Here is a 533,241-nt window from a genome sequence, read left to right on the forward strand (position 1 = left end):
AAATGATATCAACATAAAAGCTCAGCCACTTAGAGATTTACATACTGAAATAACTGCGTAGTATTCACTAGAATCAGTCATACATGGTAGTTCTGAATCTTAAATTACCTCATTTCCACCATAAAAACAGTTCTGATCTCTAAACATCACTAGAATATTATGTGTATCAAATTTTCTGCCTTTATGCTGGTTTTTAAATGTTTTTTTTTTTATGCTAATCTCTTGCAATTAAATCAGGCATTTACAATTACCATAATTGTCAAGTGAAATGTCTGCGGGATGTGTTTAAGTCAATTACATGCTTTATAGGCAGCTATTTTGAATAATTGGAGTAATTCACTTCCTGTTTTTCCCAATTCTTGCCTTCAGAATGTGTGATGTGGAGCCAGTACAGTAAGAGGTAAATTTTATGTTTTTAGCCACTACATCAAAGAATCACACCCACTTGTATATGAAAAGCAGGTGTTTTCACATATTATGATATTGGCATCTGGAAAAGGTGCGTGTGAGTGACTGCGGTGATGTGCGGAGATGATGGGGAGATGCTTTACAGCCTCTGTGGCCCTTTCCTAACTGGCCTCGCGCGACATGAAATATCAAGGTATTATTTCTATATCTTGTTTAGCAGACGTGAGCACACTGCCAGCTTTAATCCTCAGAGTGCGGCTCACTGAGGGAAAACTGTGTCTTTATGCCTGCCAACTAGTCTGGATTCCCTCTGCTTGACACTGTGTACTCTGCTCTGCATTTTCTGGTTGCCAGTTCCTGTAAACCACATTAAAGCAAAAGCAGTGGGAAGGTGCTTTGCGCTTTTTGTAATTACCAGGCGATTTAAATTGTTAGAGGTCATTATGCAGATGGTAGATGCAGTAGAGGGTGTGTTTTGTCGCAGTAGACCCACTTTTACTCCCTACACATGTGTCCCTATCTTATTTAAAGATAGAACTTTATACTCATAGGGCTTTTTGGAAATACAGTGTGGATGTAATGTATGGATTTGGATAATGTGGCGGAGCTATTTCTGGAATGGGCAAATGGTAATTTTCTGGGAGAATAGTTTCATCTTGAAGATTGAATGAATATCGTTAAATTTGTTCCATGACGTTGGTATGAAAATAATTGGTGAGGCTACTGAGATGCGTCCGTGTGTCTTTAGATAGATATAAAGATTAAAACTGGATTGTAATTAAACTGTCATGAAATTTTTAAATCATGAGCTTCACGGTAAGATTTTGACCTTCATGTATTTCCGTAATTGATTCAGTTTATGTGCTATTGATGAAGACTGTAGTCTTAAAGTACAGTTGTACGTGCTTTGTATCCAAAAACAGCGGGTTTTTTTTTTTTTAGGGGAGACTCCAAATATTAGACAACATCGTGATGAGCGGGGGAGGGTTGTGTCATGCTCTCGTGACTCAGGATGACGATGAAAACGAGCCCCGCAGTCGGCCCTGACCCTTCCCAAACAGGCATGTTTCCAGTTGTGTCGGTGCACGTGTCACTGTGGCGCCACGGCAGATCTCTGAGTCTTTAACTGCAAAATATGGAAGAGAAACATCTGATTTCTTCTGACAAAAGGAATCCTGACCACCAGGATTCATGTCATCCATAGTACTGCTGCAGCATGTGAAGAGTGGTGCGAAACACATGTATTCACAATGCACAAGTAACCACACTGCAGGCAAATATTTAGGAGTAACTTAGTGTCTCCGCAAGAGTACACAGTCTATATACATTTATCTATCAAGGTGCTGAAACAACAAACTATATTTAGCAAACTAATAAACTTATTCATCAAGCAAAACTGCCAAAAAATATGCTGGTTCCAACTTCTGAAATGTGAGGATTTGCTGCTTTACGCTGATGTTAATCAATGTGAATTGAATATCTTTGGGTCTTTGACAGTTGGTCAGACAAAACAAGTGATATTAATATGTCACCTTGGGCGTTTTTAACTTTTTGAAAACCATTTTCTGACATTCTGACATCAATTGATTAAACAAAATAAATAAATAAATAAATAAATATTATTTTCAAAATCAATAAAGAAAACAGTAATTTCAGCCCTAATTTACCATTGAAATAAGTTTATCTTAATTATCATTATTTATCTCTTAAATTTAATCATTACTATCATCAGTATTCCACTAAATTGAACTTTTCTGCCATATCATGTGAAATGACATGTGTCATGACATGCCATTAGGGCTCCAAACAATGATTATTTTCATTATTTAATGATCATTTCTTTGCATTACCAAAAAAAACAATGACAAACAATGAGCCATCACAAGTTCCCAGAGCCTTGAAGAGTCTTGAAATCGCTGATTGTGACCGTCAAACATAACCCCCACCCCCTGAAAAGTATGAATAATTTACAATGATATGAAACAGCAAAAAGCTGTGAACCCTCACTTTGAAAGGGTGTAAACAGCTGGGACATGAGTAGTACAGGAAAAATATAGAGCGAGACAGAGAATCCCACTGAGTGTGGATGAAATCAGATGTCACTTTCGCCTAGCTTGTGCTCATGAAGAGATATGGGCAGTCTAGCAAATTAAAAGAGTCGTGAGGCTCCTTCCCACCGGGGAATGTCACTATAACATACCAGGATCAGCTCACACATACGTACTGTGCGCCTGGAAACACACACTCACACACACACACACACACATAGATGCACTGAGCCCGCATACAGAGATGTTTACGCTCCAGTCAGTGTTGAAAATGCATATTCAAACTGATATGTCGGACTCATGAATCTGTGCATGTTGACACATTTACATATGAGCCTGGCTGTCGTGGCGCAGGGTATGATTCAGGGTGACAGGTCTTATGCCACTTCCCCCGGGGTCACAGGAGGGGGCGGGGCCACAACGTGACAGTGTGGCAAGAGGCTGTTTCATTCACTGTCAGTCTCTAATGACACTACCTTTCTTTTTCTTTCTCTTTGTCTCACTCACATTCTCGGACTCAGCATTAGTGAGGTATCATCTGAGCATCTACTGTGCTGACTGTGTATCCAACTGACTCATACCTGTTGTTTCACTTTTATCTGTGGTCGCTCTGATGCATCTTGTGTTGTCAGAGTGGGTTGCAAAGTGTTTTTGTATAAGATTAGATCAAAATACAAGTTTGGCAGTGCTGCTCTTCTCTTTTACCAAATATTAGACATTGGTCAGCTGTGTGGTTAGAGATCCAATCCATATAAATCGTAGTTACTGTATATTCATGTGATTTCACTTATAGATGAATGATGCATTTTTGTGTTGCTCTTCTTATCATTATTGAATACATAAGTTTCTTTTAAACTTAATTTATACACAGCCTCCTTCACTATGCTGTAGCTGACCTGTGCCTCCTCAAAAAGGTCCACCACCCAACCCGCCACCTCCGAATAAAGACATTTGTCATCTTATATAGACGTCATCGGTCTCATGGCGTCTATTTCAGATGTTGTGGGAGTTCTATTGAAGTCTATCGGACTACCCTGCACGTTGAAAAATGACACTAAGGCTGGAGACATACTTGCTTTTTAATCATGTGTTTGCATAGACAACCAGCTGCATCATGAATGTAATTGTTCACATACTTGCATGTGTACTTTGCATGTTGTGTGTAGAACTTCCAGATTTGCATGATGTAAAATCTGCCAAAAAACGCAAAGAAGAAGAAGAAGAGGAAGAAGAAGCATGATGTAAAAAATAAACATGGCGACACTTGAGGAGGTTTTAATTACTTTGTTAATTCAAATATATTTGTCATCGTGGCAATGACACATTGTACAGATGCTGGTAATTGCAGACTTGGTCTATTAACTTGTCTTCATAACTCTCCGCCATTGTTGTCGCTGCTTTCGTGCCGACTGACCCTTGACCCTGTCACATCCCCATACGGCCACTACTCTGCCCCTACCGTTCATGTTCGTATTGCATCTTGTGGACGCATCGCATTAATCTCTGAGGACATGTACAACCAACACTCCAAATGGATGCAGGATATGCAATGCAGCCATAATGTGCACGTGCATGTGTAGTTAAAAGCAAGTATTGCTCTGGCCTAAGGGGTAACCAGTATGATAAAAAGTGACGCTGCTTTGTCACGACTCTCAGTGTCTGATACTGATGCACAAGGCATCAGTGACGCACCGGGCTTACAGCTTACTCCAATGAAAACCCGTCCGTGTCATTATGAGATGCATTTTCCAACCTTTAGTTTGGGTTAAAATTAGCACTCAAAACGAAGTTGGAAGCGTGAAGCAAACAGTGGTCTCCTGCAGCAGTCCAAGTTTCTGCCATCTTTTTATCTAGCTGTCCACCCCTTTTTGCCCTTTTTTGGACTACCTGCATGTTGAAAAATGATGCTAGGGGATACTCAGTGTATTAAAAAGTGATGCTGAGGGGTGTGACAAAGCAGAGCAATTTGACCCCCTGTCATATTGATGTGCAACAGTATTTTTTAGGATAAACAACACAGAAAAAAAGATGATCATCAAAAGTACAGCTTCTTGTAGATAATCTAACAGTTTGAACTCTTTTTATTCATCTGATGCACTTTTCTGATGCGCAGTTTCCACTGAGTCTGTGGCAGGCTAATGCTAATGCTAACTCCAAACAGCTGCTGACAGTCTTTGTCAGAAATCTGTGAGGAAAACAGAGACTTTAAATCACTGAACTCTGCATCAACATGAGTGTTATAGAACATAAAAGCAAACTTTAAAAGCAAACTTACCCTGCAGCGTTATTTCTGCTTCATTTCCGTCTTCTTGTTCCTTGTTTTTAAATCTCAGCAGCACATCCTCAGCTCTCAACTCTCATAGTGAACTTTGTGTATTCTCATGAGACGGAGTGATGCTCTGCTCATATGAAGGATCAGAAATATGAAGGTACATCCATGATGAAGATATGTGAGTCAATAATCCTTTGTAACTTCTGTTAACTCAGATAAAGCTCACATCATTGCTGAACAGCTTAAAACTTATAATGCCCAGTGATGTTGATTCTATGGGCAGAGGACGTTTCTTTAGGACAGTCTGCTCTTAACCAATTAAAGAATATAAAAAAAGGTTTTGTATGAAAAATCCCCCCCAAAAATGCACAGATGTGTTGAAAAACAAAATTTTGAGAAGTATTTGAAGATTTTTTTAAGTCAGGACCAGACCAAATATTCATTAGAGGGAGAAACTGACACTTAGACATGCATATCTGTATTCTAAATATGTGCACATGTCCACTAAAAAGCAATTTGACGCTCTGGGAATGAGAACAGGTTGCAACTACATGTACATTAGAGGCTACGGTGGCTACAGACATACAGTACATACCACATGCCTGTATTTTCTCCTACATGTTTCTAATGTCAGTGGAGACTGTTGGGAGTGAAGACTAGTGAAGCCTAGTGATGGCTAGTGGCTATCATTTTGGTTAGATCTGTATTATGAACTGTGCCTTTAAAGGCCCATATTTGTAGCTGCAGTCTGTTATACTCCTCATGACATTAAACAAGTGGCCTGCAGAACAGTAACAATATTGTTATTATAATTTCTGCTAATTAAAAACAAAAGACACACTGCCCCTTTTGCAGAACTATAATTTCATGCCACTGTAGATACCATATATCAGAACAGGTAGGTCACACAGGTCTTATAAGTTAATACTTCATTATGTCCTGTAGGAGGCAACAACAACACTGCTAATATTTTATTATAAAAAAAGTAATCATAGAACTTTTATATTTATAATGATGGAGGTTCAAGACCAAAAATACTCACTAATAACATTTTATTTCCTCTTTAATCCTCCATTTACAAGCTTAATATACCCAAGAGATTCAGTAGATGCAGTGGGTCAAATTGCCAGAGCTGCTAACTCCATCAAAACTTTATTAGTCAGGATTTCATTGGATAGTTTTGATGTCACAAGGATTTAAATAGTGTTTCACAAACTTTTCCAGCGGGGTAACATCAGCATCCCAAGGGAAGCGCTCACTTCCTGTGTTGTTGGTTTTGTTGGCTTTATTGGCTATTTTTCTGTTAAAAGTGGAGTCAATGTTTCTGGAGAAAGATTGTTGTTATTTGAACTCAACAGCCAAACTAATACACCCCCCCCTTCAGTCTTCACAATTCAGAGCAGGAAGGCCTCCTGTTGCTGATTGACTGGAATAGTGGAATAGTGTTGTGTGGCCCAGTCCGAGCCACTTTTATTTGTTTCCCATTTATAGAGCCAGGGCTGTGTACAAACATTTTTTTTTCATCGCACACATAGAACAGTAGACAGTTAGCGGACCGTGAGGAGATATTCGCTGAATTTGACAAAAAGTGTATTGGATTAGAATAGCTGGCTGCACCTTTAAAGGTGACACAGTAAAAAATAAGCTTCAGGCCCAAAATAGTTATTGGTTTCAGGTTTCAGAGACACATAGTGATCAAAGTTTAGAGTGCTGTAAGTTAAGCACGCACACAGCTACACAAACCCCCCCACTATTCAGCCATGTGACTCTCCTGTGAAACGCTATCACCATAGGTGCAGTCGAGGAGGGTGCAGAGATTTCATTAAACACACAGTCACCTTCATTATCTGAACAAACACACACACACACACACACACACACACACACACACACACACAAGAGTGATCAGCCGAGTGCCCCTGACACTGTGGAGAACATATTAGAATCCATAAGGGGATCTGTGCCACAGCGCTGCACATGGCGGAAGGCATGCGCTGATCCGACCACGAGCGCTCACGCCTGATTGGCCCAGCTGGGGCAGCCGTGGCCGGGGCGATGTCCCCCTCACTCTCTGTCACTGGCGGAGCTAAGCAGAGCAGCCAGGTTCACAGACTGCGGCCGACACCCTGTCAACTGCCTTGCCTCCACACTCTACCACACACACACACACACACACACACACACATCAATGCACAAAATCAGGAAGGAACGTGAGGAAAGCGGGACAACAGAGCAGAGAAAACCCAAAGTAGTTGAGGACACACGAAGGATCGCGTGAAGTCCGATATGTAATTCTGTAAAGGAGACATTGTTTCGGGCATTTTTGTTGCCCGTGTAGTAATGATTCATCATAAAAATAACCGAATGCACATATTACTATTACTCCCATTTCATCAGTGCTGTGTCAGCTGTTGCAGAGCCTCCATCCAGCCCCCCATCTCCCCTCCCTCACCGTTCCTACTTCTTACTTAAAAAGGTCACAACCTGCATTACTGGGTCACAGAGCTAATTAATTAGGTCATGATAAATGCACACTAGGACATTCATCATGGAGCAAGTTGTTCAATTTATTAAAGCATCTAATACATATATTGAGTCATGTTAACATGTAAAACCCAACAGCTTGATCTCTGTCCTGTTTATGAAACTTCATGCCTATTCTCATCTCAGCTAGAGGAGCAGTGTCTCTTTAAATGTCTTTACAGAATGATTTCACTCAATTGAGCATCCACAACGGGTTCTACAGGGCATCTACACTAATAAAAAGCTGGAGAGACACAAGCTAACACAGGGGTTATTTTTAGCCACTGTTCTATATACATCATGTTCCTCCAGACACTAAGATGCTCCGGGGTCATGCTCAGTGTTTATACAGTCTCCTATGGAAACCTCATACCATAAAATAGACTGATAGACCACATTTAACTGGAGCTTTGGAAATAACCGGAATTTGAGGACATTTCGGTCACTGAGTCTGGATAAAAGTGCAAATATAGTCCATAAATATCCATAAACGAGCTCATACTTTACCTAAACACCATTGCAGGTGTTATATCTCTAATAAAATGTGGTTTTATGACATATTTATGTGTTCAATAGAGTTGAACAGACTGTATGGTTCACATGGTTCAGTCTGTCCTTGAATTAATCATTTAGCTTTAAGAAGGTCAGTTAACAAATTTCTCTCTTAATGAATATTTAGTTGATAAAATTATGATAGTTTTTAGAACTGACATTATTTGTTATTAATTCATTAGTTGAGAGACAGAAAATGTATTGTCTCAGTCATTTCTAAAGGAAAAAAAGCAAAACATTTGCTGATTCTAGCTCTTTAAATGTGAGGATATGATGCTTCTCTTTGTTGTATTTCAAAGTAAACTGAATCTATTTGGATTTTTGGACGAATAGTCAGATAAAACAAGCAATCTGAAGATGTCTCCTTGACCTCTGGGGAATTTTAATGGGTATTTTCACTATTTTATTACAGTAAAATAAACAATAATTACTAACAATAAATAAAAAACAGATTAATTGATGAGACAGACTATTTTGCAGCTGTAATTTATGATTGAAAAAAAGTTTATATTGATAAATGTAACACTTTCCTGCTATAAATGATCACATGAGGAGTTTAAATAACGATTTATTTCATTATTTAGTGATAATTTCTTTGCATTAACAAAAAACAATGAATGGTCATCAAGAGTTCCCAGAGCCCAAAGTGATGTCGGTACATTTTTTTCTATTTTGTCCAACTATCAGCCAATAAATTGAAAAGTATGAATAATTTACGATAATATGAATGACAAAATAATCGGCAGATTAATCAATAACTTATAATGTCAGTTACCTGCTATTCCTGACACTGATATGATTTTTTCACCTTTAAAGAAAATATTTACAGCATATATAAGAAATTAATTTATGTTTTGCTCAGTTTACTTGTTTTTTTAGGGCGATTTGATAGTAAATAATTTAATTACAGTGTCATACAGAAGTTTCATGATGCTTTGTTACCAGTGAGTTGAGGAAAGCCCCGTACATACAACCTGTCAGCTTCCTCTTGTCTCCATATTTTTTGGGCAACAAAACACCAAAACAGCAGTTTCCTTTGCATTTTTCTTTCCTGTTACATCACCAACACGTGATTTGTCTCTCCCAGGACAGTCCTGTCCTGTCCTCTCCTCTCTGTCATGTTTAAACAAAGTAACATTCATACATGAGTGGATTTCCATGGCCACAAGGCCTCAGGATTATCTGAGCCATAGTCCGCCATAGTGTGATGGGTAGGAAAAAGCCCAAAGGCGCGCACAGATGCTCTCGTGCTAGTAGTGTAGCCTTGATGATAGCCTTTCGGGCTAACACTTTGAGACTCTACGTCTAAAACAAAAAAAAAAAAAGGAAAAAGAGATTTACTTGACAGAAGTGCTTAAGGCCTAACTTTAAATAGCTCTGTGCTGTTTCTGTTTTTTCTTCTTTTATGTTTGTTATTGGTTTGGGCCTCTGCTGCACAGGGCTGCCTTGAATGCAGTTTGGAGTCGAGGGAACTGAGCCTCTCTCCTTAAGAAGCCTTAAGACAGACCGTTTACATAAAGATTAACTCAGATGAAGAGCGTGTTTGTACTGAGAATGATAATGACTTAGTGATTGTATGAGCAGGCCGTAGGGGAGAGCAGCAGCAGCAGCAGTGGCGGCGGCGGCAGCGGCAGCGGTGGCAGCAGCCTCCTCGGCTGGCACAGTGTGATTGTTTCTGGATCTCATCACCGCTCCCGTCTCCAGCTTGGCGTCGGAGCACAGGAGCAATCATGACCCCTCAGCTTCAGCTCACTTCTCTGTCCAACCCTCAAGGTGGACAAACACTTCCACCCTGAGGTCAGCAAATATGTCTCGAGCAATAACCCTGATGATATATCCTTATTTTCTTTGTCTTTAAGCTTAATAAAGCCTGGCTGCATAGCTCGTCAACCCTTTTATGTATCCGTGAGTATTGGTCAAAACAACATGGATTTTTCCATCTTACATTCTACACTCATGTTTATCTCTTACTATAACAGAAGCCATACATAGCCCTAGATAACGAGAGACTTCACTTTCTCCGTATTTTGATGTAGGCAAATGTAAGCAGAGGAGTGTGTGGTCCTTAATGTGATGTAGGAGATTTCATTAGGTTGTTGTATACGCTGGGCGCCTCGGCTGTGAGGCGGCCTGAAGGATTTTCCTCAGGCTACGACGGATTTATCGAATCCATACCCTGTGTGTAGAGAACGTGTGCTTTATTGCTTTAGGCGATCTTTAATCAGATGTATATTTTTCCAGCATTTCTTTTGGTATTAGACAAGACTGTGGTTTTGCTTCTGATGCGATTTTTGTGAAGTGATCATAAAAATCAGATTTTATAAACATCACATAGCTAGATGTCCAAACTTGGCCCCGAAATAACTCTTTTGCAGTTCCTGCGGATATTTAAATCCGTTCCTCCACTATTATCTCTCTGTTCCTTTTCTTCACTTTGCTTGTTCACTCATTGTGGCTGGACAACATCCAGACTGTGTTGACAACAATTTGAGCCTGCTTTCTTTCATTTCTTTCAAAATCCAATTTTTGCACAAGCGGACCTGTCAGTTGTCGTGGAAAACATGATTGGATGATTAAAGTTGCATTGGAACAAGTGTAACCGTAGGCAAGAACATATTGCAGCGAAACGGCTCTTTTTGTTTGCCAGTCCTTCAGTATGCTTCCTTCTCAGCTCCTCCGCCCCTCTTATGCCTTTTCAGTCTCCGTTTTTTTTTACCCCTCTCTTCTCCATCCTCTAAGTGTTTTGTTGGAAATTTGATTGCTCAGTTCCATTTACATTCACTCGCCATCTGCTGAATTTGGCTGCGACTGTGAATCAATTCTTAATGTTGGCAGCTTCTCATTGACCTGCCTCCGCTGTTTCTTTGCATTTCCATTTCATCTTCTCCTGATCTCTGTCATGTTTTGATCTCTAGACATTAAACAAAACACCAGTCCAATCAATGACTAGCTGACGGGTCCTTTACACAGCAGACATTTCCATTTATCATCGTAGGAAAAGCACAGGTGTTACAATGACATTAACAATGGCTCTGTTCTATTCAAGTGTCCCAGTAAGCCATGATAGCATGACAGTGAGCCAGCATGCACCCTGAAACTGAAGCCATCATTAATTTTATTTTCCTGCTGTGAAAGAGGCCTGCTGCAACCCAACACTAAATCTCCGCTACTCTACAATCTCAGCTCGCAGCAACTAAAGCATGATTTAACTTTTTTTATGGTTATTTTTAGTCACTTGCAAAATTTGGTTAAGGTTAAGAAAAGATCGTTGTCTTGAATCGTGCCTTCCCTCACCCCAAAAAATGTTGCCTGTGACGTTTTTCACTACTACAACACAATTGGGAAAATAAGTTAGACTTCTATAAGACAACCATGTCTAATTAAGTCATACAGCACTTGAATTTTTTTTACACTGATTAGCATGGCGTACCCATATCAAATCATTTAAACTTTGACTCTGTTCTCATAGAGATAATAGAAAATATAAAGAATTGATGAGTGGATTTGGGATACATAGCAACCATGAATAATTCTTCAGTTTAATCAGTTTCACAATTTAATCATCTTGTCCCTTGAATGCACTCTGAAAACTCTAAGCAACCAAAAAAAATCAGCTTAAAAAGTCATAATTTTTTTTCCAAAGGGGATGAACTTAATCCTGATGAAATTTATCCTAATAAGGCTTCTGTCTTGTAAATCATAAAGTGCTTGACAGTAGCTAAACAATGCTTGCGAAACAGATAAGTAAACATAAACAGAAAGCACTGTTTTATTTTCCACTGTGATTCAGCCACAACAACGATTGTTTGTTCATGAATGATTAGTTAAAAAATGAGGGTTACTGCCACTACTATCAGTTTACCTCTCTACTATGAATCTGTCATTGATAGTGACCCAACTGTTTTCGATGCGGTCGCCCTCCGTGAAGCACTTTGAACTCAGCCTGAACTCTGTATCAACTCTGTCTCTGTCATTTAATAAACCTTCGCCCTTCCTTTAGCCGGGGTCCTTGTCAGAACGCTTTGCTCCCCTTAAGGCGAGCATAGTGACAGTGGAGTGATAGCTGTCCATGGTGCAGTCAGGTGAAAGTGGATGATGGCTGATGAATGCTATGCACTGACACTGACTTATAACTCAGACATTAATACAATAGCTTGGGAAATCCTTGTCCCCTGTCATTCATGGCCCAGCTATGGTCCGATATAAATATGAATGATGTCCTGTGGATTTCTCAGAAGAAATAGGGTCAGGGTCAGTGACCGCCAACATATTTGTATGTTCTTGCAAACGGGTGTCCCACAAACCGGAAATATCTGCTGAAGCACCCTTGAACGGGATGCTTAACCCTGACCAGTCTCTAGAAGAGGGTGAACTATTTTCTCAGAGCGACAAACAAACAGCTGCTTGTAAAGAGGAAAGACTTTGTGTTTTCCTCTCTGAGATACACATGGTGTATATTTGAACACAAAGATGAGATGTTTAAATGTTTCAGACCCACTAAAAGTCAGTTCCCCCTTAGGTTTGATTCTAGCAGTTTTATATTCTTGGCATGCTTTTACATACAAAGACAATCCAGGTCTTTGCATATAGTCAGATTGTTTTGTTAAAGGATAAAACTGGCAATTTTCTATATTTTTCTCACTGTCAACAAATCTCATGTGCAGAGTATTGTGTTTGCATCCAAAGCCTGATATTCATCTGTACCATAGACCTCCATTGTTGTCTGAAAACTATTAAAAACATGTCAGTAAGCCACACCGTCACACTGGGTGACATGTTCCTTCACCATGAAGAGTTCGGGCAAGTTAGTCTCTTTAGAAACAGCTCCAAAGACTAATGATGATCATGAGAGTAGTTCTGTGTAAGGCCTCTTGACTTTGTATTGAAGTTTTTTGAGAAATTTGAGAAACAATGTAGTACAAAGTCAAGAACGTATGTAGCACAACAACCTAGTGAAGCACTGTAAAAGGAAACACATTCCTACGCATGTGCAGTAGCATCTGCCTTAACTGAAACTACTCTCCAGAGACTGAAAATGTGATCACTATTATTAGTCCTTGGAGCCGTTTCTAAATAAACAAATGTGACCGCAAACTCCAGGATGAAGGAACATGTCATCCAGTGCAGCTCATTGATGCATTTTTGGACAACAACAGAGGTCTGTAGCACAGAGAAATATCAGGCTTTGGGCGCACACACGATACTTGTAAGTAGAATGAGTTCATTATTGGTTTGTCTCTGATTTCTTTAAACCTGATTTTGGCTAAATACATGTTAGCATTTTAAACATAGTTACACTTTATATTCTGATACTGAGAAGTTAAGATGTCTGGCTTCTTCTGAGAAAACTTTTTACGTATTTCTTTTTTCTGTAAGTTACGGCTCAAAAGACTGAACGTATGAACCTTCATTTGTATCTGACGCAATTTTATCCTTTTTTCATGTGATAAATATACTCTAAGTAAGGAATAATACTGGAAGCATTTGATAGTGTTGTGAGTTATTGCTTAAAGTTCAGAGCACAACTGAGTACATGCAGTACCTGGATGAAATAGATGTGTTTCACTGTTTGTATATATTACCAGTAAGATCATCATTTCTTTCTCATACATTAGTGCTATTTTTTCAGTCAAGAGGGAGAGGGCAGCCGGCAGCAGACTGCTCAATCTGCAGACCAGACACCACGGGTGGATGAGAACATTTGTTAACTGAATTATTCATTTCAACGAGGAAACTCAGTTGCAGATTATGAAGAGTTCAAGACAACAACTTAACCCAAATAGGACCCTAATTAGAATATGTAGCTGCCCTGTGCATGCTTGTTTTTACATTTGTGGTTTTGTGTGTGTGTGTGTGTGTGTGTGTGTGTGCACGTTCATGCCAAAATGAGCCCCATCCCTCCTCTTCCTCTGCACAAGCTCAGCCAAAATTATGTTCTCAGCATTCAGTCATTGTGATGGCAAGGATGTATCTACTTATCTGGAGTAAACAAATTCAACTACGGCTGGCAGGGGCATTTGGCCTGCACTTGCTCTCCTTTCTGGCAGCATGTGCGTGCGGTGCTGCTGCCATGGGTTGCAGCAACGTGGACCTCGGATCTTGAAGTCCATGGTTGCTCCTCTAAGATGTCTGATTTAAACAGCCTGCTGCCGCAGGGTGAAAGCCACATTTCATTACACAATGCTAATTAATTTCCGCAGGAAGTCATGCGTGTTTCTAACTGATTGACTCATTGTCACACCCTAAATAGATGTCCACGACTCATGATGCTCTAAGTGCCAATTTCACGCTAGCTACAGGGGTGGAAGTTAAGCTATTAACTTGTTTGAAGTGAAATGTCAGGTGTTAAGAAAGGGAAGGCTTTAATGGGACAGCTGTTAATAAGTCTCTCATTAGTGTTGCTGCATTGTTTTACATCCTCAGGGACCTGTTTGTGATTTACGTTCTATTAATACCTTGCTTAAAGTCTTTTTGTCATCTGCATGGTGAATGTTGACAGAGTCAGTCCTGACGAAGCAGAGGGGGATGAGCGCGGTTGGCAGGTCTCAGGTCTGCTTTGGCTCGAGACAGTGAGCTTCACAGTGAAGCCAGGCGACAGTACAGGAGCAGCCTAATGCTCTTATGTTTCCCCTTCATCTCTTTCCCTCTGTCCCGCTTTACCTCGCTTAACCCATTTGTCTTTTCGCCATGCCTCCCCAGCGTCTCTCCTCTCAGGTCAATCTAGCTGAGTTCAGAGAGCCATTATTCTTGGTCAGTCATAAATCACCACTCCAATAAGCTCCCGTACACATCAGCTGGCAGAAAACGACCCCTAAGCACGAGAAATCAATCTCATCAATAAATGAAGAAATTGTGCAGTTTTGTGTGTGTGTGTACTAATTGACCCTTTTGTTGAAAGTCTGTAAATCTTTTTTGCTCTGTGAGGGTTTATTCCTGCAGTCTACTGCTTGTTAGCAGTTTGTTTCACATCAATGCTGCGTCTCACTGAAACCCCACGAGATCCTGGATTGGACAAGAGCAAGATGGTATGTGTGCACTGGGCTACATCCGCACAAAAGATGTCGTTTTTTTTTTTTTTAACTCAGCACATTTATAGTCATGTTCTAGCTAAACTGAAATTAAACAGCATCATTTTGAGCTCATTACAAAACTGTGATTTGCTCCAGAAAAGCCTAAAGCCAAATTGTCTGCAGCAAATAAAGTTAACGCCAATTAATTACCACTTCTTTTATACTTTTTCTGTGCTAACCCTCTCCTTCATTTTAGAGTTGCCCTCAGTTTGGATTACCCCTCCTGACCGACAGCTAGTAGTAACAATAAGATGCCACCCGTGGCGTGTACACATCATTAGAAGCAGACATGAAACAGGAAACCACTTTTAAGGACCAATAACAAGGGTGTGGAGGGCTATTTTTGTGTTCTTCTAATTGTTGTTTAATAGGAGATCACTAATTTAAAGATCCCCTCCAGACAATACTCTACTTGGAATAATAACACAGGTCTAATATAGTCTCTCCACAAAAGAAGTCCAATTACCTCATTACTCATTAAAATACTTAAAATAACATTTCCTCCGTCTCCCTCATTGAAAAATCCAGAATCAAAAGTTTAACTGCTGGATACAAGATGTCTCCTACTTCACTGTAAAGTCCATTATCAGTGTATGTGCAGTGGAGGCTTCAAGCTTCCACATCACACTTATGTAAGTTGCATACTGGATCACGATTAGCTTCCAAACTAGTACTGCTCGACGGTCCACCACTTAAACTCAGACTCATTGAAACTTTTCAATGAGCACAGAGAAACTTTCCTCCTTCAACAGATGAATGTGAAAACAGCTCTCTGGTGTCAAACTCTTCACTAGACTCACAGGTCAGTCTGTAAACGCTTCCTTCATAGAGACTGAGGACAATCTCTCAGGTTTAAATGTTAAAACTGGATGGAAACAATTAGAGAGAATTTAGGGAGAAAAACCTGCAGTGCAGAACTAATCATAAGTCTTTACAGCAGCATTTCATGGTGGGGCAGTGATATGCAGTTCACTATGGAGGAGAATAGGGGGAGAGCATCATTTCTGGTAAGGCGTGTCCTTGACAAAATGTAAGGAGGCGAAGATTTGTTAGCAGACATTCTCGCCGCTGTTCAAGCAACTACCGTGCGCTTATAAATCCACCAACTTCGGTAGGCGGAGATCTCTGATGCATGTCTGAGTAAAGGGGGACTCGTGAAGAGAAATGTTGCTCTACTGTTTATGCTTTTTTCTGAGTTACTCATCAGATGTCGAACGGCGCTGTGTGACATGTATAGTGCTGAGAAATCTATGTTTTGAGATTACAGAGACATATCTTAAAGAGAAAGTTTGTATTTGGGACTCCACTACATTTTACATGAATGTGCAGTGAGAGTCCAGGATGAGACTAAAGATATGACGCAGAAAGAATATACTCACCCTTCCACACTCCTCAGTTTCAGTGTTGATGTTGAGTCAAACACTCTGAGCGATATAGTATACACTGGTCTTTGTTTAGCACCTGTTTTCTCTTCTCTGTTTGCTTCTCAATGGCTGCCATGGACACTCAAAACAGAACAATGTGTGTCAATGCCATTCCCACCCTCCTGCCTGTGATACAGGACAAGGTAAAAGTGGTACTTAAGTTATGTGTATATAGTCTCAGGGGGCATCTGGAGTTGTACTAGGCAGCCACCATTGAGCGCTCTTTCTCTCTCTACATCACATTTCACACAAGCTGTTTGAGATTTAGCCTCAGTGTGCAGCACAGAACAAAAGAAATGTTCATGTCAGCTGTAGTGGATATGCGGTCAAATGCTCTGTACCCCTTACCCTGTTCATATTCTCACACGTGACTGGACATATGTTATACATACATTATAAATGAGACATGACAATTATAATTATTTATAAAGACATACATTATGTATGGTTTAAGTTGTAACTAATGGGTGTATTAATAATAAATAATATCCTATGCTGATACTCTACATATCTGTAACAAGTAATTATAAGGATCCTTTTTGGGGTTGCCTAATTTAAAAATCCCTTAGGCTGCTGTATATCTGCTTCTAGCAAAATTTGTTTGGTTTTCTTAGCCAACTATTTAATTCATCTTATTAAAAAGTGAGAAACCTTCTTTATTAATGACTTAGAAACATTTATAAACGCAGACTTGATTGCTTATTGGAAAGAGAATAAGTTATAAATAAAGGGTTTCAGTTTAAAATAAGGCATTCAGTTATAAATGTTGGTAAATTGTTAGTAAAAAGTGGTTCCGCAACAGGAATCCACCGACTCTGGCTTCATAATATATTATATAAAATCCTGATACATTCGTTTTTTTTTAACTTCCCGTATGGTGGAACTGTTAATTTGAAGGCTCTTCCTGACAATTAAAATTAAAGATCTAGATTAAAAGACAAAGAGAGTTATGCTGGAGGAGGATAAAGACCAAGAGTAGTTCTTATAATTAGCTTATTACAGGTCTGTAAAGCATTAATAGATTATTTTAACCATTAATGAAGCAGTAGTTATAACTTAAACCCCAAATATACTAAATTAGATTGTGGAACCCTAATTTCTGTCTCTTTTGGAGGCTTTATAGATCTGAATCACGATCAGATCTGTATTACAGTGTATTCTGAAACCAGGCGCTATGGTTGGTTTGAATGGATGGTTATTGGCCCACGGACATCATGCTGTATGTGACCTCCAACTCTACATGGAATGAACCATTATTCATTTTCAGTGGTGTGCGACGCGTGTGATGTGTGAGAAGTGAGTGTCTGTCCGTATGGTCCTTGATGGATGATGATTATGAGGAGGAAGTGAAGGTTTTTGAGAGGGGGGGGGGTTGATGGGGGATGGAGACGGAGAACATTGTAGTGAGAGCAGAATGAGAGAGGTTAGTGGGAAGGGTGAGAGTGTGTTGGGATTTGTGGGGGTGGGTAGCGAGGGCCCACAGGGAGGAAGGTGGGGGATGGTGAGGAACGGGGGGGGGGTAGTGTTGAGCCGAGTCCCCCTCTCTCAGATATTATAATACCTCTATACTGTGAGCTGGCTTGTGAGCAAGCCCTGTAAGCTTCATTTTCTGCCCTCAGTGCCACACTATGAATGGGATGTTGTATGAGGGCTTTGTCTCTGCTCAGCGCTCGGTGCCATGGGCTGAAACAGGGCACTCCATTCATGCCCTCTCTCCATGATTTTGTCTCGTTAGACTGCGGGCGCCATGCGTGTTGAACTACCTTTTGTGTGTGCTGTATGTAAAGGCGATTGCCTGTTTGTTTCCGTAGAGTTTCCATGTGTGAGAATTGATTGCTTCGCTTGCAGGGTTTTCCTCTGTAACATATGTGTGCATCAGGCGTAGGTCAGCATCTGTATCCATGGTGGGTTTTTTTTTTTTTTTTTTCTCTCAGTGTGGCAGATAGAGGACGGCAAAGGATAAGACCTCAGATCAGGGGAGGAGGGAGGGGGTGGACTATTCTCTCCGAATTCAGTCAAGATTCACTCTTTTCCTCCCCTCGGGCCGGTTGTGAATTCAACACGCACTTTGATGATAACTGCGCTACCCTCGCCTTGTCCAAAAACAGCTCCTATAACGGTGCAACCCTTATTTTAGAGCGCGCTTCGAATCCTTGACCTGGAAGCATGGTTCTTGTTTTCATTTCATACAAATGTTAGATTGCAACGTTGCAAGAGGGGGGAATGAGTGTGTTTGAAAAGCACCATCAGTGTTATCCTCTGAGTCATCTCTCATCACCATTCTGCTCTTTGTATCTATCAGTCTTTCAGACAGCAGAATGGCCCCTACAGTGTAGACTGAGGCTGAAAGCTGCAGCTGCTGCACACACTGAGCAGAGGCAAGGGACAGCACTCCCCCCTGCACACACACACACACATACGGAGAGAGAGAGAGGGAGGTAGAGAGAGAGAGAGAGCTGCTCCTCCCTGTTTGTCTGATGTTTTGCTTTGCTTTAATAGCAAGACTGATGCCATTTAAATCTTTCGCTTCAATTCACTCAATGCAAATCCAGCTGCATAAGTGGGTTACCAAAGTCCCTTACTGACACAGAGGCGAGGACAGTGAATGCAGCGGGCCTATGCAGCCAGCTCAACCTCATTTATCCTAATGTCAGATTTTCTAACTGATATATTAACCAAACATGAAACATCTGTTAAGATTTAAAAAAAAAAAAAAAGACTAGGTCCAAACCTAGAGTATGGCTGGACTGGTCGATGTGTAAAATTGTGGCCAATTTGTAGAGGATTGTCAGTGGTGTCCATGATGTGAATTCCTGGATATTAAATGTTCATCTGCAATTTTCTGTAGTGCTCCCAGTAATATGTGCTGGTAAAAGTCGCATATCACATGACATGTGTCAAAAAAAAGGTTATAAATGCAGCTGCAAGAACAATCATATCTTGGGATGTTTGATTTGAAACTTATTTTACCTCTAATTATATCTATTGTAATTATCTGTTAACTCCTCCTGCTCTTTCATCTGTTTCTATCTGCAGATGTCTCTTGTTTTTCACTCTGTATTGAGTGTTTTGTCAGACTGATTGTTATTTGGGTGCTTTAACTGCCTCTATTAGCTTTTTTTTTCTGCCTCTTTCGCGGTCGATGATTATGGAGGCTGCGGTGAAAATTGTAAATGAAAGTTTTCACAGCATTTTGAGTGCAAAGTCAGGAGGCTTATCTCTACCCAGTAACCGCAGTTACAGTGAAACCAAGCACACCTGCAGAGCAGCTGCCTAACACTTAACTGATACAGCACTCTACATGAGTCGCATATTTTACCTGCAAGACTCGTGTTTTAATGCTGTTGTTTATCATTTGTGATGTGAATACGTCAGAGAAATAAAAAGCTTGCGTCTTGGTATTTGTTCAGTTATAAAATTCAAATGCACCACAGAGCGTCTCTCCTTCTGGCTGCTGACAGCGCTGCCAGCCGGAGAGTAGATCACACTGGATGGTAGGGGAGGAGACACAGAGACACTGCTGTGTGTCTGTTTAAACAAGAGTATAACCAACTTCACTGCATTTAACACCGGAGCCGAGGGCGTCAGAGCTCGGAGCAGAAAACACAGTCGCTCTGCGTCATCCTGCTGTCCTCTGTTTCCATCAACTTGCGCCAATTCATTTTGAAAGAGCAACAGCCAATGAGGAAACTCTAACACTCAGCAGGCTGACCAATGGTGAAACGTCATCATTCACTCAATCACGGACAACAGCGGTTATAGGGCTGCTCTGTGGCTGGTACAGCCAAAAAAAAAAAAAAAATGCAGCTGTTTGAAGACAAGTTGCTGGAATTTGCATTTTTTCCACATACTGTGAAAATCTTTTAAACTCCCCATTAGCATTTCAAAATCCAACTTTCACTTCCAGAATTTCAATTAACACATTATTTGGCTGTTTCATTTCTCACAGAACCTTGATTAAAGAGGTAATCAACTTAAAAAGCATCAGTGATTTATTTTTGACTAATAATTTTTGCTCAGAAGCACAAATTTACCCAAATTTTCCTGGCCTGATTAAAAAAAAGTGAGCTCTCTTGAAAGCTTTGGCGTAGTTTGTACCAAGGGTTCTCCTACATGCTTGGAAGGGGAGTGCGAGGGGAGGGGTATTCAGTTGGTTGCAATCTGCAACCTCACCGCTAGATGCCACTAAGTCCTACACACTGCACCTTTAAATATTTTTCTCTCTTTTATCATCACCTTTTGTGTCATGTGGAGCCATAAAAATGCCATGAAAACACTTCCCAAACACACATAGGCAAAAGTATACCAAATTAAACATCTACTCTTCAATTCACATTCCCCATTTCATAGCATAAACAAATACTTGACAATAATTTTGGAACCAGCTGTGGTATTTATACATATTTGGAATGTTATTTAAAGAAACCTCCCTTTCCTTCATCTGTCTTCCCTCTGCCCGGCTTTTCAGCTCGTCTGGTATTTAAGATACGCTGCGGTAAATGAAGTCATCCCTAATCCCGTATGTTCTGTATGGCCCCTCTGATGTGTAGACTCATCAAGGTGAAACTGCTGTATGATTTGTTGGATATTATTAGCATGCTAATAGGGTCTTGGAAGACACGGAATGAGAGGGAGCGGCACACACTGTGCATCCAGGTGTGATAATATTCAGCAGCAGTCGCCTCAGGAACAGATCTGTCAGACACTGTAATGAAAGACTGGCCACTTCCCTGGAGAATGTGAATAATATGAATAAGAATAACACACATGTACAGTCTGCAAACACACACATTCAGAGGTTTACATAAACACACACTCACACACACACACACACACACACATATTCCCTCTGCCCTCCAAACCTGTCACCAGAGGCAAAGGTGCTCTGCTCATGTACCACATGTAGACACACACACACACACACACATACACACACAGTAGACATGTAAACACGTCGAATACGCACCATCCCTGCCTGAAGACACAACAAGAAACATCTAATTCTGAGTCACTCTAAGTCTGACTCACACACACACATACCCAACACTAAAATACACACATACACACACACACACACACAACCACAGAGCTGCTTTTCCCCCCAGCAGCACATTGCTTTACCAATGCCCTTAAACCTGGTTACTGGGACAGAAAAGAGTGTTTTTTAATCTCTAATTCATTATATATTGTATACTCTTGCTAAGTGAATGCATCATACACGCATAGAACCTTAGACTCCTCCCATTTCAACCCCCCCTCCTCCCTCCCTCCCTCCTTCAACTCCTTTCTCCTTCCTCCTCTTCCTCCATCACTCTCTAATGAGTCTCTGAGTTTGCAGGTGAGCCGGAGCCTGCGGAGACGATAGCTGTGTGCTTCCACGTGTGAGTGTGTGTGCATGTATGATTATGTATGATAAAGTATGCACACGGAAATGCCCGAGCATCCGTTCACCTCAGGTTAACTCGCTGCTTCATGCTAATTAGAGATGGGAATCTAAAGGCTGATGAGTTCAAGACTTTTTTTTATGACAAAGCATTAGATGTGCAGTGCTGCTGCTGTACGTGTGATGGGTCTTTAAACAACGTGAGTCCACAGCTTTACAGAACATATGTAGTGATCTGTTTTTTTTTTATTGCAGGAAGTTATATGGGGTTCAAAAGAAAAGGTTAGGCAAATAAATTAAATGCACAGACTAATGATGACTGAGGAGAAAGCAGTTTATTGCAAATTATTATCCATTGTGAGTGTACAAACACAAACAGAGTATTTCAGAAATGTAGTGTCATTAAGGGCCCAAATTAAAATTTAATAACGCTACTTAACAACAAACATATCTTGCAGCACATTTGTTGGGGTAGCTTCATTAAGCTCCAATTGTAAATGATACTCAATATGCATTGCATGCCACAAACAGTTATAAAACTTGTTCATCTGATTTCCTAAAATTGATTTGCAAGATTTTCTTCAATATATCTTCTGATTGCTCAGTTATTGCCCTGCATATGTGATACATGTGAACTGAGAGATAAATATGAACAAGAGTAGTATTCTATATATTGAAACACAACTATGATTGTATATAATGTGTATTATCTACAGAGGGGGTACCAAGAGTTTAAAAAGGGACCTCTTTATCTGCAGCTGTGTGCACTGTGCTTTAATCAAATGAGTCTGACAGTTGCTAAAAGATTATTGTAAAATGGTGGGAATGTTACAGGACTCTTATGGTCTTACTTTGTAGAGCTGTTGGGTAACAAATCACCCCCTTAAAGATGGAATTATATGAACTGAAAGTGTAGAAGAGAGATCAAACGAAATGTGCAACAACAAGATTAGGATCCATAGAAAACAGCCTGTGTATTATTGCTCTTATAAGGTTTAAAACTCCACGCTTGCACACCGTAAAGGCCTTTCTAAAGAGATGTAAGCTTCTCTATTGTTCTCTTGAACATGCAGCAGAGCTCAGTCACACCAGCTGAACTGTATGTATAAACACAGGGGGCACCCAGAGTTGAACTGGGGACCTGTTGATCTGCAGTCAAACGCTCTACCACTGAGCTATACCCCCTTCATATATATGTGGGGAAATGCATTCATTTAAATGCATTTTTAGCTCTGTTTAATGCTGATATCTACTCACAAACCCTCCTGTATGGAAGCCCATAAGAGACTATATTAAAATGATAATGTAAATTTGAAAACAAGAATGTAATTCCACAATAGCATTATAATCTTACACATATGTATGTGTTATTTGAGTACAAATTAAAATTAAAATGCAATAATCCAATTTGCATTTTCATTTTCACATACTTGTATGAGAGCTCTATGACCATATTAAAATGAAAATGGAAAAGCTGTTTGACATTTAATTTTCAAAGTCGTACCCTGATGTACAGTTGACAATATTCAAATGTTAATAATGCAATATAAACAATGTAACGTGATTTCCCATTTATGAAAGCAATATTTAAGTCACATTTAAAATGAAAATGCAATTTTCTAACAATTTGAAAATGAAAATGAAAACAGCCTTTAACCTGCAGAAAATTATAACGCTATTTGGGAATTACATTTTCATTTTTATGTTTACATTATCAGTTTACTATAGTCTCCTATAGGCTTCCATAGTCCTGAGTCCATGCTCGTGTTTACCCATGAGCATGTGAGTGTCTTAGCCGCATGTCAGTATATGATAATTAACATGTGTTTGTGGAGATGCTGTAGTCTCCGTTCAGCCTGCATTAATTAATTTGCCTCCATGCTAATTACGGACAAGAATCAGCAAGGGTTTAATGTTCCCAAGGACTTTTCTTGCAGTTAAGGGTTAAAATAAATGTAAACAGTGGTGACGGAGATACATGAACCGTATAATAACTGTGAACAATCAATCAAATGCAGTTCAAGGGAGATTAGTCAAGAAATATAACATCAAAGCAGTGAAAATGTAAAATTGTCTTTAAGCCAAGATCTACACATGCATGTGTCCATTCATATGCTACACTCTATATATTATGGATCATGGCCTGAGCAAAACAGAACAAAAGCAATTCCATAGATGGGTTTTTTTTTGTTAAGGTGGGGGTATAGCTCAGTGGTAGAGCATTTGACTGCAGATCAAGAGGTCCCCAGTTCAACTCTGGGTGCCCCCTATAGTAACATTTACATCCACTAGACCTCACACATATACTGTTTTTTGTATTTGTATTGTTTTAGCTACAGTCTACACTTATTCTGCTTAGGTTTCCATTCTAAAGCTTTATAGAAAGGCTAGGCTTGTATAAAACTAGCAGGAATCTGAGTCCTGACAGTGAGATTGAAAACCACCGGCGTTAAACACAGAACATTTTGCAACACCTCAGCCACAAGTGTCAAACGGTGCACTACAGTGTGTTCTGAAAGTCTACAGGTTTCCGCTTCCAGCCAGACACCACACATCAGACTGCAGGTAATTGCACCAATAAATTCCTCCTCTCTGGCTGAAGCACTAATACGTGGCTGTGGTTACATGGATCAATTCCCATAAACACTGTAAAATTATTTCCATGAGTGCTAAATAAAGTGATCGGAAACCTGCTGTTAAACCTGCGGTGAGCACTTAGTAATGCTGCTGATTCATCAGAGTGTTTTTGTTTGTGCAGTTTTAGACTCCTGCAGTTAAACAGAAGAAGGCGAGTTGCTAATGAAGGGTAAAAGTAAAAGGAGAATAAAAGTTGAAATTATTATTTTTTTTACCAGGTGAGAATTACATAGTGCTTCCATGCCATTGTTAAGTCTAGTAAAAAATGTATTTGCACCAAGGGTTGAACTGGGACCCCTTGATCTGTAGTCAGTTGCTCTACCACTGAGCTATATCACACTGTTCTGTCATGCATCAATGTTTGTTTTTGTCTTATATACTAGTTAAACTCCACCTTGAACAACATATAAAAACTGTACTTCCCTCCATTTCTCCATCGGGTATTTAATAATTTGTGTTCATGTGTTTGTGTGTATATCTTCCAGTAGGATAGTATGTACGTTGTCTGATAAATGACTTACAGTGGATGCTGTTGACCTTAAATAAACTAATTCCCTTTATGCTTATTATAACAAAACGCTACATATGATTAAGGACATTCAGCTAAGCATGAAATGATGATTCGGCCAACTATACAGTGGATCCACTGAAGATAATGAAAGGTTACAACCATTTAACTTCCTGAAATTATTGATACTCTAGTAATTTGAATTGTATTAATATGATGAATATAATATGTCAGTTAATATAATTAATACAATTAATTAATGATTTGTAAAGTAAATTACTCTCTATTACTGTATATCTTATGATCAGAGTTGAGTTGCTGACAAACAGCATGGATTGATTGTGTATTTACAAATAAACAATGTTACATGAAAATGTTTAAGAGTACATGAATATGAAATAACTTAATATACTGTAAGAAAACCCAGAGTTGAACTGGGAACCCCTTGATCTGCAGTCAAATGCTGAGCTATACCACCTAGAATCAGGTATATCTATACTGCACAATGGATATTAAAGCATTAATAAACAAATAAATGTATTATAAAGAACAAACGCTTGGTGACATTTAATGAATACTACACCTAGTGATTTGGATTTAGTGATACTCACCACTGGCTTTAAGTAACAGAAGTTTTAAGCTTTCACAATTTATCCTGAGCTTCCTCTTAGACCGAAATCTACAGATTTAGTGAAATGTCAGAAGGCTCCATCACAGTTGTTGTTGTTGTCAATATAACACTGCAGTTTGGTGTCTTTTTGCCATTTTAGTGTTTATGCCACAGAGTTTACAGAAGCAGCTCACTCCTCCAGACTGTGACTCTGTGTATAAAATATGCAGACACGGTCAAGGGGTTCAGTTACTGTGTGACTAAACAGTGCTGGTAAAGGACCCATTTTTTACTCCTACAATTCATTACAGAAATACCACAGATTTTTTTCTCCAAAGATATATGTATTTCTTGCTACAAAGTTAACTTTCAATCCTGAAAAACTTTACCATCGGGAAGTAAATGCAACTTTATGGTGGTGAAATTCATTAGTTGAGAGGACAACCCAAACGCACCGTATTGTCATACTCTTTCCTGGGAAGTCAAACTTTTCCCTGAAGTCCTTATTTCATGATGACACTGCTGTCTCAGGCTTAACGCACATTAATAGCAACCCGTCAGTCTACAAACTGAAATAGAAAGAGATTTCTGTGATGGCTTGACTGGACAACTAACAAATCTGTCACTCAAGCCTCTTCTTAAAAGTGCTTTAATGTTTATATGGACGTTACACTGTCAAATGAACCAAATTAGCTTGGTTTATGAAGACAGGCTGAAGGATTATGGGAGTTAAGCAACCCCAGTCACCCCAATCCATATAGGCTGTTTTATGACATACTGATATATACTTTTTTTTTTTTTTTTTGAAGGCTGCATATGTGCTCAGAATATTAAATCTTCCAGTCATGCAGCAGATTTACAAGACAATTTTGATCAACTGGTGCAATCTTTTATGCCAATTTACTGTTGCCCTAATGCTGTGGTGCAGCATGTAACATATGCTGATATAATGTGCAGATATAATGCTCAGACTGAATCCTACTGAGTATCACTCTTCTTTATTTATTTTTTTAAAACTATAATCCAGCTTCCTTTCAATAAGCACCAGGCTACACAACCTAACCAGCATCATAGGGTTTTGACTTTGTCAGATCTTTATCTGATTGAGATCCAATCAGCCTTAGATGTGTTTAATGAAACAGACATAGAATTTATATTAAAATTCCAGACAGATTCAACCAACTAGTGCTGCATCGTTAACTCTGTTCCCTGTCAGACATATTATATTGTCTCTGTAGGAAGTCAGCAGCCACAGTTTACAGACAGCTAATATTTTAATGCTCCATTGAGGACAAATGAGATGATGATTGAAAGTTGGCAGAGGTCAGAAATGTCTGTTAAGAGTTACTATGACAGCAGGAAGAGGTACAGCACAAGAGCTGTCTCAACAGCTACTCATAAATCTAAGCAGTGAAACTGTGGTAAATAAGCAATACTACACTCAAGGTTATGCTGTGCTGTAGTTGAACTGTAGACCAGAACAAATGTTGTTTAGCACTCGCTCTCACTTTGATAATGGTAACTTTAATATCAGCAGACGAGAGCTGGTTTGCTAAGCGGAGGGGTAGCATCCACTGAAAATCTGCTGCATGAACAGTGTGATGAGTTGAAGCAAGAAATTGGATTTCTATTGAAGTCAAAGTGCTAATATTTCATATATTGTAGATGTTGACATGTATGTACACTATAAGGTCTTTTGGGGAACTCTTGATCTGTAGTTTAAGCTATATCTCCTTGTGTCTGAAACAAGCAGTGACACAACCAGGGAGTTGTTTTGTTTTATGTCAGTGGAAAATGAAAGTAATAAATCATCTCTACCCGCTTTGTTGGCTGAGTCTGCAAAGATGAGCTCAACTGTGGCATAAACAAAGACTTTCTTTGTGTTTTACAGTATGTGTATTTAAAGTTTGAACATAGGGGGCATACCGAGAACTGAACAGGGGACTTCCTGATGTGCAGTGAAAGACTCACAACCCCTGCAATATAGAAAAAGGCTTTTAGTATGAGTGCATTACTACTTACATCACTGCATGGTAATACATGTATGTTCACAAGGCCAACTTAACTTTACCTCAGATTTTTTTTCTCCATGATAGTTTGGATAAATAATTATCATCATCATAGTCAATATAATTATCAACACCATCCTCACATTGAGCACGGTTGTCTATAAATGTCAGTATAACTGAGGAAAAAGCTCCATAAAACTACACACATCAAAGGAGATGAGGATTGTCACGGTTATTACTGTATGAAGATGACATATCCCCTCTCCGAAAAAAACATCTCTCTACATATCAACATCACATTTATTAAAATAAATCAAAAATCGTGAGAGCTGTACGTCCAAGAAGAAAAAAAAAAAACATATAACAGAAGTTGTAGACTTTGAGCGACATGATATGAATTTAAAGAGGATTTATGCCCTCTGATTTCTCAGCATATGATCTGTGAAATTTGGCGATAGCAATTGGCTCGCTCAGAAGAAAAAAGATAAGAAAAGAGGCTGAGATAGCGTGCAGTCCTAATTTGTGCAACCACCACTGGTGAGTGGATTTGGACAATATCAAACGAACATCTTTTATTGTTCATAGCGCTGCATGATTATGACTTTATGAGAGGACATGAGGAGGGGAAACAGAGTGATGGAGTGAGGAGGGCATGAGGAGGCTCAAAGTGATGGAGAGGATTATGACCAAGTGCTCATATTTCTGCAAGCAGAAACTACTGTATGTGTGGTTGACATAAAGTATTTAACTCAAGAATGCCCAGGGTTTTTTTGCTGAATATTTGGATATTTTCCAACTTCTATCCAACAGTGTCCTTTCATGACTTTTCTATTAACTTTCTGTGTGGACTTGTGTTGTTAGTTTTTTTTTTTAGTTTGCAGCTTGTTTGTCCTTGTTTGTCTCTTACAGCCCAAATTCATTGGCATTCATAGCATGTATGTTGATCATCAGTTAGTGGTAATACTTTGACACATTAGACTCCTAGTTAAGATGACTAGTAGGCTTTATTTCATGCCAGTTCATGATCGATACTGTAAGTATAGCTTGACTGTTACTGGATTTTTGAGGTCAATACGGAAAATTGAGTTTTAAAAAAGCTATTATCAGCATATATAGTATTTTTTAAGGGATCAAAAATAACAGTGACAATGCTGATGAAGCATGCAGTGCAGCTCAGGCTGATGGGAATGTCATTAGTTTTGCAGGTACTTGGTCATAAACTAAAGTAGGCTACAGAACAAATTAAAACTGACTGGATTTTGGTACAAATTGAAAAGTCAGTGGATTAAGAAAAGTGATTTCAATTCATCCTGAGAGAGATATCATTGTCTACCAAATATTATGGCAATCCATCCCATAGTTGTCGAGGTATTTCACCTCCTCCTGCTGGAGGAAAAGTCAGGGGATCACCAAAGTAATCAGGATACATCGTCTGGGAACCATGAATGTCTATTAAAAAATTCATGGCAATTCATCCAACAGTAAACAGGAGATCCACTGATATTTAGCACATATAAGAGTACATTTTGTTTGAAAGGAGTACAATGGTTGAGATGTGTCAGTGTGACTGTTGGACTATTAACAGACTGACTTTGTCATTTGTTAAGTGCTCTCTGGTGGGCAAACTTTGCTTCCGAACTACTGCAAACACACAGATATACTTGCGATAAACTTATATCAGTCAATATATTTAACTGCAAATGTTTCTGCAATTAAAACCATATTTTCACCCCATTGATTCTTGTTGTAAATGGCTGCTAAGCATAAAAATTTTAGGAGGCTTTACCTCTGTTTATGCTGGTAGAACAGTTTTTGGTTTTGTGCTTTAAAGTCAAACACAATGTAAAATACAGAATAGAGGCCATCAGAGGCTAGAAGAATCTTTTCAGTGATGTACTTATTTCAAAATGTTATGTGTAGCACCTTTAAATCCACAATCTAAGATGTGTGGTAACAGTGTTCAAAAACACAAAGGCCAGATTTATAATTGCTACTCTTACCCCTTCCTGAAAGCCTCGTCCTGTCCTGCTCCTCACCGGTGGCCAGAGGTCTCAAAAAATCAATGAGCTGAATATCATTTACCTCCAAAAACATGTACTTCCCCTCCAAAACTGACAGACAAGTCTGACAGCCTCAGAATTTCCCCTCCCTTTGCCCCTCCAAGGGGGTATTAAAATCCCACCACCTCCTCCTCCCTCATCCCCATCATCATCACACATGCAAACAGACATACACCCATCCCCACCCCCAACCATGACCCAGTTTGGAGGGGATGAGGGGGTAAGTGAGGACCATTGTGAGTACCACAGGGAGAGAGGCAAGATGCTCTGCCTCCCTCATTCCTCTCCCTTTCAGGAAGAGCTCACACTTGGTTAAGCACACACACTGTGGCTCTCCATGAGAGAACGGCTACGGAGCCGCAGTGTTTTGAGTTTTTTTTGTTGTCGGGATGCCGTTGTTGATTTAAGGTCAGGGCTGTTCGGTGTCAGCCGAGGTTAAGGAGTATGTAAAGGAGGCTGAGTGTGACGGGGAGACAGATAAAGGGATGAGGGGCCTCAGGTTGAGAGACAAAGGACACAGTACCTGGCATCTGACAGAGAAGGAGTAGAGTGAGTATGCTGCTTCATCACTTTACTTTGCTACTTGTGTTTCGTCTGTATGTGTTTGTTTTCTCGTATTTATTCATTTGACAGTGACTTTGAGTGATAACAAAGTAATTAATCTTTCATCTGTAACTAATAAGGAAGCCAAACCTCAGACCTTTTGATCAAAGGACAGATATTTACAAGATCTGGTGACAATGTCTTCCTGAACTTGTTCAAACTCTTTCGGAGAACTTATATTGCTATTGCTAAAAAAAAAAAAGTGTGTATTTATCTTTCGGATGAAGCTGAATAAAAGACACAGATGCACACAGAGAGGCTGCTGCTGCCTCAGAGATTATTTCCTGTAACATATGGGGCTGGTTTACCGTTGCGTTTCTCCCCCTCGGACACTGTTAATGAGGGAATTTTCATTTTCCCACGAATACACAGGGAGAAATGCTCCTTCAGAATACGTCTCCCCCCCCCTGAAATATACAGCAGAGTAGCTCATTCAACTATCTCACCAAAGACTTCCTCGTCTCAAGATCCTCTCACAGGCTGGGGTTCACATATGGCCACACAACAAAATTTATCCCACACTAGTGAGGTTTTCTTGTTCCTTTATGTCTTCCGCTACACATTTTATGAGAAAGAGGCCCAAATTGGGGTGCACTGTTTACTCAACCCATTGGAATTTAAAGTTTATTTGTGTTTCATGGCTGCATGCATTGAGCACTCTGCAAGTCAGTTTCATTTCTGTGTTTGTGTGTGTCTGTGTAAATACATGCACCAGCACCATACAATCTAGTAGAGATTAGTCTATGAAATTGATGTGATTACCAGCGCTGATAACCTTCTGTGGGTAAACTCAACTCAGTGGAAAGTCACTCTTGGCATGCATGCTTTTAATCACTTCAGGGACTCTTTTGAAGAAAGTTGCCACTCAGAAAAAAGCAGACAACCAGAAAATGTTGATAAGATTTCCATTTTTAGCTATGCTGGATTTTTTTTTTTCCTTTGGTGATATGAATATCTCTGAGTGCCTAACAAAGAAGCTTATCCCGTCGCTTTAGAGTAGAAGGGAAACCACAATATAAGAAACCCCCTGTGCTTTTTAAGCCGAACATTTGCCAGCAGTCGGTCCTCAACAGTGCTGTTATAGTGGTTATCTGGTGACCTTTTTATGACTTACATGTTGGTTTTATGTGGGGTCTCTCACCATCAAAACAGCCACTATTTAACCCACAATGGATGACAATCCAGGGAGTTATCATGGACAGATGTCTGGCCAACTACTGTGTGAGCAGATTAGTTTGATCTGTGCAACCTGTGCAGGACAAGGTGGAAGCTCAGAAGGGCATCAGTGAAGCCTGGGGATGCTGCTGGCAGACCAGAGGGAGAGTCGACCGTGGCAATGACCCTCAAACAAGGACAGAGAGAAGAACATCAGCTCTAACGAAACACGCACAGAGATCTCAGTCATTCCTCTTATAGCGCTCTGATTCACTTATTATGTTTGTTGTTCCTGCTGGGAAATTAACTTTATTGAGATAATATTATAGACACTAGGCTCTTCCATGTATCTTCTGTTGGCTTGGGGTTAACCTGATGTGAAAATATATTAATTCATTATAATTGTTAATAATTCTTTTGATGGCAATAGTTTAAAAGAGGCTCATAGACTATTGGCAGCATATGGCTCTTACACAATAGACGTCATTGTCTCTGAATTTTCATCTCATGCCAATTAATTATTAGCTACATTGTTCATTTTTTTTTTGGAATAAAGGTGCTTTTTTATTAAGTGCTTAAGCTACAAAGCCAGCATATTAAATCTCTGCTCACACTGCAGCACTTTGTTGTCAGCAGCAAGGACAGCTTCAAACTCCGCCACCGCCAATTTGGGATTGTCTTGGATTGGCCTGGATCCCCACTGATTTTTTTTTGTAAAATATAGAGATGACTCTCTCACACAGATTGAACCGTGTTTCTGAAGCAAGCAGCATAATTAGCCTTTCTCTCCAGAATATCTGTCCTCTTTTTCTCACCATCTCTCCTTTCCGACTTTGCAGTAAAAAACTGTTGAATAGTTTTTAGTTCTAGCAATTTAGCAAAACCTTTTTCTACGTGAACACAGCAGATTTGAGTTACAAAGTGTAAAGTTTACATGGTGACAGCAGGTAAACAGCCTGTCACTGAATCTCTGTTGTTATTCTCTGTTCTCTGTTATTTTATTTCAAATATGCACATATAGATTTATATTTTTTCTTTAATTAAATCTGACGTGCCAGTCCAAAAAACAACAACAACAAATGATTTAAAATGAGTGATTGGCATCTCTTTTTTTTGCACATTTGACAAAAATGATCCTACAGCTAATCCTGGTGATACTATTGCAGAGCAAGAATACATTTATTTTGGCTTTCCAGTGCCATGCTTAATTATATATATTTTATATATATTAAAAAGTGTAGCAGCAGGGAAGCAATATTGTAAATAAATACAGTAATAGGTGGCTATTTGGCATTACCACTACAGAAAAATATGAAAAAAACAAGCCATAACCTTCATCCCTGTTACCATAACAAAAAAAAACTGAAAGTGGAGTACACAGCACACAGCAAAAAAACAACCTGCAGCACTGAAATTGCTGCACAAATAAACATAAACATACACTGAATTAATAATTTTTTAAAAAATGAATCTACAGGAAAATTTTATGATAGCATGTATAATTGTATAAGAATGTGGGAATCTATTACTTTAAGTACTTACTTTGGATATTTCCTGATCTTTACTATTGAAGGCTGAAGGGCATAATATAAGGGGGAGGCTTAGTGCCGTTATGATGAGGAGAAACAATCTTTTTTCTAGTAAGAGACTCTAGAGAAAGATAAATCTAACCAGTCATTAAAAATTGCAGACAAACCACAGAAAGTATCACATAAATCACATAAAAGTGTAAAGTAAAAATGAGGAGTGTTTCAAAGGCAGTAGTCCAGCAGCAGATCAGCAGGATCAGGGGCCAATTCAATTTTGGCTGAAAAAAATGCTGACGGTTTCTTGTATTAGATCTGCCTCGAGATCTTTATCACTTTGAAAACAGTCAAATAAATCTAATAGATTATTAGCATTGGGATAAAGGAGAGCATGTTTACCCCAGACCTGTACTGACATGCATGCGGCTGCTGTATCTGTCCACGTGTGTGCTTGTCTATGAATGAGTACTGCGTGAGAAAAGGACAAAGAGAGACAAATACTATTCATAAAGAGGAAATTGATCCAATAATTGAACGCTATCTGCATCAGCTTTAAACACATTAACAACACAATAAATTTAGAAAATCAAATTATGTACAATAATAGTTTCATAGAGCAGTTAAATATGTTTCTTTTGTCTGTACATGTTAATACGCTTCACTTGATTAAAGTTCAACCACAGGCTAATAAATCCATTACCCTCACATACACTCATTAGAGCTTTTTCTACCATTTACAGTACGTTCATTAGCCAGACTGCCCTTGGCCTGCGTCTATTAATATGTATGTGGCTTTGTGTGTGTTTATACATGTATCTACATATATCAAAGCCTAGCAGGGATATGCAATATGTAGACAAACAGAGAAGGAGCAAGAGTTTTTTATAAATTCTGAACTCCCCCTTATTAAGAAGGTGGTTTACTAAAAAAAATATGAATTAGTTTATTAACAGTCCAGCAAAGAGAGACCAAGAAAAAGCTTTTTCCCTCAGGCCATCATGGAGGTGACCTCTGACCTTGTTATCATCCATGACCTTGTCTAGCATTGTCCTCCGTGAATCCTTCGCATTGCCCTGCACATTTGCATTTTATTGTACGGCTTGCCTTAAAACTGATACAGTAGGTACATTTTACATTTTTATATGATGAAATTGCTCAGCTTACCAATACAACAGGCCATTATACAGTAGAGTATTTTCATATGTATATTTCATATAGTTTGAATTTTACTTTATTATTATTCTTTATTGCACACTAGTGTTTTAGCACAGCCTTAAGGGTATGCTACACTGCATTTCATTACACTTATTTAATGAGCATGTGACAAATAAAACCTTTGAATCTTTAATATTTCTTAACCTCAAAAAACTTTAACAAACTACAAGACCCCATTAAACATCTAAAACGAGATGACGAGATATTTTCTGGTTACACATACACAAAACATTGGTTATATATACACCTACACGTGTTTATGTGCAAAATTTCAAATATATTGTGCTCCACATAGCATACATGCCACAAGCTTAAAGTTTATCCTGATATCTTTATCTCCCAAGTTAGTATTTGTCGACAGAAACCATTCCCTGGCACACCTGTTACATACCTTCACCTGTTGCTGCAGAGAACTCCCCTATATGATGCATACAGTTACAACGCATCTCCCTGTTGCGCAATAACAACTCTCATCCACCTGCAGTTGTGCCCTGCACAGGTCGGGGTTTGTCCCATGATTGGCTCATTCCCCTGGTGTCCCTCCCAAGCCCGGGGCCCTCCAGCTTGAGCGCCGTGTCCACATGATGAGTCACTATAGTGAATAAGGAGCGCCTCAGCTAACCCCAGTGCTGTGGTCCTCATAGTCATGCTGCTTTTGCATACAGGAACATTAGGGCTTTACATGGAATGCTTCTTGAGACGGATGCACGTATGTGTATGTGTGTGTGCCAGTCTGTGAGTCTGGATGTGAATCTCTGTGGATCCTGAGGGATGGGAGCCGGTGATTGAGGGGATCCCTCCAGTGATGGCAATTGTAATTTTATCTGTCTGTTTGAGTCTGCATGAGAAGTCGTGATGTGGAGAGTTCGCCCCTCAGGTCCTGACCTTTTTGACCTATGACCTTGTGCTATTCTGGTAGGGCTTTAGGCTATGTCATGGATTCAAAAGTATCAGAGAGACCCGCAATTACACAGTCATGACCTTTTGGACTTGTGGCTATTGAGCCACTGATCCTGAATGTGACTTCCTTTCAAAGCTCAATAGTAGTCTCCTATTATGTCAAATAACAGAGGAATTACACTGGATTTGTTTCCTTTTCTCACTTTGGAACCAAAATCCTGTGTGTTTCTTGATGTTTTCACGTGTGACATGATTTCCACCAATTTGCTGTTCATTGTTTATCTCAGAGTAACAGACAGAAAGCCTGCCTGCTGTGGCTGTGTGGTGCTATTCAGGAGGCTGACTCATCCTGGTAACTTAATGCACAGAGTCAGCTTCTTACCCCTAACTGCCCCACTAGCTCACACAGACATAAATTGGATGAGAAAGCAAAATGCCAGGTTATATGTAGTTAAGGTAGCAGGAGTATAAAGTCCAGGCAGCTGCATGCCTGGGCTGGAGCGTCTCTCCTGGTCAGGAGGGTATACGACAGTTCCTGGTAAACAAACTACCAAACAACTTTATAGAGGAAGAACAAGGTTTTATTTACATATCTCTGTATCTTGTGAATTTGCAAGGACTGTTTCTGGACTGTGAACACCCAAAATATGACTCTTTTGAAAACTATTTGACTCAAAGATTAAACAAAACTCTTGTTGCACAGTGAAACATTGTACAAACCCAGAGAACTTTATTTGAAATTCTTGTGGAGATCCCAAATACATCAAACATGTCAGACAAAACATTTTCCATGTAATGGTGCAGGTTTAAGAAAAGACGGAGGCTTTTAATAAATGTCTTAATTTGAAGGCAGTAGAGTAGAGAGAGTGCAGATCCACTGGTGATCCATCTTCAACATTATAAATATTCAGAAAGTCAAGTAAGTTCTCCAAAAAGAAAGCATAGATCATAGAAAATACAACATAGAAAAGGCATGTATAGTATGTAGGAGAGGTAGAAAAACTCAAAACAGAAATTAAAGCAGTTTAACCTTTCCATTGGACTGTTTGTCTGTGAATGAATCTTGATATTATTAGCGAAAGGACAGGAGGAGTAAGAGTTATGTAAAGAAATACAATGATGCAATGCGGGAAAAGTCAGACAGACACTGATATGACTCTGTGTGTTTGTGGCAGCCTCTTACTCCACTCCGGCCATGTGCTGTGTATTCATACATGTCGGTCACAGCCGCTCACAGTTTGCATTCTCAACACAAGGACTCAACTGCATAATCTGATCGCAGGATTGGACACAGTTCAGGCCTCTTACTGTATGTCGGTAATACGCGTACTGGAGTGTGCATGTACTGTACATACAGAGGATTCCTGACATCTACCTCCTGTGTCCCAGCTCCCAGTCCTTATATGGTCAGAATGATCAATACCCGACACATGTTTCATCGCAAGCCTTCTTCATAACATTTCCACCCTCTCTGCTCCAACTGGAGACACAAAACAGAGGGCTGGGAACTCCTACTCGTCTCCTTCAGTTAAATTTTCCCTCTCGCTGCAGCTCCAGCTCCAGCTTCGACTAAGCTCTCGACCTGCTTGGTAAGGATATCGTCCCTGGAAGCCCTTTAAACCGAACCTAAGCTAGTATTCATGGTTGGATTTTCCTCTCAGTCTAGCTGACAATAAGCCATGCACTATTGCGGCTTCATAAGGGGGAGAGATCTGTGGAGGTGTCATATTCATCCCCCAAAGCCGCCCTGAGGGACAGCAGTGTTTGGGTTCAGCTCCACTGCCTGAGCTAATGTGGGTCTGCTGTCTAACTCCCCGCTCCAACGGTTTGTGCCCGGCCACCTGCTGATTCTGCTGGTTTGGATGGACTGCCTGGAGCCCAGACCTAACCTACATAGGCAACATGTCCCTCTTCCTAAAATGTGCTCAAATGCACACACACATGCATACGAGCACACACAGACACAGCACAGCACAATGCCATTTACCTCCCAACCAGAACAAACCAGTGAAGTTAATACAATCCCGAAACTGCACCTCACACAGAAGAAGGCTCACTAAGAGGATTTATTTCTTCAAAAAGAGATAGGCTGTTAAATAATATGTGTGTGTATTTGGTGATAGCAAATTCCCTATTTGGATTATTTCGTTGCCTTCTCAGTGCTGCTTGATGGTATTTTTTAATACCGATATCCTCTTTCCACCCTGTTTGGTCTTCTAATTCCATAAAAAACCAGAACTTGACAGCACCCTCCCCATGGCACTGAGCTCTGAACTCTATGTGTGTGTATTTATACTGCAAGAAGCAACAGATCAAATGAAGGAGATATTGATTGCCTGAGCTCAGAGAGGAACACTCAGTTTAATTAAGTCAATTATTATGTCACCCCTTTTCACAATTTGCAGCTGAACTTGCAGAAAAATTCTGAGAGATCCTACTAGTTGCTTTGATCAAATTTTGAAATGTTTTATAGATTTTAGTAGAAGCATTTATTGTGAACTCATACTGTCTTCTTATCTCCCTTTGTCTTCTCCTTTCTTCCCTCTATTCTTTCTCCAGAGTCTGTGAGCAGGTGAGAGAGGGACACTGTCTGCCCCACTGTCCAGCGACACCATGAGCTGGAGCTTCCTCACGCGGCTGCTGGAGGAGATCCACAACCACTCCACCTTCGTGGGGAAGCTGTGGCTCACCGTGCTCATCGTCTTCCGCATCGTTCTCACTGCCGTTGGGGGAGAATCCATCTACTACGATGAACAGAGCAAGTTTGTCTGTAATTCGGGCCAGCCAGGTTGCGAGAATGTCTGCTACGACGCCTTCGCCCCTCTATCTCACGTCCGCTTCTGGGTCTTCCAGATCATCTTGGTGGCAATGCCTTCTCTCATGTACATGGGGTATGCTGTCAACAAGATTGCACGATTAGATGAAGCCAAGGGGGGAGCTGGTTCTGCTGCTGTTAGAACAGGAGGAGGGGGCTACACACACAGGAAGCCCAGGAAAATCTGCTTTGGAGCGCGCCAGCACCGGGGCATCGAGGAGACTGAGGAGGACCAGGAGGATGATCCCATGATCTATGAGGTGCCAGAGATTGAACCTCCAAAAAGGCCACGAGATCCACTGCAACCCGCACCCAGACCCAAAGTCCGCCATGACGGCCGCAAGCGTATCCAAGATGAGGGGCTGATGCGGGTCTACGTCTTGCAGCTGGTGACTCGCACAGTGCTGGAAGCAGGGTTCCTTGCAGGCCAGTATCTGCTGTATGGGTTTCGTGTGATGCCAGTGTTTGTGTGCTCGGGTAAACCTTGTCCCCACAGTGTTGACTGCTTTGTGTCAAGGCCTACAGAGAAGACCATCTTCCTGCGCATCATGTATGGTGTCACTGTCCTCTGCCTCATGCTCAATATTTGGGAGATGCTCCATTTGGGGATTGGTACCATCTGTGACATTCTTCGCCGTCGGCGCTGCCCACCTCAAGAGGACGAGTACCAGTTGGGCTTGCTGGGCACCACCGGGGGTGTGGAGGGCTCAGTAGGGGGACCAGGGCCGGAAGCAGGTTCTGAGGGAGGAGTGGGTGGAGACGGGGCTGCCGATTATGTTGGCTACCCTTTCTCGTGGAACACCCCATCCGCTCCACCAGGCTACAACATTGTGGTAAAGCCAGAGCAGATGCCCTACACAGACCTTAGCAACGCAAAGATGGCATGCAAGCAGAACCGGGCAAACATTGCCCAAGAGGAGCAGCAGCAGTTTGGTAGCAATGAGGATAATTTTCCAACTGGAGGGGAGGCCCGTGTGGCTCTGAACAAAGACATGATTCAGCAAGCTCATGAGCAACTGGAGGCCGCCATTCAGGCCTACAGTCAGCAGCACCGGGCAGAGGAGCAGCTTGGGGACAACCAGGACGACAAGCCCCAAAGTAACATCATCCAGGCTCAACCACAGCCACAGACGCAGACTCAGAAGGAGCGTAAGCATAGACTCAAGCATGGGAAAGGAGGCAGCAGTGGAGGAGGCAGCAGCAGCAACAGCAGCAGCAGCAAATCAGGAGAGGGAAAGCCCTCTGTATGGATTTAAACACAGAAATAGTGACATATATTAAAACCATGTATATATTAAGGATTGGATGACAAGCTGTTGCAGTCTTTCTTGGATACTTAAACACCACTGTGCCTTAAAGAATCCTGCAAGCTGGAGAAGATGTGTTTTTGTGTACTGAGGTGTGTAAAAAAAAAAACGTGATGTTGCAGCTGACAATTTGTTTTGTCTGGGCTATCACTGTCAAACTTGAAACATCACACCAACACAAACTGTATTAGGCTACAGTCGTTTTCATGTCTCGTTCTCCTCAAGTCCTAAAGCAGATCATTGACCTCTGTTGTCTTCCTGTTCATCCTTTCTTAGGGATTTGAGCTTTGGAAAATTACTGAATGATAATGAGTTCTGTTGCAAATCAGATTGATCCCAGATTTGGCTTAGCTCTTTTTCTGGCCGCTCCTCTGCAAAGACACTGACTCCATTAATACATTGGCATCCTAATTCTTCGGACATCAAAATACAATGACATCAAGTACCATCATAATGCAAAGGCAATGGGATGCCATGTCATCACTATGCCCTGGCAAACTAAAGCAGTGACTTCATATTGTAATGACGTCATTACAACATAAATGCAATAAAATGAAACAACATAATTCAATGGCAGCGCCTAAAGCAGTGACTTTTTAATGCAGTGAGAGGATCACCTTCCTGAAGGCAGTGTCCTGTCAGTCATGTTCTGTGTCTGCTTTCTCTCCAGAGTCAGTAACAGTCTTATGTTGCTGTGACTTTGCATTTGACCGTGTGTTTGTATATGTTCAGTGTGTGTATTTTGAAACCAGTGCTACACCAGCTGCTGCTCAGGAACTGATGAGTACAGCAGTTGGGCTTTTTATCCAGTCCACATCTGAGATTTCCTGAAAGAAAATGTTCATTTTACACAAGGTGCATAAGCAATCCAGTTTTTTATAACTTCTCAGTTTCTCTCTGGCTCTTTATGGCTGTTGAACAAGGCGCTCAGTTCTCCACTAGTGTTTCCATCTGCCTTGTAGTTGACTGCCCTCTGGTGGTATCTTCCATGATGCTTCCTGTATATGGGAGTAGATATCAGTTGCCAACGCTACCTGCATCCAGCAACACCTTAACCAGTTGTAATGTTCCTTTTCTATTGACAAGCCTTGTGTCAGTCAAGTCTTCCCAGCAGTACAAGTTCAGTGTTAGATGCACAAGGCTGCAATATCACCATGCGTTATGGAAAAGGTTTAAAGCCATTACTATAATATAGTGAGACCAAACACTGTTTGTGTGATGCAAGTGTCAGTGCCAAGATTTTACACTAGGCTGCTATGAGGCCTGGTTGTTTGTAGCTTTGGAATACTGTGGCCATGCTACTCCAATCATGGAAAAATGCCTACGTAAGACCAACCCTTTTTATAAGAGTCACTTCTTTTTTGTATTACAGTATGTGTATTGCTTTTTGGAACAGGATTTAAAATACCAAACTCCTAAATGGAGCCAGTGTTTTATATGAAAACACCCTTTTTTTCAATAAAGGTTTTGTAAAATAAAATACAAAGAAAAAAAGTTCTTTTAAAAATGAATTAGTTGTATGGGTATTTATGGTTATTGTGTTTTTAATTGCCTTCCAATTGTAAAAAATGTGAAATATGACATAATATATTTTTATAAAGTGTAGGCTACAGTGACTTCATGACATAAAGAAAAAAAAGCCAGACTTTTCCTTGTATGTTACAGTATTAGTATTTAATGTATGTAGCAACCCTCTGGGCTGTATTTTGATAAACAATGTTATTCCTTTCCCAACATTGTCCTGAGATCTGTTGAACAGCTGTGTGTGTGGAGACAAACTGGCTAAAGAGATCATCTGGGAAATGGACAGGATGTAACAATTTACTCAAACCATTCCAAGCTTTGCACCACAGTAGCTTTCTAAACAAGCAGTCATTAATTTCATGACAGGGTAGCAAAACCTGAAAAGCTGGCATTTTCTGTCCTGTCTCATATGACAGATCTGCACCTTTCTCACAGAATAGTGAAATAACTGAACAAACAATCCCCCCTCCCACCCCCCCACCCCCACCCCGTGTGAAGTTGTGCTGTATATTCTAACATGGAAACAATGGGAAATAGGAGCCACTCTGATTGGTTTGTTTACCTACAGGCAATCCCAGCCAGCAGCAGACAGACATAAATCACCCAAGCATTTCAGTCAGCTCCTCTCCAAGCTGTTGACACCGGCTCCACTGACGCCAATGTTGATCCCAATAAGCCACAGGTGATTTACTGAGTTTCCCAGTCAGTCAGTCTCTTCCCCTGAAGGCCAATCAGTCCTAATTAAATACTTCCCCAGGAGGAAAAGTTCCCCAAGTATTTGCTGTTGTTTGAATAGATGGAAACAAACTGTAAACAGAATTCAGCTGGAGATGCTTTGCAGTTAGTAAGCAAAAGCCACTAGAGGGCTACTTCCTGTCTGAAGAAGGTGCATTTATAGGAGATGCAGTCGGGGGACTAAAAGACCCCATCTGCTTAAAGTCTGCATGACTGCCAGCTTGGCCTTACAACTCAAAAACTATTCTAGGTTTTGTCGCTCAGATTGGTCTGTTTGTAGGGGAAAGTAAGGAATTCGGGCAGCTATCCAGGTCAAAAGAATTATCTTGTGGCACTGTTATTTATTTGTCTAGCCCTGTTCTCTTTTGTCTATTGAGTGACTGAGAAAGAGAGCAAATGAAAAAGAAAGAGAGTGTGCTCATTGGAAAGAAATGGCTTGAAGAAATGGTTTATTTTCTCAGCATATTGTCGCTGTCCTGTAAAAACCGTGTGTCTCCGAAATGTGAGACTGTGGCTTTTTAAAGACGCACTACGAGCAAACACAGGAGGTGATGGTGTACTGGACTGCATTATATTAAAAAGTACTCCTAATATTTTGCCCCTCTCATGTATGTTAATGGAGTGGACAAAGTATTTGGAACACTTTTCAGTATAATGCACTCCAGTACTCCACCACCACCCACTACAACCTCACCAATAAACATAAAGTAAAATTATCACCTTTCTGACAATGTCAACAAAAACTGAAACCGTATAAGCTTCGTAGAAGTAGAATTCATGGCAGAGCTGTTGTACTGGATTACATTAGATTGCACAATTGTACTTAATGACCTGGCCGGTTTGTGTAGTGTAAAACCGAAAGCAGTTAAGAAGACATGGTCATTGGAGGAAGGATGAATGAAATTACAATTGTGGGAAATGGTTATTCAGGTGTGTCACAGCTTTTCACAGGTACAACAGGTTCTGTTTTATCAGGAATTCGTTAGCTTAAGAGTGATTAACAATGATGACATGGGAAATTCTTTTTCAGACGCACTACGAGCAAACACAGGAGGTGATGGTGTACTGGACTGCATTATATTAAAAAGTACTCCTAATATTTTGCCCCTCTCATGTATGTTAATGGAGTGGACAAAGTATTTGGAACACTTTTCAGTATAATGCACTCCAGTACTCCACCACCACCCACTACAACCTCAACAATAAACATAAAGTAAAATTATCACCTTTCTGACAATGTCAACAAAAACTGAAACCGTATAAGCTTCGTAGAAGTAGAATTCATGGCAGAGCTGTTGTACTGGATTACATTAGATTGCACAATTGTACTTAATGACCTGGCCGGTTTGTGTAGTGTAAAACCGAAAGCAGTTAAGAAGACATGGTCATTGGAGGAAGGATGAATGAAATTACAATTGTGGGAAATGGTTATTCAGGTGTGTCACAGCTTTTCACAGGTACAACAGGTTCTGTTTTATCAGGAATTCGTTAGCTTAAGAGTGATTAACAATGATGACATGGGAAATTCTTTTTCAGTTCTCTCTGTACTAAACATTCACATATAAAACAAAAGGTTGGGCACACTTCCTCATTTAGGGGAATAGGAGGGTGTGTTCATCCTTTTGTTTGTGCGTGTGTGTCCAAACTTTTGACTGGTACTGTATACGTCTGATATAATCAGAGTCTTTTGAGGGTCTATTCATCAGGGATACCACAATGTCCACCAGAAGAAAGACTGTAGTGAGGCCGTGTTGTTTTCCTACATGTTTCTTATAGTCACCCATGTGGGATGTGACAATAAAATTAGTGGTATAACCAGTACAAACTCTGAATCATACATGCATTTTGTGTGTTTGTGTGTTTTTCTATGCCTTTTGTAAAATGTACATATCTTTGAGTGCCATTCTGGTATCCCTTGGCAAATATGTTTGTTTTTTTTCATATTCTTTGATGAATACATTTGATTTGCATGTTAAAAGACCTATTTTCCTACAAAAAATAAATCAGAAACAAATATTGAATTAAGTCTCTGCATCTTTTTTTTGGGGGGGGGGGGGGGGGTAGCTGCATAATAGAAATAAAATGTCAGGAAATAAAAGGATTCCCAGTCTTGAAACGTTGAGTATTGTCCTGTTTTTGTTGTCAGTATGAGATGTATGAGATGTGTGAGCAGGGGGGTGTCTGCAGTCCTATCAGGAGAATTAAAGTCGTGTGGGCTGATGCTGTGTCACTGGCAGGAACAACACAGGAGACTGAAGAGATGTCACTTCAGCTCATGTCAGCCATGTCATTTTGTTTGTCACTTTGGCAGTTCATTTGGTGACAGCTGAACTTCAGCTTGTGATGAGAGAACATCTGAGTCTGTGAGGCTTAAAATCACATTAATGCATTAAGACCTCAGTGTTTGTTCCAATTCGACACTGATTTTGAAAAATCACATTCAATAACATAAAATAACTTCCTCAGTACAGACTGAACCATGAAAAATGTTAAGAAATCATCCAGTGACACTTAGGAATTGAAAATATGACATGCATAAAGATGAATATGCGCCCTCACTCTCTTTTTCCACCGTGTGTCTGTCGTTATTAGTGACTTCGCAGCCAAAACTGCCTGGAGAAGAGACAACAAAAATGGAAATGGAAAGTATGTTTTTGTGATTCTCTGAAATAAAAAATTAAAAAAACTTTCCCTGGAGAGACTGGCCGTTGGGAATGTGCAGAGTGCTCCAGCTGGATGTACAATGAGGTCACTGCCGATATGAGCACTCTCTTGGATGGCAACTTGTGGCAGCGGGCTATTTTCTCTAAAAAGAAACAAACATTTCACTCCATTAATGGCCTAATTGGCCGGATGCACTAACCCAACGTGGATGTCATTTTAGAGACGGCGCACACAAGCTACCATTATCAATTTGTGGGCAAGGAATGAAGATAGGGACAAAAAACTGCTTCAGTGCTTTCCAAGACTTCCCTGGTCTGTTTTTTCTTTAATCATCCAGATGTTTGCATGTCTGGTCTTCATGTAACGGTGGGATGCCCTCCAGCAGGGCACGCAGAAGAAACTTAGTGAACTGGAAGGTTCAGTAATGTATCGGCCACTGATATCACAGCTGTATGAAATATAGAAAAACATGAGGCCAAATAATAAAAAGAAATATAACAATGGATTCATTCATTTGCAAACACAGTATACCAGCATACTATACATATATCTTACACCAGGTTCTAATTTGTACCAAACCGTAGCAAAAAAAAGATGAGAATCAATAGCTAATAAATCTCTATCCAGCCATGACATGAACACCGAGCACAAACTGTGCCCTAAAACTGGCCCCATGTGCTGTTTGTAAGTAGAAATACTGCATCCCAGTGACAAATCTTGGCAGGTTTGGGACACTTAATGGCTCAAAGACACTAAATCATGCAAACTGAGACGTCTAGGGGAAAAGCTTTTTTTTTTTTTTTTTCCGTCTGGTTAGACAAGTGAACTCCACTCCAGCCAAAGAATACATACAAGTAACTTTTCTGAAAAATATTTATTAACTTCAGCTTCATTTTCCCTCTCACCTCGTGTTGTTTACAAAACAACAAAACAAAACAAAATTACAAAACATTCACAAAATTAACTCACCAGGAGTTCTCAAGTTTGGTCACCTACATCTCGTACATAATTTATCTCTATGACACCAAAAAGTCACTGTAAGACTTAAAAGTATGAGAGTGACTGGTAATACTCCCAGTTGAATAAGACCCTCACAAGTTTTGACTCAATGAGAAAAGATCTCCTGAATGTGTTTACAAGTGATATTATTTACCTGTTTAGTCCTTGCCTTCAACGCTCATTTATGGTCATCTGATAACCACAGCCTACAGAGTTGCAAGCATGATGGTTTCCAGTCAAGGCTTCTGGGAAACAACCCTTTACCCTTCCCTTGCACCACATCCACCAGCGTCAGTCAAACGGAATTAAAACAAGCGAGCAGAAATGATCCCATCCACTCCCAGCACCGGCTGTATATAACAATAATGTGATCAGTATGTAAAGGTACCGTAATATTTTTCAAAGTGGTTAAATGTCTGATGTGCTTTTTAACAAAAATGTCAAAAAAGATTCTTTACATTCAATGTGCTGGTGCTTTCATAAGATGTTAGAGTTTTCACAGCCAGACAATCTTTGAGTAAAGGAGGTATTTGATTTTCTTAAAATTACATTCAGCTTGATCTAAAACTTCCCATGATCAATCAAATAAGGCACTACAATATAAACCCCCCACCAAGGCCTCACAAAGGCTTCCCAGTTAAATCAAAATAACTCCCTCTAGATTCCAGCTGGAACATTTGTAGTAATAAATACAGCTGTAAATACACTGCAAGACTGTTCGCAGGATTTTTACAGTCTTATGGTTGGTGCGTTTTGATTTCAGTGCAAATGTCTTGGTTGCTGATAGGCCAGCTTAGTATTAACTATAAGTTTCTGCATCCACCTTGCTTGGACCCAATTCCTCCATGTCATCATCCAAAATAGATACATCCATTCATTCAAAAGTACATGAATGACTTCATGAGTGACTGGCTTCATCCAGAGGCTACAGAGAAGGCACTGTGCTCCTGAGCTGTCAGCTGTCCCCTGGTCTGAGAACTACTTTGCACATGGTCAACAATTTCCCAGGTGAAGTTTGAGCACGCCCTGAGTGTGCAGCTGCAGCAAAAGGTTAAACTCAGTAGGCATGGCGTGGATTGCCTTAGCTTTCTTGTTATCGTAGTAGTGATTAGTCAGGGAATAGAGTTCATGTGGGTGATTACTAAAGGGCCAGAACCCATACAGTTGCACATTGTTACAGACTTCCAGTGCCATGCTAACCATCATCAAACCGGTGCTGAGCCGTCCTGCTTTTAGGCCCTGGCTGCGCCAGAAGGCAGCCAGACTCTGAAGGTACTCAGGGTTGAAGAAGACGGGACGAGTAGGGCTTTTAAAATCCTCAATGGCGTAGACGACCCGCAGGGACACAGGAGTATTGTGGCCAAAGGAAAAGGCGGGAAGGAGAAGCAGGGAGTTTCCGTAGGTTTGCAGACTCTCCACAAACGGACGGCGACGACCCATTAGAGCCCCATACCTGGGGAAAAAAACAGCATATGTGAAGTAACAAGAGAGGAGGAATATTACTTGATGACAATCGAATGAGATTCATTCGCTCGCTCACTTCTCAAAGAGGATGCTCGGGTTCGCTGTCACAAGATCAGTCTTCATGCCCACATGTTTCTCATAGCCATCTTTCAAAGGTGGTAGATTGCACCTGAACAAACAACAAAGAATAAACTGAAATGTTTATATGGAATTTCAACAGAGATGAGCATAATTTTTGTTGATTAATCGTCATCAGCATCTCAATTAACTACACTGGACACCTGTCTCACCTCATAACAAACTGAGCTGAATCGATCGTCTTTCCACATTTGCTGTCGGTCAAGATCCCTCCGTTCCCGACAACAGCGCACGTGTCCCATGTTTTATTTAAGAAAGGATGCTCCTGAATTCAAAAGACAAGGAATTACTATCATTAAACAAAATAAAGATATTGTATCTACTGTTTATGATATACTGTGCGTTGAAGACAAAAAACACGTTGAGGGAGGGACATCTATACATTTATTTTGATTAATTTTATTGTTACTATGGTTAGTAAGGATATATCAGCTGTTCCCTAAAAAATCAGGCAAAAGAAGGCTGCATTTCTCAGCCATATTTGGCAAAGCCTTTAAAACAGGACAGGCCTGGTGAGACTGTTATGACATATTTGGTCTAAAAAGGCAGACTTCAGAGCCTGTGGATTGATACCCAGCGCTGGAGTGAACACATTACTTATAATGTGATTCCTGAAACAAAATGTAGCCTCTTACGCTCAGATGTTAGACCTCATTGCAGGTTACTCAGGGCAGAACAAACATAGTACCACCAAAGACTCAGATGTTCAGTGCTATTATGGTTTTCACACTGATTATGAAAATGTAAATCGAGGTTTTAGCAACACTTTATTGTGGCCTGGGAATAGTTTGGATTTATACAGTGGTTAAATGTTTGACCGCACTGTTACCAAGACACATACCAAGAGCTTCAATGATATACATCATCTTCATCTTGTGCGTAAAACCAAATCAGCTACACACAAAACCTGAGAACGTTGAGAACATGTGCCATATACATGAGCAGTGGACTCTAACCAACGGTGGTTATCAGTCCTCTCTTGGCAACAGCCCCGGAGTCATGTCTTTCACTACAAAGTGGTAATACCTGCTGATGTCACCCTTCATAAAAGCTAACTCCGTTGTGCGTGAAAGCAAACATAAGATTCATTTACGGGTGAAGTAATTAAAGGTGTTATTTCAATGTTTTATGGTGTGCTCTTTTGAACTGTCTGCTTGCCCAGACATGCAACAGGGGCATTAGGTGATAAAATAATATATGATCTAGTTCATGTTCAGCTTTTTTATTTGGATGCTGGGTTGGGGCGAAAATATTACAGTGCTCAAGTCCATCTGTTCCCAGTTCCTTCATTTGGTGAATTGAGTGGCTTTTTTAAATTAATGTATTTAATTTACTATTTTATTACTATAAATAGTCTATAATAGTCAAAAATCAAATCTTCTCTCTCTCATCCTGATCTTGAGAAGGTCATACATGCTTTTAGGGCCCTTCTGGCTGTTCATATGTCACGGCTCAAGACTAGTGAGTAAATAAGTAAACTTTATTTATAAAGCGCCTTTCAACACCAGAGTTACAAGATGCTGTACAATGCAAAAAGAAAAAAGAAAAAGAAAATAGAAATGAAATTAAAAAAAACAATAAAACCATAAAAACTACACCGAGGGAAGACAGAGAAGATGGATACAACAATAAAAACTGCGAAAGAAACACAGAGTGCAATCACTGGTGATCAAAGGTGACCGGACTTTTTCAGTCAAGGCCACTCAGCTCTGGATTTCCCTGTCTGAAGATCTGAGGCTTGTAGAGTCAGTGACATCCTTTATTATAATTTCCATTATAATTATTTTTAATCTTATACCAGGGATATTTTATTCAAGTTTTATTTTATTTTAATTGTCTGATTATATTTCTTATCTCTAGTACTTAAATGTTTTAACCATGTAAAGCACTTTGTAACATTATTTTGAAAAGTGCTGTAAAGTTTCTTCTTCTCCTTCTTCTTCCTCTTCTTCTTCTTCTTCTTCTTCTTCTTCTTCTTCTTCTTCTTCTTCTTCTTCTTCTTCTTCTTCTTCTTCTTCTTATTATTATTATTATTATTATTATTATTATTATCATTATTATTTTAGTATAAATATATTATTTTGACATACTGGAGGAGGATATTGCAGTTTTTTTTGTAAGTCAAGTGGGACAAATTACACTTTGTACTTTGTATTCACAGTTTTTATTGTCTTGTTTATTGTGTTCAAAATCAATGCAATAAGGATGTGAACTGAACAGCAAGTTCAACAGTCAATATAACTGAGTGAACTCTCTAGATGGTGAAGAGACACGTGCATACTATAGCCATGATAAGAAATCTTTTCACAAGACAGAAGATAAAGAAGTGACATGGCTCTTCACTCTGTGGCTCATAATTATATTTATTCTAATTTTGTAAAAAGCATTTAAATGAACAATTTTGGATAAAAAGCCGATTTAATGTCATTTCTGACTCTGAGTTTTGTTGGTTTCACTTTGTGTAGGAATATGTGTCCTGTGTTGTTTGTCTAGTTGTTGTAGCGTTTATGTTTTAATTGTGATCTGCCAAAGAACTGCCAAAAAAATTTAATTTTAAGCTAACTCTGTTTAATATTGTACATGGTCCCATATGAATAATAATAATAATAATTTTATCTAAAAAAAAATATGGTCCTGTGTCCATGTGTAATGCTACAGGCTTATGTCACAATGAAAGGTTGTCATTTGTCTTTTTTGAGCGGTTGCCACACTTCAAGAAAAAGCTTGGCAACTTTAATATATTACTTAATATATTACTTAAATATTACAATATTTAAGTAATTAATAATTAAAGGGTTCTTACTGTTTTGTGCAGCTCAGCATCTGGTTCAGAGTTAATCAGGAACAACTCAGTATGTCAAGTCGAAGATATTTATTTATTACCTAGTAATAGATTACTAGCATATACTGTAATTACTTAATAAATTACGAGGTATTTACAGTATCTGCTATTATGTTACTTATCATCCATTCATCAATTATAAAGTCATTATCGATTAACTCCTCTCTAGTTACATTAACAAAAATGATTTCACAGAGTTACTTTCTATTCTCACATTGTAAAATGTCCCTAAATGTGTGTTAAAGCATATGCTGAAGTCACCTTATATGAAACGTATATGAAAACATTTGAGTATAGATCAATAAGTCCTCCGTTCAAAACTGGGCAAACCAAAAGTTTTTCCCAAAATATTTTATATATTTTTTAAAATTTTTCATAACAAATTCTTAAAATGCAGAAGATAAATGTTTTCTTTGTTTTACACAACACAGACTTGCAGAATTAATAAACGTATAAAGCGACTGCTACAAGACACTACATTTGCTTTAAGCATGTTACATGATTAAACCAACATGTATTTAGTGTTTGGGGTAAACAGAAAGAAGTGTGCGTCGCTCCGTTTAACACCAGCACCTTACCAAAAATAAACCAGTCTGTGTCATGTTTATCAAAGAGCCAACATGTGAGCGGACACATGACAAGCAGTGAAATAATCACTGTGGAACAACACTTGAGGAACAAGCAAGACACCAAGCAAGCAGCTGATGTTGTGATAATATTCATGAATGACGAGTAGCATACCTTTGCAAAGGTGCTGAAAATCTCAGAGTTCACCAGGAGGGTCCTTTTCTTTTCCCCGTCGTATACAAGCTTTGTTCCAATAGGAGTGTTGGCCTGGGTGATGATCGCCTTATCGAAGCCATTGCACTTGGTTCTCAGCTGAGATCTGGGGAACCACAAGGACTTTGTTAAATAGCAAAGCTGACTGACAGAACTGACTGAAAGCAGTCTTGGGTCCTCAGTAAAGACGCTCTGTCACCATAACTCAAATTACTTTATAAATGGTTATATTTAGAACAGTTGCATGTCAAGTTCCTCTATTGTAACACACATTTTTTATTTTCGCTTCTCCTTACATCTAGTTCTTCATCTTTCTACCAAAACAACATGGACACAAAGCTCACATGGACCTTTGTTTAAACCTTTGAGAAGATGTTGGCTTTTTTACCTAAACTTTTGGTAATTGTCCTCTTGCCTCCTCCAGGTTTGAGAGTAACTTTCTTTTACTTTGTTGATAATTGCCCTGTGACACACAGACACAGACACACACACACACACACACACACAAACACACAGTCAAATTTGTAATCTCTGGTGGTTACATCACTTAAGTTGATGAAGGCATAAACAAAAAGGTCACTTAAAGATCCCCTCCAGGCATGTATTAAAGGTAAAGTCAGTGATTCTAATTCAATACATTTTTTGTCAAATTCAATATCTCCTCATTGCCCGCCAGTTGTCCCTTCTGTGTGTTGGTTTCTGAAGAGTGGTTTTGAAGCTCAAAGTTGGTGGCTCCGGCCATCGCCATCTTGGCAGTGCCTGACTCCACCTAACTCCCCGCTAATCCAAAATGGGCAAAGAGGTGGAGCTGAGGTGGGCCGAATGAAGCCTGGTTGCTGAAACAAACCACCTAGCGGCTAGCAACCTGTCACTCAAAGCAGCCACATCCTTAATTATGCATAACTTTACGGCTTAATAAAATTCACACCCCGCACATTTGTTTGATTTTGTCATATTTCTCTTTTGGCCGTTGCCTTCACAATGGGTGCCCATGAATTTGGGGGGCGGAGCTTCTAAAGGAGCACAAAGAGAGTAGTATATTTGTTTAGGTGTGTTGTTATATCAACAAGCTTTCTGCGGAATGACTGACTCTACCTTTAAGACATATAAAAACACTCTGCTTGGAACAATAATGTGTGTCTGATATGTTTTTTTCCACAAAATAAGACTTTAAAATCTTTAAAATGGCATTTACTTCCTCTCCCTCACTAAAAATTTTAGAATATATGAATATGCAAATATATTTCATCACAGAAGTTGAAGTGCTGGAGACAATATGTCTCCTACTTCATTGTAAAGTCCATTATCAGTATTTGTGCACTGAAAGCTTCTAGTTTCCACATCACATTTGTGAGTTGCATACTGGACCATGATTGGCCTCCAAACTAGTTGTGATGCCATAAATCCGCCTCATAGGCCCGTCCTTTAAAATTGGATTTTCAACAAGCACAGAGAAACTTTCCACTTTCACCAGATGAACATGAAAACAGCTTTCTAGTGTCAAAACTCTGCACTCTGCTCAAACAGCGACTCAACTGAAGCAACGATTAACAAAACACATTTTATGTGGAAGGGAACTTAAAAGAGAAACTACGCGTGTTAACTCTCACCTGCAGTCTTTACAAAGCTTGCCAGGGCTTTTTCTTTGAGGAGGTGGTTTGTAAGGTTCCATATCACTGCAGAAACACAAAGATGAGAAAAATGCAGAGGCCAGAACACAGACAATCGAATCTGATAGGGGCCCGCATTGTGTTGCGTTGGCTTCATGACTATCTGTCTGTTATGTCAGCAAAGAAGAAAATCCTGTTCTGCACAGTTAGATCTGATGTGGGCATATTATTTGTTTTTTTTTATCTTATTCTAATTGACTCACAAAAAATGTAAACAGAAAAATAGAAAATACAGAATTCTGACAATTAATTAACAAACAATTGAGTCCTACCTTTGTTAACCCTCCTGAACAAATGTGAAAGTTTGAACCAAACCTTCTTCCCCACCCGTCAAACAATATCAGTCATAAACATTATTACTATCCTTCAATTCTCACTGTACTCACATCTTACAACACAGGTAACATACAAGGTTAATACTGTAGAGCAGCACTGACAGAAGAAGAAGACAACAATTACCAGTATTAACTTAATTCAAAAGGAGAGAAAAATAAAATTGAATAAAATAAAAATGGTGGATTGGATTGGATTGATTTTTATAGTGACATTAAGTACTTTTCCACTGGCACCCATGTTTCAGTGTATTCTGTCTCATTATTTTGCAGTCTAGAAGCTACCTTTTCTCACTTAGTGACTTCTACTGCAATACACATGGTGAAATGTGACAAACATTGGGTGAACATATCTATGGAAGCCCAGTATTAATGTCTAAATGATGTTTTGACCTATCATTAGGCCCTGCAGTGTGTATCTGCTAAGCTTCATACTGTAACAGGTAACACTATACTCTAGCTCTGACGTAATGTACCTTTATCTGCCCTTGAATCAGAGAATATAACATTGGCGGCATGTTTCCCAACTTTTACATTTACAATACTATCTACATCAAGTTATGCGACAGGCAGTTTCAGTTGAATGCTATTGCGCAAACGACACACCTAATGCACCTGTAAACCTGGTAGTGACGCGGACTTAATTTGGTGAAGGCATAAATAAAAAAAGTCACTTAAAGATCCTCTCCAGATATTTTTAAAGGTAAACTCAGCGATTATAATCCAATACACTTTTTGTCTGATTATTCTGCAGTCTTAAAAGCTACCTTTTCTTAATTAGTAATTTCTACTGCAATACACATGGTGAAATATGTTAAACGTTGGGTGAACATATCTATGGAAGCCCAGTATTCATGTCTAAATGATGTTTTGACCTATCATTAGGCTCTGCAGTTGGATCCACTGAGCTTCATACTGTAACCGGCAACACTATTCTCTAGTCCTGACCCAATGTACCTTTAACTGCCCTTGAATCAAAAGGTTGAACTTTGATGGCCCATGCACTCCATCGCATCCGTTAGCATGACATGCAGTTTCGCCTGACTGCCATGGTATGAACCACACCTGACACACCTATCAACCATTAAACCAACTTGAATATTAACAATATACTTATTTGTTTTCCAAGTTGCCTGGTTGTTGAAATGTACCAAGCTAATTACATTGCCTTGCTTATATCTGCTTTGGATATCCACCCATGATAATAACAGGCACAATAATAACTGACAGACAGCTTCATTAAACCATGCCATCTTAACAAAGAAAAAAGTTGATTGATTGAGGAAGTTAAAAGTGAATGTAAGAATGCAGGTAAACCCACACGGTCATCAGGTTGTCACCCTCCCAATATCTGGTGTTTGTTATTTGCTGAGTTTGACCCGAGAAAGTTCAACAATGTATTCCAGCACTGCAAAACTAGCACCCTATTAACCTGCACATTCATCAATAAACACTGAAGCAAATAGAGTTTTGCATTCAGGGATTCTTATCGACTGAGGAAAGAGTAGCAGTAAAATTGTCAGCATTGCAAATCATAAATGAACAACCAGTGTACACAGACCTTTGTTACTGTTCCACACTTCAGCAATGTATCTACGTATGTCCATGGCAGTGTCTGTGGTCTGTGGTAGGCTATGTTTTGCTTGTAAATACAGCTTATTCTCTTCCTGTTTTGTTACGTTTCTGACAAGAACATAAGAGCTAAGATTTTTTTTTAAAAATCTGCCTGATTCCCATTCTTCACAGAGTCCTACACCTGTAGGACTATAAGACTGAAAATCCGACAACTTATGAGAGACTGCAAAAGAGCATTTCATTTCAGATTGGTGTTTTTGTGCTTGCTCCTGTTCCAGCCTCTCCAATTCTATTTTAAGTGACTCTATAGATTCATTGTTTGGGTACGCAAACAAGGCTGTTTGCATAAAAAAAACAAGTACTTCCTCACTCAATGTCCCACACATAGAAAACATATGAACACTTTATAATAAGGGTACAAATCATACAGAAGTAATGCCAAACTAATGCATGACTCACGTTACTTTATGTGATTAGTTGACACTTAATAGATAATCAGTGAATGAATGTAAATTGGCAGGTAGTTAAGCATTACTTAAATATATGTTTTCTACCCTTATTATAACTTGTTACCAGAAAAACATATATAACATATATATAACATATTAACCTGTCAGTTATTCAGTTCATTTTCCAAAATTCTCTGCTAGTATCTTTACTTTTAAGAATGTGTAGTATTGTGAAATGAATCAAGATATGAAAGCACAGATACAATAGGTGGTTGGGAAAGCGACACTTACTTGTCAAGTATGTACCAGGTGACAGTGGTCAGCAGGCTCCCCAAACAGAGGAGAATGAAGATCAAAGAGATATGTGAACTCAGTTCCCTCATACCTCTCCCTTCCTGCTAACTTCACCCACTCGCCCCCTCACCTTCTGTCCCTTTCTCTGCGTTGCTTCACCTTTCTAAACACCCGTTATCTCTTTTCTATCAACCTCCCTCTGTCGGCTCGTTCGCCTCTCGCTGTACCTTACACACGCGCTCTCTCTCTCTCTCTGAATGGTGTTAATCTTTTGCCTCTGTGCTTTCTTATGTTTCGTTTTATCCCTCCACCCCCCACCCCCCTCTTTCCTCCTGTCTGATTTGACTTTACTGTTTCTCTTCCTCCTTGAGTGAGTAAGACATGCCTCCTCAGTTATCAGCCTGACGGCTCGTTCTTGTTCTTGTTCAGGCAAATCCTCTGTCTTCTGTGCACCTCTACTTTGTCTTCCCTCTCTTTCTGTTTGTGTCCAGGTCAGCTTAGTTGAAATCGGTCTTTTGTTGCTCCACATCCTTCTTTAATCCTTGAGATGTCTCTTTGGACCACCCATCTTCCTTCCTCTGTCTCTCTTTTTCTCATGTGTTCCTCTCACACAAAAAAACTCACAATCCTACTTTTCAGTGTAGTCCCAAAGCTAAAGCTTCTTCTGTACTCCACCCCCTCCGTGGAGCCCCAGCCTTTCCTTTCGGCTTCTCCCTCCCTCCCCCAGCCATCCTCCGCCCACACCCCTTAAGCCCCTCTCCCCGTAACACAAAAAGGAGGCAGTAACATGAGTGCCCAGTACTGAATTAGCCTACAGTTTGCCTCTTGACTAGTGTGTGTGTGTGTGTGTCAGGAAACCAATGAGTTCCTCGTTCCTCAAACCAATGAGTGGCAGAGCAGGCAACGGGCACAGGCTTCCCATCCAATCATAGCAACTATTAATATCCCCCAAACTCTTACCTACAAGCACACAAGCCTCTTTTATTCCAATGTGAAACTTTGCCAGCCTTAACAACTACTCTCTGACAATAAAAGAGTGTTCCTCAGTTTGATAGGTGGGAGGGTGTTGGGGGCCAAGGAAGGGAAGTCTTCACCCAGCTGAGATGGGAACCTGGTTCTCACACGGTAGCACTGCTGGCTGAAACAATGATGCAACGTAACAACCGGTGGAAATGACATGAGCAGAAAGCCTGAGGCAGCTAGACAGAGAAAGCAGAAGGCAGAGAGAGGTGGGTGAGTTGATGCCCAGGGGAGGCATAACTCATCCGTTGTTTGGCTTTCATTTGGGAGCTGTGAAGCCAGCTGTGATGGAAGGGGAATAAAAGCTTTGAGGAAATGTTAGAGTTATGGGGAATATATTGAGCGTATGGGGAGCATTTCTCAATAAATTCCCACAAACAGATGGCCACACCCAGTCGCCCTACATTTATCCCTCCTGATTTCGGTTTTGAGTGGAAAACTGCATGCTGAGCTCCTTCCCCTAAAGTCATAACGCCTTGTAACTCCATGCTGTGTAAGCTGAATTGTACCACAGCAGTCCCACCACCCCACACACAGAAAATCCATAACAACAGAGGCTTTGGAAAGTTTTTGTTTTGGCAGTCGTCAGGGTTTACAGTAACCTTGCCTCGTTGGGCTTGTTTGAGGTTGCTTTGCTGTGGCCAGACAAAAGACAGGGAATGATCAATAAAGAAGGTTTATGAAACTAATATCATCGTGCTAATAGTACCAATAGAAACAAAGGGTTGTTGAGGAAATATAAAGTTATACTTAACCTGCTTTTTACCTCAAACACACAGTCATGAAAGGCCTCTCACAGGGGAAAGTGTGCTATGCTGGCAATGGTGCCATAATGACTGTACTTTCTGGGTTTTGCATCATTTCTGATATTCAATGTTTCCTTCTGTGCAGGGTTTTTTTTTTCTAGACCTGAGATAATCTCGTCCTGGACTGGAAACAAACATAAATGGCTCTTTACAGCACCGACGTTTCCTGGATGTATTTGATCAGGAGAGAGATAACAACCTCAACCATGAGAGTGAGGACTCTGGGAGAATACACACACCCATGACCTTTCATGCGTCATGTGACACCAGCAGGAATGTGAAAAGAAATGTGGGAAGAACTGTTCTCTCCAGCATGGAAGCAATAAGAAGGCTGTGGGGCAAGAAAAGGGGAGCCACAGCCCCACTACTGTATCATTGAAGAGGTATAGCAGCAAACACCTTGCTTCTCTGGCGCTCTGTTAAATCAAATATCCAGACCTCTCATCTGGTTTCCCCTCATTACAGGCCATCCTGCAGCCTCCCGCGCACTTTAGCTTATTACAGACAATGCCATTTCCATCCAAAGACTCCATAAGCTATTTAACCACATTATAGCCAAAGAAGTGATTTTTCAAGATGACATTCGTAATCTTGTAACACATGGATTTCTGACCCTTGTGCAGCTCTTGTGTGCCTCTAGAAAGCCCCCGGTCTGTTTTACTCAGCATGAATGAATCATGCTGTTATCTTCTTCTCAGTGATTGATGATTGCGTAATTGAGAGGTAACTTTTTCTCATGAATCTGCAGAGAGGAGGAGGATTCAGTGCAAAGCAAAACTTCTGCAATTCATACAAATTTTCTGCATATGTCAGCAGTTGATGTCTGCATAGTGCTGGGCAAGTGTGTGTTTATGTTTGTGTGGTCCAGGTATTCTTCATGTTGTGGGGCCGTAAATCTGTTGCAGGGACTTGCCTCCCTTAAGGGGACAAAAAGCAAGTCCCCTTAATGTAAATCATTAATTCTAGAGTGAAGACTTTAAAGTTAAGGTCAGTTTAGGGTTATGTACGTTAAGGTAAGGTTTAGGGTTAGGCATGTGGTGGTTAAGGTTAGGATAAGTTTCCAGGAAAGTAATGTAAGTCAATGTAATGTCCTCTGAAGTGATGGAAACACGACTCTGTGTTTGTGCCTGCATGTTTCCCACCTGACCCTCCCAGCTGCTGTTGACAGGAAGTCTGAGTACAGCATGCTTCATGGTGGCAGGCTATAAAGGAGAAGAAGTAGGGTAAGAGATTGCTGGGTGAAATGAGGTACTTCTCTAAAGACCCACGTGACATTATCACATGGCAGACAGATAGACAAAGGTCCCATTGTCACTCAAACAGCACCTAATAAATCTCTTTACCTTGTCCTTCTCACACCTCCCTCAGCAATGATGAAGCTGCTGCTGCTGCTCTGCTTCTTCTGCAACTAGTAATTCCCTTGAATAAAGCACACAAAAAAGCTGAGGATGTTTACCGGGCTTGCCTCCATACCGGAACTACATCCTTTAATGATGGGTTTCCCCTAAATGCACGTAGAACTTCCTGTTAAATTGATGTCTTTTTGTTTAAGATGGTTAGTTTTTATCATATCAGGACAAAAAAAAAAGGACAGATAATATGCAGCAGGTGACAAAACTGACACTTCTTGTCATTGTTAACTGTCTATTTTTCTGGTCCTACTAGGTCAGGCTGGATAAACATTTATTTTCACATTTGTCTGACTCTGACCTGTGATAACTTGATAAGCAGAAACTCCAGTGCCAAAATGTTACACAGGCATCATGACCATTTTGAGAAACGTGACAGATCGGATCGCTATCTCTGTCTCTATTAGAGAGGGTGTGACTTTCTGTAAATGAGTAGTGACTGATGCAGATAAGAGGATGTAATGTATTTAGAGCGGATGTACCGCATACAGTATGATACTGGATGACAGACCTGTACAAAGGCTGAGGAATAAACAGATGAATATAAGGTGACAACTTTGCATTTTTAAAGATGCATTTCCCCATGCAATCAAAAGATCAAAAATGTAAATCAGATAATAAATACCACCATCTTCCGCAATGCCACCTTCTCACCACAAGCACGGAAACAAGCAGGGCCAAAAAAACCCTTTGACATGTCTGTCTTAGTGAAAATGTTAGTTTTACACGAACTTCCTACACAGGAAGTAGGATTGTGAGCTCAGATTACCCAGTGGTAAAATAGGGGGTCCTTTAATGGTAAAAGGCTGGGAACCACTTATGCTGTACATCCAACAGGCCACAGAATCTTTTAAACTAAACTTAAACTTTTAAACTAACTATGTAAACTTCTAAACTGTATGAGCCTCAATCTTAAGTCTTCTGGCATTATTTGAGACAGTTTTGTGCATTTTAACTCCTGTTTCCAGGAGATCTAATCACGAGCTGTGGGACTTAATTTCACAGCCGCCTGATGGAATAATTTCATGGGCTTTCTCCAGCTGTGAGCCCTTTAATTGTCACCACCTTCCACTCCACTTGCAACGGCTGTGACTGGTGAATGGCTCTATAGGGAGGTGTGATGGAAGAGGAGGGCCTGAGGGGGGCAGTAATGGGGTCATGTGGTCGAGGAACAGCTGATCCCCGTGCATTCCACGGCTGCTTAGCATGAGGCCTGGTTACCCTCGTGCCTGTTGGAAATGTTACCACTCTGTGTGTCTCATAAGCACTCACACACAACCAAAACACGGAACTGAGCAGTGATGTCAACACAGAAATACAGACATGGTGAACCAAAACCACACCACATACTGCTGCAGCTATCACGCATACATATGTACAGTCACTTAGAGGAGCACATGAATTATTTACATATCCTGTTATTGTTATAATGGACATGAGAGACCCCCTCCCCCCATTCCAAAGTATTATAAATCAATCCTTAATAGCTTGAATGGAGCAGATAGCTTGTGTGTAACAATGAGAAAATACTTTTGTATCCCTTCGTTTCAGTTTATACATCAACACATGTCAAGGCACCTCAGGATTATTTGACTCTCTAGATAACAGGAAGTAAAATGTCCTTTCCTAACACAGTGTGATAACAAGTTATGTCCTTTCCTAATACTGCGTGATAACAAGTTTGACAGATCAGCTGCCACCCACTACTTATCTCAATTACATTTGCATTCAGCCGTTGCATAAACAGAAAGTTCCTGCCAGTCAAACCACTCGAAGGTTTCAAACAGGAACAAACCGCAAAAAAAACACACGCCTTGAAACCAGAAGACAGGTGGATTAACATTTCTGACAGTTTCTCTGGAAATGAATGTACAATTAACAGTCACTGCACGCAGTATAAGTAAAATATGTCATCATCATCACTTAAAAATCTGGTCCCAACAAGTTAAAGATGCCATTGTTGTCAAATACAAAACTCACTGTTATTTTAAATCTATATCACAAGAAAGGTTTTACACATTTGTTTAACAGTATTGTCCAACACTCAGTGGTGGAAATTAACTAAGTACATTTACTCGAGTGTTGTATTTTAACAACTTTACTTTTTTGGTAACATTTAATGCAACTTTATACTTCTACTCCACTACATTTTGAGGTCAAATATTGTACTTTTTACTTCACTGCAATTATTTGAATGCAATAGTTATTAGTTACATTGCATCAGACTATTACAACAAAATGTAATCAACTGATAAATACTGATTTGTTATACAAATTGTAATTTCTTAAGCTGCAACATCAAAGTTATGCACACATCAATGCATCAAAAATTATAATCCAATAATATAATATGCATCATTATCAATGGGCTCTTGTGCATGATGAGTGCTATTACTTTTACAGTAGTATTTTTAGAACTGCGTACTTCTTTCATCACTGCCACGAGCCAGGATATCCGTTGTAATTATATCAAACTGTCTGATGTCTCATTCCAGCTACAGCCACTAGGTGGCAACAAACCTTAATTAAACCTTAAAATATTTTTTTAAAAAGGACATTTATCTTGTATGCCTCAGAATTATTTACAGATTTAACATTTCAATAAAAAATAGTTTTAAAAAACTAAACTATCCTTGCTCTGGATCAGGGACAAGAGTCACTATAGGTCATAAACAGTGACCACACAGAAAGTTAATAGAAGGATTAGCATTCCTCAGAGAGTAGGTAATAAAATTAATCATAACTGGATTGAAATCAGAGTTCTGTAGAAATCTTGTATGGTCAGATGGAAAACTTCCTGGGGGGCGGTGGGGACAAGATTAAGCAATACAAAGACTGCTTTCAAACTAAATTTAATATTACAAATGACACAAATTGCAAGATATTTTCATTCTAAAACCACAACTGACAAACATCTTTCCTGTTCTATCAAATGTTTGCATATTAATCATCTGTTCCAACTCCAGAAATATAAAACATTCCCATATCTGAGGGAACTATTCACCTCAGCTTGTTTTTACCTTCTAACAAATCCTCTGCCGAGAACATTTTTCACCGTTTATAAAATATGCTGCTGAAATTTTCCATTTTATCCAGAACTACAAGATATTTTTCAATCATGAGCTCTGTACCAGTATATTTTATACATTTTATAGTAAAATTGTGTGACAATATGCATTCAATGCCATATTTCAGAAGTGGAACAGTGGTGCGTCAGTACAGTATGATGGTGCAGTGTCACTCTCAGCCTGTATGGAAAGTGTTTGTTTTCTTTTGTTGTATCTGATTTCTCATGGGGATTATTCTGCTTGCAGCTAAATAGCTGTTAAGATTTCATCTATATGACTTGTTTACTCTTGAAATTGCTTTACTACATGCTGATTAATACCTCTTGGTTGTGTGTTGCTGCTTCAAACACATTTCTATCTTCTTGTCCGTGTTCAAAACTTAAAAGTTTTAGCTTTTTTTCCACAACTTTCAATCACATCCAAGCACTCTTGATCTGCAGATAAAGCTAGTTAAGTGATCCATGAGTAAATGTTTTAAGTAGTTCATCATGTAAATCCAACAACATCTGCACTCATTTCTCTTCTTCGGCAGGAATTTGATTTACTGTTCTGCCTCCTTCTGCTGTTAGAAAAAAACAAAAAAAAGCTTTTCACGTCTTTGCAGCCAGACCACAGCGGGGGTGTAGCTGGGAATGCCAATAAATCTGAGCAGTTGTTTTTAATAAAATAAATGGACTTTCTCCACCCTTTAAATGTCACCTATCACTGCCACAGACTGCAGCAGTGTCATAAAGTAATTTATTAGATATTTCTTTGTCAGCATGTATTTCAGAACAGTCAAAACATCCCTGACTGTCTCAATCATCACGTTATACTCCAGGTTTAATATGGAAATTTGAATTTTTATATGTAAAACAGGTTTTATTAGTAGAACTTGGCATTTCTTGGCCGATGCTTCATATTTTCTCAGTAGCTGTCTTCAAAAGATTTAGTCTTTAAAAACCCAGACTAGTTCAGACCTTCTTGATCTTTGACAAATCTCCAGTGTTCTCCTGCAGACTCAGAAAGTTTCCACTCATGTTCAACTTGGCGGTCAGATATTTTTCATTACTCGAGGTTACTGAGGCCGAAACTGTTCTTCTGATCTCACTACAGATGGAATACATTTTAACCAGAGTGGTAATAACACACAAAAAACCCCATACTGTCAGTAACTGATATTCACCACAACACGTACTACACAATGTACTCATGAATAATGGATAACTGCATTAGTTTGACAAATAGTAAGAAAGAGACAGCCCAGACAGATTTGTGATAACTGGAGTCAGTAGCCCACCAGCTTTTTACTCCAAATTACTGTTTTGCACTATGGAAGAAAGTACAGGACACCATCGCTGTCTTTATGTACACTTTTATTGTCAGCACTTGACTGGTGGCAGAGTCAGGCAGCGTGGAGAGAGAGCCAGATTACTTCTTGGTCTCCTCCTCCTTGGACAGGTTCTTGATGATCTCCTCCTTCTTGGCCTGGAGACGCTCCTCTCTGCGCTTGCGGGCCTCCTTTGTCTTGGAACGACGAGCCTCGGCCTGATCACTGTGGGAAGGACGGACAGAAGAGCGTGTTCATATCCAGACAGACTGTATGTAATTATAACCGTCTCTCCCACCTCTGCTGCAACTTTAAATATGAGTCATTTCATATGCAATTAAGTTCCCACTGATGACTATGGATGAAAAATATGCTTTTGGCTGACTGCTGCATTTACGGCAATGTTTATTAATGCTGTCCCTGTTAAATAAACAAATTAATAAATAAAAATAAAACCACTTTGAGAGTAAATCTGATATATGTGAACTCATTTTAAGTCTTATGTTTGTTCCATTCATTCAGTTAGTTAGTTTTTAGTGGACCCTGGGCGATCCTAAACCCAGTTGACAAAGCTCAACTATTATCTGCCACACAAGTCAACACTGTGGAGAATTTAAATGACTATTTTTCCTCTAAATAGTGTGAAAAGGACTTTAGTCTGAATCCCTGAAAGTCTTTCATTTCACACACAATTAAGTGCAGAGCAAAATGAGACCACTGCCCCGAGAGAGAGAGAGAGAGAGAGTATCTAAATGCAACATTTCCTCACAACAAGTACGGAATACAAACTGCCTTTCAACAAAACAACAAATTAAGTTTGGGTGGAGACTTACGCCAGGAGCTTCTTGCGAGCCTTGTCTGCCTTCAGCTTGTGAATGTGCTCCATAAGAATGCGCTTGTTCTTGAACACGTTACCCTTGGCCCTCAGGTAAAGGCTGTGGTACCTACGAGAGAGTAAGGAAGGAAAAGGAATTAAGAAAAAGACCAGAATACACAAACTGAAGGCAACTGATCTTTCAGGTATGTTTGTGTATAATAGCAGCACTGTCAACAAGTTTCCTTGAGCTCGATTTAAGATTTGGAAAAAAACTTCAGCGATTTGGTTTGTGTAAAATAAATCCAGTGCAACAAACTGGAAATTAATGCAACACTTTAAAAACTGTACACCAGACATTAGACTGTGGGTCTGCGTGGACTAAAACATGTTCACATCATATGGGCTGGATGTTTGAGATGGAAAAGATTCCCATGTTAATAACTTGTGAGCTTTCACGTCATCAAGACGGCAGTGTGATTATAGAGCTGATCATGTGAAGATTTGACAACACTATATCCCTTAAACTTGGGTTAAATTACACTGATGTTGGTCTCCGGCTGATTGTGAGGCGTCCATATTTATCTGGTTCTCAGGCATTATCACAAGCCAAGTCGGACATATCAGAGCTTTCAGAAAAATCGTTATTACACCTTGGATGTTTGAACACTATTTACAAGTCGGAAACCTGTAATTACTATAATTCTGATACGACATGAACGCAGCATGACATCACCACCAGATGACCTGTTATACTGAATAAAAGGCTCAAGTTGATAATTCTGAAGCCATCAGCAGCCCTGGAAAAATGACCTCCGCATTTTGATTGAAAAAAAAACACTTTTGGTGCAGAGAGACTGACTTCATCAATAGAAGGAGCAACAACAGACGAAGATTTCATGAACCTACATGTGCCTGTCAATCTTCTTGGACTCCCTGTAGCGACGGAGCAGACGACGCAGGATCCTCATGCGGCGCATCCAGGTCAGCTTCTCTGGCATACGGGCGTTGGCTGTACCCTTTCTCTTACCTGAGCACAGGGATTAGAAAGGCATGTCAACTTCACTGCGCTGATTGAACCAGGTAGTAAGATTTCCAACTTGTCTTTCCACAAGATTGGTTACTAAATAATTTAAAGCCGTTTCAAACAGATGGCTTCCTTAGTTTTCCTTGTTCATTTGAGCTAGTTTGGCAGGTAATATTTTAAATAGATTATATTATAATTCATAAATGTGAGTTTCAACATACCGACACCCATGTGTCTTCCCTTGCGGCGTGCCAGCGTGTTCTTGCGGCAGCGGGCCCTGGAGTGGACCGTAACAGGTTTGCGAATGATAAGACCATCCTTCACCAGTTTACGGATCTGCTGGCCTGAAGACGAAAAGAAGGAAAGAAAAAAAAAAGTGAGCTACAGAGATGCAATAATACAAAGGTTCCACTGGTGTCGGGCATAAAATATTTACCCAAAACTTGAGAAACAAACAGCAGTGTGAATGTGATTATCAGACAAGTAGCAACATTCATAGTTAATTTCATTCAGCTACAATAACCAAGTAAGTTCAGAAAACGTTTGCATTGCATAAAAATGAACTACACTTACACCATCATACAGCAGCTGGTGGGTTTAGAAAAGTTCTACAGATCTTATATTACAATGAAGTATAAAGTTGAGAGGTTACTCCGTTTTATCTCTATTTTTCAACTGTGGGTTTGTCTTATATTTCTTTTATCTGGTGTATGCCACTTAATACAATTGTCAGACTAAATAAACCGTGATCTTTTCAAATTCACACCTTATCCAAAAAGTTTCACCTATTTAACACTTGCAAATGCTTTCATGGTTGACATTAAAGCGGAGCACTGTTGATTTTACACAAGACGACTGGTCTAACGGTCACTAGGAGTACCAATCCTCCTCCGTCTGGGACAATAGTTTTATCATTTCTGCTATGACTCTGCAGGAACTTTCTAGAGATATCTCAGCTTGGCCTTGAGACTACAAATTTTAACATCTGTTAAAAATTGATATGAAGTGTGAAGGAAGTGGGTGATTAGCAGGCATTGAGGGTCTACTAAAAGACACTCAATCTGCATTAGGGACATAACAGAAATCTGCATTTTAGGATAGGATACCCACAGGCTGCATTCAGACCTAAACCGGCTGTGCGGCACTATGGTGCAGGGGTCTGTGGTGGTTGGGGTTTGTTGTATGAGGTACCAGTGAGACAATGAAATATGATCCAGAAAGTGAAGTTGGAGTTACAGATTAATTGCAATTAAGGACTTCATAAGCCAAAACACTGCAAAGTGGTCTTTAATACTCTCAGACAGGATTTTACAAAGTTGTCACGGTGGGAAATGTTGTGTTTTTCATCCACCCTGAATTTGCGTTGCATGCGTGTGACTGGCCAACACAGTACCTTGCCAGATAACATCAGGTTGCTTTGTGGAAAAAGTTGAGCCCGGTTCACCTTTTTACCAGATGACTGCTGTGGTTTTTTTTTTTGCTGAGCACTATGCCCCCCACCCAACCCCGCAGCGTAAACGCACTGCCCCCATTCAAATGAATAGGCTGCCATTTTTCATGCATTGCTGAATTAGGTCTGAATGCAGCCTCCTAATAAGTCATCTGTTGCTTCAGTGTTGACCATGCAATACTAAACTATTGGAAAACACCTATCAGTCTCACAATGCATGTTAAAGCTTCAAAAGAGAACTTTTGGAACTGCAACTTAAGATTATTTTCATTATCAGTTTATCTATCAGTTATTTTCTCAACTAGTTATTTGGTTTCCCAGAGCCCAAGCTGATGTCCTTAAATGTCTTGTTTTATCCTGACTAACAGTCCACAACCAAAAGATATTCAGTTCATTGTCATAAAAGACTAAAGAAACCAGAAAATTTTCACATTTGAGAAGCTGGACTAGACTTTTTTCTTCTAAATATATGATTCAAAACGATTGAACGATTATCAAAATAGCTGGCAACTAGTAGATTAATCGTTGCAGCTTTAACTGATCATAATTTCTTCCTTAACCATCCTGTATTTGATGGGACAACGTAAGTGTAACACGCCAGCGTACGTTGTTAGATAATTGTGGTGGTGCCGAAGAGCTTTTACGCTCGGAGGCAGAAGTCAGAGATCTACACATCATTATCTCAGCAAAGGTTTTTAACGCTACTATTGATGAACAAACTACTTGCGGACTTGTTTCTATACTTACGGGAGTTGGCGTTAGCGATCTCATTGGTCTCGTTAGGGTCCAGCCAGACCTTCTTCTTGCCGCAGCGCAGGACGCTGGAGGCCAGCCTCTTTTGGAGCCTGAGCATGCTGCAGGACACACACACAACATCCAGTCAGACACTTAACTTGTGGACATTTATGTTCTAAAGGTGTATTTAACTCTATGTCACATAACTAGTACATTTTTAATGGAGTTTAACAGAGTATCATCAGCCAAGTGTCCGTTAGCCGCGCAGCTAACGTTTAACGGCTAGCCGGGTTGACAACATGGCCTCTCCTTCTGCTACATCGTGTTACACAGAGCCACGTAAAAATGTGGGATTTTCATTTTGGAAGGACTTTTAAACTTAATGTATCGATAGACAGGAATCTCAGATATCTTAATATAGTGATGTGAGGTTAACAAGTGTGCATTTTAACAGTTAAATCAAGACTTTTAGTTTCCCATGGACAGCGGTCCTACCTCATGGCTGCTACTTCAATAGAAAAAGGAAGGATTCAGAGACGAACCGGAAGCTACCATTATAGAGGAGAGTCCATCTTTAGTTCTGAAACAGCTCGGTGGTAGCTTGGGCCACACCAGATATTATTAATGCCTTAAATATTTCTCTGTAACTATAATAGTGCTTATTTAAAACTAAACTGGTGGAAAATGTATGCTTAAAAACGCAGTTTTGAGTTTAAGTTAAAGTCGCTAAACCCCCCCTTGTGAAATAATGGTACTGACCAGTGTTGTTGCAATGCATTCTGGGTGACGTAGTAGTTAGGTGCAGTCTACTTTTTTACCACATGAGGGCAATGTTGAGACCAAGATAATGTATTTATATCTTTATATAAAGTCACAGAATCAGATTTATTCGCCAAGTAGAAAGTATAAGGAATTCAATGTAGTAGAAAAGCAATAAATGTGAAGATTAAACAATAAACATAAACACAAACAGTGTAAGAAAGAGACACTTAACAGTGTAAGAAAGTGTAGTGGGGGTGTACTATGTGCATGCATATTAACATGATAAAAACTGTGTGTACAAAAAAGCAGAATATAAATAGAAATATGAATACAAATATAGATATAAATATAGATTTGAGCGTAAATACACTTTGTGTAATAATAGGATATATATGTAAAGTTCACAATTTAAAAAAAAAATCTATATAGATCTACATAGTGCAAAACAGACAAATATACATATACAGTATACACAATATGAATTAGGATGAGATATGGAGGTGAAGTGAGGTTAGTATCTTTACAGACTTTTAGTGACCTTATTAAAGATGACTATTGCCTAGGGAAAGAAGCTGTTTGGAAGAGGGGCAGGCAGGGGTGAGAGGGGTCAGATATGATTTTACCCACTCTCTTTCTGACCCTGGAGCTGTAAATGTCTGTGAAGGAGGGGAATGCAAGTCCGCTGATCCTCTCTGCACACCACGCCACACGCTGCAGTCTGTGTTGCGTGGTGTGCAGAGTGCAATGGTGATGTCTATGTTCACATGTACATTTTTAAGAATATTTATGTTATTTTGCATTTTACATATGCATATTGTACATTGGTACCTTTAAGCCTTCAAAACCTTCAAATCAATCTTTTCCTACAAAAAAGGCTTCACATTATAATAAACAGATCAATTAAAAAGAACAGGGAAACTGAAAATTGTACAATATGGTCAATATAAAACTCAACAAACAACATAGCTCACATAACAAAGTTGCCTATTATTATTTCAGTGTTCTTTTTTGTCTGTTTTCTCACTTAAATAAGTAGTCTGGTTAAATATAGTTATATTGAGTTATAGTTACTCAGTCTATTAAGGGCGTGAAAGACAGCCTCATAAATAATTACCAGAATAAAGATTAACATTAACAAATCCAACAGAGCTGATGTGAGAAATATGCAGCTCCGAGAGAGTCAAAACCTTTTTGTCCATGAAGAACATATCAGAGAAATGCTATTTCAAGCTTTCAAGTGACTGCTATTAAAAACAAAGCGTGAATACAGGGAGCAGTTTAGTGAGTGGCTATTTATGAAGACACTTATAAAAATAGACAACTGGTACTTTACCGTTTGACTGGCTACTTATTAAGCTTGCCACTGTTGCATCCTCGACTCTGCGGCAGCAGCCTGTCACCATGGCAACGCTGCACGCTCACAGTGTGGGTGCACGAGGAGCGCTTGTGTGACATCTTCACCTCAGGTAACGCAGAATACCAAAAAGAAATCACCCAAAATAGCAGATCATGAGCTGCAGCTCTCTGCTCCGTGTCCCTTTAGGATGAGCTGGGGGCTTTAAAGGGTCCTTAATGTTTATGGTCAAGAATGTCTTTTGTGATCCTTGACTATACTAAAACATTAAAAAAATATATTTAACACCATATGGTTTGGTGATTTGTCTGAAACTAACAAGACCTAGATGCTCTGTGAGGCTGAACAGTGGTGCTTTGAGCTAAATGTAGGTATAATGTTTACAATACAACAAAGTATAAAAGAGAGGCAGATGAGAATGTTATTACTTTTATAAACCAAAGTTTTGACCTGATGATGGCACTAGATGAAAGGTTAGGGGATAAACTTTCTCACATGGGGACAATGAATATCTGTATCAAATTTCACAGCAATCCATCCAATAGTTTTTATGGTTTTTCATGAAAATGAGTCAGTAGAATAGATTATCTGGAAACGTACAGTACCAGTAAAAAGTTTGGACACTCATTCAAGGAAATGGGGAAGGTGTGTCCAAACTTTGGACTAGTACCGTGGATGTTGAGATATTTCACAGAGTAAGCGAAAAGTTTGACCAGGAGCTAAAGGAAAAGTCAGAGGATCACCAAAGTCATTACAATTTATCCTCCAGGAAACTTTAATATCTGTAGAAAATTTCATAGCAATCCATCCAAAAGGGGTCGAGATATTTCAGTCTGGACCAAAGTGGTGGACCGACCAACCGTCAGGCTGATATTGCCATCTCTAGAACAGGATGTTTCTCCTCCACGTTGTGAGAAATGTGGAGGAGAAAAATGTGCAAACAGCATTAAAGTTTGGCTGAGTTTTTGTCATTGTGCAGACCAAAGAATTGTCCTCCAACAACAGATTTTAAACAGGAGACTATAGTCAAAAATACTCAGATTCAAGTCAGAATAGTGACCAAAACCAATCATTTCCATTTGAGATTAATCTCAGAACTGATTCCTAAATAAATGCATGAAGGCATGTTACGCTGCAGGTTCTTGGAGCCATAAAATGTTGGCATTTTTCTACATTTCTGCTGAATTCACAATAAATCTGACTTTGTATGAATTGTGTTACACTTTCATCTTTAAGCTCTTCAAATCAGCCATTCCACACATGCAATTGCATTAATTTGTTACTGTAGTAATGTAATAATTTCATAATTTCCATACATTGAACACATTTTCATATTTGAACATTTTCATATTTGCCATTACCCAAAGCTCAAACCAACTGAGTCTGGTTTAACTTATGTTAGAAATCAACAGCTAAAACATACAGTAGATGTGTGAATTTATAAGATATTAAGGCATATTTTTATATAGTGTTGATCTGTATATTTATTTCTCTTATGAATATTCCGAAACTTAGGTATTCTACTGTTGCATCCACTGCAAGAAGCTGCAAAGAAGAGCATCAGATAAATGCCAAAGATGTTAATGTAAACTGAAGATAGCCACAGTTGACTCATTGTCCATCCACTCAGTTAACCTTGAGCTACAGTACAAAGATGAAAAACAAGATCCAGCTGAGGACAACCTGCTCTCTTGTTGCACATTCAGTTTTTTCTTAGTGGAAGATGTCGACTAGCTGATGCAGGAGAGTCACAGAGACTAATATCCAGGATGAAGAGGTTGATAAAAGTAATGCAGTAAGAAATGGTTCAGGAAGTTTTCCATGTCATGATTCAACTGACATCATTCGTGAGGTACACTGTGCTGTGTTTCTGTTTCCCTGCTTGCTTTTTTTTTTTTTTTAACCATCAAGGTTTCCACCTACTAAGATACCCATCTCACCGGAAGTATGAGCTGCAGCCACAGAGGATCATCTTGTGGGCGTTCGATCACAACGTCACACAGAGTTCCCTCCAGTAGAAGTTCATCACAGACAGCAACAAGCGAGGAGATCATTTTCCTCTACGGGTGACTCCTGTGAGAGGCGGAGGTGGATAAATATTCCCCTTGGTTTTTGGGGTTTACTAATCAATCAGTATGACATCTTCTGTACTGTGGGAACTCAGTATTTTTTCTGTCACAGACACATTTTAATACTTATCTTCAGCAGAAAATCACAAACCGTCAAAGCAGTTTTTAGTTTAAAGCAGAAACTAGTGTAAACCATCATGACAATTGTCTACACACATACATTTAAAGGCCCAGAATACATTTTTAACCATATAAATGTGATGTACTGTATATTCACAATTCAGGAGTATCAGTAGTAGATTAAAAAAAAACATTGTGTCTCTCATCTCATCATGACTCATAGAGAGAGGTTTTATACTAACATTACAGACTTTTTACAGCGCTTTAAGCAAAAACTTAAAGCTGCCCTAATCAATATGTTATATTAAAAAATGGATCAAATTACTATGTGTAATGTGAAATGTATTTCTTGTACTAACAAACCCACAAAGAAGAATTATCACCTGACTCTAGTGCCTTTCAGATATTTCTTACTGTTTTGGTTTAAACTTACCGTCAGCTTGGCTTTCAGTCACTGGAGGCGGCAGCTGGTTTTCAGCATAAAAAAATAACTCAGATAAACCCACTGTACCTTATCTGTCCAGTAATAAACAACAGATGGACAAAGTTATCAGCTAGCTATCTGAAGAGAGTGTTACATCTAACAGCTGAAGACATTTTTCTCAGGGATTGACGGAGACCAAAACAGACCTAAAATAATGAATGGATATTAGACTTTATTGGAAATATAAGTCCAAATGACTGCTAATGTTGCTCTGTGTCTGCTGAATGTGTAAATCTGCAACTGATCGCTTACAAGTTTGCCGTAACAACTTAAAAAGGTGATAATGTGTTGTCTTTATAGTTCGTTCCACTGCCCACAAGTGGTCCAAAAAGTGATTTTATGCAGGTTTAAACAACTAACTTTAGCTGTTATGTCATGAGGCTACAATGTTCTTGCTACATTTTGGTTTTTGGTGCTTATAACCGCTGTATATATATATATATATATATATATATATATATATATATATATATTATTCTATTTATATCTGTTTCTTTAATCTGCTAAGTAACCATTCTTGCCAAATTCATCAATTCAATTATGATAATGTAATCTAATAATCAGGAAGCAACATTTATTTTCCCACTGACAAGTGGAGTCTTTAAGCTTCAGACTATAAATGCTCATAATCCCCGACATGTTCTTCAACCCCATAAACCTCTGAGACCCCTGAAACACCCATCCTCCTGGGTCAACACTGGATCACTTATAGAACAGGGTCCCTTGGACTGGTAGGGTTTTGCTCAAGGCCACATCAGAATGAACCTCCTCTTCTTCAAATCGTAGAGACTCCAGATACTGAGCCTCCTTGCTGCTGCAACAAACCACTTGTAAAATTGAGCTATTCTCAGCCCCATTACGGCCCCTCCAGGACCTGTGGATCCCAGCGAGGGGACCACTGGTTCGGCCTGTCCACACTCACAGCCTCCATCGCCTCTGTTGTTCTCTCATCAATCGATAAGTGAAGGTGGGGTCTGTTCAGTGGGGCGTGGACCTCGGCTCCCAGCTGGAGTCTGTCGAGCGCACACAGGAGAGAGAAACGGCGTCAAGGCAGACAGCAGAAGACAGATCAATACCGGTAGTTGGACAAATCTGCCTTCAAATTAAGAGCTTATTTGTCACCACAGTTTCTGCAGATATTACTGTTACTTACTGTTACTAATTCTGAAATCATTTTTGGGGAGTTTTTCCCCATCAATAGATCGTAAAGCCACCTTTACAAAGCAAATTTGTGATTTGTGATATTGGGATATATAAAATGAAAATGGACTTGACTTGATTACTGCTTGTACTGTCTAATACCAAAGAAATTTAAAGCAGTCGTAGAGTGGTACTAAATTAAAATGATTACTATGAATAAGCTAGATGATATATATACTTGCTTCTTTATATTAGGCCCCACATTATATATATTGTTATATTATATTATTGTTAGACTAGAACAGTATGCATTATATAGAAGGCAGAAAAACTAGGGTTATACAAGAAGTTTATTCATGTCCATACTTCTAGTTAGGATCAGGAAATGTATGTAGGGTGACAAATCAAAGGACAAACCTGAATAAATGAATGTAGAAATATGACGAATGCAGATGCGTCCACACAGGTGCACTGCATGGTACAATCAAACAATTAACATCATGCATAAAACTGCTGAGCAGGCCCGGTTGATTCTGATTTTGTATCAAGATGGCAAGAGGAAAAGATCTAAGTGACTTTGAAACGGATGGCAGGAGCTTCAGTCACAAAGACTGCTGAAATGGCTGGTGTTTCAATAGGAACAGTGACTAAAGTGACGTCTGCATTTCGATCTGTGGGAAAGACATCAATAAGTTGTGGTCTATAGTGCATATTTGGTGACCGTCATGCTCGTCAGGGGACTGAAGAGTGACTGCCAAGGTGCTTTGAAACTGTCCCGGCAGCATGTGGCAGCCCAACACCTTACTAAGACACTTTATGTTGATTTTTTCCTTTAATTTGTTACTCGTCTGTATGTGCATATCATCTCAACAGTGGCCTAATACACTCCTAAGGATATTAAGCCATCAGGGCAATATTGTAAATCAATCAGTAAGACTTTCCATATTAATGTTTTATATTATTTTTGGCTTAATGTGATCAATGTGATGAAATACCTTGATTTGTTTGGTTTTTAATTTCTCCAGAAAGTGTCATTTACTATCTACCAACACACAAAATTAGCCTACATATAATTAGCAGTTTCTTAATTATCATGAATTTCAAACGAGTCACACATCTTTCTCTTAATTTGGACTCTTAACTTTTTAAAGGTTTTTTTTTTATTTTGAAAGCAGTAACCGGATATGCTGTTGTGTCATCCTGCTGACTTGACACTAGTGTAAAAACCTGGTGCGCCAGTGTGTAACGCTATAGGCTGAGAGGGAGGCAGCTGTTGCCATTATTTTACCAGCCAGCTCAGATACATCAGCGGCTCCAACCTCCCTTTAAAAAAAAAAAAAAAGGAAAAAAAGAAAAAAAAAAAGATGAGTCTGTGGACACCATCATAAGAAAAAAAAACACGACACTGAAAATAGATTTTGAAAAGTTAAATCAATGGTACAGAAAAGTAGTATGTCCAGGACGCCTTCGACCTCAACCCAGGAGATCCAAATGGACATGTTCGACCATCATCCTCACACACAGGTAAGACTACGGAACAGAAACGGAAGGAAACCAGATATTACTGACAGAAAAAATGGAAAAGCCTCTTCAGAGATAAGCATTTATCTATATTAAAAAAGGCGGTTTGATAACAGTGAAGCTGTTTGACTTCGGGGGATTAACAGGTTGTTCGGCAATTAAGTGGCTTAATTTGCTTTCGGGAGTCTTAAAATGATGTTTCTGTGCTGTGCGATGCGTTGAATTACGATCGAAATTTCATCCAATTTATGATTATAAGAGGTAGAAAACACAGGAGGATAGATTATAGTTTTTTCTTCCTTTTGAGTTTGATTTATAATTTCATCCTCGGCCTGTGTGTAGCCGGTAATTGGGTTGTAATAAGTCGTCTGCGTGTATACACTATGTGAGGATATGATGTAAGGCTTGTTTTTTATGCTGCTGCCCATTGGATTCTTTAGGAAACCACGCCTTTGTTCAACTAATGAGTAATTACCAAAATGGGTTATTACGTTAAATGTGTATCTGCCCAGTTGGAGGAGAGTTTGAGTTTTATTTGGAAAAAAAAAATGAAGTGAATTCTAAGTTTTAAAACCTAACAGAACAGTAATCAACAAAAGTAATCAGTTTATCTTTTGGATATTGATGTTTTAAGTCTTACATATGACATCAGATCTGTTTCTCCTTCGCCTTCAAAAAAAAAGACACAACTTGGTGATTTTTTTTTTTTTTCCCTTTTCATTTACAATCCTATCCTTTCAACTTTCCATGGTGTCACTCTTTTTTTTTTTTTTACAGCCACAAATACAGGCTGTTTTAGGAAGTGGCATGATATTGTGGGCATGTTTAGTCATAACAGTTTCTATGGATGATGATGAATAAAAAAAAAAAAAAAAAAAAAATTAAAAATGATGAGAATATCTAGAACAAACACACCCACGCTGAGCTCAGTCATTGTCTCTCTGGAGAGGGAAAAAAAAAAACACCTCACCACAGACAACCAGCGCTTCAAACCATGCCAAGTCCTGCTCTCTCCTCTTTACTCCCACTCCTCCCAGCTCCTTCTCATCTCTCTCTTCCCCCTCAGCTCTCTCCATATTCTTTCTCAATCCACTTTCCACGCTTTTGATTGTCCCGCTATCTTCATCCTGCTCTCGCCATCTCACCTCTTCCTGTCTGTTTTTAGCAACCAGGTCTTTATCTGCTGCGTGAAACAGATGGATGGACCCCCTTCTTGTGCCAGGTGGCGGGGGAATGATGTGTGTGTGTGTGTGTGTGTGTGTGTGTGTGTGTGTGTGTGTGTGGCACCTTCTGATCAATTGGATATAAAGTTCATGCCGACCTGCAGCGGGTCACACTGGTATATGTATTTATAACTCAGGGAACTGCTTTTCTAATATCCTGAAGGAGACAGTCTGAGTTTTTCACCCAGACAGCAACACACCAAATAAGAAATTAACTGTGGGGCGAGAACTGATCCACAGTCAGCGCCCAGGGGTCACTTATAGATTAAAGATAGTGTCCGTTGATCAACCATCAGATTGTGAGCAGAATAATGTATGGAGCGTTCTGGCTGGAGTAGTGTAATGTGGTTTACATTTCACAGTTGTGATATTGTGCATCCCGCCACCCGCCACCCTGCCTGCTCCCTGCCCTCCAGTTTAAAGCCCCTTGCTCACACACACACACACACACACACACACACACACACACACATACACACACACATGCACAACACCCTCTTTAATTATACACTTAATCTGGGAAGATGTTTACCAACAGGAAGCCTCCCCTCCCTACTTCCTCTGGCATTTCCCTGCCCTTTACTGACAGGAACCCGCCCCATCATGACTCTGATCATGAAGACCCTTCCAAACACACACGAAAACATACAAACACACACACACACACACACCTGCACCCATGCATTTCATGTTAAATTTAACCCTAGACTTGTGACAACAGAGCATAAATTTGCTTCTGGATGAAACAGGGGTTTTATATTCGTATTTTGGCCATCATCTCAATCTGTTATGAAAAGATTTTATTCACCAGTTTAATTGCTCAGATATCAGCAACATCTCCAGCAGAGCGACCAGGCAGATTATCTAACAGGTTGTAAACAAATCCACAGTGTCACCATGTTATCTAAATGACTTACTTGCCAACAAAAACAAACTATCCGATGTTAACATTCAAGTTTTGCAGATCCTTCCTTGTTAAACTTTGGCTGAACGTCCTTCATTTTACACGGATGTGGACAATAACTTACAATAACAATAACAAAGATAATTCATCTTTGATTTAACTGCCAAATGATGACGATGGACTGTGGTTGTGTTTCTATTCTTCTTAGTTCTCATCTTAGAGATTAAGCTTGTTAGTAAGATCTCATTTCTGTGTCTGGATATCTGATCTGGATCAAGAAAAACACACGTCACAGTAACACCGTTGTAAATGCAGCAGAATGGATTGCAATCGGATCAGTCAGAACACATCTGGAGGTGTTGGATTGTGATCGGACCTCAGCCAGGTGTAAACAACATCAGTGGCTACATTCTCAAAAAGAAGATCCACCCTCCTCTTCCTGCTATTTCACGCAAGCCCGACATCACATGTAAACATGTCTCTTGATCCGGAACGTGTTTGCTCGCCAGCCCTGCCCACCTAACAGGCATCCGATCTCAATGCGGGCAGAATTAAGATAGCGAGAACACTTATTAATGTCAGGAGTTAATTCAAAAGCCCATGATAAACCATAAAAAGCTTGAACTGGACCAGAGACAACAATGGAAATAAGTGCAGGATTTTAATTGTTTTATCCTTGACAAAGTCTGATATGTTGTGCTTTTTACATGAAAATGTTGTCAGTAAACCAAACCAAACAACTGCAATTTACAGTTATTCTCATTATTGATTAATCCGCTGATTATTTTCTCGATTAACCAATTAGTCGCTCTATAAAACATCAGAAAACTGTTATAAATGTCCATCCCAGTTTCCCAGACTCCAAGGTGATGTCTTTAAATGTCTTGTTTTGTCCGACCAACAGTTGGTTTAGTTTACTGTCATATAAGACCAAGAAAAGCAGCAAATTCTCACGTTTAAGAAGCTGTAACCATCGAATGTTTGGCATTTTTGCTTGAAAAATGACTGAAATTATTAATCTTCTGTCGATCGACTGACTCATTAATCATTGCAGTGCAAAATGTCAGATCTCATTATCTACGTATCCAGATACAGATCGCATGTTAATACCAGGTTAAAACAGGGTCTAAAATGTTACAAGAGATGTTACGTCTTCTAGTATTTCTCTACATAATCTTCATGTTTTCACTGGTTCACACAGCATTTTCTAAATATTCATAACCTTTTCAGTCAGTGTAGGTGAACAGATTTGCCAACAGTGATGTAATCGGTTGCATCTAAGCTCCAAGTACAGTTTCCAATCCTTATTTTTTTTCTCATGTATCATCACCTAAAGTTAAACTGTAAAAGCTAGTGAATATTCTAGCATACGTTCGTAACACAGGAATTTTATGATTGAACTGTTAACTTGTCGGGTGTATCATAGTTGTTGTGTAGCATCCTGCTGTGCATTCACTCTATCCCATCAGTATCAGTAAATCAAGCACACAAAAGGCTAGATGCATTATTTTTTGCACTACAGGAGGTTTAAATGAATTCAAATAAATTCCTGAGCTCCTTTATTTGGAGATGTATTTTTCCTTTTTATCCGTTAACACTGGAAACCTCTCGGCCACAGTGTGTTTTTGTGGTTGCACCAGTTGGCGCTGGTGTAACAGGTCATGTTTGTTTAAAGGCAGGCAGGACTGCGTCATACATCTGAGAGCCTCGGTCCGCCCCGTTGTACATGATGTGACGGTGATAACAAAATAGAGGAGGGATTACTGCTGACGGGTAGCTAACCTGTCGCTAGATCTCTCCTGCTGAAAAGTCACTAGATATACAGATGTTGTATTTAGACAGCAGCTGATCGGTTAGGTTTAATGTTTACATAGGTATACGTGTGTGTAAACGTGAACAGTTGTGGACAAAGCTAATTGTTGCTCACAGTGTGTGTGAAAAACCAGTTCAGAGAGGTAATATTAGTTGCCCTGTGATGAGTATAGAGATTCATACTGAATACTGAACATATTACTTTCCAAAGCATACCACAAAAGCCGAGTTTTTTATTTTTCAGTATCAGTATCAGGGCTGGGAATCATCTTTAATGTTTTTGATATTAGAGGAAATACAATACTTTAGGTTGGTTATAGATAATAACACTTTTTTGGTAGTTTTTGATACTCAGACTGGCAATAAGGTTCAGTACTCAGCCCTAATCTGTATAATATGAAGCTTGCAGGCTTAAATAATGTTTAAAAAGTAAATATTTTAGTAAGTAATCCATCAAATTGAACATGTATGGCTCTAAGTTATAATACATTATTGATGTGTGGTCATCTATTTGATGTACAGATAGACAAATAGAGAGTCTTGAGTAATGGGAGGTTCTGATATCTAATATTTCAGAACAGACTACTGAAGAGAAGCACAAACTATTAGTCAGTCAAACAGAAGATAAACAGTGAGATAGTATGAATATACTATATTTTTTTTACTTGTAAAACTGTGTGACAACTGGCTCTAAAATCTCTGATATTTGAGCCTCCAATCAGCACATGAACACAACAGTGCTTATCAAATCAATGTGGACATTTAACTCCATTATCAGGTTACTGTAACATAGTTTTGACAGAAATTAAAGTGACATCATTCTCGCTGTTTTGGAGAAGCTATCTCAAGCGACTTTCAAGTCAGTCGATTTACAAACTGTTTTGAAAAGAGAAGAGAAAAGCAGATGTCTGGGAGGAAGAAACGGCACATTAAGATGTTGAAAAAAAAACAGTTGTTTGGTCAGGAGTCACATTAGGAACTGGCGATCTGTTGTAAACAAAATGAAGTGCAGCCCTTGAACTTTCACTGTTACAGCTAGTCCTGCTGAAACATGAGATGTGACATAAAAGCAGGGGGCATCCGGATTTGAACCGGAGACCTCTTGATCTGCAGTCAAATGCTCTACCACTGAGCTATACCCCCTGTGGTCAACCACATCCAGGAGCATGAGAACACAGGTGTGTGTTGGCTCGTAGAAATACTGCCGTGTTTATTTCTAAGCATTATCTCAACCAGCAGTTCTCTTTTTACACGCTGCAAGAACAACACAGACAGTCTCCTGATTGCCAACAAATGTGATTAGTCGGCATTGTGTAACCATGGCAATGTGGGCAGGGTGGGTTCATAATGTAATGTGTGGCCCAACCCGGATAGGCCATTTGCCAGAGGTCTGCCAATCAGATTACAGGGTCCCAGTTTGCGACAGAACATGAAAAATGACAAGTAATGAAGGCTGCTCATGGACACACGGGGCACATTTTCTCTGGTCGACTTCCTCCCCAGTCTGAGACTCGTGCTGCTTTATCGCTGGCTCTATCTAACCGGCTGATCATATTTAGAAGCTTTTACGAATGCTATGCCAAATGTTAATGACTGTCATGCTCCCCCTAGAAACAAGGTTTTCTAAGAAATATGTCAAGATAAGTTATTTTGGAGCCACACAATTAAACTTTTTTTTTTTTTTTCTGTTTTTCTGCCGTCCAACTTCTCTGTTCCCAGGGAAAGTATGCCAAGAGGAAGAGCCGATTTAAGCGTTCAGACGGAAGCACCTCCTCTGACACCACCTCGAACAGCTTTGTCCGACAGGTAACGTTTCACACTTAATCCTTCCTCCAGACTGCTAATCCAGGTGCTAGACTTGATCTCAACTTTCCCCTCATCTTATTTCATCATCATTCGATGAAGTTTAATGGAGAGAGAAGTAAGAACTTTTAATGATGGGAATTCAGCAGCTCATCTGCAACATTTACATCCTTCATCTTCATTTATTTTATCTCATATACAGTCATAGCTACATTTTTATATATTAGTGGAATTGTTGTTGCAGCATTATGTTTTTTTTAGAGTTTGGTCCATCACTTATAACAGGGTACATCTCAGAACATTTTTTGCAAACTTGCTGATGGTCTGAACATCCAGTTTAACTTTTATGAGCCAAAAATGAAGGTGATAACAATCATATAGCATTACAGAAGAAAGTTTCTCAAAACGTATCCTGATTATTGTACCTTTTAACTTTTAAATCAGTTTCAAACACTTTCTAATCCTGGAGGTTTATCCCCATTGAGTTTTTCCACATTATTTGCCTCATGACAAGTGCTGACAGTAAAAATCTCTAGCGAGAATCTGCAGCAGAGACAGACAGAAGGATATATGAAATCAATGTGACGTGACCACTTCCACACTCACCTCCAAGGGTAAATAAATACATGATTATGAAAAGAACCAGGTTTATAACTTAAACAAAGTCTAATGTATGCACACAAGAGGCTGAGAGAAGAGAAATAATCACTGTCAAATTTAAATGGAAATTTCTGGCATCTATGATATGAGGAAAATTGATCTTACTGCATACTTTAACAGGATTCCGTTTCCGCTGTTTTCACTATCTGCTGTATCATATTTTTTCCGCTTTCCAGTAACTGTGAAAACCAAAACCTGTTATTTACTTGTCTTAAAACACGGTACGTCTTTATCTCTTCACCTGAGTGTGTCACAGCAACTCGCATAATGTACTGTATCTCACACATTGAAATGGCTTTGATAACATCAGTAAAACCTCTGTGACTACAGCTTCATTGTCACAGAGCTGGAGATGAGAGACATCTCCCTTCAACAGAGATTCCTCCAGGGCTCTGATGGTGATTATCAGTCCCCAGGTGTTAGACCACCTCCACCTCTCGCTTGCCACCCCGACCCCGACCCCACCCGGGTCTGTACATGTAGATGCATTGATTGGCTCTGTCAGAAGGAGCGTGTAAAACCTGTCAGTCCTCCAGCTGCAGAGATTTTCCTGCTAAGAATGGTTCAAGAAGCCTCCCCTCGATATTTCCTCTCCTCCGAGGTTTAGGAGGCGGGGTTAAGGCATCACATGCTCGCGAGCCGCACAGCAGTCCTTGTCTGGACATGACATTTCTCAAAGCCACCCCGTGTCACGGCTAACTGAGTCCCCCCTTTTCCGTCTGACCTCTTCATTGGTGAGAGGAAATGATTTGCCCCGTGCCGAATGACATTTGCCTGTTCAGTGCCGGTGATGCTTTAGGAAAAAAAAAAAAAAGAAAAGAAAAAAAAAAAATCCCATCGCTGTTGGTGAACACAGGGAGCTGAACCCTCCTGTGGTTTTTAAAGGTTAGCTGCATCCTCGCTTGCACACATCTTCACCCTTCCCACTGCCTCGTCCTTCATTAACTCTGGTGTGGTGGAGGACCATGTGCGCCGGGCCTGCAGGTTAAACAGGATTCATAATCGCTCACACTGTATGAGGAACTCATTACCCAGAAGTAAGGATGATTTAACGCTTCCTGACTTGAATCTCCTCCCTTGTCTCATGCTATTGCACAGCGTTTCACTCATCAAGGCTTGCAATAGAGGTAGCAGGGATTTTAAACAGACTGAATACCTCACATAATCCAAAAATTGATTTAGCAACTCAGCCGTTTAATATATGGAGCACCTATGAGTGTTTCTGCACATGCACACGATTCCTGAATCCATGTTGAGATTGAAAAAAAATGGTTTTAATTACAGAAAAAGAGGCTTACAGGCGCCCTATAGGTTTTTGCACATATGGCCTATTTTTGACTCCCCCCTGAACAACTCAAAGCAGAGCCCTGTATAGGCTTTACAGTCTCACACACACCTACGCAAGTGCACACACACTCAACGCACGCACACACACACACGCACACACAAATACACGAGAGCCACAATCAGCCAACGGTGGAGCTGGCTGGTACACTCGGCCTGGTTTCCATGGCAACCGGGCCACTGAATCTCCCTCTGTGTGCAGGCACAGTGGGATGGAGAGACGAAGGAGAGGATGTTTAGATGTGTGCGTGTGTGTGTTAGGGGGGGGGGGGGGGGGGGGGGGGGGTTGGGGGGGTTGCAGCCTACGTGTTTGTGCAGTGTTGTTGGTTTGTGTGTCGAGTTCAACAAAAACACACTCCGTCTTCAGGTGTGCAAAGAAGGGCAGAGACTGTCTGCTGAAAAGGCAACATGTCTGCTGTCGTTATTTGAAAATTCACATCTGCGTTGTTGGAAATTAAAACAGCAACGTTTAAAAAGGTAATCTGTTGTGTCTTATAACACTGCAGCATTAAAATAAACATAAAATCAGAGGGGCTGTCGTGATGAACACATAACAGCTGTGTCCTAGTTCAGTGGTTCACAAAGGAAGGTCCTTTAGAGGACCTGAAGGCTATGCTGAACCTGCTCCTCTCCACATGAGATGGTCTCAGATTAGACTCTAGACTGGTATAGACCAAAACTAATTGTGCGTTCAAGTCCTCCTCCTTTATTATCAACAAGTTCTTGAATACCAGTAAAAATGTTCCAAGAAATCCAAGTTTATAGTACAAGACATTTCTCTTCAACACATCCCCAACACACAGGCTACTGGATGAGTGGGGAGTAGCTAATATTGAAGCTAATATTAAATATATTCAATATATTCAGGCTGCACACTGTTTATGTTAATGCTCAGCTGCTGTCATTTAGACTCAGCTGCAGATTTTTTATTTAGTCCAGTTCATGTAACATATGTATAAATCACTGTTAGTCACCATTTCCTGGTAATTGTGATATTTTAAAAACCTTTAAAAGCTGCATAAAAACAACGGATAAAACAACACTAAAAGCTATAATAACGCTAAAATATGGCTAAAAGTAAGCAAAGAATAGAGAAAAATAACAATGGAGTAATTTACCATATAGTTTATGGACATCTTCTGCCAGAAATATCAGATTCGTCCATTTAAATTCCTTTTGCAGACACTAAGTGGCCGGAACAGAAAACATGAAGGCTTCTTTCCCATCTCTGTCTGTACAGTAGAGACAGACTGCAGATATATATGTCTTGTTATCTGGGAAAATGACTGCAAAAGTGAACTTTGTGGAAAATGATGTGTTTTCACATTCGAGGATCGTTTGAGTGGTCATAATAAAAGTCTCCGAATTCAAATAAGGATCTGGAAGAATCTTTGAAATACGGTCAGCCTTGTTGGCCCATTATGACATGAACGGTCTAGAAATGTGGAGGATAGAGCCTCTAAATTGGGAAACTGCTTCTCGCCTCATTTTAATTTAAGATAAGATGTAAATGAAAATCAATTAAAGCCTGTTAAAAAAAATTTAAAAAGCGGGTTTAATTGTTTTTACAGTCAGTCTCTGATTCCTATACTTTTTTCCATTGCTCTGTAGTCAAGATCTCGTCTTGGCCTGGTTGCCATATGTGAAAGGTTTAGAAGGTTCAGTGGCTGTAGAGAGACCAGCAGTCCTCCTGTCCGTCCTGACATATGAATCCCAGCAGAGCGCCAGTTGCTGCTGTGTCTGGCTGCACGAGGGCAGAGCCGACTGGTGGGTCTGTTAGCAGCTCTCCATTTGTTCACCTTCCCCAGCTGACTGTGTTGTCATCAGCTACTATCACGCAAGAGAGGAAGAAGTGGTTGGAGTCTGTAGCCATGGATTGTGTCAGAGGTCGCCCTCTTGTGGACAAATAGGACTACCCCTCCAACCACACCTATCTGCCTATAGACCTCCCTACTTTAACCTTTTTAACAGTGTTGGGCAAGTTAAAATTTGTGTAGATTACAAACTAGTACGCTGTTTTTTGCAGTAAGTATACAAAAATCAATGTAATTAATTATCAGACACCTATAGATACATGGGTTTGGAGCGGTAACTATTCAGCAGATACTTCAAAGGCTTAAGTAGGCAAGCGTCAGTTGCTTCAAAGTGATACAGCCCCGATCACTGCGCCTCATGTCCTCATTTCACTGCTGAACCACTGCCCCTGTTTTTTCCACCTCCCCTCATATCCATATTAATCCCTCGTCTGATACCCTTGTTCCGGCAGATATAGACAAAGAGAAAGAGAGATGGGTTAGGAAGAATGAGATCAGGACAGGAGGCCGGTAGGAATGAAGCAAAGAGAGAGAGAGAGAGAGAGAGAGAGAGAGAGGAGGGGGGGGTTTCCCTGGGCACTGCCCCAGCTCTGTCCCACGTCAGTCGGGGCATTGAATGGCTGACGGCTGCATACCAAGCCTCCTTCTGGGTCTCAGTGCGTTCACGGCCCTGTTTCTGCCCAGCCAAGGCTAAATATATTTCCCCAGTTTGCAAATGTAGCACAAGTCCTGCAACCCGACCCCCAGCCAGCCCCAGCTCCCTTCCTCTACACAAGGTTCACGTTCCTCTGGGTTGTGGAGGTAGGAGGGGGAGGGGGAGGGGGGGGGGGGGGGGTGGGCGTGTGTGTATGTGTGTGTGTGTGAGAAGGGGTTGGAGGTTAAGAGAGCGCTCTCCCATTTTCACACATACGGCACTCTTTTCTGGCGTTCTCTCCTATCATATACACACTACACACATACAAACACTCACAAACACACACATGCACTTGTCAGACTAACAAGCAGATACTCACACTAGCTGCCACTATCTCTCACACACATATACACACGTACACACACACACACACACACACATACACACATACACGTAACTCTGTCCGTGGACTCCGGCGTTGCCCCCTTGGTTTGCCGTGGTGTGGCGAGCGTGGCAAACGAGGTATGGAGAGGACCGAGAGGATTCAAAGGCCTGTAATGGTAAGAAGGATCTAGATTAATCTTCAAGCTGTACACTTTTAGCTGTGTCTGCCTTAACTGGAAGTAGTGTATGTATGTGTGAGTGAGTGTGTGTATCCAGAGAGAGTTTTTGAAAGTTCAGAACACTCTTTTGCCTCTGAGATATAACTGGAATATATAACTTGCCGTCCGTGTCCTGATAGAGCTGTACCTCCTGGTCAGCGGCTTTCTTTGAGATTCCATTTTGGGCCCGGGCCGCAGCTGCTGGAAAGGCGCTGTGTTTTTAATTAGACTTCCAGTCCCACCGGTTGCCTCCGCTGCTGTGTGCACTGCCCGCCCAGCCGGCCCAGGGCTGTGGCCATTTCAGGGGGCTTCTTTCACCGCGAGTCCCCGTGTTGCAGACAGGCCTAGGCTGGATATCGATTTAGCATATTTTTGTGACCTCAGGACTCCAGGACAGAGTGACATAAATGTCAAAATGTCATAAATGTCAAATGTTTCTGTAATTAATGCTGTTAGGGCAATAATTCAGTGTTCCCTTTTTACTTGGAATCATATTGTGATGATCAGGACCGTGACTCACTATTAGTTTCATTATTGAGTAATCTGTCAGTTGTTTTTCTGGTGAATCTTTTATCTATGAAATATCAGAACATAACGGAAAGTACTCATTGCAATTTCCTAGAGGCCATGGTGACATCTGAAACTGCTTGTTTTGTCAGAACAAAGCTGGGAGTAGTGAGTCTTTGGCATTTTTGCTTGATAAACAAATAACAGTTCATTGATTATCAAAGTTGATTTATCAAAATCAACTTTCTCTCAATCCACTGTCGATTTAAAATTTTAGCACAAGTAATGATAGGACCATATATTATGTTATCGGTTTACACAATTCTGTTATTTAAATTAAACTGAATGAATAGTTGAAAGTTTTGATGTAAAGCAGAACAATTGAACACAGTTTGGTGCGTCGATCATCAGTTTGATTACTTTATATTAGGGCTGCAACTAGCAAATATTTTCATTATCACTTAATCTTGTGATTAGTAGTCTGTAAAATATTTATCATAATTTCTCAGAGCTCAAGATCTCGTCAAATTGCTTGTTTTGTCCAACCAACAATCCAAAAAGAGATTCAGTTTCTAAGGAAGTCAGCAAATACTCAAATTTAAGAAGCTGGAAACACAAAGTTTTGGCCTTTTGTTTAGAAATGACTTAAACAGTTAATCAATTATCAAAATGTTTGCTGTTTAATCTTGACTTACTAATGCGTCAGTTCTGATTTTGCATATATTTGCTGTATCGTGGTTAGGGCTGGGTAATCGACCTCAATACTTTTTGAGTAATCACCAAAATGGGTCTCAAAATTATCAGAATATCTAACACTGGTATTGAAAACCTGTCCAGATTTTTGTTGATTTACTCTCTGATCAGACATCAGATTTGATCTAAATCATATCTTTTCTTCTCTAACTTAAGTTCTTATTTAGGAGATGTTGTTGTCATTTTGTTAATGCATTTAATTACTGATGCATTGAGGAGGTTAGCATATTTTGCTAACTGAAAAAAAGGTTTGTATTCGACCATTAAGATATTTTAAGAAGTACTGGTATAAGGTAGAAATAATCAATAAACTAAAATAGATTTCATTGGCAGTAGTATTGAGAAGCCTGAATCGTGACTTGCATCTGACAAATATGTTCTTTGAATATTGTGATATTGATTTCAGCCATGTGCTGGTCAGTATTTTAAACTTGATGGGATTTTTCCCTCCATAATTGAGGAACAACTTGGTGTTGGAGTCCTTCTTTTGCCTGTTTCTTAAAAATGGGAATTTCTAGAGAGTTCAGTCCATGACTCATCTTTCTATTCGTCTCCACACCGTCCAGCTGGTTGCCATGACGCTGCTGTGACAGAGGAAAGGAATATGGCCATTTACAGCCGCTGGCCATGAGCTTCAGATAGGGGCTCCTTTTGTACATCTGTCTGTTCTGCATATCTCCCCCCCTTTTATTCTAGTTTTTCCTGTCCCATACCTGCCTCTTGATCGTTCACTCACCTAATCTCGCCCTGGATGTGATGTGAATACACAGCGGAGCCTCGGCTCGACTGCTAATGCATTCCTGTTGGATCTCAGCTGCCTGAGATGAGATGTTGTGTTCTTCTTCTCTTCTGAAATGTTTGATGACTCGGGCCCCGAGGAAACTCGGAGATGAAGCAAATAGGAAAAGGATATTTAATGTTCTCGCTTTCCCTTCATTTTTCACATCACCTGAGCTGATGAGTATGAAGATATTTTTATCTGTTTAATTATCAGGGCAGGAGTTCACAGTATGCGTGAGATGGTTATCACCTCTTAGTCATACATTGTGAAGTCTGACAACACCTGCTGTGATGTTCCTGTTCGTGACAGTAGCAGATTAAAATCTTTGGCCTCCACTCTGTTATCCAATATACAGAAAGGAAGACACATAGTGGTGATCATTTCCTGTGTTTTATAAAGATGGTAAAAATGAGCAATGAGCGTAATCCAACATAAACCCCAATTCAATATGTTCTTTTTTAAAGCTTTGTGCAGATTCCACAAGCAAATCTATTTAACTACATCCAACTGCTTCCCTTCTTTCCAATTTCCCTTTCTCTCGAAAGCATTTACAGGCGCCGTTGCATTAGAAGAAACAATGTTAACTAATTTCCTTGCTGCAGGGTGACTCTTTTCAACCCTCATTATTCAAAGCACTTGTCTTTTGCCACCCCGCTCTCACTCCTTATTCCATTATCCCCCCCCCCTCTCCACTCTGTTGCCCCTCCCCATTTATTCAATATCAATGCTAAGGAGGTTTAAATTCATCATGGCGGCAGCCACTGTGCAGAAAATGGAGGTGTCAGTAAATTTTTGTGATAATTACTGAGTCTCTCCTCTTGTATCCTTCTGATTTTGTACCACTTCTTCTCCTACTATGATCTTGGCTGTTTGGATTTTACCAACTAAACACGAGGAGGTTTTTAGCTTTTCTTTTAGGGATCAGTTTCAGTAGTCTTGTTAGTGAAAACAGTAATATTTACTTTCTATAAAAACTCTCCAAACACCATAATGTTTTGTTTGATGTAGTTATTGTCATGCTGTTCTCTGAGCTATTGACCAGTCTGTAACTCACTCAGTGTGAGAAAATACTTCATTGATCACCTGTTGAAAAGCTTTTATGCAACTTCCCTGCCGCTGATTTCCCTTCAGGGTATTTTATTTACCATTGATTCCTATATCTTCTTTCTATATCCTTCCTGATGCAGCTCTCACTGGCTGCCTGTAATAAGCTGCAGAGATGGTTACTATGACACTGCTGGGGTCTCTAGTCTGGCACTGCCAATGGGAAAGCAGCTCTGCTGTCAGGTGGCCTGTAGCTATTTTGAACAGGAGCTGTATGTGAAGTGAAGCAAGCAGCTAAATTAGAGACACAACCCATTGACATGAGAAGAAGAAGAAGAACAGAAGAAGAAGAAGAAGAAATGCAGAGTGTCAGAATTGAAAAGGTGGAGGAAATTTGTTCAGTTGCTCTTTCAGTCTATCAACACATTCTGATTGGTTTCAGGGTAGAAAGGGTGCAGAGAGGTTATTGATCAGTTGCTATTTTGACTCGTCCACCTGCACTGGTTTGTGTCTGTGCTCATGTATCCATTTATCCTCTCACTCTCTTCTGTCCTTTTTCTCTCTGGATGTGTGTGACGTGAATCAACTGGATAAGTGACACAGAGGAGCAAACATTTGTCCACACAAACTCACATTCACACACATATACACACATGCACAGACACACAGAGAGTCATCGCCTGTCCCTCCCACTCTACATTTTGCTGCATCACCGACATGTTGTAGCGAGTGTGTAGGTCCCAGGTTATTTCAGACGTCATGACAACATTTTTTTCTCTCTAAAAATATTCCCGAGGTTCCCCATTAAGTTCTGTTAACCTTCAGTTAGTCAGTGCTCCATGTTAGGATGCACCTGTATGGTTTAGAAGATGACTCAGAGCTGGTTAGTGGGGGCGGCTGTTATTGTCCTCATTAGATGCTGAATGCTGCTCACAGGATCATTCCTCCTACTTGAGAGAGATACAGGCACACCGCTGTGAGCATTTCAGTTTGAGTAAATGAAACAGGAAGTGGGGATGGTTTGTGGATGCCCGAGGATGAGAGGAGTAGCTAGCCGTCGCCTTGGCAACAGGGAGTGTCTACATTCGGTCTGCCGTTGCAGAGTCACAGAGCGCCTCGATGCAACAGGTGGCCGAGCTAGAATCAACATTTGTGTTTGTCGTTTCATTTCAAATCACACAGAGATGCATGGATGGTAATAAAAGGCATAGAGGAGCATTAATCACACATGAATACACACGCAAACACGCTGACACAGCACACAGATGCTCCACTCGTACACACATGACCAGTTTTTCTGTCTGGCTGTATTTAGACTGTGGTGTTTGTCCTCTCAGAAATAGCATTTGGGCATTTTGCCTTGATTTAAATGTGACAATTTGGAAGAAAGAATGCAAAACAAAGGTCCCCGGCATGAATTGAACTGTTGCAGTTGTATGATATGTATCCTATAACAGGCCGCTGGGATGCCACATTTCTTTTCATCTTTAAAGTAAGAAATACAAATACAATTCAAATGACAGCAAATTAAATAGGACTAGGTATCAAGTCTCAGTGCTTAAATAGTAGCAGCCGAAATATGTACAGTAGCTTCCAGTATCAAAAGTTGGCATCAGATGCTCGGTCAGGTTCTTCGGCGTGCTTTAGTCTTTATTTAGATGTTTCCTGATCTAAATCAAGTAGGGCTGCGAGCAACGTTTATTTTCATTATCGATTAATCTGTCAGTTATTTCGGTCGGTTTGGTCTGTAAAATGTCAGAAAATGATGAAAAATGTCATTCTCTGTTTCCCAAACCCCAAGGCGCCGTCCTCAAATGTCTTCTTTTGTCCCCGCCAACAGTCTATAACCCAAAGATATTCAGTCTACTTTCATAGAAGACTAAATAAACCAGAAAACATTCACATTTGAGAGGCTAAGATCAGAGAATTTTGCCCTTTTTTTTCTTAAAAAAGTACTCAAAACAATTAATTTTTTGTTGCAGCTCAAAAATCAAGAAACTAGTTTTGTACTTTATCAATGCAAAGCTCTTCATTTTGTGAAATTAAAAAAAGGGCTAAAACATGTCTATATTCCCCAAACTAAGATATCTAAAGATGTATTGTTTTGGTATCACTACTGAATCTCAGGTATTGTTTTGGCGCTGATATCAAGAATGTTCAAAGGATACCCAGCTGTAGTCCGGAGATATTTGGTGTATTCACTGAGCGGACTCTTTGTATTGTCTGACTACACATGTGCTCACTTTCTAGCAGGGAATTTTTCATCAACATTACATATGGTGTATGTCATCTTTGCGCATTCTCACCTCTATTTTAAAAGCCCACACCTAATGACTCACTTCTTCTGCCTGGCACATTCAGCTGTCCGCATTCTTGTCAGCACCTCCTACAAAGCGCCAGGCTGCCTGACAGCTAAAAAAAAAAAAAAAAAAGGAAAAAAAAAAAAACACCAAGAAGAGAACAAGTGGGATTGTTATATAAATTGAACACTCAAACACTTCAGAAGTTCAGGCTGCCACCCCTCACTGCACTGCTCTGCTGAACAGTACAGTGGGCCTGTGCTGCACAGGCTCACAGGAGGCTCGAGTTTTTATTGTGGTATGGGTGTCTGGATTAGGGTCAGTCGAGAGTCAAGTTACCGTGCATGAGTGGTGAATGTGTTGGAAACTGTAGCCACTTCATGAGAAATTTATACCTGCGCTAATATTATAAACAGTCCTCAGGCCATTTTTTTTTTTCTCTACCTCTACTTGACACACCCACACGCTGAATCTGTTGTACCTGTGCAGAAAGATTTAACACCTCACCCTTACTCAAGCTGCAGTGGAAATTTCGGGCCGGTTGTTATGCATCCTCTCCACCTCGAATTACACAGAGTCAGCTTTCAGCCAATATGAAGGCCAAGGCCCCTTTTGTGTTCATGTAGGTTACGCTGCTTGAGGCAGTCTTGACATTATGACCGGAGAATATAGCAAAGGCAGAGCCTCAACCGTTCTTCCTCATACTCAGACAAGGAGGATACATGTGAATTTAAGGTGCAGGAGTACAACTGAAAGATGAACAAACAGGTCATCAGTATGAACATTCATACATCTACTCAAACATGTTGGGAGTTCAGCATGTGATTTCAGTTGGTCTGCCCCTGTTTTTGTTACCTTCAGGAGTATTGATGGATTCTCGGTCTGGTTTATGTGTATTTCAGGGCTCTGCAGACTCCTACACCAGCCGGCCGTCAGACTCAGACGTGTCCCTGGAGGAGGACCCAGAAGCTCTGAGGAAGGAGGCAGACAGACAGGCCCTTGCCACGCTCGAGAAAGCAAAGGTCAGAGATCAACCGTTGCACCCTCATTCTTCTTATGCACATTGTTAGTTGAATGGTCATTATTCCTGCATAATAATCTTTTCAGTTTTTTGACACAGGTTTACCAGTATCAAAAGACTCATCAGTGTCAGGGGTCTCTAAACTTGGTGTGAGATGATGTTTGTGTACTAATAAATGTTTCTCTAATCATTGCTCCAGACCAAACCTGTGGCGTTTGCTGTGCGGACAAATGTCGGTTACAACCCCGGCCCCAGTGATGACGTTCCGGTGCAAGGCATGGCCATATCCTTTGAAGCCAAAGACTTCTTGCACATTAAAGAGGTTTGAATTTTCCAGATATTCCATTAAGCTCTACAATATAGTTTCTGTAGTTTCTTAAAGTACAAATATTCACCATTTCAGCCTGAACTGAAGGTAAATTTACTTGAGTTAATTTAAGGTAGCACATGGACTGAGGTACCTGGATGATGCAGGGAAACCCAGCATCAGGGCTACAGGCTTGACTCCTTCAAACAATTGGAAGTGTTGGTGGGTGGGAAGCTGGTGAGGGATCATGTATTTGTCGCAAGTCACTTCACTGTCTCTTTCTGTCTAAACTCTACCCAGGCAGTGATTTTCACTCATGATTTTGGTCACGTCGGGTACATAATCGTATTTTTTAGGTGCAAATGTTAGTTATACAGACATTAACTTGCAAGAAATTGTGCCATAAAGTTCTTTGGTACATGATGGGATAGTTTCTGAGCAGCAAGGTTTTATATTCTAAGAGGTACAATACTGTGCTACATTTTTCTGAAAGTGTAAATACAGTTTGTCAATATTTTGTTGAACTATTGTTGGAAACCTTAATGACATGAAATGCCATTTTCGTTCTTTCTTTGTGTTTGTTTATGAGGCATTTTTGTTTCAACGCATACAATAAATGGTGATGTGAGCCAGAAAACACTGGTGTTGCTTTGGTTACTGATGCCTGGTTGTCTGTTCTGCATGCAGAAGTACAACAACGACTGGTGGATCGGTCGTCTGGTGAAGGAGGGCTGTGAGGTGGGCTTCATACCCAGCCCAGTCAAACTGGACAACACCCGTCTGCTGCAGGAGCAGAGGATGAGACAGAACCGACTCAGCTCCAGGTAACGATGATAGGCCCTCTGCATTGGCACAAACGTGAACACGGCTTTTAAAACAGGTCAAACTTGAGTCACACTTCACCCACATGGCAATGTAAAATGTCTTAAAATAGACATAAGAGTAGAAAAGCACTTCGGTGACTCACTATTTTCCATCATGCAGACTACAGTGTACATGGGTCTCTTTAGTCTCTGTTTTTGTTTTCTTAAACAGGGAATCTATCTTTTTTTTTTATCTAGCTGATCAGATTTTAATATACAGTTTGCAATGCAAGCACTCAAGCAGTTTATTTATTTTTGTCTCTTCACTTTTTATTATCATTATTATTTTCTCAGCTGTCAAGGTCACAATAGCATCTTGTTTACTGTAAACTCTGGTGATCAATTTCATGTTGTAGAAGAAAACCTAACAATTATGGGGTGCTTAGAGACATAAAATATTGATGAAATCAGTTTTAACAACAAAAACTGGCATTTTTTTGTGAAAAACTGGTAATAATTAGAGCCTGTATTTCTTATTACAGTAAATCTGGAGGAAGTTCCAGTCTGGATGTTGCCACGGGAACCCGCAGGCCCACCCCACCTGGCACAGGTGAGGTCGGGGGATGGGGGTCTCCTTTTCATCTGGCAAAATAGTAACTGTGTGTGCATGTTTGTGTGGGCACGCGTGCAATCCCGAGTGAGAAGAGACGGGCGCCCTGATATTTAGATGAATATTTTAATTGGCTGGTTAGTCAGGCATGATGATGAATCACGGCGCATCTCAGTGGGTTGCTGTGTGAAGTGAGAGAGAACTTAGGAAGTCTGTCATTAGCACACAGGACGGGACTGAAATAGAGTCGAGAAAGGCCCGCGCTCATTAAACTTGATAAGTATGTCTGGCTTGTGTGTGCATCGCCAGGACGACACAGACCTGCTGCTCAATATCCAGTGACAGCAGGAGAGAGCGAACGTGGAAAAATAAACAACTCTGATTGACATTATGGGTTTTTGATAATCCAATAGATCCACTGAACTGAGTTTAACACTTGCAATCTTAAAAAAAAGACACCCGTCTACCCCATCCACCTTCCCCAAACTACCACACCTGCATCACCAACAACAAACCCATCACACACTTTATCCTCAGCTTCCCTCTTAGCTCGATTCTTTCTTTCCTATCTACTACTTTGTTCCAGTTTCCTCCGAAGCCGCTCCTTTACCCAGTTCTTTCACACCTACACTTCAAGTTTTGTTGCTTTCTCGTCACACCGAAATCACTCCCTCCTCTGCTGTTTATGTTACTACACCCCACATCTGTGCCTGGCTTCACGATAATCTGATGTGTTCTTTTTTTTTTTTTAACCTCTTCTCAATGTTGTTTCCAGTTTTAAGTCATACTGTGCCACCTTTTTCAATCTCTGTGCCATCTCTTGCAAAATTCCTTCATGTCTCTGTCTGGATGCATCTCACATTCTTTCTTCTATTTACTCTTCCCCCTTTTCCTTTACACCTCTATTATTTTCTCTGCTCTCGTCCTCTTTCACTCCGCTTCTTTCTCTTCCTTCTCTGTTTCTTCTCTCCTCTTGTCCCCTTCTCCGCACCGCCCGCTCTCCCCTCCCCTCCCCTCATCAGCTCACGTGGACATGTCCACAGTGGCCTTTGACGTTGACCCCCTCGACCTGGATGCTGAGGAGCCCCCTGAGTCCCAGGGTGACCCTCGCTCCTCCAAGGGCATGTCAGGCAGCGTAACATCCCCTCAGGCCAACGCCCACCGGCTGCCCTTCTTTAAGAAGGTAACATTAGGGGCCCTGGACACTGCTAAGCTCGCCAGCATCCCTCCCGCATTTGTCCCCTTCTCCTCCAGGATGTGGTCAGGTCTACTCGCTCTCCTTCCTTTCTCCATCTCTCACTAACAGCTCACAACGTCCCGGCTGCTACCGTAGCTCCCGAGTCTAACACTGATCGGGCCCTCGGGCTCTGGTCACGATGAGATATGTCTGGATGTTTGTTTCTGTGCTTGTCAGCTGGGAGAGGCGTTGAACTAACTGATACACTCTGAAATGGCTGCTGCTGCATATCAGTCTGAGTCTTTTTTAAAATGAAGCCTCAGTGGATGCAGTCAGTATAAACTCTGTTTTAATCAATAAACAACTCCTCTCCCAACCCCCCCCCCCCCCCCCCCCCCAACCCCCTTAATCCTAACCTGTCAATAACTAAATGTGCTCTTGTGTTTTGTGCTTTTTTTTGTCTCTTCTGGCTTTTGTGTGGAATGATACTGTAGGTGGCCCAGCTAAACAGAAACAGAAGTCGGTGAGTGTGGTTCGTTTTCTAACGAGACTAACCTCTAACATTTCAACGTTTTTTTCTCTCTGTCTCCTCATCCTCTGTCGCCTTGTCTTACATTTCCCTTCTTGTGGTAACTTGTGGTCATATTATACAGTAAAAGCTTCAAAGGGGTAAGAATTCAGTTTGGTTTTCGTGTGCAGAATATTTTCACAGTACCTTCTCATGCTTCTGAGCACAAATATTCATGAGATCATTTGTAAATCATAGTGTCGCCTCTGTCATTTCCGGTCATTTCCCATGAGCTTGTATCACAGCTGTCAGTGTGTAGATGCAGGTGCAGATCCATCCCAGTGTCTGTTAGTCAGAGCGTAACAGTAATACACCCTGACATGCTTTCATTTCCATTTATGATGGCTGATTAGAGCCCACAATCAGCTGTTTTTATGCTTTTCAGCACGATTTGAATCATATAAACAAGCATTAGGCTGCAAGGCAAAGAAGTGTGTTAGTAGTAGGTGATACAGATATATATTTATTCCAATAGTTATCACAGCATTATCCTAATATTAACCTTTTTAACTGCGCAAATTGTCCCTCCCCTCTCTCCCATTCTTGTGATTTCACCATGATCAGGAAGACCTCATGTTCACAAAAGTTATTCTTCAAATGTCCTTTTTGGAATCCGCCCTGACCTTTCCATTAAAAAAAACCAACACACTATAGAGTTGTCATACTGTGTGCTATCTTCCTCAAATTTGAGGCAGGTATTCAGCGGTATTTACTTTACAGCCCCATGCTGCCCTCGCCCTTTACGGACAAAACCATGGGCTGTTATATAGACTGAAAAGACATTTTTTTACTCTAAGTAGACAAAATGTTTACATTTTTGTTAAATTCAAGGACCTTCTGCTCTGTTTCTGTATCATCTACAATGTTTCTGTCACTTTCACAAGAAACTTTAAGAGGTTTCCTTTCTTGGCGAGACCTTATTTATGCATATAGTCACTGTGGTTCAGGAGCTACAACCATTTGGATTTGGGAATGCCATTTTTTAAAGTTAAACATATTTACTAAATATTCAACTCTTCCCTTGAGTCAAACGTTTTTTAGTATCTACCTGAAAAAAATCCTATTTTTTATGTATTTTAAAGCCATTTTTAACTTATTGTAAACATAGCAACTGTCAACCACCATCTCTAAACATTACTATTTAAAAAGAATACTCTGTTATGTACAGTACATCATCATCCCTACATTGTGCGCCGTGCTAACGAACAAGCACTATTGTTATGTTCGGTGCTCTAGCTTTGCCCCTTTAGAGACAAGAGCCATTTGGAAACTTTTAAAATATGTATTTTTAGCTTCTGTGAATACAAATGAGGTGAAATGAGCTTCCGTTGCTCCGCTTTATGTAATGTAATGTAGTGGAGCAGGGCTCTCCAGCACTATCTCCTCCTGCTTGAAGAGCTGCGCAGCACACACACACACACACACACACGGAGGAGGAGGCGTGCTTGGAATACAGATCTAAAAAGAAAAGAGGAAAAAAAAAAAAAAAAACCCATCCAATTTTCCTGTTGTCGGAGTATATAGGACATGTAACTGTTTTCACCCCATTCTCATCGGAAAACAGACGGCTTCTAAAGAAGACAGATGCTTATGGAGTCCTTATAGATGAATCATTCTTTTCATGATTCATAATGTATGAATAAGCCTAAAGTTCATGCTCTACAATATGGAGCGTTTGTGAGTGGGTGTTCTGTATAATGTTTCTCCATTTTAAGTGTGAATGGCTTAAGGAAACACTCCAGTACATGTTGTGCTCTATATTTAAAAAAAATTTTAACCCCAGAAATCCATTTAAAAGACAATAAATAACGCAGGTAAAAGTCATATTTTAGATTTTCATCTTAAATGGCAAAAAAAAAAATTGAGATTATTGAATTTGTTTAAAGAACAAAATGTTGAAGCACGAATGTAAAAAGTCCATTTTTTACAAGTGGCGCTGTATACAGCTCAGTTACTGGCAGTCATAACTTGACAATTCCCCTCAAGTGTTTCTGCATAACAAAAAGAGAGAAGTGTGAAGGATGACGTTTGTGTTAGAGCAGCAGCGGCGGCGGCGGCAGCAGCAGCGCAGTCATGAGAGCTCTCCTGACACTGGCGTCTACTTTAATTATGGACACTAATTATGTGAGACTGCAGACTAAGAAATAGAAGCGAGCGCTTTCTGTGAGAAATTGATCCCTGCCTCCTAACATTCATAAGCTGTCAATAAAACAAATGGACTCCAGCGTCTGAAACTCGCCATCTATCAATCTGACTGCTCACAGCGGGGGAAAGGAGGACAAGGAGGAGAGAGGGCTATTGTGTTGAGTTAATTTTGATTTATGTATGCGTGGGTGTAACTCTCTGTGACTGTAGATCTGTGTGAGCTTTTTTTGCAAGTGTGTAAACGTACAGAATGTCAGACACGGCACGACTAAGGCGATTCACCCCGATGTTGGTGCTTTCCTTTCCTGGCACAGATGGAGCATGTCCCCCCCTATGACGTGGTTCCCTCCATGAGACCCATCATCCTAGTCGGGCCGTCGCTCAAAGGCTACGAGGTGAGGAGACGAAATGAGCAGCATGTGCTTGTTTTACATACTTCACTTCCATAGTGTGTTATCTTATACCTGGTGCTCCCTTTTTAGGTGACAGACATGATGCAGAAAGCACTCTTTGACTTTTTGAAACACAAGTTTGAGGGCAGGTAAGAATCTAGTTGCTATCATGTAAGCTTTAGTTTATAAGGTTTCTGTTTGCCAATCAAGTAACAACTGGTGCACTGGATCACTTTTCTAGGATATCCATCACACGGGTGACAGCAGACATCTCCCTGGCCAAACGTTCAGTCCTCAACAACCCCAGCAAACACACCATCATTGAGCGCTCCAGTACCCGCTCCAGCCTGGGTAAGACTACACACTTCAGCTCTCCACAAAAGTGAGAAGTTGCCACTCAGACAACTGACAACAACTAGGATCTTTTTTTTTTTTGGTTGTTGTTGTTGTTATTTGATGGTTCATAAGAGAAAGAGAAATACTGCAATGGAGATTAGGCAATTGGAAAAACATTTCTTTTCATCACGTCACATGGCTGAACATTCATTTAACTATCTTTCACTATCTGTGTTTCATATCTATATCGCTCTTCGAGTGTGTTTCAATAGATAGATAGATAGATAGATAGATATCCATATTTTACATTTAACATGTTAAAAAAGGAGTTGAAATCTTAAAAGAATATATCGAAAATATCAGAAAAGCACATAAAAATTCGAACTTCCTCAGCTTAAATTCCTGATAATTTAAGATTCAAATTTACATTTTGAATGTGATGAATCTGCGGGCTACCTGGAATTTAGGATTCTGGATCACAAAACATTATTTCTGCAATATTTACAAGTTGATACACTATAGTTTCATTTTACAGACTGTAAAGGTGAACAAATCATCTAAGTACCATTGTTCATCATCCAAAGACCTGAAAGTATCATTTTTTTTCCCCTTTTGTACCTGCTCTGACTGCCTGAGTCTGATCTGGCCTCCTCTCTCTCTTCATCCTGTCTTTTCTGCCCTTCACCCGCCTCCCCCTTTCTCTCTCCCACCACCCATCTTCTTCCCCCACCCTCTTTTGATTCAGACGTACTGGGTACGTATGCTCTCCTTCCAACAAGACAATGAAGCCCTCTTTCCCTCTTCCCTCCCCCTTTTTTTCTCACTATATTCATCATCCACTCATACATTGTTTGTCTGCCTGTCTGCTTGCCTGTCAGTTTTTCTGTTCCTCATACTTCTGTGTGACAGCCTGTAGTCTCCAACAAAAAGGAAAGCGTTACAAAACCAAAGCGGGAACAGATCCGTGGGAGGGCAGAAGGGCGACTGGTAGCTGCTCTACAACTGTGAGCAGGAGCGAGCAGAGAAGGAAGCTGATACTTTTTATACTGATCTCACCCTTATGTTGCGACCTGATGCTGTCCCTTTACTGTATGTGTGCAGTCATACCCAAGGATAGCCTCAATAGAAGCTAGACCTAAGCCTCATAAACTCAGTGTGGTTGGGTTTTTTTTTTCTATTCATAGTGCAGAAGCAAGATCTCACTGAAGTCAAATCCAAATTTGCAAAAGTTTTTGTTGAGGTTAATGGAAACCTTTCTTGCTATGTCTTTATATGAGTTAAAGTTCATGTTTCTTATCACTCAGCGGACGCCCTGTTTCGCCTCCAGCTTTAATTCTTTATCCCTCAGCCCTCTGGAGGCTGCTAAAATGTGTGCAGGCCCCGTGTCTTTGCAGATTGCCTTGCCCCTGTTATCTCTCGCTGCCGCTGGGATGGCAGCACACACACCTCGGAGGCGATGAGGTTCGACTAGACAGGCGAGGAACATTCTAGTTTCCGTTTTAATCTCTCCCCTTACACGTCAACAGGCTGATAAAAAAAAAAAAGAGAGGGAGGGTGTGGGGGGACTGTGCTCGAAATGCTAAATAACAAGCTCTTCTAGGCTGTTATTGAGAGGAACAATGAAAACAAAACGCCCAAGCAGTCCGCAGACTTGAGTGGTTCACCTGATAGAATAATTACTGCTGTGTCTATTAGCTCTAACAAAAACTAATGTTCCACTTCATTTGTTTGATGAGGGTGTTTTTTTTTTGTTTTTGTTTTTGTTTTATTTACATGGTGAGAAATTGTGCCCTTATTATTGGTTATTCCAGATGCAGTGGCATCTCATTCTTAAGTGCCTCCTTCCTTTGCAACTGTGAAATGAAAAAGATGAGAAGCGCATAAGGAATAGTCGGGAGGTGGCCGCAGAATGAGAATGCAGCACTGCTCCATTTAGCTGTGCATAAATGGAACTTAAACCGTGATCTGATCTGATTCATATGCTTGGAACTGTTTTCTCTAAAATTTCGACATGCATGATTAAGTACTAACATGCCAGTTATGTACTTGTGCACTAAGTAAAAGGAAGTATGGCTGATAAACTGTGTCTCTTCAAGGGAGAGAAGTTTTACATGATTGTTTTTGCTCACGTGTCTTATCTGTTTCCTGGGCCTTCAGCGGAGGTGCAGAGTGAGATTGAGCGTATCTTTGAGCTGGCCCGCACTCTCCAGCTGGTCGCTCTGGACGCGGACACCATCAACCACCCCTCTCAGCTGGCTAAGACCTCCCTGGCTCCCATCATTGTCTATATCAAAATAGCCTCACCTAAGGTATGGCAGAAGATGACCTTTACATTCAGACTTTCACATTAAAGCGTCTAACAAATTTGACTCCCTCATAAAAAAACATTTCATGATTGTTTACATCCATGTTGGCTTGCCTGCCCTTTTCATTGCTTTTGTAATGCTACTTTTATTGATGTGTTATGACAACCAACTGCAGTAGAATAGCATGAAACCCACAAAAAACATTGCTCTTACAAGTGGTCAAAAACTCTGCAGTGTACCTTTAAATGTAAGCTTTTTTTCGATTTAAAATTATGACAGCATGCTTCTGTGCAAAAGTGGGCAAGTACATAAATAATAAACATAAATAATTGTTGTTTCAGTAAACGCAGTGCTGTTATCTCCCTCCAGGTTCTCCAGAGGCTTATCAAATCCAGGGGGAAGTCCCAGGCTAAACACCTAAATGTGCAGATGGTGGCAGCGGACAAGTTGGCTCAGTGCCCACCTGTGAGTTTTGTGTTGTGAGAGAAGCCTCTATTAAAACAGCAAACATCCATTTTGGTTCTGTAAAACCTGAAACCCCCCCCCCCCAAAAAAAATGTTTATTTTATTTTTACGTGCAGGAACTGTTTGACATCATCCTGGACGAGAACCAGCTGGAGGATGCTTGCGAGCACCTGGCTGACTACCTGGAGGCTTACTGGAAGGCGACACACCCTCCGAGCAGCAACCCACCCAACCCTCTGCTCAACCGTACCATGGCCACGGCAGCCCTGGCTGCCTCTCCTGAGCCCGTCTCCAACCTGCAGGTACAGGTGCTCACCTCCCTGCGCAGAAATTTGGATCTGTGGCCTGACATGGACGGGCCTGTAGCCAATGATGAAAAAGTGGAAGAACACGCTCTCTGAAGTCCAGCAGAGAGAGGAAGGGGGGGGACTCTGGCAACTCAACCTCAACCAAAACCCAGCAGCCTGATCCCTTTACCCTGAAGGAAGAATGCATTAAAACCCTGTTTATGCTGTATATAGAAACACAACACAAATGAGGAGTCACGACACACATTCACACAAAGTTTCGAGAACATCCACAAGTAAAATTACACAGTCTGTATCTTAACAGGTCAGCGTTTCCTTCCCTGCACTATTATAACTGTGAGAGCTGCTCAACTCAGTCCACACTGGACTTAAGGAATAACCCATAAGGCACCTCTGCCCCTGGGGGCCCCCTCCATTTCACTGTAATCAAGAGTAAAATGATACCTCCTGCCCCCCACCCTGTCCTCTTTAGCTCTGTGGCCTCCTTTCTCCAGCACTTTTTCTTCTCTGGGAGGCTGAATCCAGTTTGCTGTCCTCCTCCGTGTTGCCATGGCACCACCCCTGAAAACAGCAAGTCATGTCCGCCTCTTCAAACAGAAGTGCTTAGTTTGGCGGAGGCTGTTACTAACAATCTGTCCGATTTAATTTATTATCGTTTTAAAAATGATTTTAACAGAAAAATACTAAACCGACTATGTCTTTATTTCCAAGTTACTACTGGTTACTCATAATTATGATGAGCTCCACACTTAACAATGAACACCAGATGGCTAGAAACATGTTTTATATCTGAAACTGCCTCCTTCTACACATTTATTAAGGCTTTCACTTCAGACAATCTATATCTAATCTATAGAATAGTCAAATGCACTTTAAATTCACTTGTATCTCTTAATTTACATATGATTATTAAATCTCTTCAGCTCTGTGTGTCAATGTAAACATAATATGATGCAGAGCTGAATTAATTACGTAATCATCTGGTAGTTGTGGTGCTATTTCTGCTTTTTTTTTTTGTACCATCAAGTCAGTCAGCCAGAAGGTGGCACTGTTGTAATGGTAAATATTCAGTCTGCTTGTTGATTAACTGCTCGGGTGTGTTTTTGTTTGCTGGTAGGTAACGTGATTTTAAAAATGGATCCGTTTGTAAAACTTATGTGCTTTGACTAATTGAGTTATTGCTATTAGAGCGATGTCAGTCATGAGCTTTAATGCTTTCAACGCAAAGTCTTCCAGCTAGAAAATTTTAGTTCATTGTGTGCGTGTGTGTTTCTTTTTTGTTTGTTTGTTTGTTTGTTTTGGATGTCCTGTGTTGTATTCCCTGCTTCACGCTAACCCTGCTGACTAACCACTCACAGTTTGGTTTTGCTCTGCTGTTTGTGTCTCTGCATGGTTGCTGTGTGGCATGGCTGTGACTCGCTGCAGGGGCCATACCTGGTACACGGTGAGCAGAAGCGGGAAGGGCCTCTGACAGAGTGTGGTGGGAGCGGCACTCTGCATGACTACCAGACAGACTTGGGAAAGCCTCAGCAGCAGCAGCAGCAGCAGACATACCTGCGCTCTTCTCGTGGCCAGCTACGAGGAGGGAGCGGCCGGGGCCTGTCACGGCAGGACACCTTCGACTCCGAGACGCAGGGCAGCCGGGACTCTGCCTACACCGAGGCCGGCGACTCCTGCATGGACATTGAGACTGACCCCTACGAAGAGCCCGAGCCCTACCGAGGGGGCGGGGGCAGTCGCCTCCACCTGGCGCAGCATCACGGCCGACAGGCCTCCTGGGAAGACGAAGGCGCTGAGCCAGACCAGGAAAACCTGAACCACCCTCCGATGCCGAGCCAGACGCAGCCGCATGGACGTGCCAAGCTGAGGGAGCGTTACTGCCAGGACCCCGTGGACACAGGGGCCAACATGAGCCGCAACAAGAACCAGGACGACTGGGGAAGGGACGTCTACATCCGCTGAGTACACATCATACCACGGAGGCAAAGGAAGCTACTGGACAGACTGAGAGCAGGGAGAGATGAAGGGGGTTCAGAGGGAACTGAAGTGTGGGTTTGGGGCCATGCCAGTCAGGCTAAACAAATTAATCTGTTTACATCCCAGTATAATGTAAAGAAATACATCAACTGCCAGATGCCATTCTCGTCAACTTCTTCTTGCAATTCAATTTATTTATGTTTAGAAAAAAATAATATTGGTCTGTTTTTTGTTTCCTATGTTAATACTGCATGAATATCATAGATTTCTATACTGACAGCACGAGGACAGTAATTGTTACGATTGTGAATCTATGATTGTGATCCGTATGACTCAATCTCTCCTTCAGTCGTAGAGTGTGAAGGCTGGTAGAGCTGTAGTCTGTCGTGTCTGTCCTCTGCAGTCTTAAACAGGGTCTAATGTCACCGTCCCCATGTACAGTGTCAGGGTTTCTCTTTACCTTAATCTCACTCAGTGCTTTTGGATTTCAGGGTTTCCGCCTATTCTAAGATCCACGAGTTATGAGTTTGTCACCTCCACTTTATCACCCAGACCTTAAAAAAAAGCTGGTGGAGAAGTTGCCATATTTAAAACACGAGAATTTATCGCTGTTGCTACACTCATGTCAGCTTGATAACAACAAAGAAATACACTCCAAAGACGTTTACTTCTTCCCTGACGTGGTTCAGCCACTGTACCCGACTGTACACGTCTGACCCAGTCCTCCCGTTTCTGTTTTCCTCTTCTTCGTGGGTGCTGAGGGCGCCCGCAGTATTCACTCGTTCTCTGGTTTTGTAATGTGGTGCAGATTTAAAAGCAGCACTGCAGTTGTAGTCGTGTGAATGAAGTGTCCTGCCTTAGTCACTCCCACCCCCTAAAACACCCTCATTTCAAGAAAACTCCAATCACAAGTGCCGGAATGTCTCGCCAAGCCATGTCCACCACTGCTACGGTGGGATGTCTTAACTCTTGTTACACTCGTTTTCATGCCATGTCCGTGTCTTTTCGTGTCTCTTGTGGCTACTCTGCACCGTAGCCCGTTGCTGTCGCTCCAGCACATCTTGTTTTCTTTGCACCAGCTTTGTCGTCTGTTTTTCCAGGGCTAATGGTTATATAAAAAGTACTTGTGTGTGGTTATTCACTCCGAACTTCACCCCCAAACAGCTAGCTAGTCTGATATTAAATACCACTCTCTTCTTACTCTTGATTTCTGACTGAATTAGTGTTGATATTTTTTTTTTTTTTTCCTGTGGACATTTTTTTTTTTTTTTTTTTTTTAATCTTCAGTTCTTGTGAGGTAGTGAGAGGCGTAACAAGTAGGGTGGGGGGTGATACAGGGGGTAGGATCAACTTTGGTCTTTACTCAGTTATCTATAATGGAGAATCCATGAATGTCTTTGGCGGGCTGCTTCGGCCCGCCCCTGTCTTCAGTTGAATAAATAAATATTAAATAATGATCAGTAAATAATGTTATTGTTGCGTTATCGCAATTGTTAAAAATATGAAATAACATGTATCATTGGTGCCTGATTGTAGCTACATTTTGCTTTTTCTGCCTTTCATTTTTAATCTGTGGATAAATTCGTATTTTAATTAAAAATTTAAGCAGAAAATGCAATTGTGTCATTTCATTGATGTGGAAAAATGTGATTATCAAACACAGATTCCAAAGATGCAAGTGTTTTAACCTTGTGACCTGTTGTAAGCGTACATACATCCATGTTTTTTTTATTTCTCTCAGGACACATGCAAAGAGATTTCAGTCCTGAGGAAACCATAGAGTACAATAGAGTAAGCTTTTCTTCTTCTTGAGCTCAAAGACTAGACTGTTTACTTCTTTTGCACACTTCAACTTCCTCACTTGATTGTTTCTATGAACTATTATCACCAGAACACTATTTTTAAATTTCAGCACATTTTAATCCATCCACCAAGTCTTTGAGTCATGGAGGAAACATAATAGGTAAAAAAAAAAAGATTCAAGTCAGAAGTTAGATTGGTGCATCTGAGCCCAGGATGTGGTTTTTACTTCTCAGATCTGGCACTGTTATATCTTCATCTGCAGCTCACCCATGCTCTGCAAAGGAGAAAATGTCACAAACAAAGAAACGGTTTCCACATGAAACTCAAACGTGAGCCTTACATCACAGTAATATGTAACAAGGTCTGTTGTGGTGGTAGACAGAGCCCAAGTGTGCCTAGATGAGTGTAATATCAGAGGAACAGATCTGAGTTTGAGCTAAACAAGTTAAGTTAAACAATTATACCTCACATCCACTTCAGGATATATTGATGTGTATGTTTCACACTTTAATTTTAGTCACAAAGGGCAAAAACAAAGGCAGGACAGCAAAACTGCATAAAAAATGCACAAAGTAGCTAAAGTTTTAAATATATTTTAAGATAAAAAGGACATAAAAAAGAAATTGTGGCATGTTTTTGGTGAAACGGTTATATTTCCTGTAATGCACTCCACACAAACACCCTAAAAATAGAATCTAGAAGTGAGAAATATGTACAGGTGGACTGAGAAACGTTCGTCACTATCACTTCTAGTAGCTTTAATCCTCTAAAATAGAGATGGGATTACTCTCATTAACCTAACCTGAAAAAAAGACCCCAAACAGAGCAGCTAGGGCAGATTAAGAGGTCAAAGGTCAAGTCAGAATATTCAGACCAGTACAGCTGAGTCAGCAGACCAATTAGGATTTGTAGGGAGGATTAATGAATACATCATTTTAATCTCATCATTTTTGTCATCTTGGAGAACATTGTAGGATGAATCTAAAAACTTTCTTTTAATCAGTGTTTTTAGATATTTAGAGCCAATAATCATGTTGAATCTTCACAACATCTGTTATTATCGATGTTGTTATTGGGTCAGTTATTGGAAATACCCAGGAAGACTCGATGGGTCAACGGAAATTCAGGGGGATTCCTACACCTAGTTTTGCTTTCACCTCTCGCTTCATAATCATGTTCCTGATACTCAAAAAGAGGAAGGGAAACTGCTTCACTTCGTTTTCCATATATGGACTGGACAGTAGCGTCATGAGCTGCGTCATCCGTCCACGCCTGTCGTCGGTGTGATAGAGGAAACGTTTATGTCTATGTGGCCTTCAAGTGCTGCTGGCTAAACTCTGACTTCTGAGCTCCGACATATGAGGTAGGATGTGTGCTGTTGGTGTGCAGTGATTTTTCAATTAAGCTTTTGTTTACCTTTACCTGGAACTTTTTGTTTCAATTTAGAGCGCAGATAGCACAGACCTGTAGATAATGATAGATAAAAACAGAGGAAAATGGACACTTAAAGATAATGTTAGAAAAAAAAAAATATAAAAAAACAAATGTTTAACAACTGAGCTACAAGTTAAAGACAAATCAGTAATGCTCTGAACATATGAATTACAGGTATCAATGAAGAGTTTGACATGAATTAGTTAATTAAAATGCATTTCTGTATTTCCCAAATATTTTACTTTGGTGTATTTATAAATTTTAATGATTGACAGCATTTAAAACATTGAAAAGTTTGATTTTGTTGTTGTCTGAAATTAGTTTGGAGTCTATATGACGAGAGATGGTGGGTTCCAGATATATAAAAAAAACAAATAAATCATTGATTGTGCTTTAAAAAATCAGTCAAATGAGTTATGTATACCTTTATTTACACTCAGGAAGAACACATTAACGTACAGGAGGTCTCTTTTACAAGTATGCCGAGTTTACATCATAAAAATAGACATTTAAAAAACCCCATCAGATACAGAACTTTAATGAGTTTTCTGAAAATACTCAAGGACAGCTTGAGCTTTAGGATCTGTTGTAAATTATTTCATGAGAATGGAGCAGCATGTTTGAAAGCTGACTTTCCAAGCTCAGTGTTTACTGATGGAAGATATTTCTAACTGAAGCTGAAGTCTGCAGAAAGACAAGTTCCACCTGTCCAGAAGAGGAATGAGGATAGATAAAATGGTAACCTTTGTAAGTAAACAAGTATACTATCTTTTTTACACAGAGAGAAGGCCATCCTGCATTCTGATAAAGAGTGCAATGATGTATCTGTCACAAATCTAATTGCATTGGTATTGTCACAAACAAACAGTAGCATATAAAAATAATGTTTATACATTTTGTCATTAATTATTAAAATAACATTTGGGATGCTAAAAACTGTCCTGGGCAGAGCTGTGACTATTTTCATTATTAATTAATCTGCCAATTATTTTCTCAATTAATCAATTAATAGTCTTGTCTGTAAAATGCCAGAAAATAGTGAAAAATATCCGTCATGGTTCCCCACAGCCCCAGGTGACGCCTTCAGACGTCTTGTTTTGTCCGATCAATAGTCCATCACCAATGATATGTTGAGCTGAGGTATGTTTACTATTCTACTGGCTCCCTCACGTGCTGAAGTGGGATATTACCCACAGCACTTGAACGCAGCACTACTATGCCCTTTGTCCGTGACTCATTCGACTGAAAAATATCTCTATAAGCGCCACCCACTAACGCTATGCTGAAGCTGATATTAGTTGTAGGAAAAGACTTTGTCCGTCAGTCAGTGAGCTCTTAACAAATACTGAGTATTGTCTCCATCAGGAGAGTTTTCTGGATTTATATTTTTTTACTCGTCTCTCACCTTTACACACACACTTGTTGGACATGGGATTCCTCCTGACCAAGATGATGGCTGTGTTCGGCGACAGAGGTAAAAAACTATAACTTCACTTCACACCGCTACTTTTTCCAGCGTCAGTTTTGTCATTTGTTTTCGTTTGTCAGCTGCTTTTCGAGCATCTTTTAAAGTATATTAGGGTATGAATATCCGAAATGAGAAAATATACGTTGAACATAATTATAAAAGAGACTTTAATAGAAGACATGAATTGTTATTGTGTAGCCTTTCACACAGTCTTAAATATTGCCACTCACACATTCTCTGCTGAAAGCCTTTTGAGGATTTGGCGTTTTTCTTTATCATATATGACACTAAATTTAATGTCTTTTGGTTTTGGACTGTAAGTCAGACAAAACAAGTAAATTGTAGACATCTGTGGCCTCTGAGAAACAAATGATTCATTACAAAATGATTAATCAATTAGTCACTAATGACAATAATCTTTAGTTGCAGGCCTAGTTTTCACTAACTTTATCCTTGTTTTCTGCCGAACCCTTGATGTATATGAAACTTGGCTCAAAGCCATTGTTAGACTGGTAGAACTGCTATGCAGTGATGTAATTATTCCACTGATCAGTACATCACAGTCCTGTTCCTGTCTTTATCTTATCTGTGTGTGTCTGACATGTGATGCTAGATTTTAAACAAATTATGCAACTCAAGGTCAGCTCAAGTGAGAATACTGAGTGCAAATAATCCAGTTTGCAGGAAAAAAAATATAACATGTTGAACTTTCTTACAGAGCACAAAGTCGTCATTGTGGGTTTGGACAATGCTGGGAAGACAACAATCCTCTACCAATTGTAAGTGTAACACATATTTGATCAGGCTACATTTCTGAGGCCAACATAGCGTCATATAATTATAACAAATGCTTCATATCTTGATTTTTTTTTTTTTTGTTTTCCCCTCCCTCCCACACAAACACGTCCAGCCTGACGAAGGAAGCCGTCCACACATCGCCAACCATTGGCAGCAACGTTGAGCAGATCACAGTACGAAACACTCAGTTTTTGGTTTGGGATATCGGAGGCCAGGAGAGCCTTCGAGCCAGCTGGTACTCATACTACAGTAACACAGAGGTACGGGTCACTTTCTGTCCCAGCGTGTGCTTGTTCATGTCACGTATGAGCACATTTTGTTTTTATACTTAGCCTACACGTTTGACTTTTGGTTTTGCTGGCTTTCTTCTTGTGTCTCTTGGACTTGTGTCCCCCCCCAAAAAAGCTGTTTTTCTTACTGAAACTAGTGGAAACTACATCTAAATAAGAGAGATGAGCACTGAAAATTCAAAATATTAATGACACTTGTGGCTGAGAAGTTGATATTCCAGAAGAAAGACAGAAACCTTGAGTGTAAAAGTTTATAGGCCAGTGCTGACCGAGTTATTGCACCTGTTTTGGCGCCTTGCAGTGATAAACTCTAAGAACTGTTACATAACCATTTATAATAAACTGTGTTACATGTCTGCAATGGGGCTTTGCAGACATTTTGTGCTCCCTGCTATCATTACAGAAATCACTGATAATGTGAGATAATCTATTTATTGATATGATATTTATATGTTTATGTGGCACTTTCAGATTGTCATTCTGGTTGTGGACAGCACTGACCGGGAGCGACTGACTGTCACTAAAGAAGAACTGCATCGAATGCTCGCACATGAGGTACAATTCAAGTTGTGTTGACAGATGTGTGTGTGTGTTAGTTCAAAAGTCATGGTTTGTTTTTTTTCTTTTTACCATCAATCATTAAGGTAAATCAAGTCAAAAACAAATTCTGCCATTTTCTTTTGTTTTTGTTTTTTTCCTTGACGTAAAACCCTTTTGTTACGCAGTCAAACTGCCCCGGTGAGTGTCTGTTATTCATGTTTTGACGTCTTGGATACACTCACGCTTTCAGAGTTGTGCCATATACGTAAAAAACCAGACTGCTAACCCATGACACAGTTTGTGATGAGGAAGTTTCAACATCAGACTGTTTCAGTCAGCAGACTAACGTGTGTTTAGATATTCCGCTGAGGCTGCTGTTCTCAAAGTTGACATGAGGACATTTTTGGGGTTTTCACTGGAAATGCTCAGCTCCATAAATTGATACCGAGAGCAGGGTTTTGTAACCCATCTTGTCTTTTTTTTTTTTTTTTGGATGTAGGACTTGCAGAATGCCGCCATTCTCATTATGGCCAACAAACAAGACATGAAGGGCTCACTAACAGCGGCAGAGATCTCCCAGTGCCTCACACTTGACACCATCACAACACACTCCTGGCATGTCCAAGCATGCTGCGCCCTGACAGGAGAAGGGTGAGTCTCAGTGATGCATCGCACACACTCTCTCTTTCTGTCTGCTATTATCATAGCGTATGAGTCAATCCTAAAAATGACTTTGATCTATATTCTCTTAAAATGTCTGTCTCTTTTTTTTCCCCCCCTCCCAGTCTACCTGCCAGTCTGGACTGGATGAAGTCTCACGTTGTTGCAAACTGAAGAGCCATCCAGTGGATCATACTTCCTCAAACTGTCCCAACTTCTTTGGCACTGCAGAGGCCACGATGGCGTCTGTGATAGAGCCCGCCTCACCACACCTACAGTATGTCTTACTCAAGCTGTGTGAGAGTCTGCAAGGAGCTGCCCCACGTCTGGAGTCCCGGGACGACATCTGGATAATCTTAGGGGTGGGGAACGTACACCACCCTGATACCAGTAAAATAGGACTCCAGGTGTTTTGTACTCTTCAAAAACTGCTCGGTGGTTTGATTATATTGTAATAATCTGGTTAACTGGCAGTAAGTTTTTCTCAGTTGTGGTTTTAAAGACGTGCACAGTAAGAAAGTCTTTCATGTGCTTTTACTGTAAGCTTCCTTAAGTGTGGAGGTGCACCGTGTAAAAGATCCTACCTGACCAGTAAGGTCACATTCCTTTTTGCTTTCATTATCTTTCATTTAATTGTCGTCACTAAGCTAGGACAATACTTTATTAATTGAATGAAAGTATCAGACATTCATTAATTACCAGAACTGAACAAGTAGCTTGTTACAAAATAATCTTGAGGGCATCTAAGCAATTATGAGCAAGGCAGAGCATATATTTTATGGGTAAAGTTTGATTGACTCATCACATTCTTTATTTCTCTTGTTCTACACGGTGACCTTTTAATCATGATCTAAGTTTGACCTTTGATATGTAACTCCTGTCACTGACTACTCCTAGTATTGCTGTACTATCGTGTATCTGGTGCAACCACGTTAAGTCTCTTGCTAGTTACAGAACAGCTTTTCAATGACAAACTAAGTTTAGTAGCTGCCTAGTATTAAGCCGTAGAGAAAGACTTTTACAGTAGGAAGGAAATGTAAGCACATACTGTAGCTCCTGTGGCCTCCTCTACTCAGAAACTCTGCAGTGGTAAAACCTGCACCTCATGTATAAAATTAGATTTTATGCCAGTGAACAACAGCATTTTTGTGAGACCTAAAGATGTATAGTAATGTTTTTTTTTACAAAAAAAAGCTTGAACTTGAATTATTTACTGTATATTACAGCAATTTCCTGAAAGGGAAACCAAGCTAGCTGCTAAGGACTATGAATTATATTTAAAAAGTATGTATTGTATGATGTGTACATTTTTTAAAAATACATATTATTATTGCAAAATGTGCAGTGGGTGTCTTCTGTCTTTCAGTTACACAGCATACTATTAAAGGGTGGTTTATTCCTGCAGTACCAGTAATAACAAAAACATGTCACAGGTGTTTGGTTGACACTTGAAGTCATAGCAGCTGCTTTTGGAGGCGCTGCAGAAGAAATTATACAGATTTTCATACTATAAATACAATTGTACCTGAATCCATACATAGATACACACAAGTAAGCAGTAAAACCTCATAGCAGTAATCACTTTGACATCGTATGGGTCTAAAAGCGTCTGCTTTAACCACAAGTACGTAGGTTTCATTTAGTTAAAGAAGAAGAAAAAGACTCAGGGGGCATCCGGATTTGAACCGGAGACCTCTTGATCTGCAGTCAAATGCTCTACCACTGAGCTATACCCCCTCGTGCTTATATCAGCTGATATGCTCTGTATTTATATATGACAATAACTATTGTATTTAGCTGTTTGTGAGCAGAGTATAGTACAAATTTTCCTTTAACCGAAAACAGTTAGATCTTGTCGACAGTCGCGGTATTTAAGTGAAAAAGTACATACACGTCATTATGTTGACCGCTAGGGGGAGAAATGAGCTCATAGATGGCTGCATGTGGCCACGTGTACTAACCTGCAGAAATGACAGGATTACTCCATTGGCATTCATTAACATTCAGCCCTTATTAATTTTTAATTTAATATTGATCGAAATACAAATGACACATAAAATCCTGTTTTAATGAAATGCATGATGTGTTGTAAGATATATTAGTATTTTTCATAAAAAGAACACCTGTTCCTTGGGGTCATACACTGTACAAAACGTAAATTCATGGAGTGTTTTTAGGGTTTGTTTATTTGGTGACCACAGCAATAATCATGTGACAGGAGAGCACACAGCTGGAGGACAGAGTTCACTCCGTAGAGGGAATTGAAATAAGAACAAATCAAAGTACATTTTTGTTAGTATGTTTATTGGCTGTCATCTCCAAACAGTTCATGTTTCCTTTGAATGTAAAAATAATAAGAAAAATAACATTTTATATTGTGTATTTTGTGTATATTTAATGCAGGCTAATATATCATGAGATTTTTAAATGTTACAAAATGTCATTTCCACAACAGTCATTTCCATCACTTTGTTTATTGTGATGAAAAAGATATATTGTAGTGGAAATGGCAATGCCAGTTTTATAAATGCAGTCAGTTGGCTTATATCACTAAAATTATTGCATATTAAATTAAACAATTGAACAAAACACTTTATCAGATAATTCATATTGTATGTAGCGAAGTTTAAAAAAAAATGCCAATGTTGTTGGTCAACTACAATAGTAGAATAAATAAATGTGACACTTTCTTTTTTTTCTTAGAGATGGCACACGAGACCACAGCAGAGCTCAAAACCAAACGGACTAGGCAAAGAAAGAAGGATAACTCTGCTGTTTCACAACATAATTTTTTCACGGATAAAAAAGAAACATCAAACTATGCAAACTGCTAAAGATCGGCAAGTGATCACCAAAGTTGTGGCTGGTAAGCTTTTGAAGAAAGACCGCTTTGCTAAAAAAGGACTTTGGGTTCTTCTCCCCCGATGAGAGCTGATGAAGACAAATGTGACAAGGGCCACCAAACTCCAATACATCTGAAGAATGCAATGTGACAAAATCAACAAGGAAGCGCAGGAAAAAATAACAACATTTCTGCAGCATGACGACAACAGCAGAATAACAACAGGAAAGAAGGAGACAATTACAAAGAACAAGAAAAGAATGCAAAAGCACCTCCTGATTGAATCAATGAAAACACAACACCAGAAGTTTAGAATTGAGCATCCTGAAGTTACAGTTTCATACAGCAAGTTTTGCAAAAAGCGACCTTTCTGGATTGTTAAACCAACAATCAAGGACAGAGACACATGTCTCTGTAAAATACATGCATTTTATGGCAGACAGACCGTTTTATATCAGTGATAAAACGTACCGAACTCAGTGGCTTAATTATGCCTCCGTAAAATACATGCAAATCTCCAGTTTATGGAAGACAGACTGTTTTATCATAAAGTGGTAAAATGCACCACCAACTCAATGACCTAACTGAGTCTGTGGCATGCACAAATGCAACAAAAGAGTGCATGCACAGTCAGGGAGTGCTCTGACTGTAAGGATAAAGAACTGCAAACCTCCGCCTTTGATGCAGGAAAGCAAATCTGATGGTTTGAATGGAGAGGCGAGGTTGAGGAGAGGGAGAAGAGGAAAAAGGATGGAAAAAAGAAAAGTTAAAAGTTCATCTCACAGTACATGGGACTCTACAGACTACAACATCAGACATCAGTATTCTGCTCTCAGAACACTGAAGGAAAATATAGGAGAGGATGGTATCGTCTTGCAAATCGATTTTGCAGAAAACTATCTGCGTAAGTATGGGAATGAGGTCCAAGCAGTCCATTCCCACCAACAGGCCACTCTCCATACAGGTGTGGCTCACACCAAAACTGGGGTGGTGTCTGTCTGTTCAACAATGCGCCATGACCCATCAGCTATCTGGGCTTATCTTAACATAGTGACACCCCTACCTAAAAGAACTAAACCCAACAGCAACCACACTGCATGTAATTAATGATGGGCCAACCATACAGTACAGGTCCAAGAAAAACCTTTTTTTTGAGCAAAACTCCCTATTAGATGGGATTTCAGAGGATCACATGGAATTTTCTCAAGGCAGGACATGGAAAAGGCCCAGCTGATGGAGTTGGCACAGCGGCTAAACAGCAGGCTGACTAACCAGCAGCAAATGGCATTCATCTTCCAAATGGGAAGGTGCTGTATGAGCAACTCTCAAAACAACCATTTACCGTTAATCTGATATATGTCACCGAGAAGGAGATTGAGGAAATGGACAGTTTCCTTCCTGATGGTCTGCAAACTATCTGAGGCACAATGCAAATACTTCAGGTTTCATTTTATGTTTTTATCTCTAGAGTGTGTAATTTGAATACATTATGCTCCTCTAGATTGTCTCTGCAATACCAGCAAGGATTACTTTGTGAATTATAAACTGCTTTTGCTCAGAGCTTCATCTTTGCAGATGTTTTGGTCTCTAAACAGTAGACATGGAAGGAACAGGTGCCACTAAGACACCTTGGAAAACCACCACAGCTCAGTCTATTGCAGAACTTCATGTGGAACTGATTGGAAAAATGGTGTGTGGTCATATATGATAGGGATCCTTATCCAGGCATCATACAGGATGTTGACTTTGACAGCTGTGCTTTGGTGAAAATCATGAATATGTAACTTATGTAAAAATAATAATAATTTTTAAAAAAAAATACAACTTTTCATGATTTGGTTGATCAGATAATTCCATAAGGCCTGCAATTTCTCATGTTTTGTTTTCTAACAATCATGATGTAACCTGTTCATAAATCCTGTGTTTTGTCAAGATTATGAAAAACAGATTCCAGCATTACCTTATCCGGCAATCTTCCAGACTACAAACTATCAACGTGTGCCGGCGAGAGGGAGACAGAAATATACTTTATGGGTGAATGAGATAGAAGACCAACTACGCCTCCCGGGGAATCACAACCCAGGAAATATGTACGACTGGGAAATCACCTCAAGTTCACGCTTAAACAAGGAACACATTATCATTCAATGAGGGGACAGAAACATGATTCAAAATAAGTAATAGTACTAAGTAATAAAAAACAGTATTTATTTTTTTTATTTTATTAAATCAAATAGGAATCTGGAAAATGTGGCTGAAAAGACAGGAAGTAATTAGTGGTTTTAAAAAAACACAATATAGAGTTGAGATGAAGTAGTAAAAATATTCTTTTACTGTTTTTCTCCATTGGTTGAGCACAATGCCTGAAACATAGTTCACATGTTCAAAGCAGTTAACACGAACCACACAACACTATTTCATTTTGCAAAATAATACATATAATGAGAAAAATGCTCTCAGATGGTCAAAACATTTAATAAATATTGCAAAATGCTGTGAGATGCTCAAAACATTGAAATACATTTGCAAAAATCAAATAACCGCATGAAAACAAGAAGCCATTTCATCAAAATAGGAGGCTTTCTTTACCATTCTTTGAACATTGGCAATCAAAATTGTAAATACACTCATTAAAATGAAATAGGTCAAAGGTTCATTTGTTCTATGATCCATTTGATGCTTAGGGTGATATGATACAGACTTTGAAATTACCTGGTTATACATAATCCCATTTAGATCTATATTCCTTATCCTTGTTCAATTTCAAATAACTTTTACAGAATAAACACAGAAAAGAACTTTTACACAGACAGAAAAGACAAAGACAGAAAATTCCTCAATGAAACCAAAAATGTACTCAGTTTTTTGAAGATTAATATTTTTTTACAGGAAACTGAGAACAAAATTGTGGATACGTCATCATTATCACCAACCCTACGTTGACGTTATGTAAAGAAAATTAAAAAAAATACTCAAAACATTTATTCATCCACTCTCCCCTGTGAGTCAGACCACAAATTTTCAACATGTTATAAATCCTCTTGTAATGCATTGAGGGGAAAAAACATCTGCTATGACGAATCCACCCCTGGCAGTTTTCTGCAGTAACGGCCTCGCAAGCAGCATTCATCGCATAAAGTAATGATATCTGTTGGTATGGTTGATGGTCATCACTTTCCATCAACATGAAGAGAAAAACTCTTCCTGGATTCAGGAAAGGGGAACATGGTGGCAAGAACTCCATGTTCACACAAGAGTGTGCTTTAAACCATTTCCTGATGCAGGGTGAGCAATGGAAGCTCACATTGTCCCATATGACGCCAATATTGGGCTGTCTGCCTCTTCTTAGAGCACTACATCTAAAAATACAATGAAGTGTTCAGTGTTCTGCTGTCCAATCAAGGGTATGTGGACAATGACACCATTCATGGAGATGGCAGCGCACATGGTGATGTTCGCCCCACGTTAGCCTGGCACATCCACTGTAGCTCCGTGGCCAATGATGTTCCTCCCTCTCCTCCTGACTTTCCCCAAGTTGAATCCAACTTCATCAACATAAACAAACAGCTGTGGTGAGTCACTGCCTACAAGCTCCATTATTCTCTGAAAAGAAACATAGACAACAGACCAAATCATGCAAAGCACCATCAAGTAGAAACACAATTACAGTACAGGTATTGAGAAGAATATCAACCTGTACATATTGATACCTCAGTATGGTACCTTCAAATGGTACCTTGTACAGCTGTGTCATTCTGAGTTGATGCTTATGCAGCACACGATCAAGCGTAGAAATGCTCACACTGTGTATGGTGGGAAATATGCCATTGTCTTCAGTGATGTGTGACTGTATTTCCCGTAGACATATAGCATTGTTTGCAATCACAAAATCGACAATAGCCATTTACTGTTCTTCAGGGAGTGAAGAAGTGAAGAATTTTCCTCTGCAACCTATTGGACTCTTTGCTCCAGTCGGTAGATGAATGCAAGGACAACATTCATGCTATATAATAATTGCTTTCATGATGGACACAACATTGAAATGATTGAAATAAGTGATTGCTAAGGAAAATGTAATTCATAGCTTACCTGTTTTCATTTGTGTAAGTCCTTCTGACTGATGCAACAGAGGATCTACTGAGGGTTGGTTGAACCCTCTGACCTGCCTCTCTCATTGTGACGCCATGGTTTATCACATGGTCCATCAAAAAAGATCAGGAACAAAAACAAGAACAAATAACAAGAACAAAAGTTGCACAATCTCATTCGAAATAAATGCACGCCTGGGTCTTCCACCTCAACCACCACGCATACGGACACCTCTTCCTCTTCCTCTTGCTTGCCTTCCTCTCACTCTTTCTTGCTCCATGTTCACTACACCAAGTAACTGGTGACCATTCTGATATATGATTTAAGTCTGATTGGTTGATGAACTAATAAGCTGTGATTGTTTGCACATGTGGTAATTAGGCAACACATTTGGGGATAATCTCTTTCTGTTGAGAATCATTGCTGTGTTAACTGTTTTGAAAATGTGAAAAAGTTTCAGAAATTGTGCCCAACCAATTGAGAAAAACTGTATCACAAAACTATTTTAAAATATAATTAAAATCTTTTACCATTAAAGGTCTATTTAAGGTGTACTTCTGGTATTTCAAAGAAATAAACAAAACCACAGCGGACTGAGGTTGGTAAATGGGGTTGAAGGCTATGCTAAAATGTGTTTAGGGTGCTTCCATATACTCACCACAAGTGCAGTCACAGCCACGTAAACACATGCAAACAGTAAACACTCATCCGTCTAAGTGTCTTTAACCACAGCAAACAGTGCAGGGACCTCCCCCCGGGTGACTACACTGTTAAAGATTTTTCTGTCAAAAAACAGTAAAGAACTGCCAGCAGGTTTAATTTACTGTAAAATTGAAGCTGTCTTGCTGTTGCTGAAATTATCAGTTTTTGCTGTTTTTGTGAATACAGAATAACATTCTTATTTTCTACTTTTACAGTAAAACACTGTCAAAAGAATTGCAGTTTATTACTGTTAATTTGCACTTTTTTCATAAAAGGTATACTTACAGATTTTCACTGTAAACTGCAATATGTACGACAATCTACTCCTGTGACTTGATATAATTACTCACTGACAGTATTTACAACAGTGAATAAACAGCCTTTTGAATTGTGATGTAAAATGTTAAGACAAATGATACAACTTCAACGTGTTTCTTTCCAACCATGTCTCACTTTATTAACATTTTAAATGAAGATGCTAAACATCTGTACATAAATTAGAAAGTAAGAGAAAAAACAAAGTATGGAGCTCATTCATGTAATTAAACTTAAATTTCAGTCACTGAGAAAGTAAATACTTAAACAAACAGTGCAGTCTGTCTAAATATTGTACACAAATAAAGACATGAATCATTATAAAATATGAACATGCTTCTCTAAAATGCAAGCTGTAACCAAACTGTCCAAGTTAAGTGTGTATTTATAAGGTTTTGTAATGAGTGACTGAGTGACTGACTGAGTAACCATCAGTAACAAAGTGAGTAGCTGAAAAGTGTGGCTAAGAGACTGATTGTGTGGGTGGGTGTGACGGTTCAAGTCCCATTCAAAAGTCCATTAGTTTCTTTAGTAGACTAAACACATGACGGTTAACTGCCATCATCTTTTTCTCTGTGACTTTCTGTCTTCTGTGACAGGAGTTTGTCCCGTCCTGCCAGGGTGCCTCTCTCAGAATTTATCCCTATGAAGTGCCTGAAAACAAATAGATGTGTTCAGAGATGGTGTGAAAAAATGTTTTATTATTAAGATAATAATAATAATACTTAATTTATATAACACATCCATTCTTCAGGGTTGCATCCATCCAAGGACTAAGTTAGGGATGTTGCTGTAAATTGCTGATGTGTTTCATACTGGCCACTATAGTATTAAATCCATGAGTATTTAGGCATGAAAGAACACCATTTCATCAATTACAAAGTGGTAGACACTACAGCAATGGGACATCATCTAAATCAAATTAAGTAATTTGGACGCGACATATAAAACAAAGTAAAATTAAACTCACCGTGTAATTTGGAGCGTCACAAGTCCAGCTCCGCTTACAGAAATGTTGAGATGCCGCTGAAACGAGAGATTATTTTAGCAACAGTACAGATGTAGCTAGTTAGCAAGGCTCTGATTTCAAAACTTAATTAACTTAACTTAATTCACTCAATCCAATGTTTTCCTCATTTAATTGGAATAAAATTCACCCCAAGAAAACAATTTTAGCAAAAACTAAAAATCATCAAGATTGGATAATAAGTCAGAAAGAATCTCAAAGAATAAATCTCAGGCTTAACAAAAAATATATACTAGTAAAAAAGCTTTTTTTGTTTGCTGTTGTGATCAGATGGTAGGGTAAATAGTAGTAAGGGCATGTAGCATAATTCAAATTAACTGGAGATGTAATGTATTTTGCCTATGCTACCAAGTAGAGCAAAAAGGAACTCACCTATTGATTTGCTGGATGAAAATAGGTGAAAAATCATACTTCACTGTCCAGGCAGACATGTGCCAACTTTGCTGTTGTAGAGACCTGCTACTGCTGCTGCCGCTGCAAGCTGCTACTCCAGCAGCAATACTTTAAATGTTGTAGCACCACCTACAGGTTAAATTGTATCAAATGCTACAGACTTGTTCAGTATGCCCATCTACTTTGCTGCATTTGGTTGCCATGGAATATTACATTTAAAAGATATGGTAGTTAATAAGTAGTATGGTGGTGTTTTATTAATGGCCACAAGGTGGGGGTATTGGTGCCATGTTTCAATATGTTGTGCATACTCTCATGGAGAACTTGTGTCCCAAGTTTAATATAGACAACAGAACTGTAGAAATATTGTTACTGTGGCGCCGATTGTGGGTAGAATTGTATGAAGTGTTACACACTTGTGCAGTGTGACTGTATGTACAACATTCCCAAATTTGGTTACAATCAAATTTTGTATCGATGAGTTATGACCCGTTAAGTGCATCAGGCCATGTTTTCAAAATTTTGGTAACCAATTACAGACAATTGGTAAGTGATACCCAAAAATGATCTCAAGTTTTTTTTCGGGGATCATCAACATATGGTATGCACCAAGTTTGGTGAAGATTAAACGAAATATGTGCCAAAGAAGCAAAAAAATGTGTTTATCAAAAAATCCAAAATGGCGGAAACATTTCATCTGCACAAATGGGAGTGGCCTATATCAGTCTAATCTGCATCATCCAAGGAAAGGACTGTGCAAATACTGTTTTGCTACACCTCACGGTTCCTAACTTATTAGCCAAAATGATTAATAACTGACCACATGATGATGCTATTAGTAGCATGTTTTAAGATGTTATGCATTTCCACATAGGACACCTGTCCATGAAGTATGAATACTTTAGCACTTGTTGAGATTTCACCTTTCAAACATTCCTCCCATAGACTGCCATTATACATTGCAAAAAAAAATTAAAATTAGATACAATTACAGGAATATGCTAGAAAAAAGAAAAGTGATAACATGCATCTCCTGGAGAAGATCCACGTTTTGGCGATCGAACAAAGTTTCTAAATGAAATATATTTCTGCAACACTTTCTGGCTTCTTACAATTATTTACTGTTTTATTGTAAAATAAAGTTTTACCTGTGAGGAAGCTTTGCCAGAGTGAGTAAGGTGTAAGTAAGGTGATAAGAAACAGACCCAGAGATTTATAAAAGGTGATTTATTCTCACCAGTGTAACCAAAAACAATTTTCCCCAAATAATGAAACAAAATCAAGCAAATCAAACTTACCTTAACACAGCTACAGACATCCTCTTTCATTTCTGCACTTTCTCAAACCAACAACTCTCCCTTTAAATAGGCCCTCCAATCTATCAAGGCAGAACCATGTTTCTATCAGTAGTGTCCTTTCCATTATAACAACTGGTATATGACAATGTCACTTGTATCTGTTAACATTGTTTACACACACAGCAACCACAACTTGGTAATAAAATGAATCCCCCCATACTTGGTCTAACCCATGACATCACTGGTGAGGTCAGCAAGAGCTTCGGTGTGAGCGTGTCAGTCCTCCTTGTGAGCGGCGGAAGACAGTTGGAGCACAAAGTTTTGAATTTGGTTGCTGTTTATTGTTACGCTGGTTTGAATCAATTTGGGTAAAGATTAATCGACTTTGACATTTGGTAACCTGTATCAGCCAACAGCCTGTATCGGCCGACAGCCTGTCTAGGCCCATTAGCGGTTCTCTCATGCTACTTCTCATTGACTGTGTAACTTGGCGGGGAAGGAGGTAGACGAGGACAGCTACAACAGCATGGAGTTGAGCGAGGGGGAGGTGTATGGGAGTGATAAAGGGGGAATTGAATGGGAACAGGTGGGGGAGGGAGGCAGGAATCAGAAGGCTAGTGTGAGGATGAGGAAGAAACAGGATGAGGCTAGACTGGGAGGAACAGAAAGTGATGGACAGGAGGATGAGGCAAGGAATCCTAAAACAGGATCCCTTAATGTTGTGGTAAAGTTTGGGGGAGAAGGTGGAATAAAGACAAGTGACCCGTTAAAACTCACCAAAATAATGGTAACTTGCTACTTGGGTATAATACAGAGATCCAAGTAGATAAAGTGAGAAAGTTACTGTGTGTAGGAAAAGTCACAAAAACAGTGAAAGTCAGAGAGCTCCCTTAGTGTCAGTATGAGGGAGCTAGTTGAAAACCTGAACTATTAAAAGAATGACAAGAGGAGCTGAGAAAAAAAGAGACAGAAACAGTGATGGTTGAGTTTGATGCCAAAGATATCCCAAAATAACTTTATTTTGGATTTATCAAATATAATGTGAGGGAATTTGTCCCAAAGCCAATGAGGTGTTTCAATTGCTGGAGTTTGGCCATGTAGCTAAGATGTGCAAGGTATAGTGGTGATCATGAATATGAAAAATGTGGATCAGGTATAAACCCGAAACGCTGTAACTGTGGAGGTGAACACAGTGTTGTGTGCTGGGGATGTGAATCAATGAAGCGAGAGGCTGCAGCACAGCAGATAAGAGCAAAAGTCTCTTATGCCGAGGCAGTTAAGATGGCTGGACAGGAGAAACTGACTTACAATCAGGAGTGTGGGAAACACTGACAAGTATTGTGAAAGAATTTGAAAAGAAGATGTTGGCAGAGAAAAAGAAACTTTTGACGTTTATAGCAGGAGTTAGAAATGCGACTGCAGATGTAAAATCTAAAACAGAGAGAATCCAGATTATTGTCAAAGCAGCTGTCCATCATCTGGATATGAAAGGTGTGAGATGGGAGGAGGCCAGGGATAAAGTTAGATATTCAGGCAAGTCAGGGAACACAATTTATTGGTTAATAGTATAACTATTTTAATCCTCCAGCAGTGGAACGCAAGAAGTTTGATTGCTAATGGCCAGGATTTCAAACGGTTCATCTACAGCCAGAAGGAAAAACCAGACGTGTTGTGTGTCCAGGAATCGTGGTTAAAACCAAGCTCAGAGTTCATAATAAATGGAAATGTGGCAATCGGGCGGGAAGGGAAAGATGGAGCAGGAGGGCGTTGTGCCACCCTTGTGAAGGAGGGCATCCCCTACAGAACTATTGGTATTGGAACTAAGCTGGAGTGTGTGGTTATTGAAGTGTGGGCAGAAAGGAAGAACCTGGTGGTTATAAATTTCTATAATCCATGCAGAAAATTAGAACTCAGTAAACTTGAGGAAATAGGAGGAATAAATAGAAGAGGCCCTGTGTGGTGTGGAGACTTCAGTGCACATAATACGTTATGGGAGAGCGATAAAACTGATTACAACGACCGAGTAGTGGAAGAGTTGCTGGATGAGAAACACCTTGTTTGTATTAATGATGGCAGAAACACAAGGATAGATGTGAACACTGGCAAGGAACCTGTGCTAGATCTAATGTTAGTAACCAATACCTTAACGCAATTGTGTGACTGGCATGTGTATCAGGTAGGGACCATTGGTAGTGAACATTATCCAATATACAGTAAAATAAATATAGCAACAGTACAGAAAGCAGAGGTGGGAATTGGATTTTTGGAAAAGCTAATTGGGGAAATTTCATGAATGAATGTGATAAACATCTACATCAGATTAGTAACAATATGAATACAGAAATGTTTAACCATAAAATAATGCAGGGTATAATATCAGCGCTAGTAAGTCCTATTCCTAAAGCCACAGGCAGGACAAAGAAGACTTTAGTACCACGGTGGGATGATAAGTGCAAACAAGTGGTAAAGAATAGAAACAAAGCATTAAAACTGGTCAATAGTTCAGTACATACAAGCCCAAGCAATGGTCAGGAAAACAGTAAGACAGGCAAAGAGGACATATTGGAGGACGTTCTATGGGTCAACTGGGAATACCACTCAGATAGAGGAAATCTGGGGAATGATAGGAATGATAAAGAAAATGGGAGGAGATAGGAGGGAATGGAACTACTCTGTTCTGAGCATTGAGAAATGAAGTGGTGATAACCAATAAAGAACAGGCTGAGCTAATGGTAAATACCTTTGTAGCAGTACACAGCTCCAATAATGTGACTGAGGAAGGAAAGCAAGGCAGGGAAAAAACACTAAAGCTGGAATGGAGACACTAGGGAGAAAGAATAATAGTGGTAATGAACTAGATATCCCATTTAATGTTGGAGAGTTGAAGAGGCCATTAGCCAATACAGGAAAAAGTGAACCGGGAAAAGATGGAATATGTTATATAATGATTAATCATCTAAGTGAAGAAGGATTAAATAAGTTTCTGATGTTATCCAATAAAGTTTGGAAGGAGGGGCAAGTCTCTATGAGCTGTAGGGAAGCAATTATAATTCCAATCAGAAAGCCTGGGAAAGATCGTAGTAAGCCAGTAATCTACAGACCCATTGCTCTAATGTCACATATCTTAAGCTAATAGAAAGGATGGTTAATGAGAGGCTCGTGCACTTTCTGGAAAAGAGGGACTTGGTGGCTGCATACCAAAGAGGATTTAGGAGAGGCAGGAGCACAATGGACCCGGTTCGGGGTTTGAGGATGAGGTCAGAAAAGCCCAGGTTTTTAAATGTGGAAAAGGCATTATGATATGTTACGGAGAGAAGAGTTGTTAATTGAGATTCATTGAATGGGAATTGGGGGAAACATCTTCAATCGGATTATGGATTTTCTACGTGGAAGGACTATTCAGGTTAAGATAGGGTCAGAGCTCTCAGAAAAACATGTTGGAGAAAATGATACGCCCCATGGGAGTGTTATAAGTCCTACAATATTCTCAGTTATGATAAATGATATTTCTAAAAGTGTACCTTTAGGCATGGGAAGGTCTCTGTTTGCAGATGATGGGGCTTTGTGGAAAGGGGGGAGGGAATCTAAAAGATTTAGTTAAGAAACTACAAGAAATTGAAATGGAAAGATGGGGAATAAAATGGGGTTTAAAATTAACTGTGGAAAAAAACTAAAGTAATGTTCTTCACAAGTAGAAAAATCAGGGAAGCAAGAAATCTGAAGTTATATGGGAGTCAAGAGAGTAGAATGTTTTTGGAGTACATTTTGACTCCAGACTAACATGGAGAGAACATAGAGGAAGCATGGTGAAGAAAAGTAAGAAAGCCATTAATGTCATGAGGTGTCTTGCTGGGCTAGTATTGGGAGCTGATATTGCGTCATTGAAATATCTGGGCAAGAAAGGTTATGGTAGTGTGATGTATGGCGCAGCAGCCAAGACTGTGCTGTCGGACCTGGACGTTATTCAGGCTTGTGGTCTGAGGATTTGCTTAGGGGCAGTGAAAACGGCACCAGTGTGTGCTCTTCAAGTTGAAGTAGGGGAAATGCCACTGAAATATACAATGGCTAACTATTTTGTAAACTATTCAAAAGTTCACATTCATGTATTTTGTGCACATCTAGGACTTAAGAGGACTAAATCACCTGACTCACCAGAAATCAGCTATTGTATTGGTAAGTAAGATAAATAGTTATATTTTATATTTAAAAAGTCACTTAAGCATTTCATTGTGAAGTCCTAGTTAACTGGAATAATTAGGAATTAGGACTGTAACATGAATTATTTCATAATTGTTGTTCAGTCCCGTTCCCACAGGATCAAATTGACTACTGAGTGACACTTTCTACAGCAATCTGAGGAATGTTTGAGTAGTATATCTGTATTGAATTATTCAAGAATATGTAGACTTAATGCTTTTTATGCTGAGCTATTACCACACTGAAATTCCATACAAAAATGGTCTGTATTAGTGTGGACAAGCTGCTTCAGGTAGTGGTGAGATGATGTAATATGATACAAGAAGTCCAATTTGAGTCTAATCATCTAATTGAGACAAATTAGATGCCAAAACGCTACATAGCACTTAATAATACTGCAAGTCAGTATTTTACAATCCTGGCAAGTTTGTAAAGTCTGGAAACATGACAGAAGCCAGCTCCCATACTAAAAAACCAAAATCAGCAATCACACACATTCAACCTTTTCTTCTAGACACATTTGAGCCTAAAGTCTATAGGCCTACTAATTCTACTAATTTAACAGATATACAAGGACATTAGGACAGTTCTTATTCTGCCATATGATGAATATATGAATGAATGAAACAATCGTACCCTGTCATAAAAGGTCTCTGCTGCAGAGATAAGCAGTGTATCTACAATAAGAAGATGATCTTCAATATATGGATATATGCTCATAAAAGAATGTTCTAATAAATGCTGTGCCATAATGATTTAATCTACAGGACATCTGTCTCTCTGACATTCGTGGTTTGTCACAAAAGATGTTTTATGTTCTGGGCGCCAGCATATGAGATGAGGTAGTAGCCTTGGATGGGTAACGAAGCTATCTTCATTATTTACAATTAGAGTTCACTCTGACCCTGTGTGCCCAAGTGTTCCCTCCTCTCAGGTTGCATGATCAGTGCTATACTATAAGTTAGTAAGTGACTGTTTCCTGTAATCCTTTAAGTTTTTGGTGAGACTGTATCCATGTATATGTTGTGCCAAAGGCTACTCTGACATCACATATTTGTTTTCAATAAACTTCGTACATACAAGTAAGAATCAACTGGAGCCTATGGAATTTCTTCATTCTCCATTAAATCCTCCATAGAGTAGCTCATTTTGTCCTTAATGTTGTCATTCAGGACATCCTCTTGATACTGAGTTGCAGTCCATTTTTGTACAATTCGTATCATCATTATAATCCACTTATATTCTCCTTTGTGATTGATATAGATAGAGATGAGGGATTAATACAGCTTTGACCTGGATTCATGCTATCAGTTCAAGAAAAGGATAAATGTTCCTAACATTACGCTCATAAAGTGTAATATTGCTTCAGAAAATAGAAAGCAATGAAAGGCTTTCCATCTTTTGTGCATTAATTGATTAAAATCAGCATAACATCTCTGTCTGAAAATTCACACTTGCTGCTGTGACACTGTCTGCTGTGTTTATGGTCTGAATTATAGGACAGGGTGCTGATTGCATTTCCAGCTGTGAATCCAATAAACGCTCTGGCAATCATTTTCTTTGCCAAGGATTCCGTGTTTGCTCTCAAAGCAGATAGGAATGATGAAAGCGGTGGCTAAGCATGGTGGCGGAGTCAGCCACAGTGCTTGTAAAGCTCGCTTTTTGTCAGTTTTACATGCCATAAAAAACAAGGCTTTTACATAACCGCTGGAAATAAAAACTGCAACAAAAATACTTTTCTGTTCCATGAGAGCTACAAAAGGATGTTGTTAGAATACAGACACAATGTTTTGGGGAGCCATAAACAGAGTTGACAAGGAATGTGCAATACCATAACTAGCTCTGATTTAAGGCCTGGCATTGTTAGCATCATGATCTCCGTGTATAATCTCAGATGTCAAATATCTCACTGCCCTTGCAGCTGGTTTGGACGAAGGGAGGCGCCATACAGCTGTTGTCCAGTGAGACTCCAGTGGATGGTCCTATTTATATTTTCATCATTCAGACTGATGGGAAAGGTGAAGGTTAGCTGTGATTCAAAGGGGGTTACTACACTGGAATCCCAAACAGAGGAGATTATTATAGATCTAGAAGCTGTGAATGTGTGTGATCTAGAAAAACATTGTGTCTTTGTAATCGCCATGGCAACGGACGAACGGCACTGAGGAGGAGAGAAGGGGTGTAGTTAGAAACAGGGTGGTGTGTGGAGAGAGCAAGATTCTTAGGGAGGAAGAGAGAGTGGTTGTGGAGTGGAAGTGGGATTCAGAGAAAAGTGTTTTTGCAAAGAGAAGAAGAGGAGGAAGAAGAGAGGACCAGAGACAAAGCAGTGGTTTTTTTATTTTATATTTGTGTCTTTTGCTGTCGAAGATGTGTCTCAGCTTGGTGATGCTGCTCCTCTGTCTCTCCCAAACAGAGTTGGCAAGAGTTTGGACTCAACAGCAAACAGGTGAGCTGTTTGTATTTTCCCTCCATCATCTTTGCTCAGTGCCTCCTGTCTGGTCACACAGATTCTAAAGTCTACAAATGTGGCAAGCCTGTCTTGCAGCTTCTCCACTTTTTTTAAATATTTTGTTGTATTAGTACTTTTACTTAATTTTCTGAAGCCTGCGTAATTAAACTTATCATGCAAACGTTTTTTGCTGTCACAGTCATGTACCCAAACTTTCCTGAACTTGGAAGAATAGTTAATGGTTTTACTAATTAATTTACATGTCAATGCTGTTTCTATTTTAACTTGCTATAAACCACAGAGGTTTAGCAGGAATCTTTATGGACCAGCAAATGGGCATGCCATGCCCTTTTCATTTTATGCACAAAAGTGAATGACCTACTTTACAATAAAGTGTACAATAAAAATACCCAATTCCACAAGCATGCAACGGAGTCCAAACAACAACCCGCAAACAGCCTGTCTCAGTTTTAAAATTAGATTTGGACTTTGTTTTTCTTCTTGCCTCCCTGCTAGAGTCTGGCACAAACTTTTTGGAGACTGTTAGCGAGAAGACATAGATTTATCAGTTACTATATATTTCTTGATATAAATGCAAGTATGTCTTTTGGGAAGCTGGAATTCGTAATAAATCTTTCCCTACATTTCACAACCGCTGGTTCTTCAGCATCAAAACAAGTTAAACCATCTAGTACTCCTACTGAGTCCAGAAGAAATCTACTGCGAAAGGATTATATTGCAGAAGAAACAGCATCACAAAGTCCTGTGCAGGAGGCACACAGATATGTGCTTGCAACATAATGGATCACTCAGTATTGACCTTGCATATCCTCCTTTCCCTTTCCTAATTTGCTCTTATCTGCCTTGTCACTCAACATTATATACTGTTCCCTTCTTAAAATATGACTCTGGTCCTAAGAGAGCCATGTACACCATCTGAACCAGACTGTAAAAACATAGACCCCCGAGCTGAAAATGAATTGTGTACCCGGTAATGACCTCAGTGTTTGGCCTCCTGTCTCTTGTTCTGCTGAGAAGTTTGCTTAACAAATAACATGAAGCTGATCCAGACATTTTGGAGCTAAGCACACTCTGGAAGAATAAGAAAGAAAGTGAAAAGGATTGTTTTGTAAGATTGAATCACAGATAAGATGTTATTGTCTGTGGATCCCAGATTGACTCTTATTTTATAAAAGTCATGTGCAATTTGACTTTTGATAGCAAAACACATGTTTTAGGAAAATTAAAGAGGCAGGAACGAAAACGGTTCTCTGCCAACAGCTGAGCAGCTTATTCTTTGAATTATGTTGTAATTTGAAACAGCGTTTGTATGGGAAATGGTTTTGGCCTGAACTATGTCCCCTTCATTAATTTCTCTTATCGGACAATGAAAAGCAGCCTCATCCACGCAGAGATTTCGTTTCACCATAACAGAAGAAAAGTGAGGCAATCAATGCACCCATGTTTTGTTAACAAGACTTGACCGAAATTGGAATGTCACTTGTTTTAATAGTTTTATTGTGAAATACAACTTTGTTACACCCTCTTAGGGATATTATCAGTTGTATTTGTCATTTTAAGATTCCCGGGTGTGCTTTAGAGCATTATTACCATGATAACTGCTTCAGTCAGCAGCTCATTTACTGGCCAAAATATATACTAAAAGAAGCCACGCCTCATCAGCTTTCTCTATTTTTAATAGTCTAATCGAAGTGAGAGTTCATTAAACATGTTACTTTTCCTCTCTCAAATACAAAGGATTTATTGAATCACCAAGACAAAAGTGTCTCTCTGTATTCAAACCTTATTATCTGTAATGAAAGCTATTCAAAAACAGGAATTGCACATCTGTAAATCAACCACAATCCTTCAAGTGAACTACACATATTTATGTGGGTGATGTTGAGGAGTCAATGCCAACTCCTTCAGCATCTGCTCAGGAAGGGTGTGTCCTCACAGTCCTCTGACCGCTCACAGAAGAAGTCAACTAAATGTCGTGGTTTGGTTGCTCCTAAAAGAGCTGGCAGAGGTCAGTTTTCTGACCAAAACATCTGCCTTTTCATTGCCTAAATTTGAAAGAATGGTGTTAATCCTTAGCTTAGTGCTTCTCTCATTGCCTCAAAAATATTAAAACTTTTACACTCTGAAATAAACTTGTCTTACACTGGATTTAGTGCAAACTTCATCTGTTTTCTTGACCAAGGGTGGTTTTACCCAATGATGTTTTTCTCACTTTGACTCACCAGCACCATTCATATTTTGGCACAGTGAGATTCTTAGGTATTATCTTCTAACCGAGGCACCACCCTGTTCTTTTCCTAGAGCAAAAGGAGAAGTACTAAACAAATTAGGACCCATCTTCACATTGACTCACTTGAGTCAATATGATGACAGATGATGAAGATGAAGACAGAGTTGACTCATTTGCTTAGGAACTGTTTTGCAATCCTTTGGATTTTTTTTTTTTCTCTTTTGTTTTGTTGGTGGGTATTTCATCATATACACAAGAATAAATAGAAAGACGGGACTGCTATAATTGTCGATGTGATTTGCATGGACCATATTACAAAATTGTGCAACTGGTAGCTCACATTACATCATAGTAAAATCTTAGTTTTGAAGTTAGTTCTCCAGTTTTGAAGATTTTACAGATATATTATTTTATAAATTATAAAATATATAAAATATATGTGTATAAAATATAAAAGTATATCCAGTATATTATTGCATATATAGAGATATATTTTATTAATTATTTAATTATTATTTAATTATTTATGTGACTACAAGGCAAATTATAGTGTTGTTATTGACTTTTATCAACATACTGTATTTCAAGGGCATATTCAAAATGTCAGATTTTAATTAATAGTATTAATTCTTTCACAACGCTTATTGTACTATTTTGTATGAATTACAAGAAATGTTGTAAGATACCTAGCAGTAGGATCAGAGTTCAGACTATGTGTTGTATTCCTGTGAGAATGGTTGGAGAAGGAGTGATTTTTTTTTTTTTTTTTGTTAGTTTAGCAGATAGACAATCTAACTCCTAACTCGTTTTGGTTATCTGCCACAAATTCTTATTCAGCATTTGCACTCCTCCCAGCTTTTATAAACCAGAATATGTTTATCTGCTACACTGCAGACCTCAACAACTGTGCGCACACCAGTTCTTCTCTTACCTCATAGATGCCATTACAGGGCGGATACAGTCCTCAACAATCGCACATCTAGGTTTAATATACGAGCTGCCCCGAACACATTGACGCACCATTTAATTGCATCAAAGGGTGGAGAGAAACATTTATGAACAAGTACAATAAACTCCTTATGAGGTCAAGACATTTGGGTTGTCACTTCAGAGACTTGTTAAATGACGCATTGTAGTTTTCGGTGGAAGAAATCAGTATTATAACTGAGTGGATGTAGAGTGATGTTAAAAGCAGGCCTCGCCAACCAATGTCCCACAAAGTCTGAACTCTGGGGGTTTGGCACAGGACATAAGGACCAACAGGCCCATGTTCCCCTCCACACTCAGTACAGAAATGTAGACATCAACATTTCCCTGACACAAGAGAAGCTGCGCTGGGTGCTGGCACCTACAAGAACTTGTTTAGAAGCGCTTGAAAATGTGGCCAAATTCAATATGTCAGATTTAATATTATGACATTTTTTTCCTTGTTTATTATCCAGATTTTTGTTAAGGCAAATACTCTGAACTAACATGAGGCTCCTTGCTTTCACCACTTTCTCCTTGCTCCTATCTGTCCAATAGAACCTTTTCTGTTGTTGCTGGAAATTCCCCATCTTCTGTTTCCCAGTTGACTCATGGTGTTCCTCAAGGGTCAATCTTGGGGCCATTGCTGTTCTCCATTACAATACTATTGTTGTACTGACATCACCCAGTTATATGTCCTAACCAAACTTACCACCTGCCTTTCTGATATCAATTGCTGGACTTCTCAAAATTTCCTCCAACTTAACGATGACGAAATGTAAATTATCTTATTTGCCACACCCAGTTCTTTCAGTCAGATAGCCCACAATCTTGGAGCCCTATCACATAACATTAAGCCATCTGCAAGAAATTTGGGGGTTTGATTCTGGCCTTTGTTTTAATGACCAAATTAGGAAGGTTGTTCAATCATGTTTCTTTCCAGTTAATTTCAAAAATTAGATCCTTCTTATCCTTTGAGGATTTACACAGGGTTGTCCAAGGCTTTTTTTTTTTCTAGATTTATGTAATGCGCTCTACACAGGTATTACTCATGTTGCCCTCTATCACCTTCAATTGGTGCTGCTAGGATTATATAACTCCAATCCAGCCTCCCTGCAATGGCTTCCCGTTCATTTTTGCATTGATCGTAAAAATTTTACGGTTGACCTTCAAGGCTTTACATGACCAGGCCCCTAATTATATAATCCTGCTTAGATTGGCTGATAGTGGCTTTCTGGTCCTGGCAGTTGACTAAGGGCTATCAGGCTTTTGCAGTCCGGGCCCCAAAAACTCTGGAACAATTTACCTGCTGTGATTAGGTTAGCTAAATCTATCACTGTTTTTAAATCTCTTCTTGAAACATTCTTTAAAAAAAAAAAAAAAAAAAAAAGGCTTTCATCTCTGTGTGAATTTTATTTTATTTCACTTTATGCATTTATATTTTATTATTATTGTCTTGTTGTACTTTATCTTGTTAGCACTTTGTAACATTGTTAAGAAAAGTGCTATTTAAATAAATGTTGTTATTATTATTTGTTTAACAATGAACATCTACAAAACTGCAGTAAAGAAGATTTAAGTTCTAGTCTATTAGTTTTCCTCATTAACACGGGCAAGTAAATGTAGTAGTAGAAGAAGGAGAGGGAGGTATGTCTGCATTCAAGTTATTTAATATGTTTACCTTGTGCTATAATGTGGGTTTGGTTACCATAATTTCTCACACCACATGAGCTACTAGGCTATATATGCCCTTCTCCCCTAGTAGCTGTAGTTATTTCAAACTTACAATGTTTTGCAAACGTCAGGACCCATCTTTATTAAAACCATTTTACTGAATGTGCATCCACATGCTTTAAATGTCCTTACCTTCATCTTTAACCAGTCTAAATGTTTCATCCTGGTGTCAAACATGCACACCCTGGGATACAACTCTGTCAGGGCAGAAGTAGATGAAAGATAAATCTCAGCCATTTCACAAGCAAATTGTTTCAAAATGAAAATCACCATTAATGCACTGCATGGGAGTTGGAATGTCATCGCAGTTTATTTGACTCAGGTGTGCTAGAACAGAGCTGGAGCAAATACTAATGGGTACATCCCAAGTCCCTTAAATTGCATCCACATTTCCCTCACTTGCGTCCTTTCCTTGCGTCTTAGTCCCTCCCACAGAGGATGCATGGAAAGGGAAACCAAGCAAGGAGAGAGGAAATGAGGAAATATGTTTTTAAAGAAATGAGACGTCCTTTCCTCTGAAGTGACACATGAAGCAACGTCAGTTTCTGATGACGACAGCAGCTGATCACAGCTGGATCAGCTGTCCGTCGGATTTGAAAGCTGTAGACTTTTGTCTGAGTTTGTGTGCTAATACTAATAATTGTGCAGTTATCACTGCCAGAGCAGCTGTTTTCTCTCTGTAGCCTGTTACCTGTTTGCCAAACACCTGCACATGAATAAAAACCTGCATTCTGTATTTATACTGAGTCCTTCTCAGAGGCACAGGAACCATTTCTACTGGCTGAATGTAGTCATATTATTTATTCATTGTGTGCGGCTGTATTTATTGATATTCTGATTGTGAATTCATCATTTAATAACCTAGAATATGATTAGGCTGTCTTTTGAACAAACAAAATTATCTATTAGGCTAAATGTTTCAGGAACAAACTCAACGTCCAGGATTTTTAAGCCTCACATGTGAGTGGAGATGACAATTATTATTAAGTAAAATATAAATGTGTTTAAAATTTGTTTCTTGCTGACAGAGACTCTCCCTGACTTCAATTTTATCCATAATAACAAATAATGGGGGGAATAACAGCTCATAAAGAGAAAAATCTTACCAATAAATGAAGAAGATTGTTTATGGTTCTTTTGTTGTTCAGACCAACAATTCAATTTAACATTCAATAGTGGTATATTCCTTGGGGAAGTTCACAATACTAAGAATAAATGCTTGAATAAGTATTACAAACTATAATTCTCCCCCAAGGAAGATTCCTTTGGGCTTCACTTCATGGAGAAATGAATTTGCAGAAAATTTGACTAGATGGGGACAAAGTTTGTCTTAGAAATTAAGTTAAAGAGGTATCCTTTAAAAATAGCATTGAATATATCCAGCAAAAAAGACATTAGAGAGATTTAGAATTAATATTGAATATTATTGCAATTTCTATGGACTAGAAGAAACAATCTGTCATATGTTTTATCACTGTATATACAGTATATACCAGAATATTTTGGGAGGATGTTCCGCATTATATAAGAAGGAAAACTGGGCAAATGATCCAATTTCAGGATAAAGACATGTTTATATGTCTTGAAGGTAATGAGAAGGAAAAATATATTATTATTATTATTATTATTATTATGATTATAATGATTATTATTATTATTATTTGTATAGTTACTCTTACTATTAGGAAACTTCACATTCACAAGAAGAGATAGGCTTACTCCAAACCAAATCTTGGACATCTTTATCAATACTGCATCAATATAGCACCACAATTAGAGACCTTAAGAATAATAACTAATTGTGTTGTTGATAAGTTTCTCATGGACCAGTAATAAGTTATTTTGAATTTGTATTACTTTTCTTGCTTTTTTTCTTGTAACTTTGCATATATAACCCTGGTACGGACAGTTTTGTGTGTATATATTGTTAATGTACATGTGTTCTTTAAAATTCTCCATGTGCGATTCTTTTTCTAGGACGGCGAGGTCATGACCCGCCCAACTCTGCCTCTGATGGGTTTACCCTGATATTCTTACCCTGACCTAGCCAATCTCACTCCTCATACCTGAAGCTAACCGACGAAGGCAACGAGTACTAACCAATCAGAGGCGAGTAGGGCAGATCATGACTTCACCGTCCTAGGATAGAAAAATTGGCTGTTCTTAAGTCTATATGGCTGAGTCAACTTTGTAGTAATGCTAAACTTACAACACGGAGATAAAAACGTGTGTACACTTACCCTGTTAATTTTAAAATGCAAATACTTCAACAGCAGTGTCTGAATTTTGTTAACTTTGAAGGAAAGCCTTTCTCCTTCAGCTAAGGGGCAGACCGGTCTGCTAGCTATGTTAGCTAGCGTTAGCATGAGTTGGGGAGCAAGCAAAACACCTTTACACACATAATGACAGAAGATTGACAACTTTAAATCGACGGTTAACAGGTGTTTGAGTTTAGGCTTTTTAACCGAACCACTGATAGATCCGGTCGAGTCACCCTGCTCAGTTTAATCTGCTCAGTTGCCAACAGTCCCGACACGAAAACACCGGAGCAACAGAGACCAACTCTTCGCGGCAGCCAGGCTGACCACGGCAGGACATTCACGGCGTTTCTGACGGGAAACTGAACATAACGGAGTGATTCTCTTGGCTTTTTTGTATGTTGTTCGTAAACGTTCCCAGCGCCATTCAAAAAACCCTCCCGTAGTTTACTGAAAGCCAGAGACAGAAAACAGCAAACGTTAAGTACAGGAGGTCGCCCTTACTTAGGGTTAGATGAGACACCCCGCGAAAGAAATCAGTGCCACCGGGGTTTATATAAGCTGCGTGACGTCATCCAGCGTGTCCCGTAATGTGCCGAAAAGAAATCGCAATCCCCAACAATCACCGTAATGTCCTTAAAAGACAAACGACAAAAGTCATAAATCCTACAAATAGATCCTCAAAAATATAATAGATTGTTGTTATGCAAACAATAAATAGTTTTAGCCACACATATATCATACATTTGTTTGTCATTATGAAATCTGGAAGTGATTGTTATAGGCACACTTAAACGTTTTTATCACCTGCTTGTGGAAAAAATAGGAAGTGTGATTGGTAAACACTGACTCTTTATTTTTTTTAACGAAGCTGTAAAATCTAAAAAATAAAAAAAACATTTTGTGGGAGCCAAATGTATTTCTGAAATTTGCTGAAATCGCAGTCTTCTGGAATAATTTATTAATTACATAGTCTGTAATCTTTTTATTTTACACAACACACTATGAGATTGTTAAGAAAAGTCCAAGAAATGTAAAAGCATTGCTTACGTGTTATGTTTCTTACATAGCATATTTACTGCATAGCATATTTGCCTAAAACAACAAGGAAAACATTTAGTTTTAATTATACAGAAATCAATTTTTATTTGAACTGACTTAGAGTGGGCAGTTCATTAGATAAGCAAGCATATTTGCCTAAAACAACAAGAAAAACATGAAATTTTAATTATACAGCGATCAATTTTATATGAACTGACTTCGAGTGGGCAGTTCAATTGATAAATATTTTTGCAGACTATCCCACACAAAAAAGTCCTTAAAAAGCTTTCTAGGCAAACATTGTCAGTGTTTGTATACCATCAGCAGCAATTACTTTTAGGAGCTCATTCTGTACGGTTTTAAATCTACAGCTGTGTCCATGACTGAGGTTGTGCAAGGACCAAGATTCCTGCAGGTTCAAATCCAAGTCTTGGTATAAATGTACCAGCAGTCATCCATTTTCCACACTCCATAGAAAATCATAGTTTGGTGCTAAAATAAACTCCCAACATCAACTGGAAAGTAATCCTCAGTGTGGCTTTGAATCCTAGAGTCTATTCTATTCTATGCTTTCAATATGCGCTTTGAATGAAAGACAAGTCATCAGTTAAAACAACCAAAACTTTAAAACAAAACATACCTACCCCAGTTTGCTTACACATACATGGTTTACATTGTTTGTAGGATTTGACAGTTCCCTCCGAGCACCAGTAAATATGCATTTGTATTGTTTTTGTCTCTATTCAACAATGGTTCAAACTGACAAGGCTAAGACTGACAATATCAAAAGCAAATTGTAATTTCTCATTTGGCTGAGTGACTAAGCTCTGAGCCACAACTGTAAACATCATTCTCAACAGTTTGAATAAAACTGGCATCAGAAATGTTTGCCTGCAGTGTGTGGCACCGCAGGGTAAAACAAAAGCTTTGCTGTGTTACCTTTTGTTTTTTTCATATTGAAATGGGAGAGTAGGAATAAATGGATTTACAATTTGAAATGCATGAATGCAAGTGCTTATGCATCACATCCCACAATAGCTGTTATGTACTTTAACACGATGACCAGCAAAACATACTAAACCGATATGCATAATTTTTTAACAGACGATTGGTACAGTGTGATCTCACAGCAACATGAAGAGTCAACCAGAGATGACAGTCACACTCACAGAACCCAAAGGTCATCTTCAGGCCATGCTAGGACAAGCAGGGCAGTCCAGGGTGGAGAGCTAACCATCAACACGCTGCCAGACAACATGACACGCGTAGTGGTGAGTGCCATGCCACAGCGTTTCATATGACTGTAATGGTTTGTGGCAGTTATATTATGTTTTTGGCTTTTAACATGTTGGATTTTGTTTTAGTTGGAGTTAAACACTGCCCTCTTTTGGAAAGTAAAATGTACTCTTTTCCACTCTCTTGGAGAAGCATACGGCAGCATATGATTTAACTGTGTTCACTGTGACTTCTTGATGCCTGTATGACACGCTCTGTGAACACAGTCACATCATTACAAGCACCGATTCTCTGTGTTTTTCTGTCTGGAAGGAGGATTCTGGCAAATATTATACATGGCGTAGTTTTGGCCCCGAGGACCAACGCACACAGGAACTATGGGTAGACATGAGTGACATCCGGCATGGCCAAGTCAGAGTCCATGGCATTCTGTCAAATTCATACAAACAGGCTGTGGTGAGTCTCACACACAAAAAATACATGTACTTTTTTGCTATCTTTGCAAGATATTCATTAAAAAAAATCCAATGTATATTGTTTTATCACCAGGCCATCAATAAGTAGTGTGTTTTATTGTGTACAGGGGGTATAGCTCAGTGGTAGAGCATTTGACTGCAGATCAAGAGGTCCCCAGTTCAAATCTGGGTGCCCCCTATAGTGATAAGCTCAAGTTGGTTGTGCTAAATCAGTAAACCTCTATTTAAAATCTTTAGAATAGATAAAAACACTGATTCTTTGTCAACAGAGAGAAGCTTCACATGATAGTCAACCATGACAATCAACACACCAGATGCACAAATGCTGCTTTCATTGTAAAACTCATCTTTCATATGTATTTGTCAAGATATTAGCAGTGAGAAAATGGTCCTTGTCGGGGGTTATAGCTCAATGAGAGCATTTGACTGCAGATCAAGACGTCCCCAGTTCAACTCTGGGTGCCCCTTACTTCTAAAAATGTCCAGTCTGTGTTATACTAACATGGCTGCATTTAAAGTCTTCTTGTGGGAAGTAGTGTAAGAAAGTGCAAACTTGCTATAATATATAAACAAACTGCAAGGTTTGTGTGCTTTTAAACCCATCTTTTCTATATCCTTGGTCAGACAACAAAGTGCTGAATTGCAACACTACAGCAAATATAAGTACACAAACAATCTCTGGCTCTTCACTTTTCAAAGGAGGGAAGCCTACATTTTACCCCTCACATTATAAATTGATCTTTTTGTGATAAATCGTTGATAAACATTTTATTGATATGGTCATTTACCAGCCTATCAATAAGAATCAATTACTAGTTTGTGAAAGGGGGTATAGCTCAGTGGTAGAGCATTTGACTGCAGATCAAGAGGTCCCCAGTTCAAATCTGGGTGCCCCCTGAAATTGAAACAGTTGTCTTTATAGTGGTCCACCATAGTGTAAATCTCTCCACATACACCAGTATTTGACCATTTGAAAATGTGTCATTACTATGTCTTTGGTGAGATAAAGTGCTAAAAAAAAACAAACAACAATACTGCAGAATTGCTGACTCTTTAAAGGAAATAATCCAGAATCTTACCGCCATATTATGTGAATGACAACAAAACACGCGTAATGTAAATACATGCACCAATCTTTTCACCTACTGTTTATCCATATGGTAATTTACCAGGCCGTCAGTGAAGAACATATAGGGGGGTGTAGCTCATTTGACTGCAGATCAAGAGGTCCCCAGTTCAAATGTGGGTGCCCCCTTTGAGCAAGCATTCAACACATGTCCCACTAATGTAGTTGTGATAAAAAAAAATGTTCAACCATTTTGATAACAAAAGTCATCTTTCATTTATGTCCTTGATGAGATATAGCACTAAAGTGCAACACTGCACTGCAGCATTTGCAAGTACACAGGCAAATACACGTAGATGATTTATTTGTCAAAGGAAAAAAGCCTGAAATCTTATCCTTCACATTTTATGTGAGACCAAGGCTGAGTGGAGTTCAATCTGAAGCATGCAGTCACACTGCCAAGGGAGTTAAAGGACTGGGAAATGTTGGTACATGTCAAAAGCCACAGACCTGCCAGAGGCTGTCAGCACCTGCCCGTTCTGGACCTTTAAAGTCCAACACCTGGCACCTGTATAATACACTTGGCTCACTTTAATCCAGAAAGATTTGGTGGATTAGTTACAGGAAAGAAAAAATCCTGTACAATGAAAAAGTTGCCGCGGCAAAACACTAATGGGTAAATCTCAAGATTTTCCAAGTGGAAATTGGAGTGCTTTAGCTTTGTAGCAACATCCAATCTAGGTTACACTGTTGGAGAAACAACAGTTGTTACATTTTTCAGTGCTTACATCAGGTTGTAAAAGGATGAAGCTAAGAAGCAAAATGTGCTCGAGACAGGTGTCTGTAGTATATTATGATAGTAAAACTGGACTCATGGGTCGTCATCTTCATCAGTGGTTACAACACGGTCAGTTGTCCCATTTTCCTTATTAATCTTGATAGTGATAATATGCATTATGAAAATGAGTCTCTGTGGTGTTGTAGATAACAGTTATTTAGCAGATTATATGTTTTGGGAAATTCACACCCAGTAACCGCAGCCAAGTTGTGTCTATGCTTTAACTTGATCCTTGCAAAAGAGTTACATCACACTGTGTATTGGGAAAAAATGTTTATCAGAGACAGGGTGACTGCTAAATTGGAGGCAGAGTCTGCTAGTGACCACAGGTGCATATCCCTGTACAAACTATACTGATAAGGCCAACCTCAACAGCAGCCCAGGGGGGTATAGCTCAGTGGTAGAGCATTTGACTGCAGATCAAGAGGTCCCCGGTTCAAATCCGGGTGCCCCCTTCCTTATATACAAAGGTCAACACTAATTAAGTTAAATAGATCACATTAGGTTAGTGGGCTTTCACATCTATGGCTTAGTCTGATAGTAATGAAGGTATGACAGTTCAATTTAAAAGTGTGCACATACAGCTGATAGAGTTACTACATGAGCGAGAATGTTGCTCATGTCATGTCACATGTAAATAAAACAAAAAGAGCTTTTTCCCAGACATGTTAGCATTTTGCAGCTTTTTTATTCTACCTCAGAGCAACTCAAACTCGCTCTGCCTCGTCCTCCTTTAGGAGCTGATTAGGATGCTTAGCAGCACTGCAGAACAGCAACTTAAAACATAACCTCAAAACAGGAGGCTGCAATCTGGTGCATTGTAGCTTTAGTTTACTTCCACAAAGCATTATTGAAAATGTTTTTTTTTTTTTTTGTTAAATATCTTTACTTGTCTTTTACTTTAGATGGACAAACATTATAAAATGACATGTGTAAGGGAAGATTATTACAGAACAGAACGATCTGAACAAACCTGGGAGGTTTATCAAAAGATCCACTTAAGTGAAATATATCTTCTAGCTATAGAGCATTGAGCAGCTTTAATATGTGGGGTTTAAGATTCAGTGAAGATCAATGCAATCCAAGAATACCAGATTTTTACCAAATATTTCAGACATTTCTTTAAAAACCTTTTGAATGATAAAAAAAAATGCTGTATGTTAAAATATTTCTCTCTTCTACTTTCTCTCTTTGCAGAGGGTTGCCCTGTCATTTGACTTTCCCTTTTATGGACATTACCTGAGGCAGATTACCATAGCAACAGGAGGTACATTTTCATTTTCTAACAGATGTTCAAGTGACCTTTTCAAGCATATGTTCAGAGCGGAGAAGTGTTTTTGCAATGTAACAGGTCGTACAGTACACAAGTCTTACATATTTGTCCATCTGGCCATTTTCAGGGTTTATCTTTACAGGGGACATTACTCACCGTATGCTGACGACAACACAGTACATCGCCCCTCTAATGGCTAATTTTGACCCCAGCTACTCCAAAGAATCCACTGTGCAATACCTGGATAATGGTGAAGTACCTCCTGATATTTTAACATGTCACTGATCCTTAGATTGTCTGATGTTTTATTCGACTCCTGTTCGGCATCCACTGTCTTCAGGTAAGGTGTTTGTGGTCCAGTGGGAGCGGGTCAGACTCCTAGGCAAAGAGTCAGAAGGGGCCTTTACCTTTCAGGCTACGCTTTACAAAACAGGAGCCATCACGTTCAGCTACCGAGATGTGAGACACAACCTCTACTCTCTGCTCTTTGTAGCGTTCTCAAAGCTGTTCACATCATTTTCCTTCTCATTGCATTATTCAAATGGGCATCTTTTTGTCTGTTTACCAGATACCGCTGTCATTAGACGTGATCAGTTCAGCTCAGCATCCAGTGAAGGTGGGTTTGTCTGATGCCTTCATGGTCACGTCAGCCTCTTCTCAATCACCAGGTAAGCAATAATGTTCATGCCTGTTCTCTTAGATGTAGCACGACCATCCAAACACATAATCGGTCTTCAGTAAACCTTCAGGTACCTAACCCTGTGATATCTCTAAGTACAGATGCCCAGCGGCGGATGATTTACGAGTACCACAGGGCTGAGATAAACACCACAAAGATCACCAACTACTCTGCTGTCGAGTTCACCCCACTGCCTAGTAAGGGATCTATGTCCATATTAAATAAGTGGAAATACATTTAAAAGATGTGTTTTTGCATGCATCGACACTCCTAAATACCTACAGTATTTTCATGCTTGACTCTCCCTCTCTTCAGCCTGCCTGCAACACAACAACTGTGAGCTCTGCCACTCATCCAACCAAACTTCTGGCTGTAGTTGGTGCAATGTACTCCAGAGGTTAGTTCAGCACCTTGCTGGGCCCCGATGTTAATATAGTGCAGTTTAAACCCCTATCCATACACTTCTTGTGTGTTTTAGGTGTTCAGATGGCATGGATAGACACAGACAGGAATGGCTGGACTATGCCTGTTCAGAAGAGGTACTGCTGGATGTCAAGAATGAATACCTGTTGATTTGTTATTATAAATGTGTCATAATTTGAATTTATCTATCCTTCTATTAAATGGACAGAGTAAAGATGCAACCTGTGAGGATTACTTCAGGGGTGACAGTTCCATCGGCCCCTCTATCACACCAGAGATGGAGGATGTGACCTCTTTGACTCCTCTACAAAACGGCTGTGAAAGTGATGGTAAGGCTGTGTCATTTTCTGTGTCGAAGCAATGTACAGTCAATAAAAGCTGCAGGTTACAAACTCTGCAGTATATCATCATAATGCAAATGTTTTTTTTTCTTAAGTATGGATGCTGTGCTTTTTTTCTACCTTCAGATTACACCAAATGTCATATATTCAAGACTGGCAGTGGTGAGTTAATACTTGTATGAGTCATTATGGTTAAGGTATATGAAGGAATTTTTAACCATGTATCTTCCATACAGATGTGAAGACAGATTCTTCAACCACGAGTGAAGGGTTGGCTAACTCAGGAGTGATAGCCGGCATAGCAGCCGCTCTGGTGTTACTCTTAGCTCTGACAGTAGTAGCCCTTTACATCAACTACCATCCCACAGCTGCATCACCACTTTACCTCATCCAGGTGAGCACAGAATATGTCCTACACCAACCCCGATTGTTGATGTTCGTCCACATCAAATATATCATTTCTTTTACTTGATTTTTTTTTTCAGCGACGCAAGAACTACTGGCCTTCCTTTAAGTTTCAGAAGCAACAATCTGGTTACACAGAAGTAGAGGGAGAAGGCCACGAGAGGGACAGCATCGTTGAAGCTGGGCCATGTTGAAACCGTAAATGCGACCGTGGATGAACAAGATATTTGCATTGAACTGATTTCTCCAAACATTCAAACATTTACTTTTCCAAACCAGTTAAACTTTAACATTCAGTTATGATTGTTTTTCAAGTGGTTTATCATCTCATGATGACACACTGTTGCAGCAGTTTCTGTATATTATAGTTGAATGTTATATGATGTTAAATGATTTCATTTGAAATTGCTATCTCTTTTTGAATAAACTATTGTTGCATTCACATCTTTTTAAATAAATCAAATTTGACTGCAATAAACTGTGAATTGCATGCCAATGGCTGGACAACTTTAGCAATAAGGAAGTTCAGTGAGACACATCAACTATGCTGTTTTACATCAAACAAATAAAGATCTGGATGTGCTTCAGTTTCAGTTTCTGCTGCTTTTGACTGTGAAGTTGATCTTTTTAAGCTCCACCTCTGCTTTTGCAACACTGCGGTGTAGTATGCAGCTTCTGATCAGTATCCCAGCTTGCAAGGCTTATGTTTTAGTGTTTTATGTCAGGTTCCACATGATGAAAGGTTTGCAAACAAAACAACAAAATGTTGCAGCCACGTTAAACGAGGAAATATCAGCTATGTATATGCAGACAGTACAATTATTTTGTCAGCAGGTGTCAGCCTAACCAAATGTATCACATGGACATCAAGTAGGACATGCAGTGAACGTGGCAGATGTGTAAAAATGTGATTTAAGATCACTCGTCTGGTAAAGCCCCCCCAAAAACCGCAGCAATAGAGGTGATCGCATAAGTTTGCCATGCAAGCACAGATGGAGAAAGGACAGATTTATTGGACGTGCACAAGCTGGATTCATTGACAGAGACGCAAATTTTTAGATCGTGTTGCTTGACAAGAACTTTTCCGCACACAAGTACTGCAGTCTCGGATAAATATGTACAATGCATAGATGTTATAGTTCCTCTTCTGAAATAATAATCATATTTTTCTTCGGAGTAAAAAGGACGGAACCTCCCGCACTGCCTCTTCCCTTTCAGCTTGGGAGCGCGCAATTGGAGGGAGGAAGAGAGGGGGGCAGCGGGGACGCGCTTTCCGTGTCTGGTTAGTGGACTGACAGCCAGCTGTGCGGCTACAACGACAACAACAACCTCCTGGATTTGCTACTAACAACTAGATTAGTGTTGGTCTGCTACCGATCATAATCGTACACTATAGCTAGTTTTTGAAAGTGACTACTCGACAGCACATTGCTATAACCAGTATCATCGGCGGTTTCTGTGCTAACTAGCTAGAAGAGCATTCCTCCAACATGAATCCGTTGTGTAGCAGATGTAATCTAGTCGTTTACCCCACGGAAAAAGTGAATTGTCTGGACAAGGTAAGAACATGAGAAAATGCTCTTACTTCCTGTGCGTCTTTTAAAAATAACCCTCTAAAGTCTTCCTCATTTTGTACCCTAACAACACTTATTTTTGCTCCCTTAAAATTACACCTTACACGTTCCTTGTGAATGAATTGAACACCCCAACAGGACAGGTATTTCGCTAGCTAGGCAAGCTAACGGCTAGCTTAACGTCTGCAAAGCGATGGCACAACAAGGCGGGCTGAAAACGAAACTACACTCAATCATGTAGATAATTTATTAGCTTTACAACCCAGGATTTGCATTTCTTTTTTAAAAAATCTATACAATTGCTTTAGGCTACGATATTGATGAACCCAAAACGAGCGATTTACAGTGCTTCCGACAGCCCAGCCTGGTCTGGGCCTGGCTGGCACCACTGCTTTGAAGAAAACCGATTGATAACGTTTATTTAAGCTTTCTCTCAAGACTTCCTCTGAGCTCAATGGATTCACCTTTACAAATACATATAAATGATATAAGAAGCCAGATCTGCTCGTTTCTTAAAAGAAAAGAAGAATACAGCCCTGTCGCCGAGCTTTTCGTGTTCAGCGTGGACTGACTGTCTTGTACATGTCTGTGTCCAATTCACAGGCTAATCCAAGTCAGGGATGAATAATTTTCAATCAGAAGCGGTAGCCTAATCTCAGCCGAGGTTGTAATCTCATCAGTTTTACCCATTGTGGCTATGCCGAGGTCACAGACTCATATGGGAGCACCAGTATGAGTTAAAAGTGGTGCAAACACACCTTGTTCCTGAGTCCCCGTTAACTTTTAGGTTGATGGAGGTGATCATGTGTAGATTATTGCATTTATTGAATGCTCGTGCAATCAGTTAGACTGTGTATGTGACAGAGAAGATAAAGCAGAGATGTAAGTTAACACACTTAACTTCAGAGGTGGGTGGGGTCTGCTGTAGTTGGCAAGAGACTATGTTTGTATATTGTTACCAAAACAGGGCTTGGGGCAAGTAGATAATTTGTCTAATGGACGTCTGAATGGCTATTGAAAATCAATCCCTGTCGAGACATGCTTATCTGTAAGGGTTGACAGACGAGAAAGGTGGAGAAAGAAGCCCACAAAGCACATTATCTTAAGTAACATCAGCACTTGATTGGATGCATTATTACCCAGCTGCATGGATGTGCTCCTGAATGCACCATGACTAATGTTTTCCCAAAAGTGCTCCAGACAGGGATTGATTCAGTTCAGAACCCCCTTCTTCACGTTCAGGCAATCCAAGCAGCCCTAAAAATATAAGTCATGTTACCATGTTAGGAGGCCGGTATTGATGAGAACCAAAATTGCCACAAGTACAACCCGAATGAGCTGTGGAATCTGGCCCGAAGCAGAGTACATTCCAGCAAACAGACACTCCCATAAAACGTGCTCTGTCAGAGGCCTGCTGTGCTGTCTGCCTGCTCTGAACCGAGCACAGGAGAGGAGCCTGCCGTCTGTCTTTGCTGCCATTCCGCATCAGCGCTCGCCCCTTCAGACACGCCAAAACAACCTCCCTTTTTCCTTCTCCGTGGCACACATACACACTGTCCTCCTCGTTTGTTTAAAAGCAGCAAAGGCCACATTTTTTTTTTGCCGGGGGGAATTTTTCCGTGTGCTGCTAGGCTAGCCCAGGTGAAGGCAGAGGAGTCGAGGGTTCTTCCACCGCTGCATTGGCATTCTCAGCCACCGATGAATACCTTTTTACCTGACAGTCTTCTTCTATAATAGCCTTCTGTGGAGAGGCTGAGCCACAGAGGCTTGTTTGTCTGTCAGCTGCATTCCAGTATAGCAGGGCTGGGCCCAGCAGAGGGAGCGGGTAGCCGAGCACATGTAAAGACAGGAAGTGAATTTTGGTCGAGGCTTTTTTTGGGTGACGGTTTTGCCTACTTATTTGGCTTCTTTTCAATACTTCCTGTCAGTAATGAGTTTATAGCCGAGTGTTTATTTGCTCAGGTTGATACAGCATCTGGCTGGTATCTGTCAAAGTAGCTTTTTGTGGCTTAAGTGAAAGACAGCTGTTGAACCGGAGCCAATAAAACTTGTAACAAGGACGTCATACATCATATGTATGTGCTTGTGCCTAATATATTTTACCAGTGAAACACGTCAGCGTTCCGTTAATGCACAGATGTATGTAGGAGTGAGATGATTTGTTTAGTTTGTGGGTCACTTTAAGAGGAAGTGTGCAGAGCGGCTCGTCTTAAAGCTCATCCGTCTTTGCAACACTCGTCTCTGCCGGAGTGTGTGCACTTACTATCCCTTCGTGCTGTCTGCACTTTGTACAGAGCCCGTTTCTACATGCAGGAGAAGACGTTCAATCCTCCTACATCACTTTATGAGATTTATTAATTTTTAACTGTGACATATATGTGCCATTAAACTCTAGATTAGGTGATATAACCAATTCCTGGGCAGTAAATCAGCTACTATTTCAGTGAACGTAGTATTTCACAAGTCTATAAATAATGTGAAAAGCTCACAGCTCATCTTTTAATAAGTAAGGTTGAAGTGCAGACATCTCAGCTGGCTCTTGAATAAGTGTTTTGGCTCACGAACATGTTAACAATGTCAAAACATTTTCGTGAGTGTTATGTATGTGTTTTTTTTTTCGGAAGCAAGAACCGTTCGCTTGTGTCAGACGTAGTTTTTATGCAACACATGAGCTCCCAACATGACACCAGGTTTCATAGACAGCTTCACTCAAAGCAAAAACTGTTGGTAGAGAAGAAAGTTAAAAGAAAAACGGATGGATGAAAGCCAGTTTGGAGGTGATTTCCCTTTATATCAGCAGGGAAAGCTTTTACAGTGCAGACAAGATAGGAAATAACCCCGCATTTCAAAAGATATCTCGCTTTGGTACGCTCACAGAATATATAACTAATTGCATTTTGAAAGATTAGACTGCATTAGAGTTGCAACAACGAGTTGATTAATTGATTAACAGAAAATGAATCAGCAGGAAAAATGCCAAACATAACCTGGTTGCAGCTTCTCAAATGAGAGGATATGAAGCTTTTTTTGTGTCATACGTGACAGTAAACTGATTGTTTTTGGATTTTGGACTGTTGATTGGACAAAACAAGACATTTGATGACATCACCATGGTTTTTAAGAAAATATAACAGCATTTTTCTCTGTTTTGTGACATTTTATAGATAAAAATTGGCAGATGAATTGATAATGAGCATGATTGTCAGTTGCAGCCCTAAAAGAAATTTTGTTGTTTACTGGGACTACTCTCCTTTAAAAAAAAAAATACATAAAATCGCAATGTTTGTACTTATTCTACATACAGCAAACAGTTATATTTACAACATCACCATTGCGTTTGATAAAACGGCATGAAACATATCCGAACAATGAAAGAACTGTTTCAACGGGTTGACAAAATAACCTATTTTGCAGGCCTGTTTTTAAGAATGATCTATTTGTGTCTTAAACCTTTTTCTGTAGATTCTGGAGATACAAAGCACAAACAGCGGCCGCACGTCTTGGTTCACATGATCTTAAATGCGCAGACACAGTTGGAATTAACCAAAGTGTGTGTGTTGTAATCGGATTTCATAGACAATTTGCCTCACACACACTGACGTATCTGACACATACAGTTTCTCTCTAACTCCAGCTTACATATTTGCGACTGAGTTGTGTCCGTTTTTCATTATTTACAACAAATTGGTTGCTGTGTTATTCGGCGCCGGCGTGGGATTTTCGGGTTAAGATGTGAGCCTCGTTTGTACTGCTGCTGCTGCTTCTCGATCCCAGGAAATTGCTGGGTGAAAAAGGGGGTCAAAGGTCAAGCTGTTCACCGCCACTGTACAGTCATAACTGTATGAATGAGCTTATATATGATGCACCCTCTACAGTCATGTGAAAAGAAATCTAAAAATTGGTTTGATTAGAAAACAGTAAAGCCTTTTTTTTCCCCCTGTGCTTTATCAGAGCTGCTTATGCTTTGACCTGTATCCTTCACGTAATCACTAAACTCCTTAGTGTTTACGTTTCAGTCTTATACAAACATTTTGATTGTGCCAGTATGAACCAGGGATTGTATCGGTCATTTAAACGGGTGGGATTTGTCTGCATTTTCTGTCTGGTGATCCAATGCTATTTCTCTGACCCCCCCCCAGATTTATAGGAATTTGTCTACCACCTTGCCTGTATTTAGACAGATTATTCTGAGAGCTGATTCATGTTGTCCGAATGCCAAAAGAGGTGAGGAATAAGGTCCAGCCACCACACAGTCCACCTCCCTTCGGTGACTCACAGTCACAAACACACACATCACGGTCTGAATCACCTGAGTTGACTCCACAGCGAGCGCCCAGGTACTTCTCCTTAGTAAATTTAATCAGAAAAAAGGAACTAGTACACATGTTCTGTTTGCTTTCCGAATCTATTACAGCTTTATTTCTCTCCTTCTTCCACTGCTTTAAATTAAAATTAACAGAAAGACAAACTGACAGCGTTAACTGCTGCGAAGCCGTAAAACATTTCCTTATTCATGTTAATGATAAAGCAGAAGAGCGTTTCACCCTTACAGTGCTTTTTTTTTTTTTTTTAAATTTTATTTTGAATGACTCGTTGCCGGGGCGGCAGTATGTGTATGTTGCTAAGTGCACATCACCGTCTGGAGTGGTTTGGGAACTGTGTTAAGTGCATACTCCATCATAGTGTGTCGGTTCAAATCACTGTCAGCCCGCTCGCCAGCAACAAAGCCCTCGGCTCGGGTAGAAATTAATGGCGTCAGGTAGGGCCAATAATTAACCATTGTGCTTTAATGAGTTAGTTTCCTGTTTTAGTATCAACCAGATGTGGGCACTTTGTCTTTAGGCATGTGCTATCTTACGCAAGAATAATCTTTCACACTCACACAGCCACGGACTAAGCCGCTATAATGGCCCGCTGTGTGTGTGTGGTTTTTTTTTTGTTTTAGTGAGGCATTATTGGTTTAAAATAAACATCTGAGTCAACAACATCTGAAACATCTTTTCAAATTCAGAAAAACCCAGCCTCTAAAGTATAAAACAAAGCAGTGTAGATTAAAGTACTGTTAATCACCACTGATTTGACCAAGAGTCATGAAACATTTCATCAGGGTCTCAAGGGATGTCCTTCAGTGTTATAAGACTCTCTTTGATGCTTAATTAGATGATTACCAGATGAGTGGACCATGCAAATCCGTTTAACATGATTTTTTTTTTCCCCCATCTAAAAATAAAATGATATTGTCAAAAAATTCTCATCTTATCAGTATAGAAAAGAACACCGACCAACTGCTGGGAAATTTGTCTGCTCTACATTGGTAGGTGACCAACCAATGTTTCCCACGAGTTTTCTATTAAAATCAAACGACAGTGATGGTTTTGTTAATGTGCACCTGTGGTTAGTGGTATGGTTTTAAGTAGCAGCTAGTACAAAGGCTGTGAGAAAACGCAACCCTCTCATTCATCTGAATGGGGGCAGTGCGTTGATGCATTGGTGCTCCGGCAAAACAACGCCGGCAAAAAAGTTGAATCTGTCCCGACTTCTGCTGCAACACGATTGGATATAATCCGGGAAAGCCGTATTCAACTGTTTACCTCATGATTGGCATGACAGAAGATAAAATAGTTGCCTCCCTGATAACTTTCCAGAGTTGTAAAATCCTGTCTGTTAGTATTACAAACAGTAATAGTTAATAATAGTTAAGCAAGTGTTTTGGTGCCTTCGAATGCATTAATCCGTCTGCTCCGACTACACTTCCTGTCTTGTATTTCATTTTCTCACTGCAACCATAAACATCAAGCTCCCACCGGCGTAGCCCCCTGCACTGTTTTAACACAGGGCTGTTTTCTGCCTAAACACAGCTTAATAGTTACAAAGGAAGTGCTTGACACAACAGGCCTGCAGCATTTTAATGCCTTTTAGTCAGGAACTTAATTGTCTTCAATCAGGCTGTAGTTAGCATGTGAGGGCACGCTCCTGGTCAGACTCTCACTAACCGTCCCTGTGTGTCTGATGTGTGTGTGTGTGTGTGTGTGTGTGTATGTGTGTGTGTACTACAGTCTATGGTGCATACATGGTGTCTGGATTTGTGCTGACCTCCCATATAGCTGCGGGGTTTTTTGTCCAGGCCAATTTGTACTTGGTTCCCACCGAGAGGAAGCTGTGAGGCTGACTGAGCATTTTTGCTTGTGACTGGAGTCTTGGATCTCCGCTGACACACATACATCATGCAGTGAGACATATAACCTACATACAGTACTACACACATGTACAAACACACATTTAACGTTCACACACACACACACATATAGACACGCATACACATGTGCCCTTGAGCTACCTTGATGCTGAGAGACAGTGCTGTCTTCTTTTTTTTTTTTTTTTTTTTAAGGGTGTTTTATATCTAGGGCTCCATTTCTGCAGTGTCCTCATTTTCCAGCTGACTGCCAGATCGTGCCTCGGTACACGAGAGCCAGGTTTTCCTGGAGCCGGACTAGGCTAACTGCTGGATCGAATCTGTAACATACATTTAGGATGTTTATGTCACCCACACATCTGTATTTGTCCCTTCCTCCTTCAGATTGTGCCTCAGTTCAGAGGAGATGGGTGGTGGTTCATATCTGACATTAGAATGCGTCTCAAATGTGTCCCGAGTGACCACTTGTGATTATATTTCACCTCCCCGCACACACTTGATTTTATCTGTGGGCATCAGTGCTCAGCAGTGGTTGCAGTTTCAACCACAAACAGAAATGCCTGTGGCGGCTAAATACAGAACTGCTCTCAGTAGAGTGCAGATCTCCACCAGGTGCGTCTTCAGTTTTCCTTAAAAAGCATAGAATAGTGTAACGGTATTGTAAGCAAGCGTCCTCCTGGGTTCGCCTAACTCTATAAACTTTAAAGAGTAACAATAAACAGGACGATAAGTCCAAACTTCCCCATTTAAACACTGCATTTATTTAGAACATTTTGTTATTTATTTAAAACATTTTGTTGTAACGCACCACACAAAATAAAGCCCCTCCCTACCTTCCTCTCCCCAAACAAAGAAGAGTTGAATCTCACTCAGTTGTCCCTCCCGGCTCCCTTTCAGTCAAGATGGTGGTGAAGCTAACAAAAACTGGGATTTATTCATCTGGTATTGTGCCTGACTAGCGGATAATGACATATCAGGTATGGAATGAATCTGCAGATGCTCCGGCTCAAGATGAGACCAAACTTTTCTATGGATGTCAGATTTGGAGCAACGACAAAGGCCAAAATGTGGCCTGCAACAGACTCGTTTTTTAGTTTAGACAACTGACTGAAGTGCCTTTTTGCTGCAGTTGTTGTCTCTACCGGCTGGTTAAGAGGAGTGAAGAGTCAGCAGTCAACGGTGGTATAAAACGCCTTATAAAAGAGGTTTTTCAATAATGGTGAATTATTGCAACCACGAGAGGTCCTTGAGCATACAGTCATAAATGTGCACAAAAAATGTTTGGCTGATGGGTCCAGTAGTAGTGAGATTAACCGCGGACAGATACATGCACACACACACACAGACACACACAATTAAACACATAATAATACTGAAAGTTCACCAGGTGGTCCTTTTTTAATGTGTGAGGGATTTTAAGTTTTAATATTCACACTATACTGCAAGTGTGGACACATGCAGCTCTGACCACCTCCGGTGCATTTTAACACCTGTGTTTTCAGCTGTCTGCTTGCTGTGAATTGTTCAATCAAGAGGCAGTGAACAACAGTCTCAGAGGCTCATTTTATCTATTAGGCGTTGGGAGGTGGGGGCTCTCTAATAACTTGGTATTTCACCGAGGGGCGGTCGGTGCCTTAACATCCTGCGTCACACAGAGTGTCGTGTGGCTGATGCGTGTTCTCATTGGCTTGCGTTGGGTCGTCTTGTCACTTTTTGGATAAGCCAACAAAACCGTAACCTTAAAAAGTTGTATTTTAACCTAATCTTTGCCTTAACCTCAAGAGTAAACCTACAGGAGACCTCACGCCTATTTGTAACTTCAAACAAAGATGATTTTTTAATTTTTTTTTTAGTGATCATCAATTTATGAAGTTGCATTTCGATTTCTCCTCCTCGCATGGCTGCAACCGTAGGACCAGACTTCCCTGCAGATTTTCAAATGACTTTTATCTGACTGTTGATAAATTCTCAAATAGACCATCATAACGTTACACTGGAAAATATGTACAACTAAATAGTGCTAGAATATATGAATATTTAGATGGACTAAATTATGTCCAACAATAAAAATCTACTCAGATAGGAGTCTGTATACTGATGTCAGTGTAGCATCTTGCATCTATAGCTGCCCAAACGGGCTCACAAGGCAGACTATCAATTTCCATATACGTAGATATAACACCTAACATACAAATGATAGGGAAATATGAATAGTATATTATTCACGCTTTCATACTTGACGTGCATCAAATAAACTGATCTCATATCGTTACGGAGTTCGCTGAAGCGTGCTCTGCTATGTCCTGCAAAACCACACCCATCCGGGTGAAAATATCAAGTTTTTAGCCAGTCCCGACGGGAGGGAGATGAGGGTTGTCCTGGGTGTAATGTGGGTTAGCAGGTTGGGCGAGGCTTAGGAATAGTTTGCTAAACAGTTGAGTTGAGCAGGCTTGTTCTCTGGAATACATCCAAGGTCAATATTTATCTGGGAAACAACAGAAGTATCAAAGTCCATGCTCAGCTGATAGGCTCTCCTTAATCTTCAGCATTTAAATTCACACTTCTGTGTTACTACACACCATGATGGTTTATCCCTGGTTTACCATTACCACAGAAGGGAGAACTGCCCCTGGGAAACGAGAAGGGGATAACAATAGCAGTGGCTGCACTGGGCTGCTAACAAACTGCATGCAAAGATGGCAGCCACCACAGCTGCAAATCAGCTGAAGCTAGAGGAAATGGAATCTGCCGGCAATATGCTGTTGTTTGTAAAGGGATTACCATCGCAGTACTAGTCAGAGCAATGAAGAGAGAGAGAGAGAGAGAGAGCAATGGAACAAGTAACACTACGTGTCCATCTGAGATCTTACTCAGGTCTTGATTGGATTGTAGTGGGATAAGGAGTTTGTTCCACTATTCAGAGCTCAGGCCCAGTTTCCATTTTGAGCCTTCTCTTTTGTCCACCTCTGTACAATATTGCAGGCCCGCAGCTACAAACACCCAGGTCAAACACACACATAAATTTGCCTGTTGTCAGCACATACCACCCTGGGTGGTCCATTATATCCAGACAGCACAGACAAGACTTTTCTTAAGACCAGCCTGAAGCCATATTTTAGATCATTCGATAATGGAAGGAGAGATGTCTGAAGTGAATCATTCATTGTGTCGTGTTATTCATCATGTTTTCATACATAGCACCGTCATGATTGTGTCTACAAAAACCTGAACATCCTGGTGATTTATTGCCAGCTGTGTATCGGTGCTGTAACACACGCCGCATTATCAAACTATCACTGCACACAGGGAAATTATGGATTTTTTTTTTTTTTTTTTGTCTGCTTCTTGTCCAGAGAAGACTTTGGGGGATCAAACTTGCATGTGTTTGTGAAAGGAATGCAGAGAAAGTGATGTTGTACTTTTTTTTAGTGTTTCTGCAGTTTCATCCTCTATTTTGAAACATCTTTTCTGTGCTGTTTGTTTGGAAGGTTAGTGTTTTGTGTGTGGGCAATTGGTGTATAAATTGATAAAGAGTGGAAAAAAGAATGAGAGGGGTGGCAGAGCACCCTGAGGCCATGTTAATAAGGACTCCCTCTTTCTTTCCCTCCCGTTCTTTCTCTTTCTCTCTCTCCATATCTTTGCACTCCTCCCTCCCTTCCCTTGACGATAGCAGGAGCAGCCAGATCATTGCTTCACTCTCTGGCGTTTTCTCTCTCTCTCTCTCTCTCTTGCCCACCCCTCCCCTGCTTGCTCCCTTCCTCTCGCTCTTTCCAGCTCCTTCTTTCATGTTTCCTCCCTCCTTCCAGTTTTATCCAATCCTCCCTCCCTCGATCCCTCTTTGAACCCTCAGGCTGCAGATCAGGCCAGTGCCAGGAGAGAAAAGGAAAGGAGGCGAGAGGGCGGTGGGTGGGAGAAAGGGTGCTGAGGAAGATAGAGGCACAGCCTCTTATGAAGATGGATAGAGGAGTTACAGAAACATGCAGGCCTGCAGAGATGAACAGACGGAAGGAAGGGAGTCAAAATGTGGCCTTCAGAGCCCAACTTAAAAAAACAGACAAAAGCTGCAAGCTGCACGTGTAGATCTGAGCTCATAATCTAATTATAAAGGTGTCAAAATGATGCCATCAGATTAGACGAACAGATATATACTTGTCAGTAACAAACTTTACAGCTCTTCCTCATTAAAGCTAGCTCTGTCTACTTATAAATAGTAACCATACAGTTTGCTTGCAGAAGTGGAAGTTTCTTTATCTGCTCAGTGCCTGCACACACAAACTGCTGTGTTTCCACATTGCTATACTGTTTTGACTGGACGGCATCAGTGGGCCCGGCCTATAAACACGAATGTCTGTCCTTGACTGACTGAGTGAGTCGCTGAGTGATGAAGTTACACCATTGGTCAGCCGAAGGGTCGAAGGCTGCTAGAGCTTGGGGCAGCTGAGTGCAGAATGCATTTCACACCAACCTGCAGCAATGGCATATATTGTGAGCCAGGCTAAAAGCTGTTGTAATTTTCACTGTTTTATTAATTTTCAGTATTTTATCAGGTGAGAAAGTAACCATTTAGATTCCCAATATGTGGCCAGTTTATCCCAAAAAAAATAAAGCCTGTTTGGAAATTTACTACGACGTTTTCAGAGGCGCGAGGAGCCGCTATGTGGGTGAGACCAGCCGGTCATCTCTGCCGCTGCGGCCCGACTCCCGAGATTATCAGCCAGTTACTGTCCGTCGTCATCCCGCAGAGAACATGATCCAATCAACTGATCAGTGTAGCTCTTTGGGGATTTACTGCTCGCTCTTCCTGGGGGGGTGGGGGGGGGCTTGGTGCCATGTGTTGCCACTTCCTGTATCTGTCATTTCAAATTAGCATTTCATACACAGTTCAGCTAGACACTAGGTTTTGACCTAGTCTTGTTTCACACACTCTTTTAACAGTCACTATTCTTTCTCTCTGCATCCAGCTCTTGTCCTTGTGAAATCTCAAGGGAATAAAAAAGTATTTCTGACCTTACTCATTCAATTAGCTTTCCTGTGCTAGTTGTTGTAATGGTGTTTTTGTGTGTGTGTGTGTGTGGTATACTTTCCTTTTCAGTAAAAAAAAACGTCTCAACTATCTGTTGCATTTACATGTTGTCTTCTCTCTCTGTGGTTCTGACAGTACTGGCATAAAGGATGCTTCAGCTGCGAGGTCTGCAAAATGACTCTAAACATGAAGAATTACAAAGGCTTCGAGAAGAGACCATACTGCAATGCGTAAGTTGTCCCTAGATCATCATTCTGTGTATGTCTCTTTTTTTTTTCTCTTTTACTCGTATGGTTCAGCCTGTAACCCAAAGACACTGGCAGAAGTCTTTAATCTGTCCACAGACTGAAATAAGACTCTCTAAATGTGTGTGTGTGTGTGTGTGTGTGTGAGTGTGTTGTAACCCAACTAAGGCCCCTCTATCCCTCCTCTGCTGTTTATCTGTGACTATTCCAGCTCCCCCCTCAGAGAAAAAGGCCTATATGTGGTGTGGGAAAGTGGCTCCCTCCCTCCTCCCCTCCTCAGTTGGGAAGGGGAGGGGAGTGGGGGGGGGGGGGGGTATCAACAAAGGAAATTCCTAAAGTTCCTCTACAGTGACACAGGCGGACACACTGAAAACTAGCATGTCCACTCACGCTTCAGCACATAATCACACACTAAATACTCATCAGGAATCCATGGAATCCCCTCTCCCCTTACTTCTAATGATTTTCTTCTCTCCCCCCCGTGTGTGTGTGTGTGCGTGTGTGTGTGCATGTGCATATTCTGAAAGGGTATGCAGAGAGAAAGTGTTGCTTCATGTTCTGACAAGTTTTTTTTTTTTTGCATTTTTCCTGAATTGCCATTTTATTGCCAGTTGCACAGATTAATACCAGCGATAAGTTATTTGTGCCAAGACTGGAGTATAATAACATGACACTTGATTGTTTTCTCCTTCCAGTACATGAGAAAGTGATAGCAGTTTTTTGGCAAGGAATATTTGCAAAGAACTCTACAATATGCTTTTCCATATGTCTAAAACCTTGCATTGATTTTTATCCTGCTTGCCGCAGGGCTTAAAAGTGCACTGGATGAACGCGAAGCAAATTTGTTGCACTGTAATGGTCCAAAAGTTGGCTACATGAGCATTTTTGTTGCCACAAAGACCAATAAACATGTTCCCAATCAGACAACACAGATGTAAGGAATGATTCAGTCTGATTTCGCAACTAACCAGGTACTCCAGTAGTTAACCCCCTAATTCCTTTTTTTGCTCCTGACTTGTGTGTCGTGTGCAAAATGTAGTCACGCAGCTTTAGGATAATTGCACATATTCTCTCGAGATGAAACAGTTTTTCTACCGCATGTTAAACTGAGAGAATAGAACAAAATACGTTATTACTTGCCCGATCTAGATAGGCAAAACTCCTTTATACATGCAAATAATTTCCAGGTTAACCAGATGTGTTGGACTGTTTCTGGAGTGCAACCAGCTTACTGCTGAGTGTGTCTATTTGTCCTCACACACACACGAGCATTGAAAAAAGGATGTAATAGGCATTTTTTGCAGCAGACATTTTGACTTGACATTGCAGGAAAAGCACAGATGTTACCAATAATGTTAACAATGGCTCAGTTCTATTAAAGTGTCCCAAGAAGCCACGGCAGTGTTACAGTGAGCCAACATGAGCAGCGCTAGTATCCTGAAACTGAAGCAACTACATTCAGCCATTCAAATTCAGCCATTATTAACTTGACTATTTACATCTGTGCTTTTCCTACTGCCACATATCAAAATGTCTTCCATGGAAAAGGCTTGTTAGTGCTTTATTATTGTTTTTTGTCACTGATGTATGACACAGAAAAGATGTATGACACAAAAAAGCTCCAAATCCTCACGTTCAAGAAGCTGCAACCAGCGAATTTCAGCATTTTTCTTCAAAAAAATGACTAAAACAATTATTTGATTATCAAAATAGCTGCAGATTAGTTTCCTGTCGAAGCTCTACATTTGAGAATATGGGGTTAGGTGACTAACACCTCTCTACAGGCCTAATTATAACCTTATATTATAATTATAAATATTATAATTTGTGTCTTGAAAAATGAAATGTTTTCCTTATTTAATGTCTCACTGAGACACTGTGTCGACTTCTGATCCTTCACATCCAGATCAGTCAATCAGTTAACCGCCTGCAGCAGGTGTCGTCCCGCTGTCACCTTTTGTTTCCACAGACTAAAGCGCCATCTCTTTTCACCTTTCCCTCCGCTCACCGCGCCAGCAGGAGTGAGCCTGCGGGAGCCTGTTTATTATGCCTCTTTCCGTTTGTTTAAAACAAGCCTCGTTAGAGTAAACATCATCAGTGGAAGTGCCTCCCACTTCAGGAAAGGAATGTAGGCTACGTTCTCTGTTATTATTATGTGGGATAACTACTTTATCATTACTCTATATTTGTCCTTAGTAATTGATATAGGCGTTGTTTGTTTTTACTGTATTCCTACCCGCTTCTTCCCTGAGAATCCCATCCCTGATTAGATACTAGAGTCACAGGGGGGATTGTGAGAGATTTAAGAGGGCAAATAAGTAGACACATAAATTCTTCAGTTCCTCCGGAGGCTGCCGGAGCCATTGTTGGGATGCTGCGTTAATGGCTGATAGTCTGACATTTTTTTGGACATCAATGCACCATTGTTAAAACTTTTGACAAATTGTCTTGATTTAGTGTCACGGATGTAAACTTGCCTGCGAGTTAATATCCATCTCACACTATCTGGAATCACAGTTTGAGGTCATTTCTCGATATGTTGTTAATAAATAACCAGTCGTGATTAAAACCACTTTCACACTGTGGCGTGCCACTGCAGGTCACTTCCTGGTCTGTGCTGCCTTCTGTATTAGTCTGGGAAAGGTTGCTTTCTCATTGAAAGCTGAAGAAAAGAGGCCTACTCAGTAAGATATCAAAAGCTGCGTTTCAACCGCAGGAACTTTCCCCAGGGACTAAGAACCTTTTGAGGAACTCAGTTCCTCTACCTGCGTTTCCACCGGAGGAACCAGGGTCTAAATTACGTTCTAAGGGGATTGTTTTACCCTCTTAAAAAGTCTCTGCTGGGGGGGTAGTACTCTCCAAAAGTACAGGAGCTTTGGTGGCGGGGTTTGCAGGGACGACCGTCGCTGATTGGATTGGTTAAACACACTCAACTCGTGTACCGCTTTATTCATAAAACAAGAAACAAGTTATTCTAGTATCGATTTAGGACGAGGGGAGGACATTTCTCTTCATTTGTTAATGTTAAAAGTGAATTCAGGTTTTGCTTTCGGCTTCCGGACTCGAGAGTGTGAGTGACAGAGGGAGAAACTGCAGCGGTGGATGAGCCGGCTAGAGAGTGAATGAGGAGAGGAGGGAGCAGCGGTAGCTAGAACAAATCCAGTGAATGAGAGAAATAAAAAGTTATTTTCTGATTGTTTGATGTCGGTCATGTCCGCCGTCAAACAATCGGATGATTTACACTCAACAGATGATCGACTGTTGAGACAGACGCTCTTAGTTTCGGTTTTAGTTTTCTCCTCCGCATTTCTCCTTTTCATTCATTCATTACATACAACTCAAATACAAAGAACAGGACAAAGCTGTGTTGTTTTTTTCTTCATGTGTGAATGCTACATTTCAAGCACTGCTGTTTTTTTTTTTTGTTTTTTTTTTTTTAATTCTTCATGGGTCTAATGTTCATGATCTACCTGGTTCCTCAGATACAGTGGAAACGCAAACAGGATTGTTCTACGGAGACTTTTAGTTCCAAGTTTAGTTTCTGAGATTAGCTCCTCTGGTGCTAAAGTACCTGAAACTTTTGGTCGAAACGGGACCTTATGAGCTCTGATATATGAGCGTCACTGTGTATAATGGATTCAGCCAGTCAGGTACAGCAGATATCCTGTTATTTGCTAGCTGTCTTTCACCCGTGCTGCTAACTACAGTTCCTCCACTGTGATGTTCTGTGATGAGACTTTTATCATGATTGCCTTTCAATCAGTCATTGAACTTGTTGAGTTTGGTGATATGTACATGTTGATGAAATATCCCTCTTGAATAATACATTACAACCTTTCCAGGTCTCACAGGGTCAAGCCGGCCACAACATCTCCTGGTCCCAGTATGCAAACAGGTCTCTCCTCCTGCACGATAGACGGTTTGTGTGTGTGTGTGTGTGTGTGTGTGTGTGCATATGCGTGTGATTACACATGCGTGGCCCCCCTCACTCCTCCACCACCCCCCCCAGCCGTACCTCCCTTCCATTTTGATCACTCCTTCTTTAGAGTTCACAGGGCTAACTGAGTTTGTGCATGTGTCACACATTCCGGCCTGCGACTTATTACCTTGTTATACAACCTGACAGATAGATGAGTGTTCTTGTGACTCACTCATACAGGCAAAAAAATATATATATAAGCATGGTTACACACACAGACACACATTACAAGATCCTCACTGAGTGACTAAGCTTATATCTGCCACCTTGTTGTATGTTTGTATAACAATTTGCCTGAACCTTAAGTGCAAGGACACTTTCTAAAGACACATTGATGACAGGAAAGCTGTTAACACAGATGCTGGTTGTGAGGGCGTGTGAGACTGAAACTTGTGCCTCTTGTCTCCGACAAACAGAGCGGTTTTTAGCTCCGTGAAAGGAAGTGTGTTCCACCACAACCTAGATACACCCAAGCCAGAAAATATTAATAGATATTATTTATTCCCTGGCTTTGAGATATCCTTCAAGAAAGAGAAATATTTACAGCAGTCATAAAAAAATTAATTTTGCAAAATCTATTTTTATTTATGTCAATTGTGTCCATACAGATATGCGTTTGTCAGACGCGACTATCGTGACATATTCAAAAATTCAGCTTTATTTTCATATCTTAACACTGTGTCCACACAGAAAGCGTAGAGTGAGCAGCTCCATCTGTGTGTACGCTGGAGGCGTTCAGGTACAGTGTTGAGTGTAGGTCATCCGCATGTTGGAAGCGCTCAGAGCCAAATTACTGTAGTTACACATGTAAAACAGAGGAAAATAGACTTGAAGCCTGAAAACATGCTTTGGGTTGCTGTTACGCAGGCTGAGTAGACAGCTGTATTGAGCATGAATTAGCTTTACTGCTACGCTATGAAGAGTGGGTCCTAAAAAATATTCCTCTCGATTTCCAGCCACGCGGGCTTGTTCATTATTCCTTTGAGATGTTATAAATAGATGTTTGCACTCAACAGTGGCAGAGGGCACCTGTAAATGACAAAAGAGTGGCGTGTCTTTGTGGGATCTTTGCTCCTTTGATTATCTTATCTTAGCGTAGTTTCATTTGCATCGTTTGATTAGCTTGCTTCGCCTCCATGCCCGGCCTCAGGTGCTAACCAGCAAACTAGCAAACCACTACATCTGAATGTTTCTGATAGCCGCCGTTTCAGGTAAATGAGTACTAGAAGTTGTAAAAGCCAACTGTGAGCGTGCACAGACTTGCTTTTGTTTCCAGCCTTATGGATGGATGCAGGCAAGGGATCAAGTGCTCGGGTTTGTTGTATATCGCAGGGCTTGGAACGCTGACATCAATCAACTTCTGCTCTTGTTCAGATCCTACTACATTTATTTTCCGCCTCCCACTCTTTGAAACTGTCCTTGGGGTTTCTTTCAAGTGGCTCACATGTTTGTTTTTTTTTCAATTTTTACAGTTCTTTATGTAAAATACTTCAACCACAGTCCTTTGTTAATTTTTTTTACATCCCATAATCACATCAGGATGAATGCTAATACAGTTTATTTACCATGTTGTCAAGGAAACGGAAACCATATTGCCTAAATGGGTTACCCAGAGGCACGGATAGTGGTTGAAGATTTTTTGAGGTCACCCAGCACCCTGAGGCAGGCTGGGAACTACAGTCCATCTGAGTTGTTAATAAGCTGTGCCGGCTCTTCTTCTCCTGCTGGATTTGAGCCATGTGTTTTCACTGCCTTAAAGAGGACCTATTATGCTCATTTCCAGCTCTGTATTTTTATTTTTGGACTCCACTAGAGTGGCTTTGCATGATTCACAGTTCAAAAAAACTCTTTATTTATCAAACACTGGCTCTGACCAGCACACCTTCAACAGGTAAACAACTTATTTTACTTTGCCGTGCCGTGTAATGGAAAAACACTCACAGCGTGCCAGCTCGACTCAAGTCATGGCTCGGTGTGTCTACCCCCAAAACAATGGAAGAATTCCATAATGTTGGTGGAGCGGAGAAGTGACCTCATGCGTTGTGCATGGAGTAGATGACCATGTAAAGAAATCCGTCACGAGCCGACGTCAACTCAGGGTGAAAGTAGGAAAAATGTCGGAAACCGAAGGTTCGGAGAAGCCTGAAGCCGGTGCTTTTTTGCTCACAGGGATTACTTCTACATATGTTTACCTCATTATTTGACACTTTGGCCATGTTTAATATGAACATCTGACATTGTAACATAATGACTGAAAATAAGGAAAAGCATAATAGGTCCCCTTTAAAGACACGCTGAACTGGAAGGCATCATTATTAGTGGACCTGAAGGCTACTTGTGCACAGAAGCCTCCAGTGTATAAAAACACAGACTTATGCCTTGCACGCGTAAAACCGTTGACATCAGTTTGAACAATCAATAAGCAAGCGTGTGATGAATGGCTTTTGGAATGATGCTCGGTGTGCCGCATGCGTGCATGTCTGCGTGGAAGCCGTGCGTGCGTAATGCTTACGTCTGTTATATTTATGTTTGTTGTATTTGTTTCAGGCAGAGCGTTTTTCTACTGAGCAATAGGAGGTCGGGTGGTTACGGGTCTGCGGCTGTCAAGAAAATTCCCAGAATCCATTCAGAAAAGAGACTCGCCTTCACGCTCCGCTGAAGGGGGGCTGCCCATGACATCATTCACACTCACCCACTGTCTCTTTGACCCTGTTGCTGGGTCTGTTGCGCGCTATCCCTCTTCCTGTTATCCCCCATAGGGCTGTGCCCATGAGTGTATGTGCCTGTGTGTGTGTGTGTGTGTGTGTGTGTGTGTGTGTGTGTGTGTGTGTATGTGCCTGTGTGTGCCTGTTATTTGTAAGCTTGGAAAGCTTTTTCCACACCTGCTATGGCTCGCCTCCAAAACTCTGCAACCTTGAGGCTCTCATCTCCCCCCTTCCCTACACAGCCCCTGCCTCACTTCCTCTTTTTCAGGCTACCTTGGCTCCCACTGACAGAGCATTGTGTGTTATACTGACATGCCTTTTGTCTACAGGGGCTCCTAACTCAACCTCAGGACCACCTTGAATAACAAATGCCCCCACTGTGGGGCCACAGACTGCACACTGCTTGAGTTATGCTGTTTTTTTTTTTTCTCTTTAGAGTCTAGGCTTGAGCATCACAGTGGGAGTCTGAGTAAAAGCTGGCATCTGCCCGTGTTTGTTTACTGTGTACTGATATTCTGTGCTGTTTTGTGTGTTTTATTATACAGACACTACCCCAAGACAAACTTCACCTGTGTGGCTGACACTCCAGAGAACCTCCGCCTCAAACAGCAGAGCAAGATGCAGAGCCAGGTAACTCTTCATGCCAGCAGCTTACCCATAGGATTCATGGCTAAATCAAACTCAAGCTGTGAGACATGCATACAGTTTGTTCACACGTTGGCACCGTTCCACAAAAGAGGCAATAAAAAGAAATGCTTAATTTGAAAAAGCCTGACTTGAGTTAACCTTTTTAAAATTGATCTGGGAGTAAATGCTTTCACAAAGCCAACTTTCAGATAAATAATCAGTCTTAATTCAGACCTGGTTTAATAAACATTCAAGATAACTGCGTACTCACAGCTTTAAGACAGACCTGAGAAGCCAAGCATGAAATTGATTCACAGTGGACAAGTAAGAGACTTGGAAAGAGAGAGAGAGAGAGAGCTGAGGGGGATCTATGGCCATGTAATCGTATGGTAAATAAAATGTTATGGAGACAAAAAGATGGAAGACATCGCCAAGAAAATAAGAGAACTTGGCTGGCCAGGTACAGGTTAGTGGTACGCAGCCTCAGAGGTGAGCAGTTCTGATACAAGAAATGTTGGTGCGGTAGTTTTGGAGGCTCTGTATCTTGTGTGGATCAAGTGACAACTTCCCCTATCATTGGTTCCGTCTTTTAATTGCTGAGTTCAACAATACATTACAATTACAGTACTAGTATGCCCTCAAATTATATTTAAAAGTGAGTAATGCATCTTTTTTTTTAGCACTTTCCTTTTCCTTTTATCACCAGTTGGGGGGAAAAATGTTTGTTACGTGAGAAAGTATTGCAGCATGAATGTCTTAAAACCGGTTATAAGCTGCATTCACCATTTAAGTTTCAATGAAATGTTAAAACTTTGTCATTAACGACTCTGGAGAAAGCACTGCTTCTTAGCTGAGTGAGTATTGCATTGCTGCCTAAGCTCATGTTTAAGCTCAGCCTGATAATTAGCCTCATTGAAAACAGGTTAGTCAGGAAAAATAGTTTACTGTGGTAACTTAATTTGACCCTAGTTGAACCTGACTGTAGCAACATTTGCTAAAATTACACACAGATGTACACATTGCACCCCCCCCCCCTTTCATCAGAGGTATGTAGATGTGTCCACAAAATGGGTTGCGGTGACAAAAGTTGGTCTTACATCTGATTGGTTGGTGGTAGGTGAAGGCAGGGCTTGTCAGTTGACACACCCCATACTCCAGAATGGTAGAGCTCACCCAAAATAACCTTAATATGGTGTAATAATCCCAGCTTAACCTTGTGTAACAACCCTTTTCATACCGCTGTTATCTTTAGTGTTCATGTGTATGACTGTCATTCAGTTGCTTTTTTTATGATGTTTGCAAACTGCTTTATACCCTAATAAACTGTGCGCTTTACTGCTTTTTTATGCCACACAATCAGAGTTCCTTACTGCTGTGTGACCTAGTACTGATGCACTTTTATTTTCTCTTTCGTTTTTGTTCCGCACATTTTTTTTTGAAGGGGCCACCCAAGTGTATTGACGATAAATCTTCCCAAATTATCTCCTATTTTTCTCTAAACGGTCCCCAGTCTAAGTCTGATTTGTAACCACAGGAAACACTACTACGGCTGTTCCCGCAGAAGCTAAAATAAGAGAGACCCAAATATATTGTAAGACAAAAAAAAAACCATAAGACCAAAATATCCATCTGAACTGGGTCATGTGTTTTTTTCTTTAATGAAGATTGCTCTGATAGAGAGAGTGAGAGATTTGTACTCACCAGAAGACGTACGACAATGTTTTCCCACTTTGGCTACTTCTAGTTAAAGGAAACATAACTCAAACATAGAGTGAGTATAAAATGATATTAGATAGTGTGGCAGACAACTGTGAACCTTGAACGCTGTAGAAACCTCACGTTTCACTTCTCTTATTTGTGCTACGATGTCTGGGGCATGTTCATTCGTATTCTAGGAACTTGTCTATCAATATGATCACTTACGTCACCACTGCAAGCAACAAAACACAAGTCAAAAATGAAATTTCACAGAAATTTGTTTTTTTAGCCCAGTTTAGTAGAATCGTCCCTTCAATTTCAGTCATTTTGAGCCTCATCAATCACAAAAGATGGTTGGAGGAACTGATATAATAACCTGGATATGAAGAAGGAGGGAGAAGCTGAAGGAAAGGCTTGTTTTATCAACATTTAATAGAAGAGAGCGCTGTGCGGAGAGGAGGCGGGGCTTCGGGGCCTCGTCTTATCCGAGTGTCAGTGTCAAACGCTACGGATGAGATGAGGGGTGTTTGTATGTGAGAAGGGGTTTTGTGGAGTATTGAGGTGGGGTCAGTGGTCATACGGGGAGGGGAGGAGGGGGGGGGGGGGGGGGGATAGCTGATGAATCGAGGAGACAGATGGTGTTTTTCTACATGGATTGTGCATCCTAACAGCCCCCCACAAAACACTCAACCATACACCAAGAGACAGTCGTTATACTAAGGGGTTTATCACTGACACTAAACTAAGTATGAGATTATGAATACACAAAAGATGTTTTTGCGTGTGACACGGAGGATTCATGTGATCACGGATAAAGACCAGCGTAGCTCTCTGTGACATTTTCTTTGTCTCCTCTGAAGCGGTCGTGTGACGTCACAGTACAGTATTCACAGTGGACAGGAAACTATGACTTCACTAAAAAAAAAACCCAAGGCTTTCACAGGAAGTAGAAAATGATTTACGATAAATAAAAAAAATTCCCCTCAAAATGAGGATACAGCTGAAGTCAACAGAGTCCTTCTCGCAAAACTTCTCAAAATATGCTTTTGCTGACAGAAAGTGAAGGAAAAAAACAGCTGATTTCTTTCTCTGATTTCACTTTTTCTTTCATTTTTAAATGAATTACAATAAATAATTTAAAAATATATATATATATATATAACTCACACTACTCAGACACATGCACATGTTGATGTAGATATGTTTAGATTATATGGAATAAGCCTCTCGCACTGTTATGATTGTGTGCCATCACGGTACTATTATGTTTGTGGCAGTGCAAGGAAGTTGTTTGTTGAGTACTGTGGCCATCTAACCCTTCGCCACCGCCGCTGCCGCGTTGCTACGGGAACCCTATTGCTATGGTAGCAGGGTAGAGGTTTGTCACACCTCATTACAAGACTTTGCAGGGGGAAACAGAAAGAAACAAGACGGAGAGAAAGAGAAAAAGAAAACGGAGAGAGCGAATTAGGGAGGAGGAGATGGGAGAGCAATGAGGCGCACATGAGCAAAGGAAGAAAAAAAAAAAAGGAAGAGACAGGAAGGCACCAACACAGAGAGAGGGAGGAGTGCAGGGTGAAAGAGGAAGAGATAAAAGTAAAATCCCCAGAGGAAGGAAAGCTAGAGGAATGCAAATAGAAGCAGAGAGAAAGATTATAATGAGGAAGAGCTCCAGCTCTGTGGGATGATTCTGTCTTTTGCTGTTGAGGCAGTAAAATATGAATGAATGAAAAAGGGAGCACAGAGAGAGAGAGTGGGGAGTGTGGGTGGGGAACGAAAGCAGAGGCATGATTGGAGGAGAAGAAGAAGAAGAAGCTGTTGCATAGACCCAAAAAGACAAAGGAGATGGACTGAGAAATAAAAATAGGGGGAGGATCATACGTTGACTGATGAGAACGGAGAGAGAGAGAACGAAGGACAAAGATGGGTCGAGGCCACATTAATCTTCTTCACGACTTATCTTTGTGCGCAGGCTTGAGAGCCGTGTATAATTTGCCGTAGAATGAGGATCAGCCATAGATTTCGCTTCATTTTCTCTGTGGACGTCACGCTAGGGAGGGTGACAGCAGATATGAACGCATCACGCCGCATCACACACACACACGCACTTAAACGTTAGCTATGAATCATTGCCACGTCATGTTATCACAAGGGCGGTTGGGTAGATGAGAGGAGGATTGGTCAGCACTCTGTATAGCAGTGTCAGACATTACGTGGAAGTCGGGGGAGAGTACGGAGGGGATGGAGCTTTGTTTCCTGGTAATAGACAGTCCGAGTTGGCTTCATTATTGGGGCAGTGCAGGAAACCGGTGCAGTCACCACGGAGGCAGGAATAGGGAGGTGGAATTAAACGATTTGTCATTGTTGTAATGTCATCGGGCACGTGCCGAAGAGGTCAGATGGAGAAGAAGTGAGAAAGCAAAGCTGTTGGTTTAAAAACAAAATCATGTATCTGACTTCCTGCTTCAGGTTTTGTAAAAGTGGCAGTTTGTGGGTTTGAACACTCAACCAGCCACAGGGCAGCAGTGAGGTAGCGCGCCCATGCATTGTAATTTCTGATACTCATCTGACGCTCGCATGGGCTGGACATTTCCTCCACTGCCCTCAGGGTCAGGATAGGGTGGGAAGGCTGGAAAAACACACACTCAACAGTCACTCACACACACAGACTTGTCATACACTACCTCTTATTTTGACCATATATGGATGCTGGCATTCACTCCCCAGCAAACAGGAAGCGAACTTCACCACAAAAGACTATGCAATATAGGCCCAAGCTTACTTTGCTTGCACACGAAACACGCACGCATACTGATGCTGGTTACATTGGAAGTTTATGCATAAAAAAAATTGATTATTTCTGCCCATGACTGCAGGAAATACTCTATTTAACGTAGAAACGTCTTGGTATGTTTGCCGAATCCAGAGTTATAGTCACTACTGTTGACACAAGTTTGTTGTTATAGTGAGAAACATGACCAGCCTAACACACTAACAAAATAGTACTAAAGTGATCTACAGTCAAGAAAATACTTTAAAAAAAAATCAGCAGAAAGTTCATTTCACTAGAGGATTACATTTCAGCAATTTCATGTTCATTCATCTAACGGTGTCAAGCTTTAATAAACTCAACAGTAAAGCTGTTTTCCCCGCTGCTATAAAAGTATTTTATTAGGCTAAAGCGTAGCTCATTAAAACTCAGGACTGATCCATTTGTCAAGCCAAGTATAAGTACTTATAAGGTGGACGCTGATGCCACAGGTGACATAGGTGAAAAGCATTACATTCTTTTCTGAAAATGCCAAGACACACCAGTTTTATGATTTTCAAAAAAAAAAAAAATCTGTATATGTTGAAAGAATCTAGGTCAGAGCATCTATAAATAATCATTTATACAGTATTTGTTGGATTTTCCTTGTTGACTCACACGCTGTTGATCTGACAGTGTTATTAATCTGCTACATATTCACTGTTTTATGTTTGAAACCTTCTCTTTGTTTCTAACATGGTCGGGGTTTTTTTTTCTCTGTGCAGGTTCTCTACAGGGAGGATTTTGAGAAGAATAAAGGGAAAGCTTTCCATGTGGTCACAGACACGCCAGAGTTGCAGAGAATTAAGAAATCGCAGGACCAAATCAGCAATGTAAGTGTCACCACTTAAACCCATCTGTCTTAAGTCTTGACAGAAGAACTCTAAATGTTCAGTATTTGAAACGAAGACAAGCAGCTGTTGTGTTTTTTTTCCCAAGAAAAAATGTTGATTGACAAAATTGACTGACATTTCATAGACCAAACGCTGATAAAGAAAATAATCTTAAGTTGCAGCCCTAGACTGAACATTTAGGGCTCTTCTAATGTCTGTAATAGTGACTAATGAGTATAATCTCTTTGCCTATATTGAACCGAGAATTCGTTCTGAGGAGGATAATTAATCTACATGAAGTACACTGGAAAGTTGTCTTCTCCTGCCTTGAGAATAGTTGACATCACATCTTCAAGATAACCTTTAGGCAGCTCATGCTTACGTTGTACAAAGTGAAAGACTGATACTTACAGTACCAGTCAAATTGTTTGACTGGTACTGTATACCGACGTCAGCTCAATATTCATACATGCAACCACCAGAACCAGTAGATTTTATCGTTTCCTTTATTTAGCTCATCACCTCCTCTTTCTTCGGCCTCCGAGAGCTCCGCCAGATTAAGATCTCAGGTTTTGTAATATTTGTCATGTTGTTGTTTTTTTTAAGTAGCTTTCATCCTCCTACTTAGTCACAGTAAATGTCAGGCTTCTTCTTCTGCTCACAGCGCTCCTCATTTATAGTGATGGAATTCTCCTCCAATCGCTTACCACACGGACCATTCTCCTCCACTCTTCTCTCCTCTCTCCCTCGGCCACAGTTATTGATTTGCCATTTCTGTGTAAATACAGAGCAGCGATGTAGAAATGCATGCAGTGTTTACATTGCATCCACAGACTGCTTAAGTCAGCTGAAAAGGCCTTCATTTCTATGGGAAACACAACAACATATACGTCATTACACATAACCAGTTGCTGCACCGGTCTCGCTAATGGTATAATTAGGGTGAAGGGTGATGGGTAATTACTGCTTTCACTTGATGAAAGATCTCGCGTGTGTGTGAGATCAAGGACGTTTTGCAAGAAAGAGAAGGATGCACATATATTACATGTATTTATGGGCTCAAACACACAAGCCACATCAAGATAACGTGCATTATGGCGGGATGGATTCAAGCACGTTGCGAAATGTTTTTAGTCTGATAAACAAGTGGTTCGCGAGGGTTGAGCTGCGCTTTCAAAAAAACGTCCTTTGTTTGTCTTCTTCTCTGGTGCAGTAGTCATATCAGTCAGTCTCAATACAAGTACTTGACTAATGATTTTCCCATCAAACCATTTATGACCTACCTAAAGTACACAAGCCTACGGAGGGGTTGCCAAAATGTCGCCCTATTATAGCGAGTATTGGTTCTCTTACTGAAACTTTATCACATCAGACTATTGGCTGAAAAGCTTCAATCATTAATAACTCAACTCTCTGAAGTGACACATAACAGTAGTGATCTTCTCCTGGTTACTGTGGATGCAGGCAGCCTTTATACCAATATTTCTCACTCATCCGGGCTTTAAGGTGTTTTTCTTGACGTCAGGCCAGAGAACATTCCCCCAACTAACTTCCTGGTCGACATGTTCGAAATTGCTTTGATAATAAACCACTTTCTTAATGTCTCTCCAGAGACATGGCACTGTTATGGGCGTAAGCTTCGCCCATGACTATGCAAACCTTTTTATGGGTTGATTTGAACACCAACATGTGTACAATAATAATCCATTTTTGCAATTTGTTGTGTTTTGGAAAAGATATATTTATGACATATTTCTGATTTGGAATGCTACTAATTATGATCTCCAGGCTTTTTTCATAGTATCTCAACAATTTTATTGATTCAATTGAATTCAACATGGAATGTGACAGTCACTTTTTTTGGACACATGGGTAATCTATAATGGGAGAAACATTTACACCACGCTCTTCACCAAACCCTCAGGCATAAATAGTCCTTTACACTACTCAAACTATTATTCTGTCCCCCTCAAAAAAGTTCTGCCCTATAGTTCATTTCTTAGGGCTTAGAGGCATCTTTACAAGGGATGATGATTTCCAAATAGAAACCTACAAACTCTTTGATCAGTTTCTGATGAGAGGGTATCCACGAGGCATTTGCAAAGGCTTATGAGGAAAAACAGAAATGAATTATTCACCGAATGTAAACCCAAAAAGCAAAAAAAACATTCTCTTGTATATTTAATACTACCTGTTCACCACTTGGGTGTGAGATATGTAATGTTGTGAAAACACACTTCAACATTTTATCTGTTGATGACATTGGCAAAGAGATCTTTTCATTCTCTTCCGCTTTTTCTTTTACTAGAGCAAAGGGATGTTTAGGACACACTGGTACACACAGACACACACAAAAACTTCATCCGCCAGGGACGTTTGGACAATGCCACAGGTTTTTTTTTTTTCCCTTGACGAATTTAAGCTGCATGTTCTAACTGTAAGAGTACAAAATGACAACATGCAGCTCTAGTAATGTTGTCTGCCATGCACCAAATGTGGCATCCAATATATAAGAAAAACAAAAAGACATCATCCTATCTCAGATTTGGTACTCTGTGGCGTTGGCATGATGATTCCTAATCGTTGTGGTGGAAATATAGATCAAATTTTACTCCTGATGTGAATGCAGATATATCTTCTACCTTAAAATGCTACACCCTAGTGGCTTAAATGAAGAATTAGATATTGTATTCTGTCACTCTATTGTATTGTCTTTCTGTACCAGTGGGTCTCTTTCCCAGTGTAAAAGCTAACATTTGTATGTATACACTGTATATCAGTTATGGTATGAAAATGTGTTAGGGCTTAGATGCAATGTGTGCAATGTTAGATCCTAATGTGTTTGTAATGACCTGATCTGCTGGCCATTGGCTTCATGGGTGTTCAGTCAAGCCCTAGATCATTGATTAGGTGCCCCTGTAGAGTAACCCACATATAGGTGGACTCATCATGCATGCCTCTTTTTGCACAGAGGAAAGTCCAACATGGACTGTTTGAACTCTATGCACTCTCTGCACATATTTTCACTGTCTGCACGGCCCTGTAATGTAACAAATAGAAATATCCAGACTCTAGTCTGAATTATTCTTTTTTTTTTGTTCTCTGTGTGCGAGTCCTTCCTCGCTGCATTAGACATCTGTTTGCAGTCAGTGCGTCATTCATAGCCAATCATAAGGGAACCACTCCAGATGAGCGCTACATCAATCTCTCTTTTTGCTCTTGTTCCACCGGACACAAGAAACAAACCAGTTTAGTCAGCACCCTTCCCAGAATGTCAGCCGTGTGAAGGCCCTTCACTCACTTTTACTCATCTAGACTCGTCCTGTCTGTCAACCTTGTCACGTCTTTTCAATCTTGGTCCGGTCTCTTCCGTTTCCCCTCACCGTCCTCTTGTCAGTTGAGAAGTTACAGGGGAAGCTTTAGTTCAGCAGCAGCTTAGGCACTTCTGTAAACACACACACACACACACACACCATCTGTTCAACCTGTTCCTTCAAAACAAACCAAAATAATCTCATTCGCACACTCTCACTTAGCATATTGCACTTGAGAACAGTCACACTGTTCTCTCAGTCACTTGCTTCACTGTCCTTGCACAAACACTCTGTCATCCCGTCCAGCCTGTGAACACACTCCTCGCTAACGCCGCCGGCACAGTGGACTCTTTGAGCGCGGGTGTAAGCGGGGGCAAAATCAGGGTTGTAAATCTTGACCACTGTGAGTCAGTCTGTTATCAGCCTGGTAATAAGGGGGGGACTGACTATTTAGTGCAGTCACAGAGCAGTCACTCACTTTCAGTTTCATCAGTGTGGCCTGGTTTTATGTTGTGACACTGAATGCTGCCTTTGTCACACTAGCAGATTGATAATTAAGTGTTTGTGTCTGAAATTGTAAATCTTGTGCTTCCTTTTTTAGTTACACAAAAGAAAATACACCTGCTACTGTAGTCATATGAATGATTTAAGTGACATTATGATGTGCTTAGTCATATGATTCCCCTCCTCCTCTTCCTCAGTATTTCCTCTTGAATCTAGCTGGCTCATTCTCACCCCAAGCGTTCAGGCTTCTTGTTAGTTCCCTTTTTTTTTCACCTCACCTGTTCTTCCTGATGTGTCAGCAACGGTTGCTATGCGACTCTGCCCTCACATTACTGCACACTACATCCGGCCCCCGAGATGTCATTTCCTCTCAGCGTCAAGTTGCTTCCTGAGGCTTTTGCTGCACGTAGCGCGCCCCACCTATCACCACAAACGCAGGGGTGCTGGAGAGCAAGTGGGAGCCCTCTGGTGGATGTAAAGGGAACTACACGCTGTGACAGACTTTCTGGAAAGATGACTGCAAACGTAGATCTGTATCTGTTAGATAAAGTTACATGCACTCTCAATCTTTATCTATGAACTGTTTGTGTATTTCCCTTGCAGATTAAGTACCACGAGGAGTTTGAGAAGAGGAAGATGGGAGGAGAGGCCCCACAGCAGCCGAGCAACCCCTCTTCAGGTATTCCTTCCAACACACTCACAGTACATACAATATACTTACTGTCAAATGGAGTCAATAGTAGCTTTTAACGCAGTAAAAAGCTGTGTAGATAGAAGCAGCAATAGTAACTGTAAAAGTAGTCAAGAAATAGTGAGGAGGAGAAGAGACAATTTTACACTGGATATACCAGTAACTAACCGAAAATAATCTTAAATGTCCAGATCACCAAAAAAAACATGATTAAAGAAACTGTATGTATGGTTTGATAGCACTAGTGAAAGCTTAGAAATATGTTTTTTTTTTTTTTTTGTGGATCGGATGAACATTTAACCCTTCAATTAATTATCAGGGATTTTTGGTTTCCTAAGAAAAGTGTCCAATTGTTTTCCCTATCTGTGTTTTGCTCCCTTCATGCCGCAGGATGTATGAGCTCATCAGGCTGGGTGTTGCCTAATCACACCACATAGGGTTCCTGGTTCTGACATGTCCACCAATCTCCTCTGTATTTAATCCATTGAGCTATAAATAGTTGAATTTACTACAGAAATTGCTGTATTTAAAAATTAGAAAGTAATTCTTATAATGCCCAATCTGAAATCAAAGGGTTAAATCAATGAACAAACAGATTTATTCATTTACTCAAGCCAAAAAATTTAAGAATGGCTGTTTGTTTGCATTTTCAGTGGGAAAGTTATGGATAAATATTTGAATGACCCGTGGACCTGCTGTTTGTATTTTACATACCTGATTTACACAGAAAGGCATTGTTCAGAAGGTTGCGTAACAGTAAATTCGAAAGCCACTGGATGCACGTCATGGCTTGCCAGGTTTTTGAATTCCTCATTCTCTCAAAGAGCTCATGCAAACATACAGACAGGAGTAAATACACCTGGCATTAAGATGCATTGGCTGTATAGACTGACATCTTAATTCTCCTGCCTTAAAGCAATAGATTACAGATAGCTAGATTTATAGCTTGTTGCTGAATCCCAGTACAGCTCCAAGTGAGTCTGGTGTCTGAGACAGAAAAAACGTTTCCAGCTCAAACATTTGTCTTCTTTTTATCAGCAGCTTACCAGCCCCCTGCAGCCTCTCAGAACTACAACTATGAGCCTGCTCCTGAACCAGCGCGCCAGGCGGCTGCCGCCCCACCTCCAAGTGCTGGGGTAAGTTTCCCATTGCCCCCCCCCCCCGCCCCTCTTTTGCTGCAGATGGACCCCCAATGCCAAATACAACTTGATGAAATTAAAAATCTGAAACAGAATCAGAAAATATTGTTGTAATTTGATCAATACTGCAATAACAAATGTTTACACTTCACACTAACATTAAGACTTAGAAAGTCAGCCATTCAGAAACTTTTTTTATGCCTCCCCGCCTGCGTCAGCCGTGGCCGGAGGCATGTATTTGGGTTGGCTGCCTGTCTGTCCATCCTATTCTCATAAACGCGATATCTCAGGAACGCCTTAAGGGAATTTCCTCAAATTTGACAAAAACGTCCATTTGAACTCAGGGATGAACTGATTAGATTTTGGTGGTCAAAGATCAAGGTCGCTGTGACCTCATGTCCGTCCCATTCTCTCATAAATGCGATATCTCTGGAACACCTGCAAATTTGGCACAAACGTTCTCTTGGACTCAAGTATGAATTGATTAGAATTTGGTGGTCAAGGTCATTGTGACCTCACAAAAAACATTTTTTGGCCATAACTCATAAATTCATAGGATAAAATGATTAAGTGACATTTTATATTCATTCATTCAAACCTTTGTTTTTATAGAGTAGGCCAGGTCTTTTTTTCAAGGACGCTCTCATTACAATACAAATATAATATATAAGAAACGATAATCTGCAAATATAAACAGCAAATATGAACAGATAAGCAATATAAAATATAAGAAACAATAAAAGCAATATATAAAGGCAATAAAACACATAACATGAAACATTAAGGAGTGTAAAACTTCAAGCTCAGTCAGAACACATACTTTCACTTTGCCCTATGGCAGCTGAAAGAGATTTAAAATTATTAAAAGGGTTTAGCTTGTCTAATTTTACTGCCCTCTGCAAGGTGTTCCACTTGTGTGAAGCATAATATTTAAAAGCCCATTTCCCAATCTCAGTGCTAACACGTTGATTTTCAAGGACTAAATAGCCTTGGGACCTAGTGCAGTGTGAAATTGAACTAAAATTAATAAGACATGTCAGGTACCCAGGAAGGTTGCCAAGGAGAGCTTTGTATATAAATAGGATGCAGAGCCGTTCTCTTCTCACTGCCAACGACTGCCACCCAACTTCAACTCTAAAACCATCCCCAGTTATGAACCTAAGGGCAGAATGATAGACTGCATCAAGAGGTTTAAGAGTAGAAGCAGTAAAGTGCATATAAATAACATCACCATAGTCCATAACGGATAAAAGGGTCGTCTGAACAATTTGCTTTCTATAATTTTTGCTTTTAAAGACTTAGTCATTTCATCAGTGTTTTTTGAAGTACAGCTCATCGTCTATCCAGAAACTAAGGTATTGTTTCCCATTAAGTGTAGTAATATTTACTTCCATTATACGTTTTATCTGAGTTTAATAGTAATTTAAGATCAATCGATGTTTGCTGTATAGAACATACATCAATATGCAAGTTTTGAACAGCCTTGGGCGGCAGAGGGCGATGTTGTATAGATAATAGCGTCATCTGCATACAGATTAATTGTGCCATTTGTCACTTTTTCACCTAATTCATATCCAAAAGGTCGATTTCACCGTGACATCATAATGTTCTGCAAAAACACTTGTCTGGCCATTATTCAACACCATAACTCAGGAACAGAAGGGGGAGATTGTGACCATATTTCACATTTTGTCAGATACTGAATTGATGACACTAATCCTGGGTGACCACCTTGAAACTGGGGTGATTGTTTAGATCTTCTGTGCTGTCAGGTTGAAGATGTGTGTGAAGCATCCACGTTTTAGAATTTGTAGCTTCTCTGCACCGATATCCATATCTGAAGCTTTGTCTACTGTCATAGTTACAACTTTGTGTTCTATCAGAATCAGTTTTATTGGCCAAGCATGTGAGCACATACAAGGAAAATACACTTTTATTAACTTCCCTCAAAGTCTTCACTACAAATATTATGAGTCTGGACAGACATGGGTGTAAACTGCAATGTGACTAGTTGGCAGAGGCATACAACCCCGAGGAAACAAGGAGAAAGAAAGATGGGTACGACAGACAACAAAGGTCCCTTGCTGGAATCGAATCAGGGACATTGTGGTTATGTGGCATGTGCAGTAACCATTCAGCCACCAGGATGCTTCCCATTCAGAAACATTTTAATGCTGTAGTTAATTTAGTAGCAGCTTTTTCTTGAGCTCTGTGGCAGCTGTTGTCTGTTTTTGGGGAACTAACCGGATTTGTTTTGTGTCCACAGAAGCGGTACAGGGCCGTGTATGACTACTCTGCCGCCGACGAGGACGAGGTGTCCTTCGTGGACGGGGACGTGATCGTTGACGTGCAGCAGATCGACGAGGGCTGGATGTACGGCCGCGTGGAGCGCACTGGCCAGCAGGGCATGCTGCCTGCCAACTACGTGGAGGCCATCTGAGTGAGAGGGAAAGAAAAAAGAGGGAGAGAAAAAGGAGGAGGAGGTAGAGAAAGGGAGGGAAAGAAGGAAAGGAAAAGCCCAGTGCCATCTCATCTTAATGCCGCTTTCTCTTGATTTTACTCTTGTTCCCTAATCTGTCCTGTGAGACCCTGAACCCCGCCCCCCCCACCACCACCCCGCCTCTTCTGCATCCCTGCTCTGCTCTCACTGTTCAGCTCGCTAACCACAGACTTTCTCTTACTGTCCGTCTGTCTCTCTCTGTCTGTCTGCCTGCCTCTCTGTCCGTCTGTTTGTCCGTCTGTCTGTGCTGATGTCCGTCTCTGTTTGGATGTCCGTCATCCTCTTTACCTTTTTCCCCCCAATCCTGGCTCCACTCTCGTGCTGTCACAAGTGGAAATCGAAAGTCTTAAAAAGATAAACTCACAGTTCATTGAAGTATGTCAGGGGTCACGCCGTGTCACACAGCTCCATCCTAGCTATAGCACTTAAACAATCATCATGCAAAAGTAAAGAAGAAGAAAAAAAAATGTAAAAAGCCCTTTTCCCCACAAGTCCGTCAACACGTGGTTTCCATGGCAGCCAACAGCTGCAGACGTTATTCTGTGGACGAAATAAGTTTGCAGTGTGGGTGGGTGTGGCATTTTCATAGGCCTTTTTGTTTATTGTTTTTTTTTTCTTTCTTTAATTTTGCAGCGTGATCTTGGCCAGACTGGAAACACAGTGCAGAATCTCAGTCTATCAAAACTAAGCTTGAATATTTTGACTTGTGTACATTCCTTTAACCTCTAACCCTGTTGCTGTTGCATCAATCAGCCAGTTATCAGTCTTAAACAGAGAGGTTTTTATTATATTTATAGATAGACACGCATTTTTGCCATTGTGTGCTCAACTAGGCACCCTTGTGTTCAGCACTGCATTGTGGGTATTGTTGTGAAACTGGAATCGTAGCCTAACTGAAGAGCACCTCCTGTCGTTGCCTCACTCAGGCATGTCGCATACAGGAGGGATCAGGGACAAGTTAGGGGACATTATCAGTCCATCTCCTACGGCCACACTGAATATCACATCACCTCAGCTGGTGTGGATATACAGTATATACACCGCTATTCCTATTTTTTGCAGCCTGAATGCCTTCAGTCCTGAGAGAATCACAAAGTTATGGTGATCAAGGCTAAACTGTTGTTGGAGAACGGAGACGGGAACAGGTCGAGTCCTTCCCCTTTGCTACAAAATCACCATCAAAGAAAACCCATTTATAAAGGAGGAGGCCAAGCACAACTCTATATTGTGAATCTTTTCTTCTTTTTTTTTTTTTTAATTTTAAATTTATTCCACTGTTTTTGTGAGTGAACATTCCAGTCTTTCTTTCCATGAGATGTGAGTGAAATTGTTGAATCCTCGGCTGTGGTAAATGTTGTCGTTTTTTTTTTTTTTTTTTTTCCTCATGCTGTTCTTCCTTTGCCTTTATTGTTATTGTAAGATGCTTATTTTGAAAGAAAAAAAAATTCAGTGTATTAAATGAATAAACAAACCAGCAACTCAATTTATGAACCAAGGCAGAGGAATTTATCTAGACTTGTGCGGTCACAGTATTAGATTAGTCATGGGTTTAATCAACCTGCAGTTTCAGGTCAGAACAAAGATGGCCGCCTGTTGGAAAAAATCAGCTGAACGCCTGCTCGGTCAAGCCAGATTGTTATTATTATATCTCCATTATGCTGGAGCTAATGAGTCTCTAATAAGAGTAATGTTACGGGATGACATTTATAAATATCCGTGAAAGAAACTTTTACCAGATGCTCTGGTCAGTGAATAAAACATCAGGCCTGCATGTCAGAACCAGGCAATTTTTTTCTGGTCCTCCTGGCAGGTAAATCTGGTAAAAACCAGTGAATTAACATATATAAACCGCCGCCAACCAGCTTTATCAGCATTTGCTTGGTGGTGGACACAAAGATGTAAGGACGGTTGGTTCATAAACACACAATGAAGCATTTCAGTTGCTGACTATTACACAGCAATGCTGTATCCTCCTTTCGCTCGAGATACCGTAGTGCTGCGAGGACCTTATCAGATTATAAAAATGATATTTGACCATTTCTCAGTGGTGTAAATACTCATCGGCCCCTGACCATACACACACACACACACCTCTTCGCCTTTTTTCTCACCATTTTTCATCCTCTTGTGATGCACTGTGACGGTCACAGACACGAGCGATCAGGGTGGTGCGTTTTTAGGTGGGGTCGAGGGCGGGGGCCAACAAATTTTCAGCTTTATTAAAACAAACAAGGCTCTCGCTATGTAGCTAAACGACATTGTATAATTGTATATGTATCATAAAGGTGAATTAGGGAAAATGTTTTTTACAGGTCATGGTGCTCTGGGATGTGGCTTGCCTGCAGATAAAAATTAAAGCGGATCATATTTTTTTGTGAATGTGGCTGAGGGGAAGTAATGTGATTTTAAAAAAAAGATGACTCATGGAGAGAAAAAGAAGAAAAAAAAAAAAAAGTCCAGTGTGGTGCAAGTTGTCCGTTGGTGTTGATGAACATTCATACATTTTGCAACTCTAATGTGATGAATTGTGACAGTGCTGATGAAAATAATCACTGAATCAGAGTTTAAAAAAAACAATAAAAAAAACACCTCAAACACGTTTGCCAAACAAAATGACTATACACACTGTATGTATGCCTGTATTTTGGATTAACCTCTACTTGACAACAGGACAATTTTATTTGCAAAGCAGATGCTAGATTGGAAAGCTGTTTTAGAGCTCACGGTTGTGTTTCTCTCAAAGAAGAAGAAGAAGAAGTGGTGGTTTGGCTTGAAGTGAAATGATGATTGTTGTTCCTGGCTTATGATGTTTGCTCAAATTTTATTTAATAACAAAGCTACTCACACCGATAGCCTCCGTTACTCTGTGGATTACATCTGATTCAAACCTTCTTTTGTCGCGAGGTTGTTGCGTTCTGGATGAAATGGAGAAAAAAAAAAAGAAGTGGCCAAAGACAGCCAGCGTTGTGTAAGTGTGGCTCAGGGTGGATTTGTTAAGGCAAAGTCAAATTTGAGCATGTCGATGATGTAAGTGTGTGTCGGGCTTGGGGGGGTTACAGAGGGCGGAGATCTGATCTCTCTCAATCTCTTTGGCTGTGAGGCAAGGCAAGTTGTTTGTCTGACCTGAATATTAGTCAGGAGTTAACCTCTATTCGCCAAATAATGGCTCTACCGCTCTGGCATCACTCATCTATCTACTGAACCGTGACGTCATATCATAACCCTGTTTCCATTCCGTTTCTATCTAGTATCCTGTCCACCCCCTTCTGCTGACGTCCCTCTTTTCCTTCAGCCTTCGTCGTAGGCTGCCGCGCTTCTGATGAATCATTCCCTGCTTCTATGATACTGGTTATATACTGTAGACTTTGCAGAGTGAAATCATGTAATCCACAATCGCAGGTTTAGCATTCGAACCAGTTTTGTGCATTCCATCTTAAAATTGTTTTTGTTTTTGATATAATTTTGTTATTTTTTAAATAAAAAAAAATAAAGATACCATATGCATAATGACATACTTGTGTATTCGATACTCGGAATACATACTCAGATTTAAGGACCTGATATCATCTCCTGTTGCCCTGTTACAGCACTTCAAATTGTACTTATGATTCTGCAGATTCAATAAAATGTCATTTTTCTCAGACTGTTGTTTGTGCTACGTCTTATGTCATTGCAGCATAATGTGGGTACAGTTATGAAAGTCTGATATTTGCTGTTGGGCCCCCTGACTGTTCCCAACCTTCTGCCCTCTGTGCAGGTTCACCAGTATATTGCACATAGCGGACTTTTACATGGAAGCATCATTATGTGCTCACAGATCCAGAAACCCAACAAATACTATTGCATTGTAATAATACAATGTATGTCTTTTAAGTTTTCTGTGTGTCAATTAGTTTGCTGTAATGTGAATAATCAAAACACATCATGTAAACACAATATTAACTAATTGATCAAGTCTTGCAACTAGCTTTTGACACAGGGCCTCTGTTGCGTCAAGACAAGGTCGTAATTTCCATGAATTTCCAATGGTAAAGTAGAATCCACCCTCCTGATATTGAACTATTTAGTGGTGTAAATTCCCTGACAATTTTTTAATTAAATTACAAAAAATCACTATCTGTAGCCTATATTGGCCCTCTGACACAAGACATGTGTACTCTGTGAAAAAGTATACATTAATCGATGTATTCATGCAAGATCTTCATCACTTTAAGAACAATATCATGGAAATATTTTCTTTGAATTGGGGCAAAATGGTTGGTGTGGAAGATTATGTAAAGCTGGTCCTGGCAGCTATATTTTTGCGTATTTAAAATAATAATTAAAAAAAAAAAATTAACGTCAATATAGTGGGTTAGTTTTGCACGTGCCTAATTAGGTTTAATTGAAAATGTCGAAATTCAGTGAAAGTTACCCTCCCGGTACCACTATGTAATTTTTTTTTATTACCCAGAGTTTGGTCTGTCAGGTCATAATCATAATCATAACTCCCTGGTTGTGTATCACCCTCATCAATCACACTTTATCACTGAAATACGATGTATATGATTCATTAATCGATGTGGAGGGAGTGGAGTGTAGACTTTAAGATAAAAATCCTCCTGAAAGGCTAAACTCGGGGTAAAAACACCCTGAAGTCCTCTACCTTCCTGTTTTGTAGCAGGAGGGGGAGGGTCGGACTCATTCATTTCCACTCCGTGCTTTTCCCGAACTGTTCCGATCTCGGCCGATCTATCGCACCGGCTGCTGTTTGTGCCTGGCTGTACGTCTTGCATCTGCACCGTCCATCTCTTAACATTATTTCCATCATGGTGGACATTTTGATGTTGATGTTTTTCGCCATCATGGGCCTCGTCTTCCTCTCGTACATCATCTACATGCTGTGATGAGGCGTCCTGCAGAGCGACACAGGCGGTCGGTGCTCGACAGCACAGAGGATGCGTGTTTTTCCTCTCCTGCATCCCTGGTTTCCATTACGGACAGTGGTAAGAGAGCGCTTCACTGCATATGATGAATTTGACATAGATGACAGCCTTTATAGATGCTCTTCTTCTGTATTAGGGGGAAATGCTCACACCACAGCACCCGAAGGAGCAAATATAAAGTAGTTTTGTGTCCCAGTATTAAAATACAAATGCATGAGCACAGCTGTCATCTGTTTCAGGGGAAGGAGCCATGGTCGGGCCGTGATGGTTTCCCATTGGAGCTCACATGTGGGATGTGAAGAGCGATCCAGCAGAGAGGAAGAACAAATGGAGAGGAAGTGGAAGCAAGACTCTTCTATCTTGCACTCTGACATCATTTATCCCCCTCTTCTTCCTTTATTGGGTCTCTCCAGTTTGGCCAAGATGTTTGTCCAACCCCTACAGCCCCCCCCTCCACTTACCTCTATTTGCAATCTAACCACTGTATTTTCTGTGCTACTAAAGGCAGTGCATGCCCGTGTTTCTCTTTAGAGGAGGGGAAATGTTACCTCTGCACAGGTCCGGTATATCTTTAGATATGGATGCAGGATGGTTTTGTGGGGCTGAGTGTAATACAGGTGTAGAATTTGCCTTTTAAATAGCACTGTGAGCTAATTGTTGGCTCTGTTGACAGTATCATCCATATGACTGTGTGGCAAAAATCCTTCATGATTTGTTTTGTCAAATTAGTGTTTCATCAAACCGTCTGACACCTTCAGGCTCCTTGATTTTTTTTTCTGGATAGTTTTCATAATTTTGTTGTCAGTGATGCTTCGGTTGGCTCAGCTTTGACATGCTGATATCTTTCATTCAAGTGTTGCCAATGTGTTCTCCTCCTCACTACAATCAAGATTCCCCGTCGGGTCCAAGGGGAATGTGTCAGCACATTAACTTAAGTGTTCTTGCCACTACTACAGAAGTTACAGGTTGTACCATATCAGCTGCCCCCATGTCTTGAAACTTTTTGTTGTAATTATTTTTGGCTGCAAATGACATGCATGAATACCAATGGTGTCATTTCAGAAATACTGTACGTCTTCTCAGTTTTTTTTCACCTTACCTCATATGAATTATTTGTTATATATGAATAATGTTACGTTTACTGATGCACTGATGCTTCACTGAGGTTAATGGCAGTATTTCACATGATATGTCGAATAAAGATGATTTCAGTAAACCCAGCTGCCTTCTCCCTGGTTCAACACACGTCACTGTATTTTTATTTTGTTGACAATCATAAATCAGCAAACAATTACTCACTTCTTATGCCATAATAAGTTCAAAAGCCTGTGTGACTTGCATATATAAAGTGTAAATATAGGGTTTCGTAATTACTTTTTTGTCATTTTTATTGTATTGGATAGTGATTGTAGAGATGTAGACAGTAAACACTGAGAGAGAGATTGCTGGAATTGAACCGGTGATGCTGCAGCAACATAACACACACAACATTGCACACAACTTAATCACACTTGGTCCCTACAGATATTGTCTTTGAAATAAGCATTATTTTTTTCAGGTGTGGACAGTGAATAACACTATTCTGTTCAGAAGAATTTCGATTGGCACCTTAGGATTATTGTATTTCTGAGGCCAAGTACTGCCTCAGTGCCTCTGTAATAGTCTGTAATGATGTTATTATTCTATTCGTGGCGAGACGGAAAATTGCAGCCGAAAAGTGCTGCATACAAGTGGCACCTGAAGAGTCACGGTCCTTGAGGGAATGCAGATATGCAGATAGACTGCACTGAAATAAAAACTATTTTGCTCACACTAAGCCTACCTCTTTCCTACCAACAAAGCAGAATGTTACGTATCAATCAATCAAACTTTTCGTAGAGGTTAGTACAATTGCTTTACAGCTGACTGAATCAATGTAAACAGTAAAAACTTTGAGACAATGTACACAAAAAAAGTCAAAAATGTAATACAACCAATAAGATAGATTAAAATAAAATAAGAAGTAAACAAAACAAATGAAGAACAGTAACAGATAAGAGGAAATAAAACATATTACAATAAAATAAATGATCAAATGAAACAAATAATGTCAATAAAATATTTAAGTTTACGTTTAAAGGTGCAGTGTGTAGAATTTAGTGGCATCTAGTGGAATGGACTAATGGAATATAATATTCATAAGTATATTTTAATTAACGTATAATCATCTGAAAATAAGAATTGCTGTGTTTTTGTTACCTTAGAATGAGCCCTTAATATCCAGACAGGGAGCAGGTGCTCTTCCACAAAGCCCACCATTTTGCACCGCCATGTTTCTACAGTAGCCCAGAATGGACAAACCAAACACTGGCTCTAGAGAGTTTCACGGCCACTATAGGTTCTCCTACAAGCTTGTAAGGGGGAGGGGAGGGGGAGGGGAGGTGTATTCATTTAGCTGCAATCTGCAACCTCACCGCTAGATATCACTAAATCCTACACACTGCTCCTTTAAAACAGTGGTTCTCAAAGTGGGGTCCGGGGTCCCCCAGGAATCCTTGAGGGGGATAATTAACACAATGACAATAAGTAACACAATGACAGAATGTATGACTATTGTGGTCATGGATTTCATACACTTTCTGTAATAAAACATCTAAAGGCAATCTCATCTCATCAGATGGGGGTCCATGGTCTAATTTGTGTCAGTTTAGGGGTTCTTGACGTGTGAAGTTTGAGAATCACTGCTTTAAAGATACCCACACTTTCAGCTGCTCTCAGTTCCTCCGTCAGACTGTTCCAGTTAAGCTAAAAGCTGCCTCACCAAAAGCTTTTGTCCTGCACTTTGGAGCAACTAAAAAGACTTGTGCCAGGGGACCTGAGGGACCGCACTGGTTCATACAATGCAAGCATGTCAGCCAAGTAGGCTGGTGCCAGACTATGAAGTGCTTTAAAAACAAGTAAAATCTTTTTAAAATCAATACGGAAACTGAAAGGCATACAGATGTAAGGACTTTACATAGTTGCCCCTATAATCACAACAAAAATATCCTTATATAGCACACAATCTCGTCAAACCTGAGTCTGGTTAGTGCTGTCTGTGCAGTAGTTGTGAATATAGACGAGTTTGGGGTGATAAACATGTAGCTCTTTGACAAAAACATCCACGCTGTTCGGCAGAGCAATGAATGCATTAATCACATTGAGCTCCAAAGATACATTATATGTAGTTGGCCTCTGACTTCTCTGTAAAGGAGGAAGGTATTTAGTAGTTTATACTTAAAAGTCTTTGTTATACGTGTTTATCTTCAGTCTTCAGCTGCTGCAGGACCATTTTTCTTCTGGTCACTAAAGTTTTTGAGATGAAAACGTATTCTGAGCATAAAGGTGACTCCGACTGACGTATTTTATAAACTGAAACACTGCTGAACACTTTGTGTTAAATGAGGCATACTGGCATGTTGATATGAGTATTATGGATGTCATGCTGCTTATTGTCCTGCAGATGGTGCCATTTACCTACAGTAGGCTGTAGAGGATCACCTGATGACTGTATCTATGCATAAAACCCGGTTCTTTCCAGATGTGTGGAAGAACAGGTTACATGAGACAGGATGGCAGCAGTGTGATTTCAATTAAACCGTCACAGATGAAGAAAAACAGCAGGTTTAGCGTGTTTTGAATGCCTCGAAAAACGAGAAATGGGAGCACTCTGTTTATGAGATTGAGACTATTGTCAATGAGAGGAAGAGGTAAAGAACTTATTTCTTGTTTTACAGTGTATGATTTGGAATAATTATGTTTTAAAATAACCTTTTCAACAATAGCTTTGCCAAAGAGCTGATCCAAGAGTGATCTATACATGTCATACCCAAAGTTAATTATCATTTAAAATGAATCACTGTGATACTCATGGACTTGATATTGTATCTACATGAATTCAGTTTTATTGTCATATTGAAACAAGATTAATTTCTAACTTGTCATCTCATTTAACAGATTGAGGATTTCCTCTTGTCTCCATCCTGTTGAGGGATTTCGAATGTGTCCAAAGTCACAGGTCAGCTTCTCCCCTGCCAGATAGGATTCACATATTTTGCTTTTTAAGTGATTTAACCTTTTTAAAAATGTAAATTTATTCTGAAAACCTTCTACATTCCCTCCTTAAATAGATAGTGATAGAAATAATTCCCCTTTGTTTCTAGTCTTTATGCTAAGCTAAGCTAACCGACTGCTGGCTGTAACTTTACAGAGATGCATGAGACTGATGTCGACTTTCTCACCTAACTTTCAGCAAGAAAGCAAATAGGTGTGTTTGCCAAAAATGTTTAACTATTCCTTTAAGGTCACTGCCTGACAGTGTGACACCCTCCTCCCCACCTCGTCCAACCACTTAGCTAAAGTTTCTCCCACATGTGTGCAGACAAGACCCTCTCTGGGAAATAATCGGAATTCCTCTGCTGATAGTATAATCTACCACTCTCACCAATACAATACTCCCGCTGTTCTATCTGAGAGCACACACACACACACACTCACACACATACACACTCACACACATGCAGTCATCTCACTTCAAACAGCATCTTTGGCACAGTTAGATCAAATGACACTGCAGCAGTCTGCAGTAAGCGGGTGTTCATTTGGGTAAGAAAAGATACAGATGCATTGAAACCGGACTATAGAAAACAGGGCAGGGTCTGTTTTGTTGTTTGTTGCTCCGCATGTTACATGACCTTGTTGTACCGCTGCTGTAACTTAGACCTGCATTCCTATCCCCCCCCCTCCCTTCACTCACTGGCCTGTCACACTGCTCCTAGCTACCATATCTGATCATGTCACAGCTCTGTTATGTGTCCATTGAATCAAAATAAGCCAGAACAGGTGCTCTTTTGTTTTTTAGCTCCAGAGGCCTTGGGTTTCCCCCGGAGCAGTATTTTTGGGCAGATGCTGTAGTACAGGACATTTTTAAAGTGTTCATGATTTCTTTAAAAGGGAAAAATCTACCCGTAGAGCGCTCTGGCACTGTTACAGCAGCTGGCAGCGTGCCTCGCATTTCTGAGCCCATTTTGTTGTCTTCTTGTATTTTCCTTACTCTTTTACATAGCTGGCAAAATTAACATGATATAACATCGCTGCCAGATGTTTCAAGTACAGATTTTGACGGCTGATAAAAAATATAAGCAATTAACATCAGGGGTTTTTTTGTCGGTCCTTAAAAAACAAAGATGAGGATGTTTTTCAGATTCATTTCATGTTCGACGATCACACTGTGGGAAATCCATTGTAGAAAAAGGAATGATATTAATTTCTTCACTGACAGTCGCCTCAATGGACCACAAGATATATTGTGTTTAGAGTAAGATACTTGTGCTTTCTCTCTACCAGATATGGTCTGTTCCACTGCTGAATAAAATAATCCTGGGGTCTTTTAAAATAATTCTGGGATAGCTAATCAGTCACTTAAACAGACATGGATAACGTACGCTGAGAAAAAATGTACAAGCCAACATTATAAACTACAACACATCATCACATAATTTCTCTTGGAATGCGCCTGAACCTCACAAACCGATGATATATAACATTGTAAGAGTATCCCAATGTGGATTTTTCCTTTAAATTGATGCTGCGCAATGTGACCCATGACACATGCTGCTAGTTTGTAATAACATCTCCCCTCTGTGGCACCTGTAACCTCTTGCAACCTTTTTAGGAATGCCAGTGAGACAGAGTTGAAAGGGGGTAGCGGGGGGGGGGGGGGATAGAGCAGCGAGGAATTGAGTGTAATAATACAATAGGTGGAGAGGGGTAGGGAGGGGGGTGGTGAGGATAGAGACAGAGCAAATAAAGAAAAAGGAGGCAATGAAAGAAAAGAAAGAGAAAGAGGCAGCAGGAGGAGGGAGGTAGAGGGGGTTTGCATCTGTGCGTAGCCATGGCCTTCAGCAGTGGAGTTCCTGTTGTTGAGGGGAGGGAGTTTCCCTCCGCGCGGGCCGAGAGGGAAACGACAGAGGATGTCTTTTTCCTGGCTGACCAAGAATGCCCGGGCCTCGAGGTCTTTCCTCTTTTGCGTGTATGTTTCATACAAGTTTCTGTATAAGTTTAAGTCTTTATGGTAACGATATGAGCCGCTGTCTCCGTCTTTCACTCTGGATCTCAGCCAACGTAACACTGATGCATAACCATTTCTGCAGAGAGGCGAGCACGGGGGGGGAAACATTCCTCCCAGGGGCAAAGGGATGCCTGCTCTTAAACACCCAGTCCACCCTCACCACAGAGAGGACTACACGTCCCAACATTCATGCTCCCCCCCCCCCCCCCCCCCCCACAATAGGGGGCGGGGGCCATAAATCCTGCCAGCCAATGGCTTTGTGTCTGGGGAGCTGTGGTTGGTGTGTTGCACGGCAGCTGTTGTCAATGGCAACAGAGGTTTTCAGGGAAGCATGAGCTGGACAGCTGGTAGAGGGTCCCTGAGTCATCTGCCGGGAGTCACATGGTCCCCCAGCAGCCAATCTCAACCCTCCGCCCTCCTCTCTCCCTTGCTTCTTCTCTCTCATTTGCTCGCTCCGGCTCTCCTCGGCTGCAGCAGGAGGGGGAGGGGAGATGGAAAGAGAGGAGGGAAGTGGAGACAGAGAGGGAGGGAGGGAGGGGAGGGGAGGGGAGGCGAGGCAAGGGGCCAGCTTACACAGGGAACGAGTGAAAGAGCTTGAGAACGAAAACGGAGAGCGGGAGTCTCTTCCCTCCGTGTGGTTATCAAGAAGATAGGTGAGGATCCCACACACGCCCTGTTCGCCCTCCAGCCTCCACCCAGAGCAGCGGCAGAAGAAGAGAGGACAGAGAAAAGGACAAGAGAGGAGTGTTTGACTGGATGTATCAGACTGTCACACTCAGAGACACAAGGAGAGACAGTGTCATGCCTCTGTTGAGAGGCGCAGCAGCAGCAGCAGCAGCAGCAGCAGTCGGCTGCCAGGCTGCCTCGCCTGTGTGAGGAGGGCAGGATCGGATTGCTGTTGGGAATACTGAACAAGGAAAAGAAAAGAAACAAGAGAGGCAGCCGGCGATCTCGTGCCATGACTGGGAACAGGAGGAGGGAGGAGGCTCGCTGAAATCATGGACCAGGTGAGGATGGAGAGGAGGGAGGGACCGAAGGGGAGGTGAAGGGGACCAACCGATCGGGCTTCACACATCCACACCTTGCTGACACAAAACACACAGAGCAGCAGCAGCTCCTGGTGCATTCATAACATCCATCATCCCCCTTTTTGTTTCCCTCAAGGCACAAACAAACACAGCACAGCATGGGGGAAGGGGGCCGGCAGAGGTGCTTGCCATCAAACAGCCACCGGCAAGTGCCAGGCCTCTGGAGAGATGACACAGCTCAAAACATTACCGACTTAATCTCTGATACCTCGCGTTAGATCAGCACTTGGGAGAGAAGGAACAGAAATGCATGAAAAGAGGGGTGTGGCTGAGTTTAGTAGGTTCTTCTGTGATGATCCGTCTTAACATGTCAGGTAGCAATTTGCACCCTCGCCCCGAGTCAGGATTGAGGCGGGAGACGGGGTGTCATGCAACAGGGTTCTTTTCAAAAGCATCACATCCAGAGCCGCGCACGCGTGTGTGTGTGTGTGTGTGTGTTTGTGTCTGCGTTCATTCATTGATGCTCAGACGAGTGTGTCCGCCGCTTTGTAACACTGTGTACTCATGTCACCAGTCTTTACAGCGGGTGTCATCTACAGCTCCACTTGTTTACTCTCGCTAATGAGAGCAGAACTGTGAGAGCGTGGATGTTTGCGCCCGATGCTTGGTGAATTTGCCTCTCCTTCACTTCCAGTGTCTACAGAAGCAGATAGTGTTTAGGAGTGTTTTCAAATATTTGGTGCGTTTTATAGCCTGTTTTGACGTTTGCCAGAGCTCTGCGTGGAGCTCGATTGCAGCTGTTATTAGGTTTTGTATCCAGCATGGAGGCAACCAGCTGCTGGTAGTTGAGCGGATGATGAATGGTTTTAGAGGACGAGAGAGCTCGGAGACACAGAGGAGCACCAGCCCGGTCCCCCTCGTTATATTTCCCCTCCATTGCCATCAACCTGCTGGCAGTGTGTGTCCTGCTCATTGATTACCTCATCCCCCCTCTTTCCTCCCTTTCCTCCCCTCCCTCTGCCTCCTCTGTTGCTTTGCGTCCTCTCCTCTCCTGAGGTTGAAGTGGTGCGAGCATCAGGTTTGTGTAGAGGAGAGAAGGGGGGGGGGTTGTATATGGGTGACACGCCCAAGCCCAGCCCTTCCTTTGGGTGAATTATGCATGTGGTCCATACGGGGAACATCTCCTGTGTGTGTCCACAGGCTCAGGTCGGGGTTACATTAGCCCCCCTGTATAGCAGAGATGATGTCATCCCTGCTGCCAGCCAGACAATGTGTGTTTTTGGGTGTGTGTGTGTGTGACTACATATGTAGGGAGCAGGGGTACATGTCATTCGTATGGATGTACACTTGTTTGGTTTTGTTTGTGTGTGTTGTTGTTGTTTGCTCTTAACCTTATTTCCTCAAATGCTATAACACAGAGCACATTGTGTTTTGGAGAACACATGTATGGGTCATGGCCTCAGTGTCAGACACACACACACACACACACACACACACACACACACACACACACACACACACACACAAAGTATCAGTTCACATTCTGCACAGAAATAAAGACGAGAGCGGTGTAGCTTATAGGACAATATAACACAGGAAACGAAAACTATTTATAATACTGCGCAGCGCTGTGAAATGCTGACATGGCATGGCCTTGGTGCAGTGCTAAAGCTGGGTTGGTGTCATTTTAATAAATGGACCACATTGTGATGTAATGGCCAAATATGATTATAGCACTTCCTGTTTGTCACGTGACTGTGTATTATTGTCATTTAGAGATGTGGTTGTGAAGCTTTATCTCCTCTTGGGTTTCCTGCTTTAGGCCTCCGTGTGTGTTTACACTAAAGTGGCCTCATCAGCCAGATGATTCTGGATGTACAGTATGTGTCTGAGAAACATCTAAAGATCTGTCATTTAGAAAGATAAACACGCGCTAACATTGCTGTGTGAATGTAAACAGAAGCATGTAGTGTTTACTATAGTAATGGAAAGGCTGCAGATTATTCAGGACATCACCATGCGGTATCTGTGTTAGCTCCTCTCTTTGACTCTGTGTCGTGTAGCTGTCTATGCAAGGGCAGATCCACACATGCACAGTGATAAGGAGGGCAGTGGCACAGTGAGGAACAGGAAAAGGCTGGTTATATAAAGTGTCTGTGGGAGAGAATCAAGGGCAGCAGTGGGACACTTCTCTTTCTCTCTCTCTCTCTCTCTCTCTCTCTCTCTCTCTCGCACTGCGAGCCGAGTCCGTCAGCGCTGCATTCTTCTGCGTCCGAGTAATGCATGCTCCACGCTCTGCACATGATGTAACTCATCCTCAGTTGAGGTGTCTGGTTTTATAAGTTTACAAAACACACTGACTGACTGACACCGGGAAAGTTCTCAGTGCAGAACACACGCCTGGGGGACGATTTAAATGCCAGACTCACTGCAAATCAGTTTGGGTCATTAGTGCTTTCCGATCAATAGTCATTAAGGCAGACCTGGGCAGGGCTGTGGTGACTGCTGCCCTGCGAGCGCTGGCTTTGGAGATGGAGATGCCTGACCGCATCCATCAGACAGAAACTAGTGGTTGTCTCTCTGCTTTAGCAGCAACAGGGCATAGGGAAAAGTCATTTTGTAGCGGTTGAAGCAGTAAAATCCACATAAAACAGCAAGAAAAGAGCAATTTTAAGGTATAATGTCATCAAACATGATTTTAGTGTCCATTTTTAGTGTCCTTACTCAACTTAATATCTCCTGAGATGTACTACTGTACAAGCTGACAGCTCCCTGATACTGCAGGATGAGCCTCATTGCTGTAGACGGGGTGACTCAGTTATGTTTACGCTGCTGTCTCAACACGACTCCCCGGAGGCTCAATTTAGGCGACAAGGCGACATATGTCTAACTGTACTATGTGTGTGTGCATATATGAGTGTGTGAGTCCGTGTGCGAGTCCCTGTGGCTCTCAGCCAGAGTTATCTGGTAAATTGTTTTGTCTGTTTCCCATAGATGTGACTAAAATGGAATGCAGTCAAAATTAGCTCAGAGCGAAGCAGCCACGGAGAGCAACAGGGAGATATTTTTTATGAGAGTGAAAGTGTGTGTGTGTGTGTCAGAGAGAGAAGAAAGGCTCTTATTAAGTTACAAAGGAGATAGTGAGAGGGAAGGATAAAGGAAAAGAATGAGTGTATGTGTGTGCCTCATGGTGGAACAGGTGGTCTAATCTGACGCCCCACCCATGGCACCCCGAGGCCCCCTGCCTACAGCCCTTCAATCTTTGGACTCTGGAATTTCTTGCCTTATTGTCCTGAGCGGTAGACACTGAGGGACTCTAAAAGAATGAACTTGGTCTGCGAATTTGCATCTAAATTGAAATTAAACACACATATATAAGCATATATCGATCTTCTCACCCATGCGGAGAGCTCCTGCCCGCTTCTCTGACCTGATTGTCAGTTTTGCAACAGAGAGGAAGAAAGGAGTATGACAATGAAAATTAACCACGCTACAGGATGGAAATGTTTCAGCTGGTTTTGCATGCGGTGACCAGAACACACATAGCTCTCCAGGGACCTTTGTGGGACACGGAGCTCTGGGAGCTCTGGGAGCTCTGGGTTGACCCTGGATACCATTAGTGTCTCTGCAGCAAATGGAGCATGCAGCCTGAGCAAGAACGGACATCAATCTCCACACTATCAGACTGACATTAAGGCATCATTCTTAGGTTTAAATATGTATGGTATTTGCTATCATGCATACTTGCAGAATCATTCAAATCAGATTTTCCTTAAAAGTAGATTTATATTTTTATGGCCCGGCTATTTTTATGAGCTTTTATATAATAAAAATTAGTCTTTTATTTCTACTTTTTCTTCTGCTTGTTCATAGGATAAGGAGACAAGACTTTCTAGTGTTTGAGCAAACTTACATTTAGTTTTTTTAGTTTGAAACATGTATTTAAACACGTTTGGAAGTAACTCACTTTCTTGGGATTTTTCTTTCAGTATGGGTACGTTCATCATGTCAAGTGTAAGATGAAGATGTTATGATATGTGTCTTTGCACGCAAAGGTTGTCAGTACAGGGTTCATGTTCTTAATTCAGTCTCTATTGGATTGTCAGGCAAGCGATAACCAATTGGTAGATGCCTGCGGGCAGACAATGGGCAGATTGTCCTGTGAAAGAAACTAGGACACCCATCTCCAGAAAGTAAACAGCTCCTGTTCCAACCCAGGACGACTGCTTTGGACCTCATCCTCAATACACTTGAGTGGCGAGCAATGAATGCAGATGGTTGGGTGGGGGGGTGGGGGGGTGTACTCACGCAGGGGTCAAAGGTTAGCCCGTGTGGTTAAAGCCCTTCCTGTCAGCAGTACTTTGCATGAGTCCAGCCCATGTCAGGGATCTGCAGGCTGATGACACAGGATGAGAGCAGCTGAGCAGGGATAAATGCAACAAAACAGAGGATGAGGTTTATCAGTAGCATGAGGCAGCCATCCAATTAGGAGACTCGCAGGCTGTTTCTTACCGAGTTGGTCTAATTTAACCTAATGGGGCATGTTTGGCGTGCACAGCGCTCCGTTTGACATGTTTCTGACTTCAACCCATGACCCTGGCAGTCTGTTTCTATCTCTTGGTATTAGTTTTCCAACCTCCCGCTCCTCCTCTTTCGTCCTTGAGTCTCAGAGCAGTCGACTTCGGTGTCCAGGTGCGGTGTGAAGATGTCAGTCTGGTATGAACAGCTGTGCAGTTGATGCCTGCTGTTTCATTACTTTGATCATTAAACAGGCCACAGAGATGCCCTAGTGTCAGTGGGCACCACAGCTGCATTTCAATAATGAACTGTACGCTTCATGAGCCACTGACCTCTTGGCCTATTTTCCAAGCTACTGAAGATGTGATCCAGTTTTAACACAAAAAAATGAGACAATGTAAGGTCTGATTACAGATAAGCAGTGATTTTAAATAGAGTTTGTCCTATTTTGAACATTTGCTTGAGCATCATTAAGGCACTCAGTTATTGTATTTTGCTGTTCTCACATCCAGAACAGAGCACACTGATCTTTACATTTTGCTCGGTCAGCTTTTTGCCACATCTTGGACTCAAGTTGCACAAGTATTATCATAATAAATCCTGTTAAATCCCAGTGATTGGGGTTAAAATTTAAAATTCACCACAGAGCCATAGCTGAACTTCTTCTTCTTTTTTTTTTAAATTCCTCATCCTTATCCCACCTTGTCTTGTAAGGACTGAGCCCCCTTGTGGTCTACAAATGCAACTGTGCCTCAAATTCTATCTTTTCAAGGGGATTGAGGATTATCTATTTAGGGAAATCTCTGCAGCAAGCAGAAAAGGAACAGATGGTGGTCTTTTTACAGAATTCAACCTAGAATAAGAAGATGTTTGTTTGCTTTGTTGTTGATACTGATGACGGTGCACAATTATGTTCATTCAGCAAGGGGAATATATACGGTAATCCTCTCTGGTTTGGCGGCTTTTCACTCTCATTGATCACATTAGGAAGTGTTTTTTTTTATTGTATATTAATGCGATTGTCACTGCTCATTATAAAAGGTAATATTCCTCACTCACAGATGTACTTTTTAAACTATTTTTTAACTTTTTTTTTTTTTATGAATCTCAGCAGTGGTTAAAATAACGTGAGTGTGGACATTCCTTTTAAATTCCGTATACCCATGCATGTGTATTCAGTCTGTATTTAAAGGTTTTAAAGGTGAGCAATACCAGTCTTTTATTCACTCTGTTCTTATCTCTGTCTATGATTCAGGCTTGGGCATGAAGTCTAACACAGAATTATGATTTTATGGGACTGGCAACAGGATTTAAGATGTGTGAGCAGAACGTGATCGTTGAACAGATAAAGAAGGGGATCTTTCATGAAGGTTAGAAATCTATCAAAGCATTCCTCCCGTGTGGTCTGCTGTCCTACTAAAGGAGAACACCCTGCTTTAAGGCCATGTCTAGACGAACTTATCTCTCCGTTTTAAGGCCAGGGAAACGCTCGGATTAGGATATGATCCCCTTGGACATACAGGATTACTCAATTTACTGTATATACTGTAAGAAGTGTGGCTTACAGCCTTTGTTGTACGACACATGCTCAAGAGATTTGTCGTTGGCTATAGGGTCCTGTTTTGAAGATGAAGACGATTGTTTTTTACATTAGGATGCTTAAATCCTCAAATGAGGTGTGCTGTATCATAAAACTAAACAACTGTAGTTGCTTTTTGAGTTTTAAAAATGAGTTTTTTAGTTAGTTTTGTTAAGTTTTGATTGCAGTTTCTTTAAAACATTTGCATTAAACCTTTAACCAGTTAAAAGTTGCATATTAAGATTAAAACCTCTTTTTCTCGGCAGACCTGACCAAGAAGGAAGCATGAATCGTATTGTTTTAAAATCATACTATAATAAATAACTGTAATTGTCATAACAATGCTTCTGTTTGTGTCACATAACTGCCAGCATGAAAGTAAAACTCTCTAATAAATAGTATTAAAAGGAAGTAGCCACCCTGAAATGTCCAAAAATGTCAGCTTTTAGGATGTGTGATCACATCAGTTACAGTTAAAGCATTTTTCCAAGAGTTAAAAAAAAAAACTTTCAATTGTCCATTTTCCGTTGCATATTTAGGCCGGTGTATTCAGGGAATGTCCAACCTACAGTAATATAATAATAACTTTCTAATTTTATGTTGTGAGTTATTTTAGGATGTTCCTGATTCATCAGTGACCAGCAGAGAAATTGCAAGTTGTAAATATTTTTCCTGATATCTGATAAACTGGTTCCCGAATGTGACTTAAAGACATTTGTCAACCTTAGAGCTAATTTCCATTGTCTGCCCGCGTGCTGCAGGAAGTGATGCTAGAAGCAGGATGCGGAGCTGTGAAAGGTAAAGAGGCTGCAAACACATTCGATCTCTATGAAGTGACGGGCAGCAGGAAGGAAACTTGCAGAACTGACTACTGGAACTATGAGCTTTTGTTTATTTTCCCTCTCTGTCTCTCAGAAGAGGTTTAGGGGAAAAGAGAAGATGGAGGAGGAAGGGGGGAGGAACTACAGGGATGTCCTTTGAAGAAACGTGTGCCAAGCATTCATAGTAACAGCTAATATTTATAGAAACGGTGGATTACCCTGGAAGTGGATGTGATTCACTTGTTGTCTGTGTATGTCTGGAGCTTTGAGGAATAAACTGATCGAGACAGACTGGAGACTTTGGGGTGTTGAATCAGTGGTCATTTGTGCAAACTGTGACACCTGAACATCCACTATTCTCCTCGTTAGACTCGGGGTATTTCCTCCTCTTTGTTCCTTTATCTCAAACGCTACCACATGGCCTCTTTAATCAGTTCTTGCCATGTTAAGACCTATGACTGTGCCAGAAAGAAAACAATTCATGTTCGGGGATGAGAGAGCGTATCGGCTTGTATGGCCAGGTAGGAATTAACTGCCCTGATAGAGTAAAAATTAAAGTAAAATGATGATGGTAAAACCAGTGAAAATAGGGTTAAAATGAAAGTTGAGAAAGTTCTCAAGTCATGCTCAGTAAGCTTCAGGATGTGACAACATGTCCAGTCATAAGCACAAGCTGGTGAGGTCCATGTATACGTGTGTGTTTGCGTTCTTAGCCTCAGTGATTCACTCCCTCCAGCATCCTACCCAGCTGAACGTCCCCTGCAGGGGCCAAAGCTCTGACTCGAACCTATCTCCGTCTCTGCGGCCGTACAGCAGCCAGTCAATGTCCACAGACTCGAAGTCTCATTTTGTCTGAGTTACCGCATCCTGCAGAAGAAGGAATGAGGCAGCTGCAAGAGCGAGAGGGGGATTACAGTGAAATGTAGTGTGGGGTGAGGCAGGGAGAGGTCAGCAGGTCAGCAGTGGAACAGAAATGACAGACAAGACGAAATGTAGAGATACGGGTTTATGATGGAGGTTGCTTTTTGATCACAGTTACAGAAAAACAACCTGGAAAATCTGCAGTGAAATCGTCTTTTATTTCTTTTGCCAACCTGCTAACAGACTTTTCTCACAGCAGGCATTTTTGACTTGTCATAAGAGCAAAAGCACAGGTGTGACTCATAACATTAATGATTAAAATGTGCCTGCAAGCTACACCTGTGATTTTCCTGCTTGTCAAAATGTACAGACATAGAAATATGCTTTGCTTGTTTTAACCTTACTTTACCTCGAATAATGTCAGTTTCTTTACATCATAGGAGAGCATTTTGCAAACCACATGACAGTGAGTGACTTTATATTTTTCCATACTTTAACTGCATGATATGAAAATCTATAAATAGAAAGTTGCATGAGCTGTGTAATACATCATATGAAGATCAAGTCTGCAATATTTTTTTGTCAAAGTTTTACCACTCTTGTGTTGATACAACTTTAATATAACACAGATTAATGCACATTTCATGTTTACTATGACGTGTTATACAACTCAAGCAAGTCTCAAAAGTCTGCTTCTTTATTTTCATACAATATGGATATGAATGGAAAGGTTGCATCAAGTGGAATCATATGGCCATGAAAACAGTCAAATCAACAAAAAAGAGCAAAACATGGCTCATTATTTGTGTTCTTCCAACATCTTGCGACGTGTGTATTGGGGATATCATCAGTAGTTTTCGTTTGACCAAAGAAACTATCCTGAGTCTGACTGAGGAGTTAGCAGAAGCACTGAGCCTCGCCACATTAAGAAGCCACAGCCTCTCAAGTCTGCGAGATCTGTGATTTTATGTTACTGGAAGTTTTTTTGTTTTTGCTACACTCTTCACTGAATTTTCCCAGTAAAATGTCCTTGGAACTGTTTCCAGAAGGTAAACATTTTCTGCTGGAGTGAAGGGTTGCTCAGTCAGCCATGATTTTTAGTTTGAAAAAGGTCTTAGTTTACCCAGACTTCCTAGCAAATTAGTATTTAAGATCGACAGCTTTGTGCAACGGATTAATTGAAACATCTTTCTGACTCTTAGTTGGAAACAGCCTTTTAAACAACTCCCATCAAGTCAAAGCTTCAAGCACATTTGGGATCCAGTTATTACAATTAAAGCAAACTTCACTGTTCCTTCTATTTCATTTGTAAATCTCCACATTGAAGTGTCTGTATGCCAGTGCACACACAGTGTAGTTTGTCACAACCCTTGTTGGCTTGTCTGTACTGACCAGTCAGCTGTTTCCTCCTCTCGTGCCAGTTGTCCGGCCAGACAAAGAGGACTCCTCCTGTCACGCAGAGAGAGAGAGAGAGAGGGGGGAATTTACAGCTCTGGCTGGAATCCATGAAGGCCGGGGGTCGATCGCCCCCCGCACCCCGCCCAACCTTCCCACAACCCCCTTCAAAGGAGTGCCACAGCAGCCTCTGTGTCAACAGGCAGCCAGAGACGACCGGAGTGTGAGACGTACAGCGGAGTCACAAGCACATAAATATCCAAAACTCTCCCTCACTCATCAGTGACATCCGTGTCTTAATCACATGCCTACAGTCATGTATGTGTTCATGCTTAGCAATAAGCAGCTGAACATTGCTTCTTAAGCCCGAGCATATGCAGACATACTTGCAGATATTCCTATAAGCTCACAGTCCTCACTGCTCTAGCTCCTGACTCTGACTGATCGCTTTCAGCTCTCATCGGATACATTTCATGTTATCAGGCCCAGACAACGATAATCAGCTTCTTATTACATTTGAGACGAGGACAGAAAGAAGGTTAATCTTTATATTAGATCAGCTGAAACTGAGGAGAGCAAGAGATGCTGCAGCTTGGCAGGATTTTTGGCTCTTAGCAGTAAGAAAGAATATCCAAACACTCATTAAATGCAACTGTATCAAGTGGAGGGTTAGTGTGACCTGACTGACAAAGACACAGTGTGTCTAAGTGGAGTGTTATAGACTCTGGACAGGCTTAAAGTAAATCATGTTGAAAAGATCTGGCAGCTACACTCCTCAAACTGAAAGTATGTCTGTGTAGAGGGCGGTGGGGGCGGGTGATGGACATTTACTGAAAGGACAGACTCAATAACTTGAGGGAAGTGGAGTGAAACAGAGGAGATATGAAAGAATGAGGGGGCAGAAGCCTCCGAGGGGGGTAAAGTTGGCTACAAAAGGGGGGGGGGGGGGGCGGAAGCGGTATATGAGGATAAATGGAGTGGCTACAATTAATAGTAACATACCAGCGCACATGCACTGTGAAGTGGCCTAGAATGATATGAGGATTGTCAGGGGATGCCCACCCACCACTCCCTCCCTCCCTCCCTCCCTCTATCCCTGCCTCCACTCACACTGCCGCCACAGCCTCAGCAGCAGAGCGGGAATCTTGTTAGCGCCGAGGTTCCACCTAGGCAGGACCACTTGCCGAGCCAGGCCAGTGGAGGGAAGTGGGAGTGGAGGGGGGGGGGGGGGGGGGGATGCGGTCGAGTGAGTAAATAGGATGATGGTTGTTTATGGGTTTGTCCTACAAGGCGCCAGGCTGTGTGTGTGATTATGTAATGACCGGGAGAGGCCTCTCGCAGTCTCTCTGGATGGTCCCTGCTCATCCCCAGCCGGCCCTCGAGGGAAAGCGATCGGGGCGTGTCGCCTCATATCACCATCAGATCCGGGGCCACTCAGTCAATCACGGGGGAGAAACCCAACGCTTGAGGCTGTGTGTCAGTGACTAAGGCTGACCCAGAGAAACAGCAACGAGGAGGAGTTGGAGGAGGAGGAGGAGGTGAGGGTTCAGACGCTCACTGTAAGCCATCAAGTGCAGTAGGCAAGATAGAGGATGATGGAAAAAGACACTTCTTTTGGTTTGATATGGATACAGTTACAGTTCTTTCCTGTATTTTAAAATCAGCTTTTTTTAAAATACGCTTACCCACCTGCTCAGATATGACACCTCAAACACACAAATCTCTCTCCCTCTCTCTCTCTCTCTCTCTCTCTCTCTCTCTCTCTCTCTCTCTCTCTGCACATCTCAGTCTCAGCCGACCAGCAGCCATCAATAATAGAAGGCCCATTTTGCTCGCCTGACAGGCAAATTGATGTGTAGCGTGAGCGTGTATCTGCATGCAATCTGGGATGAGATGTGGACAAACCCCAACACAGCAGGGGTTCACTAACATCAAATCTTTCTTCCCACAGAAAAGTGTCAGGGCACAGACTGATTTATCCCTCCTTCTCCTGGAATAGAAAACACATGGAGAGCAGAAAAAAGAGACCGGGAGGCTGCAGAGATAGATGCTGATCCCAAAGTCAGAGAGGATAGAAAGTGTCCAGCTGCGACAGCCCTCACGCTCCTTGACCCCCAGAAATCAAGCTCTCTCTCTCTCTTGTCATCCTCCCTTTTTCTCAGGGGGCCATCTGCCTCGTTCTCCCACCTTAAGACTAGGATACTGCTACTAAGTCCCTCTGGGCTCTTACTCTGCCACGGTGGATTTCCAGACGATCTGGTATTCACAGAAACTACTTTGTCTGCACTGTATGAGTAACCTGGAGGGGATTTGGGACACATGGCAATTATCCGTCTCAAATAGCGTTGAATTGGAGATGAGCGAAGGTCATGACTAGGACTTTTTCGTCGAAGTGTCCTCTGTAAGCTTTTGGAAGGGGATTGTGTGTCTCAGAGCGGAGCGGAGGCAGAGGTTAGGAGGCCGTGAAGAGAGAGCGAGCAGACAGCGGAGACATGTTGAGATGGAGGCTGAGTTGGCAGCTGCAGCTCTTGGCGTGGGAAGGCTCCCGTAAGCTGCTTTTTCCCTATGACTCCAGTCTGTTTCCCCCATAGGCAGGCAGGCTTTTGAAGTGGCCTGTTCTGATACTTGCACCCCTCAGAGTAATAGTAGCCACATGGGCCTCCAGCTTTGAGCCATCACAGCGGCTAAAGCCAGCACCACGTCGCCACATTTCTCCTAATTTTTTTATCTCATTTCCCCTCTTTTTTTTTTTTCATTTCTTCTCACTTTTATTTTAAGCCATGACAGACGGTGATGTTTACACATGCTATTTTGGAAGTGTAGCATATATATGATGTAGTGTAACTTCTTGGCAGCCGTTTGAAGTTCCTGTTTTATTGATGAGTAAGCTTCCCCTGACTGTATCTCTATCGATTCACATGAGCATTCAGCTGCAGCCAACGTGGCTAAAAATACAGTTTTGTCAACTCATTTTCCGAGAATTTATGAATTATAGTCTATTCTGTCTGGGTGTGGAAGGAATTCTCAATGAATGATGCTGTTAGTCTTTGTTTCTGCTGTGTTTTTGTCAGTTTATCCTGAGTCACACACTCGTTTGTGCCTTTTGTTGGAGGTAATGATGATTGGTTTATGAGACTTTCCATGCCATCATATTGTATAAGCCTGTGGTTTACTGCTCTTACAGTACATGAAAATCATAAGCGCGCGATTCCTGTTGGTCTTTCGACATCCTGTTTTACAACATGACCCACCTCGATCACACACAGTGTTGTGTAATTGTGGCAATAGTGGAATGTAACTAAGCACATTTACTCAATTACTGTACTTAAGCACAATCTTGAGGTACTGTACTTGAGTATTTCCATTCTTTGCTGCTGTATACTTCTACTCCACTACATTTCAGAGGCTAATGTTGCACTTTCATTTATTTGACAGCTTTAGGTAGTAGTTTCTTTCAAAAACCTGTAATGATCATATACCACATATTATAATGCATTATTATACAGTAAATTGAATCATCCTTAAGTATATAAAATAGTTTAAAGTAGCTCCACCTCAACCAGCAATAGCAACATTCAATTGTTGCTTATATGTTAACGCTTCAGTAATTACAATCCGATGATGTGATAGATAATAATATTGTATTGTATTTATGGGGAAAATGTACAGTTTTAAACATAAATGTTAACATTTGCTGTACTGCACCAGATTTAGCGTCAAAGCTACTTTTCATTTGCAGTCCCTTACAAATAAAACACATAACAGCACAATAACAAACAGTACAAAGCAAAAAAACACACACAGGACACATAATACAAAATACAAAGCTACACACAACAGCACATCACACACCCACAACTAGAAATTAATAATGTAAACTTGTCAAATTAAAAGCGGGATTATATGAGAAGACCATCAAATGAGATTTAGATTCAGTGGTTACAGAGCTGAGTAGACACTGCACAATGCATAATGAGTACTTTTAACACTTTTAGTTAATATTAGTGATAATACTTCTGTACTTAATGCTAAAGACGTATCAACTGTAAATTAAATCAATCTTTTTTTTAAACTAATTGTACTACTTTTTAGAACTTTTGCCTGTAACAGAGTGTTTTCACACTGTGGTTTGTGGCACTTTTACTTGAGAAAAAGTCTCTTTTGTTTGCTGCCAGCTCATCAGATGGAAGATTTGCTGGTTAAACTCTATTTAAACTTGCTTAATTTGTCCTATACTTGTTGACAACTGCTCATTTATTTCCACAATGTGCCAAAATCCAGTTCCAGTACTTTTTTTTTCCAAACCTTACTTTTACTGACTGTCCTGGTGGCACCAGCCCTCCCCTCCCATCCATCACACAAACGTTTCGACACAGCCAGAGGGAGCCCGCACGCTGTGGGCTCGCAGGGCGGAGCGCACACATTTACCCAACGCACCCTCCTCTAATTTGACTCCCTTCAGTCCGCCAGTGTCAAGTTAAACCCAATGCAAATACATCACTTCCGGTGTAGGTGTGTAGCATAAAAGCCCGGACTGTGTACTACAAATAAAATAAATGCAAATGAGAGGATACAGAGCACATTTTGAGTGATACTTTTCCCCATCAAAAGGTCTTGATATTTAGCTCACTTCCACTAATGTAGTGGTTTTCAAAGTGGGGTCCGGGGACACCCAGAGGTCTTTTAGATGGCTTCGGATGGACCCCAGCAAAAAGAGGACTAATTTATTCTCACTATAATTCCATCCATAAGTAACATAGTGACAGAATGAATGTATGACTATTTTGATAATGGGTTTCATAGACTTTCTGTGATAAAACATATAAAAGTAAAAATCAAATGGGGGACCCTGGAACAAAATCTTATTAAGTGGGGGTCCGCGGTCTAATTTGTGACAGTTTAGGGGTCCGTGATGTGAAAAAAGTTCGAGAACCACCCCACTAATGAAATGTATAATTAGCTCTGTGTAACATGAGCCCATTATTTGTAAAGTTTAGAAAGTTTACTTCAGGCATTGAACACAATATGGAGAAATAAGCTTGTTATTAACTTCATCCGCAGTTTCAACAATTGTTACCGGATTTTTCTGGAAGTTTACTCATATTCAGTCATGATTAATCAGATAAAACTGCGATACTTCTGTTAACGGTCGCCCTTTACGGGCTTAACTGTGAAGGCTTGGTGTCCAGACTTCCTGTGTTTTGACGCTGCTGCAGTCAAGTTTCCAGGCAGGCCGAGCACAGAGAGCTTTAGTTATGTACAACTGATGCGGTCTGGCGGAAGAAGAAGAAGAGGAGGAGGAGGGGGGGAAGCGCACTGAACGGCCCGAAACAACGGGAACAGAGTGGAGTCCTTTTTTTTTTTTTTTTTTTTTTTTTATAGGGGGAAGGAAGCTGGATAAGTGTTGAACATATAAGTTTGTGTTTGACCGGAGCATTGTTACTCTCAGACCTGCGCGTCTGCCTCTGTTGCCGCTTCTGCAGCAACAAATCTGCCTCTCCTTGTTGCAGCCAAACTGTCTCTGCTGTCCAATGAATGGAGTTGCTTTTTGCCTTGTTGGAATACCACCCTACTCTGAGAACCACGTAAGTACATAGCACGGAGCTGACAGCCTTAACTTGCCGCTTATTTATCATGATACCTGGACATTATTGTGTTTTGGGCGGTCTGGGAGTGCGGCTGTGGGGCTGGTCAGAGAGCGTGATTTCCTAAGAGGATTAACACTAGTTTACATAGCCACTGTGTACACACACACACTCACCGACATACTGTACAGAAACCAAGTGTTTGATCAGTGTTTTTCTGCAGCTTTTGTTCACTATTGTGGACGGCAAATGGTGCGCAACCGAATGAATTTAACCGCAGCTTCACAAAAGTGATCCAGAGTCACATTTTACGCCCGGGTTGCTTCAATCTTTTGTCCGCCTGTGGCTGCATCAGGAGGCGGACAGGCTGTCAATCCAAACGTGGCGACCCAAACAGGGATGGTGTGTGTGTGTGTGGACAGTTTCTGAGAATCATTTCTTTATTAGTGTTGGGTTTTTTTTTTTACAATGAATCGCACACAATTAGTGAACAAATTAGCCGATGAGACCCATTGGACTCACATCTTTCTGACAGTTCCAGCACTTAAACAGTCAATCAGCTGCTTAAACTGTGAAAGTCTTACAAACAAGTCATCAAACAGTGATTTGACTGTAAATGAAGGTGGGGTTGTCTTGAGCGGTGATGCAACAGCGAATGAAGAGATGGGGAAAGTATGACCTCCAGTCAGTGAACATCACGAGACTTCACACAGTCATCAGTCATATATATTTATTTACACTTCTCCTTTATACCACTCTTAAAGATGAATTTCATCCTATAAACAGCTGGATAATATATCCTGCAAGAGTTGGATAAATAGCAGTTTTCTAAAGACAAACTGAACAGCAACGATTGTTGTAAAGCTTGTTAAATGCTTTTGATTGTTTTATTACAGAGGGAATAGTGTTTGCTTCACCTTGTCAAAGAAACAGGTATATCTTTTTCCTCCTGGTCCTGGTGTGACTCCAGGAATGTGTAGTGAAGCACTAATGTGTCATAGTGAAGTCATGAGGTAAGATGTCACTCTGGGCGGTGGTCTGCTTGCAGGAAACATGTGGGTTGGTCTTCTTGCCTGGTGCTGTGTGTGTGTGTGTGGGTGTGTGTGTGTCTGCTTTCATTTAACCTCAGAGTCTCCTTTGACCTGTGTGTAATGTTGCTGAAATAGCTGATATTTGCTTTCCTTCGCTGTATGTATCTGCTGTAGCGTTTGTGTGTCTGACAGGAGGTTATATTTGTCTCCTGCGTGTTGCAACGTTGCTCCGACCTCATCACCCTCTGTTGTCACTTTACCGTTCTGTGTAACTATATAATTATGAATTTGCCAGTTTTTTTTTAATCCTCAAATTTCCCCCACCCCTTCCCCATTTGCTTTCATTTTCTCAAAGCCTCTTTTTATCTGTTGTGGCTCCGTTTATTCCCTCCAGCAAAGAACAACGTTTCCTCTTCTGTGGTCACGCTTTGATTGAACCTCTCTCTAGGTTGTATGTCGCCGTAACAGGACTGTTCCTTCAAAACATGTTGAATTCACTTTTATCTTTTTTTCACTTTTACGCTCGTTACGTATTGTCAGACACTTTGTAGTAAATGTGTAACAACCTGCTTTGCCCGCGTAACCGCCGCTTTAATCGAGAGCCACTCGTAAAACTCCATTCAAAGTGTGTGATATCTTCAGGTTTGACTGTCTCATAACCGTTGGCGTATTACTCTTCTTACAGACAAGCCTCTATCCTGACCTCAACTTTTCTAATCTCAGTCCCTGATCGATTTCATAACTGACCTTTGACCCTGCACGTCTCAGCCAACACCCAGTTCTTATTTAGCTGAGCCTTTATCCTGACAAGTCATTTTACTCGTCAGCTGTTTTATTGTACAGTAAACCAAATCAACTCCTCTTGATGATACATTCGTAAACATAAATAGAGATTCTTCCTTCCTGAGTCATTGCAGGGGTGTGATTGAACTCTAATCCGTTTAGATAAAACGATAAAGACCGTCAGCGAGATGCAAAATCACACTGGAATCCGATTAAACGTGTAATTCGTCAAAATGAGACGCAAAGTAAATCAGCCTGTTGTGTGTAGATTCAGCACCTGAGCGTGGAGAGGAAGGGATGGAAGCGTCCGTTTGATGAGGCGGTTATGATGATGTCCGGCGGGACTGGTTTAATGTGGTTAGCAGGCCTGCTCTAATGTAGCAGCACAGGGCTTCTGGAGAGAGATCAATAAGCTTGGACGGCAGGGTGGGGCAGAGGGCAGGATGAGCGGGGACCCTGAATGCTGCATTGTGCCACGTGACGCCTGAGTATATCGATGATGGGAAACACGAGAGCGCTTTTATGAAAACCTTGAACCCAGCAGGTTGATGTTAAAGCCCCTCACAAGTGTGTTTGTACTCTGATACGCTGCAGTTTTATCCCGCTGAGTGTTGTGTCAAGTCAAGACATTTTTTTTTTTTTTTTTGCTGATCCTTGACCTTTTCATGCCTGATCTGGAAACTGTCTTAACGCCGAGGTCCAGGCCCTTAGAGGCTTACTATTAACCTCCCCAGGATCATTTGTAACAGTCAAGACCCAGACTTCAAGTCAGAGGCTTCGGCTGATCCACAAACTGCCTTTAAGTCCTCCGTAGATGCCCCGCTGATCCAGCTGATCACAGGACAACCACCTCAGAAAGGTTGCAGACCTCAGACCACAGAGGCCCATCCAGTCAGCAGGTCCAGGATCAGTTCCTGGTTAAATAAAAAACAGCTGCATGATGCTGCAGAGGAAAGCATTTCTGTGATCACTAGCAGATGCCTCCACCACGTAGTAGGCACATAGCGCAGACAATACTGCAATGCTGAGAATTTATGGGATTTTAGGAACTTTACATCTTTCATTTCCATCCGTCTTCGTACAGTGTGTCCCGTTTCTACGCTGACTGTGCACTCGTGTTTTTAAATCTAAGGTCCAGGAAACCATCAAGATGTTACAAGATAAATCTGAGGATTCACAAGGCAATTATTTCTAAATGCTTGTTGATTAATGCTCACTTAGTTTCTCCTACTTCCCTCCAATCTTAGTGTTTGATTTTTCTTGTGAATTATAGTGAATTAAGGTGCATGTCATTTCCCATCTCCCTTTCCTCTCATTCCCCGACATTTTTCCACTGTTTCTGTCCAATAAAGGCATAAGTAGATAAATGAAAGGGGTCACAAGCCAAAGGATCCACTGCTATATACTAATAGTATTATGAAATTCTTGCTATTAAGGACTGTAAAAAGGGTGTGCTGATTTCCGGGTAATATAATCAACACTATGGATGTGCGGTCAGACGCAATAAAACACCTGGAAGAATCTAATCCAGTTGTAGTTTATTGTACGTCTTTATTGCAGGTGGTTTGGCAGGTTATAGGCTGATATAGAAAGGTAGTAGCTGATCTACGTAGTGGAGGCTGACAACGACCGATGATGTTTTTTTTTAATCTTAACATGAAGTAGATATGTTATCACTATACATTAAACCTAATACATTTGGAGCAAATATATATGGCTGCCACGTAACTGATAAGTATAACAATACACAACAACCAATCACTCTGACTTCACATAAATATTCCCAGCATTAAGATACTGTGAACATAAATGTACTCGGAACACAGGATATCACAGTTTCACTCAGACAAACACTTACCTGCTGCAGGTAAATGGAAAAGGCTCATACCTGAACTCAATACTGTACTTATGATCAAGCCAGGCTCCTCCTCCAGACCTGCTCTTCACAAGTATATACATAGAAAAACTTTGTAATTATCTTTAACAGTATGCCATATACATAATTTTTATAGCATTTTCTTAATAGAATATGTAGTATCTTAATATCTTCCAGCCAGGTGTAAGGAATTTCGTCATTTCTGTAGTGCATTGCACTGGAGGAAAGGGTTGTAGCATCATGTTAGCATGAATATACTTATACAGACTGGAAGTGCTACATACCTAAAATGTGATTAGTATTTAGTATAGGGCTGAAACTTACATTCAAAAGTCATTATTGATTCGCTGATTATTTTCTCAATTCATCAATTAATCATTTCAGTTAATTGTGAAAAAATACCTGTTATATGCCAGATCAAGACGACAAAACCCAAAACTATTATGTTCACTGTCATGTATGACACATAAAAGTTTCAAATCCTCACATCTGACAAGCTGCAACCAGCAATTTTGTTAGCAGTCCTTAAAAAATGACTGAAACAATTAATCAATTATCAAAATAGTTGGAGATTAATTTTTTTGTCAATCCACTCATCAACTAATCGACTAATGGTTTCAGCTCTAAGTTGGTTTGCTATTTGGACCACAGACAGTCTTGAACAACGTCAGTGTGGTGGATACAGACCAGTGACAGTAAAGTGCACGTTACAGAGTGACCTGCATAAGTCTGTTAACACCATTAAAACATTTCTCACACCTCTAACACCTCAAACCTCCACCCACGACACACGGACACCGTCACCTCCTGCTGCATTCCTCCACTCTGGGCCTCGAGACGACAGCTGCACCGCCGCCTCGCACCTCACACATCCGCAATCATTAACCTGGAGAGTGTGTGTGTTGACACACTTTAATCACTCAGACTTGCAAACACACACAAACACACACACACACACACACACAGAGCCAAGCACAGGTGTTCACAAATATAGGCACTCAAGCATGTTTACATCCCACCTAAATGGTCAGAGTTGCACACAACAAGTCATAATCTGTGCGCAGGTGCATGAAACGTTTTCACACACACACACACACAAATGAGCTCAGTGGAGCGTTTTAATTTGGCCTACCCCTCATGTTTGCCGAGGAGGTCCTTGATGCTGTGCAAATATAGTGCAGCAGCGTATAGGTGGGCAAAGGACATCAGTCATCGTTGACCTTGTTTACTGTGGTGAGAGGGGAACTGCTGGTGTGCTGCAGCTCTGCAAAGCAGGTCTGCTCCTGTTGCTAATGGCTCTTTATCGATCTCCTTTCAGTCAATCAGTCAGTTGGTCTTACTCTTTCTGTTTCGTTATTACACGTAAAACTGTTGCATATATATTTGAATTATAACGATGAATTCTGTTTATTACTAATGAGAAGTTACATATTTTGGGTATTTTGGGGATCAGCTTGTTCCATCAGTTTAAGTGAAATCTTGAAAGCCAAGGCCATGTGTTTTTACAGCTGCACCGTTTCATCAAATGGAAATATTCTAGATGTTTTGTGCAGCATTTTTATACTAATCTCCCCAAATTGCAGCCTGATGTATTTAGGGCTGAAACTAATTATTTGTTTTGATTCAATTTCGATTCATCGTCTATAATACATCAAAAAACAGTGAAACAGCCCATCACAGTTTCTTAGAGGCCAAGGTCATGTCATCAAATTTGTTATTTTGTCCAACCAACAGTCCAAATCTCAAAGATATTCAGTTTACTATAATGTAAGATGAGGAAAAGCAGAAAATTCTTAAATTTGAGAACCTGAAACCATCACATGTTTGATAGTTTTGCCACAAAAAAAAGACTTAAACAATTAATCAATCATCAAAATAGTTTCCAATTCATTCATTTTTGTCAATTGGCTAAATGTTGCAGATGTATTTAGTATCTTTTTGAAACTTTGGGATCTCAACTCGAATTTAAAATATAATCATGTGGCTGCAGAAGTCTGTCTGCACAGCATAAGTTTGTGATAACTGACCCAGTGGTGGGTCAGCAGGGTTGACAAGGTTAATTATCTTTGTTTAGGTTGCTGCCAATGTGCAGTTGATTAGATAAATTATGTTTCTAAAAGTGCACAAAATATGTGGTTGATTTAAGACGAAGGATGCCAGCTAAGTTAAACAGGTGAAGATATTTTTAAAATATTCTTGTCTGAGTAGAAGCTCAGAGGGGCTGATTTTCTTTTATGGGAATCAAAAGACAAAGAATGTTAATAAACCAGCACAACCAGTTGACTTAATCTCCACACTTTGCAGGAGTCGTTATTGTGAAATTGCCAACACAAATAAAAGAATGAGCGCATATTTGAAATCTGTTCTATCACTCTCGGTGTACTTTATTGAATACATGACAAATATTGTTCAGTATATTCTCTGGATGTGAAGTTTGCCTGTCCAGAAGTGACAGATGTGGTACCCAGCCATCTTGTCCTCGCACGGAGAGCCACTCATCGTCTCTTGGTGCGTTTCACATTTGCATCTGACGTGCAGGTGCTGGGAGGTTTGGTGTGAAACATGCAAACAAAGCCTCTCTCAGATACAGATGAGAGCTAATTAGATTCAGCCTGATGATGGTCTGGCCTGCGTCAGTGCCTTTTTGTGTTTGTGCCTGCAGAGATCCTGTGTTGATGTGTGTGTGTTTTGTTTTTGTGCAAGAAAATATGTCGCACAGTACAGTATGTGAGGGGGGCCTCATGTTGATATTATGCTCAGCACATAGGAGGAATGGAGAACAGGTCAGGTCTTGTTCTGAAATGCAGACTTGACTCTGTCTGTATCTGTCTGCAGGATCAGCCTGAAGGCGAGCGAGGCAGGGTTTGAATCAGGGTCAAGGTTCAGAGGTTAGGGGCCCCCCTCGTCACACGCTTGGCCCCCAGTATTGAGGCTAAAGAGGCAGGAGGGAACCCTTGTCGCTGTGTGCAGCAGGGGCCACAGGGGTTAAGCAGGGGCTACCATTTGACTGATCTCCATTCAGATGATCGGATCCTGCATCTTGTTGTGTCTTTCTCATGCCTCGATATCAACTGCGCACATTTTTTGACTTGCGTTCTTATCATGTTTACATTTTTGCATGGAGGACAGAGGATAAAATGTGTGTGTGTGTGTGTGTTTGTGTGCGCAGTAAGCTGAATAGCGCACTGTGTCTGTGTCCTCCGATCTGCTGTGCGGGCTTTTACGAACAGCAGGGATTGCACTGGAATGTGAGAGAGACAGAGAAAGGACGGGGTAAGGAAGAAAAGGAGGGTCGAAGATAACGAAATAGAGAGAATCCCGATGAGTCATGGGGGGAGAATGATGCCTGTGTGACAGCCAAAACACAATGAAACAATGAAAAGTGAAGGCATGCAAAAAGATAGAGGGTTCTCTATTCATAACCTGTATAAAAAGCTGCCAGATTTTGACACTGCTCTAATGTGAACCACAAGTACGAGCTGAGCGTTTACTTACATGCAGTTGCTGGATGGCTAGAAGAGAACTACTGAGAGTCAGTGTTGCCAGATTGGGTTGTTTTCCACCCAATTTCGCTACGTCTTATTGGGTTGGGCGAGTAAAAACAGTTTCGGGATACTTTAGGTCACTTTTTGTACCATCTGGGCGGTTTTTCTAGGCTCTATTCCAGTCCCCTATTCTTCAGTTACCATAAACCTATCATTGAGACAGACAGACCTCAATAGGCTCGACACACAAGGACTGTTATGACAGATAAAACCAAATGACATTTAAGTTTATAACAACAAGGCTAAAACTTTTTTCCTCCATTTCAATTGTTATTCTGTTATAAATCTGTGATAAAAGTCTCCTTCTTTTGGTACCCATATATATATGTATATATATGTGTGTGTGTGAAATGGACAAAAACTGGGCTGGGCTACTTTTATGACAATAGTGCAGGTTTGATTTGGTGTCAGTCAGTCAAATCCATCAACGCTGACTGTTGTTGTAGCACGACACAAATCTACTTCATATGAAAGTGCTTGGAAAATTGAATAACTTTAAAGCCCAGTAGACACAACAAAATATCTTAAAACAGAAATTACGCCTCATTTAATACCATGTCAACACATTGTTGTGATATAATCAGTTATTTTTTGCTTCAGCAACTTGTGCATCACCGGTGGCCTCCGTCAGGAGACTACAAATGGAAATGAGCTTTTAGCTGGTGTCTGGTAAAATAGATGTATCGTGTATTATCCCTGTTAAATATGAAATCAAATGAAAGATAAGATTTCCTGATTGTACTGAAACAATTCATCGTCAATTAAAAGTCATGTATTACTAGAAAAAGCTTTCATTCACCGGCTTCTCTGATGTGAGAAGTTACCTCTTTAATCTCCCTTTTTTATTATCTTTGTACATTTGATATCTTTGGTTTTGGACTGTTGGTCTGATAAAACAAGGACTTTGAAGATGTCATCATGGCTCTGGGGAATTCAAATGTTTAAAGACAAAGCAATCGTATAATCAAAGAGAACTGAGAACTGCCAGATTTATTGATAAGTAAAGCAATTGTTGCCTCCAGTGTTATATAATAGTCATGCACTACTTCAGCTAAAGCATTATTGAATTTCATTACTGTGTTAAAAGAGTTGTGTTATCCAGTAAAATTATTGATAAGGAAAAAAATTAAAGTGATCAACTTGTTTGAGGAGATTCACAATGTTTTTGTAGCTCAGCCGGATTGTCATTAAGCAGAAGAAGAAGAAGAAGAAAAGGGAGTTTTGCCTGGTCGACATCCGATGATGTTTGCTCACTGTACGTAACTTTCCAAACTGGGAGGCTCTTCTTGGCTTGTTTATATTGTACATGGCAGTCGGCCAGCCAACGTGCATCAAAGCGCTAGTTGAGAGTTGATGAGCTGTGAATTGCAGGTCAGACAGTGAATTACTGTACTTTCATTGGAGTTAGTGAGCTGACTCACTGACCTCAATCTCCGCTTCCTAAACAAGAGCGCTGCAGTGTGAACGTATGGAACACACACTCATACACAACCGTCAGCCATGTCTTTCTTACTATTTGTAAGCAGTCTCAGTAGGGAGAGGAGGAGGAGGAGGAGGAGGAGGAGGAGGAGGAGGAGGAGGGGTGGGGGGGTTGTTTTGACAGGCCAAATCATGGGACAGAGATTATCGGGAGGCTAACCAGGAGCTGTGGATGCTGGGAAGAGATAGAGCGTTGTGGTTTTCCTGATACTTGCTGGTCCAGCACAACACCGCCTCTGTTTACATGCTCACTCACCCAGATTATCTGAGAGGATAAAACTAGTGTGTTTTGGTTTCGTTTGTATGGTCCAAGATGTCTTTTCTCTCCATTACAAGTACATGTTGTATGCTGGGTTCAAATATCTGACCCGACAGAACAAATACAAGCATTAGGTATGGCAATTCATCATTTTATCCCGTGTAGATGGTAAGATCAATACCTCTCTCATGTCAATTAAACATGAGGCTACAGTCAGCAGACAATTAGCTTAGCTTAGCATAAATACTGGAGGCAGGGGGGAAACAGCTAACCTGGCTCCGTTGGTTTAAAAAGCTTTAAAATCTGCTTACCGATACCGATATGTTAAATCTTGTTTGTTTAATCTATACGCAACCATAAACACACAACATACACAAACAGAAATGTAAAAAGTTGGGGTTTTACAGACTTATACATGCTTTTGACTGTTTCATGGGAGTGACTTCCTGCCATCTTGTTGTTACAGTATGTAGGGTTGCCAGACAAAAATTGGCCTTTTTTCTTCTCTTTTGTTAATTATCAACACAAAATCACATTCACAGAGCAACATAATTCATCATAGTGGATGTGAGGCATTAATATCGTTCTGTGCCTGAGCTGAGTTTTCATATCAACATGTTAGATGTTATATGACTCGTAGAAATGAAGTTCACGCTGCAAAACTTCTAAAAGGTGGCGTTACAGAAATAATCGGTCACATCCGTGTCTGTTTCTGTTATCAAGAACAGGTTTGTGTTCTACAAATTACAACACAGAAGTAAAGGGATTATAGTAAGCTGGCCATAAATGACTCGGTAAGTAAATAAGCAAGTTTTTCCTCTGAGTTGTGCATGTAAATACATCCAGCTCACAATAATAAACCAACCCACAGAAATCCTTTATTATCCAGGATACACACGCATGTGAACAACTGTATCAGTCACTGTCATGGTCTGCTTCAGATCCATTTGCATCGCACAGCATAAGGTGTTACTCTGTTTAATCAAAGCACGGCAGTAAGCCTCTCGTTACTCCGAAATGATGAGTAGTAGTCGTGTCTTACGTAAGTGTTAATGTATCTATCTAATTGCTGGTTAAACATATATCAGTTCTTTTCATTTTGTTGGTTTGCTTGGGGGGATGTATATTCAAAAACGCACTGCTTACCCAAAGTATCACCTCAACCAAACTACTATGCACATGCAAATACAGTCGCTGAGGACACGCTGAGCTGTTCTCTCTCCTATCTCTCTCCGTTTCTTCCTCTTTGTTTCTACCGTCCTTGTTGATCAGGTTGTTTTTCCTTCCACCTTTTATACTGTAACCTTGCCGCAATTCCAGCTTTCTTGTTTCCCTCCTGACTTTGAGCAATTACTCCCTGCTTTGATCCCCTCTCTGCTGCCTTCTTTGGTCATCTCCTTTTCAGGGGGAACTCCTGTATTTGCTTTCATTTTTCAAACCCTGTCTGAATGTTCAACCATAGACGTTTTCATTTTTGATTCAGCTTTTCTTTTTGAAAATACTTCTCTGAGCTAAATGTCATCTATAAAGCAGTAGACATTCCTCTATAAGTTTGTGCCATAAAAGGTTTGCCCCGGTATGATTCTTGTATATCCACCTCCCTCTCCGTATCTACTCACTCAGTTTACAGAACGAAAACTAACAGTACAGTATGTTTCTGTTAGCGCTCCTCTTTCCTCTAAGCAGTGCCATTGTGTCTTTCATCTGAATAGCAGAATGAGACCATATGTGTGTGTGTGTGTGTGTGTGACTCCCATGTTAACAGCCAAAGTTTGCTGTCTCTCAATTGGGCAACTGAAACAGAGAGACAAGCGAGAACACAGAGAGTCCTGTCATCCCTTGAGGGTGCGCGTCTGACCTTTTCTTCTGGGGGTGAAACAAGTCATGAAACCACAGAGGACGGTTTATATCTACGGGGTGAACGATCACAGACTGTAGCCATCTCCCCAGCAAAAGGCGGCTAATACAGAGTGACAGAGGCTAAAGACGCAGATGCGGCATCAGCATCAGCTTGGCATATGGATGTCATCAGTACATTAAACAAACAAAGGGCAATGCCTCTGGGAACGGCACAAAAAACAGTGAAAACACAAACACCGGCAGCATCCCTGTCCTCTAGAGATGTCCTTCTTTGCAGCTGGGTTTTACAGTATGCAGAGTATCAACAGGAAGGAGCAGGCAGATGAAACGATAGCGTGGGCCGATCCTCCAGTATTCAAAACATGCCATTCAGTATCTGTGTATCATCTCTGTGCCACTGGGGAATGGAGAAGAGAGGAGGAGGCGGAGGAGGAGGAGGAGGAGGGGTAGAAGGGCAGAGGCCAGAATCGCTTTGGATATAATCTGCGGATCATCAGGTTTATCAGTTCACACAGTGTGTGAAGCAGAGCTCACGTAAATGAACCGCGCTTCATAAGTTCTGCTCGGCCCTCGTATCACATGTTGAGGGAGTTTGCTTTGCTTTAGGCTTCAGGGTTTACTAGATTGGAGCGAATTTAAATTTTACGGGGAAGGAGATTTGATTTGTCAAACTCAAAATTCATGGAGTAATTGATTATGTTGTGTAAATATCTTTTTGCCCAGTGGCACAGTCTGTTCAGTATGTTCTGCGGTCCTTTGAAGAGGTCAGTGTGAGCCTGCGGAGTCATGAGTGTTGGAAAACAGAAATTTGAAATTTGGGCTGGTCGAAAAAGGAATATAGGAAATCTCTTAGAACTTTTAGAAGTAGGGATTTTGTCCAGCTGCTTGAGTACATCTGCAAAAGCTGCGTATATACCAGCAAATCTCAAATTCTTTTACATTAACATTCTCCAGTACGCAGACATAATCCACGGATTCCTAAGTGATTATATTCTGTCTGTAAACCTGAGCGTTGGGGTATCTGATTAAATTAAACTATTTCTCCCTGCTTTGAGGGCTCCCTAAATGGCCACTCTACACCCCCAGACTCCCAATTTGAGACCTGCTGGACTGTGGGATTGTGTGTGAAGAGAGCGATGGAGGACTTCCTCAGCGTGGTGTGAGCGGTGGTGCATGGCAGGAATGTAAAAACCAGATGACCTCAAATGGAAACTCCAGGCAGGCCATCTCGCTTGCTCTAATAAACACTCAGACTCCATTCTTGCAGTCCTGCTCGCTCCTTCTTTTTTTTTTTTCCTTCCTGGCTCAGAGCTCTCTCCTCCATCAGTTAGCCTCCCAAGCTGGCTCAGTATGGGCGCCACCACGCCCCAAACGTTGGACCGCCGCCTGGTTTTTGGCCTATAGGCTGAGATGCAAGCGTGGGTCCAGCTCCAGCTTTAGCCAAGGAGAACAACGACGTCATCTTCGAGGCCCAAAGTTATAATTTTCATCTGTTAATTACACAGAGGCAGAGATGAGCTAAATATATACATGTGGGCCTGTAGAGGGGGAGGAAAGCAGCCAAGCAGAGGGGGGCTCCAAGTATGGCCGTCCTTCGCCCAGACTCAGACAGGGGGTGGAGAGATCCGAGAGGCCTGCTGGAGCCCTGTGGTTTTCTGGAGCTGCATGCTGCTGAGGCCTGCTTCTGAAAACAACCAGGAAAAAGAAAGAGAAGAAAAGAGCAAGAGGCAGAAAAAGAGGGAAGGAGAGGGGGGGGGGTGGGCTCTTATTGCAGCGGAGCTCAGACGTGACGCTCTGATTGCTCCCAGCGGTTGTGGTCAGTACACGGGAGAAGAGGGGGGATACAGTGCAAGGAGAGCAGGGTTAGCTCTTTGCCAGATGTCGTCATTGGGCCTAATGTTGTTAAGACTTTATGGTGTATGGTATACACCCATCAGGAGACAGATGTATCTACTCCAGAGAAAGCACAGCTAGACGATACCTGACGAAACCCAACCGCCGCCTTACGGTAGCGCTCAGAAACAGCAGGATGTGGCAGTTGGAAAGCAGTTGAACTATAAGATTCACTCGTAGCTTCGTCCATGTTTTCAGTTAAGTGGGAAGGCACGCTTAACAAACTGTGAAAAGATATCACACCTCTAACTGGAACGGATTTGTTTTGAGTTCAGCGTTCTTGGTGACCAGTTTGACCCTACGAGCTCTCACGCAACTCCAGCATGGAAGGAAAACAAACGTGGAGGTGGAATATTTTATCATTGTGTGAGGTCTCCTCTCTTCAGATTTGAGTGACAATCTGATCGCCGCTGACTTCCAGATTGAAGTTGTAAATCAAACTATGTATCAAATAATAATCCTAAAGGTACCAACTGGGTCGCGATGTAACCGATTGAAGTCCTGAAAATTCCCGCTCAGGAAAATCAGCTGTGAAAGCCAATTTCAAACCTATAATGAGCGTAAATGTCTCTGCTGTCAAACTTGTCTGCCTTCAGGCTTTTTTTTCTCATGCTCGAACAGAGGCACCTTGTTGGTTCTCATGGCAACTGTCTGCACGGAGGTGATGGGTGATGGGTGACTGTGATTAGGTTGAAGACGGGTGTCAAGATGAAACCTGACAACCTGCAGAGAGGCTGCATTTGTAGAAGGATGCCAGAGTGACCTCACCCCCTTCAAAAAAGCATAGTTTCTTACATAAACCCGGTGGTATGTAGCCATGCAGATCGTTATTATTGACTGATTTTAGCTTGAATCAGATATATTGATATCAATATATATGTCAGCTAACAGTGACAGTGAATAATCCTGCATCCTGCATAATACACAACTCTTCAATAGCAAAATTCAAGGCTCTCTTATCAAAAATACTTGTTTATATTATACATTTATGTCAAAAAATGAATATCAGCTGATACGTTGTTATCAGATTTTTTAGCTCTCAAATATAAATATTAGTATCAGCCTCAAATGTTCAGTATTGGTGTAACTTTTCTACAGAGAAATAGCTCCAAAATCAGTATCCTGTGTTATTTTTGAAAAGACAAGTTGTGATATAAATGTCATTAAATGCTCTAATTCTCTTTATCTCCATGTTTGGGTGGTGGCAGATATCTTGAAAAGCCCAACACGTCAGATTTAAAACTATCAATAGGTGCAACTTCAGGACACACAGGGGTGTGGACGAGCATGTGAGGTGAAGAACAAATCTTCAGTTGAGTAAAAGACGGTTTATTTTCATTCTAGTCTTCATTGTTTCATTGTAGATGTGACCTGAACATAAAGAAGGCTCTCTCCGCTGGAGGAGACACTCCCTGCTAATTAGGTTAAAGTGGAGCACCATGCCTCCACTTAGTGTCTGCTGCTGTGCTGGAAAACATAAAATGTGTGTTTAGCTGTGTTATTCCCTATCAATATCTCTCCTTCTCTCTCTCTCTCTCACACACACACACACAAACTCGCTTTCTTTCCAACATCCTAACAGTTTGTATAAAATGAATGATTACATACAATAAACTCTCTTTAGACTATGAAATATTGCTCAGCTGAAGATATAACATGACTTTATGAAACAGGGTCAAATGCTTATTTGCAACACACGTACACACACAAACACACACACACACACACTAACTCAAGTCTAATAGCATTAAATAATTAATCAACATACCAAGATTCCACTGAATGTGACCTGCACGCATGGTAGCAAATGTGTGCTAATGTGTTCTCGTTTAGCTTTCAGTCATGCATTCGAGTCCTTAAGCTTCAGTGTGTTGCACTAAAGTCAAAGAATCCATGTCGCAGATGATGCAATGGAGAGGAGAAGTATGGGAGATAATTAGAGTGTATCTGTGAGTAAATATATGTGTGTGTGTGTGTCATCGGTAGCTTTGCTAAAAATGTGTGAAACTCCCTTCTGCTCTCTCCAACATCCTGACTCTTTTTTTTCTACTTTAGATCATTTTCTGCCCTCATTTTTTAATTCTTGGTAAGTTTTTCCCTCCCGGTGTCCACTCTACAACATCTGTTAACCCCACCCCCCCAGATGTGGAATCATTCCCACTCTTTATCTCCATACGTAGATGCTTGGCTGGCTGGATGGCTGACTTATGTATCCCACATTCCTTCGTGGCATATGTAGCATGACGGACACCTCCACACGCCTGAGTCAGCCAATAAGATTTTTGTGTTATAAATCCCAAACGGTCTGATGTGTCTCTTGGCTGGCTTTGCAGGTTGTTTGAGCCAACATATACGGTATAAGTGGAGATGTATAAATTAAGGCTGCAAAAAAAAGATTGTTTTCATTATTGATTAATCTGTCTATCATTTCATTAAATAGATCATTTAATCTGTTTTATCTATATTTATGTAGTCTAAAATTGTCATTATAAATCCCCAAAGCCCATGGTGACGTCTTCAAATTGCTTTTCAAAAAAAAGGCTCAATGAAAGGTCAATTTCTCAACCGTTCTCCATGGTTTTTACAAAGATATAGATAAAGAAGCGGAAAATCTGCACATGTGAGAAACTAGAACCAGTGAATATCGGATATTTTTACTTGATAAATGAGCAAAAATGTCAAATATTCATGATCGAAACCGACAGACTAAACTAAACGTCAGTGAGTGCGCTGATGGTTTGTAATTAATGAAAAGCTAAATGGGGATTGAATATTTTCAGTTTCAAAAAACTTTGGGTCCAGCTCCATGTTTCCACCCTGAAACAACTCACATGGCCTGACCTCACGTGGTCGTACTGTAAAACACACACACACACACACACACACACACACACACATATCAACACACACGTGTAAAGAATGCATACATAATGCGTTGCCTTCTTGAGGAGGAACACATGGTCAGGTTGGCTGCTTTAACTACTTTAATCCTCCGATCCGCAGGAGTGGGCCGCGCATTGTTGTTGTTTTGTTGTTGTTACATCAGTCCTGGTCAGGGAGGGAGCGAGGGAGGGAGGGGTGGACCACCCAGCTCCCGTCAGCTGTGGGTTGATGGGATATCTGACCCTCGAACATTTCATTTCCGACTCCACCTGCTCGCGTCTCCGGACTTCTCCGGGCTGTTTCCACCTCAAAGCCCACAACAGGTGTGACCTCTCTGATCTCCTGCCACAGTTTTCCCACCCCGACTATGATGTTATCCATTAGTGCTGACATTAAGACTGCTGATAACTGCTTATGAGTCCACACCTTGCACTTTCCCATCCTGCACACACACCCTTATGACTGCCATTGTGGTAAAAAAAAAACAAAAAAAAACTGTGCAGTTGTATGTGGCTGCATGTTGAGTCTCCACCCTTTGCTCTGTCCCCTGTGTCCCAGTGCCCTCCAGGCTTCTCCCCACCCATCTGCTATCAGACTCTGTGTTGTAGGTGCCCTCTAGTGGCCGCTGGGTGGTAACTGCACTCAGAATGCAGCTAAATAGGCCTATAGGTTCTGGAGCATGGGGATTTACTGGAGATTATAGTTAAAATTAACCTGCTTAAAACAGCTGCGTCCTTTTTTCACCCAAGCTCCTGCTTTTGTAGAATCTGCAGATTACTGTTAATGTCTGTCTGAACACAGAGATCGACTCCACCGCTGGACATGAATGTTTTCCCACTTTTTCAACTCAATTTAAAACAAAGCAGTATCTGAATGTGTGAGGTTTCATATCTCTTAAGTTCAAATGTCCTTCCTTTCTCAAACTGTTGAAGGAAAAAACTACCCAGAGAAGTTGTTTTTGATTCCTTCCTCCCACATTAGTCATCTCATGACCCCTTAGCTTTATCGTGTGAACCCTCTGAGAGGTTGGAAACCGCTGCTCTGCATCATCCCTATTTTTGTGGTACAATTGCATCATTTTTTTGTCATTTATGGCAACAGTATGATTACAGATTATTCATGTGGGTGCTGCTTCAACAGATGAAATCCCCCCCCCCAGCTGTGCCACATGTTGAGCCAGGAGTGAGTCACTATAGTGTTTCTCTCACCAGTAGGGGACAGGATTCACACTCTGAGCTGAAGACTCTTCTTTGTATTTCTGGGCTTCAGACTCTGGTACTTCTCTCGACATCTCTGTCTTGGCTCTGTGGTGTCAGTTTTTTGGAGTTTCATTGTGAGCATCAACCCCAGCGTGTCCTTCGCTGACCCTTTTCCGCCCTCTTCTGTACTGTTGCAGCCTGTGTTTAGCGAAAACACCCCATGGTTGTGTCTAGGGCTTGGTTTGTTTGTGACACGCCAACTAAAGGCTCACTCAGCAGTTGCCGGCTGTTTGCACTGAAACTCCTCACTCTTCTCTTTCCTGTGTATTTCCTGTAATCCGCTAGCCCGAAGCATTAAGCATCAACCTATTTCTACTTCTCACATCTTTGTGTTTCAGTGTGTAGGCGCAACTTTGTTTTGTCTTCCAGGGCAGCCACAGTGGAAAAAAGGTGGGAGGCCTTGAACCTGTGTTAATCTGTTGGCCCGCGGTCATGTTATGAGTATGAGGGGGATTAAAACATATCACCAAACTAATCTGTCCGTTACACCAACAACCAAGCTCCGCTCTATCCTGCATTACCTCCCTCCCTCCCTCCCTTCCTCACGCCTTTCACTTTCCACTGATATGTTTGTTATCAGAGAGCATAAGGAGGCTGGGGCAGGAGGCAACGAGGCATCGCTCCTCTGAGATTAGCGGCGCGTGTCTGCCTTTGATATCCTGACCTCTAGAGCTTTGTGCTGCCAGGTTATGATAAAAAAGAATTGCTAATATGAAGTCTGTACTGTCTCCAGGGTGCAGTGTGTTTACTTAGCAATCCAATAGTTACAAGTAAGATAAGGGAGGTATGCTCCGGTGATGTACATTAAGCCCACATGCAGATGACGGATGTGTAGCTGTCTGCCTGCTCAGGCACGCTTCAGCCAAACAGTAGACAGTGTGGGTCACTGGTGGGAGGGGTGCTATTGTCACAGCTCCTCATGTGTGACTGTGTGTCCTCCATGTAAACTGTAACTCAACACTTTTTTGTTCATTTCTCTTTTGTCACCCTCCAGTTTCCCCCCCCCCCCCCCCCCCCCCCCACCCCCCTCTTCACGCTCATTCTCCTCTTTTTGTAAATGCCTTCCACGTTTCATGAAAGGGAGAAAGAGAAAGAGAGGGAGCCGGACAGATAGAGACCTTTTGTTTCCAAATTAGGCACTGCTCTCTTCTTGCCAAAACTAACTGTTATTGTGAAAAATGTGATATGAAATCCCCGCTCAGCGGGAGTCCCCTCTTTCCCCACTGTGAAATGGAGCACTTGTGTATTTTCAGATATTAAACCTGGCTCTGGCTTCCCACCAGAGATGCACTATGATCTAGTCGGTACTCCATGCACTGGCAGTCGTCTGTGATTTCCTGACACGGGTGTGGTCGTCTCTCACATCTCTCCCTACTGGAGAAGAATCGGACCTCCTCCTGCGCTCGCCGGTGATCCGCTCGTCTCTCAGCAGGGCGGTTCCGCCTGGCGGTGCGTCGAACCCAAAGCTCTGGTCTGAACCACAGAGAGAAGAGAAACCCCCCACAGCCACAGCCTTCTGACTTTATGAGGAACCCTAATTACATAGCCTAGTGTATTTATACTCAGCTGTGACTCAGTGGGACATGTGGCGTGTGTTTGTGTGTGTGTGCGTGCACGGAAGAAGCAGCCTTTGTGTTCACACATAAATAGTGTGTGTGTGTTTGTGTGAGTGTGTATTTGTCTATTAGGGAAAGCGCGTGCTGACTCAATAAACTATTTAAACTAGGGATGATGTTGAGTTTAGATTCTCCTAAACCTAGTCTGTTATTTCTGCAGAAAAAAGGTCCTTCAAAGCATGACTATGTAACTTTTGAAAGATGAAATAACTCAGTCTTTCTCTCATACATGAAAAGTTGAATTCCTAAGCAATAAAACATACCTTTCTCAGTTCTGTGCGCTCAGGAGATTTGTCTCTACAGCCCTTACTTCTTACTTACTGGAAAATCTATGTTAGTAAACTGAGGTTAAAGATGAGGGCACAGATAAGTTGCATTATGGGAAGTGTAGGATCCAGCATTTTTTGGATCTTGACCCATACTTGGGACAAAATGTTAGAATATATCAGCCTCTGATGCACCTACTTTTTTTTAGAAAACAAAGTCTCTTGTGAGTCTTCAAATTCTGTGCAATACTTGAGTGCTTGAGTGCCCTTTAAAAGCAACTGACAGCACAGAAGGAAAACCACTTTTATGGTATTTTCATTGTAATTTGTATCTTCTGTTTATTATTTGTGTTTTCTGTAATATCTGATGTCGTTATTCTAAAAGCTCATCTACAAACAAGTGTCACAAATATGGTAAATGTGGTGATAATGGGGTATGAGTCATTTCACGGCTATATGATGTGTATCTGTACCCATTAAAAAAAACCTGAAAGACCAAAAAGAGATCAAAACAATGCAACTCATAAGATTAAACCCAAAAATCATTTATAATTGATCACTCTTTTACAGTTCTGGCTGTTTGCATTATGATCCCTGTCTTTTAATTCATCGCTTCATCATTCTGGATTAACTATTCAAGCCTGCAGTGTGGGTTCTTGTAGGCGAACCGCAGCATATCCAGAGGGCATAGTCTCTGTGCAGATGACGGCTCTCTCCAGTCGAGTTGATACTTGCCCCGGCTCTGCGGCAGGTGAAACCTGTCTAACCTTATTGGTAGCGGATGTACGGCGTGTTAACAGAGATGAGCGTTGGAGAGGAAAGTCAGTTGCCTGCAACAACATGGTCACCTGTCTGCCGCTTTCGCACGTATCCTGGACACCTGGCTGTTTGGTGAGAACTTTGCTATGTGGGCGATTGGACGGAGGGGGGGCGGGCCACTGATTTGGTGGCTTGGTGTTGTATGGGTGGATCCTGTGAATGTTTGAGTGTGTATGTGTGTATGAGGGAGTAGTTTTGATAGAGAGGTCATGTTGACATCCAGTAGCAACCGTTTTATTTTGAGAGCATTTCCAATGATGGTAGCGCTCGTTCCTCCTCTCTCTCCTCTAGCTTTTTTCCATTTTCTCCTCCCATTATTATCTTCCCTCCTCTATATTTTCCCCTCTTAAGCAAAAAAGAAAAAGGGAGTGAAACAGTGAACACAGCAGCAAGGCAAATGTTTTCTTTTCTCTTTGTGCTGGAAATTGGCCTTTTTTTTTTTTTTTGTTTGTCTCCCTCCTGAGTGGAGGGGAGGCGACGGAGGCAGGGCCGGCTTTTGTGGAGTTTAGCGCCGGGATCACAGCTTTGTCAATGTGTTTGTGACACACACACACACACATGCAGCACACGTGTAGCCACCAGGCTTCCTCTTCATGCAGCACAAGTGAGATCTACAGTGGATTTAGCCTATCAGCAGCAGCCTACAGGAGATATCTCCATCTGGACTGTTAACTGCTGCAGCCGGGCACCCGTTCACCCCCCCAACGTCTGGAGCTGCAGTTTACTGTACAGCGCAGTTGTTTGTTTTCTGATGACTGTCGGACCGGTTCATTTGGAAGTTGGAGAGGCAGTGACGAAAACAAGGAAGAAAGAAAAAAAAAAGGAAAGCATAAGACAAAAGGAGGGACAGAGTCAAGGATGAAGTAACTGATACATGTTGAGCTATAGCATTAGAGATGGGACTGGGATGAAGGGATTTGTTTGGCAGATATAGAGGGAAGAAGAGAGAGAAAGAGAGTGAGAGAGAGAGAGAGAGAGAGAGAGGGAGAGAGAGAGCAGTGGGAGGGAGGAGAGACAGAGAATCCAGCCCTCTGGGACAGCAGTGTGTGTTTTGGGGGTGGACAGAGTGGCTTTGTACGCAGAACATCACCGGACACCGAGGGGAGTGACGCTGTCAGTTGTTCTCTGTGTGTGTCTGTAGTGAAACCAGACCTACCTCTGATCCCTGCGCCACACACACTCCTCCATCTGCTGCCCAGGAGCCTGCCTTCTGCCTCCTCCGGACTGAAACCCCCCCCCTCCCTCCTCCTCCCCCCCTGAGAGTGTTTTAATGTGTGTGAGAGTCTCGGAGAGCTGATTCACCTTCTCCCTCGGATTGATGTGGAACTTGTGGGATTAAATTTTGTGGATGCTCCATAATGACAGCGATGGATTGGAGCCAGGAGATGGAAAGTTTAAACTCCATTGAATGACCGGAGGAGCCAAGAAGGAGGATCTGCAAGCGCCACTTAAACCACCCATCCTCTCTTGGCTTGATTGTATCCTCTGTATTTCTGCATCTGGACATTGTCCACGACCTGGTGTAGTTACCTGAGTGTGTGTGTGCGGCCCATGTGGGCAGTGAGCGATGCGGATCTGAGCAAACTCCGCGCCCCGATGCCCGCTGCTATGCTCCCATGCCCTGCGCCGGCCGGGTCTGACTGGAGCTTCCAGAACCCGGTGGGGGTGGACTGCAGCTCCCCTGAACCTCGCTGCATCTGGCTGGCGGTGCTCCGTGGTGCTACAGGGCCACCACCAACCCCACCACCTGCAATGCCTATTGGGCACAGCCAGAGCTCACATCAGCCCAGGGTAAGGCGAGGTCACCCATCAATCTGTGGTCTTCCTGGCCAGATGTGGAGCAAATTGCATTATTTCTTATCTTATTGATCTTATTGATACTAAATTAAATGTTTTATATGTAAAGTATAAGATAATCTGGACAGTATTTGACAGATATGATCAATTTACAATTAATAAACCCAAAGGGATTCATCTCATATCATAATAAGACAAAGAAAATAGCAAATTCTTACATCGCAGAAGCTAAAACCTACCAATGTTTTGGCCTTTTTAGTTATTTATTAGTTTAAAGCAGTCGATCAAATATTAAAATTGCAGTAGATTCATTGTCTTAAATTGTTCAGTTGACCACTAATCGTTTCAGCACAGTGTATTTGACAGCTGAATCATCCTGCATATTACCCACCGAGATGATGCCAATGTATTGTTAGTGCGGTTCTCCAGAATTAAGATTACCCCGGGATTTCAGCAGAACGCTCTCCAGAAACTGCTGTGTGGGATTTGTCAGTCATGCAAGTCAACAAAGTATCTGTGTAACTGTGCCCATTGTGCAAAGACTCTTAACCACTTAGCTGTTGACAGTTTCTTTAACCTTTCAGTGTTTCCAGGCAGATAGTCGTTTTGCCTTCGGGCTGTTTGTGTCTGGCGCTCGCTGCTGTTTTAAACTTTTCCCGGAAAGGTTTTGATGTCACTTTGTGTTGACGGATTAAGATTCAAAATGAGGAAAACCTTACATTGCTCTGTTGAATTGGTTGTCATAGGTTTATATCACCACATACATTCTAGACAAAATTTTATACTTTACGGGTTTGTCTTTTCTTTCTTGGGTGGTTACAGTAGGTATCTCTGTTGGTGGTTATGATTAGAAAGGGATTCTGTTTCCCTGTTCATTACTCATCTCAGTCTGCTTTGCATCTCTGGATTGTAACCAGTGACGTAATGGTAAACGAGTATGCAGCCAATGACTGAAAATCAGTAAGCATCACAATGCAAACAGCCACCAGAAATAGACCGTGCCCAAAATCACCCTTTTGTTCGCTCATTCAATACTCCCTACGTGTGTGGTCATTTTTGCATCTATAAAATGTGGCACATTGCATCGTGGGATTGTTAGCTGGATGCCAGGGACGCTAGTTTCTTCATTCTGTTGTGGAATTTTTGAGGCCACGATATAGTGTGTATATTTACACACTCAAAATTCAGACACTCAAATAACGGCAGACAGTAAATATAGTGTACGATTCAGTAAATAAGGGGTGATTTCAGTGAATCGGTTATTTATATATTCAAACATTTAAAATGTAAACATTAAGTTATTCTGCATTTTATGACAATATCCTCATGTAGCTGGCATTGTTCTTAACACACAATAATATAATATGAATAACGCAATGAAGATATTACCCTAAAAAGATGGATAAAGCCGTCATAACCACTGATAAACCTGATTCATCCTGTATCTACAGAAAATGTATCTACAGTTGACACGTGTTTTCCTCAGTGTGCGACTAGATGTGTGGCCTATTGACCCTTTCTTCCTCTGAGGGGTTTCTAATTAGTGGTTAAAGACAGATGAAGGGGACTCCAAAGTGCCACTTTTAGCGAGGTGTTGTGGGGGTGGCGAGCTGTGAGAGCTATGCGATGCTGTGCATCCCCGCCCCCAATGCCATCAGAATTCAGGGCATCTCCTCCCCATAGGATCTCATTTTAGTGTGGGCATTTATGTGGAATATTACTTCCCTTTTTTTTCCACATTTTTCCTGGTTGTTGCATCCCCCCCACCGCTTGACTCACTGACACAGTTAAGAGATGCCACAATCAGGAATGTGAGTGGTGTGGGGGGGGGAGGAGGAGAGAGAGGGAGGCTGTACGGACACAGCTGGGACAAACAGTTTTTTTTTAGGACAGTGGTGTCCATTAGAAAGAATTTCATAGGAAGTGTGGAAGAAGCGCCTTTCCGCTTCGTTGTCAGGTCTGTCATCCTCCGCTGATGATGCCAAGTTGCGCCATGTGGATTTCATCGATACTCATCCACATGCTTGCAGCTTTGCATCATGAAGGTTTTTAATCTGTGCGTCAGAAGTCTGTTATTTTTGTTTGTTGTGATATCATGAGATGTTATTGTTGGGTTTTCATATTTCACAATTTTCACAGTATCGGCCTGCATCAGCAGTTTTCTTTTTTCCAGTATTGTGTTTTTTTTTACCTGAAGCAGCCCACAACTGGAAAAATACCCTCATAGATTGTAAAGACGATTAAAATCCGTCATCAGTTCAAATTTATATAAATCTCGTAATGTAGAAAAAAGTAACTATAGAAGAAGCTGATAAAGTATGAAAAGTATGAAAAAAATGTTTTTTTTATCTATATTATGGGATTTTTCACCTCGGATACACACTTAAAAACCTCTTTGTGACAACCGTTTAACATCTTTATTTCAAATTGCAAAAAAATGCCAAACACAATTACACGTAAATCATAATTTAATGTGCTATTTTTATGGCACTTCCTCTCCTTTCGGACAGTTAAAAGTAGAGACCAGAAGGATAACAGATCAGAGGCCAGATTTTAACTCACGTCATACTCTGTCTAAATGCCACATGCCTCTGCCCACTCAGCTGCCAAGTCATCCTGTAAAAGTTATTCTAAAACTGCAGCTATTTGTCAAAAATGATCTTGGGCTCGGGATTTGAATCGGAGAAGCCAAAATAACCATCGCAACTGTAAAACAATTCCAGGGGCATCACTGGCAGAGAGGCAGGTTTCAGTTAGACAAAAGGAAAGTACAATATGTTTTTGCTGCTCAGAGCTGCTCAAGTAGAAAACCCTGTTTAACCGACATTGCATCATTACCTGTTGGCCTAGTTGAACTGACTGAATGGGGTTAGACTGGTTTTTGTGCACACATACTATATTCATATTGACACAGAGGTACATGGAAACACACAAACACAAGCCCACATGCATGGCTGATAAATCGTCTTGTTATGCAAGTTACAGAAGGATGTACAGCATCTGAACTTGTGCTGTGTGTGCCGCTCTTTATTTTAAATCCTCAGTTTTCAGGCAGGTTGTTTTTTTTCTTGTTAAGAGCACAGCAGGATATCCAGACACATCATGCATCTCCTTCACAAGACATAAGATGCATTTAGACCTGCAGAGGTGGTGGAGCGCGCCCTCCGTGTGGCCGGTGAGTCCAGGAATTATCAGGCTTGACTTTTTTCGGCGTCCCTCTCCCGTTCCCTCTTGGCAGCCCAGCTCAGGGCTGCTGGGTACAGACAGCGGCTATCAGGATTAAAGGCTCGTCAGCATTTGTAACATCCGTAAAGCTCCACTTTTCAAACAGGTTGCAGCTCTCAGCTGTTTAAAAGAGCATTATTGTTCTGCCCTGCTGGGGTTTAGCAGGAGCCCAGCTCCCGACAGCCGCTGCATTCCTCCGTGCTGCTTTACCTCTGGATGGAGCGAAGAGAGGAGTGTGTGCTAACCAACACGTAGGCTGTTACTGATGATTATGACTGGAGCATGACAATATCATCATGTCCTAGAAAAGCCTCTTACGCACTGAAAATCCATTTCACAGGATTTTATAGAAGATTAGCAATGTTTATTTTTAATATTTCTATATTTTAGCGGGGCTAAATTTTGTCACTGCTATTTAAATCTCCAACATTTCAGCTGAAGATGTTGTAGATTTACATTTCTAACAAAACAGATGAGGTGTAATCCTGTTAGCAGGACATCTGCTCTCCTCGGACCACTCTTTTTTTTATTTTTTTTTTTATCTTTTCAGTCATGCATCTTAATGACACGCTCTCTAATTGAAATCAGGAAGGGAACTATCCCCAGGGACAAGCTTGCTGCTGCTGTGAGTGTGATGTAAACACATGTACGTGTGCACCACTTCACCCACTAAACACCCACTCGAAGCAGGAAGCTGTCATGCGGCATTACAAGCTGCTCTGCATATTCAAGAGCGTTTGTTTCCAGTGTGGCTTTTTTTGTCGGTGTGTGTGTGTGTGTGTGTTTTAATGACATCATCTCAAGGTGGTAATGGCATCCTTTCAGGGTTTCATAGTGTCTGAAGGGCAATCAGAATTTATTTGTTATGGTAATCGGCTTCAACAGGCGAGAACCTGTCCAGATTTCAGGCAAAAAGAATGTAAAAAGGAGAAATTCCCAGTATGAGTGTAGGAAATACCAAATGTCTTCTTTTCTCAGCATAACTAGAGCGAGGTTTCCCTTGTCTGTGCCCTAATCCTCCAGAGGAAGTCAAGTTTAGACCGAAAACCACAGAAAAATTTTCCAAGTGCCTTGTTGGTTAAACTAAATGTCCAACTGCATAGAGAGGCCAGAGCATGTCAGCAAGTTTTTTTTATTTATTTATTTATTTTTTTTTGCTTTTGGATGAAAACTAAACCGGTAGCAGATAAACCGGTCATATGAAGGTGACAGGTACACGAGAGAGGAGTTTGTCTGGCTTCAGGGGACGAAGGAAAGCTGTAGACTCTGCAGAATGGCCGAGCAAAAAAAAAAAAAAAACGCACACCCCACACAGTCCAGACCAGCCGAGTGGGAAACGGTGCTGGCTCAGAGACCCAGTCAGACCCTGTGTGTTTTGGGTAATCACAGGGTTTGGTATTCCCAGCGCCGGGAGGGGCCATGCGGTCGAAACCGGCGTGCTGGAGCCTGTCCCTCACTGGGGCCTGATACTCCTCCCCCCCCCCCCCCCACCTCCCCACCACCACCCCCACCACCCCCCTTCTGCGTCCTCCTCATCCTTCTCCTCTCATTCACTCTCTCTGCGCTCCCTGCCCTCCTCTGCCAGTTACAGTGTGTGTTTCAACTTGTCCAGAGCCAAACCGCTCCCTCTGAGGAATTCACTCTTCGTCTCTTCCTCCTTTCACCCTCTTGCTCTTTCATTTCCTCTTTTTTTTTTTTTTTTTTTTCCAACTCTTGGCCCTTTCTTTTTTTCTTTATCATTTTAATTTGATACCCGGAGGACTTCTCCGCCTTCCTCACGCAATTCTTTATGAAGCTCTCATGCCACATAATAGGGCCTCACTGCCCGCCTCTTTGAGAAAATAGTAGGGGTTACTTTACATTGTTTAGACTGAAGATCAGGCTTTTGACTGTCACGTAGATTTATGCATCTCAATCTGCAAAATACACACTTTATTTAGGCTTCAGAGAATGCTTTGTGGTGCTCCTGAAAATATGCAAAATTAGCCAAATATATATATACAGACTATGCAGGAGAGGACATTTAGTTGGAGATACACGTTGGGGTTTTCCTCCAACATATATAAACTCAAAACATAGTATTTTGAAAAGAAATCTTATTTTTGGTCTCTTTTTACTTGGATGGAACGTAAGAGTAGAGGAGAAAGATAATGTGGGGTAAAAGTCAACGCAGACGGATTTCCATTACACGAATACATGTGGTGAGAGAGGAAGAGGAGGTGGAAGGGAGGAGAGGTGAGTGAAGGAGAATGGAAGGAAGGAGAAAGAGGAGCGAAGGATCGGAGGTGCCTCCATGATAGAGAGTAAGAGCAGTTATTTATAGGAGCGTCTGGTTATCCCGCCCTGCAACGATACCCCACTTCCTGCCTCCAGCCTGCCACTTCCTGTTGTTATGTGGCCGCGTTTGTGCCTGCCAGGTCAAGTGTGAGTGTCTGTATTTATGAGGGGGGGGGGGGGACAAGCATATGTGTCTGCTATGTATCAGGGAGTGTTTGTGTGTAGAGGGGGAACAGGAAGTGAGTCGTGGGGTGTGCATTTTGGGGGTGGGGGTGGGGGGGGGGGGGGGGGGGGGGGGGGGGGGTCGCTCGCCGCTGGTAGTCTAGACATGCCCACTTCTGGCCCACTGACATAAAACACACAAACATACACATACTCAATCTGAAAGTAGGCCACAGAATTTAAAGACCTACAAAATTGTTTGTGAAATTTGTCCATCTTACCCATTAAATGAATGTTTACTAATCTACATGAACCTGTCAGACTTAATTGACCTAATTGTTTTATTTTGGTTAAATTATTCAGGTAAGAAAAATTCCAAACCACCAAAAAATAAACAGATTCACCGGATTTATCTTCTAAAAATGGCCAACTTTTCTTTATTATTCCAAACAGTGTTCAACAATGCTCATATTCAGCAGCTTTTGGCTGTTAAGACCAATTCAGAGGATGTTGTGTAGGAGCACAGATGAGATTGATTTGATAACGCAAAGCTTTTAGTTTCTCTGAAAAGGCAGCGTGAGCCCTAAACTTACAATATTAAAAGGTTTAGCATGATTAAATAAAATCAACCAGAGCTGTTATTGCAAGCTGTGGATTACTTACCATTCATCCTTTTGAGCAGCTTAAGTAGTACCGATCCCATAATAAACATACCATGAAGTTACACTGATCTGCATAGTGTACTCTTCTGTCAGTAAGCGTGCAAAAAACAAGTGTACTTAGCGCCATGTTGTCCTACAAGGATATTATACTGGATAAGCACAAACAGACGTCAATCATGCTGCACCTGTGCAAAATTACTGCAAATGGAAATTTTGTTTGTGTAAGAAAAGTGTCCATTTTCACAGTGCACTGCATTGCTCTACAGTTGTCCTCATCAAAAACACAAACCCTCAAAGATCAAGTACATTTAATATGCAGACTGATGTCTTTGATTATACTTAGTTTGGTCACTTTTCCAGTGTGAATGCACTAAAAATGAATCTTTTGATCTGTCAATCATTATTATGTGGTTATGAAGAACTGAGTTATAGCTTTCGACAAAATAGTGAATGCTTAAGTGTTAGTATGCATCACCACAGTAATTGATTTACCGGGTTGGGATGACACATGGATGATTATGGTGTTGTCGTCTCTCAAATTTATGATGTATTCCTTCAAATCAGGAAGACAGACTTTAGTTCAGGGAGTTCAGTTGTACTAGGGAAAGCTGGATAGCGAACATGTAGAAGTAGATAACTAAACCACAGCAGACATGACCTCTTAGCTGACATGAGGATTCTGCCCTCCTCCTCCTCCTCCTCCTCCTCCTCTTCGCTCCCGCCTGTTTGGTCAGGTGATTGTGTTTGACTGACAGATGTGGGTTGTCGGGGCAGCAAGAGGGTGATAGTTCTCACGTGTGTCTGTCAGCTGAGCTAGCTGGGCTTATTTACTCAGCATCAGGAATGAGATATTTAGAGAGAGGGTGGAAATCTGCCTATATTCTCTGCTTTGAGTTCAGACTCTCCTTGGACCTTCTCTCTCTGTGATAAGACCAAGGTCAGTGTTCCCAAGTGCCTACGTGGCCCTGTCTAGACGCCCTATGTGGCCCTTCCTGATAGGGGACCCCCCAGGTGTGTTTATGGACTATTGTTCTGAGGCTGCTGGGTGGCACGTAGGGCTGACTTGACTCTGAGTTGACTCAATGAGGAAGCTGCTAATGTCATATCCAGCAGTCGAGGGTTGATGTCTCTGGTCTCTTCGTCTGGAGTCTGATTGTAGAGTTGCCCTGTGCATCTCCGGGGAATCATAAACTGTGTTGCATCGGGAAAACTGTAATATTCTTGTAATGTTGGTGCTAATTATAGGAATACAGTGTACAGTAGATTCTTGTCAGGATCATCATTGTATTTAAATATTTCCTCCATTTGACTGTACAAGGTTATAGCTAAGAATGAACATGTGCACACTCCAGACTGTAACTACCCTCGTACACATTTCTGCAGATTAGTCATCCCATAATTGTTATGGGACTCACACACTCCAACTCACAAAATAAGATGCTCTATCTTTGCCTTGTCTTGTTGATCTCTGTCTTCATTTTTTATCAAATCAAGTCTAAAATATGATAGAAATTGATCTGAGTCTCACTGAATCTCTCTCTTTGTCCACAGGCTAAGGGGCGGAGGGATGGTCTCTCTTCAGCCGGTGACAACCCTCGGCCGCCGATGGCGGCCAGGCCGGGAAGGGAGGGAGGCGGCATGGGCTGGAAGGGTCCCCGGACGCTGGTTCTCCATAAGAACTCCCAGGGTTTTGGTTTCACGCTACGCCACTTCATTGTTTACCCTCCAGAGTCCGCCCTGCACACCAACCTCAAGGTGAGACTTACAGGTGTCTACACATCCTTCAAACATTCAAGAATGTCTTAAAGGTGTTAAATTAGGTTAAATATGTACAGTTTCATAGACATGTCTAGTGTTTTTCTTTCATTGAATCTAGTCTTAAGTGTCATTAAGTCCTTTTTCAACTCACATGTTGATTTTTATAGCACACATGGTCTCCATTTCATGTAGCTGGCATTTAAAAAGGTTTCAGAAAGCCTTACATTTAACTTGCTGAACCCAGGAGAGAGCCAATTGGAGCTCAGAGATAAAGCCAATCATACTGCGGCTGAAGGTCAGTGAGGTTGAGCTGAGCAAAACGAACACGGACAAAAGGAGAAAACAAGCCTAGCTGATTAGAGATTCAGTAATGGACTGAACCAAGCAAGCTTGTTATCTGGAAGGTGCAACAAGTTCTGGATTCATAATTACGACACTGTTGAGAACAACAGAATTTTACATTTGGAAGGATATAATCAGCAGTAGTGGACCTGATGCACAATCTACACCCTTCCAGACAAACCAGTTTGAAAACTGTTACTCCTTTTGATTGTTTTTCACATCTTGAGCCTTGTTTTCAGTCTTGGTGAATTCAAGATTGTTCTGGTGTTTTGGAATGAGCCTCTATGTGAGTGAGTGGTTATTTAGCTCTTTGAGGTGTGGGGGCAAACGTCTCCAGATGTGAAATTGAGGGATATGGAGACTGGGGTGGGGTGAGCCAGCTGAAACAAGGCCTCTATTATTATTCTACCACCCCACCATACAGCAGCTGCAGATAGGAACACAGATTCAATGAGATCTGTTGTCTTAGCCTGGTACCACTCACTGGCAGTCAGGCCGTACCAGGCCGGCCCCAGACAATAGGCCCACTGCTGGCCTTTGGCCCTGGTTCTGTCCTCGTCTCCTCTGCCTCGAGGGTCACATGGTTATTTGGGACAATCGGAGCCACAGAGCCACCCATTCTTATCTGAAGAGACTTCGTGGAAGTCTCCCAAATTACCCTCATAGTGTCCAATTATCAGAGGCCTACCGGGTGCATGACCCAATTGGGAACTCATTTCATGGTGTCTGCAGGTCCTGAAAGTCTTCAAGTGTCTTCAATCATACGATCTAAAGCAAAGATGATGGAGAAGGAAGGCAGACATTACACATGCAGTTCTAGGCAACTGAAACCCTTTTCTAGTGAATTGGGAATACATAGAGATGGAAGACATTGATTAGAGCTGCAAAAATAAAGCAAAAATACCAAAGATTTGATGGTTCCAGGTTCTTAAAGGGCCAGTGTGTAGGATTTAGTGGCATCTAGTGGTGAGGTTGCAGATTGTAATCAACTTATATCCCCCTCCCCTCACCCTCCCCTTCCAAGCATGTAGGAAAACCTATGGTGGTCGCGAAACTCACGAAAAAACGCAAAAGGCCCTCTCTAGAGCCAGTATTTGGTTTGTCTGTTCTGGGCTACTGTAGAAACATGGCGGGCTCCGTAGAAGAGGACCCGCCCCCTCTGTAGATATAAAGGGCTCGAAAGGTAACGAAAACACAGTGATTCTTATTTCAGGTGATTATACACTAATGAAAACATACTTGTGAATATTATATTCCATTTATGCCAATTAAGCCCCCTAAATCTTACACACTGGTCATTTAAATGTGAGAATTTGCCACTTTTCTTGGTTTTACATTATAGTAAATTGAATATGTTTGAGTTTTTGACTGTTTATTGGACAAAACAAGACATTTAATGACACCACTTTGTGCTGTAGGACATTGTGATGGACATTTTCACTGTATTCTGATGTATTATAGGCCAAAAGAATCAAGAAAATAATTGGCAGATTCATCGATAATGATAATAATTGTTAGTTGTGGCCCTAAAATTGATTGTGTGTGTCTGTTACCTTGCAATATAACTATATAACTACTAAACACACAGCTAGAAGAGAGAAGTATTGCATTGACTATTTACAATTGGTCTCAGCAGAAGGCTTTGTATACTACAATATGTATCTTCCATATGAAGTTTTGTCTTTAAAGTGCAGCTGTTTCTCTGTAAATTGCGTAGCAAAACATATAAACCCATATTATGACATTTTTTCATTCTTCTGTTTGTTTTATGGAGTAAAATTGGTGTAAAACATTCAAGAAATATCTCATAAGGTCTTATATTTAACTAGATAAAACTCATTGTCATATTTCCATGATCATACAGTTCCTAGATTATTTTTATTACCAGTTTCAGGTATCTGCAGAAATAATGAGATAGGTATTAGCTGCTTCAGATTGCACAGGTGTATGCCTGTTTACAGTGCTTGACCCATATCAGATATCTTGTCTCCACCACTGTCTCCTCCTTGGTTCCGGATGTGATCAGACTGGGGCCGGTCCGCTGTTGAGTGTCCCCAGTGCAGAGCTCTATTCTCGGGGTCGGCAGCTATCCTTTCTCTGCCTCTAAACCCCCCACCATTGTCTGCAGAGCCAGGAATGAGCCCACTCAGCGCAGCATAAAGCCAGGCAGCAGTCAGCCCACCGTGCCCCTAACCCCAAACTGTCCACTCAGCTTAGTACACGCGCATGTGCATGTGTGCGTGTGTGTGTGTGTGTGGAGGTGATCAGACAAACTGCAGCTATCAAATCTCACCACCACCATCCTCACTGCAGACAGCTGTGGGTGTTTGTTTCACTGTATGACGCATGACGTCATTAGTACCTGCAGACCGTCTAACCTGAAACTCTCTGTGTTTGAGCTGCACTCCAGCATTAAAGCTTATAAAAACAAACAGGTCTGTCTCAGGAGGTTTGGCTCGAGATGCCGGGAAAGTCTCCGGCATTTTGAGGAATCTTGTAAACACTTACTCTGTCACTGCAGTTTAAAATGACACAAAGAATACCTGGAACACATCCTGTGATCTGCAGATGATAGAGACGTAGATATGAAGTCCTCCATACCCAACACACTATCGACCACCAACACTCTTTTTAACGTTTGATGTTTAACTGAGGAAACACGCAAGGGATTGTTTTTTAATGTTAAGCCATATTTCACTGAAAGCGTGGTATCTAAACCTGGAGTATAAGCTTGCTTTGCTTGTGCCAGTTCTGTAAAGTAAAAATCCTCAGGACAGTTCCACATATGAATAAGTAGAATGATCCGTGTCCTACATGAGATAAACCCGATTCAGCATTTCTGTAATAAATCAGTGATGGACCGTTTCAGCCTGAATTTGTGCAGTAATTCTGTCTGTTTCTTTCATTTCCAGGATGAGGAGAACGGTAACGGAAAGGGTAAGTTATATCTTTTTTTTCTCCTTTTTCTTTTTCTGTCTTCAGGCAACGATTAAAAGCAAGTACAATTGGATGATGATGATGTAATGGAGCAAGACCTCCCGTATTCCCTCCTGTCACCTCTGCACTGCAGCCTCTCTGTGCCCCCTACAGGACACTATGCAGAACTGCCTCCAAAGCGTCAAGTCAGACTTCACATAGATACATTTTGATAACGTTGGCTAGGCCTGACACACATATTCACCAAGAAAATCAGTCACACGACTACTCAAAGTGAAAATATGTTATCTTTCAAGACAAGGAGCAACTTAAAGGTTTACTTCAAAAAAAAAAAGCAAACTGTTTCTGTGTTTTTTTAATTTTGGAATTCATCAAGCTTTATTTTGACTGATCTTTGCATGTTGTTTTTTTGTCTCCCTTGTCATCCAGGGTATCAGAAAGGTCGACTGGAGCCGATGGACACCATATTTGTCAAGAATGTGAGAGAAAAAGGTCCGGCCCACCAGGCGGGCTTGTGCACAGGTAACGAGAACATATGGTGTAGGAGCATGAACATTCTGATTTGCATTGGAAATCTGTTGGGGAGAGCGCCAGTCACGTGATGCTCCAGACACGAGCAGATGCACAGTGATATTAAAACCTGCAGAGAGAGGGGGGGGGTTAGCCGGGAGGTTTGAGGTTTTCAACGTCTCTGTTTATGATATAATACAGATACCAGTATGACAACTCAGATTCTTAAGTGCATCTGAATATGACAGAGCTATTGAGGTTTTCATGTTGTGTCTTGCTGCCTGAGAAGGGCACCGGTCCTCCAGTACTCCGTGCATGGTTTAACACAAGCTGTCACATCCAGAAAGTCACATGCCAGCCCAAACATATGCAAACATGCACTCTGAGCACTTTGTATGTGTTTCAGCTTGCATGAAGTCAGTGTGAATGCTTACGAACTTTGAATGCATAGTTATTTAATGTCTTTCCTGGGGCCTCAGTTCATAAAATGCTAAGCTGCGGTGACGTCCCTGCATGCAAATCACTCATAACTTAACAGATATTTTGATTTGATGAAATCACAAAACAAATTAGAGAGAACATTTGTTTCAGAAGCGGTCATCCTTGCTGGATTTGAGGCAATAATCCTTGATTTTCATTATAATTATGAAACTGCAATGGTTCAATTTGAATAGGTTTAGGTTTCTTTGTATGTCACACCTTGACTTGCACCCGTGCCTAACACAGATAAAAAGCTTAATGTTTTGCCTGTATGTTTTTGGTTTTTATTGAAATTAGACACACCTTGGCTATTTTAATGTAAACAAAGAGATTTTTTTAGAGCTACAACAATAGCTACAAAATTAATCAGTAGTTATTGTGACAATCTAGTAATCGTTTCACTCATTTTTCAAGCAAAAATGCCAAATATTTGATGGTTCCAGCTCAACAAATGTGACGATTTGTTGTCTTTCATTGTCGTATTTAACAGTAAATTTAATATCCTAACATTTTCGGCTCTTGGTCAGATAAAACATTAATGTGGCCTTATTGTGAATTCCTTTTTTTCACAGTTTTTTAACATTTCATAGACTACATGTTTAATCGATTATTCTAAATTCTGTATATATTCTATATATATCAATTATTTATAAAATTATAAGATTTTTTCCTCCCCTTGATTTCTTGCTTTGATACCTTCTTATTCTGCTTTAATGCTTCTTAACACAAGCCTTGGTCTCTCAAGGAAATCTGTTTCTACTTAGTGTTTCTTTTTGCCGACTTGGAGATTTGCACCTGCCTACGAGGTCAGAGATCGACATATGGTCTGGCATATTGTCATATGTGCTGCATATGGTATAATAATCTATGTATGTTTTGTCAGGGGACCGGCTGGTGAAAGTGAATGGAGAAAGTGTTTTAGGAAAGACGTACTCCCAGGTGATCGCCCTCATTCAAAACAGGTAAGACCTCCTGCCTGTCAGCACTTTGAGCCTTCGGTGTGTTGATTTACTGAACAGTGTGTTTGCTCTTTCCCTGCATGCTCACCATATACATACACCTGAGATGACATACACCTTGTAACTTTTAAAAAAAGAGTAGCCTGAAGCAGTGTACATGCTCTACATGGTCACAAAGCCGGATTCTTTGATGCTTTAGAGGGGGAATTAGGTGCTTACAAAAGTGACATGGCCCACACATGCTTGACTGATACATGTCTGAACAACAGAAAGTTTTTATCCTGTTTTTCTATGCAAATTCTTGGGTTAGATTCATAAACCACCAGAGGAAATAATAGTTTTTATTCATATAAACCTCCTTTGTTGCTGACCAAAAACCTCAGGGAGGTCAGAGGTCAGGCACATATACAGAACAGCTGGCCTGCAGCTGGCTTACCAATACACTTGATAAAGTCAATATTGGCCCCAATACCAATCCAGCATTCCTTGCTGGTGTGCTTTTTGACAGGACTGAAACTTATTTTAGTTTAGTTTAACCTTTCTAGAAATTAGTCAGAGGATTAATTATTAAGATTAATACAGAAATTGGTGACTAACATTTTATATCAATAAACAGGGAAAAATTTTTGGATGTGAGCTCATTATGTTGTGGTGGAGAGTAGTGTTTTTCTCCTTTTCTAATCTGTTTTTCACCCCTATCTCGTTTATTTAAATTCTTCCTGTCCTCCCTTCTTCTTCCCCCCACTGTATGTCTTGCAGTGAGAGTGTGCTGGAACTCTCCATTATGCCAAAAGATGAAGATGTGCTTCAGTTGGTAAGTGTGAGTATGGGATTTTTTACACACCTTATCCCCCCAAAAACACCACTCATGAATCACACACATTATTCAAAGACGCTGCGGAATATGATATTTTTCTGTTTGCAAAGTTCAACCATGATTCACCCCGTCATTGTCAAGGAATGTAGAGATTTTGTTAGAATGGCTGGAGAATGACTCAGAGGCTCTCTGCTCTGTGTTTAGATTACAACACGCATTCATTAAAAGCCGTCTTGACTTTTGAAGCTTACGTTTTTTAAAAAGCAGCTCGCTTCGTACACACACACCCATGTACCGTACAACACATTTTTGTCGCTCCACAGGTTGCCCCATGTTCGCTCACATGATCAGACATGCATCATCCCTCGCCCCTCCCATTAACATGGAGCAACATGTCAACATACAAAACCAAATCACCAGATTTAAATCATCTTTTTCACACATCCATTCCTGCGAAAAAGAGCCTGAAACTGGGTTCTAAATTCAAATAAACTGCATGTCTTAACACTACAAACCCACTCCTCTGTCCGTATACTCCTCCCCTCACTGCTACGCCTGTATCTGCTGCATTCCTAGCATGACATCACCAGTGCTGCGCCTCCTTCCACACTCCCACAGGGTGGAGTAAGACAGAGAATGAGAGGGAGGAGAGAGGGACTTTGGAAGGATCCGAGAGAGGAGAAAACAAGAGGATCAACAGATAGAAAACTTACGAAAAAAGTAATAGAATCGTGAAAAGATTGAATATATCTGAAAGAAGGAGGGCGTCAGATCAGAAGAACGGCAGGTTTTAGCAGCAGGAGTGTCGCGGCAGGAGTGTTGGTGAGGATAAGTCTCCTGTCTTGTCCTCTGCTCTTCCTCCCCTGTGTCTGTTTGTGGTGACTACAAGTTTAACACGCAGGCTGAGGAAAAAAGGTTTTAGATTCTTGTGGATGGCCTAGATTGATTATGTAAATCTTGAAAAACTTGTCAAACTGTATTTAAGCTTTACTCTGTAATGTGAGGACTGTTAGCAAGAATGTTTTTCTTCTCCTGGTGTTATGAAGTTGAGTCAAAGTTGTAAGTGATGCTTTAAATGTGACAGTGTGGCTAATTGATAACGTAATCGGTTAATATTATGCTTGTTGTTTGCAATGGATACTCTCAAAGCAGCACAAGGTGTATATATATATCCTGTATGTGTGTACACAACATTGGTAGGGACATGTGTATTTGTCAGCTGGCTGCTGTGCAGTTTCTGGCGTTTGCTGAAGGCAGTTCATGCAGTTTGTTAGCTAGCATGTGTTTGTGTGGAGAGCTGAGGCCCTGGGGACAAACCGTGGCGAAGTGGTTGAGCTGAGAGACCATTCCACTTTGAGGATTGTTGTGTAATATACATCAGCATGAGGCTGTCTTATTGAGTTATGGCTGTGGTCTGTGTTGTTGTCAAACTTGTTAACAGTATGAGCATATTTTGATTTAAGGTCTGGACTCCCACAAACTCCCACCTGCTCAAGCTCTTCTCCTGTCATGTCATGTCTCACCTCTCTCCCCATTTTCCCTCCTCTCCCAGGCATACTCCCAGGATGCCTACTTGACGGGCAACGAACCCTTCTCAGGGGGAGCTGAGAACCTCCCGCCGCCGCCTCCCCTCTGTTACCCTCGCACTAAGACCACGTCCCCTGCTGGAGCCCCTCCGTCTGCCGCCATGGGCCAGAATCAGCTGGATAACTGGAGTCGCTGGGCAGGTTCTTCCAGTCCTTCTTCACCTTTGGACAACCGCTCTGCAGTGGGCAGCCCAGCCAGCTGGCAGGAGGGGCGGGCAGGAGAGCCAGGTGGTGTGGGTCACAGCAGCCCTGCCCACCGCACAGAGGAGATCCAGTACGGTATGACCAGCCAGCAGCCTCAGGGCCAGACCAGGGGGCGCTCCTACTCTTCCTCTTCCTCGTCAGGAGGCCCTTTGTCCAGCCCGCTGCAAGTCCACTACCCCAACCACCATGCTGCCAGCTCCTCACAGGCCCAGCCACGCAAGTCCAGCTCTGCCTGGACCAGTCCCCCCCTGCCCCAGCTCAGCCACGGCCGCAGTGAGCGCTGCCAGCAGGCCCTCTCTGACTGGTACTACAGCCAGCTGCCTGAGCGCTCAGGACGCAGCATGCAGACCCGCCACCGCAGCTACTCTCAGGACCGGCTCAGTGAGACAAGGAGGCAGCAGCAGCGGGCAGGCTGGCCACACAGCGCCTCACAGGACACCCTGCTGTTACTACAGCAGTCAGGACCAGGGCCACAAGGAGATCCCTACTGGTCATATGGAGACTGGGAAGGGGGCCCAGGTAGGGGCCATCCTGCCTCTAACTATACCCGAACTCGCTCTGAAAACCTGCTGGCCCAGTACGATCGCCACGGCCGCTCATTAGAGATGCTGGACCGAGCAGCAGCTGGACTGGTCTCGCCTCGGTTTGAGAGGCCCTCATGGCACCAGCAGGCTCCCCAGCCACCCCCCAGAACTGACGCCTACTCGAGGCAGGGGAGCCATTACGGTGCTTCACAAGCTCCTCCGATGTCCCGACACTCACAGTCACATTCTAAACACCACCCCCAGACCCACACCCAGTCCCACTCCCAGCCCCAGCAGGCCGCCCCTCAGAGCAGGCGACTTCCTCCCGGGCAAAGCATGGACGACCAGCCGGTGGGCTACCGCAGCTACAGCCCGTCTTTTTACCGTAAGACGGGCCGCATCATGCAGCAAGCACACTCTTTCAGGGACCCTTCGTATTCTGGCCCCCACTTGAACTGGAACCCAGCCCCTAAAACCAGCCCACCAGAGGGCACCCCAGCACCTCTCAGCTCCTCGACCGCATCCCCGCTGGCCTCCACCACACCCGAATCCCAGGACAGAGCGTACAGGCCTACGAACCACGAGAGGGAACGGGGGTCAGTGGAGGGGCAGTCAGAGGTGTTGGCACAGACCCAGGAAGTGGTAATGAGACAGAAACCTCCCACCGGGCGGAGGAACGCCCATGGCATGCGTCATCCCCACTATGCCTTGCCCATGGACGGGCTAGAACCCTCATTGTTTTCCCCAGATCCCCAGGACTCAGCCCCCACCCTGGGCTCCTCAGGAGACAGAGCCCCACATAAAACAAACGGCAACCTCGCCCCCCTCCCTATAGAGGATGACTCCCTGGCCTCCATCCCCTACATAGGTAAGCAGGGAGCTTCTGAGCTTCATCCTCCACTCCTCTCCTCTCCTACGCCTTACTCCGACTGACCTTTAGATTTCATCGCTTTCATTCTAAAACATAATCCACATCGTGTGTTTATTGAATGTTAGTGAAAGCTTAACTGAAAGGAAATGCAAAGCTATAATTCAGACGAAATTATGAGTTTGGGGAATGTGTGTGTGTTTCCTTAATTTCCTTCTTGTCTGTCCATTCAGGCTCTAGGCACTTCTAAGGTTCAGTTTCCATTCTCTCACTGAGATTCTGCTGATGTGTGTGTGTTTGTCTGTGAATGTTTGCGTTGGGTAATACTGGCACTTCCCACAGTCTTACAGACAGTATTAGTAGTTGATTGAATCATATCTGATGGTTTTTCACTAATCCTGCTGCCTGCCCCGGGTCTTTAAGGTCACCTCACTGTGCTGAGGAAATGAGGTGGAGTCCTCCTGAATGTTTGTGTTTGTGTGTGAGCAGCAGAGTGATAGAGATGCCCGTAATCCCTGTAGTATGTCGGTCTGTCGTTATTTGCAGTTTCACATCAGTAGAGTCTCTTTTTCTTATCTTTTAGCCAGTTACTATCTTAGTTTTTTTCATTTTTGGGGGGTTTATCAGTTTAGAAAAGCGGACTGGAATTAGTGGTTTATTAGTATCACAAAAACTGTTTATTGAAGTATTTTTTAAATGATGAAGAAGTTGTGTGACTCACTTAACTGGAAATCTATTGTGTAAATAGACTTGGCATACTTGCTTGTTAAACTGTGCTCTTTTATTACAGTTCATTACACTTTGAACATTGTGAAATTTCGCCTGTCAGATATTTCTGAGAAAAGAAAACTCCCTTAGTAAGATTTTATCCACTTTTTTATTGACCGAGAGGACGGCAATGCACTCAATTTGCATTTTAATTTGCAATATTGTGAACTTTTGCATACAAGTTGAATTAAAGTAATCAGATTGAATGAAAAACAGATTGATTTTGCCATGAACAGATAATGATAATCTGTCATAGCTTCTGTGCATGCATGCTGTGCAGCTCTGCGTCTAGTTGAGGTTGTTTGCATGAATATGTACAGTTATGGCTTCATATGTTCTTGTCAGTGAGAGGTTACTGTGATCATGTCCCAGCTTGCTCCCTGTTCTGAAAACACTCAAAGAGAGGGGGGGCTCCGCAGGGTTCAGATTTGCTTGTATCACTCGACGTGTACAGCAGCCATTAAGTCAAACCGTAGGCAAGCGAAGTTAGTCGGTCATACGAGCCGTGCCTCCATCACCCTCTCACAGCCTGAGGAAAACAACCGCTGCTTACCCTAATGCCAAATAGATTCAAATCAGCTGACTTGGTTGGAAGCTTTGACCCAACTTGGAATGACCGTCGATATTTGAGCCAAGCCACGCTCGGCCAGAGAAAGTCATTTAAAGACAGAAAATCCAGCGGATCAGCAAACTAACAGGCTTCTCTCTACTTCTCTCTCTCTCTTCTGTCTGTCAGAGCACATTCTTGCCTCGTACCTTCACCTGAATTACACGAAACCAGGCAGAGCTGCAGGCTGGGGCACGTTTAATGGCCATAAACTGAAACTAGGCTAGTTTCTCCCCGTAGACGAGAACTAGCTCTTCTCTTCTCTCTCTCTCTCTCTCTCTCTCTTCATCTCTTTATCTCTCTGACAGAGATGCTGATATGATCTGGGTCCGTTTGGGAACATGCGATTTAAGAGGCGGTTGTTGTTCTTTTTTGTCTGAAAAAGCACGGATGTCGGCGAGGTAGAGAGCAGAGGAGCACAAAGGCAGCCTGTGTCTTGACAGCTAGAACGTTTTCATGACGTCTTATGTAGAGATATCGAAAACTCTCTTTACTTTTTCTTAACGCCAGCTCCAAACGGTGATAAAGTATTTAGTATATCTCTGTTTCTCTTATAAAGTGCATAAAACAGGAAGATGCACGTCAACAGATTCAGTTTTTCACTCTGAACCCACTTAGAGTCTTTCAACATGAGTCTAAAGCTGTAAATTACCAGGAGGTTTTTGTGGCGCTTCTTGTGGGGAACAGTAGGGGCCCATACACTCAGCTCCCGCCCTCAATGCTGCTATTGTGCTGCTCTGGAAGATGAAGGGGTTTGTGTGTCCGTGTGGGTGTGTGTGGGGGTTCAGTCTATTACTGTCTTTACAAGCTGGAGCCTGGACACAACAGACCAGGACCGAGACCTTCTGTGCTGGCCTCTGTCCCTCTTCAAAAAAAAAAAAAAAGGCTTCTCGTCCCCTCCGTCTTGTCTTACAGGCACCAGACTCCTGTTTTCTCTGTCTTAATCTCATTCCTTCTCTTTTTTTTCTCTCTCTCTCTCCCTTTTTCTGAAATCCTTGTTTTCGTCTCCGTTTAACTTGTTCGACTTGAAAATATGTCTGTAACCCCAAGCGTAGAAAACTGTCAAGTAAATTACTGAAAGCTGGCATCGAATGCTTCGTCAGAGTCATTCATTCAGTCTTGTTTACTTAGTCAGTTTTACATAATTCAGGCAAAGTTCTTGCAGAGCTGTACTACATTTCATATTTGAGAAGCTTGACCTCTTTTGATCAGTTTCAAATTAAGGTTTCTACACATTTGGTAATAGCGTTTTTTTCAGTAAGTGATCCAATGAGTTATGAAGGAATTTTAAAAACTCTTGAAGTGGAATGATATCCTTCAACTTCTCTAAAAGCATAAAAAATCCCCACAGTTGAGTGATTTTAGTCTCTTCTTTTAGCTCTTTCTTTGCTCTCTCTTTTTTCTGCACCTCTTTCCTCCTCTAATCTCTAATGACTCCATACATGATATACAGTACAGCGGACATAGAGAGTAACAGTGTGCTCGTAGGCAGTATGTTGCTCCCCTCTGCTGGCCCGTCTCAGAGCTCACTCTATGGCTGCTCTTTTTAATGACGGCCTTTGTTAAACCCACAGCCCGGCTATTTCTGGGCCACGCTGTAAACAGGCAGATTCCTCATCCCAGATTGGGAATGTTTTCCGCCTTATGTCGGGCTCTAGTATGCACAAGAGTGAAGAATAGAACGACAGGGGTGGGAGATGGAGGAGCGCCAAAAGAAAGAGAGACAAAAAGAAAATTTGAAGAAGGTGAATAAGGGGTGGTGGGGGTGGGGGGGGGGGGGGGGGGGTGATGGTGAAAGATGTGGGATTATTGAAGGAGAGGATGCAGAGGCAGAGAAGTAAGGATAGAGGAAAGAAGAGCAAGAGTGAGATGAAATGAGAAACCCTAGCAAGAATCTTACAAAATGTGGTGGTCTGTGGGGGTGGATCTCAGACTGAGTCCCCTTCAGTCTGCAGAGCTGTCTGAAGCTGTGCTGCCCTCTGTTGTTCCCACACAGAGCAGACCGGAGCCTCAGAGCCTCGCAGCAATTCAGTCCTGACAGTTTAAAATGTCACCCAGAAAATCCAGCTTCTCCTCACTTTATGCAAATACCAGGCCGGTCTCTAATCCTCTCTGTCAGTCAGGAAGTGTGAGCTGTGTGTGTGTGTGTGTGTATGTTTCATATCCTTTTGTTGCAGCAAAAATTCTTTGAGGCTTGTACCCTGTGTGAGCTATCAAACTGTTTTATGCCTTTGTCTTCTTCAACACTGAAGCTTCATTCATGGCATAAGAATCACCCTGAATATCGACATTCAATCGCCCACTTTATTCACATGTCTACTTGTTAAGATTGTGGCATATTTCTCGTTGCATGTGTCCTGACACGTAATGACTGTAAATTTCATAAAGAACTGAAACCTTGAGCCAGTAGATCTTTGTTGCAAAACCCCCCACTGTTATCAACTGAATAGCTCTATCTATGGCAACAGGAGACACAGGTACTGCATTATCTTTAAATTATTTGCCTTTTCTTCTCTTTAGTCAGTTTGCATTTGTATTGTTTTTCTCTCCTAAGAGAGTCGCACATGTTTTAGCCCCTTTAGCCTCTTCTGTGGATTTGTAAATGACGGTGGATGCTTAAATGTGTCTTTTCTGTAACTCTCACTGGAATCTAGAAATGCCTCATGTTACGGTGTGATTGTCGTATATGTGGATTTTGCAGTTGAATGAATGACATTTAAAAATGAGGTGAAAGTGAAAGAAATGGTTGAATGCATTCGAGAGACAGTATTTAACCGTTTCACCCGTAAAAACCTTTCCTCTTCCGCACCTTCTCTTAATCTAACCCTTGCTCTTTTATCCTTTCCCTCTTCCCCTCCTGACATTTTCCTCTAACACCTACTACTCTATCCCATCTTTCTCTTTCACCTCCTCTTCTCCTCCTGCTCTCCCTTTCCCCTCTTTCCCTTCCATCCTCCCACAGATGAGCCGACCAGCCCCGGCGCTGATTTGCGTGCCCGCCATGTGCCGGCGTCCTCCGTGGTGTCCAGCGGCATGAGTTCGGCGCCTGCCGTGGTCACCAGCCCCGCCTCCCCCACCTTCACCTTCCCCCTCACTAGGCTCTTCTCACACGACTGCAGTGAGTTCCCCCTCCCCTCCTCCTCCTCCTCTCCACTGCATGCAGCCGAAAAGCATCTGATCTGTGGTTTTTACCTGCAAAGTAGACGAGAGCGATTTATGAAGCATGCGTGATATATTTTTTTAAAAACTCCTCAATCTCTTTACTTTGTCTGGTTTGTTGTACTTGGCTATAAATTGCAAGAAGGTGTAAGCACCTCTGCTATTCTAGATGCTAAAATTTACACCTCATCAACTACCTAAAAGTCTTATTTTCTTAAAACTAATGAACAAAACAGTACAAGACACTAATTTCTTGAAAGTTGAAATTTTTGTTGGAAACAGGTTGAAATAATCCTGCTGCACTAGTAGATTATTTCACTTCAAAACAAGACTTTTAGGATTAAATACTGGAAATAAATTACTTGATAAAATGAGGATTTTTTAACAGTGTTTTGTGTATTTTACTTTTTGCATGCTGGATTTATAGAGTGCATGTTTGACACAAAGAAAATTAGCTCAATTTTCTTCTTTTTTTAGCCCTGCATGAAGGCCGAAACGCTGGTCTGAGATTTAAATTTAGTGTGTTCAGATTTATGGTTTAAAATGGGCAAATCTGCATGCATGATAGTTTTCTTTAAACAGATAGCTCAATGCATGGCAGTATGTTTCTACAGAGGCTATACCTGCATGCCAGTGGTGAGAAAAGTAACCGGAGATAATTTAATCTAACCCACCGCTCCAGCTCATCTTCCCCACAATCCATCCTCAAGCACATCAGCCATTCACTCGCCACCTAAACCCCCAACCTCCTCCTGCTTCCTCCCTCACTGTCCCCCGTCTTCTAATCCAACGCCGTTGACTCTGGTGATTGGCATTACATCAACATTCTGTATTTCTCTCTCTCTCTTTCTGTCTCTTTGTTTTCTTTTATTTTTTCTCTCTTTCTCTCTCTTCTCTCCTTTTTTTTCTCTCCACTCATTCATCTCCTCACTGAGCAGGCAGTATTAAATCCAGTCGCCGTTCCTCCTATCTTCTAGCCATCACCACAGAGCGCTCCAAGTCATGTGACGAAGGACTCAACACGTTCAGAGAGGAAGGGCGAGTCTTCTCGTGAGTACTATGGAACTTAGAAAAAAATGGCTGGTTATTGGATTTAAATGACATCTACTAAATTAAATGTGCAGGTAGCCGTTTTCGCATTTAACCCTCAGTTTTTTTCCGCAGGAGGCTACCAAAGAGAGTGAAGAGTTTCTTCACAGATGGGGTGAGCGCTGCTTCTTTGATCAATATGCAGAAAACAAAAAAAATCTTATAACATTTTGTAAGCTAAACGTCTCAGCAAAATCTTTCTGCTTATTTCAACCATTAGGTGTGAACATTTTCTGCTCGGTCTGTGCCTCTGGTGATTTTCTGCACATCAGACTGAAATAGATATTTTCATTTTAGCAATCAATGTGTTTCAAACTTCAAATGTAGCAGCTTAAGCGGGTCATTTCCAATTGAATGCCAGTTGTCAGCTTGAATAAACGTCAGGCATGGATCATTTTTTTATGTGACTTTTAAAAGCGGTATTTAGTACCTTAAAGAGGAACAAAGAGGCTAGATGGTCGCCTTCTGAAATGCTGGTACATGTGTTGCAAAATGATGTAATGTGGCAAGAGGAGAAGTCTCAACCAAACCATGACAAAATATGCCTCTGGAAACACTGGAAATCCCCTTTGGCCATAAGAGACAAAACAACCAAACTCTCACCAAAACAAAAAAAAGATTTTGGCACACAGGGTCACATAGAGTTAAGGATGTTAATATAAAGATCCTTCTTTCACAATTGTGCGTCTACATGCCAGCCCCAGTTTGGCGACTAGCCACCTGTTTGTTTGTCTTTTATCCTATTTGTATGGTGGCACAGTTTCCCCGCTGGGGGATTAATAAAGTATTTTGTTCATAATATCTTAGCCCAGGGTAAAAAAAGTCTAGGATTTTATGATTTTTCATTTTCAGGTCTTAAGGCAATAAGAACTAGAACGTTTGATAGTCTGTCCATTAACAGATTGATCATATCAATCATAATTCTGAACATTTTCCTGTGTGTGTTTCAGTCTCTGGACAACATTGGGACAGCAGAGGAGGTTCGCTCCAAACGCCACTCCACCTCAGAGCTGGGAAACATCACTTACAGCGACGTACGGCGAGAAGGATGGCTGCACTTCAAGCAAATCCTCACAGAAAAGGGCAAGGTGGGCAGATCAGGCTCGCCGTGGAATAAATTAAGGCAGGAAAGTATTAAAAATCAAGCAAACACTCACATCCCTTCTTGTCTTTCCTTCACAGAAGGTGGGCAGCGGCATGCGTCCATGGAAGCGAGTCTTTTCAGTGCTTCGCTCCCATTCACTGTTCCTCTACAAGGACAAGAGGGAGGCGGTGCTTCGAGGGGCCACCATCGGAGGGGGGGCTGAGGACGAGCAGCCGATCAGCATCCGGGGCTGCCTGGTGGACATTGCTTACAGTGAGACCAAGCGCAAGCACGCCCTGCGGCTGACCACCCAGGACTTCTGTGAGTACCTGCTGCAGGCGGAGGACCGGGAGGACATGCTGGACTGGATAAAGGTCATCAGGGAGAACAGCAAGACGGACAACGAGGTCAGAGGACACACCTTTACCTGTCAGATTTTAACACCTGTAATGTGTTTATACCAGAAAAGAAAAGCTCACAGAATCTGGTGTTTTTGTTTGCTGCAGGAGCTCGGCTTTTCCAGACAGGCACTCATAAATAAGAAGCTGAATGATTACAGGAAACAAAGGTGAGTCACCTGATTATAGATTCCACTTGAACATAATGAAGCTGCTGGTGCCACCACACTGTCCCTGTTGTCATGGCTGACAGATTGAACTGAACGTGTCTCTCTGTCTCCCCCTGCAGTCCAACAGGTAGTAAGCCCGACTCCTCTCCCAGGATGCCCCGCATGAAGCCTCCCTTCCTGCTCGCCAAGACAGAGAACGCTGCCGGAGCGCCGCGCTCCCCCAAACCAGACGGCAAAGGTCAGTGAAGGAAAAATCAGCAGCACTGGCAGTATGCGCCGCATGTGGAGGAGTCAGCACTTGGACAAGAGTCATAATTAAGAAGAAATATTAATAATTTACTTTAGTGTAGAAGCAATGATTCTAGGAATTACTCTTATATCAGACCTCCAGCACCGGCAAATCATTAATATCTTTTCTTTAAAAGTTAGGTTGACTTTATGACTAAACCAACAGCACTGAATGAAAGTAGCAGGATTGACTTCTAGCTGGAGAAAGCACATTTTCCTCCAAGACCACTAAGGAGATCACTACAGTAGTTTAAGTTTAAGATAATTTAACTTAGGTTTTATATTTAGAGGGAGTAATAGCCAGGCTATTTTTCAAATTGAAAGAGATAAGTAATAATCCAGTGGCCCAATGTTGATGATAACACAGGTAAAGTTTCCCTTTTTGCTGTTTGTCTTAAGTATTGTTCGATCTGTCCCCAGATGAGAGCAGCCCTCCAAAGTCTCCGTGGGGAATTAACATCATGAAGAAGACAAAGAAAGCCGGGCCTAAAGCTTTCGGTGTGAGGTTGGAGGAATGTCAACCGGGTGCTAATAATAAGGTCAGCCTCAATATCTCCATCCGAGTGCAATGAAACATATTTAATCATGATAATTGTGTTTCTGATTATAATATTTCTGTCTGTCATCTCTCCATCTGCCGCCTCAGTTCATCCCGATGATCGTGGAGATCTGCTGTGGTCTGGTGGAGGAGATGGGTCTGGAATACACCGGGATCTACCGGGTGCCAGGGAACAACGCCATGGTGTCGATGCTTCAGGACCAGCTCAACAAGGGAGTCGACATCAACCCTGCAGAGGAGGTGAGGAACGAACCAATCACCTTGTAGAATAAACCACGCAACCGACTAAACTATAATAGTGCAGCATCAGAAGTTGAAATATCATAATCTCTGTGTTCTTCGCTGTCAACAGAAATGGCAGGACCTCAACGTTGTCAGCAGCTTACTCAAATCCTTTTTCCGGAAACTTCCAGAGCCGCTTTTCACCAACGGTGAGTCCAAACGTGTTGCGACAAGCCACATACTTTACTGCCTTGCACTGTATTTAAATAAAAACCTTATCTTACGTGTATTTTAATATTTGAATATCTTCACAGACAAATACAACGACTTCATTGACGCCAATCGGATGGAAAGTGCATCAGACAGACTAAAGACTATGAAGAAACTGGTACGAGTTTGTTTAATCATGAAAGAATTTGAACAGGATCATTCACCTACGTGACTAACGTGTACGTGTGCACGCATGTGTCTGTGTGTGTTACAGGTACAACAAGTTTATCAGTATTGTCACTCTTGTCTTTCACAGATTCGAGACCTTCCAGATTATTATTACCACACTCTGAAGTTCTTGGTTTGTCACCTGAAGACTGTAGCAGATAACTCAGATAAAAACAAGGTGTGTATGTGTGTGAAAGAAATCATGTGTCACAATCATTAATAACAGTGATGTTATCGGGATTCATGGGTGGTCATTGTTTGTCTTTACTGTTTGGTGTTTGTAGATGGAGCCTCGTAACCTGGCTCTGGTGTTTGGGCCGACTTTGGTTCGGACGTCCGAAGACAACATGAAAGACATGGTCACACACATGCCCGACCGCTACAAGATAGTAGAAACGCTAATCCAACATGTGAGAGGCGCCCCACACACACACACACAAACACATACAAACACACACACACGCACACACACAAATCAGTAATACTCTGATTTACATGCTAAATATTTATTTCTCTGTGTCTTTCTTCTAGTACATCTGGTTTTTCAATGAAGAGCCAGACAAGGATGAAAAGGTATGTCTCCTATTTTTATTGTGCTAGCATAATGATTTATTTGGACTTGTACAACAGAAACAGTGATATTCAGTAGCTCTGAAGACTGAAAGGAAAGGTCGGCTACAGTGTGCGGTGTACAAAATCACAGCTCTGATAAGAGAATCTTTTCAAGTGTGGTGTCAAATAACTTTGTATAACATCTCTGCAAATTTGTAATAAGTAATTGTTACATGTTGTAAATGTTTTCTCAAACAAGAAAAAAAAAAGAACTGCTTCTGGGGAAATTCGAGATACACGTAAACTAAGTTGAAGAACAAACCGTACCACCAAATGCAAAGCTGTGCTGCTCTCTATTGGTGTTCTTGTGTAACTGTATAATTTTCTAGATTCTAATGATTTATTCTGTCAAATGAAATTATTTCACCTAAATGGTAAAAATAATACTGGAATCTGGCTGAACCTAAGATGAAATTACACGTTTTGGCAGATTTAATAAAAATATTAATGTGCTCAGTAAACATCACTTGTAGCTTAGCCATCATTCCGTCATGACTTTCATTCAGTTATGCAATTCATTGATCATTTATGATCTTTCTTTTTTATCAAACAATGGAGTGATTATACTATTTTATAAGAACAATAAATCACTGATTGTACCACATTTGACCTTGTAGTTTAATCTTTGTGATGGACAGCACAGACAGCAAACATGTGCCAGACAGTCTATCCAAAAGCCATATCTTTCCACGTTGTGTGCATCTGTGCAAGAAACTTGATGATCTAGTTTTCATAACTCCCATTTTCCAAATAATGAAGTGGAGTTCTTTAATAGGAAGTTCCCTACTTCATTCCCCGAAATGTAGGTGAACTAACAACCGTTGAGGCGAATACACTGACCGGTGACTGTAAATCACAGACTTTTGTTGCGTAATTGAATCGTCCTGTGTCTGTCCATCCAGACGCCGGTGGACACGGAGGATGTGCAGCCCGCCCCCAACATCGACCACCTGCTGTCCAACATCGGCAGGACCGCTCTGCTCGGGGAGGCCTCAGGTGAGCGCGCCGCTCTCTCTGCTGTCTTTCTGCCGACCAATAGCATTCGGGCAGCTGTAAATCGCAACTCGAAGCTAATGCTGCGTTCTGCTCAAAAGTGGAAGCAGGAAATTCTCCACTAGTGGGTCATAAATTATGATCTGTGTGTTCCAGTGAACTGAGAAGAAAAACTCCAGCTGTCAGACCAGATTTATCTTAAAACAATAGAACAATTCTTCAGTTGTTATCAATACAGTGTCTCTTATCTAAGGCATTTTTTTAATTAAGTCTCAGGAAAAAGACACTTGATTCAACAAGTAGGCGAATTAATCTTGTTCCGATGACAGATGTTTTATAATCTACATTACTCTATGTTACTAAATGACTTACTTTTTGATTACATTAAAGAAATCCTCTCAAGTGTCGACAGTGTCTGCTGCCATGTCGGCATGACGTCAGATAACTTGGTTCCTCGCTTGACTGAAATACCTCCTTGGAAGTTCGTCCCTGTTTAAAAGCCAGAATTCCCTACTTTCCAAAAGAACTGGAACGCAGCATAAGAAATGAAATCTTACATCCGTTAGCACTTGGAGTGTTTCTGTGTTTGATAGCGTGCCTATACTTCTCTCCTTTCTGCTGACCTCTTTTTTTTCCTTCCACGTTGCTCATCTTTCACTTTCTCTGTACGTTTCTGCATTTCCTTCTCTTAGCCGAGCCTGTGGAGCAGCCACTGCGGTAGGATGGGAACTCCCCTGGCAATACGTGTGTGTGTGTGTGTGTGTGTGTGTGTGTGTGCGCATGTGCAATCGAGTAAGCACATCATATTGTGAAAGTGAAATAATGGGCATGTGTGTGTGTGAGAGAGAGAGAGAGAGAGTGGTAGTGGTGGTGATGGTTCATGTCTCCATGGTCTCCATTACCCCCCCCCCCCCTGAAAGTCAGCGTCTCCCTCTCAGTGTCAGACTGAGGTCTCTGTAAGAACGTGTCACTTCATATGTCCCAGTCTGACTAATAAATTAACGGATGACTGGATGCTCGCTGCCTGTTAAAGCTGCTGTATCTGACACTACGGTCTGTCACTGAGAGACAGCTCCCAGTTCAACCCATCCTACGGGCAATTTCAGTCGGTGTAGTCCAATCATCGGGCTCCTAACCCCAACCGTTAGCCTCTAAGTGACTCTAGGTGGTGTCATTTCTGATGTGCCTCAAATTGCATCAACAGCCAATTTCTGTCAAGATTTTGTGCGAGGCTTCTCCGCGGTGGCCCGAACTTTCGCCCTTCCTCCTCGGCCTTTGTATCATGTCAGTGCCTCTGTTTCAAAAAAAGGGAATTTGTTTGCCAAGTCAGCGCAGAGCTAATAATAAAGGTAAAGTCTTCCTTAGTAAATGTGAACTAGGAAGAGGAAACTGTACACCACTTGAACAATGGCTGTGCTCATGTGACACTCACATACAGAATTATTAAAAAGCACTATAATGTTCCCCAACTCATGAGATAGATTTAATATTTGAGCATAACTCAGATGAGCTTAATTCACTATTTATAGGCACAGACAAGACTGAAGTCTCTATTTAAACAAGTTGTGTTTTATGAACTAGCAGAACATAAAAGAGCAGTTGATTTGCTTCCCATCAGATTCTCTGACCTCTCAGGACTTTCAGCTGTATATGAAAGTTTTTACACCGCTCACATAGCTGTTACTAAAAATGATGGCAACTTAGTGTAAAGGACAGCAACTAATGACTATATTTATTTACAATTAATGTGTTGATTATTTTTTTCCATTAATCAAGTAATTGTTAAGTCTATAAAATGTCAGATAATAGTAAAAAAATGCTCATCACAATTTCTAAGCCACCTGGTGATGTCTTCAAATTACTTCAAAAACTCAAAGATACTCAGTTTGCAGTATTATAAAACAGAGAAAAGCGGCAAAATCATCACACTGGAGACGCTGGAACCAAAACATGACTTAAACAGTTAATCAGGTATCAAAATACTTGCCCATAACTTGTCTATTAATTGTTAAATCAACCAATCCTAACACCTCCAGGTTGATACCTTTTAGTGTACCAAACACTGATGGGTCACAGATTTTGGTGCCACACTGGTGAAGTACTGTGCTGATTTTAATATTAAGCAGGGTGTATGCATGATCCAAAGATGAAGCGTGAGAGTTTGGGCCAACGATCTGTAAGAAGAACACAAAATACAGTAAATTGGCTTGAAATTTACAGATGACGTTGGCATTTCAGAAACAACTCCCATCTAGAAAAGAGGCAACGACCCTCTGATGACCCCCGTATTTCTCAAGAGATTTGGATTCCTGCACTACTGTATGTAAAAGACCAAAACAAGCCTTTATCCTGCATCGTGTGTGTGTATGTCCGTTTGTGTTTGTGGGGGGAAATGTTTCTTTCCATACCCTCCACTCAACATTATTTCTGCCTTCACATCTCCCAAAGCTTCTTTCACTGATTGATGTCATCAGTGTTTTTTGGTGATGTCATCGATGTGTGCTGTGTTTTTCCTAATGCAGTTTTCCTCCAACACCCTGCTTCCCAATCATTGTTTCTCCTCCACATACTCAAGTGTGTAAATCAGTGTCTTTGCTCTGGGGGTCCGTCGAGGTCGGAGGGCACAGAGGAGGACACATTTAGTAGAGCAAATTGTCTTTTTAATTATCGTTTATATAATCTGGATGAGGACACGAAACAGCTGCTGCTGCACTGCTTCCTATGGATTTAAACTTTGAAGCGTGTTGAGATTATAGCAACAATCCAATTTATGATGTCACAGCAGGTTTTTTCTCTTTTGCAGCTGCTGGAAAACACCACTGTGATATCAATGATTAAAGTTTCAGTCCCTATAGAGTGGTGCAGCTGCAGTTTTCTGCTCAATGTGATTTTTTTTTTTTTTTTTTTTTTTTTTGTGGCTTTGTCCTTTAAAAAAAGTGATGACCACACCAACTGCCTCTGTGTCCTCCGCCATGACTGTTCACTGCTCTTTTCTGGCCTTTTGTTAACTTCAGCGGATCTGACCCTCTGATCTTTATTCTCTTTTTTCCCCAGACTCAACCAACAGTGACTCAGCGAAATCAAAGGTAACATCTCTTTACACTTTACGCACAAGGTTGCTCTGGTTGTTCGTACAGTATACAACTCACATATTGTCAAAAAAAAAACAAAATAGTAAGGTTTCTTTCTTTTTCAGGGGTCATGGGGGTCAAAGAAAGACCTCACAGCGAAGGACTTCCTGACTCTGTCCATCATGTCAGCTGTGACGGGCCGCAAACGTAGGAAACGCCATAATGGCCGCCGTGTGGGCAGCAGCACCGACGACGACTCAGAGCACGAGCCAATCAAAGCCGGACATCTAGGGGCAGAGGAGGAAGAGGAGGCAGAGTCACCTGTAGGAGACACTGCTCCTCGAGCAGAGGGAGAGGAGGATGACGATGAAGAAGAAGAAGAGGAAGAGGAGGAGGAAGATGAGGAAGTTGTAGAAAGCCGAGTGAAAGAGGAGGTAGAAGAAGAGGTGGTGGCGGTTATTCCCAGTCGGTCATGCTGTAAAGAGGAAGAGGAGGCAGGAGGAAGTCAGGCAGCCATGCTGCTGCAAGAGGAGGAGGCGCGGGCGGAGGTGAAGGGGCCGCCGTGGCGAGCTCCGGAGGATGCACGCTCTATCGTTTCTGGTTACTCCACCCTCTCCACGTTGGGGCGGAGCCTGGGGTCAGAGGGGAGGGGGGACGACGCCGATGACGAGCACAGCGAGCTGGTGAGCGAGACGGACAATGAGAGCGGCTTCGCCTCACGCTCCCTCACTCAGGAAAGACCCGACAAACACCCACCGATACCTGTGAACACACAACCGCCAGCAGCCCCGCGCAGCTTTCTCTACACACACTACAAACCCCCCGTTCTCTCACCCACGAACCTCCTCGCCCCGCCCACACCCCTCACACACACACCAGACTCAGCGGAGAGGAGTGAAGGAGGGGCGCGATCCACCACGCCCTCGTCATCCTCCTTCTCCTCCTCCTCCACTACTCACAGACTGCACTCGCGGCCTTCCTTCAACTCCCACAAGCTGATCCAGTGTGACACTCTGGCCAGGAAGAAGCTGAAGGGGGAGAAGGCCAAGGCTCGCTCCCTGGACCTGTTGGAGCTGTCTGAGACCGCGGCTCAGGGAGACAGGGCCGGGCCGGAGGACGCACCCAGAGCGAGGAGGGAGACCTCCAGAACCAACCCCTCCTCAGGCAGCAGCCAGGAGAGTCTTCGTCTGTCCCGGCCCAAGCCAGCCCTGCCTCCCAGCGAGGCCGCCTCCTTCACCCCGACCGGCCCGGGCGGCAGGTCTTTGGCGGAGCAGGTCCGCGCCCGACTGCTGGGCTCGGCCGACGACCTGCGCAGCGTGGGACTGAGAAAACCGCTGTCGCCCGAGACGCGGAGGAAGAGACGTGCCTGGCGCAGACACACCGTGGTGGCCTCCCCGACTGAGGCGTCCGAAAAGAGACCCCCAATGACTGTCAATGACTTCCCCCTTTCTCCCAACACTCAAAACCAGGTCAAAACACCAGGGCTGCCTCGGGATGCGGACGGGCACGAACAAGGACCGGCTACGCACCAAGCACCCACCTCAAGATTTCACCAGTACCTGTGAGCCCTGCCAGCTGACCCCACCATCCACTCCAAAGCTGATTCTGAAGGGGGTCCAGGCCGAGCTGCTGACTCCCTGCAGGTCAGTAGACTGGCAGCAGTGTGAACACGGTTGTGGTTAGTTGCTTTAAGAGCAGCCACCCTTTTTCTTTTTGATAAGCTCCATTTGCATGGCAAGGGGCATTCCAGTGTTGCCAAAGCTTTTGTTTTTTTTTTGTTTTTTTTTTTCCTATATGTGTGTTTTTTTTTTTTTTTTTTTTTTTTTTTTTTTTTAGAAATAATACAGAAACAGAACAGAGACACACACACACACACACAGAGACCTCATCAAAATCGATGTTTCAGCCAAGAATTCTCATTTGAGTAATAAACGAGCATCCTTCCTTCCCGTCTTCTCTTCCTTCCCGCCTGGCTCACAGACGACGACATAAATTAAAGGGTTTATTTATCCCTTCAAGTAACCGGAGAAGGTTACTAAACAAACGCAACCTTCCTCTGGTTCTTGAGAGAATGGTGCTTCTTATCAAAGTGGGGTTAAACATGAGCTATTATAGAATATCTCCAAACCTACTTCAGTGAGCCAGAAGAGGGAATACACACACACACACACATATATATACAGTTTCAAAAAGTAATAGGTCAGAATAAAAACCATTTCAAGCAAGATCTCAGCTGATTTTTCATATCGGTCTTCCCAAAAACGTCACTCCTCTGACCACAGACACTGTAACACTCTCATTAATGCTCAAAAACAATAAACACGGTAGATCACAAACACACAAAACACAGTTGTCTCTCTCTAGGTGTTAATAATGTTTATGTGTGTTTGCGCAACAATATTCGTGGTCATGTCATGAGTGTGCAGGTGTTTGTGTTGAACAATTTTGTAACATTTGTACAAAGCCTTGTTAAGTTAACCTTGTAAATATAAATATTATGTTATCATATTTGTTTTTACTTTTTTAGTTCTTTTTTATGGTTTACAAAAGTGCGTACAAGTGCACAGTCATTTCTTTCAAGATGTTACTTGAAATGTTTCCCTTAATATATTCTTTTTTTTTTTTGTTTTATATTCAATATATATATATTATATATATTTTGTATTAAAGTAAAAAAAGTACTTTTATTGTGATTTCACCTCTTGGGTGTACCTGTTCAAAGGAGACAAGATAAACATGACTAAACCTGTTCCTTATTTCCTTATAGATGGCCTTTCTCTCTTATTCTCAGCACTGTGCAGAAAAACCTTTATCTTATGAGATATAATGTTGATAAAAACACTTAGAAATAAGTTTATCTGGTAACTATACTTTCAACAATGTTGCATCAACATGTACAATCTAGTAATTACATGTAGCAAGATGAGAAAATGTGATCTGGCAGTTATTACATGATATTTGAAAGTTTGCAGGCAGCTCAGCGCCACACTGTGTGATGGCTGACCTCATTTGTTTTGTTATTCATGTCTGGGATTACTGAGCATTGCCTCCACAAATCAGCTCATATTGACTAGCGCAAGACAAAGTGTGCTCTTTCTTGTACAAGAGAATGAGAAAAGGCCTGACAACGAGACTGTTTAAACATGGTGCAGTGCATACAAACAACTACGTTTTTTTTTTTTTTTTTCATTTATGCCGGCTGTGATGTACGTGTTTTCATCCTGTCCCCTCTGAGGGCTCATCTGTCGGCAGATGAACCCTCAGAGATTTATTACCTTGGGGTTAACATGACGAGGAGTTTTCCATAAGGTCAGGCTCTAATAAATCCTCCCCTCACTGGGGAAATGGTACATTAGATGAAATGAATACAAAATGCCCAGCTGACATGATTCTGTTGTTATCATCTCTCGTCTTGACCGTGGAACAAAATTTTGCCATCAGAAAAACGACACAAACAGGAGGTCCGAAAGTCATGAGAGACTCTTTACATCTGACCAAATAACCCAGTGGAAAAATAATAATGATAATAATAATAATAAATGATAAGTTGTCTTGTCTTACCTCAAGATTTTTTCTACAAGTGCCTGATTTCTGGAATGTGTTTTTGTTCTGCAGTGCCATGGTCGGTTCTTATCTTTCCGTTTCCTTTTGTTGTTTCTGGGTCTCCTCCCTCCTCTCCTGTGGTTGATGGTATAACTTAGGCACTGACCCAAAGATGTGTACATTAAATAAACAAGCGGCCTATCTGAGAGGCTGTGAAATAAAAACAAAACAAAAAAAAAAAAAAAAGCACACCTCAAGCCAAGGATATGTCTATGCACTCTCTTTGCCTTTAACACAGGCGATTAACAGCGATTACTGATGCTGCTAAGAGGGAGGAGGCATAGTATTCTCTCAGCTGCATTTCTTAACAAACGGAGGTCATCTCTCTTTGCCTAGTGATCCACGGTGTGTGTGAATATGGTACACCTAACAAGCCCTACTCTAAAAACTGCATTAGGTCATACCAGACAACATTCAACTTCCTGAGATGAGCAAACAACCCATGATTTCATCAAAAGGAACAAAAGAAACAAAAAAAACCCAAAAAACTCAACAGTCAGTTGGTGTGTGTTGTCTGAAATGTGATTTACCTAATGTCTCATTGTTGTATTTTAAAACCTTTTTGTACATATTATCTTAATATGTAACATATTGTATTGTGTACATTTGGAATTGCTTTTGAGTATAACTAATATGAAAATGACTGGACTTAAAAGGTTGTCCGCTTGAAACCATTTCCCTCATGGCTGTGTGCTTTAAAGCAAGGTTATATGATGTAAATAAACAGAACTATGTTTAAAAAAAAAATTGTTTACATGCGTGTTTGTTTATGGGATTGTGTCATTTTGCAAGATGCATACTTAAAAAAAAAAAAAAAAAAAAAAAAAAAGCAGGGAGGATGAGGCTCATGTTTTGCAGCGCAGACGAGCTTAAAACAGGAGCTGAATGACGCCCTCTAGAGGTTGCACATGAGTAAAGTCTCTCCAGGCCCTGTGGCACTGATTTCCTCTGAGAACTTCAGCTCAACTATTGAGCTTCTTTTATAAAAAGTATAATATTTATGCATTCTTTGAAAATAAGCTGCAATACTGAAAACCTGCTGAAACTGATCATTCTCCCACCAACATCTAAAAGCTTTAAACACCATTTTCAGCAGATTTCTTGGCTTTAAACATGCCCGGCTCTTCTCTTATGAACCAAAAAAATGTTTCTAAAAGGGGGCATAAATCCAATTAGCATTTCTTCTTGCATCATATCTTAGTCTGAGCTTAATAGATTTAACTCCAGAGTGGGTTAACCTTCATAAGGCGCATCTCTATCATGCCCCATCCCCCCACCCACCCCCCCTTTCTGCTGTGGCTACAGTCCGTGTATTCTTCCTATTCAGAGCCCACTGATGTCGTCTTGCCCGTTTCAGGATCCTCACAAGAAAAGCTTTGTGAATATTAGCGTGCTGACGAAAGCCACGTACAGTAGTTCTGACGCTGCAGCTTGTTTGCTTTCCTGTGTGTGTGTTTTTTTTTTTGTTTTTTACAAGACGCTTCACAACACATGACGGTTATAATCAGAATTTCAAAATTTTTATTTGAACTTATGTTAACACACAACTGTTAAAATTTTATCCTGCAAAACAATCTTTTGCAATCCGGCCCAATTAGCTGCAAATTTGTTATTCAATTTCTGAGTGGGAAATGCAACATACAATGTTTGTTTTAAAATTCAAAAATCCAGTATTTATGTCAATGGATATAGTTGAGCAGGAAAACAAACTAAATACTCTCGTGTTGTCAAATACAACTCTTTACAAAAAAAATTCTTATTTTTTTGAAATATTTACATTTCCTCTTGAAAAATGAAAAATGAACAGGACACCCTTACAGTCCAAATAGAAAAGAAACGTCAAGTATTGCATTGCAATGCAAGGACTTTGTCGTCCAGATGACAAACAGATTACAGAAAACGGATGACATTATTTTAAATGCAGTAGTCCCGTGTTTTTTAAGGGATTTTCCCTACTTGACATGTGTCCTTAGTTGGTAGCGACCTGGCCCCTGTCTTTGCTCGGGTGGTTTTGCAGAAGGAGCTCCGTGTTTTGGGCCCTCAGTCTCTCCAGTTCTCTCTCCAGCTCTCTGAGCCGGACCAGGGAGCTCTCCACCGTCAGACCCCCGGGCTCCACGGCGCGCCTCAGCCGGTTGTTCTCCTCCTCCAACCGGGACATGCACTTCTCCAGCTCCAGGTACTCCTGCACCAGCTCCTGCTTGGTCATATTCTGCAGGCTCTCGACGTGGTACATCTCGTAGGTCTCGGAAAAGTCTCTCTGGAGAAACTCCCCACCTGCGTTTCCGGGCCTCCCGATGCCGTCGCTACCTCCGCCGCTGCCGTCATCATCATCCTCTTCCTCGTTATCGAAAAAGTCCTCCTCGCTGCCCGTGTCTTCCATGCGCCCACCCACCCCCGAGGGCCGCCTGACCCCGGTCTCGGTGTTGAGGTCGGGTTCCTCTCGGTCGTGCTCATCCATCAGGAACTGGGTGGTGTTGTAGGGGGCCACTGGGAGCCCTTTGGCGAACATCTCCTCTCTTAACCGGGAAGCCCTTTCAGTCTCTCTCTCATCCAGGGCTTTCTTTTCCTCCCAGGAAAGTTTAAAATAAGGCTTCCAGTGGCGCTTCTTCCTGGAGGTCCGACGCCTGTGCCTCTTCTTGCCCAGGCGCGCATCTAAGCCAGTGTCGGAGTCGATATGCAACTCCTCTTGCACCTGGCTCAAAGTCTCCTCCAGCGGTTCGTCTTCGCCGTTTCCCTGTGAGGTGTGATTACCGTCGCCTGCTGCAAGAACATCGGGTTTCTGGAGAGGCTGAGGTGCAATCGGGCACTTTGTGCGATCGTTTCCGGCTGCGAAGGCAGGACACACCCCCCTCTGTTCGCCTTTCATTTGCCATAACTTGTCTGTGTTGATATCCTCACAGTTCTCCGCCCGCTGTTGCTGCTTGTGGTCTCTCTGTCGCCCCCTGTCGCCGTCCTCTGGCCTACCACGGTTGCTGGCTGGGAGATGCTCCAAAGCGGCTCCGCTGCTCCCACCTGATGGGCTGCCTGAAGTTTTCAGGTGATGGGTCTGCTCCGCTGGCTCTGTCATCCTGATCATCCGCTCTGCCGGCTCCGCTTCAGCGCATTTTAAATTATGCTCATGCTCTCAAAACTGAGCTTAAAAGTTCGTTTAAAAAAAAACTTAAATTTGAACAAAATATACGTATTCCAGAATGAGCAGGAGTCACCAAAAAAAGTTTGAATATCACGTTTGAAAACAAACTCTCGCAAAGTTAAAGTAAACTTCCGAACAGTAAACACTTGTTACTCCTCCAAGGGTTTGTCAGAGCAACTGTCGCTAACTACCATTAACTGTTTCGACGCTGTCAGAGCTTTCGTTCACCCGGAGACTGTGTTCCGCCGTCACAACAGTGTCCAGTGTGCTACTCAAGAAGAGGGAGCTCGTGCTTATATAGTGGCTCCGCCTCCAGCCGTGCGCATGCTGCTGCTCGCGACGCCTATTGGATTGTGGGACATGTGGTTTGGATTTCAGCGCAACACTGGCGGAGGCCTGCATATCAAACTACATAGCCCACAAGTCTACGATAACTGACGAGCATATAAACCAATCAAGTGTTAGGATCTTGACTACACTAAAGCCCACCCTCCTCTTTGTTGATTGGATAAGAGTATAACTTTGCTGTTGCTAAGCTTATGGTATTTTCTGATTGGGCAGTCCAATAGTCAATCAGAAGTACGTAAACTATACCAAGAAAGCAGTCCGGGGCATTTTTAAGGACGCTACTATCTGCAAATGAAGGGGACGCGATTAAAAGTAATGAAAGACAGACGCACTAAAATACTTTAGAATGGCTATATATTGATCCTGGAATAAATAAGCGCGTTTTAAACGTGAGAACGTAGGGCTTGTTACAATTCGCTGACTACACAGTCTAACGCCAAATTATTAAAACAATAAAAAACCCTCCGTGTTGTAAGCAAAATGAAGAAAACCTCTCGCGGAAACTAGTCCGCTTTAAATGTTCATATAGTAAATTAAATGAATTCAGCTCATTTTCAACATGAAAATGTTGTTCATGTTTAGTGTCGTATAAATGTATCCTTGTAGTACGAATTGGATCATTAAATGTTTTAAATAAGAGTATTTTGTGTGTCGTGCGGAGTGATACGTTTCGGGGCAGGGGCTCGGGGGGAACTCTGGAAGCAGCGTAAACAAACGACATTTATTGTCAAGCAGCCGTTACGAGCAGATCTCCGGTCCCCTCGTTGTTGACGGGTGGGTCAGGCGAGCTCACATTTGCTCGATAATCCTGTAACCAGTGGACGTGGAGTGGTGTAGATCCGTTTAGAACATTTCTGCGGAACCCATTTTCTTAAAACGCAGTGTTCGTTTTACACTGATGTGTTATCAGCTAAGGATAAGCTAGCTAGCAAGTGAGCGCTCCGTGGTGCCGCTCCCAAATTAAAACACTGCATCATTCCATAAAGTGTGAAGCCATACGCACTATAACCAAAATAAACGTTACGTGTTCTGATAATATGTCATAGCTAACGGTTTCTGGCGTTAGTCAAGACCAATAAACGCCACAACAGCAACGGTACATGAGGCTAGGCTAGCTAATGCTAACTGGCTAACGCTACGGTGTAGCGTAAAATAAAAAGTTAATATATGTTACGTTTGTATAATATACTATATGTAACATTAACGGGCGGTCAGTTTCATACAAACGTTTCCTTATTCGTTCGTCGATACAGCCGGAGCGAACAGGGAACAAAGTAAAACAAAAATGGCCCTACATGAGTTGCTAACGTTAGCTAGCGGCTAACTAGGCCAGTGTGTTTATACTGGGTCAGCGTAATTGCTGGAGTGTAGATGCTTCCCGTGAGAGTTTCACATTACGGAATTACGGTGAATTTAAACATTTGCAACATAACATTCTGTCGCAACAGTATAGACCAAAACATTTGTATATACATAAATAAATTGGAGAAACAGTCTTTGTTCGTATTAATCCGTGATATGGAACCACCGAACTATTTTAGTTTCAGGAAGTAGACTGCCCCTGATCTTCCAAGCCAGCACTGAAGCTTTCTTTTAGTTTACTGATGGTTAGCAAACTAGTTATACAAGCCACCCGTAGATGAACTATAACTATTCTTTGTTGTCGTTTTATATACAATGAGCTGCTGAAATAAATAACTGTTTGATTAAAAGTATGCCAACCTTGTTATGGTCTATCAATATCTTAATATTGGTTTTGTATTGTTTTGTTTTGCATAATCTTTACACAAACACTGCATGTTGGAAGACTGTTTTCATACTCAAATAAAAAAAAAGTCAATACACTGACTGACTCCATCTTTAACTGAGCATGTTTCCCTATACCATGCACACACATACTTAATTTCTTCACAGTTTTCACAAAGCACTTTTATTTCTATTCATGGAAGAAATGTACTACTAAGTCTTTGACCTCTAATGGTGGGTGACTGGTCTCTCCTAACACTGGCAGCAAAGACTGAGAATCCAACAACACAGGCCCACTGTTACTACTAATAGAAGCAGGCAGAGTTTCATCTCTGGCAAATAAGCAAGCTGAGCTGGGAGTCCTTTGAGGAAGAGGTGATATGTTCCACTTATGAAACCTAATGACCATGGAGATTGAGAAATCCTACCAAGGGTTCCCATATTCTCAAATCAAGGAGCGGTGCAGCTAGGGAACCAAAGCTGCTCCTGTATAGATCACAGCTTGTGAGGATTAGCAGGCATGACTTAATCTCTCACCCTGTCTAACATGGTTGTTGCTGCAAATGAGGGGAGATGAAAGATAGAAATTGTTATAGGCCTATGCGTGGCCTTGAAGTGTAAATTTAAGCGATGGCTGATATCCATCTACACACAAGAGGTTTGTGCTTTTTAGTTTTTCCACATCTGCCATTAAAACTGCAGGACTAGATCTATGTTTTTGCTAAAAAAAAATGTGAATGAAAGAGGCAAACACTTGATAAATCAACTGCATTAAATAGCTGAGTGAAAGAAACATATCACTTTAAGCACCCTCCACCCACACCACCAAACCTGTGTGAGTGTGGATGGCTGCAGATCAGGGAATTCCACATTTTATGCTCTTCCTGACAAGACCAGCTCGCCCAGATGAGCTCTGTCCCCCCTCTGCTCTCTGTTATAACTCCATTACAAAGACTTAATTAAGTTTCCAGCCAGTGCTCTGGTACTGTGGGCACCTCACCTCACATCAACATTGTGATCCATATAGAGAGCATAAACATACAGCTGGCCCTTAAAGGATGAATTTGACTTCAGCACAATCGATTGTTGTTGTTTAGATGTTAGCAGTTTCTTTGAGTGACCAACAGGGGGCGCTGCACGCTAATTGATAGGCATGGAGAATTGGATAGGGGATATTTTTGTGTTTGATGTGACTTTTCGCTCTCTGTGAGAAAAGGATTTGTTTTTTTAATGATGTTCTAATTTGCCTTTTTACCCTTCACATTTCTCATCAGTCGCCACAGATCTTTGGATTTGCCCAATGATTTACACTCTGTCCTCATGAAGCTCACCTGGTAAAGATGAAAGGATTTCAGTTGCAAATAATTGGCAAACTATGACCTTCGTTCAGTGTCAATCAATACACAAACGACCACTAGTATGCTGGTGAGCACACATAAGTCATATTTTAAAAAAGTTATTAGTTTCCTCTAAAAGTAGGTTATTTATTCAGTATTTGGAGTAAATTGAGCCTTCATTTCAGCGTGGATATTAGGAAGTTAGTGTTAATTAAAGGTGGGTACAGAGAATTTATAACTGTTTTTACCTTTCATTTTCCTGTTAGGACATGCCAAACCTCCCCTGGACACACCACCTACAGAACCATGTCAAAGATATATCCATATCTACCTTTGACCACTCACTCACTTTGAGTTTTACATGTTGATGGAGAGCAGATGTCTGTAAATATGACATCTAAAGCAGAAAAAAAGCAAAATTTCATAATTATCTATGTGCTTAGTAAACTTTAAAAAAGTTTGTTGACCATGCCTGTTTAGTTTCGTTTGTGTTTGTTGGGGCGGGAGGAGGAGAGGTGGGGTGTGCGTAAAGTGTGCGCCTTGTTTGGAGTCATATTACGCACAGGCATGGAGAGCAGCGCCTGGGAGGGACGTTTTTATATGTGGAAAAAGGAATAGCCGTCTCTCTCTCTCTCTCTCTCTCTCTCTCTCTCTCTCTCTCTCTCTCTCTCTCTCTCTCTCCTTATCTCTCTCTCTCTATTCGGGGTGTTTTTTGGGGGGCGCTTGCGGAGAGAGAGAGAGCGAGAGAGACACCTGCACTCTCTGACTTCGCCTTACTTCACAGAGCAAACAGGCGAGCCTCGAGTATTTAAGCTGTAGCCTGCACTTATATCGCTGGAGTCTCCATAAGTTGTAATAATGTTAGGCAGCGGCAAGTCAGCGACCACCAGTCCCAGACAGCAGAAGAGGAAAGGGGCCGATAAGACGATGGACTCCGTCAAGAGGCTCGGTAAGAGAAACTCCAAACTTTTTACCTTGAGGTTTAAAAAAAACACCATAATGTTATTTAAGCGCTTTAATGTGTGTCTGTAGCATTATAGTGAGGATATGTTCAGTGTGCAGAGTTTTTCTCCTGTGGACAATATTCCCATAACATCCTTGATATGAATTTATATGAGTGTGCAGTGATTTTAATACGCATTTTATCACTGTTACACTCCTATCATGTTAATATTAATTATATCCCTTTACAAGAAATTATAGGATTGCTTATTTACGTTCTGGCTACTGATGTTCTTACTTATTTGATTATTATTTGTTATAATTTAAAGCCTGAAATATGTGTTGTTTGTTCCTGACGCTCTGTTTTTACTGTTTGGTCACGTGCTTGTGACCTAATAGTCCGGTTGCACCCCAAGTAACAGTTTTATTAGAGAAAACAGCAAGACTGATTTCTAGTAGCTTTCCTTTTAAAATGACAGTTTGCTGGTAATCAGCTTATAATGACGAGCTGCTGACACATCAAACGGAGCTGTAATGGACAGTGTGTGTGTGTGTGTGGGTGTAGTTGCAGTGATCATGTGTTAATGAAGAGCTGGACTACTCACTAGCCCACTAGTGTGATTCAGGCTCCTCACCATCCCAGCCTACATCAGCCCTCTTAATTCTTAACTCACACCCCGCCCAAAATAGACACCTGCTGAGCAGCAACAGAGCACCTGTCAAAATCTCTGGAAAGACACTTGATGTCCGGATATCTGGCACACTCGTTGGCACATTTGCTCTTTCTTTTAAAACTGTTTGAACCTGTGCCATTTGACTATTTATTCTGCACAAATATAACATATACTTGCAGCCGGTATGGTAGTGTAAATGGGTTATATGTTCTTTATGATCTTTGGTGGATTTACAACAGCGTGACATCAAGAAACGGAAAGTTGTTTATAAGATAGAAAGAAAACTTTTAAATACGTGCAAAACAATGACTACATTCACAACTTCAAAATTAAATAATGTGCAGTATTTTACCCCCAAAGTTTCTCAGAAATCCTACAAGTAATAACTTTATGAAAGCTGAGAGCCTGTTTATGTTTATTATGTTCATTATGGCATTCAAGTAACTAAAATCTTGCTCCAAAACGTTACATGACTAGAAATGATTTTTAGAGCGGTGTGTGTGGTCCAGGATCCTCACCGTGTCACTGACACAGCAGACTATGTTGAAACTCTGACGCTACGTGGGCGCTAGTTTGAGCATTACTGCTGTTTGAGTAACGAAACTGTATCTCTGCGCCTGAAAACGTACCATGCAACTGTCAAAGCTATATTTGAGTGTCCTGCTAATACTGAATAATGAAGCCAACGGGGTCATCCCTCCCCCGACCCCTCACCGCCATGTGTCTCCATAAATCAGTCAAGTGGCCTTTAACCCACCGTGCCCTAACATTTTAATCCTTTCTTACATCAAGTGGAAAACACTGTGTAGTTTTGTCATTTTACAGGCTGGAATGAAGGGAGTTCAGTGGTTGTGTGTGTGTGTGTGTGTGTGTGTCATGTGGTGTCATAGGACTAGTCCTGCATGTTTTTTTCAAAGGTTTCTCTAACAGACTAGTTCACTTACTGTAAGCCTTAAGAGGTGAATGTCATCTGTGAGGCTGAGATTTGTTAGTTTTGAGATAATCTGTGTTTGAGTTAGACAAGTGCACATGGTTAAATATATGCCACAGACGTCCCAAGGGGGGTGGGGGGTGGGGGGGGGGGGGGTTGGGGGGGGTTGTGGGTTTGATTTCAGCGTGAGTGTCCAAAGTTGTCGGCAGTGTTGTTAACTCTGGAGATCTGTGTCACTGTGACAGTAGGACGCTGCATTTAGCTTATTGAGAACAAACAGCGAGCCAGCGTATGCTCAGAAATTACACAAACAACATCCGTGATTCTTTTTTGTGTGAAGGTTTGGCCTGGAGCTGCTGTATCAGAGTTCAGAGCTTAATGTGTTTTCTTTGGGAAACAGTCAACTTAAATTAAATAGTAATTGTCTTGCTAATTAAAACAACTTCAGAGGTTAAAAGTGAAATTTGTTGCAAGAAGGTGCGTTCTTATATTAGCAATAATAACTGTTTTATAATCTAGAAAAAGGCAATTCTATATTTTTGTTTATTTGATTTGATTTATTGATTGTGTGCAGTTTTAAACATTAAAGATGCACTGCACCGGAGTTAGCTCGAAGCTAATTTGAATCCGTAGTCCCTCACAATCAAAACAGACAACAGCACAACAACAAACAGTACAAAGCAAAAAAAACAAACAAAACAAACAAAAAAAAACACACAGAACACACCATACAAAATACAAAGCTACACACAAGAGCACATCACATACCAACAATGTCAATTACAAATTAATAATGTAAGCTAGACTTGTTGTTATCACCAATAAATCCCATGTAAAGAGCAAAACCAATAATGTGCATTAATTCATAATTGTAATGATTCTACTGAAATGTGTCTGTAACACTGAGTATCTAACACTGTCAAGTACCAAAAGCTGATTGGATAGAGCAATTAGGGCTGCCAACTAATGATTAATTTCATTATTAGTTAATCAGGTGATTATTTTCTCAGTTAATTTTGATTAAACATGGCTCAACACAAGAGGGCCAACTCCTCAGGTCAAGACTCAGCAGTTTACCTACACCTGAAAGATGAGGGACACTCTTTCAAGGACAACAGTGTACATTGGAAGTACACAACAGCACTTATCCCCCCACCTACAATGCTGCCCTTTCATCCCTTCCCAAGAGGATTTAACAACCATTCACATTTGGCCTCATGTGACAAACTCCAATAACTGTGGTTTACACTTGGCCTTAGGTGGCTCCAACAACTCTAATGACGGTCATTACAGCAGCCAGGAGCATTAACAAACCAAGTGGTATCAATGACCTTGATAACGATACCACACAGTTTAAATACCTGGGACTCCCCACCAGTCAGTCAGAACTGAAGAAGCCCCTTGGATGAGAGGCAAAACGTCTTCACGTATCTACAACCAAGTCCAGTTGCACTCGATTCAACCCTCCTTGGATAACCATGACCTGGATGACTCCTCACAGACTTCTTGATTAATTCATTAGTCATTTGGTCTATAAAATGTCATAAGATGGTGAGAAATGTTGATCCCTGTTTCCCAAAGCCCATGATGCATCATCCAACAGTCCACAACCCAAAGATATTGAGTTTATTATCATAGAGGACAAACATCAGAAATTATTTACATTTAAGAAGCTGGAAGAAGAGAATTTTGGCATTTTTTCTTTAAAAATTGAATCAAAAGGAATCGTTGCAGCTCTAAACTGATGCTCTGCACTCTGTGACACTTCTTACTGAAGATATACAGTTGAGAGAGAGAGACAGAGTGACATAGTGCCCCCACTCCCCCGACAGTGTGAGATACTTTAAATTAGGACCCATGGCAGACATGAACCCAGTGTGTACACACACACACACACACATATATATGTATGTATGTATGTATGTATGTATGTATGTATGTATGTGTGTGTGTATATATATATGTGTGTGTGTGTGTGTGTGTGTGTATATATATATATATATATATATATATATATATATATGGAGAGAGAGAAAGAGGGAGAGAGACAGACAGACAGACAGACAGAGTGCCCCTACTCCCCTGATAGTGTGATACTTTCAATTAGGACCCATGGCAGACATGCACGCACACACACACCCCCACCCCCCCACCCCCCACACACACACACACACAGACATATCTGTGTGAGTGTCCCTATATATATCTATCTATAGCCTTTATTTATATAGCAGTTTTCAATAACGAATTTACAAGCACATCACAGACATAAAAACTGAAGATACACAATGCAATTACTATTTAGAATAAGTTCAGTGCAATCAAGAAATAAAAAAGACAATGAATGAAACTTAAAAAAGAATAAATAAATTAATAATTAACTCTCATCTTACCAACATATTTAACATACAAGGACTGCCAACTGGAGTCCCTGGAGACATCAAGAATAAACTACTGTAAGACAGTAACAGATTAATATTGTTTTAGAAAAGTTACAGTTAATTTGCATATTGTGTGAAATGGAAATAAATACTATTCTCAATACAAATTGCAGCTTTTATCCCAAGAACAATCTTTCCACAAAGCCTTCAATATAACTGACAGAGTGCCCCGACCCCCCCTGATGGTGTGTGATACTTTAAATTAGGACTCATGGCAAACATAAACTCAACACATACTCATATATCTATTAAAACTGCATAGATGGAATTGAGTGCTTTTGACTGGGATCCCCCAGGACCCCAATACATTGGGTTTTGTTTTTTTTAAAAAAGCACTAATTAAAACAGAAACATAAAACAATGATATGGGGTCACAGGGAACAAATTGATTGACAAAGTCATGAAAAATTGGAATGATAACAAAGAACCTGTGAGATATGACAGAGAGTAAATCTCTGGTGTCTGCAGGTACCCCAGTCGGTAGGATTAAGGTTAATGGTTTCTGGACAACAATAGAGCTGTATGACACAGGAGAATAACAGGCTTTGACTACACAGACAATACTTGTCAGCAGGATCAACTCATTGATGGTTTTGGTCTTTTTTATTGGATTTTCTTTTTACATAAAGGATATTATAGAACAAAAGCTTTATACACTGCATGATAATATCTTGTTTATTAATGAGCAAATGCATGATGTATCATTCATTACGATAGTCAAAGAGAATGTGTGACCAAATAGTGCTTAAATTCAACTCAATACAAAGAGGCTGCATGGCTTTTATGTTCAACTGTGTGCTGTCCAAAACGATTGGCAGTAATTCTGCATTTCCAAACAACACTCAGTTTGTTGCTAATCCTTTTTCCAGGGAATCTGTTGTCAGATCAGTCAAGGCTGCTGAGAGTCTCGACTCCAAAGTGCAATCCTCTTTTTTTTTGTCAAGCTTTCCTCAGATCATCTTCTTTTTCTATATCCACTGATTTTTAAGGTTGAGATCTCATTTTCGTTAAAGACAGGACTTTGATTTCAGAGATGCAGAGAGCACTGCCCTACTTGCCGGCTGCCCCCCGTCTCATGAGGACAACTGTGGGACAGAATTGAGAAAACTGAACTAACCCGTCACCCGCATATATATTGACAACACCCTAACTTGTCTATCTTTATGCAAGTGTAGAATCCTTGCTAGCCGGCTCTCGTGACAGTTGTTATGCTGAGAGAAACGTGAACCATGTCCCAGGAGGAGCTGGTATGTGGGCCTGAGTGAAGAGGACTCATGCAGACACTATTACTGACCAGCCTGGAGGCACCATCGCCACACCCACCGTCGATACACCCTAGGAGAAATATGTCTTCTGGGATTCATCTGAATGTTTATTGTTTTTTCTGCAGCTGATTCAGCAGACGCTTGTTTTCTTTTTGCTTGTGGCCACTTGTTCACACATGGAGCTGTTAGAGTTATTCACCAGGTTTTTTAGAACTTCCTTTGCTAATTCCAAGAAATGTTTTTTTTGTTTTTTTCTTTGCTATGTTACATCAGCGTGGTTGCTAGCCAGTCGGCATGCAGGGCTTTGACCATCTGATGAAGTGGATGTCAACAAGATTTTCTGCGGGAGACGATGAAAAGAAAACACAATTCGGCTGTCTTGCCTCAAGGATCATGCCCATCCCTCCCTTTACATACTTATGGAGAGGCTTTCAGAAACACATAGTGGATTTAAAATGTGAATGTGCTTCTGTTGAAACAAACTGTGCATAGAAAACTCTGTTGTCTGCTTGCTTCCTTGCTTGCAGACTTGTTCTCACTTGTTCCATCCTGGTTAGATATTAAAACAGTGCAGGTAGGAAAGCAAGAATGCGGTTGAGGCTGGAGAGCCGATAATAAAAGGTGAACCGGTGGGTTGAGACAGAGGCAGTTTAGGCTGTTTGGGCAGCTTAACGTAGTCAGTGACCTGCAGTTAATCAGGTCCTTGTGCTCAGCTTGTGGGAATGCCTTGCATGTGGTAACAGCTTGGAAAAACAGGGTTGTTATGGACGGAGGGCTGGCAGGGGGATTTCTTTGTGTTCGACCCCGAGAGTGGGGAGAGATCCACGGCTGCACCCACTTTGTTTATAATCGGGGGGAGGAACTGAGAGCGGTGTCTGTTGTGCCGTAGCTTCGGGGGCCCTCCGAGGATCTCTGTCAGCCATTTGGCACTGACAGCGTGAGGACCTCACTGTGATTTTAGGGAGAGAGAGAGAGAAAGTATGCCAACTGCGTCTGGACAAATCTTTAGAGGTGAGCAGAAGAGACGAAGAATTATTTGACAAGAGTGAGAGTTTGTTTAGTCTTCTCCTCTGAATAGTCCTGAAAGAGAAAACAGCTCAGTGAGAGGTCCTATTCATCCCAGCAAAAGAAGCAATGAGGCATAGCTGAATGTCCTTTATTAACAAGTCTACTGTAAAACTGTCTGTCATAAGAAATTACAAATACTGACCAATAAACTTGCAGAAAGCAGTTTTCTGTTACAAGGGTTGCACATTTAAAAATGACAAATGACAAATTTTACACCGTCACTGTCATGCAAAATGTGAATTTGGACCTTCAAACCTGTTTTGAACCTGAATGTCTTATTTCAAAAATATTTGTATTTGCCCCCAGATCAAATTTGTCTGGGAGCCTTTGTCACAAGTCATCCACTCTCTCTGTCTCCACTCATTTCCCCATATTTCCCCCCTACTGGCAAAATAAAGACAAAACACTGCTGTAAAAACACCAGATAAGACCAGATACATTGGAGAAAAAAACATCTAAAACAACTCCATCCATACCACTGCAAAATAAAGAATTATTGGGATTTGAAAAAGAAAAAAGTTGAGTGAATTTTACATGATTTGACTCTGCTTTGCTTTGCCTTTAGTCTTGTGTGAAGTGTCTATAGATACAGAAATGTCCATTCCACAGGATTGAATTGGACCATGCTTCCTTTGTGGGTCTGACATGTTTGAACCTTTGGAATGAGAGTCAGGGAAACCACTGTGTAAACACGCTCCACAGGTCCTTTCAACTTCAACCTTGCAGTCCTCAGCAGCTTTAGAGAAGAGTGAAAAATGTCCATGATGATTTCCTAGAACCCACATTGACATCTTAAAAACACTTGTTTTGTCCGACTAACGGCCCAAAACTGAAATATATTCAATTTTTAATAATAGAGAAAAGAAAAATGCAGTAAATCTTGCATTTTTTTGCTTGAAAAATGGCTTAAATATCAATTTAGAGTTACTTTATGTAAGTATGATATGATCAATACTGGTTAATCTAAAAATTTAAACAGTAAACTGTACAGTATAGTGTATATGTCATGTGCTATTATGTCACTGGGCTTTAACCCACTCTGTCAACTTAAACCTGTATTGTGTGTGTTGACCATGTGTATAGATCCCTCAGGCGTCTCGCTTTCATTTGTTTTCTCCTATAACATACCTTGATTCTGTCAGTGCTCAAAACAAACAGTGACACTTGCCTTTGTCCTGAGGCTCTGCATTTCTTTAACTACTAGAGTTGTGTCAAAGTCATTCATAATTAAATTTCCATCACTGGTAACAGCTAGGGAAAAGTACGCATGAACAGCGCAGCCAGACAAGCACTGTTATTGTTACAACAGCCACCTTTTCTGCTGCCTGGTGACCCGCTCCTGCCCCAAGAGAGAAATACATCTACCAATTATTATTATTACCTGATTCACACACACAGCATTCAGTTTCTCTTAGCTCTCTCCTAAACTTAAGTTGTTCATTATTCTGAGGTCATAAACAGAAGGAGTGTTCCTTTCATCTTTTGTGCAAACTTTGTTAAAGCATGAAGTCACCTTTCAAGACACTCCCTGACATCTTCACCTAGTTTGTTGTGCGGTTTGTATAGAAAACAGAAACTTGGGTTTAAGGTATAAGCAGAAAAGTGTTGACTATATCTATGAGGTCAGCGTGACGAATACAGCCAACAAGGTGTGTTTTCAGGGAAATATTAGTGCTCATTTTTTCACCCACTGTCTAAGCTCTCAAAAAAGAAAAAAACAATTATGTAGTTTGGTTAAGTGGTACTTAAATAAGGCAAATGCGTCACTGCCTGCTCCCAGGAACAAAAACTCACCTGTAAAACCACAGAATTTCTTTGACTTCGAGTTTGTCAGATATTTTTACACAGTTCTTTACTTTTGTTCTTTTTCATGGCCCTTAATGAATTTAGCAATTTTGCATATCCTCGTTATTTGAAATGGACTTAACTGCCACTGTGGAAAAAAATAGTCAGGGAGGGACGATGAGTAAGTGACAAGACAGTATGAACTTATGATGAACCTCCTTAGACTCATGCAAAATAAACCTGTATGTCATCACACGTGTCCAATATCTCCATAAAATTCCACGAAAGTTAAAGAGAAACTTGAGTATTTTTCAACCTGGACCCTTTTTTCCCATCTTTTTGTGTCTAAGTGACTAATGGGGACAACAATTTTTGAAATTGGTCCAGTATCACGAGATTTCAGAACAAGACTTCTCCTTGAGCGAGACTTGGTTAGACACAACGACAAACAGACCAGATCACTTGAAAGATAAAAAAAAAAAGTCTTATTTCTCTGTATGGTCCTTTCCATAATGTTGTCAGACACTTATAATAACAATGTGAGCCTGTCAGTGGCAAAAACAAGCGCTTTTAGTGGACTTACATTGACGGTGCACTATTGCCCAGTCGGATTACATCACAATTCATTTCACGGCTGCAGGCTGCAGCGCTCTCACTCAATACTGGACCAATTTCAAAAATTGTTGTCCCCATTAGTCACTTAGACACAAAAAAAGATGGGAACATAAGGTCCAGGTTGAAAAAATACCAAAGTTTCCCTTTACTAATGACAAAAGGTCAAACTGAATCACACTTCATCTCTACATTTTTTTGTTTTTTCTGTGTGTTGCCCAGGGCTGCTGGACAATGAGGACATACATGTGATGATGAAGGGCTCCAACATGGTGAAAATTCGCTCTCCGAGGTGGCAAAAGAACCGAACCCTGCGGCTGCTGGAGGACGGACTCACCGTGTGGTGCGAGTCCACCAAAAGCTCCCGAAAGGCCAAAGCCCAGCAGACGTGTAAGTACAGCTTAAACCGGCCTCTGTGGTCCAGGAGAGTACAGAGAGTGTGTGTGTGTGTGTGTGTGTGTGTGTGTGTGTGTGTGTGTGTGTGTGTGTGGGCTGGCCAGAGCAGAGTACTCATCAGGAGAGAGGATTTAAGGTGGAAAAGAGGCAAAGGACCAAGAGGAAAAAGGGACTCAGTTATGAGAAGTGGTTAGGGTGAAGGAGGAAAAAAAGGAGCACTGAAAGTGAGTGCTCATGAATAAGAATTGTTCTTCTACAATGAAGGGTTTTCATCTTGCAGAGAGGAAACTTAAGCGTTATCAGATTAGGAGAAAGGGGCTTTGCCTGGAGGAAGACTTATCTACAGGGGAGTAATGTAGAAACAGATGAACGGGCCTTCCAAAAGTCCAGTAAAGACTGGGATGTGAGTCACTGCGCTCATTCAGCCAGCTCATTGTTCAGAGTTGTTGAGCTGTTGTATCCTGGCTTTATCTCATGCCCTCTCCTCTACTTTGCCTCATTAAAGGGATTGCTTGTTTCCTTGGTAAGTGAGGAGACTAATCATGAGCTCTGCAGCCTGGCTAACTAATGATCATTTGATATGTATGCACCAGTTCATAAAATGGATACGTAGACTTGTTAAGAGTCAGGTAAAGTATGCTGGATCACTTCTGACATGTAAATACATGTTCAGAAGGTGAAGCTGGCATGAGTTCACTAATGCAGGCGGTTCCCACGATTCACAAAAAGTGAACTCCGGGGGGGTTTATCGTGTATGATTGTGTTGTGGAGATGTGGAGATGTAATATTTAATCTTTGGGTTTTGACTGCCGATGAAGAGCAAATCTGATCACAGATGAATTCGAAGACACGCAGCACAAAAGCCATCAAAGATTCAATTCACTCAAGCCAGAAAAAACAAGTCAGTCTTGATGGTTTCAGGGCTCAGCACAGAATGGAAACAGCTCTAGTCAAGGTTGTGAATGACCTTAGAATGAAAACTGATGAGAAAAAGCTCTCTGTGCTCGTCCTGTTAGATCTCAGTGTGCTGCATTCAATACTGTAGATCATAATATTCTGCTGGACAGACTTCAGTACTGGGTTGGTCTCTCTGGCGCAGAGTTAATTGGTGTTATCATCGACTCTGACCTAAATTCTGAATGTCACATTAGAAACGTGACTAAAGTGTCCTTCTGTCATCTGAGGAATATTGCCAGAGTCAGACCGTTTCTCTCCCAGGCAGACACAGAAAAGTTAACATATGCTTTTATCTTCAGCAGGCTGGACTATTGTAACACTCTCCTGTCTGGTGTGTCTAAGAAAGCTACTGGTCAGTTACAGCTTGTGCAGAACGCAGCAGCACGTGTTCTGACGAAAACCAGACAGAGAGCCCACATTACTCTGATTTTAATTTAATCAGGTCATTGATTACCTGTCTGTCACAGAGCTAATTTTAAAATTCCTTTATTGGGTTTTAAAACACTGAGTTTGAGTGTCTTTGCTCATCTTATCTGTCTGACATGGTTAAGACAGTATGAGCCTTCGAGGTCCCTTAGATCCTCTGGCTCAAACCTCTTGATTGTTCCTGAGGTCAGAGCTAAAAGGCACAGATTTTGTTAATTACGCCCCAAAACTCTGGAGCAGTCTGCCTGAGGGCCTAAGGGGCTCTAAATCTGTTGAGACTTTCAAACGAAATCTTAAGACACATCTTTTTACCATCGCTTTCTCTAACTCTATCTTTTTTTCTCCTTGTTTTTATTGTTTTATCATAAACGCTATGCTTATCTGCTTTTATGCTTTGTGTTGTATTGTATGGATGAATTGTGCTACATAAATAAAGTGTATGATGATGATGATGATTATTATTATAACTGTATGAAGCTGTGTAGGTAGTTCCGGTTTTATTTGCCAAGGTTTCGAAACCTACTCTGCTTAGACTCGTTCCACCACCCTGATTCAGTGGAACTGGGTGGAATTTTGTTTGTGGGTGTTTGTGACATTGGAAATTTTAACCGTAGTGTCTCTTCCCAGAAACATTGTCCAGGTTACTCAGGATAATCCACAGATGTCACTGTGAATAGTGTTAATTTAAAAGAAAATAGAGCTCTCACTAGACTTCAAAACTGATTTTAAGAAAGTGAAACTATTTGCATGGCTAAATAGGTCATAATTTGGTTGACCCGCCCTTTAAAGATACATCTACTGATTGGTGCTGGTGCAGAGGGGAATCTCTGAGATCAGGGAGTGAAGCTTCTCACTGACAGGGGAAAATATGCGTCTGGTTATATCATGTCTACAGGAGGAAGCTTCACCTTTTTTCTTCCCGTTTGGCCTTTTATCAAATGTAAAGGAAAAGGGGAAACAATGCAACATTTTAAAAAATAAGTGATTTTAATGGTTGCTGTCACAGCAGGTAATGAGAAACATAAACCAAAGTAGGTAGAAATCAAAACATGGCAGGTCTTAGACAACTTGTTCAGTGGTCGTGTCAACAGTCAGGCATCCTTTAAGGTCCTATCTGTTTCACTTGTGTAAACACAACTTTGCCCGCCACCTTTCACATACAAACCCAGGCCTGGCTCAAATACAAGATTACCCTTCCTGGAATAAAATCATAAACTGTTTTACTGCTGTTCTTTTTTAATAAATCAGGATTTTATGTTCTTTTTATTGGTATTGGTCTTTCTTTATTTGGCAAATGAAAATTCTGCTTCCCAGAATATTTAAGCCATTAGATGTGATGTAAATAATTCAACTATAAATGCAGTTATTCTCAGTAAAGAAGTAGCTTAAGAGGAACTTAATACACATCACCTTTTACTTTCAATTGCCTTCATTTTCAAATGAACACATTGTTTTACACTGCCAGTAATGGGAGTGATGTAATGGGATGTTAGGTTCGAGCATGCATGGTGAACCTGCTGATCAAGTTATTCAAGGAATCGATATGAAGATGTCAGTATGTTAAGGAGGGCACAAATCTTGTTATTGCTTGCTATTACAGTATTTCAGTTACACCGGTGGCCTGACTTATAGAAACACAGATGCCTGGAAGTATAAATAAAACAAGACACACTGATTGGACTGTTAATGAATAATAATAATATAAATTCTAAGAAGATGGTGGTTTAACAGGAACTCATCAGCTCTTTTAACCTCAGCTGAGCTGTTTCACCTGCATCATATTTTATATGTTGGTCTTAAACTGACATTAAATTTCAATTCTTGGATGTGATTCTTATCTTCGAGAAAAAAATGTAGTACTGCAAGATAGGGAGGCGTCGGCTGACATGCATGAGCTCAATCTCTCCTCCATCTTTTATTTTCTTCCTTGTTGCTTGACCTTTAGCTTTCCCGCCTCCCCTCTGTCTGTCTCCTCCTTCCTGATGTTGGAATGCAGTTTAAAGCTAGCCCCCTCGAGCCTTATAGATTGGGTGGCTGGGTAGGTTTGTGGGTCAGCGGGTGGCGAAGGCCGTCTTGATTATGCTGCAGCCGCGCCAGAAATAGATGTGAGTGGTCGAGTTGCAGTGTGTAACACTCCTTACGATGATGACAACAAGCAGTGTAGCTCCCCTCCAGTTAAATCACGAGCACAAGTTGTTTTTTTGGTTAGAGGCATTTGTTTTGCACATCCATGCTGTGGAACATGCTGTGAGAACTAGATAAAATACACAAATCATAAAATGTGTCCAGTGCAATACAGAGCATCCTCATAGAGAATAACCATTAAAGGAGATATCTCACAAACTATAGCTTACATAATCAATTAACTTTGAAGGCTATAAGCTGTTAAACTGTATCACAAGAATATTGGTTCCTCTATGGAAATATTAGACAGGTCCTTTTAAACATACAGAACGGTGACAAATTAAAGGAAAAACCAACATAAAGTGTCTTAGTAAGGTGTTGGGCCACCAGAACAGCTTCAATGCACCTTGGCATTGATTCTACAAGTCTCTACTGAAGGGATGAACACCATCCTTCCAAAAGATATTCCCTCATTTGGTGTTTTGATGATGGTGGTGGAGAGCGCCGTCTAACACGTCAGTCCAAAATCTCCCGTAGCATGGAAACGTTAGGATAAAGGTGATCACTATGTACAGCTACGTATTGATTTGCGACCCTTCCCTCTAAGGGGACAAGTGGACCCAAAGCATGCCAGCAAAAAGTCCCCCACAGCATAACAGAGCCACCGGATCCCCACACTGTTGGGGTCAAGCATTCAGACTTGTTCCGTTCGCCACACATGCACTCACCCTCTTGTCAAGAATAAGGTGAAGGATGACTCATCTGACCGTATCACTTTTTTTTTTCCAGATCTCTGTAGACCAGTGTCTATGGTTTTTGCACCAATGAATTCTCAAATGTGCATTGATCTTCGTAATGAGGGGTTTATGCACTGCAACTCTACCATAATATCCCTCTCTGTGTAATTGTCGATGGACTGTTCTTGCTGACACAGTCTGATCACGTCCTGCGTTGACACTCTCAGTCACCCGAGGAAGAGTTGCTCTGTTTTTCTTTACATATCGCACTAATGCACAAACATCAAGGTCATCAAATTGTCAACCGCAATTTCCAACCCTCTTTACTGATGTCTCTCCCATAGATCTAACCGCAGATGTCGCTTAACACTCTAGCCAGTTGATCAGTCTTTTTGACTGAAGCTCCTGCCATCTGTGCCCCAACCATGAACCCTCTCAAAGTCACTTAGATCTCTTGCCATTTTGATAGAAAATCAGAATCAACTGGGCCTGCTCAGCATTTTCATGCATGCTGCAGAGCTTGATTGGATGTTAACTACTTAATTGTACCACACAGGAAGCATCTGCATTCGTCATGTTTCTCCACTCATTTATTCCAATTTTTCCTTTACTTTGTCACTTGTCTGTTTGTTCTTATGTGTATGTTCTTAATCAAATGTATTTAATGAACTTAGGCTGTATAACTGTCTCTGATGGCAGCTCCAAGCAGTGTAAGGGCAGAGTGACCACTTCAGCAGGCAGATACAGATATTGCAACACCGGCAGGCTGCTGAGCACCATATCTGTGTGTGTCCGTGTGCGGGATGAATGCTTGGCTCGGTTCCTCTTTTTCCTAGCTTCAGGTCTGACGCTTACAGTTCAGCGCTGCGCCTTATGCTCTAAAGCACTTGGCAGATAATACAACACTTAACACTTCTGCTGTTCCGCACACACGCGCATGACACTTTTACCATGTCTCTGGGATAATTGCAATGGTGGAATGTGGAGTAATTTTGAAGAGGTGGACAGCAGAGGCTTTATGACCTCCAGCAAGAGAATGAGGCTATTGTCAGGGCAGAAACACTTCTTATTGCCCAACTGAGTGAATACCACGCTGCAGGCATCCTAGTGCAGAAATAGACGAGCTCTAGTGCTGAATCAAGTGTGTTGTGTTAGGCTCAGCAAGGGAGTCAGTGTACGTTTGTGTTTGGCTGCCTTCGCTGGGCAGAAAGCGTCGCCCGGTTTCACCAGAGCCCTGCAAATACGAGATTTATTGAGATCATATCAAGTTGTAAATCTCAGCCTTTTCGGTGTCAGATAAGATGTTACCTCGATGAAAAACTCTGTTAGAGGATTATGTACTCGCAGAGCGGTGAAGCGTTCTTTCCAATGAATGTTCTTCTTAAGCAGAAGCAGGAAGGCTGGAAGCCGATCAGACAGGAAAGTCAAATATAAGAGAAAAAAACATGAAACTTACTGTAGGTACAATGAATATGAATGAGAAAGTCGTCGCATTGCAGGTTAAAATTATCCTGTTGAGATGTGTGTTAAGTATGTGTTATATTTGACAATCACGTTGCCGTGTCAATCCGCCCGGGGAAATTTATGATTCCCTAAAAAAACTTGACGCTTGACCTTTAGCTGGTTTGCTTCATGTGTTATTTTGATCTTAAGCCAATGCTGTGTTTACACAACAACACAAGAGCTTTCTTTGGCCTTAACTTTCTTTTCTTTTCCTCTCCTCTCCTAGTCGCGGTGACAGAGGTGGAGTGCGTGCGTGAAGGCTGTCAGTCCGAAGCGCTGAAGCGGCTGTCCGGGACGGTGCCCGAGAACCAGTGCTTCACGGTGGTTTTCAGAGGAGCCAGGAAGAGCCTGGACCTGCTGTGCCCCTGTGAGGATGTAGCTCGGCGCTGGGTACGAGGGCTCCGCACCTTGAAGGAGCGCGTGGCCAACATGACTCAGACGGAAAAACTAGACCAATATCCTGCCCAATTTTCAATACGCTAGATTAAATATAGTGCAGCTGAGAGTGCATTGCTATGGTGACTGACTCTGGCTGTCACATGCACTATCCCACGTCCACAGCATAGCTAAGATGAACAGTAATGACTAGATAAAAAAGCCCTGTCTAAATATAGTCTGACTATCACTGTTAATTACAATCCCTCATAGCCAGAGGATTGTGAGTGTAGGTATCAGGTAGAGCATAACATTAAGATCACCTCTGCTCCTATATATGTTTTTGTCTCCCTCAGTTTCTTTCTTTCTTTTCTTCAATTGATAGTTTTGTGAACATACTGTACATTATCTAGTTATCTAGTTAATGCTATCTTCTATCTTTTGCTTTCGTTCTTTTTGTTTCGTAACTCTAAAGATGTTTATCTTAAATGGTTTATTATGTAGGTGTGGACTTCCTCTCTTACAGTTTGCACAACTGCACGTGCACGGACTACAATTAGTCTTGTCGCTAACAAACTGATTGACACATTTACAAGAGATTTCATGGCAAAAGCTTAATTTTAACCGGTGATTTTTGGACTCTACAGATCGTCATGTTAAACTATGTAAACATCAACAAAAGCGGGCTTTTATTTCAGTTAACCATCATAGCCGTTTTCATGACTAAAACTGAGTGAAATTATTGTATTTAAAGGTCCTATGCTGTGAAAAAAATCACTTTTCTTGCCTGGCTGCCTGAATTTGGGTTAGTTAAAGTTAATTAATTATAGCCCTTGATCAAAGGTACATTTTCAAACAGATTTTACTGGCACACATTAAAACAATAACCCTTTCAAGTTGGCAGGGAATGTAAGAAAAACCCTTGGACAGGTACACTCTTCCAAGTCAAATAATAGGTTGCAAAAGGGCAATAACAATAAAAAGCCACAGTATGACAGAACAAAGAGTGTCTGATGTCTCTCCTATATATCAACACCCACATGATGAAGCATAATCCAACTAAGATTTGAGTTTATCTTTGCACATTATGAACTCAGAAGCTCCCCCTAACTGTATGCTTTGACATTAGTCTTTAAGTTTTTTTCCTTAATCCTCTACACTTGGATCCGTGGCTATCTGCGGCGAGCGGATCAGAACCAGGATGGCAAGATGTGCTACGATGAAGTCAAGCATCTGCTACGGATGATCAACATTGACCTGAGTGAGCATTATGCCCGCTCTTTATTCAAGGTGAGGGCATGTGAGTTCCTAGTATCTGTATCCTGTGGTCAGTAAATATAATTCATGTGAGCTGAATTCTGAAAGCGTACGAGTGTAAGAAGAGAGGGACTAACTGCACAGGGATGATATTTTTGCTAGTTAGGGTCGTATCAGCTTACTCTGACACCCTGGAGTCTAGAGTCTGTGTTCAATTACCAAGCCAGCGGCAAGCCAACCACCAGCCCCCCTCCCTCTTATCTTCTCTACAACAAATCAAGAGCCAGTTTTTTTCTTTATTGTGGAGGATTAGTGTCTGCTATGTCCCTCAGCTCTCTATTACAGCCGAATTGTTGGTTTTATGCTCCTTCCTGGTGCAATTTCCAGTACTGACCCTCCTCAGAGAACCATATTCTTAATGTAAGTACACACAGCTGGGTTGAATTATTACAGAGATGTTTTCCCCACAGGGAATTTGAAGCACTCCCAAAACAAAAGCATACCATGTTAGATTTGTGTCTACATTTTGCCCCGTGTGTTCGATTTTTTGTCCACTCATCCCTCTCCCCCTGTATCCCAGAGGTGTGATCGATCCGGTGATGGTCGTCTGGATCACATAGAGATTGAGGAGTTCTGCAGAGAGCTGATGCGACGGCCCGAGCTGGACGCTGTGTTCAGACACTATTCAAGTAATGGTTGTGTGCTCTCCACTGCTGAGCTCCGTGACTTCCTGGGAGACCAGGGCGAGGACGCTTCGTTGAATCATGCTCAGAGCCTCATACTCACCTATGAGCTAAATGACTGGGGTAGGTCCTAAAAGCACTCATTAAAGGCTTTAAAGGAATAGCACACAACATTTTTCACGTAAGCACCAAATGGTGATTCAGGCTAAACCTGTGAAAGTTTATGCTACTCCAAAATCTGAGGCAAAATCCTCTGCTGCACAAAAAAGTGATGCACTTTATGTTTTCAGTAGTGACAGTGGTTTGTTTAAAGGAGCTAGTTAGCGTGATAGCCACCATAGATGAAACAAAGAAGAACAAAACACCACCTATAAAGGATTTCCAACGAAATAACAGAGAGAAGAAACAAGCCTAAAAAGGGCCCATTCATTATTACAACCTACATAGTAAAAAAAACAATATTCACAATGTAAATAAATATGATATACATAGGTTATATATTGTATAAAAATTAAGCAAACTTATACAACAGAGGTTAAAATATGTTTTATGTGTTTTGTAGGATATTTAGGAAGGGCAATAGATCATTTTAATCAACTGAGAGAAAAAGTTCCATAAGTTAGGATCATTTATCTTATTGAAAATTACCTCTGCTAATGAGTTTAGGAAGATGATGAAAATTAGATGTCTTCTTGATTAAGAGTGAATCTGGGAATTAGTTTGAAAGTAAGACAAGAATTGATCTGAAAGTTTCCCCATTTCTGAAATAAAGGAGCCGATGGAGTGCAAAGATTTGACAACTGTTTGCCCTCCAAGTGTTGTCAGGTATAGTAATAGCTATATAAAATAATAGTATATATATTTGTATATATACTGTATATATCTGTACTCCTGCCAAAAAGGAGTACAAAGCCAGGCTGGAGCGTGATTCAAGCACCAACGACCGTGCAGTGGTCTGGAACACATTCAAGACAATCACAAATTACAATAAGAAAAGCCCTGCAATCACCCCATCCCCTGGACCAGCTGACGAACTCTACACCTTTTACATTAGGTTTGAGAGGTCCCCTATCACACACACACTGATGGCCCATTGTCTGGGCCACCCCCTTCACCTCAGGACCATCAGCCTACCCCCCCAACCCATCCCAAGAATACAATCCAGAGCCATTAGTTATTGACTGCCTGCCTGACACGTCCAGCACAGTTCAGCCTTCAATACTATCCTTCCCAACCGTCTGCACACTGAGCTACTACAACTGCAGGTACCCCGCCCCATCTATAGGTGGAAATCAGACTTCCTGACCAACAGGAAGCAACAGGAAGCAACAGGAAGCAAAAGGTGTGGCTTGGCACCCACCTATCTGCCCCTTCTCACCACCAACACTGGAGCTCCACAAGGTTGTGTCATCTCCCCATATCTTTACTCTCTGTACATCAGTGACACCTCCAGCCACCCTTCCATGAAGCTGGTCAAGTTTGCTGCATCAAGCGAGCTCACCAGAGGATTCCAGTTCTACAGAACCACCATCGAGAGTGTCCTCGCCTCCTCCATCACTGTGTGGTACCCTGCATCCTCTGCCCACACCAAATTCAGACTGGAACGCATCATGCGAACAGCCAGGTGGCTCACAGGCCAGGAACAGGTGGCTGTGAGCCCCCCCACCCCACCCCACCCACACACACATGCACTTTCACACACACACTGTATGGGATGGTACAACGTCTACTATGGGCACATACGTCCTGCCAGGACTGTGCAACATGAAGCATACTGTACCATATATTATTACTTAACTGTATATTTATTCTTGCTCCTAACTTGTATATATATTCTTATTTATGGTTATTTTATTCTATTATGTTTCTCCTCCTACTCTCATTTTTTCTTAGTGTGCTTTTCTATATCTTATTCTTTCTTGTTTCACTGTGTTGTGTAACTAAGTCAAATTCATGTGTACATTTAGCAAATAAAGTGATTCTGATGATGAATGTCAAGTTTTTTTTGTGAGAGGAGGTGGCTGTAATAGTACTTTTTATTTAAAGACTTAAATTAAACCATCACCAGTTTTTCTGATAAGCCCACTAATTGATAAACAGCTTGAAAAAAACATTTTGCCATTTGTTGCAGCTCAGAAGAACCTGTTTATGACCCAGAATGGTTTCGCCATGTACATGCTGTCCTGCGAGAATGATTTGGTAAACCCTGACCATAAAAGAGTCTACCAGGACATGAGCCGCCCCTTGGCCCACTACTTCATCTCCTCCTCGCACAACACCTACCTAACCAAGGACCAAGTCACCAGCGCCAGCAGCACCGAGCCATACATCAGGTGTTCAGACACAAACTCATCAAACAGCACATATTTTATTTTTTCTATATCTGCTTGAAAATCTTTTATCTGTAATCATCCTGTGATGTAATATTAAGCATTCGTCTGTCACCGACAGGGCTCTGAATCAGGGCTGTCGCTGTGTGGAGCTGGACTGCTGGGATGGAGATAAAGGCGAACCTGTCATATACCACGGCCACACTCTCACCTCCAAAGTGCTGTTCAAGGAGGTCATTGAAACCATCAACCAGTACGCCTTCAAGGTAAGAGAAACCTGATTTGTTATCTTTTGCTGAAGTAAATCCTCAGCTCTGACAGTTTGCAAACTGCTCCTCCTTACTGCTAATGAATTAAGTGAGAAGTCAGTCAGTAAACACATCCAGATTCCTAACTTCTGGCCTTCACAGCTCCCTACACTTCTTGTGGTTACAGTTGCATACTTGGCACTGAGGCAACTGTGCAGTACTTTGACATGTACTATTGCATTACAGTGTACAGGCCTTGCATTGCTATTATGTGATCTAATTGCATTTTAATGGCTTGGCATAAGATTTTTTCTGCATTCCTCCCCACAGGCGTCCCCATACCCTCTAATCCTGTCCCTGGAGAACCACTGTTCTGTGGAGCAGCAGGCTGTCATGGCCAAACATCTCCGCACCATCCTGGGAAGCAAACTGCTCACCAAGCCCCTCAGTGGCCAGCTACAGAAGAATCTGCCTTCTCCTGAGGTATAGAAAACACAAACACACACAGCTGGAACCTTCTTCAAAGACCTCTGGCTGTCCAGTTTTCTAATGAAGTAATTTGTTCCCATGACCTTCTTTGCAGGAGCTAAAGGGGTGTATTCTAGTAAAAGGAAAGAAACATGTTCCTCACCTGGGCCAGCTGGGCAGGACCAGCAGCTTTGCCAGCTCTTCAGGCTCAGATGATGAACAAGCAAGCAGCATTAAGAACACACCCAAGAGGGTCCCTGCAAAGGTCAGTTCATGACAACAAGTCATTATTTCTTTGCAAGCTGCCTGAGCAGCTGCTAACGTGAACTTTTTAGATAATCAACCAATTTTCCTTTTTGTTTTCCTTTGCCCTTCCCAGGTCTGTCCTAAACTGAGCCCAGAGCTATCAGAGCTGGTGGTGTACTGCAGGAGTGTCCCGTTCAGCGGGTTTGAAAATACATCTGAAAAACTACCAAATGAAATGTCCTCCTTCTCTGAAAGTGACGCCCTCAGGCTCATCAAAGACTCTGGTACAACAGCAGACATAATTGCATCTTGACATTATAGAGAGAAAGTCAAAAAGATTTGTATAACAGAGCGTTACTGCTGCTGATTCTACAGAAAATATAATCAGCCTACAGTGTACCCTGGCATGTGATTTTCTATCTTTTCATTTGCAGGAAAGCTTTTTGTAAGACACAACAGCAGGCAGCTGAGCCGGATCTACCCCTCTGGCCAGCGCCTCCAATCATCCAACTATGATCCTCAGGATATGTGGAACGGTGGCTGCCAGATGGGTTAGTCTTCCAGATCGAAGCTAGGATGCTGTTCTCATTGTTGGAAATTAAGTCAAATTATTTGAAAAACATGATGTGGTCACTCCGTAAATTCCAAAGAAATGAAAAAAGTAACTCCCCCGAGAACACACTGCTACATCACAACACATTGATGTCACTGGAATTTACTGATTCACTGACTGTAATTCAGTGTTCACTCATGCTGAAATGTTTTCTGTTGGCGTGTCTGTAATCAGGTTTGTCATGTTACTGACTGCACTCTTCTCTGTTTGCTGTGCAGTGGCTCTGAACTTTCAGACGTCCGGGGAGCAGATGGACCTGAACCAGGGTCGCTTCCTACCCAACGGTCACTGTGGATACGTACTGAAACCCAGCTTCCTGTGCAGTGCCACGTCCAACTTTAACCCAGAGAACACGGGAGGAGGCCCCGGTCATATTCCCACCCAGCTGACTATACGAGTGAGAGGTTACTTATTGGAAACATTCTTACAGAGCATTTTGATCAGTTGACTTAATGTCATCTTAAATTATGCTCATAGTTTGATATAACACATGACAGTATGCTATTGTCTGACAATCCTGCAAATTTTGACATACTTTGTTTTCCCCGATCCATATACTTCATATACTTTTGCACTCTATTTACCCAATATTGTCCTTGTGTTTCTCCATAGTGTCATTTTACTGTTGTTTATGTTGTCTCATGTTGACATATATTGCATGTCTGTCTGTTCTGGAAGAGGAATCCCTTCTCTTTTGCTCTTCCTGAAGTTTCTTCTTTTTTCTGTAAAAATGTTTTTTTAGGGGTAGTTTTTCCTTTATCCAATACAAGGGTCTAAAGATAGAGTGTGTTGCATGCTGTACAGATTGTAATGCCCTTCGAGGATTTGTGTTTTGGGACTACACAAATGAAAAATGACTTGACTTCAGTCAGAACTTGATATGCAAACTGACTAATTACATTTCCTTTTCAGGTAATATCTGCACAGCAGCTGCCAAAAATCAACACAGAAAAGGCTAGCTCCATTGTGGACCCACAGGTGTGGGTGGAAATTCATGGGGTGGCTATTGATAACGCAAAAAACAAAACCCACCGCATTGACAACAATGGTAATGCACAATAAAGCAACGACAGTTAAGCATTAAGCTCATATTATTAGCTGTGTGGATGTTTTAAATGATTGGTTATGATTAATGATTACTGTAAAATAATGTAATGCTGTATTATTTTTTTCATTATTGTCTTATATTGTCATGATGCAAAAGCAGGAGGTAACAGATAGCACCATTTATCTTTGTGAGACCTGATTCTATGCAGTGCATTTCTTTGACATATTTTTGTAGGAGCCTTTCCTGTCCAACGCCATGACTGGTTTGTATGAAAGGCACAGTACTGGATGATGTATTTACAGCTCTTGTGTGCCCTCTACAGGTTTCAACCCACAGTGGAACTGCACTCTGAGCTTCCCACTGCAGGTCCCTGAACTGGCCTTGGTGCGGTTTGTAGTGGAGGACCACGATCACACTTCAAAAAATGGCTTTGTGGGACAGTTCACTTTACCTTTCATAAGCCTACGCACAGGTGCTCATTAACATCCCCTCCACATATTATAAAACAGTCAAAACAGTCAGAACGTTTTTTATAACGTGTGTGCCACATTCTCTATTCTCAGGTTATCGACATGTTCACTTACTGAAGGCGGATGGTTCCAGTCTGTCCCCTGCCACACTCTTTATCCATGTCAAAGTTACACGCAAAGGAGTTCCCATCAAAACTGTGTCAGCGTATAGCCATTGCTAAAGGCAAGGAATGACATGCATCTGAACCAGATGGAGAGCTGCATTCTTCTAACAACAAAGGTCTTTGGAAAAGGAGCTGTGATATGAGGAGAGAGAGCAACTGCTGCTGCTGTTGCTGCTGCTGCTGCTTCCCGCCAGTCTCCCAGTCCAGACCTCAATTCGTCCAATTTACACTGAGCCACTTCCCCAATGCAAGATGTCGTTTATCAGAGATGAAGAAGCGCGTTGGCTCTCAGCAAATGAATTGCCTCGGGCTGGATAATGAATCCATGATACACTGTGGGAGTATCTGGTCTTGTCAGCGCTGAGTGCTCTAGAAACAGCAGTGAGGCACTGACGACTGTAGTTCATGAAACACCCTGATATGTGACGCTGTACAAAACAGTTCTTAATGTTAATTCAAATGTGTAGGAGTTTATTCCATATCTGAATGAAGTTATGTTATCTTACACTTTTGCATTTTTTATACTAAAGTATTTGGTTTTAACTTACAGAAAGATGGTAGTTTCACTCAAATAGCACTTACTTGACTGCCACATAAGTGTTAATAATTAGATGAAATCATGAAAAGCTGTTTTGTTACAGCTAAAATTTGAAAAAAATATAAATATTACTGCAAATTAATGTTTCAGCACTAACTGTGATGTAATACAGATGTAATACTGTTTCAGTGGTTGCCACGGGATGTATTGTTCACAACGGTTGAACAAATTCTCAGAGTTTAATTCAGCAAGTCTTACTTGAAACTCCAGATACTCTTTGGCACTTTCAATGTCTCTTAAGAGAAAGACTTTCTTTTGAGATTTCCACAATGTGTGAATGAACTTGAAATATAAACAGTATTATGTTGCAGATAGATCTTAAAAATGTAACTTATTGTATTTGCATCAGCATCATTTCACATAATGAGTTTATTCAGTCAAATTGTGTTTGACTTTTGAGGATAACTTTTGCATGTTTGTTTGTTTCTTTTCTATTGACAAGCCTGTAACATTTCTTCGTTGTTGCCAAAATCCAGTTAACCAATTGGTGGTTAAACTCTATTGCAATAATCTAATCCAACCACCATTTATTGTAGTGTACAGTGGATCATTTAATACTTTCATAAGGATGTTCCCTGCTAATAAAATGGTGCAGTAATGACAGGTGCTGCATATAGATTACTGTAATTACAGTGTCTATGATCAGGATGAGATTCTAGCATGTAACTAACCAATGGTGAGTGAAGTATAACCTTGCAGTGTTAATGTTTATAGCCTTTGTACTGTGAATGGCTGTTGGTATTATGTGTGCAAGAGAAAATACTGTTTTCATAAAAGAACTAATAACACATCACTGTGTGAGGCCTTCTGTTGTTTTTACAGAGAGATCAATATAAAGGAATACACCCATGTTTGGTTTGCATCTAACTGTTCTTTAAGTACTGAGCAGCTAAGCTCACTGCAAGTTGTTAAGCTGCAGGAGATCTAGAGGGCTGATGAACTGCATGTGGGCCAAGGCTGAGCCAAAACCATGCAGGAGGCTATTTGTAATTAGGCTGGGTTTTTTTTAATTAGTTAAACTAATGGCTTTATTAACGGCTTGTAAATAACTGACTAATTCTTTATAGATCAGTCGTAAGCCATTAATAGGAACAAATTTGGGATTTACAGGTTCTTAAAAATCCTATTGGCTTGTGTGTTTATCCTTTCTACTGGGTAATAATGCCATAAATGTTTTATAAATAAATGTTAGTAGCCCATTAATAAGTGTTCATGGATTTATCGCCTTCTAATTAGCCATCAGTTGTGTAGGTATAAGTTCTAGTAAATAGATTGGATTTTGGTGCAGATCCTCTGTAACCCATTTCCAGAAGATAAGTGGTAAAACTGTCCAACCACTCAAACGTATTTTTCACAACCTGCCAACCAACCTGGTCATGATATTCAATAGTTTTCTTATTGTCAGCAAATCCCATGAAAACACCAAAACCAACAATGAATTGACTGAAGTTGTCTGTGTATCCTAAGCCTGATAAAGCTTATTCCTCTCTGCTTTAGACCTCCATGTTGTCCAAAAACAATTAAAACACATCAAGGAGCTACTTTTTTTGCACTAACAACATGTTCCTTCATTACCATGAACAGGAGCATTGTAGTTTGTTTTGACTGTCCTGCTGCTGTAAATACTCGTTAGTGCAGCAAATCCACAACTGCAAATAGTCCTCCCCCCAAAGCACTATTTTCTCATTTCAGGAATGTTTGCTAAAAACTACAGTGGCCAGTATTATATGTAATTACTAAATTACTGGGCCTTTAAAAAAATGAAACTACATATTTGTGTGGAGTTTTTAAATATTTAAATCTTTGGGGTTGAATGCCACAAACAGGGCGGGGAAGTCAGAAAGTATTCACCAACCAATGCATTGTTGTTGTGGGATTTGTATTTACATACTGACAAACCCTTCATTCCTAATAAGTAATCTATTAAGCAACAGTACCTCATTTATCAACCATTAATAAAGTCTTAAAGTCCCCCTACATTCAAAATATGTTTTTCTTCTTGTTCCTACAGTTGCTAGTTTGGAACCAATCGTGGTTCAAATTACAGTGTGATGTGGAAACTTGAAGCCTCGAGTGCACATAATTTCATTTTCATACTATTTATTTAAAACCTCGGAAATTGCATTGAGGGAGAACCCTCATTTTCAATGGTGGCGAGGTACAGACATACAATAAATGCAGACACAACTAAAATCAAATAGCAATAAAAGAAGATTACATGGCTATATCAATTAAAAACAAGGTAAAAATTAACAATGCCAAAGAGTAAAAGTGTAGACTGAGAGTGGACTTTACAGTAAAATAGGAGACAACTTGTATCCAGCAGGAAAACTTTAGTAATTAGAAATATTTGCAAATTCATAGATTCTGAAAGGAGTAGATGCCATCTTAAGGATATAAATGAAGTAGTTATTCTTTTTTTGTGGAAAAACCATATTAGACACAAATTCTTAATCAAAGTAGAGTATTTCATATAGGCTACATCTAAAAACATGTCTAGAGGGGATCTTTAAGTTACACAACCCATTTATATGGGTGTCTAATTATTAAGCGGCTCAATATTACATCATAAACATTATGTTATTATTTAAGAAATGAGTCTAGGTTGTAAACTATGCGTATCCACTCCTCACATGTTTACTGTCAAACGCCTTGCTGTTTTAATTTCCCTTTGAACCAAGTGACAGATCACATGGCTTTAATACCCATGTGTGTGAGTGTGTATGTGAATATAATAGAGATTAAATCATAAATCTTAACTTTTTATTATGAGAGTAAGACGTTTACGGCTAAAGATATGTAAAACCAAACTGTCACTTCTACTATAGAGCATGTTGTGCTTATTTTTAACTTCTTGGAAACAAGTCCAGGAACCAAATCAGTCAGACAACAGTGCAGACATCTCCATCCGCGCTCTGAGCCAATAGCATCGAGGGAGGTTTAAAGGCGTCGAGGGCACGCGGTGGGCTCCGTCCTCACTTCCTGGTTGAAGATGGCGGATGAGAATGAGACAGCACCGATGCCGGAGAAAGAAGATGTAGAGGACCACGGACACTGCAGCGACTGTGAAAATGAAGAGCACCACTCTGACGATGGGTAAGAAGGCATGCTTATCGCCACAGCGGTGCAAAATGTGTGACTGTAACATACCGCGCTGCAAAACGTGTGCAAACTAAAAAGCCTCGGCGAAGCAGTCGGGAGAGACAGCCATCGGATGGAATTGTCCCGCCCACTCGCTTTTACCCTATTGGCTAGAAACGGCGTCTGCTTGCCGGTTCTGTGATGTGATTGGCTTAGAGTGCGTTCTGTTCCTAATGTGGGCGGGCCTTCTTTGGCTTCGCTTTCCTTCAACCCTGCGTTTGCTAGCAAGGCGTTGTAGCGGGGTAGAAAACCAAAGTGCGCTTGAAAGCTAAGCTAATAGTAAAACACAACATTTATTTCCACTTTGATAACTTGCAGAAAAGGCACAATCTTTCTTTTACTAAGTTGACAGTTTGACATATCATCCGCACGCCGCTGCTGGCTGTCTGTAACTGATACAATTTATGGCAACCCCAGTTGACATTTTAGCGAGTTAGCTCGCAAGCTAACATAGCTGTCAAACCCCTATTGTCTGTGAGTGGATCTGGCTTCAGACACAGAAGTCGAATCAAAAGCGAAAGAAATTAAATCTGCATGTCGTGACACATGCAGTTTGTTAATATCTGATAGGGTTTCCCTTGTTATACTGGCTTTTCGAGTCAGCGAGGCTTTCAGTCCACCCCCCACCTTTAATCACAGACATATGAATTATCCTAAAGCAGCCATAGCCCCGAGTTACCGAAAACGGGCTTTGATGAGTACAATAATTTGTTTGCTATCGGCTTCTGTTAATGTTTACCAAGCGGTGACAGACATGAAAGGAGCCCAAGCTTGCACATATCGAGGCGTGTCCTGCTCACAGCAAGTGCGTTTTCTTCTCATTGGAGTAAATGGAGAGATGAGGTGCTGCCTTTCTGGTCTGTGACCCTTTTTAATAGAAACCAGTGTCTACTTGCGACCCCTCATCACCAAGTTAGTGCGGTCATCAGCTGTCAGCTTAGATTGTCTCATTTTTAGAGATCTGGCGTATCCAGTGTGTCACAAGAAAAGGATAAATTCTAGAAAAGTCAGATTAGATAAACCTAATTTTATATATTTTTCCTTGTTTTTCCTTTAATCATCTAGTTACTCCTCAGATTTACTTTGAGACGCAGGTTGGGAAGCTCTTTCGTAAGGGGAAAGTGATGACCCCGTTTATTAAATGAAGTGAACTAAATGTGAGAGCTTCACTGGTGCTCTTTTTGAGCAACACATGCAATTCCCCCCCTGCACACACACACACACACACACACTCAAACAAAGAATAGTTCTGGCTGTTAACTGGACGACTCTGGTGAAGTGGAAGCCTGTGGAACAAACTATTGAATGTTTTGTTGTCCATTGTCCCAGTCACTCACTCACTCGCTGACCCCTTGTACATACATATGTACACAAGCGTTGATACCACACACTCTTCTCTAGGGGTCATGTGATTCACCATCTGTGCTGGTGTTACAAATACAGGCCAGTACTTGGCCTCTCTCCTCTCTTGGACACTAATGAGATTATCCTCTGTAAGTATGCAGTCTCTCCCAAGCCAGGAGATGGGATAGATGGGTGGGGGTGTGTGGCTTCTCAGCTCTGAATTGATCAGAAAAGGGGGTTTCAGGAGTACCTGTGAATGGCAGTTTATACTGTATTCCTCTCTCTTGTCTCAGCACAAACGGCTGACACGGGTGATGTTAAGGGATACGTACGCTGCATGTGTTACTTGTACTTAACTCTACCAAATTTATGTCCTGTGAGTTTCTTCTGACTTTGCGTTGTTTCTGTCTGACGAACTAAAGAGCTTGTTTCTTTACCTTTTTTCTAAAGCTACACCCTAGACCGTCAAGGTAAACAGTCGTCTGTCAGTGAGAAATCTTTCACAAATTGGATTAACTACACTAGATGAACCTTTTCCAACTTATCATGTGACTTTGTTTCACAACTGAAGTACTGAATTGTGTGAGGGAAAATGAGTGAGATTAACACTTTTTGTTTTATATACATAGTATACAGTATACAGAAATCATGTATAGTTATGTTAGTAGTACACAGGTGTTCTCTTTTAACCAACCTGGCTGGTTTAATGTCTTTTTCTTGGTCATCATGACACATCTTTTTGATTTAGGCTGAAAAGGCAGGTGTATGGGTAGTGATTTAATACAAAAATATATAATACAGCTTTAAAAATCCAGGCTATTATGTTTTATAAGCACATCCCAGCCAAAGATTTTTTAAAAAAAACAACAACATTTTGACCAGAACATAGCTTTCCTCTGGGATGGTAGTCTAACTTGGATGCCTTCTATTTCTGTCTTGTGTAAGTGACAGGGGTCTGGGTGACGACACCGGCGCCAAGAAGAAGAAAAAGAAGCAGAAAAAGAAGAAGAAATCTGGTGCCACAGAAGCTGCTCAGGACCCTCTTGCCAAGGCATGAGTTAAATTATTATTTTTTATTAAGTAACGTATATGAAGTTAAACAGTAAATAAAAGTTCAGGTGTGATTTACTGAGGTTTGGAGTCATAGTTGCTAAAGTTGTATCTACTACAGAGCGCAACTCAAACATAGAAAAACGACAGAAGAAATCATGATACAGTTGCTGATGATCATTGAAATTTTTTACTTATGTGTGGCTGTAGTGCACTGAAGAGGGTGTAAATGCACTCTCGTGGACTGCTGCATGTAGAGATTTGCATATTGTCCGCTCACAACGCAGCGCTCGGTTGATTAGACGCTACAGGTGTATGTCATGGTATCAAAGGCTGACACGTCTCCTTTACCCTCACAAATTATACCAGAATGTTTAGATACATTTGAGAAGACACTAGGTAGGATAAAATAATGACGACCCTCTTAACAGTTAAATTAAATCCTGTTTACTCTCCCAACAGGTGAATTCATTGCCAGCTGATAAGCTACAGGAGATCCAAAAGGCCATTGAACTGTTCTCTGTAGGCCAAGGCCCTGCCAAAACCATGGAGGAGGCAACTCGTAGGAGTTACCAGTTCTGGGACACACAGCCTGTGCCCAAGCTAGGTATGATGTTTGACAGGGCCTTCAGTTCATGGTTGAGCTCTCTGTCATGCATCCGAGGTGTGCTTCATAACCAGAAACTGTTTTGTTTTCCTTCAGGGGAAACGGTGACATCACACGGCTCCATTGAACCTGACAAGGACCACATTCGTGAGGAGCCCTACAGCCTCCCACAGGGCTTCAGCTGGGACACCCTCGACTTGGGGAATCCTGCTGTGGTAAGAAAGTGTATAAACTCATAGTAGGGATGCACAGGAGAAATCAATATGTTGGTCAATACTTTATGGTCTCCGTGGTTTTTACTGAATTTTGGTAATTTTGTCTTGTGTGATTGTTTATAAATATTTGAATAAATTTGTGTTGTTGAACTATTTATACTGAGAACTACAAAACTTGATTTACTGGTGAAAACATCATGCAATGATTTCTTTCATTCTTTCTTAAACCAGCTCAAGGAGCTTTACACCCTTCTCAATGAGAACTATGTGGAAGATGATGACAACATGTTTCGATTTGACTACTCTCCTGAGTTCCTGCTCTGGTAATTCTCTTCATATTGGATTTTTATCTACTTTCACACCTGGGAAGGAAATGCTAAATACTATAATGGTATATTCTTACAGCTAGTACAATGCTTTGTGGCATTTTCTTATGAGACACTTGGATTAATGTTTTTATATTAACACAGGTGATGGGAGTAGACTAATTTGCTGCATGACTGACTGACTTGTCTTTTTTTTTTTCTCAGGGCCCTGCGGCCCCCTGGCTGGTTGCCCCAGTGGCATTGTGGGGTGAGGGTTAACTCTAACCAGAAGCTGGTAGGCTTCATCAGTGCCATTCCTGCCACCATCCAAATCTATGACATGTAAGTGAACACACACTTTTTCAAATTAAATCACATGCTACATGAAATCAGACATCTCTTTTTACTGATAGTCTTATAATGTATACTTAAATTTCAATTAATTCAGTACTATAATATAAATGCTTGTTTATGTCATTATTCTGATGAGAGTTGGTTGCAGACTTGCTCAGAAAAGTGTTTTTTTTTTCTTGTGTTTTTTTAGAGAAAAGAAAATGGTTGAGATCAATTTCCTCTGCGTCCACAAGAAGCTTCGTTCCAAACGAGTCGCTCCAGTTCTGATCAGAGAGATCACCAGACGGGTCAACCTGCAGGGCATCTTTCAGGCTGTTTACACCGCTGGAGTGGTACTGCCCAAACCCGTGGGCACGTGCAGGTAGGTCTGACAGAAAACAGCCTGTTTTATACACATCCTTCTTTTTTTTTTTTTTTTTTTTTTTCTTGTTTTACAATATAAGAGAATCCTAACAAACCCATTTTTTATGTGCAGGTACTGGCATCGCTCTTTAAACCCGCGCAAACTAATCGAGGTGAAGTTCTCCCACCTGAGCAGGAACATGACTATGCAGCGCACCATGAAGTTGTACCGTCTGCCTGAGGTTGGTGAAAACATGCAAATTTTACTCTCAATCAATAATGAATTAAATCCTTTTTGTAAATACTACATCGCTCCACCATAACTATATTTTCCTCCTCCTCCCCGCCCTCTTTCCTCCAGGCCCCGAAGACTTCGGGTCTGCGGCCGATGACCAAGAAGGACGTGCCGGTGGTGCATCGCCTCCTCCGTGAGTACCTGAGCCAGTTCAACCTGGTGCCTGTCATGAACCAGGAAGAGGTTTCACACTGGCTGCTGCCCCGGGAGAATATTATCGACACTTACCTGGTGGAGGTAAATAAACACCACGTATCACATTGTCTTCACTTAAGATACTTCTGTTTTAAAACCATCCTTCCAGTGTGTCGTACACCGAGAGGCTTTTTTTAAAAGTGTTTGTTGTTCCCTTAACAGAACGATGGCAAGGTGACTGATTTCCTGAGTTTCTACACACTGCCCTCTACCATTATGAACCACCCTGTGCACCGCAGTCTAAAAGCAGCGTACTCCTTCTACAACGTGCACACCACCACCCCCCTGCTTGACCTGATGTCTGATGCCCTCATCCTGGCCAAATCGGTGCGTTCCCTTTTGATCCATGGCATCTGTGTTCTCTTTAATGCTGCTTACCTGCAGGGAACTAATGAGGTTTTTTTTTCTTTTTCTTCTCATCTTTTATACAGAAAGGGTTTGATGTCTTCAATGCACTGGATCTAATGGAAAACAAGACTTTCTTGGAGAAGCTTAAGTTCGGCATCGGTGATGGGAATCTTCAGTATTATCTGTACAATTGGAAGTGTCCCAGCATGGGGTCAGAAAAGGTACATCTGGAACACATAATGGCGGTATCAAAGCTCAAAGGTTTTCCAAAAACACTTGTCTAACACCTCCAACTTTTTTTCTTTCTCAGGTTGGGTTAGTGCTGCAGTGACATCCCTACATGCCATAAGCAAGTGTCACCAACAGGCCAGGAGACCGCACCATCGCACTGACCACCCGACAGATGGAGTGATGACTTCCTGCTTCAGGAAAGGAAACCCACCGCCCATTTTTACTTTTTGACCTTTTGAACTTTGACCTGCACTACCGCTGCCAGGCGGGGAGGCGGAGAGAGTCTCGGTGCTCTCCCTCCTCCCTCGATCACATGGACCTTAAGCCATTGTAGTTACCATCCCCAACAACTGTATTACATCTGAAAAGCTGTCTTGATTGTACCAAACACGCATACACACTGACAAACAGTTTGCACAGATTACTGTATACCAAACACTCGCTGTTGGCATACCAACGAAACGTACAATACGTGTAAATAATATCAGACATAACTTCAAATTATGCCGTAACACATACAGACTAGAACCTACTGTTTTATTTTATTCCTAAATGTTGGAAGTGCTTTTTGCAATTAAAAATCTGTCATCCTTAAGTTTTAGAGATAAAAAAAAAAATCAAAATGATCAAAAAATATTTAAAGAGGAAAAGGCTCAAAAAGATGAGGTAATAAATACCAAAAGTGGACACCAGATAAGGGCTTCTGATTTTTCTTCTCATGCTTGACCCTGTGTCTTTTTTAAATTTTTTCTCATCAAACCCTCTGTTCTACCAGTCATTAATGGTGTTGTTTCAACACTGCTTTACGGAAGATGTATATGCTGGAGTTGGCATTCATGTTCTGGAGCTCTTCTCATCTGTATTAACTTTTATGACTCCTCCTCTCCAGCTTTACTGCATTAAAAGAAGAAGCCCTGTTCAGAGGAAAATGAAACACAGACTGACAATAACGGACCAGCTCTGTTTTAAGAACATAATCTGAATCATTTTGGACGAGGCTGGACTGCCGCCGCACCGAGGTTGAAGGCATTCTGGCGCGGGGGGGGGGGTTTATTCGACACGTTTATCAGCAGGGATCAGATTTATTATGACACCTCTCGAGTTAACTGTGTCCCAGTTGCAATGTCCACTCTTGCGGACTCTCAGACTTTTGACTTTGGTGTTATCAATTAAGTCTGTGAGGGAATTGGAAAGTTCTTGAGTGCTTTGACCTTTTTTTTTTTTCTTGAGACTTTCATTTATCTGCAATTACGCAGAGGGAATCACACAGGAAGTCTTAAATAGTCATTAAAAATTAAGATAAAACACAAAATACAAGTTTACATGCACATAGCAAGCACTGTGTCAGGCTCTCTGCTGTATCGATGGTTTGGTTTTGTCTCATTTGAAATATGATTACTAATAGTATGCTTCAAACATGCAGTTTTACTAACGTGTATGAAACGTGAGCTTTGCAGGTAACATTTCACAAAGTGCTGTCCTCTTCCTCATACAGTATTCAGAGCGTTACGCAAATCATGCAGGTGTCTTCGGTTTAAAGTCTGTGAAAGTTCAGGGTGGATGTTGGAGCTGGGCCTGTGAGTTGCAGTCTGGACAGCTGTGGGTGGGTGGTGATGATGACTGGGGAGTGGGGTGGGAGGGGGGGGAGGGGATGCCCCACTTTAAAGTGTTTCTTATGTAAAATGTTGATTGTGCTTGCAAACAGATGTAAAAGAATTAATGGGTCTCATGGTGTTATGATGCAGGGAAAGAATGTGAAGATGCAGGTGATTTTTTTTTTTCTTTGTTTTTGTTTTTTGTTTTTTTGAGCAAAAAATAAAATCTAGAAGTTGCTGTGAGGTTTTTTTTTGCATGTTTTCTGTCAATTGGAGGGGGGAGGGGGGAGGGGGGGGGGGTCCATGTCGAAGGTTGTGTTTACACAGAATATCCTGAATCTGAACTTCAAATCAAGGCACCACTGTGCTGAACTGCAGTATAAAATTGACAGAAAAAAATCTCCACTTACGAGCTTTTTCCTGCAACTTTAACGTGCATCTAAGTGTAAAGAGTTTGTTTAGGAGAGTAGTGTAAAAAGCTAATAAGTGGACCTTCAGTTAAGTTGTTTTTTTGGGTTTTTTTGTGAAACTAATGTCCAAAGTCAGGATGAATTTTCATGCTAAACTGCTGAAACTGTTTTCTAATGGCATGTGTAAAGCGATACCTTGTGCTTTTGGTTCAGCTGACACCGCTTGCAGTTTTTGTTAATATGCGGTGAAGCACAAATCATCAGAGGTGTTTGAAAGGCAGATAACATGGAGGAGTCTTAATCAGATGCATCAAATTCCAACAAACTAGATCAGATGCATAGTTTAAAGATGCAAATACACAACAAACAAGTGCTGTTTGTTGGTTTTGTATACTTCTACTACTACCTTTTAGTAGTAATTTTGTTTTTTAAATTGATCTATTTTTAAAAAAATCTAAAATCCATCGATAGATAAATACTTTTTTGATCGCAAAGAGAAATTAAAATGCCACCACAGCCACCCAACATGAATCAAAAATACGAAAATAATGAGGTAAAAAGGTAAAAGAAACAAATTCAATTAAAAGCTAAAAATGTATCTATACAGCACTTTTCCAAACAAGGTTACAAGGTGCTTCACATCTGTAATCAAGATTAAAACAGTTCAGGATTTGATTAAATAAAATCAGGCAATTAAAAGTATAGAAAAATGGATCAGAAATACATATTAAAAAGAATAATATTAAAAAGAGTGAAATAAACAAATAAAGAAAACGTTAGACATGTAAGATTTGTAAAAATGTAACTGGCGTTGTTTAAGAAAAATAAGGAACATAAGGCTTTGATTTTAAAAGAGGCTTTTAGAGTTGATTAAAAGATTATTCTGAAGGCCTCAGATATTAATAATCTTAATAATCGTCAGTAATCGTCGTAATGTTAGATTTATAGTTGTTATGTAATTGTTTACTCTTTACAATGGGCAGTGAGGTCAAACAGACCTTTTGTTTTCCGTTATGAAACACAGCAGGGGCGTGATTTTCGTCTCTTTTCTTTTTTTCCAAGAAGATGCGTCGCTCTCACACTGAACTTGACGCTGATTGGTCGAAATCTCTTGACGCGTCCTAAAGAAAGTCTCTAATTGGCTGATATCATTGACTGTCAGTTATGCTGGGCGGTATTTTATAGGGGCCCTAACGCGGAAGTGAAAGCACACTGAACGGAGCAGTTGACATTAGGTCGATACACAGTAATCATGTGGATCAGTGTGGCGATTATTTGTGTGGCTTTGGTCATATTTATATTGAAATATGTCTTCGGCAGCTCCGGGCCCAATCCGTTTGAGACGGACACCCGTGAACCGCTGAAAAACATGGTTCACGACATGAAAGAGAAGAAAAAAGTGCTGAAACAAGGTGAGTGAAAGTGAAATGACCGAGGTCGTAATTTATGTTTAATTTCATTTCTTAAGTCGCAAAAGCTGAATTTAAAGCCATGCAAATTATATCGTGTGCAGTTTTCTTACTTACACGTAGGTTTTCCCTTCAGTTTCAGTTTTAGATTAACTGTTAAGATAATGTGGAGAATGGAATGACTGTAGTCTAGTTTCACTGTGAGCATAGCTGCAGAGGAATGACTGGTTGTGTGCAGAAATACTGCATAACCTTTACTGGAAATCGTTGGAGACTTTTCTATGATTTTTAACCGAACTGAAATATAAAATATCTTGTTTGAAGCAAATCTTAAAAGTTAGAGGTTATAGCTCTAAATAAATGACTGTCTTAACAGATTTATTTTAAAGCTGAAAAAAGTGTTAGATTAATAGATTAATAAAAGTAATCAATTGACAGAAAATTAATCACTAACAATTTTTATAATTGCTTAATTGTTTACATAGTTTCATAAAGCAAAAATGTGAAGTGTTTTATGTCACTGTAAATATAAAATTGTGAGGGACATTTTTCACAATTTTCTGACATTTTTATCGATTCACGCAAAACAAAAAATCAAAAACATAATTTGACAGATTGATTTTAATATGAAAATAATTGTCAGAGGCAGCTCTAAATTAGTTCATACACTTCTTCATCTAAACCTGTCATTACAACAAATTAAATTAAAACTATGTGGTTGCAGAAAATGCAGTTCTTTAGTAAAGTTAACTAAAAATGCAAAAAAGGATTCTTATTGATTCTTTTGACTAATTTTTCTTAAATATCAAAGGTGATAAAAGCTTATCAGAAGCTCCCAGAGCTCACACTTATGTCCTCTATTTTGTGGATGACCAACAGTCTAAAAACCCAAATTTATTCAATTAACAGTCACATTTAAAAGGAGAAAAGCAGCAAATTTTCTCATTTGAGTAGCTAGAACCAACTGGAATCAACTGAAAGGTTTATTGCTGTTGTGCCAAACATGCAATATGTTTTGTTGTCTCTTCCTCAGGTTTTCTGGAAAGTAAAGTACCTGAAAACCTGGATGCCATCATCATCGGCAGTGGGATTGGTGGGCTTGGACTTGCGGTGCTTCTGGCCAAAGTTGGAAAGAAAGTCCTGGTTCTGGAGCAGCATGATCGGGCCGGAGGATGCTGCCACACGTTCACTGAGAAGGGCTTTGAGTTTGATGTTGGTGAGAAGATTGGTTTTCGTCTATTTTCTGTATTTTTCAATTAATAAAATGCTATGAAGGCTTCATTTCATGACCACACTGTACCTAACACAAGAGTTTGGGCAAGTAGAAATGATGCAAATATGTCTGTATGAGATGGGAATATTTCCACATCAAAGCAAAAAAAAAAGTCTTGGTCTAACATAAAACCCTGTTGCATCCTTCTTGATGTTTTGTCTCCTTTCCTCCCTCAGGAATCCACTACATTGGTGACCTGTTGGAGCACAAGCCGTTCCGCTGCATGCTGGACCAGATGACCAATGGACAGCTGCAGTGGGAGCCTCTGGAAAATCCGTTTGACCAGGTTGTACTGGGACCGCCAGAAAACCGCCGTCAGTACCCCATCTACAGCGGCAGGAACCGTTTCCCCGATGAGCTGAAGAAGTGCTTCCCTGGAGAGGAGAAGGCCATTGATGAGTACATGAGGCTGGTCAAGGTAAGATCATTTCTCACTACAGACTATGATCCAGTGCTTTAAAAAGTGTCAAGTCAAAATATGATCTGTAGCTTCAATACATAGACTTGTATTAGCATTTAAAAAGCCTATATTGTATCTCACAAGTTACTGGAAGAAGTTTAGGGTAAGTGATTATCTGGCCACTTTATTTTCTTCTGTTGACCTTTACCTTCATTTTAATCTGCAAATGCCTTTTCTCCCAATGAACTGTTGGTTCAGAGCTGCACTTTAGCACAAGCGTGGCTTCATTAAGCATATTTCTGTTGTTGCTGTCACTGGTATTTCTCAAAGGCTCAAGGGTTATTAAGTCAAAGGTTAGAGTAACTGGTGAGGCCTCTTTAAAAGTTTAGATATTGCATCATTTTACCCAGACTGAGTTGTGATATATTTTTGCTTTGGCACACAGATGACAGAATTTCATTTTCTTTATCTGTTTGGAGTCAATTTAGTGCAACTGAAACCATATTTCATTATTATGGAATCATTACACACAAGTCTTTGATTACACAGTTTGTGTGTGTTGCATGTTTTGTCTTCAGAAAGCCGGACGAGGCATTTGGCTCCTCGCTGTGCTGAAGCTCTGCCCCGTCCCCTTGGCTAAATTCCTGGTCTACACCGGCTTAGTCAAACATCTGTCATTCTTCTTCAAAATCGCCCCACGCAGCCTGACAGAAGTGGTCAATGAACTGACAGAGAACAAGGACCTCAGGGCTGTCTTCACCTACATCTTTGGCACCTACGGTAGGTCATATCAGGCTGCAGTTCTGTTGGTGTAATCAGGCTCGCCGTTATCTCTTGACTAAGCTGCTCATAGTTCTCGTTTCCCTCTCTGATCTGCAGGTAACATGCCGAAAGACTCCAGTTTTGCCATGCACAGTTTGCTGGTCACTCACTACCTGAATGGGGCCTGGTACCCTAAAGGCGGAGCCAGTGAAATTGCCTACCACATGATCCCCATTATCGAGAAGGCGGGGGGTGCTGTTCTAGTTCGTGCCCCAGTCAACCGTATCTTGTTCAATGACGCCAAGGAAGCTTATGGTGAGTGTGATTTCCTCTAATACACAGTCACACCACGCAGCACTGGCAGAGGTGACGATTCACTGCTTTTGTTTGTTTCGTTTTTTATGGTTTCAGGTGTGAGCGTTATGAAAGGTCAAGAGGAAATACACATCCGTGCCCCTATGGTCATCTCTAACGCTGGCATCTTCAACACCTACCAGAAGCTGCTGCCCACAGAGCTCCAGGCCATGCCAGGTTAGGAAGGAATTATTGGTGCAACTAATGACTACTTATCAATTAAATGCTAAGTCTATAATATTAAAATATAGTAGAAAAGTTCCCATCACAATTTCCAAAAAGCCAAAGTGGCCGCTTTATATGGCTTTTGTTGTCTTACACTATACATGCCTATACTTACACTATGAAGTTAGTTTTCATGTAGCTTTTTATCAGTGAGCTGTTAGTAAAGTTGTACCGTATGATGTGACTCTCCCGCCTCGCAGCTATCCAGAAGCAGCTGAGCTTGATGAAGAACGGTGAAGGTGGCCTGAGTATCTTCCTGGGCCTGGATGGAACAAAGGAGGAACTGGGCCTGAAAGCAGACAACTACTGGATCTTTACCGAGAACAATTTTGATGAGCTGTATGTTGTCTTGTATCTGTTGACTGATAAAGTTACATAAAAATTGCTGTTTAGCTTATAAGGTCAGTTTTTATCTGTTTTTGTGCCAACATGCAGGGTTAGGGTTACTATTTTGCTCATGAAAGCTGAGATTTTGGTTAATCTGCATGCTATAGAAATGTAGTCCTTTTGGTTCAAGTAGTTTAACTAAAGACTGTATTCCATCTGTTTCAGCTGTTTTGTATGTCTGAAAATTCACCAAAATTACCTGTGTTTCTTTTGTAGAGTGGAAAATTATATAAATGGAAAGAGGGAAGAGTCTGCTAAAAGTGTGCCTCTCCTGTTTGTCGCTTCTCCATCAGCTAAGGATTCAACCTGGCAGGAAAGATCACCAGGTACTCACACATCAGATGCAGCACAACAGTATCTCCTCCCTTTGTTCTGATGGTGAAGCTCATTTCATGCATGAGTTTCGTTGTAAATTGCCGTATAGAAAGTCAACGCTACTGACTCCAGACCAAAGTGTCCTGTTTTTTTTGTGGGTTTTTGTCGTTCAGCTCCAATGGTCTCCTTATTTTTTTTCCTAACCGTAGGCAAGTCCACCTTGAGTCTAGTCAGTTTTGCCAAGTACGAGTGGTTCGAGGATTGGAAGGATGGCAAAGTGACAAACAGAGGGCCTGACTACAAAGAGCTGAAACAGATTTTCATTGACTCTATTCTGGATGTGGTTATGGATGTTTTCCCCAAGATCACCAGAGACAAGGTGAAGTTTCTTAATCTGCTGTCTAACACAGCCAATAAACTCATGTGTCAGTAACTCCCTGGCCATATTTTAGAAACTCGGTAGTTCTAACTTTTCAGGTGTCTCTGTTTGTGTAGATTGAGTACATCGACGCTGGAACCCCCATCACAAACACGCACTACATCGGAGCCCCCAAAGGTGAGATCTATGGAGCGGATCACGGCATCGCCCGGTTCAGCCCTGAACTCAACGCTACAGTGAGACCTCAGACTCCGTTGAAGAACCTCTACCTGACAGGTCAGTCCATCTGGAGATCGCCTAAATTTCTAGACCAGACTTAAAAGTATCCCCTGCATTCAGTACATTTTGTTTTTTTTATCGTGTTGCAGGTCAGGATGTGTTTGTATGTGGCTTCGCTGGCGCCCTGGCCGGAGCTCTCACCTGCGGCTCGGTCATTCTCAACCGCAACCTCCACCTGGATGCCATCGCCTTGGCGAAGAAAATGAGATTTGTTAACAGCAAATTGAAAGGGGAGTAGATGCATGCATACAGTAATATGCAATAATATTTAAAACACTGTGTTAGGAGGCTTTAAGTGGCTCAGCACAAAGAGCGCCTTGTGGTGGTTTAATGCACACATCTCATCTAAAAAATGTAAAAATGCCAAAGTGGAAAGATTAATTTTCCACATCAACACTGTCTCTATTTTGAAATATGCATACCTACACTAATTCATGTTTGCCTACTTGAGGTTTGGTGAAATAGGGGAAACATAAGATGTGGGATGTTACATGTCTGAGTAATGAGGCTGCTGAGGTTTAAGTAGTCAACCTGTACTTAACCAAACTAACGTGACCTCAACTGTTGTAAATGTAATGTAATGTAAATGCTTTTGTAAAAATTCACATTCACCATGTGTGCCATTTTATCCCAAACATCTAAGTCTGTGCCTAATTATGCTATGTGTTTGGTTTACAGATAATGTAGTAACAGGTTTTAAAGGCTGCTTCCTTTTTATATTAAAACATACGAACAAAAAATTGGTTGCTGTTTGGTCTCTGGTTTACCATGTTGGTTTTACCACAATATTTGCTCATTATCTACCTGCATCAGTTGACATCTACCTAGCCTATTCTCTTTAGAGCTGTACAATCAATGGAAATATAATCGAAATCACAATATGTGTCCACAAATCATATTCTCCAGAAGTAAGAGAACATGCTTGTTTGGTGCATGCCCCAGCAAAAATCACATCATCGTCATTTTTATATATTTTTCATTGAAAATGAAATGCAAAAATGACCATTCCCAGTAAAACTGTGACCCATGTCGCAACATCTGTCAACATAATCGCAATATGTTTGGTCTTTTTGCAAATTGCTCAGCCCTAATTCTCTTCAACTACCTGAATGTCTGCAACACTTCTGCAACTCAAGTGAGATAAAGCATGTTGACAGGATAGTAACAACCACCAATATAAACAATCATCTATTTGTTTATCCTTTAAATCTCAATATTATTAAATAGAATCACTTTGCTAGTAATAACTGTCATGTAAACGCAAATTGAACTTACCAGTCGTAAACATTTACTTTTTGGTTCAGGTAAATGCTGGGAAACCACATACTTTCTTATTATTTGTTTATTTGTTTATTTATATCGGTTATGTGCACTGACCTCATTGCACCTGAACGCAGCATGTGTTTGACAGTGACACTGACAGCAGCGGGAACACGTGTACAAGGAGTGGGCTTACCAAAAATGTACATTTGGAGCTTTCTGATTAGTTGGCGAATAAAAGGGGTGTGATTTTCTCATAATTTTCTTGATGCTACAGTTAATGCTACGACATTTCCACGCAGCCAACGGCATGGAGGCAAAAATGCGGTCAGCAGTCTGAGGTAAAGTAAAAAAAAAAACAAAACACCACAAACTGTAGCAACAATATGTAAGATAAACACTTATTAATTGCATCAAAACAATATTATTACAGGTGGTTTGTGGCTTTACTCTGTAACAGGTGATAATTACCGGCTAGCTAACCTGAAAACCCAACTTATTTAGGGAAACCTTGTTAGCTAGCTCCCTCTCTGACCTAAAGTGATGGCGGCTGGTAAATACCACTTATCTAATTGTTGTCACCCTAAAAGTGGACATTTCTCTGAGAAGCTCAGGTTCATTTATCCTGAATTTTGGAGGACCATGGATGACAGCACTAAACCTTTGTGCTACGAGCTCCTGGCAGAAGTAGGAGAAGGCTCTTATGGTAAGGTGTATAAAGCCAGAGAGGTCGGGGAGAAACAGCGTCTCCTGGCGGTGAAGAAATTCAACATCCGCGGAGACACGTCAGAGACCGGGATCCCTGCCTTCATGATCCGCGAGGTGGCGCTGCTGCGTAAGATGAAGTACTTCAACCATCCCAACATTATCAAGTTAGTTTGTGTCTTATATGTTCTACATATACATCAAAATTTAACAGAGATGCGTTGAAAAAATACCTGGTGAAACACAGTCAGCTGTTTTACCCACATACACACATACTGAGATCTAGAGCTGCAACAATTAGTCAATTAATCAATTAGTTCCCAACTATTAAATTGATCTGCATCTATTTTCATAATCCATATATCATTTTGAGTCATTTTTTTAGGGCAAAAAAGTAGCTTCAGCTTATCAAATTTGAATATTTTCTGGTTTCTTTAGTCTTCTAGGATAGTAAACTTGAATATCTCTGGTTTGTGGACTGTTGGTCAGGACAAAACAAGACATTTAAGGATGTCAGCTTTGGGAAATAGTGAGCCACATTTTTCACCATTTTCTGACATATTATGGATCAAACAACTAATCGATTAATTGAAAAAAATAATCATTAGTTGCAGCCCCACTGGGAACATTGTGAGGTAAACCATGTTTGTAATACGGTGTGTTGTTTTTGGTTATACCCTTATTTGTTGCTGTTAAGTCCATTTTTATTTATGCAGCCCAATATCACAAATTGCAGATTTACCCTCAGGGGGCTTTAAAATCTGCACAGCAATAAAACATCCTCAGAAAAACGCCCCCTAAAAAACCTTTGACAGGGAAAAAATGGAAGAAACCTCAGGAAGAGCAACAGAGGAAGGGATCCCTCCTCCAGGACAGACAGACATGCAATAGATTATGTGTGCACAGAATAGACCAACATAGCAAAATTACAGTATGGAAAAACAGGAGGACAAATTATAGATACATTGATATGAAGAATACAATCATGAGGAAAGTCCAGGTGACACCAGACAGATAAACGATGTAGAGCTGCAACGAAAATGTAAGCAAAGATGCCAAATATTAGCTGGTTCCAGCTTCTCAAATGTGATGATTTAATGCTTTTCTTTGTCATGCCTGATAGTAATCTGAATATTTTTGGACTCTGGACTGTTGATCAGGCAAATCAAGAAATTTGAAGACATCACAGTGAGCTCTACATAACTATAACAGGCTATTTTACAGTTTTCTGACATTTTAGACAAAATGATTAATCAATAATGAAAATAGTGGTTAGTTACAGCCCCAAAATGATGTATCAGCTCATGTCATCTTAGAAAAGACGTATTGTCCTATTGGCAGCAGATACTACAGTCAAAAAATATGACTTTATATTGGAAACCCAGTGGGTTAACACTTCTGTGGCAAGGATGCATGGTGAAAAAACCATGAGACCATTCTACCTTGGCAGTTATATTGTTATAATTGTATAATTATCTCTTATTATACTGTATATAATTATTATTATATAATTATTCTCTGCAGATTTCAATGAGATCCTAGTTGGGTTTTTGATTTGTGGGGGCGGGGGTGGTGGATGGGTGTCGTTACGGGGGCAGTTATTTCTCTACTTCTCCATTTCTGTACATTTTCTGTTGTTTTTTTGATTTTAGGAATTATTGCATAAGTAAAACAGTCACAAAAATAACAAGGTTGTACATATTTGTTTGTTAGCGCGTGTGTTTTCTTATCCCATGCTGATTGAACCATCCAGGCTGTTGGATGCGTCTGCCGTACCAGTGGGCCAGAGCTTGGACCTCACTCTGGTGTTGGAATACATTGACCAGGATCTGTCTACCTACCTCTCTAAGGTTCCTGCTTCTGGACTGAACCAGGACTGTATTAAGGTGTGAACACATCACTTGATTTATCGTAGCATAACATCATGTATTGTATGTATTTGAGTCGTCACAAAGCACTGAAATAAACCCTACTACAGTTTACACCAACCATTAAATGTATACAGTCATACAAGAAATACAAGGATTTAATTTTCCCAACCAGTGTTCTTTTTAAAATTTGTTTTGTGTTTCTTCTGTTTGACTTAGTAGCAAGGTGATGCAGGTTTAAAATGGACACCTTGACACCCTGTTTGGGCTTTATTTTTTCATCTGGGATTACTGGTTAGTCAGATTGTGTTCGCTGTGGAGCATCAGTAATAATCCTCATTGATGTTTTGTTTACCTAGATTATTCTAATCTGGGTAAACGTGGACCATATATAGACCATAAATCTTAGTGAACATCCATATTTCTCTGCTCCTTATTTACCACAAAGTTAGTTAAAATATATTTTAAATTACATACAACAGCCGTAAATGTTTAACTGTAGCAAAGTTGGACTAACCGTCAGCTGCATCAACACACAACACAGAAACCAAATCTTTCATTTTTACACTTATGGAAAACAACTCCCTGACAGAAAGCAGGAAACTGTGAGTCTGCCACTGCACAAGCAGTAATTACTTCTCAGCATGATTGGCTCTTGTTCTTGGAAGGATGCAACCTACAAAGATGCTCAGCAACAAGTTGCTAGGCCAACATTAGCCTAAATATATCCATACATCTATTTTGCTATCGTAATGAACGCAAGCGACAGTAACGACCTTTATATTATTTTAAAACATCTCCTAGCACAGCTACCGTAACAAGAATAAACTGCCCGGCAACAGCTTTTATATGGATTTTACTGATGAAAACCTGATTGTAAACATCTGGTAAATAACACTGTGGTTATGTAATGTTTAATGACTTTAGTGATGAAAATCCCCTGAACGCATTGTTGAACAAGGGACTACACACAATGTATTTTTTTTAGACACAGTGAACAACACAGACTACTTCATTTTTCAGCACCTTTTCACCTGGTCAACACATTATTCAGTTTAGAAATGCAGACGCTGAAGGAAACAGTGTCTGGATTTGGACAGAATAGTAAGTGCTGCTGTGCTGCTCTCTGTCTGTGCAGGATGTGATGCTGCAGTTGCTGCGGGGATTGGACTTCTTGCACACAAACATGGTGCTGCATCGTGACCTAAAACCAGAAAACATCTTGGTCAGCAGCCACGGTGAAATCAAGATCGCAGACTTCGGTCTGGCACGCATCTACACCTTTAATATCGCTCTCACTCCGGGTGTAAGTGAGGCCACTCATGCTCATGCTTCAAATTATAACACAATTGTAAACTATTTGGTACACTATTTTCCTCTTGAGCCTCTGTGGAGCCTGTTTTTTTCCCCCTATATTTGGCACAGTATTCTGGCTGTTCTGATGGCCTGAGGTGAAAAATGTTCTTTTGCCACTCCGTCCAACCTCTGCCTGTGTGTCTTTATTTTGTACATTTTCTCTTCATATGTCTCTCTTTTTGCAGGTGGTGACGCTGTGGTATCGAGCTCCGGAGGTGCTGCTGAACTCGGTTTACATGTCCTCAGTGGACATGTGGAGTGCCGGCTGCATCTTCGCTGAGCTCTTCCTTTTGAGGTAAGGATAGCTGAGTATGTGTCTGGTCCCCTAGCTAGAGGAGATGTGTGACACTGGAGCGTGAATAATGAAAATATTCTACACAGTCGTCAAAGTCGAGATATAGCTGTCATATCACATTGGTTGTGCCCTGTTCTTGTATTCCACAGGCCACTGTTTCAGGGATACACAGAGGTACAGCAGCTGCAAAAAATCTTTGAGTGAGTATTTTTTTTCTCTCTTTATATCTGTAATTGAGATAAATATCTGCCTGTTTACTGCAATTTGCTTAAATTATAAAATCAGACAGGGATTATAGGTCTGGCAACTTCCGTATTCAATAGTTGCTCAACAGCCATGGAAACTGAGATATCAAATACCCTAATTTAATGCAGTTTAAAGACACATCTTTCCCCTAAACAAGTAAATATGTACATTAAAAAGAATCTTGAAACTTAAAGCCTTCATATCACTGTTTGAAAACGCCTGGCAGTTGACCAGCAGGTTACTTTACCTATTTGATGTCAGATTAGCTTTTATGTTTTGGCCTTGGTGGGTTATCAGTATTATTATAAACTTTTATTTAATCAGGTAGCTTCAGTGAGATAAAGATCTCTTTTGCAAGAGAGACCTGAGGACAGCAGGAGACATAGAACAGAGATAAGACAAACACAAACATCAGAAGCAATCACAAAAGTCACCTTTATAAAGGTCAAAAGATTAAATTAATCCACTGAGATGATCCTTTCAAGTTTAAATGTCCTTTGATATACTGAAATGGTGTTTATATAGTGGAAAGAGCTGGACGTCAGTTCTTTACTCGAGGGGTATCAAGAGTTAAACAGTCCTTGTCTGGTGAACAGCAGTTTTGAGTCTGAGAAGAGATGTGATAAACTGAGGCCGCTTTACTCACAAACATGTATAAACAAAAATGGTAGTGCACTACTTTTTCATACAGTACACATAGTTGTTGCTGCTGCTCAGCATTGCTTCATGTTCCTCAGGGTTATTGGTTTGCCCAGTGACGAGGAGTGGCCCAAAGACAGCCCCGTCTCCTACTCGGTCAACTGGGGACCTAAAGGCCCCTGCACCAAGCTGCTGCCCAACCTGGGCCCAGATGAGAACGACCTACTATCTGTGAGCAGATTTTATACCGTAGATGATTAATTGCTTTTTTTTCAAATAGATTAAATTAAATGGATTACAGTAGCAGTACTCAGTAGTTTAACAAAACTCTCCAACAGATAATTCATAAAGTGCTACGTTTTCTTACCCGCAGCAATGTTTGGCATTCAGACCGAGCAATCGCATCTCCGCCGCAAAAGCCCTGGCTCATCCTTTCTTCATGAAGCGCTGAGGATGTCAGTCGAATGACGAGCGGAGAGGGGGAGAAAAGAAAAAAAAACTGGTCGGAGCATCCACAATCTGCAGTCAGCCTTACTAACAAGTCGTGTGCCGTAAAATGAATCGTACGCTTTGTTGAGAGCATTTGAAAGCTTTTAACGTCAGTTCATCAGCATCATGAGAGACTGTGGTCAGGTTTGAGGGAATACAACTTTTATACCGATAAAAAGTACATCATACCTGACTTGTAGGACATGACTCTTATGGCACAAAGATCTTTAGCTTTAGGTGAGAGTGTATGTTTTGATAAAATGTCTAAATATGTATTTGGTTTGCAATGGAACAGTTTTATTTACTTAGTTGTATTAATTTCTAAATTTAACCTGCCTTTATAAAAACTGTATTCTTTGATTTAGATTTTCGCTATCACAAAAATACGGTGTTGCCAATCCTACTTTGTTGTTGTTTAGTGTTACTATTGAAGATATGGATGCTGTTTGGCTGTAAACTGCTGACAACACTTATTATGAGCACCTTACAGTTGATGAGTTGGTTTATGTTGTTTAACCAGGACCTTTCTGTTCTACACTTGTATACATCTGAGGAGATGCACTGCTTTCTTTTTGTTATTTTTGTGAAGATATTTATGGTGTAATCGCTGGATTATGTTACACCTGTATTTATGTTTGTATTTACACAGATTGTGCAAGCTATTTTTCTACCGATGCATGAGTTTCACTGTTCATTCAAGAAGCATTCCTATAAATAATTGTCTCTCAAATGTCTCTGCCATCAGTAACACTTTTCCTCAATGATTCATTTATGAAATATTTGTTGTTTTTGGCTCGATGACTGAAAACCAGTAAGTTTGAAGAGAGACATCTGCTGTTTACTTCTGTTTAATGTTTTCTGGTGTTGTGTTTGTGTGAACTGAGCCCTTAATAGAGCTCCCTTTCCTTGTAATATCACAGTCTGAACAGACGATGGCAGTGCTGAAATATTTCTCACACCGAGAGGGAAGGACCAGTTGGATAAAAGTTCCTCACCTTGTAAATGTCTCAGGACCCTCAAATTTAACTTCAGTCAACTGGAACAGAGAGATAATTTGATTACTTCCCACTTAAAGGGCCAGTTCACCCAAATTACAAAAAACATTTTCCACACATCTTTCGAGGTGCAGACAGTTTTAAGGTATGTCAGTGTGAGATGTGAGATATGGTAAATGTTGAATCTGAGATGGATTATGATACAGAATAACAGGTTTAAAATCCCTCTTAAAATGAATTTAGCAAAAATAATTTTGTTAATATTAATGCACCGTTTAAAGACAGAATTATTAATTGCAGTTTTTTATTGTCCTTAATTTTCCTTTTTTTTTTAAATGCATAATTTAAATGAATATTTACTCTAATGGCACATGCCTGTATAACTTTAAAAGGTGCCCCACTGCACAGCTGCTTCATTATATGGCTAGAAACCAACCAGATCTCCCAGCCTGTCAATTAGTTTGTGACACTTTGACTTTATTTAAGAATATGCACCATGTAAAAACAATATAAACTAAAATAATTAAAGTCCTAAAAGTAGATTTTAACACAGGACCCCTCTGCAAGACAGGGGCCACAAGATTGAATGAAAATGCAGGACCCTCCTTTATGAATATTGTACATTAATGGTGCAAAATCCCAGGGAAATTAGCAAATTATTATATTGCCAAAAAAACAAAACAAATGTCATACAGGGGACTGGGGTTTAGGGGCTTTTCTGAGGCATTATCCTCGCCTCCTGTGATCGCCACACTAGCGCGTGAGACCTCAGCTCGACGAGAGAAGCGCCTCACAGTTGCCATATTGTCGTCCGCTTACTGGAGAGTGGAGAAATCGCCCCACGGGTTGCCCATCTATTTATATTCTCCCCCCTTAATACGGAGTGCCCTCCGCAGCTGCGAGTGTGACTACATTTGGACAGACACTCCGTAGAGAAGGGCCAGTGGGGAGGGGACCGCCGGTCTGAGGAAGGGCAGCGGCGCACTCATGCCCACTTCGCCCGGCGCGCAGTGCATGTAAGTACACATGTGGGACTTCATTCTTTACAAAAAGAGCTTCACTGTCATTGTCTCCAACAACGAAATTACAGCTGAAAATCCAATTTAGCGTAATCGATAGTATGGTCACTCATCTGTATACGAGGTATTTGCTATATCTGACTTGCCAAACGTAAACTTCGGGAAGTTAGGGCTGTGAAGTGGACATAGTGTAGTATGACTGTGGTTATGTTTTTCAGTCACTTTGTGAGTAAAACGTTTTCTGTGTGAGAGTGGTCTAAAGGCAGTGACGATTTAGTGTTTTAGGGCGCCAGAACATGTTTTACGCACAATTTACGCACGAATTACGCATGTTACTCCTATTTTATCTCAGTCGGTTTAAAAGTTGCTTTTGCCCTCAGGTTGGATATGTTATCTTTGTTCACCATGACTTACTATCAATAGGCTAGTTTGATACGTCATGAAGTACTTTGGCCACTTTAGACTACAGAATATTTTTTATTAGGCTATTTGTCATTGTATAACCATGTGTCTATAGTCCTTTAAGGAAAGTTGTTTCTAACTATCAATTTACCCAATCCACATAATAGGAGTTTGATATTTTGCATACTGTTTGGATATTTGTTGGACAAATAAATCTAATTTATACATGTGATAGAGGAATTACCTGTTAATGTGTCACATCCCACTGGGAGCCATGGATTATGGTGGGTGCATAACGAGAAAGCCGCTCTTACTCTCTGCCCTCCGGCCACATGCCTTTGATACAGAGATCAGTCAAAGGAATGACAGTGAAGCTGCTGATCAATTTCACACATCTCCGTCTTACTTTCTGGACAATGCAAGGCTGTGTGAACCCATCCACAGTCATGATTTATCACAGTACGTGACACTTGTAGTTTGAAGTAAAGGCTTCTGGGACTTTGTCCTTGAATTATGGTGTTCCAAGGGGGGCTTTAGTGCAGGTACCTCAGTCAGGACAGGTGTAATTGGTCATAGGCTTATTCTTGGCCAGCCTTCTAATCTGGTTTACTGTGCTGCTGCTGGACAGACAGACACTGTTGTTATGTAATGTCTGACATGTCTGCACCTCTCTGTCAAGTGAGTAAAGTTGGAACCAACAATAAGAACAACAGCATGCAAAATATATTCAATCCAGGGCCATAATAGTGTATTGAAAGCTCTATTGTGGAAGATTTGAATTAATATCCCCTTTCTTTGAGCCTCTGGACATGTTCATTTGAATATTACAGTGTTTTACAGATAAGAGACTTGGCAGGGTAGGTTGAGAATGGGTCCTGTGTGCTCATCTGCAGGCTTTATTTCAAGCTAGTGTCAACTGGTGTCACTGGATTAGAAGCCCATGATCCCTGTTGAGCCTCCATGGCATTCTCCCCTCCAATCGACAATCCTCCAGCATGTCACATGACTTTTGCTCTATACAGAAGTGTGGCCACTCTCAACTCTTACTCATGTTCTGCCGGCAAAAACATAAAGGAGTGTGGCGTCAGTGAAACTGGGGATGCTTGTGGCTTACTCTCTCTGCGTCTGGACAGGGAGGTGAGTTCTCCTGCTCTGGGCTGGCTGACTGTTTTTGTTCGAAGCACATGTACACCTGTAATGAGATGCCGACACAGATGCAACACACACACACACACCCTAATCTTGTTGTCTCACACAAGGATCACTGCATCTTACAGTTCAGCTCATTAAAGCTCTCTGTGACGTTGTCATTTTGGATCTGCACTCCCCTGCTGATAACGTGGCCCTCGGTTTGATAATAATTTGAGTGTTTCTGACACATGAAAGGCAGATCTGACCAGTAGTTGTGTAGACTTCGACATTTATTCTCTGTATCGCGTGTAATCTGCATCAGGGTTCTGTTTCGTCTTCTCCGACAGTCTGAGAGCAGCAGCGAAAATATAAAAATAAATTTAAAAGCCGCATCTATAACAAAATATTTTGTGAACTCGACTGCCACCAGAACCATTCAGCCCTGCAGCAAATCTATCTGGTGTACTAAGTCCGCGGCTCACGTCTCTTTGTTCTGGCTCCATTGTGCTTCCTGTGTGGGGGTAACACATGAGGAATGCTGACATCCACAGTTTTGGATAGCACACACACACACATATATGCAAACACACATTTATGTTTGTACACAGTTGTGAACACACACTCAAGCATTTGCCAACCTAGCTGATGGTTCGCTGCTGTCTTTAAATGTAAATCTGTGTTATATCATTACTATTTATGTGTGGTTAATAGCCTCAGATGTTGCTAGTGTTGTGTATTCACTTCCAGGCAACCATGTAGCCAACAGGGACTATCTGTGTGTGCATATTGCCTGGGAACATGTCATCATTTAAATAGTTCATTATATGTGTATTTAAACAAATGGGAAACCATATCTGATCTGACTTCGCCTGTGTTTCTTACAGATAACACGCTCTATGTTGACATACAACAGTGAGACTGGCTATGCGGCTTGTTAGATAACATTTGAACAAGAAACAGCGGCTGTTCAGCTTAAGTTACTACCAGGGGTTGTGGAAAAGACCAGGAAGCCAGCGGACTCAGTGCCATCAAGGCCTGGACCCAGAGCGGAGCTGAGCTGCTGAGGTGTTGGGTTTCAGTGCAAGGGGATATTCCTGCATGGCACTGCAGGCTGATACAGGTCATCTTACACGAACTTGAGCGAGGAAGAGAAGAGAGGATGTACTTGTAAATTGTTTTTAATAATGAAGGCAGCAGTTTATGGATTGTTGTCATGGACTTTCTAAGAAGGCCTCAGAGTCGTGAAGAGCATATAAGTCGTGTGATTTTGTCGTGTTAGTGATGAATGCACGTTTCTTATTTTCTTTCTTTTTGTTTGCTTGTTCCTCTTTTAGGAGAAACACCTCACCTGCTGATGTACAGATCGTTTCGCAACTTCTGATTGATGGACTCTACAAGCGCAGCAAAGCAAGAAGTCTTTAGGTCCGATGGAATCTGAGAATTTTACTGGAAGAAAGTTTGGCCTCATTGTCTTGCCTTAGCTGAAAAGTGGAGAAACAGCCCATCTGCTTTTTGTTCCTAAATGCTTTGCACTTATCCGAGGAGCAGAAAATCACCTGAATCCTTCTGAGGGACATGGATGCCATGGAGAACCCAGTCCTGGAGCCCAGGTCAGAGCGGATCGCTCGCTACAAGGCTGAGAGGAGGCGGGAACTGGCTGAACGCTTCGGCAACATGGAGGAACTACCTTCCAAGTGGGTGAGGAGGGATGGGAAAGAGGTGCACGACCCGGCGACCCAACCCCACAAAGAGATGTCGAACTCAGAGGGCACGATGTCCCTCAGTGAAAGGATTAACGGCAGGACACGCAAGGTTACAAATGGATTAGAGGCAGAGACTTCTGCAGAATCCGACTACTTGAGAAGGTGAGTCATGTCTGGAGTCAGTGATGACTTGAATTAGTGCGTCATGTGGAACAAGCGCAGTAATGCAAAACTCTGTAATCTACAACCATGGTTCATTATTACTGGCTTTAGTTAAAATATTATATGCATTATGTTATCAGTGTTTATCCGAGGTGATCAGTGTCTTCTTGCAGGAAACATGGACATGAAATCTGTGTAAAAATCAGCTGAAACTGTAACATCTGTGTAGCAAGTGCTTCAGAACAGGACACAGCCATAAAAACAACAACCGAAGAGCATTATCAATAACAAGATTTTGTCACTAACTAGTAAATTGAATTGTGACTGTGTAATGCTGTAGTGTAGATGGTACATACAGCATAGTGATGGTGTCTGATGTAGAGGACAGCAGGTGTTTTGGGCCTAATTTGTCCCAAACACCAATAAAGCACCCGTCACCTGCTTCAACTTTTTCCATCTGGACATCAACAAATACTCTACTGTGCTAAAATAGCACAACAGATTGTTGGTATTTTGGTAACTGTTAATTACAGTGTGTACTATCATATAAATACAATCACTGAGGACGAAGTGACCAGAGAGAAAAAGAATTTCATGTAGTTATACATTCTTATAGCATACATATTATATGTACTGGATATTTGTGGGACATCACTACATGATCTTATGTATGTAAATATTGAAGAATATAGATATGAGAAGCAGGCTGTTTTCTTTAAAGCCATGGAAACAGTTACTGACAGAAGTTAGTAAAGGAAAGAGTTTACAACCACATGGATTTACAAAACATATACATTTAATTTATAATTTTTTTTGCATTTGACAGTAGAAAACTTGAAACTTTCTTTAAGTTTACCATGTAAATCCTACTCATTTGTAAATCCAAGCAGGTTATACTACCAGTTTTTAAACTAGGTCCGGCCAGCAACACTAGATCCTTGACTTTGCAGTTGCTTTGCAGCTTTTGTTACTAATTAAAACTGAGAGGTCTAAATCAGTGGGTCCCAGCAGGGAGTTTTAAAGCCAGGCTGATTCTTCCCCTCCATTTGGTTGGTAGTCTCCCAGCTTGACACTTTTCCTATCATGTGATCTGGGTGCTTCTTCCTGGAGCTGGCATTATGGAACAAGGACTGGCGTGATCTTTACTCTCAGAAAAAAGGAACAATATTGCACCTTTCACCCCCAGGGTTGCATATTTTGGCAAAATTTCATGGAAAGGTTCAATATTGTACTTTGTTTCCGAGCTGGTTTCTTAGTCTACAATCCCCGTTCCTGCATCCTCACCTCCTTCCCCTCACTCCCGCCCCCTTCAGGCAGGGTTCCCGGGACTCTGCCAGCATGCTGAGTGGGGAGGGGCACCTCGTCCCTCATGGACTCGATGCCCCGCAGCTCCACACTCGAGTATCAGTGGGCCAGTTGAGAAGTGCCCTTCTGCAGCAGACCGGGAGTGGAGCGCAGCCAGAGAAAGTGTAGGGTCACCTGCATGTGTGTGATCCAGACTGTCACTATCAGCCTGTGTACCTCTGTGACAGTATATGTCTTCACTTCAACATCTTCTTCCCTTTCCTCCTACTCTATGTGTGTTTGGAAACTAGCTGCTCTGATGCCGGGCGAGCTACGTCCTCTCTGGACCTGGCAGTGAAGCCGGGCCCTGAGGGGGGCCGGCGACGCACCCGGCGTTACCTCCCCGGAGGGTCAGGCGGTGGTCGCAAGACCAGCGAACGCTTCAGGACACAGCCAATCACAGCCAATGAGATGGAGGAGAGCAGCGGGTAGGGGCTGTTTGCTGTGGTCATGAAGATAAAAAAGAATCCAAGCTCTGTGCTGATGAAGCACCTGGCTTGTGTTACAAAGAAGATGCTGTTTGCAGTGATCGTTTTTGCATTTTTTATACAATGCAATGTGTACATTTGCCAGCAAAACTTCTAAACCTGCTCACATTAACTTGACTGACATAACCTTATAACTTACCGCATGCTAGTCTTCAAAATGTCAACTTGTGTTTTTAGACATGACTTTCAAGTTGCCGATAGTGTGTGTTTGATCATTGTTTTTCACTAAAAAACACGCACTCACACTTTGGCTGAGGTGTGGCCAGTGCTGCTCCTTTACATAAATGGACGGTGTGGTTTGCATGCGTTTGTCCTCATTCGTGACCTCCACAGTGTTGCTTTCCGGAGCATGCAAATATGACACAGTATCTTCACTGTGTGCGCTGCACATTGAAGCACAAAGACATGTATTGTAAGCTCAAGGCAGGATCTGAGGAGCCAAAGCATAAAGTCAACATCATTTTCCTATTATGCCTTCACATCTCACCTGGTGACCTCATCGTTTGTCTTCTTTCACTCCTCTAGGCTGTTGGACGAAGAGGAAGAGGAGAACAGTAAAGGTAAAGCTGTCTTCACGCCTGGCTACGATCTCACAGTTTGTTGTTGTGTTTAGAGACGAACAGATGAACTTTTATGACGCAGAGAGGGAGAAGGTCACACACTGGCACAATACTGGTCTCCATTGACACCAGAGAAACACAACAGTGAAAACATGAGGGCAAAGGGCAAATGTGACATCTCTTGAATCAAGGAAATAAATCAGGTTATATTTTTAGGCTCACAATGTTTAATATGCTCAGCGATGACAGATTTATGTGTCATAAAACCATGTGAGCAGCAGAGTGCTGCTAAGTCAGTCCCACTCTTAACCCCACCATAAAAAGATTACAAGCACATCTTTGGCTTACTGAGAATTTACAACACAACTGCAGAAACAAGTAGCCTTTGTAAATCTAGTTTTCATTACTGTTGGGACTATGTATTTTAGGCTGTATGTCTTGTACCTTTACGATCTGTATCAAGCTCAAGATTCTGAAGAATTTATTTATTTATTTTTACCACAAACTGGCAGTACTGAGTTTCGTTTTCTACCTGACTGTTAGTTTAGCTCCTCCACATTAGAGGTGGCAGTGTGGTGCTTCGGTGTGATGCCGGCCCGTGGCCTCACACGAAGGGATCAGTCTCAAGGCTCTGCCTCAATGTAGTCATGATAGCTTGTTTGCTCTATATGCTAGTTATCTACAGCCCTGCTTTTATAGGAAGAAACGTACACAATATAATTTTTCATCACTCAGTATATAAGTTAGGGGGATAAAAGGTGTTTTTCAGAGATAGTTTGTTATGGTGGAATCAGTAACCAATATTGCTTTTGAATTAGCAATGTAGAGCAACTGAAGATAAGAAAAGCCACAGTTTAAATGGCCAGTAGAAATGAATCTTACTAATCAAAGCCTAATTTTGCTAGCATTTGTGTGTTAGTTAGTGTTTATGTTTTATCACTGGCACCTTTCTTTACTAATTGTCAAATATAATTTCTGAAGTGTGTGAAAAGACACAAGTTGTTATCACGTTTATTTGAATATCTTTTACTGACTTCATGATTCATCTCTTTATCTCGCAGCGGATGTGAAAACCGATGACAGAGCCAAAATGAGCGTGGCAGCCAAGATGTCTTTGTTTAAAGTGAGTGTATGTTAGCCTCAGCACTGAAACAAGATCCTTAATGCTGTTCATGACCCGCTTATTTTCTCTGTCGTGTGCTGTCTGTCCTAACGGCTGTGGCTAAAAATGATTCTGTGTGGAGATCATAGCTATTCGCTGTTTCATCTGATGAGACAGCATCTACATGCATTCATGCACTGTCACAGCCACATATAAAAGGTATTCTGAAAATGTATTTATTACAATTAAGCTGTTATCAGGATGCCAGATCCTAAATTAACTCTAACCAGAGGTGTAACCTGAAATCTGCCCATTAATAAAGCTTGACCATGTGGTGCCCCTTACTGGATTAAAAGATAATATCATGTAGAGGTGATAAGTTGTCGAGAAATATATCGAACAGCTAAAGACAGTCCTTCATCGGTCATCACCTCAGCTTCTAATCTTACAGTCTGAGGCGTATGGTGAGTCAGTGCTGAGCACGCTGAACAGAAACTGATCATGTTGAGGGATATGAATGGTCAAACAGGTGCTGACCTTGGATCCACTGTTTAGTTCGATGCGAGAGTTTGTACTTATTAAAAGAAAGACTAAATTTATAGTGTGGTTATCCAAAACAGTGCTGAAACTCTCAGAGTTCATACAGAAGATGAAACACACTGTCTGCATTAGCAAAACAACATTTCACCTGCTGCACAGCTTTAGTCATGAAGCATCAGGTGAAAATGTGCTAGACACTGTATTGCCATTAACAACCATAGCAGCTGTGTTATAATTAGCCTGCTGCTCTGCGGAGGCAGGCGGGGAGGTAACTTAAGCCGGCAGGTCTCTGGTTACACTGTGACCTGTTGGGCTGGCATCCTATCCATGTAGCCAAAATGCTCCACCTTACAGCTAGCTGCTTTATTCACCAGCTATCCGACCCGCTTCCCCTTCCCTCCCCCCCTTCTGTCCATACAAATAGAACAGGAGCCATCAGACCATTTTTGTGGTCTTACTTATTTAGCAGGTGGGGGCTGCTGATGTTGGGTCCACCTGTGTCAAAAGCCCCGCCGAACCAAATGTGATGGTCAGATGTCATGTGTCGATATTAACGACTCTGATGCCTCCTCCGCAGGAGCTGGAGAAGTCTGCTGCCCCCGAGGCCTCGGACTTCCTGAAGCCTCGCTCAGGGAGTGTCTCTCATGAACGCAGAGTGCGCCGTGGCAACGAGCATCGCTTTCTTACTCAGCCAATCACCTGTGAGGAAATGGTGGCTATCAGGTGGGCTGTGCCGACAACCTTGTGGCCTCCCGGTGGGTCAGATATTAGCTTCAGTGCCCCGGAACACATATATAGAAGTATATTATTAGATTAATAGGGATTTGTTTGGATTCTGAACAGTTTTATATACAATGCAAACTGATATTGGCATTACACTACTTTTTTAGCATCACTTATGTCCTTTATTTGGTTAAAAGACAACAAATGATATGTTTGTAATGTGTTTGTTACTAATGAAGACCTAAATGTAAAAACATCTTCTAAAAACGAATCATGAATATGTAATTTCATTTCTTTTAAAAAGGTTAGTCATTTCCTGAAACAACTGGGCACTGTGACTCAACATTATCCTTTAATTATAAGCCTGTTTTATAACATATGTGTTCATGTTTGCCTGCAGTGCCCCTAACCCAGCACCACCAGTTGAGGCCCAGTCTGAGCAGTCTGAGCAGGCTGAGTCAGCGGAGGACGGTGATGAGAACTGCAAGCTGAGCATGAGTGAGAAGCTGGCCCTCTTCAACAAACTGTCTCTGCCTGGAAGGCAGGGGGGTGGCCATACCGATGGACCCCCAGAGAGACGGAGGCAGAAGGGGGCTCGTTACCGCACGCAGCCCATCACTGTGGAGGAGGTCAGCCTGGTGAGTAGACGAACCAAGACGATATAGTCAAGTCGAACTGTATTTTTGTTGTTTCATACACAAGAAAACTCAGTGTTTTATATAAAAACAGCAGACATAATGCTAAATCAAGTACATTTTAAATAATTATCTTGAACTGTATCTCTGTTCAGCTCCAGAAAGGCCCCGTACAGCTTCCTGCGTTCTGTTTGTCCCCTCATCTGTCCGACAGACAGCAGGCCTCGTCTGTCAACCTAAAACCTAGTGAGGTTCGCCTTTCCCAGCCAAGACCTGATACCGGTCCCGGCCCTGGGGAGCCCAGTCCTACCCAGCAAGGCTTGCAGCGTTATGACTCGGAGCCAGGCTTGAGAGGAATCCTGAAGAAGAGCCGCTCTGGGGGCCCAGAGTGGAGCATGACAGAGAGCAGTAAGATGGATGCACCTTTCAGCCATGAACAGAATGGTGGAGGCTGTGGTGAGGCAGAGATTCAGGGGAGGATGGAGGGCAGCGAGATGCAGGAAATATCTGCAGCACCGCGGAGAGAGAGACGAGAGGCTTCAGGTGTGGAGGGAGGCTCGCTGACTGCCGCCCCCTGGAGGCAGAGGGCTCGAGCCAGGAGGGAAACCATCGCCTGTACACCAATTAGAGCCTCGTCAGAGCAGGACGCTCCTAAGGAGGAGAGGTCCTGTCGGGTCAAGACAGAGGAACAGCCAGTTTCCTCTGTGGAACACAGCTCGGATTTGACTGGGAGAGTCCAGTAAGTACCTGAAATTAAATTAGACGGGCTGAGACGTGCGTCATCATAAGTGAAAGTTGGCATGTTAGTTGTCTTGATTCTAATACAACATTTTGAAGTATGCATGAATATGCTTTGATGATAATAATCTGGGGGAAACACTAAATACTTCTGATTTTTAGGGCTACAATAATTGTCAAATTTACAGATGTCATTGGTACAAATATCAGCTATGAGCATTTTTAGGATGGAAATTGAACTGGGAAACAGTTTTTTGTAGTATTTTGATAAGTTCCACGGTTTATATTCAACGTGATCCATCTCAAAAGGCAAGAGGAGGAGCAAGAGAGTGCAAGGATGAGGAATGAAGAAACCACCAAATCCACGGGACATGTTCAGGTCACCCTGGTGGATGGCACTACTAAACTGCATGAGACAATCAATAGCAGCAGTAACAAGGTAAGAAACAGAGACATTTCACTCTGGTACTGTAAAAGTCTGTACCACATCATGGGCTTAAAGAGTGTCTCTAATGCAGAATCAAAACCTAGTGGGTAACACTTGCCATTATTTGCCCCTCCATAATCTTTAATCCTCTGTGAGTCTTGTTTGGATCCAGTGGACTGTCAGCAGAGATCGATGAAGTTTAATGGCAGAGGCAGACGGTTGACAGTGCAGCAGTAGAGTCAACCCAGCAAGTGATATACCCAGCGAGTGTCCATGTTTAAAGAGTCATATAGTCTCATATAAATCCTGCAAGGGTAGAGCCAACGATTAGATCGTGTTTTTTTTAAGCTGGCCACCACGTTCGCCACCAAAAACAGCGCTGCCATTTGGATCATCCTTTTCTGAATACCATACCGTACCTGCAGCTAAGTAAGCTAACCAACATTTGATGCATTGCGCAGGAATTACATTCAACAAGTTTAAGCTGAGCCCAAGTTTTTGCACATGCACGATCTTGATGTAGTGTACTTTAGTCTGAAATTCCCACTTTGAATTATTAGCTTATTTATTTCAAACAGGGAAATTTGTCATATCATTCCTGCCCACAAGACTATTAAAATATACCCAAACACTGGCTGTAAGCAAGCATCCTCTAACCTCTGCTAATTGTCTAAAACTCACAGGTCACTCCACTGGAATCAAGAAAATTACTTTTGGCTTAAGAACACTCTTAAAACATAAAGAATCATATTAGAAACGAGTCAAAGAAATCTCCGATTTTTGCAGCATGTCAATCTAAATTCTGTGATAAAGCAGTTCAAACTGAGGAAGAAAACTCAGTATTGCAGTTTGAGGTTGTTGGGTTCGCTCTTCCTGTCATCTTTAAATCCAGAGAGAGAGAAAAAGCCTGTGGTTAGATCAAAGTATTTGTCATTCCAGTGAAACCAGATATAGCATCTCTTAGCAACAGCACTCTAGATTTGGTTGTGCTAAATGTCTTTGGATCAGACTTGAGTTACTGGGGAATATATGCAGGCTAGTTGGGGTGTGACTGGCCCAGAATGTGGCGAGGAATGTAAACACACCAATTATTCTGGTGGTTAAATGTTGACCCTTTTATGACCCTGTGATCTCAGCTGCACCATGTTGACAGTATGTGTGTGTACATGTATGTGTGCGCATTGATTTTTCTGCTTCCATTACACCTTTGATATTTGGCCCTCTTCCCTTCTTTATTGATTTATCTCCCTGTTTTTCCCCGTACTGCCCTCTGTAGGAAGAGACAGAAACCTCTCACGTGGAGAGTATCGACCTTCAGTGCTGGGTAAGTCCTCAAAATGCATAAATCATCTTACATCTCCAACATGGAGACTTCAACTATTTTTAAATAGCTTTAGCCAACCCCTCTCTCTCTTTCTAATGCCTCTCCTCTCCTAGGAACCTGTCTTTGCCTCTGTCTATTCTAGCAGTACGCCCCAATATATCATGTGTTTCAATCAGGTAATTGTTGAAACCGGTGCATGGCAGATTAATTGTTGCTTACGGTTTGCAGTTTTCCTGTCTGCAGTGAAGAATTTTTTTTTTTGTCATTGCACACATTCAGGTGGCTGTGATTTTTATTTCTGATGTGTGAAGTTTCACTCACACTAACGAGTCACCTGCACGGTGTTTTATAACACTGTTTCTGTTACTTCTGCACTCTTATCCTTCCAGTTCTCCACCTTCACAAGTGGTACCCAAACTTTCTTTCTGTCATGCCCCTTCCTTTGGGAACCAGAAAAATGTCATGCCTCCCCCTACCTCCCTCCCTGATGTGTAAATTGTGTAAAGAACTGCTAACAATACAGGGAAGCTAGTAACAAAAGGAGCAAAGTTGAGTTTTACTGAAATAACATCATTATTAACATTATCAAGAACATGAAAAAAGAAGTGAAAAATTCTGGTCAAACTTAACCCAAACTGCCACACTCTATTCGAAGATGCTTCTTCGCATTTTTCAACTTGACTGCTGTGGTTGCTCGATGAAAATTGCCTGTTTACCGTGTCAAGATATCTGTGCATTTTGTACTTCCCATGTTGTTTTCTGTCTGCTAACCTGAAACTTGACAGCTTTGCCATCATCCCGGCACTGTTTTTTTTTGTTTATCTTTGTCAAATGAATCAGATTCATTCAACTTTTCAACCGCTCTAAACTATTACCCCTGGTCATGCGCTACTCTCCTGCAAATCCACAACGTTCCTCCTAGGTGTTTCCGACTTTCCTACATTGAGGAAGTCACATGTGATCTTATTATTCCTACATTTTTTTCATTACATCCACAGACCAGCCTGTCCTTTGAGGCACAAGAAGTCTGCTCTCCTACCAAGAACCAGAATCAGCCTCAGTGGAGACAAAAGGTGACATATGATGGCCTTTTCATCTTTGGATTTTTTTCTATATTTTTGATATTTAAATCCACAGAGGAGCCCATCTGTATCTTAACCGGCTATCTCTCTGGCTATGTAGGCTAAGGAGGTGGAGGATGAGCAGCCTCAGATGGTTGAAACTGAAGAAACGAACACACAGCAGGAAATGAAAGAGCAGGAGACTGAATGCATGGCCAAGAGAAGTGAGTTAACTCGCTCTTGCTTACTCTCTTGCATTCTCATACTCTCTGAATATTTGAACTCAACTCTGGAAGGTTTTTGTTGGCCTCTCTGACTCTTTCCCTTTGTGTTTACGACCTGTTAGGTCTTGGGTCTCCAGAATCAGACAGAAACGACGCCTCCCATAGCAAGAGACACTTCACTGAAGCTCCAACATGCACAGCTGATGGTTAGAGCAGTTCATATATACTAACTGTATTCAGACTTTCCCTTATGTGTCTCTCTAAACTGTTTGTTTTGTCTGCTTAACAGAGATCTCTGTGCAGCCATTGATGGAGTTTGAAGGTAAAATATAAACTAAGCTTGGAAATCATCATTCAAAGGCTAATTGATACTTTTACAATCTTTTAAGTTTCCTGTCCCGTCCTCCCCAGCTGCTCCGCAGAGCGCTCCACTCTCTGTAGCTACACAGGAAGTGAAGGAGGTGACGCCTGCGGATGAATCGAACACGTACGATGGAGGTCTCGACAGCGAGCAGTCGCCTCCCTCCACCTGCGCACCCCCACCCTGCGGAGATGCTGCCGCCACAGAGAATGAGCAGGACCTGGATGTCCTCTGCCAGACCAACACACACATGTGAGCCTGATTTTACTAAAGATTTTATGATTATTAGCCTTTGATATCGCTTTAATATCTAAAATATTCAAGGAAGTGGTGGAGAAAAGATGCACCCACCTCGCTGACAGACACAGGGCTAGTATGCTTCATATTTGTAAGAAATTATCTTAAGAACGGTCCTAATCTTTGACTAATGAGCCAAAGATGTCTTAAAATCTAGGAGTAACTTTTTTAAAGTTTAAGTTTGGACTGGAGTGACTCCAAAGTGTTGTAAAATAATTACAATTACTTATTATTATTATTATTATAGACTGCAATAATTAATTTGCCGGTCCAAAAACCCTCCTTGAATGCTGAATCAGCCAATTGCAAAACACCAAAGGCGATGTGTCATGATTAAACTCCTTTGAGAGACTTCTAAAATAAGATATAAGATATGATTATAGTTATATCAGAAACATTTGATGTGATACGTTGTTCATATTCATACAAATAAAAATCATAAATGAGTTAAAGAAGCACAGATTAACAATTTAAAGAGAACCATCAATGGAGGTATGACATAGTGTAATTAGTCATTTCTATATTTTCTTTTTCATTGTTGTTAAAATTCATCAAATTTTTTGTATTTCATGGCTCACTCACTATAATAATTATTCCACTTTTTATAATTGATTTAGATATAGAACATGTGAGCATTTCATTGTATTCAAGCAGAATCTATAATATCATAAATTGGATGACTCAAACTTATTGATGTTGTACAGGTTTTGGCACAAATCTTCTTTATCAACTTGTCATCATGCTTCCAAACTATCTTTTTCTTGTTGGAGTGTGTGTGTCCTAATTTCATAACTGTCCTGAAAATGATTGATGACGCTTACTGTAATTTCAATTAAAAAAGCAAAATTACTTCCTTTTTGTGCATTTAACACCACATTTAATACATACTAGCCCTGATCACAGTGACCTCAAGTAGTAATTTATTTTATTGTGTACACATAATCATTTGTTATTAAATATAGTAACTAAAATTTAAAGTTATTTATCATCTGTTTGTGTGCAGACTGACATCAGCAGTAGCAGAGCACAGGCGGTCGGTGCGTCCGTCCCGTCGGACTCAGGGCTCCAGAAACCCTCTGCGGGCTCTGGCAGCCAGGGAGGACATCACGCAGGACTACATGGGGGAGAGGGGCAACACTGAGGAAAGGATCCAAGCAGAGAAGAGTCAGTTTGAATATTTCTCTCCTTTCTTTTCTCTCACTTTGTCTTTCCTCTCGGTTAGCCTCATCTTGCGTTTGTTCCTCCCTGCAGAGTCTAAGAACTCCTCCGTGGCAGATTCACATCTCGCCAGGTCAGAAGACTCAGATGCTGCCCAGTCTTACCCTCCCTTCAGCAACCTGATGCTCATGCATATCAAAGGTCAGAAAAGATTTGGTTCATCCGTGTCCGCGTGACGTTCTCTTTGTGCTCAGGTGTTTATATTAACTAGCGCCTGTGGTGACAGGTAGGCGGCATGTCCAGGTCCGTCTGGTGGAGCCCTCGGTGCGGTCGCTGAACAGTGGAGACTGCTTCCTGCTGGTTACTCCGGAGCTTTGCATCGTGTGGAGCGGAGAGTTTGCCAGCGAGCAAGAAAAATCCAAGGTACCGAGGAGGACAGAAACATACTGTGATGATCTAGTTTTTATTCATGACAGTCTTGTTAGAATAAAATTACACCAGGGTTTAAATTTAGTGTCACATGCCAACGTGCCATGAAATTTACATAAAACCCTGGAGAGGATTCTCTCTAGAGATTTAAACTGGTGAAGATATTGTAATTATTTCATAAATATTCCGTTTTTTAATTTCATGCCACAAAATTGATAAAATGGCATCAAATATGACACTCGATTCCGCGAGGAGGACTGTGTGCATGAAATTCATTTTGAGTAGCAGTATAATACATTTTTTCCGGAGGTAATACGGCTGGTACTGATATTTTGTGATGTTTTCTGCTCTCAGTTCACACAATCAACAACATCTTTGTCCTTCCTCTGTTACAAACGCAGGGTTTGATACGTTTTGTTACGATGGATTACCTAAACTCTGCATGTTCTCACTACTTCCACCTCACTGTGTTCTGATCACTTTGTCATGTTGGAGGAATAAAATTTAGATGAAAAATGGTTTCAGTATTTTACAAATTTGTTTCAGGTTTGCACAGAAACATATTTTTCTTCTATGACACATTCAATGAAGATATACAACACCTATTTAAATTGCATTCTGGGATTCATTAATTCACTTTAAAAGAATTCCCTGGTAGTAAAACTCTCTTTTCCCTTGAAGTTCCTGTAGTCAGAATACATTTTTAGTAACAGTGTTTCAAGTATTCTCTTTCCACTCGATCCCATATGACTGTTTTGTAGCAGTATTACGACTTTAGGTTTTGTTTTTCAGGCCTCGGAGCTGGCGTCGTTCATCCAGAGCCAGAAGGACCTGGGCTGTCAGGCCTCCCAGGTGGTCCACCTAGAGGAAGGGCTGAACTCTGACAGCAGCCTGGCTGAAGACTTCTGGAGCCTTCTGGGAGGAAGGACACAATACAGAGGTCAGAGGTTAAAATGTCTACTTTGTAAATGTCTCCCAGAAAGTAGATCTAAGTGACCACAAATCAGAGCAGCCATCCATTTGTACATTTACTATTTTGTTAATATTTGTTGAATTTAGCTGATGTTCTTATTCACTAAATGTTATTTATAATGTCTGTTTGCTGCTCCCCACAGGAGCGGGTGCACCAGAGGAGGATGAGCTCTATGAGCGCGGTGTGGTGGAGTCTAACTGTGTGTACAGACTGGTGGAGAACAGACTGGTGCCCCATGAACAGGCCTGGGCCTCCATCCCCAGCATCTCCCTGCTGGGATCCAGTGAGGTATGTGGTCTCTTCTGGATTCTCCTGTTGCTTGATCATTTTTTACTGCAGGCTTTGTGTCGTTTCTCTTCTGCAGGATTGTAATACACACACATTGAAGAAGTCCTAAAGGTGTGCATTTACTGTGTGTATTTTTGGGTCCAGGCTCTGGTGTTTGATTTCGGCAGTGAAGTGTACCTGTGGCATGGACAGGATGTCTCCCTCAGCAGGAAGAACATTGCTCTCCAGCTGACTCACCAAGTGTGGGTCGGAGCGTATGACTACAGCAACTGTCGAGTCAACCCACTGGATCCCACACAATGTAACCCGAGCATACAGCTGTAAGTCCACACTGCAGGCAATGAAACGATTAAAGCTTTCAGCCTGTACTAAACAAAGAAAAATAACAACAGATACTGTAGATATTAATCCACATTACAGAAATGACAGAGTACAGCTGTGAATGCTCTCTAAATACATTTAACATTTAGCTAGTAAAATCAAAGCGATGGATGTAATTCCTCACTAGACACAAGTGAACCCTAGGATACAACATTAAGTTTACTGTGCATGCAGCAAAAACCCCAGACGTCTGCTGCAGGTCTTTAGTGCACACTGTAAAACCAAAACAAATGCCTTGTAACATGCTGCACACGGAGAAACCCCAGCATACAGCATTGTGTCCAAATGACTGCTGTAAAATCTGTAATTCTGTAAAATGCTGTAAAATCCCAGCATGATGTTGGAAAGTCCACACTACGCAGTCAGAGTGAGAACTAACATTAAGGTCTACTCTACGCCTGTAGTCTGCAATACCCATACGTTCATATGTGATTGTTCAATATGTCTTCTTCTGGTTTTATGACATTTTGATAACTTACCTTTTTATTTGGTCCGCAGGAGGGGAGAGGGGCGTCCCAGCTGGGCGCTGTTGGGCTGCATCTTAGAGCACAACGAGACAGCTCTGTTCAAAGAGAAGTTCCTGGATTGGACGGGCAGAAGTGGAGACATGGAGGAAACTGTCCCAGTGAAGGATGAGACACAGGTTAATTTCACTATTTAACAGCTCAAAGTCATGCTGCTGCACGCACAATTTTCAGAGATGGATGCACACAGTAATTATAATTTATCTGAGTGTTGATTGGCTCGTTGATTGATACCGGTGACTAAGCAGTTATTCCATCACGTCTGGATATATCTGGATTTGAAAATTCACCTCCCAGACATTACTCTGTTTTGGAACATTGAAGAAATGTGACTGGCATAAAATCCGTCTTGGAAAGCCAGTAGCGTGTGTAGAAGAAGTTTGATTGACACTTCTTACTTTTTGCAATACAGATCAGCTAGCAAGGTCAAATATTGGAATGGCACATTGCATCTCGGAGAACATTTGTTTTTCTTTTTCTCTCACTCTGGTTGTAAACAATGCAATCTCACTCCAAGATATTTCCCCTGCAGCTTAAGTAGCAGAGACTTTTTCCACAGTCTAAACATGAGCAGTTAATGTCAGGTTTTTCCGTCAGTTACTCAAAAACACAATTTTTTTAGGGTACTTTATATTGATGGTCAAAACCCAAACAAGGAGAAACCCATTGCAGAGAAGCTGTTTCTTCACTGGGAGTAAACAAAATAGACCAGAATGCAGTGCAACCATAAGACATGTTGTGTTTTGAAGAACAGAGCCTAACTGAAAGCCTCCTCTCACCCTTTGTCCGCTGTCCGTCTCTGCACAGCTCATCCCAGTTCAGTCTTCCCCGCCTGTCTCCCCGTCATCAGACCTTCTGAGCCCCTGTGACGCCAAGGTTCTAGTGTCCAGCCAGTCGCTGGAAGGGGACGGCTTGGTCCATAACGTGCTGGCCGGCGTCGATGTCCAGAGGGGTCATGGGGTCATCACACTGGAGGAGGGACACCAGATCAAGCTTGAAACGGCTTCCGTGGACACATGGCACGTCCAGGAGTTTGATGACAGTGAAATTCCTGTAGAGAGCACAGGACAACTTTATGAGGGAGACTCTTACGTCATCCGCTGGACATACAGCATCAGCACTGTTGGTCAGTGACATTCACACATCATCATCATCATCACATCATACCCTACCTTCCCAATGAGAGCTTATTCTAAATCTACATGTAAATTGATGTTTCTTATGATGATTTGTTTTTTCTTATCTGCTGTAGATAAGATTAACAGCCCCGATGATTGTAGCAAGGACCCTGGACAAAAAGAAAACACTGTTTTCTTCCTTTGGCGAGGCCGTCACTCCACTGTCAGTGGGCGGGACACCGCTGCTTTTCTGTCCATTGGGATGAACAACCATGAAGAGTCCCAGGTAAGCGCATCACCTTCAAAATGGATCATCAGCTCTTACTGTACAAACAAGTACAGCCTGAAGTAATAACACTCTAAAACAAACATTTTTCATATCAATAATTTGTTACCATTTCCACAGACTGTGCAGACTCCAAGTACAATAAAATAGAGAAAAATTACACAGACATGAAAAATTAGAATATTGAAAAGTGCATATTTAGGCAAAAGAAAATAAGCAAACCAAAGGGCAAGAGCAAAAGTATGTACAATGCTGTAAGTAGTAGAATTTAAGTAAGTCATTAAAAAGTGGATACAGAACATTAGACACAGAGCAATATGATACATGAAAAAACCAAATGAAGTGTGAAAAAGGATATTGTAAAGAATAAAAGTATAAAGGGAAAACAGCGTGCAGTGTAAAGTTGCTCTGAGACTTTGTAAGTCCTCTCATCTTTTTCCTTTTACAGCTGAACCATCTAAAACATCTTACAGCTTATTGCAACAATAACGTAACACTCAAAGGAACCATTCTTTAAAATAAGAACTCTCACTTGAGTACACTTTTTTCTGCGAATGTATGTCTATGCTTCTGTAAAAATGTTGAATGGAGGACTTTTATTGATACTTTTACTGAGAGAATGGATTTTTATGCTTTTGTCCATAGCTGAGTTATAAAACCTAGAACTTTATCCTGACATTTTCAGTGCTTCTCTAGCAGGACTGGTGTTATTTACAGCCTGTGTGTTTGTTTTGTTGTTCCTGAAGGTGGTGGTTCCTCAGGGAAAGGAACCTGCTTGTTTCCTGCAGCTTTTCCAGGGAGGCCTGGTCATTCACAAGGGCAAGCGAGAGGAGGCCTCTACTAATGCAGGCACAGGTATGGTGTTTTTTTCCCCTCTTCTTGCATCTAATTTTCCTCCTTTTTTCATGTAAGTTCTTTCAAATATTCCTATGTTTTTGCTGAGCAGAGTGGCGGTTGTTCTGTGTGCGAGGGGAGCTCCCAGAAGAGGGCTCGCTGTTAGAAGTGGATTGCTGCTGTGCAGGTCTGAGGTCTAGAGGCTCTGTTGTCCTGCTCAACAGCCAGCAGGAGGTGCTGTACCTCTGGACTGGCTGTAAAGCTCAGAGTAGCTCTAAAGAGGTTGCCAAGAGGGTAGTGGAGCATCTTACTGAAATGTAAGTTTCATACTCTGGATGGCATTTCAACAGACTTTAGCATCCAGTGATAATTTCAGCATTCAAAGATGAAATAATTTCCCAGCCTGTAAAATTGTGCATGTGGTGTGTGTTTGTGTGTGTGTGTTAGGTGTCCACCAGAGTTGGGTCTCAGTAAAAGCAGCCCTGTGAAGGTGCAGGTAGTTGAGGAAGGTTCAGAGCCTGCAGACTTCTGGACAGCACTGGGACAGATGGACAGGAAAGCCTATGACTGCATGCTGCAAGGTACATGACTACACACACTTTTAGTTCTGTCCACACAGGATACTTTCAACAAGCCTGTGACGTTTAAGTTCATAGTAAAAAGCTACACATCTGTCCTCCGTCAGATCCAGGTAAATATAACTTCACACCTCGTCTCTTCCATCTGAGTGCCTCTTCTGGGAGCTTCAAGGCCGAGGAGCTGCAGAGTCTAACACGGCTGCCGGGGCTCGTGATGGCAATGCCCTTTGTCCAGGAGAGCCTGTACGATGTACCACAGCCAGGTGAGAGCAGAATCAATACTATTTTTAGTTGTTTTTTTTAAGCATTTAAAGCAGTAAACCTTTCTGCTTTTCAATTTATAAAGACTGCACATGAAAAAGTATGAAAAATAAAATTTAGAGACACATGAATTTGTCTCAGAAAGTAAATTTTGGCTTTTAAGAATTGATTTAAAAAGACTGAATTGTACATTAGGGGCTTAATACTTCAACATATCAAAGTACATGCAGTAATACATTGCATGTTTTTTTCATATTTTCACTGAAAAACTTTTCATACTTTCATACTACAGACCCAAAACATTTTTCTTTGATGTATTCTTTTCTATATTCAACATTTACTTTGCCTTATCCTGTTTTTTTCCTTCTGCTAGAACCCAAATATCCCACAGGAACTATAAAGTCAAACTGAATCTAATGTTAATTTAATCTAACTCCACTTATTGTCTAATATATCCCGAATCTTTCTTCTCTGTCCGCACAGCCTTGTTCCTGCTTGACAACCGTCTAGAGGTCTATCTGTGGCAGAGGGGTCAGCCTGAGCAGACAGAGAGCTCTGCTTCGGCCTGGAGCCGCTGGCATAACGAGAGGCGGTGTGCCATGCAAACGGCGCTGCAGTACTGCAAAGGTAAAAAGGAGGCTGTTGGTTTGGAAATAAAGGCATTGCTGGTTTGCTGATATGTTTAAAATTGTGCTGTTTTCTCTCTGTATTCCAGAGATGAACCCACGACGCCCACCGCAGGCCTACCTCATCTTTGAGGGGTCTGAACCTCTCACCTTCACTAATGTCTTCCCTTGCTGGGAGAGGAGCCTGGGACCCCACACACAGGTAGAGTACGAGCAGTGTCAGTTTATTATTTAACACAAGGCTAGATGTTGTGTAGTCCTGTTGCATATGTGTATGTGTGCATATGAGAAACAACACTCGGAGAGTCACAAGATCACAGACAGATATTCTTTTACAAGTATTTATTAATGTTTGCTCACCACATCAGCATGATAGATGTTCCTCACTGGCCACAGCTGCATACATTTTATTTTTTATGAACTAATTCTTCATCTGAATGCAGGAATGTATCCCAGATTTACCCTTATCACTAAATAGGTACAAGGCATCACTGTGGTCTAAAGGGCATTCACTCCTAAAAGAGTTTCATTAGTCTAGATTAAGGCTGCGACATTGAAAATAATTCAACTTGTCTGCCAGAAAACCTGAAGTGGAGTTGTCATGCTCTCAGATGGATCATATTTTTTAGAGAGAGTTTGTAAGAGTTGGCAAGAATAAAAGTCTGGGTGGACTCACTTAATCTTTGTCAGGTCATTTTTTGGAATACTGATACCAAATAGTAGTAATAAGTCTATGATACGTGGAATATTTCCCATTTTGCAGTCCAATAATCAATACAATCACATCTGACTCTTCCCTGTGTGTGTGTGTGTCTCAGGGCGACGCAGGGCGGGTGAAGCTGACCTTGGTGCAGGACGCCCTGGCCCAGCTCATGAAGACCCAGTACCCTCTGGAGGAGCTGCTGCGAAGCCCCTTGCCTGAAGGAGTGGACCCCCAGCACCTGGAGGTCTACCTGTCTGACCAGGACTTCCAGGTAGACTTGATAGGATCAGCAGCATGCAGTGGCGTCTTTCATCCAGCAGGCCGCAGTGTTCACCAGATTTTACTAATGAAAACTGATATGTTTATAATCTGAAGATAATTTATGAGAATAAGTTTTGTCTAAACTTTCATATTAACATTTTTATTCTATTTATGAATTCATTCCTACATCGTGTCCTCCGTGAATAAATCACTGCAATTATGTTTCAGACTATTTTGGAAATGAAGAGAGATGAATATGCCTCCCTCCCAGACTGGAAGCAGATTGATCTGAAGAAAAGCAAAGGGCTGCTTTTCTAGACAGCGATAACAAGCGGAGGCTGACTGACGCGCTGTAGCAGGGACTTCCTCCTCCTCTGCCAAGAAGGGATGACGGCAGGGGGATATTAGCACCATGCTGTTGCACAAAGGACTGCTCACAACGTAATAAAAAGAAGAAAAATTCACTTTTATTTATGTCAAATTAGTATGAGTGTGTGGACTTTTTAATCGGACATGGATTTCTCCGTAGCTATTGTTCAGAGCAAAAAAAAAAAAAAACAAAAAAAAAAAACACAAAGCACATTTTCCTATGAAACATTTTCTCTGTACAAATCAGTGAAAGATATAAAGAAAAGGTGTGTGGGGAAAAAAGGAAGAACGTCAGTAACAAACTGTGGGATAAGGGATGAGAACATAAGAGTGCTTACAAAAAAAAAGATCAATTCTAATAAACAATGTAAACAAGAAAAAAAAAAATAAAAGGCTAACCACTTTCTAAATGTTTCCTCCTCGATCGATATATTTCCATCGAAACATCTTTAAACTTTGACAGAAAAAGAAAAACTGCTGCTTTGCCAAAATCTTAAAACAAGCGTGTTTGACGGCAAAAATCTATGCTGTGTATTTTACAGTCGTGTGTCATATGATGTTATGATGTGTTTATTTGTCTGCCAGCCTTGTGTGCCATGGTCAATGTAGCTGGAGCCCATGTGTTCACTCTGACTGTGGTTAATGCCTTATTAGGACTCCTTGGAGGTTTACTATTAGCTATGCATGGGGGAGCAGGTAGACATGCTCCAATAACATCCCTCTGGCCCAAAACAACACGCTAATTCTGCTTCACCTCAACCAACACACTGTTCAAAACATCCTTCTGACACGCCAATATACAAAGACATAATGTACTCTCAAATAGTGACTCTCTGACAGGAAATCAACTGTGTAACACGAATATTCTTAACAGCTAATGGTGATGTACTTAAAATGTCTTGGTCTACTTTGATATTTGTGTATTTTTCATATTCCTGGCATCATGTAGATAGAAACAGCAGCTACAGTTGAATTTCTTAGCAAAATTTGAGCTTTTTTCTAAACCTTTTGGTGTCAGAATTAAAGCACAAGCGTCTCTTTCTTGACTCAACAAGTCTCACAAGGGAAAAAAACAAGCTTTTAAGAGGAAGAGATACCATTGATAACAGCCACAGTCAATCATAACATAATGCATAAATGAGAAAAAAAAAAGGCAGTACTCAACTGGATGTTAACTTTACTGCTGATGCGCTAAAACTACAGCTGTTGCTCTCTTGAGCTGCACTAAAAACCTCACACACAGGTGATTTCTAACAGTGTAAGAGTAACCGAAGGAGGCTTTTAAACAACCCCAAGTCATGCTGACCCCCCACAAATTGTAAATAAGTCAGGTTAGTCTTCCATTGGTCCACTGAGTTGGAGCCCCTTTGGACTCGCTGGCTAACTGGGTGTTATTTTCCTCAGAATGGATTAGCTGACTAAGCCTCCATGTGACTGTGCAGTGCCGGTGAGATTGGATTTAGGCCCACCGCTGGGTGATGGTGCACTCGGGAAGAAATTTCCAAAGACCTTTTCGCTCGCAGGCAGCTTACACCTTAAACAGACCAACTCTAAAAAAAAAAAAAAAAAAAAATCTGTATGGGTAAAGCCACCTGGATCTGGGTGTGTGACATCTACTTTGCAGTTATTACTATACAGCTAGTGAATGCACAGACTTTTTGTAATCAGACAAGATTAAATTACGTGGCCTTTTCTCGATGTGCGATGTGAAAATGAGAAATTGAGTCCCCGCATCCATCAACACATCCATTTACAGCTCGGAAGTGACTGGATGATGAGTTTGGGAAGCGTGCGTGACTTGCAGAACGTATCAATTGAATACAGAACTTTGAAAAGAAGCAGCTCAATGATAATATGGACACATTTTCACACCCTGCTGCTGCTGCTGTTTGTTTGTGTCTGAGTCTGTGTCTGCCCTAAATGGCTTGCTCTCTCTGTACGTCGGCTCCAGGTATGCTTCGGTCCGGTTCAGAGGCCAGCGCCGCCTCACGCAAAACCACCATGTGATCTTCGGCCGCGTGGAGCGACTGGTCGATCCAGTCCATACTGCCGGACATGTGACAGGCGTTGCGGGTGACCAGCACCAGGTGGCTGACTGAAAGGAGGAGAGCAGTGGCCCTGAGGGAGAAGAATATAACAAATGGGTTTAATTTAAACTAGCTTTCTTGCTGCTGCTGCTGCTGGATGAAAAAGTGAAAAAGCACTTATTTCCAAAAACACTTTTTTCTAAAGTAAGCAAAAACACACTGGTGACAGCATACAACGGGTACAGAAAGAGCACGAAAGCAACACGACACATGACGAATTGCATAAACTTTAAATTCAATTTGCTTAAATGATGAAAAACACCAATTTTTGAGCTTTCTGAAAGTTTTCCTGGAAACATCAATTTCCTGTGACACTCGAGAATGTGCATAACGGTCCCTATCATATGTCTGTAAATCTCAAAGGTTATTAAATTATGGATAAATCAAAGTCATGTGGTCGCTGCTCTCCAGCTTCTTCAGACGCCAAATCAATCGGCAGAGCGGTAGGTCTTTGCATTAAGCTTTCGCAGTCATGCGAAAGGCCCATTTAAGTAATGGAGAAAGGGATGCGATTACCTGGCATCGAGCAGAATTGGATCCAGAGGCGGGTACATGGATCTGACCACGTCGTCCACCCTGCGAGACAGGTCAATGAGGATGTGAGGAGGCGGGTTTGCCTGAATCAGTTATATGACGTTGTGGTGAATCGTGTACGTTACCTCGGGCTGATGCGTTTGGCTACAGTGATGATGTCACTCAGGCTGGCTGGGGCTTTGACCTTTGCCCCTGAGCCCATTGTCATGGCGACCAACTTTTCAGTCAAAGTGTGGCAGATCTGAGTGTGGGATTAACTGTGTTAGTATCAGTAAATCACTGAATATACTTTAAAAAAAATGGACTAAAGGAGCAAGTACACTTCAGTTACCTTTAGGATAGAGATGCAGTGAGAAACCAAACCACTGTTTGACAAAAAAAAAACACAGAATTAGTTTTGACTCTGACAAAAAACACATTTATAGCAATGACATTTACTAACAACTCAAAAATCTCTTTATTGTATCACTAAAATTCTGCCAGGCAGTTTATGTCATGCCAATAAGTGCTACTGCTAAGACGTACGAGGCGTCTTCTATCCAGTCCTCGTTCTCTAAGATGGCCTCGATGTGAGGGTTGGTGATGACCACGTCGTCCAGCTCCAGCTCCGACGGCTCGCTCTGGGTCTCCATGGCTCCGATCAGATCGACTGTGGGTCTGAGGGACAGGACAGGAACAGCAGAGGAAGGTAAGCTGGATTCTGATGACGAATGACTTATATTGATTTATTATTAATTTTCTGTGCCTGGATTGAATTTAATGAGAACAATTCAAAAAAATGCTTGAAAACAAAAATCTGTGAATATATGGTTTTAAATCACAAGTTGCCACAACATCAAACTCCATTCACAGACTCTCATTAAATTATAAAAACATTAAGGTCGATCAACCTTTTCTCTCCAAACCAGAGGTGAGAAAAGAGACAACCTAGAGTATGTAGCTTAAAACAAGGACTTTTTACCTCTTATTTAATCTGGTAGATATTATATTGAATTGTTTGAGTGTTTAATGGATTATTTTCTACTGGATTTATATTATATTCCTATTTTTAGTAAGTCCTGAAGAGGAAACTGAATCCCAAACTTATGGATGCATATTAATTGATGTAAATGACTAGTGATGACCTAATTTCCTTTTATAATTCACTTCTTTGTTCACTTTTCTTTGTAATATCTCCTTTTCATGAATAAATACATTGTTGGAAAGGCTTTAGGATCCCATGAGCCAATGTTATTATTGTCATTTTTTTCCCCAAACGGTAACTAATGAAAAGTTGTGAATCAGTGGTATGAAAAGGCAGTGGAAAATCTGCAGAGGGAAAATACATTTTTGAAGTAAATGAAGTCCAACTGCGACAGAATAGTCGGCCACATGATACAGAAAGTTTTAAGACACTGAAGGAAACACAGAAATGAAAACTCCTGTCTGTTACAGATTTAGAGGTTTTGTATTGTTTCACTGACTTGGAGTCAAAGTGGTGCAGCAGGTCGTGTGGGTGGCAGTAGCGGTGTCTGCACACCACCACCAGGGCAATGAAGGAGGCCAGGAAAATGGTGGCCAACACCCCAATGGCCACGATCACCACTGTCTCCATGGCGACTCCGGCTCCCACAGCGGCTGCAGGCAGCAACTCGTCGAGAGGAGGAAAAAAAAAAAAAAGAGTCCAATCAGGGTCGGCTGATTGTCCGAGCTCGATTACGGATGGGCGCTCATCTGTTGAGAGGAGAATAATTGGTGGTTTCAGTCTGATTGGGTGTAACATCAAACCGGAGAAGAATGACATTATCTCCATACTTGAGGATATCTATGTAAGAAATTTCCATTTCTGTTGGAACACTATGCACATCTGAATCCACGGAGTAAAGAATACAATCAGCAGCGTTTTCTCTGTTTCTAAAAGTGGCGCACCTTCAATGCACACATAAAACTGACCTTTATCTGAGTACATACAAAGCTGAAGTGTGGTTGCCCTTTGTTTGCACTTTATACAGTGTAATGAGAACAATGTGTCTGGTAAACAGAGACCGGTAACACTTTATAATAAAGGTACACAAAGTTTTGATCAGTTAGCAGGGAGAAAATGATGAATGAATGAGGAAACTAACTGCTAGTAAACCAGCCGGCACTTCTTGAATAACTCCAAATTAAATTTAATAGAGAGGCTAATAATAAGTTAATGATTAGTTAATTGAGAAACGAGTGAGGAACAAATGAGGAATGACCTGATAATTGATGAATCGTTAACAAGTATGTCCCCGATAATTCCTAAAGGAAGACTATCTAGTAGATACTGATGAGATCAGACTGTGAGATCCTGTATTAATGAATTATTAGGTAATGATTAGTTCATGAATATGTGTCAATCGATCATACTGACCACTTTCTTCATGAGTCGCTGCTGATTATCTCTGAAGCAGCTGCTGAGGGGCACAAAACTAGTAACGACTCATTATTAATTAAACATTAGTTACTGTTTTTGTGCACCCCCAATAAAAGTGATACATAACACTGATCAGTTACTAAGTAGTCCCTCATTACTTCATCATTATCTAACAGTTAATTACCCTTTTCTGTGCCCCCTCAAGTAAAGTGGGGTACAAAAAGGCACATCAATCAGGAAAACTACAAACCACAGCTGATATTATATGAATTCTATTCAACTTTAATCAGCAGCCACAAAGTCAACAACTTACTGTCAAACATCGTGTGGAGATATACGGTTTTTAACAACAAAGACAAGCTAAACCCACAAAACTTGACGACAAAACTCTCATAAACTTTGACCTCTTACCATCCTGATGTTTTCAGTCCTGACGGAAGTATTTTTGGATTGTCTGCAGTTTATTTTAGGTGACATGTTCCGACATTTAGCGTCTCTCTGGAAGTGTAAAGTATACCTGCCCTCTGCCCAGTTTAGTCACTCATTAACCCGTCCTGTCCCACACCTGAGTGCCCATGTGTGAGTGAGTGTAAACTCTCTAAAGGGAGGCTGTCATTAAGAACAAGGCAGCACCCTGGATAGTGTTTAATTGATTTATAATTAGGCATCACATTTTTTTTTTAAAGCAGAGATAAGGTTTTGTCTGTTAGAAGCACAGATTTCCACAGGGAAGCTGAACTTTCAGCATTACAACATTGTAAACCTGCATTTTTGCCCGGATGATTGTGTGAGATTCTGCCATGGAATGCTGTAATTCTTTAATCTGATTAATTTGTCTTACACTAGCCGTATCATACAGAGCTTTCTCCCGTCTTTCTCCTGCCTGAGAGCTTTTCTGACTCATTTTCTTTTCACAGGCCAGTGGTATCTTGAAATCTTAAAATACCACTGCTAAAAGGAAACACATATAAAGGTAGACAGGATTTGAAGTACTTTAGGGTACAGATTATCATTCAATTCAATTAAAAATATATATCTCCATATTCCTGAGTGTGTCTTATAGTGCGATCTGTGTGATTAGGAGGAATACCACAGATTTCTAAACAGTTTTGCTCTTTGCGTTCAAACCCAATATAAGGAAATTGTTTGGAAAAATAAATGCAAATTGCTTCTATGGAGCACTAGCTTTTCCCCTAAAGCCTAACCAAAATGATTTTACTGCAAAGGGTACACATACATATGTAACCAGTTGTGGTAAATAACTAAGTGTATTTACAAAAGTATTATTCTGACATACTTGTACTTCACTTAAGTATTTCCATTTTCTGTTACTTTATACTTCTACTCTTATACATTTCAGAGGGAAATGTTGCATTTTTTGCTCCGCTATATTTACAGATATAGTTACATTGCAGAATCAGATTTTATATAAAAATACACAATCTGCTTCCAAGATATGATCCACTGCTCTAGACAAGACTAAGCAACAGTATATAAAGTACATGCAAATGCAATGACAGTCCCGTAACATAATATATAATAACATTATGAAACAAACCATTCTGCATAACAAGTACTTTTACTTTTGATACTTTAAACAAGTTTTGCTGATAATACTTCTGTGCTTAAGTAAAATTGTAAGTGCAGGACTTTTACTTGAACTATACTGTGGTATTACTACTTTTAAATACAGTAAGTGAAGGATCTGATTACTTTTTCCACCACTGCAAATAACATACGCAACAGTTTCTGAGAGGATAAACCACAACAAGACATTAAAAAAACAATAAAATAATTACTTTTGTTGGTGTGTGTAGTTTGCATTTACAAAACACCTGTACACTGTATCTCTGCTGGATGTCTCACCCAAAAACTCATGAAAAGGGGAGTCTGAGACTCAATTTAAGTCAGGCCTATTATGCCTGAATAACAATGTGGCGGAGATAAACAAAACATACAACACATCAAACTTGTACAGTTAAATAATATTTCATCATTTCCATTATTTTTCCTTATTTGATAGATAAATAGATACATAGAAACACACACAGGCGCGCGCTCACAGCAACCCACATGCACACATAAAAGCAAAGTTTTCCCATTTCTTCGTTTTTCACAAATACAGACAGACACATCACAGTCATAAAATACATCCGGTATACCAAAGCCTGGTAAACATTTCTAATGTTAAACTACAACATTCGTACCTTTAATGGACCAAACAAACACTCTTTTTTATAGTTACTCACCCAAACATTTTGTGCTTTTAGTTCGATTCCTTTTAGAAGACAAAATACTTTCCCCTCCGCCACCAGGAGCGCGGAGACGGCACCGACATCTCCAAACCTGGTGCGTGAACGCGCCGGAGCTGGCGGTGAATGACTGATGAGCAAACTTTTTCTCTTTAAACTTTGCAGCGCGAGCGCGCGCGCGCCCAGCCGCAGCTATATCTGCGCGTGGACAGATTCGGCCACGCGCCTGTTATGAGAGGGGCTGTTGGAGCGGTGTGCGTAAAACCCCTCTCTGCCTTGTTTTTAATGAGGAAAAGCTACAGTACTGCTAATATGAAACACAAGTAGAGACTTTAAACGCTAGGTGGCGTGCCCTAACCAGTTATTAATACACATTGAGACCTGCCAACAGTTGATATTGCGGCGTTGAAGTCACATTTGAGAAAAGGTGAGGCCAAATGTGACTATTTTGAGTGTTTCTGTGGTGCTCTGAAGTTGTAGGTGTAGTCTGCTGCTTCATGCCACGTGATTTGTTTTAAATTTAATAACCTTGTTGTACTTTTTATTTCTCTATAAAGCACTTTAGTGTTAGTTTTAGTTGTGCTCTACAAATAAATTTACCTGTTCATAAACTCTTAGCTGTGTTAGCCAGGGAAGACATTTTGACTTGTCATGACAGGAAAAGCACAGGTGTAGCTAGGCTAATAGGATTAATTAACGATGGTCCCATTACATTTAAGTGTTCCAGTAAGCAAACATGTACTATAGTAGGGCCCTGGAGGTAGAAAGCCTAAATTGAATGCAGCCATCTTTAATGTAATTAGTTACACCTGTGCTTTTTCTGCTATGAAGTTGGTCAACCACACAGTTTGTTGTCAAAATCACCATGAATAGTAAGAGTTAACTAATTTCTGCTAATAGTATGATTCAAAGTTCGTTTTTGACTTTGGAAACAGCAGTTGACATAACAAACTCATGTCAAGGACCAATTAGAAGCTGTTGCAGAGCTTTCAATCATATCTCATGATCTTCATTGGCAGACAGAGTTTGATGAGTTGAAATTGTTTCCTGAAAATTTCTCAAATGATCAAATTTTTATTTCACTTTAAGGATTTCTCATAGTTTCATAGATATCAAACTTGGAAACAGAAGTTGACACAAGGTCCATTTAGTAGGTGTTCTGAGGCTCAATCATTAATTGATCAATGATGAGGATATTGTTGAAAGCTCCAGTACAGCTACTTGCTGGAGATTGTGAGATTGTTGTTGCCGTTTTCAAGGTAAAGAGTAAACGCTGAGAGCTAACATTGACAATCAGTCCTTTTAAGCTGCTAAAAAACCCATCTATAATTCCATGAATGATTTATGATTCAACAGACTTTATTCAGTCAAGTTTAAAAAAACAAAAAAACAAAACAATAAATGAAATAATAAAGAGTTGCAGTGTCTGAGAGAAAGTAGCAAGGTCTAGGAGAAAAACTCTGATAATGACATGTTTGAAAAGCTACTAAATAGACCTTGAGGTGAGCTTGTTTCGTCAGCTACTGTGAATATTCCTCATATAGATATAAAATCATACTGGTTGTTTTCATCTACAATGACAGAAATCACTTGACAGTCATTAGAAAGAGATAAATGTGAAAAAATGTAAATGCTATTTGTCTGGCATACAAATGATGATCCAATAAGTCCTATCAGTCTCATGATAATATAATGTTCCTTCATGTTTGCAGAGCTTTGAGCTATCAGTAAACAGATGGATGAGGTCTGCTTCCCACCACAAACATGCAAAGGAACTAACAGCATGCAACACTATAAAGGTACGACCAACGTTTAACTCTGTATACTCTCTGTTAGCTCGTTCGACATAACTCATATTCCCCCCGCATTAACACCCAGTTTCCGTGCATGTTCCACTTTACTGGAGCAGCTCCGTACCACCAGCAGAGATAATTATACCCTCTTCAACTGAATCCAGAATGCAGCATAAAAGCAAAGTGCATCAGCGCAGAGCCTGCAAAAGCTAGTTAATGTTTGAGCAATCCTGTCAATCACCGCGATGCATCATTAGGTGTGTCTCTGTGATGCGTTCTGGTACGGGCGCACATCTTTTGAAGTCTCTTTCAGTACAAGAATGGATCTCAGACTGAGAGAGCAGACCGGGCCCCGACTCTCAGCTTATAAAATATATATTTATTTAACATCAGTTTGGATTAAAAAAAAAAAAGGAATAAAGTTTACAGCAGGGGCACCACCGTAAAAATAAATCCTCTCTGCAGACAAACACAAACATTCATCCACCTTGCTTGAGGATATTTAGTTATCTTTCTCATTGTGTAAGACGAGTGCTCCAGCATCCCTTGTACTGGTCTCTGCTCAGCCATGTAGGTCTTATTGTTCATCACTGGCCAGCGAGCTTCACAGTGGCGCCGGGTTAACAAGCAGGCGGGTGTTATCCAGTAGCTGTATTGAACAGCGGCGGAGCTAATCAGCCGGTAACAGTCGATTCCTCCTGAGAGCGTACCTGCCAAACGGTAATTGAACTATTAACTGTCCTGGATGTGGCCGAGGTGCCTGTCTGGAGTACAGGGGTCTGGGAAAGGAATGCCTTTACTTTATCCAGAGTACACTGTTTATTTAAAAAAATGGGTGCTGTAGTATTCCTTGACTTTACAGTATAAGGATGGTAAAACATGGTTAAACACTGTAAACATGGTCAAAGTTCCAAAACCTGAGGTGAACGTTTGTAAAAATGCTCCCTGCAAGTCAAAGACCAGGGCTTCAATCTCACCTCAACGCTCCATTTGTTACCTTTACTTCCTCCTTCTGATGACGTCAGATTGTTCCCACATGCCCACAAACAACTGTCTGTTCTGTAGCCTTTTTTCCTATGGTTGTTCCACGTGTTGCTCACGTTGTCTACTCGCATATTTCGGATCAGATGGATCGGATCGGACTTTTACGGATGTATTTGAGAAGTTTCCATTTCGAGTGAAAAACGAGAAGAAGAAGTGAAATCCTACTACTACTGTTTGTTGGCATATTTACCCCCAAAGCTGTCATTAAAGAAGAAATAATGAAGCATCTGGTGTTACATCATCAGAGACACATAATTGAAAATTAAAACAATTTTTATCTTTTTTTTTTTTTTTTTTTGTCACTCGCTCTCGGCACTATCCTCCATCATCGAGGAACTGTAATTATCAGGAATATTTATCATTGAACGTCTTAACAGAGAAAATTTAATAAATCAATTTAAGCAACTAAGTTTTGCAACTAATCTGACTTTTCACGAATTCCAACAAAAGCTTTTTTGGCATGAAATTTGTGCAGAAGGTTTTGTTTTTTTTAGATTTATTTGTAAGTTACCTGCAATGTTCCAACCAACCTTTTATTTGCAAATGAGGAAGATGCAGTGTTGTCTGTCCTCTGGTTAGGAAACAGCTGGAGTTTTTTGACTTTACGTCTTGAATCTCTGATATTACTCCAGGAGGAGGATATATATATATATATATACACTTTTAATGTTTACAGAAGCAGCCATCACTCTGCCATTAGTGTGTATGCAGGTTTCCCCTGCCGTCAATGATCAGAGTCAATGGATTGTATCGTAACAGAAATTGCCACCTGTTGTTTCCTCCTCAACCTGCGATAGACAAACTGTTGTGCCAGCTGCTGAGCCCCGCAGTCGACAAGAGGTAGTAAATGACGCATGATTTCCTTGCAACTCCTCTTGGTGTTTTATTTCTCATTATACCAACTCAGGCATGCTTCTCTCAGCATGGATGGATTAATGACTAAGGAGAGAGACTGCCTCTCTTTGATTTTTGTTCTTAAACCCTAAACACAAATTGACATTACTCAGGGTTTATGCTTTTTTTTTTTTTTTTTTTTCTTACAGTCATCAGAATAGAGGCTCATCACAGGTGCTTAGACTGTCTGCCTTTGACTGATCGATGGGGAGCGAGAACGTGGGTTGTTTACAGTCCCCGTGGCCTATCATGACATCTGTGGCCCTGTGCAGCTCTGCAGGCAACAACGGGGAGGAGCATTAAATGTGTGTATCTGGAAAAGAAGGGGGGGGGGGGGGGGGGAGTCTTCCGTCAACAGATGGCTGAGGGTGGCCTCTGAGAAGCTGAGGATCTAGAGCAGCACTCTGATGATTTATCTATTGCTTGCTGTCTCTTAATCAGAAACAGTGGGAAACATTCTTCACTGTCAATGCTTGACAACAGTCTTTGTGTTTGATGCCTGTTGTTGACAGAGTGGCAGGCTATACAAATATATCCCCCCCCCCCCCCCCCACAGCCTCTCTGGCAGGTGTGGCCGTTAAGGCGGAAAATCAATCAACTTTGGCAATTTCTTGCTCTGTTATTTCACATCATTTTTATGACTAGGTTTTTGATTAAATTCAGTGCCTTCATAAACAGCTATATATAAAAGTAATGTTTTCACCCTTCAGTAATCAAGTTTTTTTTCTTTGCCTTGGTTAGCTTTATTCTCTCCCTCATATTTTCACACATGAGTTAAAGCTTTGCTTTATGATAGCCGAGACTGGAATATAGTGAAAATATGTTTGCTTGAAAATAAAGATGGAGATTATTGTTGCAACAATATACTGGAAAATATTACCAGCCAGTCTGCAGGGAGATTGTTCTTGAAGTCCATATTCCCTCTATTGTATTTTCTTTGTCCATTTTATGTGTTTTTGCGGGGGTGGTAATGCTTCCCAGATTTAAAAAAAAAAAGATGTTTTTGTTTTCTCTGTTTTTATCAGCACTTTGAAGCTGGAGGCAAACCATGACAACACCATCTATATCAGACATGCAGGAGAAGCACAGAGACAACTCAGAAATATTAGTAAAGAGGCTTTAATCTAAAAGATGTGATCCAAGGCGAAAGGTAAGATAAAAGAACAAGCCCCTATTAATGGAAAGTGGTCTTTATTTTGTGCATCAGAGGTTTGGTTTGTTTTAGACTTAAACTCAGACACAACCATCACCACCACAACCTGAAGTGGTCTGAGAGTGTTGGTTTGTGGTTTGTTACACGAGATTGATTTTCACCATGTGCATATCAAACATCCTCCTGCTCGCTTTGTTCTACATGTGCACTTTTACACCTTGGAGTTTGCCATACATCGATTTTGTGCAGCTGCATTCAGCTTGAATGAGTTCGCATGGATAGAAACAAACATGTTATTGTGTTATTAGTAATCAAATAAATGTTACAGGTCTAGTTTAAATTCTAGGAGTGGTGTACAGTGGTATGAGGTTTTCAGTCCACCCGTTGTCAGTACAAAGAGGACCGTGGTTCATTTGCAGCTGGTTAGGAGTGTTGTGACGCTGTAAAGTTAGTCCAACTTTACAGTCAGTCAAGTTTAGTTTCACATGCAAGTCAATTTGTATGAGACTGGATCCAGTCTGGGGACCCAAGACCTAAACCTCAGCCATTGTTATGAGCTCTGGGTAGTGCCTAACAAAATGAGATCATGGATGCCAAATTCAATTTCCTTTAGGTGGGCTCACCTGAAGGGAGATGATGAGAAGCTTTAACCAGAACCACAAAGGAGTCACTTAAGGTGGTTTGGTTATCTAATCAGAATGCTATTTTGACATCTCCCTGTGGATGTAGGAGACCATGGGGCCAAACTGTAAATTCCTGAGGGATTACATATCCCATCTGGCCTAGAGGGCACTTCAGAATCCCTCCCGGAGGAGCTGCAGGAAGTGACTGGGAGGGAAATTTATGCTCTACCTCACGCTGCTGCCACCAAATCCAGATAAGTGTCAGAAATGGCAGAAATGGATAGAAACTGAACAATTTAGACAACTTTTCATGGTATAATGAGCTACATAAAATAATGGGCTGGCCCAATCCTTTTTGGGACATTAACATAATCTCTGAATTTGGTATAATGCCCCTAAAACTTTGCTTCAGTGCCGCCTAATCCCCAAATTTGTCCCAGTGCTCCCAAAGTTTACTTTTTATAATCCCAAAATTTGTTAAAGCACAACTGGTGCTTGAAATTGCCTCCAAGTTGACATTTTCAGATATTACGATATAAGACAATAAGGGTTTATGTCTTTTAAATAGATAAATTATAACAAAAATCAACAAAGGAACCCATAGGGAATTCACAATTTCCTTTTAATTGGTAGCTCCGGGGCCACCAAGGGATCTATGATCCTGTTATGTTGTCAAGAGATTTGCAGTTTCTGAAAATTAATTAGAGGCAGCGGTTCTGCCTAACTTGCCACATTTAGTCTGGCCATACCCCAAAATTATTTGGCACTAGAAGACTGAAAAGTTGAGACCAGAAGCAAAAAGATCAGTGTGAGAGTGTGAGAACAAATAGAAACCATCCATTTACAAACTTTTGAATCTTGTGTTACCTTGACAAAACAATACATTGCAAAGCTTTACCTGGATGAAGAGGATAAGGGAGGCGATGACGTCACTGAAGTCTCTGTTATAACACCCACAGCATGTATCTGACGGCCGTGGTTGAAAGGGCCTCATATGTGGAGAACATGAATAGATTAAATGGTCTGTTCATTGTAAGTTTCCCTGCATGTGGCAACAATACAGCACACAGAATTGTATTGTATTATATCTTTAGGTATATTTGAGTTTATGATGTAAACCGGCAGCGTTGAATCACTGGCATATTTCATTATGTTTCTGAATAGATCAGCCTTTGAATACACTTTCTGAAACCTTTGTGCATACAGAATAGTTCCTGTTCTTAGTGCCACTTACAATATAGTTTCCTTTTAATGACCCTGTTTTATAAGACCTGCGCTCTTCATATGGTTCTCAACTTTTCAAAAAGCCCATTTTCTGTGAAGAGCGACTTAAAAATCTCTCGACTTTCAGAATGGGGCTCAGCAAAAAAAGTCCAAAAGCAAAACTAGAGAGTTTTTCTGAATGTTCCCAGCTTTACTCCAGGGATCTCCAATCCCTGCAGCTCCAAAGGCTTACATGGCTTCCTATTCTATAAGCAGTTGAGCTGGAATTGCGGGAAGCTCTCTGAGACTGAGAGTGATACAATGGAGCTGGGCGGGGTGGGCTCAGATAAAGGGTGGAGGACTCAGCGGAGTATAGGACATAGAAATGTCCTTGAGAATCAGAGAATCCAGCAGGCTTTTAGCCAAACAGCTCTGCTTCTTTATTTTTGCCGTCCTAGTCTCTTCAGGGCTGCTGAAATCCCTTTCTTGGCAGGCAAACAGAGGAAAAACAGAAAATGTTTTTCTTTTGTTGCTTTTGCTGGAGATTACAGAATGGTGTAGGCTAGAGCAGCATCCTAGTATGAGTGCTAGGAGGTGTGGGTTATGTGTATAGTTCTTTTTAGAAATACAATCATCTGAGCTGATCTTTAGAAAAATCTCAAACATGTTTATAATACAAAGTAATTGGTTTGTCATCTCTTTATATGGTTACAGTTAAGTGATAATGTGATTATATTTGCCCACATTTTGATCAAATCATAAGAATCCAACTATATACAAACATTTGTGAGTGGAAAATCCACATGTACATAGTTTTAATACACCAGTAACTTTCTGCATAGTTATTCAAATCAAATTTAACAAACTGGAAAAAAGGAAAGAAATCCAATCTATCTGCATCAGGTTTGCTGAAAGTATCCATCACATTAATCTCTTTTTTTTCTCTTTACCTTGCTATCTAGATAGCTGTTTCTCTTCTTCCATTCTTATAACCATTTGGCACATTTAGACCTCCTCTACATGTCACTTCCAAACATCTATGGTTCTTTTATGATGTGAAACTGACCAAATCAGTAATGTTATTTAAAACAATACTGTAAGTATTCAGTCTTGGAAACAACTAGTTCATATTGTCGTCCAACCACGTTGGAAGGCACAAGTGTTTATAGCTGTTCTGAGCGGCCACAGTTGTCGTCAGAGTGAAAACTCAGCCGTCATATATCATGATAATTGCTTAAATGTGGAGATAACGGCGCACACGTTTGGACAGTCTTTCTTGGAAGGCATTCATAGTGTTGTACTTAATTGTGCAAGTAAATATGTAAAGAAACAAAATAGCGAGCTTAGGAAAGAATTTCAAGCCAAGTTAAGTAGGAGTGAAGTTTGGATGGAAAGGCACTGGAAGGACTGGATGGCACCTTTCCAGTTGACATTGGAAAGCTGTGGGAGGAGGGGGTTTCACACCATCAGACAAGCACTTCTGTAGGAGTATTCTGACGCCTTTTGCTACTGTTGTACCTGTGCCTTTCTTTACATTGACTTGTTTGTGTGTTAGATTGAGATCTAAAAAGCTTTCCCTCTGATCAGAGGGGAGTGCAGTTGCCTCATTATATGTATTGGATTTATACTTTGAATAAATTTCAGTGGCATGCTCATGTTCAATCATTAAGCCGTAAAGATCATCACACACCGCTCATTATGCACCGTCGCCATCAATGCAGCCACATGGATAAAAATACTAAAATAAAAGGAAGTCAATCTCATTTCTTCTAAATGTTTATAAGTCATCTGTCACTAACCCAAGAAAAGCCATAATGTGCTCAAATGTGGCACCCGGTATCTCCTGAAAAGTAAATTGAATTTAATAATGATAATAAAGTACAAAGTGCTTTCCGGAGAGACAGTGTAAAAGACAATCACAGCATAAAAACAACAGCAAAATACTGTTACACAAAAAAACAGACTATAGCATAAAAGACATTTAGAAACATAAAGATAAAACACAACAGAGCTGTATTATGCAAATAAATAAGTTTAGTTGTCAGACAAGAAGGCGAGTCTATAAAAATATGTGATAAGACGGGGTTTAAAAGCCGAGACTGTGTCGGCAGACTGAATACTAACTAGAAGACTATTCCAAAGCTGAGGAGCCAGTACAGCAAAAGTTTGATAACCTTTTGACCTTAACCTGGATCCAGGAACAGCTAACAGGCACCAAGCAGATCTAAGAGGCCTTCTTGGACAGTAAGGAGATTAAAAGTTCACTGATGTCCTCCGGTACCTGGCCACGTAAGGCTTTTGTAAGTCATGAGTAGGATTTCAAAATGGATTCTACAAGAAATTGGTAACCAGTGGCTGCCGAGTTCTGCAGAGTCTGAAGATGAGCTAAAGCACGAGCATTAAGGCAGGTAAACAGAGCGTCGCAATAACCCAGGTGTGAAGATATAAAAGTGTATATTACTAAAAGACATTAAACTTTTCGTCATTGCGTTAGCTGATAATATGAGCAGTGAAAGTGTTGATGACTCTTTATGTTCGACTTGTGTCTCCCCACATAAATTCAGGCTTTACGCTCTGTTCACTTGTCTGAGACAGAGCCTGCTGCGCCTCAACATAAACAGTTAAAAAAAAAACCTACTTCATATTTATACAACTTGCGCACCAGATAATTTCCTTGTCAGAGTAGGTTTCTTTAAAATAGCGCTTGATTGTAGGCTTCATGGGATTCTCTTCAACATGATCACGGGACACAGTGTTTCTGTTTCTGTAAGCCAGAGGCAACATTTTGAGTTTCAAATCTAAACTACGCCAGAACTCCCATAACCACAGTCCTGAAAATCATACATAAATGTTATTAAGGGCAGAAAAATTATAGAGTGAAGTCACCCTGAAAATGAACTTTTGTTCAGCATCCGATACTGCCTCTGGCTGTTTTCAGCTGTCCATGTGCTCCACCCTTGCGCTTTGTTCCTCCTGACTTCACATGAGCATACTGGCTCGCCGACAGAAGGGATTTATTTCATGTTAACAAACGGATACAACATCTTTCTACAGTTTTCACCAATTAGCGAATTATTACTGTGATTCCTCGGAACATTTTGCTCCAGAAGTTTTACTTTGCTAATGTTTAGAGTAGTTTACCTGCAAACTGACACAGATGACGAGCGAATATTCTCCACTTCCATCTGTGTACTCTGCTTCTCGATTTGCATTTCTCTTTGCCTTCTAACTGCATTTCTCTCTGTCCATCATTGCTAATGACGTTGCCTCGATTTTTGTATTCCTCCCAACATTTCTAATTTAATTGAATGAAATTTGATTTTAGGGATTACTCCCCTCTCGATTTCTTATCACTGCATCATAGAGCTGAGAAATTGCTTCCTCCTTTTAGATTCTGCTCCTAATCTTTGAGCAATTTCATGCAACCCAAAAGCCTAGGGGAAAGTGAGAAGATGTGAGAAAGCCGACACTTTAATCTTTGTCGCAGGTAAATTGATAGATCCACTGTTACTGTGAAAACATTCATATAGAACGGTGAAGTGGATGGCCGTCTCACACAGATGGATAAATTAGACTGAATTAACACAACAAGGAGAGTTAGTCCAGCACCCTTTTTTAATATTGCGAAAAAGAGATCTTTTAAACTAGAGTTTTAGTATTTCTTGGGGGCAAAGGAGAAAGTTTTAATAACCACAGTTTCCTAACTAAGTAGACTAAAGCTTTATGAGAGGTCAAGGGCTAATAAGGTGGAAAACAAAGTAAAAAATTCAAAACCAGTTGTACAAAGCAATCAAAATATCAAAGTTAAGCCTAGCATGGCATTTAACGTTCGACTTGATGCTGTAAGCCCATGTTCGATATTTATGTACGTAAGGTAGTTAAGAGAGCCTGCTGACCTTCCAGTATAATGTCATAAATAAATCAAATAAGTCATTGACATTTATATTTGTTTTTTATTTATGTTTTGACCACAGTTGCTTCTTTGCCATTCAAATTTGCTAAAAAGCTTTTTGTAGCTCTGCCCGTTGAGATTTTCCTCAAAGTGACTGATGAATTTCTGTCTCTGTGTAAATGTTTGTATTATGAAAATTACAACTTGCCATCTGTCAAGTGTGAAACAAAAATACTGAAAATGTGTCTGAGTGTGTCCTGGTGGCTCAGTTAGTATTGTGTACCCAAATGGACCTGGAGCTTTTGTCTCCCAACTCCCCACCACCACCACCACCACCACCACCACCCCACTGTCTCTTTCTACCATCAATTACCACATAATGCCAAATGTGTGTGTGTGTGTGTGTTCACTTGTGCATGTTACTTTCTTGGGAAACTGACAGTGGTGGACAGTTCCAGTCAGCTGTGTTTCTGATGAGGATAAATGTCCACAGTGACCTTGGTGTTTTGTAAAATGATTCAAATCTTGACTTGCTATCAGATGGCCTAATCAACCATGTAGGGTCAGTCAGTCCTGCGTATAGAGGACACGCTGCCATCATAAACACCCCCTAATCCCTTTTAATCAGATTCTATTACTGGACAGACCTTCCTTGATTATATCACTCTACTCTCGGTCGACTGCCCCGGTTTCAACCGAGCCGACCGCGAAGCTCGGTTGAAGTGAAAGGCTGCGTGGAAGCGGTGTGTGTGTGTGTGTGTATACCAAAACCCCGCTCCGCAACGCTGATGAAATCCACTCTGTGGTCTATTGATCTGGCCTGCAGTTTGATTGATGCTGTCTTTAAAAATTCATTAGTTTGAGGCATGGGGGAGCTGCAGGGCGGCAGGCGTTCCTGTAGGGCACATTTGTCTATGTTTACAGAACCAAGAGCATTCAGTCAGCAGCGAGAAAAGAGGCCTGACGGGGCCACCCAGCACCCAATGAGTCACACTGTCACTCTGTACGAGATGCACTCAGAAACACACACATACATAGTCCCACAAGGTTAGAAAAGAAGGTAATATTTTGCACATTCTCATGCACCTACATGCCTATCTTTGGTTATTATTGATTGCCCGGTGTGAAGCACCTCATCCTTCCCCGTGTGCTTATTTCAGACCGGCTGAAAACAAGGCTCTTGTTCTGCAGCAGCAGCACCACAAATCCTTCATCTTAACAGATGTAAAATACATACACTTCATTTAGAGGCTGTGGTTGTTCAATTATCTCTGTGAGTTCTAGGTCATAAATCAGCTGTAGGGAGATTTTATGGAATATTATTAATAATGTATTGAGACCATAATATCATTATTTTATATTAAACAATTTTCATACATTCAGATAATCCCAAGATCTTTTGAAAAAGGTGAAAATGAATCACAGTCAAAGACATTTTTTTTTTTTTTAATATTTAATCTTTATCTTAACTTTGTTGTGGCAAAACTTTTCTAATTAGCTCTTGGATGTGACAAACGCTCTCACAGGCTGCAGAGCAGAAGCACTTTCTCTATCCTGCACCTTTCCAAATGTGTTTACGAGGCACTGAGAAGCAACATTTTAGAAACAGCGGTGAGTGCTGCCAGAGCAGTTCACTGTAAGATCTACAGCCCACCGGTGCCATGTCAGTTGATAATAACTCGTTACATCACAGGGGTGATTAATACTGTTTGGACAAAAAGAGAGTCGGGGAAATGATAATAGATTAGTTCAATTAAAACAAATGGAGGGAAAATGGAAATGTTAATAGAAAAATGATTCCCTCTTTTAACTTCTTGTTTAATATTGTTAAATTTATTTGTGTGTTTAAGTGTTTGTTCCTCTTATGTAACTGTACTGTCAAACAGATTCATAAACTCCATTGTTTATGATTTAATTCCAATCTTAATTGATGTTCTATTGGGGTTTTTCTTTTTGTAATTATATAATGAATCTTTTATTTTATTATCTAATTTCACACCCATTAATGATTTATTACATTTGCAAGTTTCTGCATAGCAGGTTTCTTACTGGTAGGTCTGCAGTGTTTCCCTGCATGCTGGGGGATGCTACAGACTTAATGACCCTGAATAAGAATAAAGTGAAACTGAGATGAGGCTTATTGAACAATAAACCAAAAAATATTATGTCTAATTGTTTGTATGCACACATTTTTTTTATACAGATAGTTCTTACAGTTTTATTAACACAATATTTTTATTACACGGTAGCACAATTTATACTTTATTTTTGTTGCCTGCACTTCCACAGCTTATTAGTGTATGGAAGCCCATCTCTGCCAAGAAAAGAAAAAAAAAGAAAGAAATGAAACTAAGTCAAAATGTTTGACTTTTTAGGTCAACATTATGACCAAAAAAAGAAAAAAAATCAGAATTAAGAGTCAAAGTTTGACTTTTAAGACAAATTTATAAAATAGTATCAATTCTGTGATATGTCAATATATTGACTTGCCATGAGTATTTTCATTTTTGTCGTTGCTAAAGTCAAAATTCTCTCTCTCATCTTAGAAATGACAACATTGTGAACGTCCCTACAGATACAGAACACCACTCGAAAGTTTGCACACCTTCCCGTTCACTTGAATGAGGAAGTGTACGTCCACACTTGTGACCGGTACTGTTCATTTTAAATGTTGATCTCTGTCCCTATACTGTGTGTCCCAAATGTATTTAATGTAATCACTGTGAGCATGTGAGGTATTGATCCTCAATGTCCTTTCTGAATGTGCAGCTCCTAACTGTGATCATAAATCATGGAGCTACTACAGGGGATTCACCCTAATCGATGTTTCCTCGTGCGTTTGGGGACAGCGGCGGCCGACCCGTCGAGGACCGGCAGCAAATGAGGAGTTAATTACGTCATGTGCTGGAAAATACCCCTGACTTGATAAGCAGGGCCATCACGATGTGTCAATTAATGCTTGTTGTTAGTTATAGCTGTGTTCTTCAATTAGTGCTGATTGGAGGCAGGTCCAGTCAGTACTTAATGGTGAACAATGGGTCAACAAGACAGAGCTCTCGTAGCGATGATAAGTGAGGAGAGGAGGGTGAATGAGGGAGCCTGTAAATAACTGTGAGGAAGAAAGATATTAATGTGAAGAGAGAGAATAAAAAGGAGTGAAACAGGCAGAGTAAAACGGGAAGGAAAGGCTTTTGTCAGCCTAATCATACTCCTGCTGTAATTGCACTTGTAGCGAGTATTACATTGACTATGTTCACATTCACAATATTCCTACTAAGCTGTTTACATGGCTAATGAAAATGAATATTCCACTAATATTCCCATTTACATGCAGCCGTGCATACTCCGTTTATCACATCAAAAAAATGGAAAAGTGCTATTTTGCTTCTTTGCATGAAAATAGGATCTCTTTATAGAGTTTTCCACTGGTGGCAGACTTGTTCGACCATGCGGACACAGCCTCCCTCTTTCATTCATATAGCCACCTTCTTGAAAAGGTCGGCGTTGCGATATTTGCACATATCCGAAAACCTGTTGATATCTAAGTCTTTAAAAATGTTTAAAAGTAGGTGTCTTGTCAACACACAGAGCTGACCGTAACCAGGCAAGAGGCCGTGTGTCGCAAACTGTAGTAAATTGAGACACATATTCCAAGTGCGCTTGTATACACGTCCAAAGAATACTCCTAAAACCTGAAAAATGTCATTATATCCCACATGTCTTAATTGGAAAAATCTACAAAAACCTAATTTGGAATATCCAAGCGGAATATGCTGTTTACCTGTGTCAATTTGGAATATTGTCATATTGGGAGTAATAGTGGAATATCAGCGTGCATGTGAACGTAGTCATTGAAACCCTACGCCCACTCAGCAAACCACCACAGACAAATGTCCACAACGCTCTCACTTCCACATGAAAAGCAGAGACTGAACAGAAGGCGATCCCTGCAGTCTGAGCTCGCAGCTCCCCCGCAGTGGATTCTGGGTCAGGTTGTATTCACCAGCAGAGCGGAGGGAAAGCCTCGGCTGTCAGGACATAAAACACTACAGAGCTGCCGGCTTTTTTGAAGCAGGGAAATGAGAACTTGCCTCTGCCTAAGCTTACATCACCCCTACTCCTCGCCCACTCCCACCGTGGAGTAGGGAAGAGTTCAGAAACACCGTTCCACTCTTGGCTTTGTCAGCACAGACCAGAGCCCACGCTTTGTTTGTGTGTGGATGTACGAGTGATAGACATTTCTAACGTGAAGTTATACCACAGAGGATGTTTGTTTTATTTGTGTGTTGCAGCTCTGACATACTATATCACAGCGCGTGTGCTTGTTTAAGTGATGAATCTGCCTGCATGTGCATACGTTACATGTGAGAGGCTGCCCCCCCCCCCGGCTAACATCATCACAATACTGTTTTCATCTTCATGACTCAGTGGAATAAAATAGCACCTCTGGCTTCAACGTGTTACACAAGAGGCTTGTGTGAGAACATAGGACGGTAATGACTTCTCTCTTCTGCAAATAGGAACGTGCATATCGTACCAGCCTGAAACTCTCAAAGGTAACACAGGCGTCCTCGGGTAGAATAAGTCTGTATGATGCACATGTATAAACACTGATTAGGCGAGGAGGATCTGTGGCAGCGCTGTCTCGCACAGGTTGGAATAATGAGATCAGAGAACGACTCCAGTCCTGACTATAATCTAACTTTATGCTACTGAGCACCGATTCATTTTTCCTGTCGTGGTAATTAGACACCGGTGGGCATTGCAGGCTTGAAACAATGTTTATAGCTGTCACCTGTCATATCTGTACTCCAACACCTACTAATATTATGCCTCAACATTTTCCCCCCAAAACCATGATCTCATTGGAGGGTTTTTTTTTTTTTTGTATAAATGTGTTGCAGAGGTAAATTGTGCATGAAGCCTTCATCTGAGGGCTGTATTGCTCAAAAAAACTCATTCTTTCTGTAGCTGTACAGTATGTAACGAATGACGCAGGAGCATTTCCGTCTTTGATCTCCATTCTCTCACCTTGTGGCTTTGTGTTCTCTCAAAGACACATTCACCGCAGTAGATTGGTGACGCACATTAAAAACAGCCAGAAACTTGGCTTGATTGTAGAAAAGGACCCAAGGTTTCATTTTGCCGGAGCTGTTGCCCATTGATTCCCAGGAAAACTAATGAAGGTTGGAGTGTAAGGGTGATTAGCCGACAGCATCACAGGCCCCCTTTAGCTCTTTTGTTTCAAAGAGAAGAGAGAACGACTTGCATCGCTTTCTGTAGCCTCGACCAGCTTTCATATTTAATGTGAATCCCCATATTTATTCTCTCTGTGTTACAGATGCCTTCTACCAAATCTTTAGCGGAGCAGGTAGAAGTTTTGACAGTTTTACACATGCCTTTCTTTCTCTCAGCCTCTCTCGTTTTGTCTTACTTTCTCTTTGCAAATTAAACAAATGCGCTTAATTTTTGAGAGATTGGTCCATTGGTGGGCTTAATCTCTAAGGGATGAGAACATAGACACCACAATTAATGATGTTTCCTCAGTCTATCCTCAGGTGATCCGCATTGGATCTTTAGCATTCATTATAGTGAGTCATAAGAGGCGTTTGGCCATATCCAAAGAATGCAAACAGACCTTTTAGTTATCAATACACAGTAAAAATGTACCAAAGTTGGGTGAGCATTTCTATGAAAGCCCTCTAGTAATACAATGCCTAATGCCTAATATAATGGTTCATCTTAAAATAAGACAAATTGCTGTTTGTATCATTGTGTGTGTGTGTGTTTGCACATTTAACCTTGTTTGATTTCATTTTCATTTATTCTTGACTTGACTCTTGACTCTAAATTAATTTTACACATTCCTGCGAAGCATCTCATAAACACTAGATCATTGTTGCATTCAAAGGTTAGAATATCTACATCACTGCATGTTTTTGTGCGTGTCATTATGTGAGTAGACGCTCGGAGGTTCGTTGAGGGTTGTGAATATGAAGCTGAGTGCAGCTCAGACAGAGGTGTTGCAGGGAGAGGACAGAGGTGGGTGGGCTGCTTGAGAGGCGTGCCCTGATAAATCACTTCTGTTCTGGAGACGTGAGCCTGATGCCTGAACTCAAGCGTGACCAAGTGGTGAGGGGAAGAAGAGCTGATCAAAAGAGGGAGAAGAGAGGCGGAAAATTGAAACTTAGACTGCTGGCTCCACCTCCTCCTCCTCTTTCTCTTTTCTCTCTCTCTCTCTGTGTGTTAGTGTTGCATCTTTGCAGACAGGAAGCTACTGTAACTACCTTTTTTAAGGTGTGTATGTATGGATAAATTAATGTTGTTATGTAGAGTATAGCAGAGGCGAACAAACTGCTGTTCTAATATTGACTGTCATCCCAAATGCTATGAGTGTAGTTTAGTGAAACATGACAGGATACTGGGAGTGTGTGTTTCTGTGTGTAGTAGTGTGGAGTAACTATCCATGTAGACATAGTGTGAACTTTATGTGATTGCCGGTTCAAAATATATGAATTACACACCTTCACTGCAACAATAGGGCAGTTTCTGGTTCAATCTAACACCTGTTTAATGATGCTGGCTTGTGACTCCATGGGGCATATAATACTTAATATAAGATGCCACCAGGGGTTCAGGTAAGGTTTCTTGGGGTGTTGTGGTATTCCTTTTTTTTTTTTTTTGTTATTGCTCTAGATGTGGCGGTGGCTTGTGTTTAAAGCCACGGCTTAATTACCATACTTGTCAGGCTCCCTGAGCCATAACGCCTAAATTACCAGAATTACCTGCCTGTGGTGTCACATTAATTGTGAGGCAAACACCTGTCATTATAAAAGATAATTAAAAAAATAATCTATTTGAAAGATAAAGAGAGTGGGAGGGAGTGTTTGGATGCAAGAGGGGGCAGTCTGCCCGAGGCGTTTGCAGACCCATGAGAGTTAAATGTGCCTGAACTCTTTAATGGTGCCGCCGTGCATCGAATTTCTAATCAGGCTGCCAACAAAGAACCTGTGCTGTTTGTGCTAACAGGTGAGGCTGCACCGCTGTCTGTCAGCCAGATGTTGAATTATCTATTAAAATAACAACAACATCAAGAACAAGAGATGGCAGCTGAAACATTAAAGCAGGTAAACACTGGATGGAAAGCTAAAAAGACAAGCAATACGCATGTTGTACAAGTGTCAGAATGACAATAAGCCAAGCAAAAGGGAACAGAAAGGGGAAGGCATGTCGATGAACAGCACGGTTGCTTTTGTTTATATAAAGAAGAATTTGTGTTCCAGGTTTGGGAAGCTCTTGCTGTAAAGGCTGCCAGACCTGGATATATAACCACAGAGGCAGGGAAGATGTGCAGTGTAAGATGGAGTGTGTTGTATCCTTCATGGTGACTGTGTTGTTTGTTCTGCGCACTCAACCGTGATAATTAAAAGACTCCCTCCCCCCTTTTTCCCCCCAGAGTGCTCACTGTTTCCTACACAACTGAAAGAACAGCTTCTCTGCATTACCTAACATCCAGAGACAGACATGAAGAGACACACATTGTACATTTGCGCTACAAATCCAGTGAAATCCACTTTGACTGAAAATGGAATCATTATTATTTTTTATAAACCCCATGTATGCTGCAGGGATGCTCCTCTGGTCTGTTTGGTAATTTCACCTCACAACTATTATTGTATTATAAGTTCTGAGGATAATAACTATGAATTGGTGATTTGTGACTAGAAGGAACATCTCACCAAGTTTTGTTCAGGCTCCACAGCTTATTTAAAAAAAAAAAAGCCCTTAAAGGTTGCTCCTACTCAGATGCAATACATCATATCCATCTGTTGCACTTTCCATAAATACTTTCTCAAGCTGCATATTTTTGCTATGTTGGTGTCATAATTTTTAGGACACACACTGCTATCGCACCAGCACAAAATTCCCTCATGCGTAAAGTCGTAATACAGTTCACTTAATGGATTAAACAACAAATCAATTCTCTTTTAACATCCTAATACCTCGACTTTGGGTTTTCTGTAAATGCAGATTCCCGATCCAATACCTGTGCTCTCTATTTTCTTTTCTAAATTTAAAATCCATTCACCGCACCGTGTGAGCTGGCAGCTTGCTGTGACTGAATGAAAACATAGTTATGACATTGATGCAGAAACTGTATTTAACCGTGGATCAGTCACATCTGGCCCGATCTGTGAAATGATGTCGGTATTGAGACCTGATACTGATCCGGCAGATCTGATTGGAGCATTGCTGCTAATAATCTCAACTAGACATATACTTGCTTAAACTTTATTTATTTACATCAGTTCATTGCTGAAATAGATGTCTGAAATGGCAATATTTTGAACCTGTTACAAAAACTGTATTTTAAGAATAATCAGTCTGTATGCCCTAATTTTTTTTTAAATGCAGGATTTCATGTGGTTAAGGATCTTGTTTTCCATTCAGCTTGACTCTAACTGATGTCCCTCTCCATTTTCCACATCTGAGGCCTCGACTGGGGCTGTTTCCAAATAAGAATTCATTTATTCATCCTTCCTGGAAAGACAGATGATATTGGAGGAAATCTGACCTTGTGCAGGAACAGAATGACATCTGAATATTCACCATATACTGCAGGAAGCGTACTTGTTACTGTGAGATCCACTATACAATGCACTGAATTAAATTGGTAACCATATGGCATGCATTCAGCAAATCTATTTCCTGATCGTTTAAGTGTAAGCTGATACCGTCTTTGGGGAAATAAAATGTCATAGAATTCATATTAGCCTCTGCATAAAAAATAGGAATGACTGAGATTGAGTTGAAGACAGACGGTGAAGGTAACAGTTGGTGACAGAAAGGCAGGCGAGGAAAAGCGTCAAGCTGCAGCATTTTCTCTGAGGGACGGCGCTAATCTTGACGTTTTCCTCCATGCAGCTTAAATCCATCTGATTCCATTTGCATATACATACTTTCTCATGTCAATTACAAGACCTCTGACAGAGCCGCGCCCATGTCGACTGTAGTTTACATCTGCTGCACTGTGTGGAGAGGGACAAGGGAGCAAGAGCTTTACACCACAACACATGATATTAAGAATGTATCCCAGTGCCCAGAGTGGTGTTAGACCCTTTCAGCCTGAGGCTACAAGCTCAGGTTTTGTAGTTCTTCCATCATATTGCACATTTTCTTTTTCAGAAGAACTAGGTATGTTTGAAAACAAAGAAACATTTCATGTTATATAGTTTCATTCAAGATGTAGAATTTTGGTTTGCCTAGAAAAAAAATCCAGTAATCAGAGTGAACTAATTAGTTAATTCTGTGTAGCTTTTGGTGAAGCTGACTGCAGCTATGCACATACAATAGCAGCATAACCAACAGATATCACAGGCAAAAAAGAGCAACAACTAACCTTTATTCAAATAAATGTTTACTTGACTTTTATTTACTTTATATCTTTATTGAATTTTCAGAACATAAATTCATGTATTGCAAAAACAGTAGAAACATTAACACAAGCCTGTATCCATCCCATACATAAATACCTTTTATAATATCAGGGATTAAAAAAATGGGGGAAAAAAGGGAAATAATACCTGTTACATTGTACTCATTAAAGGAATAGTTTGATATTTTGGGAATTATGCTGATTTACTTTCTTGCCAATGAAGAGAAAAATGATAACACTCATAGTTATACAGAAATGAAGTAGCCAGCTAGGTTAGCATAACATAAAGACTGGAAACAAACAAGATTTTCATCAAACAAGATCCAAGTTTTGAAAATAAAAGTTTGCCAGATCTTATAAAACTTTCCAGTTGAGCAATGAGTTGTATGTTTCAACTTGCAATAACTGACCCACTTGGGGAACACAACACTGACATATCATCACCTCTTAAGTTGTTATGTCGAACTTGCTAACGAGCGGTTGTTTATTTACATGTCCAGCAATTAGGGAGCAACATTAAGAGCTGCGTTTCTGTCCGCTTGGTTAATGTAAGTCCAACATTCACTCTCTTTTAGCTCTTTTTGTCTCTGCCAACTCCTGAGGGAAATATCTAGCTCTTAATTTGGTCGCTAAATGCTCCACTATGTTCACCAGCTAGTCGCTAACTGTCTGTTCGCCATTTGTTGCTGAGCAGCTGCCCGCTGCAGGCGAAAATGACACTATGAGAGCAGTGAGAATGAACCGAAACAGTAAGGTTGCAGCCAGACAGCCAAACAATGAGCTTAACTCTATAAAGCCGAAGGGAGCTGCAGAGTCGCTGATAATTCTCTGTCGGTTCATCGCTGCGAGCGACACCTCTGACATTACACATTGTCATTTGACACATGACAAATTGTTGTTATTATGAAAAATATTGATTATAGCCGGGTTGAAGTTGTTTGAGTTTGAGGACTATTATCTCCTCAAACCAGCGTTTATGAGAAGCTGGTACAGTAGAATCATTCAGCTTTTGCTTCAGGGTTAAAACCTAAAGGTGAATTTACAAAAACATCAAAACTATTACATATTACAGACTTATTGTTTTGACAACCTCTTCCCCCACCTCAGGGGAGTCGCCATGATAATATGCAAAGGAATCTGGGGAAAAAGGGAAACCAAGTGTGATAGCTAATTTTGCTCATATAGAACATAATATGTTGACTGACAAGTGAGATATTCCAGTTGAGTCGTGTACATATAAACCTCATTTTAACAGTAGGTGAAACTGTGAGGGTTAAACACAGCTTGTAATAAAATGAGTTCACCCATTACAAGCAGTTTCTTTGTGTTTATGTATTCCGCTTGTGTCTCAGGGGTGTCTGGTGTGGAGAAGCAAACACACATATCGATGCGTACGAAATGATTTTTTTCATAATGACTTTTCTGGTTTATTCTTCTCTTATGATTCAGCTTCAAAAAAATCAATATACACCAGCAGCTTTCCTCTTTTCATACTATCGCAATTTATCATCACGAAATACATCCACACATAGACAAATGCATAATGTAACACTTATTCCCACAGTGATCTGGGCTATTCATGGTGACTCATGCTTGCCACAGTAATGAGTGAGATGCCACATAAACAGGAAGAGATAAGCACGCAGGCCTCTCAGCCATCATCAGGCTCATCCTCTGCTCCGCGGTCCGCTCAGCATGGATATTTCAGCACCCCAACTTAATGCTTTTGTTGGTGGGAGCTAAGTGGTTGTGACACACACCTGAAGATACAGACTAGCAGTCATACTAGATGTCAAAACAGAGGAAATGGTTTAAGCACATACTGCTGCGCTGTTCTTTTAATGCACATCATCCCGTTCTTTTGATCTCCTCGGATCATCAGTGATGTCAACCGCTTGTTGGTTGCTGATCTGACTGTACTGCACGGATGAGAGGAAGCCTGCAGGAAAGCAGCGGATTTTGCTTTTTGGAAGAGAGCCCGCATGACAGGGTTCACTGTGTCCTGTGTTGTTGTTGTCCATAGGTCGGCAGTGTGAGAGAGGTAATAAAAGGTAGATAAAACCCACTTTCCCCCTCGGAGGGATAAGAGATCAGATTTTGCCGCAGCTTTTTCCTGGAAGATCCATCTCTCCAACAGAGCATCCAGGCGAGAGGCCTGAGACTCAGGTGCACAGCGTCCAGCGAAGCAGAGATGAGCTCTGACTGTGTGTCACTTTGACAGAAATTTTCTGTTTCTGTCTTTGTGCTTCAATGGATGTGTGACTATATATATATATATTTGTGGTTTTTTTGAGCTGTATGACCAAAACTGTATAGTTGAAGTGCAGAAAAATGCTGCTCTAAAGGCTGTAAATGACAGCACCTGTACCATTTTATGTCACACAGAAGAAGTGTGTTGTGGTTTCATATACATGTAAAAGCTCATACTGTACATGTCCACTTTAGTACTGCATAGTTCACTGCTGAGTGAACTGCCCCAGTGAGGAGGAAGATGTTTCTCAGGGGATTCCTGCACTGACAGTATCGCTCTTGCAAGCTGAGCCCAAAGTCTCATGGGATATGGAGGGTTTTTTTTTTCCAAGTCTCAAGAGTCCATCACATAAAGTAGTGAGGACAGATCCTGAAGGAATGGGTCATGGATGAATCAAGGAAGGATTTCAACACATTTGTTACGGATGGGAAAAAGACTTCACTTGATCAAGAAAGTAAAGGGGTCAGTTCACCGAAATTACAAAGAACATATTTTCTCACTTACTTCTAGCGGTGTCTAGCCGTGCAGTTTGCTTTTATTCTCCCAGGTTTTGAGATATCGGTAAGATTTCTGACGACTCTCCAACACAATGAAAGAACTCAGCATTGAAAAATCTACAGCGTCATCATGTTTTTGAAGCATTCTTTGTCACTCAGAATAATCCACAGACCTCACCATGAACACTTTACATCGGAAATACTTTCTAATACATAAAGCCTTTTTCATACCAAATTCTTTCTTATCTACTTTGGAGGATATCTTCTTGCTCCAGATAAACTTTTAAAATACATTTTTGCACAAAACAAGGACTGTGGATTTTGTCCTCAATTATTTATATTGTACTGTAAGTGCATTAGGAAGGGATCTTTTAATGGCCAGTATTTTTCAAGACAGACTTGAGAAATTGTGAACCTATCCTTTTTAAAGGTTATCATTGCACTGTTGGACCAACTTCTATTTTTGCCTCATCGTTACACTGATACTTATGAAGTCTGCTCATCGTAGCTTCAAGCTTAGCTCCGAGTCAAATCCTCAGATCCGTGGACGTTCGCTGCACAAACACCGTTCAGCTCTGCCGAGGCTACAGTATCACTATATTTAAATTGGGATGCTGTTTATGAGGGAGACAAATTCACCACACTGCAGGACTAATTGGACTTAGACATGTGCGGACTGGTGGACAGCTTTGTTGACTGGTAAATTATGAATATTTACAATGAGGTGAATCCTTTTCAAACAATTAGTACCGATGCTTGCTGTCATGACCCCTCAAGCCAGGAGGGTCGAGTATTCGTCCGGTCAAACTGTGGCGCAAACGACTCTCCGTGGGGACGCCGCTACATTAGTTAGTCAAGACGAGATTTGCAAATGTTTCACAGAAAATGCCCGTCATAATCGGAGAACACTAACCGAGCTGGCAGCACAAACGAGCATCAGCTTGCTCTTTCAATTTTCACAGCAATTACCTGATTTTCTTCCAAGGGACTGAGCCAGGTTTATACAGATTTGCATTTTCACAAACATAAAATACACACACTCACAGAAACATCTCAGGATTATCATTAATTTATGTAGTATCCACACATACTGTGTACAGTATATAGTATGTAACTTCTATAGATTTCTCTCTATTCCATTAAGACTTACAAGATTCAAATATACTTTTACATTTCTAACCATCAAAGAAACTTTTCTGCGTTTATGAAATATATCACTCTGGTGGCTTACAGCTCTCGGTCAGACACTTCTCCTCCTCTAAACTCCGAAGTAGTCATGAGTCCATTTACTGAAGTACAGCACTTGAGTACAGAAACTTGTACTTGTACTTTATTCTGGAGCTATTGTGCTTATTTCCACAGTTATAGTTACATCGTAGATTAAGACTTAACATCCAAAATATATGATCAGTTTATAAAATAGAGTGTATTTATATAGATTAAACAGTTTTAATGGATGGAGTTTGCGCAACTGAAGCATCTCCATAAAGAGTGAGATGCAGTTGAAAGCTCTGGAAAAAGCCAGTAAGTGGACCTTGAGTTAAGATTTTATGTTAAACTGGTTCTGAGTTGTTCAGCTACAACATTAAAATGCTACATACATGTTAATGCATCAGTAATAATAATCCAATAATATGACCAAATTGATGAATAAAGCATTTTTTTAAAATTTTCATGTCATAACATGTCATAAAACTTATCGGGAACAATGTTTAGGTACACAGACCGTCATCAGGTTATTTCATAGGTTATGTCATAACATTAAAAATGGTCTATATCCCATGACACACAATAATACAACATATAGATAACATCTCCTGGCAACTGACATTAATTTTCCAAACAAAAACAAATCTTTGCTGAAAACTACATACTGTATCGTATCGTATCGTATCGTGAAAAACATGTTTTACACAGAAAAACCTTTTATAAAAGCTACTTGTACAAATCATTTTAATGACCAGGCATCATTCAAATACTCACACAAAGGAAAAATGTCCACTTTACAAAGTGTTTTCATAATTCCATAATGAAAGTAATTGTTTTTAGTTTTACTGAATAATCTCTTTTTGTAATTATAATACAAAAGGCATCTGTTTAACCCACATAACTGACAAAAATTCACATAATTTTAAATACCAAACTTGGTTTTGATTAAATATGTTCTAAGTTTTGGCTTATTCCTAATCTCGTTAGCCCATTTTCCTTTAAACAAATAAATAACAAAATCTTTAATCAAACTAACATAAACTTTTTTCATTCAATAATATGATATATAACAACACATTTCTGTATTTTTAATTCTTAAACACATTTTCCTGCTAATACATCTGTATTTGAAGTAAAGTGTGGGTTCATGACTTTTACTGCCAACAAAGTATTTTTGCATTGTACTATTTCTATTCAATACTTCTTCCACCACTGATTCCAATGAACAGTTTCAATTTGAAGCTTTTTATTGTTCTGCTTTCCAAATTAAAAATTAATCATAACTACAATTGTGCAATAAACATGCTCTGCTGGTAACTTATCTCTGACCTTTTTAATAGTAATTCTTTATCTCGTCATTGATGGATGACGATAGAATCCATTCATGATATATTTAGATAATATTTAATATTTTCTTTATAATTATTTGCATAAGAATGGAAGCCGACCTCTGTTTCATCTGGCTTCTGCTTCAAGTCAAAGCTCTCTCCGAGGATGTCACAGTGTGACACGTTTGAATGTCTCCTCAGAGATGAACTGTGGCAGGATGGACAAAATGGATGAAGCAACTTTCTCTGGCAGATGCTGGGCTGTCTCCTGTTGTCTCACATGGGACCTAACACATTCAGGGCCCCGCGGGACTCGACAAACAAACACCTTCTCCACAAACACACAAGCACATCCCTCAGCTGCTTGGTAGACAGTGTTTTTATTTTTTATTTTTCGTGTTTGGGATATTTTAAGACGGACCCTCCTCCTCCCCCGCCCCGCCATGTGCAGAATTGTGCCGGCATACCCTGAGGAAATTTTGAGGCTATAGTGCACTTTAATACATTTTGAGAGTAACAATAATCACTTAGGAAATAATGTCAGTGCCAACACATAGATGAAAATTGGACTAGAATCCAACACAAGTCACAAATATGGTCAATTTTGAAATTACTCTTTTTCAGCTCAGTTTCTTTTTGCATTGAAATCACTTTCACTGTCAAACTAACTGAGCAGAGGAGCACAACTGCAGTATCTTTCAGGTTTTTGCCCTAAATTACCTGACAAATGTTCTAACACTCATTACTCAAGTTCATCCAAACAATAAGCCATAATCTAAAAGTTACACATGACGTGACAGTGAAAATTAACGTATAAAACATAGTAGAACAAAGGGAGAAGCTTTAACTTAATAAAGATATATGACTGTTACAGCCAGGACCCCTGAACCCAACCACAACATAAAAATGCAGGGCAAAAAAGATAAGTTTTCATAGAGATAAGTCATGGAGAAAATCCACGGTGGAAACGCCCATCACCATCATGACAGCAGCTGACAGCAGGTGAAGGAAGCCTCCTCCCAGTCCCGGATGTGCCCAAGTGCTGGTTCTTCTCCTCACTCACTTAAATGAACGCTGTGTTCGAAATCGCATTCTAACGTACTACCTACGACATACTCAATCAGTATGTACAGCATACTGCCTACTAAATGAATGATGAAGTATGCCATTACCAGCAGACTGTATTACCGACACCATATTGGTAAGGCCAGTCATGTGTGCTTTGAAAGTGCAACCTGTATTCAAACAGACTGATCTTGTAGTAAGTGTTGCATGTATGTATGTTACAGCCCCCTCGCTCACGTAGTGAATAGAGTGACAGGACTGTACTGTATGTGCACAACATGTATTGTGAGCTGTTGAGCTCTGCTGGAGAGATGATGCCAACCTTTGTTCACAACACACCATACAACTCGGTGATTTTAGCAATTTGTCTCTTTAATTTAACATTTTAAGAAATACTTATATTTAAAAATTTAAAAAGACCCATAAAAAATACAGAGAACAGGACCTCAATGTCCTCAATTGTAGATACGGGCCTGCTGATCCTGACTGTGCACCGCCGCGCCGAGCACTCTCTGCTGGCTCTCTGGACACTTTGAGCCCGCAGGAGCCTGCTTCAGTCTTTTCCATCCTGTCGTCTCTTCTCTCCCTCCACAGCGGAGCTGCCCTGACCAGCTGGTGGAGCTGGGTAGCTGCGGGCTGCATTGGACCCTGATCAAGTATTGATGTCTGGCTCTCCGTGCTGGCTGACTCACCAAAGAAGAGCTCTACGAGACAGAGATAGAGAGGAGCTCCAGAGAGGGTGGCGGTTTCAAAGAAAGCTTGCATATAAAAACTGAACAGTTAATTGCGCTGTCTGGAGCCAAGATAATTTCTAACATGCATAGGCGATTTAAAAGGAAACTTTATCTAACTTTCTAAACCACATTTAGATCCCCGTTCGCCCCTTACCATTCATTTGCTTCAGATTTGACGTTCTGCGTATTTACTGCAAACAGCAGATAAATTCTGTTGTGGAGGATTTAACAGTAGATGAGAAACAGCATGGAATCACTGACTGTAGGCCTGTGTGTACAGACTATGTCCAGCCTCATCAGTGGCAGGTGCTTTGGCAAGGAAGTGTGAGAAACTAATCATGGTTGCTGACCTTTTCCAGTCCCATCATGCTGTGCATGGCTATTCTCCATGCAAGCTGTTGTCAGTATGCATGGGCTAGACGGAGCCACAAAAGGTCCAAAACTCTCTCTCTGATGGGGTTGGGTCACTTCACCCCTGATCTCAGTTGCTGTTTGTGTTGTTTTTTTTTTTTTTCTTCCCTTCAGCATGTTCTCACTCCATGTCTGCTGTTTTTCCTCTTCTGTGTGAAGTGAAGCAGTGCTGCTGATCTGTGCTCAGGTCCACTGCCTGCCCAAACTCAATACAGTTTACCAGCTCTGTGCTATAATCGGTTAATGTTCACCAGTTTATTCAGTTGGCTGATCACATGAAACCAAATCTGCAACCTAATTATGTGAATTTGATGTAAAGTAGTTATGAAACAAATGGCCTTCTCTTTCCTGTGTGCGTGTGTGTGTGTAAAGATCAATAAGTCAGGTGAATGACCCTCACAAATGTCATGAAATGTGGGTGTTTTACAGCTTCCAACATTTTTTAAATCTCGCTGATATCTGAGCAAAATCCTGTATTATATACAACATCAATACAAAATCGGGTGTCATACACACAACGGAGGTGTTGAGTCTGACTTTTATGAGTCAGAACAACTAGGCCTCATGTAGTGTTTTGTTTGCTTTACAATGAAAAATACTTTTTTTTTTCTCCACACATAAGCTGACATTACACATAAAGTTGGTTGTGTGATACCATATGTTCTTTTCATTGTATCATATTTTCAAATGTGCGGTGTACAGCATGTATCTGTTTTATTTACTCCAGTATCAATTATGTCTCTATATTGTATTTAGAAATGTTTTTGAATACTTTTCATACTTTTTGTAGACTTTTAATGTCATGCATATTTTCATTTTGTCTTGTGTCTCATCATGTCACACTACGGTTATTTTTTGCACATGCTGTGATCTAAATTGCATATTTTCATCTTTTTCACCCCATTCAGTCAATTTTTATTCATGTCATATATTTTCTTTTCTGCAATCATTTGCTACAGCAACAGCCCCCCGTTTCCTCAAGGGAATCATTAAATTTTCATCTAGGTGTGCCACAAAAAAAAAAATCAATTTCTCTGAAACATATGTTGGTTCTTTCACAATCACCTAAACAAAATAAATACACAGATTTCATTCAGTCATTTGGGCCCCAATGTCTGGCTACTCATACAGAGGACTCTCTCTCAAAGTGTTTGCGACTAATTCAAATAAACACAATTCACTTATTTGTGTTTTATAGCCATGATGGTATCCTGTTTTCAATCAAGAACATGCCAGACTATTGTTTGATATGGATTTTTTAAAATTAGATCAACATCAGATGAGATATACTGTACAAATTCGGAGGTTGTGCTCTGTGTTGGCTGCATGTTATTTTGTCCAGGGTCTCTCACCCAATGCATGCTGGGATAGGCCCAAACCCCCTCAGCTGACCTCCGGCTGACAAAAATTTCTTCATTTAATCCAAATCTAATACTTAGACTTGGGGTTTTTTTAAGCCACTGATCTATTCTTTCTCAGGAAAAATATATTCTATATATTTTTAAAAGACAAAGTAAAGTATTGACTGCTACAACGAATACTAATACAGTGTTTCCTTATTGAAATGACAGCTTGAAAGCAAACAACAACAAACAGAGAACAAGGTGGGAATGGGAAAGAGACACAGATGAAAGAACTGGAAAAAAAACCCAGAGAGATATGCTATGTGCAACGAATAAATGATTTGATCGTGTTCTCAGCACAGACGCGATGTTGACAAATGAAGACGAGGCTTAAAAGCTTAACAGCCACTTCATTGTTCTCAGTTCCATTCAGATTGTTGCATAAATTAAACGTAAAAAGTGTGTGTGTGCATGCGTCTGTGTGTGTGCATGTGTCACCAGCACCTCGGGAGGTGAAGAATGCACCGAGGCTAAATGGTGATTGTGCATATATTAACTTTGTGTACTCATGTCTTTTAGTGCCTGCCTGCTATTACCTGGAGAGTTCACGAGTCTGCACTGCATTCACACATGCATGCACACAAATACATGAGGAAAACCAAGTACTGAAATTGTGGATTTGAGCTTAAAAGAGCTACAGTCACAGTATTTTCACTTCACTTCTCTATAATTTAAACTAAACAGCTTTTTTTTTTATTGTCAAACTTACTGAGATAATCAAAATTGTACTTATATCAACACAAACACTCTGCTTAGCAGCATGATAGTACGTTGAGTCTCTGAAATATGTTTCTTAATTACCTCTCAAATATTGATTGGGAACTTTGCCGGTGGCTCTTACGGCTTTATGGATGTCTGCACAAAATATTGTACCAATCCCTCAAGTAGATGTTGAGATATTTCACTTAATAAAACTTTAACCTGCTGGTGGCGCTAGATGAGAAGACAGTTGATCACTAAAGCCAGTAGATCACTTCCTCTTGGGACCATGAATGTCTGTACAAAATTTATTGGCAATCCATCCAGCCTTTGAGATATTTCAGTCTGGACTGACTGATGGCTACAAGTGTAAATTATGCAGAATTTAGCATGAGAGTCATCGCCTATTTTTCCTACCTGGCATTATTTATTTGCAGAGAACAAATGCTCAGATAACAATGAGACCTAGCATTAATCTAGGAGTTTACTTTAGTGTAACTGTGTAATATTGTAGCTAACTTGACAGGCCTAAATAAATTAGGTAAATCTTTTTTTAATCACCACTTATGTCATAAATATAAACCTGGATTTGGGGCTTTAGATGTACATCAGCCTGTGTGCCAGGACAATATCTGGTGCACCATTTGTGATACCCATAGTGGATTAAAACTGTATTCTGTCCTTGTGAACAGCTTTCAGGCATCCCTTGTTACATATTTGCTTTAGGTACCACTCTACTGTACAGTGTCTGTGAATGTATAAACATCCTCTTGACATGTCGGTCTCACTTTTTCTTGTCCCATTGAAATCTGCAGATGAAACATGTACGCCTTTTTGGTGATGTTTATGCTAATGCAGGAGGACTATACAGTGTTGAGTGTCTGAATCTCAAAGTCAATATTAGAATCTCTTTCATGTGGCTCGGCGGCAGAAGATGAACGTGCCTTAATGGGCGTCACACGTGGAGTTTTCATCTCTGCTGAGGATTTCACGTGGATGATTCCCGGTTAATGCTCCATATGGTGACAGTCGGAAAAAATGTCTAAGCTAAGCAGTCTAACTTTCGACATGTCATGTCTTTAAAGAAGACACTCATCATCCCCTTTTATACTTTTAGGTGGTGAGTCAAACTGTGCACAGTGATCAGAAAAGTTCATTACATTGCAGCCGCGATGGAAGACAAAAACACATGTCTGCATCACGTTGATTGGGGGAATTCTCCGTCAGGGTTTTATCTGGTTTGAACTCCCTGCTGAGTATAAATTTTTCCACTACTGCCACACAAATAATCCTTGGGGTTGCGATAATTAAACCAGCAGGAGAGGAGAGAGAAGATCAGTGGGACCTCATCCACTTACGATGAGTGTTACCTATGTGGTAACAGAAATATCCCCTCTCTTCTCAAACTGGCTGACCACAGCAGTCATGAGTTGTAGGGATACGTATGTGAAGCCTTATGGAAACACTTTACATAATCCTGACATTACTATATTGTGTAATATACTTTCACGTGTAATTTCCAGGTAACACTTTGGTTTTCTGAGCATGTATTCAGATGTGATTAGGTTGTTTTTGTATGCAGAATGTGTTTCTTTAAGACAGAATGTATAATATATCCATGTGAACAATTCCAATATATTTTTAAAAGTCATCTCATGCTGTTTATTATTTATAGTAAGAGTTTATTCCAAGTCATCTTTATTTAATTCTAGCAGGTTTTCTTTATATTTCAAAATGGCCCATTTTCCCAGTGCCACAAATGCCACTTTCCATCACAAACGCTGTATTCAGACCAAATCAGGTAGTGTGGCCCACCGCTGCAGGGTCAAGCGGAGGTGTGGGGGGGTTGGGGGTGTGGGTGTGTTTATTTGTGCTCTAGAACTTAACCACTGTGAAACAATCAGAAAATAACCTTTTATTGATCTGATTCACCGGCCTTCTCGCTACCAGCGCTCCCTCTCTTCATTTATTCTCCAGCCCACTCGTCTTTTATAAAATGAATCGAGAAGCCGACAGCAAAGTCTAACTCTACTTACTTTCTTTCTTTACTTTTAACGTTATCAAACGAAGAGGAATGTCCTCCCCTCGGCCTACTAATGTCTTTTTACTCCCTCATGGCAGAGTTTACAGCTCTGATCAGCCTGATCTCAGGCTGTGATTGGCCACCACAGCCTTTAGCCGCGGTGACGTCAGGTTGCGTTTCTCTAAATGTTGACTCTGGCGCTGCTGTGGCCAAGACGCCCGCAGCCTAACACTCTAATTCAAATTAATGGGAGGACTGGCGTTTTCACTGCACCGCCTGATTCGGTGTGAATACAGCCAAAGCCTATCATAGTGTTATGCTAGTTATGAATTAAAGGACCAGTAAATAACATTGAGCCTCACTGGATGTCAGCAAACAACTATTTGCTATGTAAAGATATAATGGAGTAATGGCAACCTGAGCAGTGAATGAAGTCACACTCCCTCTGTGTGTGTTGTCATCCAAGCTTCTGTGTTCTTTGTTTTGGTAGCCGCACCGGCTGCACGTGCATATTAGTGCATGTATGAGTGTATGCGAGTCCCTCTGTGTCCTCCATGTCCGTTTCCAAGATGGCGGCCGCATCATGAACTTTCTCAAATTACAGCTGAACAGTACACTAAAATATGTTTCTGAAAGCATTTGAGATGAGAAATAAGCAACGCAGTAACAGAATCTTGATCCATATTTCATCAGCGCTGCCTAGTCTGACAATTTGAGCTGAGTTTCGTGAGTTGTCGGCTTTCTTTTTTTTTATTGAGTAAATGACACATGTTAGTTTTGGTCTGAGATGTTGGTGCTATAGTGCGACATCTAGTGGCTGAATGTCTTGTATTGTAACTTTAATGAACTAAAATGTTCAAGGATGACCTAACATGCGTATTTCCAGGTCTATATTAATACTCTGGGGCTCTACTGGAATATCTTTATATGATTTGCATTTTAAAAAAACTCCTTATTTATATATATATTTATATTTGTGTGAATGCAGAGCTTCATCCTGTCCGCTGTGGCCTCTCTGCTCAGCGTATGTGTAGCTCAACCTCACCCTTGGTCAAACAGACGCACAGACCTTCAGCTCTTTATACGTCCAATACACAGAGACAGAGACAGAGAGCAGAGTGGAGCAGGGGAGAGAGACGGAGACAGAGATGTAATCAGGTCGCTACACTATGAGTCTCACACCTCACACCTTGTGTGCTGTCGTTGGCTTGGGGCTACACACCCACTGCCCAAAGGTTGATGCCCAGAAGCATCTTGAACACAGCAAGATATTAAAAAAAAAAAAAGAAGAAAATACAGGCAGAGGGCAGAGTCTCTGTAGTTAAATACACAACCACACACTTTTGTATGAGTCTATGCATTGGTTTTTTTTTTTTTTTAGGAAAATCCTGCATAGTATACCTTTTTAAGGCCCCTCTCCCAATGAACCCACTGTGTTCTGATTGGTTAGCTTTAGGAAGCTGCCTCTTAGCAGACTTCCGCCTCCTCTGAAGGCTGCGTAAACAAACGATAGTAGTCGGATTTCACTTTTTTCTATTCTTTACTCGAAATACAAGCTTCTCAAATAAATCCGTACATGTTTGAGCCTGAATCCGATCTGAAACATATGCGAGTGCAATCGACTCATGGAGCAACCTTAGCGGTGAAGGCTAGAGAACGGATGGCTGTTGCGGCATGCGCGAACAATCCGATGTCAGTTTGATGGGGAAGTAAACGGGGCATTCATAGCAGGCATTTTTACATACGTTCACCTCAACTTTTGGAACTTTTACTATATTTAACATAGACATTTTACATTATAACAGTACATGAATGTTATATTATTCAAATGTAATGCCCCTTTTTAAAGTATCTGTACATTTCACTAGTTTCAGAGAAGTGGCCTTATGGAGGATTCAAATTATCATGTCATGTGTGATCCGTTGTTTCTGAGACATTATGTAAAAGGATAATCCTCGCTTCATGTTTTTTTCCCTCTACATTTTCTTTTATTCCTCTCTGCACGGCTTACAAAAAAAAAGCCAGTTCTTCCTATTTCACTCGGGGGTTTTCCAAGCCTTTGAAAAAGACTTCACCCCACACAAAAGGCTCAAAAGAAGAAGTTGAACTGTAAATGTAACCCACCGCTGCTGAACTTTGCTGATGAGTGTTGCTCTGATAACACTAAGCTCTGCTCTAGCTTTACTCTGAGCATTTTATACTGTAAGGGTTTGCTGTTCTCATCGATTATCAGCTCAGAGATGATCCCACAGGCTTGGTGTGGTTGTGTGTGTGTGTGTGTGTGTGTGTGTGTTACAGTGCAGACACAGAATCCATAAATACCATTTCATCTTCAGATTCGTCACAGGTTTCAACAATCAGATATGAGAGTGTGCATGCAAATGAGTTGTTTTAATTTACTACCCATACTCTAATATTTCTGATTTCTTTTTTACTTGATATGTTTGTTTTTATTGACATTTACAATAAAACAGCTGGCTTAAGTGATTTAAAAGTCTCCTTTACATAATCAACTCCTTTTCATCATCTTGCACTTCACTAAATGATCTTTATTAGTCTTATCAGGTGGGAATGATGTATCCTTCTCACTGACATAATTTCAGGTTGCCACTGAAGCCACTACTGTAGGAGCAGTTAATTTAATGTTTTTCACATTAATTGAGGAAATTTAAGAGTCCTTATCTCAGAAATTCGACAATCTGCACAGCTGTGTCAGTCTCCTCTGCACATGCTGTAATTTTTGTGAAATCTTTCCTTGATTTTCTGGCTTCGGCACAGGAACATGACATCTTCATTCTTTATCTTGCTTACAAAGCTCTGATCAGCTTGTTTGTTTTTCCGACCAGGAAAACAGCTGTCATGTTTGCTGTCAACAGGTGCAACAGCAAATACATTATGAAGGAAAACGCAGCGCCATCTGAATTACGTGTTTCATCAACATAATAAGGAAATGTTTTAATAAACGTATCTGCAAAGTCACAAAGGATGGAACATAATTTGCTTTCCTAGAATATCTGCTGGCTGAAGCATAATTAATGTTTTTAGGGTTATGTTGGGCAACTTGAAGCACTTGGTTAAGTTTAGGGAAAGATCCTTGTATCGGTTAAATATCGTAAAAGCCAATAGTACGTAGCATGAGACAGAAAGTATCTATTACATTCCCTCCGAACCATATATAGCAAAAACATTTACCAGTATGTAAATGTAAGGAGAAAAGAGGCTGTATACCGTGTAGATGTTAAACTAAGGTTTCCAAGACATAGACAAGTGGGAAACTAACAAGGGAGAGACAGACTGGCAGACAAAATAGAAGCAGAGAGAAAGGTAGTCATATCTTGCAGTCATGTAGCTGTCACTATAAATAGTATTTAAGAGCTTTCATTTTGATGGATTTATGAAACTGCCACAGGTATGTGTTGTTCTCTTTCTCATCTATGTGATGGGTTGTTCCCTAGTGGGTAGTGCTGTGGTCAGTAACAAGCTGACAACCAGAAAACACCTTATCGAAATTGAAAAAGATACTTTTTTTAAAAGAAAATAAACAGAATGTGAATTCCTCCGTGAAAATAACACCTAATTTTTATTGCCAGACTTTGAAAATACAGTATATTTGTTGAGTCAAGTCTTGCGTTCATGCCTTTTTGTCGTCAATCAAGCAGGCTCTAGTGTGACTCACAGGACCTCAGATGTCAGAGTGCAACCTTGTCAAACGGAGAGGGGAGACGGAGAAAAGGGTTTAATCACACTGCCTGGAGTTATTACCATGTAAACTGCACACGCATTGACGCACACTTTACTGTAGCCTCAGAAGGTGTCATGATGACGGCAGTGCGGAATCAGACTGTGAATGAGTGACTTTGTGTGATTTGTAAAAGTCAGCAAGGTCCGAAGGGGAGATGACTGAGCTATCCTGCTAAGTCTAGGCTCTTATTAACCGGTTTGCCTGTGACTTCCTGTCTCCTTGTTGTCCTATCTCTGCCGTACTGACATGCTGTTGGCCGATGGGAATCTCAAATGAGGCTTTGGATGAGTAGGGGCTGACAGAGGGCCAATCCCAGCATGTACCCAAAAATTCAGCTTACATTTTCCTTTGCCTTCCTCTCTTCTTACCCCCCCCCCCCCCCCCCCCCCCCCCCCCCCCCCATCCACATCCAGCTGCTGAATCACAGATGAAGAACAGCTGATGGGAGTTGACAGCCTGTCTGACTGCCTGCCTGCCTGTGGACATGCTAAACGTACTGACTTTCACATACTAATGTTGAGGTAAGGGGTCATACGGAAGCATGCAGCACGTGACTGCTGAAGCATGCAGACGAGCAGGGAAGGAGTATGTGCAAGTGTGCATGCCTATATTCAGCACATATTCTCCTTGTATACAACATAATTCAGTCCAGTATGCCTACTGTTCGTGGTGGATGATTCTGCATCTCATGCCAACATACAGTGATGTGTTATTTAGTCTTTCTTAAAGGCCACATAACAAGCTTTTTATGTTTTTCTGTCATTTATATTCTGTTATAATGTTGGATGTCTAAGTTTAAATATGGTCAAAGTTACAAATCTTAATGTAAACATGTAAAATGCTCCCTGCAAGTCAAAAACCAGGGCTCCAGCCTGCTTAGAGCACTCTGTTTGTAAAGTTACTTCTACTTCACCATCAAACATCGAACTGGCCAATCAGAACAGAGTGGGCTCATAAGGAGGCGGGCCTTAAAGAGACAGGAGCTATAACAGCCTGTTTCAGACAGAGGCTGAACTGAGGGGCTGCATAAAGAGCTTTTTGAACTGTAAATCATGCAAAAAGTATTCCAGTAGAGCACCAGAATAAAATATAAACCTGGAAATGTGCATGATATGTCCCCTTTAAATCATGGATCCCCACCCAAAGTGGGTTGTCGATGTGTGGATGCTAATGATATCCTGAAATGTACAGTACCAGTCAGAAGTTTGGACACACCTTTCCATTCCCTTGAATGAGAAATAGTCTGTTATTTTTTTTGATTGAAAATGCTCCAATATGCTCTCCCTTGCACCAGTATGTTTATATTGCTTATATTGCCCATTGCCCATCAATGAGTCAGGCCCTCCACAAGCATGCGTAAATATTTTCCCTATGTTTTTGTCAGAATACTTAGAAACAATAAGAGCTTGGGTGGAGAGCTGTAATGAAAGCTTTAAAAGCAATAAATTGATATGACACTTGAATACAAAGCCACCACAGTATTGCAGAGAAGGAAACCTAAAAAGATATTATTTCCACATTGGACGAATGTTAGAGAAAGAAAGAAGAAGACAGTTAGGTGCTGTTTTTTCCCAGAAGTGTTTAATGCCTACAGTCAAGTGAGTTTGTAGCTGAGATTTGTTATACATTTGATTCTTTTAATTAATGTTTGTCACACACCTAAATCCTGCACTTTTTAATGCTGATGAAGTGCTGAGTGAAACACGTAGCTCTTGTCAGTGTTAGTAAATATTCTTGATTAAATTTAGAGCTCAAGTCATCTTCAAGCAAAAATACCACACATTTGCTTGTTGCAGCTTCTCAAATGTGAGGATTTGAAGCATACATGGTGGTAAACTAAAATTTATATGGATTTTTGACTGTTGATGGGACAAAACCAGACATTTAAAGACATCACCATGGGCTCTAAGACATTATAGTGAGCATTTTTTCCACAATTTCCGACATTTTATTGAAAATACAATTCATTGATACTTAAAATAATTGTTAGTTGCAGCTCTAATTTATATTTTTATGGGATGAGTTTGGTCTCTACCTCAAACACTTTGTTTTTACTGCCATCTGATGATCCCTTTCTACCTTTAACCAAGTATTTTAGTTGCCTAACCTTAACTATACTATAGTTTCCATGTGCAGATATTGTAGAAATAAATAATTTCAAAATCGTAGGCATTGACTGTTCAAATACTTATCATTAAACTTAATGCATTGTTTTGCAGAATCATCTCCCGAATGCTCTGTCTAGCATCATGTTTTGCGCATTCAGATTTCCTCATCCACGCAGTATGAGCACAGTTGTGTCAGTGCCCTGGAGATGATTAACTGCCTTGCTCAAGGGCACTGCAGTAGGATAGATAACCGACTAATACCAGAGAGCAAACCTGGAAGTTTGACCGCTGAAGGAACGGTAGAAAAGGGAGACATTACAGAGAAACAGGGTGTGTGTGGACAGCATGAGAGGCTGCATGTGGAGAGAAAGATCTAATACGTGATGTGGAGTGACACGTTGATTTTATGTGATGGTGCTGTAGTGGCAGCACCCAGGGGTGAACCTGACACCCCGCTGAACATGAGACGTTTGGTTTAAGAAAATGAAACTGGGCTAGCAGAGGAAGATGATGAGGGCTTGTCGCTATCATCATCGTCATGACCAAAACACACTCAGCTCTCATCTCTTTTTCAGCTGTTGTTTAAAATGTTACTTTTTTTTTTGTAACAGAGATGTTGTTCTTCTCTAAGGCCATCAAAAAATGTATATCTCTATGACTGTTGCTTTGTTTATCTGTCTGATTGTACGATTTGATTCAATGGTTCATGAACTGGTTATATATTGTTACCTCTCTTAGATTTTCCACACTATCAAACAATAACAAATATATTCATCTCCTTCTTGTTCTGACATCCCAAAATTCAGCCAACATATCTTTGGAAACTTTAGGATCTTGAGTAGAATCCTAAAGCAAATTAATTTGTGATCCTAATTTAATTTGAAACGTATGAGAGGGGGAAAAAAAATGTTGTGCGTGTCTTATCTCACGAGGCTTTGTTAATGAAACTTCCCTCTGCCAGTTATGTGACAGATTAATGAGGTTTTTTTACAGACTCATTGCTGTTAAAACCTGATAAATGATTTTATGGAGATTTTATAAATTCCAAGTAAGGAATTTGACATACATCACACTTTGTATTCTTGTTTAATGTTGACAAAACTAAAAGTTAGAGTAGATTCTTTTCAGTAATGTGGTTTAATGATTTTACAGTACATGTACATTGTTTACAGTTTATGCTACTAACTGCATGGCCACTAATTTTCACACTAAACACATGGATAGAGCCAAGTTTAGCTTCATCACCCAATAATTTGTATTATTTGAATTCATCTCAAGACATAAAAAAACTGAATGAGTTCCCCTTCAATGCTCAGATTTGTTTTGTTTTGATGACGATACGTTAGGGATGATAGTGATGAAGGTGTTAGTTACGATCTAAATTGTGTAGGAAAGCTATTGAACTCTGAATGGCAGCAGAAATCAGCTGTAGCTCTCCTAAATGTTCCTGCTGTCACCGCGACGACGACAGGAAATGTTAAATGTAAATCTAAACGTCTCTCTGAAACCGCGGCTCTGTCAGATCGTTTGTCACGTATTCCTTATTGGTCCCCAACTGTGAGGCTCTGTTGTCTGAGGGGACCCACTGAAGGTCAGTGTTTCTGTTTAGCTCGTGTGTGTGTGTGTGTGTGTGTGTGTGTGTGTGTGTGTGTGATCTATTTTCAGTAACTCCTGTCCTTTTTTCTTAAGTGCACCTCCGATGTCTGTCTCTCCTTCTCCGCTAAGAGGATCTCCCGCTGTGATTTCACAGTTGATCAATTTAATTTTCCAAAACACTTTTAAGTCTTCCGCTAAAAGGTCAGAGATGACAAAAAAAGTTTGAAACACAAAGATGCTTATCCTCTTTCACCTGCTTTAATGGAAATATTAATGAAAACACGTGGCTGCATGCTTTTCCCCTGTATTGTTAACATCAATATTAATTGTTTTGTACACACACTCATTCTGTCCTTTTCATAATCACACTGTTGCCCTACTTTCTTCACTCTGCACATGTACAAACATACATCCAGAAATAGATTTGTTTATATATGCCCATGTATGTGAACAGATGCTCACTTTCTCCTGCATGTCCGCTGACTAGAAAAATCACCCGTCAAAGCAATTCATCTCGCCGCCTTTCAAGCCCGGTGGGTTGTTGTTGTCGTAATTAAAAATGACACCTGACACAGATTTTTACACACAGTTGTGATCTGGTTTTGGTTGCTGGTCAGCCACTTTTGCTAAATACAGAGACGCATTAAATGCTCTGCCTCGGCCTGACTGACACCCTAATTTGCATTGGCCTCCAGGTTGCTTTCGGTGGCCGCAGGAGCTCCATATTATTCTAACAAACTGCAGGAGAAGCAACAACAACAACTGATTCTCTTCTCTCACATGTGACTAAAGACTGCTGGTAACAATAACGAGAGTGTGTTCTTCTGGAGAGGCAGTAAATCAATGAATGATGTGTGAGAGAGCATTATGTAATAATGCCGGTAAAGCTGTGAAGATGAGATCTGACCTCCGCAGTAATGGTGTAGGTGACCAGGTGGATCAAGGTATCTTAGATTCTGAAGCTGTGATGGAGAGAAGATTGATGCTTAAGCCTCAAGACAGAGTGTCGGTGTGGGCTCGGTGACCTCAAACCTATGTTTTGCCATTATCAGCATGTAATGAACAAACTGGGACCATATATAATGGATGCTATACATCAGAATGCAGCCACAAACTTACATATGTTATGGTTTGTATATGGGCTATCAGTCTGCTTAACCTGACACTGGGTTGTAGAAGGTGACGAATACAGCTCATTATTTTCATCCATAATAAAAAAAAAAAATCCAGTAAATTTGTAGGTTTATACCTGGAAGACTGCCCATTGGAGAAATATGCCATTTTGGGGTTATTATTCTATTAGTAAGACGACTAATGACTAACAACATGTGTACTTGAGTCATTCGCATCCATGCTTGTTGCCATTTTTGTGGCAAATTTTTCTATCGCTATTTTTCTGGCTCTGGCACATTCTTAAGCTCAGCTATAAAGTTCTTATCAGTTGTTGCTCCACTCAGGCAAACAGTGGTCAATGAGCACAACACCAGAACAATTTGTATTGCTGAAAAAATTTTGATGTTTGCAGTGATTCAGTGGTCGGGGGGCCGAGTGCCTCAAGAGGACCGTGCTCACTGAAAACTGCATTGATCGCTATCTTCTTGCAAGCAAGAAACAAGAAGTTGTGGATTTATGAGGCATAAGATCAGGGTGAAAACGAGTTTAAAGTACATGGTCCTCTCCTCTTTAAAAAAAAATCTAGATATTTGCAGTGTAACTCTGAAAAAGTGAAAACGGTAAGCCTTACAAATGGTCTGTTTATCACTATAACTTCACTTATGTTTGCATGCAGTTTTGTAGCCTGAGTCCAAGTTTCCCCGCAATGCACCTTAACCTACCAAAGAGATGTTTGACTAGCTATGAAAAACAAAAACTTAAGGTGTGATTTGACTTTTCACTTCATATTGTTTGTGAAAATTTACCACTTGAGATTTTGCAGTCTGTGTTTATTCACCCAAAATGGTCAATGTACCTGTACAGACATTCGCTATAAACACTGACTGTATGGTGTGATAAACGTGATAGATTTTTCAAAATTAAAACTTGCATAGATGTGTATTCGACCCCCGACTTTATATGCACTTTGCTTTTAGTCTGAACACATACTACAAATATTTTAAGGTGTTGGAGAATTCAAATAAATTCACTTTTTCATTTAACTTTCAGTTTATTATCAGGATTATAAAACTAAGTGGCAACAACTACAGCTTGAGGCAGAGGACAATGCAGAAGTACTATAAAGTATAATGCCACTCACAGCTACTAGATGCTACAATTTACTCCCATTCAAAAAGTGTCAGTCATTATGGTCTCAATCACTAAATTGAGGCCTTTCTAATAAGTGTGTTGGTGGTCATTTGTTAATAAGATTTGAAGACTTATAGTAGCTTCGATGTCTGCCGTGTGAGCGTTGATTGACAGCACTTGCACTGACTCGGCAAAATATCACCACAATGGTCGTGATATTTTGCTAAGTTCAATGTTACTCGATTAGGACACCTGCCCTGTCGCTTGAGGTAGCAGAGTGTGTTTCCAGAGTGTTAAAGGAAACACCCCGCACTTCTTATCCGGAAGGTTCTTGCTCCAAATGGAAAAGACGACACTGAACATAAGCCGCAACTCTGGGCTGATGTCACACATCTCTACCATAGACTGTATAAAAATATGGACGTAGTTACCGTGACGTCACCCGTTGGTTTCTGAAGAGCGGTTTTGAAGCTTAAAGTGAGCCGCTCCGGCCGTCGCCATCTTGGCAGTGCGTGACTCTGCCTAACTCCCAGCCAATCTAAAATGGGCAAAGAGGCGGGCCAAATGGCTGAAACAAGCCACTTAGCGGCTGGCGGACCTGTCACTCAAAGCAGCCATGTCCTTCGTTATGCATAATTTTACAGCTTAATAAAATTTAAACGGGTGAGTTATAAAAAAAATTCACCAGCCGTACAGTTGTCATGAAAGAGGAAATTAGCTACAGAGACCAAAACCGTTTTTTGTATCAGGCTGTAAACATGTTTATTTCTGCTGTAAAGTTGGGCATTTTAACATGGGGGTCTATGGAGATTGACTCGCTTTTGGAGCCTCAAGTGGCCATTCGAGGAACTGCAGTTTTTGGCGCTTCCGCATTGGCTTCATTTTTCAGCCCTGTCCATCTTTATATATAAACAAGATTTGATGTCTTCACTTATTGAACATCAACAATATTAACTGTTGCTATCACTCTACACATTTGAACACCTGTTTCCTGCTTTGTGTGTGGGGATACTGAGGTTGTATTCAGGCTGAATAATGCTTAGAGAGTGAAGGGGTGCATGCACACTGCATGGGCTCAGATCTCTTTTTGATGGACTGATGTATTTCTTTGCTGGACTGTAGCACACAGTAAAATGAAATATGAGGAACAACAAAGACGGGGAGTTTATGTAAGCAGCAAAATCATGAAAAAAAAAAAAAGAAAACATTTTCCCATTCTGTCTTCAGTGAACAATGTGGAGTGAAATTGTGTTCATTTTAATCTGCAGAGACGGTTGAATGAGTGGGCGTCATCACATCAGGACAATTTAGATTGAATGAGATAAGATGGCAGACACAGAAATTGCCTGTCAATGTGCTGTAATTGTCTGCAGTTTCTGTCACTTGCTGCTTAACATTCAACCTGCAGACATCTGTGGAGCCACAACACAAACCTGTGTAATGCTTTCTATCCACGACTCTGTTTACAAAGTGCTTTCTATCAGAACTTGATTAATTTCCAACTTGCGTCATTTTGCATGTTTGACACTTTTTCATCATCCCCTCAGACTGTGATGAGATTAGAATTGAGGGATTTTGGGGGAAGTTTTTATGAGTTTCGTTGCGACTCTGTTGGCTGGGACAGCTGCTTTACTAACACTTTATCAGCACATGCTGATGTGGAAACCCATAAAGCATAATGTGAGATAGGCCTACAGTCACACATCTTCCTGGCAGTGTTTCAAAGAATGATAGTGAAATATCGACTTGCCAGCCAGCCAGTCCACACTGCAGGCAACTAGATAGATAGATAGTGTTACTTATGTATGAGTTAAAGGAAAGTAAGTGTGTTGGTCGGCTTGTCTTGCAGCATTCGGAGTCTATAGGTGAATTTAATAGGATAAAGCTGATGTGGCAAAGCGCCCATTACACTCGTATCAGCACGTACCTTTTCCTGCACATTGTTCTGTTTTTTTTTTTTTTTTTTTGTCATTCTCTGCTGCTTTTACTGGTTGCCAGGGAACAGTATCATATGAACGCTGGGTCTTATCTTGTCACACTCCTAATTTCCTGTGGACCAGCTCTCCCCTGTGGCTGCCGTTCCTGTGACGATGGAGATGAAGAGGGGAGGGCGGCGGCAGCGGTGTGACGGCGCAGCTCCCACTAAGACAACAGTGTAGTCACACAGGGTGGAGAGGTTTGTAATGACTGGGTAAACAAATGCGGAACATATGGAGCCTTCCATCGCCAGGGACAACACCTCCTCAACAAATACATCTTAGATTTCACATGGAGATTCAGCAGGGCAAAGGATCTGTTTTGATGTTGGCGTTCAAAAGGCTCAGCAAAAATACAGGTTTACATGACTACTCACATGCACAGCGCTGAATGGTCTCATTCCTCTAATCAGTGCAGCTAACGCAGCGGGTGTTTTGTTATTGTCAGGGATTTTGCAACGGGCGGGTGAGGGCCATTTTACTCTGTCTCACTGGAGATGCACGGTGAATACTATTTACACCCCAGTCTAAGATAGATAGCCCAGGCAATTTTAAATCTCTAGCCAGAGATGGAAAGATAGCCCAGGCTGTTTTCAGAGCAGGCAGAGGCCGGAGTCACAAGAGTTTGACGATAAAAGCAGAGTAATGGTGTTCCAGCTGCGGTGCCTCCTCTGGATCAGCAGCAGGGAGTCCAGGATTGAATGAAATCCATCTAGTTCAGCCGGATATTCTCATTTTTTCCTGAGAAAATCGATAAAAATTCTGAGAAAGCTGCAGACTTTCCCACATTGGAAAACCTAATTACATTTACTCAAATATTGAACATAGTATTGTAATTATATGATTCCTTTACTTCAGTATCTCAAGTTCATGTTGGTTTATACTTTTACGTCACTACATTCTTAGGACACTATAATTATTTAACAGCTATACTTAACCCCGAAGATTCAAATTTTACATAAAAACAAAATATTTTCCTTTCTTATAGATTAAACTACTCAACAGGATAAAGTTGCCTACACCATTAAAATGCTTTTTACACCTAAATGCATGCCACAATGAACTAATATTATAATATGATAATATAACCCTCTAAAAGGGGACAATTTGCATGATGAATGCTTAAACTTTTAATAGATACAGTTCATTTTACTGATGATACTGAGAGTTGAATTATAGCCAGAGACGTGACCAGCACACACAAATAAAAGCTAGTCGCTAATAAAGGCCAGAAAAAGAACATTGAGGAGGGATGAGATTAACTATATTAAAATAGTTCACGTGGTAAATTCAGCATAATGTGCATTCCACTTCATCAACAACAGTCATGTTATTCTTATCACTCTGCTGCTCTGAGTTTTAACATAATGCTGTTTTATCCCCTAATTATTTTTCTTCTACTTTGAAAGTTACCGTCAATAAATCTCAAAACTTCATGCAGATGTTTCATATTAAAAGTTTACAATGAGAAGGGGAGATTGTGCCATGTGATGCCCCGGCTGGCTGTTGATGTATATCTGTGCAGGAAGTCTTGAGGTTCATCGACAGCAGCTTGACAGCAGTGTGAAAAAACTGTGAAGAAGTGATCAAAAATAATTGAATAAAAGGTATTTCTGTCAAAAAAGAGAAACTTAGAGCAGCAGACTGGTGAATATGACATGACTGTGTTGTTGTGCTGATGGAATTAGTGCTGAGACAACGTACATTTTTCTGAATTTATCAAGACAGATGAATCTACAGCAAAAATAACATTGGAGAAGATCAAAAAACAGACTTTCCATTAAAATATGACGCAACTGGAGAACATAGAAATAACGGTTTGTCATATAAGCCTGTTTCTCTGAAGATGCAAAACACTTGAATTGCAGGATTTTAACTCTATTATTATTTATTATTATTATTATTAACTTTAATTTAGTATTGCAACTGTTACTAAAGTTATTCCACCACTGATAACTACACAGATACTGAATTGCATCCACTTATTCATCTATCATATACTGTATACACATGAATACACATGCATACAAGCACATATATGCACATGCATGCTCGTTAGCCCTTGACATGACACTCCTTGTGATATGACTGTTGGCATGAAATAGCATTTATATGCAGAGTGTATTTCCCTGAAGTGGCTCTGACGATCATATAAACACTTATATCTTGTTTTTCTCGAAAGGCGTCTCTTCTTGATTAAAGAGAGCTTGAATGACCCTCAGACCCTGATTGGCACATTTAGACTGCAAATGAGCGGGACATAAGAAATCTTAAAAGCCAGGAAAGCTTAAGAGAGCAGCGCTATTTATCAGTTAGGTGTTTTATCGTCTAAACCGCTGCAGCAGTGCGGCGCATTGGCTTGTAATTGTTCTTCCAGAGATCAGATGTCAGGCCTGGAGATGTATGGGCCTGCTGTCTGTGTGCTGAAGCTCTCGCCTGATTAAGATCTGTTACAGCACACAACACAGCAATTCAATTAGCCAAGCCCTATTCCCGTGTTAACCAGTGAACTGTACATAAAAGCAGGCCAGCCTATGCACCACCGAGCACCATTTAACAGTGATTAAATATAAACAATCAATCTCTCTTACTGAAAGACTAATTGCAATTTTTTTTTTCTGTCTTCCTTTCTCCTTACGCCAGTTATATGAAAAATTACATCAGTGGAATGGAAATTTTGGAAAATCAGGCATCATCCAGCCTGTAAATTTGTGTGTGTGTGTGTTTGCAGGAGCACGTTAATAGCTCTCTCAGTCAAAATGTAAACAACTGCTGGGTAATGTCCTCATCCTCTATCCCTTATATTTTCCCTGCTCACCACCTCGATGCCGATATAACGGATACATTGTGTGTTCTATACATGAGGAAGCAGCTTTCGGTAGCAGGTTTCGTTAAATCCAGGCAGAGCTTGTGTGGAATTAGTAAATAGGCTGTTGGAGTTTCACATTATGCAGTCTGCTTCACTTGTTTATGCTTTCGTTGCACGCTTGCATCATCGGCAGTTCTTCTGTGTGCATTTATGTGTTGCCCCCCTCATGAACCCTATTGACTTTCCCCTTATAGCTCCCATTGGGATATACAACCTCCCCACCACTCCCTCCCCAATAATCACCACATCCCTTATTACTGGCTGTGTTAGGAAGGATGTGGTCTAGCTTGGAATGGGTAAAAAGTTTTGCAAAGCTAAAGCTACTCTGTTTTAGCCAGAAAAACCTAACTTGACTCCCACCCTGAGAAAGCCGATCTGTATTCAGAGAGGAATATTTTTTGGTTGAGCTTCACCACCTGATTGCTTCATCTTGTGATTTCAGTGAGAGTTAAGACTGTAATGTAATATTTATCGGTTTGGAGTGTAATTCCAGAGGACGGTTTCGAATAAAGGATTGCTACAGTTTCCCTTAAATTACTGCTTAGAGCCTGAATATTAAGCTTAAGATCTACACCTAATCTACACCTCCTCTAATACAAACAGCACGCTGGTCGGTTAGTCTGCCAGCTCTCAGAAACACAACACGTTATTAAGCTGATATTATAAAGATGTCAATTCAGACTGGATTCTTACTATCACATGCAGTGACATTGAGCTAAATCGCTCTGGATCTTTTATTTTCCGGTAAATATTCAGGGAGTACTAGAACAGGATTTGAATTATACATGAAATCGCTGATTGGTGCGATCGCGAGACACCTCCTTCCAGTTGCAGCAGGGCCTTAAATGGAACATAGTTATTCCACGGACGTCCTCTTCCCTCTTGCCTCTGGAAAGTGCGAGCCCTCCTCCCGCAGTTGATGTGACAGGCCTTTTAATTGTCTCATTCAGATAACATGTCATCGCAGAGCTGAGACCACGCGGTGACATCTGCTAATCATCTGTCCAGCTCTTGTTCACACATCCGTCCGTCCAATCCGGGGGATCCGATCACCTCTCGGTGCCCTCTGTCTGGCCCCCCGTTTCATTCTCACCTCCTATCTGTGTCCATGTCTTTCATTCGCACCCACTCTCACACCGCTGTTCTCCTCCAGTGGCACTCACACACTCCCACCTATTTCAATTTCAATCTCAACATCACTTTTCATCTCTGCTCCCCTGTTCATCCTATCTCTGCATGTGACTGTATCAGAACAGCCTCTTATTACTCGTCTCTCTTGCTCCAGTGCTCCTTTTCCACCTTCTGGTTTTAACGCGTTGATCATCTTGTGTGATATTGTGATCAACACAATGTGACTACAGACTTGCAGTTAAGCTCCTTAAAGGATCATTTTGACTTATTTAGGTTGTAAATAACTTAGGTTATTTATAATTTTGACCATAATTTATATCATTTATGGTAACTAATAATCTGTGAACATGACTGCAACAAAGTTTGATGGATGCTGTCAGATTATCAGACAGGATGTAAACAAGATTAAGTAAACTACTTAATTTGGAAGTAAAGCTCAAAAGGAGGAGAGCTAAAGCGATATCTCACTGCACAGGAAACCTATGGGAAGTAAAGTTTGGGTTATAATTTTAAAGTTCACACTCATTTTCTCATCCAAATGAGATTTACTAACCTGGGAGTGTTTTTTTTACAACCTGTCTGATTGTCTGAGTGTTTCTTGCCCCGCCTGACCTCTTTTTATGGATCTCGTTATGTCCCCAGCCTATGCTATCAAAACCAAATGAAACAAAGGCCAAACCTACAAAAATGAGAACCAAGTCGTCATGAACCAGAGTGATCTTTTAACAGACTACATTCCTTTATAAAAATATGTTTTTAGGCATTTTAGGCATTCTTCCATCAGGGTGGAGGTTAAGTCTCCCCAAAGGTAGCACTAATAGATACAGATTGTCCTTCGTTCCATCTGCTATTGTTTTTTAACCATGATTCCTGGTGACAGTGTATAAGTGTAGGAGATCTGGATCTTGTGCTGTGTTGTGTATGATGTATATATTTGTGTTGAATCTGAATCTTTTTAAGCTTTTATTAGATAGGTGACAGTGGAGCATGCAACAAAGGTCCCATCGCAGTTTGTGATCAGCACCTTAGTCTCTAGACACTTATGCTGTGTCCCAGTTCCATATACGAAGGGGGACCCAAAAATTCCTGGAACTGTTAATAAATCGTCATTATAAATCTTTCACTCGGACCTTCTAATCCTCTACAAAGTACTCTGATTCTCTTTAAGTTGGCGAATCTTCTCCGTTTTAGCCCCAATTTTAGTTTCACCAACCTGTAGACATACTAATAGTATGAGCGATAGTGATATTTATTCATTTTCTTTGTTAATGGATGTGTTTTTACAAATTTTAAAGGTTTAGTTCAATATGTATCACCTATTTTATTGACCTCGCTTATGTTTGGCCTTTTTATTAATAGATCAGCTGTATTTCACGTTTTTAATTTAGCAGTGAGGCGTGCTTGCTAGCTACACTAACGTCCTCTCGGAACGGTGTTTGTTTGTGTGTTAGTGTTAGTATTGAAGTGATAGTATATATTTTTATCTCATCTGCTTGAGTCTGACTTGAGTCTCTCTTGTTTATGATTGTGCAACGGCAACCAAACTAGTTTTGTGTCTCGGGATTAATAAAGTTATCGATCTAAGTGTGTTTACATCGCAAAAGTGACTAAATTAAGTGTGCTAAATAAGTAAATTCACACAAAATTTGCTTCATTTTTTAGGGTGCTGTTGATGGACACTGCTGTTCCGTGATACAGCCCAAATAACACATGGAGGAGCCACTTACAGAAATGTTTTTTCTCTTTGATGCACAGTAATGTACATCGAGTGAAGTGTACAATGAAAATTTGTATGTTTACTTTCGTGTGAGTTTATGCGGATGAGGTTTACATCTTTTCAAACCGTCCTCTCTGATGCTGTTTCTTTCACTTCCTGCTTCCACTTTTCAAAACCAGGAGGAGCTCATATTGAGGTGTTGTGTATGATTGTATGTGTTACACTCCTGTGCATCATGCACTGGAGATGAATTGGAAAGGAAAAGAAGTGATGGCAGTGGAGATCGGTTGTGATGCATCCCCCACCTTCCTGCATAAATGTATTAGCTGTGTATCTCAGCTGAGGCTGTACAGTAAGTATGTGTGTTTATATTACATGCGTGTGTGTGTATGTGTGCTTGAATGTTTTGTGCAATGATGCATGTAGGTATGTTCTGTAAAGGCTAGAGGATGGGTAGTGGAGGGATGAGCTGCTGTAGTTGTTAGTGCATCGAGCCCAGCAGAGAGATAAAAGGAGAATCCATGGGAGCTTTACTTGATAACACTGGTGAGACTCAGTGAAGTGGTTGGAAAACATTGCACTCTAGGCTCATTGCCCAGAGAGTTGTGCTGTTCTGTCCTCAGGGATGTCCTCCACTTCTCCACTGTATATTGCCAAGCTCCATATGGCACTGTAGCAGAACAGAATGGACTTTATTATTTATTTGCAGTGTCTCTCTTTCTCTCTATGTGTGTGTGTGTGTGTGTGTGTGTGTCTGTGTGTGTGTGTGTGTGTGTGTGTGTGTGCACGGACACACGACCCAAATGAGGTCAAACGATTGGACTGGCAAAGCATGAGAGACCACGACTGTGCATTTCATGGAGAAATATATGCTGTTGTAGCAGCTCGTAGCTCACATTTCCCATGAATACAGAGAGGGTAAGTTGGCACTGTGGTGCATTATGGACCAGTATATTTCCTCAGGGTCAAGGACACAGAGTGGCTCCTTTCTCACTTCATACTGTATGTCTAATCTTCATTGTGCCGTTTTGTGCCGCAACTCCATTTATTAGCAGTGCTTCTTCCACCCTGCCCACCGACACATCCAGTGATAAATTACACTGCCCACAGAGGATCACTCTGCATGAATCACTGCCACCTTACTTTAACATGGCACTGAGCAGGAGGGGTGGGGGGGTGTAAAGGCTTGCCAACTTTGCAGGGAGTATTTTGTTACTGCTCAGAGTGAAAAATAAGGATACAATCTTGTTTATATGATTTTATATTGCAATAACAGAATATTTCTTTTTGTAGTATACTGTATCTTCTGGAAAGTCAGCAGTAAAATACTTGGTTGGTTTGGTTAAGTATTGAAAAAGTCAAGGTATCCCATTCTGTGCTTGTAATCAAAACCAACATCTTTCTTAAACCAAAACAAGTGCTTTGAAAGGCTAAATATAACTATTAAAACATGAATCATGCTTTAGTTGCCATTAGAAGATATTAAATACAGTTCCAGTCAAAAGTTTGGATACACTTTCTCATTCAAAGGAATGGGAAGGTGTATCCAAACTTTTGACTGTATGTTGTCACTGAACACTTTGCAGATACATTCATGTAAAGAATTTGCTCATTATGCTAATAAAAATGTAACTGCTGTTGCAAATTAGTGGTATATAAAAAGCCATTTTTACTAGTAAGGGCTGCGTAACCAGATGGGAATTTCTATTTTTGGCTTATTCAGTGAATTTAATGTTTGACAAATTAACTTAAACCGAAGCATTGTCTACTGGTGATTGCCATTGGTTGCATATTTCTGTGTGTTATGACCAGGTCAACCAAAGAGTGATCCCGCCCCCCCCCTTTGGTCTGTTTCCATTGCACTTGTTGCTTTCATCAATACACAAACATTTCCACGTTAGCCAAGAGTAAAAACTTTTTAGTGATATTTCAACTTTTTCTTTAGTTTCCTGTATTTCCACTCAGCAAATTGAAAATACACATTAAAAACAGGTGAATGGAAAGTGCACTTCCAATATCTGAGTGGTTTTAAATATATATTCATCAGGCAAACATGCATTTGTTGTCACATTTTATTTTAGTTTGTGCATCTCACTATCTTGTTTTGTCTGCCCTCCCAGTTTCCCTCATACAGTGTGTTTTTGTAAAGGAGGATCCCTGTCTCTCATTACCATCGGTTGACAGTATATGTTTTATTCATGTCTCCGATAAGTAACAACGCTGCCCAGGCCCTCAACTAATCACGATCCCGGTGGGGAGAGTCTTTTCCATCATTAGCTCCACCTGTGGCTGGGCTCTGCTGAGCTGCAGATGCTAATATGGCAGTGATGAGGTTAGACACACAACAGCCCTGCCTGCATCTGTAACTGCAGGTTGAAGGATGAGACCTAATCACCAAATCAAGTCTGTCATCTTCTCTGTGCTCTTGCTGGAAGCAGCGTCGGGAGTCCCTAATTGCCAATCAGGGATAACTAGAGGGCTTCGGCGAGGGCTTGCGAAATGTAAGACCGGAGAGGCGCTACAAAGTAGACTGGAACCTGGCTCAGAGAAGTGCAGGAATCCAGGCTGTAGAGTCGGTGAGGAGAATAAAATCTCACAGAGGTGATTTTGTTCTCTTTGTATTACTGTGTAAGGCTGCACTGTGTCTGTCAACTGAGACCCTGGCAGGAGCAATTAGGTCTTCCCCCCCCTATATCCGTCAGACTACATTTGATGTCTTTTAGTGCAGCAGACTCTACTATCTTAAGTGTGATGCAATCATTACACATAGATTGTAGTCGTCTCTCTGTACACATACTGTATGTGTGGGTGTTACATCATTACAGGGAATTAGAGTGAAGACTCTGGAAATAAGCACTTTAAAAATGTATGGGCTTTTTTTTTTTTTAACTGTCTGGGTCTTATTTTTGTAGTTTTGATCATTTTTTCATTCATTCATTTCATTATTATTATCATTTATTTTACCAACTTTATTTCTAAGATCTTGGGACACAACAACATCAACACATCGTTGTCCTGCTACCTGCAAGCTCCTCTTCCTGGAGTCTAGTTGCCGCTACTTGTCATCTTTGATCTAGCACACCACAGCTGCCCTGAGCACCCATGTCCGTGCTCACCTGCCTGTTAGCTGGAAGTCTAAACTTTTTGTTGGTGACCTGTGCTGTCACTCAGTTGTTGAGCTCTGATTGGCTCCACTGTATCAGCCATTACTTATTTTTCTGTGCGTCATTATTTCCCTTAAAGCACTTTGTAAACTCTGTTTCAGATAAGTGCAGCTGTATTATTTTTTTTTAGTATTAGACACAATTACAGTGCAATCCAGTGGGCAAAGCAACACAAGAGTTCAGATGATAAAACAGGTTGTTAACAAGTTCACTCTTCATGCTTTGCAATTATGTAGAGGTGATGACTGTAATGTTGGCTGCATCCCCACATCGCAATTAAAACTGCGAGCAAAATAGATCATTAACAGGAATGATGCAAAACCTATGAAAATAAGAGGCACAAGCAAAATAGATAATTAACTGGAATGATGCAAAACCTATGAAAATAAGAAGCACGTTGGAAAGGTGTCCTCGTTATTTTCTTTTGGGCATTTGTTGGGGACTATTTTCAGCTGTGGATTAATACACATTGGGTGCTGAGTGAGCAGCAGGATGGTGTATGTAGGACTGAGTCAAAATAAACTGCAGTGTGTGTGTTCTTGGTAATGAAGGAGCATGTCAGCCAAGGTAATAGTGTGGCTTAGTCTGCATTCAGACCAAATCTGGTGATCCAGCACTACAGCGCTGGCGGCTGCGATGGCGGGGGCGTATTGTTTGAGGTACTGGTGAGACAATGAAATACGATCTAGGAGGTCGAGTTGGAGTTACAGACTAATGAATTTAAGGACTTATCAGAAGTCAAAACACTGCAAAGCAGTTTATAAAACTCACAGACAGGATATTACAACTTTAGAAAGTTATCATGGTGGAAAACGTTTTATCTTTTGTCGCGACGGTCGCAAGGTAAACAGACGAATACGACGTTCACGTTACAAAGTAATCCACCAGGAATGTGTGGTTGCATGTATGTGATTAGCCAATGCAATGTGACGTTGGGTTGTGTTCCAGCAAAAGTTGAGTGCGTTTCAACTTTTTGCCGGACAGCCGGTATGCAGAATGAAAATGTTTTTATTGGTTTTAGACCACAATGGAGCTCTATGGCACAAAGGAATAAGTTATATTAGTCCTCGGCTACACAGACTTTGGCTACTTGTTAGCAGGAATGATTCATTGTTGGTTTTGGACTTTCATGGGATTTGCTGACAATAAGAAAAATATAGAGGTTGCCAAAGTTATCCTTAAAGGAAACAAAAACAACTTGCTGTTGCACACATGCACTGTTACTCACAAGGCTGCTATAATGTCAGTTATTTTGTGCATTGCATCAGTGTAATTAACATCCTCAATGTCAGTCAATAAACAAGGACTATGGGGACCTGGCTTCATTAACAACTGGGCTGAAATTAAAGCCCTAATGGCAAAGTTTCTCTGCTAAAACACTCCATCTTATCAGGATTAATCACAAAGAGAAGCAAGAAGAGAAGGGAAAAAAAAACAACCTACCAGCACTTACTGACAGGTCCAGATTTACTCCACAGTTTCGAATTGTCAGCCAGCAGGAAGTGACAAACTGAAAGTTAAGCACAAACTCCAAACTGTCTCCCAAACAGAAATTAATGAGCTCTTTGTCCAGAAAAACCAGGACTCAGCAAAGTTATATCTCTCAACTCGCTCACTGTTTGGTTTTCTTGACTATAAACCAATCGCGGCGTTGGACATTTCAGTTGCTGAGGCCTCCGAGCATTCAGTTCACAAAGATAACTTGACCCAAATTAGTATTATGAGATCAACATGATCCACAGAGAGATATCATGTACTGTGCGTCACCTGCAAAAATATGAAAACATATCTTTAGAGAAACAAAAGGGATTACAAGAAGCAGTGGAAAGGGATTCAACAGGGCTTACTCATGCGAGTCGACTCCACTCTGTTAATCACACTGTGTTCCCTTCCTGATACTCTAGATGAAGCTAATATCAGTGAGGGATTAATATCCAGGTCTCCTATTAAACAAGAAATGGTGCTGGTGCAGGCAAGTGGGTGTAAGGAGAACCGTGAAACAACTGCCATGTTGATGGTTAACTGTATTTAGTCTTATTGGGCCCTGGGATTATGGGAATTATGAGTATCCACGTACTGCCTGGAAAATCCTATTAAACTCTCATTATCTATTCTATTAAGAAGAGAGATGCACAAAGAGCTTTTTCTTCTCTATGATTTACTCTCCTTTGTAAACACACACAAACACTCACTCGTGTACTATGTTTTATTAGTGTTTGATGCTTGATATTAAGGATGATATCATTGTTATTAATCTTCTAATGCCTACATTGTGTGTCCTTTAGTTAAAAAACAAACAATAATTAATGAGACTGACACTCACAAAAGTTTCTGTATTGTTAAAAAGAGGGTTTGAGACAGTTTTAGACTATCGTTTTACACAAAAATCCATGATTTTTTGCTGTTAAAATGACCTTATGCAGCCTGTTCCATTCCTGGTTTTGTCTCTTAACTTTTGGTTGCTATTGCTGGCTATAGTAAACACAGGTAATAAGTCATGGTTCTGATTGGTTCACCAGGCCTTCTGGGCATTTCTTAAAGTTGGAAACAAAAAAACGCATTTTTATGGATGTCGTATGGCCTGACATTACCACCTCCACCACAGATATCTTACTATAAAAAGACCATCTTCAGTTTAAATAGAGTAGGAATAGTGATAAATATGTGTATCATTGGAGGGAGAGGAGCAGGATCCTAGTGGCCTGAGGGGAGAAGCTCTTCCTGAGCCTCTCAGTGCTGGCCTGGCGTATCTGAAACCTTCTTCCCGGCTGCAGCATGGAGAAAAGGCCGTTATCCGGGTGTTCGGGATCCTTAATGATTCTCCTAGCCATATTCTTGCAGTGCCTGGAATAAATATCCTTCAGGCAAGGTAGAGGACTGCCTATTGTATGTTCAGCTTAATGAACCACTCTTTGCAGGGCGTTGCAGTCCTGTTCGGTGCTGTTTCCATACCAGGCAGTGATGTTCCCCATCAGGACCCTCTGGATGGTGCAGGAGTAGAAATTCCTCATTATTTGATGGGATACCCTGAATTTCCTTCAGGCGTCTGAGGTGAAAGTCTCTTCCTTGCCTCTCTCACCACTGAGTCAGCATGCAGCACCAAGGTCAAGCCCTCGGTGATGCATGTTACATAATAAAAAGCCAATGCCATGGAAAAATGGACTGTGTGTGTAATAGTGTAGCTAACCCATTGAGTCTGCACTGTGCACTTGCTTTGGCCGAGGAAATATTGTATTTGCACATTTTGAACAGCCACATTCACACAACTTCTGCTCTGATATCATGTTATTATAAACAGGTGGTTGCAAGCAGCAGATGTCAATGTACATAACGCGACATATCCCCACTCCTGGTGTAGACAGGAAGTTAAAGGATGGAGTTGTTGGAGTTCAGATCAATCAACAATCTGATATGTTTCAAACTGGCTGGTCTAATCCTGTTTTCTGTGCCGTGAGGGTTCATCACTCTCTATCGCTGCAGCTGAGCTTCCTGTTCATATAGTTTTCCATGAGAACTTCCTGATTAATCAATCGTTGGCTGTAGAGTCCTCAAGGCTTTTTTTTCTTCTCCACTTTAGTCAATATTGAATTGGTAACAGTAGTCGGCAGTGTCCATATCAACAGAAACATATAAATGTAATTGAACATAACACAGCTCTGGCGCTTCACACTTCAAAGGCTTTCATAGATTGGCTGTCACTCTTCTGACAGCCAGCAGCTGAAATCCGCCTCAGCCCGTCTGTGACAGCGTATACAGCAACCGAGCGACGCCGTCTTTGGCAGGATTTCACACAAATCGCCGAAAAATAAGTCTTGGCTGAAAAGCAGATAAATCCATGCATGTCTTTTTTTTTTTTTTTTCATTTCTGAGAACTGTGAATTACATGCAATGACGCAAGCGTGCTGAAAACATACAGCTGTGATATCAATACATCAAGCCTCTATTATTTCAAGGACCCATAAATTAGGAGGACTGGGTTACTTTTTCCGCTGTTAATTAAAGCCTATAACATAATGCTATGGCACAGTTCAATGTAATTGAGTTGATTACCACTGGCTTGACTGTTCACATGCCTCCCACACACACAGAAGGGGGTTCAGAGGTCAAACACACCTACACTGCCGTCATGGAGCGCTCCCCGGAGAGTGCTGCTTAGAGAGCAGAGGACGTCACTTTGGCTGAATGTATCGAATACCTTTTTAGTTTAGGATGAAAGAGTCTCACCAGCCAGCCTCACATTTATCATCCAAGCTTCAGTGCAACATAATTAAGGCAAATATCGGATGTAGAATTGACCCGCAAAGCCACGTTAAAACTATAGCTGAGAAATATTGAATATTTGAAGCTTGCAGATTTATCAACAGTTTGATTGCCGCGGGCTCCCATGATTCAGCAATTAAGACAAACAATAGCCAAGCAGGCCGATAAGAAAGAAGTCAAACCCTACTTTTCTTTCTCATGCTTTGTAATTTTTAAGCTATTAAAGTTCTCTTTTTTGCCTTCCCTCTAACTCTATCCCCTCTTTTTTTTTTCTCTCCTCTCCTCTCTTGGGACTCACAGAGCTCCAGGATTAGATTAGCTATCATTTATAGCAAGCCTGGGAGGCTGTGAAGAGCAGACTCCATCAGATGGAGAGATAATGGTGCTTTATGATAGATCCTGGCTAATGAAATGCCACTGTCTGTAATGAGATCAGTGAAAAGTGAGCTTTTGACCCGCTGAAAAGGGCAGGCAGCATGTTGAGAATATATACTGAGGATGTTTCTGACGTCTAAGATTCTGCCCTCTTGTTCCCCTCCCCCTGTTCTGGACAAGGTCTTTCTCAATTTTATGACAGTAAGAGATTTTTTTTGGAATAAAACTGTGAAAATGCCTGACAGTGCTACAGCAAAGAGGAGCCTGGCTGCACGCTCGAGCCGAAGCACAACATGAATCACACATGCAAAAAGCACAAACAGTGGAAATGCCAAAATGCTAATGCCAACATTTACCAGGGGCTGAGAGGTGGGGCTGTTCAAACAGTGGGAGGTGTGTAAGGTCAAGAAGGAGATTACTCATTCTCAGTGTGCCTCAGAGGTCCACACATCTGTAAAACAGCAAAAAATACACAATAACATACCCGACAACAGCATGAAGAGCCTGTAATGCTGTGTTATCTAACAACAGGAAACGTTTAGAATATCAAGCCTATATACCAAATTAATCAACATACCAATTATAAAGCACAAGGACACTGTGAATTTCCACTCAGATTGGTCATTGTTTAGAAAATACAACCCTCTTCATGTGGCTTAATGGTGGCGAAGACACACGGTTATGTGGAAAAATGGGTTCTGTGTGTTTATGTTTACATGCACATTAGTATCCTGGTTTCGAGTCTTATCCTAGTAAAAACTGTTGCTGTTATTCAGCACCTTGTATCCATGATCAGAACAGTATCCAGCTTTCTGATTACTTTTGTACAAGTGTGTTTTTGACCCTCCAACAAATCAGCCATTAATGTTTGTATTTCCTCAGGATTCAGTTTGGGTTCTGGATGCTTGAGCTCTGCTGGATTTGGCTTCTCTCTCTGACCACCAGCAATGGAAAACAAGAGCAACAGTACAATTAATAGTCCTCATTACCAGTGTCAAACCATGTTGGTCATTAAAGCTGGAATGATGCTTCTCCGAAGATACAAGTAAACGTTTCTGCAAACCTACATGGAGAAAGGTATTGTGGGTATTGGTATTGTCTCAAGGGGCTCAGTCAGAGAGGAGCAGACATGTGCACCTATGTGTTTATGCCTTAATCTAATGCAATGAAGAAAACAGCTTTGTACGGTGATGTGGAACTCCTTAACGTCCCACAATCATAGAAATTAAGGGCATTTTTAAAAAAACAGCTGAAATTCCATCTTAATAAATTATAAAGAATTGTTAATACAGGTCACTGTGGATAAACTATATTATATTGAGTATTATTGTGCTATGTATCATCATATTATGATAAGATTATTGTATAATGTGCTAGAGACTATCCTGCCTCCATCACCTGTAGTGTCATGACTGTGGTGTCATCCACCAGCTAGCCTCTCTATTGTCTAATCAGAGATGGCACTTCTCTTTCTTTTCTTTTCTTCACCGTTTTACCTACATTTTATGTGTTTTTTCTTTACACAAAATTGTCCATTGTTATTTTATCTTGATTTGTATTGGATGTATTTTGTGTTCAATGTGGATCCCAGGAAGAGTAGCTGTTGCCTAGTGTAATGGCTAACGGGGATCCAAATAAACTAAACTAAACCAAACTAAAACACCTCCCAAATCTCAACAACGCATTTAGCGGACCTGTGCATCAAGCAAGCTTGTAGTTTGAGTTCTCAAAACTGGGATAAAGGCTTATTCAGGTTTCTGAAACCACAATATTATGTTAATAGGCACAAATCCCAGAGAAACAGTGGAAAAAGAGGTTCAGTGAAAGTGTTCAGAATAAAGAAAGAGAGCTGTCAGATGAAAAGAAAGTGACAGAATTTAATACAGTCAAAATGCCAAAGCCAGAGTAATATTTAATACTACTTACAAGTATATGTTCATATAAAGAGTATATTTACTTTAAATTTTGCAGAATACCTTGCCCTCCATTATTGGATTGGTGATCTTTATCAGTCATCTCACACCAGGCAGTGTGATGAATTTATGAATAAGGAAACCCTTCCTATCACATAATGACCATTTTCTTGATTGCCTTCACTTCCCGTCTCTCACCTCTTGAAATATTCCTCTCACTCTCTCGGTTTTCTTCTGTTTATACTTCACAGGTCATCAACCTCCTCCTGTCCCCTCTCATTTCCTTCCACTTTTCTCCGCAATCTCAGCAAGTCAAGCAGTTGTGTGACAGCAAAAACGTATCTGAGAGCTATCATCTTCCCCCTTCTTATCATGCCGGGGGAGCTCAGCCACATGTTTGAGTCTCTGAAGAGGGGTCAAGGGTCAAGCGGAGTCATCTATAGCTTCAGGAGAATCCAGAGGGGGCTTATATGAGACTAACAAGTTTTCATTTACACCTTCTCTCCGCTCTCCTCACTCAACTTCATTTTTCATCTCTTCTGTCATTCCCAGGGGAACGGCACGCGCTCGCTTCCGCTCGAAAATGTGTGTTTTCCATCTCAGGAGACGATTTACAAAGAATAAATTGGTCTCATTTTCTGTCATACATTTTGTTTATTAAAGCGCCAAACTGTTAAATTACATATACTTTGCCTGAGGCTATTTTATTAAATTGTTTACAGTGGTTGTTTTGTTGCAGGCAGGTATTTTAAAAATCCATGCGTCTGGCAATTGTCAACTCACTGTTATTTTTTTTAATGAGATAAAGTCTGAAACCACACACTTAATTAATTTGAGACATCTTTTCAACTTCCACAGCTCAGTGCGGTCTGCCTGTTACTGACAAGAAGCTCCCCCACAGGCATAAAAAAAAAAAAAACGCCCTGAATCTTCTTTCTCTCTGTTTTTTATTACCATTTCTATTATTGTCAAGAAGTCATTTCCGTGGCTAATCTCTTTTTTGATAAAGATAAAGAGAAGTCACAGAAAGAAATATACTTTTAAATTTTTTTTTTTTTTTTTTTAGTTTTCTTTAATTGAGGAGTCATGGCAGGATTAAATTCTATTTGGTCCAGGGGAGCAGCCGGTCCTGGTGAGGCAACAAAGGAAATTGATTTTGTGCCCCACATCCTTTCCTGCAGCTCTTGGCTTACGTTCGGATGGCACGGCACAGAGCCATGTTAGGGCAGTCGGGGATGCAATATAGTTTTCTGCATTTCTCTATCTTTTGAATGTGGAAGGTGGCTTGACAGTCTCGCTTTTTGGAGGCGTGAAAACGTGGAGGTAGAGCGAATGAGAATCGCGGGTAGAAAAAGACATCTTAAGTTTTATTGGATTTACTAAGTATAGATATAATATGTAGGCTAATCTAGTGTCTGCCAGAGGTCAGTGCTTTGGTATATGCATATTAAAATGCAGAGTGTGGCATTTAAAGATCTCTGTCACACTTAATATGCTTTACTAATAAGCGCCATCATCACCCCAGATGCTCTGGATCTAATTTTGCCATGTTCAGATGGCCAGAGGATTTGCTTTGAATTTCAACTATGCTATACCTCTGAGGAAACCCTTTTAGACCCACGAAGCCTGAGGGAACATTGGACTGAGTGGACACCTCTGGGCAACTTGGCATGCTTGTAATATCATGACCGGCGGTCACCTCAGGCGGTGCCGACAGACTAAAATGTGCTAAGCTGACCTTTTGCTTCTAATTAAAGTTTCGTGTGGCCAGATGTGGTGAACTGGCCCATATTCTGTGGAGAGAGGCGGATGTCCTGAAGCTCTTATTCCTGTAGCAGCACATCACATTGGCTCATCTGCCTCACTCCCACCTCCTTCACACCGTGTTTGCTACTCTACAAATGTGTGAAGTCCTGACATCCCATCCCCCCGGTGAGTGCCGCATGGGCCGCTGTCCTGGAGGAACGTTAAGTGCACCAATAACACCAATCCTTGTACGTGAAGATGAGTGGAAAACTACACGCAGGACATGTACAAACACATACACACACACACACACACAGTCACATTTATACACACATGTCAGCACTCTAGGGTCACTGTGGAGATACTTTGCTTGTCTTTCCATTTATTTTTCTTCACGTCACTGGGAGCTGTGAATTGGAAAGACGGACCATTTCTCACTCGAGCCCCGATCGTCCCTCAAAACAGTTTACTCTGGGAATGATATGTGAGTTTCACAAAAAAAAGACAAAGACAGACAGAGACAAAGAAAAGTCGAGAGAAAAGAGCTGAGTCTCATTTGAAATGGATGGAAACATTAAACAAAGCAACCAGTAAAGCACTAAATAGCCTCTTATAATAAAGAAACGACTGCAAGGTCCATGAGACCTAATGTGAATTGGTGTTTTCTATTAATGGTTGTAGAACGTCATGATTGAGTTGGCATTTGTTAACGTGAGAAGTGGCACAGAAAAGGTTTAGGTATAATTGACTCTGAATGGAATTTATTTGCTGCACTTGACTCCTCTAATATCAAAAATATGTGCAAAGAGTTTAAAATATTTGAGTAAAAATTTGTGTATTTCACATGTCCTCTCTTTTGACTTGCATAACCAAATGCTTTTTGTAGGACATAAAGTGTTGTTATCCTTGTTAATATATAGAACACTTTGTACTGTGAAGATTAATGTCTGTATTTACATTTTTTTAATCAGAGAACAATCTACATATGTCAAAAATGACACAAAATAACACTTAACAGTAGCCTGAGATGACTGCTTTTGAGACAAAATTGCCATCGAACATATAAAAAAAAAATCAAAATAATTCGCGTCAGACTGTAAATAAACCATCTCCTCTTTGCAAACACTGTGTTGAAATGACTTGGTGTGTGGTGAAATGATTTCTCCTCGCAGCTGTGTGTGTGTGATTAGTCGAACGGCTTATCGTCTCGGCTGCAGGAGAGAGCAGAAGGGGCTCTCTGGTCAACGCTGTCTGATAGGGAAACTATCTCATGCTTCTGATGGTGGACGTGCTATTTGTTGACTCTTGAAGGCGTCAGGGGAAAGAGATTGCTTTTAAGAGTCCTCACACATATTACAAAGCTGTCACTGGCAGGAGTGTTGACAGCTGATCGCTCTGTGGGAGTGTGACGCTCAGTGAAGCAGAGTGTGCTAAGATAGAACTTGTCTGAGAGGTTAAGGGTGGACAGACTTTCCCACCATATGATTATTCCGATTCTTCCAGCGTCCTCTGCTTTGTCTGAGATGGAAAATGTGCCGTGACTTCACCTGGCGTTAATGTGATTGGATTGTAATCGCACAAATCCCGTACAGCATCCAAAGTTCAGGCATAAAATCACCAAAAAGGAGAGGAAGATTTGATTATTTTTCATGTCCCGAGATGGTTGAAGACAGCTGTGGTTAATTTAACACACACACACACACACGTGTCTCCCAATCACATGATTACACACATACTTCAGTGTTTTCATCTTTACAATCACAAGTTCATGTGTATAAACGCCCAGTGTTGTGCACATTTGATGTTTGACACTAGACAACAAACCTGACCTACCACAATATGGACTTTAAAGGGTGCACACACATGCTTTTTGTGATTTTCTGTCATTGAGATGCTTTTATAATGTTGGATATCTATGTTAAACTTGGTCAAAGTTCAAAAACATGAGGTGAAGGTACATAAAAAATGCTACCTGAAAGTCAGAATCCCAGGTGTTAGCCTGTTATGAGCGCTCCATTTCCAAAGTTACCCAAAGTATCCCCCATTGAACTGACATAGCTCGCACATACCCACAAATGGCCGTCTGTTTTGTAACTTTTGTCACTAAGGTTGGCTCAAACATGTGCCTGATGGGACATTTCCATGTTTATTTTTGCCCTTATGTCACACCAGAGGGGAGCGTCAGCAGTCCAGATGTCCACAAGTGCCCCTCTGTTTCACTCAAATGATGAATATTTGGTATTATTTTGACTGGTATTATATTATACACAGTCTGGTATTGTATTATCAGGCACTGTAAAGACAGAGATCTCTTTGAAATGGAAATGTGGTTCTATTAAATTAAATTTATTTTGAGCTTTGATTAGTATGTGGATTATTTTGTCTGAATTGTGCTTTCAGTTTGAGTTTTTTTTGATCAAGTACCTCTAAACCTTTTTTTTTTGGATGTGCACTCTCTGCACACTTTTTATTTCTAAAAATGAAGGCTAACCTTGATCCTGTGTGCAAAAGAGGATGCTCCTTTCCATTTTTTTTACTTATTTCCCTTAGAGTTCATGCCCCTGTGTTCATATGAAACTATTTCAATCACCAAAATATGTTTTTAGGAAGTTTTAAAGCCTTTTTCCCCCTTTCAGTATATCAGACTGAATGTTTATCTTGCACATTCACCACTAGTGATTTTCAGTTGGTTATTACTATAAAATCAGCATGTGGTAACTAGTATGGTTATTAAACTAAAACCACTTGGGTAAGATTAGAGAAAGATTGTGTTTGTGGTTAAATGAGAAGAATATAAAGAGATGAAGACACTTCAGTAACTTCACAGCACACTACTTTATTCACTGGCAGCAAATATTTATCGATCACTGAACAAAATCACTAATGAAAGTTGAACCACCCCTTGAATTGAGGCAAACACATTTCCATAATATCATTGCCTGCGTGAAGGAGGGTTATTGTTGTGGTATATCCTGAATTGTTTGGATCAATTCACCCATCTTCATCTTCATCACTGTTCTTTTTTTGGTTTTATTGTTACATCTGCTCGGCATTCCTGCAGAGAATCACATTCTTGAGAAGTTTGACAAGAAAAAATGGACCTCAACAAAAGCACAACTGTTCATTTTATAATCAGCTGTACTCAGTAGATGCGCACAAAGGCCTTACAATATATATGTCAATCAACTTGAAAATAACTTTTCTTGTAGTCTGCGTTTGTCTCGTCCTGTTGTCTCACCATCATATCACTCAGCATCATTCCTCCTTCACTAACAGTCAGTGGTGTTTAGAAGGGGGACGGCCTTTCTGTTATTATTAGCGCAAAGGTCAGACTGTGTCAGTTTGTGGCAGCCAAAGGCGGGCTAGGACAGTGTGTTCCAGATTGTCTGGAGGCTTGAGAGTCTGACAGGAAGAGCCAAGCAGACAGTAAGCAGAGGGCGGGGCATCATTGACTCCTACACAGACACATCAAGGATAACTGGCTACATTAACTCTGTCCATTAGTGCCTGTCTCTCGCAGACAGGAAGTGACTGATTGAGGCAGATGTGTGGGATTTATTTATATCCCGACTTATTTAGCTGCTTTGGTTGCTGGTTGTGAGGTTGTCAGGCATCATTTGAAATAATGTCCAGGGGATCTGTGACAGACAGTGAGTGTGTGTGTGTGTGTGTGTGTGTGTGTGTGTGTGTGTGTGTGTGTGTGTGTGTGTGTGTGTGTGTGTGTGTGTGTGTGTGTGTGTGTGTGTGTGCTGTGTATGCATGTGTTTGAGCCTTTCTATGTGATTGTGTGTGAGCTAGGGGATGTTAAGAGCACCAGAAAGGAGCAACGGCTGAGAAACTCAGTGGTTCAGAGCTCAGTTTTTGCTGTTTTACAGCATAACTCATCTACAAAATGCAAAGCCATGAGTGCATTAACAAAAGAGAACATACAAACAAACAGACAAACAAAAGAGGTTTTCACAGATCAGCCAAAAAAGGAACAATAAAAAGACAGCTTCTGATATACCATGGTTAAAACCACTTTGCAGTTAGCAGGGTTGTGAGAAAACAAACAAAAAGCTGCCAGGCCAGTTAATTAGATGAGTTCTTTGTTTAGGCTTCATCCTAACGCTAACTATGTGACATCAAATTAAAGCCAGAGTTATAGTAGTCTTATAGGGCTGGAAAGTCTCTGTCTATCTATAGACTCTATCTATGCTTTATCACTCAAAGTCCAGATTTCTGATACCTGATGGATAATCAATCACTTTGCTTTAGTTCAGTACATAGATTCACAATCACTCATGTAGTTTGTTCATTGTTTTCAAGCTAAGCAATTGCGTTGTCATTCAAACGCATATCACTGTCCATAATGCATGATGTACCACTTGGATTCTAAATAAATTGGTGTAGTTCAGTTTAAAACAAGGCTTATATGAACGGTCTGTAAGCTCAGTAGCTCAGAGTTGTTGTATCATGTTTCTGTGGCGTTCAGTCTTTCAGTAAACTTTTAACCATGAAGTAACATACTGTATGTCACTGCTAAACTGACAAATTTGCATAAGTGATGGACACTCCAGTAAGAAAAGCAACTTATTGTCTTGGCCAAAGACAATGGTGTTTCAGTGAACTCAGCTCAGTTTAAAGTTTAGATTTGTTCATTCATGTACTGAACACCTCTACTGACGGAGGTGACTTTCATGTGCATTCTTACCTGAGAAAACACCTCAGAGAAAACATTAAAAAGACATCCTATCTAGAGCAAAGGCATTCATTAACTAAACTGGATTCAAAATGTAGTAGATAAATACATAACCTGCAAACAAAAAATAGATGGCAGACATGATTGCAAGGGATTCCCACCTGATCCTAACTGTACATTTTAGCGTGAAATGTCTTTTCAGTATTCGGGACATAGCCCCGGAGTTTCTCTGAGTGATGGGTAGCCCGCAAGACCCTGGCTGACTTTGTGTGTGTGTGTGTGAGGTTAATGCTTCCCAGTTGCTCTGCTCCAGTTCAGGAACTGGAGACGTTAAAGGGCTGGTGCTTCTCCTGGGTGCACACAACACAGCAGAGCTAATAAAAGGATCTGATGAGACCCAGCACTGCCTCCCACTGACCCAAATACAGGCTTACATCAGTCACCCCTGACTGGACTGAAGTTTTATGTACAGTGTCTCATGTTCCATGTCCACACAAAAGTGAGAGAAACCAAGGAAGCAAAGCGTATGAGCTTGTAATTTGACACAGATACAGTATTATGTTTGAGGTGGTAGACAGATGTGTGTTTTTGCCTTTAAATGTAGTGACGAAGCTTGAACTTTTTCCAAACTTTCTGAGAGTTGACCCTCAATCCCAGAGAGGTTGAAACACTGCCACTGCAAACACTCTGGTAAATTGATACAAGAATGGATGGATAACACATACTGTAGGCTTATAAATATTTAATTTGTTGATACATGTGTCACCAGTAGATATCATCCTGTTGACAAGCATGTTGTGATCAGTTTTGTTTTCTGACCTGGTAGGAATTTCCAGATATGTTGCAAACAATTTGTATGATAAAAAAAAAAAAACATGGTTCACAGATCAGTTTCTTCTCTTTCCCCCTCTTCTTTCTCTGGCTCTCTGTATTGGCAGCCGTTATGACTCATTGAAAACTTCATACCAAGAGAAAGAACATGTGCAAATATGACAAGCTTTTGATAACATTACAGCTATTTCCCTCTCTGCCTTAGGTGCTCTGATTCACTTTCTTTCATTTTAGTCTCTTTCTGAAGCCTGTACTGACAACTGAGATGTGATATTCTGACAACTGCTTGTTTAGTTTTGTGCTCAGACTTGGTACGAATAGCCAGAGGGGATCTACTGTATGTTGAAAATAATCACAAAGATGATGTCACAAGCCTGAATTCATAGGTAGACTTCCACTTGTCTTCTCTCTTGAAGTTGCTCAGCAAACCCTTTTCTGGAGATTTTGGCATATTTCTTCAGATATAATAAGAGCTTATTTTGTCTTTCTGAGAGCATCAGATGCTGTACTGCATAGAGTAGGAACCTACTGGTCCTGCCTAAAAGACTCTAACCTGAACCACAGCTCCTTTACTTGACTTATTAGCGTACCTTATACATAAACAAACTATACACATGAAAAAGTGTTCTGTTTGTGTTTTGTCACATGATATAAATCATAGTGTAATTACTGCTCATTTGTAGGAGTTGTGCTTGGTGTGTTATGCTTCTTTTTCTCTGCTTGATATTCATATTCTGCCCCTGTCCTCCTCTTCTACTTTTTCTCTTTCTGTCCCTCACAAACAACGTGGGTTTGTTGGGAACATAGATTGTATATAAAGGTGGACATAGAGAGGTGTGATGACCCATTGGTTTGCATTGAAGCCAGTTTGAAGCCCAGAGTAGCAGCTCATGGTCGGTGCCATCTTTTCTGTTTGGAAGTGGGTTGTGTTGCCTTTCATGCTCTGGAAACATACCCTGCTATTTTAGATCGAAGCTACTTTAGCTAAACTATGCTAACTGGGCAGGTTCTCATAATCAAGTAACGTTAAATTTTCCGAAATATTGCGTCAATAGTCTGACTCAGTGAGTGTCGGAGCTGGGGAGAGCAGCAGATGAGTGAATCACAGCTGTCAATCAACGCCCACACAGCAGACATCAAAGCTACTATAAGTCTTCAAATCTTATTAACAGAGCATTCATTTCCAAAATGACCACCAACATACTTATAAGAGCGCCTGAATTTCTCAATTGAAACCATAATGACTTGTTGAAAAAAATGGTTGACTTAATGTTTCTAGAGATAAGTTGATGCTTTTTGAATGGGAGTCAGTTGGAACCAGCACCTAGCGACTGTCGGTGGACATAAATCCTTACTGTACATAGTTAGCTAACTCGGGCAAGATGGGTAACAACAGTCCCTTTGGAAATATCAGCTTACTGTTAAGTTTCTGTTCATTTAAAAGTAAATGTAATTCCATTAAACTTTCATAACTAACTTTAATACCAAACTAAGAAACCTGTCCTAAGATCATATTTTCAGTTTCCTTACACCTCAAAGGGCAGAGCCAATCTTCCTGCACTTTCGTTGGGCACAAAATAACATCTGATAAAACTTGATTATAGACTTTGGGTCCAAACCTTTTGATGTCATAAAAGCTGCAGGTCTGCCTGCTCTTAGCACACCTGTAGCAGTGAGACTACTGCTAGAGGTGTGTAATTTGGTCTCAGTTTGTAACAACATCCCCAACGTCACTGACTTTCTCCACTGCCAAAGGCCTCCCATTGCCTTCCATGTGGGTGTGATTCGAGGTGAGTGAGCCTCACTTCTGTTGTTGTCATCCCATCGGATACATCTGGTGCAATAAGTGTTGTAATTGCTTTGTAAGTAGCAGCAAAATGGAGTCCAAGACAAATTGTTCAATGCGGACAATAAAATGTATGATATCATTGCTTCCAACAGTGTCTATTTTGCACTTCTTGTCCTTTGTGCTTTTAAACTATAAAAAGATATCAAAAACATCAAACCACAGTGGAAAATTACAGTGTGAAAACCATTTTGTAAAAGGCGACACATCATTACTTTAAAGGAAAAGAGGCATTATCTGTCAGAACCAAAAAAAACTTTTCAGAAAAGAAAACTATAGTAAGAAATATACTGTGTGTATGTGAGGTAGGATAATAAGCAGCGTGGGCCAACATTTAATAAAAAGTAGCTTTTATTTCTCTCCCTGCTCCACCGCCCACTCCCACAAATTCATGCCTATACTTTGAGTTTCTTCCTCCTCGTTGCTAATCTCTTAACATGGTCCAAATTGTGAGAGGTGTCTCAATGCCTCAGACATCCTCATTTGTATCTGTCAAACTTTAATGAATGCTTGGGCAATGAATGTTGCATGAACTGGAGAGTTAGCACATGCACTGAACTGTGTTCCAAGTAAGACACATGATTAATTATTTGTCATTTACTCAGCATTGTGCATCCTTTTGTTTTTTAGTGAATAAAAGGGTGCATGACACTTAATTCTACATAACAACCCACTCTAAGCAATATTTTGATGACCAAAACTAAACAACTGACAGTTTATCCCATTAATTGGTCTTTACACTGTTGTGTGTCCAAGGAGGCTCCACTTTTGAAGTGATAAATAAATGATGGCTGATACGGTTACCACCAGGGGAAGGTGTCTGCACACAGTGTACTCACTGTGTTTGACAGGGCTAAAAGCAGGAGACCTGTGGTTTTGTCTCTCTCCACACAGACCCATCAGTATCATTTGGAACCTGACTCTGGTTTGCAGCGAGACGCCTTGTCAGCGACTCAAACGCTGCATTTGGCCTCTGCTCCCAAAGGATGGATTCTGCCAAATTACATTCCCTGAATATAAGCAATAAATTGTTTGTTTACTTTAATCAGGCTCTGGCTTGTACAGTGAGTAAAGCAGCACAAACTGAGGCAGAGCTCGTTATCTGAGACAAAGTTTGAGTCTCACTTTGCTAAATAGATCTGATTAAGATGCCCTTGTTCTGATGCTGCAAACCTACCTGATGGAAACAAATTGGACTGATGCACATTTTTCTCCCTTTAGACACACATCTATCAGTGCAGAAGAAATTGAAAGAGGCACTTTATGCACTAATGAGTCTTAGATATTCACAGTGGTGGCTCCCTGAGATAGAATAGAAAATGCATAGTTTCCTGCCTAACGTCAAGACCCGTACACCCCCAGAACTGTGCTCTCCAATCAGCTCAGAGTATCCTCCAGTGTGCACCTGCAGAAACCCAGCAGAGGTGTTCAGGAAAAAGAGACGGTGTTTTAGGAGTGTATCCGTTTTCATCAGAGAAGGTACTGTGGCTTTTTGTGGTTCTAAAACAGTTTTATTATTGCGTTATTTTTGTAAAGTTACTCTTAAACTTCAATGTTAGATGTATGGATGTGATGTGCAGGATACCATCAAAATAAATAATTTCACTTCATCCAATCACTGTATATATTCACATATATTATCAGTATCAGACTAAATGGTCTGACCCAACAGATGTGAGGGGTGGAGATAGAAAATGAGTGTTGGACACGGTTGATTTTTTGTCCGTGTGTCATAGTAGAGGAAAACCAATGTAGCATCTGGGATGCCTCACAACATCCCAGCCAAACCATTAGAGTTTTTTTTACTTCTCTTGCCTAGTTTGACAACATCTGCACTGTGTTACATGCACAACTATTAACACGATAAAGCAAAAGATGATTAATGCTGATGAAGTCATTCACTGATATCTCCTTCCCTCCTATCACATAAAGTACATCACGAAAGGCGTGAAAGTCAACAAGCTATGCTGGTCCAAGTCCAACACCCTGTCTCTCAGCCAAGTCATGGCAAGATTGCATGACTGTAGTTGTCTGCATAGTGATTATCTTGAAGGGCGATAAGCCTTTTCACTGACAACAGTTGCTTGCTGTTGCAGCTGGAAACAATGCTGATGAGAGTTGTGAACCAAAGCTAAAAGACACTAAAACGTTAGATAGAGCTAAAAGGAGCTGCAGAGGTGAGTGATCATTCTCTGTGTATTTTTTCATTATGAAGGACAGCCCTTTAAAAATAATGAGTTGTGTGCTCAATTATTAAATTAAAATGTGCAATACCTGTACACTACCTGCTCAGCACCAAACGGCTAACAGACACAGTTAGCTGTAGACTAGCTGGTGAACATACTGGAGCATTTAGCAGCTAAAGAGCTAGATATTTCCCTCAGGAGTTGGTAGAGAGCAAAAACAGACTTAAATTCACCTGGTGGACACAAACATGACTCCAAATGAATAATAATGTTGCTCTGTAAGTGCCGGTTGTGTAAATGAGCAACTGTTTGCTTACAAGTTCAACATATCAACTGAAAAGGTGATGATATGTCAATGGTGTGTTCACAACTTGGTCTGGCAAAAAAAATCAGTTAATAGAGCCATTTTGGAGCCAAAGCTTCTGTTCCTGGATAACTGAATAGAAACTACAGTATGAAAAGTGAAAATGATGCCATGCTGAAATTTTCTGAGTGACATTACACCATCTGGTTTGCAATTTCGGTTTGACAAATGTGTGAGCCCCTTTCAGCTGTCTAATAATGTCCAATAAGCCAAACTTCATCTCTATTTCAGCTCAGCCTTTCACTACAACCATCTCTAAAGCAATGGCTAACAAAATGCGCCACCAAAAATTAACCTCGGAAAATGTAAGACGACAGCAGTCATATTCATTCATTATTAATTACTTATTATGAATTAGGGTCTGTCAACTCATCAGAGGCGATGATTAGCACTAATATACGTAAATCCATTCTGACTGCTCTCAAGCTTCCTACAGAGAAGCTTAATAATCCTGATGGGACTCACTTTCTCCACAATGTTCCCATTCACACGATGAAAGTGGTCACTAAATGGTTTTATGAGCATTATAATAAAGCACAACTGTCTTCATCGCTGAACGAATGTGAGGAGAATTAATCTTCTATCCCTCAAAACAATTAGAGAGAAAATACAGATGAACATAAAACAGAGAACAAAAAAAGCAAGATCAGAGCAAACTGAAATTCATCACTGATTCAATTTCCACTTATTCATGGGCACCAAAGGGCAAAAGAAAGTGTACAAAAGCACATCTTAAAAGGGGTTTTAGAAGAATGTGCAAATCAAGTTAATATAGTATCCTCAGACGAGCCATTACAAAGCTACAATAGAGCTTCTAGAAATACGCTTTCACCATATTTTGTGTCACTTTCTGTGCTGTTTCCATTACTTTGACAATTAACTTGTGAGCAACAGAACAGTAAAATCAGCCTCTCAGCACATGCTGTCGCTCAGTGTTCTGCTTCAGTCTGATCAGAAACCATTACACTTGTCTTTTCTACGGATATTAACTGTAATCAACTGCTTTGCGAAACAGAAAGTTAAAAAAAAATCCGAGCATTTGTTTCACTTTGTGGCTTTTATCACAGAGCGTGTGAGTACCTATTCTTCCAGGGTTCATTATATATCATGAAAGGTGAGTGTGTGTTTGTGTCCTCACTGGTAAACCATGTCTGGTGGAGAAAAAAGGAAGGGGAGGGGGGGCATCTGTCTGTCTGTTAGACACAAAATGTTTTCCTGTCTGTGTAAAACACAGAAAATTATCAGGAGACTACATTTCTGGGCTGAGCGAGGTCAAACCCATCAACTTGATTTTAAGTTTTGCTTCCTTCCTTCTGAACCAACAGGGAGGGAAATAGCTCTAGAAAGATTAAAGTGACTTGGCATTCACTCTTACCCTTTCTCTCTTTTTTGCTTGTTTTGCTTTGGGCAGCAAGAGGATTTAATCACGGTACGTTTTGTCCACTAACCAGATTTTGACAGCGTTTCTTTTCTCATTCAACTCAGAGACAATAAACCATGAATGTCAAAGTGAACCTTTGCATCTTTGTCTTTAAACCTTGTTTGTCTTGCAGCACATTTTTTTAAACGAGTTGTCCCCCTGTGGTTAATATGCAGGGATGTGCCTCTCTGAATTAAATGTGATGTATCTCATGAATTAAACAGAATGTGTGTTAATGGTTTATGCTAAAATTTCCATCAAGGGAAGATGAAAAAAGGAGATTTTTGTTTCATATTTGGGAAGATCTCATGAAATTAAATGACGACAGGTTGACCTGTGATACGTGATTCTCCCCTTAAAGTGCTGGAAAAAAAAATCTAATTGCCATCATATATTATAATCGTATTTCATACATAATGCTGCAAATAATTAGAAAAAATAAGAGGGCAAATCCCCCTGCGGTGATCTGTACTTCTCTCTTACAGAGAATTCCCCACCCCCAATCTGTGTCAAACATGCTGCTGAGATGAAAGCAGAGTTAAGAGGTGAAGATATAAAAGGTGCACATGTAGAGAGAACAATGCAAAGTGGGGATGTGCTGCGTTTCCTTTGTCATCCCTCTTTAGTTTACTAAGACACAGATGGTGACAGGAAGTCACAAGGTATGAGAGGAGGGTAATTAAAAGAGTATCTGACATCATGCTGTGTGTCGCCAAGCTGGCTGGCATGTTTTACCAACATGTTGCTGACATATTTTGTCAGTAGTGTCAAACATACTGTGCTGTAGTGTGTCTATGAGAGGAGAGATTACAACAAAAAGGAGAGACAGAAGCTGCTTCTGCTGTTCTCTAACAATTGTCACCCTTCCACGTTCTGTCTATGACACAGTCTCATGTCTGTGTTTTTAAAGCCCTGTGGCAGTGGTCTAAATGGTTGGCAGGTTGCTGTTTCAGATCACTGGACTAAAGGCTGAGTCATGATGAGGCAGGTCTGAAAAGGAGCCAGTGCTTCGCAGAGATGTTCCTAAATCTCAAAATGCAAGTCCAAGTCAATTCAGGACTTAAATCTCTCCAACTTCAGACTGAAGAGCATTCAGGCTATTTCTAGACACATCACTGTCATGAAATTATATCCTAAGTAGTAATTAATCCTTAAACACCCACACTCCCTGGAGAATATATATATTTTTAAGTTTTAGCCACTCTGCTGTGTATTGTAGCTGTATTATCTTTTAAGCCGGGATGATCTTTTTTAAAATGACTGAAAAAAACAGAGTCTGATTTATCAATATATATGTTTCATGTTCATATTCATGTGACTTTTCATACTGCAAGCAGCAAGTCTGTCGTTTTGCAGGTGGAACAGTTAAATGGGGAGTTAATAAGTGCATAAACAACAATTATATGATGACTTTAAAGCATAATACTCTATTTTGAAACAAAGCAATCATTTTAATAGTTTAATCTTAAAAAACAAACAGATTCTAGCTTGGCGTCTAGTGTGTATAATGATGATTAGAAGCAGCTGTGTTTGGTTCGGTCAAAGGAAACTACAATGAAAATTACAAACTAGTGAGCAGAATTATCAGTGTCAGCACGATAAACAGAAAACTGAAACATATGAACGTTACGTATTTTGACTACAAATGTAAGCTAACATGCTCAACTCAGGAAATACCATCTGGAAGAAAAACTTTGCATGAATAAATTTCAAACATACGGTGAAAGACTGTTTCATGAGCAGCTGAAACATCTGGTATCACAACAAGAGCATGAGTGGCATTAACTCGTGTGTGGATTTTTACAGGAGCAAAATATATTTGGAACCTCTTAGTTTTGGAGCTCGACGTTGTTCTGTTTTCCAGAATGCTTTCAAAAATAATCCCAAACACTACCAGTGTGTATACGCCTCCTGTGGAAGCCCCTCTGAGTCCAAAACACATTGTTTTGTGTGTTGATTCAATACGGTGTAACATATCTGTGGCTGGCAGACAGACTGTTCATCACACAGGAGGTTGTAAAACTGAATAGATATTCCTCCAGTGGAGATGTCCACAGTGCCTTACTTATGTTTAAAAAAAAAAACAAACTCTGATTATTAACAGTCAGAGTCACGTCTGAAGTAAATAAAGATGAGTTGTGAGTCACGTCTAGAGTTGATTTACGCGTGAGGAGACTGCCCTCAGAAAAATGACTGCACTGGTTGTTTGGTCAAAAGCCTAAAACTACCTACGTGTACATTTTCCTGACAAAGATGTCTTGTGGCTTCTACAAATCATGACTGTTATCTGACAGGAGCAATAGGGGTAGCATGAAAATCATCACAGGGTGGATGGTTGGGCCAATAAAACGTGTGACTTTGACACCAGTGACTGCTGTTCTGGGGGCGGCCGTGGCTCAGAAGTAGAGTGGGTCATCCGCTAATCAGAAGATCGGCAGGAAGATCCCCGGCTCCTCCAGTCCGCAAGTATCCTTGGGCGAGATACTGAGCCCCAAATTGGTCCTGAAGTCTGTGCCATTGGTGTGTGAGTGTGTGAATGATTAGAGACCTTGCATGGCAGCTTCTGCGTCCATCCAATGTGTGTGTGACTGGGTGAATGTTGGCATGTAAAGTGCTTTGAGTGGTGGGAAGACAAGACAGGCGTTACATAAATGCAGTCCATTTATCATTCTGTTTCCTGCCACTAATCAACATTGTTTGCTTTAACCACGGGCACCATCTTTCTCTACACTTAACCAAGTAGTTTTTGTGTTAAAACCTGACCATAGTGATAAATGACAGAGGCTATTTTGTCATTTAGTTAAGAGGATGTGTTGAGTGTAAGCTCCCATTTCTGATGGCTTTTATCTCCCTCTGAAAAGACAACAAACAAACACAGACTGTGTCGTCTGCCTTCGTCCAAAGGCGAAAATGTTCATCCATGTTCTGAATGGCCACACTTGAAGGCGAGATGAAAAGCCTGCTGCTATTGCCTCCTCCTGGCTACATCCCACGGACTCCTCGATCTCTCTCCAAGAATTGTGTTTTGTCTTTGTATTCTTGATGCAATTAAACATAGAAAATGAGATACTGGCGGATACTTTTGGACAGCCTCTGCTTTTTTCCGATCTCACCATCACAAAAGTGTTTTCAGACACTGTTAGTCAATCTGACATGCTCATCATCTGAAGCATACTGAGGCCTTCAGCTGTGTTGTTTGAAGAGCGACACAGTCCCCGCAGTTACATCCAGCTGAAACTGTTCATGTTTACCAAAACACCGAGTGGAGAACCTGTGGTCCTGATGCTGCAGCGCCCACTTTGAAGAGACCGGTGTGATTTAATTAACCCGCCGGTGTGAAATTTCTGCAAATGTCTGGGCTGCTTTAACAGTCGAGTTGGCAGGATGACAGACAGGCAGATGTTCAAACAGTGTGTGCATTCTTCTTTTGTGAGGAGGGGGCTGCTGTGTTTGGCTGCTTTTAAAACAGACACGGTGTGATGGAGATTAGGAGCAAGCTGTGCAACCGGTGTTTAGTGGGTCGGGCAGGCAGGCAGATGGGAGATAGATTTTACATATCAAAGCCAAAGAACCAGGAGGAAAGAGAGTGAACATCAGGTGTGGTGATCTAGACTCCATCATGACATTGGAGGCTAGAGGAGAGAGGCTAATAATCAGAGAGCTGCGCTGAGGACAGATTTATTGAACAGGAGCAAAGTGAATCTCTTCATCATTAACTTGCCTTATTTAGATTTTGTCTTTATCTTGGTGTAAACACCCTGATTACTAATGAATAGAGTTGATCTCTGTGTGCAGCGACTTACAGTAAATCCAACATTATGTTCCTTCACAGTCAAGGCTGGCAACTATCCCAGGCCCCCAGACTTCCAGGGTCCCCAGAACCTCCGAGGTTCTGTGTGCATGAACTGGTTTAGGGTAATTTGCGCTAATAAACTGGTTGAGCAAAATAATAAAATACCGTATATTGTGGAATGACGGAGATTTGCCTGTTTTGATTTTGAAATATCCTTTACACAAAGGTACGAGATGGTCCTCGACAGAAAAATGAAACAGCAGAAAAACTGTTTACATTCCTGATAAGGACCTCTTGTGGCTGTTGTCTATCAGGTGAATGTTTTGTGATGTTGATGATGATCTGTTAGGGAGGAAGTCGGGGTGATTGGGTTTTATAGACTGCCTGAATCTGACACAACAGACTGCTGTTCACATCCCATTTCCTACTAACAGCATGCATTGGTTTTGTTTAAACATGACCACATTTTTTCACGGTTAAAGGTTTTTTTGGGGGGAAGTTTTTCATTAATCGAACTGAGGGTCTTAAGGTTAGAGAATGTTGTATGCTGTAAAGCCCCTTGAGGCAAATTTGTATATTAAAAATTGACTTCACTTGAAATTGACACAATCTTTTCTTACCCTTAACCAAATATTGCTTGTGCCTAAACTTAAACAAACCTAAAAGTCCCCTTCCACTCAAAAATATGTTTTTTTCCTACAGTTGGATGTTTGAGCTTCACTGTGCAGAACGATGTACATGCAGAGTTTGACACCTAAAGCTGTTTTCACATTCATCTGCTTAAAGTGGAGAGTTTCTCTATGCTCACTGAAAATCTGATTTTAAGAGCCAATCGGAGCCAATCGTGGTCCAGTATGCAACTTACACAAGTGTGATGTGGAAACTTGAAGCCTCCACTGCACATACACTGAGAATGGACTTTACATTGAAGTAGGGGACATCTTGTATCCAGCAGGTAAACTTTTGAAATGAACAATATTTACATATTCATAGATTTTTAATGAAGGAGTGTGTTGTTTAGTTCAAAGTTTTTGCTGTAAGGTAGCTATCCCTTTAATATCTGGTTATATTAGCTAATTGATAAAAATATAGCAAATCAATTAGCAGGTCTGTTTTATGGCATTATGAGAGTGAAGTATTCCTACTTGGTTATTTTACATATAGATGGTTTCCCAGTTGAATTCCCAGAAAATGTACTATATCATGATATACACTAATATCAAAATAGAAGACTGCATTTTCCATGATAAAAGACTTTATCCATATCACCCACCCCTTATGTGTCAAAAGCCAGGGTTGTCATAAAGAGCCCATTGCTAATTCTGGCCCCCGGGCCTTCAAGAGGTTCATACCGGCCATGCTCACAATTACCTTCCTGGTTGTGTGAATAAATCCTTCTATTATTATAATTGGAGGGGTTAACCACACCTTTGTGTCAAATACTACCGGAGGACAAAAAGCAATAAGACAATCTGAATAACTGATGGGTCATTTGGTACTTTCTTAATAATTTCACAACCTCATCCTACTTACATCCCAAGAAATTGGCCTCATATATAAGTTGACAACACCCATCGCCACAGAATTAATGTTATTATTCTCCATGTGGCGATGCAGTTATGCAGCAATGACCATTAGTGTGTGACAACAGGAATTATTATTTCCTGTGGAGCCCTCACAGACTATTCGCTGCAGGGGTGGGCTGAGCAGGGCAGCACTGGGAGGAGACAGAACAAATGCAATTTAGGTCCTAAGAAATTTTCCCCTGAAAACCCAATTACGTCTCTGTAGGGAAGACAGGGTGATAAGGGTCATTTTGTTCTTTTTAATGGAACGACAGAACGGCTGCGTGTAATGATGGGGTCTCTTTTTATTCTCTTGGCTTTCACTCACTGCCCACATCACTGTCACACTTCTCTTCGTTTCTCTGCTTTCTCTCTCTCTCTCTCTAACACACAGACACATACACACACACACACTCGGTGCAATACAGTACTCTGGAGGAAGAGTATGATTTAAAGTCCGTCGAAAGAGTGTGATTAAAAAGTAAAAGACTTTTCAGTGTCTGAGGATGGATTTCAAATATCTCAGAAAGAAACTTCTCTTGCTTTTGCTGAAGGGTGGGAAATGAAGAATTGAAAAGTGGGAAACAAGGGGACTAGGAGGAGTTCACTCTTTTTTTTTTGCAGCCAAGCCTCTGATGCCAAAATGTGTACGTGCAATCATATTTTGTCCAAGTTCACGCTTGCATGTGACAAGTACAATTTCACAGAAGAGGTAGCGTCAGACAAACGATTTGTCCAGGGAGGAAAACTGCTCATCAGGCACAATGTAGCCAGGAGAACGCAGCCATAAAAGAGCAGAAAAGGAACCAAAAAGAAATAGATAGATAAGGAGGAAAAAAGGGAGTGAATGGATAAATGGAGCATGGGAAAGCCATTACTTATGTTTACAGGTTTGACACCCCAGGTTTTCATTTATGAGTGCCAGATAGAGGTGGAAATGTTCAGTGTAATATACTGATGGTGTAGCAGTGCATGACCTTACTCTTGGCAGGAGGTGTGTGGGCTATTTGATGCCTTGACAAATGGACACGCACTAAATATGCAGCCATAAGCACATACAGTACGCTCTGTCTCACACGTGAAGTATCTCATTATAACTGATTTACTCCCATGGGATGGTGCCTAAAAAGAAAAACTGCTGTTAAACTGTGTGTTTGTGTATGAATGTGTGAGAGAGAGATGTTAACTGTGCCATTAGCTGTCATTTATTGTGTGCTGTGCAATTGTGATTTTATGATGGTTTTATGGGGCTGGTGGCGTGAACTTTAATTAATCAACACACACCCCCAACATTTGGAATCCAAATCAAACCCAAGATTAAATTTCATCAAATATCATTTGATAAATGTGCATAGCAGAGATTGTAGTTGGCCGTAGTAGAGGTTGTTGGCCTTTAGTTGCAAAAATATGGAGCCCATTGACTGTATATAAAGCTTGAGGCAGGGAGGTGTGACATCACCCGTTGCATTGGTGCAGGTGTGAAGTCCACAGTTGCAGCTTATGGTCGGCGCCATCTTTTCTGTTTAGAGCCAGAACCTTCTGAATAAGGAGTGGGAGTGCATGTCCAGGAGCCAGGGAGAGCAGCAGGTGGGCAAACTGTCAATGACAGCTGTCAATCAACGCCCACAGGCCGGCAACAAAGCCTACTATAAGTCCTTGAATCTTATTAACAGAGCAATAATTTCCAAAATGACCACCAGCATACTTACTTGAAGGCCAGGGTTTAGCAATTAAGACCATAATGACTTGTTTTTTTTTTATTTTCCTCCTGGCTCCTCCCCCCTTCTTTCTGTCTCCACACTTAAAAGAAATGTAGTCACAAAGCCTGGGGTTATGTGCAAATGTCTCACTCGAGTTAAGACATTTTCAGCTCATGCAGATGCGCCTGTACCTCCATTCGGGCTGCCCAAGGCAAACTCATTTCTTTTGCATCCACTCGTGTCCACCCATTTCTGTCTTACTTTGTGTGCAGTCACCTTTAAAATGCGCCTCATGTTTAATTGGAGGATATTTTTTTTCTAACAAAGGTTGTGATATAATTTTGGTTTCTCAATATCCAGTAGTAGTGTATTTATTTTATTTGCACCGTCTCATTTTCAAGAGGCTCCACTGACACGAAACAACATGAAAATTCATAGACAATTAAACAAATAATAATAATAATTATCATAATAATGATAAAACATATTGGGCTTTCCCAAACTAATTTGCACAAAGCGAACAAGAAATAAAATAAATATGTAATTAGAGTCTCTCTTGCCTTTTTGGACCATCCTTTAGTTGTTTGACACAGTGTTACATAAATAAATCTCCTTCTTGATGCTATTTATTGCCTATTAATAACACAATAGTAGTTCAACCTACTGCCATTTGGCGAAAGCCTTTATCTGATCTTAACATCTTGTGTTCATCATGTCTTTCCTATGGCTGGATTAAACAATGGACGAAATGTCCAATAAAAACTGCTCAACCAACATATGCTGAAATAGTTTCTTCCATTTCATTCGCAAGTGCAGGTGAATGTGAACTAGTGTTTTTCTTCATCCCACCTGACTGACTGCACACACTGACCTAATGAATGTTATAAATCAATGAATTAAAGGTGTCGTTTTAAAACACTTGATCCTCAGGAAACTCGGTCTGTTTCTTGTCTTGTAAGGGATGTGTGTATATATAAAGTCTGTCTTGGGTCCAAGGGCATCACATCACAGTTTTCCCAGGTGTGGGCACAATGCCAAAATCACTGTACAAGTGCACCTCTGTCCCCTGAGGCTCTGTCTTTCACATACAAAATCCCTTTAGACTCTAGAAATGATGTTTTATATTTGTATCATGGCCCAATAGCGGGCATGAATGACTTTACCTTATTTTGGTATATCCTGTATCGGTGTTGGAAAATATTCTCATTAATATTGTGACTTTGCCGTTCTGCCTACTGGCTACAAAAAAAGAACACAACAACAAGCTGCACAGCCTCTGAAGTTGACAGGTATACAACTGAAAACAAATTACACTGAATATTGTACTTTGGAGTCACAATGCCTCGCAGCTACCTGAACAGACAGATATTGAATTCCTCCTCTTTGATCGCTATGCATGGGAAAACCAAAATTTCAAAAAAAAAGATACAACTCCATCTCAGTCGGAGACGACATACCGTATCCAAAATCACATCATTCAACTGGAACACACATCCCACAGTTTGTCTGAGACGTCACGGATATCTCTGATGGAAATAATATATTCATATGTGTCTGAGTGTCTCTCGTGTGTGCTGCTGTGATGAATAGAGCTCACGGCTATTTATTGATTTCTTGTGGGGGGGGGGCATGAGGTCATATTGCTAGGTTTGCACCAAACTTCTCTCTGAGCTGTAGTTGGATCCTCCAATCCCTTCTGACACCAGCTGTCCCTGTGGGAGCGGAGTGATTATCCGAGCGTCTGAGCGTCGGCTTGTGTTGCAGGTCATGGGTTGGATTGCGGTAGCGAGACAGCTATTGATTGGTCCTTTGATCTTTAGCCCGGTTACGTTAGGTGGAGCAAAAAGAGGGACGTCTCCAGAGGATGCTCGGACTATGCATCTTCTCCAAGATGAGCCGTTCATTCCGGCACTTCAGTCCAGTCACAGACACTAGCTTTAAAGAACCAATATTTACACATTCCCCACACACGGCCCACGGGCAAGTATTATGGTAATACATGCATGGAAAAATCGATGGAGTCAGCTATTCATTATTTTCAAAGCATGTCAACAGTGGTTGTCTCAATTGTAAGGCAGACATGTTGAAATTAAAATGCTACACAGAAGGATATGCGCTTGATGTTATTTACTATCTTTCTCTTTCTAGATTCCCACTGGGTTACTCTCTATGGATAAGGGGGAATAAATCATAGCGCCGCAGATGAGACACTTGATATCGGCAGTTTAGATCAGCAGTCCAACTCATCTGCACGCACCACCACCCAGACACACACACGCGCTCATATTTTAAATGCTGTATTTGAGTTTGCTAAACGGGAGTGGGTGTAAGAGTCTGATTTTCAGCACTGAAGGATACAACGAGGATCTCCCCTCACGCAGACATAAACACACATATACACCGCGGCTGTATGCTTAGCCTCCACCGCTGAAGGGCAAAGAGGTTCCCATGTTGCCGTGGTGACTGTGGTGGAAAGAAGCGGCTCGGTTTTGATTGACGGCTGCTGCATCTGTTTGTGGAGTATGCGTGTGCGTGGGTGTTTGTTTGTGTGTCTCCGTAAGGTGATTCCGTCAGGCGCATTTCACCACAAGTGATCTAATTAGACATTCATTCACAGTTGGTGCAACACAGTACACTGTGGATTATAAATGAATCAGTTATACATCAAAACATCCCCAATCCCCAAACCTGACTGTCTGATGGGAAAGAATGGAAATTAATGCACTCTTTTTTTTTTGACAGAGATGAGAATTATGTTTTTTTGTCATTTAGAACTTTCTCAACTCCCCAAACTGGATATTAACATGTCAGCGGCACATTTGAGTTGTAGAACAGCATAGGGGAAGTCAGCGAGCCTCTCCATGTCTTGTCTTTTTATTAAGTATTCATGTTCCTGGTATTTTTAACCTGTGAAGACATCAGTGTCAGGGTCGCTATAGCAGAGGCTGAAACCCTCCGAAAACACCTCAGACAGGAGCTGACTCTCCGAAACTCTGATGAAAATGGTGTTGCCAAGGTTCACCATGTCGTTAGTTTAAGACACAGAGGAGGGGACAGTGGTTTCACTGTGGGCCACTGTGGGAAGGTTTCTAGCAGTGGTCTCTAATAGTGGCTCCAGGTAGCCCATAGAATGATATTAGGCATCTTCTCAGTTGGTAAGGTAAATAAACCATCATTTGTGACAGTTTGTCCAGAAAAAAGTTCAAGGTTTGCCAATTTAGCTGTTGTGAGGACATAACAGGGTTGAATGTTGGATGTCTGTGTAAAACATGGTCAAAGGACTGAGGCAGAGGCTGAACTGAGGAGCTGCATAAAGAGCCAGTATAAGATAAATAATGAGTTTTTTTTAACTGTAAATCATGCAAAGATAAACCAGTCCAACCTTAGAATTAAAATAAGGACCTGGTGTATATTTTATTATAGAACAGGTCTATAATAAGATTATTAGTCTCATGATTGGTGTGATCATTGTGAACATTTAAGCTATTGTGGATATGCATCAATAACATGAAAATATATGCCTCAAAGTGTCATTACTGGTAAGTCCTATTCAGGGGGTGTTACAGATAAAATGATTTATCTATACACCAGCTTTTTTAAAATACAAACTTTTATGTATATTTTTAAACCAAAGTGGGTTGAACTGACCATTTTTAGACATCTTACAGCACTAAAAGTAGGAGATTGGATACATTTTACATAAAGTATGACAGATATGAAAAAATAGGTAGTGCTTTGAACTGCTATTCTTTCCTGGTTTTGGTAATAACTGCACAACGAGTGGTTGACAGTGGCGAAAAATTATCCCCATACAGAGGCTGAATACAGTATGAGGTTGTTCACATGAAATAGCCTAATTCAAAAAAATAAACCTGGCTATTTCAACATCATCGATTAATTGAATCAGTGGGTCATGTAATGAAAGCAGTAATCAACTGTAGGTACAACTATAGTTAAGTTGAACAGAGTTTGTGCTTCCTGTAAAACCGTCACATTAAGTTTCATTATTAACTGTCTCCATGTTTCATCGTAATCTTGTAATGAGTCCATTTCTATTCATTGTTGTGTAAATTGGCAAATCATACACAGCGTGAGAACAATGGCGAACCATGTGTGTAGTGAATGAATGTACAAACACACACACACACACACACAAGGCTGTATGCAGCTAAATTAGAGGAATAGAGTGTACAGAGCGGTTTGGGCTCTGTGTAAACTGAGTGGGTTGTTGAAGCTGCGGGTTCATAATGAGAGGGGGAAGCTCTCTCCAAGTGTGCAGTTGAAGCAGGAAAAATCTCCCTCATCAATTGATTTTCCTGTCTTTGTTCTGCTGTATTGGTGAAATTAAGGTTTAGGAGCTCTAAGTACTTTGGATAAGCTGACCCCTTGCGCTCCATACAGTGTGGTTTTTTGGATTTAGTCTCATGCTTCCTGTTGCTTTCTTCTCAGTATGTTGTTAGAAGACTATTTGTTTCAGGAAAAGGAGATTGTCCTTATCTGTAAATCTCTCTGGCTGTTTGTGAAACAGCTGACAAAATAGTATCTCTTCATTCCTGGAAAATAAAATTACTACTAAACCAAGATTGTGACTGTCTGCTTGGACATACATTGGAGAGAAGACCACATAATCCTGTGTTTAGACATGATGCCTCAGTGACCACATTACCCCTCTGTCTGGAACGTTCAGCTGACTATAATCAGCTTCCATTCTCCAATGAACACCCTTCATATTTCTCTCTCTCGGCAGCAGCGTGGCTCATTATCCTCTCGCACTCTCTCTTACACGCACTTTATTCACTGAGGAATTATGGGATTGTTGCTGCATAAAGTGTCGCTTGCCAAGGGGACAAAATTAGGACATTAACAACAGACTATTGAAACTGCATTGCACTGTTGGATTAGTTATTGACATCTGGTAAAACTGTTGCACAAACAATAACACAAACAATAATGAGTTCATAAACTAAACAACCAAACATAAGTTTTTGGTGTGACAAGCAATAAAAACACAAAAAAGAGAAAGATTAAACAGCATTTATTATCAGCTCAATATAATTTATATTTAGATAAAACTTATATTGACTATTAAGTGTAGTGGTGCATACATTAAACAATGGATTTAGTGTATACATGCACAACTTGCAGAATGATCAAGTTCGCATTAAGCATGAAGTTTGTGTTTTTTTTGTTGTTTTGTGTGTAACAAAGCCTGCATGAATGTCTTTGCTATGAAACACAAAAACCACAGTAATTCCAGTAAAGGTTGTGTTTCAAGAAAAAAAAAAAAAACTAATCAATAAATTGTCAGCAAACCATTAGTTTTTCCTTATCAAAGCCTCCCAAGGTGAAGTACATCTCTGAATCTGTTTCCATGCATGTCTCCTCCTGTGCATCAGTCATTGGAGGTCTGTGGGAGTCTGTTGTTGTGGTCGTGGCCTTTCTGGGTTTCAGCGGTCAGCGTTCATCTTCCGTAGTTTCGCCGGCAGGTTGTCCTCCAGCCTCCCTCCAGCTGAGAGCAGTGGGCTGGGCATTGGCACTGGAGCAGGGGACAGCGTAGGGTGTAGGCTGTGCTGGTACAGATCTCCCGTAGACTGGGTCATGGGTTCGAAGCCCACCTTAAGGGACTTGAGTTGCAGCCGATTCTCCGCCTCAGGTCCAGGCGAGGAGCTAAGGCGCTGGAGCTTCAGGGGCAGGTCTCCTGTGCTGCAGGCCTTCTCAGAGTGCTGGGAGCTCAGCAGAAGCACCTTCCTCTGCAGGTCCTCCTTCCCAGAAGAACTCATCCTCTGCAGCTTGCTTGGCAGTCGACCCCCAGCGCCTCCATGACGGCCCCTTTCATCTGAAGTGTTGATGCAATCCACGGAAAACACCCGATCACGCCGGGCGCCATGGCTCTCAGTCAGTGCAGGGGTGGGAGTGGATAGAGGTGAGGGCAGTGAATTCTTCTCTTCATGCTCTTTGACGCTGTATGGTGGTGTTGGTACCTCGAACGTGCTGTGGAACTGAGAGTAGTCTACCCTGAAAAAGCCCTCCTCCAGAGACATCACCGGCAGGAAGCGATGGCCCCATAAAACCTCATCCTCAGTGTATGACGTCCGTGCCTGGCATGTCATACCTACAAGGGAGTGACAGGGAAGTAATAACTTTAATAACTGTCATTAAATGGGAGTTAGCTGCAAGAAAACAATTACTGGCAGATGAGGGGGAATTCAAAAGGGCACAATTCACTCCCTTTATCTCTTTTTCCGCTGCTCATAATCCTGCCTGTGCAATCTACCATTCTGTGCCATAGTCACATACTGAATATTTAAATATTGTTTCAACAGTAAATCCACAGGAAAGGTTTCTTGCCATTTCCTAAATGGCTCATGAAAGCAGCCACACAGCTATTACTACTGACTATTGTTTGTACTATATGTCTCTCCATATTCTAAGCATCTTGCCTTTATGTACTGTAAAGAAATAACTAGGAAGATGATATGTGATGAAGAAACAGACATCTCTGCTTGTGTCTTTTGTCTGTCTGTAAATATTCCTCCCTGAAGTTAAAGCAGAGCTGTTTCTGTGTCCGTGCAAGAGTGAGCACTTTCCATATTTTGTGCTGTTAATATGGGTGAAAGGTGAGTGACGCTTGGTATCAGTGTTGTGTTGTGTTGTGATAATTGCCAGTTTAAATCTGATCAGCATAATTAGCAGGCACCCACCACCATTCCCACACCAATACATCAATGGCAAGAGCCACGGGTCCTGTCTTTACATGTCATATTGTAGCTTGTGGTATTGATTGTGAATTATACTGGCATGAATCTGCTCTCGTCTGAAAGGCAATTATCTATTGGCACAATTATGTCATGCTCTTTTGGCAGTTATTTATTAGTGTGCATATTTGTCCATAAATTTAAGATGACATCTTGAGAAGCAGAGTAAAGATTTTCTAGTAATGCTTGTGACTGTGTGTCTGCTGTATACAGCATTGTAAATGCTCGCAAGCATCCTGAACCCACTTTTTCTATTTGACCTCAGTTCTTGTAAAATAATTTCCTTGACATTTTGATGTTTGTTGTGGGCCCTTTGCGATCAATAAGCACTTAGTCCATATTTTTTCTGATCCAATGGCTCTGCTACAACCTGAGCTTTTCTGTTAAACACTACAGTTAGCTGTAGAGTAGGAGTCTGATCCCGTCCCTCTGAGCGATGATATGTGCAGTGTTATGTCATAGCCTGATGCTATTCCAGGCTCACTACTCATCTTCATCCACAGACAACCTTCAACAGTCCTGCATCTATACATAGGTCATTTTTATTCTTAATTAGCCCCAGAGGCTTGGCTTGAATCACGAGGGTGAGTTTGGGACAATTTTCCAGTATTATAGTCTTTTCTTATCAGGACAATGACTGTATTTCTGCTGACTGTAGATATATAAGACAGCAGTAATACTGGTGCAGTGGACACTTCTGGGTTTAAAGCCTGACAGGCATGCTGGTTTTGTTTCATCATTCAGGCATCATATGGGTATTCAACCAGCTGGTTAATGTTTAGTGCATCTTGCATAAAAATAAAAGCCCTTAGCACAACTATGCAAACACTTGGCAGACAGCGACCAGGGCGTCCCTGAAGAAGACTTTATGTAAATTTCCTGGCAGTAGCCTTCACTGGCACTGTTTATGTGGTGCATTATGATGCTTCGGCTTTTCTGCGAGTTTTTATTTGAATCTGGCCAATGTTCATTTGCAAGAATATGAATTATGACAACAGAGAAATGTAACACACATGTAAAAGAGAGGTGTGTGTCATCTGCATATTAGTGAAAGTGTAAGCTATAGATGGAGATGATAAATGGCTTAACAGGGGAAATAAGTTTCCTTCTTTTATGAGATTTATTCTTCAGATGTTTGTAATAAGTACAATCAATCTACACTTTCTGTTCTGTTTTAGGATGAAACACTGTACTACACTTCAAGGATAAGGCTGGTGCTTTTTTAAAATCCCATGAAAAGGACCCAAGCATTAATGCCTAAGTCTGTCTCTCCCTTGTCTGAAGAAGACAAGCTTAAAAGTTATTGAAATACCTATTTTTATCTTTAAAGAGGCTAGTTGGGTAGTTCTGTAGTTTTCAGCAAATGTTACTCAAACAGGAGTCAATAGTGCATTTGTTAGGAACTATTTTCAGTTTAGGATTAGTCTAATCTGAGTATTTATGGCAGCAAGACAGAGTCAAACTAAACTACAGTGCACATGATCATGGTAATGAAGGAACATTTCACCCAGTGCAACAGTGTGGCTCATTGATGTGTTTTCATAGGTTTTTGACAGAGTTTGTGCTCAATAACACAGAGGAATAAGATATACCAGGGGGAACCCAAAAATTCCTGGATGACATCGATAGCATGGCAGTCGGGTGTAGTTATTGGATTTGGCACCAAGTAGTGTATGCCTACAGCTTTGTTAAACTAAAATTGTGACTGAAAGGGAGGAGATTCGCCAGTGTGGAAGAAATCCAGGAAGAATCGCATGAGGCTCTGGACACGGTGACAAAAGATGACTACAGAAAATGTTCCCAGGTTGGGAGAAGTGCTGGGACAAGTGTATGGTGCTTTAATTGGATTTGCTGACCAGAATCATAATATTGCCAGCCTTATCCTTAAAAGACAATAAAGAGATTATGTTTAGCCTGGTTTCGTCACATTGAGTGTAAAACTATAAACACTGTTACTGTGAAGGTTATTTATTCTATAGAGACTTCACTCTCCATCTATACGTCCATTCTCTATAGCTGCTTACACCTGCTCAGGGTAACATACTTTCTCAAACTTGACAGAAAAACATTCAGTTTTGTGGAGAAACACGCCTCAGACCCACTCTTTCTGCTTTTGTTCTGATGTGTGAAAACAGAATCAATACTGCCAGTAAGACATGAACTAAAACTGACATGTATTCGAGCAACTGCATGGTAATGTGTCAAGTCTGGTTGAAAGACAATTGAAATGAGTTGGAGAGACAATCAACAAGCTGAGCAGCTGTCAGGACCGGCTAGATGTGAGGGGATAACTCTTAATGTGTTTGGATTAATGGGATATGTGTTAGCGTGAGGATGATGGGATATCAGGATCAACTGAAGGTGACAATGACAGGGCTTCCCTCTTCTACTCTTCAGCTATAAGTGCCACAGCACTGCGCCAGTAAACTTGTGGCTGCTCCCTGATTTAATGGTATTATCAACAGAGCACAGACCATGTTGCCTGCCTGCCTCTACGCTTCTCTGCTGATCCCTCCTCCTGCTCTAAGCCTATTCAGCTCTGTGGTTTCTCCTATAGCAGTAGCAAAGTGAGGGTTATGGGGGATGGATAGAAGCAGAGCTGCAAAGAAAAGAGTGAGATGGATTTATTTGTGTTGTACTTTAGGGAAGAATCATTCTGTTAAATATATATAAAAGAGAGAGAGTAATGTTGTTGCTGAGACTAGTCCAGCATGGCTGCCTGTAGTTTACAGCAACGGCTGTATACCAGTGTCTCACAGGCTCAGAATTACCTCTGCTCTCAGCTGTCATCTGAAAAATGGAGTGGAACTTCTACTAAAACCTTGGCTCATTCATCAAAGTGACACACGCATCTATGACCACAGGCTTTTATTATGCATAGAGTGGGCATAAACCGATTCTGCAGTAATAAAATATCCCTCATAATTCAATCAGTGTGTCATTCTCATGTGTTGTTCTCATTCTTACTTTTTTCAGGTCCTGCCTTCTTCAAATATGCAAAAACGTGGAAGGCATGGAAATGAGATTTCACTAGAGTCTAGATTATGAGGCTGATATTAATATATCAATTTACATTTAAATTGTGTGGGAGAGGAGTGAAGAAAAGGAGCGATGAGAATGAGATGGAAGGGACACAAAAAGCATTAAAAGAAAAGAGCTGAAAGAAGTTTAATTCAAGCAGGATTCCTCACCAGTGGTCTCCACGATGCCCTCGAGGATAACAACAATCTCAAACTGTTCATTCATGAGTGAGCGCTGGGATAGGTCGAAAAAGGGGCTCTTGGGATTGATTTCATGGCAGATGGTAAGAGGGGAAACTAGGAAGAGCTGGTCTGCACCCGTCCCAAAACCAACATCCAATTCACACTGGTCCAGAGGCAAGAACTCGCCCTCAGGTGTCTGGCGAGACTGAAAGCCGAAAAGAGAGACAGGGACAGAAGTAGAGAAAGACAGAGGGGGAAACAGTGAAATAAAGAGAGAGGGGATTAAATGCATGACATGGTAGAACAGAGTAACAAAGATTCTTGTTCTTCAGCATAATTCTCATAAAAAACGTCCACTATATCACCCTCCTAAAAAAAAAAAAAAAGTGACGTTTGCCGTGGACACAGACTTGGCACTTCACATTGATTTCTAGAAGAACTTATAGTATGTAAACTTGACATTTGAGACAGTAGTGTTTGGACAGGACTTGCCCACAGAGCGTTAACTGGTGCGGAAGCATTTAATTGTCCAGATGATGTTGGAGCACAGCACCAAGGTCTTGGATGTATTTTCTCCTTTCCTGTCTTATACTGTCTAATCAATCTGTTCCCCTTTTCTCTTCCTGTTTTGCTCTCCTCACGTAGCAGTCTGTTTTTCCCTTAAATGTGAAGCCATTTGCTTACATCCTGCTTTTAGAAAATAGATGTCTGGGGTTTTTTTTGTTTGTTTTGTTTTTTTTTTAAAAAAAAAGCTTTTATATATTAAAAAAAAAAGCTTGAAAGGATGGTCAGCCCTGCTAAAAACAAGCTCATGTGTTTCATTAGTTACAGTATGTTTTGACATATAATATTATTTCTGTGTCGTTTATGCTTAAAAAATCTGACCCTCAGAGGTCATGATTATCTTTTTCCTGTGTGGTAATACTTAATAAATATTATAAATTGCATCACAAAAATACTTTTTAAGTCAACAATACAAAACAAACTGTGTTAAGTTGATTTTCTCATAAAGAATTTACTAGCAAAGAAACATTTTATACTCTTTTTCTACATAGTTTCACCTCCGACTAATAATTGAGATGTGTCAGCCACCGGCCACCCACTCACCCACACTATTCCACCACCACACAGCTTGTAATAATGATAATGATCTCCCACACAGACACACACACAGTCCCACCACCATCTCTGTAACCCTCTCTGCCATTTCTGTATCTTTTGTTCTTGTTGTAAATCCTAAAATATTCACACACACATCATTCCAACAAAGGCATTATCCTCCTTCAGCCTTTATTACTGAGTCATTGTCATGTGGATATATATTTGGTATCACCCAGCAATTGACTCTTCTCTCTAAGCCCCGCCCCCCCTTGGTTACTGTTGCTACGTCTGTTTACAGTGATAACGGTGGCAGCATTATCATCAAAAATCTAAAACAAGTCAAGGTTCTTGACCTCAAAAAGAAGACTTCTCATTTCTATCTGACGACTGTCAATTGCAGATTTTAATAGCTCCAGCTAGCTAATTATCCTAACTTTAACTCTATCAAACTAATGTAGTGAGTGCAGCTCCCTGGCCTTTTAGTAAGTACAGCGATGCTCTGTTACTTCAGTAGGTGGTCATGCTAACAGTTGTATTTTACATTAAAGTAGACAAACAATTGAATCTGTTAAATGCAGTCTTTACCCTTTTGCTCTTGTGTTTTTGATTTTTGGAAAAGCTAAAGAAAGAAACCACCCTCCAAACTAATGAAATAATTAAACTCAACATGTGGAGAATGAATTAAAAACTAGTCGTGTTGGTTAGAGTTGCTAAGCTACTGGACAACAGTCGTTTCAGTGGAAAGTAAAGGAACACAAACGTGAGCAGAACATTGACTCTAATAAGATTAAAACAATTTGAGAACTGTTTTGAACTAATGTCAGAATTTATGCTCTAATTTCAGCAAACGATTCAATTGTTTCAAATGTTTTTATGTCAGATATTTTTGGGGGAATCAAAGATACAAAAGGACTTATGTTTTCATTAATAAATTAATTAGGTTTCAATGGGTTTACTACATCTCTGGTGCTGCTTTCTATCTCACTCACCCACCCAGTTCACTCCTGTACTGCAGCTACGTACCACCCGGAGCCCAATTTGATCCTGACCTCCCAGTGACATTGCCCTATGGTTTATCTTTCCGAGACGCAAAGTGTGAATGAAGTGTGAGTAAACAAGCTTTGCATTGCCAGAAAACATTGTGTTCTATTTCTATCTCCTGTGAATATCAATGAGATGCTCTTCTGGATTTACGTTTGGGGGAGGGGGGGATGACTTTCATGTCAGGGGGGCATTGTTCACTTGTCAGGTGCTTACAGGCCGCTGAACACTGTTTGGCATCGTTCCTCTATGTGGGTTATCTCATGCTAGCTTAGGGAAATTCTACTTTTCACTTTCTGTCTTTGTCGCTTAAGATTAAAAAGATGGATGACTGTATGCAAACATTGACAGGCAAAGCTCCTTACACAGCCCCTGTTAGCACTCTCCTACGCTTCTTCCTGCACAAAGATTCAGAGATAGCTGAGCTTGTCTACTGTCTTTTCTGTAAATCTGACACTCTGTTCTAACAAATAAACAGATTTTCTCCCCAAGCTCTGCTGCATCAAGACAAGGACTTTTTAAAATTCATTTTATTCAGTGCTTTTGGGGAGATGGTACAGCAAAAGCGCCAGATGAGAACACAAAAACATTTCTGTTCAAAATTCTACCCATTACATCTGACAACTCACCAACCTAGTCAACCTGCCAGCTGTTCATTATCATTAGAAAGGCAACGTGGTTTTGTCTCACGCTCACAAAAGGAGAGTTTCAGTGTCGTGAATGATTCTCATGGATGAAGACAGGTGATAAATAAAATTGATTAGACTTAAAGTGGCCTGATCTTCCTACTCAATTCCACTCCATGCCATGCTGGGCCTTCATCAATCAGTAGCCTGAGAGTGGGAGTGGAAGATATCGCAAGTCACCTGACAAGCCGGCCGAATCAAGCAGGCTTTCACACTACCAGATACCGTCTGCCTACTCTATATTTAGAAAGATTGAGCCAGTCTAAAATTTCAACAAACAAGTAAGTGTCAGCAAATCCAGCTGACATGAGTGAGATGAATTGGTCAAATCAAATCAAGAGTGTTAGTGTAGTTTTAATAAGATTTCTGTCTGCACTGAAACATGCAAGAAATGTGAAAATGGCTACATCTCTTCTTTCCCCTCTTGGTGAGAAAACAACAAAAGTGCATCAGGTTACTAGCAAGAAGAGGGAAAGACACAACCTGACGCAAATAAGATGCAAACAAGACTCCTCTCTCCGTCATAATACAGCCCAACTTACAATTTTGTTGTTCTCATTAACAAATATTTCCTTTGTCAGACAATTCACCCACCAGGCAAACGGCAATATCTTTGTTGCCGCACCGAGAGAACAATCAAACTACCATTTTATGACACAATAAAACTAAATGCAGCTTAATGACAACACCTGTGCTGCGCGATTGGGAATGCTGACGTCTAAGATGAGTGATCGCAGAGAGGGTTAGAAGCGACAGAATGTGTGGAACTGTAATTGTACTGCCACACAGCCCCTCGATGGTGTCTGAGCAGGCTCACATCATCGTTTTTCGAGGGAGGCATCTTCAGAGTTCTTGAGTGCATCGCTGAAAAACTAGTGTGGGCAGAAGGCCAAAATGGTAAGAAAAAGATGCATCATTAGACTCACTCAGCTTAGTGTGAACGTAGTATAAGTTACTTTTTCTTTGAACTGGTTATTTTTGTTCTTAAACATAAAGGAGGACATGGGCGAACACATCAAAACTCTCTGTGAGCTGTTTTTTTTTTTTTAGTTCCAAGTTCATTTGTGCATTAAGGGTACAGCTTCTCACGCACATAATCAAGTTTCCTGCTGCAGGGAAAACATCTGCATCATGGCCCATCCAAATCTGGAGTGACCAATTATTGCTCACATGTCCAACTCACTGCGTTAGAACTCACTAATCTGACAAGGATGACACCAATTGTTCCAGCAAAAGTTTAGATTAAACCACCTTCGCCCAGACTTCACATTGATGTTGGACAATCCTGCAAAACTCTGAATTACGTTCGATAATAACATTTCTGAACATTCGATGCCAGCAATTTTATATTCATTTAGAGCTGCAACTAATGATTATTTTCATTATCAATTAATCTGCAGATTATTTTCTTGATTAATTGCTTAATTGTTTCAGTAAATAGTAAAACATGCCTGACGAACAGCCCCAAACCCAAAGATATTCAATTTACTGTCATGTATGACAATGAAAAACATTAAATCTTCATATTTGAGAAGTTTAAACCTGCACATTTCTGACATTTTTGCTTAAAAAATGACTAAAATGAATATTTGATTATCAAAATATTTAGACAATTAACTGTCTGATGATTGATTGATCGATCAATTGACTAATCATTGCAGCTCTGTATTCATTTACATTTATTTCTGATGGGATGCAATCTCTGGTTTCTGGCATAAAAGTCAGACAAACTAAAATCTCTTCCACCAACTTGACCTCCACGATCTTTTTTTTCCACCTGCCTTGGTGTATAAATGGCACAGTGCTTCCTGGATTAGCACTGAACGTTGGCATTGGACATAAGTCGTGCACTATAGGATCATTCGATATGAAAGCAATCCACAGGGTTACTTGAGTCTTTTCTCAATGATCTAAAAATATTGGGTAGCCACACTGTCTGGAAAGTGAAAACTGCAAGATTTATCTGGATTGTCAGCCTGGTAATCAGGAGGCATGTGAGATCACACTGATGTTGATTACAGAGCTCTAGTCCACAAAAATAGGCATGTTTTGAAGTAATGGTCTGAAATTTACTATGTATGTATGCTGTTTCGTCTTCTGCTTGCAAACAGTTTTAAATCTCAATGTGACACTTAGTGACTTTGGCAGGAGTGGGCAGAAATAGTGTCACAATGTTCTTGGCCAAAAATGTGTTTTGTCGTGACTGTGCTGCCTCTGATTTTTTTACTTAGATGTGGAAAATACTGTAACTAGGCTCATACATTATTACTGTCAGTCTGTGTGCAAGGATCCTGAAGCTGTAACACTAATATTACATTTTACCTTTTGTGTTTCCTGGCAAAAACACAACAAATATACACATTTCACCTCACATGCCTTCTTTTGAATGCCTTGGAAAGCAAACTTAGCGAGGAAACCAAGGTAAAAAAAAAAAACGTAAATGTTTGTGTATGTACCTACATGTATTGTTATGTATTTGTTAGCATGCACCATCTTACAGTGGAAAAAAAAAACAATTTACAATGAGTCTTAAGGTTTTCTGGCTCAGGGGCTTGCTAATCAATGACTCCAGAGCTTCAAGGCTCTCCGCAACTTGATGGTATAATTGCATCTCTATTCTTATTAGAAAAGAAATGGAAATCCATTCTTGTTCTATTGACTAGTGTATGTAGCCCATCCTGCAATCCTCTGAGGAGATATTCAGCCGAAAGGATTTCTCTCGCTTGTATACCTCTGAAATAGAAAGCACCACTCATACAATGAAAACATTAAGAAAAAAATCTGTTAGTAATTCTTTTTATTTCTCCCCTCTCTTACTGCAAGCTGCTCTCCAGCTCGCTCACCACTTTTCCATCACTTCCAATCAATCCCTTTCGCTTTCTCTCCTCCTCCCACAAACCCCGCAGTAATACCGGAGTTATATTTTCAGCTGGGATGTTCCACCAGGATGCCCTGTGAGGCTGTCATGGATGCCGTGCAAAGCTGCATTTCAACTGCTTTATGGTGGGACTCCGTATGACAGTTCCCATTGGTCTGTCTCTCCCCGTCTTCCTGCTGTCTGCTGTCATCTAGTAATCATCCGCGACAGTTCGGCGGAGCTCTGGTACACCGACATGCTGTCCAAACACAGCAGCGCCAACAAGTGTTTCCATTTCCTCTTTTACTCAGCACTTGACACTTCAACTTAGCCTGGAAAAAAAATGAGCTGTAGCTTCATCTGACGACTCAGTTCTGTATCGACAGTAGTAGCTTTGTCACAGATTCACACCGGCCATGCTATATGTGCCTCGATGCTGAGCATACTGCTTCAGGTATCCAGGAACCATCAAACTGTCACCTTTCCAGATCGGGGCTTCGAACCACAGTTGTGAGAACTGTGATTTTTTTAGGCTCGTTCCTCTTAGTCTGGTTTGAAGCTGGTTTTATGTGTGCGTAAAACTCTTATCTGAGGAAAGGGAGAGACGCTGTTGTAAAACATGCATGAATGAGAAGGATTTATTCTGAGCTTCTTTAGATACTTTATCGCTGACTGTAATACCTTAACCAGCCTTGCAGCATGTACTACAGTGGCTATGACTACATGGTGGCACCTCCCACACAGAACCAGTCAATAACATTCTTCTTTTTTTGCAGCTGTGAGGTAATCTCCTCTTTATTCTATTGCTGCAGACTCCATGTGAAACCACAAACTGTCTCCTGATCCTTCAAAGCAAACCAACTGACCCCATGAGTAGGGCTTAGTATCAGCAGACAGTCGGTCTTCACTGTCTTCAACAAAATATGCTGGCTTTTTTAAGTGGTGTGGCCTCAGCTAGTATAGGCAAAAAAAAACCTTCTTTGGCTTCCTGGGCATCATTAGAGAGAGAGGGAATACCATCATTCTGTATCTAGGTGTGGTCATAGTGAAAGACTGGTGCTTTTATCTTACAGGGGAACGCACTGAGACCAGTTTATTTGTGTCTGCAACATCTCCAACAACACCGTTCAGTTCGGTGAAACAGAGCGGTGGTTAGTGTAATCCTTGCTCTATATGAAAACAGGTGGAGCATGACGGCATGCTTTCTTAATAGCTGCTGAAGGCTCAGTTGATAAGAGCAGGGTTAAGACCATCCTTTTACAGATACGGACTCTATAGAGTTGACTGCACTTGACCTTATTTGCTGTGATATACATGCAAAGCTTCAGTGGTCACTCCACTGCAAAGATGAGTGCCCTGTAGAGTTTCATTAAGGTAGGAGTATGCTTGAAAAGAACTACTTCATACGACATGTCGTCTGATCTCGTTGGATGGCAGAAGTGTTTATTGTTGTATCTTGTGGCCACACTTGAAGGGACAGGGTGAAAAAAACCTGCTATGATAGAGAGGGCGGAGACGCGATAATCGTTTAAGTACGGGAATAGCAGCTCACATTTTATTTGAAAGGCGTTCATAGTGTTGTACACAGAAAAAGTGACAGAATTAGTTGTATAAAGAATGAAAAAAGAGCTTGAAAGAAAGGTTCAAACCCTGCTTACTTTCTCATCAGCTTAGCCAATCATGTGTGAAGAAGCTGTAAATGTCGGATTGACAGTTTTGAGCTTGTTGGACCCCCCCCCCCCCCGCCCATTTATAACATGGGAAAGGCATAGGAGGAAGGGAAATTTAGACTTTTTCAACCATTCAACAAGCACTTTGGTTGAAGCATAATTGTTCACACAACTACACTATGCCATTGTTTACAAAATGTCATATTCAGACTCAATATGTGACTGAAATCAGCTCAGAGTTTTATGTAACATCAATCAAAAGTTTCAGAGAATACTCAAAATCATATTATGAGGTGATGTCTCAGAAATAGCTCTGTTTTGATTTATAAAAGATTCAGATTAGATTTGATGTCAGAGAGATGTTCATTTACTCAGCTTGATGAACAAGTTACTACAAAAACCTTTTCACAAACTCTCTCACACACACACACACACGCTGTTTCTATAAAAGTTGAAAAGATTCCTCTGCCAGTAATGTCTAAGTATTTCATATGATGAGGTATGACTTGAGAAAGGTTGCAGTTCAACAGCACCACCAACATCTCTGTACAGGGACTGCACTGAAAGCATTCAGTCTGAAATATGATTACTTGAATTTTTTTTATTTAAGGTTTTTTTTAAACATAGTATGTGACATATAATAGCTAAAGGTATGTTCAGTTTAAACAATACTGACATACATGCACAGTGACTCACTTATTTTTTTTTTACATTTTTTTTTTGTTCTGTACTCTGGCAGAGCTACTGCAAAAAATTCTGTCTCAGGAAGAGAGTCTTTGAAGCGAAAGAACAAGGTTAGACCACGAAGCCCTGGAGCAAAAATAATAATAAAAAAAATACTAAGGAGCACAGAGTGGATGCTGTATTTATTGTATTTCACCACAGAGAGAGGGAGTGTAAAAAAAATGATGTGGGCTTGGCAGAGAGGTCTTGGAATTTATACTGATTGTATTTCTTGCAGCCCAGAAGGAAAAGTAAAACAGGAGTGTGGCTCTTGACTGTAAAAATTCAGTGAACCTTGATTATTTTATGATGCTACATCTGCTCTTTTTTTTTTGAGCTAACATAAATCCTCATATTTATGTTCTGGATGCCATCATTCTTTTTAAAAAGACACTTTTAAGACACTTAAAACTGACTATTCATTATATTATATTAGATTAAATTATATCAGAAGACATCAAAGGTGTGTTGCACAGTCTGATTGAGATGCTGAGAGCTTACAGCTCACTCTCACAGGAGAGACGAGGGGGAAATCGACGTAGACATGTGTGATTGTACTTTATGCCTATGGGGATGTTCACTTCCTCCATGCTTGTAACTGTGGAATAGCTCAGTCGTCCCTGCCTCCCTCTCTGCCTGCATGCATCATTAAGCTGACCAACGCTGTGCTCGATGTGGCTGTGCGGAGGAGAACACAGGCATAAACAAGCTCCAAGCACCTCACTAATGCTGTTTATCTTCTTTATGGCCCATTTTGCACATTGAACATGGATGTGGCTGAAAGGAGCTCTATTATGATAATTAAAAGAGGAGCCAGTCAACCTTGCTGCTGTTTTGTGTGTGATTTTCTGCATTGTTGCTTTGTTTTCAGAGTGTGAGGTTCATTAGCTATATTCCCCAAAAGCTGAGTTCTTCATTAGTGGACAACAAACATGACACAGTTGGTCAGGAGGAGTTTTTTTTTTGTCCTTTCACTGTTTCCAGTGTGTTGTTGAAGCTGTATTCAAACACTGTCATGCTTTCTAACATATTTTGTATCTCAGGGAAGAGAAATAAGAAAATACAAGCTAAAGAACAAAAAGGAAGATAATGCTTTTTCTGGCCACAAATACCTTTTTTTTTTATCTTAATACTCAGTCCCAGGAGTGCTGTTTTACTGACTCCACTGATCTGGGGTAGCGTGTGAAGCTCCCTCACTACTGATTCACAGAATTTTTGTAAGTAACTTTATTCCTCAGGATGGGAATATTTCTGTCACGTCCACATGTGACCAGCTGGAGAGGAGCTGATGCTGGTGTCGACTACCCACACTGCAACGCTCCCCACAAAGACCAGCAGTCCCTTTACTCTCTTATCTCAGTGGTTTGAGATGCACCTGGCTGATACTCAGCCTCAGCATCCTGCAGCTGAAGGATTATGGTAATGCCACCTTAAGCCTGTTTTGTTTAACAAGGCATATATTGTGTGGTGGGACCTGCTTATAAATAGGCTGTAAATGAAAAAAAAAGGCTTAATTATAATCTTTGATATGCAATATGCAACTTTTCCTTTTCCCTGTGGGCTCATTGGTGAAAAATAATTCATGTTCATCATGTGCTCAACTTCAACTCTGCTCCTACACTTCAGGGTTTCACTTAGTTTTCAGGGAGTTGTTCTCATCAATTATAGAGCACATAGACGCAGAGTATCTGGCACTTGTGAGCTTACCTTTATGAGTTTGCACCTGATCTGAGCAGACACCATGTGGCTGTTCCGCAGGTTGCCCACACGGAACATGAGGCACAGTTTGCCGTCTCGCTGAGAAATCACCGCGTCCTGACTGAACATGAGCGTCTCTGCGCGTTTCTTAGGTTGAGACATTTTTATGAACATGCAGCCGATGAGAAAAGCGTCCACTATGGAGCCCAGCAGTGACTGGAACAAGAAGAGGATGATGCCCTCTGGACACTTCTCTGTAATGTACCGGTAACCGTATCCGATCGTGGCCTCAGTCTCGATAAAAAACAGAAAGGCTGAGGGGAAGTTGTAAACATTGGCTACACAGGGGGTATAGGACGAGTCGTGGCCGTGATTTAGGTCTCCCCTGATGTAAGCGATGATCCACCACATAGATGCCATGACCAGCCAAGCGATCGTATAAGTTAGGATGAAGATGAGCAGGTTCCATCGCCACTTTAGGTCGACCAAAGTGGTGAAGAGGTCAGACAGATACCTGCTGGTCTCTCCGCCGAGGTTGCCGTGCTGCACATTGCAGCGACCGTTCTTCTCCACGAAGCGCTGCCGTTTCTTCTTGACCGGAGCAGAAAAAGTAGTTGCCCGATTTGTGTTAACCACTTGATAGTCTTCGCCAAATTTTCTACGAAGTGCCGCCATTTGAGCTCCTCTAAAGTAAAGGGAAAATGACTTGCTGTTTAATCCATGTTTCTGTTTGTTTGAGCCACCAAAACACTGGTTACCTGCAGTGCGTAAAATGCGCCATGGCCACTTTAGCGCGCACAGATGTAAATCCTAGAGATAAAAAAATACGTGAACGTCAGTGCTTTCAAAGCATATCTAGTATCCCCTTCTTTAAAAAAAAAATCCAATGCTCTTCCAGTTATTTATGGGTCAATTTAGAGTAGCATCAGAAGATCGCTGACTGGAGCTGTGCGCTCTGCTCAGTCTCCAATCACACTGACTGGCGTGATGCTCACCAGCGGAACGAAATACGAGGAGCTGTCTACCATTCACAGCTTCTGGTGGGCTGTAAAAGATGAAGTGTGAGTGTGTGTGTGTGTGTGAGGGGGAGAGATGCGAGGAGAGGGAGGGAAGGGGGCAGGGAGAGAGGAGGGGTGAGTTACACAAGACTGCGTTTGTGTGTAAAAAAGAGAGAGAGAGAAAGAGAGAGAGAGAGGTGAGCAACATTCAGTTCATTTGGTCAATTAAATCAGTGTGTAACTTAATTGATATATTAATTAATTAGGTGATTCATTCATTCATTCATTTCTCACAGTGCTTTAATTGCCTTTACATTTTATGATTAACAGCATGGAGCCTCACACAGATGAGGTTGAAGGTTCTTTGTGCTTTCAAGTTAGACTGTGCCATCTACTGGATGGACGACCTATGTGCATATTTGATCTAATATTGGTCTAATAGGGGCAACATGGGGGGACATTAACTAATTGAATTGCAGATAGGCTACAGTATTGCTCTGTGAATCTCAGCCAGAGTTTATAGTCTTACACTGAAGTATAATGTCAAGTAAAATTAGCAATAACAGAAAAGGCATCTAGTACTCATTTGAATTTTAAATATTTCCAGAAACTCTCTCATTTTATGGAACTCCGTGTTTTAAATAAATTTAATTGTACCACTCCCTGTCCTGATACATTGTTCAATTTAAGTCTGGCATTAAATCTGTGCCTCTCTTCTTTCCTGTAATGCCTTCTTATTGATTCACACATTGGGCAGCTACTACAGTGGAGGATTTCCTGGACTACTGTTCTCCCAAAGGACAGTTGTAAAAGGGTTGTATTGTCCTTGGTTCTCTTTTACCCTTGTTTTAATCAGACAGAACACAAAGGGCTGCATTATTTGGAAGCACTCCTATTATTAACAAATTCTTAATTACGGTTTCAATCAGACAGGTCTTATGAACAAGCCCTCGGCCGATCTCATCAACTGACCCTCGTCTCAAGTGGTTTTTGTTCAGATCCTTAATTTGTGTTGAGACCCAGGAGGATTTCTGCTATGAGAAGAGAGACCTGCACTCTTAAAAAAAAAAAAACAAGATCCAAAAACAGTTCATTACTTTGTTTATTAATGGAGTGCTCTTAAGACGCTCTATCATAGGATTTTAAGCATTTTATCAATAAATTATGCAATTAACTGATTTTTAATTTAGGTTTTCAAGATTAGTTGTTGCTTTGTGGAAGCAGCATGCCAAACAATACAACAGGCATAAATTGTAATTTTGCACACAATTTAACACTTAACAAATAAAACAAACGGAAAATTGGAGCTTTTGAGGAATCGGTGACTTAAACAAGGCGGCTTCAACAGTCGTCCGGTCTCAATGATACACATCTGAGGTTTTCTGTGAATGAAGTTGCTTTTTATTCAGAAACACTTTTTCTTCGTGTGTCTACAAACTCAAACTTTAAATAAATCTTACATGAGAAGCTGCACGTTTTACATCAGTATCCCACAATACTATCTCTTTTTAAAATACTAGAATCCCCTTAAAAATGTCTGTCTGAATAAATCAAGAGCACCTTTAGTGACTTGAATAATCATAACCCTGGACCTTCTGGCTTTCAATATAATCAGCATATTAAAAGATATTAAATTGAGATGCATATTTCATTAACACTGATTAACACTCTGCACACTCACACAAGTGTTTTCAATTATTCTGGCTGATTAAACCTCCGCTCCGGTTGAAGCTGGGTGCTTTACAGGTGCAAAATTCCATTCAAGGACAGTCCGTACTCGCCCTCATGGTCCTGAGAGGACGTCTAATTAGCTCTAATAACTGAAAACACCTGTAATTGGTCTGCAGTATTACGGCCTCACAGGACCTTTCATTCTTACATCACCCACTTGTGGATTTCATCTGTGTTTTTAAGCTTCACATGATCTAATATATAATAGCGATGTCTTGCGGACACTAAACACCACCAGCTAGTAGCTCAAATGCTCTCAGTCACTTGAACAACAAAAGAGAAGCCTGATATTTCACCATCACAGCTGCAGGTGATACAGTAGAGAACATAAGGACATCAAACAAAGAAATGGAAATGCAACTGTCAGACTGATCTAACGTTTATTTTAAAGGGTAAAATGAATGCTGCATTGAGATCAATCAGAAAATAATGTCTACATCACAGGATATTGAATGCAGAAAGAGAGTTCTTGTCACATTGTGCATTTTGTGGCTATTTAATATTAAAAAAAAAATGCATAATCAAAAAGGAGACCTACAGCATATTTCAGCAACAATAAATTATTCAAATAGGTTTCCAAAAAAGACAATATTGCCATTAATAAAAGAGAAATGATGCACAGCAGTTTCCTGATGCATTGCGCTGCTGTTCACACTATTAAAATGAGCTGCTGAGAAGAAAGACAAGTTTAAATAATTGGTCAAATTGTTCCTAATCATCACGCAGTCGACGGCATAAAGCTGACCAGAGCTACATGTCACATACTCATGGATACCTGTGATTAAATAAATTAAGTAAATAACCTTTTTTTTTAGGAATGTTCTTTTGCACATACATTAGCTTTTAGCATTTTGAATTTTAGCATTTTTTTTCCTGCTACATACTGTGATTAAAACCAACATGTCTTCAGAGAAAAGTGGAACTAAAAATTAAATTTAGCAAAATACGCCAAATATCTTGTTAGATCTGTTCCAATAAGCTGATATGTATTTATTTTATTCTACATATTTATTCATTTTCTTTTGATCCTCATAATTATGCCCATGTTTATTATTTGATTGTAATTCTCATCTCTCTGTAAAGCACACATTTGCTGTTTTTAAATGCACTTTATAAATAAATTGACTTGTCTTTGTAGGTAAAAGAATATGCACAGACAGACTCTGTTCAATCTTAAGAGCAACAACCACAAAAGAAACGTACCAGTCTGTACTGGAGGCTACATCGAGTTATCAGCTTGATGTAGCTGTAAGAGTCTCCGATTTGTAGCATAAATCACCAAACATCACATATCAATACACAGAATATAATCACCCAAATGTTATTTTTCTTCTCTCCACAGCACAAGTCACACTACACAACTGATGAGGGACTTCTGTCTCAATAGAGGGAACTGATATACTGGACTGTGATCCTCCTGACAATTGAGGATTAGAGTGTAGACGGCCAGGATCGCCATCTGTTATGTGTAGGCATCAGGCTTTCCCAGTGAGAGGTTTCCAAATCAGCACAACACAAGCAATCACCAAAACCTTGGCTCTCTGCTGTTCACAGTTTTCTTGGCTTCCATTTATTAGATGATGAGGAAAAAAAAAATTCACATCCAAATTTATTGCATGCGAGGTTGGGATGGATTCAGGGGAGGAGGGAGAGGGAACAAAGACACGCTGCACAGACCTGAATTATTAATGAGGAGGTAGAATTAATAACACTTTGTGTCATATGATACAGAAATTGCTGCAGATTCCAGACATGAAAACAATCAGTTTATCCTCTTTCATAGCCACATACTGCACACGCAGAATGTGCAAGTACAAACATGCTGACTTCTCTGTCCGCTGCACAATGACGGCAGATTATTCGACTCAAAGTGGAGTCAGTGGCAGATGACATGACTCAAAGTGCAGGAGTCATAATGTCTCTGACCTTAATGTCCCGTTCAGTGCAGTCATCCACTCAGCTGATGGCGGGGGAACTGTTGGAAAGTTGAGCCATACACTGACATTTCCTAACCTCAGCTGAGATTGACATATAAGACTCAGTAGATGACACTGAAATAAAAACCCAGGATTTCCTCTCTTTGTCTCTGAGAGGACTGAAATAACAGAAAGATGGTGAAGGCAGACTAGTGTTTTGTTAGTGTTATCAGGTGATAACAGTGTGTTTTTTCTTCATTAAGTTTAATAAATTAAAAAGGTGAGATCAGATGAACAGCTTTATACTTTGATAAGCCGTGAAGGGTCGTAGCCAAGAAATTAGAAACACTCAAGTCAAGTTTAAAAAGAGTCACTGAGATTTTCTTGCTGTATTGATTCCTCCTGTTCATACTGAGCATTAAGAGATCTCTTCATGATGCACTTTCAATGTAAGTGATGGCGGACAAAATCGACAGCCTTCCTTCTGTGCAAAAATGTATTTAAAAGTCTATTTGAAGATAATATGAGACTTCAGCTGTCCAAATTAATCAAAAAGTTAATATCATTCAAAGTTACTTTTCATTTCGTTGCAGCTGAACAGGAAAACACTGTCCATCGAGACACAAAGAGGGGATTTTTTTTACTAAAATAGTGAAGATATCCACTTTAGTTAAAAATCTCAGATGGCTGAAGCCTCATATAAAACAAGCTTACAATCTCTCTTCAACTGAATACTTTATTCAGTTGTTATAGGCCGCTACGCTGCCATACAGATGTAGTATAAGCCAAGACAAGACTTGATGATCTTGCTTATAATCAAACTGAAAAAGATTAACTTTTTTTTTTTTTTTTACCTTCAAGTTAATTTATTATCTCAAATTTTATTCACTGATTTTTAACTAGCTCCAGTTCATCAAGCAACCATCATCGCACCATCATACATATTTAAACACTCCAAGATGAGAGTGATTTCAAAGATATCACTGTCAGTAATGTGGGTTGCCATTATGGATATATGAAAGGAGCAGGGACATCAAAAATGCACTCGCTGACCTTTTTTGCATTACTCTACTGTCTGCATTTCAATTACGCTCTGCTTTCTGAATTAATTGGTTCATTAGCAAAGGCAATTAAGAGCGGGGGTGTGAGGTCTGACTCTGATGTGCTTTTAGATGTATACATAGTCATTCATCCAGCACATCTAAGAGCTTCACTTCTAAATACATCTGTTATGATCATCTGAATGGCCTGGTCTGGGACTCGCTCCGTTATTCTGGCATTTGGAACAATCAGCCTCAGCCATTTGAATTTGGGGATCTTTATTCACTGCTGCCATTGAAGGTGGGTTTTTTTTTTTTTGTCTCCTTTCATTGATGGCGGAAATGACCAACATTAATAGAAAGAGAAGAGATAGCAAGAGGACAGAAACTAGTAAAGAAAGTTAGTGACAACACAAGGAAATTACTATTAGTCGCTCTTTGTAAAGATATGCCAAAACTATAAATTTCAAAACACTGTATACTGGATATGTTCTCCACATTAACCTGTAAACTATGCTCACTGGTGGAAAGTAATTATATTTACTCAAGTAATTAAGAAAAATTTGAAGGTTCTTGAGTATTTTCTTTTTCTGTTAGTATATACTTTTACTCTATTGCACTTTTTTTACCATATTCGCTAAATTTTTGGATACTTATAGTTAGTAGCAGATTTAAATTTATATAAAAATCATATGATCATCTTATAAAATATTACATAGTGTTTTAAACCACACATTATGTATACTGCAAGAATAAGTTTCGCTATCTCTCTGTAGGCTACTTCTGCAGTTTTACTCTAACATTTTAAGGCAAGGAAACTACTTATAATGGAGTATTTTTTGCATGGCAGCATTTCTACTTTTACTAAATGATCTGAATTCTTCTTCTTCTGCCTATGCTTAAAATACCACATACATACAAATACAGGAATTACAGGCTAACCTATTAATAACTATGGAATTATGCATATATACAACTTCAATATATATGTAGATATTATGATTAAATGTATATCTGATTTCAGTTTTGCTGAACTTAAACACATGATAAAGAATAGTAATACAGTGAGTTTTTTTTTTTTTTTTATTGTTGCGTCTCTTCAGGACGCGTCCGCCTGCGGGACCCAGAATCCCCTGCGCCGAGGCAAGATGGAAGAACCCAGCAGCTGCGGGAGAACAATGTTTTGGCTCTAGATTTTTAAACGGACAGCTGAGGGCGAACAACACGAGCCAAAACAGCGGGTCATGGTCGTGCACCGGTAAGAGAAATTCATAAAAGCCAAGTTTGGGGCAGAGTCCGTCGCTGTAGCGGTTGAAACTCCTCGTACGGGACAGACAACAAAGCGCAGCGCACTGACGGTACCGCTAGTTAGCCTGCTAAGTTAGCCGTGTCGGCTAATCGGACGAGCATCATTGTTCGCTGGAGTTGTGTGGGCCGTTTGTTATGGGTCCTGCCTGTGTTGTCGCTCCATCACTTACAGTCGGCTCACTGTGCAGGAAACGAAGAAACCAACTTGCTGAAAGCAGTGAAGAACAAGTAGAAACGGTGTAAGATAGCTATGTTGATTTTATATATATATATACATTTCTCAAACCAGCATTCGTCCTTGATCATTTTTTCCAGCTCACGGATTTTGTTTGTCTGGTGTAACGCAACGCTACTGTGAAGTCATATCTGCCTCTCTAAGATCACATTTCTTTCATTTCAGCAGCGAAAGTACAAAACGAAACTTTGTTTACACGTTTTGAAAAGCACCGACTGTCTTCACGCTTCGGCTGTTTTTTTTTTGTGTGTGTTCATGTTGTGCTGCACGGTGTGGCGTCCATCCGCGCAGGTCTGCTGCTGTTATTGCATGGCCATATTAATTATTGCCTGATCCCGCATCACAAAGAAGAAGGGCCCCGCAACAGTGGTTAGCCTAAATGCTTAGCTAGGTAGCTAATTGCCAAGCGAACACACGCATGGCAGTTTTCAAAAAAAAAAAAAAAATTCACTACGCTAGACCACAGGGGTCCACTAAGCACTGTGTTCATTTACTGTAAGATGTTTGAGAAAGCAGGAGTTAGTCGGAAGGATCAGAAGTATTGTTTCATGTTTGAAAAAGTTGTCTTTGTGTTAGCGGAGTCGGTTATTGCTGCTAGCGCATCATCAAAGCTGGAGGCATTTGGCAGCAGTCAGATAGCATTCATTAACTTAGCTGGACGGGACCTTGAAAGCTAATCCATGAACATATAATTATGATTTATTAAAAAAAACAAAAAAAACGAATCGATGTAACTGAATGAAAATAGCAAATCATATAAAACGAAAGAGACACGTTTCCCAACATTTGTTTACATTTGAGCAAAGCTAATCCCATTCAATTTAAAATGTCGAAATGTTACATCGCCACCTGAACTCTTCAAAATTAATCTTGAATGAAACGTTACATTCACAGCTACTATAAAACATGCTTGATTTGTTTATGCTACATAATTACACCAGCAGTCTTTCTAATGCAGTCTGTGTGCACTCTCATTGTCAGATAAGCTCATGCAAATAGGATGACTGGGTCAGACAGGCCCATCAAACAGATTAACGCACAACTTCAATCCTCTCATTCCTCATCTCGTGTTGTGTCTAGTGTTGCAGTCGCAATGACCTTTTTGCCCTGTAAAATACTGTATCATATATACACAAACACACTGTAATTGACCCGAGAGAATTTTGTACAGTTTAGCTCCTGTTTATTGCTTGTTTTCCACTTGTCGTTACGCTAGACTGCAGCCCTTTGTTGACCCACAAATCATCGGTTTTAATCCAACTAAGCACCCAGTTGTGAGATCAGAGGCCGTGACACTGATTCCTGAAGATCGAGCTTAACTGGCTCCATAATTGTTGTCTGTTGGCTGTTATTTGTGTGTATCTACGCAGATGGATTGCTACTTATTTGTGCTTCCTTACAAGAATCACACATTGACCTAATACTATATTAAACATTGATTGTGGCTGTTATTTTTCTCACAGGATGACACTGATTGGTACCCCATAGTTTTCCTGCCCGCCGGCATTCACCATGAGCATCATTCAAGACAAACTAGGCAATGAATTCCTCCGCTCCAACGGGAGCATGGACTCCAATTTCGGCCCCGGCATGATAATGTTCAGCCACCTCCCTCCGGTGACCAGCTTCACCCGGCTGGCTGCCCAGTCTGTCATGCAGGACCTTCCGCCGCAAGAAATGATCTTGAAGAAGGAGCGTGACTCGCCTGACTGCAGCATGGGCACTCAGGGCGGCGGTTTGGGGTGTGCGGGGGTAGGAGACTATGTTCACGCCATGGGTATCAAGCAGGAGAAACTGTCAGAGCATGATTATCGCCTGCCGCTGTACCCAGGAGGACCGGGCAAGAGCACAGAGCTGCTGGAGGTGACACTCAGTAACAACCAGGGCCTGCTGGTGCATGACCTCAACATGGGCAACGTAAGTACCACGGATGGGGAACCAGAATGTGAGAGGAAGCTCGTTTTAAGTAATTCTGATTCCTTAGATCGTTATTACTAGACTTTTTTGCCTTGTAGGGGCAGTGGAACAAGCTGTAATTACAAGATTGAGATATTATTAACATATAAACTTCATTTCTGGTAAACTCAGAGCAACAAACACACACAAGTCCAATATTCACTGGTCTCCACCAGCTCCTGAGATAAATATCAGTATCTTTAGTTGCTACTGTAAATGATCCACTTTGTTCACCACATAGTCACTGACTTAATCTGTCTGCTGTTTGTTGCTGGTCAGTGTACAGTTGGTTTATTAGGGGAACAGTGTTGAGGACAACAGTGAGAGTGAAGTAAAACACTAAAATTGCAGGCTGTAAAACTGAAACATTAAGCTGAAAGACACTAAAATGCTCCACAAAGCTGAGATTACTACAGAGTCGTGTGATATCGGATGATATGTGGATTCATCAATTGTTAATATGAAAGTATTGATTAGTGCAGCTGTAAAGTTATATTTCTCCGTTTTACAGGAGACATCCTGTTGTTGCTGCAGCTTATGCCGTTCACTCAAAACCACATTAACATGAATACATAAAGGTCATAAATTAAGATTTAAAGCTACACGTTAATGTGATTAAAAAATGAGCTAACGGAAAGAACATTATCATACTAGTGTAGTCAAAATATGTTGTTTGTCAGCTTTCCACTGTCACGTCATCATGTTTTGCCTTCACGTTTTCATTTATACTGTAAGTAAAGGATGTCGGTACATCTTACACAATTGCATGTGTAAGATATGTGAGAAAACTTTTTTTTTTTTAAAGTGTGCAAGCACAAAATGAAGAGCTATCCAGAATTTGAAGGAAGTCCCACAAGTTCTGTTAATATTTTTCACTTCCTCTCTATGACGTAAATACAAATTCATATCAGCATTTCAGATGAGACGGATATAGAAATAATTATGAAAACATGTGTCGGGCATCGGAGGAATAGTATTATACAAAATTAAATCTAAAAAAAAAATATATCTGGTTTTCAGGGCTTTTAAAAAGACGGCTAGCTCGGTGTAACGTCCAATATTAGTTCATTGCAGCCTATAAGTGACAGGAAATAAAAGTACAGAAATGTCAAACATACGGTGTGAAACAGTGTCACCATTCTGTATTTTTCAAAGGTAAAAGGAAAGTATAGTTCTTGGACACAATTGTTTAAAAAAAAAACCCAAAAAACAAATTTAAGGGAACTTTATCAAAATGTTTATCTATTTTATCGTTTGTGTAAAGAGGACTGATATTGCTCGTTATATCACTATATCAGTGTGGGGTTCAAATATCCTGTATTGCTCAGTCTGTAGTCAGAATGGCGTTACTGTGTTATTCATGTTAGTCAGTTTTTAGATGGATGTGGCCAATGTGGAATCAAACATCAGAAATATTAAACCCAGATGAATTTGAAAAACCAAAAAAAAAAAATCAATGAAGATCTAATTTGGAATAATTTTTATTTAGTCTGTCCCTAAAAAAAAAAAAAAACACAAAAAACAGCCTCTGCTATGTTTGTCAGACAGGCCATAATTTAAAAGCCTGAGAGGGAGGAGTCTGGGGAAAGGAAGGGTGAAGGGGGAGGAGCTTGTCTGAAACAGGTTATGGTGACATGAATCTACTGACGGCTTGAGATGCAAAATATAAATGAGCCCCCCCCCCTCGACACACACACACACCCCTCCCTTTTTTTTTCTCTCTTTCTGGCTTAAAGGGTGATGTCATCCAGCCTTGGCGTGAATGAAAACGTCTTGGCAAGGACACAGCTGTCTTGTTTGAGCTTGCACTTCATTTCAGACTTCTTTTGTGCTCCATTCAATTAGAATTACGCACATCCACACATTTGTAACAATAGCCAGGCATCAGAGGTCGTCAGGTTCTAGATGTAAGTATGATGAGAAGCAGAGTGAATTATCGTCTCCACTGTGCCAGAGTTTTTTTAGTTTTTTTTTTTTTAAATGGTCTATTCAAGGATAATTTCATGTTCTGAAAGTAGAACATGAGATTTCCATTTTCAGCCAGGCTCAAATGATTATTTTATATTCTCAAGACAGCTATGAAATATGCCCTATAGTCAGTGTTTTTTGGAATATTTCCAAATTGTTATTCATGCACTTATTCTCATATTTTTCTTGTGAGTTCATAGTAAATCAAGTCAAACATTTGATGCATTTTGAGTTGATTTTCTCCTGTTTTTACTCTACGGATTGGGCTGATTTTTGGGAACAGCAGGTGCAGCCACATTTAGCCTGTCAGTCACCATATGGCAGTGAGGACGACTGAGATAGAAACAGCAATGCGGGACGGTAAACTGGAAGAAAGAAAGAAGGAACCGCTTCTTAATAGTCCACACAGATTGTTCAGTTTAGGTACAGCAGCATGTGAGGTGTACAGTTTGCGTATATACCATAGTAGTAAATGAAAAGCTCTCACAGTGAATTACAGGCTGCTTATCCATAGAAGGGCTATAAATTTAAGGCTTTGTGATCCCACCCACTAGAACCACATCTTGACTTTTCCAACAGACAATCACTAGATGTTGTCATAGTGCTTTGTTTGCACGAGCAACAAACACGGACTTGTTTGCGTGACAGTTTTAGACTGAAGGCCCTTAACCTTCAATCAAGTAATTTCCTTGTCACGGCTCGCTCTCACAGCCTCTCCCTCTCTCCCTTTTGTCATCCTCGCAGCTGCCGAGTCAGGAGCCCACTGGGAGAAAAGGTCGAAGGTCAAACGGTGATGGACAGGAGGGTAGACCAAGAAAGAAGCGGAGCGAGGCAAAGGTTTGTCATACATATATATCTAATATGTTGTCAAATTTAAGCATTTCAAGTCCTTCAGTTGTACATCAGCAATTATATATCACCACAAAGAAAAGTGTATTAATAATTTCCTAGAGTAATAATAATTTATATTGTTAAAAATAATCACTTCTAATATTCAGATTTTTAAAAACAACATGGATAGTTCTCATTATACTGGTGCGTTCCACAGAATATAAACATATGATACTTCTATATTCAGATGACGTAGAAGAAGGTCTGGACTGAATCTGACCTCTCTGTTTCTCTCGATATTGTTCTACAGCAATCAATGATGCTGGACGCAGATGGAGGCAGCCTGTCACCAGGAACCAAGCCTCACATCTGCGAGCACTGCACCGCATCCTTCAGAAGCTCCTATCACCTACGCAGACATGTCCTCATTCACACAGGTATTGTGGCATGTTGGGGGGGTGGGTTGTTGTCTTCAGATAGTTCAATGTGTATGAGCTTTGAAATAAGCACATTTTTGGGTGTAATATTTAAAGATAATTGAAGTTATCCTGGGTTTTGAGCTCATCTGCTGTCCTGACACTAAAAAAAAAAAGCAAACAGTAGCTCATCCATAAAGACATATCATCAGTTCTGGTCTTTGAGGGACAGTTTTGTTTCGTTTGGATAGTTATAAAGACACGTGTGGTCTCAGATATAGACAGGCCCGGAGTGGATATTTAACTACTAGGATAATGTGTTTTTAATACACTATTAAGTGTAATTTTTTGTTAAGTTTTGACCCCAAATTGTAAGTCTGAAATCCGTCCTTGGTCTGGGTCAGTACAGGACTGATGTCGTTATTTTAAAATCAGTCTTTTTAATTTTAATCTCATCTTTCCCGTTTGTGTAATGTGTCAGAATGATGAATTGTTACATGATAATTGCTGTTGTCACAAAAGAGTTCAGTGATCTAGAAAATTGATTTTGAAAAGTGGAATATCAGCTGAAGGTCATGCACAATTGATCCCTTTATGTACTTGGATATTTAGACTGATGAAGGATATGCAGCATGTTTCATTTTACTTAATGCTCTTTTCACAAATTCCTTCTAACTTATACAAAATAACTTTTATAGTCATGAAATCCAGTCACGTCGTGAGAAAAAGAAAATTCAGACTTCTATGTTGGATTAATAGATTCAATACAATGACATGAAAGTATGTGAAACACAACGCAACCCATTGCAACAGCCTTGCAACATGTGTGTCAAGTTTTGGTAAAGAACTACCATAGAGACAAGTCATCCCATAGTCCTTATTAAAGAATATGGTATTAATTATTGCATTCATTACATTCTACAGATGCTTGTGTTATTTTGCACCTTGTCACAGAAGCGTTAACGTCCATCTGAGGGGTTCAACCTCGTCACCATATAAATCTCTGTGGTTTCATTGCAGGCGAAAGACCCTTCAGATGCAGTCAATGCAACATGAGTTTCATTCAGAAGTACCTTCTCCAGAGACACGAGAAAATCCACAGTGGTGAGTGATTTTTAAAAAAAAAAACAAAAAAAACAGCAACAACCCATTCATATCACCGAAGGGCCTGACGCAACCTGTGAGTCACGCCGTGTTTCCAATCAACCAGAAGATAACTAACCTTGAACGATGCTGTTATTATGTGTCAGGAGAGAAGCCATTCAGCTGTGACCAGTGCAACATGCGATTCATTCAAAAGTACCACATGGAGAGGCACAAGAGGACGCACAGCGGAGAAAAGCCGTACAGATGTGAGACCTGCCAACAGGTTAGTGAGACGCTTTGTATGAAACACACACACACACACACACACACACACACACACACACACAGGGCTTTTCAATGGCTATCTGTTATACTGTACATCAAGAACTTTAAGATCATTCTTCATTATTTGCTTTAAAGACAACATTTGGTGTTTGTTCCGTTCAGTATTTTTCTAGGACAGACCGATTGCTTAAGCACAAGCGAACCTGTGGAGAAGCCATAAAGAAGGGGCTCGATCCCGGGATGATGGACTTGGGTTGTGTAGACATGGGACACGGCAGCTATGGAATCACTCAGGGAAACGCAGGGAATACCGGGAGAAAGAGAGGAAGGTCCAAAAATTCTGGAGAAGGAGGGGAGCGCAAGAAGAAGAAGGGGGATGCGGGAGGAGGAGCAGCAGCAGCATCAGCAGCAGGGATGAGGATACCACACATTCATGATGCTGTATCCGGAGGCTACAGCATCCACGAGTACTCCGTGGAGAATCAAACGGTATCTTCCTCCACTGAGCCAGGACCCAGCATGCAGCACGGCCACCACGGCCGAGCTCCAAAGATGGCGTTCAAGAAGGCCAATCGCAAGAGTCTTGATAAAGTGGGTCTCGGGCAGGCCAAAGCGGGCCAGTTGGAGCAGAGCGGGGGCATGGACGGTCTCGGCCTCATGCAGGGTAACGGGGCTAAAGTCGGGCCCACCAGCAGCAACTACGATGACGCCATGCAGTTTCTCAAGAAGAGACGTTACCTTCATGCAGCAAACAATGCAAACTCATCAGGGCCCACGGTGGCCGGAGGAACCAACAGCGAATACGATGTCAGCGTCGGCCACTTGTCTTCCCACCCGTCTGTCATTCAGGGTGTCGTCTCCAGCGTGTTGGACAGCGACGCGCCTCTGAGTCTGGACAAGTCAGGGATCCCCGACGAGGTGCTGCAGAGCCTCCTCGACCACTACACCCAGAAACCCGACGGCTCGCACCACGACGTCCACTTCGACATCGGCGACCATCACGTGGAGCTGAACCCTCACTCGGCCGACGGTCCCGACATCGGCCACAACACAGACGTCCCCAGCCCGTCTGGAGACAAGACCGTCATGATGCACGAATACTCTCGCTTCCTGCTGCAGGCCCTGGAGCGCACCAGCCACAGCGCCAGCTTCCCTCTGGGTCCCGGGCCCCCCAACTCCGGACCATTCACCAGTTCCCACCCAGGCAACCCCCTCTACTCTGACAAAAACATCTACACTACTTCCCCACTGGAGTGTGGGTTCGGCCACTCAGCGGCCTCGCCTTCGCTGCCCTCCTCTGTGCCAAAGTCTCACTTCGCGATGCTGACGGGCTCCTCACCACAGCACAGCTTCCACCTGAGCAGCCTGGAGGCGTCCGCACACCAGCAGCTCACCCCTTCTCAGGAGCTCACCGACCAGATGGAGAAGCAGCACTCCTCCACTCCCCCTTCCTCCTACCAGATCAGCCCATCTGACCTGAGCAGCCAGAAGGACCAACCACCCGTCAAGAACGGCACCGCGGTCTACCCTCTAACCCCCTCGCAGGATCTGGCCTCTCTCGACTCCTCCAAGCCTTCCTACCAGATAGAAAACTTTGCTCAGGCCTTTGGCTCCCAGTTCAAGTCAGACGGCCGCGGCTTGTCTTACGGCACTGACTCTAGCGGGGAGGTGGATCATCACAGGATAAGGACGCCTGTGTCTGAATTCTCAGGGTATAGTAGTTTGTTATCTGATGTCAATGAGCCAGTAAGTACAGGTTCCAAAACTCCAACAAGCCAAAGCTACAGATGAGAGCCTGAGAGGGAGAGAACACTGTCATTAAAGTTGATATGTTAATTGTTTAGTGCTCCTATTTTATTATTATTATTATTATTATTATTGTTATTATTATTTTTTTAAGTGACATCTTTATTTTAATTATACTGATGCTCTGTTTTTGTGCCCACTCCTCTCCCCACAATAAGCCTGCAAGGCTTCCTGCAAATGCAATTTTTTTTTTTTTTTTTTTTTTTTAAGTATCTGTCATTTTTAAGTTAAATATGTATTGACTGTTTATTCATGTCATATTAGTGACAATAGGTCTGGTCATTAATCATGAACTGAAAGTACTTTTTAAAGTAAGCGTAGAGTAGCGTCGGACATATTTCTTTTCCAATGAGCTGAAGTGTTTGAGCAATCAACTTTACAATTGTAAAAAAAAATAATAATAATGGAAATAACCATGATGGCAGGGAATAGCCCAGAATTGAAATAGCAAAAAAAAAAAAAAAAAAATAGAAGTTATTGTCTGTTACAAGGTTAAAAGTATTACTCAGGAAAAAGTGGAAAAGAAGAAGAAGCATATGAGGTTCAGTGTAAGTTTTGCGACTTCAAAGAGGATTTTTCTTATGTTTTATTACTTGTTGAATGAGTGTGACATAAACAGACTGCTGCCAGCTCACTTGAACACTGAAAACACTTTCTACTTGGCTATATAGAGATTATGGTACTTTCGTGTCAATGTGAAACTCATGTTTTCTTCAATAAGGGCCATATATATATATCTATATATATTTATAAGAATATATATTATGTAAAATAACAGATTTAATCATTCTGGGGAACTGCCAGTTGAAGTAGAGGGAGAGTGAGGGCTGTTTCAGGGGGTAAATGTTGTCCTTGTTATATTTTTGGAGAACAAAAAGCGATGTTAGGGCTGTTCTTTGGCCAATAGAGGTTGCTGTTGGACAGCGATAGAATGGCCTTCCCCTTATCCCGCCCTCGTCGTCTTCCTCATTTCTCTTATGTCTTTAAAAGAATCCAATTAGCACTTTGAGCCGTTTTCTTACATTGTTTAAAAGTACCCCATCAGATCAAGGAAGCTCAAACGTCAGGAATGGACTGGCTTTTTTTTTTTTTTTTTTTTTTTTTTTTTGAAAGAGGCGTGTTGCTGTTTGGGCATATGCAGATGGGGGGTTTTCTGGGGTTGAACATATTCTGTATGATGGGAATACCCTTTTGTTTGGGTAGCATGGTTTATACGGGATTCGGGGGGGGGCGGGAGGGCATGGTTGATATGTGAAAGTGGGATTTTTCATTAACATTTTCTCTTTCTCCTTACTTTTAGGGAGGGTTTAGCTGGGAGGGGAAGGGAGGGAAGGGGAGGGGCTTTTAAAATACAGATGTTTAATCGGGATAATGTAAATGTAATTCAAACCCCTAGTTTTAGTTTGACTTGTTACCCAACTTAGAAGCTTTGCTTTTTTTTTTTTTTTTTTTATCGATGAATTTGATGACAAATGTGTTAGTGATCAAGTATTTCTTCAGCTGTTACTGAGGCAGCCATAAGCAGTATGAGCAAAAAAAAAAAAGGTGGCTGACCAGAACTCGTATGCATTTCGACCTTTTCATGTGTGCTGGCAGTACCGAGCATATTTGTCCCCAGTAGAAATTGGGTGCCTATTCCTGAGAAGTACAGGTGCAAGATATTGTCTAGTAAATGTTAGATGTAATCTCTTGCTGATTTTTTAAAAAATGTATTTATGCTGTACGTTTTTTTTTTTTTGTTTTGTTTTGTTTTTCTTTGTAAAGACAACAATAACTGCGCTGTCTTCCATAGCGACAACTGGCCACGAGTGCTGGAAAAAGATATCACTCTGCTGAATGAGTCTTTTAAACCCCTTTATGCTCCAACGGCCTGTTGTTTTTGAAGCAATCATTAAACATGGCGGAACGAACGCAACGCTTGTAATATCACATTGACTCGAGTAATACGTCGCCATGTTGAACGGTTGAGGGGGTGAACAAGGCCTCGCATATACCTCATATCACAGTAAACCAGGGACAAAGGAGTGAAGGTTTGATGTATGTAGCAGATATACTGTTGTATGTAAAAGGAAAAAAAACACACAAAAAAAAAAGAAGTCATGTTTTTTTTTGTGGGACTATTTTTGAGCATTTGTGTCCATGACATTTATGTGACCCGATGAGACGACGTCGCTTAAGGGTTTCTGCAAATGTCTCACGCCAACCAGTGTTTTAGTCCCTTCAGTTCGACCTCCTCTCCTCCAGATCGTATTTGCCATATTGTTTCAATATGCTTATTGTTTACAACAACTGTACAAAACACTACATCTTACTTTACATAATTCTGACCCCTGTATAAATTTTATTTTACTATCTATCTTTCCCTTTTTTTTTTTTTTATCACCGCCAAATTTTGTAGCTGATGATATCCTCCATTTTTATGTTCTTTTGAAGTTCTTGTGACATGTTTCACAAGACTGTACTTGTCCAATGAATTTAAAACTGATTAGGGAGAAAACAAATAAAAAAATACTGTTATCAAAAACTATCACTGTCAATTCTATATGTGATAAAGATGTCGATGCGTTATTTCAATGCATTTTTACTTTGAATCAGATCTTATCAAAGGTGTTGATGGGTTACTGTTAATGACTGTGTGCTTATCTACTCTGCATATTAGTGCATAAGAGGCTTACTGAAGCTTAATGTGAGTATTTATTTTCACCACTGGGTGGTGGTGATGTTTTTCTAGAAGTGGGATGCTGCAGGACTTTTAGTTAATGCTTTAGTGCTTCGTCTCTACATTTTATTGATCATATATATCAGGTTTTCTTGGGTGTTAACCTCAGCCTGGATTTGTCTCTTAACAGACAGGCTAATTGAAAAACACATTAAAGAAATGTGGCAATTATTTCTTTTTTAAACTTTTCTCACCAAACCAGAGCTGGTTGAGGATGCAACAGAAATACAGAAAAATTCAAATCTAATTAGTCTTTTCCTGTCCCACTCAACAACATATTAATTAATAAATAGCTCAGATACCAATTTTCCTCATTACTTGGTTTTTTTTAAATCAAATACAGCCCCTTCAAACCAGTGTAAAATAACTGTAGTAGTATACATTCATCATTGTAAATTAATCCAACCTTCAAACATGAGCTTTTCCACATTTACCCACTAAACCACCACCATAATGCTCCATCTAAGTTTATCTTCATCTTATCTTATAAGATGGTGCAAAGTGAATATATAAACAAAAAATACCCACCCCCAAATGGACATGACAACATTTTCACCACAGGAAAATATGAGGGTGTGAGCACACTTGGAATATTTAGCCATCTATCTATCTGATCTGTGAATTACAGCAAATGGTAATATGCATGTGAGAACAGTATGCCTTATTGTGCAATTACAGGGACTGATCCCACACAACCCATATAATTATCACATCATCATTACATTAAAACTAAGGCATTAAACCTACACACAATCAATTAAATACATTTAAACATAAAATGCCGTTCTCTATAGATTCATATTATGCAATACAATAAAACTAATACAATAAAACTAAACTAAACATTATAAGAAACCAGTTTACATCCCTAAATATGGTTCAGGGCCTGTACACTCAACCACATTGGTCTTCACAAGCCCTCCAACCCGATTACACAACAGCACCACCGCTCGTCCGGATAAATTTAACCTCTCTCACAAACACTGGTGACTTCTCATCTGCTTTCAGTGCTAGTATGAGGAATTACCTTCTTCCGTAAATCGAAAAGAGAAGTCGTCTGTTTTCCCGTCACCACTCAATAAAACCTGCATTTCATGTGTGTTTTGTGAGCAAACATGAATTGCATCTTTACGCATTCGGCATACTTATGTCCACACCTAAAAACTTTTGTGATTCAGTGCCTATCCCATCTCGTTCAGTTAATACATTACTGCGTTTTCAATGAAATGGTGTGACGAGCTTAAGTTTCTGTTCTGTTGATTTTATCCAAATGTCTTTACGTCGTCATGAGTCATTATGGATAAGCAGGTATTGTACTCAATGTTGACTGGAAAGAGGAAAAACCATAAAAGTTTAAGAATAGTAAAGGTGTGACCAGAAGGAATGTGACGTGATTTTATTAAGTAACCAAGGAGTTGTGTTGCTTAGATGGAAGCAGCTTTTCTCAATAAAACAGCACTCCATATTCTTTGAGCTGAATGTCAAAGAGGTGTATTTGGCTGAACACGCCACAACAGACGCTGAGGTTAACCCTACGGGAGACCTGCCAAACAATTAGTGAACTTTTTGTCCTCTGATTTTCTCTTTCTCCTTGAATGACATGCATGATGTTTTTAACTTCAAAGCAGGAAAGAGGCTGCATATTCGGTTTGTGTACACAGAGAGATAGGGAATGAGGAACGTTAGCAATAAAAGAGAGGAGCGAGTTTTAATGATGCTGTAATATGAGTCATATGAATGCAAATAAGTCTTTTTCATTTGCGTATCATAGCAAACGGGCAGTAAACACACAAAACTGTGAGTTTGTCATTTGTCACGTTTGTCACTTATTATTAATATATTCGCTCATGGGTACAGCTAGGAATGGAGTAAACTATTAATAGCAGAAAATAAATAAGCTGTCCTTGTACAATATTAAAAAACGGCAAACCCTTTCATCTAGAGTCCAGTCCTGAAATAAGACACTTGGGTTAATCTGAAAGGCCACTGGAATTAGTCTTGGCAGACGTCAGGCTGAAAATAAACACAAGATATTGCAAAATGTTGCAATGTCTCCACATATTTGCATGAGATAAGAATGAGGTCAGCAAGGTGTATTTGTTCATACGCGGCTGCATAAGTTATGTCTCGGGAGCGTCTCGTAGCAGAGTCATAAAAGCTGCACTTTTGCAACATAGATAACGCAAAAAGATTTGAATTTTTTCTAGGAAATGGAAAATGAAATCATGAATATATCAGAAAGGTAGCAATGAGAAATGAACCATTAATGTTAAAATGCTCAGATAAAGTCCAAACCTTAGTTAAACAATACTTCCTTGATAATTAGTTAAGATCTACATTGTAGTTTTTAGTTTTAAAATACGTACCGCCACGTGAGTACAGGCTGCACCATTAACTGTAAAATACTCATCATTCACTCAATAATATTGTAGACAGATTGTTATGATAAGGATATCAGGAGTTTTATTGTTGTTATTATCTGTTATTAAGTATCAATTCATGTACTCAAGCCTCTTCCTGATATTATTGTCATTTTTGACTTGTACACTGTGTCTGAAGTGTGTGCAAATACTAAAACACGAACTAATCCCCTACTGTCACCATCAATGATTCATATATTTCAGCCTCAGAATAAAACAAACAACAATATGAAAATACTTCCTTGATAATTAGTCAGGTTGACCTAGTTAGGAGACGTCGACTGTTTTGTTTCAAAATGAATGGCGCCACATAGTTTCAGGCTTCATTTAATCATTTGGTCATCTGTTTGCTGTTCTTCAACATGTGCACTGAGCAATGTGTCATCCATAATCAAACAATTGTAAAAAAAAAAAAAATGAGTCAGTCACGTAAGAAGAGAGTGACGTTGCACTATTTCCAGAGAGAAGATACAGAAATAGTAGTCGCTGAATGTTTAGGGTATGTTGTTTACTGGTGCGGAAAAAGCAGAGAACAATACGCATTTGTGGTGGTAAAACGAAGCGTAAATAAACTGTGTGTGACTCTATTATTCACACTTAAATCATCGGTTACAGTTCTGTCCTTGCAGCAGGAGTTGCTTGTGTGAGGATTTGAAGTGTGAACAACAAATACAGGTAATAGCTCTGATAATAGTGAGGTTATGTCCCTCCAGACCTTGGTGTGAACCAGGATCTTTGACCATAAATATTATTAGCCATAAAAAGCTGGCACGGTTTGGTGCACTTTTGATAACGAGCTGATTATATGTGCCTGGTGGTGGAAAAGTTTTCTCTCATACTGTAAGTCTGGTCTGCGCAGGATGCCCTTTACACTGAAGGACGCAAGTATGTATGTCTTATTGGAGATAGATTCATTCCCCCCATATAAAATACTCTACTTTGAATAATAATTTGTGTCTAATATGTTTTTATCCACAAAAAAAGTAAGTAAAGTCCTTAAATTTACATCTACTCCTCCTCATTCAATAACATTGTGCATTGGTCTGAGGAGAACCACCTCCAGCTCAATATCACCAAGACCAAAGAGCTGGTGATGAACTTCCAGAGGAGCAGGAAGCCCTCAACCCCGTTTACCATCCAGGGGGACGAGGTGGAGATAGTGGATTCCTATAAGTTCCTGGGTGTGCATGTCAATGACAGGCTGGACTGGAAGAACAATACAGAGGCTCTATACAGGAAGGGAAAGAGCTGATTGTACTTCCTGCAGAGACTCCGATCCTTTAATGTGTGGCTACTGGGGATGTTTCACCAGTCGATGGTGGCCAGCACATTGTTATTCCACTGTGGTGTGCTGGGGAGGTGGTATCGAGGCTGTGGAGCTGTACAGGCAACAACAAGCTGGTGAGGAAGGCTAGCACTGTGGTTGGACTGCAGCTGGAGGCAGTGGCGGAGAGGAGGATGATGGACAAGATCAATAAGATCCTGAGAAATCCCTCCCATCCCCTCTATGAGGAGCTGTGGCTGAGGGGGAACATCTTCAGCCAGAGTTACATGCACAGTTTTTATTACTATACTTATTACTACATGCACTTGATCTTGTTGTAAAAGGCTACTTTTATCTTGCTGTCTGTCTTTGCCGCTGTTATATCACAAAATTCCCCCCTTGGGTGATCAATAAATGGTCTTATCTTATCTTAAGATATCTCCTTTATCAATGAAGAGTCCAATCTCAGGGTATAAAACTTTCCCTTTCAGCTGATGAATGTGAAAACAGCTTCCTAGTGTCACACTCTTCACATATGTCATTCTGCACAGTGACGCTCAAACATCCAACTGAAGGAATAAGGAGGAAAACACATTTTGAGTGTTGGAGGACATAAACAGACTTTAGATGCTTAATGAGCCACTGTTAAAGAACTTGCAGTATATTCAACTTGTTTCATCCCTGAAGTAACACTGATTTGTTGATCAAGGATGTTAACTGCAAAGATAGGGAATCGTTTTTACTCTAGAAAATCAGCTTTCACTATATGCAATATAAGTAGTTCTCAATGACAATTGGCATGAAGGTCTGTAGAGTAGAATCATTGTCTCTAAAATGATCAATTACTAACAAACACAAAAATGAATGAGTGCTACAAATGGATTGTCAGCAGCAGAGAAAACATCAAATAAAACCAAATACGTGACTAGAAGCTACGGAGGTTAAGTGGGGAAAAAAAGTTATGGTGAAGTAAACTTTTAAGCACTGAACTCAAGTGGAGCAAATAATAAAGGTTTGGAAGAAATTGCATGTTACCTTCATAGCATTGTCTCAAAGGTTACATAACCGCTGGAAATATAAGAGGTTTTTCTTTCTTTTTTTTTTTTTTTTTAGATCTGTCTTTGCTTTTCTGAACAAAGCCAATTTTGCCTGATACGGTGGAGCCCATTTAGAGATCCACAATAATAACAAGAAGAAAAGCAATGACATTGTGGAGGGTTTGTTAAGTTTTCATTCTAAATACATTTTACTCTTGTGTTCTCATTTTCAGACAAGTCTGACAAGAGAAGTTACTGTTATACTTGTAAAAAAAAGAATGAAATCTTCAAAACTTTGTCCAAAAAAACCATTTTGATTCACCTAATTATGAGACATGTCTCATATGTTCAGATTATTCTTACTGCAAACCACATCACCTTCCATAATAATAAGCTTTGCATGGTTTCACATCATCATCATCATCATCATTATCTTGATTTAATATTAAACATCATCAACATAATCTACAGTATGTGCGATAAAGTGAGTTTGCAGTTGTGCTGCATCATGTTTTGGGGAAAAAAGAATTATATTAAGAATCAGATGTGTGCCATTATTTTTCAAAAATAAAGTAGTATAGTTGTATGGAAATATTCTTGATAGGTTTTATTTGATAAGGCGCCATATTGTTTGACTTTTGGGTAGGTCACTGGGAAGTCCATTGTCAAAATCATTGATAACCACCTGAGCAAATATGATAGAATCTGCTAAATATGAATGGAATTTCCTTGGTGTGCATAGTGTAACAGTATCGATATATTTTTACTTTACAAGCATTCAGTACAGGTGTCTCTGGGTACCCATTCGTTAGTATTGGCATGACTCTGGGGATGGCGGTCCACCACCTACTGTAATTTTATATACAGACATTAATGGTCCCCAGAGGCTATATTCTTATAATGTTGGTGATCTGACTTTATCCTCTCGCACTACCATCAAGGTGACATTTTTGTTTTTTAGTGACACATCTTGACATTTAGTGGAGATTTCCAGTGGGGTGAATTTTCCTCTGTAGCGCCACCATGAGGTTCACATTTGTGGTTTTGATTGAAAGGTTTGACAACAACCGAATGGTGCAGACGTATTCGTGTCCACTTCAGGATGAATGGTGATAACTTAAAGGATAAGGCTGGTGATTTTCTATGTTTTTCTTATTGTCAATAAATCTCATGTGTTATCCAAAGCCTGATATACAGTATCACATTCCTCTGTGCCATAGACCTCCGTTGTTGTCCAAAAAATATCAAAATCATGTCAGTGAGCCACACCGTTGCACTGAGTGACATGTTCCTTGTCCTAGAAGAGCATGGTTACTTTTAGTTTTTTTAGAAACAGCTCCAAAGACTAATAACAGCATCGACTTGTCGTTCTCTGTACATGCGTTATGCAAAGATATGACATTCCCATCAGTCATATCTGTACTTGCTGATAGCAAATGTTCCATATAATTGTCACAAAAGAGTTTACTGTGTACCAGTCTATCTCTGTGTCTGATCGATGATACAGTAAAACTCAAAATGCAGGATGAAAGCAAGCATTAATTGAACATTGAATATATAGTAAATATTGGATCAGTTTTTAAAAGGGTCATTGGAAGGTTGTTTTTTTTTTAAGTTTTAACTGGGTGATGCTTTTCTGCTTAGCAAAATTATAATTGTCTGTCAAAACTACTGTAATAATAGAAGATATATGGGCTCTTGTATGTAAAATGTATTTTAAAAGGGCTTTTCCTTGCAGGGATACATACAGCATATAATATTCTTGTGAATTTGTTTGTCATCCCCACATTTGAAGTAGTCACCATCAGGATGTTCAGGGTTTACTGCCCCTCCTAGTTGTCCTTGAATAAGGCATTATTTGCTTCCCCTGAGTCTAAACACACACAAAAAATCAAGGTAACAATCAGTTAAAAATAGACCTTTATTGTACAGTAGTTTTTTTTCCGTGCTGTTGATGACAAGTTTACGGTCAAAGCTCTGGTCCATGGGTGGAGGCGCAGTACAGTAATGATGAACGACAGCAGAGCTGAGCCAATCAGAGGAGAGACTAAAGCTTTTAATGCTGTCAGAGGCTGCAGCCCTCAGCCACCTGTAGCAGGCAGCGACTCTAGAGCTCTGTTATACCCCGTTATACTGGCAGGACACGGGACTTCATAACCTCCTCAGAAAAAAACCCCGTTTCCTTAAAAGTTACCTCTTAGACCTGAACCATGTTTCTCAGATGTCTGCCTGTCGTGTTTCTCCTGGCTGCTGTCGTCAAAGGTGAGTGAAGTTTACTTTACCACACTGTATAAAGAAAACGGTTTGTTTGTTTGTTTGTTTGTTTTACCGTACATACCACGAAATGTATTTGAAAAAAGATTTGGATATTGGGACATTATCGAGTTACGTTTTACAAGTGTGTAAAAAAGTGCGTTTGTCAATGTCAAAATAATGTAGGCTAAATTTGCATGTCTATAAATGATATTTTAGGCATGTTCACAATACGTTTTTGACTCTTTTCTGTCCTTTTTTTCTTGTTTTGGATTATATCTTGATGCTTGATTCATGTTTGATCCACAATCAACATATTATGAAGTTTATCATGTAGCCAACAGGGTTAAAAACTATTCTTGCAAATAAAATATCTATAATATGCAAATGAATATCTCAAAATATTTAGCTTATGAAGCAGCTAGTTTACTATCATATGTTGTTATGGTTATGATAGAGATGTCTTTTACACATAAAATCACACATGATAAGAATACAATTTGTTATATTTGAAAACAATCCTAAAACATATATTTTGGCAATATATATGAATATTCACAGTGATAACGGTGACATTCTTGACAATATCTAAATATATTTATAAAAAAAATACAGCATATCAGATTTTGTCAAGGATAAAATAATAAAGTCCTTGACTAAGTCCACCAACCTTAACTGAGACAAGGACAGGTATTCAAGGTCTGACATGCTAGAAACTAAAAACCGAAGAGCAAGTAGCAGTAGGTTTTGTTTTTTTTTCAGAAAGCAGAAAAGATAAAAGGCATCATGAACATCCAAAAAAAGAAGTCACATCATAAAAGATGTGTGGCTAGTCCAAGATGCAAAAATCAGTGAATTACTAAATAAATCATAAAACCTATATTACAGTAAGAAATCCGTAAGTGCTTTAAAGGCATCAACCTTTCTTCTTTGTTTTCGCACACTCATGGGGGGGTGTCCCTTGTATGCGGCTCTAAATAGTCTTAAACCCTGACTCACCGCTCCTCCAGGGTGACTCAAAGCTCTTGGGGTGGGCAGATGCGAGGGAGGAGGCATCGGTCAAACGACAGCCGGCTCCCTGAAGCGCAGCACACTCCACACACAAAGTTTACTCTGTGTGCATAAGCTGACCCCCTTGATGGCGTGGTGAAGCTGCCTGAGGAATTTTGATGAGACCTCCACTGTACAGACTCGCTCCAGTTAAATCCATTGGTCACCCTTGTATTATTTTGGACTATCCTGAAGTGCATCACTGTTTAAAGGTTCACATGAGTGAAGGGTATGAGAGTCAGTCACCGTCATGTGGCAGAGCCTCACTTGGGAGCCTGCAGGCTGTTTGTGTGTTTCACCTCTTGTGATGTGTCTGCTTGTATAGAAACACTGAGTTGAAGGTTGATAGTGGAGGGGGGGGGGGACTGAGGCTGCAATTTGGGGCATGACTGAGTGTGTCTGAAGTAGCAGTAAAGAGGTCCAGATGAAAAGACCTCCTGAGGGTCACAGTCCTCCTCCTCTGAGTCTGGCGCCACATTTTCTTTTGCCTTCTATAAGAAATCTTCCAGACAGAGGGGAGCAGAGCACGTTTTTCGCCGGCCTCTCTTCTCTCTCCTGCTGTTTCCTCTCTGAGACCACAATCAGTATATCATGAATCATCCATATGTGTCATGATTTGCTGGCTAGTCATCATAAGGTCACTACCAGAGCAGCAGAGCAGAGTCTGCTCAACAAGTCATCAGATGGCTGCGTGAATGTGACAACCATTCAACCATTGTTTTTGAGCGATTGTTCAGTGGGAAAATTTTCTATTTCATTTCCTCCCCTTGTTAACTTTACTTTTCATAATTGCATGCTGTACCTTTAAGCTTCCCTCTAACTGCTGATTCATTTCACAGTGTCACCTTCCTCATTTCATGCACTCTCACTTACTGGCATGAATTGTTTTCTACATCCCCTTCACATGCACACTTGTTGCTGTTTCTTCTCTTGTCTTTTCCACCCTCTGTCGCTGAGTCCCTGCTGTATCCTGGTGGATTAGACCTGCTCTAGGGCAGTAAATCTCACTCGGTAATTGGAAAGCATGTGCTGGCGGAGCTTTAATTGGATATGATATGTGCAGAGGCCCTGCGAGTGAGCTCTGCTTCAGGGAGCCATCTGTTACATCCCAGTAACAGTATGAAAGCTCTGTTTGCTCGGATAGAGAGAGCTCGTCTCTGTCTGACTCCTCCAGTTGAGGACGCCACTGAAATTGCAGACTGTCTGATGAGAGCAAGTTTATTTATATAGCACCTTGTACAGACACCAGTCACAAAGTGCTTCGCAATCAAAGAAGTAAAGTCAAATACAATCAAATCAAATAAGTAAAACAAAGACACCAGATGTAATATACAAGGGGAACAGACGTAAGAGACAAATTAAAACATAAAGTATCACATGCTACCTAAATGCCTGATGGGTTTTTAGCTGCTTTTTAAGAGTCCACAGTGTCCAAGGACCTCAGGCTTATTGGGAGACTAGTCCAAAGCTTAGGGGCTGCTGACTGGTACACTTAGAAAACTCTGGGTAGAGGACCGAAGAGCTTGGCTCGTGGTGTGGGGGTGCAGAAGGTGTGTAGTATACTGTAACAGGAACTATAACAGAAAGCCAGTGCAGTGAGGTTACAATAGGTGTAACATGTGACCATCTGTTGGATCGTGGATGGTTTGTAAGCGGTGTAAGGAAGATTTATTAAGATAGGTAAAAAAGAGAATTACAGTAGTGCAAATGTGATGAGACAAAAGCATTATTAGCATCTCATGGTCAAGTAGGCGTCTTAATGTGAACTTCAAAACTCATCACACCAAGATTACGCAGAGAAGACAGAGACGATGAAGATAAGGCACCGAGGTTCTGTCTGATCAATGAGTGGACACATTGAGAGAGAGGACGCGTTGAAAAGGATCTACAGTTTGACGTTATCAGCCGTAATAAATAGACACTGACATCAGATATATGATCATGCTATCCTGAGCACATGTAAAACAACTGTGGCTTTCTATGATGAGATTGTGTGTGGGTGTGTGTGTGTGTTGGGCTGTACGTGTGTGTGTTAGGCATCAAGTCTGTCTTATCAGTAGCAGGAAGAGGCACATTCCTGGCCGAGATGAAGTTTGTGTGACAGTCCAGACGGAGGAGAGCAAAGTCTAAGCAGGACAGAGTCATGTCTATATTTTTACTAATACTCCGATGGTGTGACTTAAAGCATATCACCAAACCGTTCACCACCACTGTTTAAGGCATCAGTGTTTCCTCTGATCGGGGCTGTTGACATGAGACACTCAGCAGGGTGATAGACCGTTGGTGCAGCTTCCACTCCGTCCTGTGAGGTCGGGGAGCTCCTGGTGAACTGGCGTCAGCTGTGTTGCTTTGATGTGACAGCCCTCAGGCCTGGTTTCCCCCCAGCAATGAACGCTGAAGGAAGCTGACCCGTGTGTATCTGTGTGTTTTGGTTCACCACGAGGCATAGGGACGGGGACCTTTAAATACCAGGAGGTCATAAAGAAGTATGTAAGAAATGTTCGCTCTCATTAGCTGGCATAGGGACCCGAAGTGTGACCAGTAATTAGTTGTGAGGTGCAGTCCAGTATGCCTTTAGCATTTTTTTTCTTTGATCAGCTTGTTTCAGATGTCATACTGCATGATTTCTGAAACACAGGCACTACACACACACACACATCACCATAGGTCAGCTCTCCACATGACTCCTCTGTCTCCTAATGAGATCCTGCCTCTTGGCCTCAGGTTCTTCCTGACTGTTGGGTCACAACCTGTCAGTTCATCTCCTGCTCTGTGTGCGTTCTTTAATTAGGTCCGTCTTTCTCGCAGTGCTGCTGGATGCGATAGAGAACTATTTCAGGAACGCACCTTCCCCTAATCCCAACAATAAGCTGGAAATGTTTCATGGCAACAAATGAGGAGAGAGTGTGTCTACAGCTCTCAATAGCGCTCAGGATTCCCTCTTGGAATTAGTAGCCCTCACCCAGAGGCGTGTCATCAATACAGACAAGGATTTAGTCCTGGGCAGTGGCAGCGTGGACAGGAAGTTGAGGATGTGTGTTAGGGGTGCTGGATCTGACAGTCAGTTCATGAACAGGTACTTCACTGGAGGGCTATTGTGTCGCATGAACAGAAATCCCCTGAAGCGGGGAGCAGCTCTGAAACACGAGCATCAACGCCAAAATTGTTGAAGTGAGGCAAAGCTTTGACACCCGGAAGCAGACGTCCCCTTGGCAACGGAGACACTCACATGGCGCTGTGCTGCTTGTTTGGTTTCAGTGTCGAGGAGAAAAAAAAGGGAAAGATTTAGGTGGAGAGGCGTGGGGGCTTTTAAGTGGCTTCGGTACTGTGATAGTACCGAGTAGCAGGCGTTCTTACTAGGACCAAAGGAGTTGTTCTCGGTGGGTAAAGCCGGATCCACATCCTCCTGAATGTGTGTGCTTGCAGGCGACCTTAGACCCACTTGTCACCCTGCCTGACCCAGTCATCCCTTTTGTGTCTACGGGGGATTATCTGGCTGTAGGTTAAATCCTAAGAGACAAGGCTCACTGTTCGGCATGCAGTGTGCTCGTAATAACTCCACTGTTTCAACTGCCTTACACTAAGTGACTGTCTGTTTATATGGTCTCTCATGGGTTTCATAAATATTTCCAATATGGGTGACTTCAACATCTCACAAGACCAAGAAACTATTAGCAGCTCTGTCAAAACAAGACCCAAACAAAGTCCTATAGTTAAAGGAATGCTGTGGTCTGTGGTGAAGAAGTGTCAACATTAATAATTGCAGCTATTGCTATATCAATCTTTGACTATGGCGTCATAGATGCACTGTGGAACTAAGTCATAGTTGATTTACTTAGAGTCTATTTATATCATTTGCATGCATTTGGCTGACATTTCCATGCCAGTGGAAAATAGAGAAGCAACGCTGAACTTTGTGTAAACAAACATCACTATGAAAATGAAATAAGAACCACTGTGTTTGTGCGTGTTTAGCCAAACAAATAACATTCTTGTCTGTAAAAATTTTCAGTTTGTCCGTTATTTCCTTCTGTGTTCATGAATACACATGTTTTTTTTAACTTATGAGATCTTTATCTGGATTATTATGACTTCTACAGGTATCAGAAATTCCAAAGCATGCCAGGAGCATTTGTTCATTATGATATTCTCAAGGTCTCAGTTTAAGTATTCCCACAAGACTGACTAGATTAAGCAAGGACAGGTGAGACTAAGGTACATCAGACAATAATCATTGCATGAGAAGGCTATACGGAAAAACCTGAACCTTAATTTACAAGGTCTGTGTAGACATGTGGATTTATTGTAAATGACATTGTGATGCTAATGTTATATCAGAACTTGCATCAAATGTATCACAGAAAAAGGAACTTAGTAAATGTCATCACACAAAAAAGTTTGTTTCCCATCAGTGTGTCTATGCAGACAGGTGACACTGTTTAGTTTGTGTAATTCCTCTTGACAACATTCCTCTGTTTTGTGCTCTACTTAATAATGGTCTCAGCTGTATTTTAGAGAAGTGATAAACAAGATATTACAATAGTTTATAAATGGGACCTTTAAAATTATGATAAAGTGCATAATTGGATTTCATAACACATCACTGATGCCAAGACATTTATCTCTGCATTCCCTAATGTTTAAATCGAAATAAGGCTTTGTCATAAATGTAGTTCTTGCCAAATCTATAACCCTCAAACACATCAGGTAACAAATAATCTCCACCATAAACCTGCATTTTCTTTCTAAATAAAAGGCCTCTATGAACCGTTGGCTGTCAATCAAATGTGGTAATGAAGGCAATCTTCTCGCATACTGATTTAATATTAGTACACTCATATTAGTTCTCAGAATATTTTCTAAGACATTAATATTTATAATAATTTAATTAACAATGAATAGTTTGTGTCATGTACTGGCCAAGCTTTTGTTTGAGAGATAATTCACCAGCAGGAGTCTACAGTCAAGCTAGCAGCTCTGTTAGGCTGTACTTTAAGTGTACTGCTTTGAGCTGAATGCTAACGTAAGCATGCTAACATACTCACAATGACAGTAATGCTGTCATTGTGTAACATGCTGATGTTTAGAAGGTATAATGTTTACCGCATTCATCATCTAAGTTTAGCATGTTAGCTTGCTAACATTTGTTAATTAGCACTAAACACAACATACAGATGAGGCATGGGGGACAAAAATCAAATTTTGAGTCTTGGGCTGCAACTAACCAATATTTTCATTTCATCTGGATTACTCAATAGATGTTTAGACTATAGAATGTCAGAAAATTGTGATAAATGTTTGTTTCCCAAAGCTCAGATGCTTTGTTTTGTCCCGAACAACAGTCCACAACCCAAAGATATTTAGTTTACTATCATAAAGTAGTAATGAAACCAGAAAATATTCACAGCTGTAGTCAGAGAATTTATGACTCAAAACGATTAATCGACTAATCGTTCAAGAGTCCAATATCTCCTCATATTACGCCAATAGTTTTGACAGGAAATAATTTCGCTAAGTAGAAAAGCATCCCTCAGGTACAACTTTGGTCCCCTTTCCAATACTTATGATCTATTCAGTGTTCAATTAATGCTTGCCTCAAATCTGAATTTTGAGTTTTAGTGTGTCTTCAGTCAAGACAGAGATAGACTGGTTACACAGTAAACTTTCCAGTGTGTCAGTTATGTGAAGAAAGAAAGAAAGAAAGTGGTCTCTCCACACACACACACAGCTGATAAGGCTTTGAGTCCACACCAGTAGAGTTAATGTTACTTTTTTACTTCTTAATTTGATTGTTTCTGTTAAAAACAATATTTCTAAAATGTTACAGACCTCCACTGTTATTCCGTCAGCACACAGATCTACAGTAGGCCTACCTGCTGGCACTGATAGCGGCTTGGCACGAAGCGACTGTAGTGAACCAAGTCACACACACATGACTGATTTACGGGATGAGGTGTAAACGGAAACTGGCTGCCCAGTTTCGATAAAACAATGGGAGTCTAAAAAAAATTGATAAAATGCAGCAGATAAAACTAAAAGCCTTTAAAAAATTTTAAGAGAATGTAAAGTATGCACGAACAAAGTGAACCATGAAATGCTTAACCTTCAACTCAGTCGTTCATGGAAACTCACGAGTCTTTGCAAATGATACAGTGGAATCTACTACAGTGAGAATGTAACACGCAAAGAATACAATGACGCTAATTAATACAAGGTCAGTTGGATCTGATTTAAGAGGTTTTTCCATTAATCTTGATCTCTGGGCATCCAGTAAGATTAGTCCATTGCCCTTAAGTCTTAATCTGAACAAGCCAGTCACAATATTATACATGTGTTTTACAGCAATAATCTCACTCTGTGCTGCTTCACATATAGGTCCAGCCCAGCTCAACTCTGTCACCTCTATACTATATGATCAATAAAAACATCATCTGAGATGATATACATTTTTACAACCTTTCATCGCTCACATATCTATCATCATTGATTGCTTCATGTCTTATACCACTCCCATAATACATAATCTTTGAGGGAGGGTATGGGTGCGTGTGTGCACGTTTAGTACATCATATCCATAAAAGTCTGCTGTCACAGGGTGTGTTGAGCCTGTTGTTTTTCATCTCTAAATGAGTCCTTGTTACCAAGTGATAAAGAGATTAGGTCCCGAGGGCCATATACACACAGAAAATAATCAAATCAAGTTCAGGAACTGATATTAGTCTTTGTTTTCTCACCACTTCCTTGTGCTTTTAAGATGCCTTACTGGAGAAAATTGTGTGTGTAAGGCGTCTACCCATCTGAGTCTTAGTAGTACGTTCCCTCTCGTGTTTCTGAAAAGGGGCGTTGAATGTAATCATTCAGTGCATACAGATGAGGAGCTGAGGTAAACAGGCTAAAACCATTATCAAAGACCTCCTACTGTTTGCGCCGCTCCTCAAGCTGCCCTCTGGCTTCCTCTGTTCCCCCATAAACAGAGCGGAGAGTGGGAGCACGCTAAATGGGAACAGTTGCATGACAGCACACTGACCAAGTAGGAAGCAGCTCCTTCCTTTAAGATGCTCTAATGAACTTTATGGTGCTTGTGACTGACACATCTTGGTTTTGTAAAGATAAGCCACTTATGGTAGTTCTTACTTGCTGAGTCACTGCTATCAAGTTTTTATGCACTTGGTGATGCATGTTTATTGTAAACACAGCTTTATTGCTCTCTGTGACTACGGCTTAAAGCCATAAATGTGTCTTCAGTTTTTACCAACTCGTTAGTGGTTCGAATTGTTAACAAAGTAATATTTTTGGAATGTCACATGGCTGAAAAGAGATAAAATATGTACAACAGATATCTAATTTTGGTTACAGAATGTCAGTGCAGCCATGTGAAAATACAAAAAACACACTAGTCATTTCACTTTTTGTATGCCGTGTAACTTTTTATAATCACATCTCTCTGTTTTACATTTATGTTAATATTACAGAAATTTACACAACAAGCTTCCTCTATAGAGTAGATGATCTGATTATATTTTTAGCCCTGAGGTCATATTCATACAGTATCTTCTGTTTTCTGTGAATGTGAATACTGTTTTGTTTCACTCTCATCACTCTCTTTAGTGTTGTTTCCAGCAGCAGCAGGCAGCTGTTCTCAGACACATTACATTACCAGCCCAGCACCAAATGGCAGACAGACAAAGTTAGCAACCAGCTGGTGAACATAGTGGAGTGTTTAGCATCTAAAGGGCTGGATATTTCCCACACAAAAAACAAACAAACAAACAAAAAACAGAGCTAAAAGGAGAATTAATACTGAACTTACATTCTTCAGTTGGATGCAAAACAGGACTCCAAATGAATGTTAATGTTCCTTTGTGTCTACTGGATGCACAAATAGGCAACTGTTTGTTATACGGTGATAATATGTCAATGTTATGTTAACAGCTTGTTGTGCTGTCCCCAAGTGGCCAAAAAATATTGCAGGTTTAAAGCCACAGAATTTTATGTGATCTTAGTATTTTTCACATTTATCCTGATGACATAAATTTTTCTTATGTTGAAAAATGAGACACCCTCCCTGAAGATTGCATTTGCAGTTATGAGTTGCTTCTAAAACATGCATCAGTGTCCGATGTGTATTGTCTTTCTACAACATCACTTGGGGACACCAATGTCAGATATTTTCTAATCCTACACATAGCGTAAATTCTTATTTTTCTTGTGGCTGTCATCACAGAATTGGACTAACATTTTAGCAAGCTGTGCCCAGGAGAGAGAAGGTGATGATCTGATTATTTTTTTGTGCTTTTGTTTTGACTGTAGGAATGGCAACGACAGAGCCTCAAAGCTCAAATTCAAGCAGCGACCACACAACCAAGAATTTTACAGCTTCCACCACAGAGACCGTCACAGTATTCAACAGCACCACGACAGAGAACAGTAACGACACCATCAGCAGAAGCACAACTGACTCCCCGTCAGCTCCAACCAGTGGTGATGTCACATCCACTGCAAACCTAGAGACAAACCAACCTACCAACGCTAGTGAGACTACAAATACAACCACCACACCAACCACACACACCAACAATGACACAACTTCACTGACACCAACCACACACATCAACAATGACACAACTTCACTGACACCAACCACACACACCAACAATGAGACAACTTCGATCACACCGACCACAGACACCAACAATGACACAACTTCGATGACACCAACCGCACACGCCAACAAGACAACTTCGATGACACCAACCACACACACCAACGAGACAACTTCGATCACACCGACCGCACACGCCAACGAGACAACTTCGATGACACCAACCACACACACCAACGAGACAACTTCGATGACACCAACCACAAACACAAACGAGACAACTTCGATGACACCAACCACACACACCAACGAGACAACTTCGATGACACCAACCACACACACCAACGAGACAACTTCGATGACACCAACCACACACACCAACGAGACAACTTCGATGACACCAACCACAAACACAAACGAGACAACTTCGATGACACCAACCCCACACACCAACGAGACAACTTCGATGACACCAACCACACACACCAACGAGACAACTTCGATGACACCAACCACACACACCAACGAGACAACTTCGATGACACCAACCACACACACCAACGAGACAACTTCGATCACACCAACCACACACACCAACGAGACAACTTCGATGACACCAACCACACATACCAACGAGACAACTTCGATCACACCAACCACACACACCAACAATGACACAACTTCGATGACACCAACCACACACACCAACGAGACAACTTCGATCACACCAACCACACACACCAACAATGACACAACTTCGATGACACCAACCACACACACCAATGAGACAACTTCAATCACACCAACCACACACCCCAACAATGACACAACTTCGATGACACCAACCACACACACCAACGAGACAACTTCGATGACACCAACCACAAACACAAACGAGACAACTTCGATGACACCAACCACACACACCAACGAGACAACTTCGATGACACCAACCACAAACACAAACGAGACAACTTCGATGACACCAACCACACACACCAACGAGACAACTTCGATGACACCAACCCCACACACCAACGAGACAACTTCGATGACACCAACCACACACACCAACGAGACAACTTCGATGACACCAACCACACACACCAACGAGACAACTTCGATCATACCAACCACACACACCAACAATGACACAACTTCGATGACACCAACCACACACACCAATGAGACAACTTCAATCACACCAACCACACACCCCAACAATGACACAACTTCGATGACACCAACCACACACACCAATGAGACAACTTCAATCACACCAACCACACACCCCAACAATGACACAACTTCGATCATACCAACCACACACACCAACGAGACAACTTCAATCACACCAACCACACACACCAACAATGACACAACTTCGATCATACCAACCACACACACCAACGAGACAACTTCAATCACACCGACTGCACAGACGAACAACAACACAACTTCGATCACACTAACCACAGAGACCACCAATGGCACATCTTCCATCACTCCGACTTCACAGACCAACAGCAGCACAACTTCGATCACTCCAACTGCACAGACCAGCAACGGCACAACAGCTACAAGTACAGTAACCCCAGAAAACTCTACATTAACTACAACCGCACTAACAAACTCTACTAACACCTCTCCTGAGTCTCCCACATCTACCACTGCACCCTCAACTATCACCACAAACACAACCAGTAGAACAGAAATGACCACACTCCCACCTGGACCCCCATCCTCTTCACCTACCTCCAACTCCACCTCCAGCTCTACCCCTCCACATCCCCCCTCAGGCAATAGCACCGTACCCCCCGAAGGAAATACCACCACCACCCTAACTCCCTCAACAACAACCTCAGGAGGTAGGACTAACAGGGTTGTGTTCTTACAAAATAATATGCTGTAACATGCAGGTGAGAAAGAATTTAATGACAAACTTGAGTAAACCTTGAGTTAAAGCTGCAGCAGGCAATGCTCAATGTTAGAGACCATAAAGGCTAAATGCAGAGCTGTTTTTATGTATTTAAATCAAAGATCCCCATAAGCAAGTTGCAAGTCACTGAACGTTTTTCAGGCCTCTGTATTTTTAATGACTTTGTGATATTAAGTCAAGTCGTTACCTCAATAAAGTCAAGTCTCAGAGCAGTAAATTCTCAGTCCTCAATTACACGACAGCAGCTCAGTCTGCTACAGTAGTTTGGATGTTTTAGCCAATAAAACTAAATTGTGCATACTTTATACACCTGCTGACCATTGTCAAGTTTTAAATTGATTCCTGACCTTCTGGACAGCTATGGTTTTATGCTTCTCCTTGTTTGGAATTGGTAATCAATCACAGTGAACATAATGCCCCCTTTATCGCCAAATGTTCATTATCACCTGTTTTGAAAGCTCCTCTGCATAGGTTTTTTAAGATTGATTCTGAATGCAAAACTTTCTGGGGGGGCTTCAGAATAAATAAAATATTAGCGGTTGTAATTTCTGTGAACAGAAGTGTTTTCAAAACCGCACAATCTCTCAAATTACTATGCAGCGATACATTTAGAAAAAATAAATAAACAGATAACAAAGGAAACATAATCTTGAATTACCTATCTCCTGCAACTTTCAAGTCTCTCCATCTTGATTTGTATGAACTGAACCCAAAAGTGGCCTCGAAGGCAGGAAATCAAACCACCAGTGTGGCCCTATTAAGACTATAATCCCATAAAACGATTTAACGTGTTGTCAGCAAACTGCACACAATACAAAAGCTAAGCCAGTCTATGATTTGTGGTGAATTTACAGTTTTTCGTGGGCATAATTTGTGATATAGGTAAATCATAATAGTATAATACTTTTGCTATATAAAGCTTTATGGAACACCTACTGTATATAGAGTTAGTTGCTGACATTGGCTTTATTATTTGATTAAATGTCTTTGGACTGATTGTTACATATTTTTCCACTCAGTAGAAACCACAACTGTGACTCATTCCACTAAACCAGTTAGTGGCATGACCACAACCTCGCACAACACCACTAATCCGACCACCACCACCATGAATACTGGTACCACCATCACTGCCACCAGCCTGAAACCAACAGAGACCACCACCAACTCCACTGTAGCCCCACTCATCCCTACCCAGGGTCCAGTTATAGGTTTGTACCTTTCTCCAAAGTGTTTGATATCATTTGTTTTGTCAGATGTCTTGGTGAGATCAAGAGTGTATGGTCTATCAACACAAAAGGCCTCGTGCAAGAACCACTCCTACAAAGAGATTCATTTTTAAGAGGCACTTGTGGCTGATTTAAGAACATTCATCAGTTTTCTTGTACTTAGAATATATGAACAAAATTTATGAATTCAGACCTGTCATACGAGTCATGAATAGATAATCTTTGCATTTATTCACAAGGGGAGAAACACTTGTTTGACTTAAAATCTTAGTGCCCTATTTTTGTGCAGGCACAAGGGCCGCGCTGGTCCAAATGCAGTCTTTATGCAATTTTAACAAGGCAAATCTGGGTCAGATTTGGTGACCAGTTGTATATGATGGCTCAGATTCAGTTCTCATTAGAAAAAAAAATCAGATTGCTGGGTGGTGAATGCATCATTTTTCTTCTGTCCCTTTACTAGAGTGTCATACCATCCCATGCCCACCTGACAGCGTCTGTCTTAATGGTACCTGCCAGTGTCTCGGTGGTAGCTTCTTCCAGAATGGCCGTTGCACACCCGGTAAGGACATTTCAAGCAACAGAGATCATAATAGGGTGGCACCAATGAGTCTTCTTCTAATAACAATCTATTTCCCCTTTTTCTCCTCTCCTTCTTTTCACTCAGCCCGAGTGTTCCCAGGCCAGCTTCATCTCACCTCCTTGACATTTCAAAATCAAATGCTCGACAGGTCCTCAAGTCTATTCCAGCAGACGGCAGCTAAGATCTCAGCAGCGGTACGTCCAGAGCTGAGAAAATATGTTTAATACTTATACATCAATACACGCTCCTGTCTCATTAAACCACATTTTCTGTTTTTTAGCTCAGAGATGTCTTCAGAAATGACGTGGGGTACATAAGATCTGATGTTGTTGAACTTCAGTGAGTATTTTCTTTTTCTCCTGCTACAATAAGGGACATTATGCCAAATAAAACAAAAGATTTCATAGCTTTTTTGGTGCTTCTCTATAATTCTCCAGACCAGGAAGTGTGCTAGCAACTGTAAATAACGTCTTTGAAAACACCGCCTCCGCCTCTCAAGACTCTGTTGATAAATCCATCAAAGAGGCCATAGCAAACTCAAAAAATCCAGCATTGTTGGCTGATGCTTCATTCACAGGTAAGTACTGCTAGAACACTGTGAAAGTTAAAGGGAAGTTTGATTTTGGGAAGGGGAACCTGACATATATGAGCCACAGGCTACGTTATCTCAAGTAAAAGGTTTGTCTTATACACCTGTTTTAAACCCTCTCTGTCTTAGTTACAAAACTGTGTGAGCAGGAGCCATTACCTTGTGATGTCTTCACTACAACATGCTCAAGTGCAAAGGGCCGGGCTACTTGTTCCTGTAAGCCAGGCTACATCGCCATCGTGTACTCAAATACCAGTTGCAAAGGTAATAGCAACTATTTATCTCTTTATGGACTGATATTCTTTTCTTTTTTATCTCATTCTTTAAGACTAGTGTTAGTTTTGAATAAGCAGACTGCATTCTTTACTGTAATCGGCTGCCATATACATATTAAAGCCTCTTGTAAAGACTTTAAGAGCTGATGACCCGCAGCGTCTGAGGACAAGTTCAAGTGAAATTTTCTCAGCTGATCTTAACACAAGAAAACTGTAACAAAACCTTCTTATCCCCACTGACATACTTTTTGTATGAGAATGAGGGGGAGAAACAACAGGGAGCGAGACTCAGAGACAAGGTCAAGAGCTGTAGCCTTTTCTCAACGCAGACCTTTGAACCTTCCTTCATTTATCTCTCAAATTTATTTCTTTTTAACGGGGTTGTTTCCCTGGAAACAAGTGGAAGAATCACAACCTTCTCTCTCACTCTCTGTGGAGGATTGTGACCAAGGAGAACAAGCTATAGGAAGAACTAATAAAGACATTAAGCTGCATACAGTTCCTTTCCCAGAAAAAAACATAATGTACTATTATGCGCTTGTTTGTAATGGTTATCATGCAGCCTCCATATGATGAGGCTCCCATTGTTTTCATTGAATGCTCAACCAAGCGTGCAGTACTCCTCCATATATCATGTCTGAGTCGGAAACTGTAGCTTGTTATATTCTCATTTCAGTTTCTTTGGCTAGAACATTGTTTGTGTGTGTGTGTGTGTTTATGTTATGGTGTTTCTCTTTTTAGCTTGTCCAAGTGGGCAGAAGGCAGCGGGAGACACCTGCGAACCGTGAGTACACACACTTTTACATGTTTGTCAGGTATTATAAGGTGTCAGTGTGTAATGCTGTGTGTGTATGAGACAGGGCGAAGCACAGCCACTGGCTCCCTCGTGTGGATTCATTGTTAAACTTCATTAAGATGCTACACGACGAATCCATGACATGTGAATATCGCGTGTTTTAAATCTGTTTTGTCCTCTCAGATGTCCATTTGGATATGCTGGCTTCAACTGCAACGACTGTGAGTAACCAGGCTGTTACAGAGGCAAAAATAATCTAGCACTAGTTATTTACTGACCCCAGAAATTCATGATGTGTGTGTGCCTTATGTGTGTGTTCACAGCGGCTCTGCTGGCAGTGGTGGTGATCTCCTGTGTACTAGGAGGAGTTCTTCTCATCCTTGTCTTGGCTTTGCTTATTTACTGCTGCTGGTGAGAATAATTAAAAAAAAAAACAAACTTATCCTCCCAACTTTACACACCCTATTGATTTAATTGCACTGATTATAATCAGCACATGTATATTTACACATTGCATCAATAACTATGACCTACATTAGCCCTGTAAATATGGCTTTGGTTATTTGCATGTAAAAAATATGAAAAAGTAGAGTTAACTCAGCGGAGACATCTAGAGATACATAAATGTGTTTTTCAGCATCATTTTAATGCTTATAATTCAACATGTAATTATGACTGTCTCCACACTCAGATGTTGTTGAATCATGTTAACCTAGGTGTCCAGAAACCTAACTTTTCAACCAAATTCAACTGTTGTAATGTAGATGTCTTTTGACTCGCAAATCACCAAATTAATATATTATGTTAAAGGCTAATAAGGTTGGTGTTATGCTGTACTTTTCTTATTGACAACAATGTGTTGGTTCTTAAGACTTTCCAACATCAAACAGGTCACAAGTATATAGTTTAAAAAAAAAAGCCCAGCTCAAAAAGGAGGAAGTATAAGAATTATCGGTACTATTTACAGATGTGGATTTATTTGGTGCTCTAGTAAGTAATTGCACCAGTGGGATGGTGTGTGATGGACTGACTAAAAAATAAACAATGAGTGACCATGTTCATGATAATAAAGGAACCCAGTGCAACTATGTAGCTCATTTATGTGTTTTAAATTGATTTTGGAGCTCTATGGCACAGAGGAATAAGCTATATCAGACTTTGGATACACATGCAATACTTGTTAGAAGCATCAATTCATTGTTGGAATTAAGAAAAAAAAAAAAAAATAGAAAAATATCAAATAGCACCTCCTTTTCATATGGTCATTCATACTTTACCCTCTCTCTGTACATTAGTAGGACATGCTCAAAGAGCAAGCAAGAATACGGCAGCAGTCCTTACTCATCAGGTGAGGTAGATCAGCCCTGGCCCACTGGCATCACACCCATCCCTCGTGCCTCCACTAACTGGGATGCAACTCCTCCCATCGAGATGACAGAAGGGGGCAGCACTCATACCTTGGTGGACAAAAAGCATCAAACCAACGGATTGGTGAGTTATCGCAGACGTTCTGTTGTCGCCTCTGTCGTCTGAACTACTTACTACTAACCTTTTTGATCATTCACAAAATCAGCCTCCAGTTTGTTAAATGTTGCCCCATCCTCTCGCATCCAGATTGCATCTCCTTAGTATCAAACCCACCCAGTCAGCATGGTTTTGTTGGTGAAAAATAAGTCTTGTCTGGGTTAAAATCTGGCTATAGATGGAAAAGTGAGCTTTTTTTAGAGGTCTAGGCTCCATATAACTGTTGTTTCAATATCATTTGTGTTGGTAGGAGCTACTTTTAAATGCATTTCTACCTAATTTAGCCCCACTTTTAACACCAGACAACCAGAAGTTATTTGACCTGCAAATCAACAAATCCATGCTCACTGGGCACATAGCTACCTTGTATCATTTCAGAGACTGATTACATGCCTTGATAATATGTTTTCAATCCAATGCACACCAATATGTTACACCCAATCATCCAGAATGTTTAGAGTGCTAAGACGTAGCTCCCTCCCATGCTCCCTGCTTTGCCTGACTCCCAGTGTGTTGCTTTAGGGGTTTCATCCGAAGCAGAGAGGATGGAAAAAGGTAAGGCTTTGCTTTAGATTCTGATTTTCCTGATGATTTAAACTGACCACAGTGAAAATTACACTGACGGGGGTTTGTGGGTGATGGGAAGCTTCGTGAGAGATGGATCTCTTGATTGTTGTGGAAAGCAGTGTGCTTTCATCCTCATGCTTCACCTAGTGAGTGACAGTTCAAAGGAACTGATCCGATGCTAGTTTGGGAGTAGTCATGCATAGTTTTTCATTCTCACTGCACGTTGGTGACTGTGGTTACTGGTGTATGTACGCTTGGCTTGTGTGACTGAGTGAATATGTGAAGCCTCTACGTCTGAAAGACACTAACACATTGATTGGTTTCACTGACATTTCAGACGGGATCATATGATCTCAACCCAGATGGAATGAAAACCTTCAAAGGTAAAAATCCATCCCGTTATTCATATCTGGTTCAAGGCCACGAGAACCCCTACTTCTTACCAGGAGATGACAAAAAAAACTGAACATCTGGCCAGCTGGAGATCCGTGTAGGAGTTCGGAGCAAATCAAAAAGAAGTCACTTATTTGAAACTCTGGGACCACATTTCCTGAGCATGATCAGGTTGTTTATAAAGGTACCACAGTTTTGGACTTTCCTGGTTTAATGACAAATCACAAAGGACATTTCTTAAAAGAAAACTCGGAAACAGCCACCAAAGAGATTCATTAAACACAAGCAAGAATTCCTGTACATTATTTTTTTTAAAAGTGAGATTGTATTCATCATGCCTGCTCTTTGCCGAGAGCTAAATGTTGCTGATTATAACCAGTAGATGTCGCTGTTGCTCAGTTTCATTCTCCTACTGTTTTTAAAGGTACGGTTGACTTTTCTAAGCTTTAAAGAAATCCACCTGTAGTCTTTTAAAATTAAGCTTATTTTGCTAATTGCACTTGAGTGTGTGTTAAGTTTACCACCAGTTTCCCCTTGAAATCATGGGTAAATTGAATGTGGGCTTTCTGGGGCTACTATATATTTTTCTTATGATTATTTTTTAGAAAAATAAATAATCTTGAATGACTAAAGGGGCTGGATCCCTGGTTCTGGGTATTTTTAAAGGGATTTATACTGTAGCAGTACTCTGTATTTGTTGAAGCCACACTTGCAAAATGTGCCTGTTTTGATGATCTATTTGACAAATAGGAAACATTATGCAAAGCTGGTGATAAAGCCTGTCTGCTGGATGTGCCAATTATCACTTGAATACATTTCTTTTGAAGACTTATATATATATATATGTTTATTTTTTCGTGTCTGAGACAGTGCACTATTTTATAAGTGTGTCAAGTTTCTGTAAATAATTGAACATCTTTTTTTGCAGAAAGTGTGTTTATGTGTGGATTGGTAATAAATTAATTTAAACACAACGGCCTTGTTTGTCATCATTGATGGATGCACTCAGTGTAACTGCCCTCTGTAAGATCATTAACAGCTTCATTGCTCCCTAATTCAATATTTTGTGCCTTTCCGGGGTTTTTTTTACAGCCTATTTGTGTCACTAATCATTATCTGTGTAGAGTAGAGCAGACATCTGAAGAGTCAGGAATATCTAAACATATGAATTGATCAAAGGACTGTAAAGTGAACCATTGCAGCTTGAAGTTACAGACACTGAACTTATATATAAATATAAATTAATTAAATATTACATCCACTTAAATGTTAGTAAAACCACTTAAATACCATTCATACATGAAATGCAGCTCGAATTACTTCACATAAATTGCATAAAACATTTAAAGCACTTCACAAATCAAAGGTTGAAAACAAGCAATAAAATACAATAACTGAAAAAAAAAATATTTCAATGAGATTCAATAAAATAGGCAAAGCAATAGAGAAAGAAAATGTATGCTGTGACAGGATTATGTCTCACTTAAATTCTTTTCATTATTATTGTGTGATTGCTGAAAGCAATCTAATGTTATCCAAAGCTTTATAATTCTTTTTCTTCCGCACGCACTAACTACTTCTGCATACTTTCATTTATAGAATCCATTCATATATCAACACGTTCAGTTCGTTAAGGACATCTATGCTATTACTCTTTATTTTTATAACTTCTATAGTTTGTAAGATATTAAGCTTTTTTCAACATTTGTTTTTACAATGTATGTAAATGGGAGCAAATGACACATACAGACTTACACATGCATTCTGGCCCTCATAATATACATACATACATACATACATACATACATACTGTACATACATACATACATACATAAATGTGACAAATTAAAGGAAAAACCAGTACAGTCCTGAATGCTTGACCCCTACATTGTAGGGATCTGGTGGCTCTATTACGCTTAAGGCGGCATTTTGTTGGTATTGTTTGGGTCCACTTGTCCCCTCAGAGGGAAGTGTCACTGCAAATCAATACAATGTTGTTCTGAGTGATCATTTTTATCTTATGATGAAAAATTTCTATCCTGATGGGAGAGGTCTCTTCCAGGATGACAATGCCTCAATTCACAGGGCACATGCATTTTCTAGTTTGTGTACATTACAGTCCTAATTCCTAATTATTCCAGTTAACAAGGACTTCACAATGAAATGTTTAAGTGACTTTTTAAATACAAAATGTAACTATTTATCTGACATACCAATACAATAGCTGTTTTCTGGTGAGTCACGTGATTTAGGCCTCTTTAGTCCTAGATGTGTTTATGGCCAAGTAAAAATGTCAAAAATGTAATATGGTGTCACGTCCTACCAGAACTTTTTCTGTTTTTTGGACTCTTTGTGTTTTTGTTCTTTTGACTTCCTTGGTTTTTGTTATCCTTCTGATGCCCTCAGACTTTTTCTGTTTTTAGTTGGACTTTTTGAGGGGCCCTTTCATTTGTTTTGCATTTGTTTCCTGGTTTTGGTTTTCTCTGTTCCCTTGTGTGTTCCTCCTGTGTTTTTTGCGTCACCTGTTTGTTTACTTTAGTTCCTGTTTTTTTTTCTAATATTTCCTCCTTGTGTCTGGTCACTTTACTTCCTGTGTTTGATTATTTCATGTGTCTCACCTGTGTCTTGTTTCCCTCACCTGTGTTTCATTTGCAATCACTCCCTGTGTATTTATAGTCCAGTTTTCAGTTCAGTCTTTGTCGAGTTGTCTGCTTCTGTTCGTTGTTCCTGTGTCGCCTGCGTTCTGGTTCGTTCCCATGACCTTTTTGCTTTTTCATTAAAAAATATCTGCATTGGATTGTCCCTGCCTACCGTCTCTGCATTTGGGTCCACCTGCTCCACTCACCCACCCTGACATATGGGCAGATTTGAAGTAGAGCTACAATGTTTAGTTGATAAAGATGATTGAAAGAAAATAAATCAACAATTATATTGTAATTTTATATAATTGTTTCACTATTTTTGTTACATCAATGTGAAGTGAATATCTTGGGGTTTGGGACTGTTGATTGGACAAAACGTGACATTTGAAGAAGTTCCCTTGGGCGTCATTATTTGTTGTTTATTGATTTAAATACTGAGTTTCTTGAGTTATAGATTAGCTTGGATTGTAACTTACCATATACCCACCATACTTTCCAGGAGACAAAAGAGGGAGGCACTGAATCACTTCCTGATTTTAAGATCTTGCTGACATCACCAGTGATGTCATGAGTTAGACCAAGTATGGGGAGATTTATTTTATTTAGTTAAATGTTTGGTTTTGTATTTATGTTATTTGTAGTTATTTTGGTTTATGTTATGCATGTTATATTAACTGATACAAGTGACATTGTCATATACTAGTTCTTGCTATAAGAGAAAGGACAACCCTGATAGAAATATGGTTCTGCCTAGATAGATTGGAGAGTTGTTGGTTTGAGAAAGAGCAGAAACGAAAGAGGATGTCAGTGTAGTTGTGTTAAAGTAAGTTTGATTATGCTTGATTTCATTTGGTAGTCTCTGATTCTGTGTTTTATCACCTTCCTTGACACTCTGGCTAAGCTTCCTCACAGTAAAACTTGTATTTTATAATTGTAAAAAGCAAGAAAGGGTTGCAGAAATGTTTCTTTTTTTTGTTTCCTATCTTGTCAATCGTTTCTTCAACCCAGAATCCTTGAGGTTTTTGGAATATAGAGGTATGTTGGTGGTTTCACATCCTCCTTATGAGTTCAAATTTATGACAACTTTAATTTTATTTGAGAGCCACAGTCTAGGGGCGTATCCGTGATTGTTATTCCAGATGGCAGCGAGAAAATTACATTTGATGGTTTTATTACTTTTCATTAAAACAGTAAGATTCGCCAATGCTGTCTTTGCCTTCTCACTGATGAGGCTGACTGACATGTCGCCGTTCCCTCCATTTGTCATTGTTTTAAAAGATCTTAACTGTATGACATGCAAATGAAGAGGTTTGCTTTTTGCCTGTTATCTATTCATAGAAGAAAATGAACAGAACATTAGTGGGTCACCAAATGACGGACGGAAAAGGGAGAGGAGGGGTGAGAGACAGATAGTGATGATCAGCAGATACAGAGTAAAAGAGAGCAGGCAGCTTTACATTACTGTGCTGTAATGTCTCTTAACTCCCCATATCTTAACTGCATATGTGAGTGTCAGCATATGTTTATGTAATACTGTAGATCAAGGCTGATAATTAATGTGATTACTGCAAGCAATAAAAAAAAACAATATTGTAGCAGCTTGCAGCAGCTAGATTTTTTTTTACCCATCTTCATCCGGCAAATCAATAAGTGAGTTCCTTTTCGCTTTGCTGGGTAGCACAAGCAAAATACATTACATTTCCAATCAATTTGAATTAATTAATAATTAATTAAGTCTTCTAAAGAAACTTTTTTTGCCTCTGTTGGCACATATTCCATAATTCCATAATCTTCACCAAACTTGGTAAATACCATATTTAGATGACCCCGGACAAAACTTATGAGTTCATTTCTGGGTATCCCTTACTGTTTGTCTGTAATTGGTTGCCAAACTTTTGAAGGTGTGGATGATGCCCTTAACTAGAACAATTCATTGCTAAAAATGGACTAAACCAGATTCTGCAAAGTTGTACAGATGGGGATACTGAACAAGAGTGTTGTATTTGCAGCAATGCTTTGCAAGTTGTCAGCATTCATATGCATTTTCCGCAGGAAATGCATGTCTAGTTTTTATTGTGGTGTGTTTTATTTACCTCTGTGATTGAAAACATATCTCATTTAGATTTTTTGGGGGGGGAGATAATTGTTCTGTATGCATGATTTCTTGATTTGTTCATATTTACACTTGTGTGGTCCACTAGTGTTATAATACAGTGGCTATTCTCAAGTTTAGTATGTATGAAAATCAGTATATGCAGAGTTCAACATTTCATTTGCTGTATTGCTTTTGCAAACACCACCACTCTCATTTTAAGAGAATGATATTCAAGTATGATGCATTTCATTATGCATATCACAGCGTCAGTCTGTGGTAAGTAAATGGCCACATGAATCACAGAGTTTATGGAACTGTTTCTGTAAAAGGAGTTAACTGTGTATTTTACCTAGAAACGCTCCATCTCCCTGTCTGGTGTGTTGTGATATTTCACCCTGAGGGACGAAGATGAAGGTGTTAGAAAGTCTCAGAAGTTTCATGTTGGTGTTTGTGCAAAAGTTGTCTGGCAGTGTGCTGCTGTGGCATTACAGTTGAGCTCCTCACAGGCTCTTAAAAGCTGGATTTTGTTTGCTGGGAGGCTAAATCTGGCTTTGCCAGGCTTTAATCTTGGGCACTGGGTCACTGGAACACTGCGACTTGCATGCAGGGGGTACAAATCAGATGGACATGTTGATTTATATTCATATGTATGGAGTGGGTTTATATATTTGTGTACTGTGCAGCATCCTGATCTGTGGCTTAAAACCAGTGCCAGTTGCAAGGCTGGATTTTAATACTCATCTGCCTGTGAGTGAAATCACAAAAATAAAGCAGCTGCAGAACTTTACAGGGATGGAATCTGCTCAAGTAAAGTCAAGGTGTTTTTATGAGGGAAACTGAGGAATATAACCATTTCAATTTTAACATTTCACTTTGTCCATTTGACGATTTACTGTCTTTACTGTTTACTATCCACTACTCCCTCTGTTTGGCTTGAAGCCTGTAGCAGCTGACAGTGCTATAAGTACTGCTTATATCATTTTTGATAATCTTCCTTTAAATTGCCCTAAATGTTACAAACTACTATTGTAATCAATGTTCTGATAATATTATATTAATGAGAATATAAATTCTCAAAAGCTGTGTCATATATTCTGATCGATGATGTAATAATAACAGCAACTGTTTTTACTCAAATTTACTTCAATTCACTTTAATGTCCATGTGACCAGAGTTGCTGGAAATCATCAAATTCCTTTTTTTACAAGTTAAGATATGAAAAAAAGAATGATTCTGTCAGTAAGTTTAGTTAAAGCCGTTAAAGCATTTTCTCAAAACAACAGCTACTAGACTGAAGTTCACACAGACATCAAGTCATGGAGCAGCTGAATATTTGAATGGTATCACAGATGAGGTGACTAACTGAACTGCTGTTTACCATTTCATGCTGTAGGAACAGTACGTTTTCAGTAAAGTGGTTGGCTTTGGTATAAAATTGCTGATTGATCTTAAAATGCAAGAGAAATATATTACTTTTGTCATATGAAAACTTTATTATCTTTTGGGTAATTTCCTCTCTTACCTCTAACATGCCAAAAATAATTTGCATTTTTTTAGAAATCCAATTTAAAAACTTAAAACTGTATCGTTGCAAGATTAAAAAAGGGCTTCTTGTCCAGATTTGAGACATTTTCAAGATACACTGTTTCCAACAGCAGAAAAATACATATGTAAAAACTCTGTAGCAGAATTTAAATTATACACTTCATATTCTAATTTGTATATAATAAACAGCCGGTTCTGATCTATGGAGGAATGCATCATATTTTGTACCTATTACCAACCTGCCAGGTCCTGGCTCTGTCTGCTGCAGCACATCCCATCAGCCCACAGGCTCGGCTCACTGATCAATAGACCACTTAGCGGCCGTGAGCTACACATCCCAGTCATTTGACCTGCTGGAGCTGTGGGAATGGGCACGCAATCCAATAAGCATCGAGCTACTGAGACAAACGAGCTGGACTGCCAACTTGAGGAACTTCCTCCTCCCTGAGAGGCTGTTCTCCGGGTGGGAGGAGAGACGGATGCTGGACTCTGCAGACCAAGCTTGTCTCAACTAGTCACACTTTTTTGATGAGATAAAGACCTCCTATAAGAGTTATTGATTCTTTCATCTGAAAAAAAAACAACTTCCACTAAGAGGCGTCTACTATGTCTACAACCTAATTCTTCATAATAAGTGCAGTGAAAGATGCACAATACACAATTTCACCTTATAGCCTCCTGCAGAATTCTTTTTAGAGAAATGGCTTAAAGTATTTACAGTATTTTCTGAATTTTTGCCAGAAACACTGACCAAAAGACACATGAGTTGGTATCAGTTTGGAAAGACTACAAATTCTGTTAAAATATTTATTTTTCAAGTAAACTATGTATAAGAATCTGGGAGAAAGCTGCTTTGGCATCACAACAATAGAACAATTATAACAACAGGATGCCTACAGCAACATTTAAAAACTCTGAAAACGTTATAACATAAAATATACATGACTAAATAAGCAATTTAGAGATAAAGTTCTGAAAAATATATGATTAAGTGTCATTTATTGAGAGTTTAACACTCAAAAACGCTAATCTGCTTCGTCAGGACTGTGCAGGTGCGATTTGATCAGCTTTGATTGATAGTACCTTTTGACACAAGCAAACAACCTCACAACTGTCATTAGATCTTATTCAAATTTTGCAAAATCCCAATTCTTGCATGTAACTTTTGCAGAAAATTTTAGACCTCATTGCTCATTTAAGAAGGTCATCACGAAAATATGTTTTTAGAGCCTTTTAACGTAACAGACAAGACTTTTGGGATCCATTTTAAAATAAAAATACATGTAAAAATGTGGTGTGGTCGAACGGTAAAGATCTCACTCAAAACATCAAAGAACTGGGCTAAGTATATTGTCATGTGTCTACAAATGTAGTCACCAATGGATTAATACAGTAAATGCTCCTTTTTGGGTAAAGAAAATAAGATATTTACGCATTTTGCATCCAGGCTACTACACAGAAACTACCACATGTGTTTCCACGTAACAAATCACAGCAAGTAGAAGTTTTACAGTATTACTTTAAAACAAAGAGGCATGTGTGGAACATAAAGGAGGTGGTATTTCAGCACCATAAACTAATTAATTAATTATCAATTTTGACTTTTCAGAGTTGTCATGTGATTTTGAAAGTATTATTCTGATAGCAGCCCATAATATTTTCAAAATATGGACCATATTACCTAATTATTATTATTATTAGGTTATTAACATATCAGCATATTACCATTGTATATCAAAATATGACATAACCTTATTATTATTATTGTTACCAAAATTTTACTGTGCTATTACTGAATGTTATCTTTCGATGTGTTTCTGCATTATTACTCCTTTATTTTTGACCCCTTATTACGCTGTTACAAAAATTTGTGTCTAATATTAGCTAGTTATACTCATTGTTAATACCACACTATTACCTGTTATTACTTTGCAATTACATTATATTACATCATTACTCTTAATTATCAACATTTTGCCCCTCTATTATCATGTTATTAGTGAACTGGAATGTAAAGTGCTACCGAAAAGAAAACCCATCAAATTATTGAAAAGCATTGTAAAGCTTTAAAATTACGGCAGTTTTTCTTTGTTAATGAAAATGTTGATTTTAGAGATACACAGGACTACACTAATATAATAATATCACTTTCAAAAAGGGATAAACTACCACTTCCTACCAGTTCCTCAATACTTACAACATAAAATTTAATGATCCAAGTTTATTTCCAAGTTCATAAAAATGACAAAAATTCTCTCTGAGAATATTATATTGTTGGTGTGATGCTGAGCTCACAACCAAACAAGAGAGAGAGAGTGGCATATGGAGCAGTCTGAGGCAAAGATTAGAGCCTTCTTAACTGCAGCAGATGGAGACGATAGTATGCAAACACTTAACAATGCACGATTGCCAACAAAACAATCTAATAAATACCTGCCAAAAGGTCCACAAAGGAAGCAGAAGCCACCTGTTTTACTGTTTTATTGCTGTGAACGAGCAGATATCCGCCTGTTATTCTCTCCCTCCGGTTCTTCTCAGCTCTCTTTCCCTCCCTTCTTCCGTCTTTATTAAGTCACACAGACGGCTGTAATTCACTTTCACTAATGCAGCTCCGCAGCAGCCAGTGAAGTACATAAAATTATGAAACATTTCCCAGCAGCCTTATAGGTCTCGGCTAACAGCTGCCAAGAACACCCCACGGTCCTCCTCGGACTTACACCTTCTTGTATTATCTTATTATAACTGGTGATGTAAAGTCATTTAAACTCAGCTCAGCAATCATTCTTTATTTGGAAAAGAAGGAATATTCAACTATTAAGGCTGACATGAATATTTAATGTGTAAATAAATGAAATAATTTTTAAGTGGCATTAATGACTGGATGTTAAAATTGGATTTTTAATTGCATGAGAGGAAGCAAATAAATGTGTTTGTTCTGAAATTATGAGCAAATTTGGTCTTTAATGGTTGCTGCTTGTCTTTTGATGGCAACTAACTGGAAATTTAAACATCTTTTTTTTAGTTATTTATTTGTTGTTCTGTTTTTACCGCATTAATTGTTATTTATAGCATCAATACTGAAGTCACAAACTTCATCTTGTTACTTGTGCAGTGACAATGAAGATATTCTATCCCATTTCTATTCTGTTTGTCATTTCCACTGATTACACACTTCCTCCTTTCCATATAATCATCACTTCATACTTTCTATCTGGTGGAACAGCCAGGTATTTATATTAAATGAACTATATCAGGGTTTAATTACGTAAGAAAAGAATAGAAGTGGTCCAAAAATATGGGCTCAAGCTTCTTTTGTATCCCTAACTTTGCCTTATCAAAGTGGCCTAATCTGATTGGCTGCAACCTGATTTGTAATCGTCCCATCTCCCCCACGTTATCTCAGACGGTGGAGAGGAGGGGGCAGCCGGAGGCCTTGGAGGAACCTGAGTGCTAGGAGATAATGCAGGGAAGGCCAGACAGACAATCATATTGATGACTCTTGGAGGCCGAGAGAATGGTGAGAAAGACGTGGCGCCGGGCAGGCATTAGTCTGAGAGGACATTAAGCCTCCTGCTTCCAGACAAACAGCAGCGATCTGATAAAAGGAGGAAGAGTAAATATGATTGCAGTTACTATTAGAGAGAGGCGATACCTTCAAGTCTGTTAATCCTTATTCATTTATAGAGCAAGCTGACACCTTAAGATCCACATAAATGGGATGAACCAAATAACAGGAACACTTACACTGTAATCCTTTGGTTCCCAACCTTTTTGACTTGTGGTCCCTTAAAATAAAGCAATTCTTCTTGCAAAGCCTCATCACAGATTATAGCCTGTTGTAATCCGTTCAATCACTGACCGGTTTTTAGAGGCCTAAGAAAGGTGAAAATATCTATTAAATGTCCTTTGATAATATCTAATAATTTGAGAAAAGTAAGAAAAAAATACTTTCTATGTAATATTCTTTCATATCCCTATCTGGGGAACCTCTAACTGGTCAAATCTAAATGAAAAACTCCTGTGCCACTGATCAAGTAGTTTTTAAATTACACTCTTATTTATTGGGGTAACTTATTATACTGCACTGCACTGTAAAAAAAAAAGTTATTTCACAGAAATGTACTGTATTATTTTAAACTTTTTTTTGTTTTTTCTACATTAAGTGTAAACTGGATTATTCAATTACTTAATGATCTTGAATGTAAAATTACATTGAATTCTATGTAAAAATACAAAAAAATACACATCTATTACTGAATATAAAATTAAGCAACTTTCTGTTTTTTACAGCAAAACTTTAAATTTAATGTAAAAAAAAAGAAAAGTAAAAAAAACTGTAAAAAGATTTGCTTTCTTTCTTTGACCTGTGCCCTTGCTTTTTATGTTTTTTTATTCAAAAAAAAAAATTCTATTACAATTTCCTTTTTCTAATTTACTGATTTGTCCACTTTTCTTTGTTCTTATTGTTTGGGAGGTAATCCCACAATCAAAGCTTAAAAATGGAAGAGAAACTATGTAAAGCATACAGTAACGGACGGTATGTAAGTATACTGTGTGTATCCCACATAAATAACATTATTTAGGAAACAAAAAACTATTGTATGTCAAAGATTTCCACTTGCATTATTGAAAAAGATCAATTTATGAAAAACAAGTTGGTTGGGTGGAGGGTTCATCATCAACAAACAAACAAAAACTATTTGTGAAAATGCAAAAAAGGGCTATTTCACTGCTTTTTTCCCGTCCAGACCACATTAGACTAGGTCCAGATCACAAACCATTATACTTAGAACTGTCAAATCTGGACTAGATTATCATGGAGACTCCAGAGTCTCATTAAAACACAGTTTCTTATTTGTGAAACCTTTACTCTATTTGTGAAAATGCAAAAAAGGGTGCTTTCACTACTTTTTTTTTCTACCAAGACAATATTAGACTAGGTCCAGATCAGAAACCATTATATTTAGAACTGTCAAATCTGGACTAGATTAACATGGAGAGGCTAAAGTGTCTTAAAAACACAGTTTCAGAGTTGTGAAACCTTTATTGTATTTGTGAAACATGCAACTGTGATCAAACAGTTGTAAATTTAACTTTAATTTTTGTATTTTGGTTCCTGCAATCTTCCATCTTGTGTAATGGGATACTTTCATTGGTTTTGAAATGTTGTTGACTCAAAACTGCTCATTTTTATTGTATTGTATTATATTGTTGCTGTGGATAGACAAATAGAAGCCATGAATTAGATCATCTTCATATCATTTGTATTTGTAGATTGTCTAGGTTCAGTAAAACGAAGAAACCTTATCATTCCACACCTGTCCACTAGTCTCTTAGAGTTTCCTGCCTTTGTCAGTCATGTGACCCTGCTCCTCCCTGCACAGCTGCCTCTCATTGTCCCATCAGCTCCACAGTACATATAATATATATGTTACACCAATTCTCTCATTAACCTCCAGTCACAATATTCCCACCTGCTACTTGTTCTGCAATCTGCTACCTGTGATTTGACTCACAGCATGTCTCTGACCTGCCTGCCTGCATGTCTTGCCTGTCTGAAATAATTCGCCTGACTCTTGACTGCCTTCAGTTTGTTGATTTCAGTAAAGCCCCTTTAATTCAACTTATTAGTGTTGTCGGCCTTGTTGCCAACTACTTTGGACTGTGACATCTCTGGCGCACTAACCCGTCTGTTTGTTTTTTTTTTACACTTATTTGGCTGTTTTAGTGTGTCACGTCTCTGCTGGTAAGTCATGCAGCTCTTGGTGGGAAGGATGTGAGTCATGCTCAATTTAGGGCTAATCTTTACAGATAAGGCATAAATATCACATCTATTCCATGTGTGGAATACAACTGTATATTTTATGAGGCAGTTATTAGCTTTTGTCTCCTACAGTCTTCCATCTTGTGTTAATGAAATACTTTCATTGGTTTTACAAAGAAAGATACAAGACACAACCCAAGAACATTAGCATTCACTTTGAGCAGAGGGGATATAGTGTGTGTGTATGTATCAAAGCTATCTTATGTGAAAACCATGTTAATGGGGTTTTTTTGCATCATTCTTAAATCACTGCAAACAGAGACAGTACTGCAGTTTAGCCGTGAGCAGATATTTTTACCCCCCAAAACATTTATATCATGACAGAATAGTGACTACATAGACATGTGGCTGCTGATGCACTAATTGGCAATCACTGTGATTACAGATGACCCTCTGGCAGTGAGTATAATACATTGCCATCCAAGGGCAAAAAAAAACAAGAATGTCTTCTCAGAAGCTATTATCCATTTATCAGTTCTATAAATAATCTATGTCTAATAGCGCGCATACTTTTGGCGCACCAACTGGGTTTTGTTTCGGCATGTTGCCCACCATGAGAAAACGTTTAGGCACCACTTAAAGTATTTTTTTTTAGCATTTTCCTTGTGCACAAAATGCTTTCCTGTTCTGTGATACAGCACAGCAAGTTGCTCCAGCATTGCAGAAAAATGATTCAGAGCGGCTCATCCACAGTATCTAATGTATTGTTCTACTATTGTATCTGATTTCAGGTGTATCCACTTCTATAAAGATGGATCTCCACAGACTGAGATAAGAGTACAATAAGAGCATGGATGGAAAAAGGAAAAGAATGACTAGATTTTTTTGTTGTTTGTTTGTTTGAATAAAGTAATCACCTTTTTAGGTCATTTCTGCTTTGTCATCCTGCACACAGAGGATGCACGAGAACAGAGATGCCAGAGGCACTGACATGAAACAAAGCTAATGAGGCAGACTTATTTCACTACAGGGTATGTCTGGCTTTTGCTGCTTCGTTAATAGTTAGTAAGTACTTGGCTTCATCATTTTGCGCTGCAGCATCATCCTGTAGTACACATCTGCTCACAGAGTCTCCAGCATTTGGCCTATTATCTGATTTCAGCTCCATCCATGTGGTCCCTCTGGAGCTGACCGAACACACATAGACCCAGTTTATGACCTATTTGTGGGGTCAGAACACAGCTTGGACCTCCTGCTCCACCCCACACTGTGGACATCATTCCAGCCTCTTCTGCTCCCCAGAGGAGGAGGTTAGCAGATGCTACTGAATCAATATGACCAAAGACCCATAACGACCTCCGCTGGAACTGATGGGGATGTTTGGAGTGTAGATACTCCCTCTGCACAGCTGACCTGCTGTCACTGCACTGACTTGGCTGTATCAGGTCAGGACTCCCCCAAGTTTTTTATTTGTTGATTAGTTTATTTTACATTGACAGTGTATATATTAATAAGCATTTCTATAAAAGTGAAAACAACATCTCTGACCAGAAATCATCTGAAGAACCGGGGATACATGAAAAAATTAGGTTAAATATATAAATATGTGTACATGTTGTCACAATCTCCACTATAAATGACCATTGACTAAATGTAAAATCTAATCTGGAACGATAGAACTACAGTAAGTAAGTACACTACCAGTTTAAACAAAAATACAATACAATACAAATAATTAAACATAAAATACAACATTGATATATTTTGCACATACTACTGAGATTATATGGGTTTCCCTTTAAATGTGAGCTTAGCAATTTTACACTCTGATCAAAGAAGCTTTCTAATTTCAGAAATGTGACACTTGTTTTGATTTTAGCTTCAGGAAACCATGATGCAGTTATACCCTTCATGCAAAAACTATATATTTTTTTAGCAATAATAGAATATTATTAGTTTTTTTTAACCTTTACCATTTCCATGTCTTAACACACAGCGTTGTGAATTCCTACTGTAAATAACAAGCACCTTAACACATAATTTTCATGTTATCTTTTAGGAATTTGCACAGTTGGTGCTTTGTTTACTTTCTCACTGAATTTCAGCTTTACCATCCATATAAGATCTGTAGATCAGCAGTATTTGTTGGCTTTGAGCAGAATATGTAACCAACTAAATGAGAAATAACCAAAATGTCATGACATTTTCCACAAAGCCATCACCTGGCCAGTCAGGGAAAGTCTCTTTCTTGTTTCATCTGATTTGACTCTAGTATGTACACACACATCAGTATGAAAAACATGTAGATCCTTCTTTGAACTCACAATTGAATGATTTCTGTAGTGTCTGCATACTCAGAGCATGTTTTCATGTGCCGTTCAATTCTTTGTATCCTGAGGTCCTCAGCGGTCTGGACACGAGGAGGGGGCATCCAGGCACAAAGACAGACTGGAAACACCCACAATTATCATGTGAATGGAGGGGTGAGGTGGAGGAGTGTGTGTGTGTGTGTGTATGAAGGGGGGGGGGGTCAACCCATCATTAAGATGCTGTGTGTCTGCTGTGGGAGCTACATGTGTGCAGACAAAGAGAAAGCAGCCGCTACATAGCTGGATGTGGGCTGCCACAACCTCAGCTTCAGTCCTGCCAGGCTCAGGGAGGAGGGGGAGGGGAGGTCTCTGTCAGAGGCAGAATAGCCACCACAACATGCCAGAATCAGACCAAAGTGAAAGGGAAAATGTATGAGTCTGGTGACCATATCTATAGAATCGTATGGCCCCAGTTTGTGCCTCTATTATCAATTACATTTGAGTCAGAGATAAATATCTGATTTTGTAAAAGATAAATCCTTCCTGATCTTTGAAAACCAAGAAGGTAATATCACAACTTTCAACCCTAAGGATGAAAAAAAAACTTTTTTTTACCTGTTTCCAAAGTTGCGACTGAATTTCCTGATCCAAACAAATAACTACCTTAACCAGAAGTGCACAATAACAAAATTTAAATGCTTTATTATCAAGCATCTTCATGATCTGGAACAAGCTTCATATACACAATATTGACTGAAAGTTGATATAGTTGCTAACTCATGTTAGGAAACTATTGCCTGACTGCAACTTTACTGTTTTGGTTCACTCTCAGCGCTCTCCTAGTCATAGTCACACTATCTGCTCAGTGCCAAACAGCAAAAAGACATCGTTATCTGTAGACTAGCTGGTGAACGTAGTAGAACATTTAGCAGCTAAACAGCCAGATATTTCCCTCAAGAGTTAATAGAGAAGAAAAACACAGCTATGAGTGAATATTGGACTTACATTCACCAGGTGGACAGGTACACGACTCCAAATGAATCATAATGCTGCCCCATAACTGCTGGATGTGTAAATAAGAAACTGTTTGCTAACATGTATATCATATCAACTTAAAAGCTGATGATATGTCAGTATTGTGTAACAACTTGTTTCGGCTGCCCTCAAGTGGCCAGAAAAATCAGTCAATGCGGGTTTAAAATGTTAGTCAAATATTCACACTCCTTTTAGCTCTGGTTTGGTCTCCACCAACTTCTTAGAGATAATATCTGACTCTTTAGCTGCCAAATGTTCCACGATGTTCACCAGCTAGGAGCTAACTTTGTCTTTCTGCTGCTTGGTGCTGGGCAGGTAGACCCAATCAGAGTGTTTTGCCAGAAAACAGCTGCCTGCTGCAGTTAAAAACAGAAAGCTGTGAGACTGAACCAAATAGTTAAGTTGCAAGCTGTAACACCCAAACAATGAGCCGAAAGATGTTCATCGATCTATATGTGAGTCAGGTGATAATTCTCAGTTGGTTTGTCACTGTGAGCGACTCCTTTCACATTACATGTAGCCATTTGATCCATTGGTATTATAAAAATATAGGTTAATATATTTGGGGGCTCATTCCTGAAAGTGATTTTCAGAATAAATGTTAAATCCCCAAAAACTACTCACTTATACATCTTTTGTGGTCTCTTTTGTATAACTTTAGTATAAATACATGTTAATTTTGACTGATATGTTGTCTGCAATTTTGCCTGTTTTCCCACTGGAAATAGGTACATTTCAAAATATCATCATCCAGGTCACAAAAACAAAGTTTGAAGAGAATAATAGCCATTTTCTATAATTTTTAGACATAAGCAATTAGGAAATAACACTTAACTACCCAGGAATGAAAATTGTTTTACATAGTATAAAACATAAGAGGCACAAACTGGGATTACAGCATCATGTAGGCAGTAAAATACAAAACCTCAGCCCTTCCATGGCATTCTTCATCCACTGATGTTGTGGACAGAGAGCGCATCAGAGATGTAAAGGGAGGAGAGTGGTAAGGGGAGGGGCTGAGAGAAGCAGAGGGAGAGAAAGAGGGGGAAGAGGAGGCGGACACTCAGCGGCAGCAGGTTTGTGAGAGCAGCAGCCAGAGGAGAAGGAGGAAGAAGGAAGGAGGAGGAGGAGGAATCAGAGCGAGAGAAACAGTGTGGCTGCAGTCAGGAGGGACACAAACACAGAGAGAGAGAGAGAGAGAGAGAGAGAGAGAGAGAGGAGGAGATACAGAGAGAAGAGAAGGTAAGAAGGCAGTTTCTACTCTTTTCTGTCCACATTCATCTATCTAAACATCTTTTTGTTATCAGTGTGAACACGAGGTATCAGCTGGAAGACAGGATGCTCTGTTATCCGGCGTGTGTTTTCCTTTTTTCCTCCATCTGCCAGCTGACGGCATGCTGTATGTGGGGAGACCAGAGCGCCGTAGCACTGCAGAGTGATGCAGAGAGACTGAGGAGAGAGAAAGAGGGTGGGAGGATGGGACGGAGGGCCGGCATTATGCTGTACAGACATGAGGAAGTAAGAATAAAGAGAGAGAAGGGGAGAGACAGAAAGAGATAACAGACATCTGCCTCTGCTTTGCTGTGTAGCAGTGTGGGGTGGGTGTAGGGGGGGATTGGGGAGGGGAGGGGGGGAAGCAGCATTTCAGTGACACTGAGTAGGAGTGTGTCAATTGTCAACATCAGTAGTTTCCCTCCATGTTGAAAATGTTACAAGTTTCTATGTGACCACACCCTCTGCTCGCCCCTATGATATGAGATTAGATGATGGGTGGTGGTGGTGTGGTTGCATCTGTATGTCGGTGTGAGTCTGGGGAAATGTGTGTATGTTTGTGTGTGTGTGTGTGTGTGTGCGTGTGAAAGGCATATTGGATGCTGGCCAAACATGCTTAGTGTTGCCTCCCATTACTGTCAGGGCAGTGGATTAGCCTGCATGTGAGTGCTGTGCATTCTCGAGGCGGTGAGGAGTCGAGCCAAGATGCTCGATCGTGTACTGACCGAGATGTTGTCGCTGTCAGCTGTGTGTGTGTGTGTGTGTGTGGACACTTACATAGATACAGTGCGTGACAGTGTTTCTCTGTCTGTACTGTACATGCAGAACGCACATGTGCAAACAGCTTCATTCCCTCCGCTGCTGTCGTGCACAAGTATCCAGCTCTAAATACTCAGCCTGCCTTCTGCTCCTGGCATCAATCCTTGGGTTCAAAATTCTTCACTACCACCGTTTGGAGACTGATGCGGAAATAATATCCTCCACCATATTGTAAAGGCACATAGCTAAGAATGAGAGTGCACTGTCCTGAAGCAGGGACAGGAACAGGGTTGACCCTTGTCATCTGGCAAAGGGAAATACTCAACAGTCTGCTTAGAACAGCTTGACTGAGCATTTGTTGTTTTAGTGCCTCAACGCCAAGGCATTCTCACAGCATAGCAGACAATACATTTTCATTAAGAGCTGTTATGTTCAAGAGGGTGTTTCTAATGATCCTTATACCCCCACACAGACATCACAATAACCCCTCCAGATGCCGCGTTTTGTGTGTAACATCTTCAGATATACATAGAGAGCTAGAAGTGCATCAACAAGGATACTCAGCACTACAGCATTATTTGTATAGGGACAAGTATAAAGCATGAATTTATGCCACATATCACAGCTTTAGCCTAAGCTAGTTTGCGATGCTGGATTACTTACCTCTGGAAACACTGTGGGAGAGGAAAAATCTTTAAGTGTCCACTAAGGTTTCCAGATGACAGAACAAAAGGATGTATGTATCTCAAATAGACAAATACACACAATGGTCCCCTTTTTTCCCAGACAAAGACTGACAGTAAATGACAAAATAGGTTGATTGTCCATGCCTTCCCAAAAATGACTAATCATTTTTGTGTTTTTAGGGTGTTAAGTGTTTTTTGATCTGCCACCTCTGCAGTTAAAGGTTGAGTTTCTGGCGTCTAGTCACATTATTGAGAAGGAAGCACATGCACGCTGGTGACATGATACACAGTCCTGCCTTCATACTATTCCAGTGATCTACAGGTGGCTGTAATGCACCAAGAAATGTAACAATGTGCCAGCGAAAGCAAGAAAGAAGAAGGTTGCAAGCTACACTGCATTGTTTACATGGATGTAAACAATGCAGAATTGAATTGGCTTTGCAAATATGAGGAAGGAATACATTCAACACATTTATTAGACTTCAAGAATACACATTGTTTGTTTACAACAAAACTCCACAGGGCCTCTTTAAGATCTGGTTAAGGCAAGGCAACTACTTGACTACTTTGTTTAGGTTAAAAAAATTATCATTTTGACAGTTAGTAGGGTACAGGGTGTGTGAACCCCAGCCTCTTTTATACTTATACATCCCAAACTCCTCCCTAAAATGTTTCATGGAGCAACGTCACGCTACAGCACGCTACACCAAACATAAACAAATATCTTTTTTCTGGTAAATGAAGTCATTATTTGCATGACCACATGAAGACGCATGTCTAGAAAATATAAACACAAAGACGACAGTCTCAAGACCTTTTTTTATTTCTTAGTATGTCCTGTCCTATATTTTCACATAAAATAAAAAAATAAAATGGCAGCAGTAGAAGAACTAACTTGGGCTGAAACAGTTAGTCTATTAATCAATTAGTGAAGAGAACGAATGTTAAATGTTAAACATACCTAGGCTAACACTGGGGTTGGAGTGTTCGGCAGACAAAACAAGACATTTGAAGACATTTACATTTCAAGCTCTGGGAACATGTGATGGACTCTTTTAATTTTCTGACTTAATTGATAGATTAATGATGAAAAGAAGTGATATTTGCAGCCATAGCATCAACATCATTCTTGAAGAGACAGGGAGACCTTCATACTTCTGGGTTTTATAACCCTGCTTAGCAGCTCAGTTGCATCTTCAGAAGCTCTTGTGGCTAATGCCTCACTGGATGAAGCATCAAAAAGAGTGTCAGAGAGATCTGATGAAGCTCTTGACAGTGTGTTGATGGCCGTGAGGGCCAACTGCTATCCTGCTGAACCTGCTGACGTCACGCCACCTCCAGGGCTTGTGAGTGAAAGCAGGCGAATAAAGGGGCCTGTGGAGGAGCTTGTGTGAGTGTGACAAAGGAAAAGCTGAAACAGGGACAGAGAGAATGTGGATAGAAACAGAGGAGAAAAGAAATGAGAGAGTAGGATGAAGTAGGAGGAGCTCAGAGACATGATGTCTGAGTATGTCGGCTGTGTGTTCGTGTGAGTTTAGTCCTGTGAGTCCAAACTACTTATCTATTCATGAATGAGCGAAATGATGGCAAACAACTCTGAGAATTATATTTAGTGTTACGTTGGTTTATAAACCTCTTATTTAGCACGAAATGATGTAGCTAAATGTGTCTAGATGAATGTTATATGACCAAGGCTGTTATCTGATCAGCTGACGTCTGAGCTTTTTCAGTGACCTCACCGGGACTCCATTATGTTTGTGTGATCTGTGGCTAAGCTCTTAACTAGATTTGAACCGCAAACGTCATTTTTTGCTGGAATGAAATGCAAAAAGTGTGATGTCTGCGGTCTATTTCTGGATGAGTGACGTTTGGCGATTTGACGTTAGTAGTCGTGTTTTGACGTGATGCGAGATAACAGGAATCTGGTGCTTTTTGAACATCTGTTTCGCTACAAGTACTTGCACTGATCCCTGCAGGTTTTCTGTGAGTTGTAAAGCCAGAGGTCATGTGTAAGAGAACTTGCTAATACAAATATTGTTTGTTCATCTGAAGGGGACAGTACACATTAATAAACATATCTGTTTAGACTGTTTATCATAGGGCTGCTATGGCTGTTGTACTAGCTTGCAAACACTTAAATAAAAAAGTAAAAGATATTGAAGCATTTACTGATGGTTTTACATACAGTAGGGGTCTGTGTTGGTTATCAAATATACAGATACCAAACTAAAACAATGAGCTGAAAGACTTTGGTGCTGATTCTCAATCGGATTAGTATTTAGCCATATGCTAACAAAAATATTGCTAATGGAGCTTTATTACTTGACTTAAATGCCACTGATTTAGCGTTGCACTCCGATGACATTGTTGGACTCATGGTTGACAATTTTTTTTTAAAAAAAGGATCAAAATTGGTGCCACAGAACCAGAGATATTGGTTTTTAAAATTCATCTTCCTTGTCAAAATCTGTCAACTTGAACGAATTTGTTGTCTTTAGCCCCAACTGATGCCGACTCAAGTGACATCATTTGAGGCAATATGTCAGCGCAGGTCCGTCTGGAGCCACAAAAGACTTTATACAACTTGTTTCACACATGTAATAGATCTGAAAGCAGACTGTGATGTGTAAAATCAGAGTTCCCCTTTAATACTCGCTATTAGATTGAATTTTCAGTAGAGTCAATGTTAATACTTTGACTTTTCCTGAGTACTCAGAACAAACTATTACTACCTATGATTAGAAACTATCCCTAACCGTAAGGGCACACCAGTATTTATAAACAGTGAAATTTCTGACTCAAATCACTTCATTTCAAAGTATCTTGCATAGTGTCTTGCATAGAGCGTCTTCACAATGCTGACCTTTGAGGGGATGGAGTACAAGAGTCCAAAATGGAGGAAGGTATCATATTAGTGGTATTGCACAATAAAATTTTAAATAACCCTGCTCTGCTGGGCTATAAACTACAAGAGATGCAGCATTGTTTGTAATCAGCTGTGAGACAGGAGTTGCCTGGATCCAAACCTTTGAATCCGCCCGTTCCACTGAATTGAGTTGACTGACTCGGTCTGGCATCATGACATTAAACAGCGGTTTCTCAGTTGGAAAAGCAATTGATCCAATGAGCGCCACAGGGGGACTAACGATTAGCCAATCGGCGCCACGGGTGGGACTAACACCATTGTCAAGCTGTTGTCAAGTGTTGTCAAGCTGTGCACCAGAACCAAGGAGGAGTAAAACTGGGCAGTGCTGATCAAATATAAATCAAGATGCTGTTACTGTGTTGCCTATTTCTCACCTCAAATGTTTTCAGAAACATATTTTAGTGCACTGTTTAGCTGTAATATGAGAAAGTTTGTGATCCAACCGCCGTGTTGAAAACCGACAAGCCAAAAACCAAGCATCGCCCAACTTGCAGTACGTCACCCACTAGCTGGAGCATTTAGTGGTGATCGAATCCCCTTCCCCGTGGAAATGGGTGGAGTGGAAGCAATGTCAGACTGAAGATGGAAACGGAGTGTAACAAGTTTGTCTGATATCAGGCAAAGACAGGAGTGGATGGTACAAATATATCCCCTTGAATACATTGTGTTATTTCCTGGTCAGTGACCGAGAGCACAGGTCACCATAAGGTCTCCCTACGTCATCCAGCTTAATGACTGAACCCTACATTTACCTACATTTTATCTTACATAACTGTAAGTATCACTATACTCAGTATTATCATTAGTTCTGACACACTGATGTTAAGTATTAGCTAGCTTGGGGGGGCTAATATGTGTTTATACACCAGTCTCTTTTTAATTTGAATACCTCTATGACCCATATACACAAAAGAGATCAATGACAAGATTATTGGTTCTTTCTATAATGATTCCCAATGTCTGCCACCAAGTCAGCAGCAAAGACCACTGGATGAGAGCTTCATCAGCATAATTTTATATTGCAGAGCAATCAAGGCTAATTCTTACAAATCTAAATTTTGCTTTTGAGACACTGGTGATTTTTAGGACAAAGAGAAATAGAGCTAATAACAATGTGCTTTAATTCCATTATATATAACACAACTATAACGTATATGTATTACAACTTCAATTTTGAAAACTTTGCAAATACTAAAGCCCCCCCATGGAGGTGCTCCAGTAATGACTCTCTGTGATGACCTCACCACGTTAATGTGAGAGTAGCTCAGCAGATGATGTCATCCTCGCAGGATTGTTAATGAGCTGCTACAGAGGGAGATGTGATGAACCGCACTCTTTTGATTGTTTAAAAGCTACAATTTCCAAACACATCCGTCCCTAGTTTAGAAAAAATATCATTAAACTGCAGTTTTCAGCTAATTAATCTTACATAATTGTTTGTTGTTTTCTTTAAGCTGACAGCATTGGTGGCGGCAATAACAAAGAGGCCGATGATATAAAAAAGCTGATGATGCTGATGATGAAGAGATAAGGAGGCTGTTTCTTCTAATCCTTCATCAACGGGAGACTTACTTGTCACGTTACATGTGACAATAAAACAATGAAACAGACACAACATGACACAAAAATGATCAACTGACACAAAATATTTGTTTGAAGTCAAACCCAGAGACAAATGATAAAATGTGTGAATGTTGTTGTAAGTCCCCATTAGGTTAGAAATGTTCTACTTCAGCTTCAGTCCTCACAATCATAAGTCATTTTAGTTGTAATATAATTCTGAATAGCTACATTTTTTCCTATATCAGTTCCTCTGATTTGTCTCTAAGACAAAAATAAAGAGGGGTCCCCATATCCCTGTTATACTGGTTTGTTTGTGGAAAATGTTTAGTGCACCTGAATCTGACAGTTCCATCTCCAGTTCATGCATTCTTGAGTATTTGAAGACCAAACTATAGATTATAGATACAAGCTTACTGTGTGTATGTATATATATATATATATATATATATATATATATATATATATATATAAATGAAGTTGGTGTGCTTAATATACTCAGGCACAGAAAACTGCAATTTTGATACTGTCCTCCCGAGAAAAATGACCCAAAACAACATATATTTACACTCAAGTGACTGAAGTCTTCTAGCAGCCAAAGAGAAAGTACTATAAGTTGACGTTATTATATTGTGTACACGTAGGGAGGAGGTCAGAGTGGATCGACTGGTCAACAAAACACTAGACCTTTAACACGGGGCACTGCTGTTTGTTTCCTATTTTTTTGTAAAAAACATCATCCTCTAACATTAACCAAGTGGTTATTATTGCAGCCATCAAGACGAAGGTCCCATAATATTAAGGAAGAAGTCTTTATAACCCAGACCACAATGTTTTCCTAAACCTAAGTCATTTTTGCACCTAAACCTAATAAAATCTTAACCTTATTGTTGCCACATCATAAAACGTATTTATTTTTCCAACAGTGATTTGTAAAAGACTTTGGAAAGTACAGACAAATGATTTTGTCCTGCTGATGGGGGCGTCAGATCAGAAAACGCTTCTATGTGTCACCAACAGTATATTTTGTCATTTAATTTGGAGAACTGAAAAACAAAATAAACTCAACGAAGCAAAGCTGAAATGAAAATTAAAATCGAAACAGAAAAAACAAGTCCAAACCTTTGACAACCTCATACCTTGTATCCCTGCACTGCTTCTACATGAAGCCCAAATCCTTTCATACCATATCTTTAATATAAATCTCTTTGAGAGAGGCATTACATTTTTATTCGCTCATTAATTCTCCCTGTCTACAACTTCTATCAGTGATAATATGGACGGGAGGAGCTGGGAGGAAATTTTCAAAGGTTTTCTTCGTTGAAGCCGGTTGGTTGCAAATTCATCAGTGAAAAGTGAATATTGATGTAGAATACAGAATGAAGCGTGCACTTTACCATTCCCAGAGACATGTTATTGATAATGATGTTTTTTACTCGTCTGAGTTAAATATAGTGGGGTTATAGGGAGGAAATCCCAACTGACACCCTTGAGAATAAAGAGACTGTCACTTGTGTGTTGATCCACTGATTCTCCTGACAGTATAAAAAAAAGGTGCCGCCTCCCTCCTCCCGCTCAAGTTGCTCATATTCTCCTCATCTTCCTTTCTCGCGCTGTAATATCCTCTCTGTTCATTATTCATGAGCTCATCGCCGTCTCTGTCTATGTCTCTGCTGAAGTTAATCATATTCTTATAATGTACCATCAAAAAACAAGGATACTTTTTAAAAATGCTGTAGCAGGAGTGAGAGAATTGCACTCTTGCAATATACAGTAGAAACAGTGAATTCGGACTGACGCACAGTAGGTTTTCTTTTGAAGAAGCGCACATAGATATGAAATAACTGCTCAGAGTTCGTGTACATATGTGGTTTGGGTCTGTTAAGTCACATATCTGAATGTAGTCAGTAAAACTCTTAAAGCTCGTAGAATAAATTATTACAAAATCAGGTCCCAGAGACACACACTGAAAGAAAGACAACCCTCTGAAATGAACCGAAGCTGATGGATGATCAGTCAGGACTGACATGAGCTTTATGTCATTGTAACAGCCACATGGATGAGGACAAAACTATATCAAAATTTGTGGATTCAGACAGCTGCAGTTTGTTCCCCTCTGTCCTCATTCAGGGACTCTTCACTTGCTGCACTGCATATCGATGTTGATGTTTCTAGGTTAGAGACCCTAAGGATACTTTTCTGCACTGGTAACACATTTAAGAGGAATCCCAGCTTATGTCACGAAAGAACAAATTCATACACTATGGTTCAGTGCTGGGTATACATGAAATAGGGAATTTATAATATAATATATGGATCAATGATAAGAGGTCGAGACTATGACTCTGCCATGCAAGAGGCTCTGAGGCTGCATTGCAGTGCTTTAAGCTAAATGCTACCGTCAGTTTGCTAACATACTTACAATGACACTTTGCTAAGTAGCACCAAGTACAGCTGAGGATGATAATAGTGCCATTAGTTTTGCAGATTTGTGAACGTAAACTGTTGGACAAACTGGAATTTTAGCCTGATGATGACACAGGAGGAAGTTATCACAATTTGCCCCAAGGGGAAAAAGGAATACCTGTTCCAAATTTTGTGGGAATCAAGAGACGTTTCATTACAGACCACACACAAATGTGAACTTCATAGTGGTACTAGAGGAAAAGTCAGGGGATCACTGATAGGATCAAAGATCTGAGTGGCTTAAAACTTGAACAGATTAGTGTTAAGGGTGGTAACACGAACTTTAAAAGTAATTTCTTAATTATTAAAATCATCTCATGATTTAATTATATAAGGTTCCCACCCAGTTCATTTCACTTTGACTGTGTGGGATAATCCAGTACTTTATTCCTCTGGCTCCTCTTCCTTTGTTTAGCCTCTCTTGATTTCAAATCTCAGACCTGCCATTCCTCACCTGTCCTCTAGCTGTCACTGCAGTTTACTACAGCTGCTGCTGCTGCTGCTGCTGCATGCCACCTGACCCAATAACCTGCCTGCCCAGCTGCTTCACATTAGCCATTAGCCCCAGTATGTAAAGTGGACTGGACATTCTCAGTTTATGTTGTCTCAGCTTCCTACCCTTGTTCCTGTTCAGACGACCAGCTGCCTGCCTGCATTCATACTTTGGTCTGATTTACTACCTTCACATTGCTGACTGTGAGCCTTTGACCAAGTAAAAACTGCTTTTACCACACTGATGTCAGTCCAGTCTGTCCAGTCTGTACTCGTTTCCAACCACCTGGGCCAGTTGTCAGTATTGTTTGTAAGTGGATTACATGCTATGCTAGCACTTTACAGGCTGTTAAGGTAACAGTTTAGATTCAGTGTTGTCTCAATACTCTTTGTCTCCTTCAAATGGTGCTAGTGCAGGAAAATAACCTTGATGTTTTCTGTGTTTTTGCTTGTCTGCTGCAGAGTTAGTTTCTCTGTCTCTTTTTGTAATTGTGAGTCAGTGTTTCCAGATTGTTTTGACATATTCTTGCACAATAATTGCTTAAAATATTACAAAGAGTGAAGAGAAAAACTCAAACTGCAGACTTATGCACTTAAAATATGAAATTAACCGCTAAAGAATGTTTAAGAATAATTCTTATCTTCATATATCAACTTTACAATCTCTGTGCACTATAGTTACTCACGATAAGTTGCATCACTGTGGAAGGCCCCTTTAGGGTGGTGCATACACTAACATGAACAGCCCCGTAATAAAAGTATTCTTTGTAAAGCTTCTGTTTGTTTTACACATATTGTACAGTACAAAGCAGATAAGCACACGGACGTCAGACAGGTTAAGGGATTGCGCATCTACCCCTTTTCCAAACAGACTGCATAGAATTTCTATCAATATTTCAATAGAGTAAAATGGGTAGGTGGTATGATTATATAAGTCAGTATTTAGATATCATATTGTTGAAGAGTTATCTCAAACAAGCCCATATTTACCTAAACTCATACAGCCTGCCTCCATTATTATATAACATTATTGCAAAGGCAAACTATTCTGACAAAGGTCAAGTGACAATGCAGAATATAATTTATATGAAAATAGTAATATTTATCACAGCTTCTTGAGAGTTTTGTCATCGGATCATAGTGGGACAGAATTGTCTGTAGTTATTGATGTATTGAAGTATGCAGAATATTGAGTAGAGTAGCAGGACTATTGATCAGTAAAAGCTGTAGCAGTCTGTCCAGTTCTCCTGCCGACTGCACTTTGAGTCACTCACAGATCTATCAGTATATAATGTATACATACTGATATTATACATTGTTGTCTATGTGTTATTTAATTCAGTCTGTGTATGTATTGCATTGAGAGAAAAAACATGTAATTTAGGCCTAAAATCTGTTTTTCTTAAAATTATTATTTCAGCTATTTTCCAATATAAATTAATTTAAGCTATTTCCAACAATAAACTGCCTTGGTTTGTTATTATTTAACAACACTGACACTTATTTATACAAAATTCCTGAAACAAGATCATCTCAACCATTGGCTTATTTTATTTTATTTAAAATAAGCATTGAAGGTGCAAAATGAGACTAAAACACGCATTAAGATGGATGTTTTTTTTCCAATATAGTAGTCCTCGTATGATGTAATTGCACAAATATATTTACCTATAGAGTTATTACCTCCCCCCAACCCTTCCCCATCAGAAAGAGGAAGTCAATGTTTCACAAGTAGCGTTACTGGATAGGGCCGAGAGGTTAGATTTACTACACTACACACTGTACACTACGCATACATCCTGCAGATTAATGAGCAGTCTGTTAAGTGAAAGGCTTCCTTTCTGTCCTATCGGTGTTTCCTCAGCTTTTCCATTACTCAGAGTGCTATGACACGGTGCTTCAATTATTTCGCACGGGTTTGTGCCAGAGCAGCCCACTCTCCTGCTCTCTCAAACACCAACACAAAGCTCAGTGGGCCTGATGCAAGCCAGCGTGATTAAAAGTGCCAGCAGTGACTGTTTATCTCACTGGTATGGCTCAATAATGCAAGCAGACTTACGCATACAAAACCTACACATTCACACGTGAGGTAACTGCGTGTAAAATGCAGCCTGGATTTATAGCATGAAACCTACAAGGAGATGACGTATGGCTATGAGCGCTGCACATGGGTCCCAAGATGCTTTTACATGCTCACACAAACACAAAAACACACTTCCATTTTTATGTATGAGAAGTAGAAACCCCTTTTTTTATCCTCCCAGACAGTGAAAGCAACAGTCAGCATCCATATGAGAGTGTGAGGAAATGTTTATTATAATTTCCCTCTTTCTCCACCTCCCAGGTTTCCCCTCCTCACCTCACTGACCCATGAAAGAAGCCATGCCGGTCCTCACAGCAGGAGCAGGTGAGATGAGTTGGCACAGATGCTCGACACATATTGTCCATACTGCTCAAAGCTAGCTGTGCTCAATCTGTTTATGTTAATATACTGCGCATGGTTTCGTTATTCGCTCTCCTCCGTAGGGCTGCATGAAACGTTGGCCCTGCTGACCTCTCAGCTGCGTCCTGATGCCAATCACAAAGAGGACATGGTGTTCCTCAAAGATGTCTTCAGCGAGAGGAGCTTGGGATACCTCATGAAGGTAAGGAATTCTTGTTATTACTTGAGAGTCTGATTCCATGAGTAAACGTAATATTTACATGTGGATGTAATATGCAGCTATGTATTGTTAATTTTATATATTATAAAAGTTTCTTGGTTTTGGGAGACTGGCCTGTTCATGAAGTTACCCTCAGTGACAACACTACAAGTCCTCCACTCTAAATGTTAGAGCTTTTTAGAGCTATGGTTAAGATTTAATTAAGTTTAGGCAACTAAAACTACTTAGTTATTGTAGCGGAAAGGTTACACCCATGGTTAAAATAACTACTTGATGAAGGATTGAGGACTATTTGTAGGAAATAGGATACAAACAGTGGTCTCCTGTGTTAAAGTTAAAGGTTTTGTAGCCTCCATCAAACTCATGCTACCTTTCCCTCTGAGAGAAAATTATTTGTGCAATCACAAGAGGTCGCTCGCCAGGAAAACGCAAAGATAACTTGTTTTAGGCAGCGGGAGAAACAACCAATACAATGTTGTTTTTTTTGTGGTCAGAACAGGTTCTTTAAGTAGTAAGATAGTAGCATCATCCAAGATACTGTGAGAATACTGTAGCAAGTCAAGCCAAGTCAGTTTTTATTTCTAGAGCCCAATATCACAAATTTCAGCCTCGGGGGGCTTTAGAAATCTATACAGCGAGACAACATCCTCTATCCTTTTAACAGGATAAAAAATGGAGGAAACCTCAGGAAGAGCGACAGAGGAGGGATTCCTCTTTCAAGACGGACAGACATGCAGTAGATGTTTGTACAGAATGGAGCAAGAAAACAAAATTATAGAAATTACAGCATGACAAAATTATAGATGGATTGATAACATCTGGGCAACTTTGTAGTAATTTAAGTTTTAGTTTGGCTTGTAGACTCATAAGGTTTACAAATTAAAAATGACCAATGCAATATAGTCAATTAATAGGTTTATTTTGATATGTGTATCAGGTGAGCCAAGCAGCTCATGTCTTTGGTCATTGTTTGTTTGATTTTTTTTTTTTTTAGTATGATATCTCAGATTTAAAAGTTTTTGGTAAACTTGGTGGAAAATGAGCCCAGGGGCATTGCAAAAATAATTAATTTTAATACTACATTGACTATTTTCTCAGCTGCGACAGAACTTATTTGAATAAAGACAAATATAGCACAAGAACCCTTTCTGTGTCATGCATCTCAATGAGATCAGGATCCACACACAGATTAAAAAAACGTCACGACACATTTCAAGGATTGTGCAGCCTGATGCAAAAAAAAAACACACCTCTAGACTCGGATGCATATGTACAGTATTGTTTCATATCACTTGACCTTCGGCTTTTGCAAACCTTTTCCAAAACCTCACTTTTTAAAAGAACCAAATGTGTTTGTGTTACAGATTCATGAGAAGCTGAGACAGTATGAGAGACAGAGTCCAACACCTGTCCTCCACAGTGCCTCATCCCTGGCAGAGGATGTAAGTTCATCACACATGCATAGACACACACACAATCCTCCCACACACACACACCCTAAATTATTTTTCCATTTGGGCACAGCAGTCAGTCACAGTGTGTTAGCTCCGACGGAGAAGCAACGCAGGTATCAAAACTGAATTTTAATGTTCTCAAAGTGCTGAATCATCCCAATGCTCATCTAATGAAACTCCACATCCTGCTGCTCTCTGGCTCTCAACAGTTATCAGGAGGAGAGAAACTGCTGACCTTAGCTGCTCGTTACTTATCTTCCTTGTGTGCATATCTGTGTATCTGTCTGCATTCCTTCTACAGTAAACTGCAGTGTGCATTACCGTGCAAACACATGCACAAGTTCATACCAGGTGCTCATGGTTCATATGTGTGTTGGCAGGTGGCAGAGGAGCTGCAGAGTGGACCGATGAGCACAGAGGAGAAGGAGCTGCTGCACCTGCTGACCTCACCACATCTCAAGGTAAACACGTGAAAATATTTCAAAAAGGATCCATCAAAAAATAATTCAAGTCATGTTTGGTCCTCAATACAAACAAATACAGTACCACAGCTACCACAAATCCAAAGAATGTTTCACAAATAATAACATGAAGTAGTAACACTATTGTATGTCCATGTGGCATTTGTCCTGACAGAGATTTCATTTTCCGTGACACTAGACATTCACAAATTCATCTCTGAAGCTTGTTTACAGATTCTGGCAGACATGAGGCTGCTCTGTCAGCATTGTAATCTCAGCATGTCTGTTTTCTGTCCCATCAGGCTGTTCTCTCGGTGCACGACACCGTGGCTCAGAAGAACTTTGACCCCGTGCTGCCGCCGCTGCCGGATGACTTTGAGGACGATCTGGAAGAGGAGTCGGTGAAGATTGTCAGGCTGGTGAAGAACAAGGAGCCTCTGGTGAGTTGGGACAGAAAGACGGGGGGTGGAAATTAGAGCATAAAATCCAGTAGGAACATTGGATGAAAAAAGAAGGGATGTGGGATGAAACATGGAACTGAGACCTTTGCTTTTTTTCTGTTAATGATCCTATTCCTTCTGTCTACATGTACTCCAGGGAGCCACCATCAGGCGTGATGAGGCCACGGGGTCAGTGATTGTGGCTCGGATCATGAGGGGAGGCGCAGCTGACCGAAGCGGTAAATTTAGCTTCTTTTCTGTTTGTCATTCTGGGATTTCGAAATGAGGTCATGAGATGAATTTTAAGGGTCACAACATGATAACCTAGGTATGAAATGAAGAAAAATTCCCCCTCTATAAACAGTCAATTAAAGACATTGGGTGTGATATCAGAATCTGCCATAACAAAACAAAAACAAATCATGTTTATTATGTGTCTGCATATTGTTGAATGTAAACTCACTGTGCTGTACAAACCCCCATATTCCTAGAAACAATACCAAAACATTGACCTAGCTACAACCTGCTCACAACTTGAGGACATGCTTTCTAGGACGAGTGGTTGCAAGTAGGTATTGTTTTGTATTAAGGGGCACAAGCTACAAAAATTGGGATTCACTGACCTATATAACAGTGTTAATCATTTTTCCCCTTCTGATGTTAAAGTCCCTTCCACATGTGCAATTCATGAACAACTGAAGCTGGTTTGCTAATGTTATGATGATTTTTGGGGGACATTTGCTGTTATTAAATAGTTATAGAAGAGTCAAGGATGACATGCAAAAAAGTTCCCAGCGTGGATGTGAACCAGGACATTGCAGTTATGTAGCACAGCCCTGAGGCGGGCTGAGCCACCAGGACGCCCCAAGAGGCTTCTGGTTTTCACAGTGGTGTGAGAGCATTTGGGTGTTTGGTAACCAGTGAAAATGAGGGAAACAGTTTCATAAAAAATATGCGTATGTGTGTGGGATAGCAAATCAGAAGCTGATACTGTAATGACATTGAGATCAAAGCCACAGGGAGAGAGAGAGAGAGAGAGAGAGAGAGAGAGAGATGCATCACAGCAGTGAGAGCAGGAAGAGAAAAATGAGAGGGATAGTGTGGTGGTTGCTGTTTGAAATCCAAAGCTCCCCACAAGTCCCCAGAGAATCAATCACACATAATATAGACTCAACAAAGATCCTTTCATGGATGTTACCATGGAAATATCAGCCACACATAGGTGTGTGTGCGGTATTTGGCATTAGAAACATGCTGCGAATGTAAATCAATCAGACCATTAATCATTGATGTCTTCCTCCCTTTTCTTGCTGTGTCAAGTGATGAAAAAAAAACTCTCATCAATGCGGAGACAGAAGCTGTAGAGAGACTCCGGATTTAGCCTCAGGCCTCTGTCTATGTCTGGTAAATGCATGCATGTTCATTATATGAGTGGGATAGCACAATGGTGTGTCTGCTATGTGCTTCTCTGTCCTGAGGGGAAAAGCGTATCGATCTTACCTCTCACAGTCTTTGGTTTCATTGTTGTGGCTGCGGCTAAAAAGATCACAGCCGAGGATAGAAGCTGCCCATATCTGTGTATCTGACAACAGTACTGATGTTAAGATACGACTGATAAACCCCGAAGACCCGGAAAGCTCTGTGAAGCTTCTTTGATTGTCATTGATGTTTTTCTGCCCACTCAATCCGTGCCTTAATAGCATCTCTCTTCTCCTTATAGGTTTGGTCCACGTAGGAGATGAGCTCAGGGAAGTCAATGGCATCTCTGTGATCCACAAGAGGCCTGATGAGATCAGTCAGCTGCTGGTAAGACAGACTTTAGCTGCTGCTACACATTTAAAGGCATGTAGATACAAGAATATAGAGGTTCTCCATCACAAATCATTTCATCTGTAGTAATACTTTTTGGAAATTCTATTTTCCAATTAATCGTGATTTTCAGTTGAATGAATTCTAACATAGATCTTTATTTCTGCGTCTTTTCTCAGAGAAAATGTGCACATTTGTGCTAGATTTTATACGTTGATATTGTTGTTACTTGTCATATACAATATGGTAGAATTTTATTTTCCCCTTTTGCCTGTTTTGTAAACTGGGAAATTAACTATACTCTGCATGTTTTGCAATTTTATATTCACAAGAAAACTCATGCTTAGACATGACTACAAAAAAAAAAGTGTCTTCCCGGAATAAATTCTGAGAAGCACTTTCATATTTATGCAATATTGGTATTCATATTTATCTGATGTAACTGAATCTTCAAAAACTGAATCTAATTGAACAAAATCAAATTAAACAGAATCTGGACTTTGTGAATCTAATTTAACTGAATCAGCGGTGCCAATGTCCTCTCTAGTTTTTAATTATAAAGTCTAAACCCAGTGATATTTTGCCCCGGACAAAAACACTGATGTGAAAAAATGTGAGCTGTAAGGCAACCAACCACGATTTTTTCCCCCCAATATACTCATAAGATCTTGCATCAGTTCCACACAATGTGTTATGATTACTCTTCTAAATAAATGTCAGTAGTAAAGACAAGTGCAGTAAACTCATGTGCATTAGACTCTACTGCATCTCTGTATTCAGTTGCATGGACTAGAACTACACAAGAAATACAATAAGAAAATATATTTTTTCTAGGATTATGACAAAAGTGAATCTTCACCTAAAATGTTCTGTATTCCCCCCCCACTTCACCCCAACCCCCTCTGTCTATCTGTGATCTAGTCCCAGTCCCAGGGCTCCATCACTCTGAAGATAATCCCTGCCATTAAAGAAGAGGATCGGCTAAAGGAGAGCAAGGTAAGATGAAACGAGAGTGAGTGAGCATGCTCAGTGAAACTGCAGAGGAAGCACAAAATATGCTAAACATTGCCTTAATGTACTGTGAGATTTAAAGTAGAGTAGTGGTCTTTTAGTGTACACTGCTGTGATCCAAGATGAATGGTTTCCTTAAAGATGCAAAACACTGAATAAAAATAGTAGTTTCTTATCAATTCCAGAGGGTTAATTTGATCCTTAGACAAACTAGTCAGAGACAGCTTATTTACAATAATAAATATCAAAATAGGGGGCCTTTTGCTCTCCGTAATTCTCACAAAGACTTTCCTATCACTCCAAGATATTCATTACCCAGATCTGGTAGTAAAGCAGCCTGTATGTTTCATTCCAGGTGTACGTGAGAGCCCTGTTCGACTACATCCCCTTGGAAGACAAGGCCACGCCCTGCCAAGAAGCAGGACTCCCCTTCAAGCGGGGAGACATCCTGCAAGTCGTGACCCAGGATGACCACACATGGTGGCAAGCGAAGCGCGTGGGAGACAGCAACCTGCGGGCCGGGCTCATCCCCTCCAAACAGTTCCAGGAGAGGTGAGAGTACCGTGCATCATGTGTCGGTAGACTTACATTAAAGGAACAGAATTAAAATGAACTTGTGGTGTAAACTAATCAGTGCAAGGACTGAACGGTTCACCCACACAGTGTGGATATTTCTTTTATCCAGCCATTTGTAATCTGTTAAATCCACATTCATGTGTTCCATTTTGAGGGGTCAACTATGATTAGATGGCGCATCAGAGCAGTGTGGAAAAAAATAAATTGAAACACAGCCTTGAACACGCTGATACTGTGCTGTAAGTGTCATAATCCGTCAGTAAGATGATCTCAGCAGGCTGTAAGATTCGTACCAAACACTGCAGCATCTGTTGGATTAATAAACAAAGCTCAAACACAGAGAAAGACACAGGTCAGACTGAGAAAACCTACATGGGGTCTTTTGCAGGTTAAATCAATGTTAAGGATGAACACACTTCTGTTGATACTGTGGATTCCTGCTGCACTCTGAACTCTGGGTAACGATAGAAGAAGTCTTGTCTTCTGTGAATGTTTTTTTTTAATGCATCAGTATGACATACAAAAGTAGCATAAGCTCAGTTCTGCTTGTTGACGGGCATCACACACGGTTGCATGATCCCCCTGGCTTTTCATGTTTTGAATCTTTTACTCTGCCTCACTGACATTCCCTCCTCACCTTTCGCTCCTTGTGTATTTCGGACTTGATAATTCTTTTTCCTGCCTTCATCTTCTATGGTTCTTTTGTTCTGCTGCACATTCCTCCAGGCGACTGGCCTACAGGATCAAAATGGGCACGCTACCGAATCCAAAATCCCCTAAAAAGCCTATCTGTAAGTTTCTGCCTCCCAGGATTCCACTACATTTTCAGCATTATTTCACAATTACAGTTTACAAACTGCAGCTCTCCGCTCCCTACTAATGTACTCCATCACTGTCATTAGAGGACAATAATTTCTCCGCCGGATAAATGCAGCAATGTTTTCATTGACATTTATTGACCTTTTTTTTGCTGGTAATTGGCATTCTCAGAGGCATTAGTAATCATTGTCTGTTCTTTCCGTGCTGCTATGTAGACATGTTTTTAAAAGGGATGAGAGAGAGATGGAGGGGCACAGAGACGGAGGGGAGGGATCACAGATATGAATTAATCTCTTTCATGTTTGGTCCATCTGGCCGGCGAGCAAGGCTGTAAGTTCAGCTTAAGTAGATCCACACGGCGTTACGACAGGCGCCCGTTGAGATACAATGCCTCAACAATATATTACACTTCTCACTTTCTCACTCGATGCTATAGAGGTGGCGTGTAAACAGCCAGGTGAGAGGGTAATATGAGTGGTGGCTCTTCATGGCGCATAAGCTGCAGGCGATCCGATTAGGCCTGAGCCACGGGGAGACAACAAGGGCTTAGCAATATGGCAGCTAGCCCCGCTACGCCACACAGCAGCAAGCCTGTGGGGACTCTTCTGTCTCAGCCTCTCTCCACGCTCCTCCAGCTCTCTGATTAATTCCCCTAAATCCCAGCTGGGGCCCTTTAAATGCAGTCCCCCCCCCCCTTCTTTTCCCGTTAGTGACGTCATTTTGACAAAAGTACTTATATTTAGAATGCTTTGCTTTCATAAATATACAAATCTCATCCTCTTATCTGCCATCTACACAAAAATAACCTGTCCTCTACCTACACTAATAATGTTTTACGCTATCTTCTTCCTTGTTGCACACTATATCAGACGACCAAGGATGTGATAAAGGTGGGTACATGTGCGGCCACAAACGTGATTCATCCAGAATACGCAGACACATTCACACACACAAAATACACAATAAGAAAATGTTCATAGAGGACTCAAAGCCTGTGTGTGTGTGTGTGTTTGTGTGTGCGTGTGTGTGTGTGTGTGTGTAGCTTGCATGTGTGCTAGTGGGGTGTGCATTTGGGATTTCTACTGCTTCTAGCTTAATTCCCCCCCCCCTCCTGCTGTTAGTGTACCAGACCAGAATAGAGATCCTTTGCCTGGCTTGTTTGTGTGCGTGTACTGTACCAGGTGATGTGCAGGCAGAACAGCATCTCTGGAGACTTGAGTCCAACCAAGCAGAGGTTGTTAAAGATAACAATAGCTCCTCTTTTCTTTTGCGTCATCCTCAGTCCCCCTATTATCTTTTGTTCTGATTTTCTCTCCTCATCTTCCACTCTGCTGCAGTTTCAGCAGCTGTTCTGTTTCTGTGCTGTAAAAGAATATTTTCCACCCATCCTTTTGTCTATTTTCTAAAAAATCAGTGCAGATTGTCACTCGTTATATTTGATGAAAGGACAGAATATAGATGTAGATGAGGAAGAACACATATTTTCTTTTGTTTTGGGAATTGTGGATTTGTAGGTTTCTGTATGTGAGCACGTTGTACCTCAGCTGTGCATCTTTGGAAAGGCCAGACTTGTTTACATGAGTGTGTGAGTCACAGAGACTCAGTTCACAGCTGGCTCCCCTCCAGATGAAGGGTAGCCTCCTCTTTCCTCTCCTCTCCTCTCTTCTCCTCTCCTCTTTTGTCCTCTCCTCTCCTCTCCTCTCTCATCAAGGCTTTGTCAGTAGCTGTTCCTCCAACAGCGTTCCTTCATTATCTCTTGGCTGCCCCTCCACTCTCGCCTCCTGCTGTCTGCCTGCCTGCCTGCTGCCTGCCGGCCCCGCCTGCCCTCTCCAGTGCCCACGGCCCGCCCCCCCTCTTTAACTCTTCCAACCCCTTCAATTCCTTTAATTAATTCCTCTTCCAGGTCTCTTACCCTGTGCTTACCCCTCTTTTCCCTGCTTGCCTCCCTACAGAGGACTGTGACTGTGAGGGCTATTTCAATGGACAGTACATAGGTGAGACCGTGCACATCTTTCTCCACCTCCTTCTCCCTTTCTGCTCTTTGCCTGTTGCAGCCTGGCTGTGCGCTGGTTTCCTGGTTGCTTTGGGCTTGGGGATCACAATGAATGCTTGCAGGGTTGACCTGTCTGGGCCCAGGGTTGAAGGATAAGAGGAGGGGTGAAGGTTTCAAAGGATCAAGAGATGGGGTCAATGCCAGGGGTTTGGGATCTGAAAGGATGAATGAGGATCTATATTATATATTTTTTAACATACTTGACAAGAGAATAAATGTACAGATGTAGAAAAACATTTAACTACCACAGTGTTTGTCCAAAACATGAAAGGAAAGCGATGTAGAAAAAACATGTAGGAAGTATTGTCTCACACATCTAGAGGTGCCAATAACAGATCTGTCTCTTCAGCGACTCCAATACATAATTAGAGGTAACAGATAGTTCAGTGATGTGTCAAAGGGTCGGATATCACAGTACAGACGTAGACTGTATTACACCAGCACAAATTACTAGTTCTAATCAAATCATTACAGAAGAATATGAGGTAACACTTTTTCTGAGTCTCTAATTTGTATCTAATTTAAGTGTAATTTGTTACTAGGGGAAAAAGAGATAGTGTTAACTTAAGTATTACACCTGGTACAGTTAACTCAAAATAATTGTTAGCATAACTTTTCAGTTTTTTTAAAGAGTGCACAGCAGGTCAGCTGGACATGCAAGAATGTTAAATTTGTTTGCTAAAAGCAAGGTAAAATTTCAATAACAAATTAATGATGAATGAATATTTATGTGGATTGATTTTCCAGAAAATTCTCTGCAATATTCCCTGTAATTAGTATTAACGTACATACAGACGGCTGACAAATTAAAGGAAAAACCGGTACAGGTCTACAGTAAGGGGATCTGGTTGCTCTGTTATTCTGTGGGGGGCATTTTACTGATATCGTTTGGTCCAAACATCCCTTAGAGAGACGGGTCGCTGCAAATCAATACAAAGTTATTCTGAGTGATCATCTTTATCCTATGATGAAACATTTCTATCCTGATGGGAGTGATCTCTTCCAGAATGACACGAGGGTTTGATAAGTATGAAAATTATATGAGTCATATGCTATGGCCTCTGCAGTCACCAGATCTCAACCCATTTGAACACATATGGGAGATTTTGGACCAATGTGTTTGACAGCGCTCTCCACCACCATCATCAAAACACCAAATAGGGAATATCTTTTGGAAGAATAGTGTTCATCCCTCCAGTAGAGTTCAGGGACTCGTAGAATCAATGAATCAACACCTTTCTAAGACACTTTATGTTGTTTTTTCCTTTAATTTGTCGCCTGTCTATAGCTCTATACAGGAAACCTAGGAATATATTAGGAAATTATGGACCTGGAGAGAGAAAATAGCAAATATTACTGCAGAAACTGTAAAATATTGTTATTTATTGCAAAGTAGGTAGCCAGGCATGTTATGTTTCCAACAGGCTTTACTGAATTCAAATTGGGATGGAGGGAATGCATTAGTCCCCTTTATCCTCAACCCGTGTCTAGCCTTCCACTGACCTCCCCTCCCTCACCCTTCTACAGCCCAACATGACCCCCTCCCCCCCCTCCCCCCTTGTTTGCTCCCTCACATCCTGTGAGCTGCTGGAATGACGATGTGCACACAAGGAGCGATCGAAACACAGCTGACAGCTTAACAGCGCCTTCTCACTGTAACATAAGATAACTTAAAAACACATTTGTGCTTCCTATGAACCTGTACATTCAGCAGTCTGCTTGGAGCTGTAAACCCGCCCCTTCCCCTCCCTCCGCCCAACCCTGCTTCCTAGCAGTGTTTGGATCCTCCTAACCTCCTGCCCTCCCGCCCTGCATCTAACTGACTACCATTGCTGCTGTGGCCAGTGCACTGCTTCCCCTTTTCCCCAAAACACCCCTCCCTTCCCCCTCATGAGGGCCTGCTGCGTTGGACGCATTGCACACTCAACCAGGCACGTTTGCTGCTCGTTCACCCTGTGTGGAGGTGTGAGGCTGGGTTGTGTGATGCTCTAACGCCAGTTATAGTCTCTCCTAAGTGTAAAGCAGTGGCGCCCTCCTGTGGCCAGGTGTTTTCCTGGGAATTTTATTCAGGTACAGTGCCCGGCTTATTCCCTCAGGTACACACCACTGACAGGGGGATACAGACAGTCCTGGCAATGGGAGACCATCATTTGCCGTCACTGACGTGGTGTTTCCCAGGGCCAGGCTGTCCTGTCTGTCCTGCCTCAGCACTGTAGCCTTGTTCAAAGCAGCATGCCTTGTTTGGACCATAATGATAGAAAATGATGTCTATCTTGGGTAAATGGAATTTGATTTCAACTGCTGAAAAACTTATCATTTAACAAATGCATCAAATATGCCTAACAATGTTTTTGCTTAAAATGGAGCAGAGTCTGCTTCCTTCTCAGGCCATGTTTACAGCTGCATGTGATTCAAGTTTTGAAGTCTAATTGGCTCTAAGTTCCACTAATATCTCACACTATCAAGTAGTCCATTTATACTACAGATAAGAGTGAGCTATTCTAATCCATGTGCACTGTTGACAAATGTTTTTAATGCATGATTATCAGTGGGTTGGTCTTGGATTTATTCAAAACATGTTCACTGCACTTAATCTAATAACTATATTAAGAGATTATGTTTGCATCATGGAAGTTGTGCACTTATGTGATATGTAATATTGTGAAAGCATGTTTTAAAGCTCATGACATCTAACCCGAAACCTTTTATATTTTCTGCACCTTTGTCCCTTCTCTCTGGCCTCGCTGTAGCTGGTCTGCGGAGGAGTTTCCGGCTGAGTCGTAAAGACAGGCAAGGATCTTCCGGTGAGGGCTCAGATCCCGGAGATCCCGACTTCTTGACCTATGAGGAGGTGACTCGCTACCAACAACGGCCTAATGAGAGGCCCCGTCTGGTGGTTCTGATTGGTACGACTGAGTCACTGGATGATTCAAATGCTCTTATATGATGATAGTGACATCAAGTGGATCAAAGCCTGTGGTGCAACATACTGATGATCTAGTACTGACATTATTTATCTTTTCTTTTTTTTTTTTCTTTCACACACAACCGGCTTCAAAAGGTTCTCTTGGAGCACGAATCAATGAACTCAAACAGCGAGTAATTGCTGAAAACCCACATCGTTACGCAGTGGCTGTACCACGTGAGTCACCCATGACATCAATGGACCAACATTTATTATGCACCATGTAGTCACATTCACTTAACTTACTCTTTTGTCTTCCCACAGATACCACCAGGCCTAAGAAACCTCATGAGAAGGAGGGTGTAGAGTACCACTTTGTAACCAAACAGCAATTTGATGCAGATGCACTGAACAACAAGTAAGTTTCTAATGACACAACGTCTCTTTTGTGTAAACATTTATGATTTATTTCTTGCTGAAGTTAACGTTTTGTTGTTTCTCCTCAGGTTCATAGAGCATGGTGAATACAAGGAGAACCAGTATGGCACCAGTATAGAGGCTATTCGCTCTGTGCAGGCCAAGAATAAGATGTGTATAGTTGATGTGCAGCCTGAGGTAGGGGTCATATTGCAGCCATTTGAACCCATCTTGTGTAATGTACATCCAAAAGTATCACAGTCCACTATCATAACATGTCAGATCCTGCAGGCAGCAGCAGTTTGCTGAGTGGATGAGGGTAGGCAGTCATACTGTATCTGCTCACTGTGTGGAGAGTGATGCATCATTGTTGACTTTGTCCTTTGTCCTCTGATTTTTGACCTCTGCTTTTGCTCTTTGTTCTGTTATATACTATTATATATATACTCCAGGCCCTGAAGAGGCTGCGAACAGCAGAGTTCAAACCCTATGTGATATTTGTCAAACCCCGCGTTCCTGAGAGCAGACGTCGGCGCAGTGCCGCCACCTCACCAGGAGGGGGAGACCATGGCCGCATAACAGTGAGTGTTAATTTTTCTCTTTGCAATAAAGCTATGCCGGTTCAGAAACTGGATCCTCTGGAGTCCCATTTCAAAGGCTTTGCCAAATGTGGCTTTGAAGTATTCCTTTGGCTGAATCTGAGAGTACACACATCTTTTGCAGTCCTAAATATTCCATAATCCACTGTGCACCTTTAATGGAGGCTACTCTTGCCAATTTATTAAGCTGGAGAATATAATGTGACCCCCCTCATATCGACTTGGTATTTGTGTTCAGGAGTCACTAGTAAATATTAATACATAAACTGGAAACACTTGAAGGTAGTTGAAAGGTACAGCAGGGTGTAAATATTGGATGCCAAACTTTACTGTTTGTTATTGTTGCCATGCATGGTTAAACTCCAAGCATTATATTAAACTAAATGTTATGTTATAGGGATGTATTTACCAAGAGAGACAATTATAGTTTTGCTCTCTGTGAGGAGGAGCATGTTCAGCCTTTAAATCCTATGAAGGTACGTCCTACAAAGGACCTGAAAGCAAACTTTGATTTCTGGTACCCACCTTCATGGTCCACATTCTTCAGAAGCTACATCCTTTAAAGAGGGAGAATCATGCACATTTGCCACACAAGCCATTTTATGTCCCCTTTAAAGGATGTGGGCCATGGAGGGCCAGCAGGTGACTGCAGATGACTCGCTCAGAGGATCCAGCCTCTGTACCAGGGCACAGCTAGTTTAAACCTGTATTTCTTTCTCTAACAGGATGAGGACCTCCAGGAGATGCGTCAGTCTGCCATTCAGATTGATCAACAGTATGGACACCTGGTGGACCGGGTCCTGATCAAGGAGGACTCAGCCAGTGCCTGTGCAGAGCTGAGAGGTATTTTGGAAAGGCTGGAGCGAGAGTCCTTCTGGGTGCCTCTCAGCTGGGTGCGGACCTAAACCTATCCTCCTGCATCTTCCAGAAGAGCTTCACAGCCAACCCACCAAATTCTGCACTGGTCTTCTCCTCATGAGCCGATTCCCTTTCCCTCCCAAAGGCCTTCTGGCCAGCCTGGGAGTCCATTGAACTCCCTCTACCTGACTGACACAAGGCTCGTCCGGCAGCCATAAACTGAGGCACCAAAGGGAGAGGATGATGTCAGAGGAATACCTCATTGTCTGGGGTGTTACAGCAGATCTACAACTCTATTGGCTCAAGGCCAGTTAATTGCCCAAAACTCAGTTTTACTGTCACTCAAATGTTCGCTACATTCTCATGTCATATTTATTCAGGTTTGGTTTGTATTTAATTTATTAACTTTAAAGATGAGGGAAGGATGAAGGATGTTTGTAGTTTAAGTGTTTTATTCCTCACACTGTCACTCTTTCTAGCTGCATCGTTCACTAGAGCGTGTCAGGTTTGGGATCCTACTCAGAGGATTGCTCTGTCAGTCAGCTTTAATGTGACTCCTGTTGGAGTAGTTTTAGTAGCATGTTTTTTTTTTAGCTCCAAATTTTTATTTAATTCAATGCTAATCGCTGAATGCTTCCTGTTAAGTCCTACTCCTTATACATCCTGGACAGCATAAGAACCAACCCATACATTCAGCAGAAATAGAGTAATTAAGATTTAAGTGAATGCAATTTGAAATTTCTCTTTTTGCTAAACCATAAATAGAGTTTCCAACAAATGGACAGAAACAAAAATATTAAACTGGAATGTGAGAATCTTATTTTCTACAAAACATTGTTTTTAGGAAACGCATGACAACTGATTATTTAATCTCAGATGTAAATATTGTAAATGTTACTCCTTGTGTGCCAACGAAAGATCTCGTAGCACTTCAATGCAACCTGTTTACCTGTTGATCCCTGGAAACCCACATCTGTTTGTGTGTAAAATAATACGCCGTCCACACAAAGTGTGTGTGTGTGTGTGTGTGGATGGATGTCACAGTGTATGTTCATACACCAACATGTGATGCTCCAGGAATGGATTTTGTACAGTTTCCTTGCACATATCTGTATTTTTGACTCCAGAAGAAGAGATGATGTCTGTTTCCTTAATAATCAGGGTTTTGCTTTATTGTCGTACTGTCAGACTGGAGACACAGTGTGGGCACGGGAGGCAAAATATCCACAGATTTCAAATTAGAGCAAAAATTATTAATAGAATATTAACTATTTGATAAAAAAAACTATTTTGATGATCATTTAAGGCATTTATCAAACAAATATACCAAACATTCCTTAGTTCCAGTTTCTCAAGTGTTAGGATCTGCTGCATTTCTTTGTCGTTTGTGATAGCAAACTGAAAGTCTCAGGGTTTTGGACTGTCTGGAAAAAAAACAAGCAATTTTAAAGACATCACCTCTGGCTTTAGGGAATTTTAATTGGCATTTTTCACTACTTTCTGACATTTTATGGACAAGATTAGTCAATTAAACATTCGAATTGGCAGATTAATGATAATGCAAAGAGTTAGTGGAAGCACTATTTAAAATTAAAAAGGTTTGACAATATCCTACATAGCTTTAAAATTTTTTCGGATTAACTATCACTCCTACACTGACAAGTGTGTGATGAAAAACAAAGCAGCTTCCAGATGCCCTTTTGTTTTTTATATGCAATGTTCTCAATCTTTTCATGTGCTGTATGAAACAAGAAACCTAGAATGTTCAATTTGTAATGTGACATGTAAAAAGTGCCATAATAAAGCTAGCTGAATCTAACTTTTGGTATTTCATTTGAATAATTCTTTTTTAAAAACGCCTCTAGGTTTGTAACCTCTTATACGGATTGCAGTGAACGTTTCAATGTCAACGTGTTAAATGTGTGTGTTTACCTCAAAGCTGTTGTTGACTCTACTGCAGTTCATTTCAGTGCAGCTAAAACACCGCTAGGAGTCCTCAGCTTTGGTCCACAAGAGTAACCACACATCTATCAGCCTTGTTTTCCAGGTGGACTGCACTGGGAAGAGATTATTGTCAAAGTGATGGATTAGTTGGGTACAAACTGAGGTTCTGGAAAGGGATTTCAATGCACTTTAGAGGAACCTGAGTGCCATAAGTTAAAACAATTTCATTCTGTGGCTGTTGTAATGTAAGGAGCAAGAGATTTAAGAGGATGACAATAGTCAGCAGTACCCCCCAAAATGGACCACCCTGCCTGGTAAACACCCACAATGTTCCACTTGTGCAGATTGGTTATAAATGAGTAGCTTCTAAGGCCAAGCTGACATCATCAGGAGGCATATTTTGGAGCCACAAAAGACATTATACAACTGTTTTCACAGGCTGAGTTGCACTCTACATGACTAGTAAACTGATCTTGATGTGACAAAAAACTCCCTTTAGTCCAAGGAAAGCACAAGCTGAAAAGTTCAATGTTCAAACAAGCCTTTCTGTGTTTGTCAGGTGATCATGATCAATGAAACGCATACAGTAGAGCTATTTTACTGCTGCATTTACAAATATTACTGATACAACATTAACACAAAATCTAATTCCAGCTGTTGTTTAGTGTTAATGTAATAATTTAAAAGACATTAAGAAATCTGAGCTGATTCCAATCCTGTATTATTAAAAGGCACTTTTGGATCACAGATTGTTCCTTTAAGCTAAATCTAAATATGACGACAAACATAACATATATAATCTTAATCCACCCACCTAGTATATCAATAGACCTCTAGATCACCAAATTCGAGGGTAAAAGGAAAAAAAAAATATCCCAGTATTTTAACTAAACACAAAATTGGATTCTGTAAAAAAAAAAAAAAAATCAGACACATCAGATTAATGATTTATAAAACACAAAATTAAAGAAACCCCCTCACCAAAAAAAACAACAACCCTGAAACAACCAATGTAAGCACCTATTTCCACATTCCTGTAAACACCATTGTGAACTTTGCACTTACTTTTCATCACCGTTCCTATTCAGTTTCTGTAATTGAAAAAAGATAGGACCATTATTCTGCCTGCATAGTGCAGGTTTTTGGTAAGTTTTGTGAGGGTTGATCATCAGTTTTTTTTCCCTCTCTCTCTCTCTTTTATGCAATTAACTCTCTGAACATCCTGCAGCTCCTGAGACTGCTGCTGGCAGAGCCAATTAAAGTGTGTAACAATCATTCTAATTAGTGGAGCTGCTCCGCAGAGAAAACAGAAATATGTTAGTGTGAAGGTGTGCTGAGGCTGCACTCAGATCCACTAACAGTCATTATAGACACACAGAATTTGCTGTGATTCATGGCTCAGTGGTTAATACAAAGGCCACACATCTCCTATACTTGTACTATCAGTTTTGAAGAAAAGCATATGTAAAAAAGATTTAAGTCGCTGCCCCAAACCTTTCTTTGCTTCAGCACTGGGTTTACTACAAAAAAAAAAATACCCATTGCTGAATATATGTGATTACTCTCAAAATTTACATGATAACTTGTCAATTCCTGGAAACTTTGCACACTTTGTGGTTTACTTTTATGTGCTTTCTTTCCAAAAATTAGATGAGAGGATTGATAATCTTATGTCTGTGCTAGAGTGAATAAAGTAAAACAAGACTACTGCCATGCAAGCAGCTGTGTGACCCTAAAATAAGTATGCTAACATGCTAATGTTAACATGCTGATATTTAACAGTACTGCTGGTTCCAGTTTTTTGAGTTGTCTCAGTTTACTCGAGTCCATACTTCGAAATGTATTTTTAAATGTGTGTATTTTGAGTTTTCCAGTACTGGGTGATGCGCACCTCTCAACAAGTGATAGTAAATCCATTTATGCTTCATTATCCTCAAAAAATATCAGGCTTTAACATAAAGCTGATAAGTTGTGAAACCATTTTTATATTGTGTTGATGCTACATGTGGCACTAAAGCAGTCTAACAATCATATCAACCAAACTACAGCAGTGAGTACCTCCAAAGTCCACAAGTAACAAAGTATCCACAGGCTAACAAGTACTGAGTCTCCAGGCTAACAAGCTAACAGGCTAACAATCACTGTCTGACTCTGGTACATGAACGAATCTGGCTAACCTTTTGCACATTGCTAAGCAGCACTTTACAAACTGATCACGAATCCCAAACTGTAATTTTTACATTAATGTTCATCCACCTCTTAAGAAAACAAGGTACATTGTGTAGAGATTAAGGTTTTGTAGTTTGTAGTAAATACATATTATTTTAGACAGAGGAAAGCTAGCTATTTTGCCTCAGTCTTTATGTTAAGCTAGGCTACACATGTCCTGACTCTATGAAGTTATATTTGTGCCTTATTCCTCGGCAGGTGTTGGAACATTTTGAGCACAAAAAAATATTTTTTGCAAGGAAATAAAATCTTTTTTGTACAGAAATAATCATCACGCAAAGAATGATTTAATTTGAGCAAACAAAAATCTATTTTGCCCTCAATAAATTTAGTTGTGTGTTGGCCAATATCCATGCAGGTCAAACACTTTACAAGCACACAGAGCAAAGAAACTGAGAGGGGAGTTGAATAAAACTGTATGTGGATAACAGCAAACACAAAAATGTATTGAACACAGAATAGGTTTGCTCAAATTCAATTCTTTACATGATTATTTTTATACAAAATATATTTTATTTTTTCAATGTTCGATTGCACACTCAGGAATTAGGGACAAATATATCTCTATACGACTCCAGCTCTGCCCTCATCTCGCAGACGACATTGGCATCAATCTTCTCATCTCAATGACAGAATGAAAGCAAATATGGAGTTATCTTGAACAATTCCTTAGATAACTCTAGGTAACCCTAGGTTGCTTTAAGTTTCTGTGTGATTGACTGTTTAATTACCTTGCAGTCTTTTTGTTCAGTGTAAATGTAAAGAATTATTTCTATTAAAGCTTTAGGTTAATTAAAGAGTTTGGGCAACTGCAGGACTATTGAGTGTTAACTCAAAAGGATTCTTATGTTTCATGATATTCTTAGCAAACAAGAAATAAGTGACTGTCGTCCTTGCCTGCCACACATCAAGGCCTATGAAGTTACATTACCTAGTTTGTTCAAATGGACCGAAGATTTCCTCAAGGACGAGACAAAATGAAACAAGATAGGAGAGGACGAACACACAGAAATTGGAAAAGCAGAGTGGAATCATGCAGGGAATTCAAATTAGCCTTATGTTGTTTAACTTAATGATTAATGATATTTTCTAGTAGTTTCAGTTTGAATTGTCTTTTTTTTGCTCATAATGACACTTTTTAAATGTTTTTTTTTTTTAATCATTGTAAACCTAATTAACTGAGGGCAGAATGTGGAAATCAAATGGAGGTTGCTGACATCAATAAATTGATAAACAATAGAGTGAATGAAGTACTGACAGTGTGTTTTGAGTTATGGCTAGTAGAAGAATAAGAAAAAAAACCTTGTACAAGGCGAGCGTTTGGGCTTGTGGGCCTTGGAGGAGGCTATAATGATGATGATATATTGAGCTATAATTGAATCTGAATTCAATTACAGCTATATGGTGTTTGGCACAGAAGCACTTCTGTATTAGCCAGACTGGATGTAATTCAGCTTTAGAGCCCTAGCTCATGAGTAGAAGTAAAAGAACAGCTCTCATCCAAAAGGCTTTTTGCCTGAGAGGAATGAGATGACCTTCAGATTGAAGAAGAGGGTGAACTTCATGCTCTTTCTGCTGTATGAATCATGGGGTCAAGATGCAAATCGCTCCAAAAAAGAAAAAACTGTTCACTGAAGCATGAGAGAATTTCTTAAAGGGTGAATGAGGGAAAATTGACATCTATAAATAATCTGAGGAAGATTTGAGGGGTGGTTGTATGACAAACAGTGTCATGTATTGCCAGTTATGAAAGAAGCATTCATATTATTTCTATACAGTTACATCATTTAGTCCAGAAGCTCCCAACCTAAGGGTCAGGTCCCTCCGAAGGGTCACAAGATAAATCTGTGTGGTCATGAGATGATAAATGGGAGAGGAAAGAAGAAAAACATAGTTCTGGTGCACAAATTTTCTCTTATCTTTTCTGTTTTGTGAAATATTGCAGAGTTTAATATCCTTGGGCCTCAAACAGTTTTTGAAATGAAAAACCATGTCAGAAGTTTAGAGGGGAAATGTCTCTTTGGTGGAACTGCTAACAACTCACAGACATCTGAGACATGAAAAAGGAGCCCAAAACTAGACAAAATAGCCCAAAAGGTTGGGAACAACTGGTTTAATCTTTAACAACATGTTGTATTTAATAATCTTCTCATAAGTTTCTATGTTAATATGAAAAGTAACTACTAACTAAAGCTGGCAAATAAATGTAGTGCAGTAAAAAGTGTAATATTTCCCTCTGAAATCTAGTAGGGTAGAAGTAACAAGAAGCAGAAAACGGAGAGAACAAGTACAGTACTTGATTAAATGTACTTCATTACATTCAACCACTGTGCATGATCTAAAAAAAATCATCATATGAGGGTTTTGTCTGAGAATTACATGTCTTCTAAATGTATAAAGAAAGTCTTCTCTTACCTGTTATGTTGCTTCTTCTGTCTCTATGCAGAAGTTTGTGTGTAAAGAGCAATAATTTGTCATAAATCAAGCAATTACCCATCTGCTTCCTTTGTCTGCGTGTTTGTTCTTAGTGATCAGACTCCGATGATGACAGGTGTTGCCAATGAGTTGATTTGTCAGCTGCAGAGTGAGTCACATTAGTTCAGGGACTCGCTGCCTGTTTTAGGATCCACAAAAGCTGCTGCCAGATGTTGGTATTATATTAAAAAAGTTTAGCATCAAAGTGCTTTTTAAAAAATTTAATTAAGAAGTGTTAACTAGTCTGATAACTTGACAACAAATTAAATCACACATGCCTCAATGCAACTAACTCTTTAAATGGTAAATGCACTGTACTTGTCTGCCCATCAGAGGAAGCTAACCATTCACACACTGATGGCACAGGAGCAATTTGGGGTTAAGTGTCTTGCTCAAGGACACATCGGCATGTGAACTGGAGGAGCCGGGA

The 533,241-nt window shown here is 40.6% G+C and overlaps 19 protein-coding genes, 4 long non-coding RNA genes and 7 other non-coding genes across 61 annotated transcripts; 19 read left to right on the forward strand and 11 right to left on the reverse strand.

The window, feature by feature from the left end:
• Positions 1-22,793: 22,793 nt before the first annotated feature.
• On the reverse strand, positions 22,794-22,865 carry trnac-gca. The gene has a single exon. It is a non-coding gene; the product is annotated as a tRNA-Cys (tRNA).
• A 1,012-nt stretch (positions 22,866-23,877) lies between these two features.
• Positions 23,878-23,949, forward strand: trnac-gca. The gene has a single exon. It is a non-coding gene; the product is annotated as a tRNA-Cys (tRNA).
• Positions 23,950-37,468: 13,519 nt separating this feature from the next.
• On the forward strand, positions 37,469-40,327 carry gjc1 (gap junction protein gamma 1). The gene has a single exon (XM_044330083.1). It carries the CDS (start codon positions 37,517-37,519, stop codon positions 38,972-38,974), a length of 1,458 nt encoding a protein of 485 aa, XP_044186018.1. The 5' UTR covers positions 37,469-37,516; the 3' UTR covers positions 38,975-40,327.
• Positions 40,328-44,811: 4,484 nt separating this feature from the next.
• st8sia6 (ST8 alpha-N-acetyl-neuraminide alpha-2,8-sialyltransferase 6) lies at positions 44,812-55,169 on the reverse strand. Its single transcript, XM_044332358.1, has 7 exons — positions 54,489-55,169; positions 51,782-51,847; positions 50,560-50,634; positions 50,133-50,277; positions 46,702-46,814; positions 46,488-46,580; positions 44,812-46,400 (listed from the first exon to the last, which is right to left on the reverse strand). Exons 1-7 carry the CDS (start codon positions 54,578-54,580, stop codon positions 45,941-45,943), a joined length of 1,044 nt encoding a protein of 347 aa, XP_044188293.1. The 5' UTR covers positions 54,581-55,169; the 3' UTR covers positions 44,812-45,940.
• A 6,963-nt stretch (positions 55,170-62,132) lies between these two features.
• rpl19 (ribosomal protein L19) lies at positions 62,133-66,725 on the reverse strand. The gene is made up of 6 exons (XM_044332357.1): positions 66,625-66,725; positions 66,142-66,248; positions 64,166-64,288; positions 63,827-63,947; positions 62,937-63,047; positions 62,133-62,328 (listed from the first exon to the last, which is right to left on the reverse strand). The coding sequence occupies exons 1-6, from the start codon at positions 66,627-66,629 to the stop codon at positions 62,205-62,207; spliced, it is 591 nt and encodes a 196-aa protein (XP_044188292.1). The 5' UTR covers positions 66,630-66,725; the 3' UTR covers positions 62,133-62,204.
• A 3,392-nt stretch (positions 66,726-70,117) lies between these two features.
• LOC122967774 lies at positions 70,118-71,945 on the reverse strand. Its single transcript, XR_006398675.1, has 3 exons — positions 71,841-71,945; positions 70,868-70,901; positions 70,118-70,318 (listed from the first exon to the last, which is right to left on the reverse strand). It is a non-coding gene; the product is annotated as an uncharacterized LOC122967774 (long non-coding RNA).
• Positions 71,946-73,261: 1,316 nt separating this feature from the next.
• Positions 73,262-103,779, forward strand: cacnb1 (calcium channel, voltage-dependent, beta 1 subunit). 5 transcript variants are annotated; one of them, XM_044331674.1, is made up of 15 exons: positions 73,263-73,582; positions 79,238-79,324; positions 90,663-90,782; positions 90,981-91,103; positions 91,776-91,912; positions 92,434-92,501; positions 94,173-94,201; positions 96,706-96,786; positions 96,874-96,932; positions 97,025-97,134; positions 97,865-97,873; positions 99,277-99,428; positions 99,795-99,890; positions 100,007-100,192; positions 101,624-103,779. In XM_044331674.1, the coding sequence occupies exons 1-15, from the start codon at positions 73,493-73,495 to the stop codon at positions 102,158-102,160; spliced, it is 1,884 nt and encodes a 627-aa protein (XP_044187609.1). In that variant the 5' UTR covers positions 73,263-73,492; the 3' UTR covers positions 102,161-103,779. The 5 variants fall into 5 exon arrangements, with proteins under 5 accessions (XP_044187610.1, XP_044187609.1, XP_044187608.1 ...); XM_044331672.1 differs by lacking the exon at positions 94,173-94,201 and adding an exon at positions 93,524-93,684 and having other exon boundaries at positions 73,264-73,582; XM_044331675.1 differs by lacking the exon at positions 97,865-97,873 and having other exon boundaries at positions 73,262-73,582.
• Positions 78,590-78,661, reverse strand: trnac-gca. Its single transcript has one exon. It is a non-coding gene; the product is annotated as a tRNA-Cys (tRNA).
• Positions 103,780-106,662: 2,883 nt separating the features above from the next.
• arl5c (ADP-ribosylation factor-like 5C) lies at positions 106,663-110,508 on the forward strand. The gene is made up of 6 exons (XM_044332438.1): positions 106,663-106,886; positions 107,599-107,659; positions 107,791-107,938; positions 108,440-108,523; positions 109,008-109,159; positions 109,294-110,508. The coding sequence occupies exons 1-6, from the start codon at positions 106,841-106,843 to the stop codon at positions 109,340-109,342; spliced, it is 540 nt and encodes a 179-aa protein (XP_044188373.1). The 5' UTR covers positions 106,663-106,840; the 3' UTR covers positions 109,343-110,508.
• A 325-nt stretch (positions 110,509-110,833) lies between these two features.
• On the reverse strand, positions 110,834-110,905 carry trnac-gca. The gene has a single exon. It is a non-coding gene; the product is annotated as a tRNA-Cys (tRNA).
• A 3,414-nt stretch (positions 110,906-114,319) lies between these two features.
• On the reverse strand, positions 114,320-122,034 carry LOC122966099. 3 transcript variants are annotated; one of them, XR_006398322.1, is made up of 5 exons: positions 118,516-122,034; positions 118,087-118,142; positions 116,758-117,770; positions 116,100-116,176; positions 114,320-115,613 (listed from the first exon to the last, which is right to left on the reverse strand). It is a non-coding gene; the product is annotated as an uncharacterized LOC122966099 (long non-coding RNA). The 3 variants fall into 3 exon arrangements; XR_006398323.1 differs by having other exon boundaries at positions 118,087-122,034; XR_006398321.1 differs by lacking the exons at positions 116,758-117,770; positions 118,087-118,142; positions 118,516-122,034 and having other exon boundaries at positions 116,100-116,750.
• A 3,954-nt stretch (positions 122,035-125,988) lies between these two features.
• On the forward strand, positions 125,989-142,088 carry LOC122966113 (plexin domain-containing protein 1-like). 2 transcript variants are annotated; one of them, XM_044330102.1, is made up of 14 exons: positions 125,989-126,477; positions 135,835-136,001; positions 136,279-136,422; positions 139,544-139,613; positions 139,747-139,869; positions 139,960-140,078; positions 140,188-140,287; positions 140,400-140,495; positions 140,614-140,695; positions 140,777-140,837; positions 140,930-141,050; positions 141,189-141,224; positions 141,299-141,456; positions 141,548-142,088. In XM_044330102.1, the coding sequence occupies exons 1-14, from the start codon at positions 126,399-126,401 to the stop codon at positions 141,659-141,661; spliced, it is 1,470 nt and encodes a 489-aa protein (XP_044186037.1). In that variant the 5' UTR covers positions 125,989-126,398; the 3' UTR covers positions 141,662-142,088. The 2 variants fall into 2 exon arrangements, with proteins under 2 accessions (XP_044186037.1, XP_044186038.1); XM_044330103.1 differs by lacking the exon at positions 125,989-126,477 and adding an exon at positions 133,158-133,657 and having other exon boundaries at positions 141,548-142,087.
• Positions 136,549-136,620, forward strand: trnac-gca. Its single transcript has one exon. It is a non-coding gene; the product is annotated as a tRNA-Cys (tRNA).
• trnac-gca lies at positions 137,268-137,339 on the forward strand. Its single transcript has one exon. It is a non-coding gene; the product is annotated as a tRNA-Cys (tRNA).
• trnac-gca lies at positions 138,730-138,801 on the forward strand. Its single transcript has one exon. It is a non-coding gene; the product is annotated as a tRNA-Cys (tRNA).
• A 602-nt stretch (positions 142,089-142,690) lies between the features above and the next one.
• Positions 142,691-178,944, forward strand: lasp1 (LIM and SH3 protein 1). 2 transcript variants are annotated; one of them, XM_044330835.1, is made up of 7 exons: positions 142,691-143,026; positions 154,393-154,487; positions 161,732-161,816; positions 167,046-167,153; positions 171,575-171,650; positions 172,701-172,798; positions 175,068-178,944. In XM_044330835.1, exons 1-7 carry the CDS (start codon positions 142,958-142,960, stop codon positions 175,239-175,241), a joined length of 705 nt encoding a protein of 234 aa, XP_044186770.1. In that variant the 5' UTR covers positions 142,691-142,957; the 3' UTR covers positions 175,242-178,944. The 2 variants fall into 2 exon arrangements, with proteins under 2 accessions (XP_044186770.1, XP_044186771.1); XM_044330836.1 differs by having other exon boundaries at positions 142,693-143,026; positions 172,704-172,798.
• Positions 178,945-186,912: 7,968 nt separating this feature from the next.
• arhgap23a (Rho GTPase activating protein 23a) lies at positions 186,913-256,080 on the forward strand. Of its 6 annotated transcripts, XM_044331367.1 has the most exons (25): positions 186,913-187,321; positions 231,345-231,548; positions 234,806-234,830; positions 235,260-235,352; positions 236,704-236,782; positions 237,539-237,593; positions 239,149-240,778; positions 245,116-245,271; positions 246,251-246,362; positions 246,477-246,516; positions 247,352-247,489; positions 247,584-247,892; positions 247,992-248,053; positions 248,173-248,291; positions 248,762-248,880; positions 248,988-249,140; positions 249,253-249,331; positions 249,437-249,510; positions 249,649-249,738; positions 249,845-249,970; positions 250,092-250,133; positions 251,075-251,168; positions 251,858-251,882; positions 254,220-254,251; positions 254,362-254,464. In XM_044331367.1, exons 1-24 carry the CDS (start codon positions 187,313-187,315, stop codon positions 254,233-254,235), a joined length of 3,849 nt encoding a protein of 1,282 aa, XP_044187302.1. In that variant the 5' UTR covers positions 186,913-187,312; the 3' UTR covers positions 254,236-254,251; positions 254,362-254,464. The 6 variants fall into 6 exon arrangements, with proteins under 6 accessions (XP_044187302.1, XP_044187297.1, XP_044187298.1 ...); XM_044331362.1 differs by lacking the exon at positions 251,858-251,882 and having other exon boundaries at positions 254,362-256,080; XM_044331363.1 differs by lacking the exon at positions 251,858-251,882 and having other exon boundaries at positions 246,290-246,362; positions 254,362-256,080.
• A 3,257-nt stretch (positions 256,081-259,337) lies between these two features.
• hexim1 (HEXIM P-TEFb complex subunit 1) lies at positions 259,338-261,343 on the reverse strand. Its single transcript, XM_044330582.1, has one exon. It carries the CDS (start codon positions 260,913-260,915, stop codon positions 259,809-259,811), a length of 1,107 nt encoding a protein of 368 aa, XP_044186517.1. The 5' UTR covers positions 260,916-261,343; the 3' UTR covers positions 259,338-259,808.
• A 3,707-nt stretch (positions 261,344-265,050) lies between these two features.
• On the forward strand, positions 265,051-289,554 carry plcd3a (phospholipase C, delta 3a). The gene is made up of 15 exons (XM_044330581.1): positions 265,051-265,352; positions 274,344-274,511; positions 280,491-280,719; positions 281,800-281,929; positions 282,477-282,702; positions 284,711-284,912; positions 285,031-285,175; positions 285,488-285,640; positions 285,741-285,890; positions 286,005-286,155; positions 286,306-286,422; positions 286,703-286,881; positions 287,397-287,532; positions 287,855-288,004; positions 288,096-289,554. The coding sequence occupies exons 1-15, from the start codon at positions 265,262-265,264 to the stop codon at positions 288,221-288,223; spliced, it is 2,355 nt and encodes a 784-aa protein (XP_044186516.1). The 5' UTR covers positions 265,051-265,261; the 3' UTR covers positions 288,224-289,554.
• Positions 289,555-291,709: 2,155 nt separating this feature from the next.
• nmt1a (N-myristoyltransferase 1a) lies at positions 291,710-299,024 on the forward strand. Of its 2 annotated transcripts, none has more exons than XM_044331914.1 (12): positions 291,710-291,860; positions 294,195-294,300; positions 294,762-294,906; positions 295,003-295,121; positions 295,353-295,444; positions 295,652-295,768; positions 295,971-296,141; positions 296,256-296,364; positions 296,484-296,654; positions 296,775-296,939; positions 297,044-297,181; positions 297,271-299,024. In XM_044331914.1, exons 1-12 carry the CDS (start codon positions 291,757-291,759, stop codon positions 297,289-297,291), a joined length of 1,458 nt encoding a protein of 485 aa, XP_044187849.1. In that variant the 5' UTR covers positions 291,710-291,756; the 3' UTR covers positions 297,292-299,024. The 2 variants fall into 2 exon arrangements, with proteins under 2 accessions (XP_044187849.1, XP_044187850.1); XM_044331915.1 differs by having other exon boundaries at positions 291,711-291,860; positions 294,201-294,300.
• Positions 299,025-300,393: 1,369 nt separating this feature from the next.
• On the forward strand, positions 300,394-305,555 carry retsat.2 (retinol saturase, tandem duplicate 2). Its single transcript, XM_044332155.1, has 11 exons — positions 300,394-300,608; positions 301,639-301,821; positions 302,055-302,296; positions 302,857-303,058; positions 303,158-303,355; positions 303,452-303,571; positions 303,820-303,958; positions 304,223-304,332; positions 304,531-304,700; positions 304,817-304,976; positions 305,069-305,555. Exons 1-11 carry the CDS (start codon positions 300,449-300,451, stop codon positions 305,215-305,217), a joined length of 1,833 nt encoding a protein of 610 aa, XP_044188090.1. The 5' UTR covers positions 300,394-300,448; the 3' UTR covers positions 305,218-305,555.
• Positions 305,556-306,370: 815 nt separating this feature from the next.
• cdk21 (cyclin-dependent kinase 21) lies at positions 306,371-312,567 on the forward strand. The gene is made up of 8 exons (XM_044332156.1): positions 306,371-306,580; positions 306,849-307,111; positions 308,698-308,830; positions 309,951-310,118; positions 310,354-310,463; positions 310,613-310,663; positions 311,447-311,579; positions 311,722-312,567. The coding sequence occupies exons 2-8, from the start codon at positions 306,882-306,884 to the stop codon at positions 311,797-311,799; spliced, it is 903 nt and encodes a 300-aa protein (XP_044188091.1). The 5' UTR covers positions 306,371-306,580; positions 306,849-306,881; the 3' UTR covers positions 311,800-312,567.
• A 1,175-nt stretch (positions 312,568-313,742) lies between these two features.
• On the forward strand, positions 313,743-336,137 carry svilc (supervillin c). The gene is made up of 34 exons (XM_044332154.1): positions 313,743-313,848; positions 316,719-317,249; positions 318,563-318,718; positions 318,845-319,021; positions 319,607-319,641; positions 320,703-320,764; positions 321,861-322,006; positions 322,407-322,644; positions 322,797-323,380; positions 323,689-323,818; positions 325,083-325,130; positions 325,244-325,306; positions 326,129-326,203; positions 326,313-326,415; positions 326,538-326,621; positions 326,705-326,737; positions 326,827-327,028; positions 328,077-328,237; positions 328,325-328,432; positions 328,518-328,654; positions 329,453-329,600; positions 329,776-329,921; positions 330,066-330,241; positions 330,801-330,945; positions 331,634-331,952; positions 332,079-332,230; positions 332,977-333,085; positions 333,177-333,381; positions 333,512-333,645; positions 333,750-333,905; positions 334,387-334,530; positions 334,619-334,731; positions 335,348-335,503; positions 335,722-336,137. The coding sequence occupies exons 2-34, from the start codon at positions 316,960-316,962 to the stop codon at positions 335,809-335,811; spliced, it is 5,025 nt and encodes a 1,674-aa protein (XP_044188089.1). The 5' UTR covers positions 313,743-313,848; positions 316,719-316,959; the 3' UTR covers positions 335,812-336,137.
• Positions 335,939-343,189, reverse strand: tmem98 (transmembrane protein 98). The gene is made up of 7 exons (XM_044332157.1): positions 343,113-343,189; positions 339,947-340,196; positions 339,009-339,140; positions 338,815-338,848; positions 338,609-338,724; positions 338,466-338,525; positions 335,939-337,980 (listed from the first exon to the last, which is right to left on the reverse strand). The coding sequence occupies exons 2-7, from the start codon at positions 340,075-340,077 to the stop codon at positions 337,779-337,781; spliced, it is 675 nt and encodes a 224-aa protein (XP_044188092.1). The 5' UTR covers positions 340,078-340,196; positions 343,113-343,189; the 3' UTR covers positions 335,939-337,778.
• A 132-nt stretch (positions 343,190-343,321) lies between these two features.
• LOC122967483 lies at positions 343,322-402,601 on the forward strand. 8 transcript variants are annotated; one of them, XR_006398613.1, is made up of 5 exons: positions 343,322-343,542; positions 344,828-344,914; positions 378,929-379,036; positions 400,838-401,032; positions 402,120-402,601. It is a non-coding gene; the product is annotated as an uncharacterized LOC122967483 (long non-coding RNA). The 8 variants fall into 8 exon arrangements; XR_006398611.1 differs by lacking the exons at positions 378,929-379,036; positions 402,120-402,601 and adding exons at positions 346,996-347,151; positions 347,872-347,996 and having other exon boundaries at positions 343,454-343,542; positions 400,838-402,111; XR_006398617.1 differs by lacking the exons at positions 378,929-379,036; positions 400,838-401,032; positions 402,120-402,601 and adding exons at positions 346,996-347,151; positions 347,872-347,996; positions 348,729-350,662 and having other exon boundaries at positions 343,454-343,542.
• A 24,418-nt stretch (positions 402,602-427,019) lies between these two features.
• kcnj19a (potassium inwardly rectifying channel subfamily J member 19a) lies at positions 427,020-442,792 on the reverse strand. The gene is made up of 3 exons (XM_044331671.1): positions 441,744-442,792; positions 431,947-432,163; positions 427,020-428,112 (listed from the first exon to the last, which is right to left on the reverse strand). The coding sequence occupies exons 1-3, from the start codon at positions 442,407-442,409 to the stop codon at positions 427,448-427,450; spliced, it is 1,548 nt and encodes a 515-aa protein (XP_044187606.1). The 5' UTR covers positions 442,410-442,792; the 3' UTR covers positions 427,020-427,447.
• znf281a (zinc finger protein 281a) lies at positions 437,461-457,826 on the forward strand. 3 transcript variants are annotated; one of them, XM_044331668.1, is made up of 9 exons: positions 437,461-441,455; positions 445,806-445,931; positions 448,523-448,677; positions 450,426-450,879; positions 453,631-453,723; positions 454,028-454,154; positions 455,154-455,237; positions 455,384-455,502; positions 455,667-457,826. In XM_044331668.1, exons 4-9 carry the CDS (start codon positions 450,475-450,477, stop codon positions 457,293-457,295), a joined length of 2,457 nt encoding a protein of 818 aa, XP_044187603.1. In that variant the 5' UTR covers positions 437,461-441,455; positions 445,806-445,931; positions 448,523-448,677; positions 450,426-450,474; the 3' UTR covers positions 457,296-457,826. The 3 variants fall into 3 exon arrangements, with proteins under 3 accessions (XP_044187603.1, XP_044187604.1, XP_044187605.1); XM_044331669.1 differs by lacking the exon at positions 437,461-441,455 and having other exon boundaries at positions 445,283-445,931; XM_044331670.1 differs by lacking the exons at positions 437,461-441,455; positions 445,806-445,931; positions 448,523-448,677 and adding an exon at positions 448,733-448,966.
• Positions 457,827-466,834: 9,008 nt separating this feature from the next.
• Positions 466,835-497,847, forward strand: si:ch211-198m17.1 (mucin-2). 8 transcript variants are annotated; one of them, XR_006398421.1, is made up of 14 exons: positions 466,835-467,012; positions 476,364-478,523; positions 479,614-479,805; positions 480,284-480,382; positions 480,488-480,597; positions 480,684-480,742; positions 480,841-480,980; positions 481,122-481,256; positions 482,009-482,051; positions 482,247-482,284; positions 482,387-482,474; positions 483,359-483,554; positions 497,549-497,658; positions 497,756-497,843. XR_006398421.1 is itself a non-coding variant. In XM_044330859.1 (14 exons), exons 1-13 carry the CDS (start codon positions 466,961-466,963, stop codon positions 497,597-497,599), a joined length of 3,363 nt encoding a protein of 1,120 aa, XP_044186794.1. In that variant the 5' UTR covers positions 466,835-466,960; the 3' UTR covers positions 497,600-497,624; positions 497,756-497,847. The 8 variants fall into 8 exon arrangements, 7 of the variants coding, with proteins under 7 accessions (XP_044186794.1, XP_044186790.1, XP_044186791.1 ...); XM_044330859.1 differs by having other exon boundaries at positions 497,549-497,624; positions 497,756-497,847; XM_044330855.1 differs by lacking the exons at positions 497,549-497,658; positions 497,756-497,843 and adding exons at positions 484,110-484,142; positions 484,492-485,521.
• A 3,192-nt stretch (positions 497,848-501,039) lies between these two features.
• mpp3a (MAGUK p55 scaffold protein 3a) lies at positions 501,040-527,099 on the forward strand. 2 transcript variants are annotated; one of them, XM_044330864.1, is made up of 20 exons: positions 501,040-501,179; positions 512,443-512,505; positions 512,625-512,743; positions 514,126-514,203; positions 514,596-514,676; positions 514,979-515,116; positions 515,274-515,355; positions 516,837-516,922; positions 517,847-517,921; positions 518,292-518,488; positions 519,239-519,303; positions 520,201-520,221; positions 521,284-521,325; positions 523,389-523,454; positions 524,135-524,290; positions 524,446-524,526; positions 524,614-524,707; positions 524,796-524,904; positions 525,159-525,287; positions 526,031-527,099. In XM_044330864.1, exons 2-20 carry the CDS (start codon positions 512,469-512,471, stop codon positions 526,208-526,210), a joined length of 1,836 nt encoding a protein of 611 aa, XP_044186799.1. In that variant the 5' UTR covers positions 501,040-501,179; positions 512,443-512,468; the 3' UTR covers positions 526,211-527,099. The 2 variants fall into 2 exon arrangements, with proteins under 2 accessions (XP_044186799.1, XP_044186798.1); XM_044330863.1 differs by lacking the exon at positions 501,040-501,179 and adding an exon at positions 509,481-510,408.
• Positions 527,100-527,308: 209 nt separating this feature from the next.
• LOC122966620 lies at positions 527,309-532,895 on the reverse strand. Its single transcript, XR_006398422.1, has 4 exons — positions 532,752-532,895; positions 529,173-529,198; positions 528,096-528,220; positions 527,309-527,587 (listed from the first exon to the last, which is right to left on the reverse strand). It is a non-coding gene; the product is annotated as an uncharacterized LOC122966620 (long non-coding RNA).
• Between the last annotated feature and the right edge of the window lie 346 nt (positions 532,896-533,241).

The sequence above is a fragment of the Thunnus albacares genome, chromosome 17 (assembly GCF_914725855.1).
Source record: "Thunnus albacares chromosome 17, fThuAlb1.1, whole genome shotgun sequence".
In the NCBI taxonomy this organism is placed as follows: domain Eukaryota; kingdom Metazoa; phylum Chordata; class Actinopteri; order Scombriformes; family Scombridae; genus Thunnus; species Thunnus albacares.

What these genes read in the sequence shown, in the direction of transcription:
- gjc1 (XM_044330083.1), top strand. Translation starts at nt 37,517, where the DNA reads ATGAGCTGGAGCTTCCTCACGCGGCTGCTGGAGGAGATCCACAACCAC.
- st8sia6 (XM_044332358.1), bottom strand. Translation starts at nt 54,580, where the DNA reads ATGAGGGAACTGAGTTCACATATCTCTTTGATCTTCATTCTCCTCTGT. An exon ending in TCAGCTCAGTTTGTTATGAG is followed by an intron (nt 46,581 to 46,701) that starts GTGAGACAGGTG and finishes TTGTTTGTTCAG; the next exon opens with GTGCAATCTACCACCTTTGA. An exon ending in CCGAGCATCCTCTTTGAGAA is followed by an intron (nt 46,401 to 46,487) that starts GTGAGCGAGCGA and finishes TTTTTTCCCCAG; the next exon opens with GTATGGGGCTCTAATGGGTC.
- rpl19 (XM_044332357.1), bottom strand. An exon ending in GGGAAGACACATGGGTGTCG is followed by an intron (nt 63,948 to 64,165) that starts GTATGTTGAAAC and finishes CCCTGTGCTCAG; the next exon opens with GTAAGAGAAAGGGTACAGCC. An exon ending in GCTCGCAAGAAGCTCCTGGC is followed by an intron (nt 62,329 to 62,936) that starts GTAAGTCTCCAC and finishes TCCTTCCCACAG; the next exon opens with TGATCAGGCCGAGGCTCGTC.
- cacnb1 (XM_044331672.1), top strand. Translation starts at nt 73,493, where the DNA reads ATGGTACAGAAAAGTAGTATGTCCAGGACGCCTTCGACCTCAACCCAG. An exon ending in GCCCACCCCACCTGGCACAG is followed by an intron (nt 92,502 to 93,523) that starts GTGAGGTCGGGG and finishes TCCCCTCATCAG; the next exon opens with CTCACGTGGACATGTCCACA. An exon ending in AGCCCGTCTCCAACCTGCAG is followed by an intron (nt 100,193 to 101,623) that starts GTACAGGTGCTC and finishes GACTCGCTGCAG; the next exon opens with GGGCCATACCTGGTACACGG.
- arl5c (XM_044332438.1), top strand. Translation starts at nt 106,841, where the DNA reads ATGGGATTCCTCCTGACCAAGATGATGGCTGTGTTCGGCGACAGAG. An exon ending in GGCTGTGTTCGGCGACAGAG is followed by an intron (nt 106,887 to 107,598) that starts GTAAAAAACTAT and finishes ACTTTCTTACAG; the next exon opens with AGCACAAAGTCGTCATTGTG. An exon ending in ACAACAATCCTCTACCAATT is followed by an intron (nt 107,660 to 107,790) that starts GTAAGTGTAACA and finishes AAACACGTCCAG; the next exon opens with CCTGACGAAGGAAGCCGTCC.
- LOC122966113 (XM_044330102.1), top strand. Translation starts at nt 126,399, where the DNA reads ATGTGTCTCAGCTTGGTGATGCTGCTCCTCTGTCTCTCCCAAACAGAG. An exon ending in ACAACATGACACGCGTAGTG is followed by an intron (nt 136,002 to 136,278) that starts GTGAGTGCCATG and finishes TCTGTCTGGAAG; the next exon opens with GAGGATTCTGGCAAATATTA. An exon ending in ATTCATACAAACAGGCTGTG is followed by an intron (nt 136,423 to 139,543) that starts GTGAGTCTCACA and finishes CTCTCTTTGCAG; the next exon opens with AGGGTTGCCCTGTCATTTGA.
- lasp1 (XM_044330835.1), top strand. Translation starts at nt 142,958, where the DNA reads ATGAATCCGTTGTGTAGCAGATGTAATCTAGTCGTTTACCCCACGGAA. An exon ending in AGAGCAAGATGCAGAGCCAG is followed by an intron (nt 161,817 to 167,045) that starts GTAACTCTTCAT and finishes TTCTCTGTGCAG; the next exon opens with GTTCTCTACAGGGAGGATTT. An exon ending in CCCCACCTCCAAGTGCTGGG is followed by an intron (nt 172,799 to 175,067) that starts GTAAGTTTCCCA and finishes TTGTGTCCACAG; the next exon opens with AAGCGGTACAGGGCCGTGTA.
- arhgap23a (XM_044331362.1), top strand. An exon ending in AACCGGGTGCTAATAATAAG is followed by an intron (nt 248,881 to 248,987) that starts GTCAGCCTCAAT and finishes CTGCCGCCTCAG; the next exon opens with TTCATCCCGATGATCGTGGA. An exon ending in ACATCAACCCTGCAGAGGAG is followed by an intron (nt 249,141 to 249,252) that starts GTGAGGAACGAA and finishes CGCTGTCAACAG; the next exon opens with AAATGGCAGGACCTCAACGT.
- hexim1 (XM_044330582.1), bottom strand. Translation starts at nt 260,915, where the DNA reads ATGATCAGGATGACAGAGCCAGCGGAGCAGACCCATCACCTGAAAACT.
- plcd3a (XM_044330581.1), top strand. Translation starts at nt 265,262, where the DNA reads ATGTTAGGCAGCGGCAAGTCAGCGACCACCAGTCCCAGACAGCAGAAG. An exon ending in ATGCCCGCTCTTTATTCAAG is followed by an intron (nt 281,930 to 282,476) that starts GTGAGGGCATGT and finishes CCTGTATCCCAG; the next exon opens with AGGTGTGATCGATCCGGTGA. An exon ending in AGAATCTGCCTTCTCCTGAG is followed by an intron (nt 285,641 to 285,740) that starts GTATAGAAAACA and finishes CCTTCTTTGCAG; the next exon opens with GAGCTAAAGGGGTGTATTCT.
- nmt1a (XM_044331914.1), top strand. Translation starts at nt 291,757, where the DNA reads ATGGCGGATGAGAATGAGACAGCACCGATGCCGGAGAAAGAAGATGTA. An exon ending in AGTTGTACCGTCTGCCTGAG is followed by an intron (nt 296,365 to 296,483) that starts GTTGGTGAAAAC and finishes TCTTTCCTCCAG; the next exon opens with GCCCCGAAGACTTCGGGTCT. An exon ending in TCGACACTTACCTGGTGGAG is followed by an intron (nt 296,655 to 296,774) that starts GTAAATAAACAC and finishes TTCCCTTAACAG; the next exon opens with AACGATGGCAAGGTGACTGA.
- retsat.2 (XM_044332155.1), top strand. Translation starts at nt 300,449, where the DNA reads ATGTGGATCAGTGTGGCGATTATTTGTGTGGCTTTGGTCATATTTATA. An exon ending in AGTACATGAGGCTGGTCAAG is followed by an intron (nt 302,297 to 302,856) that starts GTAAGATCATTT and finishes TTTTGTCTTCAG; the next exon opens with AAAGCCGGACGAGGCATTTG. An exon ending in AGAGCTCCAGGCCATGCCAG is followed by an intron (nt 303,572 to 303,819) that starts GTTAGGAAGGAA and finishes CCCGCCTCGCAG; the next exon opens with CTATCCAGAAGCAGCTGAGC.
- cdk21 (XM_044332156.1), top strand. Translation starts at nt 306,882, where the DNA reads ATGGATGACAGCACTAAACCTTTGTGCTACGAGCTCCTGGCAGAAGTA. An exon ending in ATATCGCTCTCACTCCGGGT is followed by an intron (nt 310,119 to 310,353) that starts GTAAGTGAGGCC and finishes CTCTTTTTGCAG; the next exon opens with GTGGTGACGCTGTGGTATCG. An exon ending in ATGAGAACGACCTACTATCT is followed by an intron (nt 311,580 to 311,721) that starts GTGAGCAGATTT and finishes TCTTACCCGCAG; the next exon opens with CAATGTTTGGCATTCAGACC.
- svilc (XM_044332154.1), top strand. Translation starts at nt 316,960, where the DNA reads ATGGATGCCATGGAGAACCCAGTCCTGGAGCCCAGGTCAGAGCGGATC. An exon ending in ATATCATGTGTTTCAATCAG is followed by an intron (nt 325,307 to 326,128) that starts GTAATTGTTGAA and finishes TTACATCCACAG; the next exon opens with ACCAGCCTGTCCTTTGAGGC. An exon ending in ATACAGCATCAGCACTGTTG is followed by an intron (nt 331,953 to 332,078) that starts GTCAGTGACATT and finishes TATCTGCTGTAG; the next exon opens with ATAAGATTAACAGCCCCGAT.
- tmem98 (XM_044332157.1), bottom strand. Translation starts at nt 340,077, where the DNA reads ATGGAGACAGTGGTGATCGTGGCCATTGGGGTGTTGGCCACCATTTTC. An exon ending in GACTGGATAGAAGACGCCTC is followed by an intron (nt 338,849 to 339,008) that starts GTACGTCTTAGC and finishes TTTGTCAAACAG; the next exon opens with TGGTTTGGTTTCTCACTGCA. An exon ending in GCCAAACGCATCAGCCCGAG is followed by an intron (nt 338,526 to 338,608) that starts GTAACGTACACG and finishes CCTGTCTCGCAG; the next exon opens with GGTGGACGACGTGGTCAGAT.
- kcnj19a (XM_044331671.1), bottom strand. Translation starts at nt 442,409, where the DNA reads ATGGCGGCACTTCGTAGAAAATTTGGCGAAGACTATCAAGTGGTTAAC. An exon ending in TCAGGTGCAAACTCATAAAG is followed by an intron (nt 432,164 to 441,743) that starts GTAAGCTCACAA and finishes TTCGGCTTTCAG; the next exon opens with TCTCGCCAGACACCTGAGGG. An exon ending in GGGCATCGTGGAGACCACTG is followed by an intron (nt 428,113 to 431,946) that starts GTGAGGAATCCT and finishes ACTCCCTTGTAG; the next exon opens with GTATGACATGCCAGGCACGG.
- znf281a (XM_044331668.1), top strand. Translation starts at nt 450,475, where the DNA reads ATGAGCATCATTCAAGACAAACTAGGCAATGAATTCCTCCGCTCCAAC. An exon ending in ACATGTCCTCATTCACACAG is followed by an intron (nt 454,155 to 455,153) that starts GTATTGTGGCAT and finishes GTTTCATTGCAG; the next exon opens with GCGAAAGACCCTTCAGATGC. An exon ending in ACACGAGAAAATCCACAGTG is followed by an intron (nt 455,238 to 455,383) that starts GTGAGTGATTTT and finishes ATTATGTGTCAG; the next exon opens with GAGAGAAGCCATTCAGCTGT.
- si:ch211-198m17.1 (XM_044330855.1), top strand. Translation starts at nt 466,961, where the DNA reads ATGTTTCTCAGATGTCTGCCTGTCGTGTTTCTCCTGGCTGCTGTCGTC. An exon ending in GAATGGCCGTTGCACACCCG is followed by an intron (nt 480,383 to 480,487) that starts GTAAGGACATTT and finishes CTTTTCACTCAG; the next exon opens with CCCGAGTGTTCCCAGGCCAG. An exon ending in CAGCTAAGATCTCAGCAGCG is followed by an intron (nt 480,598 to 480,683) that starts GTACGTCCAGAG and finishes TCTGTTTTTTAG; the next exon opens with CTCAGAGATGTCTTCAGAAA.
- mpp3a (XM_044330864.1), top strand. Translation starts at nt 512,469, where the DNA reads ATGAAAGAAGCCATGCCGGTCCTCACAGCAGGAGCAG. An exon ending in TCCAAACAGTTCCAGGAGAG is followed by an intron (nt 518,489 to 519,238) that starts GTGAGAGTACCG and finishes ACATTCCTCCAG; the next exon opens with GCGACTGGCCTACAGGATCA. An exon ending in ATCCCCTAAAAAGCCTATCT is followed by an intron (nt 519,304 to 520,200) that starts GTAAGTTTCTGC and finishes ACACTATATCAG; the next exon opens with ACGACCAAGGATGTGATAAA.